Source organism: Vanessa tameamea, chromosome 17 (genome assembly GCF_037043105.1).
Source record: "Vanessa tameamea isolate UH-Manoa-2023 chromosome 17, ilVanTame1 primary haplotype, whole genome shotgun sequence".
Taxonomy (NCBI): domain Eukaryota; kingdom Metazoa; phylum Arthropoda; class Insecta; order Lepidoptera; family Nymphalidae; genus Vanessa; species Vanessa tameamea.
In genome coordinates this window covers 7747240-8323302 of record NC_087325.1, presented here as the reverse complement: position 1 = coordinate 8323302, position 576063 = coordinate 7747240, and the positions used below count along the sequence as shown (strand labels likewise).

General features: G+C 31.6%; 7 protein-coding genes across 7 annotated transcripts; 5 read left to right on the top strand and 2 right to left on the bottom strand.

Moving 5' to 3' along the window:
- Positions 1 to 97268: 97268 nt before the first annotated feature.
- LOC113400439 (U-Kazal-Dg21.2-like) lies at positions 97269 to 103406 on the top strand. The gene is made up of 4 exons (XM_064217589.1): positions 97269 to 97336; positions 100087 to 100236; positions 102641 to 102847; positions 103295 to 103406. Exons 1-4 carry the CDS (start codon positions 97297 to 97299, stop codon positions 103396 to 103398), a joined length of 501 nt encoding a protein of 166 aa, XP_064073659.1. The 5' UTR covers positions 97269 to 97296; the 3' UTR covers positions 103399 to 103406.
- Positions 103407 to 117764: 14358 nt separating this feature from the next.
- Positions 117765 to 122538, top strand: LOC113400359 (uncharacterized). The gene is made up of 3 exons (XM_026639908.2): positions 117765 to 117898; positions 121416 to 121576; positions 122146 to 122538. Exons 2-3 carry the CDS (start codon positions 121428 to 121430, stop codon positions 122405 to 122407), a joined length of 411 nt encoding a protein of 136 aa, XP_026495693.1. The 5' UTR covers positions 117765 to 117898; positions 121416 to 121427; the 3' UTR covers positions 122408 to 122538.
- A 42858-nt stretch (positions 122539 to 165396) lies between these two features.
- On the top strand, positions 165397 to 192084 carry LOC113400300 (fatty acyl-CoA hydrolase precursor, medium chain). The gene is made up of 5 exons (XM_064217619.1): positions 165397 to 165965; positions 184215 to 184321; positions 184527 to 185788; positions 188984 to 189100; positions 191240 to 192084. Exons 1-5 carry the CDS (start codon positions 165551 to 165553, stop codon positions 191574 to 191576), a joined length of 2238 nt encoding a protein of 745 aa, XP_064073689.1. The 5' UTR covers positions 165397 to 165550; the 3' UTR covers positions 191577 to 192084.
- A 1602-nt stretch (positions 192085 to 193686) lies between these two features.
- On the bottom strand, positions 193687 to 261963 carry LOC113400299 (MOXD1 homolog 1-like). Its single transcript, XM_026639822.2, has 13 exons — positions 261740 to 261963; positions 223690 to 224176; positions 202909 to 203058; positions 201399 to 201557; positions 200909 to 201221; positions 200250 to 200351; positions 199849 to 200012; positions 196975 to 197091; positions 196594 to 196740; positions 195887 to 196041; positions 195604 to 195704; positions 195165 to 195331; positions 193687 to 193963 (listed from the first exon to the last, which is right to left on the bottom strand). Exons 2-13 carry the CDS (start codon positions 224125 to 224127, stop codon positions 193781 to 193783), a joined length of 2196 nt encoding a protein of 731 aa, XP_026495607.2. The 5' UTR covers positions 224128 to 224176; positions 261740 to 261963; the 3' UTR covers positions 193687 to 193780.
- Positions 261964 to 280437: 18474 nt separating this feature from the next.
- On the top strand, positions 280438 to 524715 carry LOC113400488 (uncharacterized protein). Its single transcript, XM_026640066.2, has 37 exons — positions 280438 to 280695; positions 477904 to 477944; positions 488017 to 488133; positions 490588 to 490718; positions 497608 to 497697; positions 498379 to 498543; positions 500171 to 500275; positions 504949 to 505014; positions 505509 to 505638; positions 506461 to 506644; positions 506764 to 506876; positions 506951 to 507090; positions 507164 to 507802; positions 507895 to 508083; positions 508309 to 508446; positions 508579 to 508746; positions 508835 to 508918; positions 508997 to 509147; positions 509238 to 509769; positions 509848 to 510152; positions 510224 to 510430; positions 510515 to 510605; positions 510681 to 511232; positions 511309 to 511432; positions 511505 to 511722; positions 511994 to 512208; positions 512424 to 512606; positions 514160 to 514283; positions 515932 to 516060; positions 516558 to 516701; positions 519029 to 519181; positions 519486 to 519562; positions 520031 to 520207; positions 520982 to 521167; positions 522031 to 522217; positions 522704 to 522839; positions 524536 to 524715. The coding sequence occupies exons 1-37, from the start codon at positions 280674 to 280676 to the stop codon at positions 524585 to 524587; spliced, it is 6465 nt and encodes a 2154-aa protein (XP_026495851.1). The 5' UTR covers positions 280438 to 280673; the 3' UTR covers positions 524588 to 524715.
- On the bottom strand, positions 512704 to 513748 carry LOC135193749 (uncharacterized). The gene is made up of 2 exons (XM_064217558.1): positions 512767 to 513748; positions 512704 to 512711 (listed from the first exon to the last, which is right to left on the bottom strand). The coding sequence occupies exons 1-2, from the start codon at positions 513746 to 513748 to the stop codon at positions 512704 to 512706; spliced, it is 990 nt and encodes a 329-aa protein (XP_064073628.1).
- Positions 524716 to 527252: 2537 nt separating the features above from the next.
- LOC113400251 (RE1-silencing transcription factor) lies at positions 527253 to 558645 on the top strand. The gene is made up of 3 exons (XM_026639757.2): positions 527253 to 527717; positions 534393 to 535287; positions 556945 to 558645. The coding sequence occupies exons 2-3, from the start codon at positions 534410 to 534412 to the stop codon at positions 558233 to 558235; spliced, it is 2169 nt and encodes a 722-aa protein (XP_026495542.1). The 5' UTR covers positions 527253 to 527717; positions 534393 to 534409; the 3' UTR covers positions 558236 to 558645.
- Positions 558646 to 576063: the final 17418 nt, after the last annotated feature.

The window sequence follows — 576063 nt, the reverse complement described above, 5'->3', positions numbered from 1 at the left end:
TTTTTAATTAAATCATGTATATAAAACCATATATTTTCTTGAGTATAAAATAATAAAATAATAAAAGACGAATTAATTTTGGAAATAGAATTTCGATTCATCTGTTAAAATGGACCGTGTTGTGCAGAAATATTGCAACCTACAGAAACGCAAATTATTATTTTAAAGATTATTTCAGTTCTCAAGCAATTGAAATATGTCATAAGTAATTAAACATCCCACAACTGGGCAAAAGCTTCCTCTTCCCTTTGAGGAGAAGGTTTGGAACGTACTTCACCTCGCTGCTCCAATACGGGTTAGTGGGGATATACGTGACAGATTCTCATCCATCACGTGCGGGTCTTTTCCTTAATAGCCGAGCACGAGATGTATTATAAATTTAAATTAAGCACATTAAATCAGAGGTGTTTGTTCCGGGTTTGAACTCAGAACCAACGGTATAGATATCAAGATACATGCCTTGTAACTGGGCCTTCACGGTCCGGTAAATTCTCCTATTAAACAGACAACTAGCAATCTATCTTTAAGCACATGAAAATTTAAAAACCGAGAATTTGAATCCGCGTTTGATTTAACTATTAGGCCATATCGGCTTTCATTACCACTTAACACTCGATTAGTATAGATTAATAAATATTCAAATTTAAACAAAACCATTCAACGAGTACTTTTTAATTGTTTCAATTCTTTAAAATGACTAAGAAGAGTTATATCTGGTGTCCTTCATTCAAGCCCGTCTAGGAATCACTCATCACAACAAATGATTCTTTGTTTATGTCGTATACGTTTCTAAATGATTCATTCAATTGAATTGTAAGTTGTTGAACGTAGGTTAAGTCGTAGTACAATCAACTCGGTTAATAAGACCGTACGCTAGTCGTATTTCTTTATTTATTATGTAAATAAAATAAAACGATCCTACATCTAAAGTATGTTTTTTTTACCTTATATTTTGTGCTAATTATAGATAGCTCGGTAATGAGTGTGTCAAGATAATTATAGATGTGATTATTTAGAAAATAAAGATTATAATATATTAACAACCTCATGACTCGCCAAACAGAAGTACTTATGTAAGTAAGTATTGTTTTCTTTCTATTTGAAGGGCGAGTGAACCAGTATAACTAGAGGCACATGAGATATAACGTTTAGTTCCGAAAAATGACCACGCATCGGTGATAATATGAAGAAGTTCCAGTACTAATGTAAAATATATAACATGGTCAGTGGTCACTTACCACCAGATGGCACATTTGCCACCTTTATTATGATAAAAAAATTGATTAGAAATATTTATTAATAATTACATGTAGTTACGTGTAATATGTGCTTAGGCATAAAAGATATGAACTTTTGTAACTCATTATGATGGGAAAAGTTGCCGGAAGGAGAGCTGTTGGGCGCAGAAAAAAGTCTTGGCTGTGCAACATCCGAGAATGGACGGGAATTGCGAGTGCTGTCGATCTCTTTCGCCTCGCGAAGAACAAGAAGGAGTATTCAAAGCTGACTGCCAACCTTCGCTAGTCGGAGTGGCACTCGAAGAAGACATGTAGTTAGTTCTTTGAGATATCTATGTGAAATTAAACAACGTCGTAAACTGACGATAGTTGTTTTTCCCCTCGTTATATGCCGTATATTCATTTTTAGGGTTGCATACCCAGAGGGTACCGTAGAGCATATCACTGTACAATTGTAAGGAATATTTATTTTTAATAAACTTTGATTGTAAATCATAATTTATACAAAAAAGTAAGGAGACGTTCTCTTGTATGCCTAACTGATATTGCTAATAAGCCAATTTACTTATAACAGAAGATTTGAAGTTGTGAGAACGTTTTAGTATATAGGTATATTATTCTATCATCGTATGTAGTTTATATTATGTGTGCTTCGCAATTGTTCTGGATTTAGAATATTAGGGTGTAAATTTCACGTTGAAAATCAGACCCGTCTTATTCTAGGGACGCCAACGGTCGCCACGTCGATGATGGTAAGATCTTGGCGAGAAAGTCTCTTAATTTTTTTTTTTTGTGGCTACGTTTCTTCAGAATAATCCTTGTACCAGGACGATTGTTGTATAAGATCCTGTTATGTCCGTGTCTTGTGCTGGGTACCGCTGGGTATTCCGTCCCCAAGATCCTGGGTATTCCGGTGTGCTGGGGCAAACGCGTAAGAGTGTATTTCAGTGAGAGAAAAAGGCCACTTGGTATGCTTAAGCCGGGGCTGTTAACGATTAACTGCATTAATGCATATTTCCATAGTTTATAATCTTTTAGGTTATATAGCTTAGTGTGTTTATAATATAAAATATAATTTTGTAATATAATTTTTCGAAAGCTTACAATCTAACTAGGTTTTTTTTTTAAATATTGGACAACATCACATACATTACTCTGATCCCAATGTAAGTAGCTAAAGCACTTGTGTTATCATCAATCAGAAGTAACGACGGTACCACAAACACTCAGATCCAAGACAATTTAGAAAACTAATGAACTTTTTCTACATCGACTGGCCGGGAATCGACCCTGGGATCTAGGAGTGGCGTACCCATGAAAACCGGTGTACACACTACTCGACCATGGAGGTCTTCAAATTTAGATAATATATATAATAGATATTATATTTATATAAGATAATATATTATAATAGAGATTTATTATAAACTAACGGTCCTTACAATTATCCAGTAATATATCCATAAATATAATCGAAATGTATGCAATAACATCAAAATCAAATGGCAATTGAATTGCATCGGGTGCTTTTTGATGTACTAAATTTAAACTTTATGAATAAACATAATCATTTCAACCAGACACGTCGATTTACATCTTAACATCTTTATGACATACTAACGAGAAACAGCCGTTTCGAGAAATCTAAAGTAACTTCAACGATATAATTCAGCGTGAATAACAGAACGTATGTGTTAAATTATTTACTAGTAAACTATACCTTAGAACAATGCCATGGCACTAGAAATGACAGGACGAATTTGTAATGAGAAACTACGATGTTGTTTTTCAATACAGATGTATTGTTGATCATGCACGACATTTTAAATCATATTTATGTTGTTACTTGAATCTGAAATTCACGCTTGTCTTATCAATAGTTTATAACAATATTATACAGGGTTATTTGTAACTTAGCTACTGAACTGTTTATGTATCTAAATTTTACTAAGTACGTTAAGTAAATAAGTAAGTTTTTTTACATTGGTTATTATTTTAAATCAATTTTGTGGGAATTTTAAAGAGCGACCTTTAGTACGAATTCGGTCATGTTCGAATACGAATTTCTACCAGCGTCCTTTCTGATCATTTTATTTCGGTTGCTTTGAAATAAATTCCTAGTTTTTATACATTTTCGGAAAGCTAAGTAAACGATTATGTTTTTAAAATAATCTGCAGAACAAGTTTTTCTTGTTTAAATATTTGGACCGATAATTATTGATTAAATATTAAAAAATATCCAGTGTTTAATCGTTTTTATAAATCAGAAGAAAAAAATAGATTTTAATTGATACTTTTTTTTAAATAAATTTTTGAAGTTGCAATTTTGACTTATTTTGAAAAAATCTAAAAAACGTGATAACTCAAAAATGGTTCACATTTGCATCATGCATATGGGGGTTACAATTATCGCAAATAGTCACCCCTATGACCTCCTAACGGGAATACGTCGAATTACCAATAACCCTTTATATATATTAAATACTGAAACTGTCTCTGAAACGCGTTGCTTTATCTATAAATATATATTTTAAGAGGTAGAATTGAAAAAATATGAAAGTATTTTTATTTTGAATTATAGACAAAGACATATTTAAAAAATATATGTTTTAAACTCATTTATGCTTTTTATAAAGTCAACGGGCTTCTGGCTAGGTATACGAATAATAGAATATTAGCTAACCTCTAGAGTTTCACCTGTTATATATTTGTGAACTCATTTGCGTATCGTGTAACTGTCTGTAGTGTTTTAAACAGAACGTCCCTGAATACGATTATCTGAATTTCGATCATAAACATTACTATTCTAGTGACTTTATTTGATATTAAATGAATTCAGCTATTAATAAAAACTTATTAAATTTATTTCAATAATTCCATTTATTTATTCATTGTATAAAGTACAGTTTTTGTATGTTTATAAGTATATTTTATTTATAGTGTTTACGTATAGTTATATAGTTATAGATATGTATGTAAAAGTATCAATAAAAACACTACCAAGAACTCTACGTACATTTTAAAATATCCTAACACAAAGGTACAGGTACTATACATACTTCTTTATCATTTTTTAAACTTACGTAATTTGGTATACAGAGTCAAAATAAATAAATAAAAAAAATATGTATAGATAACAAATAATACAAGACAAGGGTTAAAAAAAATAATTCATTATTCGAATGAGATTATATAAATTACTAATTGATACATAATTAATGATTGTGAATACATTTCAAATAATACTCTGTTATAAATATAGCTAATTACGTAAGTAATAATAACCGCTAACAATGGTTTAATTGGCTGTACCGCCACCGCATTGATTTCCCACTGGGCCTATTTTGTGTTGATCGTTTTGCTCAGAAACCACATTACATTATTGATATTATTTGTTAAAATTGATATTATTTCCATATCATTAAGATATACAAGATAAGATTATTATTAATCGACATTATGCGCATTTTTATCTGGGAACCGGCTGTCATGGTATCGGCATGTTATGAGGAGGACTGTTGCGAGGAAGGTCTTGAACATGGATGTGGACCAAAGAAACGATGGATGGATTGTGTGAAAGCAGATGGCCAGAAAAAATGTTACTTGTGAGATGACGTCAGAGAAGTATGGAAGAAGAAGACATGCTGCGCCGACGTCAGATGAAGATAAGATAGAAGAGATTTTTATCTGGATAGTACTTACCGAAGATTGTCTTTAATAGCTATGCTATAATAAATCGACAAGATCTTCCACTCGTTATGTAGTTTGTAATAGATTATTGACCTTTCTGTAACGTTTCACCAGATGTGTATTCAATATGTGTTTGCGGAAAGTATGTTACACTTAATAAATTAACAATTATGAGTATTATTATCGTAAGCGAAAATCTGATAATGATTATGACGCTGCCCTCTAACGATTTCAGCCTTCGGCCATTCTCAAGTAAGATTAGCTATCTGCGAGGGTTATATTGTATTGTATAAGTATCTTTTTGAGGCATTAGAGAGTAAAAAATTCCAAATACCAGAATCCAGGTGAAAGTTTATCGACCTTATTACTTTTATATCGGCTATATTCGGCGTTCAAATCCAGCACCTCTGGGCTGCAGCCTTATAAGCTGGTTACTGGATCAATGAGACCCATTATTATAAAGTATAGCAGGAAAATTATTCATTAGTAAAGTAATTAGTACTGAGGTCCACATTAGTGTCACTCTATTAAAAGAAACCTCTAAGATTTTTTTTGAATTTATACATTTATACAGTCTTCAAATAATTAAGCTTCCTAATTAAAAAATGAGCGTCTTTTAATGAGAATACTTCAGATATAAATATCGTACCGTAAAGCTTAAGCCATTATATCAAAAGAATAATGTTCTTTGAAGATTGTCACTGTAGTTTTTTTAGATTATTCATTTATTTTAAAGACAATTTTAGAAGTTGTAATTATCATGAAGCCTTTTTGTAACTGAACTATTAGTCTCTTTGAATTAACTTTGTATGGAAGGAAAGAGAAATGTTAAACTTGATTTATAGTATATACGACATACGCTATTTTGATACGTGTATCGTTTTAAAGCTTAGTCAATGTCGAAAATGTTGTATGTCAATAAAATATATATAACTTTTAATTATGACAAGAGATGAGTTCCGCCCATAGACTGTCCCTGTAAGATGTCTTAAGTATTTTTTACACCGTCAATGTAGTACCAATTCGGGAAAGGAATGAATGGGTGGTTAGGTACCCACCAATCACCCAAACTTATAAAACATCTACCACCGAGTAAAATGGAGTTAAATATACCCTGGTAAATTCCAGAGTACTATAAAATAGGATTGAATGTCCTTGAAGTTTTAATACTCTCCCAATTAAGCGTCATGGCAACACACCCCTGTAATATAACATTAGGGGGTTTTTGATGGATGTATTGCCATGCCATTAAATTTCTACATAATATACAGAAGGTCATTTAGGTCTATGGGCTTAAAAGCTTCGGTATTTTATCAGCTTGTTTGAACTATGTTAATGTTTCACATTATAAACAAAGATATTATATTCAAAGGGCCGGAATGATTTAGTAAATTTTTTGTTTACGACTAAAATCTTAAAATTTCTTCTTAGCTCGCTACATTAGAAGATTATACGATACTGGCTGAACCTGCGGCTTTACCCCCATGAAATTTATAAAACACAATTTATAAAACAAAAATTAATCTCGTAAAATCCGTTCTTAGCGGATGTCTACATCCTATAAGGAGCCTACCTGCCAATTTTCAAGTTTGTAGGTGTTATGATGGTTATCAGTGAGTGGTATTTCGCTTTTATATATATATATATATATATATATATATATATATATATATATATATATATATATATATATATATATATATATATATATAGATTATAGAAAAATATAATATATTAAATAAATTATTTTCAATGGCTACTTGTAAATAGAATTCAATGAACAAGATAAATAATGTACAGATGTACTCGTATTTGGTTGGTTATTATGGGTTATATCAAAAATAGTAACATAAAATCACAATGGCGTGCAATTGGAGAGGCCTATGTCCGGCAGTGGACAAATATGGGCTGATGATGTGATGTGATGTGATACACAGATTTACTTATACTTGATTATAAACAAAATCTATTATTTAAAGAATATTTCCTATGATTATAAGACGTAGAACAAGTATTTGATGATTTTTATGTGGGATATATTTTTTTTTTTATTAATTTTTAAACATGTTCAAAATGATGTTACGATTTTCTTTAGTGCCTTAATCGTCAGTGCATAAACAGTATTGGACTATGACGAGAAGGTTATAGCTATAAATTTATTGAATTCCGTTGAAACTTATTTTATTTAATGACAAACGAAGTTGGCGGCTAACAGCAAGTTTAATAATAAACTGAAACGATAAATGTCAAAGAAAAATTGTGATACCTATAATTACTGATTCTTATATTGTAACTTGTTTAATTAGCTCATGTTATTTATTAAATACAATTATTATTATTATAACTTTTAGTTGCTAAGTGTTTTTTTATGTATTTTTTACCCCATTTTAAGATATATATATATTTTTTTGATAAATAACTGTCTTTAACCCCAACATTAATTATTACTAAGTAATTTCGAAATTCGAAAAAAAAATTGAAATAAGTTCGACTTCGATATTAATTTTATGAAAGCGAATATTATATTACTTTTAACCACAAATATTTTTAAAACTGTACAAATTTACAAAGTTCTCGCGGGAATCTCTCACATGATAACCAAAATAATTTTCGTTCGATATATTTATAGCGTAACGTAGATTTGCGGTCTGTATCCGGGACCCGAGACACCTCATATCCGTTTAATATCAAAGCGTGAGTGTACCCGTAAATCCTTTGCTTTGATCGAGAAACAATACAGTTTAGAGTTTATTTCGAGAGTTCAGGATAAAAGCCAAAGGATATTGAGATTTAGTTTGTACTGCAACTTCTCAATTGTCATTCGAAATGAAATATTTTACAAGCTTTTATTTATCTTGTAATATAAGTAGGTACGGGTAAAATCTTGCAACTTAATTAAGAAGCAGTTATCTGTAACCGAATTAGCAGAAATTTTATATAAACGTTCAGTTTAGATGACAATGCATGGTTAATTATGTGACATCATTCTAAATCTAACATGGAGGCATATCCAAGATGGCAGACCAATTATTTTTAATGCACTCCGATAATATGGGTATCAAATAAAATGGCTTGCTGAGTATAACTCGAAAAATAATGTGGCGTTACTTAATACGGTATGGCGGACTTCTAAAGCTTGAAAATAATTTTTGAAGCAGATATATGTAACCGATTGAGCTGAAGTTTTTTATACACGTTCAGTTTGGATTACAATGCGTGGTTAGCTGTGTGACGTCATTCTAAATCCTGCATGGTGGAACACCCAAGATGGAGAATAATTATTTTTAATTCATTCCTACAATGTGGGTATCAAATTAAAAAACTTGCTTCGAATACTAAAACGAGTTTAATTACTAAAAATTAAAAATATATGTGAAATGACGTTATAAGCTAACATTAAAAGTTGTAGTGTAAACGTTTATTTTTTTTCTTTTTAGCGTATTTAAATAAAATCTTGGTCTTAAAAAAGTAGGTATATATTAATAAGGCAGGTAATAAGGTACTTTTCATTTATTTCAATTTAAAATTTATTGTAGCGTTGTTAAAGTATCGGTATATAGAAATAAGGTCCAATATGGATTTAGATCAAATATTTTTTTTACTTTTAAATAAAAGTTTGTAGTGACGTCATTATTTAAAAAATCGAATGCAAACGAATAGATACAAAAAACGAATATGTATTTACATTAGTCGGATGTATTCGCCACGAATATCCATTTTTAATCGTTTTCCGAGCGATATCGGTTATTTGGCGCGAATCAAAGGATTGAAGGAGAATATTTATATTCGTGCGCGATTAAAATATATTCGTTGACACGAGTGGTCGTTTCATGCGGCTTATTTTTGTGATAGACTGGACGAATGAGATTACTTGAAATTTTATTTACGTTTACCAGTGACAATCTCTAATATGAGGTTTGAAGCATCGGCTGCGCAAAGATAACAAAAACACAATAGGAATAAAGCCGTAGCAGCAAATCGCACGTTATCCATGTGAGAAACTTCTATGTTCACTGAATATAAATGAATGTATAGACGGATCTTTTCGTGATCGAATTTGTACACGAATGATTAGGCCAGTTGTTCAGCGATTTTATCTCCGATAGTCTAAATGATTCGATGTAATGTTTAGAATAACATATTACTCTTCTAAAAAGTATAATTTCTAAATATTGTCTTATATATTTATTAAACCAAGACGATTGGGTCTTTTGCGGGCCTTCAAGCTAGAGGGGTTCTCACGGTACTGAAAGCCCAGCAGTCAACCTCCCGCCACAAGGTTAGCCAGTTACCAATATAAACTCCCAAAGTCCTAATTTTTGTTTTTATTGTTTATTTTCGTAACGTGTTGGAACTGATTTATTTTATAGTCCAACGACGAAACCCCAGAATATAACGAAAAAGGTTTCACGAAAAGAGTTTCTCAATTTGAGTAATTAGGAAAAAAACCTATTAAAAGTTTCCACGCAAGAGATGTGACGTGGTTAGCCCTGACAAGGATCACCTATATTACAACTTTAATCAGTTAAGGTGAAACAATTATATTATATTTACTAAGTAAATTAAAAAGTACAGTAATTCATTTACTGAGTTGTTAAATATGACGCGATAACGTAACCACTACAATCGTTTTTAAATTTCTAACCTCTAAGTAAGGCCAGTATCATAATTTTAGCCGGTTTAATAAATGCCAGCCAGAAGAAAATTATCTTACCCGCACGTTTGAATCGTCACGTTACGGGATTAAATTTCAATACAAAGCACCGGTTCAGAATTAATATTATACCGCCAAGAAGAAGCAAGAAACTGAGTTACTCTATAAGTCAGATGAAATACATAAGCTATATACCATTAAGTTTATATGACCTATATGCAAATCACCAAATATGAACTCCTTATTCTTCAGTTAGGTAAGAATTTAATTCACTAGCTAAAAATTGTAATTTAATAATAATAATAGAGTTATGTGATATTAAAAATATCATTTTTGACGAAAAACGATCGATTCGATCTGTGCTTTGTGTGTGTACCAATATATTCATTTACCATATTTTCAAGCGCCAAAAAGCAATACGTTGTATTGCTATAGTGCGGTTTTATACCCTGCTCAAGTTAGCTTGATCTTTTTGACAGACGGGCTAGTGATGAGAAACAGAAAATATAACATAATATGACAGTCGATGGAACGATGGAATGCGTAGTTTAAATTAGAATTCAATTTTTTTTTTAACTTATTTTTCTAAAAACAGTTATACTAACCAAAGAGACCCCAACCAAAAGGACTCGCGTTCGTAACAATAACTTAACAATGATCTTTAATAAGGATTTTTGTAATCGATATTAGTAGCAGTTACTGCCTGTTATTCGCGTCCCTACCGTCCGACCGATGTAACATTGTACAAGCGTCTATTATTTTCAGTGTTTCTATTTAAATTTTACTTTGAAGCAATAATAATTATATATTAAAAAAAGTCTTAAAATTTTCGGATAATGCTTGAATCTTTAGGAACTATTGTATTATGTGTATTTTTTTAAATATTATTACAAATTTTAAAAACAATTAAATTAAGACAATAATATGTTCGTCATTGCAAAGTTATGTCGATCAGAAAAAATTACATCTGTCGAAAAGATCAACCTATCTTGTACAGGGTATAATGCTGATTAAACCAGCTTAATGGCAGACCCCTTTATCTGTCAAATATTGTTATTTGTCTTTGTCTGACAAATATCTCAGTCTCTGCTCGTGGTTGGCCGACCACTGACAGTATATTTGTGTGAAAGTAACCACTTATAATATGTCAAGTTTATCTTCCTAAAATTAATTTTAAAATTGGTATGCTAAGAAAATCGTGTATGAATAAAGGACGAAATTATTATGCCTACGACTTACACTTCATAATATGTAAGTACCACTGTTTATTTAAGCTTATAGAGTTTAAATTTGTTAGATGCTTATATAATATTGTTAGGCAATCTGCGTAGAGCACAAGCCTTTTCAATAATTATATTTCGAAGTTAGTATTAAGCGATAAAGGTTGAAGTTTAATGTTCGTGAACAGACTTATGAAATAGCAATAATAAAGTACCTTACCTTTATTATATAGATATTTGGCTATCGATTTATTAAAGGCTATAGATATTTTTAATACGTAAGAATTATGATTTTTTGATAATTTTCCTACTCTAAGGATAATTATAATGGATGTCATTATCAAAAGTAGCAGTTTAGTGCGTACCTTAATACGAGACTACGCTCAAATTTTTAAATTTAAATTTCTTTGGTATGGAGTTGCAAATATGATTAGGTCATCATTGTCTGTTGGTGCTAGCATTATACCAGTATATAAGTACCACCAGTTAATGCACTGTTAAGGTTACTCAACGTTAAAACTGAAATAGTAAGTTTTTAATATTGCTGTTTTAATATTGCATAATTAGAATACCATACGTTGATATAAAAAAATAAATCTGAATCTTAAATTGTGATAGTCTCTTAATAAAAACATGCAGGCGTACTCATTGCTCATACTATTAAAGTAATTGGAAATCTGTATACGAATGTTAGTTTACGGATATTATGTCTAATATTTATCATCTATACTAATATTATAAAGGAGAAGATAACTCTATCTGTCTGTCTGTCTCTTATTCATTCACAGCTAAACCGCTGAAACCTAAACTTTAACTTAAAACCTAACCCCTTCAATAAGCGGACGAGGCGGTGGGCAAAAACTAGTGATAAATAAAGTTAAGCTACCACTGCTGGGCTAAGGTTCCTTTCCTTTTTCAGAGAGGTTTTGAAGTATATTCCACCATGGTGCTCCGATATAGGTTGTTAGATACAATTTAAATAAAATTAAGTACAAATTTCCATCCATTTTTTCACCCCAATGTTATACTGCACCACCAGCACAAGATGAATTATAAAAACTAATTAGGAATATGAAATTTCCGTTTCGACTCAGCATTACTATACATGCGATGTCGTCTTAACCGATTTAGACCACGGTGGCTACTCCCAAGGGAGACCATCCAACTATGCAGGAAATATTATAGTACACGAGTGTCTTTTTTTTATGATAATCGTAGACGGTCGAGCAAATAGGTCACCTGATGGTAAGTGGTCACTGCCGCCCATAGACAATGGCGCTGTAACAAATATCAAGCCCTACCACCAAAGTCTATGCAAACACAGATACACTCTCAATTCCCTCACTCTCATAATCCCATTGGCTGGTAGATCTGATACGACCGGAAAGTGCTTTACATGTTGTCCGATGCACGGGCTTATACATTCTACCAACTTCCAGACACTGGGCTGTTACTGAGAATTTTTCGATTGAACATGACCTGGCTTTTGAACCCATTTACTTGATGGTAGGACTGTGTGCAAGCCCGTCTGTGTAGGTACCACCGACTCATCAGATATTCTATCGCCAAACAACAATACTCAGTATACTTGTGTTCCGGTTTGAAGGGTGAGTGAGCCAGTGTAACTACAGGTACAAGGGACATGACATCTGAGTTCCCAACGTTGGTGGCGCATTGGCGATGTAATCGTTACGAATAGTTAATATTTCTTACAGCGCCATTGTCTACGGGCGGTGGTGATTTATATGCCAATTATATACCAATATTAAACAAACTTAAATTTAGTTAATATTTTAGTGTTTCTCTCAAACTGTGGTTGTGGACACATGTCAATAGGTGGCCCACGAGAAAAATAAGTTTGGTAACTACTGGTCTACATAAACGTGTGCGTAAATTTTGAAACGGTGATTATAACGCTAATTTTCCCATATTTCCTTGGTTTATTTGTTTTATGTTAATCATGATAGTTGAAGCATATATTATATTTAATAAAACCTGACTTTGCTACCTAAGACATCATGAGATCTTTGAAAGATTGTATTGCAAACTAACTCGAAGTACATCAAAGTTCAATGCAGATCCATCTTGCCAGAGAAACTAACTTGTGGTGTATGTGAATAGAACTTATACTCGATGAAATTAATAGGATTCCTCCTTTGACTACGGTACCATAATAATATAAGATCCTTATAAAAGAGCCTTTAATTCTTAGTCTGCGGGTGGAACGTAAGGAATTCCATTACTTCTACTAATACGATTGAGTCAAACAAAATCTTCGTGTAGCGTTGGAATGCAATATACAAGATTACTTTTTTTTATCGGAACGACGATACGACATCAAGTAATAGTAATCATTGGCGCTAAGTACGGCCATGGTTTATTTATGGCACCGACGGCAAAAGAATGACACTTTGTTTTTTTTTGTATTTAATTTTTTTTTTTTTTAATGTTAGAGTTGGCAAACGAGCAGGAGGCTCACCTGATGGAAAGTGACTACCACCGCCCATGGACATCTGCAACACCGGGGGGCTTGCAGGTGCGTCGAAAAAGAGTACGCTTCTTTGTGATTATGGATAAATAAAAACTACCTAATGGTAACCTAACTTGGCAGTGTTTAGTGAAACTGTCCTGTTAAACTAGTCCCATTTTATTTTAAGCTTAGTTTTATTATGATTTAATAAAATCGAGATTAGTGATGTACTTAAATACATAGTTGAAATCGTCGAATCTTCTTTTCGCTTAGCGAATTTTTATGACAACGTCATCCTGACCGATTTTTCGCAACGTTTGCCAATTTCAAAGAGGATAATCCGATGGCACGACCGGAAATAGTTCAAGACATATCCAGAATCTTCACTATGAAGCAAGAAATCTTTAATAGCAAGGTAAAGAATAAAAAATGCGTAAAAATATTTACAAAGAGGATAAAAACTTGAAAACAAAGAATTCATCGAGCCTAACAAGTCAAAGACGTTTTTTTAAATATGTTTATGTTATACAGAATGTGCTGTTCTACAAATTTTAATGATATTATTAATGTTTTTCAGATTTTTTTTTTTTAATTAATTTAAGGACAAATAAATTGTTTTCAGAGTCTTACTCATTGATATCAAATTACAAACTATGTACGAGTATGTCAATTATGGTGTAAATTGGGGTTTTTTTTTTACATAACAATATATTTTTATAAATGTAAAATAAAAGTTTGTGAAAGTCCTTAATAGGAGGCTCATTTATTTTTTATATAAAATGTGTAGGCAGACGGGTACATATGCCTCCAGGTGATAAATAGTTTAAGTTAAAAATACTTATTAAATAGCTATCATTTCATCGCCAACCTTGTAAACTAAAATGTTATGTCAGTTATGGCTGTTGTTACACTGGCAACGATTATAGGTTGCTGTTTAGCGATAGAATAAAGGATGAGTGGGTGGTACCTTCCCAGACGAGCTTACACAAAGCAATACCACAAAGTAAAGTCAAGCTTCTTCCGATGAGTTTGTTCCACGTTATAATAACACAGAAACATGAAAATCATAATATTTTTTCATCGAGCACTAGATAAGCTATAAACAATTTAAGCACATAAAAAATCAGTTGTGTTTGTCCGAGTTTGAACCAGTACTCTTCGGATCATTTCGGATATTTTAAATAATAAATTTGATGGAATTTATTCTTACGTTCTAAAATAAACTTAGGATATAACAAAACCTCGTTGGGGTCATTGTAATTATATTCGACAATAAAAATTAAATACATAATAAGATTTTAAATTAACATGGTTATTTTTATTACTAACAGTATTTAAAACGGGATATTTACCATGTTTTTTATTTTTATTTGGTGGAGCTCGATATTTCGACATTATCTACGAATGTCTTGTTCACGAGTCTCGTGATAGAGATACTGTTAGTAATAAATACATAATGTTAAGAACATGTTCTCATACATTTTGGTACCCAAGAAGTTGAAAAAGCTTTGTTCTATCAAAATAATAGAAGCAAATAATTATTACCGTTATCCTATGAAATCAATAAATCTATGTATAAAGGAATATATGAATTTAACTTAACTCAGTTTATTTCAATTACAACACCAATCCAATTTAATTTAATCCGAATTTATACATTAATCTGAATTTATTTAAGACCGGCAACAGCAGTCGCTCAAAGCTAAATTAAATTGAACATTTTGATACATACCTAAGATCTATTGTCTGTAGATTTAAACTGTGTAAATAGTAGCAGGACTTGGACAATTATTTGGTGGATTGGTTATCAGATACCAACATAACAAACGGCAATACTTAGTATGATTGAATTCCAGTTTGAAAGATGAGTGACCGAGTGTATCTACGGGAATAAGGGATAGCAAATCTTAGTTCCGAAGGTGCATTGATGTGATGTAAGGAATGGTTGATATTTATTACAACGTGTCAATGTCTATGGGCGGTGGTCGTATGGTATATTTATCCATCCGTCTATCTATTACATAAAATAATTAATTATGAATAATTGCCTCTATACACAAACTTACAATAATTGTCCCCAATGAAAGGAACGCATTTTATTGAATTCCAACGTTTCGTTTAGCTTTACAGACAGTATAATTGCCTTCCATTTTTTATAGAAAAAGTACTATCTGCCATAATAATAATAATATTTTTATTTGTTTAAAATATGTTACTTATATCTAAGTGGCCCTGTACCCATAAACTAGGTCACCTGTATCGTGGGGGCTATTGACTAACCCTACCGCCAAGTAAAAATATGTAAATAAAGCAAAATTTTTACAGCTTAATTAAAAAAAATTGATAATTAATCTTCTATATAAAAGAATATATAGATGATTCAAACCGTTGATTTAGCATTCGTTGATTTTCAAGCCGGATAAATGATAACGGAAAAGAAGAATCGTAAAAAACGAAAATATAATTCTACTGAAAAATTAGCTTTACTTTCGTCATACTGATATAATTTCCAAAAAGTATAACTTTTTTCTTTTCCACTAAGGACGTATTATATTTAACGGATAGAAAGAAATCTTCTGATTTCCTTGTTAAAAATTATAAGGATTTAATCTTGTAAAATAACGATAAATTACGTGCTTGTAAAAGAGCCTGGTAACACTTAAGGTAGTAACATCTGGTACATTTGGCCTTCAGATGGGAACATAACAATTATAATTATACAGGTGCCGTCTTCGAGGTTAGTACTCTGTACTGTTATATACTAGCTGTTTTGCGCGGTTTCATCTACTGAAAAATCATTTAGAAATATGTTTTCTTTTCTAAAATTTGTTTGGGAAAAACATTTTCTGAATCGCACTACCGTTTGGTTTACCATAATATATCTCTAATATTTTAATCTAGAACTTTAAAAAAAAAAACAGTAAAGGTAAAAGTAACACTGACGACGTAGTTACGCACAGTTACCACTCTTGTAAGTATCTCAGATACATAAAATATTTTTGGGGTGACTTTGTGAATGCCGGTTTAGGTTGGTACCAACCGCTCGCGGAGGTGTACCGGTTCCGGGTCGAGGCGAGGAACCGCGGCGACCGACCAGGGTCGGTGGAGATCGGGCGGACCAGGTCTCTAGCCCAGCAAGCCCTGATCGCCCGATGGCAGGAGGATCTGGGGTCACCCACGGCGGGCCTGACGACAGTGGAGACGATCCGTCCCCACTTGAGTCGCTGGGTCGAGAGGAAGAAGGGCACACTCACCTTCAGGGTGACACAGGTACTTACCGGGCACGGATGCTTCGGTAAGTACCTGCACGGAATAGCGCGGCGGGAGGTGTCACCCTCCTGCCACGAGTGTGGTGCGCCAGTCGACACGGCACACCCTGAGTGAGTATGCTGCGTGCGATGCGCTCCTTTTGCGAAAGCGTGATATCGCAGAAGGAAGCCGCGGAACGGGAGCGGGAAGAGGATGCCGCTGCAGACCCGCTCCGCCGAAGACGACCGGGGAGGAGGAAGAAGCGCTACGCGCACCTTCTCCCCCCGCCCCAATAGGCGTCGCAGGGACTAGGGGGGGTTTCAGTACCCCGAGAACCCCCTCTAGATGTTAGAGGCCCGCACAGTCGGGCCGATCGTCAGGGCGTCACGGTAGCATGCGCAAGCGATCCCGTGGCGCCCGCCGAAAGACGGAGAGGATACCGCGGGTTTTTTAGTGGGTAAACCCGGCGTACCCGAGCGCACTCGGTGTTCAGGGCTCCGGGGAATTCCCCCCACTTTCTATAACGCGGGGGAAGCGCGTAACGTTTTTCCAGCGAGAAAAAAATAAGAAAACATTTACTTATAAAAACAAGTGGTTAACTGCGTGAAATCATTAATTTTCATTGGTACCTAACGGTTGATTGAGATGAGTTTAAAATTATGTTGCAAGATTTGATCACACACACTACTCACACAGATAAATAAGGATAAAGCTTATAAAAAGTGTTAACAAAGTTGTCATTAAGTTTAGCTTGTCGGATCTTATTGAAACAATTAACTTTCAGTGTAGCTTATTATTTTTTAATCTTGAAATTAGTAAATTTAAAATGTTTCGCTTTCGAACCCACGGTTTTGCTCGCGTGGAATTTTTTTGATCATATACTTTATCCATTTGAAGAGTAAAAAAGTAGCATATGTCTGTCCTCTGGGTTTAATAATGAAAGCGTAACAAACAGAATTGTTTTCGCATGTATAATATTAATATAGGCAGAGAGATGGCCCAGTGGTTAGAACGCGTGCATCTTAATCGATGATTGCGGGTTCAAACCCAGGCAAGCACCACTGAATTTTCATGTGCTTAATTTCTGTTTATAATTCATCTCGTGCTCGGCGGTGAAGGAAAACATTGGGATTCGCGAGGAATCCTGCATATGTTTAATTTCAACGAAATTCTGTCACATGTGTATTCCACCAACTCGTATTGTAGCAGCGTGGTGGAATATGCTCCAAACTTTCTCCTCAAACGGAGAGGACGCCTTAGCCCAGCAGTGGGAAATTTACAGGCCGTTAATGTACAAAAAAAAGTAGAAATATATTGTTTGATATTTCTTACAATGGTTAATAGAAGAACTAGCGAGCTCTCATCAGATTTGTGAATTGATTGTTATAGCTATCAAGCTTTAAGCTACATGTATATTTCAAAATGATTGACTGTGAGTCAAATAATTTGTGTTTTAGAATTGTCTGATTTATATCCCCTAAGATTTATATTTGTATAAAACAGCATCTGGTAATATATTCTTTCATAAATAGGCAACCGCAGAGTTGTTTATCGGTGCTGAAAACACACAATAAGAATGACGTTTGATTAATGTTTTTGTTATTGAAACAAAACTGAACTTATTCATGTTGATTTTCAGTATGACTAATAAAATACTTAAAGTAAAAACACATGCGTCAAATTCGAATGAATTAAGAAATATCTACTATGGCACACATAATAAATTATGTTAGCTTATTAACAAAATTTTGTAATACGTTCTCTGTTTACTTTAAGAGTAACCGTGATTACAGAGTAATTGAATGGGCCCCTGTACTATATTTAAATCCGTTAATGGGTATTGCCCCGTTCATGCACCAAGACAACAAAAGTTACCAATAATAATTGATTTAAATTTAAATTACCTTATGTAATTTAAGACACTAAGTAATCTTTGTAAGGTGCGATTGCGCGAATTCCTAATCGTGCTGTCTATAAAACCCAATGTTTATAAATGAATATGTGGATTTAATAATATTAAATAACCTTAACAACTAGTCTTGGTCTTAGACTTTAAAAACATTTATTGCAGAGATGCAGAAATTTTGAATGTAGAACTGACGTCTTTAATGTAGGTTTTTTTAATTTTAACGTATAGGATGAGTTGTACTCTAATTTACTAACTGGCGGAAAACATATAGACAATATAGAATCAAATAAAAAAAAATGTTTGAAATTATGAAATTCTGGACAAGATCAAAAATATTTTATTTTATTTTTTCATATTTTATTTTATATTTTGAATAATATTTCTACAAATTCAATCTCTGATGGGCTGTCATATAAGTGACAAAAGAAAATTATTTTAAGATTTCTGCTTTTAAAAGTTATAATTTAAAGTGATGAATGAGTCATTTATCTAATCATTTATCATACAGCTAAATCATTGCATATAAAAAAAAAAATTATTGACGCACCTGATAAAATTAAAATGACATGGAAAATTATTAATTGTGAAACTGGAAGAGTCAAAAATAACATCTCCGACTTTAGCTTATCTATTGACAACAATTTATTTTCCTCAGATCGGGATGTTGCAACTGTTTTTGAAAAATTTTTTGCTGACATTCCATTTTCGACTACTAACTCATTAAATTCCTCTCCTACCGTTGCTGAATCATTATTAAAAAACCACGTGGAAAAATGTAATATTAGTTTTAAATTTAATACAGTAAGTGTAAGTGATGTAATAAGTTCCTTCAGATCACTAGATATTAAGAAAACGGCCGATCTGTGGGGGATCTCTGTCAAGGTAGTCAATTCAATAATTGATGTAATCGCACCCTACCTTGTCACTATATTTAATAAATGTGTCCTTAGTGGCGTGTTTCCTGACCTCATGAAACATAGTAGAGTATTACCAATATTTAAGTCAGGTAGTACATCAGACCCCAACAACTATAGGCCCATCTCTGTACTACCAACTCTTAGCAAGATCTTTGAAAAGTTATTACTAAATCAAATGCTAGTACATTTTAACAATAACAAGTTGCTACACAAGAAACAATTTGGATTTACAAGGGGTCGCTCGACAACTGACGCTGGTGTTGAGCTCGTTAAAAATATTTACAGGGCCTGGGAGGAGTCACAGGATGCCTTAGGGATATTTTGTGATTTATCTAAGGCCTTTGATTGCTTGCAACACGAAACTTTGGTCAGGAAGCTACGTCATTATGGAATTAGGGACACTGCACTCAGTCTTCTGATTTCGTATCTGAGCAATCGGATTCAGAGGGTTGATGTAAATGGAAAGAGATCTCCCGGGTCTCCAGTTACTGTGGGGGTCCCTCAAGGATCAATTCTTGGACCATTCCTCTTCCTTGTTTATATAAATGACCTGCCACATCTCCTAGGTGATAAACTCGAGATAGTATTGTTTGCTGATGATACTTCTTTAATTTTTAAAATAAAAAGACGTCTTTCAATATATGACGATGTGAACAATACTCTCTCTGAAATAGTAAATTGGTTTAGTGTTAATAATTTAATGTTAAATAGTAGAAAGACTAAATGTATTAAATTCACTACTCCCAATGTAAGATGTGTCAAAACGAGTGTATGCTTAAACGGGGAAGCATTAGATGTTTTAGAATCAACAGAGTTCCTTGGTATGACAATAGACTCTAAGCTCCAATGGGGCCCCCATATAAATAAGTTGGCGAATAGACTCAGCTCTGCAGCCTATGCGGTAAAAAAAATTAGACTTTTGACTGATGTGGATACGGCTCGCCTTGTGTACTTCAGTTATTTCCACAGTATAATGTCGTATGGCATCCTACTCTGGGGTAATGCAGCTGACATTAATACTATTTTTGTACTGCAGAAGAGGGCTATTCGTGCAATTTATAACCTGGGCCCAAAAGATTCGTTAAGAGATAAATTTAAAGAAATTAAAATAATGACTGTCGCTTCTCAATTTGTTTTTGATAATGTTATGTATGTACGCAAAAACATAAACGATTTTCCCAGAAATTGTGAAGTACATTCTATTAACACTAGGAACAAGAATAAACTTGTTACTCCAAGTACCCGATTACACAGGGTTAGTAACTCTTTTTTGGGGCAATGTATACGTTTTTACAACAGGATCCCAGAAAACGTTCAAAATTATTCAATTATAAAATTCAAAAGAATCGTTAAAGAGCGTTTGTGTGCTAAAGGATATTACAACACTAATGACTTTTTAGTTGACTGCACACCTTGGGAATGAAATGATCGCCTCCAGGCTGTTTCAAATAACTAAAATATAATAATTATTGTACATGCAAAATGAAAAAAAAAAAAAAAAAAAAAAAAAAATATCCCGCTGAGTTTCTTTCGCCGGTTCTTCTCAGGTCCGAGGTGCTAAATTCCGAACCGGTGGTAGATTTTTGACAATCAATAAGCAAGTGTAAACACTTCTATATTGAATAAAGATTTTTGATTTGATTTGATTTGATTTGATTTAAAACGCGTAACTCACTTGGATTATTTCATTCAAAGCCAAAGCAGATTATCAAACTCTGGCATTTGAGAAAAGTCGGCTAGTCCAAACGATTACCGATGAGACAATCATTCTAATCATATATAATACATAAAATAGGTAACTTCGCATAAGTTATAGCTCATAGTCCATACTTTGCATTGTTATTATGTCATAATATATACCGTCATATAAATATCATCATATTTTAACTATAACCATATGATTTTGCACAAAAATGTCATTACATTTATTTTACTACCCAACAAAATCAGCTATAATACTTTCCGAGATTCTGTAGCAACTTTACTCTTTTTATATAAGTAAGTCTGACTGAGTATACCGTCTAATAGAAAAAAATTTGAATTATATATAAAATGATATTATTAATCCGATGGGACGGTGAACTCGACACGGCCAGAAAGAGTTCAGGTGCAGGACAAATGGCTTAACGTGCTTAACAGACTGCGGGCTGTTACTGAGTATTGGACGATAAAAAAACTCGCTAATTTATCGACCCGACCTGGGGTTTGAATCCAGACTTTCGGGATCTGTAGCCTTATATCTAGCCACTGGACCAACGAGGCATTCGAACTACCATATACTGCAAGCACGTATAAAATATAAGTACATTTCTATTACTCGATATATAAATAGAAAGGAAATATATTATAGAATTTAATGGAATATTTATTTAATTTATAAATATTGCAAAGCCGTAACTGTTCTTTTACCAATGAATAATAAATTATTACTTTGTGGTAGGCCCTTGTGCAAACCCGTCTGGGTAGGAAGCACTCACTCATTAGATATTCTACCGCCAAACAACAGTACTCAGTATTGTTGTGTTCTAGTTTGAAGGGTGAGTGAGCCAGTGTAACCACAGGTACAGGGACATAAAATCTTAGTCCCAGAGGTTAGTGGGGCATTGGCGATGTAAGGAATGGCTAATATTTCTTACAGCGTTATTGTCTATAGGTGGTGGTGACCACTTAAGATCAAGTGGCCTATATGCTCGTCGGCCAATCTATAATGAAAGAAAAATAAAAAAGGACTTGTCTCACCCTTACTCTGCTTCATTACTTTGCAGCTGTCTACATGACTGAGAACTTTTCAGGGATGTGGTTTTTTCATTTCATTTTCCCATATTAACAAGCTTAAGATTAATTGTTGTATGTCCAAATTCAGCTCTTGAATAATCCAATGACGACTTACAATATTAAATTCCTTAAATATTATCTCTCATAACTTAATGTATATAAAATCTCATATGTAAATATGCATTTAACAGTAGATAAGATATTGAATCGGAAAAAAAAATACTGTACCGATGACGATAAAATATCAAAATTCAATTTATATGACCATTCGATAATGCCGTTGACAAAAGAGCCGTCTCATAAAAGCTATGACGTCTTAACGCTTCGGAAAATATACTCTTTGTCTTGATTTAAAGATAACAGGTAAATGCAAACAATATTTTAAAAAAAATACAAATAAATACTTAGCCAATTGAATCATCAATTGGAATACTTTGCAATAATCTAATTCTATGACGTGTTAAGGAAATCGTAATTACTTTACCTGTAATGGGAGTGTTTTTGATTTCCCGTTGATTTCGTTGAACGGTTACTCGCTGTTGATGACGTCATAATTTATATTTAGCTATTAATTCTAGGTACTTTATTGTAATGTGCGACGAATATTTTGTAAAATAATTTATATTAAATATGTAAGACGTGTTCCTGCTGTAAATTTGGTGCTATAAATTAAAATGAAAGCACTTTATAGATTTCTTTTTTTAAATATTTCAAATTAAAAATGTTAATTAAAGTTATATGTAAATTTATTATTAATAGCCGTTATTAATTTGGAAGGTAAGTAACAGAGACGAACTCAGAAATAGTTCGAAAGCGAATTCATGCAACTGACAGGTCTATTTCTAGTTTTGACCGAAACTACGTTCACAAACCCTTCAATCACACACAAAGGGGAAATGGGAGTGTTAAAAGCAGAAAATTGAATGGCAGAAATATGGCATCGTTATAATGCATTCATTATGTATTTCATATTTGCATAAAGTTAACGTTTCTTTGTTAAGAAAAATGGTACGTACACGTAATGCCCATAAATGTTGACGAGACTTATATATTAAGGAAAATAGCACACAGTTAATAATATTGATGATCCTTATTAATATGTATGAGGACTTAATTTACTCATATGTAATGTTGCATTGTTAAATTCTTTTTATAATTCCATTGTGTTTTCACATATTTGAATGTTTGTCTATCGTTAAGATATTTTACGAAGTTTGTCAAGAAATACTTTTACAGTTACAGTTGGCACATTTGGATACTTAAAAAATGGCCAGACTGTCATTGTTTTTGGAATGAACGTTGAGCTCTTGCTCCTGGTTTCTCTGCGATCCTAATAGATATCCAGGGAATTATTAGCGTGATAGAACCCCGAGTCCCTGGAATTTCACATACACTAGTGGGCTTAAATATATTTTTCACAGTTGCCTATTATTTTGGGTTGACAGCCGTTGGTGCAAATCTTCGGGAAGGACTTGATTATTTTTTTATTATTATTTTAGGCGTCAGCCCTTGAGAGGACAGTCCTTGCGGAACGCTTAAATAGCGCTTACTATTTTCGAAATAACTTAAAACTGGAGCATTGATTATGGATGAAAAAAAACATTCAGTATCTTAATAGATAGATCTCAAGTTTCACCGCATGATATTTATAAAATTTGTATTAATAACTCAGTAAATTCATCGTCAACATCACTCCAAACGCTGAAATCGACCTTTTCTATTAACGTTTTTTAAGCTATTTAGCTGCTAGTTTATACATGTATTTTTGGTTAAATGGGGACACAAAAGTGTAAATAATAAGTTCACCGTGTTAAATTTCTATTATATCACATAATATTATAGTAATTTTTATTTAAATATTGCTTACTTTTTGGCATTCGTCGTCCATACTTTTTAGTATGGAGAAAATCATTTGACGGTTTTGAATTATTATTCGACATCGCTGTCAATAAATTTTCAGTCCCTCCCCAGATCTCAAGGTGGGAGCACGTCAGTTTTTATTTCGAGCCGAGTCTTATAATTTCGCGAATCGTCTACGCACACATAGACAAGTTAGCATAAGGGTGGGGCGCGAGTGTCGTGGGATTCAATTGTTAATTTTTACCTTTCAAGATTTATCGACTATTAGTCAAGTCACATATTATTAAGTTAGTTCTTTGATAAATAAATATTTTTGTAATAATTAATAAAAATTGAACGATTTTAATTGGCTTTTTAATTACCCTGTATGAATCTACCCCATGGCGTACGAATTTACCGCATTTACTGTACGAACGTACCCCTACCATACCAATACGTGGGGTACATTCCTACAATTATTTTATGTAGAAAAAAGCCTATAACCCTTTAACCTTTTGTCATAATAGTTTTGGACTTTTTTGTAACAAACTATAATATATTTGTTAGACTTAAGCACATAAACTAGGTAAATACGACAATTAATCACATCGTAAAAAAATAAAATCTGAAAAGTGTACGAAGGGTAACTATTTTCCACTAATGTCGAATTAAAAGTACAAAATTGTAAGGATGAACATAGTGAATACCCGAATGAACCTGAATGTAATGTAATTTTTGCACTATCCTGCTTATTTTTTTCTCTTAATACGAAATTTAAAACAAACGCCAACTCATACCCAAACTCATGTCGTTTAGTTCGTCTGCTTAATTCCTAATTATTTAAATGCTTAATTAAAATAGTGCATAGTGCTAAGCAAAAACGGTTGATATACATTCCATTTTGTACTGATGCTATACTTAGTTAGTACCTTTCATGACCAAATACCGTCAGCGGGCCGCCCCCCTGATTTTTGTGTAATATAAAATAATTTTAATTGACTTGTTTAACCAAGAAGATTTATGTCTTTAGTTTTTAGTTAATTAAAAAAAAACTGATTAATATTTACCTCCATTATTTTTATTTATAAAATTTAAGTAAGTGATTATTTAATGTGTCTTAACGCCCTAATTCGTTATACCTACCAACCTTAAAATATCCAGAAAATAATAATTTAGTTAGAGGAGAGCAGTAGAATCAATAAAAATCATAATGTATATGAGGCATCTTAATGCACTCTGACCGCACCCTATGCTAACAAATAATTTATAATTGTGTTTGCGAGTGACAACCTTATAGCTAATACATTACTCATAAATAAATGTATTTTTATAAATCCTACGTTATGAACGCGCAATGAAAATTTAATTTATTCGTTGCAACGAAAACAAGCAACTAATTGTCTAGGGGGTGCGTACGATACACTGCACAATGCAAGTGTATTATTGGAAAGTACCTATGTGTGTGTTCTAAAATAAATTCCCACGCTGACAAACTATGCTCTTAAGCCATTACGCTATTGAATTTATTTAATTTTATCATTTTACTCTTTATTGGATTATATCTATCTATTGTTTATATCTATCGCGTATATTTTTACCTCATCAATAGATCAATTAATTATAGAAAATTACATAATATATTTTTCATATTAATAATATTGTTATCTATGTTGGAAACACACACAAGGCAAAATACTTCAAGGAGCTTGCACCTGGGCCCAAGACAATTGTAACTGAAAATCGCAATAGAAACGTAATCTTTGCTGTTTAATCATTTTCCTATTCTACTAACGCAACCATCTGGTTACGGTCCGGCCGAAGTTGAATCGGAAATGTTTCGTAAACGTTAAAAAAAAACCTCCTAATACAATAGCACACACAAGTTTGTTTTTACTTAACTTATACTTTTATAGAGTTACATATTTTTTAAACGTCATTATGTATAATAAGAAACACGTCATTGAATTTCAGATAATAAATATTTATTATAATTGTCATAATAATAGTAAACAGTGACAAATGTATGCTTATAAACAATTTAATGAGTTCAAAATATAGGTATACTAGTTTATGACCGCGACTTTGCTTGTGTGTTAGATGCACTCGTAAGTTTTAGGTATGAAAAGTAAGAAAATTACGTCCTTTCCGTGGGGTTTAAATTTGCATCACCCTGAATTTCTTCAAATTCGGTTCAGTGTTTTAGCTGTAAACGCACATACAGACATATTTACTTTCGCATTTATTATATTAGTATAGAAGTATATATTATATTAACTATGTATACACGATATAAATAGAGAAAAGCTTTTTATTCTGAGTTAAAATTGTTATATAAACATAATGATAAAAACATAAATCAAAAATTATGATTATGATATTTGATGATTAATAAATTTAGAAAACGGTTATCAGATTCAAAGTCAAAGACGATAAAAAAATCTAGCAGTAAGTATTCTTAAATTTAATTATAGCAAGTAATCATTCAATTGTATTCAATTAACATACTTATATACATGTATGTAATTTAATTGGTAGTGATAACCTAGTTGGTGGAAGGTACAATCCCGTGGATAGATACGACCTACTTATTATAAATTTACCTTCAAATAGTAATATTTAATATTGTTGTGTGCTCTTCCGACGTAGTGTAAAACTGCAGGGACGTAACATCTTAATTCAAATGTTGGGCATTGGTGATGTGAGGCATGAATAATATTTCTTACAGTAACAATGTTACATTACGTAACCCGTTTGGCAATCCGATCAACTAAAAATAGTATCTTTCTCGTTTTTCTTGATGGAAGCTACCTTCCAAGCCAGTGGTAATTTATTTATTATGTAACACGTCGATTCAAAAGAGCTCATAAGAGCCTACTGAAATAAAAAAATGATCTCGTTAAACTTAACATCCAACGTACACGCACACTAGTAAAGTAGTATGAACTATGGCGCGTGTCAAGTGTAGATGCCACGCACATCAAGATAATGAAGTGTAAGAAAAAGCTGATTTCTCTCCTTTTTTTTTGGATATTTTAACATGCGTAGCGTTTATGATATTCATATATGATTATGTAGTACATTTTTATTAAAACAAAAATGTTTATATTTTTTAACATAAGAATCGATAACATTAAGTGTTTAAATATATACAAATATAAATTAAAAATAGTTACTGTATAAATCTTGATTGCGTGGAATGGTGGCAAGAATGCTAGCAGCATTTCCCCCTGTTGAATCGGAATTCCGAACTCAGGGCTAAAAACGAACCAGGAGGGCTGGAACCAGTGGAGGCAATAAGGCGAGGTGTTATACTTTTGATTAAACTTTTTGCACCACTACTCCAAGGGCCAAGTGTTTCGACAGCAAATGGGACAAAAAAGTAATTTGACATAAGACATGAATATTTAGATCTTTTTTTTGCTTCAGCTTTTTCCGCAGCTGCACCAGCTCTTAACACTGTTTCTCGGATATGAGACGGGGCCAATGTGTCAACGCATGTAGGGTCCCACACAAGGGCCCGTCCTCGTTTCCAGGGAACCAATGTTGTCATATTTTTTTATTATATGGGTTCAACTTCTCTTTGTTTCAGTTACTAGCTTATAAGATTGCGAGGTCCCAGGTGTTCAATAACGATACAAGAAAAAGATTGTTGCAATTTTTTACGGCACGCCGTCTATCTTCCTTGGGATCGCTTTAGCTGGTTCGATGGTTTCAGACGTAGGGATTGTTGAACATTAAGTATAGATGAGCAGGTCGGGTGCCATTAGTGTAAAAGAAAAACTGTATACGGTTTGTCTATTTTATTCTGCTTGAAAAGGCGTCTGATGTATTTCTTAACTCATAATAATAATGTTATCATATTTAAATATTTAATCAAACTTACGCTCAAAAAAATATTTACCAATACTGTTCTGTTTAAAGTTATTTAGTTGTAAAAAAAATACAGATACACCATGAATTACAAGTTTAGTCATAAAAGATAAAATCTTTTATAACGAATAATCGTGATGCACAAGTAATCTTTTGTTTATTATACAAATTTCAAGGCAATGTCGTCACTGAGTTCTTTTTATACTGTTTGAAATATCTCAAAGTAAAATAAGTACTAAATCTTGTATAATATAATCAATATTACTTTTAGAATAACTTACATACCATACTTTCATTATTTGTCTGTCTGTCTGGACGCAATAAATTGAAAAACTACTGAACAGAGCAGATTGAGCGATTCATCAGGAAGGTTGCGGAGTACAGTTCGTTACATTTTTGGGTATTTTTCTGAAATATAACGATGAGTGTTGAAAATATCTAGCAACCTACCAACGCTCGCCAGTAATACTCCTAATAAGGTTTTACGTAGATCCTTATTGAGCTCATGTAACGCCGAGACGGTTAGCAAGTCTAATATTAAATATTAAGTTTTACAAGATCGCGCCTATGGGCTTTAATTTTAAATCTAAAACAGTGACAGCAACACAAATGAAATTGTACTAAAGGTCGTAACAGACAAACAGGATAAATTGAATACCATCCATTGGCAATATTTCCGCTAAAAGATATAAAACCTGTAATAATAATAACTCGCGTTTTCTATTTTATTAATAATCGGAAATGTCATGTCAAAATGAAATAATACATTTATTGACATACTCGTAGGTTATCTTGACTAACATTATATAAATGTTAAAGTTGAAGGTTGAGAACCGATCATGCATGCATACATATTGTCAGGGTTTCAAGAAGGGCGTATGTTACCTGATTTACATACGCCCTGGGGAAGCCATTTGAACTAGCAGTAACTGAAGGCTGCGGATCTATTTCAGTCAGTATCAAGTGCTGATAAATCAACTTGTTCCTCGCTGTGCAGGAAATCTAAGTGCTGCGTCTGAAGGCCTGTCCTATATATATAAGTCCTAATAAAACAAGGATTGTCGTATTAGCTCTGAAACTCACGCCCTGTTTTGGTTATAATGTTTTATCAACTACCGTTACATAATTGTTATATTTTTATATAAAAAAAAAAAAAAACAATAAAATATTTAAATACACAACTTCATTCGTCTTCTATAAATAACTATACTAGAAAAACTTAAATTATTATAATTATATAAAAAACCCGCTTGAGGTTACAAATAAACAACAGAAATAGATTAATATAAAATTAAATATTTAAAGGTAATTGAACTCTTTGTCGAGAGATATCTCTAAATATTAATATATATTTAACTTCAGCAATGTATCTTCACACTTACGCATCAAAACATCACCGCTGAGTCATAGAATTTTCACAACCACCCAGTATTCAAGAACTCTTGCTAGATTGTAAAACCAATAAACTGGAGTTCTTGATAACTTAAAACCCGAATAAAAGACCTTTTGCTAGGAACAAAGTCCATGGTTCAACAAATCTTCTTATTTGGTTGAGTGTCTTACGTCATGGACAAGAACGATGACTATTCCCGCGTGACGTGTTACGCTGGGGTTTTACGTGAGTCGTAAGAATGGATAGAAAGTACGACACAATTATCAGAGCAGTATTTGTAGATTGAACTATAAATATTAAAAAAAAATGTTTTTTTAATTTAATTAATATCATTTATAGTATTGTATGAACATTCATTCTTAATCCATTTTTATCAAATTTGAAACTATATGATTTATATATTTAACTATATAATTGGAAATGTATTTCTAGTGTAAATTGAGTTAATTTAAAAGGAAGATCCAGTTTCTTTTTAAGTAGTTCATTTGATGTCATAATGTTAACCTTGAGTTTTTCTAGCATATTGCTAGCAATGTATTTGTAGTATTTTGGAAATTTGATACGCGTTTGAGTTATAAATGTCTCAATAAATACTAAATTATAAACAAAGTTTGGTTTAATTTTTTCTGCTCAAACCATTTCGTACTAAGCCATGTTCTATTTATTCTTTGCGATGGTAAAAAAATAAGTAACTTTTATATGTAAATGTCTAATAAAAAGAAATTTCAATAATAAGTTTGACACTTATGCTTCGTTTAGCAGTAATACGTTATTTTTTTTTAATTTCTACTTTTTTTTAATTTCCATTTTATATATATTAAATATATCCAACGAACAATTCTGAATATCATTTTTTATGACGTTTTATATCACTATACAATCGTTATAAAAATATAATTGGTACTTCTACGCCATTATTAGTTCTACATATTGTGACGTAGAAGATAGCCGCGTGTGCGCAGTATATTTATACGTTTCGCTGCACTTACATTCATATCAGTTGAGCACTTCACAGAAACGAGTCGTGTCAAGAATTTAGCGTTCATTACAAGAGCTTTATATACGAGGTAAATAAACTTTGGAGTTACAATTATATCAACTTGCGGTATTGTTTTACCGCAATGTTTACTTATTATCCAATTGATTTGCAATTTGTTCTATTTTTGAAATTAATGTTTGTTTAAGTAAGGATGAATGTTATAGGTATATATTTTTTTAAATATTTTTATTAAATAAATAACTTTTATGTTTTTGCAGATGGCAGTACACAAAATTGCTTTAGCTGTTGTAATATTCTGCGCAGCTGTCGAAGCACAGAGACCATTTTACGCTGGTCTGCGAGCGATTGGATACCCTTCAGTGGAATCTAATGCCCTAACAAACCGTTTCTCTGAAAACGAATATGCTCCTATTGAAGCTAGAGGAGACCGAGATTTTATACAAAGATTAAACGCAATGCCTATCGATAACCAACCTTTTTGGTATCTGAATTGGAGGCAATACGAGGCTATGAGGAATAACCCACAAACATATCCCATTAGGCCAAGCTCATTTGCACTAAACAATTTTTGAGGAAGAAAAGAAAAACATAGTTTAGCGATCGCTGCCAAAGATTCGTTTTTAAATTGTTTTAAGCGAGTGAAAGTGCATTTCTAGTGTAAATTAAGTTAATTTAAAAGGAAGATCCAGTTTCTTTTTAAGTAGTTAATTTGGTGCCATAATGTTAACTTTAATTTTTTCTAGCATATTGTTAGCAATGTAACTGTAAAATTTTGGTAATCCTATATGCTGACTGATAAATGTCAAAATACTATGTTGTTCTCAATAAATACTAAATTATAAACGAAGTTTTCGTTTTTGTTTTGATACACGATTAAGCTAACTTAAATTAATGTTTTCTATTCAACTGATTCATTCAATACTAAAAAAAATATTCCCATTATTATAATATATTTTTTTTTATTAAAGATAAAAAAATATTTTCGAAATTTTAGCCAGCTATGGCGCATGACTGATGATGGTGTCATACAGTACACTCCTGGTACTTTTCTGATTGGCACAGTGGACCTTGCGTTTGATATTATTGCACAGTCTCCCTTTCTTCTAGAGAGTAAGCGTGGAGGTACCTGGTGTCGTTCCATTGGTCAAACCAGAGAAGATTGTCTAAGCATGTCGCCCTGAACATAAGTTCACTCTTAAAACTTGGCCTATAAACACGTAGCCTAAATATGATCGTGGTTCTAAATCCACATGATTATTTTTTATTTGTTAATATAATAATTAATGTGAAAATTCACGGAAAACATTGTAAAATTATGTGTATTGTGTAAAAGCAAATATTGTCATACGTATATTTGTTTACACACGTTTTGAACAAGTTCCATATTATTGAAAGGGAAGGCCATTTTTCAGCAGTGAGAAGTCCATAGGCGAAAACAAAAGCATTTTTAAAATACCAAACGAAATCAAAATATTCTGTTGGCTCTTATTTTCACAAATCTCTCGTATGAATTAGTCGTGAACCTCAAACCGGTTCGGAGCGTAATTTCTACTTAAAATAACCCCACAAGAGAAACTTCGTAAGTCGATAATATACATTTTGTATTCGTACTTAGTAACAACCTTTCAATGTCCCACTGCTTAGCTAAGGTCTCCTTTCCCTTTTTAGGAGAAGTTTTTGGGCTTATTCATAACTGCATGTATGTAATAACTGTGTATATGTAATACATATATTAAAGTCTTCTTGAGAAAATTTCGGGTATATTCCACCACGCTTCAATACGGATTGGTACACAAGGTGGCGGAGCTGCAACCCACAATCTTTGGTTAAGGTTTGGGTGTTTTAGCCATACCGTTAAATCCATTACTGTTCATGAATATCAAAGAAAACTGATTCCACGGTTAAATTTATTTCTAATTTATATAATCTCGTATAGAATAGGTTATACGTTTTTTGAATTTGGATATTATTTTATTTTTTTATTCAGAACGATTTAGTTGACGTTTAATTTCATTCTTTGTGTACGTAAAAGTATGCTTTTTTTTATCAAATGTGATAAAAAAAAAAGGTTTATTAAGATGTTTATAAAAATATGTTACTAATTAATCGCTGTTAATTCTCATATATTTTGCTGTATAAGGGTTAAATTAGGTTTTTTATATTGAATTTATTTTTATCATAATATTAGTTATTTTATGAATTATAGTACATTATAAATAAATGGATTTTAAAATTGATTTGAAAAACATTAAGTTTTATTAATGATGTCGATGAATTAAAAATGTTTGTTGTAGCCAGTCAATAATCTATCACAGAGTGCGTGGAGGGAATAAAATGGGTCATTACGAGGCGATTAAAAGTCCTCGAGCCGGGAGCCCCCTGAACACTTGGTACGGGGCCTACCGGAAGGCCATAAGGAGACTGGTTGACTGGAATAGTCGTTATCATGGTCTTTACATTTTATAAATAACATAATATACGTCATATTCCGTTATTTATAAAATATAAAGTGGAACTGTTATAACCAGTAATTTTATATTAGATATTCTTAAGTTTCGGAAAGTTACTATGTTAGGTTATTCAGTTCTTTTTAGTTCAGTAGCTATTCGAGTAGTTTATCCATGGTCATCATCACAGTGGTTTTAGTAGATAAGAATCCCACTTACAGAACAGAACCTTCCCGGAGATTTTTACTATTTGAAAAAAAAGAGTCTTAATCTTACTTTAGAATTTTTTTATTATCTGTGTCAAAAGAATAGTTACTATGGTTTTAAAATTTCACTGTAAATCTCCTAGCAACGCTTCTTAGAAATAGCGACAAGTCTGCAGGCTGTTGCTGATTTTACATCTTCCTCAGACCACAACCTACATACATAAATCACACTTGTGTCTAATCTATGCGTAATCTATTTTTTTTTTCACGCAGCGGGAACCTTTACGAAGTTAACGGAGCCTCTAGGGGAGGACCGAGTTATTTGGGATTACAAAATAGAATCTACTAAAATCAACGTCAAAAATATATGGATCAAAATTTAAAAATTATCGATGGACATCATTCGAAGACTGAAGAATGATTCAAATAATTCTCGATTCCGATAACTGTTAAGGAAACCAAATCTCTACTTAAAGAAAAACATTTTTTGACTTATAAATCTTATTATCTGGTCGGTTACAACTTAATAAAATTTTATGTCACTACTGGAATATAGATGTTCCCCCGAGACGTACTGGGCTGAGGGCTCCACGCTTACTTAATAATGGATGTAGTGCGTGGATGAATTAGAGGATGTACCTTCATTATCTTCACGTCGTTAAAGCAGGCCATGGTTCTATCTATTTTCAGCCGATTTTTGATAAAATGTTTTTACGATTTTTTCTTTTATTTTTAAATTTTCATAAGTATTGAAATACAATCATTAAATAACCTAAATAAATTAATAGACAGCTACGCTATGCTGGCCCCGTAATTGGTAAACGTAACTAACCTAACCGATGATTCTGAGTTCAAGCCCGGGCCAACCCCATGATATTGTATTTGTTTAATTTGTGTTTAAAATTGATGTGTTGGCTGTGTATGCAAACAACTTTAATACTACTTAAATATTTATTTTATTATTTATTATTAAAGTAAATATACTAGTATTTTGCCATTATTGATATCGAGCAAAATGGGCAAAATAAATCGTGTTTGTTGTATGGGATCCCCCCTTAAATATTTATTTTATTTTGTTTTTTGTATTTGTCGTTATAGCGGCAACAGAAATACATAATCTGTGAAAATTTCAACTGTCTAGCTATCGCAGATCCTGAGATGCAGCCTGGGGACAGACAGACGGACGGACAGACAGCGAAGTCTTAGTAGTAGGGTCCCGTTTTTACCCTTTGTAACCCTAAAAATGACATAATAAGCTGAGAATATTGTTTATAACACATAAATATTTACTACAATTTTAAATAGATTGGGATTGTTATTATTTACTTATTTTTTATAACACATATTTAGCGTGTCGTGATATGAAACCAGGTTGACATTCCTACATTGATCTTTACTCTTTTTCATTTATTAATAATGTACAAATTAAAGGCGCATGCGCAGTGTACATTTACATCGATGCACATAATGTTCGAAATTTAAGACACAATATTTGAAGATTTCACTACAATGAGACGTGTTAATATTTTAAATGTTTCAAAACTAGGATGATATCTCGAAGATCAATTTTCTCTACATTAGAATTTCTCAGATTACACTATTATACACTAGACACTGCAATCGAAATACTCTTTGTCGTGCAATTACAAGCACGGAGGCTGTTTTATGGAGGTCGGTGACCAATTGGATATCCATCAATAGAATCTGACTATAATACACTATAAACTAAGAAGAATACCCCAGTGCTCCTATTAAAGCCAGAGGTGACGCGAATTTATTAAAGAACACTAGATGCTCTGCGATATGCAACCTTTTTCGTATATCAATTGGGAACACTATGATGACTTGAGGAAAAACCCGATAATGCTAGCTGGAAAATAAAATTTTAAAATATTGAAGCAACTGGTCGTTACAAAAGTTCGAAAATGAAAATCGTTTGAGTGATTCTGGATTGAAGAAACCCATTATTAAATACATCGGTAATTTTAGTGCTATAGTAATAAATCTCTATTATAATTATGTACTCTCTACTTGGTTTTATTATATATTAGATATGTCACTGAAGTGTACTACGAAATTAAGTATTTTTATATTATTTTACACACTTTTGAATATCTTATTTTGAATTAAGAGGCTCTATTTTCAACGAAAATCATTCATAACTATTATCGTAACATTGACCGATATTCAAAGTGTTTCATTTTTAAATAAAATCATGAATTGATTAGGCAAGCCATATAATATGTTACAGAATTATTATCGAAACAAAAAATATACTTATAATATTTCTGTAACGTATCTAGTTTAATGCATACATTTGAACTTTTATTATTATTATGCGTGGTATAATTTTGACGTTGACTTGACGTTTGACGTTGATTTGACGATTTGGTTCTATTCTATAAATAATAGTACCGATCCCTTGGCTAGTGTTCTTCAAGTGTGTGGAGATCAAGGGAGCGCTTCCAAGAAGAAAGTGTCTTCGAGTGTAAGAGCCCGGATTTCGAGGTAATAACTTCCCTTTCTATCCGTTTTAATATAGTCCACTTATCTTTCACACGTACAATTTCAATGATTTTCTTCTAATATAAATCTTTTTGTATAACATATTATTGAATATAAAAGTGAACATTTGAATTTCAGGGATTGTGTGTGATCAAAAACATAGGAAAATTAAATATTTCCATTTATATGATTCGTATTACAAATTTAGCTTTAAGTTATTGAGACAAGAAGTGAATAATCAATTAATATTTCACGAAAAAATAAACACTCATCAGATATTCTGATACCAAACAGAAATACTCATTATTGTTGTGTTCTGGTTTGAAGGTTGTCAGTGCAACTATAACAGGCACAGGGGATATAACACTTTAGCACCTACGGTCAAACCATGCAATTTCCTCGGAGCTCTGCTTTATTATGCACTACAGACAGTTCCTCATTAATATACTTTCTATCTTTAGATGAAATACTCTATTTATTTATTTAATTCACGAGTCTCCAACAAAATATACACACTAAATACATACTCTTAAAATTTAACAATATAAGGGTTACAAGTTGTGTGCTCCTTCAATTATAGGAGACCACAGCATGCACTAAATAATAATTTAAATACAATTAAGATAAAAACTGAAAAAAATATACGTAGCAGTAAAAAACAAATATAAATTAGTAACTTAAAATTAACAACGTTCGATATTTAAAACGCAATTTTATGCGAATTCATAATTGATCTCATGATTAGGTTATTCAAGATGTCGACCAATAATTTCACGTCAATTCAACGTAAAAGTTTATTTTGCTTTACTCCTCTTATGGTTGGAATAGACTAGAGATGTAATATCCAGTCACGGAAAAAGAAACCGGTTCATAATTGGCGAAGAAATTGCATAATCTTTTGTGTTCTTTTTTGCGCTGGAAAAACATGTTACGCGTTTCTCCCACGTGAAGTTCGTATGTGGGGCACGCTGGAATACCCACTAAAAAACCAGCGGTACCCACTCAGTTTCATCGGGGGACAGGATCGCTGATATTACGTAACCTAATAATTCAAAGTTTCTTTAAATTATTTAATAATTTATTCGGCTTTGCTAGCGAATGTTAAAAAGTATGTTTTACTAACTGGAATCATATTATTAATATAATAGTAATAATTGTTTGTACACTCATATCATGAAAGCAAACATATAACAAGTGTTCGTTTCGATTCTATATCTAAGTGAAGTTACGAAGTATTCAAAGAATACTCCGAATAATAACTATAGACTAAGTTGACAACATTTGAAACCATATTTTTGTTGTTTGGTGGTAGAATGTGTGAACTCTAACAAAAAAAAAAAATTTTTGTTTGTCTTGGTAGTAGAAAATTTATTTTTGATCTAATTATTTTAATGTGTAACTATTATATTTAAATGTCGTGTTTGTATGTCGCTTTCCATTTTCCATTTTTAATGATATCACATATTCTGCCATCAAACAGCAATATTTAGTCATCATAACATAACATAACGGGTCATTAAACGTTGTGATGAGAATGAAAGGATGATCATTATTTCCTATCTTGTTACTTGTTTTTTTTTATGTAATAGGTAGGCGGACCGGCAAATGGGCCACCTGATGGTGTGAGGTCACCACCGCCCGTAGACATTGGCGCTGTTAGAAATATTAACCAACCCTGGCTTCGCCAATGCGCCCCCAACCTTGGGAACTAAGATTCCTTGTACTTGAAGTCACACTGGCTCACTCACCCTTCAAACCGGAACACAACAATACCAAGTATTGCCACTTGGCGGCAGAATCTCTGATGAGTGGGTGGTATCTACCCAGAGGGGTTTGCACAAAGCCCTACCACCAAGTAAGTTGGTGGTAGAATCTTATTTAAAACTATTAATATACCTTAATGCCGATGTCTATGGGTCGTGGTAACCCAATCCATATAAGACAAAAAAAACGTGACCATTTAATACCAGAACGCCCATTGCCAGTGTGCCTAACTATTTGAAATAAAAAAATATATATATATATATAGATGATTATATGAGAGGTCTTACTATGTGGTTGATAAGATCTTAGTGAGATCTTACGTCACGAACCAGAACGTAGATATTCCCGGGTGACGTATAGCGTTGGGGGCTTCACGTTGACTTAAGAATGGATAGAGTAGACTTATTTATATTATTATTACTACGACATCTTTGTAGGTCAAGATTATGTTGATTATTTGATTTCGTCGTTTAATCGTAATAAAATGATGATTTATTTAATGATGAATTATTAACTAGAATTGAAAGAATTATGCAAATTAAAATAATTAATTGTAGTTTTTAAATTACTCTTTATATCTAAATATTTATTAGGTTATATAGATAGGTTTGAATTATTGGGATTTCGTAAAATTCTCATTTTTTCTAAACTTGTCAATGTAGCAGATCCTATTAGCCAAAATTTAAAACTTTACAATATTTATAAGACATCTGTAATCTGTTCTTTACTCTACCTCATTCATTATGACGTATGAAGTGGAGGCGCGTGCGCAGTGTGTATTTAAACGATCCGCCTCACCTACATTCACAACACTTGAAGACTCCAACGCAACGATACGTGTCTCTGTTGAGTTCTTAAAACACCTAGTTTATAACATATTGAAGGTAAATATACTTTTATACTAACTACTAAATAAGCATGTATCATATTTTCAATATTTATTTAAATAATATTGATATTTAAGATTAAGATAATTAATTATATCAGGTACCATTTGAAATTGATTTAACGTTCAAAAAATTGAATTTATCATATTATATATGTCACCGTTCATTTTTATTCGATTTTGCAAAATTTTAAAAATAAATTAATTTTATTATTGTTTTTTTTTTTAATGCATCGATTCATAATTTATAAGATACATCGATATTTGATAACGTTTATTTTATTTTTTTCACAGAATATGGCAGCATACAAAGTCATAATAGTCGTCGCATTGTTCTGTGTAGTTGCACAAGCACAGAGGCCGTTTTATGCAGGTCTTCGGCCAATCGGATATCCTGCAGCAGAATCGAACCCGCTTGCAAACAGATTTGGTGAAGACAGCGATGTTCCCATTGAAGCCAGAGGAGATGGAAATTTGATAAACAGATTAGATGCAATGCCTGTCGATAAGCAACCTTTTTGGTATCTTAATTGGAGACAGTACGATGAGGTTAGGAAAAATCCGCAGACCTACCCCGTAAGGCCCAGTGTGTTCGCATCCAACCAATAGTGCTGGCTGAATAATAAAACGTTTTCGAAGATTAAAAAAAATCAATAATCGGTCGGTGCCAAAGTTCGAAAATCAAAATTGTATTGAGTGAATCTGTGATTTATAAAACCTAGTATTTAAGATATATTTTTTTCGATTGCCATAGTGCCATAGGTAGGAGAGTTTTTTTTTTTTATTAATGTATTCACTACTTTATTTAATTTTATGCTATATTTGCAATTATTATTGTTAATTATGAATTTAGTTTTATATATATTTTATATTAGATACATTTGAATATATATTTTTTTAATAAACATTTTATTAAAAAATATTTTTTTAATATAAATCGACATACAATATTATTTTAAATAATTGTAAATGAGCCGATATAACCCATTAGTGAAAGAACACGTGAATCTTTACCGATGAATGGGGACTCAAACCTGGGCAAGCAAAATCATTTTTCATGTACTTTATATGAGCTTAAAATTCATCTTGGGCTCATCGGTGGGGGAATGTGAATGTATCGGATGTTAATGTGCCACATGTGTATCGGTTCCACATTGGAGAAACGTGGTTCTCCTCCAAGGGAAAGGAGGCCTCAGCCCAGTAGTGGGACATTACATACACACATGCAGTTATTATTTTATTTAATCAGTTTAAATCTATAAAAGAAAATAATAAAAAATAATTTTAATAAGATCGAGTAGATACAAGAACAGTATACAGAACTAAATATGGTTTTCAGTTTTTTTCCTAGGCTTAGGCCAGAAAGAAAAGGTTTCAATAAAAAAATATTTTTTATGAAAATAATAATAATTAATTAATTAATTTCATAAACAGTAATTTTACAACAAAAATCAAAATATACTTTATTCAAGTAGGCTTTTCCAAGCACTTTTGAATCGTCATTTAACAAAATATTTCAAGTAAAGCTATCACTGATTCGGAATGTAGATTCTACCGAGAAGAACCGACAAGAAACTCTGTAGTTACTCTTTTTCAACATCTAAAAATACAGTCATGTTAGTTAAATACAATTATATATGTATGTTACGAATACCTAACCCGCATTACATGGCACATAATAATACAAATAATTTATTGCGAGGACCAATTACTGTTCTAATTGACGTAGTATCGATTAAACGTACTAAAAATTTTCATAAAATTTATACTTATTAATACTTCGAGCGGAAACACCCACGCGTTGCCATGGTTACGTTATACGTTGAATTATATTCTACGATAATGCTCAGCCAAAAACTTTCTCCTTATAAAATACCTTACAGGAAATTAAAATCAATACGATTTTATGAATAAAAATAAGTTCATTTTAACATGTCAATACGTATCGTAAAGAAATATATATAACTTTCATGACTAGAAGTGATTAAATTATCGTTTATTGCGAACTGCCTCCTCCTCCTGCCTTCTCTTATAATAAGTCGATTATTATGGAACTAAAAGCAAGTATTAGCGCAATCACGCTGTAATTGCCTTATATAGTAATTGAACACGAAGTTAAAAGTACCATAGATTTTAAAGGCCTGTCTTCGCTAGAATACCCGTGAGGGTATTCTAGCAAAGGCAGACAGTTTATTTTCTTTCTCTTTCTTGACTTAGCTTATAATTATGTTGTATATTATGCCTGTTTCACTTTAAGATCACTTAGCCTTAATAATAGAGCAGAATACATGGGGATACCTTTTGAAAGATATGTAAAGTTTGTTGGTTAGGTTAGGCTAAATATTGTTCAGATATTCTACCGCCAAACAGCACAATTTAATAGTGTTGTGTTCCAGTTTGAATTTTGTGTGAGCCAGTGTAAGTGTAGACAAAAGAATCATAAACTCTTAGTTCCCATTGCTGGTAGCAAATTGGCGATGAAAAGAATGGTTAAAATTAATAATTAATTTCATTTAATAGACGTTTCGTGTCAGTTTATCTCGGTAGATTCTACGTCTCAATTATTATGATGGTTAAAATATTTACTTTGTAACATTAATTATGTTACTGTAGTAAACAAAATGAATCAATGAATATTATAATATTTATTGAAGGAAAACTTTTTTGGAAAAAACGCGTGGATTTAGGCTCGGGTTCCATTACAGGACTCCTTGAACAATAATTGTGAATAATAGTTGTTCTTAATCTGTTTATTTGAAACTAGCGACCCGTCCCGGCTTCACACGGGTGTAATGTTGATAGTAAATATACTATATATCCTGTCTATTTATAACTTTCACAGTTTTCCAGTCATTAGACAATAAAAAAAAATATGTCCCTGCGTTTTCAATCTGCAATGTCTTCGAAGATATTCATTTAAAATACATGCTTTGTTTTATAGAATGTAATGAAGAGCAGCTATGCGAATTTCTTGCCGTTTCTTCTCGTTAGAGGCTGCTTTCAGAAACGGTGGCAGTGTTTAAATATTGACGATTCAAAAACGCTTTATTGTAAAGTTTACTAGAATAAAATACATTTGATTTGATTACACAACTGTACAAGCACTATATAAATTTTTTAACTATGAAGTTAGACGAGACGAGAGCGGACATAAGTAGTAAGTTTAAGTTTCCTCTTAAACTCCGAAATAATAACCAAAAAAAATAATCAGTAGTCCAAATTTTCGAGGACCTGTTATTGGCAGCCTTATAAACTAACCACAAGACTACCGAGGCGGTTCAATTTTCTTTCAAAGTAACAATTATCTCTCTGAGTTTGAACTGTGTATAGATCTAATATTAGATTAATACTAAAAGACATTACAACGGATTCATATTCAATTTATACACTCGACTGCTTTTTATGGTATTGCAATTATATCCTCTAGCAAAGCATAACATTTATTCGAGGAGTTTTTACGATACGATTTAGTTGAGGTCGGCGCTGTGACCTTGAAAATCTGGTCTTATCTTTCATTGAACTTAATATATGAATGCGTTGACTGGACAACAGATTATTATTGATACAGGAAATGTATCATAACTCAAATTGTTTGTCTTCGATAGAAAGGGCCTAAAAATCTTAATAAATAAAAGTTAATGTTTTTATGTTTCTCCTGTAAAACGAGTGAGACTCATTGGTTAAAAACTTTTATTTTCAAACCTGGGGTTAAAGGCTATTAAGTACTTGACGAATGTTGTCAAATGCTGTGCACTCTCAATGAATTCTTCGATCGGTTTCCTTCACGAAGTTACTTTCGTCCTACCGAGCTGTATTCTCGACCAACATTTCACCTCTCACATATTATGTCATATTCACCAGCAACTTGGAGATGTCTCTCTTCGACGTATATCAGTCCCATCACGACATGCCTCTTGAATATCTTGTCCAAGTTCATACAAAGAATAACAAGCCGGGAAAACTCTCTGCAGTAACGCAGCGTTCCACTATGATGTCCCAGTGTCTCTGCGATTATGAGAATATCATCATGATGCATTCATTGTTTACATTGAGTCCAAATCAGTCTAATCTAGCGTCGACGACATTTTACCTCTAGCCCGTAGGTAAACAGTTTCAGGGCTATAGCATCCCCCTGTTTAACCCCTCTGCGCAGTTGAATCGCCTTATTTTGGATTTGGACAATTCGATATACAAACATTTAAACACCTGAATATATTTCCAATCGAAATACATCTCTGCAGTGCCTCAAGCAAGTTCCCACGGCGTTATTTGTTCTTCAATATACGCGTTTTATTTAGAGCCATATTTTATCCATATAAAGCCGGGACGAAGGGCTGGTATTGAATATAAAGAGACAAAGATTTATAAATTCCAAATTACACACATAACACAACCCTTTAAGGATTTAAAGTAAATATTTATAATATACCCTAAATTTAATTGACCCAACTGTATATTTTACGAAAAGGGCAGACGTCGTCCAATATAAATCAAATGAACAAGCAGACCTTCGGATTTCTAATGTGAGTCTGCTCTCATTTCCTCCCAGTTTGTCTTTGTCCGTAAAAAATGTGACTCGTACGATTAATATGAACACGATCCAAATAAGTGTCAAGACTATTTCTTTAGATTCTAAAGCAACTATCTGTTGCTTTAGAATCGTACACGTCTTTCAACGTCGTTATTACATTCGCTACCTTTTGTATAATAAATGTATCCGTATATAAGAATAATACCTACTTTTAATAAGTAAATTTTAAATGATTTGATCTCTTTGAAATGTGACTTGATTGAGTTTTTTTTAGCTATGGTGAAAGAACATCTTTCTTATCTTTAGCATCTGTTCTCTTCTGTTCATCTGTGCTCTGATCAATTTAAAAGTTGACATGCCGTGACTTCAATGTTGCAGCATCATATGAAATCAGTAGGTTTAATACATTTTCAAATTTTTGAATGGTTATAAAAACAAAGACGCAAAGTACGTAACAAGTAACAAGCGATTGTTAATCTTTGACGAAATATAATTAAACATGTTCGATTATTGGCAATTGAGCAAAAACTGGTTATACAAGTCGCGGTAAATATCAAACGAATTAAGATACGTTACAAGCAATATACTTAACTCCGTCTATATATATAAATGCTTTTTTTTTTTGTTTAGTGTTATATTTGTATCTACACAGGCATGATTTCCGGGCTTCTGTGTATATATCTTTAATTGTTTTTTTTTTTATAAATGTCAAATTAAAAACAAATTTATTTTCAAAAGTAGTATAACGAGTTAAGTTTTTATATAAACACAAAGAAAAATAGATTCTCGTTGGTTATAAGTCAAAAATGTTAACCTTTCCGTACATCATGTCAATGCACCTTGGGAGCTAAGATGTTAAATCCTTTGTGCTTGCAGTTACACTGGCTCACTCACCTTTCAAAACAGAACACATTGACGATAGAATATCTGTAGTTAAGACGGGCTTACCAATTTTTTGTAGTTGTACTGTGTTCATAGACTCAAACTCAAATAATGGTCTCAAAAAAAGAGACACTGAAAATAAATTTTGATACAACATTAGGAAAATATGATTTTAAGTTTGTTGGGAATTAGATCCATTCAATGATTGTATAACTGTATAATACAATAAATTGTAATGACGAATTCAAATTAATCATTGTCTTAAAGTTAATTAGGTAATCCTAAGTTTCGAGAGTTGATAGAAATAAAAATATAATTGCAATTCGTGCTAAATTTTTTTTAGCCATCTTCAAAAAAAAATAAACTGAAACTAAAAAAAATAGGCAAAATAATACTATAAAGTACAGGTATTATAAGGCTGATGATGTCGTCCGGCCGATTTCGTTCACAACGGCGAATCTCATGGGAAACCAACCAACTACGCAGGACATACATATGTATTATAGTGCCTTGTGTCTTGTGTGCGCGTAAACACAGGTGAACTCTCATGCTCCGATGGGACGGCAAATCCGACACGACTAAAGACGTAAGAGATCAGGCGCGCAGGCGCTATCAGGCAGCAACGGATTAACGTGCTTCCCAAGGCACAGTAATGTATATACTTCCAATTTCCTACTGAGAACTTAGTTACTGAGAACTTTTCAACAGAACACTCAGCAACTTTTTATCGGCCCGACCTGGAGTTGAACCTAGAACCTTGAGATCTGTGGTCTTATATCAAACGATTAGACCACCGAGCCAGTCAATTCATAAGGCTGTAATAGTTTTAAATTCCAATTAATAACAAAATAATATTATTTTTACTTCTTAAACTAAACACATTTTTTTTTGGGTCAATTTAATTGCATATCACATAACGTACATGTGATTTAAACTTTGTTGCATTATAAGTTTAATGTTTAGTTTTTATGTATAGTTACTTCTTATTCCAGACCTATTTAAATAAACTTGCTATTATGCGCGCAAAGCTAATCTGCATCTTAATCTTGTGCAATATAAGAGAACATAGCGAGCCAACCTCTCGGAACATTTTATAAGATTTACCTGCATACATGATGCATAGCCGTTATACTTAAACCGGACTGAAAATAGCAGACAGGTTTTTATTAACAATTTGGAGCGAAAAGCCGGGAAATAAATTATATTAACTACCCAAATACATTTTTTTATATCATTGGTCGTCTTACTGGCAAATGGGCCACCTGATGAAAAGCGTTGAACTCCATCTAATATTAAACATTCTTGGTATCACCAATGCGCCACCAACTATAACTAAGGTGTTATGTGCTTTATGCCCGTATGTACTTTTTATGTCGGACCATAACGAAACTATGTATGGCTGCCTGATGATACTAGCAAGTGAAAATATTGGTTTTAAATTCTTTAATATATAAATACACTGCCAGTGCGATGCTGAGTACAGCAATGATTAAAGTCCTATGTGTTTAATTACACTGACAAACTTACCAATCGCAAAAAAAAAAAACGATAAACAAAATAATGCCGTTTGGCGATAAATTATTTCATTATTTTGTCCAAAAAGGTGTACATAAATCCTACTTCCTTCACGTCGTTGGACAAGGATATCCTATCCTTGTCCAACGACGTGATATAAGGGTCTGATTAATTTTCATGCGCAACAATAGAATTACTAAGACGAATTGTGATCATTGTTACTAGTATAAAGGATTGCGATAACTTACAAAATGACTTGAATAATATTTTAATTTTAATAATTGTGTGATGTTCAAGCAACAATACTGATTAGTGAATACGAAAGCCAATTTTTGTCTGCCTGTTACGCTTTCACGGTTAAAATACTGAACCGAATTTGATGAAATTTGGTATGAAGCAAACTCGAATCCCAAAGAAGGACATCGGCATTTATACGAATACATACGACAACCTCCCCCCTCCTCACACCGCATGAAAATTAGTATTATGTAGATGCAATGTTGGCTTTACGGAATGTAAAGACTACCAAATTCTATGCTCCAGGCTGAACTGCGAATTTGGCACTCCTTAAGTTTTAGTCAGAACCAGGCTTGGACCCCACTGTCCTCGAGATTTCCGATCATAATATAAGCTGGGCAGATTAACGAGGCCAGCCACCACATATTACCACAGCAAATACGAGTAGTTACAAGTTATGTGATGCGAAGTGTTAAGTTAATTAAAACACAATATTCTCATTTAAAGGGAAAACATTACGATGCAGGTCGTGCAATTGTGGGATTTTCCGATATTAATGCATTATAATTACCATTTCTGTTTATATGTTTCAAACATTGCAGTAACCTAGTTACGATCTATAAAAACAACTTTCGTTTTATTAATAAAAAATAAAGATTTCATGTCTGTAATTCTTCTCTTTCTCTTTAGAAGTTCTTCTGGTTTGACCGATTTTGTTAAAATAATGTTTGTACTTATGGGATATGTCACCTTTATGGTTGAAGCAGAAGAACATTAAAGCATTATATTTTCTTATTGATTACAAAAAATCTACCACCATCCCGTTTGCTATAATAATCCTTAAAGCCTCAACGACGTCTCTCAATATATTTTTTTATTAATGGCTAATCAATCTGCTATCATTGGTTAAGATATATCGCTGAATTAAATCTTAATTTTACTCACACGAAGTTGTTACTACTGGCCGGTAATTAATAAATTATTGTTTTTCATTGAATAAAATCAATAAGATCGTTTTACAATAATCATTAAAAAAATACTGACATAAATAAAACAACTATGACGACCTCCGTGGTCGAGTAGTGTGTACACCGGTTTTCATGGGTACGCCACTCCGAGGTCCCGGGTTCGATTCCCGGCCGAGTCGATGTAGCAAAACTTCATTAGTTTTCTATGTTGTCTTGGGTCTGGGTGTTTGTGGTACCGTCGTTACTTCTGATTTCCATAACACAAGTGCTTTAGCTACTTACATTGGGATCAGAGTAATGTATGTGATGTTGTCCAATATTTATTTATTATTTATTTAACTTATATTATAAGAAGTATTGTATTTAGACAAGCTAATGTCCTACTTTAACACAAATAAAACAAGATATGAACTTGAATGACGATGTATGATTTATCGATAAAATCAAAAACAAATACTCGTAAATATAGAGGGTACAATAGCATACTCACTCGTATGAATAACGTCTTTGCATTTTCAAGGTAAAAAAAAAAAAAAAATGGAATTGTACAATGAGTAATTATTTGTATTTATATAACACATTTATTTGGCAGTATTAGTCTTGTACGAGTATTTATTTGCTTAAGAATCTTTATTGTTTATTTATTTTATGTATCACTTGGTGATACGGCTTTATGCAAGTCTGTCTTGGTTGGTACCAATAGGATTGTGGTTTTTCGGGTTGGAAGATGCGTGAGCCATTGTAGCCAGGCACAAGAGATATAACATCTCAGTTCCAAAATTTCTATGAGTGGTGACCACTTACCATAGGGTGGTCCATTTGCCACAATAATGGTAAAAGAAAATACGACCAACTAAAAAGGGCATGAAGATAGTTTTATCAGCGCACCCAAGATGGAAATAAAATTAGACATAAAAATAAGGAAGACGCGTACAATCATACGAAATCTATATCAGAATGAGCACTACTCAAATAAATCCTTAGCTATAAAGGTCAATACTTATAAAGGATTTTTATCGTATGAATTTTGATACTCCAAAATGTTATAACCAACATTGTACAGATTAAAAAAAAAAAAAAAAAAAAAACGATTTATCGAAACCACATCGTATAAACAATGTCTGATGAATTAAAATTAGCATAACTATAGGCAGATTCACATTGTGGTTGGTTTTTCCCAAGTTCATCCAATAATTGGATTATAATCTTTCTACCGTGACTTGCGATTTGCAATAAGCATTTATCATATTTATTAGTCTTATATAATGACTCATATAATTGAAGTAAATACTTATATAATTATATTAAGAATAACCGTTGCGCTATACTAATCTTATTTTATTTTCTACTTGGAGGTTGGGCTTTATGTGAGCCCGTCTGGGTAGGCATACAGCAATACCTGGTATTATTGTGTTCCGCTACCTCTGAGCGTGCCAGTGTAACTACAGGCACGTAAGATAATACGTCTTAGATTCCAAGGTTGGTGCCGTATTGGCGATATCAGAAATTGTTAATAATATCTTACAGCGTCTATCTGTATGTGTCCTGTGTCTATCTGAGAAGGCCGCTCTGAAGTCGATCGAGCGTTTCGGTCCATTTATGATTTTTTATGTTATTGTTATTTATTATGTAAAATTGTGAACAAAAATATCTCGCTGTGAAATTTATATTTTTACAACATTACATACTTGTATGCTATGATTGCTATTACCTCAAAACAAATAGTTCAATATTCATAGACGTATGCTATTTTTTTTTAATAGGCTCTTAGGGTAGTATCCAAAACATACTTTATTCGAGTGAATCCTGACAAGCTCTTTTGATCCGTCATTTTACAGGGTAAATTAGAATTATAGGTATCTACCACCAGCTTGGAATTTAGATTCTACCGAGAAGACCAGCAATAAAATCAGTAGTTTCTCTTCTTCATCTTACCATATAGTTAGATATCCATTAAGAAATATCGAAGACAAATTCGACGAAGTTGAAGCCACAGACATCAGCTAGTCATACATCAAAGTCATTCGCTACATTTAGCTGCAAATTGAAATCTCTATGAATGAAACCTCTAAAATGAAACTGAATAATGAATACTAACCTTTATCCCATTTAAATGAGGTCTGCACAGTGGGTTATGTAAAAAAGAATTTGGAAAAAAAATAATAGCGATCACCTGACGCCACTCCTGCTTGGGCTTGCTACTGCTTAAGAGTTTCCCGGCACCATACGGAGTGTTAAGGTTGATCTGTTCAGTCAGAAACCTCATTATTTTGCAGCTATAAATTTACCACAGCGTCTGAAAAATACCAGACTAGCTTATTCCCGAATAATATTATTTTAACAAAAATATATTCAATGATGAATTAGTTTTATTAAAGTGATGAAAACACCAATTTAATATTTCTTAACGTGACATACCTTATTAGGTGATTTCATTGGGTTTTTAACTTAATATGAATAATAACAGTACTTTGGATTTAATTTACAATTCATTGTAATGATTGGACTATGCCTTTCAACATATATTTCCGTAATAAAAAAACTGTCTTTCTGTTAAATAATTCTTAACCGTAAAAAAAAAATGTTTTTGGTTTCTTTAATTACTTTACTTTAGTTAATTATTCAAAAACAGCTAGACTGATTCGGATGATTTAAAATTTGTTCAATTGAGTTATATACCCAGATTGTTACAATGACATTCAGAAAATGTTTAGTACATTTTGACACGTATAATTTTTATAATCATATTAATAAATGGTGTTTTAAATATAGTTATATTTATACAAAGGTCACTAATTATTGGAGCACCGTCAGGTATTTTTTTCAAAATCTGCTCATTCTTAGTTATAAAGTAATGCAACTTAGATAGATCAATATAGACACAGGGGATTATTAATTCTGATAAATAACATGTCAATTTCAAGCACTATTATAATAAATGTTAGCATTTAGTAATTTGGACCAGTATTTACTCATTATATATAATATATATTATTGATAACTAATCGTGTATCCGATGAGATATCCCATCAGAAATATTATTCAGAAGCTCACCTAATTTTATGAAATATTAGAGATGAACGTTGTGTGACAGTCAACAATTTCAAAATTGTGTTAAGTACATATTATATACATAATTTAATTAGGGATATTATCTACATTATATTTAAAACTAATATTATTTTTATTACATATTTTACATTACATTAGCAGCTTGTAAATTTCCCACTGCTGGACTAAGGCCTCCTTTCCCTTTGAGGAGAAGGTTTGGAGCATATTCCACCGCGCTGCTCCAATGCGGGTTGGAGGAAATTAAAATTATTTTTATACAGTTCAATATTTAAGTCATATTAAAGTATATTTTAGTAAACATTTAAGATAAAACGAGGGGTCTTCAGTATCCATTTACGACGGCGTCGTTAAGACATTTCTTAGTAATTTATGTGGTTCTAAATTACAATCTGGAATGCCGTTTAATGTTTTCGTTGTATTATGAGTGTCATACAGTTGCCGAAAAGTAAAGTTTTTTAGTTCAGCTCATTAAATTACTTAAATTTCTATAATAAGACTGCACTTTGATTTGATTCCAGATGCTACTCTCCCGTGTTTTAGAAGTAGGGGGAGGGGGTGTCTCATAGGTTAAAGGTATAAAAAAGTATCCTATGATCTTCCTATCCTAGCGCTTATTTCATCATTTTTTTTTTCGGTTTAATGGTTTAGCCTTGAAAGTATTACAGATACCTATGGTAGCTAAAGTTACTCTAGCATTTATAATATTAGTATAGTTTTTTTTTTGTTATGATATAGGTTGGCGGACGAGTAATGGGCCATCTGATGGTAAGTCACCGCCGCCCATAGACAATAGCGCTTTTAGAAATATTAACCATACCTTACATCGCCAATGCTCCAACAACGTTGGGATGTTATGTATGTTGTGCCAAAAAGTGGCAAAAAAGAAACAAAATATAATAAAGCACCAGTTCGTAAATATTCCACTGCCCTTAGTCGAGAAAGGCACCACTCGGTGAACAACCAAGTGAGACAACAATAATGTTTCATCCAACACGTTTAGGTTTCCGAATGCAGTTTTCCGTGAACCCCAACTCCACTTACGATCCACGTATTATACGTAATAAATCCGCCTTTGTTAAATAATCACTACAGACTCGTAGTCTAAAAAAAGTCGTTCCCGCGGTCTGTCTACCCATTTAAGCATAAATTTGCATCAGAAAAATGCATCACTTTAAAACAGCGGAACGGATTTTGATGCGGTTTTTTTCAATAGAAAGAGTGATCCAAAAGTAGGGTTTATATGTATAATAAATGCATGATATAGTTGAGAAAAACTGATAAAATTTTAAATGTTTCTTATTTGATGTCGTAAATAAACGTTGACTGAACCCTACTAGATAATTTGAAATTAAAAAAACTAAATCCACCACGGTATATGTCTACCTCTTAGGGATAACCCGTAATAAACATTTTTTATCCTTTACTTTTTACTAGAAATAATGGCTTATTAACGAAGTGACTTTAAGCTATACATCATTAATCCTTATCCAATAAAGTACCGAATAAAGAAGAATATGGCCATTTACAGCATGTAAATTAAATGAATATTTTCGAAGATATTACAGATTTAAAATGCAGGTTCATAACGGTTTGTATTGTCTAAAGACAAAAAAGCTGTGAACGTTGTATATGGAGACATTCTGTATCATATTAAGTATCAGGATTGCACGTGCGAAGCCGGGGCGGATCGCTAGTAATATTATAAACGTTCAAAATACTTAAAGAGATTGAAAATATTTTCGTTAATATAAGGTCATGCATCAAGGGACTTTGTTTTAATAAATTCTGATAACAAAAGTTAAATGGAGTTCCATACAAAATTTTTGGACGTAAAAACGTTTATGAAAACTCTCAATAATAATATGTAAATTTATGAAATGATTATAGGTAGGTTGGATAGAAAATTTATTCAAATTTAAAATGTGTTACGGGTATTACGGGGCTGTACGAGATGAGTGTATACATGTATATTTATTGATGATAAAGAATACCTATTGAGTTAGAATAGTCCTCTCCGTAGAATCTACATTCTGAACCCGTGGCCTAAGATTACATTTCACGTTATTAAATGAATATTAAAGTACCTATAAAAACTTATTTATATAAATTATATTATGATTTTGTAGGAAATACCATCGATTATTATTATTGTTTTTTTTTTAAATATCTACATAAATCTATGGTTCATAGGTACTCTGCAGTATCAGTAGTTTGTTAGTCGTCAAAATAGTAACTTAAACAAAAGTTTCATTTGAAGTACTTTAACATTAAATCGTTGATTAAGCCGAGAGATCTTAAGCGATGATTGCGGATTCAAACCCGAAAGATTATTATATACTTAATTAGTGTTTGTAACATCGTGGGTAAAACTGCATGTGCGTAATTTCAATGAAATTCTGCCACATGTGAATCCACAAACGCGAGGTGAATTACGCTCCAAACCTTTTCCTCAAAAGGAGGCCTTAGCCCAGCAGTGGAACATTTACTGTTACTTTACTTAACGTTTTTTTGCTTTAAATTAAAGGCATAATTATATCAATGGTAAGTTTGTATTTAAAGTAAATTTCAATTTAAGAATGTACAGAATTCTTTGACAATTTAATTCTAGTTTAAAAATGTTTCAATAACATTAAATATGTGTAAAATGTCATGTAGTTCATGCATTATTTATAAATTTTCAAGTAAATTACTTTCGTGGTATTCGAGAATAGTAATTGTGACTCAGGTTCACGTCACATTAAATTCAGCGGTTTCACGATGTTTTATTAAAATAATGTAAGTTTTTGCTTTTCTTTATTTAATATTGTATTATATATATATATATAAATACGTGAAACAAAAACTTTATGTAGCAACATACAAAAATCATGCGAACTGAGCAGTATGATATTTGGCACCGTTAAAGCTGATGATTTAATAGGCGAGATGGCACAGTGGTTAGCCGCGTGCATTTAAGCAGATGATTGCGAGTTGAAACTCAGGCAAGCAGCACTGAATTTTGATGAGCTTCATTTGTGTTTATAATTCACGTCGTGCCTGGCGGTGAAGGGAAACATCGTGAGAAAATCTTCATGTGTCTAATTTCAATGATATTCTGCCCCATGCGTATCCATCAACCCGCATGATGGAATAAGCTCCAAACCTTCTCTTCAAAAGGGAGAGGATGCCTTAGCCCAGCTGAAAGATTTATAGGCTGCTACTTTAATTTTGACTTTAAGTTTATATGGAGAAGGATTGTAAATACATCAAATTAACGAAAAACAAGCGGTTGCAGTCTATCCCGATACGTCTACTAACGAGATGTCTGTAATGACATAGCTTCATCTTTCCTCTATTTTCGAGCTAAAAGCGCTCGAAAATATACAAGTACACTTTTACTTTTATTTTTCCAATATCTTCGGAATAGCTCGATCGATTGGCTCCAAAATCCAATCAAATATAAGTTTTGATAAGCCCTACCAAACGCCGTCAAAGATAGTAATCGCTTGATTCGTTCTTGAGATATTGTATGACAACATATTTGTCTCATATGTAAACTCACAAATGCACTTAGTATTAAAATAATGTTTGGTTTTTTGTGCTAAAAATTTTAAAAAAAGTTTGTAAATAAATATACTCGACATCCGACGAAAGTTTATCGTCGGAAGATTTTACTTAAATACAATATTTGATATAATTTATATTATAATACTATTATCGTAATAAAATCTGTAATATTTATTATGGTGTTTAATTTTCGACGCACAAAACTCTTAATTTAAAGCCATTAGCGTCTTTTCAAAATATAATTAGGATTTAGCATTTGTTAATGTATATATATATATTCTTATTATTTTATTTTCGATCAATGCTTTCCATCAGGTCACTGAGACTCATAGAATAGAATATTTTATTAAGAAAAAATAGGAGACAAATTCTTTTACGGTGTGATACACCACTACAGGCGGTTACATTATAATTTTAATTTAAAAAAAAAATCAAAACACTACACTCCTATATAGGATACATTTACGGTTATGAAATGTTTGCAAGAAATCATAAATAAGACAATTAAATAAGATTACGCAGTTTAAATATATTTTTAATGCATTTCAAAGCAACTGTCATCAAGTGAATAACTGTAAACTGGACTGGGTATAGTTTACGTTCATATTGCTAATGACAACATTCGTAATAATGACGCTTATTTTGATATTTGGGTTTTTTTTTTTTAATAATGACAAGGTATCGTCCGGTCGAGCTTCATATTTCATATCTCTCGAAGCAATATATATTTTTGTTAGCAATAAATGGCGTTTTATTAATTACAGGAAAATATTTGTGAAATATATACTAGATAACGATTAAGAAACTGAATAATATGCTTGTTGTATTTTAATGGAAATTATTAAATACATATATACATTAACCATAAACATAATTATTAAAAATGATGTCGCCTGACCGATTATAGCCACTACGTCCAATCTCAAGGGAGACTAGTTAACCACGCGGAACATACTAAACACAGACCTGTTATACACTCTATTCATAATTCCTCTCTCTCTTTATCTGGTGGATCGGCAAATCCGACTCGACCGAAAAGTGTTCAGGCGCAGAACCAACGGCTTGTCGAGGCACGGGATTGTACACACTTCCAATTCCAGACTCAAGGCTGCTATTGAGATTTTTTGACTTAAAAACCCAATAACTTTTATCGACCCAAACTGGGGCTTGAACCCAGGAACACGGTATTGGTGACCATTTATAGCCTAGCATAGCTAGCTTTTAAAAGTTTAAACTAACGAAATCTCTATAATGACATAGGTTCATATAAAATATATAATATGATAAACACATGACTAAGGTTAGTAAAATTTTATTGATTAATAGTTAATTAATTTATTTATTTATTAATAGTATATTACTCGTCTATAGTAATATCTAAAATAAAAAACAAAAAACGCTCAAGAGGTTTTTCTTTTGTTTGAACGCGTAATTAAAATTGCCAGACTTAAAAAACTATTTTTACATTTGATAGTCCCAACCTCGAGCGGCGCACCAAGCTTACAATAAAATTTATAATGCAATTTTAATTAGAACGAAAATAAGTTACAAACAATTTTTTAATATAATGAACGAGTATTTTAAAAAATACTAAACGTAGCACTTTCACTACCGAGTACTTTTACGCTTAGTAGTAGTAGTTTATAAGTTATAAAAAAATATATTTCTTGAATAAAAATAATATGGATTAATTATTATAGGCTGTTTGGTTATGGAAATAGTAAAGCTACCCATCTTAATCTATGCCATACCTGACTAGAGGACTAATCAAACATCTAAATGCCTACTTGTATAATGGCGGGGAATACACTATGTTAGTGTAAGCATTCTAAAAATGAGTTATTGTCAGCAGGCTGGAAGTAAAAGTAGGCTAGGTAGTTTAGTCATGCATCACGCATCGCGACAACGAATAAATTGAATAAAGAAATAACGCTGTCAGCATTTTGTGCTCGAAATCGTTTACAGCATCTGAGAAGTCTCATTTTGTACCTCATTCGTGAAATTTTGAAAATCTATATACGGCGATACACTTTTTTGATCATTGAAATCTTAATGATTATCTTAATAATATTATAGTCAATGTCCCTATTTGATAATTCACGATCGTTTGCTACAGTGACTTTTTAGCTTGTTATAAAAATGTTTTACTGTTTTGAGTTATAGATCAATAGGGAGTTGATAATATTTATAATCTAAGAGCAAATCGATTAAATGTAACGTACCTTACATTGTGTTTGAGAACAATTCCCTCTGAGCCCTGATTATGTGAAACAATAATACTCAACCGAGGCAATCGCGTAGGCTTATGTTTAATAGCCCTGAAGGCAATTAAGCTAAATACCTATCCATCACGAAATTATTTTAGAACTGTATTTTTAATTAAATCCTTTTCTTAATGACCTTTCGTTTTTATACGGAAATCACTTTTTGCGGAGATATTTAGGAACATTTTTAAATGTGAATGTTTTTTACTTATATCTTAGGCAGGCGGACTGGTAAATGAGCCACCTGATTGTAAGTGATCATCATTCCCACAAATTTTAAGCATTCCCTTTGGAACTGAGCTGTCATGTCCCTTGTACCTATATCAGTGTAAATATCTTGTCACTTTTTCTTCAAACCGGAACACAAAAATGCTATATCAATATATATTGCTTAACGGAAGAATATGATGAGAGGGTGTTAACTCCAAATGGGTTTACTACAGCCCTTCCACCAAGTATAAATATAATGTGGATCTAAGTTAATAAATATTTAATATATAAATTGGTATTTCAACGGTCCAACTAGTTTCAAAACGTAGGTGTGGACTTCGGGATCTGAGGCCTTTAGTCAAGTTATTTTACCAAGGAGGCAGTCAGTTTATATATACCTACCACACGAAGGGTAGGAGGTCCGCCACTTTCCGTTACATCTCGTTACTGTAAATATGTAAATAAGCTATTAGGGACTTTTATATTTTCTTAGACATTTCGGAAAAAAATGATCCTTAGGTGATATCTGAGAAATCAAGCAATCAAACACCTGCACACGCAACACCATCACAAACACGCAAGTACATATAGACACGCACACTCAAATATATTTCTAGGCAAAGGTAAATTAACAGAACGACATATAAACAGAAGCAATAAATTGTAATAATTGATTTATTACTGATTATTATTTTTTATTAAACATATTGAGGAATTGATTATATATGTAACATTTTGATTCCTTTAATTATAAACATGACAATATTACCTATATCTGTCTCGTATATTGGTAACTTTTGTTATTTTATTTTATTTAGATTCATAATAATATTGAAAATTATAATTGAAAACCACCGACCATCATCTCGTACTTATACGAACATTAAAAGTAAAAAATAAGGTTATACCGCCATGTTTCAACTAGTCATAAATTCTTCACAGGGCAAGGTATTCGTATCAATAATATCATCGCGTAGGCACTTTAACATTGGCGACCTATAGAATTTAAGCTTTAAATATCAAAGATCATATTTAAATAAATATATATATAATGAAAAATACATGGATTTCTTTATATTTCCGAAGAATGATTTCGACTTAATTCGCCGTATTGCCTACACAAGAGGGCCGGTTCATTTATTGACCAGAGGATCGGAATTGCGATTCAACGGGAGAGTGCTGCCAGTATTCTTGCCACCATTCCACTCTTGATTCAGCGAGTAACTACATATTTTTAAGTCCTATTTGTATATAGTTAAGGCATTAATGTTAATAAAGTTTCTTTCCGAAGATATAATTAGTTTCTTGCCAGCATTTTTTTGTTCAATCTGCATTCCAAAACAGTTGGTAACTCTGCAATTATTATTTTTTTTGTTTTTCTTGATACGTTATTTGACTAATAGATACAGTTTTATTTATTTATATTATTTTATATTATACGACCAAACACGGTTACAATGAACGTAATTAATTATGACACTTCATATGACTTCGACTTTTATAAACAGATATTTTATTTATGAATGAGTAATACGATTAATAACAATATTACAAGTGCACGATCGAGGTGTTCCCGTACGTACATATTAATCCGAGTCGTGAAATGCGGTTAGGTAGAATAAATTTTGAATATATGTAGTATACTAAGACGGTTAAGTGAATTATTTTAATGTTACACCTCCTTAGTAGAGGATTTATTTTTTGTAAGTATGGTGAAACTAGACAGCTGTCATAGAATTTAACCCGATGTAAGACGTGTTGATTTTGATTCCATGTCACTCTTTTTAAAACGTTTCACTCACTATATTCCCATATATATACCTGAATGATGAATAAAATGAATTTTATGAAACCAAAAATAATTCACTTAACTATCGATGGGTTTGATTGACTGTTTAATAAAATGAGGATTACAAACAGAGCATATAAAAATCACAGGTCTAAGACCTTACGTCTGAGTTTTTTATCTGTTTCGTGGTCATTCGTTTCTGTATAAAAAACGAATGAATTAATGAAAGTTAAATTATCAAAATACGCACTGGGAATGCTAAAAGTAATTAATGTTCTGTAGACTGTCAATGTTTATAGCAGGACTCAGTAATCGGTTTGCACGTTTGTCATCAAGAAATAAAAATAAAGTCCAACAGTTTAACAATAATTCATTCATAATATATTACAAATACTCGAAGTATTGTATATTATATAACTTTGAGTTTCTACCATCAAATTCACGTTTTCGTATTTTAATTATACTAACTAAGTAATTATCTTCAAGTTATCTAATATAGAAGCTAATACTTAATGATATTCAAAGTAAAAATACAAACACAGTTGGTTAGGAAAAGATAATAACCTGAAAGGGATCGCTAAACGAAACTTAAAGGTTTTTCTCCAATCACCTTGCTGAATAATTTATTATTGTAAAACATTTTAAAATAAATTATACCACAAGAACAATTATAAAAACATTTAGATATAATAATATACGAGTACCTTTGTCATATGACGTACAACACATTCTACGTACGGACGGATATATTACACTTGTAAGCTATTTAAAAATAAGTAATATATATTGTACATAAATATGGTCATGATTTGACTATATTTATTAAAATGTGAGAAAATCAGCAAGGCGGGTAGTCGAATAAATTGTAAATGTAAGAAGGGTTACAGCTGTTAAAAGCACTGTGTGAATAGATTCCCCGTAGTCCCCACCGACTACGTTCTGAGCCGAGGTGCGATTTCATAGGAGACACCCTCAGGACGAACGTCACTTTCGAGCCGAAAAGGGTTCACCTTAAGGCAGAGTCTTAGCACTCGCCCCAACGTTCGGTGACGCTGTAAAGGCCAGTAGGGCCAACAGCAATACACAACTACAGATAAAAGATTAGCTCTCAGTTCGTTTGGGACTTTAAATGGCGAAAGTAATTTAAGGTAAGATTATTGTGCTGATTATAATGTTCATTGTATTAAGTTAAAATGTATTAATGTTTAAATGTGATTTGTAAAAATAAATATACTGTATGATGTGTTCTGTTTTATTTGAATATAAAAATAATAGTAAAACGTTAACACACTAGACTAGCATCTATCAAGAGTTACCAGTATCAGGTCTTTGTTACAGTTAGGAAGACTTGTAACTTCACCCAGGCCAAAACAAGTATATTTAAGGATAACCCAGATATCCGTTACAACTATCGAAAGAACATTACCACATATATATAAATATAGATATGTTCTTATGTCACAAAAATTTACATTAAAAAAATATATTTTAAAGTTCATTAACCTTTGTAAGATAAAAGCGGCAAAAAAACGATTGTTTACTTTTGAGCTAATTGTATTGGACATAATAAGCCTCTCCCACATTCGTAATCTTTTATAATACATTGACAAACATATATATATATATAACTGTGTGTATGTATGATATATATCATAGTATAGTGCCAAATTCGGTTCAACAGAATTCCGGACGTAGGTCACTTTATGCTTACGATTAAAAATAAAAATATTTATAGAGCCTAAGCCGCAGTTATCCGGTTTTACTTGCAATTTTAGACTCAGGGTTAATAGTAAACCTACTTTCATATTAATAACAGTATTTAAAACGGGATATTTACCATGTTTTTTATTCATGTTATACAGTCTCGTGAACAAGACATTCGTAGATATAATGTCGAAATATCGAGCTCCACCAAATAAAAATAAAAACCATGGTAAATATCCCGTTTTAAATACTGTTAGTAATAAAAACAACCATGTTAATTTATAATCTACTTTCATATGTTTAAGTGTATTGGATTTAATTTGTTATTTTAATATCAATAAATTTTTGACCAAGTTAATTTAAAAAATACGTCAGTAACCGATCGTTTTTGAGTAACGAATATCCAACCGTCTCAAATTCATGCGATAATCTTATAATCTTACTAAAAGTTTTTTTATTAATATGATTTTGATTACGTCCTGTAAACAAACCGACTAATAAGATATACTAACCGTTTATTGAATAAATTAAAAAACAACCGGAAAAAAAAGTCTGACAAAAATAGATCTTTTTTAAAATTGGAACATAAATATTTATAATAAACAATATATATAAACAAAACATAATCACATTACGTCTAAAAACATTATTCAAATCCAATAAACGTGGAAGTTTTGTTCGTATTGTGGTGGTTATGACTTTATAAGAATTTGTACTCATCTCCGCATTTATTACAGGCAAGTAAATTTCCTTCGTGATTTTTCCTCTACTTTTTGCCTTCAATATAGTTTATTGCTTAGAATTTTATTGATAACATACGGCGATTGCGTATTATATTGCGTAGGTTCATGACGAATGGTTATTCTTGTTATTATTATTTTTAAGGTATAATTTATGCAAATGAATTTGCGCAGTTAAATGCGTTCTCATTTACCATAAAACAGAGCCGAGATGGCCTAGTGGTTATAACGCGTGCATCTTAACCGATGATTTCGGGTTCAAACCCAGGCAGCCGACACTGAATTTTCATGTGCTTTATTTTGTGTTTATAATTCATTTCGTGTTCGGCGGTGAAGGAGAACATCGTAAGGAAACCCGCATGTGTCTAATTTCTCCAAATATATAAAATATGCTCCAAACCTTCTCCTCAAAGGGAGAGGAGGCCTTAGCCCAGCAGTGGGAAATTTACAGGCTGCTAAAGTAATGTAAAATGTAAAGTCGTGCGATTACAAAAACAGCTATTTGTGACATTCATTGGCCTCGGTTCATTCGATTTCATTTATTTTTGCTGTCTCATTAACAGACTTTGCTTCTTTTAGTGCTGAACTAGTACGCAAACCGGAATATGTAAGTACCTATGTGGTTGCGTGCAACCTACTTTATCCTTAGTAGACTCATTTTTATTGCATAGATACAATATCGAGGTATTAAAATCTTTCTCGAAAAACGGTCCACTATAGAATGCAAGCTGAGGAAAAAATTTTATTTGTAAAGTATCCGCCTGGGGCTTTGCACGTTCTGTTAACCCAGACGTAGTAGTTTGCGTCTAAACGTACACAAGAGAAAAATCCTAAGCGAAGTATCAATTCGCCGTTACATTATATGTAATATTAAAATTAATCTTTCAACACGACATTTGATACTTGTAAAAAGTATGATTAAATATAATAAAAAAAAAAAAATATTATATAAGATTCTTAATAAGTATTTGGTACCTTTGAAAACAATGTTTTGAGATTACGTTATACGTTTTTGCGTCAAAACTGTTTTGTAAGTTATATTGTGTGCTGGCTGACCCTGGGGCTTGAACTGCGCGAAATTTATAAAACTTTATCTATACAATTATAGCACATAAACTGTCATTCCCAAATTCTACCACGTCGAGGGGTGAATTAAAAAAAGCAACTTATGTCCTTCCCCGGAACTCAAACTATCTCCATAACAAATTACCTACATTATTAATACAGGTAATATTATTGATAATGTTAACATTATGCAATTTAATGTTTAATTTGAATTATTTTGTAACTTGTGTACTAGAAAAATAAATCTCATAAAGGTTTTAAGCTGGATGTTTCGTTTACTGCAGACACGTCTTGCCAAATATTTACGTATTCGGCATGACTAGCTTTTCAGTGGAATATTATAAAAATTATCAGCCTTATAATTGTGTTTTCAATATATAGAAGATAAGATAGACTTTAAAAAGAACCGGTGGGTTTTGAATTTTATAGCCTTTTAACCCTAATTTGAATCTAACATTTTGTTGATTTAATAAGTTCGTCTTGAATCGATAACTTCTTATGGGAGATTAAATCACTTTGTTACGTAACGCGTTTCGGTGACAGTCTGTATGGCTTCCCGTTCTCTTACGAATACGGCAGTGATCGGCAGGCAATAATGATACCAATAATGTATACACACAAAACTCTAATGTACATATTCAAGAATTGTAACTAAGAATAAAATATATTTTATAATCATTAATAAATTTTATTAATATATAACCATTCCTTACATCATCTGAGAACTGCCAAGTCAGACCTTAGGCTACAATATATTGTCCTAAGTTATAAAAAGAAATGATGTTTTATCAAGTTATAAATAAATTTCAGGACTGATCATTGAACTTGGCACCCATTTAGATCTCACTTCTTTTGTCGTTGAAGTCAACGATCAAGGCCTATATCATAATATTGAACTTGGCTGATAAGTTTTTCTCAAGTTAAGCAGTTTCAGTATTAAATAGTTTAAGTTATCATTCTTTCGGGCGTCCCGAGACGGCCATTTAGTTTTTTAAAAAGGATCATTGAAATTCAAGTAGTACACTACTATGTCAATAAAATAAATGTATGTTTTAATTTTATTCAATAGTAGTGATACCTTAACCGATAGTAATACCGATTTATTTATATGCAGTTAATCGTATGACCTAAATTGTTCTGAACCTCGTATTACTAATCGCACTAGCTCACTGGCCCTTTACAGCTTAGCACGTTTCAAAGAGATATTGATCTGTGTTAAAGTATCTCTAATCGGGTGGTATTTTCCTTGAGTTTTCATTTCCTGTTAATTCATTTATGTTATTATAAAAACCACAACAGCGCGATTTTTAAGATATTTTCTGCCTCGCACGACCACTCTGTGGAACCAGCTTTCGCCGGCGGTTTTTCCGAACCGATACGACTTGGGAACCTTCAAGAAAAGAGCGTATTCATTCCTTAAAGGCCGGCAACGCACCTGAAAGCCCCCTGTTGTTGCAGATGTCCATGGGCGGTGGTAATCACTTTCCATCAGGTGAGCCTCCTGCTCGTTTGCCCCACACACATAAGAAAAAAAAACATAAGAAAAAAAAAATGACTATTAGCATTGAAATGTCATATGTTTTTTTTTTTTATTTTGGGTTCATCACAGAGTTGTTTAAACACACCTGAGCGACTTAAAATTATATTGAGTATAGATATGTTCAATCTGATGTCTAACCGAATGTAGGCACAGCAGACATTCTAAAGGATACCGAACATATAGTACACTGTCTGTGTTTGTTGTGTTCTGACTATACAGCTATTTGATACCACCGAAGAGATTTTAAGTGCAAGACCACTTCACTTTCCGGATCAGAAAAGTGTCGTCACATTTATTATTACGAGTATTTACGTTAACAAAATTTAATGTATTTTCGAACTATCGAGCATTTGTATTTGCTTTTGTCGCTTCACTTTTGTTTCCCGCGCTCTTATCGTCATTTGTTTTATAATTTGAGCTGTCTTGTGTAATACGGTCAACTCTAAACTCCGGATCTCGAGTTGGTAGGGGATTATAATCAATTTCACTTGTCTTAAAAAAATGTGAAGGTATATTATATAACTAATTACGGATATTACTTTACTAGTTGTCGCCCGCGTCTCCGCTGGCGTTTTAGGGGCTCGGTTGTCACGTGATAGGCAAAAAAACTAGCCCATGTCATTTCTTGGATTTCAAGTTTGCTTCATACCGAATTTCATAAAATTCGGTTCATTGGTTTGGCAGTGAAAGAGCGACAGACAGACAGACAGACAGACAGACAGAGTTACTTTCACATTTATAATATTAGTATAGAAGTATAGATTTTCAATAATTACTCATAAATACAATTATTATAATATCAGGGATTTTTAATTCGGGGCGTCATCAACCTTAAGTCAGTTAGTAAATTATCGAGGAACTTGTTTTTTTTTTTATGCATAATAATAGAATAAAACGAATATTTGTTTACGTACATTTCGCTTATGTCTCTTTATACACATGACTCAGACATGTAGATAAAATTATATAAAACGATAATTGACGGACCGGTTAGCTATAATTAAATTTTAATCACAACGATGATAGGTAAACAATTTTAATGTGATTAAAGCGAATATATACACTGCATATTTATTGCGAACGGACTGATTCTTTTAGGGTTCCGTACCCAAAGGAAAAAACGGATCCTATTACTAAGACTCACCAGAATGTATTTCATGAATACATACTTAGACACTTACAATTTTCACAGATGATGTACTTATTTATATTGCCGTTATATATAAAAAAAAAACAGAATAAAATAAATATTTAAGGGAACTTCCGTACAACAGACATGTTTTTTTTTTGCCGTTATTGTAGATAATATAAGATAAACGGTAACCTTCTCTTTTTAGTAATTATTATCTTTGTTCTCATTGAACGCTTCAGATATTTATTTTCGATTTTAGCATCAAGTAAATATATATATATATAGAGTCGAAATTTCCCAGTGGTTAGAACGTGTGCATCTTAACCGATGATTTTGGGTTCAAACCCATGCAAGCACCACTGAATTTTCATGTGCTTAATTTGTGTTTATAATTCAACTCGTGCTCTGCAGTGAAGGAAAACATCGTGAGGAAACCTGCATATGTCTAATTTCATCGAAATTCTGTGTATTCCACCAACCTGCATTGGAGCAACGTGGTCGAATATGCTCCAAACATTCTTCTAAAAGGGAGAGGTGGCATTAGGCCAGCAGTGGGAAATTTACAGGCTATTAATGTTGTTATGTATCACGTAAATGTTTACTGAACTTGATAATCAAACAAGTGCTCGCCACCGTGATTAGTAAATAAATTCACTCGTGAACCACAATGGAAAGGAAAGGAATTGTAATTGATATTACATACCTGGCAGCACAAAATTCAGCAATAGCAATACATTAGCTACTTATTTTTAAGCTCGCGGGGTCTTGACGTCAAATTTGTTTTTCTATCAAAAAATTGTTAGTAGCAGTTCGACATTCAAAAGTTAGCACTGATCAAATCAAATCAAATCAAATCAAAAATCTTTATTCAATATAGAAGTGTTTACACTTGCTTATTGATTGTCAAAAATCTACCACCGGTTCGGAAATTAGCACCTCGGACCTGAGAAGAACCGGCGAAAGAAACTCAGCGGGATATATATATATATATATTTTTTTTTTAACCATTATTATATACAATGATAATTATATTTTAGTTATTTGAAGCAGCCACGATCATAATCACGATCATAAGCATCGGAAAACAAACGAAGTCGTTGTTTCTGCGCTTGAATACACCTGGTCGTGCCGGATTGTCGTTCTTTCAGATGAGAGTAATAATAAAATACCGCAGATATTTAAAAAAAATACATTTATAAAAAAAAGTATATTATTCAATACAATTTTATATAGATGATAAAAAGGGTGGAGCTTATACTCGTCTTCCAAGTTGGATATATTATCTATATTTATTTATATAAAATAATATGTCCTCACTGACTGATTCATCATCGCCGAGCTTAAACTATTAAAGTTAGGACTTTGGTGAATTTTAGTGAGTTAGGATCGTTTTATTGACTGGACATCCACTAAGGAAGAAATTTTGGAAATTCTACCCCTAAGGGGTGTAATAGGGCTTGACATTTCTTATACAGGTTAGTCTGGGATTCTGTCATTTTTGAAGTTACAAGCATTAATCTTAATTTTTGGGCTACTGATAAGGGGTTGAAATAGGGTTTGAAATTTCGTATATAGGTTAGTCTTGAAATTCGTCATTTTTAAGGTTAGAAGATGGGCGCGCCAATAATGTTACTGAGGAATTTATGACCTCCAAAATTATTCAACGGCACCAGACTTATAGTAACGGTACTCCATCGTAACGTCATAGAGGCTACATTTATCACTGAATTTGCCAAAATAGAAACAGTATATATTCCACGAATAACTTTGACACCAACAGAAAACCCTTTAAGTTCAAGAGAGCACAGTTCGAGTTTAAAGTCTGCTTTGTCATGATAATTAATAAAGCACGAGGTCAAATCTTTAAAATGGCCGGAGTTGACCTAAGAGACTGTTTTTCGCATGGACAGTTCTAATAGCCTGTTCCAGAGTAAGCTCTTTGAGTAGTTTGGTGGATCTGAATCTGTATCTAGTCCACGAAAGTTGCAATACAAATGTGGTATACAAAGAGATCTTAAATTACCGTAATATTTTAAATAATTCTGTAAAATAATCAATTTCCACGCGAGCAAAGCCACAGGCAACAGCTAGTATGCATATATAATTGTACTTAACTAAAATAAATTTGTATTTTAAATGTTGAAAAGTGTACCTGATGAGTTTATTGTCGGTTCTTCTCGGTAGAATTTACATTCCGAACAGGTGGTAGCTTTACTTAATATAGTTTGTAAAATAACGATTCAAAATTGCTTGTAAAAGCCTACTAGAATAAAGTATGTTTTTATTTTTATTTCGATAAAGGAATTGAGAGTACACACACAGAGTAGTAGTAGTTTTCTTTTTTATGTAATCAGTAGGCAGACGGTCAAATGTGTAACCAATTATATTTTTTTTAATTATCAAATCAACACCAACCTTGGGAATTTGATTATGATTATGTCCCTTGAGCCTGTAGTTACGCTTGCTCACTCGCCCTTCAAACTCGAACAGAACAATACGAAGTATTACTGCTAGGCAGTGAAATATCTTGCAAGTCTATTGCGCAAAAAGTCTAAAATAGTGTCTCAGCTTATATTGGATGAAATCAGTTAGGACAGAATATAATTATATATTTTTGTAACTTATTCACAGTCTTTTTCAGTAAATATAAGCTATATTAGCATCGTTTACGAGGGGTTATCGTATATCTTTTCTAATCTTTTATGTAAAAATAAAAATACATAATATTTAAACTTGTAGATACCACACTATCGCAAAAATAACTTGTCAAAATAATATGCTGTTATTATCACGGACACATAAAACAAAGACGATCGTTAATCTGAGAATGGTTTTTCCCAAAATAAAGACCCCCATACACTCTACTTTCTGCTGTTTTCCCTATATATGTATACTATGTACTCTTATATATCAACAGTCAATTCAATAAACCTGTTTGATGTGATATAAACTTTATAATAATAATAAAAAAAAATAAAAGAAATACTTTGTTTTTATTTTTTCAATATTTATTTATTTATAAATACTGTCAATAATCAACAACGCGCCGTGCTTTCCGTGTTAGCTAGATATTCTTTTAATAGAAATTGAAAGACTTTTTTACTTAAAAATAATTCATGGATCGAAACTTACCTGTGTGTGAATACCTTTATGTAAAGTCTTAATATCTCATAACAGGTTTTTGGTATACATCTATAATTACACGTTATTTATCATGGTCTGAGTTCCCCATCCAATTATTTTGTTATCTTTAAAACAATAGCCCAATGTGAGTGACGTAAAAAGAAATACAAAATAAAAAATAAAAATGGTTATTAAAATAACAATTAAAAATTACCATTTTTTGTACAATAATTTTGAGGAGAACGAAACATTTTTAATTAAATCACACTGAGTTTATTTATTTGGTAAATATAAAAAGAGTGATCTTATAACATAACTAACAACTCGCCCGGGCTTCACACGAGTACATCAGATTGAAAAACAAACATAAAAAAAGACTCTTTATTTTTCCTGCCTTAGAAAATTGAAAGTCTTGGCTTTTCTCTAATATAATATGCATGTATTATGCATATAAACCTTACTCTTGAATCACTGTTTATTGATGCAAACTGCATTAAAATCCATTGCGTCTAAAAGGATCTAAGCGCACAGACGGTGAGAAGCGACTTTTATACAATGTAATACTTTTAACATAGATATATTATTTTTCTCATATGGGCGAAATATAATATTATTACAATATTCCAAGAATCAACAAGGGATATCAACGTTTCTAAGAAAAAGTATTATTATAATCATCCTATTTTGGGATTAGATAAATGTCACGCATATGATGTCATATAGAGTTAGATGTCACTTAGAGTGCGTGACGTTTGGGTGCGGAATTATGTTTTTTTTTTTCTTATTTATAAGAGTACTGTACTGTACACTTTAGTGTCTGTGCCATGGTGCGTTATGTGGAAATTAATGTAACTGATACTTAGACAAAGGTAACGTAATTATAAGTATCAATTATTATGGTTTAATACACTGTGACCAATAAATTAAACTAAATTAAATACATATTTTTTAGTCTTATTGATAGTTAAAGTGTGCTATCTATTAGAGAAAAAATTATACCGTCGCAGACTTTTCTGTCAAAATGTTGCAGATCTATAAATCGCTGATACAAATTTTTCTTGCATTTATCATAGTTTTAGCAGCTTTAAAAGTACTGAGACCTATAAATTTCTATGTAATTTAATTCAACATTAGATCCTTTATATCTAGGAAAATATCAAATATCATAATAAAAGATATACCGTGTTGAAATTATAACTATAATCTATCGTAATGTTCAATAGTGTAAGTAGTCTTACGTAATTTAAAAAAAAAAACGTGTTATAAGTATTAAATACGATACACAAGTCGTCCGTCCCGACTTCGAAAGCGCAATATTCTAAAAAAGTGGCTCTACTCATTGTCCAATATCCCGAGACTCAGTTCAGTAAACAGAAACGATTTTACAAGAATAATCTGCGTGCAATCAGATTGAGATCCGACTTATTGGAACTAAGACAAGATCGGACCCGGCAGCGCGGTAGCGTCAACAAACTCAAGCCGATGTTACTTGTTAGGTATTACGATTTTTGCCTGTGATTTGCCACAGCGTTCTTTTAAAGATTTACTCTTATACAATTATTTAAGTTTCATGATTATTTTTAGATTAAAATAATAAATGGAAAGAGATATACATTTTTGAATAATCAATAACACGAAATAACCTACTACCGATATTTGTCGATCATATATATTATATGCAAATACCTACATAAATATGTATATCCATAGATACAATCTGCTTAAACCTTACTATCATGTTGCTAGAGTAGTATATTTTGTAGAAATTCTTTACTAACGCTCCTTCGATCGAAGAGATGACATTTTCGATATACTTTGACAAAGTTACGTACCATTTTTGTAGTGCGCAGTAATACTCGTAACTTTTCTCGTATCTCACTCGTGACATTTTTAAAATCAATTTACAGTGATATGCTTTTAAGACGCGGATATTTTCTGAGATTTCACGATCGTGTTGTTAGTCTCAAGTTTCGTCTCGTCGATCGTAAATTGGAGATCTCATTGAAAACTTGAAAGATAATTGAAGAAAAAGAACATTCAAATCTAAGGTTCTTTTTGATTAATGTTATTCGATTAAATAAAATAATCTGAAGAAAATCAATATTTTTTATGCAGTTGCCAGTGAAACTGGCCAAGGAGATGACTAGCTCGAATTCGATGAAGATATCCTGATGTTTAGTAATAAGATAACACATAAAACGCCAAAATGTAAAAAAAGGCAAGGGCAACAGTTTTTTTTTATTAATTTAGTAACATCCTCGGGGATGTCACTAAATTAATAAAAAAAAACTGCCTAAGGAATCGTTTCCGCCCCAACAAGCAAATAACAATTTTAGAAAGGAATACTACAATTTATTTTTATAGACCTAGTAAAAGGTTTATAATTAATATCACATATAAAATTTAAAAAAATCGATCCCAAAAAAGTTGTCTTCGTTGGAATAATCATGGCCTTTTCTCAAAAGGAATCGTCTCACATAGAGATATATCTGAGACGATATATATTAGAGATAGATAGAGATATTCTCGGAAAAGAATAAAACTCCAAGTATCCAATATAATAAGTACTCCAATCATCTGGATTATCAAGAAAATTAAGACATTTGATTTAAAAAAACATCTTGACAATTATGTACGAGATAATATTGAAGAAGCAATTTCCCGACTAAAATGATTATTCTTGGCATAAAAATAAAAATTGTATTACTTTTCCGAACAATCAAATTTTCCTTATATTGATATATCGTAGAGTTTTGATTATAAATCAAAATTTAATATTGTTTTACAAATGCTATAAGAAAAGGCATGTTAATTTCGATCACAATTCATTCAAGTGTTCTTGCGATTTCATATTGTAATTATTGTTTTTGTTGTAAAAATGTGTATCAAATATAATTATGTTATAGCCTCGTGCTGACAATCACTTTGGCGTATGCGTTATTGAAGAGTGGGGGTGAGATTAAGGGGTTTAAATTCGCCCCATGAAGGGAACTCCACTGAGCAACGAGCGGGTCACAGCACGGACCGGGCCGCGGATGCTTTATCTAGTCGCACGTAAAGGCCTGAGTCTCAATCTAAAGATTTATTCGACGTAAAAAAAGTCTACACTTGAACTCTCTCCTGTCGTGTTGGATTCCTACCCATGCGATTATGAGAGGTAGGAAATAAAAAGTCCCTATATTTGCGATTATATATATTCGAGTATTATAACGAAATATATATGTAATCCTGCGTAGGTGGCTATTATGCGTTGAGATCGCCAGCGCGACCAAAATAAATCAGGTGTCACCTCTTTGAGATTAATGAGTAAGTTAATCAATCAAGTCAATTTCACTGGACAGAGCCATCGGATATAATAAATGTGATTGAAAGAAAGCCGATTTCCAATGTTTAGGCGGCAAGGCATTCGGTTGATTGATTTGATAACTTTTGACAAAAGTCGAAATGATTTGATGGACGAGCTCCATTTATTTTGATGATCCTGATATGAACAATGTACTTAAAATTTAATATCTCCTGCGACGTGCTATTAACGTTAGATACAGACATTTCGCTTGCTATAAAGACTAGTAGCTAGCTCGGGGCTACAGATCATGATGTTACAGGTTTAAATCCTGGGTCAGGACAATAAAACGGTGTTTGGCCGAAGTTAAAGTAAGAGTGATTTTATACCAGTCTTAAGGTTTAAGTGTGTTTTCTACTTCTTTCAATACCCAAGTAATTAAATTTTCATACTCACTTATCTCGGTTACTAATTAAACATCATTAGCCCTAACAAAGTGTCCATTTATCGAACTATAAAAGTATCTAAGGGAATGCTATGAGTGAAACTGCTACAATCAAAGTGTAATAACTAAAACTTCTAAAAATATACATCACATCATACATACATACATCACAAAATAGTTTTTTAAATTGTATACAATTTATGACAAGATATAAAATATTTAATAGAATGTCAGTTAAAATATATTTATAAAAAGAAAAGTTTTGATACGACACATATTCGTTGGCAGAGCTATTTGGTAACTATATACAAGTTCGCGATGAAACTTTCGACATTGTTTCGTAATTGTAAGCGTGATACAGCACTTAAAGTAATTAGATGAGTTAATTGTTTGTTTTTTTTTTTTATTATAAGAGGAAAATGGACGAAGAAATAACTTCCATGATGGAAAACATACGTTCATTTCATTGTTATTGTATAAGGTATAATAGTTATATAAAATTGTTCTGTAAGAAAAAAACTCAAAGCTTTTCGCAGAAGTGATCTTGAAATATTAAAGAGAAGTAAAATTAATAGAAATTGATATGTGTTATATGACAAATCGTCAGAACAAATACACAAAGAGGGTCAGTGACCTTTATATTGAAACATGGAGAACTAAAAACTAAATTAGGGATTAGTAGCCGGTGCATAGGCAGTGAGTGGTTCATAAGACCGTTTCACCAAAAAAGTACAAGTATTATCGGAATTTCATAACTTGCTTCTTTCTTTGTCTAAAGTTTTACAGTTTTTTTTTTACCTTTTTTGAACCGTTACTTCCGAGATTTATCCTATCATATTTCTCAGCGAGATTAATGCGCTTAAGTTTCTGAATAAATCTTTCACAGCGAAGTTACCGGTTAGCTCAAATCAAAATATCTATATTTTAAAGAATATTGTGGTATAATACAATAATATTAATTGTCATGGTTAATGAAATGCCAACATTAAATGAAAATTATAATTTCAAACATATTATATTTCTTATGAAATTAAAAAAATAAAAATTATTCAATTTGCCAATATTGCACTTATATATTATTTTTTTATTTTAATATTGTTATTTTGATGTATTAATGTATGTTTTTTTTTTATTTTGTAACTAAAAAATATACTCGAAGCTATCTTGCAATAATATTAATATAGTTTTTTTATATATCTAGGTTGATTCCTCCTGAACGTTTTTAACAAGAGTGGTCATTCTCAACGTACACTCGTGACTGTGCAAAAGCTGGCGCACAGAAGTGTGCGCAAACACAAATCCACTCACAGTTAGGTTCACCCACAAGATGGCAGTAGTTCCGTTACTTTTTTGAAATTGTGTGTTCGACGGGTCACACTATCCCCTCACCCTCTGGTTAGAATTTGCGCGTTAACCACTATAGGTGAACTTTTTTTTTGGATTTGTTACTTTAATTTTATTAGTATTTTAAACTGACTACAGCCGTCTTTTTATTTTTCATCTGTTTCTGATACGCTGTTATCTTTATGTAGTCGGAGTTACTCAGACTAGATATATTATTAAAATGTTTTGCTTAACAATAATTAATTTAAACCCACAATAGTTCAAGATAAATGTCTCTTGAGCAGAATCAGCAATAAAATCGATATTTTCAATTCTATAATAATTTATTATTGAAACGAAAAACATTTCAACAATTTAAATAAAGTAAATAAGGTATATTTTATTAAAATGTTCCATTTCAATCAAGACATATTTATGGCTTCTGAGATTTCTCTCGGGAGAGGCTCAGTTAATTTTCACCCAAGGAGAGCATGAAAAGATCTGTGGTACATATTTGAATTTGATTTAAATAAAATCTTTGTGTTCTTTTTCTGAGGTATATCTTATCTTGTGGTTAATTAATAAATAAGTTTCTAGTAAATAAGTAAAAATAGTAAATGTCTTACAGTTAACCTACCATTCTTCAAAAGTTTTTCTAGTTTATTCCACCGTGCCGTTTGTCATCGGGTTGCATTAGTGCAGCGTGGATACACATGTGGCAGAATAGTGACAGCTCTGATTAGAACTTGGTATCTATAGCCACTATTCAAGTACTCTAACAACTATGAAGTAGTTATTAGAGTACTTATCAACTTTTTAAAATACACAATACCTACTATGAATTGATTTTTTCAATTTCTTTTCTATTAGTCCGATGAATAAAATGATAAAATAAGAGCTTATTTTTCAGAAAATAAATTCAAATTAGTTTAATGAAATGGTGCATAAAACTTTCATTTCAGAACTTTAGTATTTTTTATCTTATTTTATGGCAAAGTGAACTGAGAATGAATACTAATGCATCATTGAAAGAGTCTCCAAGCAAATCCTCGTTATAAAACTGAGACTCTCACAGCGGGAGTCTTTATATGAAATGTAGGAACACGCTGTGTCGTAATTATTTCCTTCATTTTGCGAACCTTATAAAAGAGAGAGAAAGAAAATGACACGATAAGGTGGAAGCTAAAGGAGTATAGTATATTTTTATCACACATTTTACAGGATGGAGATTTGTAATAGAGAGTGTAGTTATGCTAACGGTACAACCGTTTAGGAACATGTTCATGATAAAGTGTTAATGTATCTTAAATGCATTCCAATTGATATTCACATATACTGAGCAAATAGTAAGGTCAGCAAAAATGTTTTGCATATATTATACAAACTTTAAAACAACTTTGAATTTGACGCAACAGAGGTCGGGTTTTCAAACCAAAATGAGCATACCAAATATTTAATGAAATTTCATCTTTTTATTTAACTTCCTTATTACTACTAACTGAGTCATCTCAGGCATAATAGGCTCATGCCTATTATTATCAATATATAAATACCTATATTATAAATGCGAAAATTATTCTGATTGTCTGACTTTGTTGAAATTTAGTATAGGACATTAGTGAATTGTTCTAACCGTTCTGACAAAATATACTTTATTCAAGTAGGCTTTTACAAGCACTTTTGAACCGTCATTTAACAAACTATATTAAGTGAATCTACCACCAGTTCGGAATGTAGATTTTACCGTGAAGAACCGGCAAGAAACTCAGTAGTTACTCTTTTTCAACATCTAAAAATACAGTCATGTTAGTTAAATACAATTATATATGTATGTAATATATATCTATATCGGATTGCAATCCTAACGTTTTAATTATGAGTACAGCGTTTGCTCGTACACATATGAACTATAATATGTCCTGCGTAGTTGTCCAGCCTCCCTTGATAATTTGGCACTGTCCGGATTAAACCTACACAACTGTGAACCTGTTTAATAAATTTAAATGAATTACTTTGAAAAGTTGTTACTCTTAGTTCCCCGGTGACGCCTAGATGGCGTTGTTAGGTTTATGTTAATTTGTGAAACACGCTATAGTTTTATTGGGCTGTAAGTATAAGACATTTATATATATATATATTATTTTTAATTTACCGACTCGTCGATACCTAGGCGTGCGACGTTGAATGCACACGTCATTCCTCCCTCCAGTCGACGACGGCGTCCTAAGCCGAGGTTCGACCTCACAGGAGGCGCCCTTAGGACGGGCGTATTCTGAGCCCTTAAGTGGGCCCTCAACGCTAGGCTTGAGTAGTTTAGCTCGCCTATCCCACCCGGTGACGCTGTAGAGGCCGATAGGGCCAACAGCACTTCACAGTTCGAAAAAAAAAAAAAAATTTCGTTGAATCGTTTTACGAGAAAATAGACACTTAATTTGAAATTAGTGTTTTATTTCTTGCATAAGCAGCCTGCCGGATTTATTCAGACACCGTGGCCGAAATCGATCAGGAGGAGATAACAATCATTACATATATTAATAGATATACATTTAATATATTTCTAAATTTGAATATATGAAATTATGTCAAATAATAAAACGAGTATTACGTTTCAATTCAAGTATCGCGTATTAATTTTATGATTTAATATTTATACTATACTAATATCATAAATGCAAAAGTAACTATGAAGGTTTATAAGATTTTTTTCTATTCATCCCTCGAGAGGGTAAAATTATGGGTCCGTCACCCACAATCTTTATTTGTGTAAATTTTTATCAAGCGCAGGTAAAGCAGAGGATCAGCTAGTGTTATATAAAACGAAAGTTTATGTATTAATAATAATAATTAATACAGTGTCAATAATAATTATGCTAATAGCAAATAATCTCCTCATATTTATAACCTGTATGTTACTCGAAGAAGTTCGCGACACTCAAATGAACTGAGGCACTTTTTGAGAAAAGCCTTTGAGCAACAGAGGACTGTGATTGCGTTATTTATGATGAGAGTGATAAATAATCAATCAAAGTGTATACAAGGCGGCACTTTAACATTGTTTTTATACGTCTAAAAACGTACTTTACTGTACTTCCTAAGATTTACTTGGTATGTTGGTACTCAAATCAAATCAATTTTATTCCAGTAAACTTCACAATGAAGCGTTTTTGAATCGTCGATATTAAAATACTACCACCGTTTCGGAAAGTAGCTTCCAGCGAGAAGAAACGGCAAGAAACTCGCATAGTTGCTCTTTTCAAACAGATTTACAATGCTGTTTTTTCAATAATTAGTGTCCTGTGATGGAACCCGAGCCTAAATCCAGGCGTTTTTTTCTCCGGATATTCTACCGCCAAACAGGAATATTTAATATTGTTGCGTTCCGGTTTGAAGGGTAAGCCAGTGTAACTACATGTACAAGGGACATAACATGTTAGTTTCCATGGTTGGTGGTGCATTGATAATGTAAGAAATTTTCAATGTTTCTAACAGTGCTATTCGCGGTCTTATGTGCGGTGGTGAACTTACCGACAGGTGGATTATTTGTAAATCAGCCTCGGCAATTTGTACATGTACCCAAGTAATAAAATAAAAATTGTTGACGGGAATCACTATAGCATTAAGCGTATTATACGTAACGTAATAAAGTAATTCTGGCCAGTTTATTAGATATTAGATAAATGAAGATAAATTTGTTGGCAGCAAATTCAATTTATGACTATAGGATGAAACCGTTAGTTGAGGTCGCTACCAAATACGTGACTTATTGTTGGCTGTATCGTCAGCTAGATACATAGGCCTATTTACGAGACCGTTACGATAACTGTAAGAACGCATTTTGGGTTAGTATCTTCTGATAGTTTTATTTGTCAATAAGTTACAAAAATATGTTGGTATACTAACGCAGACTGAAGTGTTCAACGTGTTCTGGTTTAATTTACTTTATTTTTATTTTTAGGTAAACAACCGAGCTTCACAGAACTATTAGTTATTGGATATAATAGATTCAACTTTTTTAATGTTATTCACCTGTCAACCCTCTTTTCAACCATCTACCATGTTATATCTATGGTTCTTTTAATTGTACTGGCTCACTCACCCATCCTTATACAAAATATTACAATACAAAGTAACACTTTTTAACAGTGCATTATATAGTAAGCGAGTTGTATCATCCCAAGCGGCTGCACAAAGCCATACCTTCGTAAAACTAAAATTTTTGAAACAAAATTATAACTTAGTTCTTAAATTTAAATTTTCATAATAGTAAAAATTTTAACATTTTAATGTGAGTCAGCGACCTAAATCCTGACATAAAATTTTTATTTATATATATTTAGCTATTTTTACTTCGTGCCAATAAAAATAATAGGAAAATAATCCAAACTAAACGAATACAAAAGGAATCAAAGGATATTCAGACAAAAGTAGCTCAGCAATAAGCAGAAACCTGTCAATAGGGCTTACCTCGTGAATTTTTCGTTAATAAGGTGAAACAAAAAAATATTTACTTTATTGACTTTCAGATATGACGTCATCGACCAGGCACTCATCCATCTCTTCTTGCCTACTTCGGAGTCGTCGAGTGCCAAAAAATCCTTTCTTAGGGATTTTTTGTGTAGCGAGAATAACACGAACTGCCAAATATGTAATTTAAAAATCATTATCTTATCGTTGTAGAATATGATACAATATGTTGTAATATATATGCACATTTATATATATATATCTAATAAAATTGGAGTGTCTGTTTGTTCCGGCTAATCTCTGGAATAGGTCGACCGATTTTGACGTGGCTTTCACAATAGCACATAGCTGATGTAATATGGAGTAACTTAAGCTACTTTAATTTAAGAATTATATAAAAAGTAATAATAAAGTCACCCTGCAATGTCCAAATACTGGCCAGTACCGCGCGCAGCCCTCGCGCATGCCACCACACCGCCGTCACGTCAGGGGCCTCCTGCCAACGACTTAATATCACTAAAACTATAGTAAAATAATAAATAATACAGAATTAAAAGTTATAGTAAAATCTTCAATATATTTTTTTTTTTTTCTAAATTCAAACGCGCTCGAATTCACAGGTACCTGCAGCTAATATTTAATATACAGATATATGTGTAATGTAAATAACTAAAGAAATATTACTAACCAATGATCCGGCGATAGTGGTAAAACCCATTTGGAACCCTTTGGCCAGCAGTGATTACTTTGAATTATTTAATGATGAAGGGAACGTATTATTATTTATGTTAGTATTAACGTATATAAAAAAATCCAAACATGTATTTGCGAAGAATATTTGGTATATATGAAATGACCTATCTAGTCGATAAAATATAGGATATCATAACATTTTAAAAGTGACAAATTGGTGTAACGAAACAAACATAAGCTTGAACCTATTACGGATAAACGATGCATAAAAATCCGTATTAAGCGCTATCTTTTACGATGAGACGTGACAACGGACCGTCTAACGGCAGGAAATGCAATTATTCGGAAAACGGAATTCAGTTTCCGTTCAGTAAAATGTTTACTTTAAAATCATTTTTCAATTTTTTGGGTCAATTGTTGTCCAGATGAAACGATTTATAAACGTTTTGTACCGTAAAACAAATCCTAATTAGATCTTCTGTTTTTAATTTTGTTTTTTGGTCTCAGATGTTAAAAGCCGAAAAATCTTATACATCAATAGCGTAAGCCGATTTTTGTCTCAGTGATTATGGGACGATAGTTGCATATAATAAATCTGTTATGGTCTTATTTTGAAGAACTCTAGCCGTAGGTGAGCATAAAAATAAAGAGTATTCTAAATTACAATTTACTAAATTGTTACGATTTAACAAAGAATTCATTGAAGAGAGCGGAAAAAGTTACTGATCAAAAAAAAAAGTAAACATTATTAAAGTAAATGGTTTTCGACAAACTCCAAATCTAACTGAACCAATGTATACTATTTGATATTAAAAATTTTATCGAAAAGAAGTTTCATCATTTTGGCGCCATATGTAGATGAGTAATTTACAGTTTACAATGAAATTAAATCAAAACAAAACCTGTCATAGGAGGCGAAAATCCTAAAAAAAACTTTTGAATAAACGCGAAGTTTCACGGCAGGTCTACTAGTAAATATTAAAAATCCTTGTAAAAAGATCTTGTACAGTTTTTTCATATTCAAATTCTATAAAGAGTAGAAGCAGTCTTGTATCTTACTTGAGTGCATGAATAAAATATATCTTAAGTATACAATTATGTAGCCTCATACTGTATAGTTATGAGAAAGTAACTTATATAATCATATCGTGTCTGCTCTTGCGAGTAGTTGGACTTAAGAGTGACAGTTTAAGGAAAAACCCGACGTGATGAATCAGGAAATGTTATGTGAGTTTAATGCCTTCGCCTAAAATGAAAAAAAAATATTTTTTTTTGAATCAATTATATCTAACCTAATTCCTTAAAAACCAATGAAAATAAAAAATCTATCCGCTTCTTGAGACTTTTTAAATGTTCAATTCGTCATCGTAATCCGATTATCGGATTTGATTCGGACGGAATACCATTAAAGTTTATTTACTTTCATTCGAATTGAAAAGCCGATTGTAAAGCCTTTTTGTTTTAATTGTATTTTTTTATTTTATTATTTTTGTGAGTCCAACCAATGTTCAAAGGGTCAAATCTATGCGTGTTTTTATATACTTATTGAATATATTTAATTAATCTCGTGTTCGGTAGTGAAGGACGACCTCGCGAGCAAACATATAATGTTGGATAAAATTCTGCTACATGTGTATCTACTGTCTGCAGCATCAGAGCAACTAGAACCAGATACCCTATTGGAAGGATATAATATAGACGCCTTTCAAGTAAATTCTTAACGTACAAGCTTTAAAATGTTCCACATACAAAAATTATATTATTTATGCAAAAGCAGACAAAATTTCAACGAATAGCTTAAACTTTAACCTTACAGATTGAGAATTCAGACGAGACTATTGTTTTGTAGGTGATATATTATTAACGCTGATCTTCCTCAATTTTCAACTTGATCCACTTGACCCGTTCAAAGCGTAAGTTCTTGTTGGCATAAGGCGCTAAATTGATTTTAAGTTTCGGCAAGTAATGACTTTACTTGTTCCTAGTAATATTATAATATATATAAATAGAACCTTTAATAAATTCACGTGATAAAAAATGATTTAATTATTTTTCACCAGCATTCCTCATGTCCTGAATTTTTGCCTGCGTAAAAGTAATGATGTACAATTATAATAATTGATAATACTGATTTAAGACCAAAATTATGCAATTGCCTTAAGTTAAACAAGGACCTCGATCATGACTATAACAATTCAACATTTGTACCTCTTCCATAGCCTCACTACCAGGTAAAACTTGTGTTTGGATTATTATCAACACATAAATATAATAAAAACAATGTTAAGCGCTTAAATTACATTGAATATATGGTCGGTATTTTTTACAAGTAAAAACATGAATACGTCAGGTTTCAGTCATTTTGTGGGTTCGTTTTACGCCGTAAATCAAAGGGGCGCCGCTTGCTGTTTCGCTCAGCACCTATCAATAAAGCAACGTGGACTGCGGTTAATCGAAATTTCACGTACAAAAATGAATGTATATGTGCCTATGTTACAACTCAGTCGTGATAGATGGCGCTAATAAAAAATGTCACAGAACTGAATCGCACTGTCTACTTTTTTTTTTTTAAATATTGGAGAACATCACATACATTACTCTGATCCCAATGTAGGTAGCTAAAGCACTTGTGTTATGGAAATCAGAAGTAACGACAGTACCACAAACACCCAGATCCGAGACAATATAGAAAACTAATGAACTTTTTCTACATCGACTCGGCCGGGAATCGAACCCGGGATCTCGGAGTGGCGTACCCATGAAAACCGGTGTACACACTACTCGACCATGGAGGTCGTCTACTTATTTTGGCTAACGATTATACATATTTATTGTAAACGATCTATTTTGTTATAGATATGTAATCAGTGCCAATCACTTCCTTAGTACTCACTTCACTATATTATTTTGATACTATACTTCGGCGTGAGACTTGGGTAATATTAAAAACTTATTAGACTCTGTAATTCGTACGTAAGTCTTCTTTATACATATACAATCTTATATACTTGTGTTTGATAACAGACACCATTTGAATATATAATATAATAAAAATGGTCACATTACAAGTAATTCTTATTATTTTTTTATGGCAGTGCATCAAAATCCTCACCCTTCAATCGGTACAACAATATATACTAATATAAACTAACATTATAAATACTAAACGTCAGCGTTGGATTTTGGAACCCAACTTGGAAGCTGAATGGTACACCTATTTGGGACACGATTACTATCATCGCATCAAACCTCTTTTTTCATTTTATCTTTTCTTTTTTTGTTGTGTTTTTTTTTTTGTAGATTGAATAGTTTTGTTTATTTTATTTTTTATCAGGACTTTTGACTTTTCTTTCTTTCTTTCAAAGTCACGACCAAGCCACTGAACCAAATTAGGTATGAAGCAATCTTGAACTCCAAGAAAGGACACTAGATACTTGTTATGAATAACACCTGACGACCAACCCCTAAAACGAGAGCTAACCCGTGGATGACAAATAGTTGGTACATTAATAAGCAGAATATTGTCTGTCGGGTTCTGCTAGTTTTATATATAGCTATCCAAAACTCTTCTGTGTAGGTTCGCTTGAATAATGAGTGACGCGTTGAAAAGTGTGTTCATTCCTGATAAGACCGCTATTATAATAATATTTTAATAACTGTAAATTTATTCTCGTATTCACACAATAACTATTATTTGGATGGAACACTTATTTGGATGGAATTTTAACAGATAGAAATGAATCCAGTTTTGAAATGATTAATGTATAAATATTTTTCTATTTCGAACACATACTCTTAGGGTTAAGGCTTCGTGAAAGTCCGTCTGGGTAGGTACCCAACACACATCAGATATTCTACCGCCAAACAGCAATTTTTGAATTTTTGTATTCCGGTTTGGTGGGTGTGTGAGCCACTGTTATTACTTATGTTATCACAGGGGACATAGCATCTTATCTCCCAATAGTTAATTGCCGATGTCAGAAATAGTTACTAATTCTTGCAGCGTCTTATTCGCTCGATTGGATAATTTTATTACTTCCATAGTATTATGTCTTAAGGTATTTTTCTTTGGGGTACAGATATTTTAACTATTTTCATCCAGCAAAAAGAGCTCTCTGTCTTTTTTTAAACTTGGCTCTCGAGACTCCCTTCGGCATGTTCTTAATAAAGTATACTTACAGTTGCTTCACAATATGTTTACAACAACATTGTGTATATTCACGAGAATATGGATCTTTTTGAAAAAAACGGAGACATGTATCACATTAACAAGGAGTAAATGTAAACTAATTCGTTTACGAGTTTTGAGTTAATATATCCTTCCTGGGGCACGGTATTTGTTTCTTTAAAAAGATTTCACAGTTATTTTTAACTCGGCCTATTAAAATATTTAGATCTAATGTCAAAAATAAGGCATATTAGTCAATACAAGGTTATATTATATAGATAATAAAGCGTCATTCATATTTGTTGATTTATAGGCAGAATATATAAATAACTTTATTGAATGTACAATCAAATCTGGAATTGGACACTGGACACTGTAATTGGAATGGTGGAAAAGAGTAACTACTGAGTTTCTTGCCGGTTCTTCTCGACATAATCTACTTTCCGAACCAGTGGTAGCTTTAATTCAACACTTTAACATGACCATTCAAATTTCTTAACCAATTTGAATAAATACTATTTTGATTTGATTCGATATCATTACAAAATTATAATCATATTACATACGATAAGATTACTATTTTGATGTTTTTTTTCTTAATTGTAGATGAGGATTCATTATTATTAAACAAAAACCACTATAACTTGTCAAGGATATTAATATATTATTATAAAGGTATCACGTATCCAATTAAATTGGCTGTAATCAATATCATCGTTTTTTCTCAAATATTCAAAGATCAAAAAGAGATTAGACAAAAGAAACAGACACAAACATAAATATGTTTTTTATGACTAGGACAGTGTGACCCTTTAATAATTAATGGGTCACACTGTCCTAGTAAAGAAAAAAATATTTGAATAATGCGTTCATAAATACGAGCGTTATTTCAAATCAAAAAGGTAAAAGATTTTTTTTATATGAAAATTATGTCTTTGTTAAAGGCCTTTTAGTGTTTTATAATAAATTCTTTTTTAAATATTTTTTTTTATAATAAATATTATAAATTTGTATAATGATATATTAAAGCTCCTCTTTAGAATAATTGCAAATACGCGTAAATATAATAAAATATACTCGCACTCCGGAATACGTTACTCATTAGACCACAACTTATAATACTACCGAAACTCGTTTGAAACTTCTCAATGACATTGAAGCTAACTCAGACACTGAAGTTCACAATTAATTAATAGACTTACTAGAGAACATAATTAACGTTCATCTAAAATTTTGTTTAGAGTATTTTCATCGTTTTTTTTTACTTAAAATGTTGCTTGAAGTAAATAAATATATGTAATGATCGATTTATAGGCTGTGTGATTTAATTTTAATCATTTTTTTTTAATTCTCAAAAGATGACAGCAGTATTCAGGAAGGATTAATTTTTCGCTTATACTTTTATAATCTGTCAAATTTAAGTCAATACAATTTTCTGTAAAGCCCGAAAATATAGTAAAACCGTCATTTGAACTTAAAGATAGGATATTGGATTTTTTTAATATAAAAAAATAATACACATCCTACAAACTATTTAGGTTTTCTTTCATATTAAAAAAATCAAAAACATATCATTCTTCTCAATTAAATAAATTATACAACACAACCGCTATCTGAGTAGGGCGTTTAATATATTAATTAGAGATACAATAATCTGACCATATCTAGTTGAATTCCTGATGTCGCTGTTAATGTATTAGGCGAGGAAGGAATCACTTCACTCGGGTAATCACTAGGGAACGTTACCATTTGTATCTTAAGCCTAATTTGAATTATTTATGATGCCGAGATTGAAACTGACGGATATACATAGTTTTCCATATCAAGGGACGGTTAATTCGGTCCTATTTCAATATTTTCATGATGATATTCTGAACGATTTCGGTCACTATTGCCATTCTAAACGATCATGTAGATATTGAAACCCTCGAGACCTGAAGCAAGCCGTAAGATCAATGAGGCCATAACAATAAAAAAGTTATCTCTATCTCGAGTGACAAGAGTATTTTCTGCTTACTTTGCTATAGAATTTCAAGTGTTTACGATTACAATCAGAATTTTAAAAAAAGGTACTTGGTAGTAGAGCTTTGTGTAAGCCCGTTTGGTTAGGTATGATCCACTCTGGCATTGTTGTCCGGTTTCAAGTAAGTGAGCCAATGTAACTAAAGATACAAGGGACATAGTTCCCGATGTAGATGGTGCTTTGGCGATGTAAGGAATGGTTAATATTTTTGACAGCGCCAATGTCTCTCTCTCAATTAGGCTCTCTCTTCGCGTCGAATTCGACTCTGGATGACCAAGGAAAGTCACCACCAACAATCCCGCGATGTGATACCACGATGCCGGAGGTTAAATCCCGGCAAAGTGCAGTTCGTAAAGCACTTATTTCCTTGGACATTCATAAGTCGAGTGGACCCGATGGCATCCCTCCAATCGTGCTACGGACATGTGCTCCTGATTTGGCGCCGGTCTTAACGCGTCTTTTCCGGCAATCCTGTGCATTAGGCGTCATCCCGATCTCCTGAAAGACTGCTTTGGTGCATCCGATTCCTAAAAAGGGTAACCGCTCTGACCATCAGCCATCACCCCCTTGGTCTCCAAGGTAATGGAGTCCAAGGGGTTCACTTTTGAGTCATTTTACAGATTTGTATTAAATGTATATCTACCACCACTTCGCAATATAAATTCTATCAGAAAACTAAGTGGTTACTCTTTTCTACCAATCAATTAAAAATAGCATAATTAAGTAAATAAAATTGTATTTGATGTTAAGCGATTTTGCCACGGCAACTGGCAAAGGAACTAGCCAACAACGCAGGACATATTTAAAGTACACATATGTACTCTCAATTCCCTCACTCTCATAATCAAGGTGAAGGTTGCAGATCCCGAGGACCTTGCTCCAGATCACGAGTCAACGTAATAAACTCTATAAGGTTTTTCTGTCAAGAAATTAGAAGTAGTACAATTAGAAAGTAGGTCGTATTATATTTCCAGGTAAAATGTGTAAGATATTAATAGGTTTACTCTGAAACGATTCTGAAAATTAAAAAAAAACATCCTAAGACTTTAAATAAAGTAAAATCATAAAATTTAATTGCAACAAGAAACGAAATCATTTGGTGCTCAATGATACGCGGGGACAGAGTGAAAATCCGGAAAGAGAACCTCGAAATTAATAAACTTATTTTCAAAACTTCAGGAAAACTACCAATATACTTATAACTATTAACAAAATCAATGAAGCCTCGTTTTTATTTTAGTCGCCTAATTATCCGACGTAATACAGTTCAAAATATGATTTCGTTTAATGACCCTATTGTGACATACGAGAAATATTGGGTTTTTTATTATATTTTCAATTACATGATATATTTTAAATTATTTTGGTTGACAAAATCTTGCATGTTAATTTAAAGCCAACTTCACCGAATCGATTCAGTTGAAATTTTGTGCCGTGACAATGCAATCTAGTATAGTTTTAGTGCCTGGAATAAAGTAAAGCTCGTTTTAAAAAATGTTTTAGTATGTATTCAAGACGAGGATGAGGTTTCACGGTTTTTAGATTTTCTTATTTTACTGTAACTTGTATTCTTATCTATCTATCTATACCTATAACAGTTTTTTCTTATAATATACCTAATTAAAGCCAATACTTTTTTTGTAGTATAGGTAGGACGGGCAAATGGACCACCTGATGATAAGTTGTCATTGACGCTATAAGAAATATTAATCATTTCTTACATCGCCAATGAAAATCAAAAAACAAACTCAATATATTCTTACTACTACTTGGAGTAGGCTCATCAATGCCCTTTTGAATCGTCAACTTAGAGTATTGAATTAATGTGAAGCTACCACCGGTTCCAAAGATTTTACCGAGAAACTCAGTAGTTAGTCTTTTCCACCATTTTTATTACAGAGTATTTATTTTTACAATTATTTATAGAGTACAATTATTTTTTTATATGTATAGTCCACGCTTTTTTATCTTTTACATAATCTAGTATTTAGTAACATCCCTGATTAATCAATGTCTTTATGGAATGAGCTTTAAATTTTTAATAAGTATTTTTAAAAATAACTTTTGAATCTTATTATAGAAAAGAATACCGCCCCCCTCAAAGTATGTAACATTGCGAAGCTGAAACCGATGCTGTTTCTTTCAAAAATAATAATATTATTATGAATATACATTATAGTAAATATTTTGCATGATTGAAGCAACTGTAAGTATACCCAGTCTCGAGAGTCTCGAGTTACAAGACTATAAATATCCCGGACAGCTATTTTTTGAAGGATGAAAACAGTTTCAATATTTGTAGCGTTACCCCAAAGTAGAATGTCGTAAGACATAATAATATTAAAGTAACCAAAGTATACTATAATCGAGCAGTATCAACATTACTTACTTGTCTAACTTTACTAACTGCGTATGCTGCGAAGCTGAAACTCCCTGTCAGGGATGATAAATAAGGATTCCACTGAAGTTTTGATTCCTAGAAATACTGTAGTGTTAATTACATTTAGACTAATATTGTTTAAAGTTTACTTTTTATTTTGCTTGCTTACATTATTTCAGACAAACAGTACGCATTTTGTCTTTTTGACATTTAGAATTAAATATTTTTTTGTAAACTAACTTTGTATCAGTGATAAAGCATTGTTTACATATGTAGTTATAATTAACTTTTTATCTGACAGATTTAAAAATTAATGAGGCATCATGTGCAAACAATAGCATATCACAAATATCTTTAACATATAAAGGAAAATCGTTTATATACATATAACAAAAATTAAAAAGGACCCAAAATTGATTTATGTGGCACGCTGACAATTTTAGAGGTTTCTAATGTGATGTAAATAAACACATTTTTGCGCTTACATTACAAACGCTGGCTATACCCTACGAGATAGATTAAAATAATGTACTACAGTATTATACACCTTTAAAAGGTCTATAAAAAAGTCCGCGATGGTATATGTCTATCTCTTAGGAATAACCTACAATAATCATTTTTTATCCTTTACTTTTAACGAGAAATAAAGGCTTATTTTCGATTCGTGATTTTTAGATATATATCATATAACATACTATTTAAAATATTTATTATTCCGTGGTTTAAACTAACCTCTTTCGTTTAGCTTAAATTCGATACTATTTGTTCTAAAGGAAAAATAAAAATTCCATGTATATTCCAGTATGATAAAAACATTGTATGCCAAATTTATAATAAATTTATATTAATAAAAATAACCATGTTAATTTAAAATCTTTTGTAATATGTTGTGGGAAGGGTTTTGTGCAAGCCCGTCTCGGTAGACATTTCAACTTCAAGGGGAAGAAGTGGGAGGGGTAACTTTGTATGAATTTTACCTGTATAAATTAACGTAAGCAATAAATTTTAGTTACAACCTTGAAAATTTACGTACTTCACGTGTTGTACAAACAGCGTTATTGTATTAAGTATGATTTGAGCTACAATTTATAAGAATTTTCAACGAAAATTCCCTCGAGAATAAAAGACAGTCAGTTTTTTAAATACATGTACAAATTTATGAAGAAGAATATTTTAGTAATTAAAAAAAAACCTTTGTCATAACTTATTATATTCAAATTTATAGAGATAATGAAAAGCCTGTCAGTAGAATTCTTTGAGTTTCGTTCAGGATATACATATATATTTAAATAGGTACATCACTACATATATAGTATAAAACAAAGGCGCTTCCCGCTGTCTGTACTGTCCCTGCGTATGCTTAGATTCTTAAACTACGAAACGGATTTTGATGCGGTTTCTTTAATAGAAAAAGTGATTCAAAAGGTTTATATGTAAAATACATGCATAATATATTAGAGGAACACTGATAATTTAAGAGGTTTCTAATGTGATGTCGTTGATAAACACATTTGTTTGCGCTTACATTGCAAACGCTGGCTGAACCACACGAGATAGATCAAAATAATGTACTACAGTATTGTATACCTTAAAAAGGTCTACAATTAAGGTTTCCTCACGACGTTTTCCTTCACCGCCAAGCACGAGATGAATTATAAACACAAATTAAGCACATGAAAATTCAGTGGTTGTGTACCTGGCTTTGAACCAGAAATCATCGGTTAAGATGCACGCGTTCTAACCACTGGGCCATCTCGGAATTAATTAATTCTGGTGATATAAGGAATGATTAATATATTTAACTGGACCACTGTCTATGGGCAATGGTGGTTACTTACCATTAAATGGCCCATTTGTCATTTCGTCTACATACATGACATCAAAAAATCAAGTATGACGATTTTATCATCAGAAATTTAATATATTTAACTTCTACGTTGGTCTAGTGTGTCACATAAGATTAAAGTATATTATAAAAAAAATATGTCATAAATATGGTTAATAATAAATGAATATTAAACATCATTTTATTTAATTATGATTAATGTGCAACGCAGATAATATACGTCGTAGATCATTATTTATAATTTTATACACGTGTATTCTTTAGGATATGTATGTGTGTTTGTAAAGATATCTTTTACCTAAACTTACTATGGATTATTTTATATATTACCGTTCTTACTTATAGAAGTTGAGAAGCGGGTGTTAGGTTAAATATTGTTTTCTCCCTTACTGTTATTGATTTAACATTCCATAGAAAAGGACACAGTATTGATTATGTAATCACTTCTTAAATAGCATTTATATAGAGCCATATCTTTGTAACTTGAATGCAGTGTAATACTTAAGCTCTTCCTACTCGGCAATGCGATTCTGTAGAAGAAGAATTCACTTTGTGTCTTGACTCGTGTCCTTGACATTCGTCTTACAGTGATATGGCATTTTGGTACTTGTATTCTAATAATTTCCTAATAATTATAGTCAATGTCACATATCATATTCTGATATTTCACGCTCTTGTTCTGTTAGGCTATTCTGTAACAAGAAACTCGAAACTCACCGCAGAACACGAACTTGAAATGCAGAATGTGATATACGACATTGTCTATAAAATGTATAGGATACACTTATCAAGATGGCGTGTCACTGTAATTCGGTTGTCAATATTTCACGAGTGAGATACGAAATGATTTACAGAATCGCATTGCAGCGGTGAATTTCGAGTTTCTTTTTAGAGAATAGCTATAAAGATAAGTAATTCAAAATTGCATGGAAATTTTAGTTTCATTAATATTCTGACGTGCATTTCCGTATATAAACTAATATACAACAAAAATATTTGTCTTTTTGCCTGTAATTTTTTTGCCACACTCATAATATTATAGTTCAGAAACCACAAAATAGTGAATACGTCAACGTACTCTTAACCACAAGTTAAAACTGTCTCGTTTGTCATTAAAATATTACTAGACTTATTGTAAAAAAAAGTGTCAATAGCTCCCCGAACTTAGAAACTAGCAGTATTGATACTGTAACTCAGAAGTACGTAAACTCGCCTTAATTCATTCCGGAATAATATATGATATTTAATATATAATCATTATAATTGGTTTTGTGCTGGTAGCTCTCCGTTGAAAACGATCGCGGTGATCAGAATTGGTCAAGAGTACGTCAGAGATTTTTGATTATTATTTTCATTTCTCAGTGGCTGGCAATGCACCTGCAAGCATTCATTATTCATGGACGGTGCTAGTCAATGATTCATCATATTAGCTTCCTGCGTATTGACCACCTAAATCATAAAAAAGAAAGTAAAATGTCACGAAAAATAGTTTTTTTTTATTCTAAAATTTAATCTCGCAACGATAGCTCTCGTACGTCATGTAATAAAATGCTTTTTAATTGAAGGAATTAACCTTATAACATACGATAAAATACGTTTAATAATAATAAACTTTTACTTCAAACTGTCATTAAATTTTCTAGTAATTTTAATTATATTTCTCGTCTTCTAAGTATTTATTATATTTTGCGGTAACAATTTTACATATGATAATTTTTTTCCTTATAATTTTTTGACATACATATTGTTTGAAAACCACACAATAAGTCAACGTAACATTAACCGAAATTTAGACAATGTAACCGCAGCGATTCATCATTGTTATGAACTGTATTCTTAACGAAGGTGACTCAATACAAAATAATATTTTGGTGCAATAAATTATATATGTAGGTATTTTATAACATACATTTTTTACATTAGTAGCTTGTAAATTTCCTACTGCTGGGCTAAGGCCTCCTCTCCCTTTGAGGAGAAGGTTTGGAGCATATTCCACCACGCTGCTCCAATGCGGGCTGGTCACATGTGGCAAAATTTCGTTGAAATTAGACACATGCAGGTTTCCTCACGGTGTTTTCCTTCACCGCCGAGCACGAGACGAATTATAAACACAAATTAAGCACACGAAAATTCAGTGGAGCCTGCCTGGGTTTGAACCCGAAATCATCGGTTAAGATGCACGCGTTCTAACCACGGGGCCATCTCGGCTATATACTTCGGGTATTTTATAAACTCGAGTCATATTAATATAATAATATTTTGTTTCAAATTACAAGACTAGTAATTTGTTAGTGTTATCCTTAAAACAGATTTAATGGTCTGTGATGCGGGCACAGATAAGCAGAATGTTTATGTAAATAAGTTTTACTTTTCATACATTTTATTTAACCGGAGACTTAATTGATGGCCTAGTTGCTAGGTTACGTAAATGAGCGAGCACCAATGAGTTTACATATGACTAATTTGTAAAGTGCAAGGAAAACATCGATGTCTCGTATAAAATTCTACTATGTATACACCAACCCGCAGCAGCGTGGCGAAATGAGCTCCAAATTAAGCTAATTAAGCTAACGTGACTTTTGACCAGCAATGATACATTTACAGGCATATATATTAGTTACATACATTACCAGCCTGTAAATTTCCCACTGCTGGGCTAAGGCCTCCTTTTCCTTTGAGGAGAAGGTTTGGAGCATATTACACCACGCTGCTCCAATGCAATGAGTTGGTGGAATTCACATGTGGCAGAATTTCGTTGAAATTAGACACATGCACCGCCGAGCACGAGATGAATTATAAACACAAATTAAGTACATGAAAATTCAGTGGTGCCTTCCTGGGTTTGAACCCGAAATCATCGGTTAAGATGCAGGCGTTCTAACCACTGGGCCATCTCGGCTCTCTTATTAGTTATACTATATACGATAAAATTGTAACTGTTTAGAGATTTAAGTGCGAAACTTATGTAATAATAATTCAATATTGATCTGTAATTATGTACAATTATATATACTTATGCTTCATAATAATTATACAATTTTAAAATATCATATGGTTCTTTTTGTATAATTGGTAGCAGAGACAGTTTGTGAACAAATCAAGAAAGTCGAATTGTGGTCACTTTTAATTACTGTCATATTGATTTGTAACTTAGCAAGTTACATAATGAATTTGGGTGACAGTAAATTGAGTTATTTAGTAAGATTGAGGTGATCTCGTAATGAAGATAGAGCTTAGATTCTAAAAGTGTTCAACGGCTAAAGTAGCCAATTAATACTTTTTTTTTTTTAATAAAGATATTTATTAAAATAAGAATTGATAACATTAAGTGCTTAAATATATACAAATATGAATTAAAAATAGTTACTTTATAAATCTTGACCGCGTGGAATTGTGGCAAGAATGCTCGCAGCATTTCCCCGTTGAATCGCAATTCCGATCCTCTAGGCTAAAAACGAACCAGCCCTGCTGTCGCCAGTGGAGGCAATAAGGCGAGGTGTTATACTTTTGATGAAGCTTTTTGCACCACTACTCCAAGGGCCAAGTGTTTCGACAGCAAATGGGACAAAAAAGTAATTTGACATAAGACACGGATATTTAAATCTTTTTTTTTTTGCTTCAATTGTTTCCGCAGCTTAATATTTAATTTAATACTAGAATTAGTATTGAATTGAAAAAGAACCAAAAACAAAAAAAAATTACAATTCTAACTAAAATATTCAGAATATCCTGACAACTCTCTTAAGTCTTGTTTTACATTTAACATTCTGTTAAAGTCTGTTTTACTAAAGCCCCCTTGAGTTCGTTTTGTATCTAGTATTTATAATCTTGGCAGTCGAAACTCCCTTCGGGATGTTTTTGATTAAGTGGTCTTAATATTTATTGATTTCTAGGCGATATATATGTATAAACATTTCATTTTAATTTAATTACAGATTATGTAAGTATACTCTGCAATTAAAATGGTGAAAATGAGAAACTACTGAGTTTCTTGCCGGTTCTTCTCATTAGCGATCATTTTCAGGCATCTTTTCGACAGAGAACCAATAAGGATGACAATTAAGAGCAGGTACAATAAAAAAATAATATAAACAGTTGTTTATAAATTTAAATACTACCTTATAGTAATATAAAAAAAAAGAAAACACATTAATTTCATTAATATCTACACAATCTATTCAACGACTCAATCAATACATCGCACTACAGGTTTTTTGAAGTATTTCAATGATATGGTATTACAATACAGAAAAAGTTAATGCTTATATCTCTAAATATTACACATAAATAAACAGATACCTATGATTTCAAAGCTTGGTATATAATGATGGAAATAATTTCGTTGCCAATCTGACGTCAAAACCCATTGGTGTCATAAATAGTGCTTCCATTATACGTCTGCTTATAATACATTTCACTGAACACGACATTGGTTTGCTCACAGTTTGATATGCGTTAAATAAATCCATATTGAATAAACTTTACTAAGCGCACCAAGCGATAATAGACTTAATTGCAATTGAATAGAATTAAAAATTAAAAAGCGTACATTTCAATAAATGGCATTGTAATCCTTTATGTTGGAAATAAATATTTGTACAGTCAAATAGAGGTTTTTATTTTTGTTCATATTTATTCGATCGCATTTTTAATTTAAATAACGTAATTTTTATAACGTAATTTAATCAATTGTATCTTTATTTATGATTTAATTCGTTTGAGTTATGTTAGTAAATTAAATTAAAATATATGTTTACAAATATAGAGAAACACAAAAGTACCAAAGTACTGTCCAAAAAATCAACTACATTTTTAATACGTATACTTTTATACAAATATAGTCACCCCTGCCCATAGACATTAGTAGTGTTATAAATATTAATAATTATATTTTCAATTAGCTACCAACCTTGGTAACTAAGATGTTATGTCCCTTGTGCCTGTAATTACACTGGCTCATTGGTAGAGTATATTATGCGTAGGTGGTACCTACCCTAGTATTACACCACTATTTTATTTGAAATTGTTGCTAGTTCAGTGATCATTAACCTCCACGTGGCCAATCTTGCCCGACCAACTCTCAATGTCGTATAAAAATAATTGATGTACCACCTGCTGTCAGTGTCATATACATGACGATTTCATACAGCTTATGATGAATGTGTCATGATGTGGGTTGACATTTGACTACATTAATCTGCGTCCAAGGGTTGGAGCGAAAGTTACATAGCCTTTTAAATGATTGGGTTATCAATCGCAATGATATAGATGTGTAGTTCAATTTAAGAGATTATCAAAAATTAACAAACATTTCAATTTTCTGTACTAATACATGAAGAAAAGACGTTATTTTTTATACCTTATATGTAAAAATAAGTGGCATTTTTCGTTGTCACTTTATAACTCAAGAACGGACTCATCTATCCGAACCAAATTTTCAGGGTTTGTTCGGACTATTTAGTAGATCGTTTATGTGAAGATTGCAAAAATCGGTCGAGTGGTTCTTCATTTATCACATTTTTTGTAACAAATTATTTCAATAAATGGCGGGTCATTTTGTTAATGGAGATTTTTTAGACGGGGAATTGTCTGTCAAATTAAAAGTAAGTATCAATTAAAATGAGTACACTCATCCACCAGTTTCAATAGGTAATACGTCTTAATTCAATTTATTATGAATATGAACACAACTAAATATGAATTCGCCATGTATGATTGATGGAAAGTGTTCGAAACGATACCCAAGGCAATTGACTTCAGACACAATAACGGGCAATGACGGATATTCGTTTTATCGACGTAGATCACCTAACGATAATGGAAAAACTGCAATCATTAGGATGCGTAACCAGGACGTTGAAATTGATAATCGTTGGATAGTTCCGTATTGTCCATTATTATCGAAAATATTCATCGCACATATAAATGTGGAGTATTGTAATTCAGTCAAATCCATTAAATATTAATTCACCAAAACTTTGTAATGGCACCAGATTGACAGTGAAAAAGTTATTGTCAAATTTAATCGAAGCTACGATCTTAACTGGTAAATCTAAAGGTGAAGTTTGTTTGATACCGCGTATCTCTATGATTCAAACTGATATGCCATCAGAGTTCAAACGATTACAATATCCTGTTCGTTTATCATTTGCGATGTCCATCAACAAGGCCCAAGGGTAAACACTTCACGTTTGTGGTGTGAATTTGGAAGAATCATGTTTTTCACACGGCCACCTTTATGTTGCCTGTTCCAGAGTCGGTACCCTCCCCCCCCCAGCCGTTTGTTTAATCACACTCAAAATGGAAAAACCAAAAATATGTATCTATTATCCAAATGTTTTGAATTATTTTTTTAAATAGCTAGCAATTAAGTAAATATATTTTTTTAAGAGCCGAGACGGCCCAGTGGTTAGAACGCGTGCATCTTAACCGATGATTTCGGGTTCAAACCCAGGCAGGCACCACTGAATATTCATGTGCTTAATTTGTGTTTATAATTCATCTCGTGCTCGGCGGTGAAGGAAAACATCGTGAGGAAACCTGCATGTGTCTAATTTCAACGAAATTCTGCCACATGTGTATTCCACCAACCCGCATTGGAGCAGCGCGGTGGAATATGCTCCATACCTTCTCCTCAACGGGAGAGGAGGCCTTAGCCCAGCAGTGGGAAATTTACAGGCTGATTATGTTATTTATGTTATTTTTTTAAGAAATGAATCGATGTTCTAACTCATTTTTGTATTATATCACTTTATACGTAGCGAAGCACGTACTGGGCCGCTAGTTATATATAGTATATATTACGTATATATAAGTAACTGTGCTTCGTTGTATTACCCACTTTGAATTTAGTAATAATTTTTTATCTCTAAAATATATAATAATAACTTGTTTTTTTTTCAATTTTCAAACATTATAATATGTATTTACTTTTGATTTTGTAATCACTTTTGTTGCTTCACATTAATGTTCCGCGCATTCCGTTGCCCTTTTTTTTTTACAAGAAACTTAAATTTAAAAAATAGAACCATTAGTTGTCATCCATAACTGTATTTATACGTTGCATCGCAAAATATCGTTCTTTCTATAATAAGCTTCACAATATTTTCTCCAATGAATGAATCTTTTATTATCAAAAGATAATACACAAAAGGCTCCATTACGTTCCATTTACACCCTCTCCGGCCAAGTATTATTCAGTACGACGATCTCTTTTGTATTCGTCTGTTCCTTATATAGTGTCATGTTATTGACGTTTTATTATATAAGATTATTATCTAACTATGTAAATTTATATCTTTAAAATAAAATGCGTGTTCTCGTTCAAATGTATTACGAGTCCATTTCTGTACTATACTCTGTACTAAATCAAATCAAATCAAATTCAAATCAAATCAAGTTTATTCAAGTAAACTTCACAACGAAGCGTTTTTGAATCGTCAATATTAAAATACTACCACCGTTTCGGAAAGCAGGCTCCAGCGAGAAGAAACGGCAAGATACTCGCATAGTTGCTCTTTTCAAATAAACAGATTAACAGTGCTGTTTTTTTACAGTAATTAGTGTCCTGTGATGGAACCCAAGCCTAAATCCAGGCGTTTTTTTCTAAAAATACACTACTATACAACATATCCGAAATTTCATGACGATGAAATGATGATGATGACAGACATATAAACTCACACACGGACGTGACGCAATTAATATATACGTAAGCTTTAACGGCTGGTTTACTTCTTACAAGAACGACTTTATTAATTAGCAATAAACAAAAAAACCAACGTGTGTTGTATAGAATACTGCTGATCATTAAGCTACCAGCAATTTACTTACGTCATTTAATTGTCAGATAAGTGTCTGAGTTTTTTTGAATTTTCGAGTTCAATACAGTTACACGTCAGGTGACGTAACAAAAGTAAAAAAAAAAAAGTAAAATGTAAAAAAAAAGTGAATTTGTTCTGTCTCCTAAACAAGTCGAAGTTAGTCGAAATTTTGACTCTGATTTTAAATCACATTTTAATTTAAAACTTGCGATGACATTATGTTAGAATTCGTGAAACGTTGACAACCGACTTACCGTGATACGCCATTTTGATTCGTGTATCCTATAAATTCTATAATTATTATAGTCAATATCGCATATCACATTCTTACACGCTCGTTTTATACGGTGAGTTTCTTGATACAGAATAACTCTACTGAAAGGTCAAATAGGTATTTTGAATATTTCCGGTGGACTTGTAAGTTTCTTTGTATCATATCATCCCAAATTTTAATATATATATATTGGGTTATATAAATTAAGGCACATTAAAAGAGAACATATAAATTAAAGATCAAAGACACGGACTATAACGTCTGTATAGTCTATTCCAACCACAAGAGCGCAAAAGCCAAATAAACAACATTTGACAACGAATTGACGCGGTATCTTTGGTCGAGAACTTGAATAATCTATGATCTTTAGTATGGATTTGCGAGAAAATGGCGTTTTGAACATCGACGAAATTGTTATATGGAGTGGATGAAGATGAAGAAGATTTGGAATAGTGTTGAATTATAAATAAATATATATTAATCAAGAACTATTAGTAGTGAATATAGCTGAGCTATTGACAAATCGCATGGAAAACGTAAATCTAAGTTTTGTTTATATTAATTCTTCAATTGGAATGGTCTATAGATATAAATGGAAAACTATCTGTATTGATTGTTTGATACTTGACATGATACTATGAAAATATCCATTTTCATTTTGTAATTTCTTTTGGAAACTAATTACCATTTGAAGTAATTCTAAATTTTGACCAGTTTTAAATACCCTTTCTAAGTTTAAATTAATTGACACGTCCCTATTGAGTGAGCCGAGATGGCCCAGTGGTTAGAACGCGTGCATCTTAACCGATGATTGCGGGTTCAAACCCAGGCAGGCACCACTGAATTTTCATGTGCTTAGTTTGAGTTTATAATTCATCTCTTGTTCGGCGGTGAAGGAAAACATCGTGAGGAAACCTGCATGTGTCTAATTTCAATGAAATTCTGCCACATGTGTAAACACCAACCCGCATTGGAGCAGCGTGGTGGAATATGTTCCAAACCTTCTCCTCGAAGAGAGGAGGCCCAGCAGTGGGAAATTTACAGGCTGTTAATGTTATCCCTATTCAGACATTTATAAATTACCAACAAGTAGTATGCCATATCACTCTCAACGACAGCTTGAGAGTTTCATATTTAAAATTTATAAAGTCGAAATTAAATTCAAAGGTCGGGATCGGTTTATTTCACAAATCACAAACGTTCGATTCCATTACCAGCAAGGGATACTTTCTTATAACCAAACCTTTCTCGAAGTGTAATTCTATTTGGAAGAGAACTTGATTATTTTAAAATTATTCTTGAATTTCCATATAAAGAAAGTATACTTTATTCACGTAGGCTTTCATAAGTTTTTATTCTCGTATGCCATTTTTTATTCTCATATTTTGGAAATTTTACCGATGAGAACCAGCAAGAAAAACCTTTTATATTTTGCTTATTTTTTTAATTTTATTTCGTTTAATTATGTTTAACTTTATTCATAAATGTTTAAGATTTCCCTTAGTATATGTTTATTGATCTCATTAATTGTATAATGTTACCTATTTGATTTTATGTATGTTAGTTTTTTTTTTAATTTTAATAACTGTGTAATTAGTATCGGTGGAAACTTAGCTGATGTATGTAATATTGTATATATTTATGCCATAAGTGTCATATCATCTTTTGTTTCCCTAAAATAAAAAAATAAAAATTAAATAAAAAAAAACCCGACAAGCAACTTCTAAAACCCGAGCGGAACGGGCGAGAACTAGTTGTTTAATAACGCTTACAAAACTAGTATCTAATATCTACCTACGTTTCCTATTTTAATCGCTATGCGTATCCTTCTGACCTGGAAGACAAAAGCCAATGATAGTTTAAGTATTACGCCTTGTAGACAATTCGAAGATCCGTATGAAAAACACTTCTATATTAAATGATGATTTTCGACTTTGACTTGACTTTGAAAAAAAAAAACATAAAACATAAATAGTTTCTATATTATAGTAACTGGGCCTGAATTAAATAACACGTGCCCACAATTCATATAAATAATATTTACAATTAATTCATATCTCAAATTATATTTATATTTTTAAATTAAGACACAGAATTACACAATATAAAAACAACATCGGATAAATTTTCATCAAGGATGTAAAATTTTATCTTAATTGAAATTTCGTCTTATGTTCAATTAAAATGATTACTTTTATGTTTTAGTGAAGGACTGTCAACAGAAATGAATTATTTTGTGATTATACTTGGCGTGTTATTCAATGGTAAGACTGCTAATATTTATATATACTAAATAGTCGTATTTATTAACCGACTTCGAGAAAAGTCATCAATACGGTTGTATTTTCTTTTTATGCTTGTGACCTCATAACTCCGTTACTTTGGAATGGATTTGGGCAAGTATGTTTTTGTTTGAAAGGGTATTTATAACATATTTCTCGTTGGAAGCGTGAAAAGATACAGGTTAACATTTTTATAGTATTTAATTTTATTTATAATTTATTTTCTTACAATGTTTTTATTTGTTAACATTTTATAATATTAATTTATTATTTTGATCAAAGTTATCTGCTGTACAAATAATACTAGTGGTTTTTTGCGAGTATTCCGGTGCGCTCACCACCAGTGAATCACACATACCCCACTCCATGTAAAGTAGAAACGCGTAAATGCGTTTTTACAGCGAAACGAACAAAAAGATCGACCGACGTGTGTATCGTGTTGGAACGAGAAACGGCAAATCGCCATTTCATGCTCTCATGCATTATTACAAAAATTTTTTTTTTAATATACGTGGGCGGACGATCATATTGGATACACCTTATGTTAAGTGATCACCATCGCCCATTCCTTAGTTCCTGTGGGTTTTACCTACCCAGACGGGCTTGCACAAAGCCCTACCACCAAGTAAAAAAAAGGAAAATATATTTATTTTAATAACGAAATAATCGGTAGAAATCTAGTGAATTATCCTTTAACTCTTTATAAATATATCGTTTCTGTTATTGTATATTCGTAAAGTAGCTTCAGACATTGAGAGAATAAAATCGAACCCACCTTTAATATTGATTTACTACTTTGTAGAACTATTTGTATTACCATGTTGCTTTTTATGTTAAAAGCAACGTATCTTACGTAATATGATTTAATGTTTGATGTTTTAGTAATAATTAAGTTTAGTATAGATTTGGTAACATTAAATGAAAAGACATAAAAAAAGGTTCTTTACATTAGGAGAAAAATCTCCTGATGTAAAGAACCATAAATTGAGTTTGAGAGTAATCTTATTTTTCCTACACTTTCCTTCCAAATCAACTCAACCAGATGGATTCTGGCAAATCAAATTATTTGAACCAAATTTCTTGGTTGATTCCGTGTACCGAACGATAATGCTACGAAGAGTACTCCAAGTATTACGTGACTTGTGGTATATACTCGTAGCTTACACTATACTATGTTGTTATTACAGAAATTAACAAGCAAATAAGTTAAACCTTGTTATTAAGTTGAAACTATAATATGACTTATCTTATATTATAGAGTTAACTTGATAATTCAGCTATTTATTTAAAAAAATACGTTAAAGACGAAAAAGGCTTCATTGTTTTTCAGTCAAAATAAATGTAATATTTTAAATATTTTTACGTATAAGTTAATAAGGATAATATAACTATAAATACTTCGATAAAAATAAATTCCAATTTTTTTTTATCGAAGTAAATAGAATATCCGCACATCTAAATACAGACGGCTTAAGTTTTCACCATTTTTGAATTTGGTTAATAAGTATTTATTTTATACCGTATAAAATATTAATTATTATCTTTAATATAAGATAAAAGCGCTCGATTCACAACAATAGAATTCAATGGATCCAGATCGAGCTTGAAACATAACAAAAGGATTAAAAAATAAAACCACTTAGGTACTTTTTTAAACCTAATTTTATTGATACAAATTGAGCTATCGAGGGAAATAATAAAAGTATTTACAAACATTTAAAGTTAAAACAAATACATTATGTTAAGTGTACCTGACTCGTGAAATAGAGTTAAATCTAGTTTACGAGTCAGAGTCACATAATATAATTTTAAGTCTTTCTTTTCTTTCTTTCTTTTATGTCATAGGTTGGCGGACGAGCGTATGGGCCACCTGATGGTAAGTGGTCACCACCGCCCATAGACAGTGGCGCTGTGGTATTAACCATTCCTTACATCGCCAATGTTCCACCAACCTTGGGAACTAAGATGTTATATTCCTCGTGTTACACTGGCTCACTCACCCTTAAAATCGGAATTTAACAATACTGAGTAGTGTAGGCGGTAGAATATCTGATGAGTGGGTGATACATACCCCGACGGGCTTGCACAGACCCCTACCACTAAGTTACTATTGTGTTGAAATAAAGATTATTATTATATTTAATCTTTAACGTTTATGTTTCTTTACCGTTTTTTATTCCTTTTAGAGGGCTAATGAAACAGATACACGAGCCGAAGCCAAGTGTATCAGCCTTTAGTAGAATTAAGCATACGTTGATGACAAGAATTTTTATATGACGGCAAGTGTTGAGAATAGCAGTTTTCTGAATAAGTGTGATGGATTATAACCCAATTAAAATATAAAACAATAATAATATAATTAATAAGTATTTCATTATGAACACAACTAACCTAAAACTTAGCATAATAGGAAGTCAAAGTGAAGTAAAAGCGTATAAATATATAACTGCAGAACCTCAGTCACCTCGCCTTTTAAAGAGAACATATGGAGCCTTTTTTCTTCAAATTTATATGTGTTAGTGGATACATATGTGGTAGATTTTCTTCAGACACATGTAGAACCTGACAAGGTTTTCCGATACCGAGTACGAGGCGAATTATAAAAACGAATTAAGCACATGAAAATTCTGTGATGGCGGTGTTCAGTACAATAAATAGTTACTTCTGCAAATATTTTTAATTTATTTTATAATTTGTGAAATTATTTCTTGTTTATTTTGTATCTTTTATAGAAATTGCAAAATCATTCAGCCAAGAATGTCAAATAGATTGCCCCGTTGAAAATGAAAACATGATTTGTGCCTTAGAAATCAAAAAGAGCGCCTACAAAATGTTTCTTAGCAAATGCGCAATGGAGGGTTTTGCTAAATGTTATGATATGGGTAAGATATTTAATTATTGTTTCGAAAAATATAATTGAACACCGAATCTTCTTGCTATATCTATATATGTTATATTGTTTATTGAACTTGAACAGAATATAGACAAAGAACATGAAATACAAGAGGTAGGCTTAGATATATTAAAGCAACCTTAAAAAGGAAGACGAAGGAAAAATAAAGATAGCGGTGTAAATTAAATTGAAAAACACATATAAATACATTACTTATATACAATTTTTATTATTAGTAGTTTAATATTTTGTATATATATTACATAGCTGTGAAATAAAAATCAGAAAAGCGTCTGGCAAACAAAGCAGACATGCTTTATACAGATAGTAAAACTAAATTCTATTGTATTATTATAAGTATACTTATATACTGGACTTAAAAAAAGTAGGAGCTTCTCATTTTGAATAGTTATACCGATATAACTCCGTCATATATATTCGGATTTGCTATTTTGTATTTTGTTCGAAAAAGTTTATTCCGAAATAATGACTTTCGGAGCGGATAACGAAACATTTCAATAAATGCCAGCAATACAAACGCAATTGCTGCTTTATATATAAACTACAAATTGAATATATTTTTTTGTTAAAATTTTTTTACATTATTTCTAAAATACCGAAGAAGAAGTCCCGCTGCAATTCTTATTAAAACTACTGTTTACAAGATGGGGATATAAATGACGGTGGATACAATATCTGAACTTTCTATTTATTTACTTATACAATGACGCTCAGATACACGCATTATATGAAATCATTGAGTTCAATATGTTTATTTAGATTTATTTGCGTGAAATGAAAATATTTTTACTGACCTGAAAATAACTATAAAATATTCCACTTAAATAACTCATATACTTTGCAGTAAAGTCTATTACTTTGAAATATATAAGTATAAAAATATTTTTATTTTTTCTACGAGAAAAAGATTAAATTTAAATTTAAACGACCGTGGACCAAACAAGGATAAGAATTTTGCAATATTGTCCTTGCTATTATATCCTTAATACCTATATTTTTAGCAAACATCGTCTTAGTCTCGCTATGAATGTGTTCTTCAAAGTAATCAAAGAATACTCCTCTTAGCTCTTTATTATTTTAGGTGTTTTGTGTGGTTTAAATAGTGTATGTAATGTTGTATGAATGAAAGCAAAAAGTGGATTCGAAAAGCTTCTCCCTGTTCGTATTGTTTTTATTTTCCCTAGTCTTTCATACATATGCATATTATAAAGAACTTAGTAATTATAATAATACATTTTAAAAATTTACATACTCTGAAAGTGTTAGAACCGAGATAGTTCAATAGTTGGAACACGTAAATCTTAACCGAATCGAATTGCAGTTTGATGTTTTTTTTTTTCTCTTTTCGTGTTCGATTTTCGATTAAGACCTCTAACAAAATAGTGACAAAATGACAGCCAATAATTGTCACTAACGACTGTTACTTTATCGAATGTATCATTTGGAGTTTATTCTAGAGTCAAATATCTCAATTAAAAATAACAAATAATAGCTAAGTTGTTAAGCTAACAACAAACATAATGATACCGTCTAGTGTAAAGCAATTATTGGAATAACAGTTACGGCACTGGCATTTATGCAAGCAATTTTATGTAAAACTAGATGGCAATCCCGATTTTTACAGGCTTTAAGCCGAGCGGCGTGGCAATAACTGAGCTTCAATGCCCTATAGCTTTACCTTACTCGGTGGTAGGGCTTTGCGCAAACTCACCCCCCATCAAATATATTTTCGGTTTGAAGTCCGAGTGACTTAGTTTTTCTATAGACGTAACCTAGCTCCCAAGGTAGTGGCAAACTGGCCATGTAAGGATGGTTAATATTTCTTACCATCAAGTGGACCATCTGCCGCCCACCTATCTATACGTAAAAACATTTAATCCTCATGTCCATGTTTAGGTATTTAACGAGATTTAAAGAAGGAAATATTATATTTTCTAATATTATATATATTAATGTAAAATGTTTATGTCACGGCTATCATATTATTTATAACATATAAAATCTGATAGTTCTTTCTTATAAAAAATATTACCTAAATATACCAACATATGAAAATGTAAGATATTTTTCAAATTACCACTAATCCACAAATTATGACTCACAAGCATAATATTATGTTCGATGAAATTAATCGTTTTACAATTAATGTTAAGCGTCAGTTACCATGAAAAAAGCAGAGGAAATATCAACACACTATTAATAAAATAAGGATACACTAGGGGTTTTCAAACACAAGGTAAATGCTCGCATTGGAACAGTGTGGTATCTATCGCTTCAAATCTATTATAACTGCACAAAAGAAGCGGGCATGCCCAGCTCTATAAAAATTATAGGCAAAGCACCAATATTTATCGCATCGAAATATCTTTCAGATTTTGTGAGGACGCCGCTGAGATATTGTATAAAGGAACATTTCGCACCAACACGACGCATGTACGGCGAATCTTGTCCCGTGTTCTGCCCCAGTCATTACCGACCTGTATGCGGTGCTTCTAAATACAGAGATTATTTGTACAGGACTTTCACTAACGGTTGTTATCTAGATATGATTAATTGCAGAGGAGACGAAGATTTCACAGGTTGGAACTTTTTTTTTTATTCCATATAAATTATTATTTTTTAGAAAATATACAGTATATACTACTGTATTTTATATGTAATTATTTAAGTATAATGTATAGTTGTAACGACTTTCTAGTGGCTGGATATAGGTACACAGATCTTGAGGTCTTGGATTCAAATCCCAGGTCGCGCTGATAAATATCGGTTTCTACTATGAAGAAATTCTCAGTAGAAGCCCGGAGTCTAGAAGTTGAAGTGCTTATTTCGTGTTTATAATTCATTACCTGCATTTAATTCCAATTATATTCTGCCACGTGTATCCACCAGCACGCATTCTCTATACAAAAGGAAAAATTCTTCTACTCAAAAGGAAAGCCCAGAGGTCGAACATTTACAATCTGTTACTTTACTTTTTATTTATATTTTTTATAATTAAGTTACATAGATAAAGTTTTTCATTCTAGGTTACGTCGAAGTTCCACTACAATTCTGCCAAAGACATCTAATGAAAAATATATTCAAAGAAAAACTCATAATGTCAAATGCCTACGACCATCGCGATTATTAATATACCAAAAGAAAAGAGCGTAAATTTATTAGTTCATATACCTATTAGAATAACCACGTCTTATCTCTTATTCAGTGGTATTAAGGGCTCACTCTCAACCATCTAAACAATAACAATACTTTCTCAACAAAAGTACCTACTCGCTTTATAATTTATATTAAGAGAAATTACATTAATTTCCTTCAAAACTTTGACATAATTTCTTTGATACTCTAGCAAAAGTTCCGGTGGAAAACATGACTTAAATTTAAAACATTTAAGTATGTTTAATTTAGGTATTAAAAACTCTATGTCATAGTTACAAACATTAATGTAATATTGTTAGAAATCATTTCTTCGTACTATTAATTTTTATTTTTAATAATTTCCACTACGTCGATAATATAAAACTTTTAGTTGAACATTTGAATTTATCGTGCAATAATATTTCCCCACAGCGCCCGATATCACTGAAGAGAATTAATTTACTGTCATGTACATTTGCGCTAAAGTTCTCACGAGGTATCGACATCAATTAAGTGATACTTACTATAATGAAACTTCGCTGTCAGTATCCTGTTTAAAATTGAAAATTAATTTGATTGTTCAGCACGTTGTAAATGAGATCAACGATAAACTGTATGTAAAAAATTAAATTTCAGATAGATAATTATTCATCATAGGTGTATCGTCCATATTTATAATAGGTATTATAGGGGAAATATTATTATTATTATCTAGCTGTTTATTATTAGTAAAGTGATAATGTTCGAAATTCGAAAATTTAACGTAAACAATAATTATATGAATTACATAGAATCTTTCGATCATTTTTGTCGGTACTTTATGTTATTTTTTCATTGATATCGTCGAAGTTCGTCAATAGCTAAACAAAGCAGAAAATGGTACTGATTCTTTTGTCTTTCTATTTATATATTATTAGTGTCTTAAGTTTTAATATCTTATAACTGGTTTTTGATATATATATATATATATATATATTTCTATTATTATCTTAGATATATATATATAATCGTAACAAATTTATCATGGTCCGAATTACTTGTCCAATTATTTTCTTATTTCTAAAATAATAGCCCGATTCGAATGACGTAAAAATAATACAAATAAATGATAAAAATAAATCTGATTATTAAAAGAAAAATTTAAAATGGCTGCATTATCTACAATAATGTCGAGGAAAACGAATTTATAATTATATTACAGTTAAGTTTAATCATTTGGTAAATACAAAAATAATTGATCTTATAAAATAACCAGCTAATCGTTCCTACTCCACATGGGAACAATGAGAGTCTAGTGATACATACAATAGTGAGATTTATGAATAAAAATAAAATCTTGCATTTCGTCCGACTCTAGGTATTAAAATCCTCGCATTTCTCTGGAATAATATCCATGTTTTATGCATGTAAACCTTCCTCTTGAATCACTATGTATATTGTGCAACCGCATTAAAATCAATTGCGTCGTTTAAGCGTATAGACGGCGGAAGGCGACTCAGTTATTTTATACTTATGTCGATATTATGTGCGGCATAAAATGCGGTCTCACTTACTAGCGACGAAAATCAATTTAACACAATACAGAAAATAATTACAGTAAAATTTACTCAATAATAATAATTATGTATTAAATACAATCAGTACATGCGAATGATATTAAATTTTAGTATTAAATCAAAACGCTCGTAGCGTTTAACCATACTAGATTATATTTTTACGTTTTCATTCAACTTAAAACTTCAATAAATAATAATAACTTTAAATTTGTTAAAATCATCTCTTTCAGAAAACAGTTAGTAAATTAAAATTTGAAAACTTTCTTGGCTGTTATTTTCTTATGTCATTATTGTGGAACCGGTTACGTTACGACTAGACAAAACTCAAATATTTATGACCTAAATAACTAATTACATACTTACTTGTAATACCGTATGATATAAATTGATAAGATATAAAAAAGGATTAACATTTATACATTTTTTACATTTTTACATTAGCAGTCTGTAAATTTCCCACTGCTGGGGTAAGGCCTCCTCTCCCTTTGAGGAGAAGGTTTGGAGCATATTCCAGCACGCGGCTCCAACGCGGGTTGGTGGAATACACATGTGGCAGAATTTCGTTGAAATTAGACACATGCAGGTTTCCTCACGATGTATTCCTTCACCGCCGAGCACGAGATGAATTATAAACACAAATTAAGCACATGAAAATTCAGTGGTGCCTGTCTGGGTTTGAACCCGAAATCATCGGTTAAGATGCACGCGTTCTAACCATTGGGCCATCTCGGCTCATTTATAGCATTAACATTTATAACATTAACGAAATAAATTATCTACAAAACGTTTTTAAACTTCTACAAATCAAATTAATGACACTATCAACACAATACTATCTTGACACACTTTTAAATTTAAGGCTATCTACTACCTCAGTAGAATACGTAGATTGTATGGAAACAAAGTGTTACAATGTGGTTAATTTATGTTCTTAATTCATCTGATGTTCGGTGGTTAAGGAAAACAACATGTGTATCCCACACTCTATTCGCTCAATCTCATAATCCCATGACAATACATCCGAGCAAAAATAATTAAGACGCAGGACCATCATTTCTTATGATGTAGTACTAGAGGTATTACGGTTAATTATTTGTCGTTTGGAAGGCCGTTCCATTATTTATGCTGGAAGACTGCACAAACTTTTAAATAAATCTATAGACTTCGAGAAGACACGTAACTTTTTTAAGCATCATAATTAATATAAATGACATTTTATTCGACGTAAACTGCCATAAATGCATTAACGTCCTCGACAAAGTCCCTACTTAGTTAAGAATACGGCGAGATCGATGCAACCGCAGTCGTGTGGTCGTAAGTTACGGGGAATTCCCGGCGCAGAAGCAGTCGCGGCCTCATCAATAATAATCACATTTTGATTATGAACAATTTAGATGGAAAACGTTCGTTAAGATCGTTTTAGTTTAATATATTAGAACATTAACTATAATTTACATTCACTTGTATTTAATTTTATCGCTTTAGTATCCGTGCCGGCAAATAGCATAATTCTCTCATATACCACCTTTTCTCAACCGTTTTCTTCCTCGCGAGTGTAACGCGTATACTGTCTGCTTTGTTGACATACATCATACGGTCTAAATTACAGGCTCAATTTATATTTGAAGGCAAAATAGTAGCAGACTCTTTGTAAACCCATAACCTAAAACGACGACAAAATTAAATAATTTGATAAAATCATATAATTTTTACTTCACGTTTACCGGTTCAAGCTTGACACATTATTTTTTTTTTTTAAAAAGGCAGACAGTCCTACCTATACACTTCTATTTAACCTTTAGTCAACTTCTTCCATGCATACTGGTAATGTGATAAATATACTTCTTACATGAAAGCGCCGCTGTATAGATAAAAAATAAATAAAAAAATGAATAAAATAAATTATTTGCATTACATTGGCTCGTCTCCAAAGAGTATTCAATAGCTTTTGTTTGTCAGAGTTTATAAGGAAAGAAGGGTTTGCTACTGATGAAATGACGAGAACACTTGTTTTTATTGGAAAAGTTTTAGACCACGCTGTATAAGTTGAGTAATTATGGTAATTCGAAGAGTTTTAATATTACAATAATAAACTCTCCTGTTCCGGCTTCGACTTTATGATCGAGTATGAAAACACGTTACTAGATTAAATCAAAATATACTTCATTTATACATTAGAATGTATGTTTAAGTCGCCATTTTACGTGTGTTTTTATTATTTATAGGTAGATCGGAAAATAGGCCACCTGATGGTAAGCTGACACCACTGCCAAAGAAATTGTAATAAATATTAACTATTTCTTACATTGCCAGTGCAAAACCCCTCTCTGAACTACGAAGTTATATAAGGTGGGTGGACCAAGGAAGGTCACTCTTACGAGTAAGCATTTTGTATTCGTTTATTAACTGGATAAATGAAGGAACTAAATTATTAAGTAATACTTTGTTTTATTGTGTACCATATAAATCACTTTTTTTTAACCTAGCTTTAATCACTTTTTATTAAAATTAAGTTTTATTAAGCTCTCCCAAACGGCCTTGCAAGGAACACGGCTCCAAACAAGGCAAATATTATACATCAGTCGTTTAACTTAAAAATATAATTGTAAAAATTGATATATCTGCTTTTACTAAAATTACATAATGAGCTTTTTCATTTAAGCGAAACATTAAATGCTCAATATGTTTCTATCATCTTTGAAAAACTCAACGAACATTACTTGAACACCATCCTATAACTAAGAATATATTAATGGAAATTATTTAAAAATAGTAGTAATGAGTATTATATTGACATCAAATAACGTGCTAACGCGTTTTATAATAAAAAGTAAAACTTTTTTTTTACCGAAAATATCATTCTTATGGGTCCGTTCTTTGTAAGGCCAAAGTGTTCCTAAGAAGGCCAAATTAACAATTATTATCAATTACTTTTTTTAAGAAGTGAGATTCTTCAAAATGTTGTTTTACAATGGGCTTATTCAATTTTTGAGCTCTAGCTGGGTTCATTAGCTGGGATTTTCTTTTTGAAATAGATGGCTTTCGAGCCAAAAACATATTAAGCCATTTGTTTTCAGCCATTCTTGTGCATACATATTGAAAGTGTTCTTGATTTTAAACTCCTTATAAAATAAAAAGGCTTGTTTCATGATAAATTATGGTAAGTATTAGGCGTAAGCGGTACACCCAGTTTTGCAAAACCGGTTGATTCGCTGTGATAAATCCTCTTCTAACTGTTTTATCAAAATAATTTTGAAAAAAAGTCTATTCAAAATGACTTAAAAAGGTTAATCAACCTTATAAATAAAAATATTATAAACATAAAACATTGTTTTAACTGTAACGGTACGTATTTATAACTAAAAAGTAACTGTACATATGTTATATGGTTTGTAGAAGTTCCTTGTGAGGCCCGTGTACCCTAGCAAGGCCAACCGTCAAATTTTTGATTGGCCTTATAAGGAACCAACGGCTTTCCTAAGACACTACCAATATTTTAACTTAAATCGATGCAAAACTATTATTTTTTTCTGAAATACCTATATCCTAATATGATAATTTACAGTAACAAATATGAGATAATAATACGTCATTAAACTAAAAGCTTTTGTTTTGCTATGCGCGCTCTTAACAATTGTAGCGTCGCCGATAAAGTCTACGAAGCATGAGGTCGCACAGCCACAATAGCGGCTCATGCGACTTGCCGCTGCATCTGTGGCCTTGAGTTTGATGCATCTTATTGTATAGCAGAAGGAATTTGTCGTTACATGTCAATAACTACGAATTTTCAATAGTTGGCCTTCAAAGGAGCTTGGACTTCCATGGTTCACCCACCTTATTATTTTATTTTGGTTATTATAAAATATGTTGTATGTACGTGTATGTATATAAGTTAGATATATACTGATATCCGTAAGAACTGGGCCACCTAATGGTAAGTGTTCCACCTACAGGCATTGGCGTTTTAAGAAATATTAACCATTCCATACATCGTCAATTCACCAAGATTTTATATCTGTTGTGCCTGTAGTTACACTTTTCCACTTATCTTTCAAACCGGAAGTCAACAATGATAAATATTGATGTTTGACGATACTATAATGTGTGATAAATAGATGGTACCTACGGAGACAGGTTTGCACAAAGAATTACCACCAAAAAAAATACTAAAAGAAAACTGATGTATTAATAAGTTTATAGGACTGCAGGCATAATAGAAGGTTAATAATATTTTAAAATTGGAATATTTGTAATTCCTATTGGAATACTTATGTTTTTAATTTTAAATGTTTAATTAAACAGCCAATCCTATTATCCTATCCAATTATAATAAAGGATAAAATCAAGAAATTTGCATTCAAATTTTAATATTGTTAACTGAAATATGAAATGTATCCAAAGTTAATGTTATGCAAATTATGTGATTGAAAATTCAGGCTTTTTGCGAAAAGTAATAAAATCATTAACCCATTCCATTCAATCATCATGACGGATTTAAGGATAAAGTTACCAGCGGTAGGACGACCCAGAAACTCAGTACTTAGATACCGTTTTCTATCAATTCAATAAAGTACAAAATATAATCGTTGGCTAGTTGCCGTTAAGAATGGTTGGGTAGATTAAATTAGACCTGAAGAAGATTATCGTCAAGATGCTAATTTAATCAAGAGTATTTACTTCATAACTTATATAAATTTATATGCGTGCACGTAGAATTTAGTCTAAAAATAGTCTTGAAATATTTCCGAAACATAAATAGGTAATAAAAAAGTTGAAGTTGAATTTTCTGCGAAAAAAAAAAATGATATTGCTTTAACATTTATTTCAAGGAAAAAATGTACAACGCCAATTAAGAAATGTAAACATTTCGGCGAACTTCCTCTCTGACTACGTTGTCACAATAAAACGTACTTAATAATAAACATATATCGGATAACACACACGTGCACTCTGGCAACAAATCAAAACCTATCAATAAAGTGCTTATAATTAATATTTTAAATAGCCCGAAGTAGTTTTGCCACATTCAGGACAAAACATTGTCAGTCTACCGTCTTTTGTCAATCGTGAATAGCCGTTTTTCAAACATACGAAATCGATGTCTGTCATTTTGATTGCAGCAAATGTCTGGCATTTTGATAGCAATGGAAATCATTCTTCGCTTTCGATCAGCAATGAGGTAAATATTTTAATATAGGTGTGGTATTTCACTTATTTCTTTATAAAATCGCCATCAATATTCTTATTGAAATAATTATCTAAGTCATGTGAGAATAAAACAAAATGGAAGCATCTTTTATTTTCTAATATTAATTGATTAATTTGCAGTAACTAACTACTAGCGGTTACACAAATTATCACAGTATAATAGTTCCATGAATGCGATATACTTTATTAGCAAACAAAAATACTAATTAATTGATACAATCTCTACATTATGTCCCAACTAGACAAAACTGCGGATTTACCCGCGCGAAAATTTATAAACTTTACATTAACCTGATTGGCGCAAAATTCTTAGGCCTTAAGTTAAATTGAAACGAGTTTTATATTCCTTATATACGAAATGATTAATTCCTCATACAAATTTCGAACCCTTTTCACGCCATTAAGGGATGATTTCCGCCATAAGATAATCTAACCGATGCGTTTCCCGGGGCCTGAAAATGATCTCCATATCAAATATCATATGAATCGGTTCCGCATTTGAAGCTTGATGAGGCAACAGAGTTACTTTTGCATTTGTAATATTAGTACAGATAGTGTTTTACAAAGTACGAAATATTTTATAGCTTAAGAATTTTTTAGTTAAGTTATAGTTATAATAATAATGTAAACCATTAAAGAATCGGTTCCATAAACTGTGATAATCATGTCGAAAACCGGTATCTGTGCAGAAAAATATTTTTAAATGAGAATCAGCAAATTTTTTTTGTTTACTAGTATTATAATATTTAGATATTACTAGTTTCCGCCTGCGGCTTTTCCCGCTTGTCAGGAGGATGTGTCGTGTGCAGGTGGTTCAGTGGAACAGATAGGTACATAGGATACCATGACCTTGTCTATTCCGCTGACAACATTTATGCAAAGTTTCATGATGATTGACTTTTACTGATACCCGCCTAGATAGGGCTACTAATTCCTTTGTGAGTTCGTTTCAACGTTAAAAACTTTTCTATTGTAAGATTTAACAAAAACCGTTTATGAACGTCTGTGTGCTAAATAACATTTATGAAAATGAAAATAATGCCATCAGGCCGTTTCAAAAAATAAATGTTATTGTAGTCACTAATATCTGACAAAAAAAAAAATATCCCGCTGAGTTTCTTTCGCCGATTCTTCTCAGGTCTGAGGAATTTCTTTTCGAACCGGTTGGAGAATTTTGACAGTCATAGCTTCTTCTTCTGTGTTGAATCAAGATATTTGAATTTGAATCATGAGTATAGTGTAGTTACACATTTATAACATTGCGAGCAAGATAGAATTACAGGATGATACAAATTTAACGCAGATAAAACTACGGGAACCGCTAGTAGTTTGTTACTGCAAATTAATCAATTAATATTAGAAAATAAAAGATGCTTCCATTTTGTTTTATTGTCACGTGACTTAGATAATTAATTCAATAAGAATATTGATGGCGATTTTATAAATTCAGTGTAAGTGAGTTGTCTCACCATCAAATATTCTACAGCTAAAGAATATCTCATGTTATCATATTTCGGCTTGAAAAGACCCAGCGGAATTATAGACTCAGGGTATATATAACAAGATAAATTCCATGGTTCGTGACACATTGTATAGTGTATTTCTAAATGTACTCATATTTACAGGATAACTTACCATCTATTCGTAGTAGCCATTTTGCTGGTCTGTTTTCTTGATACATAAAAAAGTAACTGTTTAATTAAGAGAGTAAATATCAGTATAGCTATATAAACATAATAACCTTAACTGAATGAACGAAGAATTTAACAGTTTCATAACATGAAACTGTTTACGTTTCATTATATAAATGTTTGGAAATATCCGTCCGTGTTGGGATGAACAAGAATGTAAAAATGCGGAAAACTTTAATTAAACAACACATATAAACCCGTGGAGCAAAAATTTATGTGACAGTGTTATGTATTAAGTAAGTAAAAACACTTTTTTTTAAAAGAGTATGTATTTAAAAATAGAATACATGGAATTCCTTTTTAAAAAAATGCATTTTAGCTGATCTTCGTCAATATTACGTGCAGAGTAAGCGAGACTACTTACAAAACAACCTGTAATTATCCCAGTCTTGGTTAAATCTGTTCTCACTTTTATTAAAAAATTCGTACTTAAAATATCTTTATTTAACATAGAGTTATTACATTTTCTTATTGCCTGTCAAAGTTCTACCACCGGTTCGGAATAAAACACATCAGACCTGCGAATAACGCGCGAAAGAAACTCAGCGGGATTTTTTTGTCAGAAATGTGGTGTTAACAATAATAAATTATTTATATTTATAGCACCACGCTGATCCGATGCGGGTTGGTGGATTCGCATGTGGCAGAATTTCGTTGAAATTAAACAAATGCAGGATTCCTCGCGAATCCCGATATTTTCCTTTACCATCGAGCACGTGATGAATTATAAACACTGATTAAGCACATGAAAATGTCTGGAAATGAATTCGAGATCATCGGTTAAAATGCAAGCGTTCTATGTGCCACCTCGACTCTGTTTGGGTTGCGTCTAAATTACTGTTCGTCGTATCTGATCCCTCTTACTGGATTATAAGAATGAAGGAAGAGAGAATTCGCTTGTTGCGCGTGCATAATTGAACGTAGCCTTTTTCGCCTGCAGTCGCTCTGGGGGGATGTTATCGTCACCTTTATACTAAATATTTCCCAAGAATTTTCAAATATATTAGTAAACGAATATTCTAACTAGATATTTAGTTTTAACAATAATGCCCGCACACATATTGTGTTTCATTCGAAAGCCAGTAGGTACAATTACATTGGCAATTTGCACTGAATACGCTTCATATTACTTCATCTATATTATATAATTGGATTCGGATAAATATCCTATATATTATTTATCAGATAGACAAATGGAATTAAAGACACTTATTATTCGCTAGGATTAGTAGACCTGTCATAGAAATTATTCGTTTTCCGATTATTTATCTGCAGTTGTAACGATCACTTCTCTGATTGTGTTACTTCAAGTATGTAATATATTTTAGTTTTAATTATAATGTGAAAATTTTCAATCTGTAAGATTACTTATCTTTATGATAAAATTTACCTTATTTCACTGTAATTCGAAATTTGATTAAATAGCGATTTATTAAAAATATCCAATTTGGCCTTTACAAAGAATTTCAAAAAATAATTATGTTTCTATTCGTTTAAATCTGCGTAAGGCTATACGCTAAGTGTGTGCGTTCATATAGGAATAACCATCAGGAGACTTCGTTTACGATGTAAATATATTTCGCTTATAAATAAATAGATAATAATACACAAAAACGAATGTCGTTTATCTTACAACTTACAATTAAACATCTGAAATAAATTCAAATAAATCATACGAAGGTTTGCCACAAATAAAAATAAAATAGAAACAATAAAATTATGAAACCAATATTTATTAAAGAAAAACGTCGCGTCGACGTCGTAGAGTAAATTCCCGCAATCATATTACTCATTTCTAAGACCTCCGCTTTGCCTTCAGACTCCATTCATCATGTAATTTGTCGTGACATTAATGCTGATCTTTTCCGAGTGGAATACTTCTAATTTAATATTACATTTTATTCTAGATAAAATATGAACTACAGTAACAAGTAAATAAGTGGTATATACTTGGCAGTGGAGCTTTGTGCAAGTCTGCGGCCGGTACTACCGAGGAGTCTTTATATATATTTTTGGCATAGGTTGGCGGGCGAGCGTATGGGCCAGCTGATGGTAAGTGGTCACCACCGCGCACAGACAATGGCGCTATAAGAAATATTAACCATTTCTTACATCGTTAATACGCCACCAACCTTGGGAACTAAGATGTCTCTTGTACCTGTAGTTACACTGGCTCACTCAACTTTCAAACCGGAACACAACAATACTGAGTACAGTTGTTCGGCGGTAGAATATCTGATGAGTGGGTGGTACCTACCCAGGCTTGCACAAAGCCCTAAACCAAGTAAAATATTTGCCAGTCTGCCTACCAATACCTATTTGAAATAATAAAAAAAAGCATTAAAATGCCGTTCTCTTTGGCGTACTATCCGGTTAAGAAGGCTTGGAGCTACAAAGACCATACAGTGCGGATTAGTAAATAGATATTTCATCCGACAAAGGTGCAAGTGAGATAGATTAAAAACAGTAATTAAGAGCGCTTATTCCAATTGCCGCTTGACATTTATTGTCATTTATAAACTTGTGTGCGTGTAACTGCGTATGCGTATATCATGAAGGCTTATCAATCATGAAAAATGAATTTATCAATCATGAAGGCTTAGTTACTTAAGCTAGTTTGATTTTTGGAAGTCTAAAGATTGCATTCTATCGATACCATAGATATTTTTAACTTTGCCTATTGATAAATTTTAATCTCATGACAAAAAAAAAATCATGAATAAGGCACATTACTCAAAACAAGATTATAATAATGATAATAAACCGTGAAGGCAGGATGTATAATATAAATTTAAATGTACTTTATTGACATAAGCTATGTAATTTGATTAGTGGAAAAGAGTAACTACTGAGTTTTTACATTTAATTCAATATTTCAACATGTCAATTCAAAGTGCTTTTACGAGCCTACCCGAATAAAGAATACTTTGATTTGATTTGATTTGCACATATTTTGTCGCAATGTGTTTTGAAGTGTTTTGTCTCGTATATCTTATTAAAAAAATATTATATCCATGAACATAATATGTAATATGTCATACGACTCGTCATAGTCGCAACATAATCAATATATACTGCGAACTAAAAAAAAGGCTACAAAGCGATTGGCTATTATTATTATTATTAATTTATTAGTAATATAGAAATGACATACCTTATACATGCCACGTGTTTAAATTTTTTTTTTTTAATTTGATGTTTATTTTTTGTTTTGAATTGAAAAAAGAGTTTCATTTTCATCAAGGCAGACATTCATTTTTTAGCGAAATATCAAACAACTTTTCTAGATAGGTATGTAGCTAGGTATTTCCCTCTTTCCTCTCAAATATGGAATAAGGAGAAGCTTCTGTTGCCAAGGATATTTATCTGGCTTAGTCCGACCCTGTCCTCGCTGCATTAAACGAATGCGAGTGGCCATTTGTAATAAAAAATAAACATTTCTCTATCGCTTATTCATTACAAGTTAAGATGCTCATACGTATTAAATGTTTTTATGGATTGTGGTCTCAAGTACGGTACAGTAAATAAACATGAAAAGAGTAACAATATGTATATAGTATTGACATTACGCACACTATAATAAAATTATATGTGTGGAATATTTCCTTAGTTTATGGTTTCCCCAAGCATGACTGTTAAGAATTATTTAATTAATACTAAAGCTAATTAAATTAAATAAATGAATTTTATACTATGATACAATTCAGATACATATTCCTGATATTCAAGTAACAGCCTACAAATATCTCAATGCTTTCTTCTTTTGACATGACATTGAAGTTTCCACACGATGTTTCTTTTTATCGCCCAAAATGAATGTAAAAAATGCATATGATTTTTTTTTTCATGTGATAGGTAGCAAACGAGCAGGAGGCTCACCCGATGGAAAGTGGCTACCACCGCCCATGGACATCTGCAACACCGGGGGGCTTGCAGGTGCATTGCCGGCCTTTAAGCAAGGAGTACGCTCTTTTCTTGAAGGTTCCCAAGTCGTATGCTTGCCGGATTCGAGCTCGCAATCATCGGTTAAGGTTCACGTGTTCTAACCACTTGGCCGTCTCAAATCTACATTTCTCATATGATTAAAATACTTTTATCCTTAAAACGAAGCTACCATCGTTACCAAGTTACCTACGACTCTTAGCAATTATCAATGCGTAATATTCTAATGTCTATCAATGATATATGAGATAGAATCAATTTATATTTTATAAATGAAAAGGCTTTTTATTGGGTTGTTGAAAAGAGAAAAATTGAGGATTATTAACAAAAAATGTTAACACTTATCTGCCCAATGATTTGTTCTGCCTTCACCTAAAAAACAGTACTTGGGCTGAAAATTACAATCGTTTAAGATCTTTAATGTGCGCCATGTATCGAAGCCAAAAAAGTACTGGCCATTAATAGGTTAAATAAATACTCATTTTAGTCGGTGATTCCACTGTTCCTATTTATTTAACAAATGATTTATTGAACGTTTAATTCTTTATCGCGAACGCATCAATAAATCTTCCATCGTGTCTGATTCATCCTACGTGACATTTACAAAATAATCAATGTCCATTTTTCATGACGAAGAAACAAAAAAAACTTGAAATGATAATAAAGCTTAAAGTTCAATGGGTATCTGATGACTTCTACTCCACAGACCTTAAAATAATATTACAAAATTTAGTGTTCGTTGGTCGTATCTATTAAGGATACATATGCTAGAGTGATTTACCAACTCAATCTTTAAAGTTACGTCCTATCTTTAAAGCCTTAGCTGTGGAAGGGCCGTTACGACACCTTCGTCATCTTCGCCGAACTAGATCAGCCCTTTCTCGTTACTGCTCCGTCGGCTCCTTCTGAACCATGACGGTTTAACAGAAGGAAACTACGGCACCCACTCCCCTGTGGAGCATCACCGATCGATTGCTCGCAGAGATCGGGTTTCGCCTCTAGACGTGCGCAGTTTCGCCATTCCAACTCTCCCGTCTACGTACGCGATAGTATCTTGCATCCATATCCGCCAGTATATCTAAAGGCAAAAACGCACTAAGACTGTTGCCTCGATATCATTCAACATCACAAATGTGCAGCAGAGCTAAGGCCTTCTCCATTTGAGGAGTTTTTAGCTTATTACACGTTGCTCTTATACGAGTGTTGTTAGATAAAGGCCTCTCCTCTTAACGACAATTTATCACTTTTTTTATTGAAGCAATTTGATTCATCAGTTTTCTTCACGATCGCCGAATACTAGATGAAATAAAATTAAAAATGAAATATCTGCTCTGCTCTGCTGCGAGCCATTTCATAATACGATTACTTCTTGCAAGATTGTTTCAAACTAATCGACAATACTTATACTAAGTATTAATAGATGTCATTCAAACAACAAATGGGTTATACCCATCTATATAGTCTTTGGCAAAGCTGTAAACTGGTTTTATTTATTGGTAGACAATTATATAGAATTTAATTATCAATTTAGTTTTAATTACTTTGAGACATACTATGTTTTACGACTTTGTTTATGATTTAGTCCTAATTTATAATATTAAAACAATTATTCTCCATTTTTTAAACTTAATCTTAACATAATAATTGTACTGTCATATTGAAATTGATTAATTATTTTAAACATGTTATTTTTTAATGAAATAAATGAAAAAATATTATAATTTATTGAATAATGTACTAAATGTTTTTTTTTTTATTTTCCTTTCAAACTTGAACTTGTTTAATATTGTCCACTCAGGGAAAACCCAACAGATTAAAACTTAAGTGATTCATATTATACCTGTATTTTAAATTTTTCTTGTTATCCCATTCGTTCTCTTATTAATTAGTATTAGCTGTCTCTTTCATATGGTTAATGTGTTTTAAGTATTTATAATATTCTGTTTCTAATTTTGTGGCAGTTTGTTTATATTCCTCGGAGACATCACATTTCGTACCGACACCGTTTTATTTTAAATGTTATAGAATATTTAGTTGATATATCTGAAAGTTCAGTGGCCATTTTGTTTTGGATTTCATTTGTTTTTAGTTACTTGAGGTGAGTATCAAAAAGTTCATCGTGATAATAAATTGTTTTTAATTTGAATTACAAAATGGTATATTATTTATTAGTTCAGTTTTAAGTACTGGTGTACACCAATTTTAACATTTGGACTAAAACAAAAATTAACGTGAGGTACAACAGACGGCCTTATGGCTAAAGCAACTATCTCTTCCAGACAATTAATTAATTTAGAACTTAGGTAATCAATTTTTTTTATAGTTTTCTTTTAAAATAATATAATATAATTTATTTATTTTAATGAAATAATATAATATTTCGTATAAGGTATAAGCGATTATAAACTTAGACATTAAATTATGAATTATAAATTGTAATTAACAGAGCGATCGTAAATTTGAATTATATTAAATTGAAGTACGTGTTTTGTTTTAAAAACACGTTAAATATATAATCATAAAAAAATATCAAATTAATTTTTTATTCGTGGGAAATAAAGTTTTGTCCTCTTTATAGCGGTCAAATCATTATAGCGTTATTTAGATACTAAAATATAACGAAGTAAAAAATATATAATATGATTTAAATTACGTCCAAATTGGTCAAACTTAGTTGTAAAATTTAATTAATTAATAAAAATCTATGTTATTGTCAGAAGAATTGGTTGATTACGAAAATTTTTCAACTATTGTTATATTAATTTACTTAATTTTTTTATTGAATTGTTTTGATAGCGACTTTGATATAAAGAAAATGTTTTATGTTTCCTTCTGGGAAAAAATGTATTACAATGGCAAGTCTTAATTTAAAAAATTATTTTGAAACTAGTAATTTCAAAAATAGAACAATTACTTTAACGTATATTAAGCGTAAATTAATTTGTAGCACAAATATAGATCAGAAATAAAAATCTATCATCATAATCAGCCTGTATTAATCCACTGCTGGATATGCCTCTCCCACGGCGCTTCTCTGAGCTCGATTTTCGGGCTTTTCGGCGTTTTTCTCATCCACGCCCATCTCCTTCAAGATAAAAAACCAGTAAATCAATCAGTATTGTGTAGTGGCACGGAACCATCAGTTTGCATGTCCGACTCTTACTTGGCCGGTTTTTTATATTAGTATTAGATTAGAGAGCCTTCTAAAAAATACTTTGCGTACAGACTATTAATTTTATTCTTATGAATTTATTGATAAAGGCGTGAACACATAAGCTTCCTGTAAATTTGGAGGAAAGTGAATTTGGATTCCACACCAGAATATTAATGACAATCCAATACACTTCCTTCTATTTATGTGTATTATATTATATATAAGTCGTTTCTGAACGAAATGAACGATAAATATATTTAAGTTTGATACTACAATATTAAAAATAACATCTTTATTTTTAGTACATAATTTATCATTTAACAGGATTGCTTCAAACATATTATTACGTAACGTTAATGAAACCATAAAAACATATGAAGTTGTTAATTTTAAATAAGCAATTTATATACATCTAAATATTAATATAAATATAATTAGTATGAAATATTTGACCTTTTTTCTCATTATAATCTTATATGTTAAAAACTAGTTGTGACACGCAACTTCGTCTTCAAAAATCCAATTCAAATTACACCATGATATTTTTTTTTTGGCGTGCATCGGTATTGGACTCGTGTTCCGAGACGACCGTGGCTCGTATACTTAAAATAAAAGAAAAAATATATTTATTTGATTAAGCAAACAGTATGATCTATCAATAATCATTAAGTTCGAAGTTTGAAGTTCATTCCACGAAGTCAGCCTTTTTTATCTGTACGTTATATATGTGATAAATGATATGCGATTATTTTCGTACTGTAAGCATATAGAACCATTCCTCACAGAAACTATACGCCTCCAACCACTAGATCTTAAATGTTATGTTCCTTATTCCGGTAAATACATTGGCTCACTAGTCTTTCAAACTGGAACACAGCAATATAGTATTGATTTGACGTTAGAATACTGATGAGTGGGTATAAACTACCCCGACATAAATTTGGGTAAATTATGCCCCAAAATTAAATGCCCCATATGACCCATTATTAGTAAATTATGACAAAATATACATTATTTTTATTATTATTAGTAATAGTGAGATATAAGTAGTCTATTCATTTCTTAATAGTAAGGTAGCTTTTAATTTTAGCTCTTAATATTTTTCTTATTAAAACTAATGCTTCGACGAACACGTAATCTGTAATCAAATTAGACATATATCAAGAAATTTCTTGGTCATAGAACTTTGTGCCAGCACGTCTGGGTAAGTACCACCCACTCATCAGATATTCTACCTCAAAACAGCAGTACTCATTGTTATGTTCCGATTTGAAGGGTGAGTGAGCCAATGTAATAACATGCACTAGGGACACATCTTAGCTCCTAAGGTTGGTGGCGTATTGGCGTGATGTAAGGAATGGTTATTATTTCTTACAGTGGTGACCACTTACCATCGGGTGGCCCATTTGCCCGTCCAACTATTACATAAAAAAGTCAGTGGTGCTTGTCCGTTACAAATACTTTACAAAATGTAAGCATTTTCTTTCAAATTATATAAAATTTCTTACGTATAATACATATAAATGAACGAACAAATAAAATCTTATAATGTTACATAAACCGAGTTTATATATAATTTTATAGGATTTTTAATTATTCAATGCTTAGTAATAATACAGTGCGTATAGATTATTCAATCAGTTACAGATATGAATACCTATTATCCAAATGATTTGTAGTGCTCGTACGTCACAGTAATTTACCAGTTTTCGTCACTAAGACGAATTTACATAACGAATCATCAATTCTGAAACTGGTTTGTCAAAAGTCAACTTAATATGCACTAAGGTTTTATGATATTTTTTAATAATACGCGTTTATTTTAAATGGCACAGATGGCATTTGTAATTGTAGGTATTATACGGATATTTTTTTTGTGACCGAATTCAAAAAAAGGAGTAGATTGTAAATCTGAATTGCGTCATTCGTGAACCGATTTTGTTTTTTTTTATCTCGAAGGGTTTTATACTTATCATTTCAATTTTGAATCGGTTATTTCTTTTTGTAATTATTTCCAGTCAAGATTGGAAATTAATTATTTAATAATCTTCTGTTTGGGTATAACTATTATCGCTTTTTAAGTATAATACGCGCACGTCAGATTTGTCATTTTAAAATTCACGTACGGACGGGTGTCCGATTTGATTTTTTAAGTTTATATCGAGGAGTGCAGGAAGCTAAAATTTACATATATAAAACTAGCCTTGTGTACGATGAGATATACCATACAATCCCACTGAATTTTCTAAAACATTGTACGTTTGCATTCTTTATTGTCCATGTATGTCAAATTTAATTTTTCTCAAAAATCGGTAAATACGAATATTAGTAATTCCATAATTAAATTGGAGCGTTGCTACTTTAAAAATAATAATAATAATTAAATGGTGTCGAATTTCAACCAATGAGTGGCCTCTAGTAGTATATAACTCAAGTATGCTCCCTAATGTTTTAATTTCAGTTATTATTCAAGATGAATACCAGCCATTTCATCATATTCTCAGCGCTGATAGTTATCTGCGGGAGCCAGAGATCGCCATATGCTGGTCGTCGGCCCATAGGCTTCCCAGTAATCGAAGCTACTACATTAGCGAGTGCGCAAAGTGATTCTCTAGGAAATAGGTAATAAGACTAACTAACTATTTCAACTCAGATACCGTTAAGTTAATATTAAAAGTAGTTAAACGAATGGAATTCCATTCAAAATTTTTACATCGTATGTGTCAGTTAAAATAGAATTTAACCACCTAGCAATTATGAAAAAGTAAATGTTTTGATTCTAAGAGCTAGTTTATGAGGGTATAATCCCTCGGCCACCGGTTCGAAACCTATTGACTCCACGTCAATGATTGCTGACATATCGAACTATGAGAGTTAACTATAATATTTTAGGTGCAGTGGCTAACCCTTAAGATTTGTCGCCGTTGCTGATGGACATTATAATTACAAATTTAGCGACTTATATTCAATTTGAAATAATTATCACATTACATTTATGTATATACAATAAATATAACTTTAAATTAATAAAATATTTGTTTTTTAATAATACCGTTAAATACCAAAACAAGTTGGGTTATAATTTGGGAATCGAAATTTTATTTTATCGTACGGTTTATTATAAATAATATTTATTTTAAGTGTAATAATAATTATACAAAACTTACCTTTAGAATGCATTTTTATAACAGATTTGATACTCCGGAAAATGCAACCACACAGCGGTTACCACTTGAAGCTTTGGGAGATAGAGATCTCATCAATCGTCTTGGACAGTTCCCGCAGGACAAACAACCTTTCTGGTTTATCAATTGGCAAGCACTGGAACAACAAAGACAAAAGCCACAGTCTTATCCTTTAAGACCAAGCTCATTCGCTGCCAACTCTGCCATACCTATCCAAACGGTACAGACAAATCAAGTATCAACAGAGACAAATCAAGTATCCACATAGACAAATCAATCATCCGTACAGATCAATAGAAATGTAACAAGCACTTAAGGAAAATCTAAAATGTATTAGCTAACCTATATGGTCAGAATACCTATTTTTTTAAATAAATAAGATGATGATCAATTCAGGAATTCCCTTTTTCCGATCCCTTTCATAATTAAACACTTCAACATAAATCAAATATATATATTTTATATTACTTATGCATGAGTCATATGTACTCGTATGTCTATATATGTTCATTTAACGACAGTATTTTAAATACTGACTTTGCGGTTAGCAGTTTTTAACGTCTAGGTTTTATGACGTTCGTAACCACTTATCTTCTAAGCTAGCCTACTTTAGCTTGCAATGTAGTATCATTAAGTTCTTCAAGCTAGTAATAGGCTTTTGTACGTAAGTTGTCATGTGTCCCGAATTTTCAGACTATTTAACACTTGAAATCTTTTTTCTTAACATATTTTAATTTCTTAACATTTCACATTTCTGTAATAATCGTTAATTTAGTAAAGATTTTTAATTGTCAATTGTTTTAATGCTCACATGATACAAATTTTTGCATTAAAGTAACATTTTTTTTTTATTTCTATATTCACCACCATCGTAATTTGCCAGCCATTCCGGTGGAAATAAGCTCTTAAACAAAGATTTTTGGTCATTGATACTATTTTGAACGAATGGGAAATAAGAGGAAGCACATAAATTATGATTACAATCAGAGAAAAGTCGAAAAAAGATTGAGAGTTTGAGGGATGACGTGTACGAGACGGAAGTAGGTAATGACAGAGACGTAAGATACAGAAGAGGAAAAGAAAAATACTGCGCTGACAAATAAATAATATACTACTAATTTGTCAACGGTGTCCTTTTCATCTCTTGGCGTGCGGCCAACCTAATTATGATAAAATGACGAATATACAAGACAAAATCTAGAAGATTTTTAGTTTTCAATGAACAATTATATAGGCATTCTCATTAAAATAATATACTTTATTTTATCATCATTTAGTTATTCGACATTCTCAATTTTAAAAATATTATGATCATCATTTACAAATCAAATATTATATGTAGAATACTCTGAGAAGAACCGATTAAAATCACTCTAATATTAGTATTATATAAAACTCTTTTATATTCTCTCGAACATTTACGATATATATAGGATGTGGTGGCGAACAAAAAATTACTACTAATGAAGACATCCTCTGATTTATATCTGTCACGTAGCCGCCGTGACAGCGAAGAATCTCCGACAGCGCGAAAAATAATAAACTTAATAACCTTTTGTAACTAGCACAAGAGTACTAGTTACAAAAACACTCGTTACAGAGCACTCATAAGCCGAAAGCATGGCTATCTGGTGTGCTTTGAGTTATTTTTGAAGCACCAAAGAGTCTTGAGAGCCGAGATGGCCCAGTGGTTAGAACGCGCGCATCTTAACCGATGATTTCGGGTTCAAACTCAGGCAGGCACCACTGAATTTTCAAGTGCTTAATTTGTGTTTATAATTCATCGCCTGCTCGGAGGTGAAGGAAAACATTGTGAGGAAACCTGCATGTGTCTAATTTCAACGAAATTCAGCTACATGTGTATTCCACCAACCCGCATTGGAGCAGCGAGGCCTTAGCCCAGCAGTAGGAAATTTACAGGCTGCTAATGTAAAAAAAATATCTTATTCTTATTAATCTTTCATCCGAAGTATAGAGGTTTCTTCGAGATTTTGTCTTTCTAGGACATAAGATGAATTAAACGCAAAATTAGTACATTGTCCAAGTTTGACAAGTGATAAGTTGAGGCCTACGCCCTCTCTTTACTATTTCGTAGAAACAAAAAATACTTTATTCGAGTTCTTAAGCACTTTTAGATCGCTTTGTTATAAGACAGATTAATTTAGAACCAACCTTGTTGACCTCACCTTCTAAAAATGTAGTTAGCATTCATGTAGTATTCCAGTAATTTTATAGATGTAATGATCATGTACCGTTAAATTTACGTATTCTGCATGAAAACAATTGATCTAACCATATTTTATCAGCTGTATGAATTTAGAATCATTTATTAACAAAGTTTTATTTTTTTAATCGCTAGATGTTAAATTAATTCACGCGACAAATAATATCGTGAACGCAATAAATCGCAAGGGTTGAAGTCGTTCATTAGCGATTTAATAACGCGTACCTCAAGGAACAAGAATGTTATACAGTCTGTGCAAGATTTATATGGTCGCACGTACAGTTTGAATGCATAGTAATAGAATATAATTTAGTATTCTTTAAGGATCTTATTAAATTATGGTCTGTCTTACTTGAACTTTCTAAGTCTCAAACATGTCAAACAATGTATAAAATCTCATTAAATAAGACATAATTAAATTAATTTGTTTTTCTTGACTGAAAATCAATGAACAACCAAAACTTCTTAGATAGCTGATTTTTGGAGACTATATATGTTTTATAAGGTAAGAATGTTCTAAGTATGGGTATTTGTATATTCAGATGGATGTGGGAGGGTGGGGGTAACCAGTTTCTTATATGTTTAAGATAAATAATATGTATTCATCTTATATATTAATAGCGTAAGCCGATTTTTGACCACGTGTTTATGGGACGATAGCTGTACGTAGAAAATCTCTAATGGTCTTATTTTGAAGAGCTCAAGCCGTAGATGTTATTAAAGAGGACTCTTGATAGCAATTTACTGAATTGTTACGATTTAACAAAGAATAAATTTTAGAGAGCAGAATAATGTTACTGACTGGGTAGAAAGCGGCGCTATGGCTGTATAAAAAAAACAAATGTAAAGCGTGCGAACAGACATCAGTTTATAATGAAATTAAATCAAAACAAAACCTGTCATAGGTTTCGAAATTCCTAAAAATCTGTTAATTAAACAAGAATTTTCGCGGGCGACCCACCAGTCTAGTTTAACTTTTCTCACGGACATTTCTTGTTATATGTTCCACTTTACATGATAATGTACGTGTATCAGCCCCCATCGGGACATTTTTACTACTTTGAAACCACCATATACTCTTATAAAAATATATGTCATAGTATTATATGTAGTTGTATGTGGTGACTTTAACGTGGATTTGTTAAAGGAAACAAAGTTGAGAGTTCGATTAGTCAACTGGTTTAAGTCATTTGATTCAACGCGCAGATTTAATGAACCATACTGACATTAATGAATTATATTCACAATGTGTTTTGTAACTATACGAGAACTGTAAAATATATGAATTATCAATTTTAATATTTTAACTTTTGTTCACTGCGGTCAAAAATTTTCCTTGGAACGTAAAGGAGTTACTAATTCAAAGAAAATAACATGTAGGCTAATAACGGCTTATAAAGTAAATTGCTTTAAAGATGATGACTCATGACTTTATAATTAATTTTTTGAATTAATAATAAAACAATTTCATAAAATATTTAAAATGTAAAAATCATATTATAATAATACAAAATTAAAGTTTAGTGACTGAGTTACTTTTGCTTTATATAAAAGTAGTAACAAATCATACGATTTATATAGTATGAAGCAGTGGAATCGTAACGTAGCACTTTTAGAAAATGTCAATCAATATTGCAAAATTTTGAAATACTTTGCTTTATACATAAAGAAAAAGATCTTAAATTCCGAAGGTAAAGAGAAGAACAATAAAGGCTACACATGGGATGTTATTGGTTGTGTTTGCGGAAAAGTTAAAAAGGAAATGGTGCCAATAAAATTGAACACAGGTAGACGATATACAAATTCAGGATTAGAAGTTGCAAATTCATTTGAAATATTCTTTGAAAATCATCATCACATCATCAGCCCATATTTGTCCACTGCTGGACATAGGCCTCTCCAAATGCACGCCACTGTGGTCTTTCTTCGGCAACTCGCATCCAGCTCCTGCCAGCCGTCTTGCGCAAATCGTCACTCCACCGTGCCAGAGGACGTCCTACACTACGTTTGCCGAGACGCGGTCTCCACTCTAGAACACGTTCTCCCCAACTTTGAAAATATACCCAATAAAATAAAGTTTAAATACTTAATAATGTATATAAATGGGTTATTGATTTTTAATTTGAAACAGTCTGCAATATATATCATAAGTTTTTAAAATGCTCAATATAAATAAAAAGTTGATTTGTACAAATCCTTTCATAGCGAGCGATTCGGTTTTAAGAGAGGTCACTCGACAACTGATGCGAGAATAGTTTCTCAAACATATTTACGACGCATGGAAAAAATCACGGAACGCTATTGGAGTTTTTAAGTAAAATCCTACTCGAGCAAACTATATATTGGTTTGATTTGATTTTTGAGTAATATAATGCAAAATCTCACGACTGATTATAATAATATAATTGTTTATTTTCCAGATAGTTAAGAAAAAAAAAAAAGCACATTTTGTCCACTTTAACATATTTTATTGACGTTTCCTTTCACATGCCGATTTTTGTGCCAGTTATTATGAGACGATAGTTACACGTCGGCTACGGTCTTATTTCGAAGAGCTCCAGCTGTAGACGTGCAGAAAATGAAAGAGGATTCTTAATTGCAATTTACTAAATTGTTACAATTTAAAAAATCATTAATTTTAGAGAGCCGAGAAAAGATACTGGCCGGTTAGAGAGCACTACACCTGTATAAGAAAAAAGAAGAAAAACATCAACAAAATTAAAGTAAGTAAATTGTTTTCGACAAACTCCAATTCTAACTGAACGAATGTATACTATTTGACATAAAAATTTCATTTATAATTTATCATAATGTTGGCGCCAATGTTGCACATATTGTGGCAGAATTTCATCTGATACATGCAGGTTTATTTACTGTGTTCTCCTTTTTCGCCGAGCACGAGATCAATTATCTTCCTAGGTGCACACGGTACGAGTATTCTTACTTTAGAGATCTAGGTTAGCTTATAACTTGTACCTTTTTTATTTTTGAACAAATAATGTTTTTTTCCTTTTTGCTTTTAAAGTCTTACAACCATGATCCTGACATACTAAGTTTATAACAAGTGAGATAAATCATTTCAAGTTTTAATAAATATTGTTCAAGCTCAATCGTGTTTATCTTAAGATTTTTCTTAAGGTTTTTAAGATTTTTAGATAAAAAAGGATATAATTAATGTATTAAAATGAAGCAATAATGTAGGATTTACCCATTCATCATTCAATTTCTATCATCCCTTAAACTTGGGGTCGGTTTATTGTGCACACTGAATGAAAAGGATTAGAAAGGTTATTCAAAATGCCATATAACGATGTATATACTTTTTTGTAACGAACCGCAAGTCATAGACCATACATCAAAGTACTTATTAGGACAATTAAGATAATTGCCATAGTTTCATTGGTTATTTTATTAATTTATTTATTTAAATCACCAACAAAATACAGACTAATATATGAAATTACTATATTTAGGGCATAACAATTGAGTATCTAAATCATTGGTGAAAAATATATATATATATACATATCAAGTAACAACAACTTAATTAATATTATTACTGTATTTCGGTAGAAATGATGAGTGAGCCGTTTTTTTTACAATTACTGGCAAATATATAACATTTTAAGTAATGTGGTTGGCGTGTTAGCTTACACAATTTATTTTGATGCCAGTGTATTACGCTTTATTTATTATTATCTGTTTTGTAGCAAAATCCTAAATCATTTTTAATATAACCAAAATTAACGTATTTTCGGTTGAGGTTTCAGTTAAAATTTTATTGAAAAAGAAATTTTAATTTTATAATTTGAATTAAATTTAATTCTAATTATGTTACTTAAAAATATATTTATGTTACACTTTCTCTAGTTAATATGTAACAATTGTAAAAAAAAATACTTACTGTTATTTTTATCTTGAATAAATAATTTATTAATGAATGACAATTCAGAAAAAATATGATTTACACGTAGAACCCACACTATATAGGGATCATTAAAAACAAAATATTTTATACTATAATTACATATATGCAACATTATTACGACTATAAATATTTAAAAAAAAAAAAACTAAATAGGTTTACAAAGCATAATATTACATTAAAAAAAAAACCTATAATTGAAATAAAATAGCATATAACAATTTGCTAGATGAAACATTACTATAAGATGCCTTCATCTAAATTCTACAGAAATTCTGCTAATGTTATTTAACGGACACTCAAATCTTTAAGGAGACTTTTTAACACTTTTTATAAGTTAAGTGTTTTCAGTGTACCGTCTCCTTCTCAAGTAACGTTGAGGTAATACCTGTTTTAAGTGTCTCTCGGATATAAATGTAATTGTCGTTTGACTTAAAATATTTGAATAATGATTCAGTATATGGATCAATGGATAAAAATGTTATTTTTAATTGATCTGTATCTGTACAATAAAACAATAATAACACAAACAAATTGTGTGTTTTTTTATGTATATATAATGTATATGTTTGTAGTTAAGACACAAAGTTGTAACAAACAGTGTCCAATAACCTAAAAATGCTATTGTTGTGTACTTGTAGTAATTTATTCATTTACTAGCCGTGTACTAGATGAGATATCCCATCGAAAGACACTGTAACGTCGGTCTTTTACTTATGAACAGAAGCCTTAATACCGTTATTCATGTTTCTAACTTAAAAAATGACGAACTTCCATACAAACATTCAGCCCCATGTAATTTCAGTAGTTCGGGATGGCAAAATAAAATTATGTTTTACAATGATGTTCCAATCTCTCTATATTTCTTTACAATCCTCGCAATCATCCAACTATTTTCCTTATGACAGCTTAATCATTTTTAAAATAAGAAATAGTGTTACATGCCAGTATTCAATGTTATTATATAAAATAATATTAACTAAAGTTGTACAAATTATTGATCAATTAATTACAATAATAAGTGTATATATATATAATATGTAATAATAATAATAATGTGATATTATTAATGATATAATTAATTATGATATCCTATGACGTAGCACCGTATTGGAGGCTAGGGCTAGTCTCTAACACCAAATTACACTCTTGATTTTGACGTTTCAAAAACGCGGTAATATCTGTATTCATTTAAAAATGATGATATTCCATATACACCGTTATTTATTATTATTTCATCTCAACTTCACAATCCTAGATGTAGAATTTAAAAAAAAAAAAAAATATAAAAAACATCTGTCTTAAGCTAACTAATTAACATAAGTCTTAAAACCTATTTCTTTATCTCTACCAATGAAAATGTCAAATTTCCATAAAAACTTTCTTATCCTATTCGAATCCCTTAGAAAATATATTTTTAAGATGAATTTAGACGTTCAGTAAGGATTTGCTGTGCAAAATTATATCCTGTTAGACCCACCGGCTTCGACTGTTAGTAAAGTTAAGTAGATGAACAGTTAATAAATTATTCTAGTTGAGAGTTAGTAGAAAAAAATACAGCTATGCTTATTTTATTGCCATTGAAAGTATTTATATGGCATAATATTTTGTGCCTACGTCTTAAGAGGATTGTAAAGCACCGAAACGAAGTGCGAGTAGGAATTTTCGAAATGCTATGTCTTTCATATCGCTTGCCTCGAGTCGTATCGTGCAACAGAGAGAATTAGAAGTCTTGATGGAACATACATACAATTCCTATTTTGAAATATTGTTTTGAGGTGATATTGTTTTCCCCCCTTTACAATAAAAACCTTCATGAAATGTTAACCTCACAGTCTAGTTTAATTAAAAAAAAAACACGACAGTAGTTTTCATCTTAACTTTTCACTCCTAGTTGATGAATTTTCAAAAAAAAAAGAGGAAGAAGTGAAAAATTTATGCTAACAACTAATATCGTTCGTATTTTGTTATATTAAAAATATAGTTATTCATTATATATATAATGAATACATTTCTAAAATTTTGATAAAATCTACAGCTTCACAATTATCTTAAGATTGTGATCATATTATACTACCTACAGTTTTCATACCTACTTAAACTAAAATAGCAGCATTAATAATTTCAAGTTTAGATGAATAATGTCTAAAGACAACCTTCAAAGTTTGTCTTAAGATTGTTCTGCACGAGTTTAAAAGGATTAAATTAACAAGTTTTTTAGCTTGAATTTTTATTTCGAGTTGATTTATAAACCTATTTAGCCTAATTTAATTTAACACGTTTCAAAACTCATTATTCATGTTAAAAAAAAACGCAAATATTTTGAAAATAGAATTTACTCGTATCAAACGTATTAATTATACATTTTAACATGTACTCAATTTTTATTTCGAGCAACACACGAACATAAAAATATTTATTAATTTTAAAATTTTATTTATAGTATGATTAAATCGGTCAACGTACAGTTGTTCACGAATGACGTATATTATATATTAATGCTTAGTGATTATTTATTATATATAATAGCAACAATATTATAAAAAAAAAAACGAGAGGTGACGTGAGACACTTCATTGCAACGAAGTTGCTTTCGTTATATTTTATTAAATAACAGACACAATAAAATAATATAACAACGTTTGTGAATAATAAAATTAAAATAAATTAAATCGTTATTTTAATCCCGTATGAATTAAAACAAATAACAGAAAATTAGTTTAAATAATTTCAAAGTATGTAATAGACAGAGACAGGGAAAGAGAAAGATGACGACCTCCGTGGGCGAGTAGTGTGTACTGTGTACACCGGTTTTCATGGGTACGCCACTCCGAGGTCCCGGGTTCGATTCCCGGCCGAGACGATTTAGAAAAAGTTCATTAGTTTTCTATGTTGCCTTGGGTCTGGGTGTTTGTGGTACCGTCGTTACTTCTGATTTTCCATAACACAAGTGATTTAGCTACTTACATTGGGATCAGAGTAATCTATGTGATGTTGTCCAATATTTATTTATTTATATTTAAAGAGAGGGAATAATCACCTGGAGCATGACGCTTATTCCTCACGTGACGATTTCTGCCAGTTCACTCGACTATAAGCCGCGTACAAGAACTTCGTTTCAAAAATAAATATATGTAATGGAAGAAACATGAACGAGTAAATAAGTCCTTGGAATATAACGACTACAAGAAATATAAACTTTATTTTACGGCTATTTTTTTTTACTTGATTGTAAGGCTTTATATGCAGGCCTGTAAGGGTAGGTACCACACATTCATCGTATATTCTACCGCAACACCAGCAGGACTTAATATTTTTTGTGTTACCAATTTAAGAGTATATGGACCCGTGGAACTACAGCTACATAACATAACATTTTAACTCCAACCGTTGGTGCCAAATTGGTTATATGAGGAATGATTACTCCTTAAAGTACCAATGTCTATGGACAGTGGTGGCCATCTATATAACATAAAAAAAATAAAAAGACATCAATGTGGCGCAAACCATGGAATCAAAGATAAGTAAATCACGGCTAACTCACCCTTCGAATATTCGATATGGACAAGGATTGATCTTTTAAGAACACAGATATCCATCTCGATTGAAAGATTATAGCCTATTCCAATGGCAGTATTATCACTTACATATTCTATGCGATTTCCTAATACCTACATAATACAATATACACAGTTATTGATTGATATGTCTTTAATATTAACACAACACATAATTACACATAGGTAATCTACTCACTAGTTGGTCTCCCGCGAAACTTCGCGTTTATTCAAAAGATTTTTTAGAAAGTTTGAAACCTATGACAGGTTTTGTTTTGATTTAATTTCATTGTAAACTGCAAATCCGTCGTCTACATTTGGCGCCATAATGATGAAACCTCTTTTAAAAAAAAATTTTAAATAACAAATAGTATACATTAGTTCGGTTAGAATGTTTCCGTTTTCATTTTTTTTTCTTATACAGCGGTAGTGCCGCTCTCTATAATTAATTATTTAATTATAGAGAGCGTAATAATAATTAATTATTTAATAATATCCTAACAAATTTGATTTTGAGAGCCGAGATGGCCCAGTGGTTAGAACGCGTGCATCTTAACCGATGATTTCGGGTTCAAACCCAGGCAGGCATCACTGAATTTTCATGTGCTTAATTTGTGTTTATAATTCATCTCGTGCTCGGCGGTGAAGGAAAACATCGTGAGGAAACCTGCATGTGTCTAATTTCAACGAAATTCTGCCACATGTGTATTCCACCAAACCGCATTGGAGCAGCGTGGTGGAATATGCTCCATACCTTCTCCTCAACGGGAGAGGAGGCCTTAGCCCAGCAGTGGGAAATTTACAGGCTGATTATGTTTATGTTTATGTAACAATTTTGTAAATTGCAATCAAGAATCCAACTTTCTGCACATCTACGGTACGAGATCTTCAAAATAAGACCATAACCGATCCTCTACGTGCAGGTATCGTCCCATAATCACTAGGACAAAGATCAGCTTACGCTATTAATATATAGGATATTCACTTCAACTTTACTTACAAAGATCGGATAAAAAATTCACTGTCATTTTTACACCAAGCCAAATTGAATGCCTTAGATTATTTATTCAAGATCTGGACCAATGATGTCATGTCAATTAAATGTCAAAGTTCTTTAATTTTCTTTTCCACTTTGTAATTTTTTATATAAATATATTGAGCGTAATAAAATTAAGTTGTAAATATTTTTGTGTTTGTTCTTGTATGTTGTCTTAATAATAATTTATGTTTATCTTATTATTTATTTTTGTTTTGTTTTAGTTTATGGGCTATCAGAGAGTCTACTACTATTGTGCCTTCAAAATTAAATGAAGCCTGTAATCTCGACCGTAACGTTCAATCTCCATCGTGTCTTCTCCATCGCACGTGACATTGACGAAATAGTCTGTGCCCTCTTGGCACAAATAAAAGACAAACCAAAAAAAAAAATACTTTACTTATCCTGTGATTGCAATATACTTTTAATTTATTTGAAACTTTTGATGTTATTTTTATAATAATAAAATGTATGTATTACATATGTATGTATTAAAAATTAAATGTAACGAAATTCTGCCACATGTGTATTCCGCCAACCCGCATTGGAGCAGCGTGGTGGAATATGCTCCAAACCTTCTCCTCAAAGGGAGAGGAGGCCTTTAGCCCAGCAGTGGGAAATTTACAGGCTGCTAATGCTATATGCAGGTTTCCTCACGATGTTTTCCTTCACCGCCGAGATGAACTATAAACACAAATTAAGCACATGAAAGTTCAGTGATGCTTGCCTGGGTTTGAACCCGAAATCATCGATTAAGATGCACGCGTTCTAAGCATTGGGCCATCTCGGCTCATGTTCAGTTAAACCAAATGACATAAATAGGTACTTCAAAGCAATGTCTGCTGTATTGTTAAAATAAAATTATACAGAAGTTAACCACGCTCTTTTACCGTGGGGGGATATAAATGTCGAAGAGTTTGATCCAACACATGAAGTTTTTCTCACGATATTTTTTCTACATCAATTAAATTAAATTGAAAACCTCAGTTTAAGTAATTCCATACTTATATACGTTTTTCATCCATTTCTAGGCATTATTTTTAAATGCAGTTACATGTACACTATTCGAATCATTGGCTTTACACGCGCGCAATTTATAAAACGTTATAGCACATAAACGATTGATTCCCCATACAAGCTTCCACCTTCTTTACAAATCCTTAAATAAAAAAAAAAATAACCTATGTTATTCAACAGGACTCAAACTATTAAATTTCATCTTAATCGGTTCAGCGGTTTAAAAGTGAAGAGGTGACAGACAGAGTTAACTTCGCATTTAAAATAAAGGAAGGTATTGCATATTTATTTCCAGTTATAAAACAATAGCAAGGCATAAGATTTCAATTTACAAAAGTCATTTATCATTCACAAACGTCACAGTAATTGCTATCCAAAGCCACGCGGCTCACACTACGTTTTTCATACCAACATGACACGACGGGTTCATTGCTGCAAAACTACAGGGGTTTTTTTTTTTTTAGGCGTTGACATCGTATTGTTTGAACATACTTTTTTTTTTCAAAATTTAAATAGTTGCATGCAGTTCTGTTACATTTTGAAATTCCATTTAAATTCTAAATTTGAAATGTTGGATGGATATGTATTTTAATCGTTTACGTGTACAATTAAAATTATTGAAACACGTATGTCTAATAAATCTCCTGTTTGTGTAAATTGAAGGAATTTTTCAGTTTATATTATATAAATAAATATCTTATATGTAACAATATAACTCAAGCTATATCTTCCCGAAATAAATACTGGGTAGTACTGTAATACTGAGTTCCATCAGACGTGGGCCTTCAATACAAAAGATGTTTTTCTCTTCGAAATATTAAAAATTCACCGACACGTATAAAACAAGAAGTCAACGTGAAGTGATCTGTGAACTTGTTCTTAGCCGTAAATAATGACTAAACTCGAAGAGAGATGTTGTTTCGTAAAACAAAAATATACTTTTTATAAAGAGTTTTACTTGATGACTTATGTGCAAACCCGGGTAGGAATCATATAGCCATCGTAATATATCCTACAGACACGTTACACAATATTTATTTCAATTCAATGAGTAAAGTGATTTTCTCCTAGCTAGGTTATAATATTATCTTTATTAAGGAGTAGCAGTTACCGTGACTACTAAAAATGAAACGTCCTGTACGTTTAACTTGAAGCTTGTCAAGTTACAATCCATCCCGCATAGTTACGAGTAATGCAATTACAGCATAGATGCTTAAACAATTACGTATTAAAGTGTACAAACATCGATCTATTAAAAATAATATGCTATTCGATAAAACACTTTCAGTATACCTTTGATATATTGCTATATTGAATTACTTAATATATTGTCGTTTTATACAGTGTGTAGGTATATACCCATTTATATGAAAGTAACTCTTTCTGTCCTTTGCTCTCTCACGGCCAAACCACTGCAACGAATTTGATGTAATTTGGTATGAAACAAGCTTGAACATCATGAAAGGACATAGGCTAAGACCTAACGATAAACACTTAAAACACGAGAGAAGCCGAAGCGACAACTAGTTTTTATTAAACTTTAGTTTTCGAAACTTTTGTGTGTTTTTAAACGACGTCCCGGAGTAACCCGCAACGAATCGATATAAGTCGGAAAGAAAAATTACACTACATTCGAAAGGAAACGCTTTACGGTCTAGATATAAATTACAATTCGGTGATAATTTATTACAAAAATGTTCAAATGTATAAATAAAGTTCTCTCTCTCTCACACACAAAAAAATAGATCTTTATCTCTCATTGCATTGATAGTTTATCTTACGTTAATACAAAAATTGGTATTATTGCGTCTCATTAATATTGATTAATATAGCAATTGCCACTCACTTTGTGGTTTGTCTTTATACTTTTGAGCTCAAAAATATTTAATATTGATTAAATTTTATTGTAATATTTTCTTTATTATTACAATATTTTTTTCGAGGAATGTCCTGGTAAATATGTATTAGTTGCAGTTGAAACTAATAATCATGAAATGTGTCTACAAGAGTTATAAAATGTATTTTATAAACCAAAAGAGCTGAGATGCTCCAGTGGTCACATTCGAAGATTGTGGGTTTAAATCCAAGTTATCATGGATCCGAATGTGTATAATTCATCTTGAGCTTGGCGGTAAAAAATACCAACATAGGGTACCGGTATCATTTGGATGAAATTCTATAACATGACGTGTATTTGAGTGTGGTGGAATAAACTACGAAGATTTTCAAGGAGGTGATAGCCCTACAATGAAACATCTCTGGGCTATTATTTATTGTCTGTTACAATATGAACCGCTTTCCAATAAAATAATTCGAATTTTAAATCATCATGTCACTCCACTGAATATCTGGAACTCTTTTCGGTACTATGTATATTACAATACCAATGTGTTCATTAAGTTGAATTATAAATACATAACTTAATTTATACTGAGTTCTTACCGGAATTTTATCTCTGCACTTCAGGTTGAAGTCTCTTAACCCACAGTTAATCTATCCGGGTCACACCCACTCTATTTGTAATATCTTCAAGCAATTAGTAAACGTATCAAGTTCTAAGACGTGTGAGTTTCTAAGGATTTCATAAAGAAGTTTAATGAGTGATCCTTAAGAGGATCCCACGTGGTTAGCATACGCTTTCACGTCGACAAACTTTTTCAATTATCTCGAAGCAACTCTGTGGCATCGAATAATCTGGCTAAATGTTTCTAAACTCACGACTGCTGCTTTTGTAATTATGTTTTTTTTTATTCTATTCTATTCCGTGAATAATCCTTTACTTATAAGACTACCTGCATAGTTACTATAATCAATTTTACAACTAGTTTGACATTTGTATGGATTTTTCTCGAAATCGTGCTTATGTACATAAATACATCATCTTAGAGGGTGAAATTTAGAATGAAACTTTGTTTTATCATCATGTTTAGAGATTCTTCATTTTCTTAGTGTTACATAGATAGTGTACTGTGACCGAGGTAAATGAATATGGTCAATGCAGATTACCAAAAAAATCTTAATACTTAAGTAAGTACGTGAACTGGCTGACATATGTGTATATCACATATAGACTTCTCATTCCAAAATATAAATATGCCTATAGATATAAATATGCAAAGTACCGTCTTAAGCTTTCTATCGCAACATATCGCGGAACATTTCTGCAGGATATATCAAAATGTTTTAACGATTTCTTCTTGTAGAGTACAAGAAAAAATTACTAAGCCCCGTGACCTAATATAAAAATGCGGAATAAGAAGTTGTGCTGAACGTACACGTGTATGTGTTCCGTGGCACGGAAGTGTACACACTTCCAGACTCCGAGCTATTACTGAAACATTTTCGGCAGGAAAATCCATAATTTTTTGGGATTTAAATCCAAAATCTCGAAATCTGTGGCATTCAATCTAGCCACTAGACTAACGAGGTATGCATACATCTAATACGGTATGATGAAATATAACAGATGTATAATATTTATGATCATATATGAAACGCGCCTTACTCAGCCTTTTAACACATTAAAATACCTATTTACAGGGAAATAAATTAATGTAGGCATACGTGTTAAAGCCAACATTATTAGATTCACATTTACGTGTCCAATAAATAACATTATCGACGTTTATCAAGTTATCAACGTGATTGGAATGTCAATGTTACTTTATAATATTCCATAAAAAAAAAACTAAAATGTCAAAAAAAATTGCACAAGGTGTATTGGCTGAATGATATTCAGGCTGCTAATTGAACAACGCCAAGCTAGGTGTTAATTGAATAACTAATTAAGCTGTTTGTAAATAAATATTATGTAATTGTATAGTTATGTACACAACTGTTAATTATATTATTAAATTACTATATAAATAATATATATATATATATATATATAGATTGTTTTGGGCATACTATTAATAAAAAAATAAAGCATAAAATTATTACTGTTACCTGATTCCACAGGGTGAGTAACTCTTTTGAGATATAGAGTATGTAGTACTTTTTTACAAGCTTTTTTTTAACTTCCAATGTAAATATGTACGGATGAAATCTTGCAAAATAATTTAGAAGCAGATATCTTTAACTGATTGACCTGAATTTTTTTATACACTTTCAGTTTGGATGACAATGCATGGTTAACGGTGTGCCGTCATTCTAAATCCAAAAATGGCGGCATACCCTAAATCAGTGATTCCCAAAGTGGTCCAGGTGGACCCCCAGGGATCCACGTTTAAATTTAGTTCATATTTTAGTGTTTCTCTCAAACTGTGGTTACGGACACATGCCAATAGGTGGTCCACGAGAAAAATAAGTTTGGGAACTACTGCCCTAAATAGCGGACCATTTATTTATAATGCACTTACAATATGGGTATCAAGTAAAAGGACTTAAGAATAACTCGAACATAATGTGACGTCACTCTTAATTCAATATGGCGAACTTCTAAAGCTTGAAAATCAATGTTAAACCAGATATTTTTAGCCGATTGAGCTGTATTTTGTATACACGTTCAGTTTGGATGACAATGTATGGTTAACTGCGTGACGTAATTCTATATGCAGCATTGCAGGATAACCCTGATGGCGGGTCATTTATTTTTAATTAATTCCTACAATATGGGTATCAAATGAAAGGGCCTGCTGAAGACAAGTCAAAAAATAAAGCGCTTGCCTATAATATGGGTGTCAAATTAAATGAGAGTCAAATTAAAGGAGAATATGAATTCTTAATTATTAAAAAGTAAAAAAATTGGTTAATAGAAAAATATCTTTTTAAAATTGGCTTTTGGTTAAATGCGCTAAAAAGAAAAAGTAAACTTTTACAATAAATCTTTTTCCTGTTAACTTATAGCGTAATTCTCCTTTGGACACATTTGGCACAATTTATATGATTTACTTGTGTAGTATAGTAATTTACAACTAAAATTAAAATAATTTAATATGAATATAATTGTATCATATAAATTGTGTCAAATATGTCAAAAGTGGAATGACGTTATAAGTTTACAGTAAAAGTTAACTTTTTTTCTTTTTAGCGTATTTAAATAAAAGCTTGTTTTAAAAAAGGCTTTTTACTATTAATGTATTCTAACAGGATCGTTAAATATAGTTGTAAAATAAAACAATTAAGAATGTTTGCGTGTTAACTACTAAACTAGCGATTTTTTACATATTATGGGAATTAAATGATCACCTTCAGACCATTTGAAATAAAATTATATTTTTATTCCATTTTCATTTAATGCATCTCAGTTTTAGGCGCCAGTTTTTTGCAGTACAATATAGTCACTTATTATTCAAAATAGACAGGCAGACTGGTAAATAGACATAAGTAGGTAAGTATCCATTCATCGCCATCGCCCATAGACACTGTCAGAAATATTAACTGAGCCTCAGAAAGTATTGACTGAGCGCATTGGCGCTACCAATATTAAATATAATATTCTGCTATAATACTATAATACTAATGTATTGCTGTTTCGCGATAGAATACGTGGTGAGGAACCTAATCAGATTTTCTAAAAAACCAACCTTTTTGACCTAGTAACAGATTTTTGCTACCAATAAACAAATGTTACGCTTTTATTTTGGATTTTTTGTTTGCTCGTTACCTGTTTCCTACATACTATGAGATACAGTTTGAAAGATTGTTTGACATTCACAATTACTGATCCGCTCCTTAAAAATATTAATAACATTATATAACTTCAGTCACATAAGTCATATATGTTTGTTTAAAAACCTTTCCTATAACCGACTGTCTTATCCCAAGGGTTTATTTTCAATTGGTGAATTATTTAATTTAGATTGTATTATAACGCGATATGTTTCATTAATTTTCTTCCTTGGTTGCATACCGTGCAGAACTTGATAAACCCACGCATGTGAAGTGGCTTCATAGTACATATTGAGAACATCGAGAACTCAGACAGCATCACGTGTCCTGCCATTTCCATTGCATGCGCAAGCGAACCCGTGGCGCCCGCCGAAAGTCGGAGAGGTTACCGCTGGTTTTTTAGTGGGTAAACCCGGCATACCTGGGCGCACTCGGCGTCCAGGGCTCCGGGGAGCCCCCCTTCCATCACGTGGGGAAAGCGAGTAAAGCGTTTTTCCAGCGAGAAAAAAAAAAAAGAGGTACCACGAGCTGGTGAAGTTGACTTGATTCCCTTACCCCTTATTATTATTATTAATAATTACTATTGTAGCTTACATAAATCGATGAACAATATTTTCAGTTCTGTTGAGATAAAATAACTCGAAGGAAAACCTAAGCTATATATGCAATAGTACCTAATGTTAATATGAAGAACTCATAAATAAATCTACCACCAAACAATAACGACTCGTAGTGTTCCGGAAGGATTAGCGAGAGATTGTAATTAAGGCACAATGAATATTAAATGCATTGGCGATGTATTGAATAATTAATATTTCTTGAATACCCAATCTATATGAACGGTCATAATTATGTTTATTAGGCTCATTTTCCCGTCAGTTTCCCTTCTGCCTGTGAGAATATGAATATAAAAATATCTATATATAATGGTATCACCGCATGTCAGTGTTTCAATCTGCTGTTCTCTCAACTACATGATTGGTTTAATTTATTTTTATTTTATCCTAAAAATTATCATTGGCCAAAGCTGAAACCATTTAAGAAGCGAATTTAAAAGGTGCTAAGTTTTTAGGTTAAAGACAAGAGCTGTATCAATCAAATATGTTTAATATTTGATTGATACGGTTCTTGTTTCAGCCATAAATAGATCCTCGAGCGGATGTTACTTTTTGTGACATTGTCAGTAATATTAATATACATATAAAAGATTTTTTTTTAATTGGATAATGTTCGTAGTAGATAGTCCTCCATGGGACGCGTGTTGGTCACTCAGGCTGTCAGGTATCCGTCATTGCAGGACTAAGATCCAAAGTTCGCAGCGGAGAGTTTTCATACACATAATGCGGGGATATATCACGACATCCATTGTGGCGGATATGAAGTAGACCGTAATAGATGACACCCTTCTCTAAAATCAGAACGCTGAAACCAAGCTCTAAGTGCGCTCGAGTCGTTGAAGCAGTGGGAACACTGGAGGTCTCTAGCGATATAGCGCAGCCGCCTCTTGTTTATCTTGCCAACCTCCGAAGCCTGGATGAGACGCAAGTGTCAGATTAACATCCAAATTACACAGGTATGATCGGTCATGGTTGTTTTGGCGAATACCTGTACAAGGTTGGATTCCAAGCAATCAGGATTTGGTGCAAACTGGCAGCAAGCGATGTAGGCGTGCCTTGCATGGAACCTTTCTCGATGCGTAGATCCTGAATCTCGGAGTTTAAACGCGCCCTTAAGACAAAGCTCTTTTGTAAAATAATCATTAAAATCCTATTAAGGTTAAACATGCAATTCTTAAAATACGCGACGAAACAAGTGAAACAACGAATGAAACCCTCCAACCAACTCCAAATTTTCAAATAAAATACCTGTGATCATATGGTTTGTCACCGAACATTTATATTAAACGAATAAAATTAAGCGATTTTTGTACGCACGTTAATACAAAGACATGTGTATTAATCATATTATATTTCAATATACTGTGTACTGATTTTTATAAAATACTCATCACACTACCAAGAACTTTGTTTAAGTGCTTCCGTACGACATCATCTCTCATCACCTCGTATTTATCTAAGGTTTTTTAACTGCTAATAGATTTTGTTATACTTCAAGTACGCTTACGACCTTACGCTTTGCTCTACTCTGCCTCATGGAAAGATCATGCGGTAGGCAAATGAGCAAGTGGTTCACTTGATTACCACTGTGACACGTAGGGAATTTCAAATACGTTGACAACTTCGCGTAAAACTGTACAATTGGTGGTAGAAATCTTTCATATTATAAACCTCAAAATAGCAGCGATAATCTTTCGCAACTTTCTCATTGGACGGAAACTCTGGATGATACATTACATGTTCATGTGATTTATACAGATTTATATGGATGGTGATAATGATATTACTCGCATTTATTTAACATTTTTTATATTTCGTTTTTTTTTTGTAAGTATTGTATTTTGTTTTATGAATGGTATATAATCTGGGTTTATAAATGGACATCTTGACGGTAATTTATATCCTATCTCGAGGCGAAATTTGAAATTTATATACAAAATCCAAGTAATCTGAATAATTTAATAATATCAAGAATTTTCATCGAGGGTCACTGTAATGTCATACTTACTTGTAATGATAATATACGTCATAATTCTTTAAACGGATTTTTCCTTGAGTATTATTAACATTTTTGTCTTTAACGTGTTTCATATATCTACTAGCGTTTAATACACATTGACATCAATTTACCTAAATAATGAAAGTCTGTATATATTTTCTGTTGTAATATTTTTCATGACGATGGTTTTAATACTGCTACTGCTTTTAAAAAAGCTGTGAACGATGTATATAAAGACATTCTATATTATATTTAATATCTGCATAGCACCCGTGCGAAGCCGGGGCGGAACGCTAGTAAGTTTATATAAAAAGCTAATTTAATAATAGCTACTCTACAAAACATGACCACGTTGAATCAGTTAAAAAAAGAATAAATAACGGACTAAAACTCCCCACCCTCCGACACCAGTAGTAGCAATAAATGAGAAGTTATATTTTAATAAAGTTTTTTGAAATATTACTCCAAATTGCTCGACTGCACGGAACAAAGACATCATTTGGAATAAGATACGAATATTTGCTTCCTTTGTTCGTTGTAGCTTTGAACATAATTTGATTTAATAAACATAGTCTAAGAATAAAAATATTTCACAGTAAACGCTGAGTTTAAACTATAGAAAAGGGACTCCACAGCGTTTAACAGTACAGAAATCTTGTAATAATATTTTTTCATAGTAACTCCTTCGTAGTTTTACCATGACGTGACTACTATGTTTAGTGTCCGCTCTCAACGGAAGAAGTCATCGACGATTAACAGTATACACACAAAATTTCGTATACAGTCATTTGTGATAGCCCGTTCTATAGCTGTTGGAGTATAAGATTGGAAATACATATAAGGTTGACACTTGAAGATCGATTTTTTTTTTATAATTGCTACCCTTGTCTGTTTCTATGCTATTGAACTATAAAAAAATAAAACAGTTTTGTATGCATGTCAAAGAAGCCTTATATTTAAAGTGCTGACGCATGACGACGCTGGTACCATACACCACCAGTATTTGTTTTTCTATAGTATATTTTAGATACATTTAAAATTATTAATATATAACATCAAGTAGACCATCATTAATCGTTTACCATTAAAAAAACGCATAAATCTGTCACTTCAAAAAGTTTTATTTTTTTTTAATTTTCTAAGGCATTGAACATAAAGTTTCAATAGAAAAGCAATTCATGAGTTAAATTATGGACTCATTATTTGTAAAGATTTTATAATATCTAGAGACTTCAACTCAATTTATATGCTAAGTCGTTATAACTAGTACTTTATATTGCGAGCTCGAGAGCAGTTGTAAATTAGTGTAGTAGTTGTAGTAAATTATTGCATATACATTTTAAGTTCATACATATTTTCATAATGTTTAGAAAATTAGTCGGCAAGACTGTGAAGCAACGAAACACTCCATAAATATCTCATCTAAGAAATAGACCACCCTTCTAAACCAAATTCGAACCTATAAGTTTGTTTCAAAATTCAATTAAGCATAGTATGTCTACATTGGTCGATCTTAACAAAATAATTAGAAACAATTTGAAATAATAAAAATCATCACAAAAGTTTTTCGCTCGCGTCTATAAGAACTTTAATCGATAAAAAATATCACATATCTTAACTCACATATAAACATTTCCTTGAATTCCATAGTGATTAATGTTCCGAATATCAAGTCAAAATTGCAGACATTGTCGACATTATAACTTTTTAAGAGTATTTCTTTGATCATATGTTTGTACAATTACATACTTATCATTAGCTTATTTTTAATCTGATTAATTAATAAATATCATATCTGGCAATAGTTCCGATACATAAAATAACTCTCAGATATGTAGAATCAAAACGATTTCCTTTGAAATGTTGTGACTTTGTCTTTGTATATTGAAAATGTCTAAGTGTGCGTGATATGACTAATGTAAGAATAAAGACAAGAAAAAAAAATACAAATTTGTCAAGATTATCTTTATTAATGCGCGGCGATAATTCAATATCAGGCGCGCCTTCAAGAATAACCAGATCTATACATATGAAAAAGTATTTGGGGTATTTACATACAAAGTAAGCCTCTCAAGGTGGTCCAAAGCATCCGTTCCTCCCCAAAAGCATCCAAATGTGTCCCGTTAACATCTTCGGGCTATCAGTTCATTTGGTTTTGGTTGGTAAAGAACCACACAAAGTAATATGAATAAAGTTAAAAAATAAATAAATTTGAATCAAAGTCCAAATAAAATTAAATATTCAAAAGTTAAAGTTAATAAAAAGTTAAGTCTAGATGGCTTCACAATATAATAATATGTAAGTTACTTAATAATAATCCTGTTTAAATTATAATTGCATCAATAATTTAAATTAATCAAAGTATGATAAAAACTTCAAATGCAATGTAAAAAGGTGTAAAGTTAATTTGAAACACATAAATATAATGGACATAATTATTAAAACAGTACTTGTTAAATCCTTCGAATAATTTTTATACAATAATACTATTAAGCATTGATTTTCAAACACCTTATTTCAATATAGCAAATACAGACATACTGACTATCCCAAGTCACGTCCCTACAGTTGTGATGCCAGTTTCCTTTTTACTGTGGGTATGGATTTGAAGAAAATAGTTTTGTTATATAACTATTTCATTGTAGAAACCAATATTTATAAATCTTACAATAAGTTTGGTTACAGCTTTTGTTACTTAATTTAATTACAGCTTTTGTAATATCCATAATTAAATAATATGTGCCAGCTAGACTCAGCATGGGTCACTTGGGATAAAAGGAATGTTTGAAAATTCAGTGCATTATAATTTATCTTATTAAATATTAAAAATTAGGCACCACTGACGATTCAAAGAATGTATATTTAATTATTTAGTACACCGTTTGCCAGGCCGGAATAACTAAGTTTGTATAAAAAATTAAAGTGGGTACATCAACAAATTTCCAGCTGCATGTGGATATTGTTTTTATCGAAGGGAACAGGCATGCCATCCTTGTAGTTGCATCAGCAGCTATCTGGACACACTCAACTAGGAAACTGCAGCCGTCCACACTTAATATTTCAAATTCATGTGGTGGGTACAAAATAAAACCTCCTGCAATACGAAATATACAGGTTCAATAATCAAATATATATTCAATAGTAAATAACCAACGGATAAATACCTTTAACGAGGGATGTACGCAGTAATTTACCTTCTGGAGGTTCAAAGTCCTGCTTACTTTAAATGACGATTTCAACTCGGAGAATCATTCCAATAGGTTAAAAATCACTGTAAATCAGAAAGAAACATGACTACGACTTTCTGAATTGCAAACCAACGCATTTAAGCAAAAACAAGAATTAAAGACTTACAATTTTTTTTAAAGTCGGTAGAAATATGTTGTATAAAGTTTTTATCAAACTTCAAAACTCCATTATTAATATATTCTGAAAAGATATATGCTGTTAAAGCACTGAAGTAATAATCAATCACAAATTAGGAAACTCAACTATTAAGGCAACTCACCGATATATTCAGTATATCGAATATGAAGTTTGAATTCGGTGTTAAACCGCAGATGTAAAAATGCAAAAAGAACGAAATCGAAAATTCTTGAAACTTTGAAAGGTGCGGGAGCGTGGCCAGCATCACCGCCAAAATTAAATGGGAATTATATCCATATTTAAATCAAAGAAATGATTACGGAATAATTATTTTATTTAATAAAAGCCAATTATAAGGCAAAATAAATCTGTCATAATAATTTTCCGACATTTTCAAACAAATACTAACCCTTTATTGGATGACAGCTAATAAATTAATCTGAAACGATGCAAAATGACTTCCAACAAATACAACAAACGAATTAGATAATAAAATCTAATTTTAATAATTATTTCACTGTACTGATAAAATAAATATAATTTATTTTATTATTTATATTCAAATAAAATGCTAAAATGAGGTATTGGGCTAGCAATACCTATATATGGGAAGTGGGAAATGGGTTAACGGTAGTGTTGCATATCGATAGTCCACTATCGATAGTCAAGGTGTAAGCGATACTATCGATAGTCTATCGATAGTATTGTCACGTGTCAATACTATCGATAGTATCGATACTATCGATAGCTCCCCATGAGTAATACTATTGATACTATTGATAGTTTTGCAAATACCATTACTTTTAACCTAAACTATCGATAGTATCGATAGTTTTGTGCTATCGATAGCCAGTAATTTCCGAAAGTATTACTTTCTCAAGATAAGTAATTTAGTAGACCAAGTATAGTGTATATTTAAATAAATAAAATTAAATGTACAACTATATTTGATTTTAGAATTAAGACATTTTGTACGGAATAAGGAATAATGAATAATTTAAATGCGAAAAATGTTCCAGCTGTCAATATTTTTTGTGTTTGATTTATGAAATTCTCCTTTTAGGTGGAGGTTGGCATTATAATGAAACTTCTTTGTAGTAATCTTGAGTGTAGCGATTAGAATATATTAATTGCGAAAATTAATAAGTATTTAGAAGGAGAGTAGCAGTATAGTTAATAGTAGCAAGTAGAATTGTGGTATATTATATTAATAGAATCTTCATGTAATAGGCGCGAAAAAATTTCATTTCTGAGATCATTTTCTAAACAATTTGTAAATGTTAGCGCAGCCTGAACACGTATTTTCGATTTTACGAACTGTTTCTGTTTCGTTTACTCTATTTTCTACTTTTTTATGTCTTTTATTTATTTATATTTCATGTTTTATGGTAGCTTGTAGTTGGTTTTCTCACTTCTCAGAGTTAAGAAGGTCAGGAAAGTAGCCTCGCTTTGTTAAAAAATAATAATAATATTCAACAACAAATCAGGGCCCTTAATTCAAGGATGCCTTTTGCTTAAAATTATTTTAACCGAAACTGTCAAAACTAACAATTACAAAGCTTATAATTTTTCATTCCTAGTTTATTCTGACAATTTCCTTAATTAACAAAATCAACAACTACAAAGACAACAGACACAGATTTCTTAAAAACAAAAAAAAAATTAAATTAGCGTGGCCTTGGAATTTCACACAGTTATAATTAATCAAAATATTCAACAAATAAACTTATCCATTTTGAGTGAAGTGAGTACGTTACTGCTTGAAAAGTAACCACAAACTTGACAAAAAAACAAGTACAACATGAACACTGGTATTAAAAATACAATAATTACATTACTTATATTAAAAAAGCAATACTATTAAAAAATCGCTGGCTATCGATAGTCCAAAACTGTCGATACTATCGATAGTAGCAATAGTATCGCTAGTACCAATAGTATTGCTTACAGAGAGCTAGCGATACTATCGATAGTATTGCCGCTATCGATAGTATTGCTCACGGAGAGCTTTCGATACTATCGATAGTATCGATAGTATTGATCAATACGATACTATCGATAGTACTATCGATATCCTGACTAGTTTTTGAGGTCAATTATGGATAGTCAAACTATCGATAGTTCTGCAACGCTGGTTAACGGCACGGATTTTAGCGAATTGATACTTTTGTGACGTTTTATATAATTTTAAAAAGTTTAATAATATTACATTTGAAATCAATTTTAATATACTGGAACTGGATTTAATTATAAATATGAAAACAAATACAGAACGTAAATTATTAAATAATCCTGGTCTTACTAATAACTTTCTAACCTAATCCAATCTATAATATATTAAAGGGGATGATAAAAAAATACATTGTCTGTCGTAATATTTCTTTCGATCAAATAAAAAATTAAGTTTGGGCCATTACGTCATGTCAGCACGTCGAAAAAGTAGAAGACGAGTATTGATATGAATACTGTGCTGTAGTTTTACTATTAATGGTGATACTATCCATGGGGCTCTTAATGATAAAACCGTTCCGACTAATTCATAATATGTACATCTGGATATGTAGGTATGTATTTATTTTTGAATCTTATTTGTACTTATTTTGGATAACCACTTACGAATATACATTTGTTGTGAAATAAACATAAGAGTTATTTAAAAATAATATTAATTTAAATAAAATATTTTTTTTATAATATTGTGTTTTAAAATTATTGTTAGGTATATACTTTCCTGCTATAATCCTAGTGCTTAAACGTGGAGCCGTCTTCATGATAAATTTGTTCTATGTAAGGCTGGATTTAAATTATAAATAGAAATACTTTTATTTCAAAATTAATATTATTAAAAAATAATAGTACATAATAATGCACATTGAGTATTAATGTCGTTATTTGCAATCGGGAATTTGTAGTAGAGTCGGGAAATTAAATGAGAGAATGAGAGTCGGGAACATGTAGACTATGTATGTGTGTAGAGCATATTTCCAGTCGAATATGAATCTTTAACTTAGTGATCCACGCTCACATAAATATTCTGAGTGTAATATTACTGGAAAAAATTGGGGCGCATCATCGTGGATTTTTTTTGACAGTATTTTTTTTTTACAGATAATGGACATATTTATCGAAATTTTGTAGTAATGCAGTATTTCATATAATTCTTCATATTACGAGTGAATAAAGGTGTACATTAAAGTCAGGAAAATAGGAAGTTAAATGACAATTGTTGTTGATGGACTCTTTTTGAACGTGATGAAAATACGCAATGTATTAAAAGAAATGAACTTCATAAAAACTAAAAATTATACCGTCATTCACGCGAAGCATTTATTTCATAAATGTATTGTTGTAGTTTTGTATTCCAAACTTGTCAACGATATTTGAAATAAATCGTGAATACTATATTTTGATTTCGTTGTTTTTCTTTTGAATACTTACAAGATATGTACTTGTTTAAAGAATGTTAATGTTTAAGAGTAGTATGTTTATAAAACAGTTTAAAAGTTAAAAATAACTGTTTTACAATGTTGATAAAGATTATATAAAAGATAAAAGCGTGGACTTAATATTTATTGATTTCTAGGTGATATATAAAATAATAATTTTACTTTACTGATATACTCTGTAATTAATTCGGTGGAAAATAGTAACTTAGTTTGTTGCCGGTTCTTCTCGGTAGAATCTACTCTCCGTACCGCTGGTTGATTTACATTTAATTCAACACTGTAACCTTGAATTGAATATTTTGATTGGTTGATTAATTGACTATCGTATTCCATGTCAAAATTTATCCGGATCGGATGCGGATACCTTGTTAAGACCTCCATTTTCAATTAACTCTCTGGAAGAAAGGTTTAATTGTTTCTTCCGTTTTAATGGGATATACAGTATAAATTATATTTATTTTTGTTTTGTTTCGATTACAGTCATTCTTCATTTAGACCCTTTAAAACATTATAATAACATACCGTAAGTTAGTATAATAATCATGTTAAGAGTCTTGAATGTTTGGTTGATAAATTCGTCTGATAATCTATTTAAAATTATTAACAAAATCTATATTTAATATTATAAATGTGAAAGAGCACCGTGAGAGACAAACATACAGTGTCTGTTTATCTCTCACAGCTAAACAACTAAAACGAATTTGATGAAATTTGGTGCGAAATAAGTTTAAACTGCTGACGATTAACATCTAAAACGTGAGCGAAACCGCTTGCGACATCTAGTATAAAATAAATAGTCGTCGGGTCTTTAATAAAATATATTTCCATATTGGTTTCTTAGTTTTCAAGTACATCGTGATATCTTAATTTAATCACTGTATATGTAGCTTTTGCTACAAGTCTACGTCATAAGTGAATTTACTAGAATACGACCATTTTTTTCATACTAACATTTCCCTAGGAAACTTAGATAACATTACTGCTTCGATAAGTGTACCCGAAAAATATAAAGTACGTAAATGTAACGCGCGAAAATATTTTAGTAGAAAAATCTTCAAGATCTCAAGCGAAGTTGAGGATGATATTGTCTATATTATAAAATGACCTGCTCAGCTTTGGTTATAAGATTATTTTCAGGTGCATAACTAATAGCTTTAAGCGCTTTCTAATTTCGGACTGCAATTGACAATTACTGGACAAAAAAACTCAACACGACCCAGATTTTAACTCTAGACTAACTATTGGTAATAGTTTTATTTTTATTTTAAGTAGTAGTTTAAGTATTTAAATTGGAACATGGAATAAAATATTAACTATTCCTTATACCGCTAATCCATCATCAACCTTGGAAACTGGAAGGTCCCTTGTGTCTGTAGTTACACTGGCTCAATCACCCTTCAAACCGGAACACCACAGTACTTAGTTTTGCTCCTTGACGGAATAATATTTGTTGAGTGGATGGAGTTAATAGGAAAAATATGTCTCTTTTTATCATCGTATAACAAAATTTAATCATATTATATTTGCTCAACACCATAATAATAATTCAGAAATCAACCCAAAAAAAAGTCGACGGCATATCAATATTAATAAGATTTAAACACTATACTTACATAAATTTAGGTCCAAATCAAATTATAATGAACCATAATTTGATATTCCTTTACGAAATTAGGCTATTATTATATCCTCGTTCGACTTTAAAGTTATTTGCTCAGAAGTCAAAGGTCGTTGGAACCGAAAAGTAACTGACATTTGATATTTGGATAATTAATTATTTCACGATATTGTGTTATGTTATGTTATGTATCTGTAAGATTATTAAGTGGAATTAGCAATGCCCAGGATATAATACCCAGTTTTGTGATAAACAAGATAATGATCAAAGGCAAGTGTTTGTCTTAAGTATGTACCTACGTTGCGTCAACCTGTGACGTCATTTTCGAGTCGTTTCATTGTAGTCAAAGTAATCCTTTATTTAATATACCAACAAATATTCAATAAAAATTAAAGGTAAATGAGATGGTCCGGTGTTAAAGAACACGTGAATATAAACCGAAATTTGCGATTTCAAGTACATCCCGGGCAAGTACATACCAATATTGTTGTATTTATTGTTTAATTTCAGTTTACACTTCATCTCGTGATTATCTTTTTCTAGACAGAAATTATCGTGAGGTAAACTGCATGTATTGTGCAAATTAGAGCAGCATGGTAAACATAAAACCTTCTAGAATAGGAGAGAAGGCCGTATGTATCCCAGCAGTGGCAGCCATTTTTTTTTATCGCATATGTTGGCGGACGATCATATGTGCCACCTGATGGTAAATGATCACCACCGCCCATAGGCAATGGTGCTGTAAGAAATATTAATCATTACTTACATCGCCGATGCGCCACCAACCTTAGGAACTAAGATGTTATGTCCCTTGTGCCTGTAGTTACACTAGCTCACTCACCCTTCAAACCGGAATACAACAATATTGAGTACTCTTGTTTGGCGGTAGAATATCTGATGAGTGGTTGGTTTTGTTTGGTTGGTTGAAGAATTTGCATTTGTTGTATCACTTTATTTTTAAGCAGTACTTCTTAAACTTTAATAATAATACGTTCTTTAGTCTTATGTTACATAAACAGCAATTATTCTGCAATTCCGAAATTTTCGTGTTGAAGCGATGTCAGCTTTCGTTCGTGTCGATTTAAGGAAGCTCATGTAAATAAAATTATCTTTCCGTTTTGTGCCGCGTCATTGAATGAGAAATTGAGTCAGTGCTGCTTTTATGTAACACAATTATATTATGTGAAGGTAGCGTTAAACAATAAATAAATAAAACCACTTTTTATAAACAACATTGAAACGAAAATGTGATGAGAAAATTACATGTGTCTGAATAAAAAAATAGCCAAATAAAAAAGTTTATAATTGGAATGTGTGACAATTTATTTCGATCTTTTATAAACTACACGTATATAGCTACACGATATAATTCTGTGAATAGAAATTGTTACATCTGGAAATTCACGAGTTCAAATCCATAGAGGCACCGATGAATTATTCAATTTCAATTCTTGTACGATGACAAAATAAATGAAATAAAGTTAAACTTTATGTCATATGAGTACGAATGACAAGAATTTTATTTTTATTATTAGTTATACCAATTCTGAGTAAATGTATTGCCACTAAGATGGTACCAACAGTTGTCGTGAAAACAATACCTGAGGTATCAACTAGTGAGAAATCAAAAGGCCATTAACACTTACGTACGTACGTATGTATGCGTATTGAGAGTGTACGTATACGTACATAGAATAACATGAATTGAATTACATATATGATTAATTCATATTTGTAATTAAATTCACGCTCACACAGGTTAGATACTAGGTAGGTTATGTATATATTTTTGACGATACTATAATTTATAGGGTGTTTATATTTGCAATATAACCTATTACTATTGTTATTACGTATTCGTTATAAGTCAGCAAAAGAAATATAAAATTTTATATGTTTAAAAATGAACAGTACTTACATATTTAACACATAAAATAAATAGTCTTCGTAACACTCACTTATATATGTATATCAATTACAAATGTACATAACTTTTATAAATTGTAACATGTAAACTAATTTTATAACATAATAGAGGAAAACATAAGAAAATATTGATAACAACGATGGTATTCAAAATTAATTTAACGAAGTTAAAGTTTTTCAATCGTATTCAAAGTAATCGGTAGGTTTTTTTTAAAGCACAATTTAAATCGTGATATATGTCGATGCTAGATAGGTTGTACCTATATATATATAGGTGTCCAGCAATTAAAAAAAAACAAAGGTATGAGCAATATGTGTGTAATAAATAGTGGTTATATATAATTTAGTCATATCGACTTGATTTCATAAAAAAACAATTAAATTAAAAAATTATTATGACTGTCAAAGTACCTTTCATATTCATCACTAGCTGTGCCCGCGACTTCGTGCGCGTAAGTATATAACAAAAATGTTATCGTTGTAGCCTAAGTTACTCCTTATTACATCAGTTATCTGCGAGTGAAAGTCCCGTTAAAATCCGTCCAGCCGTTCCGGAGATTAGCCGGAACAAACAGACAGAAAGACAAAAATTGAAAAAAGTTATTTTGTTATATATACCGTGTATACATTTAGTAATATGCATTTAGTAAAAAGCGGTTATTTTTATATTACAAACAGACACTTCAATTTTATTTTATGTATATAGATAATTGATCCGTACACAGTTGAGGTATTCTCTCAGAACTCACCGTGGAACACGATCATGAAATGTCAAAAAAATATATGCGTTATAAATATATAAATACGTTATAACGATAATAATACACGCATCAATTAGCATATGTGTGAAATTCGAAGTTAGTTCTAACGGAATAACACTGCAAATTCATATCAAAGAGGTTAACTTTTAATTATTAAATTAATTACTAAAATTTTACTAATAAGATATTCAGCTTTTAAAAATAAATAAACATTAAGTTATAAAAAATATTAAGTTTTTAAATTTAGTCAGCCATTCTAGTAACACTAAAAAAATATTGCAACTAAGTGCCTATATTGTTTTTATTTTGAAAGAAAACTTTAAATAATTTACCTTACCGTTTAAATAACGTTCAAAACAAATTTGCATTTAACATCTTCAGTATTTATACTTAAACGTCTAATTTAATTGTTTGAGTGGCCATTAAGAAGACAATTTCAGAACCCACGAAGCGCAAATTAAGTAAACGATCAAATAGCGTATTTAATTATACCAAGGAGTTTCAATTACCAGCTCACGTTATATAAAACTTGTTTATGTTTAATCTGTAAATACTATGGTACCAAAAATGATATAGATTAATTTGAACTAAATAAACTTGATTAGTGCTAGATATATAGTAACACAATGTTTATTTGAATTAAGATGTCATTTTATTACTTTTCTAACAATCAAACATGATTTTTACTAAAGTTTATTTTTTATTAAACTACAATATTGATAATTGAAATATAAAACCGAAGACAATATTAACGAAAGGTATAACTTACAAGTAAAGTTTATTGATATTAAATGTATTTATTATAAAAGTGTGTATACTTTGTATTTTCCGAATTTACATTAAACGTTTTCTATAAATAATTACAACAATTTCAAATATTTTAATAAAGTCGAGAATGAAGTTATTCATTGTATATTTTAATGTCTGAATGAGACCTAACTTTAGAATTCTCGATGTTTCTTAAGTTCTAGAACTTAACTAAGAATACTTATAGTTCTAGAATTAACATTCAGATCCATCTACGACTTTATACGACTTACGTTTACGCTTATGCGCCGTCAGAATATTAATATTCTAAATCATACATAGACAATGTAAGTAAATATTCGTTATATCTGTTAATATTACTAGCAACCCGCCCCGGCTTCGCACGGATGCAATGCTGGTACTAAATATACAGAATTCAGGAATGGTAGACGAAGATATTGCTATTTATTTAGAATATCTGGTAAATCAAGTACATAAGAGGAAGTTTGAAAGTGGCACCGGTAACCGAGAAGCTATCCGGAAACCGGCTGTCTTGGTATGGGCATGTTATGCGGAGGAATGAGGACCATGTTGTGAGAAAGGTTTGGAAAATGGATGTGGATGGATATAGAGGTAGGGGAAGACCCAAGAAACGATGGATGGATTGTGTGAAAGACGATATGGTTAGAAAGAATGTTACTAGTGAGATGACGTCCGACAGAGAAGTATGGAAGAAGAAGACATGCTGCGCCGACCCCAAGTAGAGTTGGGATAAGGGCAGGAGAATGATGATCTGGTAAATCAAGTCGAGGAGTTACACAATATTGAGATCATCAAAGTGAAAGGACTTCGCAACGCATGTGAGTTAAAGGGAGATGAGATTCATTAGAGAAAATGAATAATTTGAATGAACAGAAATTACTTTATCGTTGTAGCAAATATATTCAATTATACAATTTGCGTAGTGGTTGGTATGTTGTTTTATGTTAAGCTAAAACATTCGTATATTTTATAACAATTAAGAAAAAACCTTGTTTCTCGACTGATTCTATTTATGAATTAATTAAAGATTATTTTCGCATTGTCTAAAATTAATAAAAACACATTTTTCTAAAAATTAAAAAATTACAAAACCAATAGGTGCACGACTCAGTGCTCATTGAAATGAAAAAAAAACAATACTACTTATTCCTGAATCTCAAAGTTAAACGAAAAAATAAATCTAGATATTTATAAATACAATTAGTCTTTTGTTTTTTTTTTTTATATATTTTTATTAAACGACAATGAACTATTGGGTCCAAAAAATACTGAAACGCATTTATTAAAGCTTAGTAATTAGTGAATTTATTAAGACTGATGAGAATTAATAAATATTTTCGAAATGTACGGTTGAAACCTTTATCACACTTGATTGATGGGAAAACTTTTTGGAGTTTCATGCTTTTTTTTAAATTCTCTGTCACATTAAATCAATTGAAAAGTACGGAACCGAAAGTAATTATAGAATTGAGGCGAAGTAATTTTTTTTTATCGTAAAATATTCTCTAGCATTTCTCATCACGAGTCGTGTAATATTATAAATAGGTATCCGTAATTTTAAAATTATAAAAATAAAAACTACAGTAAAGTTATAACACTTTAAATTGGAAAAATATTTAAAAGAAAATATTTTTATATGAATTTCAAGATGTATTGTAAAGACCTTTTAAGAGAAAGCAAAATGTTACGTTTTAATATAATATTTGCATTTATTCCCTTTGATAAAATACACACACGTAACAAATATTAACACAAGTGTAACGTGTCACACATAATTATAATAATACATGAAAATGTTCGTGATATTTGATTTGTTGTAATAATTTTTCAGTCTAAATATTTTTATATATATTTTCAAACCTTACGTTGTAGTTGATAACGTCATGCGTCAAACATAACGTGACCTATTAAGTAAAGTAATAAATTACTTTCTTCAAAGTTTTAAATTCATTTATCACGGATTAAACGCTTCATCGAATTAGCTTAACTAATGTTACAAAAAACTGATCTTCAAAAGTAACAATTTTAAAGGAATGTCGATTAAATTCGTTTGTGTAAATAAGTGTTACAGATTTCATATTAAAAATGGATTCGCCGGGTTCACGGCAAGCGCAATTCTCAAATGACAGCAATGTTTTTAGTAACAAGGGTCGAATCAAATTTTAAATCAAATATAAATAGGACCTTTGAATTATAATGGGAATCCGATGAAAAAGGAATAATGAAAAGCGATTCTCAAACGAAATCTTGGCAATATTGATGTGTCTATAATATATATACTCGCAAAATATAAACAAAACTGAAAAACCTTTCTTTATTGAAGTTTTTTATTCAAATTGATACAATGATATTTTTTTCTCATAAAAAAATCTTTATTTTTTTATTGTAAACGTAGGCGGACGGGCAAATGGCCCACCTATTAGTCCCCACCGCCCAAAGACATTAAGAAATACTTACCATTTTTTATATCACCATTGAGCCAACAACCGTGGGTGGTATGATATTACGTCCTTTGTGCCTATAGTTACACTGACTCACTCACCCTTCAAACCGGCACAAAAATACTACGTATTGTTGTTTGGCAGTAGAATATTTAATGGCTCATTGGGCTACCTAGTCGGGCTTGCGCAAAGAAATACCTTTAAAATCGTGCTGATGATGATGACCTCCTGATTGATTTCGGTTACGGCCAATCTTAAGGGAGACCAGCCAACTACGCAGGACACATTTCTATAGTACATATTACACAGGTGTACTCTCTATTCCCTCATTCTCATAATCTGATGGGGCGGCTGATCCAACACGAGCGGAAAGAGACACACGAGAAGAGAAGAGTACTTACCGAGACACAAGAGTGAGAATGAGATTTTTTCGACAGAAAATCCCAATAGCTTTTTATCGGCCCCATCTGGGGTTTGAACCCATAACCTCGGAATCTGTGGCCTTATATCTAGCCACAAGACCAACGAGGCTACGAGTTAAAATCGTAAATATACCAAGAACGTTTGAAAAACGTTTAAGTGACTTGAAATTCTCAGCTACTGCGATCAGATAAAATTGTTTTGGACCTCATGAATAACAAAATGACCCCTTGGACCTTGAACTAACTCTGTAGTTACTCAATTCACGGCATTGACTACTACCCCCAAAATGAAGGTCGAATCGTGATAACATTTTAAAGAAAGCGATAAGAAAAACACTCGAGTAATTTCGATACAGGGTCGCTATTAAAAAGGATTTATGTATTAGGAAATGTCACGAAACAAACGAATAGTTGGAATTTAATTATTTACAATGTCATCTTAGGAAATAAAGAGAGGATTTTTAAGTCACAATTCGTCACTATAATATATTACGTATAAATAATATATTGAATTTTCGTGTATTTATTTTATGTTTACTCCATACGATGTTTTACATAAGCATCAGTCGGATGAAAAATGCCACATGAATGTATCGTGAATTGGAGAAGCGTGGTGACATAAGCTCCTTAGCTGTTTTAAAACATATTCTTTTGAAAATAATCCCTTCGGTCCAGGCGATTTTCTGATAAATGTTTACAATACTATATACCTATAGTAAAACGTTGTACTGGAGATTAGAAGCCACGTCGTGGTCCAATTTTATTATATAAAGCTTGAGACACCTCATCTATTATGCTTAAAATGTATATTACATTTTATTTAAACTTTGTCTTTATTAGATCAGCATACATTTTTCTATCGGTCTTAAGGCCAATAAAGAATTATTTAGAATTTATGTCAACGTCTATTGCTTAGTTAGTGCCAGAATGTTTATTCAGTTAAATAGAGAGTACACCAATATTTACGAACACATTTCAGCACTATCTGTTATATATGTCGTGCGTATTTAGGTATTCCTTGAAATCGGGAGCTGGTATTCAGTTAAGAGGACTATATTATACAATTTTGATTAGCGTGATTTCCCCACGACGTTATTATTCCGTTATCGCCATAATTTTAAATACAAATGATGCACTTAATAAATACTCATTGGACTTAAACCCGCGAACTTTAGCAAAGACGTACAAAATGCTATTTAAAAATTATATTCATTATAATTTTCTTAATCTACATTAATCGATAATCATAGTCTAATTTTGGACACCAAATATCGCTCGTAATAAAATCATAAAATTTACCCTTGAATAATCCTGATATTAACAACTCAAACGTCAAGGTCACAAGAAGGCTAGAACGTAGGTAATTTATTTTAACTGCCACAGTAATCAAGCATAATATAAGGGTTGGGTCTTAAAGCATGACGGAAGGCATAGAATTTTTCGCATAAAATAAAAAGTTTTCGAAGAAAGCGTACGGCAATATTGTGTGACTATATTTTCTGATATTAAAAAAATACCTATTTTCAGACAGGGTATGGTACATACCCGCTCAAAGTTTTCAAAATGTCACTCTAAGCGTATTTATTGTCAATTTGTAAAATGTATTCGTTCTTACAGATAGGTACTTACCGTCAGAGAAAATTTATCACAAAACTTGAAATGAAAATTAAATTTAATGGAAGACAATTTAGTAAAGTAAAAGTCTAAATACCCGCCTTATCTTGACTTTTGACAGAAGCTAACTCATTTTTCAACCGAATTATGGAATTTCGATTTAACGGAGAAATGCTGGCAGCATTCTTGCAAACATTCAAGGAGGTCAAATATAGATCTGTATTTATTTATAAATGCTTACTTAAATATAGATTTATTTGTATAATTACTTCAAAAGGTTTTGTAGATTTGAAATCTAAAACACAAAACTCTGATTTGTAAGGTTTGGTCTGAAGAGGATATTCCAAACAATGTTCGAGAAATTAGATATTCAATTGAGTTTTCAATTGTCATAGACTTACATAGGAAAGGTAAGTAATACGATTAAAACAAACAATTCGATTAAAACACATTATATTATAGTAATAAAATATCATTAAAATTGAGAAAAATACTACTATTCATCTAATCGCAGTCTACTGCTGTGCCCAGAACTGATTGAAATAGACTACGTAATGCCCTAATGGTTGGAATGCACTCTAGCTGTGATTACTGATCTGCTTTACTGATGAATTAGTCATCTTCAGCGATCTTCGACGACAAAACACTTTTTGTTCAGAATTCTACCTTGTAAACTGTCTGTAGCTCCAGTTGACATTTTTGTTTTTCGTATAATGTATGCCGCAACTATCAGCTTTCCCCATATTTAGAGCCATAGGAAAAGAGCAGTTGTAAAAAACAAAACATATTCTATGCATTGGATGAGACTAAAACTAAATTTGAATGTAAGTATTCGTACGAAATACGAAACATACACAAACTCACATACAGCTAATAAAATTGAAAGTAAAAATATCTAGTGAACACTTTTGGTCTGTAAAAATAAAACATGCCTCATATAATACGGCATATTTGTTTGCTAAAAGTTCTTTATTTACGGAATTGGAATTATCATCCAATTAGAAAAAGTAAAACAATTTAAATTAATCATAATGTTCTGCATAATGCAGCCATTAATATTATGCAAATCACCGGTATTACCTTTAGACACTATTATAGTTATGAATATGTCGCAACAGACACGCCACTTAATCGATATAATTACTACACAGCATAAGGGCAAAAACGTATTGTTAGATTTTTTTTTACAATTTTGAGCCAAAGGAAATAATAAGTAATTTCAATTATTGAATGCAACAGATTTTACATCGCCATAATAATATATTAAAAATACTATATGTCAAACCAAATTGCTTAAAGTTTAAATCTATTTGTCACCATATTAATATCTATAATATGTAGATTTTTTGACAAAACGAATAAGAAAGCGTAAGAATTATATCACTACCAAAATAATAGAAAAACACAACGACCTCATTAATACCTCTTATCATTTCTTAGCGTCAGTAGTCACACATATCCTGCTACTTTCTTTAGCCCTGTATTCTGAAAAAAATGGCAAAAATTTACGTATCAAAAATATATATAAGAACTTAAAAAGGCTTGTAACATTTTTTTGTCAGTTCAGTTGTCAGTATTTTTTTCTGACAGAAATTTGGCAACGGTGCTGATCTTAAAGACGATATATTCAACTAATAGACTTTTGGTAATTACTAGTCCTGCTGAAAAACCCTTGGCAAAAAAAATTAAATCATAATCAGATTCATGGATATGAACATGGAATTTGTAGCCGTACAAGTTTATAAATTCACAAACGAGACAACCAAACTAAACAATCGTTAATAGTTTTCCTAAGCGTTGGCGTCAGGAAGCCAACCAGCGGTAATAATCTACCAAAAAAAAAATTACATAATTTTTTTTATTTCCTATAGATGGAATAAATTCAAGCGTATTATGATTATGATGATATGTTCGCTTTTTCATGGTATTTTTTCCACCTTGGAGCACGGAATCAAATATAATCGATTATTTAGCAATTGTTGAAACGAAATGTTCCGTCTGGCATAATCGATTATATTAATGTTTACTATACAGACTTAAAACGTTTACAAATCTAAAAAATAAAAACCTTATTAAAAATGGAATATTATTTACTTCATGTACACTAAAAACTTTATTATAATAGATTGTATTTTATCAAAAATAAAGGAAAAGAATGAACATTTCAGTCCGATCGGTAGAGTACTCTTGGTTTAAAATTCAATTGCAAGATTTGAGCCATACATACGAACGGGTGTAGTGAAATAAAATCTTGTAAAAACGGAACTGTTTCCTTTGTATAGTATTATATTTTAATGTATAAGACAGCTTCAACGGTCTAGTGATTCTGTTAGGTCAGGTTGTGGTCAAATTTGAATCAAAAGTTTATTTTATGAAATCAAATCTGAAAAAGTTTTTTAGGTATTTAATTAATTAAATTTTTTTTTGTGTAAATTGGGTAGAGTGATCTTATGAATTTTACACGTACGAAGTCGGGACGGGCAGTTAGTATTCACATAAGAATATAATACACCAAAAGAAATGTTAACCACAATCATCTATTCATTACGTATAGATACGAGAATTATAGTTTCAGTGATGTGATAAGGCAGCAACGATGTCTGCAGTATTGCGTGGTTAAAAGCTATAGAATACAATGTTATTGAATATTGCCTTTGCCGCACCATGGTTGATTTTATCGGAACTATTATATACTTAAAGTTTCTTTATTTGTTTTAACAAGTTGTTTTCTGATAATTATAAATTGGCAAAGATTAAACAGTTCAGTGCCTTTTTCTCTTCTGTTTGTCAAGTGATCAATTCTTTGCTTTTGTGTGATTGGTTGTTATTGATAAGATTTAGTGTTCATCAGGATGCTAATTACTGTTCGTGTTGCCGTTTAGAGCAGTTGATGGAATTATTATTGTCGAATTTAGACCACTGGGCGATTATTTAACTTTAGCTTTTTTGCTTTCTTGTGTCATTTAAGTATGAATTTAAAATAGTTGTTCTGAAACTGCAACGCTAATCCGACGAATGTCTGATTAGCGTTGACGATCTGACGAAATACATTATTTCTTCTCTCATTTAGTTTTCATCGTAATTGGGTTTCTTTTATTTTTCACTCTTGGTAAACATAATATATTATGTATGTTTTTAAAATTAAATATTGCATGAATATTGCTAGTTCGTGTTATCATTAGTAGTTTTCTTTTTTAATTTTATATTATTTTCACGACATCTCTGTTCATCTAGGGTTGTTTTGAAGATAATGCTTCTTGAATATTATGTCCTTAACCTACTTTATTAAATGCATCTTTAAGTAAATAAATACATAGCTATGTTAACTAAATATATACATAGAAAACTATAGCCATATATCAAAATGTTTAAATGCTTAGTAACATCATTAATTAATTTTATTTAAGCTATATTTCTTAAGTCTCAAGAGCTTAATGGTTGAACCCCAATCTATATTTATTCGATGCTGGCATAATAATGAAAGTACGCTGTCTTGTAATCTGAGGCGAGGCAGTATCTATGCTAAGTAAGCACTGAGAATAATGAATTATAATGAAATTTTGTATCCGGACCTAGATTGATACAACAGGAGGATTTAAGAATAAAATCATTATTGTAGTACATAATGGTTAGGGGGAACTACTGACTGGAGGGATTCACTGTTTGGGGGGACATACAAAGGTAAACATTTTCTAAAATATTACTTTATTTTTTTTACATTAACAGCCTGTAATTTCCCTCTGCTGGGCTAAGGCCTCCTCTCCCTTTGATGAGAAGGTTTGGAGCAAATTCCACCACGCTGCTCCAATGCGAGTTGAAATTACACACATGCAGGTTTCCTCACGATGTTTTCCTTCACCGCCAATCGCAAGATGAATTATAAGCACAAATTAAACACATGAAAATTCAGTGGTGCTCGCCTGGGTTTGAACCCGCAATCATCGGTTAAGATGCACGCGTTCTAACCACTGGGCCATCTTGGCTACTAAAATATGACGTCATTCAATCTCTAGCCAAAGCTGATAATATTCTCTTACCGAATAATGCATCAATTCCTTGTAGCGTTATACTTAAAAAAAAGTCAGTCATAGAGAATTATTTTGGATTACTTTGGATATACAATTTCTGAATCAGAGGAAATTTGTCGTTTTATTGGTTCTTGTAGTTACTGTTATTGTTGATCATTATTTGTTGTCAAAAGATCAGGCAGTTATTAGTCGAGTCTTCAAAAAAGTGTTTTTCGCTTCTGTTCTGTAAGGCTACATAATTATGCCATAAAAACATAAATTTATGTCATCCAAACAAAACAAAAAATACATATTTGTTAATCGCAGAATTAGAAGTTGTCGTCACGATTTATATACTTATTTAATATTTTAAATCTAGGTAACTTGTATTTTACTTGCTAATGTCGAGAACTAACCATTTGAAGGAGTCCCTTTTTTGAGAGAGGTCATAGGACATATAAATCAACAACCGCAAGGATCGAAGTAGTATACATTAACGTCTACCAAACTTGTAAACTAGAATGGTATTTTTTTAAAGAGAATAAAATTTAATAAAATTGGGTAACTATAAATACCTAAATTAATGTTATCGCAAACTACTGAATCTAGATTTCCAAAAAGCTGAAATTTAGAATATAGGTATAACAAAATTGATACTATGATGTAAGGCATCCACTAACAAAATATTTTTTTGGAAATTTCAACTTTAAGGCGAGTATACGGGACGTGTATATTTCTATGAGTTTTACCCTTAGTAAGTCAGGACGGGCAGCTAATATTATATGTCACGTAAGATTGTTAATTAAAAGCAACGACCTAAAATTACAATTTCCTTTGTTCAACGGTTTATTTTAGCCAACGCGATTGTAAGCGACATAAGTTCATACATTTGCTCTAAACACTAAAGATTATGATCTAACCGATGTTAGCTGTTCGCAGAAAGCAGGTTTAATCACGCCAACTTTGAATTCGTCACCTATTAAAAGTAGTTCTACAAAACCTTATCAATATTTTAAGAAATAAGTATTTCATTCGAATAACTATTTGATTGGACTTTTCACACATTATAGATACATTTTATTTATAATCAAAGAAAATTGTATGTAAAGACAAATAAGCCTTTGAATGTTCAAATCCTGCTTTTAAGACCTCCTCTCCTTGTGTCCACAACCCAGCCCAAATACGGTATATTACAGTATTCATTCAAACACGAAGGTTTCCTTACAATGTGTTCCTCTAACGTCCAGCACGAGATAATTTATAAACACAAATGAAGAACTTGAAAATTAAATGCTACTTGAATTAAACTTACAGTCATGTTGTGCTCTAATCAATGAATAATCTCAGCTTATGCAACCATCAACATCTATTATATATACAATATCTGTTTGAAATCTAGGTCAAAATTTTCGGTCAGGTTCTCATAAATTTGTTAAGGAACGACCTGAAAAACCAGGAGGCATAACGCATTGATTGTTACTAGCCATACATGCACGCGAGTTTCATTAGCAAGTATCAAGAACTATAGCTATGCCTAGACCTTATTAAGTTTCTTCGATACAACTTTAAACGTCGCAGAGAAAATGCTTGGTCCAAGATAAAACAAAAAAATATTAATACTATTATTTTTATTGATTGCTTCTCCTTATTTTCGTAACTTTGAATAACTGTGACGTCGTTTAAGTATAAATTATTAATATTCTTTTATATGTATAGTTTTTATTTATGGTGTAGATCTAATACATAGATTACTACGATACATATGTAAATGAGAAACGTAGAAAATCACACTTCCAACGCTTTGAACGCTTCATGCAAATGACGATAGTACTAAATACCTCGATCATGAATTTCCCTATTTCGTTTATGCGATTTTGAGCACTATTCCTTAAGCTATTAAAAGTATATTTGAATCATAAAAGTATTTTCGGTCTTCCATAATATTATCGCATGTTCCAGATAATAGCCCTATATTAGGGCTTTTTATAAAAATACGTTGTGTGAATTATTGCGATTTTTCAAGTAAGTATATGATTATTATTTTACTAGAACAAACTGGAGGGTGAAATTATTCAGAAAAAATATATAACTTAATGACTCATCATTAGAAACTACCTCACCATTAATTTCCATGCGGATTTTTATTTACATTTGACTATCATTTACGTAATGCACTATTACGTAATATCCAAATTTAAGACATATTGACACACTAATTAAATACAGTATTAACAACTTTATCGATGATTACCCAAACAAATGCAAATATAAAAGTTTCCGAAATAATTTTGTAATTACAGACAGACATAGTTTTCCAAAGAATATAAGTCTCAAATACTTTAAGTAAATATCAAAAGATCAATAATTCAGTCGCATTGACCCATATAGGGGAAGATGGAAAGTAACAAAAAGTCCGGAGTCGGAATGCAATGACTCCAATGCTCAGTTTTCAGTCACGCGATTTGTTCGCGTCGTAAGCTTACTGCCAACTATTGTAGAACTAATATAAATAGAAATGGCAAAACTTGATTTTGTTATAAAACAACATCATGATCGATGTATTACTGATGTAAATCTAAGTTATTTGAAAACAAATATTTTGATACTAAACAATCACCAATTAAAGCTAACTATATTTTTTTTATCGGAAGAACTGATTTAGTTCATTTCAAATTTGAACTCGATGTCACTATGGTGTTTTTTGGAAGTAAATATTGAAGTTGTAATTATTTCGACGTCCACAAAATAACTTGCCCACTTCTAATACTTCTTAAAACTAACAACCAATTCCTTGGTCGCTATAACGACGAACGGCCCTACTGTTTACGAGCCGAAGTCTGCACGAGAAACAGTAACGCACCACCTTCGAAAGTGAACTACCGCCTCGAATATCAGTGCAATAATTGAACAATATTTAATATCAATATTTTTATTAGTTACAATCAAATTTTAAATTTGGAACAATGAAATGACCTTTATTAATGGAACTGTCATTTGAATGTTTCAAAACGTGACTGAAAATTTGCGAAAAATATGGAGAAGATTTTTATATTGATGATATCCGTATTATTGAATACGGTCTTATCAGCAAAGGAGCCGAAACAAATCACATTGGCAAATCAAGGGACGATAGCGGGGATGTACATAACGAGGTTTAGAACAAAGAGGATAGCGGCGTACCTTGGGCTACCTTATGCTCAGCCTCCGATTGATTTCAGACGATTCACTCCTCCTGAATATACAGATCTTCCTCAATGGGAAGGTGTGAGAAACGCGACCATTTATGCACATGATTGCATGCAAAGCGACCCAAAGACAGAGGACGTACAACACCCTTTGAATAAACATGACGAACTATTTACAAAATTATTGGAATCTCAAATGGAGGAACCTCGGAAGAAGGAGTATTCTGAAGACTGCCTGTATCTTAATGTCTACGTGCCAGATGGTATGATATTTTAAACTTTATCTACTAATATATAAAATTAGATTTATACAGTAACTAATTTTAATTCATATTTGTATATATATTTAAGCACTTAATGTTATCTATTTTTTTATCAGTATTTGTTAAACCTTTATAAACCTATATAAAACACAGAATATATATATATATAAAATTAAATAAAAGGCAGGCATTTATAAAGCACTAAAATATTTTTAGAAGAATTAGCAACAAGTTTATAATGATATGTTAATGACTTTACTTAGTAAATAAAAGATTTTCTTATCTTTTCCTTTTACAAGTCATGACGTAATACACCGAACTATATTTGGGTGAAACTGCCTAATTCAATGTTAGCCTACTTTTTAAAATACAGGTGATTTCCCTAACATCAGATAAGAGCACCATTTCGCCGTGTGGCGTTTTACGTATCTAGCTTGACCCTCACTAATTACTTAGTGATTGCTATAACTATAAATCATATTCTTTCACCCCATATTTAAAAAACGTTCTTCGTGTTTTAATTATTATACGAAATTTTTATTAATGGTAACCAAAACGAATTGCCTCTAAATAAGAATATTACAAATTTGTATGATCGTTGAAATTATTTGGCGGAGGCTTATAAACTATTATAATTTAGATTAATAGTGAATCGTAAAGATCTAGATCATCTAGATCGGCTGATTATTTATTAATAACTTATATTATTTTACTTGGTAGGGCTTTGTGCAAGCCCGTCTAGGTAGGTATCCATATTTAATAGATAATGTTTTGAATCAATCAAAATCTAAATATTCCTTTTTGCAAGTCGGCTCATTAAGTCACTTTTGAATCATTATATTACATTGTAGAATTAAATGTAAACCACCGATTCGGAAAGTAAATTCTATCGAGAAGAACCGGTAAGGTTTTCAGTAGTAACTCTTTTCCACCTTTTTAATTACAGAGTACGTCAGTAAAGTACAAAGAAATTTATATACATCCTGCTTAAAACTCAACAAATACTAAATCCATGCTTTTTTGTCTTTAATTGAAATTTTTTGCCTTTGTTGAACATCTAATTAATTTTAATAAAGTGAATTCGAATAAATCCAAAATTACCCCATTCGTCGTTTGCACAGGCTTATCGAAAAGACTTTTTCTCTAATTTATTCGTTTGTGACTTTTATCGGATCTGAATTGTGACCTCAATTCGACTTTTGACACTTTTAGTGACCATCAAATGTTTGATCTAGTTGATAGACTAATATCGATATATCATAAATTCGATCATATATTGTCAAGTCTATGATAAAAAAGTATCTTAAAACAATGCCTAGATAAATATGTAATTTTGTGTTGTATTACTGCAATATTTCATTTTATGACTCAAATATGAAATATATAAAAATAAATTCGAAACAGATTAGTACATTAAAGGGCTTTATTAAAACTCTAAACAACTCAGACCTACTTTATAACTATGCATTGCCAAATTCAATTAACATTCAAAACAAAGAAAATAAATAAAACAACAATAGAAAACTATACACGAAATTGTATGGTAAATACAACATTTGAATGAATTAGTCCTAATTATAATGAGCCAATCAACTCATTATATTTAGGTCATAATTATTTCAGAACAATATTTAATAGATTTGTTTTGTAAGATAAGAAAACTTAGATAAATATGGTGATCAGAATATTTAAATATGTATTGGATATATTTAGTTGCTTCAATAGGAAACATTGTATTTCTTTACTTACGTATCGTAGAATTAAAGAAAAGCTACAAGATCATTGATTGATTGATGAGGTTAATAATGAATCGATGCACCAGTTATTACAATATTACCAATTCTATTTTTTACAAATATGGCAAATATCAAAACTGGTTGGTTTATAAAATCTGCGTTGGAGACTAGTTGTCATTTGACATTAACAATTGATCTACGATTTTGCTTGGTCAATTGCGCCAATGACTCTCCTAAAATCCCAACGGCATAAAGGCAATTTCCAAAGTTAAGCAGGCAATACAAATAATTTTGTGTTATGAACAAAGATTGACTTCACAACCGAGCACTGAAACCAGTTTCAACGATGAGTGAAATATTGTTCAAGTGTTCAGTGATAAATATTAATAACATAAATTAAAATTATATAACTCGAATCCATGAATCCACAAATGAAATTATATAAATTGAATAATTATGGAATTTTTTACCTACAAAATATGAAAAACTACAGGAACATAACTTCTTAGTTTCCAAAGTTGCCGGTGCGTTGACAATGCAAGGATTAGATATCATTTCTTACGTATACTGTGCCAATGTTTCCACCCAAACCATCAGGTGGCCTATATTTAAATATGTCTACCTATTTGAAATAAAAAGGTTTCTAAAATTTCTCGTTAAGTATTTAGCAATTTTTATAACTAGTAAAGTGCATCCAGAACTAAGGCAACTTATGCGATTTAAAATTGCTGAACTTTTCAAAAAGAACTGAAGTGGTCATAAGCTGAACCATACCGTATGCTTGTATTATAGTTCAGTTTAATATTCCTTGAATAATAGTGTTTTAAAATGCTTGAAGATTTTTCAGCATCGTTAAGTAAAGATTACGCTTTTTACCGAAAGTAGGACTACTTGCCAACCTGGGTTCCACTTACTAAATGGTGGAATTGGAGAGGCTCATTACGATGTTATTAAGATGCTATTTTTTTCGTTTAGATACAGATACATAAATAATATTTTTCATAAATATTATATTGTGTATATTTTTCAAATAATAATGTTTCTTATGTACAAAATATTTCGATATATTAAAATTAGAATATAATATTAACGTTTATGGCAATGATGAGAATGCAATAAAATATGTGAATTGGTGTTTAAAATTGTAAGCTCTAACTAGCACTACAAAAATATTCATATAGGTATTTTTATAATTATGTTTTTTTTTTAACTTCGTGTTCATATTATTTTGATTTAACGTAGTATGAATTCGTGTTACGTGAAATAATATGTAGTTATTTAATAAAACGACCGCTAATGAAATTAAATTGTATTTATTAATTAAAATGAAAATTATAATATTGTGTTATTGTTCAACATGCAACAATACAATATTTTTTTTACATAAAAAATAAAAATTAATCTATGAATAAATTATTATTAATTATATATTTACAATAATTTTCGGTGCATTTTAACTAAAGAATTATTTAATTAAAATTAAATAAAATCTAGGGACTGAACTCCTTTAGAATTAAAGGTTTGCGAATCTCACTTATATCTCGATGGAAGCCGTGTGAATCATTTCGGATACCGTGGACTCAGCTGTCGTAGTAGCGTTGGTCGCGCTTATCGCCCTCGATTACTTAACGACATATTCCGTTGCGCCTTGGCCACAGCGCTCCTGCCACATTAGAACCTAAAGGTTAATATACAGAGATGGTGTCAAGAAACTTGATGGAGCGACAATAGAGACATGATCGATGGTACGAGTCCTTGTGTGGGATGCCACAAAGGACAAGGAAAGCAAATGCAGCCGCTGAAGCTGCAGCAATACTTATCGCCGCAAATACTTACTTTTATCCAATGAGTATATTGCGGGTCTAGTTTTTGAAACATTAGATCCGAGTTCGTCAGAGACTAAAAAATAATAAAAGATCTTTCTAAGAAGCTGGTCCCCACTGGATCTGGTGATCCTCGAACTGGAACTAACTCAGCTCAAAGATTGAAGATTGCGGTTCAGAGAGGTAATAGTGCAAATGGCCAGGGTACAATGCCACAGGACAATATTTAGGATGAAATGTGTTTTTTTTTTTAATTTATATCACGCCAGTATAGTTTTATTTGTAATAAATAAAAAAATATGGGTTTGTTGGCTTTTGTTAAGCCGAATAAATATATTTTTAGTATTATTTACAGAATATCTTATTTTTTATTATATAAAATGTAAATAAATGTTATGGTTTAGGTACTAAAACAATCAGATCTTCTTCTTACTCGACTTGAGTTGATTTTGTTTCTTCTCAAATTAAACAGGAGATATTAACGACGAATATGATAAACTCTATGTTTTTTTTTGAAGTAGTTTAATAAGTACACATATTTCAAGGAGTATAATATAGCATAAGAATAATTTGTTAGTTAGTCTTTTTTTTTTAAGTGGAAGAATTAAAAAAACGAACTCAGGAATCCACTTTGTGAGGAACAGGAAGATTTTTTTTCATAGGGCAATAAATTCTACCAGAATTTATCACTGTAAGGATATCGTTGCTCCACGCAAAGTCTGATTTATTTACGAGTATTTCATTGAGATTAATTTATTCGCTTACGATAAACAGTTCGGACTCACATCGATCACAATGGCACTTACATGATATATTGTTTCACATTATTAATACAGGACTAAATATAAATGCTGCTTGTAATCGTTATTTAAGATTTTTTTTAAAAATAAGGTGTATTTTTTATTTTAAATTAGTAATGATAGAACGAGAGAAATTACTCGTATATTATACAACCTTTATAAGTATGTTTTATAATTTTTCGGCACAACTAGCGAGTCCCACATAACATAAAATTAATTGTTTATCGAGTAAAACTATTCGCCCATCACTAATTGATTATTGGGTCACAACCGTCTTAATCCCAGCTATAAGGGGGGCTAAAAACCCGGGTGTCGTATGCTGGTGGACGATGATATTCAAATCTTTTTTTTTTTCTTAAAAATATTTTTGGGGGATAGAGGAGATCGCCAGAGCCGGGTGCTTGTTGAGCTTAAGACGGGGTTTTACTGGGTGTGCCAATTCTAGAGACTGGATCTGGATTTAGGATCTGGAAATAGTTGGTGGACTTATATTTATATTTCTTTATTAAATTATTTTTAAAAAATAAATTTATACTGCGTAGCGCAGATGACGGCTTGAAAACTAATTAAGATAAACCTTAAGTCACTTTTATTCGTTTCTATACAAAAACTCACAAACATTTAAAATGTTAATTTAATTACATAAAAAGTGAAATACCATAGACCGCTGCTAAACAATTTTTATAAAACCTTATTCATTCAGCGGATTATAAATCAGCTGTAGTAAATTAAAAATTAGCCGCAAACAGGAGAAAAATTAATTAAGGATGAATAGCCTTACGGCAAGACTTTATATTAGAATTACATAAATTTTGAAATCTTTCGTTCTTATTACAAAAGTTACGAAACTTGAGTCAATTAATGTCTAACTAATTACTGGACCAATCTTGATATTGAATATTTTTCGTTCAACCAAAACTCTTTACGATTTAATTACGATGAAATAAAATACGGCACTTTTATTGTGTTTTAAAACATTAACCAAAATGTTAATGTTTTCTCTGCTTTTGATGAGGTTTGGAGTTTAAGCCATCATTTCAATGTATTTTGGTAAAACAGAACGCAAAACATATAAGGCAAATGTTCATGCAAAAAATGTAGGTACACACATATTACTTAAAAAAGTAGATTTCCTAAAAACGTTTTCTTACACCGCTGAGATAAATTAAGAACACGAAAACTCGGTGATGCTTGTCGGGGTTTAAACTCGAAATATTCCACGCTGATCTAGTACGTGTATGTACGTATATTTGTAATAATGTATAGCAAGAGTTCATATTATAATAATATTTACACAATTATAAAATATCTCGGATGAGTGTTATTTTTTTTATAATTAGTAATTGCTATAACTATATCGATACGACGATTCCCGTGATGATATATATCGGTTTTAAACGTAAATGTTTAACGTAAGCTTAAGAATTTATTTTCTCTTGACCGATTTTTTGCACGGCGACCTATCTCTAGGGAGACCAGGTAACTACGATCTGTTGTAGAGCAGAAGTGTGTCCGCAAACACAGGTGCACTCTATTCACTCACCCTTATGACCTTGACTTACCTGAAAGAGTTTACTTGCTCTCCGAAGCATGTGAGCGTATACACTTCCAGCAGTTTTTTTTATGGTGAGGCCAAATATAGCAATTACAACTATCGTAATTTTTTTTTTGTCAATGACTATGAATATCGCTTGACATTTCACGATCGTGTTCTGCGGTGAGTTTTTAGTTTAAGAACAAACTGACAGAATCATTCGTCAAGGTGTAAACAATCGCAGGATTATGTAATAATATTTTATCCGGAAAAATTAATATTCGCATCTGAATATTAAAATTATGAAAAAATCATACAAATATCCTATCTGATCAAGGGACATAAATATAAGAAAAAGTTGGGATATAACCCAAGATTCTCGTTTAAGATTCGCCTGGTTTTATCCACGCGGCAGTTACGACTTCTTTATTTTTAACACATACGTCTAAGAATAATATTGCCGTTAATACTCAAACAGAACCGTTTATTTTTAATGCCTCTTAGAAAAATGCAAGGAAATCTTGCGTAAAGGGAACCTTATTATGCGTAGTTTATTCAAATTTCTCGTGAAACACGCCTCATCCATTTGCACCTAATTTCTTATGATAATGCAGGAACACTGTATAATATATATTTTTATTGTGAAATAAAACAAATTTATCGCGTTTTCTTTGCGAAAATATTGCAAAGAAAACGCGATAAATTTCGAATTGACGAAAACTTAAGAATTTAAATCCGTGCAAGCATCCATTGTTTTAATTAATAACACTTTAGATACAAATTGTGTTTAGGAGATGATTATTATGCTGTCTTCTTTCAAATATCAAACTAATGATGAAAGAGAGAAATCAGTTTAACAAACGACTGCAAGAATTTAAATATAAATATCGTGTCAAATGTTATATTTGTCGGAGGAACATCATCATCATCATCATCAGATCTATTGTCGCTATTATTGTTCATCGTGTGGGCGTACAGTGGGTAATCGTGAAAATAATACAAAGAACACTTAGTTAATATTTAATTACACTTTATTACACTATTAGGTTAACACACAAAGTAATCAAAATCAAAATAAGAATGATAACACTCAGCACTTCAGGAACGGTAGGACGGTTCCGTGACCGCACCCGGCTAATGCTTCACTGTCAGTGTTCTGCCCAGACCCGACCGATGCCATCACGACTCTGTCGAAAACGCGCCGAAGTTAGCACCGAACTACATCGAAGTCAAATTCACAACCGTAGGCGCGCTTTTCGTTCCGTTGAGTGTCTGTACGCTTGCCCGGATGCGACATATTTGTTAAGTTATAAATTTTAATAAAGTATAAAAAAAAGTCAATTGTGCTTGTTTTATACTAATTACTTTAACATAATACCTATTTTGTTTAAAATATATTTATCACATAATATTATGCATATTTTCAGCTGTTACTTTTTTTATGAGCCATCTTATGGTGAGCGGTTACAACCATAGAAAATGGCGCTGTAAGGAATATTAACCATCTGGTGAGTAGATGCTACCTACCCAGACGGGCGCAAGTCCAAGCTCAAAGCCCTACCACTAAGTCAAAGCATATGTTAGTGAAATAGCATTAAATATTGAACCACAATTATATATTAGTGGTGTACAATCTAGCACTGGAAATTCAACCTTACACGTGGGCGAGACCGCGCGCGGAAACTAGTAAATAAATAAATGCACTTGTGTCTCATGAGAATCAGCACCAACATCTCTCGGGGACCATCATCATTATCATCATTTACAACAACAGATATCCGTAAACGAGAAATCCTAAGTGCTGTGTTGTAAATAAATATGAGTACAAATCAAATATAAGATAAATGGATTCAGGTAATAGCTTTTCGTGTTAATGCTGCTCGATAAATTCTTGTTCAGTAAGAATTGGTTCTAAATCTTGCGAAATAATGGCAACATCATTATTTAAGTAAATCGTTAGTTAATTATCATTAAATGATTTATGTACGAACTTACTCTATTCTGTTCTTTGAGTCGTACTCGTATATTTCGGATTGGTAAGCCAGTGTGTTTATGAAAGTAGTAATAAGTAGGAAAGGAAAGGGTACGGCTGGTTTTTTAGTGGGAACTCCGGTGTACCGGGGCGCACTCAGCATCCAGGGCACCGGTGAGTCCCACATAACCCCCACTTTCACGTGGGCGAAACGCATAAGGCGTTTTTTTAGCAAAAAAGGGCCTTAATTGGTCTAATGACTTGATATAAGGATACAGATCACGAGGTTTTGGTTCGAACCCCAGGCCTGTAAAAGTCAGTGGGTGTAAAGTTAGGGCTGTTACGGAATTGGTTGTATTATACCAGAAACTGCAGCGATTTTGGAGAAGGTTTTCGATTTATAATACAAGGTCAAGTAGGAGAACGTCTGTTGACAGTTATAAGTAAAAAAATATATAATTAATAATATGTCAATTTAGTGCATATCATTACATAACATGTCAAAATTTATATATAAAACGGTGTATTAGGGTATATGATTAAATTGTAATTTAAGTGGAAAATGTATGGTCCATACCATACGCCCACATGAAAGGATAACCACATAACGCATAAATTATTCTACGTAGGCTTGATTTCTGAATTAACAGATAGATATATCCTTGTCATATTAAGATTAAATCGAGCGTCAAATTAACTCAATTATATAAAGTAATATTTATGAGATGTTTCCTATCGCATAATTCCTTACACCAACCTTGGGAACCAAGATGTTCTGTCCCTGGTGCCTGTAGTTACACTGGTTCATTCAACCTTCAAACCGGAACACAACAATACTGAGTACTGTTGTTCGGCGGTAGAATATCTGATGTGTGGGTGGTACCTACCCAGACGAGCTTGCACAAAGCCCTACCAACGGGTAAAATTTTTAGTTCATTATTTAAAGTTTCCTTTCATTATTGATATCCATTTATAACAACAATTAACGTTGTTAGCAAAAAAAATATAATTATTATATTTTTATGATATATAAAATATATAATATGAACATGATATGTAATATAAACATTTTTATTTTATTTTTTTTTAATATTGAAAAAGATGTTTTAGATTTGTTGATTGTTAACAAATTATTTCGGAATTATTGATTTAATTAATATATGTAGATATAATTGTAATATTATAAACTGATTTATCTGAGTAGAAGTTTAATTAATGGTAGGGCTTTGAGTAAGTCTGTCTGGGTATGGATATCACCCACTAAGTATGTATCACATATTCTACCCTCAAACAGCAATATTTATTAGTTGTGTTCTGATTTGAATGGTGAGTTAACCACTCACATAAAAAGGTGACATAACATTCAGTTTCCAATATTGGTGACGCATTGACCATTAAGAGATGCTTAAAATATTGTGTTAACACTTGTGGGTTTTCTGGGTTTTTATATGAAAATAAAACACAGTCCAATAATTGGTACACTTCAATTTATAATACTCGGACAGCGTAACGTTGTGTCAGGACTTATTAAAACAACCGAATGTCTTCCTTTGGCGCGTACTACCCTTTTTATATCAAATAATCGGAAGTCAGTTTACGAACTAGTAAGGTTTAATTATTGTTCACAGCGTAATTTATTACTATGGTGATTAACGAAATGATTAATATTAATGAATTATAGAAATAAGGTATTGGTAAATAAATCACTAAAATATAATTGAGAATAGTTATTTTGCATAATAGCTGGGCGCCTATGTGCTACTTGTTAACAATTGTCTTAATTTTAAAATAAAATATACTGTTACATAATCTTGACACATCATTACGCTACACTTAATCTATATATGAAACAAAAAAGATTGATATCTGGCGTATTCCCGATGATTTGCCATAATACCAATATCAGCACGAGATTGTTTCTTCGGAACGATGTAATAATTTGCAGTACAACTATTATTCTTTATTAAGTTCTCCGTTGCAATTCGTATCATCCCCAATAACTTGGGAAGTTTCTAATTCGAGTTCCAGCTAGATACGTGCGGTTATTATTCATTCGCATTCCTCTTCTGCAGAACACTCGGTGCAAGCTCTATTATCCTCCGACTTTGAAAACTTTTGAATAGTTCCAGTTATATTATACTGGCTCACTTGCCATGATTCTATCAATAACCTTAAATTCTGTTTATTATGAAATAGAATTCAATATCTGGTATCGCAGTATTTATAACAATTTAATAGAATATAATTAAGTTATTTGTTTAATTACATGTCCGAAAATAAACTACAAAGTTACTTGTAATTTTTTTACAGTAAAATCTACATTCCAACTAAATCTACGATGGTAACTTATATTTTATTTAACCTTGTAAAACGACGATTCAAAAGTGCTTGTAATAAGATTGTTAGCTTTGGATAATATTTCAATTCTTTTATGATGACAAGTTGTCACCGCTGCCCATAGACATATGCTCGTGAAGAAATTTTAAACATTCCTTGCACAATCAATACTCCACCAACCATGGGAACTAAGACGTTTTCTCCTTTGTTACTGTAATTACACTGGCTTACTCACCCTTCAAACTGGAACATAATACTAAGTATTACTGCTTGACGGTAGAATATATGATATGTGGATTGCCAACCCAGACATTTTTGTACAAAGCCCTATCCACTGTTAAAGTATTTATTATTTAAGGTTTTTGATTTTTTTTATATATAGATTTTAGTTATTTTATTCTATTTTTACGTTTCGTTTTTATTTTTACCTTTATTATAATGGAGTATTAAAATACCTTACACGGTAATAACTTTAAATGATAATACATTGTAATGTATGTGGGACAATTATTATGTTGGTAGTGCACGTTGCTCACATATAATAAATTTATATTCTAAACTTATTTATAATAATTCAAATACATTTTGTAATATTATTTTTGTAAATTAAAGTCTATAAAGAGACAGACAGAGAATAAAAGTTTTTGATGGTATTTTACTATATTTTTTCAACATCTTAGCAACCCTGAAATATTAAAGTAATAGTCTGTATATCCCACTGGACAAAGGTTTTGACTTGAAGCATGATGATGGATACACTTTTCATATGTGGCAGGACTTCATTAACGGATACGTAATACCGTTGAATACCCTAATAAAGACTAAATTTGTATATAATATATGAAGTTTTGAGTGGAAATAAGTTTAAACTGTATAACATATACAATATACATTCTGTGTAATATAATGGTTTTAAGTATCAAATTATAAATGTTTAATATAATGTTTTTGATTTAAATATGACGTGAGTTTGTCAGTTCAAATAACTTTACAACGAAATAATAATTCGCCGGACGTTGATGTTTGTAGTTTCGCCAAATATTTCGTAATGCTGGCGAAGTTATATTTGTTTCGTTAGCGTTTATCATTCGGCAGTAATAGGTCCGATTTTTGCTAAACTTTGAATTGAATAAATTTAAATTTATATTTTAAGCCAAACTAATATTTTAAAAATGTTATAACATTTCTGGAAAATGCTGCTAACAATGCTCCACAATTCCACACATTCGTCAATTTAGTACAGTAACTATTTTTAATTTTATTTATATATAGTTAAAACCTTAATGCTAACAATCTAATTAACAATTTAATAATAATATTTACTCAAAACCAGAAATAGAACATATTTTTTACCAAGACCTTTGGTGTCAGTACTCGATGTGCTGCATGATTTCATTTCCAAGCAACATTACAATTGAAGTTATGAAGAGAGATGAAAAGCGTACAGTTAGTTTCTTCAATTTCATAGAACACGTACAAATAAAACTTTAGGCTTCTCGGTAAAATCTTCATTCCAAGTCGTACCTTAAGGCTTAATTTATGATATGGAATGATCATATAAAAGTGCTCTTAGATTCTTTTACGGCGATTTTGAGGTAATTTTAATTAATAAATTTTAATCAAGTACATTTTGATTTCCATTTATGAATTTACCAAAATATGATACATTTATCATATTATATAAATGATTTAATTTAATTTATATGGCATGATCCCATTTGACGCCTTTAATTAAAAGCTGTTCCGGTTCCTCTTAAGCAATTACACTCTGAAAACCCCATCTTGAGTCGATTAATTGCTTTATCGATTAAACATTTTGAAGGAGCTATGTGATGTGTTAATATGTATATACATTTTCATATGAATATATATGCGAGAGAACGGAAGGCAAAATAAATAGTAAAACCAATTTATATGTAAAAAAAGTATATTTAAAATAATAACAGGCAATACGCTCACCTGGCTAAGCACCAAAAAAACAGTTCAGAGTACCGATAGTGCCGTGTTCAACTGAACCACTTCTGATCTGTTGACATCTGTCGAGCTTCTTATAAAGACTTGTCATTTGAGTCAATTACACAATCACGTTATAAGACCGGAACTTGATTAAAAATATTATCTCCTACATATATAAAGTAGTTTACCTTAACAGTAATATATCAACATATTCAGAGATTTATATAGGTACAAAATGTTAATTGATTACTCGCCACGCGTCTTACGTTCACTGATAAATATTTAGTACCTAACCTAACGTATCGCCTGTAAATTGGCAAAAGACGACTTTTTCTTTGGGGAAGGTTTTGAAGATTATTCCACTATATTGTTCCATTAGACTAGTGTGTCGTATTGCAGTGAAATAAGATACATATATTTTAACATAGATTATATTTTGTAAGTAAACTATCTATTTACAGATATGTACCAAAATATTAACAACGTTATATATTTCCTTAGGTCGATATATCTTTTTCCGCTATTTTATTATGAGAAACTTATCTTTCGGTTCGATGTGATCACATCACCGTCTCGCGAAATGGGATGTTGAAACGTATCCATTTATATTCTGATGGTAATTTATTGTACCTGTCACCTGCGTGAAAAATAAAGAACCTGAAATAAATTTATACATAAGTGGCTTTCAATATATACTTATGTCTATGATAGGAAACAACATTGCGGTTTCACAATATACTGAGCTTAACAACTGAGTTTCTTGCCGGTTCTTCTCGGTAGAATCTACATTCCGAACCGGTGGTAGATTCACTGAGTATAGTTTTATAAAATGGCGATTCAAAACTTCTTGTAAAAGCCTACTTGAATAATGTTTATTTTGATTTTGATTTTTGTATTTACAAATGGGTAACACAATATATTAAGATAAACTACCCTCCCCATTACATTTTATAAGTATTGCGCCTTTATAAATAACACGTGAGTCTTTGGAATTGTAGGCACTTAAGAATGGTGACTAATACGTGAGCTAATACATAATTGTGCAATAAAATATAAGATTGCTAATAATTTATATTTTGTTCTTTAATATGAAAATGATAAACGTATTGGCAGCTTGCTATCCTCTCCAAATTAAAAACTATGCTTGGGTAAACAAACCTTACTTCATTATAATTTTATTATTACAGTAACTATCCAAGGGAGGGATTCTTGGTAATCACGAGCTTACAATGAATTCAGACGTTTTTTAAACAAAATTAAATATTTACTTTATTAAATATTAATTTATTATAAATTTACTTGATGGTAGGGCTTTGTGCACGCCCGTCTGGGTAGGTACCACCCACTCATCAGATATTCTACCGCAAAACAGCAGTGCTCAGTATTGTTGTGTTCCGGTGCGAAGGGTGAGTGAGCCAGTGTAACTACAGGCACAAGGAACATCTTGGTTCCCAAGGTTGGTGGCGCAATGGCGATGTAAGGAATGGTTAATATTTCTTACAGCGACCACTTACCTTGCTTTGCTCATATGCTCGTCCGCCAACCTAAGCCATAAAGTAATAATAATAATATAATATATTTCTTTTCTGATAAGAGCGTCTGCTAATCTTAATGAGCTTGTCGAAGTTTGTGAAGATTTTGATGTTTTCTGCAGAAAGCATAATAATGTTAAGCGATACACGACAGATATGTTTGCAAAGACACAGTAATTTTTGACTTTTTAACTTGTGGGCTCACTGGCTGTTTTATTACAGACACTTAGTTTTATATGTATTTTTTTTTTGTTTTTCATTTATTTTCCTATTCTCAATCTCTTTAATGTTATATGTGAGAACTGTTATTGGCCTAATAGTTATTAAGTATTTGTTATTTTTGTTTATCAACGGCTGTATGTTCTCCAATTCAATAAATAAATAAATAATGATTGTTTTCAGAAAGATATTCTCCAATAACAAAATAATACTTTAAGCTAGTATCATGTTCACATAATTCTGGAAAAGCGTAATCTATTCCATATATTTTCGTACTACAAACAAATGATGAGAGTCAATAGAACCTTTAGTGATTTATATTGCTTCAGTGCGATGAATAAGATACCCAATTAGTCGATACAATTACGGCACAAGAGACATCTTCCTTTACATTCCCTCCCTCCACTTCTTTGGTCAAAGGCACTTGGCAGTGTAAATAAGTCGATTATATTTTTCCAGTGTCACTGTATATCTAAGCTACGATCACCTTTCCTTGAAGAATTTAGAGATTGTTCCACCCAGTTGCTCCGATGTAACTTTTGATCTAATTTGTGCCAATTTTAACTCTATCAAGTTACTGATAAAAAGCATCTTAATAATAGTTAAGTGGTCATATGTCATAATTGCTATATTAATTATACGTTAATTATTAGATATAATAATTAATTTTTGGTTAATTTATATGAGCTGCGATGGACCGACAAGGCATGATTCATAACTGTTGATTCTTGATGTACAAGTTATGTTTATAACTCGTGCTCGGCGGTGAAGTAAAACATCGTGAACTGCATATGGGGGATGAGAATCTGTCACGTGTTTTCACCAACTTGCTTTGGAGAAGCGTTATGGAGTAATCCCCAAACTTCGTTCTCGAAAGATAGTAGGTCACAGCCCAGCAGTTGCTCATTCACAGGCTGTTAGCTTACTTTAAGTTACACGAGTGGTTTAAGAAGAAGAGTAAAGTTAAGTTTTGCCATGACAATATTCTAGTGTGGTTAACTAACAAACAACAAGATAACAAAACACACATCTAAGTATGAAATCGGTTAACTAACGTATCCCAATCTTCATCCTAACCTCAACTTTATAAGGCCATTATAAATTTTCAGGTCCATAATAATTAAAATATCATATTTCATATAATTTATGTAAATTTAAATTACATAATATAGTTACTTCAAACAACATTAAACACGTTAGTTTACAAAGTTTTCCATAATTGTCAACCAAGTATGAGCTAAATAACAACGAACAATGTAGACGCCGCCTAAGCATCGTGATTCAGTATGAATTCCTGACATTAATGCAGGAATTCCGTGCCAATACTCTTGTTGAGTTACTTTGACTTGACCGCCCAACCTTAATCTACCACCTGACCTAAATTATAACACTGTACTAAATAATCACGCACGCTGTCATTAAGACAGTCGCAGTAAATATTGCGACTGTCTTAATAGGTTAACAATGACATTTTAATATACATAATTTGGAATTGTTCCTTGGTTTTTTTTGTTGTGGCTGGTAAAGAGTAATAGCCCGTAAATATTTCACTGCTGGGCTCACTACTCACATCTTATGGAAAAGATTTGCATCTTAAATTTCAGTGTGCTGTTCTAGTGCTATGTGGTCGTTACATATGTGTCAATTCCGACACGTTATTAGTCGCATTGAGGTTAGTTCACAATATTTTTCGTCACGACTGAGCATCAAATTAATTCCAAAACACATTACATTTGGAAACTCAATCAAACTTGCCCGAGTTATCACTCGAACCCATAAGTTTTCATATTTCATAATCAGTTCCCTCAAGATATAAAAAGGAGTTTTTGGCCCAGTTGTGTGACATTACAGGTTCTTACCAACGAGCTGTTATGGTATTGCGACTGTCTAACATATATTTGAATTGTGTGAATCGAACTTTATAATTCTCGGAAAATCTTTAGAATGTTAGAATGTGAAGTTATTTTCGAATTACATTGCGTTTTATTAAAGTAAAATTTTCAACATAAATATTTATCAGATGGGACTGAAGTTCCGGTGAATTTTATTCTTTATTCAAATCTTTGTTGTTTTTTTTGTATTACTGTTACCGATCAGCTGATAACGTTTCGTTTTCTAATTTAGTCAATTAATAATTAGAATACATAAATTCAAAGTAAAAATACGTTTTAAAAAAAAGCTTTTATTTAAATGCTCTAAAAAGAAGAAAATAAAATTTTCCTTTAAAATTTTAACTATCAATTTATAACCTCATTATACACAATTTCTTTAATCATAAAAGCTTGTCGCGTAATAACCTTGCGTAAATTAACTAGTAGTAGTATATAATTTAGTAATTTAATCTGCTAAGTTTCATTTTTTTTTAATTTCAGTTTAATTAAATACTTCTATGTATGTACTCACGAAAATCTTGCGATAAGCTTTTATGACTAAAGAAATTGTGTCTAATGAGGTTATAAATTAATAGTTAAAATTTTTGAGGAAAATTTTATTTTCTTCTTTTTAGAGTATTTAAATAAAAGCTTTTTTTAAAAAGTATTTTTACTTTGAATTTATTTTTTACTTTTTAGTTATGACTGTCTAGGTTTCTGAGTCTATTCATCTCATTCAAGGCATCATTGTTGCAAGGTCGTTTGCCGGTTAATTTCGAACAGTCTAAATCTTCAATAACAAGACCTTCTAATGATTTTACCGTACTTAAGGCCACGTATGCTTGACCAGAAGCAAAGAGCTTCTTGCCTAAATAAACAACGGCGTGATCGACAGTACTACCCTGCATTTTGTGTACCGTGCAAGCCCAGCATAATATAAGTGGCAGCATTCTTCGTTCCACGGTTCCGTGACTATATTTTGCTGGAAACTGAACAGACTTGGGCTGAATGAGGTGAACACCGTCTTTACCGAAATCTATACGGACGGATGGTATATCAGTGTCTTACATTTGTGCTCTTCGGAAGCATGGCCAAATAATTTCAGTAATATGCCCAATGGCACCATTTACCAGACCTTTTGATACATCTACATTGTAACGCAACATCATAGCCCCAACAAATATTTCTAGTTTCTTAGGTAGTCCTCCTGTCTTGTTTATGTCTGATGGTATAATATTATTTAGATCTAAGTTAAATTTAATAATAGTAATCCGATAAATAGCCGACGAGAAATATTAAATTTAGTCATATAAAACAAAGTCGCTTCCTGTTGTCTGTCTGTCCGTGTGTATGCTTAGATCTTTAAAACTGCACAACTGAATAATATACAAAGTAGAGAAACACTGATCCTTTTAGAGGTTTCTATGTGATGTCGTAAATAAACACATTTTTTTGCGCTTACATTGCAAACACTGGCTGAACCCTACGAGATAGATAAATACAATAACCTACAGTATTCTATACGTCCGTACGTATGGTATATGTCCATCAGTTAAGGATAACCCACAATAACCATCGTCTATTCTTTACTTTTTACGAGAAATAAGAATAAGAAAAATAAGAGATTTTAAGAAATATAGAATTAATCCTTATTCAATTCAATTCAAAAATTCATTTCAATTCAAATCAAAAATAAAAAAAACGCTACATATATTGAAACTGTTTACATTCTGCAAATAGAACTGACCGGTCTATTTATTATCTTGGAGCTCGAGACTCCCTTCGGGCTGTTTTTAATAAAGTTGGTATATTACAGTTGCTTAATATCTGATTAGTTGCAGTTGCCTTTGTTGCATTTGTTAAATCTCTTTGAAAGACACAGTGACAATAATTGTATAGAAACAAAGAAATAAGGTTAACTAATAACACCTAGTTTCCAACTTAACAAAGTTTATATATCCTTCGTGGAACACGGTATTCGTTTCCATAATAGGATTCCTCAATTTTTTTTAACTTAGCCTATATAATTTAAAGCTCATGTCAATAAAAAAATTACAAATATTACTCAAAACTAGATTATATTAAACTTAAAAATGCGTGTACTTGTTATTTATTAATTTCTAGGCGTTATATAATTTAAATTGAATTTAAATTACTGACATTCTCTTTAATTAAAATGGTAGAATTGTAGTGGTATTTACTGAGTTGCCGGTTCTTCACGATAGAATCTACTATCCTTACCGGTGATTTATATTAAATTCTACACTGTATTGACGACCATGACATGAATGTAAAAATGTATCTACTCATTCTTTTATTTTATTTTACAAATTACTATTAAAATTATCGATTCAGGTAATTAAAAACAAGCACAAAAAGTGTGTATATAGCCAAAAGGCAACACTAAAATATTTATAAATAAACGTTATAATTTATAATAATTAAATAAATTGTGTATTTTAATTCCAGACATTAAAGTCGAAGATTATCCCACAATGGTTTGGTTTCACGGCGGAGATTTCGTTAGAGGTAGTCCAAATAATGTCAATCCATTTCAACTGGTACTTAAACAAAAGGTATGTAGCGTTATTCGATCGTATTCGTATGAGCAACCATTAATATATATTTTTTATTGTGATTGCTATTTTAAATTTTTAAATTATTAGTATTTTTTTTATTTTTCTAAAAGTGTCGCATAAATATTTAGTACGTAACGCTTTTCGTTATAATTTCAATTTATCTATCAATTTAGTAAGACTAATGAAAAATTCATTTTTCCAGGTAATAATTGTATCCGTGGCGTACCGCTTAAATATATTCGGCTTTTTCTCCACTTTAGATAACGAAGCTCCAGGAAATTTTGGCTTGTTAGATCAAGTTGCGGCTCTGACTTGGGTTAAAAATAACATCGAAGCTTTTGGAGGTGATCCGGAAAACGTATGCATATTTGGTCATGACGCAGGTGCTGTGAGTGTTGGACTACACTTAATATCACCGTACTCTTCAGGACTGTTTCAAAAGGCAATTGCCATGAGCGGGAATGTACTATCGCCTGAAACAGTTAATATAGCGAGAAAGGAATTGATGACGGTCGATAAAGTGGCCACAGCGTTCAGCTGTTTCAGAAAGCCAACTTTTCAATTGTTAGACTGTCTGAGACGAGTAAACTATCAAGCGTTACTGGATATTGGAGAACCTTTAGCTTCGTGGAAACCGATCGTCGACAGCGGCTTTAGTAATATATCTCAACCATTTTTAACGGATTTACCGAGTAAAATGTTTAGTGATGAAATATTTAGTCCGGTACCAATTTTGACTGGTTTTACTAATATGGAAGACGCTCTCCTCCTAGATAAAGACGGGAATGAGGACTCTGGTATAAGTCAAAGAGAATTTGATGTCATGCGCGAAGAAGTTATTCTTTCTGATATAATAGTGGACAATAGCTCATGTTTTACAAATCAACATCATATACAAGATGCAGTTGCGTTTTTCTATAAACCGATTCCACCAACAACAAATGAGACTATATTGAGGAAACAATTTTTGGACTTTTATACTGATAAAGTATATGGAGCTACAACTTATCAATTAGCAAAATATATGAGCAAGCATTCTCCTGTCTATCTTTATAGATTTGATTTGAAACCGTTTTCGGACATAGCCAACGAAGGTATACCAGATTGGATCGCAGTGCCACACAATTTTGACTTGATATTTACCTTTGGTATGCCCTATTTAGCTTTGCCCGAAGATTTAACGAAATGGGACTACAGAGATAAGAGCATATCCGAGATTATTATGAAAATGTGGAGCAATTTTGCCTGGTATTCAAATCCCACTAATTCGGGTGTTATTATTCAATGGGATACGTTCGAGATTGAGAGGCCTGGCTTCTTTATCATTGACAGACAGAATTTCACGATGAGTACACAACAAACAGTTAATTATAAGGCATTCGAATTTTGGACGGACTTTTACCCAAAAGTTTTAGAAATTGGTACAAAATGCTGTCAAGAAACCCAGGAAGACTCTGGTACTGAATCAATTTTGGCAAAAAGGTTAATTCTTAATTTGGTCGGTTTACATATTTTAGTTTGTATATTGTTATCGTAAGCAAATAACGTTACCTGTGTAAATTTCTAACATTATTTTTGTATAGTCTATTAATAGAGTCGCAATTTATTTACGAAAATTTATTATAAAATGTAATGATATATGAAAGGATTAATATTTATTTATTAAAAACATCAATAAAATACGTAAAGATGTGTTTTTGTCAAAACTATCGATATAATATCATATTTAATACCGTAGGTTTCACATTTTATTTTCTGATAATAGAATATATAGTTTAAGCAACATATCGAATAGATGAACTATTTAAATAAGTATTTTGTTACATTCAAACAATATCAACAATTATAAAAATTTTGAACTAAAATAATTAAAAATGAGTGTAAATTTCCTGCCAATAATAAAGCTTGTTCGTGGGAATAAACTTTATACTTTTTTTTAAATTATAGTTGGCAAACGAGCAGGCGGCTCATCTGATGGAAAGTGACTACCACCGCCCATGGACATTTGCAACATCATGTTTTGTAGGGGAGAGGGATCGGGCCTCCGGGACTCTCACATACCGGACGAAACGCGGTAGCCTAGCTACCACTTTATGCCGATTTTAAGTGAGAGAGTGGTACTTTATTATAAAGTTCATTATAATAAACCGCCCCTAATATTATTGGTAGAAATACTAACTGAAATATGAAGTTGTGGTTGTTTGATGTCTGAATTTCGGTAAACCTTGTCCTTACTGGTTCATTGATCAATATGCGCATATTGTTTTGCAAGAGTTTCGTGATTGCAAACCATTATTTATAAAACTTGGTTGTTCGAACGTCAACGAAGCGATAAAGACTACAAAGGTAAATTGTACTTCTTAGGCTTAAAATAAACTCACTCATTTGTTAGAAGCGGTCAGAAGTAAAATTATGTTTTATTTCCATGTAAATATAAAAATAACTAATGTTATATTACTGTTAATAACTTTCATATTCGTTTCGTTATGATAAGAGATATTACTTGCGGTGATTTGAGTGACGATTGTTTGGTTGTTGTAAATATTTAAATAACATTAATTTTAAACATCGTCCTCGTTATTTTTTATTGGACGTTTTCAATAGCGTTTTTTTTTGTTGTTTCCATAAACTCCTTAGTGTATGACATTTTCCGTTTTTTTTTTTAAAGGAAACTATCTTTACTTTTTAATTAGAATTGGACCATCCATGTTTATTTTAATTTAAATCGGTTTGCAAGTTTTATAGATATTTTGTTGTTGCCCAAAAGATCTTTGTATTTTTGCGATGTGTTCTTTCTAGTTTTATGTCATTTTCACCCTTAATTAACCTTTACCTAAACAGGTAACATCAATTTTAGTAATTTCTGAAAAAAACCTACTATATACAATTTAATGGAAACTTCTAATTTCTATACCAATGAAGTTGATTTTGAGTAACCACGTAACTGTTTTCCATACATTTGAGACGAAGTAATATTCACTACATGCAAAACCGATTACCAGCATACTTATGCGAACCATACGTACATACACACGTGTACGAGAGCTAAGGATCTCATTCCCGTTTTTAAATTTTACTTCCAAATATTAGTACCAACAACCGGGGCAATGAACTCTTGACATGCATTAAAACATGTTATAAATTATTTCTATTAAATTAATTGTGATACTTCAAGGTAAATTTTAAAGTTAAATTCACCTTTACCTATTACGTGATAAGTGATATTAATTATAATATTTTGTGAATTCCATCGTTTCATGTAATAAACTGACACGATAATAATATTATATATAAATGTATATATATACAGTTTAGGTTATCTACTGTAAATCAAAAGGTCAACGTAAGATATCAAGGCAAGATTATTTAAAAACAATAATATTGGATTATTCCTCGTCGTATTAAATTATGGGCGTATGAAAAATTTTAAGCGTCAACTTTCATAAATATTGCCAAGTCGATGAACTATTGAACGAAAAAAATATGTCTACAACAAATGAATATTGGATATAATTTAGCTTTAAAAGGACTTAAGTCACTTAAGTACTCAATGGAAACAAACGTCTATAATCATGTATTTTATAAATATATAGTAAATTATTCTTTGGTGAGAATATAATTTATGTAGTAATATAATAATAAAACAGTTTATTAAATAATGACCCAACAGACCTCGTATAATATGTGATGACTGAAGTAGTTTAGTGACTTGCTTTTTGCACTACAACGGAGAAACCAGTCGTTTGAGCTTCGCGTACCAAGGCTGATGTGTGTGAACAAGTAAAACAAGTGAGTTATTTTTATATTGTTTATTAAATATTGATATTGTAAATTCTTACGGTATATACATATCAATGTAATATATATTATTGTCAGAGTAATGCGTGTTTTCGTTTATAAGTACGATAGTGAGTCATTTTAGTATATATATAATATATAGTCAATGATTTAATTTTCCTCAAAGGCATATGATGCGTATATACCCACGGATTGTGTATGTTTTTTTAAGGTATTGATAGATTAAGGGTCAAATGCGCCACCTGATGCTAGAATAATCACCACCGTACATAGACATCGGTGCTGTAAGATACTACACGGTTCCTTACATCATCAACGCGCCACCAACCTTGGTTACCGTGATGTTATGTCCGCTGCGCTTTTTGTTGCACTGACCCACTCATCTTTCAAGCTCAAACACTAATACGATACATGATGAGTGAGACCCTATACAAAGTTTATTATTAATTCCGATAGTGTAAACATATACCTACACTGAGAAGAAGACGACAGTTGTTCCTTGTAAATAAATACTGTGTTTTAAAAGTATTCGTTTAATAAGAAATCATTTGTCGTATAAACTAGGAACTATGGAATGATATTAATTTATTGTACCAGCGGTAAAATACCTAATGTTTTGTAATATAACTTGAGGATTAGACGATAGTCATTCCAGGTAATAAATTATTGTCGTTTCTAAAGATTACTTATCGCTGTTTTGATTTTGTTTTAAGGAAAACGTGTTTGTTTTTATATATATGATTTACATATATTTTTTTTTGTCTCATGAAGAAAACTGTCAACGATAATAATTCGATGTATAATTATCTTATTTAATAAATAATTATTTACATTTTTCTAGATGATGGATTTCAAACAGACTTTAGTTCTGCTCACGGTAGCGTGCTTCGTATCTGGCCAAAGACCGACCTTCGCTGGGTCGAAACCGATAGGATTTCCTGAGTTGACAAACAAAACATCGGATTCACTTGGAAATAGGTGAGTTCATCAGATGTTTGTAAATTATGTAATTATAATAACTAACATATAAATCCTAAGATTTACCAAGTGAATGATGGTAAAAGTTCGAATCCCAAAGTTTTATGGACATTTACCATTCATAATCGTTAAATCTTAGGTTTTACTGGAAAATCTTAAGATTTATCGTAGTTCGAGCTTTTACAGTAACATATACATATAAATACATAACATAACGAGATCTCCGAAACTATAGGCCTGATGACTTCGAAGTTAGCATAGTTATTCCTTTCGCAAAGACGCTCACTAAGGATTTTTGGAAATTCCTTGGATAATATTGTAGCTAAAAGTTTATGTAGGGTGTTCATCATTTTTTTAATAAGTATAATATGTTATATATTTGCTTCTAGTTCCATAAATAAATAGGGGTTGTAAGTTTAATTGAGGAGCGCGTCATTTTTGATGTAACGGACTCGTAAAGAGCGTGCGTTTGTATGTATCTCTATACAAAGTATATTATTAAGTTCGATAATGTAAATGACCTACGATGTAGGTATATGACCTACACCGAGAACAAGACGAGTTATTCGTCGTGAATAATTACTGGTTTTATAATATACGTTAAAGAAGATATTAATATGTTTAAGATTTATTCGTTTAGTTATCAAATATCAAGCAAGCAAATTCACAATTTTACTTTTTACTTTCCTATTTATTTTGTGTAAATGCTCATATCAAAATCAAAATATTCCTTTTTCAAGTAGGCTCATAAAATCACTTTTCATTCGTCATGTTGAACTAAAGCTACTCTACTACCTCTTCGAAAAGTAGATTCTACCGAGATTAAACGACAAGAAACTCAGAACCCTTTCCACTATTTAAAGTTTTCGGTTTAAGATAACCTACTGGTCATTTAATTTAGGAGATTCAATTACTAGCTACTTCGAGTCCGTTTCGATGGAAATTAAACAAGAAAAAAGAGGAATGATCAATGGAATTCAAAATATTAATAGCCTAGTTTGTAATCATCTACGGAGGATTCTACGGCCATTGGTCATATTTTCATGCCATACGTTCTGTTTTCATGTGATTGACTCATTTATTTTTGCGTCGGTTACGTTATTTCTTCTCCTTTAACCGGGTTTAGGGTAAACCGCTTCGTTACGTAACGCGTTAGAACGCCAGTCTGTCTGGCTTCCTTTCTCTTACGCATACGGCAGCTGTAGGCAGGCTCCTCCACTAAGCTACAGCGCTAGTCGTATTTCGGACAGACGTCCCGTGAACCACATGTATTCTATATACTAGTGTAAGCCAATTTTGTCCCAGTGATTATCGCACGATAGCTGCACATAAAAAATCGGTTATGGTCTCATTGAAGAACTCCAACCGTAGATGTGCAGAAAAATAAAGAGGATTCTTGATAGCAATTTACTAAATTGTTACGATTTATCAAAGAATGACTTTTAGAAAGCGGAAAAAAGTTACTGGCTTGTTAGAGAGCGGTACTACGGCTGGTTAAGAAAAAAAAAAACGTAAACAAAATTAAAGTAAATTGTTTTCGACAAACTCCAAATCTAACTGAACTAATGTATACTGTATTTGATATTGAAAATTTCATTTAAAAGAGGTTTCATCATTTTGGCGCTAAATGTAGACAATTTGAAATGAAATCAAAACAAAACCTGTCATAAGTTTCGAAATTCCTAAAAAAAACTTTTAAATAAACGCGAATTTCGCGGGAGACCGTCTAGTTTTTTATTTAATGCTCAGTGAAGCATACAGGTACAGCTAGTATGATATGTCGACTTTATTGGCTTTGATTAATGTCATCTGTTCATTATGTATTTTTTAACGCGTTAAAACAAATGAATAGTATCATAATCAAGTAAAGGTTTTTGTCGGTTAATGTTGTGTTTTTAAAAATAGAACGATTTAATTATGCTTATTTTTTTTCTTCATTTTAATAGTCTTGCGTTATCTTGCTACATTCCAATCATTAAATTGATAAACATTTAATTTATTAGCACTTAATGTCACGTATATTACTTTTCTGTGTTGTCTGGAAGAGATAGCTGTTGGAAGGATAAAAACTTAATAATCTATATCCTGTATATTATATGTTCGTTAAGTAAGAATCTGTATTTGTTTTTTTTTTTATAGATTCGGCGATGGTACTCCTCTTGTTTTACCCATCGAAGCGAAAGGCGATCGAGATCTTGTGGAACGAATCAGCAAATTTCCAATCGACAAACAACCGTTTTGGTACATAAATTGGAAAGCCCTTGAGGAGAACAGGAAAAATCCACAGACATACGAACAGAGACCCAATTCTTTTACTGATTCAATTATCAATCAAGGGCAGAATGTTGCCAGTAACACAGATGGTCTTAATTCCAAATTTGGCACCAGTATTGAAAGTCAGAGTGAAAATTCTGCCAGTGGTAATACACAGAGCAGATTTAATAACAATTCATACAGAAGACAGAACAGGTACTGAATTGGATTTCATAAGGGCCGTGATATAGTAAAGATGGACGTCGCGTTATTAGCAATAATAAAAGTAAAATGTTGCCCGTTACAAGAATAATATAAATTTCAAGAGTTATTATGAAATTAAATTTAGGATACGCAAAAATAAATATCGTGCAATAATGTCGGATTTTGATTGAACAACATTATTATGTTTGTTTTCAATCCTAAACAAATATTTTAATTGTTGTTTCAACTTTGGTTGTAACGATAACATTTCCTTGTATATTTCACTTTAAATGTTATTTTATTATTTTTGTTACTATTAATAGGTCTCGTGATGCGAATTAAGAGAGTACCTTGTCTTTATTGAACATAGATACCCATTGCGTGTTACGTCACGTAAAAACAACACCACTCGCGTCGCAGGCGCTGGTGATGCTCGCTATATCGTGGCCCAAGAATAAATAAAACAATTTTTTCCAAGTAATAAAACACATTATATTGACTTTTAAATAAATAAAACTTAATTAATACTAAGCGTTTTCTTATAGCTAACACCTTAGTGACGTATAAATTAAAAATAATAATAATTATAGCAAAATGCATTCGTTTGTAATAGAATGACTTTTAATATATATATTTTTTTTGTTCTATTTCTACAACAACCGTTGAAATAGAAAAAACTTGCATTGAAAAAAAAATAAACATAAAAATTCTATCAAAATATTTTGGTTACAGAATATTTTAGAGCTTATTTTAGCACAGCCCTATTTTATTATGATAGTCTAGCTAATGTCAACAGAATTTGTACAATTATAAAGACATTTCCTTAAAAATATAATTGTAGTTTTTAAATTTATTTTATCTACACAACTATTACTCTGTGATTGATTGGAAGAGATGTATGTTGTTGGACATTATTTAGATTTCGTGTTAGCAAAAAGGATTACAGAAAGGAGGTTACAGCTCGCGAAATTTAAATTAAATGTAAAGCTTATTAAATGTTAGAACTATTAATTATTGCTTGTATAATTCAAATTCTCTTGAGATTAACTATACAACATATAAATTAAATAATTATAAAACATCTTTATGTAGTATTTAGTCGAACATCTCGATTTTTTAATTTGAGGTCTTTGTTTCTGTCATAATTTCAACGTATTATCTTGGAGGGTGAGGGGCCTAGTCCTGTCCCTACCAGACTATACTCATTGCATTCTAACATACGGTGTACCTTGAAATTTAAAGTTGAGGTTAACATTTTTAATGTAACAACAACCGAATTTAATAAAGAAAAAGTAAACCATATCTATTGTAACTATACACGGACACACTAAATATAACCGGTAATATATAATCATAATATATGTACAAAAAATGCGCCTCCTTATATAAATTACATTTCACAGATGAAATAATCAAAGGAACATTCGTTTTAAATAGATTTAAATACTTCAAAAAAAAAAAAAAACAGGAATATTTTCGTTGAATAAAAAAATAATATTAAAAAAATTCTAAAGGAATTCGTTAAAATAAAAAAAAATAATAATAAAGTACATTAATACCATACTTTTGGTATCGTTGATCACACATTCATAATTGAACACGTTGATGTCTGAAACGTTTCCGTGAGCAAAAACATAAGTACAATTATCACAAAAACATTCACTCTACAAATTTTCCATTGCAGATTTTACATTGATATGAAATAAATCTGTGGCCTGGTGTTAAAAGGGCCAATATCGACAACGATCGAACTGATACTGGTTTGCTTATATGACAATACTTAAAGCACTAAACATGTCAAATTTTATAAAGGCACTTATGCCCTTTTAGCACCAGTCTACTTAATTATATTCCGAAATACTTATTCAATTAAAGCGCATACACATTATCATACATACAGAACCATTTAATTTACGCCTCAAAAATCCGCAATACGATTTGACTCTTAAAATTACATACAAATTTATACGATAACAATCAGACAGCTAATTTTCAGCTAAGTTTCATTACACACAAAACCGTGTCCTCTTGTAAAATCATCATCCACAGATAATAAATACGCGAACGGGAAATATAAAATAATTTGGCAAAAAAAAAAAAACATTTTTCGATACATTCTTGTACAAAACGAGCGGAAATTATTCCAAAACAACTGAATAAGCTCTCGCGATAAAAACTCAAAAACTAAAACAACATAATAATTTGTTTTCTTTTTTTTTTTTATTACCGCGCGATTATTACCACGATCCAAACAGCCAAGATGGCGGATTGTAATTTGTTTATCGTGGACGAACCCGTCGTATTCGTTTTTGAGTGTAATCTCACGCTCTTATAGTTACACGACTTCTCTGAAGCATCGTTGCTTGTTATTTCGGTGTAATTCGGATAATTTTGTATCTGGATAGGCTGGAAAAGAAAACAATCACTTAAGCACAACCCTTTTTAAACCTTACAAATGCAATTACGATAAAATCAAATAAATCAAGCAGTTTTTTACATTAGCAGCCTGTAAATTTCTCACTACTGGGCTAATGCCTCATCTCCCTTTGAGGAGAAGAACCCGCATTGGAGCATATTCCACCACGCTGCTCCAATGCGGGTTGGTGGAATACACATGTGGCAGAATTTCGTTGAAATTAGACGGATGCAGGTTTCCTCACGATGTTTTCCTTCACCGCTGAGCACGAGATGAATTATAAACACAAATTAAGCACATGAAAATTCAGTGGTGCTTGCCTGAGTTCGAACCCGAAATCATCGGTTAAGATGCACGCGTTCTAACCACTGGACCATCTCGGTTCATTGTATAATTATTCAAGTAATAATATCGATTTGTAATAAATAATATAATATAATAAATACATTGAATAGTAGCTACAGTTTTGTAGTAGAACATTCTGCTTTTAAAAATATGTATGATCAAACTTAAATTAAATAATTTTGTCATTTCATTATTTTAAATATCGTTTAAGAGGGAAGTTACCAAGAGACACGAGAGCCTGTTAAGAAATTAAAAATAAAGTTTCAAGATCCAATTATTTGTTTTCATAGTAAATAACATTTTGTCATTATTATTTTTTTAAATCAATATTATCAAAAATATTCACAACGTGTATGACATACTACCAATATCGGTACTAATATTTCAAAATTAACAAGCCAATATAGCCAGTATAGCCGAGATTTCCAATTAGTGTAACGACCACGAATCGAGTGACCTGCTACGGTTAGAAATTACCTATTCCACTGGCCACTACAGAGGCCGATACACATTTATATCTCACAAGTATATAATTATAATAAGATTAAATATAGCTGATGGCAGATATCAATTCGAAAACAAATAGAATTATTATTGTAGTTATTCGAAAAATAAATTTATAAATAAATAGTTACTTACTATTGTATATAACAAATTCCCTGACCCCCGTTCGATATTTGTGTCTGTATATCTTGTCTAGCATTTAAATATTATAAATAAGTAGAGTATTCGTAAAACAACTTAACCATACACAGGTACAAGCAAAACCAAAACAAATAACATTCTATTTTGTGTTGCCAGTTAAAATAATTCTTTAAAAGAAAAAAATAAGCATATAGAACTCACCGCTCCCCAACTATCGTCTCTTTTCTTACAGAACGTCATATGACATCCTCGGTACAGGGTCTTTTCTATTTGTTCGGTTAATAGCGGCTCGTGCCAAGGCATCTCATTCAAGTGCGCCATGAATGTCTTATTGCGAAATTCTAAGGGTTCTTTAATTACTAAGTCTTCTGAAAATAAGGAAATTATTTTGTGTTAGTGTGTTATTTGTTGATTGAAGGTTCTTCTGTACTTTGGATAGAAAATCTTGGGATGTAAATTCATTTGCGATTTTTCACCAATAAGTTAAACTAAAAGTAAAGCGGTTGCTTAATCACGATATTTTATTGATGAAGTAGATAAAATAAATACCAATGTTTTTTAGAATCACTGCGAAAATCAAAAATCTATTATGCATCATCAATCATAATAGCGCCATCTATTATGGAACTCATGAACTTACTCATCAAACCAACGCCTTGGTCGTCTCCTTGCATAGCCGTCTCTTCCGCACTATGATCTCTTGTAATCGCTTCCAATTCCGTTGGCGAGTTTTCTAAATAACTGTAACAAATATTATTCGTTATTTATGAGTATTTATAGTATCTCAAAGAACAACAATGTGCTTACGGCATAGAAATCAATCTTTTGCAATGTATTAAATTTTACGCTTTTTTCAATATATACAGACACAACTATAAGATTAAATGTTATATTTATTAATGAAAATATGATATCAAACTCACCCTGAAGACAAAAATATGTTCTCAACTTGCATCATATTCAATCCATAGAACTCTTGAACGCCGAATGTCTCAAAGAATTCAACAACTGGAGTCATAGAATAGCAGCCAGCTAATTCGGTCCGTGGATAGTATAATATGAACGACAGACACATTTCCTGAAAAAACTTGTATTTATTAATATATGGACTAAAAGTAGGTATATTGAGTCACGTGTGTTTGAAAAATTGGAACTTGGAGTAATTTTTTTTTTTATGGCGTTGGTTGGCGAACGAGCATATGGGCCATCTGATGGTATGCGTTGTAAGAAATATTATCTATCCCTGACATCACGTATGCGCCACCAACCTCGGAAACTAAGATGTTATGTCCCTTGTGCCTTGAGGTCAGGTACATTTTTCGCTAAGAGAATCACAATTGCGATTTAGAATTGTAATGCAGCGAGGTCATCAACTGTTTTTAATTTAAGTTTTTTGTATGAATGTGAAATATGGTACATATTTATTTGCTCGCATATATATTATTTCTAAAGTATGGTCATTTATTTATTAACGTATTAAAACACGCCACTAAACATTTTAAGCCGCTGGTCGAGAAGATCCTACTCATTAAATATTCTACCGTCTAATATTAAAACTCTATACAACATATATTTTTCTACTTTTTTGGTTGTACCTTTTTAAAATTTATTATTTTCTCATGCTACAAACCTGTGATGCTGAATATCCTCCCAAGATAGGTTTATCCCTGGATGTAGTATCGTAGGTGCATTCTGTGATTAAAGTGTCGCCTTTAAAGAACTTTCTTCCACCTGGAACTATTCGGGATTGTTGATAGCGAGCGTCATAAGCGTTTTCCTGTGAACAAACATTTAGTATAAGCGCCATCTATAGTCTTATATCAAAACCACTTAATGCATTTTAAATTCAGAGCCATCTAACGAAAAAGGTTTCAACTAATAAAGAAAGTACAAATCCTATCTCTATTTCAGCGCCATCTAGTGTAATATTTATACAACGCATTCGTTTAAAGCTTAACACGATTACACATAGATGGCGCTGTAACAATAATGTACATTTTTAATATGTTACCTCAGATATTCTAGGTAGTTCTTCGGTGCCCCGTATGTGCTTGAGTGAAATTTTTCTCGCGGTACCGTGAGCGTGTAACAAGACTGATACAATATTTATTCCATCTTCTGGCATAGTCTGAAATGAGTACACACTTCATAAATAAAGATTATTCTATAGTAACTCGTGTTTGGTCGAAATTATACCACATATTTTATGCAAATCTATTACATATTCCCAAATGATTTAAGAACTATTTTGCCCCGTCATAATATGAAATTTATGTGATCTCACTTTGCTTATTATTAAACAACAAAACTATTAGTAGTTATAAGTAAATATGGCAAATATATATGCGTTTATGATTATCATTACCAAATAAAATTAACATAATAAATGATCAATGACTTAATTGAATATAAAAATATTATCATACATTTCTTGGAAAACTTATCCGGAGTTAAAAAACAAAGTAAAAATTAGTATTTTATTATAACAGTATCTTCCAAAGGGCGGTGAAATTATAAAAATAGACCAGAAAATGAGATATAATATTTTGGATAAGTACCTCATTTTAATCAAATGTATTGTTTAATATGAGATAATTATGTATATAAAAAACTAAAAGCGTGTTGTTAAGACCCTTTAAAACTAACTAAAAGCCAAAAGGCTCTCTAGTGAATATTTATTATATTATTATACACTAGCTGTGCCCGCGATTTCGTGCGCGTTTGAATTTAATTAAAATGCGTGACTTTATTATTATATTACATATAATTCTAAAATAAAAGTAACCTAAGTTACTTCTTATTACAACAACTATCTGCCAGTGAAAATCCCCTCAAAATCGGTCCAGCCGTTCCAGAGATTAGCCGGAACAAAGAGACATACAGACAGACAGACAAAAATTGTAAAAAATGTTATTTAGGTATATGTACCGTGTATACATACATATGCATTTAGTAAAACGCGGTTATTTTAATATTACAAACAGACACTCCAATTTTATTATATGTATAGATATTGCTTCCAGTCACACCACGATCGGTACAGTTAGAAACGAAATATAATAATTAAAATAATATGAACATTTATTAATTGTTCCAAAATATCTCACATATTAATACGTCTGTCATTATAAATATCTTAATTGTAACATTGTTATCAAAAACAATTAACCCCCCCCCCCCCCATGTACCGTTAGTAGTGCACATATTAATTTAATATATATACTATGTTTAATGCATAAAGCCTTGCCTCTAATGGTATCCATAATTATTTATGATAGTTAAGCAAAATCCATTTGCAACGACGCTTAGCTGATAGTTAACGGTTTATGGGAAAACTTATGAATATTTATTTCATTTAACAATTATCGTTGTAATTAGTACGATTGACAATTAATGTTTTATGAATAATTAGCCATCCGTTCCGACTTCGCCCGAGTAGATTAAATATAGTGGATTTAATAATAGTGGTCTACGTAAACTGTTTATAATGAAGAAAGTCATATGCGTAGAAGAATATCTAGTCTTATTTGGGGCCAGGTCTTCGCTAGCGTTCGTAGAATGGTTAAATGTTGAAATTAATTTTGACGATGGCTTGGGACGACCAATATAGAAATTAAAAAAAAGTAAATTATATCAACTAATAGTAGCCCAAGTGTCAGTTGTCATGTATTAGGCAAAATAGTAGCCAGTTCAAGTTTGCTTCAGACGATATTTCGTCAAATTGGATTCATTGATTTGGCAGTGAAAGTGCGACATACAGACAGAGTTATTTTTACACTTATAATATTATTAATTTAGACTTAAAAGCGAATACGATATTATAACTTATGAAATCTACAAATCCCGCGGTCCATCGACGAGTGAGTTTTATTGGTCATACCTCAAAGTTGCCCATCAGTAGTTGCCCAAAGTTTCTAAGTTACCAGTGTCACTCTCCTGTGCCTCGTAAAGAAGGACACCGAGTTGTTCAGAAAAGCATTCGAAAAAGACTAGATTTCCGTAAATATCGACATCAATTAACATTACGCTTTAATAAAAACATCTGTAAAAAACTTTATTTTATTTATAAAGTCATAAAAGTTATCGAGCAATTCATAATGAGGTTTTAAGGTAAATAAATCCTGTACCCTACTTTTACTATAATAAACGTTTTGTGAAAATAAATATAATCAGGGTTATGAGCTTGCGTTTTTGGTATACAAATGCTCGATATAGTGAAAAGGAAGACTGAGAGAAACTTGAGAGCTATCAATTTAACATTAAGGCCATTGCAACCGTCATGTGGGGTTTGGAAAGGTTTTCTTCCTTAGTTATCTCTTGAAAAAGGCAAGATGGTCTGGTAAGATTAAAGTAAATACATGTGGAACTCAACCAAAATCGGACGACTTTTCTATACTTACCCTTATTTGTTTTATAATTCGTCTTTTACGGTCGAAACAAGTCGAACACGTAATGGAAACGGCATAATGGAATTTGTTTCAAATTATATCCAGAGAGTCTTATATAACTATAACTTTTCGTGGTCTATAACTTTGTCCCGGCAGTACTATTAATATATGGGACTATTTAATATAGGTTATCTATACTCGAATTAAAAATACGAAAGTAACTTAGTCTTTCCGTTCGTCGCTCTTTCATGGTCAAAACCACTGAACCGAATCAAATGAAATTTGGTAAGCAAGTTTGCACTCCAAGGAAGGACGTCGGCTACTTTTTTATGTCTGACAAATGAAAATTCCTAAAAAAGTGAGCTAATCCACGGGCAATAAGTAGAGTCATATATTATGGTGCCCTTTGGCACCGTGGCAGGTATTATATATAGTAACTTTATAAATATATGTTGTCTACCCTGTAAAAATATAATAATAATACTTCTATAACTTACGCTATTGGTGCACTCTGGACTACATATCCCGACAGTTCTGTACGCGTTCTGTTTCGGCGGTATGACGTGTAGCGCGGAGACTCCCACACCAGCACCCAAGAGCGCGGCGTCATGTGCTCGTAAAGCTGGTGTATAGTGGATACGGATGCCAGAACTATCTAAAACTGAATAAAATACCCTATATTTAGATATGACGTTTTGGTCAGATTAGAATCGAAACATTTCAGTTTGGGTGCGTGAGTTCTGAATAGTAATCACCCGCGTGCTTAATAAATTAGTCATGATTAACCGATATGCATATAAATCATATGGACTGCTAGATACTAACGAAATATATTAAAAGTAAAAATTACTAAAGACCATAAATAATATTAACCTGGTTTAAGGTGTTAAGTGCTTACCTTCATGAAGCGCTTGATTGTCGTAATGAACTTCAAGCATATAGTAGGAGACTCCTCCTTTCTCGCCTAGCGGGATGCCAACGTTCTCAGGCAGGAATTCACCTGTAAACAATCACAATATTACTTAACGAATTTCAAACCAAATTCGCCTCTAAAATAATTAAATATAAGTTCAAAATCAACTGTCTATGCAAATAAGAGTTCTCAAGGAAATTCGACGCTAAAGATATATGTTTAAGACGTAAATTGGAGTTTAGCGTAGGCAGTAATAGTGATTTAAATTATGTCATAGCTGAGGAAGTTTAGTTTCTCTAAGTGAAATGTTTGAATCGTTTAAATATTTCACACGTTTTATAGGCAGTGTATAAACAAAGTTTGAAATTAACACGGTATGGGAATTCTTTGAATAATTTTCTGTTGCGATTTATTCCGGTATTTATTGAAACCTAGGTAAATGTTACAAGGAAACGAAGACTCTTGAAAATAACTAGAAATATCCGGTTTTAGTATATAATCCATTGTATATTTTTATATTTGGAATGTACATATTTTTGGTACAAAACATATTTTTCATGACATTGTATAGTTGAAATATTGACTATTAAGTTCAGAATGTTATTTATGTGCGATTATTTTATACGATGGTGTAAGTATCTTACCCTTAGAACCCATAGCCCAAGCTGCAATGGGAGTCACACATGTCGCCAACTCTCCCGGTCGAGCTGGTCCAAAAAACCCAGAACTTTCAGACCACTCATTCCATTGCCGCTTATCATGGTCTTCAGCGCACTCATATAACACCATATGATGGACAGGAGAAAGACTATTCTTTTCTTGGACTGGTTTTCCATTTCTGATTGGTCTACTATCTATTAAAGGTTGGTAGCCAACTATATGATGCTTTTTCGTTAATTCAGGCGCTTTAAAAACTTTGCACCAGAATAACGTTGCCATGACATGAGGAATTGTCAGCTGAAAAAAAGTAGTATCTATTTTTATTAAAAATATTCTTGATATTTGCTGTTTGCAAAATTTGATATTTATAGAAAAATATGGCCAAAATGATTACAGTTCTATTTGAATAGAGAATCAACTCTGTCATTGTTTTTATTAGATTATTTATGAAATAAGAAAAGTATTTATACTTACGTTGTTAATTTTAACGTCCCAATGCTTAAGTGGTATAGTGTCTGGTTTGGGCAGTGGCTGCAATAATCGCAGAGGTCGAGAACCACTCTCAACATGTTTTGGAAGTTCACCATCCGAGCCTTCTGGTCCAAGCGCCCATAAAATTTGGGTTGTGTCTTCCTAATATGTAAATAAAAGACAATTAGGCTTCTGTGAATTTAATGATCCATCTGTTTTTAATACTTCTGGTTCTCATTCATTCATATATTTATATATATATTTAGTTTTATAGATCAGAAGATTTTGTCTGAACGTACTAATGATACTACCAGCATGATTTGAAAAAAAATCTTACATAGCCTATTACTGACAAACAATATGGATTTAATAACATCACGGTATATCCTAAGGTGGTAACGTTTAACGCCTGAATGATGAATCAGATACTTTAAAGCATGAAGTTGGGGAGTGTTTGGTTGGACGTCCTAATATGCTCAGCGACCAGGCAGATATAAAAACCATTTTGCATAGTAATGATGCAAAGAATGAAATAAGACTTAGAACTGCATGAGACAAGGAGAAAAGGATTGACTTTCCCATTAACAAAACATAGAATATATTTAAAAAAAAAATGTAATACGTTTTATTAAATAAATGAAGTATGTATGTATATTTGAATTCTTCTCATATTGTAAATGTGTATGTCCGTATGTTTTTTCATTTGTATATCTTTCAAAATGGCTGGACAGATTTGAATGAAATTTGGAATTGTGATAGCTTATACGATGACTATATACAAGCCGTAACATCTTCCCCCTTCCGACACGGGCGAACCTGCGGGCAATAGCTAGTCTTTTATAGATCCCGAAAAGTCTACACTAAATACTAAAGCCAATTTCTCTTATTACATAAAACATATTGATGTGTAAATAAAGTTAATTGAAATGTCGTTTCATTTTCTAATTCAATGAAATACAAACTTAAAATTCTTGGAAGGTATTGTATTGCAATTTACTGATAAATAAACTGACGCATATGGATTCAAACATACATATCCACACTACTAAGCTCAAGTGCAAATCGCAAATACCTCACGAAATTACAACTAAAGTAAATTGAACATAAAAACATATCAAAAAGTACACACGTTCGTGTAATCACGTACATAGCAAAATCAAAAGGTAAAAATATTTTGTACTGGAGATACGCACACCAATAAAACGTGTACTTATATTTACTATAATAATATAATGTCAAGTGTTTCTATTGAAGCGTATCACTAAAGTCCGGCCGCTGGAGAACGTATTTCTGATAGGTCCCTGATCGAATGGGCAATGTCACTTTGAAGTAACGAGAACTTACGATAAAAATATGTATTATAAATGTTGTAAAGGAAATAAAAATAATAAGAATATTATAGCGAAAATATATTTGAACTGACCATCTTGTAATAGAATTCCTTTGTATGTGGGATTCCTTTTTAGTATGGAAAAAGCACACATATAAAAAAAATCGTCATATGATTACTCACACCAATAACGAAGTCCTGTCGATCACACGTGTCCAGCTGTCTTCTAAATTCCACAATTGTGTGCGTGTCGTTTTGAAAGCCCAATACCATCTCGTAGTTCTGCACTTCGTCCGCAACCGCCCGGTCATCGAACGCTAGTCCGTGACAGTCCTGCAAATCGATACGAATTATTTAAATTTCAAAGAATATGTGGAGCTGGTACTTATATTATCGCCTTAAATCTTTCCATCGCATCATGAAAACAGTGGACGTTCTTTGAATTTTTCTAAGGTCACTTGAATTACGCTGGTATTTTTGGTTTGGAGAGGTTGTCCCAAATAATATGAAATACTTTTATGATTCTTTCATATACAAATTCGTCTTTTATATTAACCATTACTGTAGAAGAATTTCAAAGGAAATATTTTCTAATACAATTCTAGTTATAAGGAAATTTAAGAATATTGATTTGACTTCGTATAGACAAAGAACATAATATATACGAATATTTTGATAACTATATAGACAAAGATAAGTAAATTAAAAATATACTAAATATCATACAAAATTTACTTTTCGCTATAATTTTTTAGTAACAGTGCAATAACTTTTTAATCTGAATACTCAAAAATATGAAATAGATTGCTCTTATAATTTACAAAATCGCACTAATTCGGCATCTATCTCACGTCTGCATTCGTCATCCACATTGCCATAAAAGCGAGGGTCAACTTTCCAAAAGGAGCAGTCTATCTTTAATAACTCCTTATTAAATCTATCTCATTGTTACGACCAATATGCTACCTGTCAAGCTAAAATCAATTCTAATGCAAGGCAATAAGATGCATCATAGCTATCCGATTAAAGTCGACGGTAGTTTTAATTTTTGAATCGAAACAGCTGACGAAAGGGCTTTGAACGTAAAACGGCAGATGCGCTAGAGGCAGAGGTGTGCTATAAAGATAAAAAATAATAATTCCTGTACTATTTTCGTTTTTTTTTGTGTCGGCAGATGTCGCAGCGCACGTGCCAGAAGCACCTGGCCCTGTGTATGGACAGGGGTGTCATTTACCAAATGTCAGCGTTCCTACGCATTGTTGATGCTATACGAATGAAAAAATATATTCATTTCGTACCGTTAAACTTTAATTCAACGATAATAATCCTTGACCTTTTGTACTTGAAATAGGATGTTTATTTTTAAATGCAATGAAATGTTAAATATTTTTAACAAGGTATTTGCAAGCCATTCATCAAAAACGCTGCTGTAGGTAATATTACATAATATACATATATACAATAGCGACATATTTTAACTTTAAGAATATCAAATACTATTTATTATTTACATACTAATAAAAATATAAACATAAAATAACATTATTGTGTATCGAAATTTAATTTAAATACAATTACAAAACTACTTAAATATTTCAAATTTAAAAGAAAAAAAAATCAGATTGTACTGACGTATCAGAATCGAATATTACAAATGTATTGATATCCTTTTTACACTAAGTCTCAAACGTATTCATTAAAGACTAACACGAGCGAGACAGACTTATAATTTCACATAGGAACAAAAGAAACGAAAAGTGAAGGCTAACTATCGAAGCCCTATCAGCTCCTATTTGTTTTACTATAGGAAGCGAGCAGGAAAACGTTGCGAAACGGGTCTGGTGAGTTGAAATCACAACAATTAAGCTCAGGATGTAATATAAAGAGGTTTTATTGAGTCGTGGGAACCTCTGGCGTTCTGCGTCGAATCGCTGAATTCATGCAAAAGCCTGTTTCTGAGTGTTACTAAACAGGGCTGTCGATATAAAATACGCTCTTAACAGTAATAGCTTTAAAAAAAAAAGTCATGAAAATGTTATGTTTAAATAAAATATTCAAAAGAACAACCCTGAAAAAGATTATTTCATTTTAAAAATACGTGTTCTTAAACTAATATATATTTAAAATTTGTACCAATTACAACACGGAATTAGTACAATCAAAATATACCTTATACAAACATTCATCATGATTTTACAAAATTGAATTGAATATACTACCGGTTCGGAATGTAGATTCTACCGAGAGGAACCGGCAAGGAACTCAATAGTTATATTTTTATAACCTACATAGTCTTAGCTCTTACTAAAAAAAATTCTAACTTTTTTTTTTAATTGCATTATATCTGCCGTGATAACCCTAACTCAAGGCATAGCACATGTTACGTTTCATTAGTAACAATTTAATTTGCGATTCAATAACGCGTTAACATTGAACGATTATTATCTACCATCTACCGGATAGCTTGTCGTTAACAAATACGTGTAAAAAAAACAAATAAAATTATTACTTATAGGATATCTTGGAATATGAGTACGATGTATGCAGACCGTCAGATCCGGGTTGTAAATTACAGAAACAGTTAAGGTCCTAACAGCTTCAGACCGGCCTTTTTATTTTTATTCATACACATTATGCAAAGGTAAATATCACGTATAGTAGAATAATAGGAAGTATGACTACAACAGCAATAAATAAGTACACACAGTAAAGAGCCTTCGATGATAGAAGAGATGTTCTACATAACTATTTTCGGTGAGCTACGCACCAGGTTTGCATCTATATATAAGACGACGTAATCGACGGATATCGACGTAATTTATTTCCGTTTATAGCCCAGACACATATTTAATAAACTATTTTATAAATTCTTAATATAACATTTGAAAATCTAAAGTTTCATAAGGACTCGACAGATTAAGGAAGAAATAAATAAATAATTAGACGATTACAAACAAGGCTTACACTATGTATTGTATGTTTTAATCAATTCTGTAATAATAATAATAATAATTTAATTTAAGTTATTTTTGAATTGTACTGATAACATTTATATTAAATAAGAGGGTACTTTAACTTTTCTGTTCAATATTGTGAGTCAATTGATTTGTAGTGAGGTTTATATAAGTGAAGGAAACTCCGTACAGAATACTTTACTCTTTCTGGAGCAGCAAGGTAACAAGGTACGATATAATTTTGTGATATAGTATAATTGTTATTGCTTGTAAGATTATTGATAATAATGTATGATTTGTGTTTTTTTTGCAATTATCAAGATACAAAGTTAGTGTTAAGGTAATTGTGTTAATGTAAATATTAATTGATACAATATTACGACTACTACAGCTATTATAATGGTAAAAGAAATATTTGTGTTTCATATATAATCTTTTATTGTCTTAAAACCTTAACATATAATAAAATAATAAAGAAATATAAATTATCTTAAAATATCCTGACATAATGTATTGAGTCTCTAGAGACTCTAACACACTCATAGTAGAAAGACTAATAATAAAAAAATCTAGGCCATATTTAACAAGACATAATTCACATGAATTTATTTATTTTACTTGGTTATAGGGCTTCGTGCAAGGTCGTCTAGGTAACAACTAACTCGCTCATCACTTATTCTAGCGCTAAACAGCTCTACATAGTATTTTGGGTTCGAGACGAAAGGTGAGTGAGCCAGTATACTTATAGACACAGAAGACATAACTATTTAGTTGCCAAGGTTCCTGGAGCATTAACGATGCAAGGGTATCTCTTACAACGCCAATAGATAGACAGTGGTGACCACTTACCATAAACTGGCTCATTTGTCAGTTCACCGGTTATAAATGAGAAAATAAAGTTCATATTTTAAAGAACTATAGCTATTTTTAAATGTATTAAGTAATAAAACAAAGGCTAGACTTTTGTAACTGTTTCTCTGTAGAATAAATTCAGTCAAGGTTTAGACGTATGACTAATATCATCATATAACTGCTGACTCCTTCGAATGATAGGTTATATTATATTGCTATGATAATTATACAAAGGTTTTATTTTCATAAGTCTGTACTTTATAATTTAGAAATAATTACTGTAGATTGTTTCTGGTATATAAAAATGGATAGGACTTAAAGCTGTTGGTCCTGCGCTTAAACTCTCTCCGGTAGTGTCAGAATGCCGTTCAATAGATTCATGAGAGTGATCAGTAAAATCTTCTACGCAGTTGGCTCCGTTGAGAAAGACCGAAGTCATTCAGGATACCATCAATATATTATTTAAATAAAAATATACAATTAAAATTGGCTTTAGAATTTCATAAAGACTTTTTTAATGAAAACGGGACACCTAAAGATAAGTCGTTACCACCCCACCCCCGATGAAATCGATAGTTTCAAAGAAATATTAACAATCCCTTACATCACCAATACACCACCAACATTGAGAACAAATTTAATGTCCCTTGTAACAACAGTGTTATACTGGCACACTCACTCTTCAAACCGGAATACAACATTAGTAAGTATTGCTGTTTGGTGGTAGAATATGAAACGATAGAGTGGGTAGGTACTTCACACCGAACACTATACCAATAAGGTACCGCCTAATTCGTTTATATTTCCTAACACTGACTTATATTTGATACCAAATATCACATGTTTAGGCAACGTTTCGCCAACGAAATTCCAAACGTTTGATTCACGGTAGAATAAACTTGGGGTCACCAATTCATCAATTACCATAGTTGATTCTCGCATGAAATCACGTTTACCCATCAAGTGACGAACCGTGCGATTTACCAAAATTGAATGCTTCACTACACACACCTTTACACGTAAATAAATTTAACGTTGATATTTGCACCGGTAACGAGATATCTGTTTTTTTTTGTTTAACAATATATTTATTTAAAATATAAACGCTAATCATAAGAATGATTAAATTATACACATCATCTAATAAGGTTTATTTTTAAATGAAACTTTACATGAGCAAGGTTAATTTTAGGTCGAATTTGGGTAGGTACAACGTATTTTATTAAAAAGTTTCGGGCAAAAAGATTGAACTCTGTCACAAGTACTGGTTCGCACGCTCTCTATTAATTCTACAGAGACTTATATTAATAGAAAAATCAATATTATAAGTCTACTTGAATAAAGACTTATTCAAGTAGACTTATAATAGCACTTTTAAATCGTTATGTTACATTGTTGAATTCAATGTAAAGCTACCTTCGGTTTGAAAATTACTAGTCTACAGAGCAAAAACTGCAAGAATGTAAGTAGTTTTTAATGAAACAATTTGTCACGATCATAGTAAAACATTAACAAAAATTATACCCCCAAACCCAAACCAAAACTTTAAAAACGCTGTCCCTATTTATAGTAATATTAATGATTTGATGATACGTTATTGTTTCACGAATTCTGTGTATAATAAGAAAAGTTTTAGCGTGGAGACGTTGACATAAGACGCAAGACCTAGACCGATAGCATAGAGACGCGATGACCTGACTGTTTGCGGAAGGGAGGCAGGATGCAATGGCATGTCTCTGTGCGCTAATATCTATACGTACGTCTGGCAATTGAATAAATACGATCAGCTGACTGATGAATTATTATAATAACTTGGATAAACATGACAATATATTCTAATAAATATATATTTTTCTCAATATGGTTTTATTAAATTCTGTATGTTTTTGAGGACTTAATATTTTTTTCAATTATTTACTTATTCTACCGCTATGAAGAAACACATCGAGTGGGTATTTAAAAAAGTATATTCAATTCAAAATTTTAAAAAGCTGCCTTAATAAATCAATCAACAGCATTTCACCGTTGACACAATTCCGATAGTTTGGGCGAACAATTGTGCAGGCAATCCTGTCTATATGTATTGTTGGAATTAGGTTTAAAGGGCGAATACGTCTATGCCTGATCGCTTTTCATTCGCATCGAGGGCGTTGATGAGAGAAAAAAGAAAGTAGATTTGTTAAGTGCACTAACATACAAACTTGTGTTTTACTCTTTGAGAATGCGATGCGAAATTTCGGTCTGAAGAACAAATATTATTATAAAGAAAAAAAAAAAAACTGGATTAAGAACAAAAGTGCTCTTTGATCTCAAGTTGATTCACGTATAAATTGCCCGTCGACATGTGAGCAACACGCAATTGCGCATCAGAATTTACCGGAATGTAACGCAAGAATAAATTTTCATAAAATTTATGACAACATTTAAATGAAAAGGTAAATAATAAATAATTCATTTGTCAGATGCAAAATAATTTTATTAAATAGACGTAGGTGATGAGTCAGTCAAATAAATGAATGTACCTACAAGGCTTGAGAGACTGTTCCTTAGTAGATACATACCATGCAATTTTTGGTAAAGTATACAAATACGTTGTCTTATTAACAAACAATTTCTGCTATTATATCTTTAACTATATAATTTATTAATTGGTGCATTTTATTGATAAAGAAAATTATATATTGTATATATATAAATATAATGGGATATATCCCATAGCACTCAGACATAGAGTTGATTAGGTACTACGTGTAAAAAAAAACTGTTCATTAGATCCTGAGATTACTCCTTACATACAAACAAACAAATTTTATATCTTTATAATATTAGTATAGATTCATATCACAGCGCACGCCTAAATAGCTTACAGGTGAAAGATTTTTTTCCAACTTACTCAACAATTATCGTTCTATTTAAATTGTATTCAGATGTTTTTCCGTGAAAGATTAACAAACATCAATATCCTCACAAACTTTCGTATTTATAATATTAGTAAGATGGCACAAACAAAGACGGATAACATTTATATATTTGAATAAAGAGTTCGATCACTTTTATCTTATCGTATTCGACGAGGACAATGCGGTCGCAGTTAATAACAATAATGACGGCGATGTGATGAAGTATGAGAAACGAGACAAATCTCAAAATAAACTTTACACAAGTTATGAAACACAATTTAATTAAATTCCAACAAGGTGTCCCCTGCAACTTCACTTGTATTTTAGTGGTTGATCGTAAGGGGTTAGGCATAAAACGTATCAAGCGTGCATAATCAAATTTTATCAAATACAGTTGAATGGTTCAGCTGTAAAAAAGAGACAGACAGACAGAATTACTTTAGCATATTTTTTTGGTACCGTTAGGCGGACGAGCAAATGGGCCACCTGATGGTAAGTGGTCGCAACCGCCCATAGACAATGGCGCTGTAAGAAATATTAACCGTTCCTTACATCACCAATGGACCACCGACCTTGACTAAGATATTATGTCCCTTGTGCCTGTAGTTACACTGGCTCACTCACCCTTCGCACCGGAACACAACAATACTGAGTACTGCTGTTTGGCGGTAGAATATCTGATGAGTGGGTGGTACCTACCCAGACGGGCTTGCACAAAGCCCTACCATCAATTAAAGTAATTTATAATATTAGTATAGATTATCGGTAATACTTTGGAGTATAGATACTAGAAGAGACTACTAATTTTCTTGAATTATTTGGTGGTAGAGCATTGTGCTAGTCCGTCTGGGTAGGTACCCACACATCATAAATTATACCGCCAAACATCAATACTTAGTAACGCTGTGTTCCGATTTGAAACAACAGACCCAAATGACGTAACATTGAAGATCGCAAGGTGGGCATTGGAAATTTAAGTGATGGTTAATATTTCTTACAATACCAATGTATGTTTACGTTGGTGACCACTTAACATCAGGAGCTCATTTGGAAAATATTCAATGCCCTTGCCAATACATTGAAAAAAAAATAACAATATGACAAAATATCGACATAATTCATTAAAAGCGGTTAAGATAAATAATTGGTCATTTCAATCAAAGAGAGTGTTATTTATTTCGGTAATGTCGAACACGTATCCGTTAATGATGTTTTTCTGTATCATTGCTCTGTTGAGTTTTTATTGTTTTTGATTATTTTATTTAAAGTAACTTAGTGAGTGATGTTTTAATGCTGAGCCATATCTTTAATTCAGTTTAATATAATTACGTAGAAAATTATAATTAAAAACAAACATTTGTGTATGATTTTAATTACTTATACATGTATATTATAAATGAAACTAGATTAATGTAATTTTCAGACCGGAAATAAGAGGTTATCCGAGAAAATTAAAAATACCAAGCAGCCACATAAACAGTTTCAAAATAATAACAATATTTTTATTGGTTAAATTTTAAAGATCAATGACATTAAAATTGTATAAAATTTCTTGGAAACATTTTTCATTTCGTTCTATTTATTCAAATGGAAAATTAAGTTTCATACAGTCAACTAATTCCAATGTATATTTTACAAAGGGCAGATACATATCGGAGACGGCCGACAATAACAATACACCAAGAATAGGGTATATGGAACCACGTCAGATAAATGGTCGTCTATGAAACAAGCCGACATTGCGCAATCGATTCTATTGTAGAATATATTCCAAGTTCAGACGGAAGCATTAAAATTCCTTATACGTTTACACAAAAGAATAAGTTTTGAGAAACGCGTGGTGTTTCGCGCATGTGAATCTTCAACACAATAACAGTGAAACATTGACGTCAAACGATAGTAGACTCATTCAGAGCATTCCATGTGAATTCGAATAATGAATGTGATCCCAATACTTTCCTATAACTGATTTAAAATTAACTTTGATTTGTTAAGGATGGCAGATAACCGAGTTCTTTACCCATATACACTGATAATAAAATGTTCACCACCTACCTACCACTTAGAAAAATATATTGATTAATTACTTAAAAAGTTCGTATACGTGTTTGTCCGTGTCCGTATAAGTTGCATTATGTTTACAAAAAACAAATAAATAAAAAAACCGTATCTATAGTTTACCACTAATAATTTATGAATAAATTATAAAAAAATATGTAAAGATCAGCTATAAAGAAGGATTTCCTAATTATTCGACAAACATGTTATTCATTCTGATGCATGATGTTATGCATTAATAATTAATTTGCATTATTAAATAATTTGTTCCAAAAAAAAAAAAAATCGAATCAAATTTTTAATCTGTATTCACATAACAAACATTAATTATAATGGAGGTGGAACATTTTATAACATCAACCTTATTCCTTTATTTTCATTGTGGAATTGGAAGATTTAATTTTGATTATTAATAAATCAATTTATTCAATTTTAACATTTGTGAGTCAATGAGATTTAGTGGAATTACTACTGTTTATATACATATGTTTATACATATAGTATTACCAAACGAACAAAAACAAAACACGAATTTATCTCACATTCGCGTTCTCAGATAAAGGATGTTATTATATACACGAAAAATGTAATAAGTATCTTATATAAAAACAGCTGATAATTCTTTTATTAAATGAATTCGGAAAATACGAAGTGAGTTCTTAGTGAATACTACAGCTGCTCAATTCTCAAGTAGTTCTGTTCATAATAAATTCTAATAATTAAAATCATTAAGCAAACTGTCAACAAAATATTAACTATTTCTATCAATGATATTAGAGTAACATAGTACAATAAATATGTATGCAAATTTAGACTCTACATATTAAATATAAAGTTTATTTTGCACCGTGGGAGAGAAATGTATTAATTCTACTTGTATTTCTACGTATAAACATTAAACTGCAGGTGTCTGTCTGTCTGCCGTGCACCTTGCATTATGTATGACCTCGATCGAACCTCATGTTTTGAATTAATCACGTAGTAAACCGTAACAGAGGTATAAAAGCAAATATAAATAATTTATTACGTCAGAAACAAAAAAATAAAAATATAATGTATAAATAGCTTTAATAGTTCAACGTGTACTAAATGTGAAATTTGAAGCAAGATATGTTGACAGAATAGGAGAGTGCTGACTAACTTTCTGAAAAAAATATCTGTAACTTTTTCCTAGTGCTAATTAAATTTATTACTCTAACCTTAGAAGCACTTTAAAAGTTAACTACCGTCTGGTCGCAGAGAAATAATTAATACTAAGGTATATCATTACGAAAACATACATTAATTTCTTATTTTTTATTAATGTAGACTGGCTGGCAAATGAGCCAACTGATGGTCACCTCTGTCCGTAGTCATTGGCACCGTAAGAAATTTTAATCATTCCTTACTTCACCAATACACCACCGATCTTGAGAACTAAGTTCTTATGTCCCTTGTGCCTGTTGTTACACTGTCACATAAACCCAAACAAACCGGAACACAAAATTGCTACTTGGCGGTAGAATGTCGGATGATTGGCTGGTACCTTCCAAGACGGACTTGCACAAAGCCTTAATACTAAGTAGGTATCTATAATCTAACATAATATCTTCTAATCTGATAATTATAATAATTTAATTTTAAGATGAACTAAGATGAACTAACCGTAACAAAAGCAATTATTATACACAGAAGAACAAAGATTTAATCCTTTATTCAGCGAAATCTCGTGAACAATGAAACAAAGCTCTATTTTACTAATAAATTCTATGTTATAATTACATGCTAGTAAAAAGTTTTCAAGCATATCGAGATCTGAAAACGGCAAAACTAAACAGAAAATTCAAGGAATAATACAACGTATTATTACATAGATAAGATATATAATTCGTTATCGTTTGCGATTTCCATCCATACAAAGATTCAATCCGCTCATCCAGATGCATGGTATTGATGCACGGATCACTGTGTATCGATGTACTCGTAAGATATAGCAAGAATGCAAGGCAGATCGAAGTGGGATAAGCGTTTCGTTCGATTTTACACGTCCCATACTTGTAGTATCGTTCGATTCATAACGATCGATTTGTTTTAAATTTTATATACGTTCTATGTTTATGTACACAATGAATACTTAATATTCTATTTTCAAATTCAAATAAAAACGTTAATTTAATATTTAAATCAAATGTTATTTTTATTTTTTTTACGAGTTTTTTTAGTGGATATAATATAGCCGGGGTTATAATTCGGGAAGGTACCGCTGAGTTGTAATATACTCTGCATATGTTGGATGAAAATCTGTCTTGTTCATTGTTCAACCCGCATTTGAACAGCACGGTGAAAACGTTATAAGACTGAAGTGCACCTAGGAGTGTTAATTGATTTTACAAATTACTAGTTTTGGTCCAAGTGTGAACTTTGTATGGAGAGGACAGTTTCGCACACGTAGGGAGCACAAAATTTCATAACGTGAAATATAAATTAAATTGGAACATATAGAAACATGACTAATGCGTTGGCTTGGCTTGTGGGCAAGGCAGTAGAAATATAAATATACCTTCCTCTTAAAATGATTGACGGCGAAAGTACCTTTCACAGTTACTTTAACTCCGTATAACAATCCCATGAAATACATAACAAGAGCATCCAACTTCCAACCACTTAAAACGGCATTGTATTTCGTGACAATGACAATTTCTTGTGGGAATCTATTACAGGAAAGGGTCTGATTAGATCTATTTATAAGGAAACTTCTCTATTATCTATTCTAACAACGATTCGTCCATAAGTGTGATGTCTGTATTCATTTAAAATGCCGTATCGTATGGAATTTAAAGCGTGTCGACCGAAAATTACGTGACGTGTAACGAAATCTTCACATGTTTTGACTCTTTGGACATATCGTATAAGTAGTGATAGCTGCCAAGGACACGATTTGACTTCAAATTTAAATATCGAATTTAGACATTCAATTTGGTCAAAAACGGTTTTTATGTGAAGCATCTTTTCGCGCTTTGGTTATAAGACTGACTCTTATGTTATAACGGCAAACGGCGTGACTTATAAATCTTTGCTTTAATATAATAAGTAAAATAAACTAAGAGTAAGTCTTAGGGTTTACCGATATGATTTATTAAATGTAAGTATTTCTGAAAATGGGACGATTTTTTTGGGCTTTTACCATTTGAATTCAGTATATGCTAGGTTTTACCGCTGTCAGCTGGTAGATGTTTTAGGAATAAAACAATGAGTAATTCTTAATCACTTATTTCAATTAACTATTAGTTAAAACCTTAGGTACCAAACGATAGTAATTAAATAACTAACCTAACCTATTTAAATTATTTTCTTTTCGGATATTATTTTATAACACGTTATGAGATTTACCGTGCCTTAAATTGAATGGTGGCAAAAGTTCGAATCGCAAACCGTTTTGGGCATTTACCATTAAGAATTGGTAAATCTTAGGTTTTACTGGAAAATCTTAAGATTTACCTTAGTTCGAGCTTTTACAGTAACATATACAATATATTTAACGTCACTAACATATTTTACTTAGCATTTAAGACAAACAGTTGTCAATTTTAAATCGTAACGGGTCGCCATAATGCAATGGTATCGTTATAAGTGCGTTAATATGCCAGGTGAAAATGCGTTAATGAATGCAATTAAAACATACGTTACTGGTCTTCCCGTATAAACGTGAGAATTTGATATCAATCTAATGAAGCGATAAAAAACAAAATTAACCATAAAATTATCAAATTATGCGTCAAAAACGGGAGTTACATTTTATTTAAAATGATATTTATTGGCTTCTTATCGTTTCGCTTAAACTTGTTAATATTCTGTGGGAATTATTTCTTTCAACTAAGATCGGTGTATTTAGATGTAATATTCTCTTGGAAGTGATTTAGTCTGTCAGGAATATATTTAATAGTAGGTTATGACTATGATTATTCATATAAAATGTTTCGAATGAATATTGATGGTTCATATTTTTTTGTTATTTACCTATGACAACAATGATCCCCTTAGTCATAAGTTTAGTGAGTCAAGTTATATATGAGTGTCTCATCGGTCTAAGTTCGCAGATCTCTAGAAAGTTGTAGGAATTTTGCCCAACAGCATCCCGTAGTATGAAACTTGGTGATGTATAAAGTATCTACGCTTGAATTCTTTTCAGTTGTGTTGTATGGGACCCCAGCAGTTTATGACTTCTGCTTTTGCGCACGCTTTGCACCATATCTTGCGCTGTCCGTCTCTCTTCACATTCATGATCCTTTAGTAAGATATCATCATCACTTTTTTAATCCAATCATCTTCCGCCCGTCTTTTCATCGTGTAAAGGCGAAGGGGGTATTGTATTCAAGTGTTACATAGCCTACGTGTTTGCGTGATTGAGTAACTTGCGGCTAAACATTCACATTAATCATATTAACAGTAGTAACTAGTAGCAAAATATCAGCACTGTGGATTTTTTGGGTTCCACAATCGCAACATACTTAACAAAGTGAGTAATAAATAAGATAAAAACAAATGAAACCACCACACATCATATTCCCTTGAAGATACTACATTATCATAAAATACATTAATAAGTATTCAACGAATACTAAAACAATAACACGTATTCTACAAAATATTTTTATAATTGATCGTAAAATTTGTACCCGTGACCAAAAATAAAAAGCATCTTAGAACCTTTTCGAAATATTCTCTTCAACCATAATACTGGAACTGCATAGTTGACTAAACAATACCGAGTACAATATGGTTCTAATATTCACGTTGTTGTTCAACTGGTACGTCAATATGTGACAAGAAAACATCGAATGAGTCATCTCTACGTGATTGTACTCAGGGTGTAAGGGGGCTAAGTACTGTCGTGCACACAAATGATAGAATCGGGATTTTCCGAAGCAATGACGGCACAACACGATATGTTGAATACTAATTTAGTTAATTTAAAGTATCCTAATTTATTCGATCGTTAGATCTGATACGTATCTTTAAGAAAAGGTAACATGTTAAACGATTCGCATACTAATATTGTACTTATAAAAGATTCGCAAATGCTCGTAATAGCTTTGCGAATTTACATATCTTTAAAGATTATGTGTTCGAAATTTAAATTGAATCAGTGTTTTTTTTAAAGATGCCACGTAAGGTTTTAAGAACTAATTAATTTTAAATTGCCGTTTATTAAATTAAAAATATAGGCGGTATTATAGTCCCGTGTCTGAGAGAACGTAAAGCTTCGTAAGATCCCTACACCTGATCACTTTTCAGTTGGGTCGGGTTACTGTAACCTTGGACTATGACACACATACTGTTCTGTATTTCCCGTATTATTAGAGTGAAAGAAATGTCTCACATATAAAGATATTGCCCGATGCTTTGATTTCGTATTAACATTTTTTATGATTATAATAAGTATGTATTTATGTATAAATCCAATTATTTATTTAGGTTATCAATGTAAAGTCATCACCGGTTACTCCCTTCTTCCACGACGCAGTCAGACTTTATTTTCTGTATTACAACGTTCAAAGAGGTTTTATTTTATTTTCTGCACTCCACGTCCATACTTACTGACTTTTACCATTTACATAAAAGCGCTAAATTATGTACATATTAAAATCATAAATAGGTGAATAAAATGTTATTCTGTTTAACTCTAACTGTGTAAAAAAGTCGGTTACGAGACTGATTCTAGATCCAAGGTCGCAATGTATGTTAGTATGTTTACTATGAATCAATGTTTATTTAACCTTATAATATTATTATAATTATAGTAATATGTACACAGATATTTTTGTAATGGCGTCCAAGTTCTGATGAACTTTATAAGTAGAGTATATGTATGTATATTTTATATGGTGCAGGGGAAAATTTAGTATTGTCCTAATAAGTGCTAATCACACAACTGTAGCCGCGCACGCATTCCTCACACGCACAACGTTTTAAACTACAAGTTGAATAAAATCACTTGTGTCTATGTTTTAACGGAAAAATGCCGAAGGGCTATATTTTTCTCCCTATTTCTTTCTTGTGCATTTATTCTCATCTGATGGTGGGCTATATATGAGGATAGGTACTTATATAAGTAATAAATCAGTTTCTTTATTTGCTTTATTAAATATAATTTCCTCTAACAAAGGTATTCTATCAGGAGTACCGTTTGTTACCATACAGTATATGTATAAGGTAAAAATGGGTTCTAAAGTGTGTACTTAAATATGGATTTTTTAACACTTTTCTCGTCGACAGTACTCTCTCTCATTAACCGGGATTCAGACCCTAGTGGTTAACCATTCGTCATACAACCCGAGTTATGTATGGCTTTACACGTAGTCCCTTGAAAAACCCATAGCATTTATCAATCATTGAGTTTCAATATGAATGAATTTAAGGTGTAAAGATATTATTTTCAAAGTGGAACATTAATTTGGAACTGTAGCTTCAAAATTATGTTTCAAATATTTAATTAGAATGGAATTTTGATTTAGATTGGGAGAACAAATAGAGTATAAACCGTGACCATTAATAGTTGCCACCACGTTGAGAACTAAAAAGTTATCTCCCACAACCTGTGGTTACACTAGCTCATTCATCCTTCAAACCGAAACACAACAGTATCAAGTATTGCTATTTGCCGGTAGAAGATGTAATGTAGGTACCTACGCACACGGTATTGCACAAAACCCAACCACTACGTAAATGTATAACATGTCTGATTTATATTATGCTGTGAACACATAATCAAGAGAGGTGGTACTCAGTCTCAACATAAAAAAATATATATAAAATATATATATATGCATATAAAAAGTACTGCAGAACAAGTTCATTAACAATACTATAATATATTGTATTCGGTCCACCGCTATGCTGTCATTTCCTGGTATAATTAAGATAAATTAGGCCTAGTTCCCAAAATAGTATTATGAGTTAGTCTAAAATCGGAGCTCAGTCCTTATAAATAGATATTATTTTACTCGTAATAAACAGGATACGTTTTCAATTTCGACCTTTATAACTTAATAAAATACTTAATGTAAGTATATGAATATTATAAAGTTGAATAATTTATATGTGTGTCTGTTTGCTTGAACGTGCTAATCTCAGAAATCCATTAGTCCGATTCGTGTAAGTCTTACTTACAGATAGTTGATTTTCTGAAGACCATTTAGACATTACAAAACCACTCACTGTTGGTAATAACGTTAGTAGTGTTCGCTTCAAACTCATCCGAATTAAAAGGTCAAAAAAGGTACAATTATACTATAAACATATTACATTTTAGAACCATCAAGAAGTAGTCAAAGCAAGAATAGAACAAATAGACTTCTATTTATAATATTAGTATATTATAAAATATACGAGTAGGTATATCATTGGCAAAGTATTCGTGCCGTCTGAAGAGCACCTGACCAATAAGCGGTTAGTTTCACCTGTCGTATCTATAAATGTAACCAATAGATATAGATTACTGTTTGCGGTCTAAGTAATAACCAAGGTTACCGATAAACTAATGTGTTACAAAAAATATATAAAAAAAGTCTAAGGTACGACGTAACTCGTCAATGTAGCGGCTTATAAGACTATTGGTAAGAAGGCTTTACTTGCTGGTACCTGGTTAAGTAACACCCACTCAATATATATTCTACCACTGAAAAGCAATACCTGGTATTATTATGTTCCGATTTGCAGGTTAGCCAGTGTAACAGGCACAGGGGACAATATTATTTCCATATTGTGGCATATTGACGATTGATATTTATATCATAATAAGCTATTACAAAAAAAAATCCTGTGATTGAAATTTAAATGAAACAAAAGGAACGTTACAATATCAATAATAGTAAATAATTAATAAAAATCCACGAAGTGAGGATAACTCAGTCCATAATAATTGAGTGTAAATCAGTAATTTAATACCGGCAATAAAACAAAGCCGAATTGGGTTAAGTTTAAAATTCCTGGGTTAAATAAACAGAGATTTCAAGTTAATCCCAATTGGCAGGCCGGCGGGATACTTTATATATACTTTTTTTAAACTCAATCGAATCGTTTGCTTTTGTTAGGAAAATCTAAACAAAGTATTATTTGATAGAGTTCGTTATTTAATAAAAACATGGTATTTAAAAGATTATATCTGGTGAAAATGGCTATATATATTTGTTAATCTATTTTTAGGGTTCCCTTACCCAAAGGGTAAACGGACGGACTATTTGTCTAAGACTCCGCTGTCCGTCCGTCTGTCACCAGGCTGTATCTCATGAACCTTGACCGTTAGACACTTGAAATTTTCATAATTGTTGTATTTTTTTTTGTCGCTATAACAACAAATAAAATAAATATTTAAAGGGTGGCTCCCATACAACATACATGATTTTTTTGCCGTTTTTATAGAGAATGATACGGAACCCTTCGTGCTAGAGTCCTATTCGCACTGGGCCGGTTATTTTATATAGGGTAATAGTAGACGATCACGACATTGATTCAAGTAAAGAATAACGTCACTAAAAAACCTGCATGTATCCAATCAAAATTTGCAACATTTTTATCCAACAATCTGTAATGAATTAGAGTGGTGGAATAAGCTCCAAATCTTCTCCTCAAGAAAGACATTTACATGTTTTATCTCCTGAATTTTTTTTAAAACGTCCAACGAGACGGTCTGGTACAGAGTATTAAATATTCAAGTTCAGAGGAACACGACGACCTAGTGTAATAGAAGCCTCATGAATAACTATTGTTGTCGTAACAAAAGAAACATTTTAATAAGTAGACTCTTTAGCTAAGTACTTTTTTATATTTTTTTAACAGATTATACATAACTACAATGTAACTTTGTTGTTGTTTTGTAACCTATATACCAACAACACTGAGATCAAAATCAAGGTCACATATATTCTCCAGTATCTTGTAGATGTGATTTATATTCAAAGACGTACCTACACTTTATACAGTAACCATATATCCAAGTAAAAATATCTTAAAAAAAGCTGGAACTACCAGTAAATACTAACATAATAAGGCTGAGGACTTTGTTTAATCTTGCATTAATCTCTGTTACTACCAGTCCGATTTGAAGACATATTTGCTTTTAATACCCAAATTCTGAATGACTTGTGGAGAAAAATTGCAATAACTAAGGAGATTCCGGATTACAATCTCAAAACCTCGATCCGTAATAGAGATGTCTAGGTTAACGAAAAATTGACCAAATACCATCCAGACCAACTTAGGAAACCAGAATCCCGGAAAACTAATACAAGAACACTACATACCAAAAACAAACTCCGAATCAAGGGAGAAGTCGTCGTCTTAGACTTCAATGCAAACTTTTCGAGATCAATTTACAATCCAAAAATTTGAATAGTGTTGCTGCCTCGCAATAAAATGCAGGTAAATTAAAATAACATAATTTGATATAACAACGGAACGGACGTACACGTCTTTGGAGAAAAATAATACTTAAAAAAAAGCTATTTAAAATCACACTACAGTCCACGACCTTCCAAGGAGGTGGAACAGGAACTGCGCGGTGGAACTAGTAACATAAAAGAGAAGAATATTCCCATACGTAATACCTAACTATGCACTTAAACATCATTTATAGCTAAACAAAACAACAATTAAAGTATTTAAACGTGGTATTATTCAAGTACCTACATTAAGAGCTCGGATACATGCGCCAACTATCTGCACACTGTTTGAAATTTGCAATGCGATTCGTACGTTTCAGACGCTTTGTCTTATATTATACACGTATAATTATTCAAAACGTATCTAAGCTAAAGAGCAATCTTAAGGGGGTGTCCTTTACGACATTCTGTTACCAACAGGTTGCACATTGACAGCAGATCTTACTGGCCGAAACATAATGATTACTATTTTTTTAAAAATAAAACTGTCATAAATATCTAAGTTTCACACGAAGCCGCGGCGTGCAAAGCTATTCAGTAAAGATGAAATTCGACACTTGACGCCCGACCCGATCGTGAAATGTTAAAAGTCGACTTACTGTTACACGCTATTTTGATGCTTGCATCGTTCAAATGTTATTATTATTCGATGTCTTGTTGGTTTAGTGCATTAAGCATATGCCGAGGTCCTGGGTTCATATCCCTGATAAATAGTTGTTGAAATTTTGTGCCTTGAGATTTACAGCAGAAGTCATAAAAATGGAACGGAGGTAATTCCGTACTACGGAAAAAACGTAAGGCAGTTGATTCTGCGCTCTAAACTCTTTCCTTCTTTTCTTTCTTTTTCTTTCTATCATAATGGAATAGCATTTGCGTTTGCGCAAACACTTGTGACCTGACGTGTCCTGCACAGTTTGCTAATCTGCCTTGAGAATGGTCATCTAGACTGAACTCGGTTAGGAGAATATCATCATCATTAATAATGTAGTCATAGTCGAGTTTTATATTAATTAATTCATACAGAATAGTCGACAAACGTTCGAACATGTCTACGTCACTAGTTACAAGAATGTGTTAAAGTGTCTTGGAAACTATTAAACAGTTTTGTACGTAACATACTTTAGTTAATTTATGCGCGTTCAGCGTAACGCAATCTAGGTATAAATCAGTGGTATTACATGTTTCTTCGACCACGAAAATGTTCGACAATCATATACCATAACGAGAGCACTATTAAAACAGTTTAACTATTCTATAACACCGAACTCCAAGCTCACCGTACACGATCATGACATATCAGAAAATGACAAGCGTAAATACATCGACTGTAATTGTAACATTTAAAGTAATTATTTATTTATTCGATTGACGGAGGTTCAATTAAAAAATTACGATAATAATTTGTTTATGTTAGTAATAAAAGAAACATAAACAGACAAATGAAACTACTAGTAGTACATTTAATTATACTGAAACTTTATATCACAGATTAGTCGTCAAGTTCGTTAAGTATCAAAGAGTAACCCTGAGCTTGCTTCATAGCGAATTTCATCATATTCGGTTCAGTGGCTTGGTCGTGTAAGAGTAACAGGCAGACAGAGTTGCTTTCGTATTTATAATATTAGTATATATGAAGTATCACCGTAAGTCGTTTTTCAACATTTTACATTAAGAAACAGAATCCTTACAGAACAACGTCGTTGATAGTTATCATCATCACAGTTGCTCTTATACCATTTTTTGAAGCGAATGTTTTTATAGCGCTTTAAGGAAAGAATACACTAGGCAGGTACTAATACCCAAAAAACTAAAGCGCTTGATGTTCATAGATTTATTTTATGTTCCGAAGAAATTATATGAATTTCAACCAAATTAGTTTGCTGTGTTAAAATAACGATAAAAGTTTTCATATTATAAATAAAGAGGATAAAAAAAATTAAGAGAAATCTAAATGAAATCTATGAGCGAAAAATATAGTAATTTTCTAGATATTAAAAAAATAAATGGGGTTTTTAATCGACAGGTGAGAAATGAAATCTCGTAAACAAAAGAGACAGTTAAGATGATGACGGTGCCCGTCACGGTTCGATACTCGGGACGTTGACAGCATTCAAAAACCGCAGCCGAACTATTGTTTCATAAAAAAAAATATATAAAGGACGCATATAATATACCTTACCCCAACGTAATAAGGTCTACTATCATAAGAATCAATCGTTATTGTATTTTTGTTGAAATTACGCAAGTGGGTATCTTGTTAGCCAGCACTATAAAAAATAAAAAAAAATAACTAGAAATACAGCTCCCTTAAAGTTAATCTTGTAAAGATAATATTTGAACAAAGATCAAAAGAAAACAGCCTGTAAATTTCTCACTGCTGGGCTAAGGCCTCCTCCTTTGAGGAGAAGGTTAGGAGCATATTCCACCACGCTGTTCCAATGTGCGTCGGTGGATACTAATACTACATTCAGGACAATTTACTACTTAACGGTTACCACCACCAACAGACACTTGTAAAAAAATAGTATGTATCCATGAAAGGTCAACCCACAACCAACATTCAAAATTAAACATTACTGGTTGGCGGTACAATATATGTTGGTAACTAAAACTACTTGCACAAAGCGCTTTCACTAAATCAATTAAATAAAATAATCAATTACCAATATTTGATTTATTCAAATGAATCTTAAATCTAATCAGAAATTATTTACGTAATAGTAGTAAGACCTCCTCGAAGCGAATTGGATATCGTGAGAATGTGATAACAGGTGCACTTACCAAGATCTGAGCGTTGCCGTATCTGTCGTCCACCCAAGCGACAACCAAGTCCGCCCCTCTCATATTTCTCGCCGAATTGAATCCTAAAGCGACATAACCACGGGTTCTCGCTTCTAATCTGAACGTTATAGTCGAATCCGTATTAACCCACCGCAAAATGACGTCACCGTTATCATCCAACCTCTCTGCATGCGCCCATATTAAACCCGATTCGTATGAATTCGAGGCATAGGATTCTCTTCTATGTCGTGTTCTATATTGGTCGACTATTCGACTCGTTTTCTCGTTTTTGTTTCCTGTTTGTAAAATTCGTGATGATTGTGAGTTCTGTGCTATAGTCGATGGTAGGTCATTGGGTTGCGTGTGTTGTTTAAACCTCGGCAATTTCGCATCACAGAGAAATAAGGTGCTTAAGATTAGAACAGTTTGAAGATGCATTATTATTAAATTTTTCTTTATCTTCTGCAGTACATAACTTCGATTAAATCTGAAACAAAGAAAAGTCATTTAATTACGTAATCTATACATATAATAAAATTGCAGTGTCTGTTTGTAATATTAGTTCACGGTACATATACCAAAATAACATTTTTTTAAATTTTTGCCCGTCTGTCTGTCTGTTTGTTCCGGCTAATCTCTGGAACGGCTGAACCGATTTCGACGGGACTTTCACTGGCAGATAGCGGATTTAATAAGGAGTAACTTAGGCTACTTTTATTTTAGTATTATATATAGAATAAAAATAAAATCACGCTACAATATCCAAATAACTTAAATTCAAACAACGGGGGAAATAAATATGACTATTATTATCATATTTATTATATTTAAAACCCCAAAAGGTTGCCTCTTTAGTATTCAAACGTACTGCAAACTTTACGCGAATAAAATGTAAATATCTGAAATTCGAAACAGTAATTGCAAATCATTAAAAAATGTATAAATTCCGTCGCAAGACGTAACGATAAGACGGAGTCCCCGAACATTTTAGTACCAAACTTTCCTTTATTAGGTTTGTTCATTCAAATATCTAAAAGTTAACCAACAAAAAAACCGCAATATTTCGTTTCGTTATGGACACTTATTTGCAAATGCTACGTAGTAAATAAGACTCGTCGCAACTTTAAGCTGAATATAAAAAGATTAATTTTAAGTTACCCAAATATATGTATATATATATACACCGTTGCCCGACCGCTTCCGCTTGACGAATGCAAACATAATGAATCGGAGGACAGTGCTTTATTACACATAGAACATTACAATAAAAATCACTTGACGATTTTTTATGAAAACTTTTTAGTGCATTTCATTATTTTTTTTTATCGTTTTATATCTAATTTAAAACGAATTCTATCTTCAATATTTTATTCTGTGAAGCCAATTGTTTGATCAAAAGGTAAGTAACAAAATATTCTAATAAAAAAAATTACATTCAACGATACTCGTAACAACGCATCTCGTCTGAGACGTCATTGACGTAGTCTCGTTTTTATAATATGACAAAAAATATTTAACCATCGAAGTGTTACAATTTCCGGTGACACCTTACATACATCCTACTAGGAAGACCCTTCCGTCAACATAAAGATTCTTAGAATGTCGGTAAAAAAGGATCCCTTTAAAGTTCTGATTTCTTTAATAGGCTTATTGGGAAACTGCCATTTTAACAAAAAGGCAATTGTTAGTTTTTTTCAGTAATACGCAATTACTACTAAGATTATTTCATGTTTACCTATTAACTCTGTCAACGTTCTCAGTCCTGCTATAGTTATAGGCTATTTAATTTTTTAATTTGCCATCACCGAGACATTTTTATTTAAAACAATATTTTATTAATAATGATTACGCATATTATTATTGACAAAACAAATCGTGAGAAATATCACTAGCATTAATTTAAACATTAATTAAATTTGCTACAAGTATATTTTTTCTAATCTATATTTTAACATGACCTTCGAATAGAACAAAAATACGTACTATGGAAAGGTCAAATTTATTTGGTTAATTATATAAATTTTCTAGACGCATATATTATTAGAATTAAACAATAAACCTTTTTTCAACTCTCACGTTTGTAAGATGTACAAAAACTAACTAGAATAGAATTAAGAGTAATTCGCAAAAACTCAATCAACATCTGTAATTATACAGAGCACATACCGTGACCACACTCGATAATGAAGACCTAATTTTTTTATAACATCTTTATATGCAAATTAACGTGTTTCGTACATATTGTGCCAAAGTTTACGAACCGAAGCGTACGGGAGATTATCAATGTATTCCAAAGTTAACAGTATAATTTAAAACTGTATTAACTACAGAAAGTAGCTGTTGTTAGACCATAGGTTTTAAGTATTATACGAGCAAATTAGAAAATAATGGCAATCAAGTTAAGATGAGTAACTACAATGGCCTTGTGTTTAATACATGTATTTTAACCGAAGATGATAATCAAATCCGAGCTTTTCATTGCTTACGTTGTTAAAATATATCACTAATCAGCGCTGAAGAAAAAAATAAACCCGCAATGAAACATCGTTATGAAAAAATCTCCTATCCTTTGCCGAGAAGTTTGTGGGACCATTTAAGGACAGTTGATATAATTTTTTTTCACATTTTTTTCAGAATTCGCTTATCTAAAAAAAAGTATTTTAAGCTAAAACTTAATAAAAGGATAAAATCATATAAATTACTTCGAAATATCTTTCTCATAATCGGAAAACGGAATAATAATATCGAACTCCCGAAAGATAAAACTCACGGAGATGCGCAAAAAATCCAACAGCTGCTCCCGAGGTACGAGTATATCGCGCGGGAATTACCGAGTCCCCGAATAAATCATATAGTTTAAGCCATATTACTCTGGGAATTAAAATATATCATATAACACGGTAACCCTTTTTAACAACAGCATTGGTTAGTTGAGAATTGGGTTAATGTATGCATTGTTTGCTTTGCAAGCTTTAAATGAAGTGTTAAATGTGAAATAAAAATTTTGTTACAAGCTTCATGTCCGAGATTTTGTAGAGGTTTAGATACAGAGTATACGTAAAAGAAAAGCAGCCTAACATTTCTATGTACTATTCCAATCGAAAGAGATAAACTAACCTTCTTTTTAAATATTCCATGGATTTTTTAACTTAACTCTTTGCTTTAGTACGCACTATAAACAATTTCATATATCTTTATTTATAATACAGCATAATTCTACTTGTATTATAAACAAATTCATTTCAAATCCAAAGTCCTGATAACAAATTCGTCGATATTACATTTTTCCCGAATCCATAATGAATAACAATGTCGAAGTTGTCTATTTGTCTTGACTCCGTAGTTAGACTAGGTTTCATCTCAAAATAAAACCTTAAAAACAAACTTGAAACAATTCATATATGAACTCTTTAATTTATATAAGAATATTTATCCGTTCTAAATTTAAAATCGAGATACCAAACTCGGAAGTGACAAACGGAAACACGACATAGAATCGTAATAAATGTAATAGTGACAGCTATTTGATAAAATATTACTGTTAAGAATTCAGTGTAACGACCGAAGTAGTAACTAAAACCCGTCACACCGAAACAAGGTATCTGATTATCCACTTATTGAGAGGAAGTGTAAACCGCTCGCCTCTCGTTATAAAATAACCAATGTTTTTCTTTAAGCCCCAAGATGCCAATTTATTTTATATTTGTAACAGCGAAATTGTTTTATTATTTGAATAATGTACTGTAACGATACAAAAAATATTTTTCTATTGCATTAAATTGAGACTTGAATAGCGGGATTATCTAAATATTTATCAGTTTTTGAACATTTCTCATAATGTTTTTTTTATTATTTTTAGTATGATTGACCAGCAATCGGGGCAACCTGATGGTAATTATGGTGAAGGTTCACCGATAGACATTCCATGCGCCTCCAAACATGAGATATTATGTTCCTCGTTCCTGTAATTACACTAGTTCAAAGCGGAACACAGGAAAAGATTTACATTTAAATGTAGAACAAATTAATGGTACCCCTCCGTCTATATAAAACGGGGTATCTTTATATATGTATATAACATTGTTATAAATCTCACCTAACAGTAGCATCATTTGTTAAAGTAAAAATAATTACAAAAAATACCCACTTGTGCTAAATTGTTATCGTTTGGTTGGAGAGAAAATTGAAAATATGAATAGCTTCCATTCTTAATATTAGTTATTTAGAGAGCCGAGATGGCCTAGTGGTAGAACGCGAGCATCTTAATCGATGATTACAAGTTCAATCCCAGCAAGCACCACTGCATTTTCATGTGCTTATAATTCATAAGTTCCCGCCAAATGTGTATCCAACCCGCATTAGAGCAGCATGAGGAACATTCTCCTCAAAGGAGGGGAGGGCCTTAGCCCAGCACAATAACGTCAAAAACTTTCGTTTAACAAATTCTGTTATATAATTCGAAGCTGCTTAATTCATCTCAGATAAGACACGCAAGTATTCGAAGTAAACAAAGCTAAAAAATGAATAGAAAAACTAAATAGATCAGCTAACACGAAATGCAGACAGATTGTTAAATGTTTCGAACGAGGATAGTTTTAAAAGTGTTAAAAGAGCAGGTGCTTTTAATTTTAGAAGGTATTCTATTAAAAAGCTGTGCCGTTTCAAAGGCTGTCAATTTACGAACAAATTGGCTGTTATACTACTAAACCAGTTGGCACCAGTAACATACACCAGTAACATACTATTAAAATATTTTTCACCTTAAATAAATTATTATAATAAGTAAATAATATCACTAGCGACCTCCACCAGTTTCGTACGGGTGTAAATTATAAGTAAAGGAAACTATATGATATAAATATAAGCATATATAAGCACAAGATTCAGCAGTCACACAGATCAGAGCAGTGTTTTGGCTACATACTAGTAGAATTCAATCCTACAAGTACCTAGATCATGGGCAATCAAAAAGTATGTTAATATTAAAATAGTCTATTCCGACTTATTTAATATATTATACGATAAATTATGTCATCAATCAGAAGTGTTATACATCGTTTGGTTTTCAGTAATTTCTTATCAGTTTCAAACAAATTTATTACATTTAAAAGAACAAAATTCATTGTATTTATAAAAAGATAATCTCAGGGGTGTATTAAATACAAATAATATTAAACTATACTTACAATTCGAAACGTATGTTCTTTTTTAATATTACAGTCAGAAAATCAATATGTACTTGCAATGTTTATGTAATTTGTAAAATATACATTTCATTCTCTAACACAAACAGACATTGATAAATAGACAGCCAAACAATAAATCTATCTTTGATAGACTCCGCATCATTGACTACAAATAAATGTTTCCGTGAATTTACTTAAGGTTTGAGCAAATTTAAGACAATACACAATTGATTTAAAAGCGTTAAAGATGTTTAAAAGCGTTCTCTACAAAGCAGACTATACGTTTTTGGATATATAGCATTCAGATTTTATACATTGTACAGACAACAATGTTTAAAAATAATATTTAGTATGAATTAATTGTATTTATTCCCCATATACAGACCTTAGTAGACTATTGGAAGACTACATAGTTTATGGACTTAAATATACCTAATTTATATAAAATAACTGTATTTTTAAATGTTTAAAAAAGAGAAACTACTGAGTTTCTTACCGGTTCTTTTGCGGGAGAATCTACATTCCGAATCGATCGTAACTTCACATAATATACTTTGTTAAATGACGATTCAAAAGTGCTTGTAAAAGCCTACTCGAATAAAGTATATTTTGATTTGATTTAATATCAGTTAATCATAAATTATTAAAGTTCAAAAGATTTAATATACATTTTAAAATAAATTGAATTTACATGACTCGTACATACTCGTACAAGCAATAAATAATTGATGTATTTTTGGAATTTAAATTATAAATAGGTTTTGCTACTATGTGCTCGATGTTCAACTATAACAAGCCGCTAGCAAACTTCTAACTTTATATTCCATAGAGAGAACGTTTCAAAATAGGAACAGTTTTATGTATATGCAAATGAAGCTATTTCGAATGCAATTTTTCGGAATCAATGTCTGAGAGAAGAAAATTTTAGAAAACTTTAATTTGTGTAGTGATCGAACGAATCTCTTAAAATTTTGTTTTATGTAATCAAGTGGAGTGTATTTTGTATATCTTATATTACTCAGTTATCACGATCGTATTTCAGCTGTAGCGCTCAGTTAAAGACAATAACAGTATGGGAGATGTTAACTATGCAAGAGTATGCTCAAGTAAACAGTCCCTATTCCCTGACTACGACAGAAATCAGACTCAGTACCAATCTCTAACCTTATAACAAATATATTAGGGGTTAAACAGTAAGCTTTTACATTAGATATAAAATATTCAACTTCCGACAAATATGTCTCGTCTGAAGTCTGCGACATGCTTGAACAATACACCGTTTCAGAAAACTGGCGAAAAGTGCCCACGTGGAGAGATCACGCGAAAATTTCATTCATTATTATCTAGGTTATGTTGAATAGGCAATTCTTTTCACTTATATCGTCTTATTTTTTCATACGTGTATTCACAGACTAACTAGTTTTCTTTGTTTGTTTCAAACAAATGTACCTATTGTTTAACTAACGCCGTAATATAAGACTCGAACATACCAGTTTTATAATACACTTGGTGTCATTTAACTCGTTCTGATGACGTTAGCTTGGCAAGGATTTTAATGGACACCAAAAGGAGAATTTTCCACATGATTTAAAAGTGTTTTTTTGGAATCACGAAAGTATCTATTAGCTTATCTCTCGGTCTAATTCCAGATTTTTCTAGATTCTATATTTTTACGTAAATAATAATCTGTTTCTTTATCCAAATCTTATTAATATCTTATGCCAATGACTACCCAGAAAATTAGTTGAATAGCCAAAACGTTCAATTCAACGGCGTTAAAAAATATGTTGTCACTAAATTATAGCAAAGGTTTATTGTATAAGCTCAAAATCTTCCCCTTAATTAGGAAGTATTTGCTCAGCAGTGGGCTTCGACTGTTACTGTATATATTAAACCTCAGTTAATGGCTTTTATTACTTTTTAACGGCAAATAACCGTTTAATTAATACCGTATATTAATTAATATTCTATCTAAGCTCGTAAAAACGATGTTGCACGAAGAAAAATGTTTCCGCTGCGCATCTTTTCAAATGAAACAGATACTTCACATATTGCTATAGGAGATAGACATATGATAAGTTACTCTTATTCGAATACTTATTTAATAATAAGTACGATGGTCAGTAAGTAATGCCTAAACGTAGGGTTTTGTTCGAGCTTTGCTCATCATTCAACTGTCGAACATCAATGTTTTTAAAGACTCCAGGAAGTCGAATCGTAATAATTTAGTTCTATCGACGTTGCATAGGTAATGTAAGGAATTGGGAATATTTCTCGCAGTTCCATTTACCATCAATACACATAAATCACAGTAACATACCGTAAATCTTCCACTAATGAACAAACGTCTTTTCTCTTGTTGAGTGAAATATCGAGTTTAATTAGTTCAAACGTGCTTTATGTCAATGTGCAATCAACTCCGATGAGTCATAGTGATTCTGTGATGTGACGTATCACAGAATTTCTCCTTAACTTGAATAGCGTCGTCAAGTTAAACGTCATTGAGAAAGACTGTCACCAATGTGGAATATCTGGCTATTACCGCTTCCGCCTATATAAATAGAAAAATTGGGCAACTGTATAAGAATTAATTAATGAGTATGTCATTACAAAAATATATAATTTATAACATCATGTCATAATTTATGACACTAATTAAATTAGTCTGATTATTTATCATTATAATTCAATGATATTCTTATTCGAAATTAATATGCTCTTTAGTGTTTCTTAAATTAAATAATTAATTGTTGTATTTACAAATATATACAGGGTTATTGGTAATTCGACGTATTCCCGTTAGGAGTTGATAGAGTTGACTATTTGCGATAATTTTAACCCCCTATGCATGATGCAATTGAACCATTTTTGAGTTATCACGTTTTTTAGATTTTTTCAAAATAAGTCAAAATTGCAACTTCAAAAATTTATTTTTTTCTTCTGTTTTATAAAAACGATTAAACACTGGATATTTTTCAATATTTAAACAATAATTATCGGTCCAAATTTAAAAATGCGAGACGGAAAACGATATTATTTCAATATTTGTTTTATTTATTTACTTATTACCTCCTAACGGGGATACGTCGAATTACCAATAACCCTGTATATTCAAGGAATACTTTTTAAAAATGTATTTTTTTAAATATATTATAAGAAGCTAGCTTATGACCACGTATACGTTCTTTATATTCAAGTACCATTTTTTATTTCACGTATATTTCATTCCTATGTATTTATTAAGAGCCGAGATGGCCCAGTGGTTAGAACGCGTGCATCTTAACCGATGATTTCGGGTTCAAACCCAGGCAGGCACCACTGAATTTTCATGTGCTTAATTTGTGTTTATAATTCATCTCGTGTTCGGCGGTGAAGGAAAACATCGTGAGGAAACCTGCATGTGTCTAATTTCAACGAAATTCTGCCACATGTGTATTCTACCAACCCGCATTGGAGCAGCGTGGTGGAATATGCTCCATACCTTCTCCTCAACGGGAGAGGAGGCCTTAGCCCAGCAGTGGGAAATTTACAGGCTGATTATGTATGTTATGTATGTATGGTTTTATTATAATAAATTCTCTTAAACTCCTTAAATATGTGTTCCCAGATTATAAGTGCATCATTTATATAACGTTTAGTTGTTGGTAAGGCTTAGTGCAAGCCCATTTGATTACGTACTACACATTCATCAGTCATTCTACCGCCAAACAGTGCATGTTGTTGTGTTCCGGTTTGAAGGGTGAGTGAACCATTGTAAAAAATTGTTAGTGCTAAATCATTTATTGATAGTTCATGCAAAGGAGTAAATCATAAAATATTTAATCATTGGCATCTAATTATAGTCACGACTAGTTTTATTTGCGACGTCTTCAAAGGGTTTTTATTTCATATAATACAAAGAGATCATTTTTGGATTATTTTATGGGGTCACTGCTTTGATATTGCATCATACTGTTACGGAGACCGTCCTTTGATTACAGCGCTAAAAGCGCTTAATACATTTTCACGGCTTTCTACAAACATTATTTGGAGGGTAATTAGTCAAACAATATTCTGTCTCCTTCCTTCGAATTTCAAACCAATTTAAATAGAGAAGGAAAAGTTTCTTACAAAACACCCTCTAAATTTTTAAGTAAGGCATGAGATAAATTTTAAAGGACTGACGACTTTACACCTAATCGTCTTATCAATTAATAATGAAATAATAAAAATAAAATGTATGACGCAATAATAAATAGCGAAGTTAAATCTAAGTAATGATATGCAATGATAATAACTCAAATGCAGTGGATGGCAAACCTAATACCATACCACAAGTAAAATGCTAATAGATTGGCTACCCACTCCTAAGGTTACGTCACCAGACTTACAGTGATAGTGATATAGAAAAGTTATTATTTGAATACAATACTGCATAACTAACTATTGGTATTCATTAAAAATAATTCAGATGATGATAGTTTACACAATTTGATTATAGATTTAAATTATTTTATTACATACATAAAAAGAAAAAATGATTCTGTATATTAAATATTGTATTATTACGGTTTCTTGACAATTAAGAAAAACCTTATTCTGCAATTCGGCTGTACAAACTAACCCCTTGGCCAACAAGTTAGTCGTCGTGTCAATTGAATCTATCGTGAGTTTAATTCATTAAATGTTGAAATAATTCTAAAATTAAATCTTAATACCATTGCTTGGTTGCGCAGTCAAATAAACATTCGAATATTGCGTAAAGGATTATTCGCGTGATACATTAATGCATCGCCTACGTTCACTAATATCAAATATTGCGCAAGACACAATGTAAGAGATCCTAAATAGGTAAGGAGAAGCCTATTTAATAAGTCAACGGTATTTCGGCCACAATTAGAATGCTGTAGTTTCGACGCACACTTTAATCTAGATACATAGCTATTATATTCAAAAGGCATATTATTCGATACAAGAATATATAGATGATAAAAAAGCGTTAAGAGTTAATGCTTGTTGACTTCCAGGCAGGATATATAACATACATATATAATTGTATTTAAGTAACATGACTGTATTTTTAGATGTTGAAAAAGAGTAACTACTGAGTTTATTGCCGGTTCTTCTCGGTAGAATCTACATTCCGAACCGGTGGTAGCTTTACTTAAAATGGTTTGTTAAATGACGACACAAAAGTGCTTGTAAAAGCCTACTTGAATAAAGTATATTTTGATTTTGATTTTATTAGCTACACATACATATAAGACAAAATATTCGATTTAATTATAGAACGATTAATTTATATCAGCTTTGAGCTTTCATGTTATGTTCTGCAAGGGATTTTAAGAGAGGAAACTTTTAATGTGATTTGTGATTTTTGAGAGAACATCTAGTTGTTAGTCTTTGTCTAAAATGAAATTCATAGGAAAATATATTGTGGTCTGGTTTGAATAGCGAGTGAACCAGTGCAATTACAGGCACAAGGGACATTAAATCTTATATACCTTGATTGCTATCTAATCGCATTGAGGGTGTAATGAGTGGTTTCTTTCTTGCAATGATAATGAGCGAACTATAGATTGTTTTAAAGTATACGTTCCTGAATGAAATTAAAAAAAAAAAAAGACGAAATGTGTCATGGTCTTCGTTCCTCACGGGTGTGAGGAACGAAGTTGCTATCACTGTATTTTATGTATTGAATAATAGACATTTTGACTTAAAATGTTATATAATATTATTCATACTAAAACATAGCTGTTCGATTGCAAAAAAGCAAAGCGTCGAAAAAAATCAAGTTTTATCGTTAAAGTATATTCTCACGAAACTAAAATATAATTTGTGCTGCCGATTTAAAAATACTGACAGACAATTGTTAATTTCACGGTGAACCAGGTGCCGGCTGCGTCGGATAAAAACGTAAAAATTTACGCGTCTAGCATATAAAGGATCGTCATCTATATTTGAAATACATTTTTATATATTTATATACATATATTTAATAATTTAGCAATTTCGTCTCAGGAAAGTAAGGACTCGATCAAAAAGTCATAAACGATTTGTGATTATTGTTATGAATTAAATCACCATCGTACTTCCAACAATGAAAATAAATAGTAAATATCTTAAATATATGAGTCGATGAAGACTAATAGTTAATTCCAACCACAAGAGATCACAAGCAACATTTGATACCTGACGTCATATCATTGGTTGAGAGCTTGAATAATCTGATACATATTATGGATTTGCGATAAAATGGCATTTTGAACATCGGCGAAACTGTTATCGAAACTTTGGTAGTAAAATTAAAGTGAATTAAGTCGTTAAGCGGAATAGATAGTGTTGTATTATAAATAATGACATATTAATTAAGAACTATTAGCAAATCGCCTCATCATCCTCCCACCCTTATCCCATATTCCATACTTCTCTGACGTCATCTCACAAGTAACATTCTTTCCAGCCATATCATCTTTCTTCTCCGTGATGGTCTCGGATTAGAAAAGGACCTCCCCCAATCTATCTGTGGGTGTCGTAAAAGGCGATTACGGGAATTTAAGGTTAGCCCAAAGTTGTGAAATGTGCCCGAATGCACTGGGTGCATACCATCTGAACTTTGGGCTAACCGCGCGGTGGCGGGTAAACCACCACAATAGTATTCCCAAGGAGGGTTCGTGTCAGACAAGCGACGGACTGTAAAATTTAAGCCAAAATCTTAGCAGCATGAATAGTGAGATTTGTATTAGCAAATCGCCTGAAATAGGTACATCTAAGGTTTGTTTATCTTTATTTCTTCTTCGATTGGAATATATTATAAATATAAACATTGGTATTTTCACTTAATATAGTTTGTTAAATGACGATTCAAAAGTAAAAGACGCGTAAAAGCCCACTTGAATAAAATATATTTTTATTGAATATCATATAAAATAATTAATTTTACGAAAATATAGTTATTATATATTATGAATTTAAACTTAATTAATTTATATTTAAATAAGTTATTAAATTATTGACTCGTAATTAAATGAATATTCCAATAAAATTTCCAGGCCGCAACGCAATTCGCACCTAAATAATGAAAGATCATAATACGCTTCAGCGAACTTTACCGGTGTAGCAATTTAATTTTTCGGATGCACCGTTAAAATTTTTAAAGCATTTTAATATTACTGTAATATTTCGTAAAAGGAAACATTAATACGAAAAAGCGTATTCGATTTTAACTTTAAATGTTGGTGTAAAGTATACAAAGTCAAAAATATAATATTTGCAATAGGTAAAAATATGTTATTATTTAGTAATCTTTAATGTTCGCTAATTTTAACATCGAAATGGTAGGAGAATTATATTTGGCATTCGATATATGTATTTGTGACATAATGACTTTATTCAGATGATTTTTTTTTATATAATAGTTAATCAGACAGGCAAATGTGTGACCTTATAGTAAGTAGCCACCGCCCACAAAAATTGGCAGTGTAAATAATAATAATCATTCCTTATATCAGACCGATGCGCTACCAACCTTGGGAGTTAAGATACATCGCTAATGTCTGCAGTTACACTGGCTCAGTCACCCCTCAAACCGGAACAATGCTAAGTATTGCTGTTTAACGGTAGAATCTGATGAATGAGTACCTACCACCCAGTAAAATCCTACAGTAAGACTAATGTATTCACATACCACCAATTAAGTTTATCGAATAAAAATATGTTTTATAAACCTATAACAATATTATTTTAATGTTTATAATGTTTTTCGTTATCCAAAAATTGGTAGATTTAGTGGATGAATAAAGAAATCGTTTGAAACGATTCTGAAACTGCATGGTTTCACTGCTGTCTTATAAATACACAATTAATATTAAAAATATATAATGTATTACCATTTAAATACACAATTAACTCGTAACAGAGCGAGACAGCATACTGAAAATAAACACTCGAAAGATGGCACGGATGCAAAAGGCCGTGGATAAATAATTACGTACAAAAAACGATGCTTCTCACTTTAACACAGAAGATTATAAGCACATTACATACATACATACATAAACAGCCTATAAATTTCCCACGGGTGGGCTAAGGCTTCCTCTCCCTTTGAGGAGAAGGTTTGGAGCATATTCCACCACGCTGCTCCAATGCGGGTTGGTGGAATACACATGTGGCAGAATTTCGTTGAAATTAGACACATGCAGGTTTCCTCACGATGTTTTCCTTCACCGCCGAGCACGAGATGAATTATAAACACAAATTAAACTCATGAAAATTCAATGGTGCTTGCCTGGGTTTGAACCCGAAATCATCGGTTAAGATGCACGCGTTCTAACCACTGGGCAGTCCGGCTCATTACACATTACACATAAACACATTAAGCCCAATAAATTCAGTGATGCTTCTCTGGATTTGACCCGCAATCATCGATTGAGATTCCAGTACTCTGATCACTAGGTCAACTCCGTTATTAATTTTTTTCCATTATTTAAGGACTATTGTAACTACTAAAAATATATAGCTATAAACATATTTTTTTTAAATCTACATAAGTTTATCTTAGAACTTTTATAAAATGTCATTTAAATATATACTCAGTGTTCAATTTTAGCACAAAGACGCAGAAAACAATGAGCATTTCCTTTCAAATTTAAAATAAAGTGAAGTTTTTCTTCAGTTAGAATAAATTGCAGTACGTAAGTAGCTCGTGACACGTTCCAGTCCTAAGTTTCGTTTCTAGCTTTTTAACTTTATTCCGTCTGACAATACGTCCTTTATAAGAATTTCAAAGAATTTTTCTCTGTTTTTGTTTTGTTGTTTTTTCGTAATAATACATTATTTTTTATTCTATATCTTATAACATCGACTTTGTACAAAAAAAATTAAATTAAAATAATTAGAAACTTCCAGTACCTACAGAAATTTTGACATAAACTTAATTAATTGTGAGCGTACCCGGACAATAAATATCATTCTGCTGTCAAAATTAAAACGATTGTAATACTGAATGTTTGACAGTTGGCTTACGAAGAAAAGTAATGTTAATTCAGTTCTTAAACAACTTAGTATTCTATAGAAACAAACTCGAAATTCAACGCTGAAAACGATTGTAAGTTGTCAGAAAAGTCATATGTGACATTGTATGTTACAATTAATTCTTACGTTTAAATGATACACGTATCAAGCTAGCATATCATACGAAACGAATCCTTACAGAGATTCAAATTATAAAATGAATAGGTGGTTTTATCTATAATACATATTATACTAATATTATAAAAGTAACTCTGTCGACTGTCTGTCTTTCATGGCCAAACTATAGAACCGAAATTGATGAAATTCGATATGAAGCAAGCTTGAACTCGAAGGAAGAACATAGGCTTTTTACTACCAAACAATAAAACGCGAAGAAACAAACTTTATCATAAATATAAATCAATTTACCTATATTATAATTCCGTCCAAGTACCGTAGCTTGTATAGCTGACGTGTCGTTGAGTCGTGCATTCGTTGAATATTCGCTTAAAGCTCTGGTAATAAGATATGCAATTACAGTAGATTAATTGAGATAGCTGTGAGAATCAACATTGTAAAATGACAATAGACAATTCCAGGAAATACATAGTATTAAAAAAAAATACTTCATAAGTGTAATTATAATCGATTTATACGTGGAATAATCATAATTGCGCATTTATACACAATTAATGTGTTTTTTTACGTCTTTTCATGTATTAAAAATCAAATCAAAATATACTTTACCTAAGTAATCCCTTATAGGCATCTTAGATCTTTATTTCAAAAGATAATCTCATGTATTTTAATCAGTTAGGAACATAAAATCTAACGGCTTGAGGCATTTACTTCTTAATAACTAAGCTATTTTTTAAGAATGAATTTTTAAAAATATTGTGCTTAAGGTAATATTGTAAGGTATGTCGCTTACAACTTTAGAATTTTGAGACAGAAAAACTCAGTACTTTTTTTATTTTTTGATAATCAACAATAAATACTACAATTATTATTTATTTAAACATGTGAGGATATCCGATACCATATTTATAAATGTTTTATATTTTCGTGGGATGTTTTGTAATATAATGGAAAACCTTGCCCCAGAACACATATATTAACATGAAAGAGCTCTTCCAAGAAGACAACAAGCTCGAAGTCCAGCGAAGATCTGCCGATGTTCAGTATAAATATAAAAACGCCAAAATGTTTAAAAGTAAAATGTAACAAAGGCACGGGCAACTGTGAGCCCGTGGAAGTTGTAAATTAATTTAAAGAAAGACATGAAATAATGGAAAACTAGGTTTTTCAATGTAAATTTAATTTAATTTTTTTTCATTCAATCATAATGAAAATATGTTAAATAAATATGTACATATTTCAAATGTCGTAGGCTACTTCAATTATTAATATCACATTTATCTTGTTATTCATTTTAAAATTCTAATTCAAATATCTGTTCGAGATGTATTACATTTTCTCATTGATCGCAAAATCTTACCATCGATTCGAAAACAATTATTGAAATTAAAACTCTAGCTTTTTTTCTTTTTGAAACAAATGGATTTTTTTTGTGTATGTATTTTAAAACAAAATAGGAGCTAAGTCCTTAACATTTCAGTAAATACAAGTTTTTAAAATGAACAGTGCGTTGTAATAAATGATCCAATGTCTTTTAATGAATTAAGCCATTGAAATAAGTTACAAGAGTATTCGAATAGCAGAAACTTGGAATAGAACTACTTGAATTACATAGAGTTGGAAGCGTAAACATCCGTCAGCGCAGTCCACGACAGTCTAGGCTTCAATAAGTATGCTTATAATTTAGGATTCCAATTAAGTTATTACTAATTAATAGGAGTTTTCGCCAGTTGTTGATTTTTTTTGTTGTAAGTAGACGGACGGTCAAATGGATTCTGGTAAGTCGTCACCACTTTTAAAAATATTAACTATTAATAACTTCACCAAAGCACCGCCGACCTTGGGAAGAATATCTGATAATTAGGTGATACCACTCAGAGGGGCCTACACAAAGCACCAAGTCATTATTAAAAATTTTAAGATGCAATATATCTATATGAATTTGCATGTTTCGAAGATATGTTTCTAATTATTTCAATTACTTTTGGATGGACATAAAGTAAAAATCGGTTAACAAACACCAATGAAAAGGTGTGAACTGTTTTCCTTTAAAACTTTGCCTATTTATATACATAACCTTATATAATTATTTTTTAAGTGCAATTTATACAATTGAAAATTATTAAGATTTTTTAAAATGTATTATAATGTTATATAAAATGTTGTGAGCCAGAAGACTACTGAATTTTCATGTGCTTAATTTGTGTTTATAATTCATCTCGTACTCGATGATGAAGCGGGTTGGCGGCACTCATCGTGAATAAATCTGAATGTGTCTTATGGCAATTAAATTATGTCACATGTACAATATTTACTCTGCTTCTCAAAAGCAAAGTAAATATCCTACTGCTAGGCTAAGGTGAGAACCTACAAACTGTTACTGTTTACACAATGTACTCACAAAAAATAAATTAAAAATAAGTTGCATTTCTTTCACCAGAATATTATAATGCTTCTGAATTATAATATATCGTCGTAGGTGTATAAAAAACATCTTTCTATTCTTTTACGTTATTGTATAAGTTGAGTGAATGCTTGATACTGCGAATTAGATAGCTATATAGTAAAACGTAACTGGAGGTCACGGTTTCAAATTTGGGCATTAAATTATAGAACATTTCTTGCAAGAAACAAGTTTGAATTTTCATTAAATAATTTTTTTATAATTTATTTTAAATTTTTCATTAAATAAACCTTGACAATAGCTTCTTATTATATTCAAATCGTTGTGCAGTGTTTACGGTTATATAATATATTGCATTATGTTTGCACTAGCCTCGAGGAATGAACGAATGAACAAGATCGAACGAAAAATACAGATCATTGTTCCTACACCTGCGAAGACGTGACATTCCGGAGCGCTACTTGCGATTCCACTATTTGATGCATGAAATTGATTGCTTCTATTCTTTATCCGTTCGAAGATGTCTTTTATTCTATTTAATTGATGTTCGATGTTTGAATTTATTTGTAGAATTTCTTACATAAGCTAGGCCACGGTTTTATTAACTTTATTTTATTTTGCTTTTAGTAAATGCTCGCTCTACCTTAATAGGTACTAAGATGTCACACCGTATCACCGCAATACTAAATATTAATGATAACGCGACGCGAGCGGGTTACTTGTTTGTTTGCGTACCAGTACCGTTTTCAGTGGTGTACCTACACTGTACAACATCAACAAGACGTGTTTGTCGATAGAATAACTAATACTGCTCGGGCTCAACTATAACGCAAAATATGTAAAACGTACAATTAACAGGAACTAGGACTTTATATAATTGAGAATTCTGTTTCAAAACGATTCACTTGTTGTAAAAGCAAGAAGATAAAATAAGCGTGGTTAATCTAAGAAGTAAATATATAAGATAACTTCAAAGAATCTCAAAGAGAAAAAATCATTGTGTTGTCAGACGGGTTTATCTAATAAAGACTTTCGTAAAAATATCAACGTTACATACCTATTTTATTCTTATTCCGCAAATTTTTAAAAGAAAACATTGTAAAGTATCTTTACTTGAGTATATTATTACGTGAATAAATTTTATTCATGAGAAAGTACGAAGGTTTTTCCTGAGCTACGTGTATGTAATTGTTTTGTCTAGTAACACAATTATTTTAACATATTCCATAGTATAGAATGTAGTGCTAAAGATTATACTTTTTTGTCACTGAAAATGAAAAAGAAATAGATCGAGGATCCTAGTTTGTAGGACATAAAGTTGTAATCACAACAATACGACAACATTGCAATATGATATATGATGAGTTGGTGGTACCTACCGTACCAGACTAACCAGAAGATCTTGCACAAAGCCCTAACACCAAGTAAAAAACGTAGCGCTTATAGGATACAATTCTTTACTATATATTAGAACAAGAAGAATGGTATTAAATAAATGTATTTTGATAACGAAACTGTGTTTTAAGTAATTTCGTTCCATATTTATTTATTGGTTTACTTTATAAATATTCATTATTTAAATAACCATCAATTTCTATGTATTAAACATGCGCAGCTACCCCTTCCACGTTTATTTTATAGTCGTATTTATTTGTATTTATATATTTATTTTTAATCGATAATTTTAAAGAGTAACCTAATGCTGTAGCACTACTTCAAGGACTGTAAGTGATATTAATTGACAAAATTTATAATAAATGACCATTAAATAACGGTTAAATTTCAAAATTCCAAGTAAAGCCGTGGTCTTTGAAATGTCATTATTCATAAGTTTAGGGTCCAATAATACCCAACTTGTAGCACTGGGAATAATAGCATAAGTATTTATATTTCCCTCTGAAAGTTCGTAAATTCTTGAAACTTCGGACCTCATTGTGTATTCATAATATGTAACATTTATTGGTCGAGAAATTACAGTTAGTTTAATATAAATATATTTTGATCAATACTTGTTTGCTTATCAAACTTTCTGGTTAGAAATTGAAATGAACGTATTTCAGATGTAATATTTATAATTCTCTTTTTAATTGTTAACTCTGATGTACCTTATATGTATTAAATTTGTATTTTATTTTTATTTTTATATGATGGCATATATCTTTTTTTACGCGACAGCATCTCGATTATTTTTTGTGCATTAATATATATTTTTACAATTTTACATTTTGGTGAATTATTATTTATTAATTGCGTAACGGTAAATGGACCTCGGTCATGTGAAAATGCAAGTTCCTTTCTAACCCCTTAGCTATGTCCATTGTTGAAATGATTCCATGTTTTTTAAAAATGATAACTGGTTTAAACATGTTTTTATCATGCAGTAGAACTCAAAATCGACGTACAATCATACAATTGCTTATAGTATAGTATTCAATTAAATTCAAGTTACAAATGCATCGTTTCGTATGTTAAAACTGGTCTGAAATGCAGATTCTATTGATCGGGCCACGACGAGGACTTATAACATGAGAAATGTTTTTGTATATAGCTACAATCTGCATGCATTTCAAGATAAACCTAAGAGTTGCAAGGAAATAAATTAATAAAAAACAAAAAGTTACACTATACGACAAAACAAACATTAAATGTCGAACGCGGAATGTTAAAAAGGAAATTAGCGCCGTTCAGCGCGATATTTTTGTCTTATTCCAAAAACGAACAATTCCATTTTTAGTTATCTTTGTTTTGCTAAAGGAGAATGGTACTTTAAAATAGTCTGGGGGTACACTACCATTACAAACTCTCTTAGAGTCCCTCTAAGATCTCTCTCTTAGAGAGATCTATTTTGATTTACTAGCTGCTTGCCCCAACTTCACTCGGCTCTAGTGTATTTTGTCATACATTGCTCCTATAGGTCAGAGCGTGATGGCATATAGTTTATAGCATATAGCTTACCTATATATATTATTACTCGATAAATGGGCTATCAAACACTTTTGAGATTAGCGCGTATATCAGTGTAGAAATATTAACCATTAAAAAAACATGCATTTATAAATTGCCAAATTTGAAAAGTAAATATAAAATATAATAGTTTTTATTGGTTCCATTTACTGTTCATCGCATCTTTTTAACTCTTCGACACGAGTGTTTGGTCACCGCCAGACTGTAGTGTTTGTATAGCGAGGAAAATGGAACAATATTTAATTTTCTTCAAGCTCTTTCAAAGATCTTTTATTGGATAAATAAAGTAAATAAACGCAATATAACAACTTTAGCTGATACGTCGTAGCTTGAGACACGTACCACACTTTAGTCAGAAAAATCGATACCTCAATTTCTTTAGTTAAAAGGGACGATATGACTTACTAATAATTTCAGGCGAATGTCTTTAATAAATACATTTTGGGCTGGTTATACTATAAAGTTAGTTAATATCCGAGAGTTTAGTTGAATAACTATTCTTGTGATGTACACAAATAGACCAACCAGAGTTTTAAGTTTTGGATACGGCATTTTGCGGCATACCGATCAAATTATTAATAACAAAGATGACATTTTCCTACATACAAAATAATAATCGGTATTTGATTTTCATAACTATCTGAAACAAGAATTAAATAACAATATTGACATCGATTTAAATATTGATAATTATTCACATAGTTCATGCCCTAAAATAAAAACAAACTAAATCGTGACGAACATTCGACGACCATCGTTCTGCCACCCACTATCCAGCTTCATCACCAGACCCTGTGATCAAATAGGATTAATCAAAATAAACCAAGTGAGCCAAATTTCGAAAGATATTTAAATAGTCATTAAATAATTCCAATATAAAATTCCAGGAATTTAAGTGCTTCTTGTTATGATTTAGTTCGGCTCTAATATATAAAAACCTCATAATTAAACGCACGATAACATTCAATTTATTATAAAAAATAAATATTCTCAATATAAAAACTATTCATCAAACGATAGATGCGAAGTCATTATTTATATCTAAAATTATCTGACTAATACATAGTAACGCCAGGTCCTATTATCGTTGCATTAGATCGTGAAGGAATCGTTCTTCCATCAGTGACTGTACTTAAATCAGAGCCGATGTTTTTACCGCGGCTCAAATCCATTATGGTTCATCCACATAAAAACATTCGCAATAGCACGCTCAGAACTGTTACGAAAGACGCCACGGACCGTGAACATTCCTTAGCCACCGAGCATGAGCGAACTGGAAACAAAAACGTCAACAAAACTTTATCTCAGCATGCTTTCTAAAGATAACAGTTAAACGGAGATAAACCAAGACCTTAGACGGATATGTGAAGTTTCTACAACAATGACCGCGACTTACTCTTTCTTTGGCTATGTAACAATAACGTTTAACATATGTTTTCATATGTTAATAGGGCAAATGTTCTATGCCATATAATGAGACCATACTACTTATATAATTTTACGGTAAAGCTTATATTAAAAAAATATTATTAGTATTAGGTAATTAAAACAGCAACGGTTTTTTGTTTTAGGTTTGCATTATTAAAAAATGATTAAAATAATTTATATATAAGTTTAACAACTTAGGTTTTACCAGCTTTCCACATAGTAAATATATGCATTAAAAAAAAAAGTTGAAGAATGTAAAATCGGAAATAACTTCACATTAATCTTACGCTTATAAAGAAACAGTATCTGCGCTTGCGCCGGAAAGAAATCTTACCCACATTTCTGTTACTAGCCAACGTCGCTCACTTTCAAATGTGAATTATAGTATATACAAAATTTAATTTATTTAGATACAGAATTGATTTCATATTTTCAAATACCCAAATAAGTACAAAAAATAAATAAGTAAATAAATTCTACCAAAAACTTCTTCATAACCTATTTTTCTGACAGATACACTTTTGTATAGCAAAAAAAAAAAAACAATAAACACGCCACGCACCATAGCAATTTAGGATCAATCATAGTTCATCTCTAGATTACCCCGCACATTGCGTGCAACAGCTGCATCAGCGCATGCAGCATGTCCACCATTCTCCACGGCCTCATTAATGACCGGCACGTCTGTTTCAACAAAGATTCGATAATTAAGACTATACCGAGCACGCCGCTCTACCACAACGGCCTCGTTTCCGATTCGGTTTGGTCTATCGTAAATCGTTTATCACTGTTGGATATCTGAGGGTTAATCGACTGGCAAGAGTGATATTCTCCAGATTCCTCGGTTCACAAACTGTATAGCACATTTCAAATACTTTCAACGGGTACTTTGATATTAAATACAAATAACGCTTCACTCAGCGCTATAATGCTTTTCACATTTGTAAGATTTACTTCAAATACAAGTATGAATTAAAATGTCTATGATTTTCTTACAACTTACGTACGAATTTGTCCAATAAATGCCAATAGTTGAAATAATGATAAATCTATGAATAAAAAATGAGTTCAGATGACTTGGAATGCCCAGGAGAAATTTTAGACAAACGCAATTTTTTATTCTTGAAGTAATATAAAATTCTCATAGAGATTGCTTCCATTTTAGTCAATCTCAAGAGAGATCTTTCTACTGGTAAAGTAAATCCATAAGTTAGTTCGCTTATCAACTCAAAGCAAACTTACTTAGGTCAGCAAATATTTCAGCCCGAATACCATCGAGAGTTCAAATAATACATTCAGCTCTTCTTAAATATCTTAAATCGAAGGCATAGTTGATTTATGTTCAGATTGAAACAGACATAAATACATAACATATACTTTTATACAAGTTCAATAACATTAAAAATGATAATATTTTCACCTCAAACATCATTTCACTGAATGCTTTACTGGAGGAAGCATTAATTTTGACGGTTTTTTTATATAGTTCAGTGATTAATTGATTCTTAGTTTTGAATTTACAGACAAGAACAGGTGACAATCGCTTTAGGTTTTTTCTGCCGAACCTAAATATGAAATTAAATTAAATTTTAATTGTAATGTTTATGCATTTTTATATGTAGATTTTCACAAACCATTTGATAAATGCTATAAAAAATTACTACAAAATATTGTAGATAAATGTAAAGGTTAAAGTAATTGGCAAGCTGACATTTCCAAAGAATAATGCACAAGAAAATACAGCAATTGAAATACCATCGGTTGAAAATATCACATCTTGGTATCGTGAGTCCATTAAAGGAATTAAAGTTTAATGACGAAAAGACGTAACTTATCTTGGTCAAGATTCTAAAGTCTCGTTGCTGGCGGAGTATTGACGGTGTATGTACATTTCCTAATGACAATATAAAATAAACTAGTATTTTGTAAAAATAAATGTTTATTCAAGAGGAATTAACACTTGTTTATAAAATTTCAAAGCTTCGAAAACGAATAAGTTATTTGTGATTTAGTTGGATTTAGTTAATTTTTATTTTTAGCTCATTATAAATTTTTCTTTAAAATTTATTTTTTATTATTTGAAACAGTATGAAAGGGACCGTTTTATTCCAAGGGTGTACTATCTATCAAATAAGTTATCACAATCTTTAACACACTATCGTGTCTTTTCAGTTTTAGCGAACTATTAACCTACCTATATTTTTTAACGTATTTCAATTTTCCAAGTGAACAAATATCATCAGTAATTAAACAAATTTCTTTGTCACTTGTTCAAATTGCATAATTGGCGACTCACTATGACAATGCTTATTTTACAATACGTTGAACAATGAGTACTATTTCGTAATTGTTTTACAGTACCGTCTTTCATTAAGAAACGTATTAGTATATTTAATACAAGTATAGTTTCAAGTCGTTCAAATTATTAAACGAAAGAATCTGACAAAGGCATATATCACATAATATTTTATTCCTGGTAAGAAAAATCCGTATTCTCATATCGCCGAATTCTTCGCACATTTATTGATAAATAACTGACTAAAAGCGTATCAGGAATCAATTATGAAGATAGCTCCACGTCGTCGGTAACGTGAGAGGACTAACATCGTATACGAAATAATCACCGCGTGTGAAGCATGAAAATCGATATAGTTACGTGCTGCGAACAAAACGTTAAATCGAATTAAAAGAAATCGTAAACTCGAATAACATCATGTCAAATTGGTATCGAATTTGACTCCGATACATTCAACTCCATGAATCATATAAGGAGTCAGAATTATTTTAATTAAAAACAAATAACTGAAGAAACTTATTTTGTTTTTGAAAGCGACCTCTAACTAAATACAAAAACAACAAAACACAAAAGCCTTGATTTGAGATACACGATATCCTAAAGTATATTAAAAACACAATTATAGCTTCTAAAAATTACAATTGCATTTTTACAAATTTGACACTAAGGTTAACTCTTTAAAATTCCTTTTACAGTGGCGGGAGATTTTAACCGTTGTAGCTTATTGTATGGGAAATGATCCATTCATTGTTACGCTTGTATCGCTCCTAATTTCATTCAATGCAATTTGAACTTTGTGCTTTTATATTAAAGATGATATTTTCTTTGATAATTTTTTGTTATTAGGTCCTTTAAAAGGTTGTTCCTTAGTACGAAACGGACGTTGAAAAAAAGGGGCACGACGGGAACACACCTGTCAGTAGTGTTGCCAGTTTTTGAAGAGGACGGGTGAATGGCGGCCTTTACAATACCATGTTTGAATTTTGAATTTCGAGCACTTTTTCGAATGAAATCTTTCCTTTTCGTTAATATTGACGTACAGCATTTTAAAAATAGAATTAGAACAATGATGGTCGGTTTAAATTAATATCTGTTTTATATTCGAGTGACAAAATTATAGGGGTCCACAATGTTTTTATATCTTATCGCCAGTTAAAAATATAACATTGAAAACACGAGCGTTTATAACCGGTTTACAATTGGTATTATGTGAAGACATATCATTATTTTTATTAAATTCTTTTACACCTACTAATCGTCACGCTAATAAACATATTAAAACATATAAATATCGAGATAAACCTCGACTCGATCACTAGATGTGTCATTCGTTTTAAATCCGATCATTCTGTTACATCATAACCAGTTCGAAGGATCAGTCAACAAACTCACGTAACGAGTTCCACTTGCTTCCTTGCATGTTAGTTTATTTCTCTTTGATCGGAAGTTGTTTTTTTTATGCATTTATTATAATTTACAAATAATATACACTTGAAGTAAATATGCGTTGAAGTTTGAATGAAATAATAATTATGTATTTTTTAAACAATAGTACATGAAAATGTAATACAATATTTAATGATTTGGTAATTGTTGTGTTTTAAAATATAATGATTATATCATATTACTAGGTAAAAATAAAAGTATTTATTTCTGGGTACAAGAGGATGAGACCGTTTTGCCAGCATCATTCACGCGCCCACGATGCCACACATACCGAATCACAATGGCCCATTGATCTTTATAAAAAGTCAAAAAACACTTCCATTAAATACATATAGACTTGTAACACTAATAAATTATATATAAAAATGTTTTCGCTCTTGTAATATTCTCGAGATATGGGTTTTACCGAAATAACTAATCTTAAACATGGCCAAGTATTAACTACTTTTAATCACATTTAAAAAAAACATATCATACGCATTTAAAAATGGAAGGAGTATTTGGCAAGACGAGCGAATGGTTGTCGGTCTTAGTTCTCACATAATGGTGGCCAAGAACTAGACGAGATTCGGTAGACCGGGTATTGGTCAGACAGTATTACTAGCGGCCGAATACTGAAACGTTACTTAAATATTTAAGTCCAACTCAACTATTTGAAGCGCCGTTAAATTAAAATTTCGCACACTAATTTTGAGCATCACTCAAATTTGAGAGTAACAAAAAATAAGTAGCCTTTAAAAACCACTCAAAGTTAAAACCGTATACTGAAACACCATTTAACGAATGACTGTTAAATGGTGGATACAGGTTAAAGATGATATTTATAATATATAATACATATTGTAGTGAGTGATCTTCTTATATTTATTATCATTTTCAAATCTTACTGAACCATACATATTTAATACTAGCATGAAACTTCTTTAAGCATTACTGAATATTTCGGACTTTTTGATAAAGGTATAGCACTACTGCTAACTATAAAATCTTACGCCTATTCATCTCTCTTGCTCTCGTCTATCTTCGTCTAATACCTTCAAACTTATGCAAACAGTGAAATTTTAATCAAAATAAAGTATGAAAATTAAATATAATAATAATTCTTGCCGCCATTCAACGCTGCCATGATTCGTACAGTAACATTTTTAAAGTATAAAAAATAGAGCTATATTAGAAAATATTTATTAATAATAATATTGTTTCGAAATAATGTTCTAGGAGTAAATAATATGCGCCTTCGGTAACTACCGTTTATGCAAATACAGACAATTAATTCGACGTCAAGTTAAATGTACCCCGTGCTTAATAAATTACTACGTACGTTTTGTGGCGTGTATGATCCGAGTATAGCATTTAATTTAATTTATACTACTTATTACGTCAATTATGTATTTTATATAAGTAAATACGAGATCAGTATTTGAAAAGAGAAGCATCTTTAATTATTTTTTTTTTAAGAAATTCCAACGTATGCAGTTGCTTCTTACTGTAGTTGCCACATTTTTGTTATTAGAATATTAAAAAGTTGTAAGTGCAATATACACTTTATTGAATTCGTCAGTTGAAAATTATTAATAAATATAAGCTATTTGATTCATCATATTATATGGATAAAACAAAATATAAATGTATTATAGCTAGTTATAAAATTCGGTTTTTATTTTTGTTTTTGAGCGGGCCCAATGTTCTTTTTAATACATATATAGATTAAGGTATGATATTTTTTACAAAATTTAAAAACATTTTTTCTGTACTTAATACTTTATATAATAAATATATTCAATAATTTTATCATCGGCTCTTAGCCCTACCAGGGCTTGCTTGCTTTGTGCAAGCCAGTCTGGGTAGATACCACCTACTCATCACATTTCCTACCGGCAAATAGCGATACTTATTATTGTTCTGTTAGGTTTGAAGGGTGAGTGAGCTTTTGTACCTACAGGCACAAGGGACATAACATCTTAGTTCTCAAGGTTGGTGGCGCATTGGCGATATGAGGAATTGTTGATATTACAGCGCCAATATCCATCAGATGGTCCATTTGCCCGTCCGCTTGACTATATCGTAAAAAAAAAACTTCCAAGAAAGAAAACTGATAACAGTTCAATACTAAAATTAAACTAATACACAAACTTTTTATTATTTTATAATCTATAGAGAACTAGTGTGTACCAATTTGAAAATTGTCAAAGCAATTTCGAACTTCGTTTTCGTCTAAATTATTCAATACACTGCATCAATCGTTGATCACCTATAAATTCAAATACATGGCTTTACCTGCGACCGTTGATGACGTATTTACATTATAATGAAATTATTTTAGACAATATTTTATTCAAATTACATGAAATAAACAAAAGCTATTTCGTTCTCGTTAGCTACATTTATAACAGTATTTAATATTCCAAAATCCTTCACAACATAAATTATAATACACTAACCGAAAATGAACGGACTATTCCAAAAATACATAAATATTCACAGCGTTGTTGTTCTAGTTGAATAATAAACTGATTTCTATGTACAAACACATACTAACTCCATTAATTTTATAAAGGCGTTTGTTGGAATGCGAGAAGTTATTACTGCCGTATTCAGTGTTCGTACGATAGCATTAAATTATTTGCATAAAGCTTACGTTCGAGGATTCCGTAATCAGTTTTCTGTGCAGGTTCCGTAGCCGTGTTACAGGTACGTATAAATTTAATTTAAAAAAAAATATCATCTATTTTCAAGTACACCGCTTTACGTGTTACATATACAACATATTCATATATATATATTGTTTATAATATTCAATATCTGTATAGTTCATCATTTGATAAAAATGACAAATATTCATAATACAAATTACTGGTTTGTAATATTAACTAATTTGATAGATATTTTACTAGAATTACTTTCATTTCATAAATTATAATTTGACAAACAATTCAATAAATTATTATATAAGTTAGAGCCCGAAATATATAGTTAAATTTTGAATTTCAGCATATTTGCGTTACAATTGAGTTTTGGTCGAAATAATGATATTTAAGAAAATTATATTTTTGTGGAATAAGATGTCTGACACTCATAATAGTCACCGTCTTTGGGTTACTAAATAACTCTGGGTTTTAAATAAATTAACTTGATTCCGACAATTTTTCGAGGATTCCCGACGCAGCTGAAAGCAGTTACTGAAATTTGTTTTTTATTAATAAAACAAAACGTTCATGTAATGTGAAATGATGATTGAGATAAATCACTGTTTTAAAAATACTTGATTAGTTAGGTGCATTAAAAAGTCACTGCACTCTGATCTATGAAACAGAGGTGTTCCTTGCGAATGTTACTATGACTAAATCACCTGTCAAGCCAAAACAAGCAACAAAGCATTTCTTGGCGTAAAATAACAGACAAGTGTACCACAAAGGCAACACATAATGTCTATCAATCTCTGGCAAACATTATTCGAAAATAAACTCGAAATTTAAAAATATTGTGCAAGATAATTCGATACGCTTCAAAACAGCGCATTAATAATACGAATTATTAATACCTATCGAAACATCCTTTGAGATAACTCGTTCAACAATAAAGATTACACATTTCATTACACAGTACATCACAAATAAAAGAAACCTCGCGTTTGGAAGCCCGGTTGGAAGTCGGTCCGTCATTATATTAAATCTCTGCAATCATTTATCATCAACATTGATTCGTCTGACGGTTAACCTGCCTACTGAGTAAAAAATAACCGGTTAACATGATCACGAGGGTCCCGTAGAATGTCTAGCTTACGTGTTAAAGATTTTACTATGTTTAGTTTCTATACATATATTCTGATACAACAGTACCTTAATTAAGATTTGATGTGACAAGTTTCAAAAGTACTCGTATGTTTTAAAAATGATACCGTCTTTATTAATCTCTGTAACTGGGAAATACATTTTTAATTTGCTTAGTAAATTTTGATCTAGGTATATTGAAAAACGTCGTGTCGTATGAGTGCTATATATACTTTTTATAAAGCCAGGTATAATTAATGTTTGGAAAGATTTAAATTGTACACGTCTTTAAAATAAACAGCGCGTTCAATTAGAAACAAACTATTTGATTTGTTTTTGTTTAAATTCGATACATTCATTGTTTTTTCTCATTTGAAATTATTTATTATTTCTGACTATTACAAACCGAACTCTAAAATTCAGTGAGGCTGTTATGTCAAATTGGGCACGCTTGCTTCTAAAAATACAAGCTTATAAATATTGATCTTCTGCTTAGGACGGAACTTTGCGCATTATATTTAGCCCCGAGCAGCAAACACCACTCATTACAAAAAATGGTAATTACCTATCAATTTTGCGTTATAAAACTCTTCGTACGTTTTGCCTACTTAATATACTTAATTGTAAATACTCAATTTTCATATTATTAAAAATATTCCATTAATTTACTTAATATAATATGCAATCAAAAACATTACAAATAAAATTATATGAATTGACATTAAGATAAGAAATTTGTCAGTCTTGAAATGTAGAAAGCCGACATAGGTGATATGTTATTTTGGTGCCTCTATCCTTTAAATGTTATAATTGTAATGTTTACTTTCGCATATCATTATTTGGCATTACGGTCGTTTTTGTTGATTCTGGTTTGTTCTTGAAGAATATCTTTACTAGCATCCCTTCATAATTCTACTTCGTTACGCTTTCATTTCCGAAGAGACTGACTGGATAATTGAAGCGAGTTGCGCAGATTAATTTCAGAGAAGTTGAAATAAATTAATAAATATAAAGTAAGCACACGGAACCCAATGCTCTTACAATCTCGTCTTGGAAATGACTGGTACTTTTGTATACCTGTTAGTGAGATTACAAGAAATTGCTCGATATTTCCTTTGTGGATAATTTTCGGCACGCGAATGTGCCCTTAGGGTAAAACGAAATAAAATGTACGGTAGCCGTACGATAAAAAACATGGTCGACTTTTTGTTTCCTCTAAAACATATGTGAAGGATATCCGCTGTTCAACCACAAGGGGTCATTATGTGCGGAATAATCCATATTTTTTGCTTACATGAACCGTACTAGCTCATAATATCACCTGGATTACAATTTGAACACTATTTCCATTAAAATAGATCACATTTTTAAACTGCAATATATTACAATTATTGTAAATCTAGAACATTTTACACCTACATACATTATTTTTAATGGCTGATCGTTTGATACATAATTTCTTCCTTAAATGTAGCACTAACCGTTGCAAGAACAACGGTTACTGCTACATGCTATTTTTATTAGATGTATATTGCATGACATTAATGTCGTGCTTGAGTGTTATTCTGATTAGGGTTTCCATTTTCGGAAATAACATTGTAATTTTAAATTAATTAAAGCTCTAACTAACCACGTACGGTTTATTACAGTTTGGATTAATATAAATGTATAATCAGAAGATTATAATTAATGACAAGAAAATTAAAACGTGAGTTTGTTAATTATACTATATTTATATTTTAATTTATTATAGCATTTCCAATAATAAAGTTTGGGTCCTTTTTTATTAGACTTTAAAACTAGGCGAATGTCCGTTAAAACGCCGGACGTAAAAAAAACGCTGACGGATATAACCCATACAAGTTTAAGGCATTTAAAATAACGATAAATTTGATGTAAATAATATTTTTATTTATATATATACAATTAGTAGTGTGGTCACAGGATTAAACAAAAATGACGAAATAAATAATATTCTCATTTCATCCGTACCAAATTAGAATGGGTACCTAGTAAATAAATTAAAAAACTAACATCACTAATATAACAGCTGACAGCAATCGAATCAGACATAACAAAACCTATAATTACTCGTTTGAAAATAAAAAACCTATGATTAATCGTTAAGCACTAACTAGTGATCCGACGATGACGAATTAGTTCCACGTTATGAATTGGTCGAACGTGAATCAGAGGAGACTCATGAAGATAAAGAAACCTGTTAATAAGATACTTCCTCCGAAAAAATATATACTGACAAGGGAAAAAATTTATAATTAGAAACAGTGCTACGGCGAAACAAGTTAGAAGCAGTATACATCGAGTTGTGATTGGAAGTCATTAATTTTTCGCAGAAAGAACAACTTAAAATAACAATTTATGCAAATTGATCATTGCTTTCAAAAATAACTAATGGAGTGATTTTTTTTTTATGATATCGGTAGACGGACGAGCAAATGGGCCACCTGATGGTAAGTGGTCACCACCGCCCATAGACAACGGCGTTGTAAGAAATATTAACCATTCCTTAGATCACCAATGCGCCAACAACCTTGGGAACTAAGATGTTATGTCCCCTGTGCCTGTAGTTACACTGGCTCACTCACCCTTCTAACCGGAACACAACAATACTGAGTACTGCTGTTTGGCGGTAGAATATCTGATGAGTGGGTGTTACCAACAGAGATGGGCTTGCAAAAAGTCATACCACCAAGTAAAGAAAAAGAAAAACAAAAAAGGAGTAAAATAATTATTTGCAAAGGATTATTTAATAAGATGTTAATTTCGAATAGGGACCAAGCTAACTTGATCGTTTTTAATCGAAATGTCGTTTTGAAAGTTTAAAGGTTTTCGACGCATATTGGCATTTACGTTTATCTTTCAAAACAAGTTCACAGCTCAGTCACAATTATAGACAATTAAATAAAAATTCATAGTAACACTTCAGTAACCAGCACTTCCTCTTGTTATTAATATCACTCAGCCGGTCTTTGTCAACGACACATTACACTAATTACTTCAATCCATACAGTTTAATAGTAACATACGTCTAACAAATGGTATAAGATCAGTCAAGTTCATGACACGAATCGACCGGTCACGACATGTTCAGACTAAGATGTAATAAAATTACAGATGAGTCATATGTGATAACATCTGAGTAATGTTCTCATTGCTCGTTGATTTATTAGATCGCTTACTGTACGCTGTGTCGCACTTAGACGAAATAACTTCGAACAGACTGACAGGCGATGTTCCATATTTATATTCTATTGTATTATTATGATAATAGATTAATGCGATATATTTAAGGCAATTTAAATTGTAATTCTGAAATGTCGATTGTGATGTTGCATAATTATATAGAATTAACATACATGCACATCGATCTGTGAAGATTTAATTTACAATACTAATTTATCTACAAATATGAATCGTTAAGAATCGTGAGAACAGAGTAGATTTAAAATAAATTTCAAAGTTGAGTTGGAAATTCTTAAAGTGCAAGTGCAATGTATTATCTTATTGCGATCTTGCACGGCTTCCAAAACGAACTAACGATGACAGCGAACATTCTGAAGACAAGCAATAGATTGTTTATTTAACTGAAACTCCAAATTCATTTGACAAACATCGGTCTATTATTGGAAACATCATTTGAAAATATTTCGAAATTTTACGGTATTTAGAATTGATGGGATACAGTGGAAACTTATTTATTGCGTGTGAATCCTTGGCATTTCAATATATCACTGTATTTCATGAGCTTAACATTCTTTTGTTTCGTCCCAAATTGAGGACTATGAAAATGAATTTTAAAAATAGCAAATGTACAAATCATGATGTGGATAGTGGCAAGAACGCTTGCAGCATGTCTGCGTTGAATTGCAATTCCAATTTCTCTGGGCGAAAAATAAACCACAAGTTACCAGTGGATGCAATAAGATGAGGATATTTTTGCAAATGGATAATGTTGATGATGCGACTACTTTGAATCAATCATTTTGCAATATTTTAATACATGAATTGAAAAATATTTCGTGGTTACCAAATTCGCTTGTAATTTCAAATGAATTGAAACTATTTCTTCTTCAAACTTCCTTTTTAAGGTGCATAAAAACTCAATTCCGGTATCCTTAAAGAGCGAGATCCTAGTTGTTTAGCACCTCGACCACTCCCACGTTACTAAATACGCTCCCGTCTGGGAATCCGTTTGAATTCCACTTCTACTTTGTTAGCTCGTTCAAACTACGGTCAAATGAGGCTTTTTAGACTAACAGATTAAAGCCTTTAGTTTTAAATGAAAAATTTATCTATTTCTTTTGGGATAAAATATGATTTTACAAAGATTTTAAAGACAAAATCCAAAATAGAAACGAAAATCATGTTTTGAGGGTGCATTTTTAAAATGTTGACGTTCCACTTACTTACATCATTTCATATGCTGTCGAACAATAAAGTTAACGGAACGACCATTTCCTCCTGTGTGACTGTAAAATTTTAGTAGTCCATTTAACTGGTCAGTTAATGGCTGTGGCTTTCTCGTCATTTCCCTGGAGATTGATGAACTCTATAATTACGCCAATTTGAATGACGTACTATTATCATTCCACTAACAAACATACATTATATCTCTATGTCCTGTTCGTAAAATTTTCTGTGTAAATTATTAATAGCTTTGCTTATTTGAAGGTGAATGTGAATAGTTTCAAGAACAAAATGCTCGAGTTATGAATGGCATCAGAATCAAATGTTATCTTTGTTTTTAGCAATGCAATTTAGCGCTTCTTGATAATGGATTGAAACGTTTACACGAATTTCTTGATAACGTTCAATTTATTCATTTAAATTCAACTGATAATTCGACCGAATAAATTACATCTTAATAAGAGATCGGTCAATTATATTTGAATAAAGATAAAAATTAACGAAAATAAGCTTGACGAATATAGAATATAGCGATAGGTGATATTATATTGTACAGTTTTTGCAACATAGACAAGTCGTGAGCAAGCTAATTTGTATTATATGCATATATCTTTAACAAGTCTCACCTTTGGAAAAAATACTAGAGACCATTACAAAAACTTCATGAGCCATTTAAACGTCAACTCAAACTATAATTTTATCTAGCATTAAATTTCCCATGATATCAAGTATTTTTTTTATATCATTCAAATCATAAATTAATTTATTCGTCTATTGCACACCTACCTAACGTTCTTTCCTGTCCGGCCTAAGTTTGGCTGTTTGAGACCACCTTTAATTAATTTTTTTTTCTTTGTATTCTTGTTTGACTGCTATGCGTTCCTAAGCTAATTATCAATCTGTGTTTGTCCGTATGCTCTTAAACATAAACGTTCAAAGTGATCTCATTCCACACCTGATCGAAGCCAGGAAGGGTAGCTAGTAAATAATCAAACGAATAAACATTACGTTTGGATACAAATATTAGTCTTATATTATACGTTCCAGATAAATACAAAGCAAATGAGAAAAACATATTTACAGTGTCAATAAACTAACAGAAAGATCGCGATTTGGCATTTGCGGGTAAACTACAAACGTATGCAAATATTCCTTTTACTAGTAATTCGCTAGCTAATGTTGTTTAACCTATAGCGTTAACATTTACATATTTAATATAGACATCTAATTATCATAATTGTCATACTAAATTATACAAACAATTATTAGGTACATTGTTTGATATTTGATAACCAAGAACAAATGTCAGACAAAAGATTTAACCCTAAAAATGAATAATTGTTGGACAAAAAACACTTAACCCTAAAATGCTACGTGACCTTGGCCCAAAAAATTACAATGTTTTACAGGGCAATTTTATTTGAAAATATTCTTTACATTGTACCTACTTGTAAGTAGAATGACGTCTCGATTTCAAGAACATGGTTGTTAACTGTTGTAATAAAAATGTATTTTTACTAAGGCAAAGTTCGCATAACTTCCTACCTAATACTGTGAGTCACACGCTAGTTTCGTTTAGGTATGCAATGAAAACTAAAAATACGTGGTCTCACAGGGGTCGAGGCCGCGGCAATCACTATTGGAGTCAACGCCACTGTCAATATCGTGCCCATGGTTTTAACGTTATTAAATAGTATTTACATTATAATTTTAGGTTTTTTTTTATTACGATTTAGGTAAAAATATGTTTTTTTTACTAAATAGGTTTTATTGTGATGTTATTTAAAATGCTAAATTCAAGAGAAATCATCTTAAAAAATAACTTTTGTTCAAGGACTAATAAATCTATTAAGAATAAATAAACATTATATTGAAAACATACCTAAGTATGCTTACTAATCATAATGTGTAAATTTGAGTGGAATTAAGTTGTCGTACTTTTGAATGAGCGACTTTTTTCATGATTCGTGGTCACCGTCGCATACAGGATGTTAATGTTTGAGTTATCTAGAGGTGAGACTCGTTTCCGTGTCCTAAACTGGTTATAATGTAGGTACTTAAGTATGCAAATCCTAATTGTTACATTATTTTATGAATTAAATTAAAAAAAAACACATAATTTTAAATGTTAATAAATAAAAATATAACACTACGAAATACAGATATATATTTCATATCATTTTTAGTTTAAATATAACTTAATGGTAAATTTATTCTGTTACTTCCCATAGGAAGAAAAAGATAGGTAAAACCCACTAAGTTTCTATCGCCTTACCTAAAACATGACCCTCCTAACACGCGGTCAAACAAGCGGGCGGAAACAAAAAAAAAATATATTTTACCGTCATATCGTAATGGAAACCATAATTTTTTTTTCTTTGTTTTTAATCTTGTAGATTTTACTTTTATCAATTTTTTACTGCATTTCATATATATTATGTATGTATTGCAGTTCGATGTGGTGCATGTTTTCGTAATGTTCAGACTTCAGATCCGATCATTGGCTATAAAATGCAAATTCCGTCTCGTTTCTAAATTGCCATCGTTTGTTTACCAATTAACACCAACCGATGTATTCTGAACCGATATTTAGTTTTTATTTCAAAACTTTTCACTTCCCATGAGTTTTAATCGCATTAATTAAAAGGAATGTGAACTTAGATAGGTCGGTCGTATCAGGTATGGCAGCCGCTCCCAGCTTCGAGCGGCGATGTCGAAATATTTTTGCAATATACGCTAGCGAACGTATCCTAACAAAATTAATAAATAACTTCTAATTTGTTGGACCTTTGAAACGTCTATTATATATTATGTACCTAAATCTTCAATACAGATAGCTTGGTTATTTATTTGAATTGACATTCCATTATTTACTTACTTAATATATTGTATTAATATCGTAACTCCGTACTTTTTTTGGCGGAAATTTTGAATGTAATTAATTCGTAACACGAAATGAATTCTACACATAAAAGACAATATATTTCAAATAAAATAACACGTTAAAAGTTGTTAACTTTTACTCAACATACGGGTTAAATAATTTAAAAAGTTAGATGGAAAAGTTTGTTCAACTAAAAAGCATCATTACATATTAAAGTAGGTTTTATATTATACAGTTAATTGGAATTCTAATTAGTTTATTTTATCTGTGATGCAACGAACGTACTAATAAGACCTGTACCATAGGTAATTACCATAGATATTAGGCTTTTTTTAGACGATACGGAACGATAATTGACCATTACTTAAGACGATATAAATAAAAATGGTAAATTAAGAAATAAAAAATTAAGATACATTATAAATTAATATATTTTGAGAAACATTTTTTTAATTGTATAATAATTGTTATTTCATGCATAATCTGTCTAAATCTCATATAATAATGTTTACGACAAAACTGCTTAGCCGAGTCGAATAAAATTTTTAGACACGTAAACGGGTCATTGAATAACCAATTATTTTAATGTAAAAAAGTTACATATTAATTTAAGCTCATCGAAGCGGGCGGTTAATATCAGTACTAATAAATAAGAGGACGTTTTTTTTGTAACGCTTAACTATAAAAAAGGCTAAAACTAAAAAGGTTTTAGTGTAGAATATTATTATACAGATAGTTCACCTGGTTCACATTAAGATTATTTTACCATGGCAAGCATAAATTAACCTGTAGGTATTTACTTAACTTACTTTAAGTATACTGTAAATGGCCCTTAACTTTTGAAGTTATACCCCAAATAAATTTTAATATTCAATAGGTTATAAATATACAGACAATCACCCCTAAATTTAACAAATATAAGTCCCCTCAAATTTCAACAACCCCTTTTTCAGAAGCCAATATTTTAATATCGAATTAAATCACTGTAATTTTATTATTTAATCTGTGGTATTGAACGAAATTTAAAATGCTATTTAAATCGAAGCGAAGTTTTGTAACACTAATATTATGAGTTAATTGTATCTGTATTCATTGTCTAATTACCTTGCAAAAAAGACATCATATATAAAAAAAAATTATCAATTATATTACACGAATTTAAATATTAAAAAAAAAAACAATTAAGAAAAGATACACTCGTTTTTACTGTATAAGTAATAAATGCTTAGATAACACTGTCTGTTCAGTGTTAAAGGTAAAATTCTATTGTTGCCAAATTTTGATTCATTTTCGTATACGACTTGGTTATGAACAAACGTAATTTTTTAATAATTATAAATTGATTGAATAGACGACAAAGTTAAGATTATACGTGAACGAAGTTTCAGGTAACATTAAATTAATAAATATTGTCTTTTTTTTTTTAAATTTAATATATGAAAAAAGGTTCGAGATTTAAAAGTACAATAGGTTCAGAATGTAAAATTATTAACATTACGTGAGATTTAATCTAGTCTAGTGTTGGCGGCTATCTTTAGCTCGAGACTCGGGTTCAATGACCGGATGTAAATACCTAATTATATTTCGGAACTTAGGTTTTGTGGGTTGTCTATTCAAACAACTTTAGTCTTTGGGTTTTTAAGATCATGTTCGAATTACGCAAAGAACGAATGATACTAATTTATTTGTTCCTTTCTGATATAACTATTAAACATAAATATATAATTCAGTGAATGATTAAATGATTAGTAAAATGTTATTTATATACGTTTTTATTTACTTTCTTTTCACTAAGTCTTGCGGTTAAAGAAAAAAAAAACTTAACGAAATAGTTATCGTAACTAATTAGTAATGATGCGTTCACCTTGCCTAATCTGAAAAGTTAAAATTATTTTATCATCAGTGTCGTCGTAAAATATCTACATTCGATAGTTCGTTTTGGACGTTTCAATGCGACTTTTTAAATGATTTCTATATAAAACAAATTAAATATTATTTACAATGAATTGATACAATAAAAAACTAATAAATCTTACGATGCACGTTGTTGCCGTTGCATAAAACAAATCACAGTCTGCTGCCGGTCCGTGCAAAAAAACAAAAGAGGATACTTACTCGCAAAATCGCTGCACAAATTGGCTTTATTCGAAATTAATGTTATTATATTATTAGAACATGTAATTGTTTTATATGTAATTCAACACACACTAAATATAATTCAGACACTGAACAATTCACTTGTTTATTTACGTTCGAAATGACAGTTCGTTGGTTAGGCGGCACAGCGCATGCGCGAAACACTCGATCCGGCGGCCGGCGTGCGACTGGACTCGACTGGGTGAATTTGATTGAGCGAACGATTTCGAGTTTCGACGAAGCCGATGCACGGCGAACTATTGAATGAGTCAGAAAGAGAGCGAATGGGAAATAATGGTAGCGTATGTGAAATTTAAACTGGTTGAGGGAGAAGTAAATTCTAGCAGTTTTTTTTTTAATGTATATACTCTATGGTTTTAATTGTATATTATAACATTGAACTTAGTTCAGGTTGAAAACGAATAATTTATACCCATTATGGGTATAAATTAAAAAGTAACTACATACATAAAAATTCAATGTATTGATTACTTACTACAATTATTTTATAAGAAAGAATAGTGTATTTATACGGTATATAGAATAAACAAGTAGGTAGAAGATATAGGTATGTAGGTATTGTGTCACACTATTATTTATTATTAAATATTTATTAAATATCTTTGAATTTATTATTGTAACTTGGTTTTTTAAGCTTTCGTTTTCTTTTCTAATAAATAGGTACCTTGCAATTATCAAAATTAAAAATGCCCTTACCCACAGATACTGTTTTGAATCGTCAAGTTCAGGATTCAATTAAATTTAAAGCCACTACAGGTTTAGAAATTTCAGAATGTTCATTTTACAGAGAAGAAATTCCGTATACTATTTTTCCCAAATGAATTAAAATGACAGTATACTAATCTGAGTTATGTCTCTGGTAATAAAAAATAATTCCACGCTTTTTTAATATCGAAGTATATTTTCTTGTATTGTACCTATACTAAACATTATATATAGTATTGTATAGTATACATTACATAATTATGAATGATTTTATTGACATAAGATTTATTTTTAAATGATCAAATTAATTGTAATTTTAATTTTTGTAGTTTTAATTTACTAAAACAAAGAAAATGTGCCCAAAAGACGAAAACAGAGACGTAAATTAATTTTGACGAGTTCCACTGCCCTTTTTATAGCTCCCTCAGCAGATCAACTTGATGGTACTAAAATTATAGTATTTTAATTCGAATTAGGAGCAAAGAAACATATATTCAGAAAATTATAGATATGTACCTGTATTATACAGGTATGAAATAAAAAAAACGCAAACACAGCAGTGCAATGTACCTAAAAATTGACAATTCAGCTTGATATTGAAGCGATTAATCTTTCAAAGTTTTAATTCAATACAAAAATTAATTGATGTGATGTCCTGACCAATTTCAGCAACGGCCGCAATTCTTAAGGGAGAATCCATCTGCGCAGGGCATAGTGCTCAAGTGTTTGCAAAAATGATCAAACAACGCAGTCAGGCAATATAAAGAAGTAGGTTTAATTCGATTTCCTACATTTAACAGACTTTGATCCAGTCTAAAACCTATGAAAACCAAACTTTTATTTGATCCATGTTCTTAAATAATAACATTTAAGTATAATTATATATAATGAGACTTATTCTTGTAATGCCTAACTGAATGGAATACTAAGCCAATATTCTTCGAACTTAGGCGCGTTTTGGAGATCTAAATTTATGTTATTATTAAATTAGTGGCTGCGTTTCGCAGTAACTCGCTTTAAAGTTTCACTATTATCGTGATAAGTGTGGATCCCATGCTCTTCACACACAGCACATTAACAGCCTGTAAATTTAACATTGCTGGGCTAAGGCTTCCTATCCTTTTTGAGGAGAAGGTTCGTAGCATATTTCAACCACGCTGCTCCAATGCGGTTTGGTGAAAACACATGTGGTAGAATTTCATTTAAATTAACACATGCAGGGTTCCTCACGATGTTTTCCTTCACCGCTTAGCACGAGATGACTTTTAAACACAAATTAAACACATGAAAATTCAGTGATGCTTGCCTGGGTTTGAACCCACAATCATCGGTTACAATACACGCGTTCTTAGGACTGGGCCATCTCGGTTCATGCTCTTCTAATAACCAAAATTAACGTGCTGATATACAAAAATATATAATATAATAAAATGAAAATAAAAACTGTATTGAACCAACATAGTTACCTACTTCATTTATTTCGAACGAAAGTATCAGATTTAAAAATAAAAAAAACCTTCACTCATCAACTTAAACGTTACAAAACTGTTACGTAACTTGAAGTTGGCGCATTCGCTTGTTCCAGTTGTCCCTTGGCAATGTCATGAGGTCATGGCTCCCCACTTCAATTAGATTAATCTTATCATCTTGTCGAAACATATATTTTTGCGCCCCAATACCAGCCCGAACGTTGTAAATTAAATTTGCACATCTGCATAAACACGAAATAATAAAATTATCTTATTTAATATATTCGGTTTTTTAATGTGTGCTTAATCTTCATTTTTACTTTTGGATTTATTTCACTTTAGTTTTATGCGCATATTAATGTTTATGTTACGCGTAATTTTTTTATTAAACTAATAAATATTTAACTCGAGTGGTTTACAAAAATGTTGAATATTTGAACTCGACTTAATTTTATGTCTGCCTAATTTTTTTTTTTACTTTTCTACCTTAGATCGTGTTTCTATACGTATAAAAGTATATTTCTATACGATTCATCTATCCATTCATTTATCCATTTTTAATTTAGTATAATACGGTACTTTAAAGTATATACGAAATTTAAAGAAAAACTTTTTTTTTAAATAAAATGTTCACTCAGGAATTAATTATCATGATCATAAAACAATTCAATAAAATATTTTTTTATAAAGTGTATTTAAACCACTGTCTCAAAATTATGTTTCAATTTAAATGTATTCTAAATTGTGTGACTGATTTGTTTAATAAAATATATTGTATACACACGTGTGCTGGTAATCTAATTAAAAAAGTTAAACAATCAACACTCAATAGTCAAATAAGGTTAAGTATTTATGAAGACACCACCAATGTGAAAGCGAATATGAATATAACATTTAGCTAAAACAGACAGAAATTGAATGGTACTCTGATTGCTGTTAATTCCTCATACGGAATGCAAATGCGACTAAACGTGCAAATAATAAACTTCATTAAAAAGCGTCACCCGCTCGTAAGACTGTATAATTTTTTTTAAATAATATATTTTGAAATTGGAACATTTATTTCTGAACGCACTCACAACCCGCGCTTTATTAAATTAAAACTGAAATTTATGCTCTATATCTTTGAAGGAGAGTTTATTTTAAGTTACGTTGTTTTGTAGCATGTCTCATAAGCGTTTTGTTCTTACAAAGGTGTGGGGTAGCTCTTTTATTTTTCAAACAGGATATCCTGGGTAGGGCGACGGTTTCCGAACATACGGTTCATTACGTGTCGGATCTATAAAAAACCCAGCACGTGTTCTAAAGTGGGGATAAAAAAACACCTAGTTTCACTTGGCCTCTGGAACAGATGATTATTGTATGAAATTCGTAAATTCCTGTTTAATATATTAAAAAAAAACTTGGTCCGAAGAAAAGTTAATATATTTAATTTAATATATTAATTGATATAATTGTTTTTTTTTATAGTTACATATTTTATACGATATTCAAAGTGGTTTTTTTTTACAATTAATCATAAAAATAGGGTGTTCTCCATTTCAATTAATTACAATATATTCTATATTTAAAAATAATCAAATCTACAAAGTTATTTGCAACTAATTTTCAATTAAAAATGCTCTACTTCTTCAGGTTTTAAACTTATAATAGTTTATCGTAGTTTCAACAATAATAACTAAAAAAATTAAAGAATGAAGTAAGAAAGACAGATAAAAGATGAATATTCAATATATTTTTTTTATTCTGAGTAAAAACATATTTTTTGTGTTATTTTTCGGTTTATGATTAACCAACGAGTATAAGAAGCTCAAAAACGTCATGACTTCAGAAGCGATATTTTTTGTACATACAGCTTCTCGACTTTGACTTATTTCACCTTATAAAAACATCAAGAATAATTCAATAACACTGTAAGGTAAAAAGTGTTTATGGCTAAAGAATGTAAAACTCAATTACTTAAAACAAAGTAAAGTAAAGTATGTATAAAGTAATAATAATAAAGTGTGTTACCTTTTAATTTCTCTGCTGGGCAAAGATATTCTTTTGAAGAGATTTCGAGCCGTGAAGGCAATGTTTACAAAACGTGAATCCTAACTGTTGATCTGATTTCAAACCCGGCTCAACAACCACTGTTCGTGATCGATAGTGAAGAAAAACATCTTGAGGAAACCTACAAGTGGATGAGCATGATGAAGTAAGCCCCAAACCTTCTCAGGGAGTGGAGGATTTCTTTCAAATTACATATAGGTAAAATAAATAAAAAAATGCTTTTCTCATATCAAATCACTACAAACTAAAACTATTTATTTATGAAGTCATAGACATAAGTTTATTTCCATCGTTTTTAAAACCTACATAAAGAAACTCGAGCCCCTTGGGGGACCAGAGTAATGTGGGATGCTTACCTACTAAAACCACTACGACGGTTGCGAGACACTGCGGGATCGTGTTCATATAAAGAATCAGCGGCACCGGGCTAAAATATTTATTTCAAGTCGCTTTTCAAATATATATAACCTCAGTCCTTATTATATTGTTAGTTGTTATATAATCCCAATGATATTGAACTATGTTTCGAAAAATATTCACATGTGTTATTACTTGCTAGTCTCAGTATTCGCGAACACCCTTTTTAAACGATGTCAAGGTTACAAGGGCTAACCGTAATAAAAAATCATGTACCCTGATATTTACTCATTTGCCTTTAATAATCATTGACTCAATTTATGCGTATTTTTTAACCAAATTGGGATTTCTGAATGAACGAAATTCTACCGCCAAACAGAAATACTTAATACAGGTGTTCTATTTTGAAGGACGAGTGAGCCAGTCTAACTACAGACACACGGGACATGGCAGCTGCTTGGTAGCGCTTTGACGATGTTAGGAATGGTGACTATTCATCAGGTAAAGAAACCATTTGGTTTTTGTATATACTTCTAAAATAATGCAGTATTCTTTAAATTTACTCCTAATACTAATAACTGTTTCACAAAATTGCATAGGCAAGTATGGCGTACGAATTAATTGCGTGTGATTTAATAATAGAAAAATATATATTTGACGGGCCATTGTGATTTGATAGAAGAGAGAGAAACGAAAAAAAAGTGATAATTACATTTTTGACAGTAACATTGGGAACAGGGCGGTTCGACGTTTTTTCACTCTGACGCGACTTCAGGCTCCTTTGTGTAATGCATTTGCATTTCGCGTAAGCAAGACGTGCCTGGTGGAGCGTCGTTACTTTATTATAATATCGAAAGTGCTGATTGTATTACTGTTATATTGTAAAACCTTCAAACACGTGGTTTTAATTCTCCTCGCCCGCCTACCCACGATCTCTCGGCAGCCACATATAGAAAATAATAATGATAATGTGTCGTTATATTTATTTATTATTCGAATTGTTTATATCTTTAACTGTTAGCAGAAATCATATAATTGATAATAATATATATAGATGAGAATATTTTCTATAAGTCAACCTTTAAACTTTCCAACATTTGACCTTAAGTCTTTGTTCGACGCGTTCACTACCAACTTATATATATATATATATGTTTATATATATTGTGCAATTGAAATTTAGCGTTACTTTGTTCTTCAGTTTGATATTAAACCCGTGGGTGTCGTATTATGAAGACGAACGATCGCATTATTTCATTATCGGGTGCATCAACTGGATTTAATAAGGTGACTCGAATTTGACTTTGGGGACATTTAAAAGTACGAAAGGAAATTAAAAGAAACTGTTATTGCCGTCGCGACATTAATTATGTGTAATGGAAGTACGCTAAGTAAGAATATCAAAGTAGAATTAGGTAGGGTGAAGATTAGTATTAAGTTATTTTAGTAAGTACGTCGTCTGTTTTTACTTTGATATGAAACAGCTAACTAGATAACGTTTAAGCTGTTGGCATATTCATTATGAGACGCCGTGCCACTGTTCTGGTGCATTTCATAAAATATTTCATTAAATATATTAATTATATAAAAGTCCAGGATGGAGCACAGTAATACTTACGTCAAAAACATCTTCCTAGTCGATTTTTTAAATTGGCATTACCAAATAAAAATTCCAATTATACTTGTAGACTACAAAAATCTATACTAATATTATAAACGGGAAAGTAACTCTGGCTGTTACGCATTCACAGCCAAACCACTCGAAGCAAAGCTTGAGCTCCAAAGAAGACTTCGTTTTATACCTACTTTTTTATGGTATAGATTGATTGACGAGCATATGGGCCACCTGATACTAAGTGGTCACCACCGCTGTAAGAAATATTAACCATTCCTTACATCACCAATACGCCACGAACCTTGGGATCTAAGATGTTACGACCCTGCCTGTGCCTGTAATTACACTGGCTCACTTACCCTTCAAACCGGAACACAACAATAATAGTAATGCTGTTTGGCGGTAGAATATCTGATGAGTGGGTGGTACCTACCAATCCCTTAAGTCTTAGAGAAGCAACCAATGATAACTAGTTATTAATAAACATCTTGTAAGTTTTATTCTACTATATATTATTAATAAAACATTTCAAGTGCAACCCAACTATAATTATTAGGTGTTTTTGAATCAGAGACAAACACAACATTGTTGGAAATGGTACTGCAAATGGTGTATTTATTTAGACAGCCGCCTATTGGTAAATAAAAATACTCGTGCAATCTCAGGGCTGACAAAGTTACTAAATGGCTGAATGCTAATGTCCTTACATTAAATATAACACAGACAATACCTAACACACTTGCCTAACTAACTTCAAAACCTTCGTAACTTAACCCATATTGAAGATAATTATGGAATTAGGTTGTTACTTATATAGATTCAAGTTAAGCTATATAACTAAGTTAGATACGACAAAGTATCTCCATCGGTATTATAATCGAATTGAAATTTATATTTATATGTTTATCTTAATTTGTTTTCATCTGGAACGAGTTTTCATTTGGGTGTTCGTGTTTTTGTTGAAAAAACTATATGCTTTGTAAGAGGTATGATCTGTTTTATCTTATTAAGTTCGGTTTTTTTTTAACGGAAGAACTGTCAAAAATCACTCATAAAAGAAACTGTAATGTGTTAACCCCTTCACTACAATAAAATGAATAGAATTTTTTATTTCGACTTATAAGCGAAATACTAGAATCACTTGACTACAAAAAAAAAAAACTCATGAATATACAGAAAAAGATAGTATTAAAGTATTTCTATTTACTAATTTTTTAAACCACATATATACTTAAACATTGCGTTTACACACCCCCATGCGTCTTGAGTGTGTGCGTAACCACAAGTTTTTTTTTTTTATTATAGGGGGCAAACGAGCAAGACGCTCACAAGATGTATATATATAGCCTCCACATATTGTAACCTAGGTAATTAGGAAATATATATTTATTTAATTCACACAGTAACGTCTATATCAATGGTCTCCGAACTTTTTGTCTCGTAAACCACTTCCGTTTTTGTGTTTTTGTAGACCCTCTGCTTAGCTAATATCGTCTTACAAATTCAAAGTGTATATTGTAACCAAATATCCTACTAACATAGATAATCTTATGAGATATATAAATTGGCTATTCATATTTTAAACTCCTATCGATATACACCACTTTTGGTATCATTGGTTTGTATATATATAAAAGAATTAATCGAGGATCCTCGTTATCAGATTCATAATGAGATGGATGATTAATCATAGCGAGCTGAAATATTATTTTTACCCTTATAAAATCCTTTATTTTGTATATTTTTAATAATTTATTTATTTATTTTTTAATCCATTGACAGCTGTCAAGGGTCCATCTACTTCAATTCAATTCTTATATAGTTACTTCACACAAGCGTACTAAAGACAATAGTGTCAATCCTTTAAGTGTCTATTCAGATTGTAGATTTAAATAAAGCAATAGATGACGGCTGCGATACACATACGAGCATACATACACACACTTATTAAATGTCGTAGATTATGTGAAGCCAATTTAATTTTTTTTTAAAATCAATAGCGAATATATTTAAATAAAACTGGACATGATCGTTTCATAGACTATTTATTATGAAATATAAAATACTTTTCTTGAGGAATAAAGAGATCCCAAGAGATAGAAAAGGCCATATCTCACATCTAACGTTTACGTGGACTTGAATGTAAAATGAGCTCGCTATACGATATCTACAAAGTGATAGAACAATTATAAAAAAGTAAACTAAATGATAGTAAGGTTTAAAATCACCTTTTAATCTACATTTGATTAAGTTGAATTTAAAGTTATCATCGGTTCAGAATGTAGATTTATTTTTGATAGAATAATGTAGATTCTATTGGAAAAACCAGCAAGTAATTCAGCTTTCCGATAATTAAATTACATAAGAATGTTAAATAAATACAATTCAATTATTATTTATCCTAATTCTAATAATAATCAAATCAATTATATAAAAAAAAATATAAGCATGTTACCTAAATTTAGGCAAATTATGCGCATATTTACATAAGCAAAATACTTTTAAAATGACGTATTGCGTTATTAATGTATTATCTACTATAATGTATTTACACAAGTCCCTCTGGGTAGGTACCACCCACTCATCAGTTATTCTAACGCAAAACAGCAATACTGAGTATTCTTGTAATGTGACGGTTTGAAAAATGAGTGTGCCAGAATAAATTCAGACAGGAGGGGCATAACATACTAGTTCCCGAGGTTGGTGGCGCTTTGGCGGTGAAAGGAACGGCTGATATTTCTTACTATGCTAATGTCTATGGGCGGTGATGACCACATTATATCAGGTGGCCTATTTAGCCTTCCGCCTACCTTTGTCATTAAACAAAAAAAGGTTAATTTTAAAACATCGTAATCGCAAAATGTAAGACGTAATTTATCAATAGCCTCAAACAATGAATCTTATTAAAGTATAACATTATTCATATAAAGATTTCGTTTAAGCCTAAACGTCATCAATCTTCAATTTATTCACGTCAGATTTCCATAAGAAAACCTTATCAATATTTCTTTATAACTTTGATGGGAAGACTAACAATTCCTCCACTAACATTGGTCCAAATTTTAACCGAAAATATCCCAGCGGGTTGTCGCCAAACCCATACGTAGAGCAATAGCTCTTACGTAAAAGCATTTTTACCTGCTCGTCATGTTGTCGCGGCATCTTTCATTCAGCAAATTCTTTTGTATGTGGGAAGGTCACAAGGGAATTCCGTGGAAATAACAGATATATTAAAACCATCTTCAATTGTGAGTAACTGCGTCCGTTTGAAGTAAGTTATTATATATTGAATTATTTCTTATATTGCGAATGAAATGGGTGGCCTGGAAATTAATATTTTTCAAATATTGCACAATGTAATGACTACTCTCAGTTCTTAATTAAAACTTGGTATCAATTAATTATAAGACTTTGATGTATTATACAAAATTTATTTATTATACAATAACATTTTTATACTCGCTGTTTCTAATAAAATGAAACGTATACAGTTAGTGCAGTATGATTATGGTATGTATACGTATGTCAATATACGTTTCAAGTCTTGGTTTCGGCTATTAAAAGGTACAAATTATTATCAATATCAGCCCGGAGTTTAAAATTTGGCTCGATAATCACACACACTCCCATCAGACCATTCGGACTTATTTAGAGACAGGGATTAGATCGCCGTATCCGTCGAAAATGGCTAAAGTAAAAAAAAATCTCGAATGATATAATCGTAAGTGATTTTTAAAACAGTGAAGCTAATTATTAAAAACGTCTATACGAAATAAGTCAAATTATCTAAATCCAACCGGAAATTAAACCACAGAGATTTTTGTCACGTCAATCTTTATAATTTCTTTGTCAAAAGCTTTTACATAACATCATAAATAAAGTAAAAGTATTTCGCTATTATCTCAAGTACTATGAAACAAACAGTGGAAGACAATTTGTACAACAAAGGATTCGAGTACCTGAACCACCGTGTTTAGAAATAAAAGGAGCACTTGGAATATAATAAAATCCATTCATTACTATACAATACCTCATAAAAAGGTTGTACGTTTTAAAAATAACGTATGCCATTACAATCTTTATCACTGTGCAGTAAGAGCATTTTCTACATACACCTATTACCACTTCAAATCATTGAAACGTGTATAATAGGGCTGTCAAATGTAAAGTTAAGGATATGCTTCAAGACTTAAAAATATTTAAATCAAACGTAATAACAACATTTAACATCTGGATGATCTAAATCTTTAGTTATGGGGAGTCGTCTCAAAGGTTAACTATAATTCCTTCCACCATTTTATGTTTCAGAACGCTGCTTTCCTACCAATTAGGAATTAATTTAATGAAATGTGAAATTATAAGTATTTCAAAATAAGATGATCCTTAGTAGTAACTAAACACACAATTTCTCAACGGTGCTGCCCCGCCACTCGAAAACACACACGACTATGTCTATAAATACGCACGACACCAAGACTACAATAAACATATATTATTACTCAAATCCAAGACTATGTTATACAACTCAGTTTTAGTTCGTTATTAATATTATCATAAAAAATAACTGTTTAATAAACGATAATTTATTTTCAAAATTGACAGCCCTACACGCGTCTTGCGATTTGAGACTAAGGTGTTCGTAGTAACAATACTTTTCTCCAGCTTTAAAACAGTAATTTATGATACTACGTATGAGCCATTACTGCAGCATAATGTTCCACTATGAGCCAGCTATACTGTTAAATTTATTTTTCTACAACATTTTTTTTTCCTTTATCAATTAAAGAAGAATTAATTGACAAAACAATAACTAACAGTTGGCTCTTAAAATCAAAATATGCATCATTCAAGAAAGCTTTTGAAGAGCACTTTTGAATCGTTATTTTCCCGAATTGTATTAAATTTTATTTGAAGCTACAACTAGTTCGCAATGTAGGTAGATTCAACCGAAATTGTAAAAACCCATTTATGCCAATCAAATGCAATTAAATATGTATAATAATATGACTTGAAAGTACAATATATATGACCTTATGTTGAGTAGGTAATACGCTTTATTTAACGATTGAGATTGTATTTAAAATTAAAATCAGTTTCTACATAAATCTAGAACGGTAAGTGGCTAGAATGTTAGCAGCATTTCCGATTATCGGGGTGAAACATGAGCTAGCCTTTTGTCACCTGTGGAGACAATAATACGTGTTCTATGTTATAAAAATGATTACTCCAATGTCCAAGAATTTGAATATAATTTGGAATTAAGGAATTGCTTCTGTTACGAATCTAATCTATACTATTCTGTTTGTTTGTTTGCTCTTTTACGACAAAGCGTCTGAACCGAATTCAATGCAATTTGGTTAACTTGACTTCCCAAGGGAGGATGTAACGTAGGCTACTTTTTACTTTATATACCTAACATCTGACGATCAATTCCCAAAACGCAAGCGAAGCTGCGAGCGACAACTAGTGCGTTATAAAAGGAATCTACTCATTCTGAGTTCGAATGGGTGAAGTTACAAATTTATCTCGAGTTATTAAATAATAACACATTAATGAAGTACTTACTACATCTTACTGTACGCCAATAAAAATCTTGTAAAATCTTGACCAAATTTCAAGCCACAATCATTAACTCATTTATCAATTTAAAAAAAAATTGTTGTGTGATAATTTAAGCTAATAAATGAGATAGCCGGCAACCCCAACTGTCTACTGGGATTTAATTGGTTGGTTACATAAAAAAAAGGTCTACTTCTAAGTAACTAATTTAATTATAATAAAAAAAAACTGTCGTCAGTCGTTGATTTTAGATATAAAAGGCAGCCCGCGATTTCCTTGAGCTTCGAGCTTGTTTTACACCAAATTTTATCAAATGTAATCCGAATTTAGTTGTTAAAACGTAACAGACAGACAAAGTTTATACATTTACAGTATTATTACATATGAATTGTATGTAGTCACATTTTATAATAAAGTCTATTCTATCCGATAAGAATTTTAAATGTATTCAATATAATATCATATTAAGACGCCAAATATTTTAGAGGACTATTTAATTTTACAAATATTATATTAATGAATAGAAGCCTTGCTAAGTATATCCACTTAAATAAAATAAACTATATACATTTCTACAAATGCTAGAGAGTCTGTTTATTTTTAATCGTTTTATTAAATTACATAAATTAAGCGCCTGTACAACCACAATAGCAATCTTACTCTATAGAAAAATTGCAGAAAAAACCCTGAACTGTTGTTCATTTTATGCTATTTAACCTACATGCCAGATAATGAAATTTATATTTTAAATAGCATTGTAAATCTTTGAAATTTTTTACGTAGAAAATATTATGACTTAGATTGCAGAACATTTAGTTTGTTGGTCCGTTGTATGAGATAGGGAAAGCTAGATATGGCCAGTAGATGCCAGAAACTGTTGGTCATATATTTGTGCTTATTTATTTACAATCGTATCTCGACAGAAACATCGATTGATTACGAATGTCCTTGGAATTGAACAGTTATCTATAATATACATATATGTATATTACTAGTTGTCGCTCACGGTTTTTGCTCACGTTTAAGGGATTGGTTGTCAGCTGTTTGGCATAAAAAGTAGTCTGTACCTCCTTAGGGTTCAAGCTTGCTTCATACCAAAATTTCATCAAATTCGGTTCAGTAGTTTGGCGGTGCAAGAGCAACAGACCGATAGACAGAGTTACTTTCGCATTTATAATATTAGTATTGATTGTTCGTATTAATGCCTACCTCATATAGAATGCTCTTTAATATTATCTTGTTGTAATAACTCGATGCGCTTCGCTCTTGCAAGTTAAAGGTCTTGGTACTACGGAAATTCCATGTAATTTCACTTGCAAATGTGCCATCTACTCTAACTGTTAACATATTCACGTCCAACTCAATAATGAAATCACTTTATAGAAAACTTAAGCGTTCGAAAAATTTAAATTAACAGTTTTAGCCAGAAGAGTATTTAGAGAGAGAAATGTGAATGTCTGGATATCGAAATTAGGACTCAACGGGGAAAACTGTAATAAGTTGTACACTAGATATTTTTAGGCTTATTCGTGTATGTAGGTACGTACCCACATAGACGAGTCATCATTGCTGATGTTTTTTTTTTTTGTTGAATAATAAATATAACAAAAGAGTAGTAAAACCTTACGCAGCTGTTATGACTCATAGTATCATAAACTCCTGTTTTTATTACAATATACAGACAAATATTTTCAGTGTATCCTTGTAAAAATTTATAAAAAATATCTGTGAAGTTATTGCGAACATAATTAATAACAGCTTCAATCTAAAATGTATCGATTATTAATTAGGTTTGTACGTGTCTTTATTATTTTTCTGCTCATATATGTACTTACGGCTTGAACGATTTCGATTTAATATTTTGATTTATTAATTAATAAATGAATAAATAATTCTTAGCTATAATTGAACCATGTTGGTGGCTGTTAAGCGATCGTCTAGTTTTTTTTTTGTTTTTCCGATGCAGTAAAACATGCTTGATTTTTAGCCTCCCAGCAACTCTTAATATTTTTTAATTCATTTGTTTTTAAATAACGCACAAGTTATGAGTGATATGTAAAAAAATAACTTGGAAGAAGTTTGACCAAAAGTCAACCCATACATGCTTACGCTATACAATATTCTCAGAAAATATCTTAATTATAACTTTAAATTATTTCCGATTGAATAGCTGATGTTCATTTTGTGAAATGAAATTATGTCTTTAGCTTTCTTAAGCAAAGACTATCTCAACTAGTTTCGAACAACTCGTAATACTTTACCATGTTTTATCCCGTTTCATCAACTACTCGGTTCTTGTAAAATCTAGGCCACCAGCTTCTAATTAATATACGAACTTTCCAAGTAATTCGAAGTTTTCTTCGAGGTACAATAAAAAGACCGCTATAACGTCAAAGAAATTATTTTGGTAAATTTTCCAACAATATATTTTAAGTCAATTATATCGAAACAGAGGCTTTACGTTAGGTTTATTTGGCGTAAAGAGGATTAGTAAGAGCTGATGTCAGAGTTCTAGTGGACTAAATATAAATAATGATGTTTTAATTAATTAACCCAATCGAAGATTTATGTGAAATCTAAAATCCGTATTAAGGATTTTTTATATTCATTATTTTATTCAACTGTACGATGATTACCATTTTTAAATCCTCGTTGAATATCCATTTATTTTTGTAATATATATTATAAGACTTAAAATAAATAATTGAACTGAAAATATTAACTCTTGTATTTTATTTTTCGGAATATCGCAGTGTTTTTCGCCCGAGATTAATTCAAACAATTCTTAGGAATCCCTCGGACGAGGTAGAAGATGCAAAGTGATTCAACATGTCTGCGCAATGTCAAAAGATTGAGCCAGTTGAAAAGACCTTGATCGTCGACAATTCAAGCTACTCTAGGTTGAAAGCGGTCAAATGGAAGTACCTCATACTGGGTAGCTCCCACCTAGAGAGTACTTTTTGCGCTATAAATAGTTTTGAGTCGACGTGAAGTTATGTCTCGCCAATACAAGGTGTATTACTCGCGGTCGCGGAAATGAACGACGTTATATATTGCGATGCCGCAGTATTCAGATGAGGAGGTGTCTAGGGTAATATCGTCTGCATTGCTATGTTAATGTTTCTGATCTGCAACATATCGTTGATATAAAGAAAAACAGACTAAGTAGTACGAAACCTAGTTAAACACCATAATTGAAAAAGTTAAGTCAGAGCATGCAATCACGACGGTGTTAAGCGTAGACTTAGAATATAAAAAAAAAATCTAGATAGTCAGAAATCTGTCTACCATTAGGCAAATTTGTAATGTTGACTATTTATAGCTTACTGGCGTGAGGAGACTTTGGCCTCAGGTTTTTAGAACATATATTTTAATTTAGGGTGTAAGCTATCTATATTCTAAATTTCATCCAATATACTTAGATTTAGCTATTTTTGCGTGATTAATTTATTTAAAAAAAAACACAATATTTTTGAAACATTTTAAGTCTAGTACAAATTTGAATTGTAGTTTGAAAGTTAATAAAGATAATTAAAGGAAAGCCGGAGAGAAAAGACAGCAGTGAGATATATTAGGGTAAACTGTTTAACGGACAGGATGATCACTTAACCATCTACAGACTGTCTTAAAATATTTTTGTACATTATAATACTTAGAAAAATATCTAGAGTTAAAATCAAAATCGTACGGTGGCAAAAAGGTTGTCCTATGCGAGTATAATTAGATTGCGTGCCCATTTTGTGGATATTTTCTTTGATCGTTGTCCTTCAAAAATTTCTAGTTCGTGAGACATCTTAAATTTGCACATTTGGGCACACTCGTTCCATCGAAAATAAAAAAATGTTCTCTTTTCTAATAATAATTGTGTAATGCCGCGATTTTTTTTTAAATAAGACCTCAGAATCTCTATTAGTTTGGCGCTAAGGAAGTAAGTTAAGGCGTACGTGTATATCTACACGAAAGGGACTGTAGCGTATTTAGGTTTATGCGTACATGGAAACGTCAATATTTGTCTATGGAATGGTTTGACGTATGACGTACTTTTTTTCTCTCTTCTCTTCTCGTGTGAGCCGCGCTAACGTGTGTTATGTGAGTGCGCCGCGCTTTTGAAATTAGCTTCTGTAACGGAATTATCCTTCTCCTATAATATCACCCATCCCTTTGGTGTGTTCTTCGAGTGTATGAAGACCAAGGGAGCACTCCCAAGAAGAACGTGTCTTCATAAGTCAGAGCCCAGTTTTGCGGTAACAACTCCCCTTTATTCCTTAAATACAGTCCACTTTTCTCTCGCGCGTACAGGGCCTTATTTGATTTATTTTATCAGTAATCGTGACATCATATGCATTTCTTCTACTGCTTCAAATAACATTAATACAATTAAAAGTAATCGAAATATGTAGGAAAAATATCCTCTGTAATTGTTATTATTACATAAATTTCTCAAGATATCTATCATAAATATTTTATAAATTACATTGGAAAAAGGGAACCCTACAAAAAGAATTCGATTCTAGCCCAATAACCAGTTTTTGAGATATTTTAATGCGCGCAAATTGCAATGCATTTCCTCCATCGTCGAGTAATTTTGGACGAGACTTTATCATGAACGGACCACTGACACTTTTCTCTACAAATAAAGGGCTCCGGGGTTTGCAAGGTTTCTGAGCGGCATAATATTTGGCAACGCACAATTAAGCAAGGTCATCATCGTACCTACCTTTTAAAAATTGAGTGTTAGTCGTAAGTTATTAAACGACTTATTTTGATGCTTAGATTTTTATAAAAAATTAGTATGATCGTTTAGTTACTTGCTGTATTTATCGACTGATGATCGACATGTTTAAAAGACTACTCCCATGGAGTAATATACTTACTTATTGCATCTGCTTCATAATGATAATGGAATACTCCATTGAAATCGATCAGTCAGCTATGTGGCGTATAACTTACTATTGTACTTTGGGATATCACACCTAAGGCGATTTGCCAGTCAGCTAGTAACTGCAGCGTGTATATATTATAAGATACGCCGATTCGGTCAGACGGGACCGTTTACTGTAGTGGAATCTTGAGATAATTCAATTTCACATATAAGTTGCCTCCTAAACCGACTTTCAAGTTGATAACGAAAATCAGCTTATGATAAACAAGAATAACAGTTGTATTATAGGACCACCTGTACTATAGTAGCTATTTTGTGCGCCAACTTATTCGTTCACTGAAGACCGTGCATATGGGATTAATAAATGCCAGGCAGAAGAAGAATGTGCCCTAATTTCACTTACACATAGAGTTGGTAGTTTTATTTAATATGTCTATAGCATAACAAATCTGCCAAAATTTTATTTTGGAGTTTCCCAGCTGGATCATCAGCGGAAGTGTTGCCATCGTTCACGATAACATAAGATATCCCCTTATTATTTTGACTGCTGAAATCAACAAGGTTTTTACGCGATGAGAAGTTCTATCCAATGTTTTAGTGGCATTTTTAAGTTTTGTAAGGGTGGAAGAAGTGGAGTGCACCCCGTGTCCACTTGAGTAAGTGATCTCCGTCTTCCATCAAGAGCCGGGTCCAAATAACTTTCAGGGCTAACTTTTATCACTGACTTCAAACAATGATGGCTACCTTTATCTTAGGGCTCTTACGTATTCCGTGAAATACGTAGATCTCCGTTTTAGAACGTTCAGGCTCAACATTCGATTCACCACGACCTGCATTCCAATCTCACCCAGGGGGGTGAGATATTATAGATATTCTTTGTTCGCTTCGATTTGGGCGATGATGAAAGTTTTTTTCGTATAATAAATCAAACAACAACCATGACAGCTGTACGTGTATTCTATATTTGTATGTTCCCGAACAATATATGCGTGGTGTTGGAAGACGGCAACATAGATTGTTTTATTACCCACCTATGTGGCATTCTCCCCACGCTAGTAACAGCCCCACTGCTAGGGCTGTTAAACTTTTAAATAGCTTTCTACTTTGTTGTCGAGATGTAGACATATTTTGTGATCCCTTTTATACTATATTCAAACAATTCTATATATTCCAGAATTTTAAAGATGTTTTGTAGTTCCTAAATAGATTATTTTATTTACTTTTTTTTTATTAATTTTATTTTTACTAAATTTTATTTCATTCGTCTTTATTAGTATGTTTTAGTCAAATTAGTAAGAATATTTAAAAAATTGTTAAGTAATTAGTGTAGATATAAGCGACTTGGTGTAATAACTGTAATGCTTATATTTTTCAAATAAAAATTATTATTATTATTATTATCACCATTGACCAATTCCAAATAGATATTCCCAAATTTAAAAATAACAAAACAAATATTTCTGATTGCAAAGTATGAAAGACGTAATAAATTATTATTATGAAAAAACAAATGAATATAATATGATATTCACGCCAAAGGTATGGAAACTGCCTATTTAGTCTCCGCAAGGATATTCCGTAACAGTACCCTTACAGTTTTTATCACACTCAGCATAAATAAATATTAATAAAATGATTTGAAAAGCATTTCAGTTTGGTGATATTAGATGATCATGTTTCTCGAAATTAACGTCGTATCACTTTAATTCATAAAAAATACAACTATGACGCATAGCATTAAATTTGAAAAACGGCTTCCTCGAAACCAAGCCACCGAACGCCTTGAGAGTCTACTGATTACGTACCTTTATTGAACCTGTCTCCTTTATATTAATATCTGCGACCCCTTTAATGCATTTATAAACTGCAAAGTTATCTCGTCACATGATTACGCAATTAATTCGCTATTTTTGTTTTTGTATGCTAGAGAGGACGAGGTAGATCGCCCGGACCGTTGTCATGACGACGGGGGGCGCTGGCGGCGCGCGCCGCATCCCAGCGGCAGAAGCGAAATCGCCATCGCTGCGGAGGCTGTGTCGAACCGTCCTAAACAGTTTTTTGACGTAACGGGAATACTCTGCGTCATGCTTACCCTCTGACAGCTAACAATCTGGTTCATACAACGAAAGTGGTGTTCGTCAAAGTGATAGTGTATGAGTGTGTGTAGCTCTAGATATCGTGCAATGGTGAGGGGTGGAACGTAAATGTGACCGGGACTGGCTGCAGGGGAGGGGCTCTTTCACGCTTAATATCATGCCTTTCGAATTGAGATCAGGTAAGCTTTACTGAAGCCGCTTACGGATTGCTTATGAATGAGTCGTTTGTTTCAGCTGCTAAATGATCAAGAACGTTTAGAATTGTTCTTTTATGAATTATTTTATTTTATGTTTAATTTTGAATGTAAATAATATACAGTAATTTCGATATTAAACTTATAACCTCTTGCTTTAGTGGCTTGATAGTTTATACTGATGTTGCAACGTAATATCACTGCGGATTGGCGCATTTGTGCTTTGTGATTTTCTTTATAAAATTTTCTGATCAAACGGAAGAAATTGATATTTTAAAATAAGTTTTGTATTCAGATAGAATTTATTCAAATTATAATGTGGCTTAGGTTCTTATTTCCGATGTCATATCATTTTAAATATTACTTTATTCGTGTATTCATAATATTTATTTATTATTAAACTATAATAATTTTATCATTGCCTTTCTATGGCTACGATAATGTATATATATTTGAACGAAAACTGTGTTTCTTATGCAGTTTACTTAAATTATTATTTTATAATTCGAACACGTTTATTTTTAATACTAAAATATTTATTTAATCTATATTTAATATTATATAAATGTGTCAATATTATTTGTGACTTTACTTCAAATCAATTAAAATATATTATTCGCAGAGTTTTCCTTTTCCTTTGTAACGATTTGATTAGCAAGCCAATTATAAGATACTCTTAATATAATTGTGTAAGAGATGGTACATTCTATCATATCTAATATTTTTAACTGTTTTATATTTCGTATATTTTTCTTATTTATGGGAAAAATCTATACTTTTCAAAGATAAATACTTACTTTTTAAAGATAAATGTTTCGAATACGGCCCTTAAGTGTATTTCCTCAGTCTCTAAGGTGATTAATTATTATTAAGCTTTAACTGGTGTTCTGTGATAAGTTACATAATTTTTTATAAAGGTAGCGTTAAAGGTGAAATCTTTAATTAAATTAGGATGAGTAAGTTTGTTTGAATTTTCAGATAATTATCAATCCTAGGAGATTTCCTAGATGTCTTTAACATTAACTAGGATATTGATTAATTTATCTAAACTTTTACACCTTATATCCGCTAAACAAAGAAATAAAAAATGATAGATTTAAAATCGTTTTATATAGTTTTTTTTCTTTGACACTAAATGATCTAATTCGTTTCAATTTTGCTGGAAAGTCCAGAGAAAGTACTGAGTCAATATTTAATAAACCCTCATCCCTTAACAATCGCTGCCTATTTGAATATTAGCTTAGATTTTTCAGAATAAATTGACTGCAGGTACAATATTATTATATCGTCAAACGTCAACATAGTGTACATTTGTGTTTCAGCTTGAGTCCCGAGTGAGCCAGTATAATTACACAAGGGACATAACATCGTAGTTGCGATGTTTGACGGCGTTTTGGCGGTCTGGAGTTATACCTTTTACGTAGATGACCATATACCATCTGGTGGCATATTCACATCTATCTCTCTCTGAAATAGATGCCAACTTGACAGCCTATAAAGAACAATGTTTAATTAAATTAATGCCTCTTGTTATAATGCTCATGATCAGAATAATTAATCACCTTGGGACCTGTCATTTCTATATTGGTAAAAAAAGTTTGATAATTGTCATTTTTTAAATTGAAATCAAAAATAGCATACCCGTTGTCGCCTGTTCCTTTGCTCCTGTTTAGGGTTGGTCGTCAGGTTTTAGGTATAAGGGAGTAACTTATTTCTTTTCTTGGTTTTCAAGCTTGCTTTATACCAAATTTCATCGAATTGGGTTCAGTATTTTGAGCGTGAAACTATATCAGATTGACAGACATACAGAGTTACTTTCCTATTTATAATATTAGTATAGATATAGATCTTAACGGTATGTATTAGAATACTTATATTTTAAATTGAAGACTGTCTTTTTAACGCGCTGTTGAATTACAGGATCTCCCGGGCTAGTTTGTATTTTTTTGCATTCCCTTTTATTGAGAAAGGTTATATATGTCTATATAACATATACATCCCACGGGAGCGAAATAGTAGCTGCACGTCTACAATAAAAGTGTAAAATAACTTGATGAACTATTTAACACAGCAGATGCGAAATATCAAAATTAATGGTTATTGAAAGTATTGGTTATTACAGAAAAAATATGAATATGGAGTAATACTTAAAAACATAGTTTCGTTGATAATAGTGGTATCGGTAGGGCTTTGTGCAAGCGCGGCTTTGATATGTACCACTCACTCATCAGATAGTCTACTGCCAAATAGCAAAACTTAGTATTATTCTGTTCTGGTGGGTCAACCAGTGTAACTACAGGCACAAAGGATATTACATCTTAGTTCCCAAGGCTGGTGATGCATTGGAGATGTAAGGAATTTCTATTCCTTAACTCTCATGATCGAATGAGACGACAAATCTGATGTAACCGAAAAGAGTTGAGGCACAGGACCAACGGCTTCACGTGCTTTCAAGGCACGGGAGTGTACACACTTCTTAATACTAGACTTCGGAATGCCACTGGGACTTTTTCGATAGACAAACCCGATATCTTATCGGCCCGACCTGAGATTTGAAATCAGAACCTCGCAAAAGCCACTAGACTAACGAGGTAGTCAAGAAGAGTCGATAGCAGCGATGGGGAGGGGCATGACGGCTTAGGAAAGCATCACGCTGTTTGACGTCACGGCATACGAGTCGGTCTTATCTCCAAAGCATACCAATACAAGTTCCACCTCATTAATTACACCGACTTCAAAAGGAACAACGATTCGAAGAAACAAATTTGAAGTTTTGTTTGTACATTTACCAGTTTTGCAAACCACTCGCAAGCGGTTATCGTTAGGATTCAATAATCTAATTTATAAGTACGTAATGTTAATTATATAAATTAAGCTGTTTGTACCAGTTGGCATCGACTTAATAAGTTTATAGCTTATATAATAAAACCTTTAAAAAATACAACTAAAATTACTGACCACTTTTTAATAAGTTTTTCCATTATTTTTTCTATTTTAATTTTGTATTATTGATTTCGCTGTCTGTGATTATATATAAACATACACAAGACGTAATAACTACGATTCCCCAGACGGCATTGCATTGTCAATGTAAATGTCTAATACTGCATTATTAATGTTCTCGAACGAAGTTGGAGATATTTGCAATCAGTTGAATTCCTCGTGTTTGTTCTGCAATATATATTCCACTGTTTATATAAATATAACAAATATCAGTGTTTCTTTAAATTTAGTTTTGTTTATTCTGATGAAAATGTTACTTATTTATTGATGGAAAGTCATTAATCATTTAATTCCCAAGGGTTTTCTTCATATCATAGTTAGGTGGATTGGCAAATGGGCCACCTGATGGTTAGTGGTTACCACTGTTCATAGTCGTTGGCGCCGTAAGCAATTTGTCCATTAAGGAAATCGATAATGCGCCACCAACTTGGGAACTAAGATGTTCTGTCCCTTGAGCCTGTAATTACAATTTTCTCGCTGGCAATTACAAATACAGCAATACTATCACTGTTTGACGGTAGATGCTACGAAATTACTAATTGTATACAATATTTTACAAGCAAACGATCGCTATGTAGCCAGTTTTGATGGTGTGTTTTTTTAAAATATTCTGTAAAGCTTGGCTTGCTATAATGAAGATTTAAAAGTATTAATAAGTAATAAAACCTTTTTGGAACAGCGGCGCAAAAAAGCATGATTGTCAAGTCTTTATTAGAGTATTCTTCAAAGAGTTTTCACTTTTCTACCATCGGACAATTAGTCGCCTTGTGAGCGTACAACCCTCCTCTGCATCATCGAAATTCCATCCATTCACAAGGACAGTACTTTCTCATTTCTCATGCCAGCTGATGCATGGAATGTCCTACCTGCGTCCTGGTTTCCTGATCATTACTGTCCGATGCAAGGCAACCTTTCAAGGCAAGCGATATGTAACCAGGGATGATTGTGTTTAAGCGTAAACCCACGGACAATAAAAAAGATAAAAATTCATATAATTACAAAGTAGAACTTAATACATTCAATTCATGTATTTTGTTTAAATAGAAAATAAATAAACTAACGTGGACTCGCTTCTCGTGTTAAGAAGAATATATATTATATAAAAGCCATCGTTTACGTTCAAAGAGCGTTTTGATAATATTTTACATAAACAAGATGCACTGAAAGGAACCTTTGCTGGTTTTATTTATGTGTATTTTGAATAAAAATTTAGAGAATGTTTTCTCTTTGTAGAGTTTTATTTATCTAAGATGTGCTGATAGTCAACCAAAATTTTTTTTATGTGTTACTGATATTCTTAAACGTAAATTATACAGCGTTCAAATTATACAAATGTTATCTTGTAACTAGCAGAACACATTTTTTTTCAAGAAAATTATTGCTACGAAACAATATTGAAGTAAATTTATTAATTGCAATGTATATGAAGATTAATTGAGTAAATTTCATGCTACATTTAGATCAATAAAATTGAAAGTCTAGAACGATTTCGATAAAGAATTATCTTAATATAATAATTTACTAATATATTTTAAAGTTAATTATAAATAACAAATTAATGAATGATAATAGAAAGGCTGGGTGCTTTTGTGCTGTCATGGTTAAAGCTGATATGACGTCATCAGAAATAGAATACAGCGGATGTTAGCCGATATATTCCATTAGTGCAACGTTGTATTGAGTTGTTTAGTTGTAGTTTATAAATAATTACCGTCAATTTTCCTATAACTAGTTTACGGCTAAGTTTTCAACTTCCGTAATAATAGGAAACATTCCGATCACAATGTAAGTTATTCCATATCATAATGATGAGTAAACTTCATTTATATAAAGCGTGTTCCATCAATACCACAGTCGAATAATTTTAATAAACAATGAAATAATTCTCTCGAAAGATAAATAAAATTGGTTCGCGATAAAATAAATAACGATATATTGAAAATATTGTGAATAAAACGAGGTTTTGTTATTCCTTGTGTTCATATTTGTAGCCTACATATTGAGAGATGTTTATTCGTTTTACTGACTAACTATTATATTTTATGATTGAACTATTATATTTAAAGTAGCTGCTCGTCCAGACTATAATCATTCTTTCGGCTATAATAATTTTCCTCCGTTTTTGTAACAGTTTTAATTGCTACTCAGCTCCTATTGGCTGTAGTGTGATGTTATATAATCTAAATCCTTCCTCGATCAATGGGCTATCTAACACTAAAAAAATTTTTAAATCGGACCATTAATTTCTGAAATATTCAGCTTGGTACAGAAGAATATTATGTAGTTTGAAGTAAATTAAATGTTGTACTAGGAATGCTTTGTACTTGTATATATTAAAGTAAACGGACAGTATCACTTACAATCTAAGCTATTGACCCGTCAGCAACGCGACTTTAGCTTGCTACCTCTCTGTATCATTAGCCACGTTAGTTGTCGGTCGTATCACCTCAACTCTGTTGATTCCAAGCATATCTCCCTTAGCGAAATTAAGTTGAGGAACAAGTACTCTTGTAAGTGTTACCTAGCTTTCTATATTATTACACAGTTTCAGAATAGCATCTGAAGAAGAATCAAAATATATTTAATTCGGTTAGGCTCTGAAAAACATTTTAGAATCGTCATTTTAGATAATTAAATTGCAAGGCTACCAGTGAGGACTGTAAAATTTACCGAGCACAAATGACAAGAAACTCTGTAGTTGCACTTTTTCATAGATTAAATTACTTCTTATAATTTACTAGCGACCCGCCCCGGCTTCGCACGGGTGCAATACTGATACTATATATACTACAGATTGTCTTACAACGTTCACAGTTTTTCAATCGTTAGACAATACAAACCGCTATGTCCCTGCTTTTAAATCTGTAATATCTTCGAAAAGCTTTTTGCAATGTAAGCGCAAACCTCTAAAATTCATATTCATTCATATACATATAAACCTTCCTCTTGATCAATATATCTGTTAAAAAAACCGCCTTAAAATCCGTTGTGTCATTTTAAAGATATAAGCATACGTAGTGACAGACAGCGGTAAGCGACTTTGTTTTATACTATGTAATGATGTTCTGCATTAAGAAATACTAACTTCACGACTTGATAAAACTTTGTATTGAGTTGTTAATAAGAATACTCGTAGTACGTAAATAAGTGATACAGTTATGGTCTGTCGCAGATTCTATCAAAGTGATTATTGTTGAAAATACATCGTGACATAAATATCATTTCGAGGTTTCAAGATATATATATTTATAGAAAGAATACAGTTTCTATATATATTAGTGTTGCTTCAAAGTAAGATGTCGTTTGGAATACTATAAAAACAACCAATTTAAAAGTATTTAAATCACTTAGATTATTATTACACAAACAAAAAAATATCATGTATAAATACCAATAAAAGAAAGATAACTAAAATTTACCCTTGCAAAATATATTTTTTAGTACAGATTAAGTTGCTTTTTATAATTTTTATAGTGAACGTTTTACACGAAACATGCAACTTAACAAATAGACATGTTCGTGGTCAGCCGATACCCAACGTTTGTAAGATAGCGCGCAGTGTCTTAGTTATGATGTTTGTAAGTTTGAGTGTTTAACTTTTCCTCATTATGCGAGTGCGTTCAAGTCGATATGTATATATGGATAAGATCGATGCTATACTTCTCCACGTGGAAACGTTTTAATTTTTTAACAGTTTCGTCAACGTTCAAAACGCCATTTTTTTCGCAAATCCATAGTGAATATCATAGATTAGTCAAGCTTTCGACCAATTATATCGCATCAATTTACTGTCAAATGTTGTTTATTTGGCTTTTCTACTCTTATGGTTGGAATAGAGTATACATTCTTTTGTACGTTAAAGTGCAATTATTTGCCACGGCAATGTTACGGGTGAAAATTGTTACATGAAAAGTTGTTTGAAAGTATCTTTAGCAACATTTGTTGCAATTCACAAAAAGTATGTACTGAAGTACTTCACATCGTATTTTGGGTATGTTTTAGTTGGGTTTTCAGATAGGTATACGGACAGAAGGCATGGATGATCAACTCAAATTTGATTACATCAAATTCCATGCCAATCGTGTTCCATATAATCGTGCTCATATTTACTCAAATCTTAAGTATCCAAAATTATTTTGAAAGAACTCTTAATTGATTTAAGTAATGATATAATGCGATACAGCTCAAGTGATAGTCTTTCTCTTGTGTCCCGTGACAGGCGTCCCTTTAGAGGACGTCATTTGAGACGTTTTCCTGCTGTAGTGCGAAATTGCGAGGGGTGTCATGGATATCTTTCCCCTGAGATGAGCTCTGCCAAATCTTTAGTGGAGCATGGCGTGATAGGCAAGGATGAGCATGTAAAAAGGATTTCGTGATATTTTGATCGGTGTCCAAGACTGCCACCGTCGTTATTGCTCATATTAACTTTTCTTTAGTCATATGTACATACATATTACTATAAGTATTTGAAACGGGATATTAACGAGACTGTCTCGTGAACAAGACATTCGTAGATATTGTCGAAATATCGAGCTCCACCAAATAAAAACAAAAAACATGGTAAATATCCCGTTTCAAATACTTATAGTAGAAAAAATAACCATGTTAATTTAAAATCTCATATACATACGTATGTTTCGATGACATGGTTAACTATTGGCCGGTATTGCATAAAGAAAGTAAAGACTATTTAAATAATAATAATAATATGTCACTTAAATTCCATCAATTTGGTAGATTGAATGAATTCTAATCAGTTAAATTCCCTACCCTTGGTGAAACAGCTTTGGCAAGGAACGCTATTATAAAGGTATTAAAATCAATAGGACGACTAATTGCTCGTCAACTTAGAATTAAAACGCGTCGTTAGGAAATGTCTCACCCCCTTTAAAGTGATATAGAAAATTGGTGTAACATGAAAATTCGTCGCATAACTTCGGAAGACTACTTCTCTTTGTCTTAAGCAAGATGACACTTATAACGTCTGCGATACTTTGAATTTTAACTTAAATTAAATATGTTTGACTTATGTTTAAATAATTGCATGAAGGGTACTGTGGTATTATTAAATAAAATCAAAAAGTGTTTTTTTTTTTCTTTGTTTTTATAGTATAAGTAGGCGGACGGGCAAGTGGCTTGATGGTAAGTGCTCACCACCGCCTCTACATATTAGCGCTGTAAGAAATATTTAAACATTCCTTATATCGCCTTGGCGCTACCAACCTTGGGAGCTACGATGTTATGTCACTTATGCGCACTCTTCAAACTGGAATACCACAGTACTTAGTATTATTACTCTCTGGCGGTAGAATATCTAATGAGTGGGTGCCTACCCAGAAAGGCTTGCACACAACCCCACCACAATGATGGACCCAGAATCAGATGAAGCATACGACCAAATTGATATCGTTATTATAATTTAATATGGGATTGTTCTTAATATAAACCTTCAGTACATTTTCAATGCTCCACCAGTATTGATGGTGTATCATATGGTCTACATTTCCTACACTAAAACTGAGCGACGACGACTACTTTTCATCAGCTTACAACATTGCAAAAGCAAAAGGTCAAACTAAATTAAAAAAGCCATACAAATCAATTAAGTCAACTACTTAGTCTAAAATATTCCCTTTATATCAGCCCCTTCAATGGTTATTTATTACATTTTTAGTGATAAAGTTGTTTCAGTATTCACAAAAATGAAAATAATTATTTAAATCTTGATTCGATATTTTCTAAAACAGGAACCTGTTGCTCATTAAACTCTTTCTTCCTTATTTACCTTTGTTGTATTTCTGTCTTACTATAGTTTATACTTTATTATACATATCAGAGATTGATATTGATTATTAAACCGAGTGAATCGGTTGAAGATATCTGCTTCAAAATTGACTCGCAAGATCCCACCCGAACAAACATAAATTGCAAGTTAAATAGAATCTTTTAAAATAACGCTCACGAACATAAATACTTACAAACGTTTAAAATAAAATCTAAGTTTTATCCGTTGAATTATGTTGTATTAAGATCACTTGGACTTTTTTTCTTCGAAATATATTTCATCATTCAACTGACGGAATCTTTTAGAAATATACATATATATCACCTCAAAAATATATCATGCGAAACAGCAACGTGAAGTCTCTGTGGTGATATTCACTATGACATATGTAAATTTTACGTCAACTACCTACACTAGGTTTATATGTATCTAAAAATACTCGTAGGCGTACAGTGAGCAAATTGCTATAAATATGTTTATTTTTATTACAAAAAAACATTTCGTGTTGCAGGGATTAACATTTACATTGAATTCATTATACCATCTATAAGTTCGTGGAATGAGAATAAAAGCTGTGCAAAAAGCAAAAAATCTTAACTTATTACTATCTTCATGCATCAAGACAAACTGTTGGACAACTTTACTGATCAAAGTGTTTGTCAAAAAATAGCAATAAATTTCCATTCAACGTTACAAAAGCCGACAAAGTTGCAGATACATCTTGTCTATAACGAGTCTGTATACTACTTGGCCGAAATTCCTATTTCAAAGCTGACGCTAACGCTGGACCGCAGATTGATCAGTCTTCGACCGCGTCAACCGATTGTAGATTGATATTAGCTTCTGTCTGTATTCATTATGCTTTTGGACCTATGGATTGAAGTTATCTTTAATAGACAGTGTAATTGTATAACCAAGTTTACAGTATACGATCGTTCAAATTCATAACATAAATTTTTTGTTAGAAATGTTAACTTCTAAATCAGACAAAGACACTAAATGGGCCGTGTTTATGTCAAAACCATGTAGATTTCACAAATGAGGTTGTACTTTATACTCAATAACCTTGACCCAATGACTTTTTCTTCTATACCTTTATTCATACATTTCTTTTTCGATATTTTTAGTGAAATTTTCAATTGATTGAAATATCGTGTGATGTATATTTACGTGCTTAAGACTCAAACCAGTTATTGTAATTATCTTGCGATGTTTTATCACTTATTTATTTACGTCAATTTCTAATATATATATATCTTCCGTAAATCTGTAGTGCTGATAATTGCATAGCGTTGTATGCGTAATCAAATCAGATCCCTGTGATCAGTATTATCAAGTATCAAGTGTGTATTTGCAATCCCATTGTTGATTTATGCAACTAGAGACACAAATCTGTTGCAATGCGAAGACCTCTTGTGACTGTGACAGTGTATACATACATATAACTATGTAACAATTGGGAGGAGATCTTCATACACAATAAATTGTGAGTTCCAATCACGGAATTTGCATTTTATACTTCATTTCGGTCTTGCGGTAAAGGAATGCATCGTAAAGAAATCCTCATATGTTGGATGATAGACTGCTACATGTCCAATAACCCAAATCAGAGCAGCGTGGTGGAATATACTCCTAACCTTCTCCTTAAAGGGAGAGGAGGCCTTATCCCAGTAGTGGGATATTTACTGTAGTTATCAATGAATGAAATTATCTAGACACCGTCCAAGAGGTAATCTTGTAAGTACCTCTTTGAATAGCGAGCCCTTTTTCACCCTTTTAGAGGAAGGTTTTGGAGTTTCAATCCATTGTGTTTCCATCACGCAGCTCCAATGTGGGTTGGATAAATATGTTATATTTATTGATAAAATTGATAGCTTTCTGGCTTGTGCGAGGTTAGTTTAAAATCTCGATGACGAACACGTCAAAAATTCTTATTTTTGACCCTTCGTAAAAAAAAAACAAATTATCATGTAATCGATCAGTGGTATAGGGGGTCCCTAGGGAAAAATGTGTACAAACATTTATTTTTATTTATAGATATTTTTATATATAGATAATATTATCAAATTATTTTCAAACGCTGCAAGTTCAGAATCCATATGTTATGAACAGCTTTACTTTTGCCAACTGCGAAAATTTATTATATCACGACCAATTGATATTGGAAGCCGAATAAAAGATCACTAACAATTTTTGCATACATTTTGTCAAACCTGGAGGCGTTTAAAATATACTCTTTAACGGAAAGGGTTATACATTTTATATATCTGTAAGTTATGCTTATCAATAAAAGGTTTTAAAGATTAAAGTATCGCTACGAAGATAGTATCTTAAAAAATAATATAATTGTTATTTAGTTATTTGATATAACTAGAAACAAAAATTTACTATAATGTACAGTATTATCCTTATTTTAAATTTTAGGCTGTTTGAATACATACAAAATATGTAATTCCATAGTTGTTTTTTAAAAAAAAATGTTGCTCTGTGGATTGAACGTTTAATAATGTATCTCTTCTATGGACAAAAAACGTTTGTTGAATTACGTAGCACGTGCTCTTTTTTATACCTACATGTAAAATATTGAAACTAAATACTAATAAATTGAAGTTTACATTGTCGGTACGAAAATGTCTTTGATAGCTAACAAAGTTGAGATGAAAAATTCTCTGTGACGTTGCAACATTACATTTTCTCGTCAGCTAAAATGGCGTGTGGGAACAGCGTGTTACATCAATATTATACACGTATAAAGATATCTTATATTTTATAATAAATTCTTAATACATTTAGCTTAATTTATCATCCATTAAGAATAAGACGAAAAAAATATATACAAAGAAAATCTTTGTACAGAAGGAGATTAGGGTCTTTGTACACGATTATTTAAAATTAGAAGAAAAAAAAAAGTATGTTAGAGATAAATGTATACCCATTGTTGTATTTGTCATTGCTTCAAACGTAGGAGACGTTTTATTCAAACACAATGGATTTTATTTGTCACTTTATACGTACTAGAATAAAAACAAATAATTAAAATGGGACTAACTATAAAAAGCAGGCTTATCCTTATGAATGTATCTTCCAGCAGAGAGAAGGAGAAAAAATTTGAAAGGTAAATAAGAGGTACACGTACAGAATGAGTTTTCGGCGGAGTTTTACGTATCATTAAAATTAAACAGGGACACGATTTCTCACCTTTCTTTGATCTAATTTATTCTTAATTTGTGTCTATTTTTTTATTACACTCAGGCGTTTCTGTCAAGTGGTTAGCTCAGTTTAAAGTTTATAAAAGTGTATAAAAATAATTCACTGATTAAAATATACGTCGATTATAATCTTTATATAAAAAGAAAGCACCATTTACTTTGAAATTAATGATCTAAAATAATACGATTATGCAAAAAAATACTCTTATACCTTCTCAAGTCTCACAAGATTTCAAGGTCGACACCTTGAACGAACTACAATTAAAATTTATCGAGGGAGACGCGTATATACGGTGAAAACAAAAATCATTGCTATTCTCGACAAAATGAGATTTATCGAAGAATATAATCAAGTATTTTGTTTTATCATTGAAAGAATATATCCTCACAAAATACTACGATTTTATCAGCTTATACAAATACGAGTGAGCTTGCGGCCCAATTCTAATAGGGGTTGGCACGCGTGCCTTCATGAATATGTAGTTTCGCTAAGAAATATATTATGTAGCTTTTCGAATTTCGAATTGTTTTCTTTTTATGAATTTGTATTCTTAACTATGGTGTGGGTTATTAAACCTTCGAAATTGATAAAAATTATACGAAAATTTTGCATTCATGATGGTTACGATAACTTTGGTGGTCAGATCAATGATGCTTCCAGACTGATAAGTTTTATGAGTCGAACATTGCTCGCTTACATTACTAAGCAAAAGGCGAGTAATAGCAATAACGATCTCAATTCAAACATTTCTAGACGTTGCTACGCAAAAAGGCTTCGATAGAATCCCTAATATTACCCAAGCTGTTTTTTCCAAAAAGGGAATGTTGCCTTTGTTCAGAAGTGGTCCAATTACAGTTAGCATTGCTTCCATCAGCGTTTACGAGAGTGAACGAATAATAAGGCTAATTGACAATTGCCGCCCCAATGTCTTTTGAATGACAACCAGTTCTGACTAATATTTTAAAGGCAAAAAAGTGTTTGTTTGTTACTACTGTATACCTAACCGATCATCCTGATTACATATACGTTGTCACGGGCACAGAAAATAACATATATATAGGTACCTAACACTTGACCTCACGGCTGCAATACACCTCGCCCCTACAGCACATGCGGACAAAGCCGCGAGCAGCAACAGGTCATTAATGCGTAACTTTTAGTTTTTCTTCCTTCATTAGCAAAATGTTATTTATAGTTAAGATTTGTATCAAGGTCTAGTATTTAGTTACAAACAATTGTTTACTGCGAATTAATCCCAAAACTGGGACATATGTGTGTATAACATCAAATATTTAAAAAAATTCTCTCTAAAACATTTTTATTTCTTATCATGCAAGTTTTAAGATTTTCGGCATGAATGCAAAGTTCCTTGTGATTTAAGATTAGATATGAAAAAGTGTTGTTAAATATTTTACTAACCCCAAAGAATTTTTCATCCTACTAATACAATGAAATACGCTTTTTATACATAAGTAATTCAACACTCATTGTCATTACTGACCTTGTTTATAAACGTACGATATTTCAATCATATTGGTTTATATTTTACAATACCCTTAGCTTGTTTGATCTGTTCCTTTTGTATACGAAAAGCAATTCATAAATAATATTATGTTAAAATATTCATCAATTATCAAACTATTTATACGTCAAATTGTAAATAAGTCCATCCAGGTTATAAACTAGTCTATCCTCTTGGAAACCATGGAATATACTCAAATTTATAGCTACTTTAGTTTGTTGGAATATTTGTGAGTTCACATATTCATCACAAATATGAAAATGTCAATTAACATCATAATTATATTTTACTTATGAATTTGTATATAAATTTTCTTAATTTAGTTGGTATATGAAATATATTCTTATGTCCTCGTGCATTAATACCTTGCAGCGTAATGGATTAAAAAAAAAAATTGCGCGCGACCGCCTGTCACAGAGGATTGGGTTTTTGGCGCGAAGTTTGGGTGCTTCTGACACACTATTTCTATGTCATAGAAAATTGTTCGTTTTAGTTAGATATGTTAAATTATTATTAATTTTAAGTAATTAATGTTATTTTTTATTATAAAGTCAGATATAAATTAGTCTATTCTTTTTAAAAAGTGGTTTTCATTTATGGTCGGTAATATAGAACGGTAAATCGATCACGACCGGAATGAGTTCAGGCCTAGTACCAACGGCTCGACGTTCTTTCTGAGGCTCGGAAATGTAAAAACTGCCAATTTCCATACTCCGGGAAGCTATTAGAAATTTCTCGAAGGAATAACCAGAATAACTATTATATTAATAATAAAATAATAATGATAAAGTTTTTTTCTTTATTAAATTTTTATATACATATTGTAAAACACGCACACCGCGTCTGTACGGGATAAACTCAAAAACTTCGAAACGTTTTATCATACGTTTTTTTATAAATGTGATTCATGAGGTAGCTCACGTACGTGTAGGTATAACTTATTAAATTTCGTGCAAAATTGGATGATTGTTGAAGATGTCGGAGAGAAAAGAAAAAAAAAAAAAAAGAGATATGCCGACCAACAGACATTTGTAATATATACGTTTTATTTTTATCTAGTAGTTAGTGTGTAATAAAATAAATATTGTAAATTTGACGACCTCCGTGGTGGAGTAGTGTGTACACCGGTTTTCATGGGTACGCCACTCCGAGGTCCCGGGTTCCCGGCCGAGTCGGCGTAGAAAAAGTTCATTAGTTTTCGATATTGTCTTGGGTCTTGGTGTTTGCGGTACCGTCGTTACTTCTGATTGTCCATAACACAAGTGCTTTAGCTACTTACATTAGGATCAGAATAATGTATGTGATGTTGTCCAATATTTAAATAAAGTAAAGCTGTCTATTTCGAGCGACACTCAATTGGCGGTTAAGCGAGGAATTTCATCATGTAGTTTTAAAATAACCCTGTGCATGCGTATAAAAAATAATTCACTCGCATCACATTTTCACAGCGCGCCTAAAAACTATAACATAATATTCAATGTATAAAACTAACTAACAGTCAGTAAAAAAGGGTTAAACCGGGTGAAAGTCTCATCCCCTCTTAAATATCATGGTATCTCTACTCTTATGGTTTGAAACATATTCCATCATGCTGCTTCTTTCATCAAAAATATTAAACCAAATCATTTTCAATATTCTAACCTAATAAATATAAATAATTTTATTTAATAAACCGAAGATGTATTGGCTTAATGTCATTCAGGGCGCTCTATGAACGGCACCGTTTATTCTAGTAGCTAGGCTTTCAATTAAATGTCTAATTAAACTTGTTAACTGATATATACAAATGTGGCAGAATTTTACCTGACTCTATCACGAGGTTTTCTTTCACCATCAATTACGAGACGACATGTTAACTCCCCCTGAGTTTGATCTACGGTTAGGATCCACGCGTTCTAGTCACAGGGCCATCTCGATTTTTCTTTTTCAATGAGTGTACCAAACACAGGGTTTGATTAAGGCTCTAATAGAAATGTCTAAATAAAAACATCCCAATTTTGATTAGTGCAATTTATTTAAGTGAAACATTGCATTTAATATAGTATTTATTTACATAAATAGACATTTATTTACATAATATATGTTAAAACATTTTTTGAAAATAATTAAAATAATGATATAAAAGATTTATAAGGAGTTAAAAGTTTGAGAGGAAAACGATTTTAATTTGTTTTAATTATTCAACGACATATGACTAAAAAAAATAAGACCTTATTTGGAATATAATTACGGGTCCTTTGTGGCCCGATGTCCCCAGACCACTAAATCTGGCTCTGTGTATGTACAGAATTATAATAAAAATATTCCTGTTGATTTTCTTGCCGATTTTTTTTAGCGAAATTCCACCAAAGTTCCACATTGCGGATTGGTGATAGCTTGGCGTTTTATTGAAGTGAGTTTTGTACAACGATTACAATTGTACTTGAAAAAACTAACTTAAATGTAGTCTATTCTCATTCAAATATATTTTATTTAAAAAAAGTATATAATCACATATGATCTTTGTTTCTTGTGGTTACAACTGCGTTAAATGTTTCTACTCTGAGATGTAGCGTGATGTTATATTGTTATTTTTGTAACTATCACCAGTAAAAGAGCTATCTAACGCAAAAACTCGGTTCAGCTTTTACAAACATTTAATTATGTTACTAAGACAAAGAAAGACAAGTGAAAAATTACATTTTTAAACTTAATAAATTTTTATATCAGTCTGGACTCGAGAAGATCTAGATGGGAATTAGTAACCATTGTTTTCAGTGTTAACAAAACCAGAATTGTACAGAACTCTTTCTTTTGAATATTATACAATTTTTCTTATCAAATTATTGTTTTAGTTTAAATTCTAATATATTATGACGTATCTAGTGTCAATAATTGTAAGGTGTATGATATATTTTATCCCCAGATTTGGAACACAAGTAGCGCTGTGTAGAGTCCGTAATCGAATGTAACGAACCACGTTTTTATTTTATACTTGATTCGTGTTTATTACACATCTTGTATTCGGCCGTAGAGGAAAAACTATTTAGGAAATCTTTCCTACTGCCTGAAGTCTCAATATTTACCAACCTGCAATACAATAGCGTATTGTAGCTATGTGTACACCTAATTTATTCATAATCATATAATTTATAAAAAAGCTTTTTTGATCAATTTTAGCCAGTCGTTTTTATTTTGTCCTTCTACCCTTTGATTTTTTTTTCATAATGAAAATGTTCGACATATGCCCTGTTCCTACAACTCATGCTATAGGTCGTCCTCGTCACGGATCTGCATGGCTGGAATAATGTTTTCACTAAGGGACCTTTCACGCCGCCTTCCCTGTACCGTATTATTCTCGTCCTTTGGTAAAAGTGGACTTATCCTATTCCTTGATAGAACTAATGACAGTACGAAGCAAAGCGTGACTACGTTAAAAGATAACGAATAGAGTCTGATAAAATTTGCCAAAAGGAAAAGGAAAATAGAGTGAAATGCAATTTATTTACAAATTTTACTGAAATTTATTAGAAACGAACAATGTATAGACGCGTCTGAATAGGGTTCGTGAAAAACAAATTAAGCGACGCTTTACTGAATTCGTCTAACGAAAACTTACACCAATGTTTTTTGTTGAAGAGACGTTTATTAAAACCCCGCCTTTCTCTGCTTTATGCGTAATGACTGGGGTGATGGGCAACTTCTTAGTTTTTCTGGTATTACTTTTATCGTAGTTAGTGAAGTAAATGCTATAATTATTATTGAACGATAGAAATAATGATTTCTATAAAAAAAAGAAACGTTTACATGAAATTAAATATATTTTATCAAACATTTTTAAATGTTGTAATTCGGTTTGGTTTGGTTTGGTTTTATTATAATTTTATTGATACCATCGTTTCTGGTATATATGAAATTGTGCTTAATTCATACGAAAACCTTAATTTTTTTATAGTATATTATAGTGCCAAATGGGCCACCCGATGGTAAGTGGACACAACTGACCTTAGATATTGTTTGTGTAAGAAATATTAAACATTCATTGCAGCGCCAATAAATCACCAACCTTAGGAGTTAAGATGTTATGATCCCTGTGCCTGTAATAACACTGGCTCGCGCAGACATAAAACTGTAACACATAAATACTAAGTACTGCTGTTTAGCGGTAGAGTATTTGATGAGTGGGTAGTACTTACGCAGTCAGGCTTACACAAAGCTCAACCACCAAGTAAAGAAAACATTTATTTCATATATACATAGTTTAAAGATAATGTAATTAATTACGTCTTAAGACTCTTTGCCAATCTATTTTAAAATCTATTTAATATTTAAATTAATTTCAAACTTTCGAACGCGAACAAAAGTAATTCATTGTTAGGACTTTGGCTAGAAGTCAACCCTCTACATAGTATTATCTCCTTATTCATAAAATATGAAGTGTCCGTGCGGAAGCTCGCCTTTTTTGAAACTTATAAGCATGGAAATCGCTGTTTAATGAGATAAAGAGATACGTTATAGCTTTTTTGAAAATTAATCACTTTTGTTATGAAATGGTGGATAATGGATAGGTGGCAAGTGATGCCTACCGATCTGTTTATTTATTTAATTATTATATATTTAGCTTCGTAAGAAATTTGAATAATTCCTTACATATCCAATGGTCCACCCACCTTGGGAACTAAGTTATTATGTCCTTTGTGTTTTTAGTTACACTGGTTTTCTCACCATTAAAACCGGAATACAAAGCATTGCTTGGCGGTAGAATGTATGATGAGTGGGTGGTACCCAGACTGAGGGTGAAACATTTATAATGTGATGTTAGCTTAATGATAATGTTTGCTTATATTAATTAGTTAAAGACCGATTCCAATTTTTTTTTAAATCGTTAACTAATAGGTAAGATTCAAGGATGAAACTTTGTTTGGAATTTGGTTTTTTGAATTTAGAATTATGGAAATCAGAGCATAGTCTTCTGTTTTTGAGTTACAGTTATAGTGTTTATGAAGATTCATTAACCAAGACAGTGGAATTGGGGGAGAAAGTTCTTTCCATGTTTAGAGTTCTTTTATAAAATAAAGACGACATCGATTGTAGAAATTTCTCATCTAAGAGGGTTAAATTTTGGATAAAAATTCATACGAAGTTCTCAATTTTATATATAAAAATTATATTTATAACTAAAAACCAATCAAAAAAATTTGAAAATTCATACTTTACAGGTGACATTTTTTTTTAAATGATCATATAATACGTTAAAATTAAGGATGAAAGTCGGCCTGCAAGATAGATATGATAGATTTTTAATGTAAGAAAAAATGGGAATAAGTATTTACGTTACTGTTTAGAGTAAAATATATTGTGTTCGTCATCTATCAAATTAAAGACATGGAATTTAATATTTTAGCTGAATAATTAATAATTATTTATGTATGTCATGTAATAATATTGTAATTCCAAAATGAGTGACATTTTAAAGTGTTTTAATTATTATTAAAATGAAGTACTTACTTTATTTTCAATGGCTGAATAGTTCAAGTTGCTTCGTCATTTTTAAGTGAACTTCAAGCGCAACATTAAAATATGATGTCAATCAATCAAGACCTTTGTTAAAGGTACTGAACTAAGTAATAATATAAATTATTGTCATATATATTGTAATTGTAATAATTTGTGTCATAATTTCATTAACTATTTTGGCCGGAAACTTTCTTTTCGGTTGGCACTTTACTAAATTTTTTTGGAAATCGTTTATTACAAGATCAAATATCTCAAGTGTCATTTTAGATAAATTGACGATGTAAATAACTGCTGATGTATCTGTGATGTCCCAGTCCTGTGAATCAAAAATACTCATCCGCTAAATATCGTTCCATAAAATGGGATGACGTTTAAAAGTTGCGAGAATGTCACGATGCGACCTGATTTTCAAAGTGAAGATTTATTATTATGGCTAGGGTTCGTGAAAAACAGGCAACGCTTTACTGAAACGATAGTATGGAGGCAAAAAGAAATTTCCCCTTAAGTGTTTGTAGCGTGTGAAGGGACCGACATTTACGGACGAATTGTCGAAATTCTTTTTGTTTGACATACAGTTCTAAATAGGCGAAGAATCCTGATAAGATTAGGTTGGTATGAACGGCGAGGAAGAGAAATGAAATGGAAGTGTTTTTGTTATTTCGTTACGAGTTTATTTCGCTTATCAGCTTCTTTAAGCGTGAATTAAATAATTTTATTTAAAATTGTTGCTTGTTTTTTTTTTCTATCTGAAAATCCTTGGCATTTTTTTTTTGTGATTGTTGAAATATTATTGATTCATACTCATTGAAATTAAGTGCTCTAAATCAAAGTAGAAATGATTTTAAGTCCAAATCATGTGTTTCCGTAAAACGTACACGTTTACGTTTTCTTGGCCTTCACGAAGAATCACGTATCTAAAAGGGTTAGGGGAGTTAATAAATGACTTTTGCTTTAATTGAATAATTAGGACGAGTTGCCAACTAAAAGTTTTAATTGAAAGTGTAAGTGAGCGTTTGCTTAATGTGTTGCTACTAATTGGAATACCGCTATAGACTAAGAGCGGGGAAAAATTTTTGTGTTTCGTAAATACGCTCAGTAAATTGTGTGATTTTTCACTTTTGGATGTTTTTCGCAACTTAGATCTCTACTCAAATGCTGAAGATTTATTATATATTGGTTTTTTCATAGTGTAAATTAATGAAAAAAAATATTGGGTCATTATGTTTAAAGCATAGTGGACCAAAGTAAATCAAATCATTAAACTCAATTGTGCTTTAGTGATTGGAAAGTGAGTCAACGGGTATCTGTTCCACTATGGTCAAATCCACTAAGCTGTTTAGGAACTGTAAGGCTTTCCAGTACAATGTTAAAAGAATAAATTGGTGTGGTTAAATGATCATTACACAATGTATATTCGAAAATATAAATTCTATTTATATGTTTATTGATACACAAAATGAAACTCTTTTTATAAAATGACCAGTTTGTCTTCGTCGAAGCCTGCCGCGAAGTTAATGCTGGGGACCAATTTGGTTGAATATTTGGGTCAAAGATCAAATGTTAACTTATGCGCAGCCCCGCTTCATTTTAGCGATTTTGCTTTAAAAGAAGATATCACTGATTCCTGTTTTGTAGCGGATTATGGTATTCTTAAATTAATAATTTGATAGATATTTGTATGTTTACTAAAACTATCACTACCATAATAAGCAGATTATATTCAATAATTATTATTATATGGAGACGAAGTTACATTGTTACTCTCATCTAACTAATCATTGAAAAAATACATATTGTTTTTGGAAATTAAATTTATCAGAGGTTACTTGGAAAACTGCAACGAAACATAACGTCGTATATTTATATTTATCCACTTTGAACAACTTTAAAATGTTTTTGGTCCAAAAATTAGTTGAGTGTATCGGTTATCCTGTGTTCTTCTCGACATCTGCGGTATACATGCTACGTCGGCTGCGTTTGATCGTTATATAACAATAACAGACAAGTAATTTTTGATGTTATTAATAATAAAATATAAAAGCAAGAGCATAAAGCGCTTAAAGTGCTGAAATAATTGCACGTTATACGAACATGAGAATACATATATAATTATTTGTATTTAGTTAACACTAAACAAAATAATAAAAGTAATTTCCTTTTTCACTTCACAGCGCTTAAAGAGCTGAGTTCAGTTCTATCCACGGAAATACGAGACTATCTTCTGGCTACGTCATAAGCCGTCCCCATTTACGGAATTCTTGCTATACAGATGAATTCCTAGATAATGGTCTCCCACAAAAATTCTTAGCGGGAAACTCCATTATAGCTTGTGGAAATTTAATTCCGGTTAAAAATTGCCTATTATCTTGTGATAATATTTTTCGTTTCTATTATTGCTGCGAAGTGAGTATACCTTAGCATTGAAATTATTACTAAAATATTTTCCATTTTATTTTATTCTTGATGGCATGTACTGTTTCGCTAAGTGTTTAGCATATAAGCCTGCAGATCCAGATCCAAGCCCCATGTCGGATACAAACTGTTAAGAAATTCTCAGCGGCAGCCCGGAGTATGGAATTAGGCACTATTTACACTCCCGTGCTTCGGAAAGCTTAGCTAAGGAAATGGCACTTGAACTCATTCCGTATGTAACTATTGAGAAAAAATAACTGTATTAAGAATAAAACGGACTTCGTTACACTGCCAATTTTTTTCATCTGTTTTTACTCAATCTATTTGGAAGGCTACCAATACGATAAGCTCTTGTCGTTAATTAAGGTCGAACTGAATTTGGGTAGTTCGCTCTAGTTAGAAACTACACAATCACAAATAATTATGTAATTAAAGGTTTCCGCAAAGTGTTATGGACGGTCGTACATTTTAGGCTGACAAAAGTTGGCCTTGCTCTTTCTTACCGAGACCCAGATATCCTCTCCGGCCGACACCACTTTTCTTCCCTACCCAGGGTATAAATTGTTCCTTTCCTTTGTACCACGAGCTGGTGTGCGTTCACGTCAGAGATGATATCTGCTCTCGTTGCCTCGGCAGCCTTTAAGGACGGGACCTATTCCTATTAATTATCTGGCTGCACGTAGACTGCAATGATCATCCGCAAATCTACGTATAACTCTATAGTTCCCATAGCAGTAATGCCGAAACCGACTGACTGGTTGAGCACGTTTAAATAGCTACAGATTCCGTGCTGCAGCAGATCTCATTCGCAGAGATCGCAATTCTTGGCGATTTTAATATCCACCATGTCGAATGGCATGGATCACGCACTACAACTCAACTCGCTAACGCAAATACCGGATGTGAAGAATCATACACCTTCCCTGTTGGACCTTTTGCTGACTTCCCATCTGGACATCTACCAGGTTACTATCGATCCCCCTCTGATGTCGGACCACTGTTTCGCCCGGAGTACAGTGCCGGTTGCGTGGTCCTCACAGCCTCGCTTCGTGGAGTGCCACTGAGTGTGGCACTACAGGTCAGCGGATTGGGATGGGGTGCGGTCTTTCGTTACGTCTTACCCATGAGTGCAGATTTGTTTCTCGCCGGAAGATCCAAACGTTATTGCTGACTTTGTCACCGATATGGATCTTCAGGGAACTGTTCATTTTGTATTCTGCAATACCTATCAGTGGCAATTCCCAGCCTTGGTTTTGTCGCTGACTAAAGAAAAGTTAACACCAATAATTCCACGGTGTGATATTACGATGCCGGAGGATAAATTCCGGCATAGTGCAGTTCGTAAAGTATTGTGGTAGTCACTTTCCATTAGTTGAGCCTCCAGTTCGTTTGCCACTTCTACCATAGAAAAATTCTCTTTCTGGGCCAAACCTTAGGAAGTCCATAAAAAAAATAACGTTTGCAGACGCTCAAAGGAAAAGAAAGTGATTTGCAAAAACAAAAAGTTTATTCATACTGTATATGAAAATGCATATATATGCGAAAATATATAAATGTAAATATATATATTTATATATATAATTTATGTGAGATATTTAAAAATAGAATTTTGTGGAGATTGGCGTGGGTGCCTGACAAGGAATATGGTATCTTAGATAGTAGAATTAGACCTATATTGACGGCACGAAAAAGGGGTTAGATAATATTTCTTATAGTGTCAATGTAGACGAAGGTGACTTTATCATTAGGTGACCTTCTTACGTGGACATCTCTAAAATATATATATTTTTTTTATTTCTGATTAAAGTAAAAAAAATCGACATGAGCTGTTAATTTGTCTGCGTAACTTTTGTAATAAATTTATACTAATATTTAATAGAGGTAAAATTTGTTTGTAAGTATATACCCAATTCTAATAAAATAATATTTCTTAGATGAAATTCCTGGATTTAGTGTATGTACAAACATCGTTGTAAATATCGTTATTGAAAAGAGCAACTATGCTAGTTATATGCCGTTTCATTTCGCTGGAGACTTCGTTCCGAATCGGTGATAGAGTTTAAAAAATTATTATTGTAAAATGCTTCATTGTAAAGTTTACTTAAATAAAATTCTAATGTCGTTTTTTTTTCACTGCTGAGTCATTTAATTAAATTAAAGTTACATATTTATATTATGTAACTTTCTTTATCACTAAATTGCACCCGCCTGAAGCCGGTTCGGTTTGCTAGTATTAATTAAAAAAGGAATCTCTAATCTTGAATTTATACGTCTTCTTTTGAACACGTTTTATTTTGTCAAAATTTAAATACTTGGGCAGTTTACACTTTGACATTTATCTACCTATGTATATATAAAAAAAAAAAACAATTTCATGAGATACTTACTGATATATGGGTTAATAATTAATTATATGATTGCAACAAAACATAATCTAATTTAACACCTAAGCTTTGACGTTATTTTATCGTTTTGATAAACGCATATAATATTCCGTTACGAATATTCGTATGAATTTTCAACGGATGTATGTATTATAGTATCTAATCCGTGCAAATCCTTCATAATTTATGTTATAGAACGATATAATGATTGTGGGTGAATCCAATCTAGTTGCTTATAGGCGATCGTGTGTCGTCGCCTCGTACCATTAGCTCGCTCTCTGGTCCATTTATTGGAGTGCCTGTGCTAACCATAATGTATTATCCTATTAAACGAAAATGTTGTTTATTTATTAAACCAGCTGTGCCCGCGAATTCGTGCGCGTTGTTTGAATTTAAGTTATCTGGATATAGCAGCGTGATTTTATTTTTATTCTATATATAATTCTAAAATAAAAGTAGCATAAATTACTTCTTATTACATCCGCTATCTGCCAGTGAAAGTTCCGTCGAAATCGGTTCAGCCGTTCCAGAGATTAGCCGGAACAAACAGACAGAGAGACAGACAGACAAAAATTGTAAAAAATGTTATTTTGGTATATGTACCGTGTATAGATACATATGTATTTAGTAAAAGTGGGTTATTTTAATATTACAAACAGACACTCCAATTTTATTATATGTATAGATATATCAGCTAAGTTGGTTGTATTGCTTTTATATGAAATAAGAAATGTATGTCAACGACAATATAAATTTAATTAACTTAATTGACACGCATAATATTCTCGTATATAAATTAAATATTTCTTTTAAGCTTATTTTCTACATTATATATGAAAATATTTAAAATGATTGGTTACATCTCAGATTTATAAAAAAAAGCAGTGGAGCACCCGGAACATTATAGCGAAATAACAAAAGCGAATACAGAATCAAAAGTTATTGCAAAATTCAAGTCAGTGCATATTTGTAGTAACTAACAAATTCTTAAAGCACTTTAGACGTATTAACAAAAAGACGCATCGTTTCGCAGATGTTGTCAGAAAATAGGATACTAAACATCGGCCCCCGCATACACAGGTGTAGCCGCGTGCGGAAACTACTGATGTAATACACTTGAAGCATATTAGACACTATGTTTATTTTAACATAACACAAACAAATACTTCCTAACCAATCGAGAATTATTTCTTTTCTATAATAATTTTTATGTTTACTAAACACCAAATCATGAACGAACGAACGGACACGAATGAACGAGGGTTTATGTCAGGTACCTCTATTATAATTTTATGTATTGTAGCTATAAAGCCAATATAATATGGATACATTTTATCTAGCTATTCAAAGGCGACTGAACATTAACGTTTCAAGCCATTAACTTGCTATTTGCTTCATTTACTTGAGTGCTAAGACATCCATGATGTGTAATATATTATGCACAACTGCCTCATTGGTTTTCTGAATAGTTTATATAGCCGTTTAAATATATTGGGGCTTAAATATAAAAGTATTTGAATTTTTCTGTAGTTCAGAGTCAGGTACGACGTAAGGCTGATGTTGATCCCACGTCTGTTCTCTCCTTGTCTCAATGTCAGGTTGTCGTCGGCAAATTTAAAAATTCACTTATTAAAATAAAAATAATCTTCCCATTTTATGGGAAAACGGTTATAAATCGGCTATGCTGGATACTTATTAAAGTATTATAAAATAAAAACACAAAATATTCTTTATTCAATTATCATAAAAGCACTTTCGATGCGTTATGTTACATTTTTGAATTTATTGTAAAACTCCTATTCGGAACGTAGATAAAAGAACCAACAAGAAACTCACTAGTTATTCTTTTTCACCATTTTAATTACAGAGTATTACAGTAAATTACAATTAAATGTTTATATATTCCGCATTGAAATCAATAATTACTAAGTCCACTTTTTTATGTTTAATGTAATCTTGTACTGACTAATAGGCCTTATTTATCAACGTTGTGACAATAAGTCACGAACATTATTTTTTTAATAGACCAAATTAAAAGTAAATGTGGAATCTTATTATAGAAACGAATTCCGTGCCGCAAGAAGGATGTATTAACTTTGCGCAGTCGATACTCGGTTTTATTAGTTAACCCTTCCTCGTCCTCGTCCCTCGTGTCTATATAATGGTTGTCACCGTTTCTTTCAAAAATATATATCTTATCGTGAATATACATAATATTGCCGTAAATAAAGTAGTGAAGCAAATGTAAATAAACCCACTTTATTAAACACATCCCGAAGGGAGTCCCGAATAGTAAATGCTTTCGCTCTTACGAATATTATATTGGATGTTTAGGTTTTTTTGCTCTGGTTATATTTATTACGAGTGAGGAAGTCAAATAATCAATGAGGAATGGTTAATATTGCTTCCGGCGCCCAGTAGTGGTGGTGGTTCCCTGATAGTGATATCAGGTAGACCATTTTGTCATTGTGGTTACCTATTTAAAATTATAAAATATTTGGTACTTGTATAATTTGGAGGTAAAATTATAGATATCTTTGATATAAAAGCTAAATTTCGATCTCGGCTTCTTTGAAACGATTATTATCATGATAAACTTCATTGCTCCGAGAAACAATCTCAAATATAAGTCGCGTTGAGTTTTTATGAAAGCTGTGAAATATATCTGAAAATATTAACCAGGCTGGTGTCATACATTTCTTACGATAGTGTAAAAGTATAGTTTTTTATTTTCTAAATATTTACATTACAAAATTTGATATTATAAATATCAAATTAATTCAATTGGATGATTTAATTTGACTAAATAAAATTGTAATACGAATCTCAGTTATATAACACGCGATAACGAAATTCCAGTGCAGTGTTTTTGCAAGCGCGTGGGCTGGTACCACCTACACATCAACGTTTTAAATCGTTGCTGTGTTCCACTTGCAAGAGTGAGTGAGTAAGTTTCGCTACCAGTGTAATTACACACCGGTAGCAAATCGATTATTAAAGGCTAAATAATGGCTTCATTTTATTCAGTGCTTTTTTAAATTGACGTATGAGACTGAAGAAACAACGGGCCACTTGTAGTAAAAGGATATCCCACTCCTGACCGTTTCAAGATAAGCCGGCCATTCTCAAAAGAGACATATTAAAATGAACATTCTCAATTCTCTCACTTATATAAACCTATCGGATGGCGTCCGACACGACCGGAAAGTGTTCAGAACGAACCTTTACGTACTTTCCAAGGCAAAGGAGTACGAACATTGCGTGCTTTCAACCTCCAAGCTACTTGGTATCTCTTGGCAAAAAAAAGCCAATACTTTTGCGGCAAATAGCCACTAGCAATAGTGAAAAGGTACTGTTTTTTTTATAGCATTGTTTGGCGGAGCATATGGGCCACCTGATGGTAAGTGGTCACCACCACCCATAGACAAATGCGCTGTAAGAAATATTAACCATTCCTTACGTCACCTATGCGCCACTAACCTTGGGAACTAAGATGTTATGTGCCATGTGCCTGTGATTACACTGGCTCACTCACCCTTCTAACCGGAACACAACAATACAGAGTACTGTTATTTGGCGGTAGAATATCTGATGAGTGGGTAGTATCTACCCAGACGGGCTTGCACAAAGACCTACGACTAAGTAAAACTGTAAATATAAATCTAAGATATTATGTCCTCTTCATCTATATACGTAGGCTTACTCATTTCGTTCTGGGTCACACTAATACGAAAGTACAAGTAACAAGATTTGTGTTAGAATAAATGGTTAAACGTGCTCACCTGGCAGACCAAAGCTCTATGATTCTCCTAAATAATAATAATAAAAGATTATCAGTAATCAGGTTCCATAAATAATTTTGCTGTTACAATTCCTGCTTTGTATCTTTTTTAAAAGAAATCATGTAATTATTGATTAATCTGGTAATTTTGTTTTATATGCCGTAAAGGTAATGTCCGGCTGCGCATTCTAGTATGACGTCATTACTTGCACAAACTAGCTTTTGCGATTAAGTCCACGCGTATAAGCAGAGCTTGTTTAAACGCTCTCTTGTCAGTTTAGACTGTTGCTTTTCATGCAACGACGTCGCTTGTGTTTGGGAATAAATACCCTTTTTGAAGGGCTTTGAGAAAGACTTGAATTCGAGGTAACAATAAATATAATTTTATTATTAATACTAAGTTGTCACACCATGTAACATATACATGCACACTCGAATGTCATCGTTTTGTAGAATAATATAATCTAATGAGCGTGAGGAGCTATAGCTACAGTAAATATGATACCAAAAAAGATTTATTAATAAATAATAATAATAAATAAAGCATATTATTCATAACAGGATTACATACATGATGAAAAGCGTGGAGAAAATACTTGTTGACCTTCATACAGGATATTATATATATGTGTATATAATTTCACAGAATTATAAGGAAACATGACTATAAGGAAAGCAGTTGTGGACTTAAGACTATTGTAATTTAAGGAGCTGAAATTAAACGTAAATAATTATATAATCCACTTATAGTACCCAACATCACACATAGATACACATGTATAGGCACATACACGCGTGCCCACATAAAAGTAATTGTTATTTTAATTAATTACTTAGATTGGTAAATAAATTTTTTTTTGTGTTTTTGATTATTATTTCAATTTTGACTATATTTTTTCTTTTAATTTTATCATAAAAAACAATTATGTAGCCTAACATCTGGGAAGGAACTGACTTTCAAAACACAGCGAAAGCCAGTTTGGAATTCAGGTCTGATATTAAAAAATGTAAACAAAACTTGTATATATATATTAGTATATATTAGTTGTATAGTTCTGTGAAATGACGATTTAAAAGTGCCTGTAAAAACCTACTTGAATATAGTTTATTAAAATTTTAATATTAAGTAATAATTAAGTTAGACGAGAGTTAACATGTTCAAGTGTCATGTCATTAACCGAAACATACATATGTTTAGGTATCTCTGGTTGGGTGAAATGGAAGAAAATTATTTAGATAAGGCGCCGACTCCAAATGAATGAGACAAGGGTGAGAAAGGTGGTGATTTATTGTTTAGCGATTTTTTAAGTGAGTGAAATCCTTGATCGATTTCATTCATACGCTTCATTGTTACCAGACAAGCAGCTATAAAGCGCTCTTTATTTATTACCAAATAATAAAATAATGGCTAATTTTTTTTTTTTCATTTTTGAATTGATGACACAGTGCTTTAATGATTTATTTAATTTACGAGTTTCCAACAAAAGATACACACTAAATACATATTCTTGAAATTAAACAATATAAGGGTTACAAGTTGTGCGCTCCTTCAATTATAGGAGACCACAGCAAGCACTTAGTTTAAGCAAAAAAAAAAATTAAGATAAAATTGAAAAAATTATACATAGCAGTAAAAATCAAATATAATTTAGTACCTTAAAATTAAGAATAAGCTTATTAATTAATTATTTTTTCTGTTAGGTTTAAAGTTTAGTGAGACACACTCTGAATTTGGACAAATTGTAACGATGGATATCGAGGTCAAACATGCATATATTCTGTGGAAGTATTTTTGGACACAAGTGAGGCGTTTGACTTAGCTTACCACAGTACATTATTAGATAGAGTAAACAGTAGTGTTAGTGTAAACTAACTGAATTGGATATAAATTTACTTAAAAGACCTGAACAATGAGTGAGGCGACTTAAGTTAGTCAGTAACCTAAGAAGTCAATTTCGATCTAGCTATAACGTGTAATATTATACATAGTTATAGAGTGCCGCAAGGCAAGCCGTATTTTTCTTTTCTCTCTGTACCTGCATCACCAACTAAATATATAATAAATTTATATTATAATAATATATTAATGTTTCAATGTTATAATCATATCCTATTCATAACTATTACATATTGTTATTACATTACATCAACAGCCTGTAAATTTCCCACTGCTGGGCTAAGGCCTCCTCTCCCTTTGAGGAGAAGGTTTGGAGTATATTCCACCACGCAGCTCCAATGCGGGTTGGTGGTATTCTCATGTGGCAGAATTTCGTTGAAATTAGACACATGCAGGTTTCCTCACGATGTTTTCCTTCATTGCCGAGCACGAGATGAATTATAAACACAAACTAAGCACATGAAAATTCAGTAGTGCTTGCCTGGGTTGGAACCCGAAATCGTCGGTTAAGATGCACGCGTTCTAACCACTGGGCCACCTCGGCTCTGCATATAGTTATGTTATATAAATATTTTGGTACTACCATGAATATCAGTAATAATATAATTATAGTATAATCAGTTTACTTAAACTCTATTTGAAATTGTTCACAAACTACACGTCTAACTTAATTCAGGAACCTTTTATTATATAGACGTGACGTATTTCACTCTGAACTTTCTATTCAAAGCCTTCAAAATTGAAATTAGTTTTTAGTTTTAACTAGACAGCGTATTCAAATATGTGCTTTATTATTTGTTTAGGCAAATTCCATAATAAATTAATTTAATTAACGTAAAATCATAACATACATATATTACTAAATTTATTTTAGTGATTAAAACTCAAAATTGTTGACTTATGTCCCCACAGTCTCACTTCTAAATATGACCATTTTAATTTATTACATATTACGTACACAAGATACATAAAGTGATGTAAGGAATAGAGAATATTTCTGACAGCACCAATGTCTATGGGCAATGGTGACCATTTACCATCACGTGACACGTTTAACCGTCCGCCTAAGTATTTCATTAAAAAAACAACGAGTAAAAACACAGAGAGCCAGTGATGTGCACATTTTATATTAGAGAATGCAATGTTTCTCGGAAAATATTTTATGCGAGGTGCTTTGTGCAAAACCATCCCGGGTAGATACTACCCACTCATTACAAATTCTACCGCCAACCACCATATTAAGTATCGTTGCGTTTCAATTTGAAGTTTGAGCTACAGACACAAGGTACATAATGGTACGTCCCTTGTATGGCAAAGGCGCATTAGTTAGGCATAGCTAATATTCCTTCCTCTCTACCATCATATGACCGATTTGCCAGTCTAGGCAGACTATGAATAGGTAGGTACCTATTTGAAAAAAAAAGATTAGTTGAGGAAATCTTTATAGTAAACTAATTCACACACACACACTAATATATAGATGTTTGTGTGTGTGTGCGGGTGTGAAGTTTAACGTAACTCCTCTTTACTACAGGGTTGTGTGTACGTTTCTCAAGGCAATTCATTTTTTTACATTTAGCAGCCTGTAAATTTCTCACTGCTGGGCTATGGCCTCCTTTCCCTTTGAAGAGAAGGTTTGGAGCATATTCCACCACGCTGCTCCAATGCGGATTGGAAAGCTATATAGTTCCAAAGGCTAATCAATATTATATTATGATTATATTTCTATTGATACAAGGAAGATATTTTAATTATAAGTGAATAATAATGGATGATAATATTCTTTTGATTATTATTCATTTACAATTTTGGAATCTTCTTCGTATTTAGACCCTGAAAAACAATATGTTTGACAACCCTGTCGTAAAGAGTAGTTAAAGTTAGTTCACATCATATTAATGTTAAGCAAATCTTCAAAAGAAACTTGCATCTTATAATAACTTGAAAACTTACCAAATTTAAATTTCAGTTAGTCTTAAACGTCAGGGAAAATATAAACATAAAGAGCAAATAGGCACTTTATGAAAAAAATACTATATCATATCATTTTTCAAGCGATTCTTATCCCATGCTTGAGATCTTACGCAGCTTTCACGAAGTACCGAATGGCGTCTGAAATAAGATTGGAATATTTTGGCATTTTCAGTGCCTAATCCCAGTTTAAGTTGAATTTCAATAAAAAAATACCGAAAAACTTTGCCACTGGAAAGTTTAGATTTGTACCTATCACGAAGTAAACAATAAATTATGAGGTTATATTTAATCAACTTAGTTTAATTTTTAAAAGATAACCATTGCGTTGTTTTTTCTCTGAAATTAAAAAATTAACTGTTCAAGGATCTAATCATCACCGCCTATGATTGGTAATTACATTGGTTTAATAATATTTCAAAGATAAGCAACATAATAACTAATGAGTGCGCTGTTTCTGGATTATCTATCGTTCTTAATATTGACATCGATCTGAGGCAAAAATTATCGAAGAAAATAAATTTATTTTTATCTAATCAACTTAGCAATTTTTAAAAGATAACCATTGCGTTGTTTTTTCTTTGAAATTAAAAAAATAACTGTTCAAGGATCTAATCATCACCGCCTATGATTGGTAATTACATTGGTTTAATAATATTTCAAAGATAAGCAACATAATAACTAATGAGTGCACTGTTTCTGTATTATCTATCGTTCTTAATATTGACATCGATCTGAGGCAAAAATTATCGAAGAAAATAAATTAATTTTTCAATTTGCTTATATGTCGTTTAAATAAAATGAGAAAACCTGTGCATTTTAATTATGCAATTATATAATTGTTATTCAAGAAGCAATGATAAGGTTAAAATATTATATGGAATTGGAAACTAGCCAGTTTAGTCGAAAGGTTAAAAAGCTGATTCTATCCAGTTTGGAATTGCTAGATAATAGACGAAAGGAACACGTTTTGGTAGATAAGCTGCTCGTAGCTTTGACAATCGTTTAAATGCGAGGAGGAAACTGGGTCAGCTTTTGCCCGATTTTGTATAAAATGAAAATGCTAATATATATACAAAAATTGCTTTTTTCATTTTTATAATACAAGTCGAGATAGTTCAGTTGTTAGAACATGTAAAGCTATTTTAATCAATGATGATGGATTTATCAGTAATGGCATTATTTAATAATCTTGTACTTAATTTATGTTTATAATCGATGTCGTGGTCGGTGCTGAAGGATAAAATCGTGAGGAAACCTGCTACGAATTTTCATTACAATGAATAATAATCAGTTTCCGGGAATTATGTTTTATAAACGTTTTGCTGAAGAGAAAGTCGGTTTATAGTTTATCTAATCAGATATAACGGCCTCGAGGAAAGAAAAGTACCAAGCAAATAAAACTTAAACGAATAAAATCGTGGAAGTCGATGTGGCGGCGTTACGTCGACCAAAACAGTTTTATGTGATTCATTAATACTTGGGGAGTTTTCCTGTTGCAGCTTCACTTACGACGGCGTGTAATCTTCGACTTTTCGTTATTTTTCTTCGTTGTATAGCACAAACTTATTTATCGCGCAAACATTTAATAAAGAAAAAAAAACAATCTCCTAAATAGTCTCCCAATTCTGAATATAAGTTTTTTTCACCAATGAGATCAAACATCTTAGAGAATCTTAATCGACTATACATTGTTGTAGGACATTGTGCCCGTCTGGCTAGGTTTGATGGCACTGTTTAGATATTGTACCGCTAAGCAACAATTCTTAGTATTCTTGTGTTCCGGTTTAAAGGGTGCTTGAGTCAGTATAACTGCAGGCACAAGGGACATAAAATCTTTGCTGTAAAGGTTGGTGGCACATTATAATGTATGGAATGGTTAATATATTTTACAGCGCCAATATAAATAGTGGGTGGAGGCTACTTAATACCAGGTGGCCCATTTGCCAGAGCGCCTATCTATTACATTCAAATAAAAATCGCGATCACATATAGTTCCACGTGCTACTTCCCTTGGTGGTATTATAAGTATTGGTTCATTTTGCGTCCAGCGGATCGGAACTGTGATTTAACGAGGAAATGCTGCTCAACATTCTCGCGACTATACCACGCTTTCTCACAATCAGGTTATGATTTGTAAAAAAGTTATTCATAATTTTTATTTATAAATACTTAATGTAAATAATTAATATCTAAATTAAATTTGAATCACAAGATTTAAGTTGTAATATAAATTATTATTAACGAAATATCGAAATTATAAAATAATATATAAAGGAGTGTTCAACAGAATTTTTTTAATGAATTCGGCAACACTAAAATTAATTGAAACATTGTTCGCTACAAAGGAAAAAAAGTGTTGTTCAAAAGATTTATTAAGAGAAACCCAAGTTTTATTTCCAACTTTATTTCAGAAATTCAGTGAGTAAATTAATTCAGTAAGAAATATTTCCACAAATCTTTTTTATTGAAAGTCAAAATATTTTTTGTTGTGACTGAAAAATCGTGTGCTATATAATTTGCGAAAGTAACAATAATTATTAAAATTAGCAAAAAATTAACAGTATTTATTAAAATTAGGTTTATACTTATAGGATTAATAACTCCAGATGGCACCGGTTACCGAGAAGCTATCTGGAAACCGGCTGTCTTTGTTTGGGCATGTTATGCGGAGGAATGAGGACCATGTTGTGAGAAAGGTTTTGAGAATGGATGTGTATCGATATAGAGGTAGGGGACGACCCAAGAAACGATGGATGGATTGTGTGAAAGACGATATGGTTAGAAATAATGTTACTTGTGAGATGCCGTCCGACATAGACGTATGGAAGAAGAAGACATGCTGCGCCGACCTCAAGTAAATTTGGGATAAGGGCAGGAGGGTGATGATGAACTTTGATGTGGTTTGGAATAAAACAGTCAACACTGCTTTATTAATTTATAATAAAAAAGGCACGTGATGGCTTGAGGTATATAGGAATAACCTCCGATAGCAATAGAAACTTTAGACATATAAGCCATTTGTCTTACCATCAAATTGCAGCTAACTATAGGACGAAAATAGTCCCTATCAATACTTGTTACTGCTACTAATAAATTGTAATTATTCTGTAAGACCAAACTCTGAACTCTCCGCAAAATTAATTGTTGTTAATAAATGTGGGTTCAAATCTTGGTTTTGTATTCATACTGTTACAGCCTGTAAATATTCCACTTTTTTTTTCCTTTTTGGACAAAGGCCTCCTCTTCTATTGAAGAGAAGGTTTTTGGAGCTTATTCTACGCTACTCTAATGCGGGTAAGTGTATATACATGTGGCAGAATTTTATTAAAAGTAGATACATGCAGGTTTCCTCGCGATGATTTCCTTGACCGCCGAGCAAGAGATACGTTATAAACACAAATTAGGCACGTGAAAATTCTGTGGTGCTTGTGAACCTGCAATTATTGGTTAAGCAACACGCGTTTTAATCACTGGACCATCTTGGCTTATATTCATATAATTAATATATATTGTGTTTGATGGAACATCCAAAACTATTCTGTAAGAGGACGAGAATTGCCTCGTTAGTAACTTGTTTATAAGGCTTCAGATTCCGAGCACCTGACTTCAAGTCCAAGTTCAATCAATTTAAAATGATTGGGTTTTTTATCACACACGAAACTATTGTGCAATGGCCGGCAATGTAAGGGAAAATGTAATTACTCAATTTCTATAGGGAAAACGTTTATCCCTATAGTGTATTTAAACAAAACAGTAAGGATTATAAAACTAAGTCTTCATAATGCTTTTATACCATGTTGCAGTCTAGACGTTAACGATGATTCCTGCAGGGGCAAAGATAACGGGGTTAACGACCTTTCTCTGAGTTCTTTTTTAAAGATATTACATAAAACATAATTTAGATATCCTTTGCTGTTTTCTAGGAACAGGGTTACATGAATGAAATTCATGTTCGGTTATAATGTGTTTCAAAATTAGTAATTTAATATAAAATTATCATTACTATGCAGAAATACTTGTCTAAAAATTTTTCAAAATGAAAATATTCTACAGAAACACAGACATTCATGTTTCTAATAAATGTCTTTCTATAATTATACATTTTTTTATCCATTTTCATTATTCTTACGAAACAATTATTATTTAATTACGAATATAACATAATATATGCATAATTAAACAACTGTGACTAATAACTGAAGAGTAAGTTGTAAATGAGCCTTGTAACATATTTTTAACTAAAACGAAGCACTTACTTTAATCTAAAGAAGCGATAAATCTTATACATTAATAGCGTAAGCCAATTTTAGTTCCAGTGATTATGAGAAAATATGCGGCACATAAAATATCGGTTGTGGTCTTATTATATTTAACATATTATTAGATTTAACAAAGAATAAATTTTAGAGAGCGGTAAACAGTTACTGGCCGGGTGGGTAGAAGCGGCGCTATGGCTGTCTAAATAAAAAACAAATATAAAACTTGCCAATAGAGGTCGTCAGTTTACAATGAAATTAAATTAAAATAAAACATAGGTCAACATGTCATAGGTTTCGAAATTTGTAAAAATCTTGTGAATAAACGCGAGGTTCGCGTACGACTCGCTGTTTGTTAATAATTCTCTTAATAAAATATTAATTCATATCCATCAGGCATTTCAATAATATGTAATGAGTGGGTGACACCTACCCAGACGGGCTGTACTTAGCTCTATTACCAAGTATATTCAACATTTATTAAATACTAGCTGTCTTAATCCATACCAAATTTCATCAAATTCGGTTCAGTCGTTTGAAAGGGCAACAGACAGATAGACAGACAGAGTTTTTTTATGATATTAGTATAGATAGTTTCTTAGTGGTAGGGCTTTGTGCTGGGTAGGTACCACACACTCATCAGATATTCTACCGCCAAACAACAGTACTCGGTATTGTTGTGTTCCGATTTGAAGGGTGAATGAGCCAGCCAGCTACAGACACAAGGGACATAACGTCTTAGTTGCCAAGGTTGGTGGTGCATTGGCGATGTAAGGAATGGTTAATATTTCTTACAGCACCATTGTCTATGGGCTGTAGTGACCACTTACTATCAGGTGGCCCATATGCTCGTCCGCCAACCTATGCCACAAAAAAAGATAATACGTTAAAAATATTTTAAAAGGTATGCATAAAAATATTCCGATTTATCCGCTTCTAATTTCACATAAAACCGAGCTCGTTCGAGGAATGAAACAAAGCGTGTTCTGCAATCAGAGCTCTACAAGGGAATATATATTCTCTTTGTTTTGTCTAAATGTAAATATCGTAATGGTGTATTTTTCAATGACCTCTATTTCGTTAGCTTTTTGGTTACAAATTAATATTTCGAAAAAAGTTCATTTAAGTGCCTTGGTTTAATTTCACGCTAGCTACCCGTACTGGCTTCGCACGGGTAGATTAAGGGTCTACTTAAAAGATAAAGCTTAGTTTAAGTATAAAAAAAATATTAAATAACAAATATACAAAAAGTAGATCTTGTATTTTTCTTTGAGCTAGGCATGCTTTGATTATGCACAACATTACACCATAGTTTAATTACAATAACGATCAATGGGTCACAGGATCGTTCTAGTTTTGCATCAGCTGTCCTTCTTACCGTGCTGCGGTCGAGAGAGAGAGATAGAGATCTTGTCTCCTTGCATTCCTCGCGTTCGGTAGCTCAAGGCTATTCTGGTTGCGTTACGTTGGTCCGGTTGCGGGGCACGTCAAAAATAGGATCCACCACGCAACCACGTCCAATTGGAGGGGAAAATAAAATAATAATAGCACCTTTGCTATGATCTTGTATTGTTTTTACTTTGTGAAATTATTTATTTCATTTTTATTGCTAAAATTTAATTATACAGAGGTTCGAAACAAAACATATCAACTAAATCAATTAACAATTCTGACAAATTTATATTCGCAACGGAGAACTGCGATTAATAAATTCGTATCGCTCTTTTCTAGTTGGACAACTTTGTGGTCTGGTGCTAAAAGGGCAAAAGTACATTTTTGAGTAAAATGTAAACCACAGTTTTTGTTTAAAAAATCATTAAAAAATAAATTTGAGCTTTAAGGTTACAAGTACGAACAATGTTACATAAGTATAACTACTATTCATATTGCCTACTTATATTTTCTTAAGACTATTTTACCTATATCTCTGAAATTACTGGATCTATTTTAATGGAACTTACCCTGTCCCTTAAGTTGAAGTATACCTAACTTAAATTAAAAATGATACTTTCGATAAGACTTTTAGTTTTCGAGAAAATCATGAACAAACATACAAATATACACTTACGAAATCATCATACTCAAATATAATTCAGTTCTAACTTCTCCTTTTTATTTGAAGTCGCTTAAAAAGGCATTTTTATACAAAACAACCAACGCATGTTCATTGTTTTTTATTCTGATACAGAAGTAATATAAATATTCAAAGAAGCAATACCACGCACTTTATTAGACCTGGCGGTCGATGGGGCAGATATATTGTTGAATAGCAACCGTGCGACCAGGCGACGATGCAGCGCGGGCAGGCCCATTAAAAGTGTATTGACGATATTGTGAGGATCACAGGAAGCCGCTGGATGTGGATATCGCAAGAGTAGCCACCGTGGAGATCCTTGTTGAGCCTTCCCGCTCATTGTTCAGCCGTAGATGATGATGTAGTGTGATGTATAAGCGGACGTATGTTTGTAACCGTTCACCTTTTATTTAGAAAACCCATAAAAAATAATGTTTATTAACCGTAGGTATTCGAATTCGAATTAGAATAAAGAAATGTTTTATTGTATAAACGTTTAATTTACCAAAAAAAAAAATTACTTTTGTAATCAGATTTAAGGCTGAATAGCTATTTTGAAGTTTTAGATTGAATGGCCTGACTAGTATATAATAACCCTTTTCGATGTTTTAGATATTTTAATAATACTTACGTAAATGAATTTCAAAAGATTTTGATTTCGGATACAATGTTTTATATAATAAACTAGATGAACCTACGGCTTTACCCGCACGAAATTATAATAAACTTATGATAGCACAATAACCGTCACCCCCCATTTCACCTCTTAAAAAATAGCCTAAGTCCGGATATTCTACGGATATAATGATTAAATTCTAAAAATGTTTTCACTGGTAGTAAGTTACATTAAACCCGATGTAATATAAATTATATTTATATAAGACAGGTTACTTATAATATTTATAAGGAAGACAGTATTGTAAGACAGTATAATTTTACTAAAAACAAACTGATAATACGGTGTGAGGTAAATAATTCGATGCAAGAATATAACAGCTGGTTGTCAATTATAAACATTTCACAGTTCATTTTGTTGTTATGAAACATGTAAAAGATAATTACATCAGTTTTAACACGATTTCTCACGGATGTTTGTGTTGTAGCAAAGTTGTAAACATTAATCGATTTGTCAATGCGATTATAGCAATAAGAAATTAGGGTTACCATAGCTTACAATATCTTGAGGATAAAATATATTGAGACAAATGTTAAATATATACTGTAAATACTTATGTTTATGATTATTATTTTTTTTTTAATGTTAAATGATACTTAGTCCATGTTCACATTCAAATGAACCTAGTTCAAATAATATGATCATTCAAAAGTGCTTGTATGGACCTACTGGAATAAAGTATATTTTAATTTAAATTATTTGCTATTAAACATATTATTAAATGTAAAATGACGTTCAAAATAATTAGGTTACATTTGTTAATACCATTATCATTTAATTTCCTTAATATGACCAATTAATCGAATTATTCATATATCGAATTCGATGAAAACGTAATTAAGTATTGGTTACGCATTATATTACAGATTAAATTATATGATAGTCATTAATTCGTATTAAGGGAAAACGAAAAATTTACGCGCATACATATAATATGTACACACATATACACGCACACAAAGCTGTCCTCTTAATATATAAACGGACTGATTTTCAAAAAAATACACCTGTTAAGACTCTTTGAAACTATATCATAATGATTGGTACAGATTGTTTATTTTTCTATGCAACAGATTTTAATTTGACCTATTTCAAGACATACATATTCCTCGTGTCTGTGAAAGATGTACGCGAAGATAATTGCGTCAATTTAAACACAATCTCAGTCTCCGTTACAACTTATGCTACAAAGTTTGCAAACATTACCGTATACTAATTTATCGATGCGATCGTGATGACGTAACTAATGTTGCGTCTATATATTACACTGTTTATTATAATTTTCTTGTTATTTTTGTATAAAAAGGAAATAAAGGTAATTCTTTTGTAATCAAATAAATATCTTATGCCTGACTATTATCATATTTTTATATTTTGAATGTAATAATCATGTGTACATAAAATATGTCGAATTGTTTTTAATTATTCTAACATTATTGGATTTTTTAGTAAATCAATCCGTCTTTAATCATATCCGTGATCGGTTCTGCAATTGTAGTCAAGGATTTATCATTTTGATTTTTTCGTAAATGACTAGGGTTAGGTTAGGTAAATACAACTTTACTATTATTTGACTTTAACTTTTTTCATTAAAATAAACACATATTAATACATAATGTTCATAATTTTAATTTTAATAATTATAAAATGTAGAAAAACTTTATTTAAATAAGTAATTATTAACACCAATGGAAAGGCATTAACTATATACAAATAAGAATGAAAAAATAATCTTCATTATAACTATAACAGCTTGCCTCATTGCCTCCACTGGGGACAGGAGGACTGGTACATTTTTGCCCCAGAGAATCGGAATTGCTATTGAACGGGTAAATGCTGCAAGCATTCATTTTCACTTGGTGGTAGGGCTTTGTGCTAACCCGTCTGGATAGGAAGTACCCATTCATCAGATATTCTACCGGTTTAGATATTACAACGGTTCCAGTTTGAAGGGTGAGTGAGCCAGTGTAACTACAGGCATTAGGGACATAACATCTCAGTTCCCAAGGTTGGTTGCGCATTGGCGATGTAAGGAATGGTTAATATTTCTTATAGCGTCATTGTCTATGGGCGGTGGTTACCACTTACTATCAGGAGGACCATGTGCTCGTGCGCCAACCTATAATAAAAAAAAAATCTTGCCACCAGGTCATTATAATATGTATAGTAAATATTTTTATTTATAAAATTAATTGATATGATCATTACGATAAAGTTTTGAGAGAATATTTTCAATGTAGTTTCAGGACTGTCTTAAATGTCTTAGATATGTGGAAGCCCTACAGCCCCTGTAATTTGATTTTAACACAGGCGTTGCTTAAGGACCGCTTGCTACACTGTCGTGTAGGTGATTTTAATTGACTTCGTCGTGCTAACCCGACCTCTTCCTAATTGTAATCAATGGTTCCGCATGTTTGATTAAAACGTGAAATGTAAAGATTTAATGCTTAGTAAACTTTATAGCTGTATTCATTTGATATATGAAAAAATAATGTTTTTTTATTAATTAATAATTTTATATGATTTCAAAAGGTCTAAATTTAAAGTGGGTGAAATTACATGTACTTATAAACCTTCTGCGAAACGCGCTGAATATATTGCTATAACTATTATCTAAATATTGTTTGAGAAGTTTTTTTTCAGTTAGGCATTTCAAAAAAACGTCTTACTAATTTATTAGTAGATTTTCCCAAAATATAAGACAGACTACATCGGAATCTATGTATGTAACGGTAGTTTGGGCTGAAAATTCTTTCGATGCGATGAGTGTAAAATTTCAAGGTTTAATTTAAGTACAGCATTTCTATTTAAGTTTTTGATGAAAAATGTAACATTTCGGTCGCGTTTGCTAAGTTGCAGGAACTTTTTGTAGCTTCTATACTAATATTATAAATGTGAAAGTAACTCTACCTGTCTGTGCTCCTTACAGCCAAACCATTGAATCGAATTTGATGAAATTTGGTGTAAAACAAGTTTAAACCCCTTTCCTTGGGGTACATAGGCTACTTAATACCTACGATCCCCCTAACAAGAGGGCGAGAATTAGTTGATAAGGTTAAATAACAGCCTGTAAAAATGACATATGGATTTATTCCTACTATCTTTGATTAAAATTTCAATCGCATTCTAGTCACTGAGCCAGTCAGCCATACCAGTTTTATAACTGTTTGTATAATAACAAGAGTATTAAGATTTTACTTGCTCCTCACAAATAATATAAATGCTTGTACATTTCTTATGCTATATAAGTATCTACTTAGAACGGATTTCACGGAAATCATCTGACAAGGGGATGAACCGGGGTAGGTCAGTAAGTTGGGCGAGAGACTCTCTTGCTGAATTTAATAAGATTTATTTGAGCCGTACCAGATTCGCAGGAAATGGAATTATTATTAAAGGTTGCAAGAAACATTTTCATAAACTATGTACTAAATTTGACTTTTTCATCTTAATCTATAAGTATATAAACATTTGTCATACTGCACAATAATTTATTTATAATAATAATTATTACTATAATTATATAGCATTTTTAAATACTTAAAGTAGGATAATTTGAGAAAAATATGTTATTTATAAAGGGATATGAGATACTCCTTTGTGTCTCGTGGCGTGTATTATTTTTGATTATATATTTTTTTATACTATAATAATAAGAATAATGTTATTATTTTAAAATAGGAATAAAAATAAACATTAATAAAAAATCGCCATTCATTTATTTTCATATAAAATATTTTAGTGATCAACGTAGTTTTATCAAAAGCATATTTGATGTCCGATTTAAATTTCATGAAGGCGGTATATCAAAACACTAATAGCGAATTTATATAAATATAATAAAATATTCACACACATACCCGTACAAACGTAAAACATTTTTATTTGAAAAGATAAAACTATAGTCATTATTATACAACAACAAACTTTGGCGTAGCTTTAATGTGGTATTTTTACAACATTAACAGCCTTTAAATGTCGCACTCCTGGGCTTAAGGCCTCCTCTTCCTTTGAGGAGAAGGTTTGGCGCACATTCCACCACGCTGCTCCAATGCGGTTTGGTGGATACACATGTGGCAGAATTTCGTTGAGATTAGACAGATGCAGGTTCCCTCACGATGTTTTCTTTCATCGCCAAGCACGAGATGAATTATAAACACAAATTAAGCACATGAAAATTCAGTGGTGCTTGCCTGGGTTTGAACCCGCAATCATTAGTAGAGATGCACGTGTTAGATTTTTTATAGAGACTTAATACATTATGTTAGGATATTTTAAGAATAATTTCCATTTCTTTATTACGTTTTTATATTTTAAGGTTATAAGACGATAAAAGACCATATATGAAATACAAATATATATTTAACCATTATAATAGCTGTAGTAATTGTAATATTGTATTAATTAATATTTATATTAACACCAATTACCTTAATACTAACTTTGTATCTTGATAATAGCAAAAAAACCCAATTCATATATTCATCAATAATTTAACAAACAATAACAATTACACTTTATCACAAAATTATATCATACCTTAAATGTTAACACCTTGCTGCTCCAGAAACATTAAAGAGTTAAGAGAAAAAGTTTTCTGTACGGAGCTTCCATCACTTATATAAGCCTCACTGCGAATCACATGATTCACAATATTGAACAGAAAAGTCAAAGTACCCTCTTATTTAATATCAATGTTATCAATACAATTCAAAAATAATTTAAATCTAATCATTATTATTACAATATTTTTAATAACATTCAATAAGTAGTGTAAGCGTTTTTGTAATCATCTACTTATAATATAATATTTTTATATAATAATTTCTTACTTAATCTGTCACACGCGTTCTAGCCACTGGGCTATCTCGGCCCAAATTTGGTATGTTAACTCAATATCCGAACTAAGTTACGTGAACCTGACAAGACCCTACAATCAACGATGTGTAAATCTTCAAAACCGTAATTGGTTTGAATCGGTAACAGATCGCATTAATTTTTACCTTTCAAGCTCTAATTCTAACCTTTTAAAAATAAATTTCTTTCTATTAAATAAATGGTTTCGAAATCATATACACAATACTATTTCACAGTAGTTTGATGGACATGATGTCTGATTTCAATTGAAACGTGTCGGAACGTTACGGTCGATTGGAAGAATCTTTTACATTGTATTTTATATAGGATGTTGTTGTGTGCAATTATAAGATTATTGGCCAATACTGTAAACTTTACAATTTATAGCATTTAGTTCATGCAAGCTGTCTAAAAATACAATAAATTACGCGAATTATATATATATAAATCCTAATCGACGTGCACACACATTTGGCGAAGCATTTCCAAAGCGTACCAATTTCACAACTACGTTTAGTAGTCAATTGACATCACGTATTGATTATGTAGCTCTGCGATATATATTTCTTTGCAATATTTAAAAAAAAAAATTAAATTTCAAATTAAAGAATTTAAATTCGTTAACGTAAAGTTTGCCCTAATTGAAATTGATTTATTAAAAAAAGATTTTCACGATTTTTATTTTTTTAATTATAATTATAATTTTCAATTTTTAAATGATGTATGTTATTAAATCCCTTCTCATTTGTATGTTATAAATAACAGTAGCAATATTATCCAACGAGCATTTACATTACATTTATGACACTTTGACACTTCTCTTATAAGGTTCCATAAAATAATTTACTTAGACGCGGTTCTGTTAAATATTCATAATAGTTTAAACTTGTTTAATCCACACAAAGATATTGTTCAAGTTAGGTATTAATTTAAGTAAGACATCATATCATACAGCCTTTGTTACTAAACTAGTTAAGTTGAAGTTAAATCTAAATTATAGTATCTCAAGATTTATTTGGAAATGAATTTTGCATATGTTGTAATAGAAAACAGATAAAATGTTTGTCGTAAATTGTGAATTTCATATTTGAATAATTTCTTAAGAATAACAAACTCATGCATCTTTTGAATATCCTAAATCGAATCGAATAGAGAAAAAGACTCGGTTTCTAATAAACATAAAGGATTTGCGAAGAAGGACATGAATGAATATTCTAATAAATTATCATATCTTGTAGAATAAAAGCATAAATTTTATGTATCTTTGTGTACTGTGAATAAAACGTCATTAAATAAATGTGTTCCATATTTAAATAAGAATGAAAAAATTAATTGAATTAAAAGATTAAAAAAAAAGATAATCTATAATTGATATTTTACAAACACTAAAATACACACATATACAAACATTGTTTTTAAAACAAACTTTGCCTATTATTTTTCGGTATATTAGTTAATACACCACTGTGCAGGTTTCATATCAGAGTACAATAACTCATTCACTCACACACATAACTCGTAAAGTAATCAACACAAGCGGGCTGTTCATTGCAGCAGTTTCGTGAAAAGACTAAACAAAACAATATTATAATTAAATGAGTGCAAATGAATAAAAATACTTCGTTAGTGGAACATTCATGCTCTGCTTAGTCGAAAGTGTCGTTTGATGTCCAGGGACGTTTTTAAAGTCTGACGTCATGCTGGCCGGTCGTTACTCACGGCCGGTCAGAGGGGTGATCGTTGACCCGGAAGCTATGACGTCATTCATTTTACACCTCCATGGCCAATGCATGTACATTGTGTCTGTATAATTTTAATGTTATATCTCTTAAAAATGGCACATTATTTCAAATTATTAAAATTCGTATAGAATTCTAAACTAAGAAACCTTTTGTGATATATAAGGTTGTCAAATATATCGTCTTAATTAAACATAATGTAATCATTGTATTGCTACGCTGAGTCATGTGTTTCGTAGCGCTCGGAGCGGCATTTCGTAGTACTCGTAGCAGTGGCTTGCCATTTAATACAGGAAAGCTCCCATAAAAAAAACAAATTAGCACCAGGTAAGTAGAAAAGAGTTATTGATATATTTTATGTCAGACTGAAAAAAGTTTCGCCGAAAAACACCATATTTCCTCAGATATTGTTTATAATCCGCGTGCACTATCTAGATTCACGGACTTGTGACTTTGAACAATGATGATTTCATATGGGTGTGTGTGTCTCATGAAAGATAGTTTCACTTGATTGAAGGTAGATAGGAAAAAAAAGAGATTTTGATTCAATTTCGTCAGAATGAATCATCTTTTGAAAGACCAAGATATTGAACGAGTTCTAGAAGATACTGATGGAAGGATATTTTGCAATAAGAGAGTGTTATTATTAACGAAAATTTAAAATATTTTAAAAACAAATGAGAATGATTTTGCATTTGAGTATTGTATTTGTATATTCTAAGATCAAACACGTACGCAATTAAACACAAAGAAAAACAAAATGTGTTTTTTTATTGTGTCATCGATTTTTTTTCCGTATTCATAACTTCAGAATGGAAACGTTCCATTCTACTACAATCACAAGTTCACGCTTTAACAAGACTCGTTTGTTTGTTTTGTTCTAATGTGGGTTACATTGGCGGTACGGATAAAGTTTAACTATAACCCTCCGTCGGTATCACTTTACTGTTAAGGTGTACTGTAATTTCACAATTAAATACAATGTTCTGGAATTATTATTAGAACATTGTTGGTCTAGTTGCTTGTTCCTCCAAAAGTGCCGACCTTATAAAGGTGCCGACCTTAGGATCAAGACTTCCCGACTTTCAGACAAAAAGTTACAGAGTTTTTATGTCAATAAATTCACGGCAACATGGTGTTTCGTATTTGGTAGTGGTTACAGTTCCTTGGCTCGAAAAGTACGTGAAACAGGCGGTACAGCACTTTAACTCTTTCTAGTCGTATTATTTTTCTTTCCTTTCGAATGATGTTAATGAAAAAATAGAGGGAGAGAGAGAGATTTCAGGCTAAAAACAGGATCAACCATCACTAAATTATCATATGCTTTATTCATAATTCACTTTGAGCTCAGTGGTGAAGAGAAACGTGAGGAAATCTTTATGTCGCGGATGAAATTCTGTATCGCATCTTCAATATTGGAGTTTCATGGTAGTATTCGCACCAAATATTTTCCTAAAGAGGAAAAGAAGCCTTTAGGCAACAGTGGGACATCTGTAGTTTGTTACATTTAATTTAAAAATGCCCTTTAACCTATAAAGTTGTCAATGTAGGTAAAAAGTACAACTCAGTATGCAACGTTCGATATGTAATTAACCACCGTAGCTCGTTTCGTGTATGTCAATACGTAATTCGTAAACACTCACAGTACAAATTAAGACAACACAGTATAAATGAAGACGAAACTTTTTTATATTTAGTTCAGTTCAATGAGAGTTTTTGGAAAATTCGCAATTTAATAAAATTAAATCTCATATCATGCAAATACCACAAGGTATATATGTATGTATCATCTTTCATACTAAAAATCGTGGAGTTATTTTTTTTTGTTTTGAGTTGCGGATGAAATTATTATAATTCAAGTGTGTTAATTATTACTTAGATTCTTGTTGGCCATTCCGCTATATGTGTATTCCGAAACGGTTCAACCGATTCAAAAATTATGAGAACTTAAATAATAAAAATATATTTTGATTTTGAATGTCAATTTAGTAACCAGTCATGTAATATGCCAGTTGAAGAGTTATATTAGTTAACATCGATTTATGCCTCTTTTGAATAACCCTGCTTTTTGTTTCGCTCTTTTATCATTCTCCGAAACAGCTCCAATTATAAGTCATCCAAAAAGTTGTTAGTTTCAATTCTGAGAATATCATCTTCACGAAAAAAAATCTCGGTAGGAAATTTTAATTTGAACTTTCGCGGAACATAGATAGCACGAAGATTATTAAGAAAAAATGTGTTCTTTTGACAAAATTGCTGTTGTTGTGTTAAACGGTGAATGAAATTTAACTCTATTGAAAAATACTCTATTGAAAAAAGATAAATTTGCCCATAAATATATATTTTCATTATAGTAATTAAATATCCATATAATCAAAAACATTTGGTGCACGAGGCGTCTAAATAGAATTGACCCAGTTATCGTGTATGATAAATTTCATAATAATCCATTAAATCAGCCACGAGTGACAAGCGAGGAAAATTGATAAGTGAAATGATTGATAGCGTCGTAAACTAAATCACACCTAAGGAACAATTATTTGTTTTCTTTATTATACAGAGATGGACTGGAAAATTGCCCACCTTATGGTCGTCTCTACCGCCCGCAGGCCTTTCTACTCATACCTTACATTGCTGTTATATATACCTTACATTATTAAGATTGAGAACTGAGACGTTTAGTACGCTGTGACTGTAGTTGCACTGGTTCACTCACCCTTCAAGCTAGAACTTCAAAATACTACGTGGTACTGTTTGGCGGCAGAATAGATGAGTAATTGATACCTATGTAGATGGGCTTGCACAAAGATCTACCGCTACCAAGTATATATAAAATATAGTAACTCTTACTAATATTATATAGCAGTCTATAAAAATAGATGAAGTGATGAGAATACTTCAAGTAAGTAAATTTTTAGTCGACCAACTGCCAAATCGACAGCGATTTGAAACTTTGAAATTTGAAGTAATATAAATGGAATCAATAAAAAATCGACACATTACAATCATTACTAAATAAATAAAGATCGATAATTAATGTTATAATTTTAATAATCGGCCAACAGTTAAACTGGTCTGATTTTAATTTTTATAATTCCAATATTATTTATTTTGCCATATTCCATTTTTAAAGAGCTTTTCAAGTGTTCATAATCCTAGAATCGTCGAACCGTTGCTAGCTAAAGCGGCTTACCAGACGTCGTGACGATCCATCACGCCACCTGCTCGTCTAACTAATTGTGCTATCGATTTTTCACTTGGCACATGGCTGCTAAGTCTTTGTCAGTTAACGAGTTCTCAATCTTTTCATTATAAAATGCAATGAAAACCAGAAAATGTGAGGATTTACGTTCCAAGTATATAAAGAAATAGCTTGTAAATTTCCCACTGCTGGGCTAAGGGTTCCTCTCCCTTTGAGGAGAAGGGTTGGAGCTTAATCCACCACGCTGCTCAAATGCGGGCTGACACATGTGTGTAGAATTTCGTTGAAATTAAACACATTCAAGTTTTCTCACGATGTTTTTTTCATCGCCGAGCACGAGATGAATTATATACACAAATTAAGCACATGAAAATTTAGTGGTGCTTGCTTGGGTTTGAATCCGCATCCATCTGTTAGAATGCACGCATTCTAACCACTAGGCCATCTCGGCTCAAAAATATAAATATATAAATCTCCTCTTAGTTGAATATATTCAAAACGCAACTAAAAAAATATATCGATTAAAATTTCTGTATCACAATTACGTTATAAGTTAATATTATCAGTTAATAGATATATTCATGGTGAGTGTAAAATTATTGTGAAATATTAATAAGAGGTTATAATAATAACAAACTGACAAATTACACGAAAGGCCTGACAAGTCACTCATATTCTCGTAAACGATGTCATCAGGGACGATCATTTATAACGCTGGGATAGCCTTTCTATGAGAGGTTTTAAGGATACCTTATTTGTCAAGCTAAGCGTTTTAAGATAATTCACGAAGATATGAATGATGGCATTATTTAAGTAAAATATCTAACGAAAGGGTCCCATGCTGGGCGCCAAACTTTGTGCCCAATATTACTAAGTACGGTAACAAAGTGCACAAACTACGAAATAAGTTAAGTAAGTTACATATATTATGAGATTTATTATAAGTATAAGCTAGGAAATTTATCTAGAACTTGTGATAAAAAACTGCTTACTCGACCCACTAAAATAAGTTAATCTAGGTATTAAGTATATTAAAATGCTAAAAGGAGTGAAAACTATAAAGTCGCACTTTCTAACTTTGAGAAATCTTGTCTATAAAAATAAGATTCGTCTGTTTTTAAAGTCGACTCGAGTAAAGTCAATTTCAACTTACCAACTTTAGTTTTGGTACTCTGTATTTCACTTCATAAAGCTGGATTTATTAATGACATATTTTGCTAATAATGGCAGCGATTTATCCTTAGTTGGAATTGATATTAATGATCATTCAAAAGTTTAATGAACATCCTTCATAAAATATATTATTATAGTTTTCTATATTTTACTTGTTTTCTTACTTTGATTTAAGTAGGCAGACGAGCGAATGGGCGAATGAGCGAATGAGCGAATATCAGGGGATATCAAGTGGACACTACCGTCCATAAAAGATGGCACTGAAGAAAATATTAACCGTCTTTTACATCACCCATACGCCACCATCCTTGGCAACTAACATGTTATGTGCCTTGTGCCTGTAGTTACATTGGATCACTCACACTTCAAAGCGGAAAACGGCAACACTGAGTACTGCTGTTTGGTGGTAGAATAACTGATGAGTAGGTACATATAGAGCTGCTACATACAGCCGCCAGACAAAGCTCCGCCACCGACCACCGAGTAAATGAAAATAAAATTACTTGTATTTATTGCGAAAGGTTACAGTAATACGGTTCTTATCAGAAATATACATAACTATTAAAAATGTATATATTTAGACCTATTAAAATTCTAAAAGCAGAATTAATGTTTTTAATCAATGTTCTCCGAATAAATTTGTCGAAAATGATGTACAATTACTATAAATTATAATTTAAGATCTATTCAGAGATGTTTCCGAATTATTGAAAATTTTAATTATCTGTCTTGAACAAATCTCTGTGTAATTTAGTACCTGTGTATTAATTTTCAGTGATTAACGTTCACTGTTTTGAAAGTAAATTACATAGACGTTGAAGCAAAGAAGCGAAATGGCTCTGTGGTTAGAATATTGACGATTACAGTCGGGTTGAACCCACTTAGTTATTTTCATGGTTTTAGGGCTAACTTGATGATAGTGCAAGCCCGTTATGTGTAGATACCACCCACTCATTATATTGCTGAGCAGTAAAACTTAGTATCGTTGTATTTTGGCTCAAAGGGTGAGTGATCCAGTGTAATTAATGGCACAATGGACATTTAATCTTAGTTTCCAAGATTGGTGGCGCATTGGTGATATAAGGAATGGTTCATAATTCTGACATCGCAAATGTTTATAGGTGGCGGTGATCACTTACTATCAGGTGGCCTATTTGTCCGTCCGCCTACCTTTATAATGAAAAAAAGTTGATCATTGAGGGCACAATAAATAAATCTTGACCGGCGGTATAGGAAATTTGTATAAGTTAGACAAAAGTCTGCCTGATGTTTATTCTCGAACCGAACCGAACGAAGGAGCAGCGTGCTTTGGAATAAGTTCCAAATCTTCTCCAAATAGGACTGGAGGTTTAGCCCAGTAGTGAAACATTGACAGATTACTTTAATTTCCTTACTGACGTAGCGGCGTAGTTAAGTTTTTGAGAAATTCTTTATCGTAAATTTCCAGGATTTCTATTCATTTCAAACGTTTTTATGTGAATATTTAAATAGTAAATAACAAAAGTTTTACCTTTCGCAGTAGTACTGTTCCCTACTGCGAAAGCTGATACGTAGAAGGATTCATGGCTTATTCCAGTTTGCAGCATTGTAGGTTACTGGATATACTGTTAAATTTGCATGTAACAAGAAATGCCTTAAGATTATTCTTTTAAGCTGCAGGGTTTCTTTACAAGACTTTCAAATTTGTTTTAAGATTAGAATTGTAGATCACTATTTGTGTTCATAATTTAAATATTTGCAAGAATATTGAATGCATAAAATACGATAGAACAACAACACACGGGAAACTGTTAAATGTGCTACGCCGAACAAAAAAGGCTTATTGAATTAGTTGCGACGGTTTCCGCGCACCTCTACGCCAATTCCCAAATATCGGATTGACCCAGATTCAAAACTGTCATAGCGAAATTATTTCATTGGAAAATACTAACATATTTTGATAGGTGATTTTTTACAATACGATGGAAGAAAGATAGTTTTACATTGGCTGTTCAAACAATATTTAACGATTTCGTTTTCTTCAACAATATTTATTAAAATTGAAAGATAATTTGTGTAACGAATTTGTTTATAATAATATTCTAGTTTTGTTGTTATGCTTCATGTCATAACTCAAGGAAATAGCAAAAGAAAACGTGACCCCCCCCCCCTTTCAGACCGTGGGTATAGTCACAGGCAGAAGAGGTGTAAAGCTATAAACTTCAAATTACAACTGATAGATCAATTTGAAAGATGAATCCTCGAATTTTGACAAAAGGGAAATTTAGCAGCCGAGATTAATCCAAACAATTTCTCGGAACCTGCCCCGTGGAAAATTCTGTAGAAGATGCAGAGATGACGACGATCGAACATCTCTCCGCAAAGCCAAAGGATCAAGCAGGTTGGAAAGGGCTTGATCCTTGATAATTCGAGCCGCTCTGCCTTGAATACGGTCAAATGGAAGACTTTGTTCGTTTCGATTTAACTATTGTTGTCCACATAAACTGAAACATCTACAGCAAACTTGTAAAGCTCATACTTTAACAGATGATGTGCCTCCAAGTGGCATTTGGAGTTGATAATATTACGTTGTCTTTACCATTCCTTACAATAATCCTTATTTTTATTGTAAGGTAAGGTAACGGTAAGGAAGTTCATAAAGAAAACTTTATAAATGATATTACGATTCGAGTAAAATACATATTGATGTTTTCCTTAAACGAAGAGTTAATAATATGACTTGCAAGCTACTGAGCCGAGTGAACCGTTTTGTTCTTGCATATATAACCTCTTTGGCAAATGACAAAGTCGAGCATTTTACTTTTACTTTTTTGTTACTTTAATTGGATGAAATAAAATTTCTTATTTATAAAATGTCTTAACATCAAGTCAAGAAGCAGAAATAAGAGCATATAATTACTAATATTTCCAGAACGTTCTCAGTTGAAAACGCAGTAGTAACATGCTGTCAACCCATAATACTGTATTCTTTCAATAGATTTCATCGATCAAGTCAAGTTTGCCATATGCATCATAATATTGACTGACCAGTACTAGCGTTTTGCGATGTAAGCTAAACACTGCTTAGCACTACGTCATAAGATCTAACGTCAATTATATATGAGCAATATTGTAACAAATCGAATTACAGACATAAGGTACAAAATATCTTAGATTTTATGATACACATGGCAAGTAATGAATAGTTTATTCTTAACAGCGAATGCCATCATTATGTTACATCAGCTTAGCGAAGTCGCAGTAGCAGAATCCGTCCTGATTCCTTCGGCTATTATGATTATAGCAAATTACGGCATAATCTGTTCTCAATTTCAGGAGCAGAGACAGCGAAATAAAATTATTTGAGAAAAATAAAAAAGTTAATACGTCAGTGACACAATTCGCCAGTTTGCAATTCACGTTTTATTTACCAGAACAAAAATAAAACATCAACCAATATTTATTTTTACAAAATACTGAAATTGTTTTCTAGCTTAAACAAATAATCTAATGTTTTCCATTTCGGCAAATCTATATTCAATTCGAAATAACGTCCAAAGAAAAACTGAATACTCCAACATTATATTATTTGTCACGAATGGGAATCGAACGCGTAAAAACGTTCACGATCGAAGTAACCACGTTGCTACTCGCTTTTTAGTTAAAATATATTTTGTAAAGATAAAACTAACAGTCGTAAAATATCTCAGCTAGCCAAAGCCCTCTCGTCTTATGGAGAAGTCTTAAAGCTGGCTTACTCATCCTTCAAACCGGAACCGTAATAAGTGGGTGGTAACTACCCGGAAGGACTTACTAAAAGCCTACCGCCAAAAAAATAAAGTATTGATAGGTGCCATTTTGTGTAACGGAGTTTTCCTTCATATCAAGAGACGAGTTAAAAACACAAAAGCACAACAAATCCCAGAGTTTCAGGATATGAGCCCGTGTACTTTCTGTTAAGAACAAGATATTTTAAAACTGCTTGTTACACACTTGCTTTGCTGGGCAAGAAAAGGGGAAGGATTAAAAAAATCTAGGTTATAACCTTCTTTCTAAAGATTCCGCATCGATTGATGTCGATGATAGTCTTATATCGATAACATCAGTAGTTATAACGTGACTGACGTATAAAGAAAAAAAAATACACAAGTTAGTCTAGATTAGTTCAAATCAAATTCAATTAAAAATTTTGAAATCAAATTTTGATCCAGGATCGAACGAGTATCTTAACTGAATATTAAAATATTGACAGTTTAAAACTTTGCTAGTATTACTGTGTTGTCATTTGCTTAATTTATGCTTATAATTAATTTTGTGCTAGATGGTGTAGGAAAATTTCAAAAGGATAACTGCATGACTGATTCGGGTGATATTTTGCCACAATATTCGTTAAAATGTAGTATGGTGGAAAAAATCCAAGCCTACTCCATAAGTGGTGAGCTCAGGCCCAATATTGGGCTTATATAGATATTAGTTACTTATAACAATGCGTAATAAACGCAATATATACATATACTCACACACACAGACATATATTCACTCACACATTGCCAGTATGCTAATAAATAATCAATATTATTTGACATAATGATAATAATGCATAAACAGACATATTTAACACGTGTGCTGCATAATATTCGGACATTTGTTTAAGTAAAACATATACTTTGATAATACAATTGTATCGCATGTGTATTCAACGGAGAACTTTGTTAATTCTAAAAGCAAATATAAACAGAAGGCATAGTGCCAAAGACAAAGTTTGTCGACACATTGCCGTCAAATTCTATTTCACTGAACTCTAACGAGCTGACCGACGACAGGACGTTTGATTAAACAAATACGCGGATGGAGTTTAAGGTTTAGGTTTGATTATTTGATTAAAACTTCATTTTATTAGATATAAGTAATTTTATGGTGTGGTTTCGTAATATTCGTTATTAATTAATGTAACTCATTTACACCAATTGGATTGAATGAGATTAATTTACATAACAATTTGATTATTTTTAAATATTCCAAAAAAACTAAAGATACAATACCCGAGAGAAATTACGTCAAACCCATGAATGCAGTATTTTTATTTAATATAATGTCAAAATAAGCTCGGTCATCGATTCGAATTACATACATTCATTTTACATTAACAGCCTGTAAATTTCCCACTGCTGGGCTAAGGCCTCCTCTCCCTTTGAGGACAAGGTTTGGAGCATATTCCACCTCGCTGCTCCAATGCGGGTTGGTGAAATACACAAGTGGTAGAATTTCGGTGAAATTAGACACAAGCAGATTTCCTCACGATGTTTTCCTTCACCGCCGAGCACGAGATGAATTATAAACACAAATTAAGCACATGAAAATTCAGTGGTGCTTGCCTGGTTTGAACCCGAAATCGTCGGTTAAGATGCACGCGTTCTAACCACTGGACCATCTCGGCTCGATCATCGACAACATATAGTATAAATAAAAGTATGTTATATAAATTTTAATTTCACGTTTTATGTTATTTAGGAACACGAGTATCTGTCACATTATCAATTTTATTATTCGTAGCCTTTCGATCCGTAAGTAATAGAAACTACTGAATTTTATCAGTGAGCAAAATGAATCGGTCGTCGAATATAATAAACAGGCATAAATGGCTTTCTGTGCTTAAAATTAATTAAATAAAACGAAATAATTTAAAGTCGAGTACATGTAATCAATAAAGTAAAATCCTTTCGGTTGATGAAGAAAAAAGAGAAAACAACCGCACAAAAAGATAGATAGATAATTAATTCAGGTTCAAGGATTTTCTTATTTACCGTATGAGTTTAATTATTCATTTGATCATTAATTCTAGATTTAATTGCGTACATGTTATATTGAGTATATTGCACGTAAAATACTTAACACTTAAGGATAACAGTTGCAATGTATAAAAAATAGTATATTTTCTTTTCATTATTTTTTGCGATATTTACGCTAAAGTACTTCAACGCTTCAATAATTAAATCAAATAACAATTATTTTATTATGAAAATAGAACTAAAAGTTTGAACTTTCAGCCCGTGGAACATTTTTTCGGTTAATACAATCAACCGTATTTAGAGTACTAAAGAAATAAACGAACCTAATATGTAATTTATTTTTATGTACATCGAAAAAAAGTTCATATAATAATATGACGATCCTTTAATTCCTTTATCGTAAAGATAAAAGCTCTTTAAATTAATAAGAATAAAGCGGAACAAAGAACAAATAATAATTTCAACAATTTTAACATAATTATTATTGAAATACATTTTGCTTTTCACAAAAAAAACGTAAGCAAATTTCTTTTGTCATCATTTTCGTAAGAAATAATCTTATATTGCGCAAAGAGCTGCTACGGTCCGGATTTATCGATATTTTAATTTGTGAGTTATTAAAGGTTTTAGATGTGATAACGTCAAAGCTAAAAGAACAAAATAAATAAAAATTTAAACTGACTTGAAAACTTTGTTCGAATCTTGCATTGATCAAACTAATCAATTAGAAGATTTTTAATTACGTATAAAAGTTTGTAGGAACAAGAAGAATCATTTACAATTAATCTTTGTTAAAATATCCCGAGTAATATTATAAATGAGAAAGTAACTCTGTCTGTTGCCTCTTCCCGTTTAAACTGATCAACTGATTTATATCAAATTTGATATGTTAATAGTTTAAGCTCCAGGAAAGAACATAGCTAGTTTTTTTTATTTCACCCCTCGAAAAGGTATAATGATGATAAAGGCTTGTGTGCTAAAATTTTATATGTTTGTGTGCTATAAATTTTACGTGGGTAAAGCCGCGGTTTCAGCTTGTTTACAATAATAATATTTAATCTACTGGTGAAACTTGATACGTGTAAATTAACGTTCTTCGAGAGTGACGATTGTAATCAAACGCACTTATTTTATTATCAAACAGTTTATTTCAATCACAACACCACAAAAATCACTTCACATTAATTAAATAATTAGATCACTTATATCATGAATACAAATTATAAAACGTTCTACACTAATAACTGATAAACTCGCGATTACCACGTGACAATAGCGTCAAAACTCAAACTTGCTTCGAGCAGCCTGACGACGAACTAACTTCAAACTATCTTTGAGGCCCTTTTTATACAATTTATATTAATTGTAAAAATGTGGGTACATTGCATTTTCTTACATACGTCACTGATCTTAGTTAAATTAATTCGCAATATATTATTATTGATATATATATTTTTTAAGTTTGGAATTTGTCATGTGATTATCAAACGCATGTTACCTAAAAGATAAGACTTCCAACCAAGAACAGACCACTGAAGGTTTCCCACAGTTACTAAAGCCCTTTGACCTCTCTTAACAATTACATAATCCCTCTGAATTCTATTTCTCAGTTATGAGAGTTAATCAGAATTATGAGTGTGGGTTATCTAATAACGTAGGAACGTAGCGTTCTGTTTAGTGAACTACGTTCTCAAAGGCCTGAGGCCTACGCAATCAAAGGCCTGAGGCCTTAGGTTCCTAGTTTCTTTTTATAAAATATCCACAGTAACACCAGAATCGATCATAATAGAATTAGCCGTAGTGAAAGTAGAAAATATAATCAATTTGAGTGTAAAAATTCGTATCTTCATAAAATAGCTGCAGCAATCTCATCTTGAATACTATATTTTTGTTAAACTTAGATATATTATGCGCTGTTATTTTCCACTGCACTGCACTGTTATTTTATTTGGGCCCCAAGAACACACTCACAATGAAAGAAATAATACAATTATACTTTATTTGATACGTAATTGGATACTATTTAATTTTGATTTATTTAATTATGATAATATAATGTTTATACAGAAGAATATACAAAAGTATTCCATAAAAGCTGATATACATACTATTAATACAAGAAATAAGAATAAACTTGTAATCTACTTTCCGTTTGCATACGGTACAAATAACCGGGAAATGTAACCAATTCACCATTTACAAAATTTAAAAAGTTTATTAAGGCAAAATTAATAAATAAATCTTAATGTGAAATTTACTTAAATAAAATTTGATTTGATTTGATTAGAAGGAGAAAAAAAATACAAATCATGGATATATATGATATAGCTCATAGTATATGAGATAGGTGGTCCTGTAATAAAAAAATAATGTTAATTTATCTAAAACCAAAATATAAGTGTAAATATAAAATACACATATTATATATCAATAAATAAATCATTGCATTATGATATAAAGGCATAGAAACAGATTCAACTGTGTTCAGATAGTTTTAATAATGTCATAACGTCACGTAACATAAACGGCTAGCAATTATTTATCACTTATTTTGATTAAAGTAATTTATTATCTAAGCAGGAAGATTAAATGTGGGTTCAGTAGGTAATTAGTACGGACGTATCTAATTTAGACGCGTGCATTAACTAAATCAAGCAGGCGTTCGCTCTTATAATTATAAAACGAGTTGAAAATTAGGCAGCAATAATATGATTTGGCATAAAATACATAGTCATTGGGAATAGTTAGAAAGAAAAGAAGAGGGGGGGGGGTGAGACTATAATATAATTATTTAAGTCGTATACTAATGAGTTATTCTTTAAGAGGATATATTGTTATTCAATTGTTGAGAATTGATCTCTTTTTGTTTTTACCAATATCATAGGCAATGTTAGATGTTATTTTTTTAAAAACAGAATACTAATCTTGTGTCTCTTTTTATCTGTCTCATTGTTCAGATAAAGAGATTTTAGTTGCATCAAAGTTTTTTTGTGGTCGGGTTTTTTGTATGCCAGTTCGGTAGGTACCCACTGATCATATATTCTACCGCCAAGCAGCAATACTCAGATTTGCTGTGTTCCGATTTTAAGGATAAGTGATTGAGTTTAAATACAGGCACAAGTGACAAAAACATCTCAGTTCTCAGGTTGTTGGCGTATAAGAGTGGTAAGGAATGGGTTAAATTCTTCTCAGTGACAAAATTGGCATATAATACATTTTACCAGACTGAGTTTCATAAATTACAATTTAATCTCGCAATGTCTGCTGTTACAAACGATGAAGACGTTCATACATACGCACGACGTTGACAATTTTCAAAGAAGACTAATGTTAACCCTTTGCCTTGTCTCTGAACCGTATTTCAGTCACAACCAATCCTAAACTAGCCAACACAGGTGCATTCTGTATTCTCTCATGGTCCCAAGAGAGAGTAATCCAACACAACTGTAGATCAAGCGCTGTAGCAAGCGCTTTACGTATTTTCTGGGCTTGGAAATATCGCTCTACTAAGTTCCTAATTCCGTTTTACTATTAAGTATTTATAGATAGAAAAACGTATTATTTTTCACTGGTCTGGAATAAATAAATAATTCACGTAAAGCTACGAAATCAACGATACAGTTACACGACCAAATAGTACAAATAAAAAGATAGAATAGCTTTTTTTAGGACAACACGGTCTCAAGAGAAACGTACCTGTCTGTATAAAACAACAAACAAACGAACGGTTCCTATTTTGTTACGTCATCAAATCCTCTTTTGTCAATACTGTTCGAAATGTCTATTATTTTTTCAGTTATCCCACGAGATCAGATCATTTGTGAACGTTATTTTATTAAAAGATTATTGTTGTCAAACATATAAACGGATTAATTTTTTTTTTTTATTCTGTCTTTTATTTGTGCCAAGAGGGCACAGATTATTTCGCCAATGTCACGTGTGATAAACGTATTTATTAAATTAATCAACTGACTTGTTGAAATTAAACTGTTATTTTTCATCTTTAGGTGTGATAAATGTCATTTTGTGAGCTAAATATGTATATCACAGTAAGATTCTAAATACGGGATGAATTTAAAATTTATAAATGTAAAAAAATAAAAAAATAAATTAACGCCGCAAATTGCACAATAATGCAATGTCATTTATTTTACGATATTTACATCATAATATTGAATCAAGGCTGAAGGCTCTATACACGCTTTTTACTCGATTATCAATACATCGTTTATCATTAAACTGAAAATAAAATTGTAAAACAGATCAGCTATATCATTTTGTTTTATGCTCTTATAGTATTTAAACAGATTTTTCCGCAAAAGTTGAAATAGAAACGGATTCAAGTTTTGTAAGTTTTAGCAGTTTGTATAAACGAATTATAAACTGACAGACAACAAACCATCCCTCGATCTAATTGCATGAAAATAAAAACTGTTACTATTTCATATAGCGCTCATTTCGTTGATGATTGCAAAAAGTTAGAAAGTAAAATAGTAAAACTTAGTTTCGGAATATTTTTATTAGTTTCGAAGATAGGCAAGCATTCGCCTTGTTTAGTGGTTTACACCACCTATTCCATAAAATCTCAAATATAAATAAATATAAATATTGGACAACATCACATACATTACTCTGTATCCCAATGTAAGTAGCTAAAACACTTGTGTTATGGAAAATTAGAAGTAGCGACGGTACCACGTCCACCCAGAACCAAGACAACATAGAAAACTAATGAACTTTTTCTACATCGACTCGGCCGAGAATGTATTAAAATCAAAATATTATTTATTTACGTAGGCACATGTTACAATGATGAATTAAATGTAAAGGAGAAGAAGAGGCAAGATATTCAGTAGTTACACTTTTCCAACATTTTAATTGCAGAGTATGTCAGTACAGTACAAATAAATTTATATATATCCTGCCTAGAAATCAACAAATAAAAACTTGTATTGAGTAATATGACAGGCTCATGGAACCTACAAAAAGAAATAACGCAAAGTTAAATTATAACGTAATATAATAAATCATTAATAATTAAGTGCCTTAGAGATTGGTCTAAATATTCAAGTCTAGAGTCAAATTTGGTTAAATTAATTAGTATCTTTATTGTTATAATACAATCGCAATCCGAATTGTTAACATATTCAAAATCTTATTAAAGTATGCTTATTGGAAATGAATAATGCCGACAATGCAATTGTTTGCATTCAAGAGAATTGCGTGGTTTCCAGTAATCGGTTTTTTGATTGGCAGTCTCCGTTCTCGTGCCTCGGTGGTTGGTTCTGCTCCTAAACTCACCGTCCGTGTCCATATGCCGACCTATCGAACTATGAGAGCGAGGCAATTACTATCACAACACAATTATCTTTTAATATTTCACAATCAGACAAGAGACATGATTACATTTTTGAATAGTTTTTAATAGCCTACAAATTTAAAAAAAATCGTGAAAAATTGTGAAATGTATGCAATGAGCCAAATGAACCTACGCCAGGAATTGCAGCTTCATCGTTAGTCGTGTAAGATGCTATGCAGTTTTTATTTTTATTTTTTTATGATATAGTTAGGCGGAAGAGTAATGGGCCACCTGATGTTAAGTGGTCACCACCGCCCATAGACAATGGCGCTATAAGAAATGTTAACCAATGTGCCACCAACCTTGGGAACTAAGATGTTATGCCCCTTGTGCCTATACTCACCCTTCAAACCGGAACACAACAATACTGGGTACTGCTGTTTAGCGGTAGAATATCTGATGAGTGGGTGGTATCTACCCAGACGGGCTAGTACAAAGCCCTACCACCAAGTAAAGACAAAGGTTAAGAAGAAATTATTTTTTTATCTCTACAAACAAAAAACATTTTTTAAATCATATTATTAACACTTTCGTGGTTTTAATTTCTACTAATAAAAAAAATAGTAATAGCACAATTTTCATATAAAAACTCCAAATAAAATATTGCTATTTATAAAGAACGGCAGATAAAAGATAACTACTTGTTTTATGGAAACGATTTCATAACCACAGAAGGGTTTTCAGTGTTTGTCTTTCTAAGCACTTCAAAAGATCTGTTGACCTAGAAGTCTAAAACTTGCTGCCTAATTGCGGTATTGTTTCTTAGCTTAGCTAGAGCTAGCGCGATTTAAAATGTAATATAAAAGCTTAATTACTTATTAAATTACCATTTGAAAGAAAATTAAACGTTCGGAATTCGAATTTATAATTGCCTTAATGTTCTCAATTACTCGACGAATTACATAAAAGAAGACCACTATTGATGTCTATTTTTATTTTCTTTTTTTGCTGTACTATATGATGTAATTATTTAAATTATATAAGAATTACATAAATTAGTTTATTTTTCAAATGGAAGATACAATTTGTACAAAAAAAAGTAGGGTTTTATGTAAAGATTCACATAAAACAATTTTACGTTTATTTAACCAATAAATCTTTCGCCGTGTGTATTTTATGTTAAATAAAAAATATATTACATAATTCACATAAAGGTATGTGTGGCAACGACATTCGAGCTTTATGGTACCATTATTATAAAGGCAATTGTAGTACCCCGCCGGTGGTACGCATCCCCAAGGTGCTCCAAAGCTCCTGGTTTTCTCATTGGTCCACGTGTTTGCTTCATCATAACTTTTATCGCAAAAAATATCCAACATATAAACACACGATAAAGCCTAATTGTAATTATCTGTCCTATCACTATTACTTATTTTACTATTACATTGAGATAAGTAATAGTGACGTCATAATCTGGGTAAAACCAGATTATGAAGTTTTACATGCATCTGAAAAAAAGTAAATCAAACGTATTTTATAATACTAGATATTTTTTTATAAAACATATACGCGTCATATGGGCCACCTGATGTTAAATATTAATCACTGCCCATAGAGGTTGACGACAAAGCAATTTTAAGCATTTCATAATTTAATATCGCCAATGCGCCTCCAACCCTGGGAATTGTAATCCTGTGTGCGTATAATTACACTGGCTCACTCACACTTCAAACCGGAACACAGCACTAACTATTGCTGCTTGACCAAGACTTATATAACCTACCCAGACGGGTTTCCACAAAGACCAAGTGATGCTTAGATTGGATAGTTAAATTTATTGAATACGAAAATAAACCCTATGACTAGAATATTGTGTTCTTAAAGAGTGGGGGGGGGGGGGGGTTTGTCAGAGGGAGAAGCATTATGAGGAAAACATCTTAGCAGCAATATGAAATTTACAACTTTTATACATATTTTGCTGAATATCCATCTCAACGGAAGTACATAGTATTTAATTGTTTTGTATTTCTACTACAAGCAACATATACTATATAAACATTAAGTACATTAAGCGTGTAGCAAAGCTAGATTGTTCGTGGTTTGACCTTGGACTCGTTCTTTATTACAATTACATACAATCTACCCAGAGGATGAAACAGATACAGTTTCTTAAGTAGTTAGCATAAATAATAGACGTTTGTTTTTATTGTGATAATTATTGTAATTGTTTAAAGAACCGAATTTGCATTTAGGATTAAAATTTAATCAAAACATTTGTGAAGTTTTACCTTAGATATTTATAAAGAAAGGATTTATGTAGGATTTCAGATAAATGGCTTAAGCTAATTTCTTGTTTTATATCTCGAACTAAGTTTTGTATTTTAAAGTCAATTTGACGAGTATTTTCCTTTAATTAATTTGCTTTATCTCTTTAAATAATATTACTTAATAAAAGTAATTTGTTTTTGATTGTGTTTGATTATTAATTGAAATGGTTAAAACGAAATATAAATTCAACCGCAAAATTTTGCTCACGATCTACTCATAACTGGTGTTAACTAGAATTGTCTCGTCCGCCATCTTCGATTCTAGTGACGTCATAGTCCATATAATTTGGAAATAACTTTACGTAACATTAAATTTATTTGTTCGTTAATGTTGTATACATATTCGTATCTTCAAACAGAGTGCAAGCTTTACCTTATTTAGCTGTGATGTAGTCAAGTAATAACTATGATAAAACCGTCTCTATCTGTACGTTCGCTATTAGTACGTCTTTAGATCGTCTTACCGGAGTATGTGCGGAGCTTATGCTTTGAGTGAGGGTAGACAGTCGTAGGATGAGGCTTAATGGGGCTCTTAAGGCTTCTGAGACATACGTGATGTAGGAATTAAAGGCATAGCATACTTCTACGTGCTTCTCAGAACGTACGAATAAAATAAGCGTAATGCAACTTTGATGTTCTCTTGTCGGTGTCAGTCAGTCTTGAAAAAAAAAGCTTTTATAAAAATATGGCCTTTAAAATTTTACAGCTTTTTTATATCAGGCCGTATAAAATATGTATTTTTATTTATATTATCTTTCAGTGGTTGATTAAAAAGAATCTACATATTCGGTTCGGAAGTCAGATTATTGAAAAATAAAATAAAATACACGAAACATGGATAACATCTAATAATATATTTTTGTCAATATTTAGAAAATATAATTCATATATTTTCTAGTTCTAGTTGTATTAGAGTAATTAGTTAAGATAAATTAAAAAAAGATATAGGAAAGGTGACATGCCACACCCGGTTGGAACGAAATTTCTTTTACTATATTATATACTATTGTAAATAAATTGTAAAGGTTTGAGATAAATTAAATGAAAAAAAAAAAAAAAATACGGTTATTACTTTAAGAACATCTTCTTTAAAGTATAACTGAATATATACTGCAACGATATACCTAATATATAGGCATGCTTGTAATTACACGAGTTGTAGTTTTGTATGTCATGATTTTTTAAATATACTTATATAATTTTAATTGAAATAATATTTAGTACTGTTTTGACTTTTAAATACGTTTTTTTTTTTAATTGAAATAACATGTATGAAGTATGATTATTGATTCGGTTATCGACACCGTGTTGTGGCACTCCCGTCACTTCCGTCTCGTGGCGTGGTGAGGCGGGCTGGTACTCCCTGGCACGGAGAAGCGCGGGATTTTTAACTGGAGAAAAAAACTGAGGACGAAGGACGGATTTGCTGTTAAAGTTATAAGTAATGTATCGAGTGGTTTTAATATAATGGAAGTCAATGTGATGTGAGTTGTTTTATTTTATGTAAGTGTCGTGGTCTTCGACAAAAATAGTTAGTCACCGTACAAGATTAACTGTAAAATTAAAACATGAAAAACGATCCTAAAGTTAATAGTCGTCGCGTTCTATCAATGATGTCATCTCGCTTTATACTTATATTTTTCATTCATATCAAAATATGTTATACTAAAATCGAATTGTTGAAGATTAATATTATTATATCCCTAATATTCATCGTCGAAATGTGTCAAATAAACTGAGCTGTATGTACATCAAGTTGGCGTTATCGTATTTCTTGCTGAACATTTCATTCGATGTTACAGCTATGAATTGTCTGTCAATTTAGTTTGCTTTATGCTATATCCTCGGATGATTGACGGTATGAGCTTATGTACGACGATATTTGCACAATGCGAAACATTTTTGTTTTATTTATTATCTTCGCATTTTTATTTATATTATTAACAGAGATACACCGACTTTAGCTTTCGTCAGTTAATACATTTCAAACATATGTTAAAAAACACTGGTTAATATAGATTTGATAAATTGAATATAAGAAGTGTGGAGCTAGTATTCGTTGATTACTCCACGGAATAAATAATAATTCAATGATTCTATTTAATAATCTATGCAACTGATTTTCGGAAAAAAAAGTAATCATTTTCTTATATGTCCTTCTTGGTAGATCTTCACCCAGAACCAGCGGTAGCTCTAGATTTAATTTAATCGTGCAAAATTATGATTGAAAGATCCTACTTGAATAAAGTATATTTTGTTTATGTTATTTATGTATGCTATTTTGATATTTTTATCCTTTATTTTTCGAATTCCATTTAAAAATCTTCACATTACGTACATGATTATATAACTGAATGACAATCATATTAATGTTAAATAATTTTACTTCTTTAAATCTTTAATTCTTTTAGTCTAAATTATTTCCTTTTTGGTTAGGTTGGTAGAAATATTTAAAAGGAATTAGTATGATATATTTAGTTATTTTTTTCCCTTATTCATTTTTGGTAAGTGTAAAAAAATATATAAATGTTTTTGAAATTCGGGTTTCGTAAGAATTCACTGTAAAAAAGTCCAACGCTACACCTCTATCGACACTTCCGGAAAAAATTCGTCTCGACGGAGTCTGACTTAAAACTATGTATATTTCGCTACTTATATTAAATATAATGAACACCATAATATTGTGACCATATCTTTTTTTTTTAAACACTTACCTGAACCTAAAATATCAACTCATATTAATTGTTCAATTTAAAAATAGAACGTATCACAACTATATAGCATACAATCCTAGAACTAGCGAATAACTCAGTAGATTTCTCTCCGGATTGAAACAGACCGCATGTAGTCGAAAGCACGTCGAACTCATTTTCTTCCAGATGCTAGGAGTCAGAGATCAAAATATAACAAACGATTAGAGCGTACGAGGCTATGAAGTCATATCGTACGGTGCTTTACCTTCTGTAATGACATGAGATTTTCTTCGTGTGTTTTTTGTTGACTAGGAAAAACTATTCACACGTCATTAAAATAAATATATATATATATATATATATATATATATATATATGTCTAAAGTGAAGAGAATATTAATGCCACACGACAGTCATCAACAGTCCCTTAGTAATACAAATATTAAAAATAACCTTTGAAGCGAAGTATTAAAGGAGAAATTTCCTGAGTGGTTGAAAAATATAAAATCATTTTTATAATGAAAACGGGTACATCAAATGATTGGTACGATATCCGACAGTATTGTTCGCAATTGTTTCTTTTTATTTAAGTTCTGCAAATTAGTATCGTTACAAAAAGTGATTTTGATGGTTCAGAAATACGGAAAAAGATTGGCAAATTGTCTAAAGGGCGTAAATGGATTTATATGCTGGTTATATCATGCGGTGGAGTTAAATGGGTGGGGTTCATTCCACTTAGCTCTTGCAGTGCGAGTTTAGTGTATTTGTAAATTATATAAAACAATAAAATAAAATATTTATTGATAAATTTCATGTTCAAAATATGTGCTATAAATTGTTTTGTAATAGGATTTTTGTAGAGCTTTTGTTTTTATATTAAAAATATATTTAAGGAATACTTTTTCTAGAAAAGAGACCTATATAGAAATATAAATATAATATTTTTAGCTTTAAATAAATATATCAACTAGTGTGTACTTGAGAGTCATCTACATATACTAATACACACACACTTTTGACAGCTAATTTAGATCAAAATTGGCATACATGTAGCTTGAGTCTCGGCAACGACCTAGGTTTAAAATGCCTATGCATTTGTTTAATTCAGTCCTCGAGGGAATAAAATGGGGTTGACGGTTTCTATTCTATATGTAGTTTTATAAATTGCGCGTAAAGCTGTAGGTTCAGCTAGTGATGGACTAAATTCTATTATTTGTTGTAGAGAGGAACTAATTCTTCAGCAGAATGCTGCACAGGCTTTTTCTTTACCACTATTATATGTACCTAAAATACTAACCTAAAGTCTACTTACCTAACCCTTATTTATGGCCTGCACAACAGCATACACATCGACTAAATGGATAACAGAATAGTAGCTAAGTAATATAAAAAATATGGAGAAAAATCGAACCAAGATATAGGAGAAAGATTTGCTGGAGAAATGGAAAAACTGACACGATTATAAAATGCGGAGAGAATTAGAGTAATGCCTCTCGGTAACACCCTGATCAGAATTAAATGGTTGATGATTGTGACAAAGATCAAATATAGTTTAGTTATAAATTGATCAGGGGAGTAAAAGCTAATTTTACTTAAAGTTCAATTTAGTATAATATTGATTATAAAAATCTACATATTGTGGTGCGGTAGACCATACTATGTTTAATTGCAAATGTTATCAAAAACCACACAACCCATGTTTACTTGTCTATCAAAATGAACGGGATAATCCTCGGGAACGGCTGAATTAAATGAGTTTTTTTTTATTTTTGATAGACATTGCAAGCACTGATGTTTTTTACTAAAATATTTCGAGCGTAAACTTTAAAACATTTGTTATCAATAGCGTCGGTAGAAAATGTATCCACGTGCTTTGCCAAAGACATTTTTTTTTAATAATGATAATAATTGTTCGCAAATATAATGCCTGCATACCATACGTGTTGGTAATATATGGCATTCCACTCCAAGGTATTTGTAAAATATTACGTATAGCATTTATATGGCTATTAAACGTGGTTCAGTTATATTTAACGTAAATTTATAGCATTCGTTTGCACGTGCGGCTCACCGCGTTTTATTTTGATAGACATATTGAGGTAATGTTTTGGGGGTTGTATGAACATTTTAGGTACTACAAAAATACTAATTTTATGATATATTTACAAGAAATCGACTTCAATTTATCATTTACCAGTGAGTTAAATTTAATTTGAAAATGCTGTTTATAATGGTAATGCTACAAAAATTAAAGTGAAAATTTAGCTTCAATACCTCAAGTACAACTAACTATTCGATTGTCACATTTTAAAATGTTATCCCTTGTCTATAGCCGTACTCACTTATAGCATAAGTTGTACGTTTATCTGAAAGAGAATTTAGGAATTCCTAGCATTCTTACTAAACAACGACTAGATTTGTTAGACTTATTGTTACTGTAATTACTTTACTTCTAATTAAGCCATAATTAAGCAGTGTCATTTTTTTATTTCACTGCAAATTCGCTTTTGGACATTTACCGCACATAAAACAGAGGGTATGTGGGACCTAGCCCTTAGCCCTAGGTAGCCCGTGGTTACCTAGCCCTCGTGAGCCGTAGCATACAAGAATACCCAATAAAACTAGCAAAGATAATCTCCTAGCGACGCTATGGTTTGAAGAGACGGCTTCTTCGCGGCCTCCTTCTGCAACATGACAAAGACAAGTCACTTAGCTCAACTCAGCCGGAACATAATTTACTGGATATAAAAGTGGATCTTGAATACTATTGAGCGTTTTCTTCACGTGATGTAAGTAAAACCTCGAGATAAAATCATCGTATCTCAGAAGACATTATACATATTCATTGTTCTTCATTATAGCAGCGTTGGATTTTTTTTTTTATTTAATATAGTTAGGCAGATTGGCGAATGGACCAGCTAATGTTACGCTCTCACCACCACCTATATACGCTGGCTTTTGACATTGCTAGAAATATTAATTATTATCACCGACTTGAGAACAATGTTGTGCATTTATTTGCTCTAGCTTTTTCATCCTTCAAGCCGATACACAACAATAATAAGTATTGTTATTTTGCGGTTGTTTTTTAAACATTTTAAAAGAGGTTTAATTATGTTGCAATACTTTTTCATATAAATTTCTTTTTAAAATATTTCTTCTTGTCATTTCAATTTATGTTTTATTACATATTTTATCTTACCAAAGTATCACCTTTTTTATTTCTACTTAAATATTTCTAAACAACGATAGAATATGTTATGTTACGTACCCGGGTGCACCCGAACAAAGCTCTACTACAAAGTAAAATTACACAGCAATAAGAAAATCTAGGCTACAAGCCCGTAGCAGAGCAACCTTTAGGATATTATATTTTTAGATACAAAAATGGGATATAAAATAAACACATATTAAATTGTACGCTGTTAACTATAAATCAGATATGAATAAGTCAGCGCTGAAAGTCACTGGTTGGCTCTTGAACTTTAACCTACTAATGAACTTAAGCCGAGCTGAAATATTTTTCTAATAGAGGCAGTTAAGAAATTGCTAAAAAATATGAAATGTTCTTAAGGAGAAACAATCAAATGAGATTGTATATTGATATGAAATTCCGGACTTTAACTAATAGCTTAGTTGTAATAGAACTGTTATTTTATAATATATAGGCAAACATAATAATAATAGCACATCAAGAGAGGAGAATTACAGTAAATAAATAAAATGATATATGATGTTACAAATGTTGGCCTTATCACTAAAGGGCGATCTCTACCAGACAACCTTTGGGGAGAAGAAATGGTCTTTTAATGATTTATAATGTGTAAAATATTTTTTACATTAAATTATTCAAAAAGGAATACATAATAGGAAATAATGACTTCGATAATATACAAAATATAAAAGTGTAGGCCGCTTATTGAATGTCGTGTGATTTCGTTTAAACGACTCTTACTCCATTGCCTTGCCTTATATCGCTATAGGCTCAGTAGATTAGCTAGATAAGTCTACTCTAAAATCACCAGAAATATGGCCCAGAGGCGGTGGAATCTTTATCTATTAACTATACTTTTTAGATTATATAATATTTAAATATTACTATATATATGTCGAAGTATCAAAAAGTTTAATTAGGATTTATTTATTTTTATCGTACATGCTAGCAACGTCAGTATGACGTTAAAATGAAAAGGATCGAAAAGTGTCAGAGTTGATTGAATATGAAAAGAAAGATACGACAAAAACGACGAGACTTATATTTTTGGAAATAAATATGTCTGATAACGAATTAATACCCGATCCTTCGTTATATATAATATTTAAATAAGTAATGGTAGGACTTAAAAACTTCTACAGAAAAATCCATAACGAGATAATTATTGATGAGCATTAATTTTTCTCTTTCTTTCTGTGGGAGCGATTTCGTGAAAAGGGACAGAAGTGTGTAACAGGTACGGGGAAGTGCGCGCTATTTGATTTGACCAATGAGCGTGCGGGTTAGAGTTAGCCTTCAGACCGCACATTTGCCTAGAGAATATACGTAAGGTTACTTATTACCAAGGTGAGATATCTGATATTACATTTCATATCGTTTATTATTATTATTATTAAATCACAGTATTTATTTTTATCTAATTACTTAAAAAATAAAATGTGAAATTCTGTTTTATTTTAGTACAAAGCAGGTACATCAACTTTAATGACGGTCTTGGTAATTGATGAATTAATAGTTTAATTTACGATCTTATAAATGAAACCATGAAGGAAATTTAATTTTAATAAAAAAATCCTAACAATTTGATTTATAAGAACGAATAAAATATAGAAACATTTTAAAGTACGAAACTAAAATCTATAATAGATTTTTCTGTGAGAATGTTAGGGATATTTTACGGAATATTTTAAAACGGGCATCGCTCGTATTGACGTTTCACTTGACTCGAAAACTGGCTTCCTGTTAGTTTCCACTTTATGCTTAGTTGCTCTCAAAAATGTTTTATGATATCCCTCCCTATTCTTTATTAAAAATACCTTGAATTTAATGTATATATAGTGAACTTATATAAATAAATCGCTCGATTGGGTGGGGTATGCACCAATCCTTCATAAGATGAGGTTTTTGTCTAGTTGTGGGACATTTGTGCACCTTTATTTTAGTCTCATTTGGTACTCTCCGGACCCGACGTCATGGTAGGCGATAATTTTTCTTTAAGAATAGATGTTTCCAAACCGTTTAAAGTTGTAAGAATCAATACTCAACTATCAGCGAACGTACCAGTAAACAGATGGATATAACTACTTCAAAAGCCATGTGCAAGCTATTAAACTACCTTTTCTAAAGTGAAAGTAAATAGTTAGGTTAATATCTCTCTGACTTACATTTATTTCGTGTGATTTGCACCGCCGCTCTTTTGTTCAGCTCTTGTAGTTCTATAACACATATCATATAAAACCGTCTTCACAGCGATGGAGAGCGTTAATCACGGTCCAGTTCATGGCACCCTCGAATGCTTTCTCGCAATCAAAGAAACTTAAACAAAAGGCCGATTGTATTCTGAGTTCTTCTTCATTAGCTGCTTAATGGTTTGGCAATGTTCACTCGTGAAACAGCTGCACAGGTCGAGCTAGTTTCAATTCATATTTATAAAAGGCACCAGCTGATACTAAGAAAAAGCTCACAAGATTCCTTATTGCATAGCTTCATCTATTACGCTGCTCAATGGTCAGTGGATAGTGGACGTCCATTGGGCATAACATCCAGTACACGATGTTTTTTTGTAAAACTGAGCACGAGATGACTAATTGTGAGCACAAATTACGCACGAAAAATAAGTGGTGCTTAAAGGCATCTGCATCTGCCAGCCGTCTGGTGTTGCAGATGTCCATGGGCGGTGGTAGTCAATTTCAGGTGAGCATCCTGCCCGTTTGCCACCTATATCCTAAAATAAAAACATCAAAATGTTTCTATGGCTTTTATATAACGTTTACGAATAAAGTCGCGACAATCAGTCCATTATATATATATTATCATAACTATTTTTCGTAGGCGTGTCTACGAATTTCATCCGAAGTGTTTAATTTTATCGTGTCTTTAAATGTATGATTGAAAGCAAATACTTAAGTAACCAAAATGTAAATAGCAAATAATAGAGAAAGTTAAATATAACTTTTATCTAAACGATCTTAGAAGTCGAAAGTTGTTTCTTAAATAAATATAATCGGCATTGCGAATTTATTTTAAAGACAATTTAAATAAGACCTTAAATTGCGACAGAAATATTATTATATATTTATTTATTTTGCTTATAATACTAATGGTTATTTATTATCGTGTTTATAAAGATAAATGTACTTTTATGTTGATCATTTGGTCAAAATAACTAGCGTTTAAAAAGGAGATTATTTTTGTCATCATATTTATATTTCGCAATAATTTTTGTTGGAATTTTCTAGAACTGCCTGGGTTTGAAGCCGAAATCATAGGTTAAGATGCACGCGTTCTAACTGGGCCATCTCGGTTTATAATAATGTTATATATAAAATGTAATAAACTAAATTAAAAATCTTTGTAGTATACCTTACCTTACCTTCTACGAACAGGTTAATTAAATTCAGTGTGACGCTTCAGTAATAGAATATTTATAAGAAGCAGACTTTAATTTTCCGTTTTATTGAAACAGATCCCATACAATGTGGTGATAAAATTTGCCTTTAGAAGTCAGGTTGCCAAGACTGGGCTAACGCATCGGGATTAATCGGATAATTTATTAATTCAATTTTAATGTGAAATCAAAACTTGTGTATCTATATCTCCAAATATCGACAATCTTTGATAATTTTAGTTCAGTGGTAGGTCTTTATGCAAATTAGGTCCATATCATCAACTCATTAGATTTTTTATGAAACAGCAATAAATAATAAATAAAAGTAAATATTGGGCAACATCACATGCATTACTCTGATCCCAATGTAAGTAGCTAAAGCACTTGTGTTATGGAAAATCAGAAGTAACGACGGTACCGCAAACACCCAGACCCAGGGCAACATAGAAAATTAATGAACTTTTTCTACATCGACTCGGCCGGGAATCGTACCCGGGACCTCAGAGTAGCGTACCCATGAAAACCGGTGTACACACTACTCGACCACGGAGGTCGTCGTCGTCAATGTAAATTTTTTTATAAAAATAAATAATAAACAGAAAACAACTATTATTTACGCCATTACAGTGTCGTTCGCGCCTGATTTTGAAAAGAAAATACAAGAACCGTCATGGCTGGCCTGAATGAGTTAAGCAATCAGGCTGTGTCACTTTTCCATTAAAACTGCCACGCTGCTATAATTCGACCGTTTTACCGCTTTTAAAATAATATTTTTTTATAGAAAATAATATTTTTTTATAGAAAATAATATTTTTTTATAGAAAATTAATAGTGAAAATAATCGAGCTATTTTCCGAACTTATACATATTATATACTAGATTGTGTAAGCCCGCCTGGGTAGGTACCACCATTTATTGTACCGCTAAACATCACTGTATTATGTTTTGGGTTGAAGACTACAAGAGATAATGTAATTTCATTAACATCTTAGTTTTCAAGGTTGATCGCGCATTGACTATGTTAAAAATATTTATTACCACACCGATGTCTACAGATGACGTTGACCACTTATCAGGTGATTCATTTTGTCAGTCCTTTTATACAGTATAAAAGAATATATCATTCATGATAATTGAAAAATAATATATATTTTATAACGTATCATAAATTGCGCATATATCATTGATAATTTGTATAGGAAGCAAGCTCCTTTTTGTACTCGTACTTCAAAAATATTCATCCTGATATTCTTACATACATTACATATTCCCGATATTTTTCATCTACAATGCTAATGGAATAAGTTATTCAGCCAAAGATGATAAAAAATACATTAAGCTTACAAAAGAGTATTCATTGCAAGACATACAAAGAATACGCTATAATATAAAACAAAATAGTTAAAAGAGAGAAAAAAAGCAAAGATATAACTGGTCAGTTTTGTACTCGTATTTTTAAAAGCAATAAAAACTGAAACAACGAAGAGGAGCGGAGATGGCGACAATTAAGCTTTTAAAGATGAGTTTCTTACTGTTTAAGATGTAATATCAACTGCTAATGAAGTTTACTTTGTTTCAGGTATTTCAGAGTTTTTTAATCACATTCCTTTGGATAAGACGTCGTCTGGTTTCGAATAAAATTTGTAAGTACATTGAATTTATAGTGTTGTTTCAAGCTTGTACTGTTTCAACGTAGTTGGTGTTAGTACTAGTTTTCGGATACGGCTTCGCTCGGGTCAGGGGTAGGGGTAGATAGATCTCAGATATCCAATGTTCTTTTATGTACTTTGCATAACGTGAAAGCGTAACAAATCAAATTTATAATATCTATAAATGTGACTGTGAGTGTAGAAGCGATTTAACACATGTATACTCCTGATAGGTGATGTAAAGGCGTTAGAAGAGTTATATACAATACTGGACCAATTGACATTGAAAAGACAATGCAGAGCAAATCAAATCAAATTCTTTTATTCAATATAGAAGCATTACACTTATTGATTGTCAAATTTAACAGAGCTTGATTCGTTACGCAAAAATATTGCAAGTAAGTATATTCAAATTCCTCAGAGATACTTTCCAAATCTACAGGTTTAAAATTTTCTTCCATCACTATATTGATTATAAAGGCAAAATAAAGAAAAAATAACTCTCTAACGCATTTCAAAGGTAATGTGTACCTAAAGTTTCCCGCGGTTTCTTCCCGGTAGAATTCATGTTTCGTTTCAGTTGTAACACGTAGCACGTGAAATTGACGTAACTGTTATAATACGACGATTCGAACGTGCTTGTAAAATCCAATTCGAAATTTAAACTTTACTCTTTATTTTGTTTTGAATTTAAAATACGATTCCGTTTTTCAACGGTCATAACTGGCTTTAGGAATTGGCACTGTGAGAGATATTACCTATTTGTGATTGCACTGCCAACCATGGGAATTAAAATGGCTTATACATCCGTGATTACAATGACTTACTCATACATCAAATCTCACAACAACAATTCAAAGTACAAAGAGCTAGCACAAAGCTGTACATACAATAGCAGCCTGTAAATTTCCCACTGCTGGGCTAAGGCCTCCTCTCCCTTTGAGGAGAAGGTTGGTGGAATACAAATGTGGCAGAATTTCGTTGAAATTAGACACATGCAGGTTTCCTCACGATGTTTTCCTTCACCTCCGAGCACGAGATGAATTATAAACACAATTTAAGCACATGAAATTCAGTGGTGCTTGCCTGGGTTTGAACCCGAAATCATCGGTTAAGATGCACGCGTTCTAACCACTGGGCCATCTCGGCTTTTTTTGCACAAAGCTGTACTACCTGTATAATCTAAATGTAGTCTAAAATAATATGAATATTGTTGATTTGGTCGTAAGAAGACGTTTCTCTCGAACAAATATTCGAATTAAATGAAATGCTTCAAAGACTAAGTGTATATCAAAGACCTTTAATAATTTACGGAACTACAAAGAGCAGTAAGGAATAGTAAATTGCTTATTTAAATATATTAGTTTGAATTTCATTACGACAATTGGTGTCATTTGCATTTATATAGCGTAGTATTTATCTCTTTTATTGAACAATTTAAAAGGGGATCCTATACTACTTCGTGACTATGGGTTTTGCCGCGCATACATCGGAAACTAGTGCAATATATTATTATTTAAATGTAATACTAATAATAATAAAGCTTTATTTATTTAGCATTTAGGCATATACAATGTTAAAAATAAAGAATTATATATATTTTAAATCAATAAAAACTTAAGAAGAAAAAATAAGTTTAAGTATTATTCGACATTATCTGTAAAAAAGACTACATACATATATTCATTACAGGAGTACATGTATGATATATTACATTAAATTAGGTATTTTATACGGACCCTTTACGGATAAAAGCTTCCTGCAAGGAGAACCATTTTTTTCTGGTAGTGCTTAGCCTGCTTTGACGTGTCGTCTCCACTATTTCATTTGCCCATCTAGGAGATGGTCTCTGCCCTTCGTGCTATTTAGACCAGTCAGTTTTATTTATTTTACGGTCTATCTATCATCTTCATATCTCGCTTAGTGACTAGCCCACTTACATTTTTTTTGTAGCGAAACGGTAAGTGCATCTATTATTTTTGTTTTCTTACGTATTTCTATATTTTTAACTTGTCTATTCATTTTATACCGAGGATTATTTATTCTTCTTCGAGTAGTGTGGGTTTTATGTATAGTTTTGCTATCGAACGTCAGAATTTGGCATCAGTAGGTGAGGAATGAAGTGTCGGAACCTGTGATTTAAACATTTATTTATGAGCTCAGAACTTCTTCCAGGTGATTGCTATTCTTCTGTCTACTTAATAATACTATCATTGCCATAATAATTGATCTCTTTTCTTTTCTTCGCCTTAATATAAATATTTTTGTACATAATCAAGAGGGTTGCTATTTACTGAGATCTGTGTCAAGTTTTTCCGAGATTTGTTTCCAAATAAACTTTTATACGGGCTTGGTGTAAATCGTTTATTGTGCTATTTAACTGTTGTGGATTTTGTGTGAACGGCGTGATGTCGTTGGCAAATCTGAGTGGGCTTAAAAATTTTCCATTTATGTTGATCCCTTTCTTAGATCATGGTAAGCCTCCCATTATAAGTTGAAGGACTATAAACAATTTTGGTGAATTGAATTACCTTGCATGCTTGCATGTCTGTTTGTTTTAAATTTGGTGCCTGTGTTATCTAGTTTGACTCTACTTGAAATATTTAAATAAATGTTTCTTATGATTTTTTTGTATTTTACGTTTAAATTTTACGTTTTAAATGTTTTCCAGATACTGTTCTGTGATATAGTGTCCAAAAGCTATTTGTAAAGATAAAAAGCTACGGAGAATGATCTATTAAATTCTAAATATATCTTTAATACTTGTTCAACTATATGTGATTCACAGTGCTTAAAACTGAAACGGCCTCTGAATAATGCTTGCTCGATTGGTTGGTGTGAGTCTATGACTCCTGTCGAAAGAATATCTTCCAAATTATTTCGAGCAGACAGTTGGAGAATAATTTGTAGAGACATGACAAATTTATTATAGTTTCCGTCGACATGTTTGTCAAACGTCATAGGTGTCAATAGACGAGTATTTGCCAATTTGATGCATTCACTCGTGAGTCCGTCACGTCCAGGGCATTTAGTTCAATATATACTTTTTTGGCGGATTTAGATTTTTCCCAGCCGTATTTTTATAGTTATTGTGGGGGAATCATAAAATATTCTTGTATTTCTTTCTTTTGTAATTTATTTCTCTCTTCCATAAGTTCTAGTGCCTTTTCTGATCTCCTACTCTTTCCTTTTGGCATTTTTAATATTCATCAACTATGTAGTATTCAGCTGACGTTATGTGCTCTCATATTTAGTTTTATCTGTCTTGCTCTCTCATTTAATATACATAAGATTAAATGTTAAAATGTAATTTAACGACTAACACTAATCAGGTTCTATTTACAATTTCGTTGAAATCTTTAGGAATACAAAACAATGTACTTTGAAGACGAAGTACTAATGTGCTGTGAGAAATATTAACAAGTCCTTGGGAACTTAGATCTTATGTCTGTATTTAGACTGGCTAAGTCGCCTTTCAAACCGGTACACAACAATACCCGTTTGGCGGTATATGATGATTGGGTGGGACCTACCCCGAGAGATTGCACCAAGCCTACACCCAGGAAATATTAATCAAAATCGCACGATTCTCATATTTTCACTACCACCTCCAAAATCTTCACGAATTACACATCAATAAATGTGATTTAAGTTGATGAAGATATTATCCATGTTTTCCAATGCCATTGGTTTTAACTGCATTTGATTTCCCTAATATGATTAACATAACGTAAACATAATCAGCCTGTAAATTACCCACTGTTGGGCTAAGGCCTCCTCTCCCGTTGAGGAGAAGGTATGGAGCATATTCCACCACGCTGCTCCAATGCGGGTTGGTGGAATACACATGTGGCAGAATTTCGTTGAAATTAGACACATGCAGGTTTCCTCACGATGTTTTCCTTCACCGCCGAGCACGAGATGAATTATAAACACAAATTAAGCACATGAAAATTCAGTGGTGCCTGCCTGGGTTTGAACCCGAAATCATCGGTTAAGATGCACGCGTTCTAACCACTGGGCCATCTCGGCTCATATATGATTAGTCCCCAAGCTATTTACAATTCAAATTTCCAAACGTCGGTTTCCATTCTTCCTTTACTCTCAAATAATTTCGAAAAAATCGTTTTGCATAACTTCTTGGTTTTTTTAGTCTACGATTGTCACGAAAATGATCGTTATTTGCATTTGTTCTCTCTGCAAAATACATGTAGATACAAATTTTTTAAAATGTTTTTATAGTGTTTTCAATAAATGTGGTGCTAGTGTATAAAATACTATATATTTTATCTCTCAATGGTTTAGAGGTAATCTTAAAATATTGTACATTCCAAACTCCTTGTTCAAACTTCGGGCCTGGTCAATAAATAGTTTCATAGTTAAGAATGTCTCAGAAGCAACTCGAAATCTGGAAGTAGACAGTGTTACTTCTGTGCCTCGTATTACACGGGAAATCATTGGTCCTGGACACACTTGTGCACTATAATGGGCCGACGTGATTTGGCTAGTTACCATTGAGAATCTTCGTAGCCCTTGTTACGATTGATTAAAACGGTCATGATGTGAAAATTCCTTGTAAATGGGACCTCTTCTGATCGGATCGTCTCGATAAGATCTGTGAAAATCTCGTTTCTCAACAATATTATTATGATTGCAACTTTACATGAAAGGCCAAAGATGTATTTTAATCTGGTAACTTACTTAAGTCTCATCGCATCATCAGTTATCTAAGTTGGCACAAGCATAAATTTAAACCAAAATGATATGGTTAATGTGAAGGTGATATTAAGCTTCCAACCAACCATGTACTGTAATGCCTTGATGACAAATGTATGGCTTATGTTGTCACTAGAACATTACTACAACGATGTATTACAGAATGTAAACCATATAAATTAATTATAGTTAGTTACACAATACAATAAGGTTAGAAAATAATGTAAAATTAATAATTCGTATAGTTGAAAATCAAGCCAAGATGGCTGATGGCAGTAGTTAGAGCAATCAACTCGTTTTTTTTTTACATATTTTGATATCTAATATAATTCCAAAATTAAAGTACAATAATAAGAAATCACCACGAACTAAAATTGATAAAATAAAAAATATATCAATTATTACAAGCAAATCCAATCGCAATTATTAAGGCAATCTCTACAGAGTAAAGAGCTCCTCCATGTTTCTCTAATTCTCTCTATCTATTACAATTTCTATCCAGTCATTTCCCGCTTCTTTCAGTATTTCATTGAACCACCTCTCCGTTGGTCTACCTATTATTCTCGTTTCTGACGTAAAAAAAAAAAAAAAATTATACTATTTTTAAAAATAAGTTGCTGTGATATCCTTATATATAAGAGCAATCAATAATTTGAAGTAAGTTCCGAACTTTCCTACGGTAAAATAAATGTGAAACTAAATGAAACATGGGCCTCAAAGTAAAGTTTGGAATTATACTCGTATTTCACGAAAGTCACATACACTCGTATGTTGTTTAATGCAATTTACTGTGTAAATTCAAAAGTGCATTGCGATATCAAAAAAAAAATAGTTGAATTTTCATTTACAGTATTCAATTTAAGATAAAACTACCGAAGGTTTGGAAAATCGATTATTTATCGATGAACCGATAATAATTTTGTCAGCTATTTTTTTATATTTATATATTGCATTCAATTTATACACACATTTATTAAAGAATAGTAACTCTTTTTTATGTCATCCTTAATATAATCTTGTATCGGATAATAAACGAAGAAATCATATATTGGTATATTGGTAGTGTTACAAAATATTTTAACAAAATTATGTAAATACAGCAATATTCATTAATATCACAGAAACATTTACAAATATATCGTAAGTAGGAGTAATTAAGATAATCTTCTGGCGAAAAGTTTTTGACTTCACTAAGTCAATACTTTCCTGGTATTCGAATATGTCTTATAATCCGACCTATACTTATTTTCCAATAGTATATTTATTGTTAAAAAACGTCTTGTGTTAAAAAACATTAATGGATAAGGCCTATTACTCATATTACGAGATTATATATCTTGGTGGTAGTGCTTTGCTCTTGGTGGGAGAAGCTTTGTGGCCGTCTGGGTAAATACCACCCACTCATCATATTATATTCTACCAGCACTCAGCAATACTTAGTATTGTCCTGTTCCCGCTTGAAGGGTAAGTGAGCCAGTGGAACTACAATTACATTTACCACCAGTTTGACCATCCTACCAGCCTACGTACTCCATGAAAAAAATAACTCAAAGGATACATAAATTTAATTTTATGTAATTCATATTTGTTATTTGTTTAATAAATAAACAAAAATTTAACAAAAAAAAAAACTGACTACAAACAAAACATTATTTCAAAACAAATTAATATGTACTGAAAAGTAAAAAAAAATATATTGCGTATTCTTCTAGAACTTATAATCAACTTACTTTTTCTACTCATTAATATGTAGGTACGATCTATGAGTTTACCATGCAAGAGAATAGGTAACCTACCCACTTCAAATCTAACTCAACACATACCGATGAATAACAATCATAATATTTTTTAGAGTTATCCTAAATAAAATGAGATGCAAAATATAAGACTACTGAAAAGTCTATTTACGATTATACAATATAGTTAAAACAATTGTTGTCTTGTAAAATCGAAAAAAAAAAATACAGTCGAATTGAGAACCTCGTTTTTTGAAGTCGCTATTTTCAAGCGGGCCCTTTTCCATAGTATCCGTATTCCAAACCAGTATCTTTACCTTTAATCTAATCTTGTGATGGAAAATGAAATTTCAAAGCGGTTGACGGAGCCATCTTGCGTAAAGTATATTTAAATTTTTCATTATGATTTTTTTTTTTAATTCATAAGAAATATGCAATAAGTAGATTTTAATTAACACCCCGATGGTCATTAGGATTTACATCAATTACTAGATGTTTTATTTTCGTCGCTTGTGTTGATGTTATGTAATAGGTATATTTTCTATAACGTTACTCATCAAATACGGAAATAATGAGTTTAAATTTACAAACAAAATCGAATTCTAAAGAGAATATTAAAATTTTTAAAAAGTTCTCTATGACAAAGATTACACAACAGTAACAGCCCGTAAATTTCCCACTGCTGGGCTAAGGCTTCCTCTCCTTTTGAAGAGAAGGTTTGAGCATATTCCACCACGCAGCTTCATTACGGTTTGATGGATACACATGTGGCAGAATTTCGTTGAAATTAGACACATGCATGTTTCCTTACGATGTTTTCCTTCACCGCCGAGCACGAGATGAATTATAAATACAAATTAAGCAAATGAAAATTCAGTGGTACTTACCTGGGCTTGAACCCGCAATCATCGTTAAGATGCACGCGTTCTAACCACTGGACCATCTCGGCTAAAAGATACACGTAAATGAAAAATTAATAGACGTTATAGACACCTTTATAACTAATCGTTTAGACTCTTTTCCCAGTATTATATACATATTTATAATGATTAAAAATTAAGCGGTTTGATTTGATTTGATTTATCTGCATAATTCAGTTTTCACATAATTACGTATAAATCGGAATATTCATTACTTTATAGAAAACAATCAGTATATCAAAAGTTAATTAGGGTCTCTAATGTTACTCCCATCACAAGACACACACACACTGTCTTTTTTGTTTAATTTCTTGATGATGATTTTAACACTTGCACAAGTAGTGTCCTACGACGCGGGATGCGACGTCACCCTTGATTTGCGACGTCTTATGGCAAGTTTTGTCGAAGAGCCTGCTAGTGGATGTGTCTTCACAGCGAATAAGGGTTACGCTGGTAATATTGCTATGAACATGACCAACCCCTGAGTGCACAACTGTTATCTGTAATCTTATTTCTTATAAGACAACACGCTTGAGATAAATAAAATAGTATAACTATATACAATATATAATAAGTAATAATTTGAACCTAAGACGCGCAATGAAATGGAAATCAAACGCGACCAATACTTAATTAAACTTTATTAATATCTTTCTTGTCCGTCTCTTTGTTTGTTCTTTCGATACAAATGCATCGACTTTAAACTAACTTGCCGATGAACCAGTTTCTTGAAACTAAACTCAGCTCAGAATTGAAATGACAGTGCAGTATTTATATTTATTATTGATTTCTTGATTTTTAATTGATTATATTTAATGCTTGCTTCAAAACCAGTTCGAACACAACTTCCATACGAATAAGATACTAATGTTTGAAATTTTACGCAATAAATGAATAAAAGTACCAATTTAATAAATTCATTTAATTGTATAAAAAATATATTTTAGTATCAAACACAATAATAAAATTTCTAAATATATTTATCACATAATAAGCGAGAAGTGTCGTAGGAACAAAGTTGCTTTTGTTATATACGAAGTTATTAACATACAATATAATACACTCGTATTAACAACCTTTGAGAATAATTAACTGACAACGAAAAAAATATTATTAAAAATCCCATGTGAATTAAAACAATAGCAAAATATGCTTTAAATAATATTACATATCGGTCGTCCGTAGGGGCATGTTGCTTTTTCCTCACGTGACGATCTCCTTGTTAACTGTACTGTAAGATGCGTAAAAGAACTTCGTTCCTATAATTGCTTAGAATAAAGTACAGTGTTAAAAAGGAATTATAAGTAAGTAAATCCATCATCATTGAAGGGTTAATGCGTTTATTTAGTACCCGAGTAAGCAGTGGTAAGCGTCTCTAAGTACAGTCAGCCTCAAATATAGACCGAAATAAATATTGGAATATTAGCTACATTTATTGGTCGTTAATTGCGACCGTTCATAAGTGAGACTATGTATTTAAATGCGCACAAGTTTGTGTACACTTCGAGCTACTTCTTAGAATTTAACAGTAAAACCTTTCTACTAGCGCGATTATTGGACCTCGGCATTTGCAGACTTATAAGCTTGAATCTAAAATACACCAATAAGGCATATATGTACATATGTATGAAATGTAACGACTGTATAGTAGAGTGCATTGTGCACGTATGTGTGGCGCAGTATCAAGCCACTCAATCACAAACCACTAGAGTGTTTATAGCCAGAGAAGCTACGAGAATTGACGAAAACTCAAATTATGAAGAAGATATCAAAAAGGAGAGACAGAATTATTTCTCCTTGTCTGTTACCCTACCCTATTGCACTACCCTGTTGTGTATTGTCTATCCTATTCTATTTCTATGTTTTATATTACAATGTCATATATTAATTTCCCTTCATTATTGAATAGATCAGTTGTCTGTCAATGAGTGCAACAATGTCGACTAGACAGCAACGACATTGATGACATTGACGCCATTAATTGCAATATTAGATGAATTAATTTACTCCATCGACTACCTTCTATATACTATCGTCAATAGTATTTAATGTCACAATATGTGACGACATCATAGACTAGTTAGCGTCGTTCTATTATACAATATTGATGTATGAATAATATCTATACATAGTATAAATCAAAGTCACTTGTATTTTTAGATATTTAAAACTATGCAACGAATTTTAATACGGTTCTCATAAATAAACGGCGTGATTCAATGAGTATAGTACAGAAAAGTCTAGAACTTTAACTTTATTTATTTATTTATTTATTTAAATGCTTTATTGACCACAACAAAGTTAATGGGACAAAAGGCGGACTTAATGCCTGAAGGCATTAAAGTCTTTACTAGCCAGAACACTTGTTTTTCAATCTAAAGCTTGTATTTAGACCCTTCTTGTGCCCGTGTAAAGTCGGGTCGGATAGGTAATTCATTAAATTATTAATAAATAGAAATATTTTTTATTTTAATTTGATCGCTGGAAACGCAGAGAAATATTTAACATTGTTTTATCTTTTTTGATGCTGACTGTACCCGTATATCGACTTTGATAAATGAGTGATGTCGTTAGCTTTGAAGAATATATATTTTTGCATCAAAACGTGTGTTTATACTATAGCACATATATTATTCGTTTATATCATGAATGCAAGCTTGAGAATTGACCTGATGATGATAATAATTTACTTCCATAAATTGGCGTTATAAGAAGTATAATTCTTGGTGGGTATTGTGTTTATAGTTACTAAGGTTCGTGACGCATTGACTTACCATCAGGAGGTCCGTTTGCCAGTCTGCGTACTTATTTTAATCAAAACTAAATAGTTTACATTGACAACGCTTTTATACCATTGAATTCATGAATATTGAAAATTATTAAAAGTTAAAAAATAGACAACAAACATTCTTTGACCGCTTATTCTCAGGGGAAAAAAAATATCCTGACAATTTTTATCTGAACTAGTAGTATTTTTGCTGTAAGTAAGTAAGTGTTATATTTAAATTAAGGAATGAACTATTTACGCTTTTCATTTCACCGGCTCAATCCTCTATTTACCACTGTTTAATTGGTCAGACCTACACAATAAGTTAAATTTAATTCAATCAATTTTACCAAAATATTTAGTGTAAACGGATTATTCATCCATAATTTAGGTAAATATCCTTTGACCCTCATCATTATAAGTTGGAGGCGCTATTTGTTTTGAATCTGTAATGTGTAGTTTCTCCATCCTTTCGGTTAAAGTTTGTTATTTATATTGTATATGAATTTGATTTTATGTAACAATAGATTACGGTTTGTGTTTGAATATCAAGAGTTTAAGCTGATCCTAATTTCAATATAATACCTAGATCGTTGGTATTATAGCTAGGCTATTATCCCAAGGTTCATTTATGGAATATTGTTAGGCAGATTAACTAGAATGGATTATACAGCGTAATATAATATTGTACGGAACTGATTCTGTTATAGAGAATCTTTCAATTTGATAGGCATAACAACTTTCTATCATTTTTAATATCAGGTGCGAGAAAGAGAGATTTATTTTTGTTTTCATATATTGTCTTACAATACACGGTCGGTAATATTAACCATTACTTACATCGTCAATGTACTACCAACCTCGGTAACTAAGATGTTATGCTCCTCGAGCCTGTAGCTACACTGGCTCAAACACCCTTCAACACGGAACACAACAATACAACGTACTGCTATTTGGTGGTAGAAAATTTGATGAATGGGCGGTACCAACCCAGGTGGACTTACATTTAGTAAATAATACTTAATTTTTTTTATTACCCGCGTCGTGGTTAGCATAGCTATTCATTAATGTCTGTGCCACCATTCAAAACAATAATAATCTATTCCACTGAATTTAATTGCAATTAATCAAACAGTTCATTTATTTTATGTAATTATAAAAATAATTAATTTATCTCTCATTAGTGCATTCATTTAAAATTTTGCGACCTCGATCGGGTTACCGCTTATTAAGTTCAAATTTTAATCAAAAAGCATTATCTAACGAGAATTTTAATGCTACGGGTACGACATATGTATAATATAATCTCGTTGACGTAAGAATTTAATAAAGCATTAATCACTTTTGTACGCTAAAGCCAAGCTATGAAACATGTTATTACTCGACAATATGGCACAATAATAAAATATTTTCGTTAATATCAATAAAAGTGAGACAAAGAATGTCGTTAATTTTATTACCCGTTTCTTAATAATAAATAGTCAGTACACTACCTTTACCATTTTGCTATAGTTATAACTTTTATATAGCAACAGATTAAAAATTGTAGCAGTACTATACTAAACTGTAGTGTTGCCAGCATCAAGGCTTCACAAACAAAATAAGGTATTATAATTATTTAGTATAAATATTGTGCTTTCAAACCCGGGAAAATACTACTGAATTTTCACGTGTTTAATTTGTGTTTGTCATAATATGATTCCCGTGAGGAAATTTGCATGTTTTGTCAGATAATGTTCTGTGTAACCGCAAATCCGGATTGAAGCAGCGTGGTTGAATAAACTCCAAACCTTCCCAGACATATTCACTGGCTGTTAGATAAGATTACATAATGATGTTTTACAAAATTATCTCAAGTCGATCTCAAGATGGTTAAGATTTGGAATTTGATTGCAAATCTCTTACAAACAAATGAAGCATCTTAAGGCCTCCCAGAAAGAAAGTTTAACGTCCCACAAATAATATTAATTCTAGGTATTTTTCTCTTATTAATATATGTATTTGTCACCTTTAGAATTCATCTTCAATATTTATTTACATAAGAATTTTTAACATTATAGAACTAATTGTATTCAAATAAAAAGTTATGAACGCGAAGATGCTAGCAATGACTCGAAATTGTGATCCTCTGGTCAAAGATCGATAAAAATCAGTAAATGTACATTGTTTTATTTGTTATTCTGGGTCGGAAATGTTGTTTAACCGATACTCTTTCTCTAATTTTACAAATTATAAAAATTAAAAAATAGATAAATATATATTATTATTAAATTTTATTGTATATAATCAGTACATATCAACATACATAAAGTGCAAAAGTATAAATAATTGTAAAGAAAAACCACTAGATTACTAACGGAACTAGCGCACAAGGGAGTGGTTTCTTACTTTAAAAATGTCTGTGAAATAAGTGAATTATCACGCTTACTCAGACTCGTTTTATGCGCTTAGGGTTATGCTTCGATGATCGTGATGTTATTTTTCACAAAAATGAAATCTGAAACTCTTCGGCGTGGTCTTGCTAGATTTTCGTCCGAAGATTGTCCTGTCATGCATTTTATCAACTCATCAGACATAGTGCATTGAAACCGTCTAGCGTTTGATTTTGATATTAGATTCAAAATATGAAATATAGTTGTTTAAAACTTAAGGGGTTTTCAAAATAATTCAAAGCATTCTTTGTTATATATTAAATAAAGTTTGACTTGGCGGTAGGGCTTTGCTCAACCCCGCCTGGAGGAACCACACACAACAGGTTGTGTTCCGGTTTGAAGAGTGAGTGAGCTAATATAACTCACCATCAAATGGTTAATTTCCATTGCATATTTTATAAAAAAAGATTACAACTATTTTTGAATCGCCTAACAAAGTACTAAGTCCTTAAATATATACAAATATGAATTAAAAATAGTCACTGTGTATATCTTGTTCGTGTAACGAAGTAATATAATATGATATAGTATGTATTGTATATGAGACTTTCTGACGCCGGCCTGCCATTTACTGATGTACTATGTATAAAGTACTCACTATACTCACATATCTATATTATCTATATTTCTTTCATGTCTATATTGCTTTCAATTTATTACGCCCTCTTTTTTCCTTACCACATTTAAGCAAGCTTTATTAATACTATAATATTTTTGGTCCCCGAGTGAAACTGCGTTAAGTATGACGACATATGACGCAAAGCTCAGTAAATATTATGGGTCGTATCAAATAAGCGCCGCTATCCACAGAAGCGTAATTTTACGGCATCATATTAAGAAAATGAAAAAGGCGTATATAAAAATTTAACAATGCGATTATGTATTTGTTATACAGGTACCATATACACATGATAATTACGTAAATTGACTATGACATCAAAATCTTAATTGACTTTATTCAAGTAGGGTCATACAAACGACAAACAAACGAATTCGAAACTTCATTTAAAAAATATAAAATCAATTTAGATGTACCATCGGTTCGAAATACAGATTTTACTGAGAAAAACTGGCAGCTCAGTAATATCTATTTTTTATCCGTTATAATATTAATCATTTCAAATTATTATCCATCTTATTTTTCACTAAGGAATAAATTATACAAATAATAAAAAAAAAATAGTTATTGTGTGAATCATGACTGCGTGGAGTGGCAAGAATGCTAGCAGGATTTCCCCTTTGACCCTCAATTCCGATACTCTGAGCAAAAAAATGAAGGTCTGTTATCAGTGGAGGCGATAATACCTCGTGTATTATACTTTTAATAAATATTTTACACTAGTACTCCAAGGTCTAAACGCTTTAATTGTAAATGGAGCAAAGATATAATTTTAAATAAATATTGCACGTTTACTAAATACAATTTGAATATATAAATTACATTTGGGTTTTTATTATATAAATAAATACTTTGCTGATCTTTTCTCTTATTTGTAATTCATTCGACGGCATACCTTGTCTGGCATGTACGAGTATGTATTCTAAGTACGCTATATCTTCTGGTATTGTAGTTTGTGTCTTTAGTATTTTTTTTCAGTAACACACACAGAGAAGTTGGAACCATAAAACGAATCTGCATTTATTACTATAAATGTAAAATCTTTAACACAATTGTATCAAAACAATTGACATTTATATGATAATGTTTTTCATTTAATGTCATAGGTAATTGAATTAATATCGTGTTTGGCAACTCAAGATTTAATGTAAAAACATATGAACATCTTTGTGTATTGATGAAATAATGAAAATGAAATAATCTCAAATGTACATACTAGTATCAAGAAGCATTCATTATTAAACTTATATTTTATTTCGTACATATCAGACATATAGGGGTATTAAACTTGTACGTTTCGTACGCCTCAGTGGACAGTGGTCTTTACTAGCTGGTATTTCTTGTTACTGCAATATTTCTCGCCATTTTTCGTTCTTTGTTGGCGAAGCGGACTCGTAATTAGAGTTCCGTGACAGAAAATAATACAAACAAAGCCGTGGCTGAACAGTCTTGATTTAGTGATTCATTCTTTATGTGCAATTTACGGTACGTGGACTAATATTATTGTGAGCTTAACTGTAGTTTTGTCTACAAAAGAATTATTAACATTATTAACAATAGGCCTTAATTATCTATACTAATATAATAAATGCGAAAGTAACTCTTTTTTTCTGTCCGTTACGCTTGGATAAATCACTGAATCGAATTTGATGAAATTTAGTGTGAAGCAAGTTCAAGGCCCAAGGCAGGACATTATACCTAAATTCTACGACCAAGTCAAATACGCAGGCGAAGTTAGTATACAAATTAAAAATTTAAAATAGTTACTGTACAAATCATGACCACGTGAAATGGTGAGCATTTCAAAGAAGATTAATTTGAGCTCAATTTATTCGGTACAAAATATTTGATGTATTTTTTTTTTAAATTTAAATATTATGTCAATGTTATTTACGTGGAAACAAATGAATTCATTTATACTTTACAAGTGCGCCGCTCAAACTTCGCTCGAGTACAATTTATTAAGAATGAGAAGTGATAAAGAAAATATTGAGTACGTATATTTATTTGATAACGTTTATTTATTTATATTTATATAAAAATGATAAATAATATGACTAATAATTTATACTGTGGCCAATTGACTGTGACCATGTGTGTCCATCGCTTATAGATTCAAATTTGGATAACTTCAACTACGAAGGTAAATTTTATTATCACAGTTATTTAACCACCCGTATCGCAGCGAACAGTTATTTTCGTTGCACGTCATTTGGAAACGGTGATATCTTCTAAACTATTCATTCGAATGTTAGTTTAAAGACGAAAAAGTTTATCTATATTAAATGCACGATGTAACGAACATAGGAACGTTTGAATGAAGGAAATAATGAATTGGAGAAAATAGCCTTTAGTTTTTTACATATTTGCAATGGATGAAAATCTCTATTACTAAATGCACCCGCGACTTCGTGACGTGTAGCCTAAGTGACTGCTTATTACATCATCTATCTGCCAGTTAAAGTTCCGTCACAATCGGTCCAGCCGTTCCAGAGATTAACCGGAACAAACAGACAGATAGACAAAAATATAAAAAAGTGTTATTTTGGTATATGTACTGCGTATACACACATATAAATTTAGTAAATAGCGATTATTTTAATATTACAAACAGACACTCCAATTTTATTATATGTATAGATGAGTGTGTTCTGGAAGATTGAAATATGCTATATAAACGTATAAAACTGTTTTTTTGGATAAAACCATCGTCCCAGTTCAAAATATTTAGAAATTATATATACAAACATTCTTCTATCGTTCTTTCGAGTATTTGAGTTGAGTTTTTACTTATACCTTTTAATACGATTTATATATTTTTAGTTTCAATTTGGGGAATTATAGTGGTGTATGGAAAACAATTGTACGTAACAATTTTTTATGTTTCTTCAGCCTCTGATAATAATTTCCTATGTAAAGTCAATAAGATAGTTATATGAAATAATTGAAAAATGCTTCGCCTCCTCATAGGAAGAAAGCTTTGAGCGTATTCCACATAATACGCTCAAAAATTAAGTAGCGGAATAAGCTACACTTGTGGCAGAATTTTCGCTAGAGTGAAGTGATGAATGAAGTTGAATAATATATCAGGTGCTGTATACAAAAGGGAATCAAAGTTTGAATACTGGCTTGTATAAAATCTAACGCCTTACCAAATGATAATAACATGAGAATTGTTCTCCACCACGCCAGGGGTCGTTGCTCCGTAGTGTAAAATATACAAACTGTTCTTTCTCTCTTTGCCATTACTTCCAAAGTAGTATCTAATTACACTCTGCTGAGGCAAAAAGCCGAAAGGGATGCAAATCATAAATTCATACGTGAGATGACACACATGCTGGGTCGTGAACGAGCTACCTTTCCAACTAATTGTACATTCATGTATTCACTCAGTAACGCTCATTCTTGCTTCCACAATGGACCTGAAGAATTCTCGGAATTAACCCGTTGGCGATTTTTGCTTTACGAAATTATTTGATGTATGGTAGTTCATAATTTTTCTTTTTGTATGAAATTTGCAAAGCGTTTGTAAATGTCCCATTTTTAGAAGCTTTTGCTGTTAAATTTGTCACGATGTCGGAAGTGAATTTTAAACTAGATCCTTTCAACCGTTTAGGCTGAAATTTTGCACAAACTTTTGTTGCTGGTACATAATAGAAACAGGTACACTACGTGCTGTTTAAATGTCCAACAGCTGGGCTATTGTAATGTTATAGGGTTCAGGGGTTGAGACTTCAAAAAAAAATATTAAATAGATTTTCCTTAAGACAACAACACAACAACAACAAGTTCTAACCATTGGAGCATCTCGGAACCATTCGTTACTGAACAAAGACCTAACAAAACACATATTATTATTATTTTATAATTATAATACAACAAAATCTTGTTTCCTGAAAAAAACTATAAGGCCTTTTGTTCTGCACATATTTTAGTTTTTTTTTGGGTTATTTTTACTTATGTCTGATAATTTTTTTATTAACGTCAGTGACCTAATAGTTTCCTAGTCGATATTTCTATAGCATTAAACGTTTTTATTTCAAGCTGCGTTCGGTAACAGGGTACGCCGCCACAATAAACCTTTACATGTAAAGTCCATTACACAAAGTGCATTTATAAAGTTTGCTTATACGCTATGCAAATTGCAAGAAAACTATTATTAAAAAAAAAAACTTCGAATATATTTTTTGTTGCGAATGTGTTTATAAAGTAATTTATTAAATCAATTGAAAACATATCGTTTTAATATCATAACTAATACTATAAATGCATGAGTTTTTTTTATTTGTTTGATCGTGACGTCTATCTCGTAACTACTCAAACGATCATCATGGAATTCTGCATGCATTCTGCTGGGTACAGAAAAGGATATACATATCTTATATCTGCCCTCTTCCTCAAATACGGACCAAGACGCAGGAGGACACTAGTAATAATATAAACTTCTTTAATGTGTTATGTTTTGTTTCAATAAAAAACTATGGTTTAAAATTTTAGGGACTTATTGAATACTGAAATCCTACATATATTTTATTCTGTTTTTTGTATAGCATATTTAAGTGGACGGGCAAATAGGTCATCTGATGATAAGTGGTCGCCACTGCCATATGCACCGTAAATAATTTTAACCATTCTGCTTCCTCACATCACCAACGCGCTACCAACCTTAGGGATTGAAATGATACCTTGTGCCTGTTACCTGTGTGTGTACCTTGTTACACTGGCTCATTCATTCTAAAACCGGAACATAGCAAACATACATACGGGTGTACTAACCTACCCGGCGGGCATGCAAAAGGCTCACCGAGTATTAGTTCTAGATAAACTTGCCTTAATTAGAATAACATCATAGACACAACTTGGCCAATTAATGTTAAAATCGATATTCTATTTTCAAATTTTAGATACAGAATTACGATGATTACAGAATTATCTATGTTACTTTATCAAATTTTAGTTTTTGTTTTGTATGCTATTTCGGATTCAGCATTTGTATCTCGTCTATTTCGGTGTAATCAGACCGAGAATAGTTGTCAGTTAGGGGCCTTTTGACATTAGTTCATCTTCGTTTTGGCTATACTGTGGCAGTTAGCTCGATCTTTGTTTCTAGTGATTGTGAAATAGACAACTAGAAGGCTAAGGTTGATTTATATGGATATTTTATTTTATCTGAATCCTTAATTATGGTTTTGGGAGTACATCGCGTGAGTTTTTATGCAAATGAGCAAAATAATATTTTGAATTATAATTATAATGTACCAACAAACTGGTTAGGATTGTATATTCTATAAAACCGAAGAAGAACCGGTTAGTAAGAAGTTACTTAGTTATCATTTTATTAATTTAATTTAATTATTTTTAAGGAAAAAGTAAATGTATGGAATATTTTATCATAGAAATATCTTGAATTTGTTAATCACTAATGAGTGGTTATATAAATTTCTGATGGAATGAACCCTAGAATTTTTACGTAATTTTAACTAACGACTTTAATGTGTTTTGTACCTCAACTCACTAAGCTTAAAAAAGTTGATGATTTTCTTTTACAACGATGTCTTTATAGAACTGCCAATCGAATTAATCAATAAGAATATATTTAAATTGCTTTTTCAAGTGGTGATAAGTTTAGTATCTTGCATGAGGAATCAGTCCGAACACATTTTACAGGAATCGTTAAACTCATGTTGTAGTATTGATGTATTAGCAAATACAAATTGACAATATATAAACGATTGTGTTCTTCATTTTCTATTCGTCAATTGTCAATCACGTGATATTTCGAATAGCTACGTCATTTACATTTGTGTCCTGTAAATTAATTCATAAATCGATTTCTACCTTTATCTAAAGCCGTATTATTATTTTACGTGACGTCATCAGTAATACATGTTCGACTATTTTCACAATTGTGTACAGCAAGTGTAGTTGAAAAAGGACGAATGAATGAAATTTAAAAAACAGCTAGTTATAGTAGAAATTGTTGGAAACATTGGCGCGTGTTGGGGATGAGACCGACTCGTATACCGTTACGGCAAACGGCATGACGCTCGCGACTCTCTTGATTACATTATGAGTGAATAGTCTGTATTATATTTACTTCGTTGATATATATCATTATAATAATGAAAAAAAAACGTATTTTTTTTAATAAACGAAACTCTATGTCGAAATAAAACGAAACTCGGTGTCCTTCACTTGCCGGGTACCCTGTAACTGTATCATGTTTAATTTAAAGCCTAAAATTAAATATTTTGTTGTGTAAATTAATCTTAATAAAAATGTACTTTTCCTCTAAATACGGTAAAGGTTTTAGACTATAGTCGTTTGTTTTTATTTTCAAGGGCTTGATAGGCTCTTAAAAGAATGAAGGTCCAATCTCTTAAGAGCAATCACTTTAGGTTTTTCGCAAGTTTAAAGTTTATTCAGTAAAGTTTAAAGTCAATATAATTTAAAAAAAATGAATTTGAAATAATTTGTGAATTTAATATCTCGAGGACTTATAAGATATATATTAGACCCAAGATATCATTTAAATGTCCATATTCATTATTTCAGACGGGAGAATAAGTTATAATCAGTTTCATAAAAAGTAACAGCCTATAAATGCCCCACAACTGGGCAAAAACCTCCTCTTGAGAAGGTTAAACGCTTATTGCCCACACGGCTTCAATTCGAATCAGTAGATACACATTTTAGAAAATATCATCTGATGCGGAATTTACTCATGATGTTTTCAAAAATTAAGTACACGAAAATTTAGTACTTGTACAGATTTGAACTCGCACACTTCCGTTAAGATTGACACAATGCCACTGGGCTATATCGTTCCTTCATAAATTTTACGTATATTTAGTAAATATTTAAATGAACATTCTATACATTTCGTAAAATTATTAGTGCATGTAACTAAAAAATAGATATATATTTAAAATGCATCGTGTAATCATGCAATGATCCCAATTAAACTTCACTTTTTTGCGTTTGCAATTTCATTTCAGCATTTCCATTTATACCTACGGCCTCACAGCCATTCAATTGTTTGAGACTCAGTTACATACGATGTCAGCGTCAGTCGCGGTCAGAACGCGCTACCGGTGTGACCTCCGGTGAAATATATAACGGTTGTATATAAATTATACCTGTGAATTATTTGATTTATATTTTATTCCATTTTTAAAATACTCTATAATGCTCTTTAAAATGTTTGATATACTTTTGAAAAGAATGTTCGTGTCTAAGTGACTTGTTCAATCAACAGTTTTCAACTAGTGTTAAGAATTTTTTTATTAATTTCAAAAAGGTAAGTCTACGTTAATGGTATTCGATTTAATATTTAAAAATGTGATTTTTGACTGAATGTGTGTTCGATAAATTTAATCAAAAACTTACAATTACATTTTACTTTAATAATGAGTATTATTATAATATTAATTAGATACGATATTTTTTATATTTTAATGTTTAAAAGGCTTCGAAAGGGTTATTTTTTGTTACCATTTTCGAAAAACCGCTGACACAATTTCTATGAAACTTTTGCTTTGTCATTCAAGAGTCTTGACGACGGTTTAAGCTTGTAATGAATCCACTTTAAAAAACTACAATTCCTTTATTATTTTTAAGTGAGTACTTAATTTAATAAATATTTAAATTATTGAAATTGTCTATCTGTGTAATTGTATGTCTCAAATACATCAGACTATTATTTTATTTTGTTTCAGTTTTTCTTATTAATTTTAAATTTATGATAGAACTCTTAAATGGAAGGTTTGGAGCTATTCCACCACGCTGCTCCTACACTGGCTGGTGGATAAACATGTGGCAGATTTTCTGACATGTGCAGGTATCCTCATTACGTTTTCGGATACCGCCGAGCAAAAGATTATAAACGTAATTAAAGCACATTAAAATTTATTAGAGCTAGAGTTTAAACCGCAATCATCGGTTAAGATTCATAAGTTCAAACCACTGGACCATCTCGGCTCTCAATTAATATTATAGAGATTAATTTAATTAAGCTAAGCTTAAGTCTCTCTGTGGCAAGCTGTTTCCTTTAGTGCCTTCTGCCACCAGTGGACATCAACATTAAATTCTGATGTAAAATAGATTAATTTACTATTTCAATTATTATTTGTACGGTGACCTATATATTCTTAAAAATAATTAGAACTTTAAATAACTTTTTAGCTTTTGTTTTATTATTATGAAAAAAAAATACTGTCTCGTTAGTCTAGTGGCTTTATATAAGGCCCAGATCCCGGGGCCATGGGTTCAAACCTCAGATCGATAAAAAGATATTGAGCTTTTCTCTCTAAAAATTTTCGGTCACGGTCCGGAGTTTTGACGTTGGAAGTGTATACACTCCCGGCCCCTGATGGTACTTTAAGCCTTTATTCCAGTGGCTAAATCTTTTCTGATCATATCGGATTTGCCATCCCATCAGTTTATGAGAATAAGAAAATAAAGTGTGAACCAATGTTTGTGCACTATAATATAGCCTGCGCAGTTGACTGGTTTCCCTTGAGGTTAGCCGTTGTGGCCAAGAGCGCGGACCGAGACAACAAGATCACTTCACCGCCCAAAGTGTACTCTGCCGAGCCACTAGCCGATCCCGCAGCCTCTGATATCTCTGCTTAAGATGGCCATTGCAGTGGTTTTATTAAATAGGAATCCCACATAACCTGGCTCATCCAAATGGGGCCGGCTAAATCCGGCAAAAAAAAAATGGCCCTCGTGGCTAACATTGGTCAGAACAACATCATCATCATGTTTAAATGTATATAGACTATACTATTCGCTCACTGAGGCACGCCCTTCCACCACCTACTAAAACAGGAGGTCTTCGCAGTCTGACCCGATTTTACACAGGAAAAGTTTTTATCGTTCATTTATTTTTTAATGTTTTTTTCTGTATAGGTAGAAAACAAACTATACGTCTTTGTAAATGTTTTGAATTATCAGTTGGAATCTTGCCACTTGTACTGTAATAATTCATCTTGCCACATATCAGATATTCTATCATCAAAAAACAATAATTAGTGTTGTTGTCTTCCAGTTTGTAGGATGAGTGAACCAATAAAACTACAGACACAAAGACATAACAACTTAGTTCCCAAGGTTGGTAATGGAATGGTTAAAGGTGTCGCTTAAGATTCGTAAGGTGTATTATGTCTATAGTGACCTTACATCAGGTGGCTCGTTCATCTACCCATATAATAAAAAGAAAAGTTTAAGTGGCCCTAATTCATCTTGCACGATTCCACCCAAACAAACTGTCACGAAATCATTGAGATTTAAATTAAATCTTTTAAGAATATACAATATAGATTTTATATATTCTTTATTATACTGTCACGTGTATTTATAGAATTAATATCATCGGTTTACATAATTAAAATGTGTTCTCTTGAAAGATTTATAAAAAATCTCTGTTTAAATATGTCTCGGAAAATTCTTTTTCAATTTACATATTCCGAGTAATTCCATTAGCTAATTAGATGTATAAAGATTTATTTATAAGTGATATAAACTCGAAAGTACTTTTCTATGTGTTTATGCATAAAGTTTTATATATTTTAAACATAACTATGTATACATAATAGCAATTATAAATGTAGCAATATAGTGTCTTTATTCATTGTAATATTATAAACATTTTTAATAAAGGTTCTTAAACATTTGTATATTAATATAATTTGAATATTCGGTGCTGTGTTGATTACACATGACTGTTTTGCTGACGGTCCTTAAATCCTTGTACATTTAAAGGCCATGCATGAGTTTATGCATGCACTCAGTAAGATTATCTTGTAGAGATTGTTAAAAGGAGTTCCAATCAATCAAGTCTACTAAATCAAAATTATTCATTCAGAATTTAGATTCTACAAAAAGGACTGTTATATTTGGCAACTTAACATGTACATGGTTTTGATTACTTTTTACCTTGAGTTTTCAGAATACGAAAACTAACACTCATAAAAAAATCAGATATTGCGATATTACTTTGTCATAATACAAAATTCACCTAACACTCAATAATATAATATTTAACAGTAAGTTTACGGCTAAGTAGACGCCGCACTCTATGATTTAAGCGTGGGTTATTGGCAGCAAGGAAATTGCATTTCAGCCATTGGCCTAGGTCGCTCGAAAGTGAAATTAAACTACGTAATTAGTATAAATAAATTTCATAACTATAAATTACGCTACGTTTAATTACATTTTAAATATAATTCAAATTTTAAACATTTAGAATGACTTTAAATTTTTATGTAAAATTAACTTAATAATTGCAATCGACAATACATTTCATATCGTACATTACTTACTAGGGTTTTATTGAAGTTAAATATATTTTTAAAGTTATATACGTATATAAAAGTTGTTAATACCTTGGTTAAGAATAAATGAAAAGCGATTTAAAATGAATGATGAAACGCGAATCTCATGTACGGCGATCAAATAATCACTTAATCACCGTTCACTGCGACGCAAAATAATAATATAATAAATTCCATTTAAATTTCTGATCATAATTATTCAGGATCTCTCGTACGTACCTATTAATATTTCATTAGTGATACAGTAACCTTATTGAATTATTTAACTCCTATACTAAAGTATTCTTGTGTGCGTGAGCATACGTTTGAGTTTGAATGCATTTATTGTGTTATAATAAATATTTTGGAAAAAATTATATTATAATAGTGACTATAGAAAGTATATTTAAATTTATTCTTTGAAATTAACTGCAAATGTGTAGGTATTCAAAGTATAATATTACATTATAATAGTATGTTGTATAGAAATAATACAAAATGTATTATATGTTATTGGTAAGCAAAGATCATTGCAGCTTCGTATTGGACACTCGAATCGAAGTTTACATTAAAATTATAATGTACTTTACATTGGCATTTAAACATATTTAAAGATTTATTATTATTAAACAAATATGACATAGCAATTATTCATTGTTTTACAAAGACACCTGGAAAATTATTTAATATACATGATGCGAGTATATTTGATATATCGCACATACACATATTTTTGATGACGTACATGAGCCGAGATTGGCCAGTGGTTAGAACGCGTGCATCTTAACCGATTATTTCGAGTTCAAGCCCAGGCACCACTGAATTATTTGTGCTTTATTTGTTTTTATAATTCATCTCGTGCTCGGCGGTTAAGGAAAACGTCGTGAGGACACCTGCATGTGTCTAATTTCAACGAAATTCTGCCACATGTCTATTCCACCAACCCGCATTGCAGCAGCGTGGTGGAGTATGCTCTATATCTTCTCCTCAAAGGGAGAGGAGGCCTTAGCCCAGCAGTGGGAAATTCGTAGGCTGTCAGTGTAAAAAAAATAATACATAAATGATAATCTTATAATACATACATAATAATAACCACAAAGATGTGTATTGCAATGTACATTTTCAAAGTTCTATATTAAATAAAAGAAAACACGATTATAACCTAGAAATTAATCGTAATTCTGCACTTCCGAGCAAAAGTTATGAAATTAAAATGTAACGTTTAATTGAAATTTACCTTCTAGTGAAATTTGCTTTATCTCACCTCCTTCAAAAGTTTCATCCGGTCTTTAGTTATCTGTGCAAGTTTCGCTCAAATAGATGCCTCGTCTGGAAAATTATTACAAACATATTTAAGTTCTGAAGGTGATCAAAGGATTAATAGTATATTCAGACTTGTGAAATCAGATGAATCGTTAAGTATTTGTTCTCATGTTAAGATACATTTTCAATAGGTGGATTTTGATTGTAAAGTGGTTAATTGGATAGGAAAATTAAATTTAAATTAAGAAAATTTGCCACGTCTGCCTGTCTCATAAATATTTGCGTAGGAATTATTTTCGTGTACATCCGCGTACACGGCTGCTCTCACTATCCCTACACTTTTAAAGTCCGATAGGCTACGGCTACTGCGATTTTTTAACTGAATCCACTCAACCAAAGGAAATATTATGCGGTAACGAACGTCGGTTTTTCTTTGTATTAATATTTTTTTACAGTTGTGTTTACCGTGCCGTACCTCACCGTACCGTTTTCTTTAGCAGGTCTTTCTATGATTTTTGATATGCCTTCATGTTCTTATTTCCATACAGCACCAATATTAGATTTATGGAATCTAATAGAAAAAATTAAATCGCCTTAATTATTTATTTTTTTATTACTTTTCAGCCAATCTGTCCATCTTTATCGAAGTTTTTAGGTTGTATTCCAGAATCTCCTTGGTAATCATTTTCACGAAACGTTTTCGTAATTACTGAAATAGTTAAAATTTTCGTCCAATAAACTTCAGCAGCCACGAACGAAATTGAATGCGCATAATATTTTCTGCTCTGATAAAAATTGACGAGATTCGAATACATTTCGAAACGACGCGGTATTGTTTTTGTTAAGCTTTTAATTTTGTTCTTACAACAGCTTTGAGCGATTACTATCAATTAATATAAACCAAAGTCTTTGTTCTCGTATTTGTTTGCTTATTAAAATAATGGTTTCGTAATAAAAAACAAATATATCTAATCTTTTATAAAATCTGCAGCTATTATCAATATTAAAATCATGAAAAGAGTTTTTAAATGAGTTTATTTCATAATAAAGAATATGCACACCATATAATGCATTAAATTAGCATTCGTTATTGAACGCACAAACAATATTGCATCATTTTAATTACCAATTATTTATTAAATATACTTGGTGGTATAAAAGCCTGTAAATATAGGTACCACCACTTGTCAGTTATTCTACCATACAAAAGCATTACTCTGTACTATAGTGTTTCTTGTTTTAAATGTAAAGGGACTTGTTATTCTATCTATTCTAATATTATAAATGTGAAATTAACTGTGTCTGTTCTTTCATTTCATCTTCACGCATAAATTGCTGAGATATGTATCGATTAGATATATTGAGTCCCAGGGATAGACTGCAAGGATAGGCTAATTTTTTAATTGGCGGTTAAGTGAGGGGTGACGGTTTGTGTGCTATAGGAAAAGTGTTTTAAACTTTGTACGGTGAAAACCAGCAAGTTCTAGTAGTATTTAATAAAGATTAAAAAACTTTTACGGTTCATAGTTGATTGATTGAATTCGGTTCAAATTGCTTTAGATTTAACAATTGATCAACTGAAATCAACTCATGTAATCCGCTATAATATCGCTTTATTTTGCTACTTTTTTATACACTCACACATAAGTTAGTAAGTATTAAAAAAAAAACACATAAAAATCAAATTAGAATTATAATTATAAAAGCCTATGCGGGTATTAAGAGGTTATTTAAACGACCTTATGGTTAAGATGGAACTTAACAAAAACTCGTTCAAATACAGGTATTCAATGTAAACAACAAAATTGGAACATCTCCAAGATACGAATTTACTTTTTTTTATATTTTTTCTCGTTAAAGTGGAATATGATACGGGAATTCGCATGTTACGCAAGTGAAATATGTATATTATCCAGCTTGGATTACGTTTTATTTTTGTCAGGTTATAGGCATATGTTTTATTTCTTGGAAACGTTGGATGAAACTTTATATCCTTTATATTTTCTACATTGTGAAGTTGTACAGTATTACAGTTGAAGTGCTGCAGCGCTATGTAGGGGAAAATACAACTAAGTGGACGGTAAAATACTTCTCCATACATATGAAAATATATTTATTGCCAATTTTCATGGCGAATAGACCGCCTGAACGATATCCATTATTCTGAAATATGTATTCAAACATCGATTTTTATATATAAGATATAGGAGGACATACTCTAGGCTTTATCGATAGAGCAACGATTTCTTACAGACAACTTTGAATATATGTCATATATTTTGTAAATATATACATATATAGATTAAAGTGTACATCTAAAAAACTAACGTTTTAAAAAACTGTAAAAAGCCATGAATTGTTGACGTGATTAACATCACAAATCACCAGTCACCAAGCACTGAGCGATGACACAAGGAGCAGTTCTTAAGCAGTTTGTGCCTTGGCTAGTAGACTGCGGACAGCCCCACCTTGCGGCACTAGTTTCGCCTTCGGTGATAAAATATAGAGGACATATTAATAACAATACGACATACTTACTTACAAATTCAATGTAAATCACATGTTGTATCATCTAAATATAACCATACTTTACTTTACTCAGCCTGTCTGTTGTTCTTTCACGGCTAAACCCCTAAACTGATTTCGATGAAATTTAGTATTAAGCTATCTTGAACTTTTTTGTTAATTCACCCATCTAGAGGGGTTCATTTAGGGATAGAGAGTTATATTTAATTTTGAAGATAAAACACAAACAAAGATTAACGATTATCTTTTTTCTGCTTGGTTCTTATTTAAGAGCTTTGGTATTATTATTAAAAAAAGTCATATAACCGTGATGAAAGACCAAGATTTTTGTTTTTCCCTTAATTTTTCCAACAATGATTATTGTCGTAAATTGACCATTGGGAAATCACAACTTAAATACGTAACAGCTTATTGCATAAAAACATGCACGAAAACCAAGTCTAGAACAAATAAATAAAACTATCGAATATTTCTTTATTAAATAAGTTAATGTAGCCAGCTTTAAATAGTTTTACCACGTTTTTACGGTTTGAACAGAAGCTATAATTAAAAACCTATTTCAGCGTGAATTCAAATAACCAAGAGATTGTGCAACCTTTCATAGTGAATTTTCTCCTTTTTTACAGCGAAGTAATTAAAATGAATATTTTTGAACGTACTCGTAGCATATTCCATTATTTTTCTCTTAATATTGTTTGGTTATAATCAAGCTTGAATATTATTTTATTAAAATAAACTAACCGATCCTTGCGACTTTTACTAATAAATAGACAAAATTATTCTTTTTTTTATTTTTATTTATATAATAGGTAGGCGAACAGGCCACATGGGCCAAATGGGCCACCTGATGTTCAGTGGTCACCTCCACACATAGACATTGGCGCTGTTAGAAATATTGACCATCCCTTACTTACTTCGCCAATCCGCCACCAACCTTGGGACTAAAATGTTATGTCCCTTGTGCCTATAGTTACACTGGCTCATTGACCCTTAAAACCGGAACACAACAATACGGAGTTTGGCGCTACAATATCTGATGAGGTGGTACCCAGACGGACTTTACAATATAAGAATAAATTATATTAGATATGTAATCTAAAGTGGAGTTTATGTGTGTGTGTGTTTTTTTTTAAATTATAAACCAAATTATATACAAGCAAAAGTTTATGAAGCATTTTTTAGCTTGTTTTGTTTATTCAGAACTATTTCAATAGTTCTTTGTGCGAATAAAGTATAAAACGAAGTTGCGAGTTATTTGTGAATTAAGTTGAAATTTTTCACTTCATTAAGGTCGTAATTGAAATATATTTCGGGCTGTCTGTTCAACTTTTACCCTTTTTAAACTTTTTTAATTATGAAAAGCAAGGGTCAAGATTAAGCTACAATTTTGACTTCCGATTATAGTTCATTACTTCTTTCGAAACTAATTAACTATGAACGTAACAAACATTTGAAACAACAAGTAAAATTATTTTAAAAAAATATATCGATTTTTTATTGATTTTTGAACTAAGAATTAAAATACTTCGTTGATGTCGTTCTTTAACGCGTCTCTTTTTGTTTTCAGCCATTGCAGCGTCAACATTGTGTTTAGCTACAATACAAAAACATTTAGCCTTAAAAAAAACTTAAAAAAATCATTTTTCCTATATAATCATTACATAGTATAAAATAAAGTCGCTTGCAGTTGTCTGTCTCTATGTATGCTTAGATCTTTGACACAACGGATTTTGATGCGGTTCTTTAATAGATAGATTGATTCGAGAGGAACGTTTATATGTATATTTGAGTATATTGTATACATAATTATTCAATATACATTTACATATAATTTACTTAGTTTAATAGATGTTTATTGTTAATGTAGCTTTTTAAATAAATACAATGTCAACATTTTAAGTATCCTACTATTTATTGACTTTTTTGTGATAGAGACGTCATTCGCTGCCGCGATAAGCATTGGCTGATGACGCTGTGTCTGATTTTGAGACGTCAATTCTGAAATTTACGCAGATGGCGCAAGTCACGTTTAGCATTTAATTGAAGTCCGTAGTCTTAGTAAGAAAAAGCTTTATAATTTTATTATAGCCACCTCTTCTAACAATTCACTGAATCTTTAAAATTATTTTTCTATAACCTTTTCCTTAACAGAAGACGAGATCTTTGCCTGTACAGTATATATTATGTGGTGTAAAATGTAGTATTAATAATAATAATAATATATTCACGACAAGGTCTTATCAGAAATCTTAAAGTGAGATTATGGACGAACACACCGTCTCTATTTCTTTACTATTATATACAAATGGGACTGCAATCCGGCACGATCGAAAATACATCAGACGTTGAATCGATTTCGTCACCAGCTTTACGATTCACGAGAGTGTAACACTACTTGATCGAAACGTAGAAAACTTTTTTATTCGCTTGGTTCGTCATTCAAACTTATTCCCAAAACAACAATCTTATAATACCGTACCAGTTAAATTCAAATATAATAAATTAATACATTTAGCTACCCTCGCAAACCACGAATGCTTCAGTAAATCGCAGACTCGAAGGCGGTAATTGACATAAACAATGTAATTAAACCCTCCGATCACATCGATCGAGATTTCGTTTTCACTTACAAGATAAATTCTCTTAAGAATCGATCACTTCGATGAAGATTCGAGTAATTCAATTCGCTTTATATCGAGTATTTGATATTGCCATTAAGATTGTAGTGCAATTTAATGAGGTAATGGGAATTGTAAATAGTAGTCTCGATAACTTTTTAATGGAACCGACTAGGTCATTATATGAATACACTTGCTTCATTTATTTCACTTTATATAAAATATACTTTAAGCAGGATGAATGTACAATCCCGATTAGATTTATTTGGTAGTTGGTTTTACCTTTTACTGTTACTTACTGTTTTACTGTACCTTTTACCGCTAACCGGCAGTACTCAATATTGTTGTGTTCCGGTTTGAAGGATCAGTAAGTCTGTGTAACTAGATGCACAAGGACATAACATTAAGATGTTACTAAGGTACCCAAGGTTGGTGGCGCATTTGTGATATAAGGAATGGTTAATATTTTATACAGCGTCATTGTCTATGGGCACTGTTGGCCACTTACCATAAGGTGGCATTATGGTGCTCCTCCGTTACCTATATCATGAAAAACAAAAAAAAATGGGTAAACTAACGTAGAGTATAAAATTTATAATAGACTTACCATATCTATGTAACCACCCCTTACCTCAACTTACCACAGGGACACAAACATAAAAATCGATTTATCTTTTGAATAAATCGCAGATATACGCGTATAAAAACATACGGAACCAGCAGATAACCGTCTTTGTTTTGAAATCGATTAAAAACAATATCAGACCGGCGACGTAACAACGGAATATAATTATGTCAAAATTTGCGCCATCGAAAATCGAACCAATAACTTGAAATTGAGTAGTTAATTATAAAGTACTAATTAAAGCGTACTATCAAAACAATGAAATACTCGTACACAAGTTGAAATGCGGTTTTTGTAACGAGAAACAAACTTTGTAATTTACGTCTATGTGTATCTCTGTATTTATCCCGGAGCAAAATAATGGGATGGAATAATGGGATGGCCCAGTGGTTCACCGAGCACGAGATGAATTATAAACACAAATTAAGCACATGAAAATTCAGTAGTGCTTGCTTGAGTTTGAACCCGAATTTATTGGTTAAGATGCACGCGTTCTAACAACTGGGCTATCTCGGCTCAAAATTGTAAATTTTTTTTTTTTGGATTTGATTGTTTTGATTACAAGAGGATCAATAGAATACTGCCACCGCGGGTACATCCACAGTAACTTCACATGTAGTTCAATTATTTTATACGTGTTTATATGTCTTTGTTCCGCTAAATAATGAGATTAAATATACTCAGTACAATAGTCAATTAACATTTCAATGAAAGTTTTGACATTAAAGGGATGACAACATTCGTGTGATGAATCGCTTTCTGAATATGATATTAATTATTTCAAAGACGTAACGTAACGTAGTTTTGAATTCGTATTACCATAGAATTATTAATTTGTATGTGAATCTATTTCATGGCGCCGTGTTACGAATATTTGTTCATAATTATTCGAGCAATTAAAACACTATTAAATATTTATAATACATCGAAAGATGTCTATGAATGATTGAATGAGTTCGAGCAAACCAATTAAGGAGGTATCACATGCATCATTATTTTTAAAAGGCCAAGAGTGTTAAATTTAAAAGAGCAATTGATATGTGAGTTTAAGTGTTACATAGTCTCTTTTAACGCTGGTAATATATAAATCTATAATAACAATTATCATAACATTTATTCGATTAGTGATTGGTGCAATTATTATAAAAATATAATTTGTTTAATATGTTTTTGAATATAATTAAAGGTTTAGGTTTATGAAACACCTCTTGTAAGCCATCGTCATAATTTAATTAAAAAAGAGATGTGTCGTCGCATATCCAGTTGGAATGAATTTGCTTTCATTATATATTATGTATTAAACATCTTACACGTGAAATAAACAACGTTTGAGAATACATAGATGACAAGAAATAAAATTAAAAATCCCGACCAATAAAATAATAGGTTTATATAATGTTATATTAAACCGCGTAAAATAGAATGAGAAAGAGAGGTAAGACCTGGAGGACTCTACTTCACATACAACTTTACTGTAAGCCGCGTAAAAGAACTACGTCCAAATAAAATATTTTATGCCATGAATAAATATTAGATATGTTTATTAATTAATATAGCTGTTTGTATTGTGTAGTCCAAAATATATAGGACCACGACTTAGATCTTAGTACAAATCTGAACAACCTTTAATAAAAAAAAACCTTATCGAGCTATTTTTAATAAGATTTAAAAATAAAAATCGTTAAGACTCAGATTTATTTATTCCCACCCTGACTTTCCAACTTCATTTTAAGCAAATTAGTTCGCGCAGAATAACTATAGAAACCAGTGCAACCATAGATCTCTGTTATTGGTAGAAATGCTTTATGCAAGATCAGTTGTATATTGATTTTATTATCTATATTAATATTATAAATGCGAATGTAACTCTGTCTCTCCATCTATTGCTGTTACACGGTAAAAAAATGAACTTAATTTGATGAAATTTTGTACAAAGCAACCTCGAACTCCAAGGAAGGACATAGGGTACTCTTTTATGCCTAGCACCTGACGACTAACCTCAAATACGCGAGCGAAGCCGCGAACTTCGCGACATATAACGTGATTGAATATCCTTCGTAACGGAATATCCTTATATGGATATTCCGTCATGTTATATGTCGCGAAAATGCACACTTTTAGATATGTTAAATAAAGGCAACATGATACACGTAAAATATTAATTACCTGTTAAACTAATCATTGTTTAAGTTAAGTTTATTTTTTAGGGATTATTCAGTTTCGAATTTTAAACTATACCTAATTTTAATTAAACTATAGTCTTAGATATATAGCATTCACTATATGAGATAAAATAATTTCATTTAAATAAGCTTATACGAGTTTTTTTGATTTATATGAAATGGTTATGCAGAAAATAAAACTACTTTATTAAAAAATAAATAACAACATCGAGCAGGTAAATAGTAGAACTCGGACTAATATAATATGTACAGTATACTGCGAAGTTTCAAAAGAAATGTTAATATCGTAAAAGGTTTTGATACTTAAATAAAAACCGCGTTGAAATAAACAGTATATTTACTATTCATACGCAAAAAGCTGAGGTTGTCCTGCCAACGGAATACATGAAGCATAACAAATATTGAAATCTTTCACCAAATGGCCAATTATTAAAAATCACTGATCAATTATGACGAGACTAATTCGGACCATGTTTTAAGAAAGACAAAGGAACAGAGATTTCATTATTTGGGTCGCTTACTAGATAGAGCAAGAATCGCTAAATTTTTGTGTACTTAATTTGCTTCTACTATTCCTCACGGGTTTGAGAGTGAAGGAAAAGCTTGTGAGGAAATCTGCATGAATAGGTTGAAAAATTGTCACATGTGTATCTAATGAATTGAGGATTATTATCAAAATCTGCTCTTACAAAGAAGGGGTAGATTTCCTATAGGCTGATGACTCGGGTCTAGGACGGTAAAACATTTCATTCAAAAACTACTGCTGAGCTGTTACTACTAATTGTAGGTACTAGGATAACATGTCATCGAAAGATCGCTCGAGTGAAAAAGGGTTGATCTTTACTTCAGGAATAGGGCGACGTTTGGACGCAGATTCAAGATCACCTATGTTACGTACATATCGGAAATCTCGGATTTTAGATATAAAAGTAATCTTTAGTTGATTAAGGTTTTTACAATACAGTTAGTGTAAGTTTCTGTGTAAGTATCTGTGTTAACTAATTACTTGTTAACACAGATACTTACACAGAAACGTTTTTTTTTATATATAAAATAGTTATGCGGACGGCAAAATGGGCTACCAAGCGATAAGTGGTCGCGAGTGCCGATAGAAATGAACGCCGTGAGAAATTTTAACCATTCCTTACATCGCTAATGCACCAATAACCTTGAAAACTATTATGCCCCTAATGCTTGTAGTTATACTGGCTCATTCACCCTTCAAACGGGAACATAAATATACTACGTATTCCTATTTGGCGTTATAATCTAATGACTGGCTGTTACTTACCCAGACAGACTTCCACAAAGACGTACCACCAAGAAAAATAATCATAGTATTCTTATTTTAAAACTTGTCTTTATAATTAAAACTTATAGACTCTATGAACAGGATGATAGGCAAATGTTAGATCAAATGACAAGTAAGCAAAGTTGGAAAGAACCTTAAACCAATTCTTACATCGCCAATGCAACACCAAGTACAGTATATAAAATGTTATATGTGATGGCCTTGTAACCACACTCTCTCAATCAACATCCATTAGTTTTTTAATTTCAATTACTAGTAGTCGCCCGCGGCTTTGATCGCGTTTTAGGGGTTGGTTTTCATGTGTTAGGCAAAAAAGTAGCCTATGTCCCTCCTTGGAGTTCAAGCTTGCTTCATATCAAATTTCGTCAAATTCCATTCTTTGGTTTGGTAATGAAAGAGCGTCAGACAGACAGACAGAGTTACTTTCACATTTATAATATTAGTATAAAAGTATAGATTAGCCAAATAATTAGCTAGTTGAAGCCTGTTTCTTCAAAATCGTTAGTCAATTTACTTAAGATATTTTGAAACAAATTCACCTTAAATATTTAATTAAAGCACAAAAAGCTAATAATTTGCTTGTTATTTTTTTAAAGCAGCTTATCAAAAAAACGAAGTTAATTTACCGCTGCCGCTTTATTCCACGGAGTAGCATTTTTGCGGTAATTTGAAATGTATCCATTTCTCGCTGTCAAGGGAATCGCGTAAAATTAGCCTAAATCCTTGCACCAGCAAATATATGGATGGTAATTAACGCGGCAAATATTCTCGGATTTATTACTTTATAAAGGAAATTTTGTTTAATTAAATAAAATATTTGTGGTTTAGTATAAACGAAACGTATCTGTGAGTATATGAATAATATATACAGATAAACTCAATGTCAATGTTAACCTTTTATCAATGTAATAATAATTATTAATATTACAAAAAAGAATGCTTTAAATATATATAATATATATTATCCATTATGTACATATCGTGGTCACGAACGGACTGGGCATTCTATATAGACTTGGTTTATTATTTCACGGCGTATTTCTCTTTGAAATTTATATTATAAAATATACTAAAATGTTAACAAACATTTAACAATTAGAAAATTAAATTAAATGTACATTTTGCTAAGTACACTTCAGAAGTAATTACACTTAAAATTGTTGTCAATTCGATGCTAAGCTACCAGTTTTAATCTACCAGTAAAATATTGTGTGTGTCGATTCGCAAATTACTTTTAGGTCACGCAAGTATAATAATAAACGTTCAAATGAAAAAAACCAAATACATCACTCCTAGAGTTTATTGAACCTTCTTTAATAGTTGACATTTAGGTGTAGCACGTAATACCTACTCTACATTCGATTACATCGGTTTGAAGTTTTCTAATAAAACTTCGCATTTTATGATACGCTCGGTTCACTAAGAGTACTATTTACTTCTCTTTACAGCCCTTAATTTGAATAACAGATCTGTTCAAACCTCTATGGATTTAAGAGGGCACAAGAGGACACGAAGAATATAACATGCCATTATGCTTAGCGTTTGTGGACTATGAGAAAGATTTCGATTCGATCGAGACTTGGGCTGTGCTACAGTCTCTCCAGAGGTGCCAAATTGACTATCAGTACATCGAAGTGCTGAAATGCTTGTACGAAAACGCCACTATATCAGTCCGACTACAGGACCAGAACTCGAAACCTATTCAACTGCAGCGAGGAGTGGGACAGGGAGACGTTATTTCTCCGAAACTGTTCACCGCTGCTTTGGAAGATGTTTTCAAGCTTCTGGACTGGAATGGATCTGGCATCAACAGTAACGGCGAGTACATCAGTCACCTTCGGTTTGCTGACGATATAGTAGTCATGGCTGAAACCATGGAAGACCTAACCACAATGCTGGATGACCTCGGTAAAGCCTCCGAACGAGTGGCACTTAAAATGAACATGGATAAGACGAAGATGATGTCGAACATCCGTGTTGTGCCCACTCCCATAAAAATCGGTGACTTTACACTAGAAGTTGTCGATGACAACATATACCTGGGACAAACGATCCAATTAGGTAAGTCCAATTTCGAAAAAGAGGTCAACCTTGGAATCCAACTCGTCTGGGCAGCGTTCGGGAAGCTACGAAAAATCTTCTCATCTCATATACCGCAGTGTCTCAAGACAAAAGTCTTTGACCAATGTGTGTTGCCAGTGATGACTTGCGGCTCTGAAACGTGGTCCTTCACAATGGGCCTCATAAGAAGGCTCAAGGTCACCCAAAGGGCAATGAAGAGGGCTACGCTCGGAGTTTCTCTGCGAGATCGAATCAGAAATGAGGAGATCCGCAGAAGAACTAAGGTCACCGACATAGCCCGAAGAATTGCCACACTTAAGTGGCAGTGGGCGGGGCATATTGCTCGAAGAACCGATGGCCGATGGGGGCGACGAATTCTCGAGTGGCGACCATAGACCGGAAGACGCAGCGTGGGTAGGCCTCCCACAAGGTGGTCCGACGACCTGGTGAAGGTCGCGGGAAGCCGCTGGTTGCGGACTGCACAAGACCGGTCGTTGTGGCGATCGTGGGGGAGGCCTATGTCCAGCAGTGGACGTCCTTCGGCTGACATGGATGAATGAATGAATCTACGACACTGGTTGATTCACTTGGCCGTAGCGGTGCATTGGTTTAGTGATTTGGCCATAAAAAAGCAATAAAAATATATATAGACATTTATTTAAATGCGTCATAAAAATTATAATTTGACACCAGTATGGTAGTGCGTGTAAAACAAAATGTTATTTATATCTACTTCTTTTTTCATTTTAGACGAAATTAAGTCTGCCGGTTTTAATTTAAACAAAAGCGAAGTAAATGATCCGAAAGACAAAATGCTGAGAGATAAGAAAATAAATGTTTAATAGAATTATAAGGCTGCTGTCTGACACACGTATTGTTTATAAACATAGGTGTGGATGAGTGACGTGAGTGAACATAATACATTCACCGTAGAGAGGTCGCTTATAATATAATCTTATATATATAAAAGAAAGTCATGTTAGTTACACTATTTATAACTCAAAAACGTCTGATCCGATTTAGCTGAAGATTGGTGGGGAGGTAGCTTAGAATTAGGAGACGGCTATAGAATACGTTTTATCTCGTTTCGGAACGGGACCGTGAATATGATCACCAGCAATGAAATTTAGTAGTTCAAACGAATGTACCCCTGTTAAGTCTCCGACAAATAGAAATCTATGATACATTAATGAAGGCAATTGATGATGGAAATGGTGGTTTATATTTCCTGGATGCCCCTGGTGGAACTGGTAACACAATTCTCATGTCAGAAGTTTTATCCACTGTTTGTGCGAGATCCAACATTGAGGTTGTAGTTGCTTCTTCTGGAATAGCAGGCAGTTGTTAGAAGGATGCTCGGCTCATTCAGTATTAACTTTGAGGCGTAATGATTTTACTGTCTGGCGATTGCCACCAAACACTAGTAGTAATTCCAAGATCAACTACTGCCGACGAAATAAACTCAAATCATCGAATCTATGGCGCTGTTTGAAGAAACTTCAGCTGAGAATAAACATGAGACTTGTATTACTGAATGATACATCTGCTGAAGATTTCTCTGAGCAATTGCTTAACTATGGGTAATGGTCGAGTACCTGTTGAACTGATTTAATTTCCTCAGAATTACTGTAACCTTGTCTCGTTGAAAGATGAACTCATCAAAAAAGTATTCCCAAACAACTTTACTAACCACAGAAATAATGAATGGTTGAGTGAGTGAGCAATTTTGGCGGCTAAGAATGAAGATGTAGATAACTTAAACTACATAATTCAGAATGAGATCATTGGTACACTGCATTAATTCAAATCTATTAACTGTAACTATCCGATAGAATTTTTAAACTCCTTGGATTTGCCGGGCTTACCATCGCACAATTTAAGACTAAACGGAACGCGATTGGTGGCAATTAATTTGATGAACATTTTTTGATTGAAAATTGATTTACATGACGATACTCAAAGGAAACCTCGAAAGTGAGGAAGTTCTCATTCCAAGGATTCCGATGATCCGAATTTGCCGTTTGATTTCAAACGACTTCAATTTCCGATCCGTCTTGCATTCGCCATGACCATTAACAAATCACAAGGTCAATTTTTGAAAGTTTGTTTAATGAATCTATTTAATTATTTATATTTAAAATACCTGGCCAAAAAGAATAATTAACACAGTTGATTACAAAAAAATAACTTAATAAAATCCAAAATCTGCTCATTTATTGCATTTAAGGCGGAACAAAGTTCGCCAGGTCAGCTAGTAAAATAAATAAAACTAAACAAATACGGCTTATCCTTTACTTTTCATATTATAACGCACTCGTAAACGGGTCGTATCTAACTCGGCTGCTTGACAGAGCAAAAAATGGCTGCGGCACGAACGTGAGCGTCCTGTTACGAAGCTTGTTAAATTAAAAAAAAAAGACTATGTTGTACGTATGTTTTGCTATGGATTACTATCTAAGGATTACTAAGAAATATCTTTGCAAAACTTGGAATTAATTTAAGAGGAAAATATCTAAATAAAATAGATACATGTTTTGCGACTAGTACATGTACACTTACGTTGCTAAGAATTGGTATTTTAATTGTATTTTGTTGTTAGATAATTGGGGTCTTTCAATTTTTAATAATAATATACAGTAAGAGTATATAACTCTTATTTAACTTTGAAATATCTTTGAAATATTAAAATCATTTTAATTATTTTCTTTTGAGTGATGTACTTTTACCAATTAGATTATTATTATTATTTATAAATATAAAAGATTACTTAAGTTGTTTGCTTGACGTTACTTAGGGTGTGTGTTACGCTGTATGTTACTTAATTTTATTGATAGCTGTCCACGATGAAGTTCGAACATTCGGTATGTCATCTTAATATACAACTAATAATATAATATTATAAGGAGAATTAGTGTGACTTTCCGAACGTCATGCGTCAAGCTGTCAGACGTCTTTTAAATTGATTCACTATTTGGCGGGAAGCAGCGCGATATATGGTCAGGCGTATCATTGTAAACTGTTTTTGTAATAAGATTAGCAAACCAGAAATTGATTAAAGTATATTGTTATTAATTAATCATTATTTTATATTCATGTAATAAATTTATTAAAAGTAAATTTGTTTTGTTAATAATATATACACTTTTAAGATAGCATTGTTGTATTTAAATTATTTAGATTCGATATTGCCGCTTCTTAGTTTAAAGTATTTATGAGTGTGTCTACTAATGTGAGTCTACTATATTAGTCTTATCAATCGAAATAAAACGAGTAATTCGTAAATAACTGACTAAAAATTGCGCTAAATTATATTATACTATTATACAAATTTTTTATTTATTTAATATATATTTTGTTATTATTTCAAACTCTATTTAAATTACTACATTTACTATAAACATTTCATGATTATTTTAACTATCTGTTTGTAAGGTGATTTTATTTGTCTTAAGCTAAAAAGTAATATAAGACTTTTAAAAGTAAAAGGTAAATGTAATTCTTTTGAAATAAATATCGTATAAATAAAACTTAAATAAAATAAAACTAAATGTGCACTTGAATCGCTACGTAATAGTATTGAAAACAAATTGATTTAGAATGCCAAAAAAACAAAAATAAATTAAATTTTTATAAAAACTTTAACTATAGATAGTTAAATTTATTATTAGTCCTACATCAAAATCAATGAACTTTACCATCAACAAGAGAAAATATATAGTTAATTATCTATGTCTTTAATTGAGTAATAAAATAAGCGAATAAAATTTATTGATAGGCAAAATGAGTATCCTATTAATACCTGTAGTAGCGTTTCAGAGGTTATTTTGTTAATTAACAAATTATATCGTTACGAAACCAATTTTATCTGATGCGAAATTGTATAATTTAACCCGTGGTAAAGCAGCGTGGATGCCCGAATGAGTTGACACCCGCTGATCAGTGATTCTACCCTTAATTATCAATACTTTGTATAATTATGTTCTGGGTTTAATATTGAGTGAGCCAGTGTAATTACAGGAATGCTACGTAACATCTTATATTCTGTGGTTGATAATAGGGCAGAAATAGTTAAGTATCTATGGTGGACGAAAACCGCTAACTATAAATGGACCAATAGCTTGTCGGTGTTTTCAAGATAAAAAAACAAAAAAGTTTTTATATAATTCCATTTGGTACAATAAAAATATTATTGAAATGACATTATGAGTTAATAACTCGGGCTGTCGATAACCTTTTGTCAAGTGGTAATTATGTATTTATATTTTAAGCGAACTTTATTAAAATTAAAATACATGACTCTGAAATTTATTTAAAAACCTTATTTTGTTGGTTGTATAATAATTATATTCGTAATTAATGTAAATGGATATCAGGAAATTGGGTTTAATGAAATTAACATGACTTCTATTGAGTTGTTAATAATTTCGAAATTCCATATAATTTGAGAGCCGTTACTCATTGGACTTACTCTCATAGACACGTGAATATTAACCGAAGACAGTGGGTTCAAACTTGGCAAGCATTGAATTACGATGTATATCTATAATATTATTATTTGACAAAAATCTCCTATTTACATTGAATCGGAGACCGTCATTTTATATTTCTAATTTTACGCGGAATAACATCTTGTATTAATTTTGCAAAAATGCGTATGACATTCTGACATCGATTACACGTATTTTTGTGAACTCGGGTAGAATGACAACATAATTATGAGTTTATTAAATATACAATTATAATATAAATGTGACTGCATATATAAGTATTTCTAACATTTATTTTCATAATCATTTCATGTTTAGCAGAAACTGCCTCTTGGAAATAAGAATGTAAATTCACAATACGTGTGACGTCAGATTGTCCGTTGTATATGATATTGTAATTTATCTCATACTAAATATAATTTAAGCGCGAATATAAATAATAAATAGATTCTTTGTATTCGTAGATAAATGTCTTATTAAAGTATTTTGCAAACAATTGACCTTATTTGGACTGGGGTGAAACCGAGTGTCGCCTCTCCTCATGAATATATTAAAACGAAATTACAACGTTTTTGCATTTTTTACATACAAATGAAAACTGTTATGTTAATTTATGGCGAACGTCTGCTCAATGTTGTTTGTCTGTTAACAATTAATTTCATAAGCAATTCTAGTCTTTTACTAAAAAAATATGATAATAACCTTTCTGCTTCAGTTACTAGTGACCAATTACGTATTTTAAAAGTTATTTCTGAAACGAATAAGACAACCTTCTGTTTTACTGTTTTTATTAATATTAAAGAATAATAATAGTCTTTAGTGGAATTAAACTTGAGGGGAAGATTTATAAGACCATGGTCAGATCTGCTGTCCTATATGGATCAGTGTTGGACTACAAAAGATATTAATGAAAGACAATTGCATGTAGCGGAGATGAGAATATTGAGAGGAATGTGTGGTGTTACGCGAATGGATAGAGTAAAGAATGAGTGCATAAGAGAAAGTTTGAAAGTAGCACTGAGAAGTTATGTGGAAGGCGGCTATCATGGTATGGGCATGTTATGCAGGGGAATGAGGAACATGTTGTGAGGAAGGTCTTGAGCATGAACGTGCATGGATATAGAGGAAGGGGACGACCAATTAAAAGATGATATGGCTATTTTGACGAGATGTCCGAAGGTGAAATTCAGCAGCCGGGATTAATCCAAACATTTCCTCGATGCAGAGTGATCCAACATCTCTACGTATAGCCAAAGGATCAAGAAAATTGGAAAGGGCTTGATCGTTGATAATTCGAGCCGCTCTGCGTTGGATACGATCAAATGGAAGAAGCTGGTACTGGGGAGCACCCGCCCAGAGGTGAGAGCAGTACTCCATGTGTGGCCGAAATTGCGCCTTGTATAGTCTTAGGCGATAGGCTGACGTAAAATACAGTCTGGCCTTGCTGAGCACACCGAGCATTTTTGATGCCAGCTCGAAACATCAACGCCAAGTGTTCCGGTTCTAGCTGTGGCGGCTATCAAAATGTTCTCAAAACGAAAAATGGTGATTTTTTAGCGGTTAGCGCGTAAACTTGCATCTTTTTGGGGTTGAAATGGACTAGGTTTAGCCGGCCCCAGTCCGAGACTTTGTTTAACGAAGACTCGATTTCGAAAACAAGTTTGTTCCGGTTTTCGTCGACGTTTTCCCGAGAAATATTAGCACGGCCGGTGTATAAGGTGTCTGCGGTACTGTCATAGCAGTGAATGGTCCTGATTTACATCAAGTCATTGATATGCAGAAGAAACAAAGTGGGCGATAGAATGCAGCCTTGTGGAACACCAGAATTGACGAATTTTAAGTCAGAACATGCACCGTCGACAACGACCTTGATGCTCCGATCTGCCAAAAAGCTGGTGATCCGCTTCGAAAGAAGCGCTTTGTGCCACACGCGATCGAAGTCCTTCGCTATGTACAGACTGGCTGTTATGCCTCCCCTTTGCTCTCAACTGCTTCCGCCGATCTATGAGTAAGAGACTAAGGACTTTGCTGTTACGTTTTATTACAAATTTAAATAAAAGGTGATTCGTTGTATTTATCATAGAAAGAAATTATTATTTATGTCCAGAAAAGATTTGAGTTTACTTTGGAAATCTTTTATTATAAGATTACCTTGTCTTTTCGTGTTATTGACTTTCTATTATTGAAACCACTTTGGGATTAACAACTTTTTTTTAATATCTTAATGCCCTCCGTTCGAGTTCCCTTCTGGGCTACAGGCGTATCTCCAGCTCTAAGTTTAAACATAGATCAGGTGACAATAGCAACATCTATACTAATACGATAAATGCGATAGTCTGTTTGTCTGTTTATCTGCCAAAACCAAACCATTTAATCGAATTTCATGAAATTTCGTATGAAGCATGCTTGAACTTCGAGAAGGAACTTAGACTTTTATATACCTAACACCTGATGTCTAACCTCTAAAAAACGAGCGGCGACATATAGTATGAGATATAAGAATATATAAATAACCTAATAAATCGACAACAGAATCAGTTAGTCGTGTAACTTTTTAACAGCGTATACGGTGAAGCTGTGTTTAAATATAACAGACGATAAATGAGAATTCTACTAAAGTTTTCAATCTGAATGGAATTCTAAAACAACTATAGTTCATTCATCATCATTTGAAACTATATTATTTATTGGAAAGAAATAAAATAAATATAAATGTTATCAACATTCGCATTTGTAATAAACTTGGGAATGACTTAATTTTAACTGTGAGTCAGGACAGATACAGTACAGGCGAGGTCATTATATTTATTAAATATTGGAAAAATCCCAAAAAACTATCACTAAAAAGAAAATATATATTTTTTTAATATACGATCGTCTACAAACAGTATCTTTCATTGTATAAGAAAACTGTCTGCCATTCTCGTCCCGATAAATGAAATGGCGTTGGTTATTTGATTTATCTTCCTTGCCAATTGACGTTTATTACAAAATGTGTTTTCAGATTTAATGTAATTTCGTATAAGTTTTACACATGACATTGAGATAGAAAATACAAGACAACCAAATGTACAATACGATTTATTTGACCGTATGTTTTTTTTTATCAAATAACATTTTTTGTGTTTATAACATATTTACTTGTCTAGAAATGTAACTCATGTACTCGTAAATTGAATTTATTGACTAGATATTTTGTACGAATAAATTTGGGGGTAAGTCTTTTATTAGCCTACTCTGCCGCATAAAAGCAATCACTTCTATTACTGAAGTCAGCTTTGAAGGATACGTGAGCCAGTGTTTAAGTATAGGGAACATAACATATAAAAATTATTTCTATGATATGTGACATATAGGATTATTTGCTTTGCTTTGCTTTTTTTTACTGTCTACGTCTATGGGCGGTCGATCAGGAGGCACTGACCGTCTGAAGTCACAGGAAACGAGAAACTTTCATATGGCGGATGAGATTCTACAATATGTATCCTCTACCCGCATTGAAGCAGCGTGGTGGAATTAGTTCCAAAACTTCTCTTCAAAGGGAGAGGAGGCCTTAGACTTACTTCACAGACTGTTCCTTAACTCTACTTTTACATTTTAGTTTATTCATTTATATACAGGATATGACAAATGAATGAAAAGCCTTATTTACGCGATGAATATAGCATATCTAATAAAAACTAACTAACCAAGTCATTTAAGATAATCTAAATAAAAGCTGTCGAAGAAATTCTTAATAATTTCACCGACGTATTTTTAAAATTTTAATCATAATCATAGTTGCGCATCTAATTTTGTTAATGTAAATATTATGAAATATCTCATTTAAATTATACGTAGAGTTGAGCTTGCTATTTCGTTAACTATTAATAAAGCAGCGGTCGGTAACCTTTTAAGTAACGCGAATCATTAAATTCATAACAATTTTTAAATTTCAACGGTTACATTTTATGTTAAAAATATATTTGAATTAAATGAAATTAAAATATTTTTACGTACTGTAAAAATATTTAACAAAAGACAATATGATATATTTTGCTTTTGATTTCTATAAGTAATAACAAATCACTTCTACGATTATAAATATCTTTGATAATATAATCTATAATTATTTTTAAATGGAAAGTCACCCAGATAGACACGGGGTACGATTAAATTATTATTACGATTAGTATTCGGCTTCACAGTGTTTTCCTTTGCAGCCGAAGAACAGATGAATTTTAAAAATAAATCAAGAACACGATCATTCAGTATTTTTATATAGGTAGGTGGATGGGTAAATGGCCACTTGATGGTAATGGTCACCACCCATAAGAGCTGTAAGAAATATTAAACATTCCTTACATCGCCAATGCTCTACCAACCTTAAGAACTAAGGTTTTTAGTCCCTTGTGCCTGAAACAACACTGGTTTACTCACTCACTGTGTGGTATCTACCCAGATGGGCTTGCACGAAGCCCTACCAACGAGTAATTTATTACTGCCTATCCGGATTTGAACGCATATTTTTTGATTTAAATTCACGTGTTCAAACTAAAAGACCATCTCAGTTTGTGCACATATAAATTACACTTAAATCATCTAGGTACAATTTCATAAGATTTCGTATTTTCATCATAGTTTTCTTTTCTGATGCAAATAATACGTCTATTGTAAAACTCAGGATCCATAATTCCTTATTGTTAAAGCTATCTTTTTCGTTTCAAGTGTCCGGGCGGAGATATCTAAACATGCATTTTACATTTTTATAAATATAATTTCATGAAAACATCTGCTAACAAGATTTATATCCAAGTGAATTGTGTTTTGTACGGATCGCATATGATAATTTTCCGACATCAATTCTCCCTCTCATAAGTTTCTTACATTTTGCTTCATATTTGTTTCAATATTTTTACAGCGAAACTAAAAATTAAAAGAGCTTAAGCTAAAATTATTATTACTGGGATTTTGTAAAAAGAATGTTCTTTATCGTTATTTGGTTAATTATAAAATCAACTCGATTACTTAATTAAAAATGGTACATTTATTTAGTATTGAGCAAAGCTAATGAAAATATCAAGTTTAATTTTTATACGTTTTTATTTTGTAGTATATTTTGCCTGCAAACGCGGATGCAAATAATGTTATCCTCTTTTCGTTCTAATATTAATCACATTAGTTATAAAGATCAAACATTCGAGTAATATGCATTATTATAAATTCAAAATGCTGAATTTGTAAGAACATTCATTGTAAAATACATCTAGAATTTTTGTTTTAAAAAATCCGCATATAATTAATTGATCTTGTAGATAGTAAAAGTTACAATATGCTGTACAGTATAATATTTTTAAAAACCTTTTCATACTAAAAACCATATAAACTACATAAATAACACTTCAACGGTTCTGACTAGAATAAACTGTATTTGGGACAGAAAATTTACGACACAAACGTCCGTCGATACTGCACATAATATTTGGGTAGTATTTAACGACACACCAATATAATCTTGTTTTCAATAAAATATCTTATCAATAATAATAATTTCATATCAAAATTAAAATGTACATATATATTAAATGCGCTAAGCAAGCTCAAGTGACGAGTAAAATGATTCATCAATATCTAAACGCATACTATTATAATATTGTTATTTATATCAGGCACCTATTCAATTACATATTAACCTGACCCAAATGATTTCGAAGCGGCTTTTGCGCAAACACAAGTATTCTGTCACTGTCATAATTCGATGGGACGGCAAATCAAAAGATTTTGTGTGCTTTCCGAAGCATCTCTAACTGCTTTTGGGTTATTCTCGATAGCAATAGTCAAAATCCTTTTACTAATTTGTATAAGCTAGCTATGGCTTGGATTTTCCAAACACCAATAAGATCGTCGTATCTCGTGATATCGTCCACGGTGACGAATCTTAAGAGACTAGTCTACATGATGTCCAGCATGACATATTATAGTGCATAAATGTGTTTACAATAAAATCTGCACATTCTATGACCTCATTTTGATAATCCAATAGGATGCCAAATCTAACACAGACAGAAAAAAAAAAACATCAAATCAGCCACAAGAGATCAGGCACATCAAATGATATCTAACAGTACTGTTCACAATTGTATCTTGTTTAAGTTTTGAAAAATAATACCGTTTCGATAACGATAACTGTTTCGACTACAGTAATCATTACTAATTTGTTTTCACCTACATCACCTTAAAAACTCTTGACACAACTTGATTTAACGATCAATTTGATGTGCAATTATTACAAATGATATCGTATAAGTCGTTATTTTTTAAATGAAAAGAATGTTTCTGTTCGTTAATCCTGGCGACTTATGAGTGGTCGAAAAACCAGCGACCGTATAACGACCGGTTAAGATGTTCTTTTTTATTTGTATGTAAACGTCCTGATATATGAGTATATTATTTAAAGTGTTTTAATATAATTTCTACAATAGTAGTTTAAATTATGGACTTTTATGATTATATTATATACGTCATATTTTTTATATTCAATACAATATGCCACACGATATTATCGAGAATCGAACTCGAAACCATTCAAACTAAATAAACATTCATAAAACCACTGTACATTGCTACGCGTATAGTTTATGTATACTTATGAATAATTGAATTTTATATATTATCCGAAAACCATTGATATTTTATTATCTTCGTTCCGAATTCGTTCCCCGTCTTATAAGATTCAATATTTGAAATAAAATTTATTATACCAATTTTCATACCCACGCAGGTGGATATTAAACTTGGAAAGGACGGAGGTATTCCACTCACCGATAAATTATTCGTTAATTATGTCTCAGAGGGCCCGCATCTTTCAAACAAGCCTTACAAAGAGGTTTAATTAAATACTTAAGATCAACCCTAGATGAAGTATGACCGTGTTTTAAAGACTTTAATTCTGACTACTGCGGGATTTTGGAATAGATGTTCCAGTTTTCATAATAAATTTCTCAGTGCTGGACAAATCATCTTCTCTTGAGTAAAATGTTTTTAAATTATATTAACTTGGTGGTGATGCTTTGTGGTACCACCACCACAGCTACCGCCCATTCATTACGTATTCTACCGAAAAATATATAAATTTTGGTATCGTTGTGTTTCAATAATGACTAAGCCAGTTTAGCTACAGGCATAAGGGACATAACCTCTTAGTTTCCAAGGTTGGCGGCGAATGACGGTTACATAGACGATGGAACAAATCGTTCCTATTTCTAACTGAGCTCTATTACCACACTTCAACCGGAAGCCCATTTGCCATACAGGCATACTGCCTACATATTTTTAATATTAAATCAAGAGATACATATGTGTCAGAATTTGAACGGTAACCTTACGATACTATTCTTCGCTCTACAACAATAACCATTGAAACAGTAATAATTATAATTTTATTATAATACAAATAATTACGTCATAATTACATAGTATAAAACAAAGTCGCTTACCGCTCTCTGTTTGTTCCTGTTTATGCTTAGATCCTTAAAATTACACAACGCATTTTGATAGGCTTTTTAAATATATAGAGTGATTCAAGAGTAAGGTTTATATGTATAATACATGTACAATATATAAGAAACACGGATAATTTTAAAGTTTTCTAATGTGATGTCGTAAATAAATATATATATCATATCGTAAATAAATATATAGATCAGATGATATATGGCTATCTCTTAGGGATAACCCACAATAACAGTTTTTATTCCTTTACTTTTTACGAGAAATAATGGCTTATTTTCGAATCGAATACAGCAATGATCCTTATTTTCCATTATATTATCCAATGAAGTACCTTAAATACATTGTGCACTTAATATAGATCGATATGGCCCTTTACATCATGTAATTTAAATAAATATTTTCGAATTCTTTTATTACAGATTTAAAACACAGGGACTTGGCGGTTTGTATTGTTTAATGACAAAAAGCTGTGAATGTTGTAATAAATTCATATTCAATATTAGTATTGCACCCGTGCGAAGCCGGGTCGGGATGCTAGTAATATAATATTTACACTTAACTAAGACTCCAGTACTATGGATTTCTATGCATATTTACTCTATAGGGTTAACTGAATGTTTCAAGTGGAAACTTGTGCCATGAATAAAGTTTCAAATTAAAATTCCAGCTAAATTCAAGGAATATGGGCATAATTCAACACCCTATATCTAGCCTAGCCTTTCCCAAATTAAAAAATATTTTGTACGAATTTGTGGGACGTCGGACGGATGACCACGCGTTATATTAATCTTTGGGTCAAATAATCTACCTTCCTTATAAACAGAAATAAGTTATCATGTAATTTACAACTATATACAGAGATTCTAACGTATATTAATATAATAATAATTGTGTACTATTTGCAGTAGTATTATAAAATGGTCAAAACGTTACTTTTTTCCGTCTAACCCCCTTTGAAGTTTAAATTACTTTAAATCATACCCTATAAATGTAAAAGTAAGTATGATAAATTTTTAAGTCAATCGGACCTATGGGTTCCGAAATCGATGGGTCAGTGGTACTTCGCTTAGGATAACCATAAAATATCAATACATGAAATGGAAAAAGGTACATGTTTATTGAGAAGGAAATATATATATTTATGAAAAACTATTTATTACGTTTGGATAACCTATTCATATCGAACATATATAAGAACCAAAAACTATTATATACATATTTAATAGAGAAACACATACATATATATAGCTATAGCTAGATAGAAAATAAATATATTTATAAAAAAAGCAATTTATGACATTAAGATATCTCGAACAGATATATGTATCTATCAAAAAAATCGTTTATATACATATATAATTTAGATACAATCGTTACAACTTAGAAAAATCTCGATGTGAAAGAATATAACTTGATAGAACAAATGGAGCGAAAGTCTTTATTATTTTCCTTCATTAAAGTTAGATGAGTGCTTTAGTAACATTCCTCATTCCATTTTCATTACAGTCCAAGGGCGAACAACATAATTCATCCAAGAAATGTTTCACGCTTGTATTGAGTTCCGTACAAAAATCAACCAATAAATCATAATATGTTGTCTGAGTAAGTCTTAACAAACTAGTCATTAGTTATATTGCTATTGATATGAAATAATTATTTTTATGTCAATATAATATTTCTGTTTGATAATATTATTTTGCATTGCGTAATAAATATCTGAAAAATTACACCACGATAATGTCCCTTTGATACGCTAAGATTCTTGAGATGATGCTTATTGACATGGAATAGAATTAAGAGATTCCAAAGAGGTTTTCCTTAAAAGAAAATAACGACTCTTCTGTATATGTTTTTTTCTGTTGTTGGTTGTAAACGTTGTGATAGTAAATAGTTGATTATATGATGTCGAACACTTGCTGGTAGGGCTTTGTGCAAGCCCGTCTGGGTAAGTACTATCCACTCACAGGTAAACTGCCGTCAAGCAATACTTAGTATTATTGTGTTCCGGTTTGAATGGTGAGTGAGCCAGTGTAACTAGAAGCGCAAGAGACATACACATATCATCTTAGTTCTAAAAGGTGGCGATATAACGACTGATTAATATTTCTAACTCACTAATGTCCGTTTGCCGGTCCACCATATATTTACATAAAAAAAAAACAGAAAAGAGAAAAAACATACACACATTCACGAATAATTTATTGATTCGATTGACGAACGTTGTAAGTTTAACACAAAACCAAACCTTTGGAATATTTCCTGTGATATTTTATGAAAGAATTACCACGAGGTAAATAATTTTATTATATATTTCAACAATATTTTATATTGAATCGCAAGTTTAAATGTATAAAGAAAATAGTTCGAAAGTATAATTTTTATTTCGAGTACATTGTGTTTCGAATAGTTATTTATTTATATTTTAGTTATTTAAATAAAATATTTCGTATCTCAGAATTTTCAAGCATGGTACGGTCCGTTGTATTTTACGATTCTAAGAAATAAATTCAACTTTCTTGAGTAACGACACTCAGAAACTAAGAATAATAACTGACACAGCCGGTATGCAGTTATTGTGGAGTTGTATTCTGTCGTGGAGCATTTGAGTCGAAGAGGGGGTGAATATATATTTAAATATAGAACAAATTAAAAACCATCTCGAACAAATTGGACATTTAAATAAAATAATAATTTTGAAGACTAATTTAAACATGATCCGCGTCGATATATTTTTGTTATTGTTTATTAAAATACTTAAAAAAAAAACAATAATCATTCCACCATGCTGATTCATCACTGATCCACTGCTTATTCATGTGGTAGTTTCACCAACAACTTCAATATCCTCGTGTCTAACTTCCTCCCCGGACAAGACTAATTAAGCATGTGAATATTTTAGTGTGAAGCTACGACTCGGTCACCGTGTTTGTTCCACTGTGTTATTATGGTTTTTCGTAAAAAATATATACAAGACGACCTTAATTAACAGCATTGCCTCGTTAACATCACATAAATAAAATAATATAAATATAAATAATAAAATAAATTATTATAAATCACAATATGTTTTCCAATTATGTTTCTCTTAGTTTAACGAGGTAGCGGAAAGAACTTGCTTTGAATAAAACTTAGATACTTTTGACAGTTGTTGAAAAAACCTTTGAATTTATACGTTCCACACGCGACGTATTATATAGAACTTATATGCATAATTTAAAGTTATCTAGTGTCGTGTCTTTTTTGTGGAAAATTCTGTTAAACTGACAAGACACGCTTTAAAAATATGATCTTAAGTTTTTCTTACATTTAATTTTTTTACGATACAATTATTTGACTATTATTGTTATATATATTATAAATGACACAATATAAAGGGCTCTTGCCACCATGAACGTTCCTGTTCTTACTGAGTCTCATGGAATTAATCGTGATGATGTTAAGAGACCTGATGGACTGACATTGATTCCCTGGGAACGAAGACAGGCCTCAGAGTGGGACGCTTCATGCGTTGACACGCTCGCCCCGTCTCATATCCGAGAAAAAATGTTAAGAGTCGGTACCGCTGCCGAAAAAGTTGAAGCGAAAAAACGATCCAAATATTCGTGTCTTATGTCCTATAATATTTTTATCCCATTTGCTGATGAAACAGACAAACTTGGCCTTTGGGGTCGTAGGAGGTCGTGGTTCGTTTTTTGCTCCGAAGATCGGAATTGCGATTTAACGGGGAAATGCTGCTAGCATTCTTACTAGCATTTCACGCCGTCAAAATTTATACACTAACTATTTTTAATTCAAATTTGAATATATTGAAGGACTTAATGTTAATAATTATTATATAAATAAATTATATATATAAGTTTTTATTCCAATAAATGTCATGTCATTATTTTGTTTATTATTATCTTTTAAAGTTTTAAAATATAGTTATATGTTGTATGTACTGGTTGTAAATATATAAAACGCTAATGTATTCTTGTTCAATGCATTTGAAATTTTGTAAGGTGTTGTGGTTACGGATCCCGAGAAAAATCAAATAACGAAGTTTACACCATCCGTACAAAGTTGGTGGTGAATTGACCGAAATTCTGTCTGAAATTTCATTTTCCGCAACTTTACGACACGCCCAATATAAGTCCTTTGGGTTCTAGCAGCTTACTTTGTAGACAGCGATATTGTAAAAGTAAATATATTTTGGAGGTAACGCTTTATGCTTCGGTTTTTGGTGCAACAATACTTAAACTTATTACAGTGAGTCGTATAGTTTTGAGAAATTTCCGTTTGTAAACAAGACGGAATCCGTAAATTGGTTTTATTTACAATGTAAACGGTAAAAGTTTTGTTATATGATTGAATGGCTTTGGGGTTACTTCAATTGACCTTTGTAAAGTCGTACATTGAATCTAAACCAAATTCATTCTAGTTTATTTAATTATCAGATATAAATACTATGAAACAATTAAAGTCGAAGCAAACTATCTATTTTCTTATATAGTGCGTTTTTTTTTAATTTATTAAAATATCTGATTTATATTTTTATCAAGATTTACAAACTAAAAGTGACTTATATAATAATAATTTATCTACAGATCTCTCTTATAAAGTTTTAGTGTATATATAATATTTTTGGCAGCGCTCTTTCTTGAAAATATAGATAATAATCATACGAAATTTTCCCATTAATCATGTTCTCGGCAAACCTTTAACAGTATTGAATAAAATTTGAAGCTGCCACTTTTCCATCATTATAAATACAGTGTTATTGTCAATAACGTACAATTAAATTTATACATATCTATTATTATAATGATTAATAATTGAAATATACTAGACAATTACGAGCCGAGTGCGAGAGAGAGTACGCGTGCATCTTAACCGATGATTTCGGGTTCAAACCCAGGCAAGCACCACTGAATTTTCATGGGCTTAATTTGTGTTTATAATTCATCTCGTGCTCGGCGGTGAAAGCAAAACATCGTGAGGAAACCTGCATGTATCTAATTTCAACGAAATTCTGCCACATGTGTATTCTATTAACCCGCATTGGAGCAGCGTGGTGGAATATGCTCCACCTTATCCTCAAAGGGAGAGGAGGCCTTTTCACCACAGCAGTGGGAAATTTACAGGCATTTAATGTAGACAATTATTACTGTCCATTTTTTTCCACGCATTATTTAAAATAAGCGAAAAACCATGAGAACAATTCAAGATAAATAACGATCGGATAAATGGTAGCTTTCTAATTAATTTGTCTCATTTAATCAGCAACGGCGGGAAACAAACTATTTTGAAGCAAATATAACTTTGAATTTGTGAAGATTTATTATCATTTGCTACGTTAAATAGGACAACGTATTTTTTACTCGGGGTTTTTATTTGCGTGATGTCAGCTCGTGACCACACTAGATGATCTCAGTTAAAATGTGTAGTACAAGAGTTTTAAAGAAACATTAAGCACACGGTTACTCTGCGGTGCTTGCTTGGGTATGAACCATCAATATTCGTGTTAACTGGGTCATCTCAGCTTTCAAGAAATTCTTCAAGAAAGTCTTAAGAATTCAGAAAATTATTCCGACTAAAAGTCGAAATAAAAATTTTGAAACATAAATCATGAACCCTTTATAGTGATTAATAAGTATTCATATAAGTGTCTTTTTACTTTTTCTTTTCTATTAATTATTTGTTTCCTTTATAGCTTTGTAACATTTGTGTGATAAAAAAAAAAAAAAACAATTGACTGCAGGAGTTGTGCAAGAATTCTTTAAGAAACGGTTGAACGAATTAGCAATGTGGGTGCAAAAGTTACAAATTGGAGTAAATATTAGAGAAAGTTGGATACATACGTCATAAAATATAAAGTACTAGATATAATTAATATAAAACAAAACTTTGTAAGTGACTAAAATAAAACTACATTTTTAATTCGTACAAATCAAAAATTATCAGCATATTATTCATTAGCCGATTTTAACATTATCAAAGTGCTGGCAAATAAATTCGAAATTCCACATTGAGTAATTTACGTTTATAGAAATTGTACTTATTTAGACTATATATACTCTACTTATATAACAAGCAGTAATACTTCGTATTTCTGTATTTCTAACATTTATATGGAATATATATATATAACATTTTAGTATTAATGAAGTTAAATTTTATGACAGCTTAGATTTCACATTGGCGTTTTTTATCCAAGACGTAAGGGATTCCTAGGGAATCGTTACTTAAATTTATCGGTATAACGTCGTGAAGTTTATTTATTTATGATACGGCTTATCTGTTAAAGATAAATTTATGTGTACGAATAAACAGTAACAGCCTATAAATGTCGCTCTTCTGGGCGAAGATCTCTTTTCCTCGTTAGAGAATAATCCACCGGGCCCTAGTGACTAGGCTGTTCCAATGACACACATCTGACTATTCATCCTTTCCAGGTCCTTTCACGATCATTTAATTCATCGCCGAGTTTGAGATTAAATCATAAGCGAAATTAATGCAAATCATTAGAACAGTACGCACGTATTTGAATCCACAATCTTCACTTGAAAATCCCGTATTCTAACTATTAGAACATCTCGATTCACATCTTCTATAAATAAAGGCTTAAGCTGTTACTATGTATAGTTTAATTCCCTACAAAGCTCTCAAGTACAGCGTATGTTGGACATCACAGAACATATTGTTACGAGTTTAAATCCCGATCACAAGTAGCTTATATAGTACTTTCTAGTTTTAGAATAATAGCCCCTGTATATAGTACTCGGATCCCCAAAGTGTGAGTGTAGAGTGTTAGGGTTATACATCCGATCAATACGATGTTTTCATTCATTAATTTTATCATTAAATATAATACATATAAAAATGCCTTTATATACACAAACACACACAGGAATACAATAACACATAATACGTTTTTTGTTTTTTTTTTTTAACTATAACTGTATAAGAGCAAAATTGTACTTCTATTTTTGAAACTAAATTAGGTTTTGAGGTTTTATATAATATATAAAGGGAGATGTTCTTGCTACAAGCGAAATACTATAAAATATTTATTGGTATAATATTATTTATTTATGTTTATTTAAAGCTCTGAAGATTCGTTATGATAAACATAGTATTCAATGAATTCTAATTTTAAGTTTAACGAACTTAGTTCAAGACAATTTTATTGGTACTTGGGTTCTTATTGAGATCTTGAAAGCAATTTTATAATTTTACTATCGACAAAGCAGCCAAAGAGCTATTTATTCCGTTTTATTAAACAAATCTAACACGAATATTAACATTAATAAAATAACCAATGTACGACTATGTACTGAGTACTTGTTTAGTATATAAAATAATTTGTATTTTACATACATATATGTTTACAGGGTTATTGGTAATTCGACGTATTCCCGTTAGGAGGTAATAGGGGTGACTATTTATGATCATTTTAACCCCTATATGCAAAAGTGAACCATTTTTGAGTTATCATGTTTTTTAGTTTTTTTTAAATAAGTCAAAAATGCAACATAAAAAATGTATTTAAAAAAAGTATCAATTAAAATCTATTTTTTTCTTTTGATTTTTACGATTAAACACTGGTTATTTGTCAATATTAAAATAGTAATTATCCGTCCAAATTTAAAAATGCGAGACGGAAAAAGATATTACTTCAATATTTTTTTGATTTTTTTTCCACAAAAATGCCTTAAAAACTAAAAAATCGTTATGAAACTTGTCCTGCAGATTGTTTTAAAAACATAACCGTTTTCTTAACTTTCCAAAAATGTATAACAACTAGGAACTTATTTCAAAGCAATCGAAATAAAATGACCACAAAGGACGCGGGTGGAAATTCGTATTCGAACATGTACGGATTCGGAATGAAGGTCGCCCTGTAAAATTCCCACAAAATTAATTAAAAACAATACTCAATGTAAATAAAACTAAAATACAAATTAAAAATAAAATTTAGACTTAGAAACAGTTCAATAGGTAGTTCATTAGTTTTCTGTGTTGTCTTGGGTCTGGGTGTTTGTGATACCGTCGTTACTTCTGATTTTCCGTAACACAAGTGCTTTAGCTACTTACATTGGGACCAGAGTAATGTATGTGATATTGTCCAATATTTATATTTATTTATTTATATTGAAATGAAAGCTCCTGAAAGATTTTTTAGGGAGAAAGCCTGTCGTATTGGAAATTGCCAATCTGGAGACCATCGTGTAGCTTTAGCTTTCAATCAATTAAAAGGTCTTTGACCAACTATGTATATAACTACTATAACCTAAATAGGTATTTTACAAGCTCGGACTTCAAACATTCAAAGTCGAATTGTAGATTCATAAGTACATCAATATATTATTTTTAGACAGAATCTTCCTGAAAATTTTATATATAATATATTTTTTAGCTATTTATATATTATAATGTCAATCTCACAATTTAAATCATTTAAGCTCAAAATCGTAATATACAAGGTTATTGTACCTACTCTTAATTATGAATTTCAAAATGAGAAATGTACAATCATCAACAAGCAAATTTATTTCTTCAAAGATTATAAATATTTATTTAATTAAAAATTATATTGATAACAAATAAAATTACTTTCTCCGATTAGCTAAATTTATTCGTCACATCAATAAAAATAATAAAAGGTGATGTGATGTGCTGTTTTGAATAATAGCCTGACAAAAATGGTAGATCACTTGGTTCGATATTATAAATGAAAAAATGAGTTCAAATTTGTTAACCAATTCCCCAGCACATGGGAGAAATCGTGAACGTTAGCTAATTTGATGATGTATCATAAAATAAAATATTATGATGTTAAACTTTAGTTTACCCCGTGCGAAGCCGGGGCGTTGTATTATAAAAAACATAATTTATTTCATTTCTTATTTATTGCACATCATAAACTAACCGAGATCTTTCCAATGTCACCTGTATTAGTAAATCAAGATCAAGATGGATCTTAGTGATCTCAATGAACTTAAATAAGATATATAACAATTTTTCCATTACTTTTAAAAGAAAAGGATATTAGCTTCCTATAATCTAAACTTTGGATCAATGATGCGAATTGCAAACAATACCAATCAGTAATTTATTCAGGCTTATTAAAACTTCATATGAAAGAAATATGAGTTCAACGAATTTTATCAATCGGCGTTGTTAGGTTTACTTGTAAATCATCGACATAAAGATAAGATTACTGGAAATATAATGAGACAGCTATAAATGAAGATAGAAAATAGCAAAGGCATCAAAATACTTCCTTGTGAAACCCCAGAATAAAGAATGAACTATTGCTGATATAATAAAAAATAAAAGGTACTAAGCGCACGTAAGGTTTCTGGAAGATTGCTACAGTTTCTAGAAAATATTATATATCATTTTGCCCTCAAAATATGCTCGTTAAAACAAAAGAGCGTTCTTGTTTTCGAACTTTTACGATAAGTTTTACGAAGTAAGAAACTTGGAACTACAAATCAATCTCTCGAACAACTCGAACAAGATGGAGTTTAAAATTACATTGACTAGAATTTCACGTTGATAAATTTAAATTATGAAGAATATTAGATTTATGTGAGAATGATGATATTATAAAACGGTTTAATATCTAAAGGTATATTTATTTACAAATATTTATTATATTTAAAGGTTTGATATAATATTTTAACCTCTCTGTCTGTCTGTCTGTCACTACATGTCACAAACATAAGAACACGTCACTTTTGTATGTACTACATTCAAACGATTAAAAATGAAATCGAACTGTTCTTCAGTTCTTCTGCATATAAAATATAACTCATACTATTCTGAACATAATGGACACATTTATATGACCTAAGGCATGTTTAAAAAAAAAGTTTGATCACACATAAACACGCATACCCAACATTTATACGGTAACGTACACGATCTAATACACAAACATAAACTGAGAAACTAACTAACTATTTTTATTTTTGTATCTCCTCTCTATATCTATGTGCATTTACCTGTTTCCCTTATAAGGTTCTACCACCAAAGGTTGTCTGTGAGATATCGCTGTAAGCGATAAGACTACCTTTGCGCACTATTTATCTAATGTTTTGTGTTTCTCTTATGTATTCATGTGTTGTGCAATAAAGTTTAAAAAATATAAAAACTATTCTATATCATAACACAGTCTTTTATTGTTTTTAGAAATCTAAATTCAAATAAAATTATTTAATCCTATGTATTATAAAAACATAAGAATATAAACGAATAAGTTAGCCCCGTGGTTAGAACGCGTGCATCTTAACCGATGATTTCGGGTTCAAGCCCAGGCAGGCAGCACTGAATTTTCATGTGTTCAATTTCGTCTAATTTCAACGAAATTCTGCCACATGTGTATTCCACCAACCCGCATTGGAGGAGTGTGGTGGAATATGGTCCAAACCTTCCCCTCAAAGGGAGAGGAGGCCTCTTAGCCCAGCAGTGGGAAATTTACAGGCTGCTAATGTATATATGTAAAAAATATATAATATCAAAAAGCTGTTGAATTATAAACATAAAAAACAAATAATAAAATAATTCAATTTACTTACGAGATATTAATAAGTAAATATTCCTTAAAAAATTGAATTTCAATTGGTTTGTCATATTTTGATCTATACCCGCATCCGCAATAAATGAGATTAGATGTTCTGCCACCAGCTCTCAGTGAGGTCGTTCATCAATCAACGTTTTATTTGCGGGAGGGCGCGATAAATACCGAAGACTGCGAAATTCGTAGGATTAAATATCTAAATGTTTTATTAATCATTTAATTGTCTCTATTTGATCGTTATAGAAAATATATATTTGATGTTTGTCAAGTCATTAATCTTATATTTTAATCTAATATTTGAATCGTAAGTAGAAAAGCAATTATTAATATAAATTTTGAATAAATAAATAACAATCAATATATATTAAAATATACTTCCAGAGGACTCAAAGTTTCCAATTTTTTTGTATCGTTATTGTCCGTTTTGGAATTTAGACTGTATCAAGATCAACTGGAAGTAAAATAAGTTACTCTATTTTATATGTGACGATAAATATGTCCTATATCCTTTTCTGGGGTTCAAGCTTGCTTCGAAGCAAATTTCATCGCAAGTCGCAATATAACATATATTTATTTCAAATATCATCCAACGTACAATTTTTTATATCAAATGTTAAAGTAGGATATCATAATATATAAACGCTACATGAAAAGCAATGTATACGCATACTATTTTATATTTTTTCTGAAATGAGAGGTTAGATTCTAACACATAGGACTACCACGTCAAAACAGGTTAAAACTCAGCGACCCTCTAAAAATATGCTTAAAACTTTGTTGGAGCGACTTTGTTAGTATAATTTTGCAAACGAAACATCTATTACACTATTTAAATTTAAATTTAGAATTTTACACGAAATTTATTTTTAATGACTTCGTGCACTAAGCCGGTGATCTCCAAGATAATTACACTGGATTAATTTTGTGTCGCTAGCGGTGAATATCAAACTTCGGAGTTTGTAGTGTTAATAGATGAAGCGTCTTGTGCGAGAAAAGCGGTTCAAAGTTCATATAAACTTTATTTTTTTGTTGTTCTCATATCATATTGGAAGACTTAGAAGTCATAAATTCGGTAACTTCCAGGAAGATTGACACTAACACGGAAAACAACTTTGGCTCTGACAAATATTGTATTGACAACGCAAATATTTTTCACCAACATAAACAGACAACTCATAAAGATACGAGTAGGTGAATATTTTGATTAAAAGTGGAAAAGAAAGCATTACTTAGCATTACATAAATCATAAAACATTATAGAAACGGCCCCACTACTGGACAAATAAAATCAAATTTATTTATTCAATATTGAATTGCATTTACTTATTTACTGTAAAATTAAACACTACCACCGGTTCGGAAAAGAAAAGAACCTGACCTGAGAAGAAGCGGTGAAAGAAACTTAGCAAAAGCAACATTTTATCTTAAAGAGAAGATTTCGAGCTAGTTCTACCAGTGTTTTAATAAAATTTGGTGGGAGTATAAATGTGACAGAATTTTATCGATCGCATGCAGATTTTCTCACGTTTTTTCCTGCACCGTTGTGCTTGAGATGAATTATAAACACATAAGGCGAGTGATAGCTTAGTCTTGTCTTCGTGGAAAATAATCTGTGTTTTTCGGTAGGGATGCACGAGTTATATTATTGAATATAACATAATAATATACTTTTCAATGAAATACATTACATTACATTAACCGCCTGTAAATTTCCCACTGCTGAGCTAAGGCCTCCTCTCCCTTTGAGGAGAAGGTATGGAGCATATTCCACCACGCTGCTCCAATGCGGGTTGGTGGAATACACATGTGGCATAATTTCGTTGAAATTAGACACATGCAGGTTTCCTAACGATGTTTTCCTTCATTGCCAAGCACGAGATGAATTATAACACACAAATTAAGCACATGAAAATTCAGTGGTGCTTGCCTGTGTTTGAACCCGAAATCGAAATCGGTTAAGTTGCACACGTTCTAACCACTGGGCCATCTCGGTTCTATCAATAAATACAAACATATTTAAATTAAACGTGTGTCAAATATTATTATTATGCCTAATATTGGCGGAAAAACAAAAGCTTATCAAAATTGTGAAGTGGTATTAGAACATTATGACGTTATCCTAATCGAATTCAGCCACGGCGCTTATTCTCATCGCCTACTCTTATCTGATGGGACGGATAATCCAACACGTATTTATAGGGAAAGTTGGCCCATTACAATGAAATGCTCCTTTTGTTAATCTGTACCAGTGTTGCGATATTCAATTAGTTAACATATATAAATAATACGTCACCCATCCCCTCCATCATTACATAGTATAAAACAAAGTCGCTTACCGCTGTCTGTCCCTATGTATGCTTAAATCTTTAAAATTACACAACGGATTTTGATGCGGTTTTTTAAATAGATTAATTAAAGAGGAAGGTTTATATGAATATTACAAGCACAATATAGTAGAGAAACGCTGACAATTTTAAAGGTTTCTAAAGTGATGTCGTAAATAAACTCATTTTTTGCGCTTACATTGCAAACGCTGGCTGAAACTACGAGATAGATCAAATTAATGTACCACAGTATTGTACACCACAAAAACGTATTAAAAAAAGTTCGCTATGGTATTTGTCTATCTCTTTGGGATGGCCCACGATGACCATTTTTTATCCTTTACTTTGTACGAGATATAATGACGTATAGATACTACGTCATCCATCCCCTCCATTTTATATAAACAGAATTAACCTAGCCTGAAGTACCGTTTGACTCGAAATGTTATTTGCTCAATTCTTATAAAGAAAACTAAATATAAATACGTATTTACGTTTACATTGAATTTGGTCTCAAGTCTAAAACCCGAGCAGCTTAAACACAAACAGTGAAACGTGCTCTCGATGTAACTGTTGAGATCAGTGTGTCCTTTTAACAAATATCTTGTACTTGCTCGGAGAAACCATCTCCGAGCAAGTACAAGATATTATTTGACTCTTTTGTCTAGTAACTATATGTAAGACCGCGCATTCCGAGGTCCTCAGCTTCAACCCCAGGTCGGAATATTATATATTTAAAAATGACATAAACGCATTTACTATTTAATAGTATTACGTGAAAAATTAATAACAAACATTTAAGCAAAATTGAATAAAGAACAACATTAACAATTTAACTTAGTTATAAAATAGCACATTGCTTATTTGAACTTTGGCCTAAAAAAGTATCGTACACCCTGGGAGAGATGCTGGCGATTTCTACCATTCTCTCCATTGTTCAACAAGGCCGCTTAGATATAGCGACAAAAACTAACTAATGAAATAAAAGAAAGATACTTGAGAACATAAATTCCATATTTTTAATCCAAAACACTTACGATGTTTCAATAAAATACATTTATATAAAAATAGCATAGAATAAAAGTATAAAATTTATACTCAGATTGCTTCAAAAACTATAATAATAAATTAAAACTTCATTCTTCATTTTCTGTTCTACACATTATAGAGTCATTTTTCTCGGAAACAAAACATGCCATCAACTTTGAATTCAATAGTTTTAAAATTTGCATTCACAACTAGAATTTTATATCGAAATAAATCAAAAGTTTTCACCAACAAATACATTCAACAGAAAATAGGTAAAAGTATCGTTCTGTTCTGCGAAAGATTAATAACTAATATGCTAAAATCCATTTTTTAATTTTAATGAACAAGTTTCCTTAAAAAACATACGAAAATCTCTTTTGACTTAAGCTTAATTTTTTAATTTTCTTAAAAATTTGTTATTTTCAAATTTATTTGAGGATCATCTTAAATATAATTATTACCAAATAGAAAGAAAAGGTATTTAGGAGGTTCAGAGATATTTGCCTGTAAAGTTAACCTTTTTTTGATTATAGGCATCTTGAACTTCATTTAGTCCATTTTTATACTCTTACCCACTTTAAGGAGATGAAAATATTCTATATAAAACACTTAAACGCCTTGCTCATTTCTTAAGAACCATCGTAAAGCTTTTATATATTAGATATCACTAGATATAAGTTTTTTTCTTATATTTATGCTATACTGGCGATCCATCCTATTTTCGTTGAGGTAGGAGTAGGTAGGTATTTTTAAGCAGGTAGGCTTATGTTATACTCTAAGAAAAATTATTCAATGCACCACCAATATCAGAAACTCTGATGTAAAATGGTCTCTCCTGTATTTCTGATCATTAAAACCAGAACACAATAATACTAGGTACTGTTGTTTAGAGGTGGAATACGTGATAAGATAAGGTAAGGGTTTTTACCTTGAAGGGCCCAAAGCACAAAAGGGCACAAAGCCCTACCACCAAGTAAATGTAGACATACGAATTTTGTAGGAACAATCTCGCAATAAATTATACCCCTTATAAAAAAATGAAAGGCAGGCATGGAAGCCCTTTTATTTCTGACTTTAGGGGAGGTGGATATACGTCGTTGACCTTGCTTGACCTTGAGCGTTACCGATACGTTGCGCGGTAACCTCACATCCTCTCACATCACTCCATATGACTAGTATTTGTGGAGGAGTCAGTTCAGGTCCCGTTCAGCACAACGTCTCACCCAGCACTGATTTATTAGGCGACAGAGGCGTTAAACAGTAATTTGCGCCTATTAATTAAGTAAAACAATCGTAATAAACGATTTTATACGATATTACAAAAAATAAGCCGAATGTCCCTTTAATATTATGTTACTTAATTATCCAATTCTAATAAATAAATATTCTGATAGATAGTTTAAGAAAAAAATGCTAATAACTGCATGTTTATTTGAGAAGAGGAAATGTTATATATGAGTCTACATATGATGATGTTTCTTTTTTAAGTTTTTCCGATAACGATCGAAAAAAAGAAAGCAAAGCTTCTCAAATGACGCCCTTTCGCTAATGTACTTAAAATATTCATCAAAATAATAGAGATTTTTTATGAAATATACATATACCTAAGTCTTTTGCGAAAAAAGGGCTTAATCGATAAAAAATCGGAATAAAAAATCTAGTACAAACATATTCTGGAACAAGCGCAGATCGATACAGGTAGACGTGGTCGAAAGTTCTGAAAAAATAATTAATAATCCTCATTATATTACCTTTTAAATCCGAGTTAACAGTACTAAACATTTAAAGTGCTTAATGTAGCACGATTTCAACTACTTACTGCCTCTACCCATTTGACCCTTTTTTCATAAAAAGTATTCATATACACATGAATGTACATAAATAATAAATATTGTAGATATTTTGTTTCCAATGTTTATTTTAAAATAAGAATACTTTTAAAATTTACTAACGTACAAAAAGTATACATTTCAAATCTCGAACAAACCTTTGTTTTGAGGATTCTGTGTCGTAGTCGTGTCTCTTGGTCGTACAAATGTGGTTGTAGCTTTACGGACGATTTAACCTCGTAGACGATTTTACTTGTTCAATGGTAGAAGGTGGTTTTGTCCTTTGATTAACTTATGAGTATTTATACATTTCTTTAGGAATTTCTTGCCTCTGTGGCATGCTTTCTCTTGCTCAGTGATAAATGTCAATAATAACTCATTCCTTATTAAATTTTTTTTTTTTAATTGCAAATAAATATATTTTTACTAATAATAATTAATGTCATTGGTGAAAGTATTTTTACAATTTATTATAATATAAATAAATAATAAATAAATATTGGACAACATCACATACATTACTCTGATCCCAATGTAAGTAGCTAAAGCACTCGTGTTATGGAAAATCAGAAGTAACGACGGTACCACAAACACCCAGACCCGAGGCAACATAGAAAACCAATGAACTTTTTCTACATCGACTCGGCTGGGAATCGAACCCGGGACCTCGGAGCGGCGTACCCATGAAAACCGATGTACACACTACTCGACCACGGAGGTCGTCAAATATATAACTAAACAAAAAATTTAACAAGTTTTTATTTAAAAATAATATTTAATTTTATAATTTATAGTTCAATCAGCTGGGTACCTGTTTAAAATTAAGATGCAAGATTTGACCCAAATATGTAACTTATTGTACCAGTGCAATGACAAGATTAAAATTAATTATTAATCATAGTGGCAACACTTACCTATATACAGACTATTTGGTAACAGCCTTTCAATATTAAAAAATAAATTTAATAAAAAAATCTTATATTTCTTTAAAACTTATAATTGAACAATTTACAACGACTTTTTGACTAATAATAATTAGCACGCTATATAGAGTCTTTGAATAAATAAAAAAACATTAATATCATTTTAATGCTTTCTCTCCTTTTCTTTCTCTTTAGGTCATAATATCTTCCCTCTCATATCGTGAAATGTACCTAAGCGTGACGCGCCCTTAAAATATTAGTCTCAATGCTCGACCTATCGATTATTTAATCGATAAAAGAAGAATCTAAGAAGTTTCCATTACCGTATACCACAAACATATTCGTACACCAATCATCCGTCGTCAAGTCGTCGGAATATTTTATTTTATATTTATATTTATTTATAGACTTAGACAAAACCGTAAAATTGTAGTTGTATATGGAAATTTTGAATTCAGATGTTACGAGTGCGATAAACAAAACGAAAGAATTATTCAAATTTTCGGTCCTTTTTGTTTAACGGTCTGGGATAAAATGATGATTTTTTCGCTTCTCGATTTGATGGATTACGTTCAAATGTGATTGAAAGCTTTTAAACACGTTTTGTGGGAATGTTAAAAGTGAATGAGATGGAATGAAACTCTCATTCATTTTTTATTCCCTCGTTTATAATGTTATTGAGTTTTGAATGGTTTTGATGTAATGTGCCTAGTGACATATTTAAATATAGAATTCGTTTTAATCAAAAAGAATAAAGAGTTGGTTTAGAAATCTTTTAATATTGGTAAATGGAGCTTATCAAGGCTATTTCGGCTGAATGGATAAGCCCCTTATAGTAATAAAATATTTTAAGTACTCAATTGTCAAAGAACGAAATTGTATCCGAAATTGTATGTTTATCAAAGTGCTTATTTTTCTAAGCGTATACGAATGAATAAATTATGAAGAGTAATGATTTTATTTGCGTGATTTACTTTTTACGGCAATTACTTTTATATTATACGTTTATTTATTATTTTCTTTTATTCCCTCCCTTTGCTTTTTTTACTATTTCAATTAATTATTTATCATGTTTGCCTTTTAGAGGGCATTCTTTATTTGCGGCTGCATTTCTGTGTTTAAATTTAATCTCGTTCTATCTGAAGAAAAACGCAACATCGTCAGATAATATTTACTAATATTTTCCACCAACTACCAGTCCTGTTTGTTTTACTATTTGCATGAAAACCTAACACGTGCATGATAAAATATTGAGTCTTAAAAATAACTCAGCGGGAAACCGGAATTTGCTTTAATAAATTGACGGAACACGATATCATTTCCCTTTTCTTCAATTTCTAATTCCGATTCCAAAATGAGAAATGAATAACATTTCCTCGAAATCTACTCAATAAAATTACTAATTACCATTATAATATTAATATAAAATGAACAGGCTTAATTTTGCATTTTGTAATGGAGGTCCTTATGGGACGTAGGTGAGGGCTAGAGATGATTCAAAAATTATTTTCTATGCTGGTTAAACGGTGCGTGAAAGTTTGTTTGATGATGAATTTCATAATTTTAAAAGTTAGAAGTATGTAAATCGATATTTAGGATTCGTTTTATAAGTAAAAGAGCAAAGTTACTGTGTTTACCGATGCCCATCAAGTACACAGCTATCGCTAAAATAAAATTTTCATTGTTTTTTCTCAGTCATTTAGGTTAATAAAACAATACACATACATACATCACCAGCCTGTAAATTTTCCACTGCTGGGCTAAGGCCTCCTCTCCCTTTGAGGAGAAGGTTATTCCACCATGCTGCTCCAATGCGGGTTGGTGGATACACACGTGGCAGAATTTCGTTGAAATTAGATATATGCAGGGTTCCTCACGATGTTTTCCTTCACCGCCGAGCACGAGATGAATTATAAACACAAATTAAGCCCATAAAAATTCAGTGGTGCTCGCCTGGGTTTGAACCCGCAATCATCGGTTAAGATGCACGCGTTCTAATCCCTGGGCCATCTAGGCTCTAAAACAATATGCTATATACATTGCCGTCATGTTGGTACCACTCAATCGTCATTTATTCTGACGCTGAACATCAATATTGTATGTATGATGACGATTGTCGTCTTATAGTGCTAGTATATATCGGCAAAGGTTACCACTTACTATCAGTTGGTCATAATTGCTCGATAGCGTTCATAGAAAAATAGTGCAGACACAATAGACATACAATTATATCTTATTTAACACTAAATGTGAATGAGCGAATATATCATATTTTGATTTAAATAATGTGTCATAAGAAAATCGTTCGATATTTAAAAACAAAGGTTTTATAGATTAATTTATTCATTTCTTTCAATATTGATCTTTATAGATTGAGAATGATATAGATAAAATATGTTCATCAAAGTTTATCAATCCGGTTTCATGCGTTCAACCGAGCTTGAAACTCGACGCTTCAATTTAATTACACTATGTAAATATTAACGTACATAACATGTTCATGGTAAAATTACTTTCGCGGTTTTTATATGTGAAATATTTTTTCTAGAATAGACGCTCTTTGTCATAAAACAATATGTGACAAAGCTCATTGTTGATATATTGGTATGGTGTAATAGAATATTCCATAAACTAATGAAGGAAAGAGGAGACTGGTTCAGGATTTTTTTTTAGGCGTATTGTATGCATCCTTGACAGATTTTACTCTTATCTTGGAATAACAATTATAAGTAGAAAGTATTTTTATTAATGTAATACGAAGGCGCTCAGCAAAATGGACCACCTGCTAATAAGAGATCACCACATTGGCGGTGTAAGAAATATTAATCATTCCTTACATCACACTAAGTATTGTTGTTTGGCGGTAGAATAACTGATGAGTGGACGATGCCTCCCCAAACGGGCTTGCACAAAGCCTCGAACCAAGTAAACTAACAAAAAGTAAAAGTACTAATATATTTGTTGATAGATAGAGAAGCTACAGAACTGTTTTGTTTTCTATTTATATAAAAGCGACTGTCCCATTAAAAATCAGGTCACATACAGAAAGAGCCGTCACTTACAACTTCCCATGGCTGTTTAATGTTCGAAGAAAGTTCTTTTAATTATCTCCTGATAACACATTCGTAGGACTATTTAATTTCTCAGCGAAGCTAAACCACTGAAAATGTGCAAATAAATCCCCTTTTCCGGTCCGCCTTTGGTCATATTCAGTATAGCGTTAGGTATTTTTTGTGTATGTTTATTATGTTATGTACAATAAATAGAACAAATAAAGAAACATATCTTAAATTAAACTAACTATTAGTATAACTTTGACTAGTTTATAGAATAATATTCTTGGAGTTGTGACTTAATTTTTTAGTTTATTTATCATTATTATTTACTAGCGACTCGCCCCGACTTCGCACGGGTGCAATGCTAATACTAAATATACTACAGAATGTCTTGTAACGTTCACAGTTTTTCAGTCAACTAACAAAACAAACCCCTATGTCCTTGCGTTTTAAATCTCTAATATCTTCAAAAATATTTATTTAAATTACATGCTGTAAAGGGCTATATTGATCTATATAAAATTTACAATGTTTTAAGGTACATAATTGGATAAGGATTAATGCTGTATTGCTTAAAATCCTTCGAAAATAAGCCATTATTTCTCGTAAAAGTAAAGGATAAAAAATGGTTGTTGTGGGTTATCCCTGAGAGATAGACATATACCATCTCGGACATTTTTGAAGACCTGTCTACGGTGTACAATACGGTAGTACATTATTTTGATCTATCTCGTAGGGTCCAATCAGCGTTTGCAACGCAAGCCCAATAAATGTGTTTATTTACAACATCTCTTCAGAAACCTCTAAAATTATAAGTGTTTCTCTACTATATTGTACATTATTACACATATAAACCTTCCTCTTGAATCAATCTATCTCGTAAAATGCATCAAAATCCGTTGCGTAATTTTAAAGACCTAATCATACATAGGGACAGACAGCGGTAAGCGACTTTGTTTTATACTATGTAATGATACTAGACAAAAAAATTAATATTTACCATCAACTTATTTAGAAAAGAGTTAGTCGCCGGTCTTTATCAGTAGAATTTCAATTTGGAATCCGCGTTATACATTTAATATTATACTATCGAATGACAATTAAAAATTTTACAAATAATTTACATAAGTGAATTTTTATTTTATCGTTTATTAGTTTCAGGTTGATAATATAAAATCATTAAAGTGTCTCTACGATACTGTTAGCAGTGTCAGCTTTTGGCACATTTATAAAAATGTTACAGTCATTGTGTGAATATAGTTATATCTACATATGTACGGAAGTGGAGGGGTAACGGCAGCCATTTTGGCAACACGCCAAACTTCTTAGAACGCTCGGTAAGGAATTATGCGGTATCACGTCCGCCAGATGCAGGATCGTGATTTTTTTCACGCGTTTCCAGTATACTCCCTTAATTTTAAGTTCTTTTACATTTGAATATATTCTGAAGTTGCAAGCGATATGCTTCCATTGTCCTTTTCAACTATATAAAACAAAAAAAAAATACATTCCACCTGTAGGTACATAATTATTTGTAGATTTAATCTTCTTCGATCTTAGTATAAATAATTTTTCATTCAAAAACTATTATTATTTTTAATATAAATTATTGATTTATACCTAATGACTGTTATAATTTACCTTTACCAAATATATTAGAGTTATTCATGGGAACTACTTATGTCAAAATGGCCCTACTTTATTAATATAATACTAGTAATAGCACGTTTGTTAAGTGGAGGGGGGATTGTCAAGAGTAGCCTTTGTCCTTCCTTTGTGTTTGCATCAAAAAAAATGTGAAAGCATAATAGACAGACAGAAAGTTAATATCGCATTTATAATAATAATATAGATAATTCATTTGGATGTGATTGTTTTAAGTATGTTCTTTGTGATAATATGAAATTTAAATAACAATTTCTTTTCTTTCAGGTATAACTTACATCTAAATTTACCGGTATGTGTGCAAATTCTAAGAACTATAAAATAAAATAAGTCCCATATAAATAGGTAACAGACTTACCCTGATACGTTCAGCGAGCCAATCAGCTAAAAAATGCTTCGACTTTGTAATTATTATCATATAAGCTTTATAGGGGTTAATTTACAAGTGAATACCTATTAAGTGAATACCTTTAGACAATGACAAATACTTGGATATAAAATGCAAGTAGACACTAGAGAAGATCTATATCTTGAGAGTTAACATTCATAGAACCACGCCTGAGTGTGTTGTTGTGTGTTTCAAGTGTTGATTTTATGCTTTGGCGTTCAACATAACGTAATGAGTAATTTTATTCATTAATATAAATTTTGATACTTACTCAATGACAGCTCCATCTCGATTCAAAAAAGTTACACAGTAACCAATAGACGTACTAAAGATTTATAAATAATACCAACAGCCAAGCAAACTACTCTACCTCTGTACATACACATGGCTATCGGCTTAACGGCATGGAAGTTGATTTACTGCAGCTCTATCTAGGTAAAACTTCTCCATGAAGAATATATGTATGAACCAACTTAAATGGGCTTACGATGTTATGGTATACTAATCTTAAACGTATATACTAACATCTATTTATATGATACATTAATTTTATAGATATATATTGAGTGTGACTGGTATCGATCGTTCAGTCGCGAGAGACTGACGTTTGAATACGTTCTGAATTCAAGACTTCCGATTAGTTTCTGGACATATCTAGGTTTCTAATATAATAGTTGGTAAGCGAAATTACTAGAACGACTCTACTTTAATAACAAATATTTTATATACCTTATAAACTTATATAAAAATAATAGTTAACATTAGTTGTCGCATAGAGTCTGCGTTGACCTTATAGATATTGTTTGTGATATAAATAAAGACAGTTCATTAAATGCAATATTTCAATCTCCGAACTTTGATTAATATATTGACCATATTTCTTCTTAGAATACAAGCATGTAAATACTATGTAAATCTATATGAATATACATGGTAGTCTTAACAATAGATCTGTTTGTAAATAAAATGCCGTTTTAACCAGTTGCTTGTAAATAAAGACTCGTAGAGTCTCAAGAATAACACACGCCAAGAAATTTTGACGTTATAAATCAAGAAGAGAAGAAATATTGCGATGAAAGTTTGTGACACTTCCTTATTTATTTTGAAAGAGGCATTTGACGTCACAGTAAGTGTTGGATTTGTAAGAGCGCTTTCACACTCCCTGATATGAAAGCAAGATTTATTGAGCTACGATATAAATACAATATGTGGATGCAACATAACATTATTCGTATTTCAAATCAATATGTGCTACTGCATTAAGTATTTTTTTTTTCTGACGAGTTTTGGGTTGGACAGTATCCGGTTACGGTAAAAGCGATATGAAATTTCCTCTCGATATCGTTTAAAAGGCAATAAATAATATTTTATGAAAAAATCGTTTTAATTTTTACACACAATAACATAGACACAAACACATATCAGTGTATCATAATGATTATATTACATGCCTTGGAGTAGTTGCGCAAAAACCTTAATAACCAGAAAGGTTGTGAGGAGGGAGGGAGTTCATGTTGAGTGGTTAATTTTTTGTCCAATGCGTCTAACATTCGTGCCACCATTCCATGCAGTCATGATTTGTACAGAAACAATTTAAAAAAATATATTTCTGTAAAATTAAGGCCTTAATTTAAATAATTCTTATGGAAATAAATACTTATATTAAAAGCTTGTAAGAAGAATCATATTAATAATACACATTCGCATTCTGTTTGAATTTCATTTTATTTACAAATACAGTCCCATATAAAAAAGTATCCATATAAAAAATCACCCTGAGCGATGTAACATACAACCCAAGGAGCATTGGTCCCAGGAGGGAAATTTCAAATGTATTAAGATGAGTTTTTTACGAAATAAGACGTTGTTATACGAATACATACTTTTTAGGACCATGTTGTTCAGATATATGTAAGAATAAACTATATAATAATAAATTGATTACGAATATCACTAATTACATATAAGTTTAACGAAACCAGAGCCTAGGTTAAAGATTGCGAAAATTTCTCAAAGTACTACTCAGTAGTAGTAGCAGTCTATTATTTAATAGGAAGTTATTAATAGCCTATGTATTGTTTCTGAGAGAGCATTGTTCACATTGTCAGATATTGACTTACGTTTCATGAAACCCATATTAAAATATTTGATTATCGAAAAAATATAAAGTAGCTGATTTATATAAACAAGGAACAGAAATAGACCAAGAATAGACCCTTGAAGACTACTTCATACTTACTGAGGCAAAATTAAATAAACAATACTAGGTGTATTGTTTATTTAATTTAGAAACTATTAAATTAAACTATTAATTTAGGATTGAAACCGATTTATTCATCCGAATATGACTAGTGGGACATTGCCGAGTATTCCGAGCACCGAGTAATAAGCTGACCCAACTGTTGTTTATTTTACTGAATACACTAATTTTTATATAAACATGTTTTACTTGATATACATTTTTAATTACACTATCACACAACTCATATCATAAAAAAAAACACAAAAATTACACCTTTTGGTCAGATACCTAATTTCAGGTCGATGACTTATTAGAACTGACTAATCAAAAATCGAATATTAAATACGATTTAACTCTAGAAGAGTTAGAGTATATCAGATTTCAACAGTGCTATTCTGAAAGAATTAATTTAACATCTGACGCGAGAATCTTTGAAATGTGGTTTAAAATGATACGCTGATAACGTTATGTACCAATAAGACATTTATTTGTATAACGCAATATCACAAATCACTTTCTAAAATTTCACAATTCTGCGGTAAGTTTCGTATTTGTTCTTACAGAATAGCTCTACAGATATTATTACCAATGATACGCGATCATTAATGGAAAGTTCTTAAATATATCACTATAACTAAATCGTTACCACAATATGAAATTTTATGAACGCTATTCGAAATTCACATTTAAAAATTACACGGTTTTTTACCGTGATCGTAATTATCATCTGCCGCCGTCGCGAGCTGACTCTATCAGCTGAATATCTTTCGGAATGTCGGATGAAATAAAAAGGTACGATCGCAATTAAATATCGAAAAATATAACCTGCAAAAGTCTAAAGTGTACAATAAAATATTTTTGATTATGACTTTTCAAAATGGTTATTTAATATCAATTCAGCTTGATCTTCAATTGTATTTTTGATTAGTATTATCAGATTGAATAGAATATATGTATGTATCAACGTCGATATGCAGATGCGTTGATAGCTTTTTCATTGTAGATACGAGTAAATATTCATTATTATTGTCTGAATGACATGTCACGTTTAACATTAATATTTCAGTCTTATTATCTTTTGATTCAATTAAATAATTTACTCGTGGTAGTTGAAATAGCACAAATTATTCACTTCAGGATTATAATCATTAATCGGGCGTCTAATATGCTCATTATATCTTATGAGTATGTATTATAATTTTCACGTAATAAACGTTCGAAACAAACATAAAGATAATCATATACGCTCTCACACATACACACAGATACACGTCTTTCAAAAATACGGAATATAGCTAAGGAAATACTTTTATTGTCATCGGAAATTTCACATTAAACTAACAAGGCATTAGCTAGCGACATTCTATCAGAAATCGATTTATATCCCTTGGCACGTGCGTCGATTCCGACGATATGTAAAACAGATATGGGAATAAATCGCTCAGTTGCGACGTTGACATAAGATAACTTGAGTCAGTAATAATTGTCGTGTTACATCATTCGTGTCTGTCACACACACGAATAAAACGTCACTATCAATACATAGATTTTTTATAAATATGTTTGTACTGGTTTGGCTGTTTTGGTTGGCTAACAAAAAAGTATATTAGGCTGTTGTTATTACAACTACCCTCATTGGTTAACTTTGTATGTCAGTATACTGCTAAGTTCTATATTCGAATCCCAGGCATGACCATTTCTTTAAGGAATTTTCTATAGCAACCTGGATTTCGCAAGTCGACATTGTGATAATCTAAATATTAAATTATCAAAAACCTTGGAAAACACAACGTGAAGCCGTTTATCCTTCGTTTGATCTCTCTTCGTTCGCATCGACAAATCTATATCCATAAAATCGAATTCTTAATATGATTACAAATACAGAATTGATTTAATTACATAATCCTTTTTTAATTCAATAAGGCGATCTCGATTTCAACTGGTCATGATACCAAAATTAAATTACACTAGTGGAAATAATTTGACATTGGTCGAGTTAATAAGGTCACCTTGCTTCACAAAGACCATTTTAACAATAAAAACTAAATTACAATAGTTGAATGACTAAAAAAGTAAAGATTTTTTTTGAAGCATACGAACAAACATATCGGTCAAAAACAGGGAATTACCAATGTTTGGTAGTAAAACTTTCAAAGTACCCTCAAACACATTTCCTGTGTGAGAAAGTTTGAATTCGTTCGCCCGCTGGCGTTTTACAGCTACAAGTTTTTTGTTGAAAAAACAGCTCGCTAAACGACAGTCATTTGTGACAAGTAATTTTATGCGCATAAAAAAATATACTATAATAATAACAAATGTTTACATTGCTTTGCAATGAAATTCTTTTGAAAATTTAGTTATTTACTTATGACAGAAAGAACTGTTAAAATACCTGTGGGGCGTCTTCGTCGTTGGAAGAAATATGAACCAATAGATACTTTGTGAACGCGACGCCAATCTAGGGTTCTACGACGTTATCTCGCACCTGTAATGGTCGACATTTGAACCGAAACATTGCAATTCAATTGTCTCCTTAGGTGTAAGTAACGTTAAAGTTTTTTTTTTAATATTATAATATCTACCCTAAATAAGAGTAAATTTATCGAAATATAATAAATGTACTTCTACTCTAAATATATTTATTAAGTCTAATGTTGCCTCTTTACCAAAAATATACTTTAAGAGTAACTTATTTTGATCACGATTACGTTACAAGTTCAGGGTCAAATTTGAGTGCTACGTTTAATGGACGTAATGTTCTACGAACAAATTTGAGTGCTACGGTTTTGACGCAAACAGTTTTTACTTCTTTATCGCCTATTAAGGTGAATGCGATCTAATTTTTTTTTAATTATTTGTTATTACAAACACACATATAACGATTTGTGATATAGGTACGTTACGTCTAACTTATAAGCAGTTAAGAAACTCTTTTAAAGCAAAACAATGCACGCTTTTATTTACCGAGACAAAAGAAGCGATGAACAAAAAAATCAGCTTTCATCATTGCACTGTTTTGCTGTAAGGAGTCTAGTATGGGTGCCACGCCGTATGCTATAAAATGAACGTATCTACTGCATGAAAGATGAATCTATGAAGGTACTATTTTATTTATATACTATATACAAGTTTTCTTTATAAATGATATCTTTGAACCAATGGATTACACTCAAAGGCTATTTATGTCTGATAAGACACATTGATGACTGGTTAAATTCCATGACATACGACGAGGTTGAGCATTTTTTGCCACCTTTAAACTAGCTTCTAAACTATATTATTCCATATAAGCTCTCTTATCTTCAATCTAAACTTTATTTTTGGGATACTGATTAAAAAGGAGTAGATACTTATTTAAGTGTTTCTGCATATTCTACCCCTACGGGGGTGATATAAGGCTTGAAAGTTTGTATAGAAGTCCGTCATTTTTAAGATAGAAACATGAAACTTTATTTTTGGGATACCGATCAAAAATGAGTTGATACGTATTTAAGCGTTTCTAGATAATCTACCTCTAAGGGGTTTAATAGGATTAAATCTAGATATGAGTAATAATTCAACACATAACTGCCTAATACACAAAATATGAGTTAGCTAAATATACGTTCTAATTTAGAGTTAAACAAAACGCATGGCTTAGGTAAAGTCTGGTTTCAGTGTAAAACTGAAGTCAAAACATTGTTACGTATTCTCTAATTTATATATTTCAGTCTATATATTATTCTGTCTAGAAGTGAAAACTTAGGATATTAATTATGTGGAAAAACACGGATTCAATATTTTAAAGAATGTATGTATACGCAGTACATTAAGATCAAAAAGATTTTTATTAGAGTAGTTATAATGGGGTAGTCAATAAATAATTACCTCTCATTAAATATTTATTAATTAATGCAAGGAAACCTGTGCAATAACGTGTAATTAACCTACGCTTAAAATATGATTATTTTGAAATATTAAATAATTTTAAATTACGTCGTAATTATATAAACTTCGATTGAATAATATTATTTAATTTATTTATTAAAATTCTTTATTGCACAACATATAAGTAAACCGTAAACATAAGAGAACGGAAAACAAAAATAATAAACAAATGTGTTCAAGCCGTCTTATCGGCGCGCTTACCGCGATCTCCCACAAACAACCTTTGGTTACAGAAGCTTTGCAAGAAAACAGTTGGGTGCAAATATGAGACAAGAGATATTAACTATTTCTTGAGAATATTGATACTAAAGTATAACAATACATTAGCAGCCTGTAAATTTCCCACTGCTGGGCTAAGGCCTCCTTTCCTAGGATTCCACCACGCTGCTCCAATGCGGGTTGGTGGAATACACATGTGGCAGAATTTCGTTGAACTTAAACACATTCAGGTTTCCTCACAATGTTTTCCTTCACCGCCGAGCACGAGATGAATTATAAACACAAATTAAGCACATGAAAATTCAGTGGTACCTTCCTGGGTTTGAACCCGAAATTATCGGTTAAGATGAACGCGTTCTAACCACTGGGCCATCTCGGTTCGTAACTACAGACAATTACATTCCAATACTACTCACGTAATAATTAATTATTTTATTAAATAAAATTTATAGGCAGACTTGCATAATTGGTCAGATAATGGAAAGTGGTCACTTCCCACAGACCAATGTTTGAGCCAATGCACTTTAAGGAATATTAATTATTCATTACATTACAATGCGAATCGACGCCCACCTTCGAAACTATGATGTGATATGATATATCTTGGCACATTCATTATTTAAACCGACATACAATCATACCGAGTCCTACTGCTAGGCTGATCCTACACGGGTTTCGATAAAAGCATATCATTTTATTTTAGCTGTGGCGCGTAGTTGCATATTTAGTTGTAGACATATTACCAATAATATGTTCCCTAACATTCCACAATTTTATGTTCTTAAAACTCAACGTAATTATATCGTAACTACAGGCACAGAGGAGACTCGTAGGTAGTATTTTTAATCGAATTTGTTTATGGTTATTGAAAATGGAAAACGATCATTTAAATCGTATATTGTGAAAACATTTAACCTCAAAACGGCCTCTGGAAATGAATAAAGAGGAAATGATCATAAAATTTAATAAACTTGGCAGGTTTTCACGTCAAATACGTCCATTAAGGATATAGGGGAAAAATTAAATCAACACTCATTTTACTTGAATTATAGAAATTGAGTCGAAATTGCTCAGTGGTGCAAGAGTGATTTTTTATGGAATATTTCAGATTCAAATAAGGGCTAGCACCACTTTTTGAATTGTCATATATGTAAATATTTGATTGTAATGCTTCTCATGCTTGGGGCCCTGGTAAAATACCGTGAGAAGACCTGCATAATTATGTCGGACGAAAATATGACATATGTGTCCTCTAAGCAAAATTACAAGCGTAATGGAATAAGCTCAAAACCTTCTCAAAGGGATAACTTATGGCAAAATGACTTATTAATAATTTATACCAAAACTAGTCTTGACTTTATTTTTATAATATTACATTTCAATAATCAAACTACATTGAAATAGTTCCACTCGCTCGTTTAGTACATAGTCTGAAAAACCTTCTGAATATAACGGTATATGCTTCAAAACATTTCATTTAATGTATGTTCTGCCAGCAGCCACTAATACGCCTAAAGCTACGAAAGCGAGGGATCGACAGTTGATATGTAACATCAATTTACAAAGATTTATTTCAAATTTTGAGTAACAGGATATCAGTCTTGATTTAAATTTGGAATACAATTATGAACTTCACCTTTTTTCCTCAGAGGAAAGAAGACCAATGGCCTGTAGTGGGACATTATACAGCATCTACTTAAAATTTGGTATCTTTATCTTTATCGTTGATGCTATACAGCAACTACATAAAAATATATATTTTATGCTCATATTGTAGTATTTTATATTTCTATCAACAATAAATTTACAATATTTTCAATCATCGATATCGGCAATATTAGTATCAACTTGCATAAATCTCCTCTATAGTTTGCCATAATTTCCTCTTTGTGGCGTTTTTTTCTCCATGTCGTTCGAGCAATTTTTGGATTATTATTTTATTTGCCATTATTTTGCCCTTGTGATGGTTTCATTCATTTCTTATCATTTCATGTCTGATGTATTGTACCATGATCGATTGTTTTTCAGTTGCTACTGTCGAATTTCCTCTTTACTTGAACATATTGCGTAACAAATAACGACCGAAAACAATATTACACTAAAATCCACTATCGTAATGTGCCTTCTCCATGAATCGATCTTCAAGCGTTCCAATAACGAAATTGAACTGTCGAACCATTCCTTTTTCACTAAGCGACTCCTTGAATGTCATGTGATCTTAGTTACTATAACAATATATTATACATTTTTTTATATATACTAGTAGGGCTATTTATACCGCTTAACAAGACAAAGATGCTATATTTACATGAAAGTTGCAACCATTAAAGCTCTCAAACAAAAGTTAATTGAAATTTACAATCTGAAATAAAATTTTAATTTGTTAAAATATGATTTTTTTTTATTGTCCGGGTAGACATATGACTCCACTCCACCTGATGGTAAGTAGAAGTGGAGTCCAAACGCAAAGACGACTTGTACAGTCAGCAAGAATGAGCTGCTCTAGTCACCCTTGCCATGCCGTCCCGTAAGATGCCTCTTCACGCCTCGTTTGAAGGTACCCAGGTTATAAGAGGAGGGAAACACGAGTGCTGGCAAAGAGTTCTATTTTTTGGCGGTGCAACAAAGAAAAGAGTTGCCAAATTTCTTTGTGCGCGATGGGATCGATGTCACAGTTAGGCGGTGACATCGCAAGCCAGCACGCGTGGATCTATGAATGAAAGGGGAAGCAGGAATTAGAGAGAATAATTCGTCAGAGCACTCGCCGTGATACAATCGATAGGAAACGCTCAGCGCCGCTATTTCTCGACGCAAGTGTAAAGGTTCGAGGGTGTTTGTGACCTTTACGTCGCCAATAATGCGGACCGCACGTCGCTGCAACCAATCCAAGGCTTCCATTAAGTACTTAGCGGAGCCATCCCAGAGGTGCACTTTTGGACAACAGAAGCAATTGTTGTGGCGTGAAAAAACGCTGCACCTTGTTCAGGACCCCCAGTTTCCGTGAGGCTGTTTTGATAACCGCCTCAATATAATCCCATGGATTAAGGTCACAGCGAACATCGATACCCAGTACGGCAATTTGGCTTTGTATCATTAGCGTAGTGCTACTGATTGATGGAACAAGGGAAAATAGTGACTTTTTCGTTGTGAAGGCATACCTGCGTTTTCTTGGCATTAAACTCGACAAGATTATCAGAACCCCATTTGGCAATGAGTTCTAACGTCCTATCGAGTTCAACAACAAGATTCCTCCGCATCTACTCAGTTTCGGCTCGCCCGGCTACGGTCCATACACTGTACTATCATATGCACAGCAATGTATATTCCCAAGGGTGAGCATATTATTGATGTGCAAAAGAAAGAGTGTGGGGGAAAGCACAGAATCCTGGGGAACGAAAGTCGAGGCGAAAGCCTCAGAGATATCGAGGCTGAAAGCCAACGACTCCATAAGCTTGTCTATAGCCTCACTCCAGAGGTGTGATACGTACGCTAGAATCACCAGTGAACTGTTTTGGTCGAAACCCGTACTGACAATCATTAATCAGACTGTGATCTTCTAGGTAATAGATCAGTTGGCTGTTTATGATCCGTTCCATTACCTAACAAAATATTATTATAATATAATTTATTTAATATAACTGATGTAGCTATTGGCCGATAATTTACTGGGTCAGACCGGTCCCCTTTTTTGGGAACCGCTTGCAAATTAGCTCCATCCAGGCCTCCGGCACAAATTCTGTAGAAAGCAACAATTGGAACAGGCGCGTTAACACTGGAGACAGTTTCGCTGCATACTTCTTCAGCACTATAGCTGGTATTCCGTCAGGATCGCTAGCTTTCCGTACGTCGAGTGATTGTAGCTCCGCACGCAAATCACGCTTCCTGATTTTAATGTCAGGCATTGTATGGCCACATAAAGGTATTTTTGGTGGCAGCACACTACAATCATCGATCACAGAATTATAGGTAAAGAGTTTCGCCAGAAGATCGGTTTTCTCCTGCGGACTGTAGACTACCGATCCATTCGGGTTCCTGAGTGGTGGCAGCGAAGGTTGGCAAATGTTTTGCACAGACTTGGTCAGACACCAAAAACTACGGGAGCTTGTAGGATGCGAGATAAGGTCATGGCCAATCTGCACAATGCGTTGGGCAACTGCTCTTAGATATACCTTCTTACAGGACTTGGATTCTTTGTTGTAGATTGCTTTCAGTGAGTCAATATTCGGAGCCCTACTAATGCAGCCATTAATCCACGCGCAATATGCCACCTGCTTACATGACACAGCATCGGCACACTCACGGGTGAACCAACGGTTACGCATACTCCTACTGTATATTCCATCCCCAACAGGATTTGTAGTATTCCATAGCGGCGCCAGCTGTCGGGTCTTTCCCCCTAAAGCAACTTCACTCTTTCACTACCAAACCAATGAATCGAATTCGATGAAATTTGTTATGAAGCAAACTTGAACTCCAAGGAAGGACCAGAGACAAGCAAAAACGTTGGCAGACGTTATTCGCCATGTTTTATATACTATGACTTTCTCCGAAACGCACTGCACCTTATGGTATCTATTGTACTAGCAGGTTGTTCAGTTAGGCTACACAACATATTAATACCTAATTTATTAATATACATAGATATTATAAGCGTAAGTTATGTGACAAGAATTTATATTACGACGGATATAAATGAAATAATTTAAGTACTATACATACATATAAATGCATGAAATACCTATTCCAATAGCTACGGAATCCGCTTACACGCGTGGCGACGGCATCTCATTGTTATAGAACAATACATCTATGAGTGATAACAGCTACTGCCCACGAATAGAATTTCTGATGATCGATTGTGCTACACACTTGTGTTATGAATACTAGCCGTTTCGTACGTTGAATATAAAGAGGTCTTTGATCGCTTCGTTGCTCTAGTAGTTTAATGGGTCACTGATAAAGGGTTTGAATAATAAAAAAATATTGGGTATTTCTTGCTATGAATAATTTTCGAAAATATTCCAGAGTTAGGATATTGGTAGTGTTACAGTTTTCGGTCTTGCGCCTATTGAACATGAGATAGAGATAGATTTATGATATTTGGTTCGCTGAAGACACTCCGTATTAGCGCATTTCGTTGTCATGATTCATTTAACTCTGACAACATAAAATTACATTCTGATCCATTTTCCGTTTTAAAACGAATCTTTATTTTCTTAATAGCGGTTTTATTCTTAGCATCATTAGAAAGAGCTATTTATAAATTATTTAATATGAATTAAAATATGCAAAATTATGGCACTGAAATGAGAACGGCAATTCTAACGAAGTGTTATCAAAGAAACGTAAATCAATATATTTAAGATGTTTCTTAACTAAAATTTAACAAAAAGTTATTGTTGTAGCCTAAGTTACTCCTTAGTACATCAGCTATCTGCCAATTAAAAATCCCGTCAAAATCGGTCCAGCCGTTCCAGAGATTCGCCGGAATAAACAGACAGACATACAGACAAAAATATGCATACATATGCATTTCGTAAAAAGTGTTTATTTTAATATTACAAACAGACACTCCAATTTTATTATATATATAGAAGATGTATTGCTAATATTAACTGGGACTACAAGTGTAATAAAATCTCTTAAACGAAAATCCTATTTTCTTTATTTTATTTTATTTTATGTTTAAATAAATTGATTGTATGCATACGTTTCAAGTACCACACAGAGGGAGATTAATATACAAATCTTTAATATAAAAAATCCAATTTATTTTTCCTTAACAAGGAAAATGATATATTCTTCCAGCACGTGCGGATTTTTAGCACATACATTGTATGTATGAAATCAATGGAGAAAAGGTTATTGACTTAAATAGTCTATACTAATATTATAAATGCAAAAGTAACACTGTCTGTCTTGGTTTTTACGACCAAACGACTAAACCGGATTTGATGTAATCTGGTATGAAGCAAGTTTGAACCACCAGGAAGGACATAGATAATTTTTTTTTATATTTAACACTTGATGACCAACCCTTAAAAAGCAAATAAAGCCGCGGGCGATAACTAGTTCTTAATATATTCAAAAAAACTCTTAAGTAAAATTTACAATCTTATGAATTTAAAATGACTACAAAGAGATATTCGTTGAAAATGAAGTACTTAGTCGAGATTTTTAAAATGCAAAAGAGTATTTCTAATGGATATTTATAAAATGAAACTTTAATTTAAATTAATTATCTCTTTGAAAACTTACATGGAATGAAGAAATGGATATTCTTTAAAATCCTATGCATTTTTAATGAAAACTTATTGTATTTTAGACCTTTAAATAATATACTCTTATATAACGAAAACCACATTAAACCCTATACCAAATATTACACTTATGACGTCAGCACATCGCCTTTTAATAATTTATATAACAATTTCTTATTAGATAATTATATTGTATTAATCAATCAGTACAGGGTACTCAAATAATTGTGACGTGACTTAAATAAAATATATTATTTCTTCGGTCTTTGAGTATTGGTTAATATACGCCTCAGTATCTCAAGATAGCCTACACGCTAAACACTAGTTTACAATAACATTTTGTTTTATCCAATAAGTAAGATCCCGAAGTTCACGGTTTAAGCACCGACATTGAAAATTACCATGGAGACCGAAATCGAGAATTTTTCGCCATTTTTTTTCCTCTCAATCGATGACAAAAAAAGACAAGATTCCCAGTGCATTCGACAAGATTTCGAATTACGCTCGAGTCTAAATTATCAGTCTATATACAGTCCGTCAATTATTAATCACATGTTAATTCGAATACATTATATAACATATGTTTTTAGACCTTACTGACAAAAATCGACAATCGCTATGTGACTTCGCCTAGTTCGACAAGTGAACTCCCGCGAAAAAACAACACGGACAATGACAGCTAGCCGCAGCACGCAGCACGGACACACACATAATGTTGATATATTACTTTTTACACACACATGCGTAATATACACTTTTACATGTTTATAGATAAATTTCAACACACTAAAAAGTAAGTTTACCTTTGCGTGAAAAATTAAAAAAGGGGCGCGTGTGGTTTTAATCTCGCAGAAAGCTTGTACGAAGGCTAAGACGTTATGCGCAACTGTTGATAATGTCTAAGCAGACTTCTCATAATAATAGTAAAGTTGTACATGTTAATTAGCATTACGACCTGAGACAATTTTAACCGTAATTTTACACCTGAACAGAAATTATGCTAATCTATTCATTCACATTTCTGTGTTTAAAATATTAATCATTATAGGGATATCGTTATGAAAACTTGTATTACCAGCGTCTGAGACTCGTATATAAAGTTAATAATGGCATTACCTCAATTAATTTCTTCAATTATTTTAAATTATACCAGTATAGTCTACCGAAAATGAGACAGTTACTTTTGTATAACCAAAAGAAATAAAGGCAAGTAGCATTAGAAAGTAAATCTACTTATATATTGAACTACTGGATTCCTCTTAAGAATTATAATAATATGTAAATTTCAAGTTTACTCAACGCAGAAAGCCTTTAGTAAATTAGACTCCTCTCAAGGATAAGATTATCAGCTAATGGGATAGATATGTAGGATTTTTTTATTCCTCGTGATAGGTTACACTCGGTGGTCTTCAATCATATTCTACTGCTAAATAACAATACTTGGTACTGTTGTGTTCCAGTTGAGCTGAGCCAATATAACTACAGGCACAGGTTAGTAGCACATTGACAAAGAAAGGAATGGTCAATACTTCTTACGGTACCAATGTTCGACGACCTCCGTGGTCGAGTAGTGTGTACACCGGTTTTCATGGGTACGTCACTTCGAGGTCCCGGGTTCGATTCCCGGCCGAGTCGATGTAGAAAAAGTTCATTAGTTTTCTATGTTGTCTTGGGTCTGGGTGTTTGTGGTACCGTCATTACTTCTGATTTTCATAACACAAGTGCTTTAGCTACTTACAATGGGATCAGAGTAATGTATGTGATGTTGTCCATCCGTCTGTGTATCCTTTTCATTATAGCTTCAATAACAAACTAATTTCATACGAAGCGTATTTGCGAAATTAATAGGTCCTCATTTAGTAAATACCATAGCGTTGGGTTTTAAATGCAGAATAATGTTTAGATAAATACAGTCTCTAAGGCGATTAGAAGAATGTTTGTGAACATTTGTCTTTGGATAATTGTAAGCGCTGCTTATAATATGACAAATTACGTTAAAAGAGGCGTTAATTTTGAACATTTAATTTACTATACTAAACGTATTTATTAAATTAAATGGTGTAAGCTTATAATGGAATTGGTTAGGATAGTTATAATTTGTTAAGGATATCACTATCACGCCCTCCGAGAAGAGCTCCTCTGAGCTACGAGCTTAGAGGCCGCAGATGCGATATATAATGGGTAAACTTATCTATACAAAATGTGATTTTTCTTTACAATATAATTTTAAATATTGATCTAAAATTGTTAATATTAATATTCTCTAATTATTTCATATACATTCATATTATTTCATACCAAAGATTTTATCACAGATTTCGTCCGTTTCTCCAGATAATGTTTTGTCATATATTTATTTATTTATTAAATTTATTAGAAAACTATAGCAAAAGTATTAGATTCAGATCATTATTTTATTGATATAACCTTCTTCTTAGATCCAACTAAATCTTAGAGCCAACTAGAATCACTGAATCCTCCGCAACATATATTGTCAACATATTTACCAACTGTGTATCTTATCATAAATGTATTATAAATATGTTAAGTTCTGATCATTGTGAACTATAGCAAAAGTATTAGATTCAGATCATTATTTTATTGATATAACCTCATTAACTTAATCTTAGAGCCAACTAGAATCACTGAATCCTCCGCAACATATATTGTCAACATATTTACCAACTGTGTATCTTATCATAAATGTATTATAAATATGTTAAGTTCTGATCATTGTGGACAGTTGGCTTCATTTAATTCTCAAATAAAAAATAATAATAAGGAATTAAAACAGACATTTATTTCAATAAATTTGTATCGAATGGAGAAGTTCAGAAGTAATATCATGGCAAAGCTCTCATATTTACCATAAACGAAAATTCTAATGTGCTTTATAATTTTTTTTTAAATTAATTAAAACAGAATTTAATGCCATATTTACTCCCAAGACAGTCAATTCTAGGAATTTTCTTAAATTCAATGATTGGGCGACTGTCGGAAATCATAAAAGTAGGCAAAGGTTGTAGGAACTTTATAGTGAAAGATCACACAACCGGTCATTTTTATTCATTAGTTATGTTAGTGCCTAAACTATTCAAACGGGCATGTCACACAGCCAAACTATTGCCCATAAAAAAATATTGACGCACCAGATAAAGTTAAAATTACATGGAAAATTATTAATTGCGATACTGGAGGAGTCAAAAATAACATCTCCGACTTTAGATTATCTTTTGACAATAATTTATTTTCCTCAGATTAGGATGTTGCAACTGTTTTCGACTTTTTCGACTACTAATTCATTAAATTCCTCTTCTATCGTTGCTGAATCATTGTTAAAAAACAATGTTGAAGAATGTAATATAAGTTTTAAATTTAATACAGTAAGTGTAAATGATATAATAAGTTCCTTCAGATCACTATGTATTAAGAAAACGCCCCATCTGAGGGGGATCTCTGTTAAGGTAGTCAATTCAGTAATTGATGTAATGACACCCTACCTTGTCACTATACTTAATAATTTTGCCCTTAGTGGCGTGTTTCCTGACCTCATGAAACATCGTAGAGTAATATCAATATTTAAGTGAGGTAGTACTTTAGACACCAACAATTATAGATCCATCTCTGTACTACCAACTCCCAAGGATCAATTCTTGGTCCATTTCTCTTCCTCGTTTATATAAATGACCTGCCACATCTTTGGCCATATGATTCTTAACATATACGTAGCATTTGTAATAAGCCATTATGACGAATTTTAGTATGTCTGCCGTTATGATGTGCCTTATTAACACAAAATATCTAATTAAACACTCTCAGGAAGACCTCACAGAGAGTGTTTAATAGACTCATAGGTCTACAGCTCCTGATACCTCGATTTATCAAACTTGGTTTTTTTATCTTTCATTAAATGCGAGAGAACCAGTCTAATTAGAGCTAGCTTAATGACCATGTTTGATATTAGTTCTTTACCGGACTTTTAGACTGGAATGCCGTTGATTGAGATTCGATCTTCTTTTCTGAGGTCAGGGGTTAATGGTTGACTTATTGAAGGCTAGAAATTCGATGACTTTTATGCTCTAGACTGTCCACTAATTACTCGGTCTTATCTATATGGTCTGTAGCATCTGGCCTATAAGAAATATAATTTAGTAGCGATGTGTCGAGTATAATGGCTCGATTATCGTCGCCCTTATTGGTCATCTCTAAAATCCAAAAGAGACTTATAAGATCCTCTAAGCAGCCTGAAATTGGTGGCGTTTATCTGTAAATAGAAATGAGTCATAAGGTCTTGTAGGAATATTTTATATTTTAAGATTAATAAGCTCTTCAAAAAAAATTAACATAAATTGAATTCTCTGAAGTAGGTACTTGTCTAATTTGTAACGTCGATTGAGTCAATTTTATCAGGAAACTTTTCTTTTTGTCGATTGATCCGGGATTTGAATCCAAGACTTAGGATCTACAGTTTCTTAAGTTAGTCTACCCTAATGTAGCTCATAAACGGCAGACTCATGGATATATCAAAAAACTATAGTCAAATATACTGTACAGTTTTTTTAAGCAATTTTAATTAAAGTAAAGGAACTGAATAAGTATAACTCAACACAATTTTTACATATGAATAGCAATTTACTAACTAAATTATATATGACTTAGCGACGACAATCTCATTTATTATTTCGGAGAATTCATTTTGGCTTGTGATAATAAGGAACTCTTTCACATAGTAACAAGACTGTCTAGAGAAAAATAAATTCGAATAACAAAATCAAAATGAAATATTTCGCTTAGGTAAGCCTATAGTGCTTTTTAATCAGCCTAGTTTATTCTTCAGTTAAACAAAGACATCTTTACAAGTCCCAGTTTTACCTAGAAAAGACCAATCTTTATAGAAGGTATTTGGTAGGACTTTGTACTAGCCTTGTCTGAATAGATATCGCTTAATTATTACATTTCTATCGACAAAGAGGAATTCTTGGTATTATTGTATTCCGATTTGAAGGGTGATTAAATTGGCTGTTTTTTAATTTCATTTTTAAATAACCATTTATGAACCAAAAAATAATGTGTTAGTTTTGTTACACTGATTGTAATTAAAAGGCTATAAAAGATACATAAAAAACACACCTTTATCATAGTTTGTGACGCGTGTATAAATGTCCTTACGAATATGAGCGTACATTTGTATGATTATGAGAAAATGTCCTAATGGACGTCAGCATTTTAACATATTTCCGTGCACCGGATAAAAAGTTTTTTAATTAAAACGGCTAAGATGAAAATTATGGAAATGAAGAAAAAAGTAAACTTAAGAAAAGTTAAGTTCTATGACGTTGAATAGCCTCTTATTTACAACTGGCTTATTAGACTATTTCTAACAGAAATTAGTATCAAATAGGAGTAAACTCGTATATATTATTTAATTTCTTTTCAAAATAAAATTAGACTTGATTCTTTTGACATAAATAGCTTTTTAACAAGTTTAATCAAATGTATTGTTGTATATTATTTATGAAGCTGAGATTACCCTGCCATAGAGTCTGTTCGAACATGCAGCTTTGGCTAACGATTCGGCCACCTTCAACCATACCAGAGTTAAACAGTTTTGTAGTAAGCGCCGAAATTAAATCACCAGTTACGACTGTACGAGAGTGCAATATAAGAAACAATGAGCGGGGGATACTGAATAGAGCGACTATTCAGTATCCCCCGCTCATTGCCTCAACATTAGTAAATCAGAATAAAACAAATCTATTTGATTATCTAATCAACGAAGCTTTAGTTCTTAAGAAAGCTAAGTACAATTATTCTGTATAGAACTTCACTGAATGTGACATATTGCACCTTACATGGAAATATTAACCATATTTTGAAGTTGTGACGATAGCTGATTAATCGTCTTCGATGTCGGCTGGAGCCAGAAATTGTCGTTCGTTTCCCGGTGGTTAGAACACGTGAATCTTAACGAATAGTGCGGGTTCGAGCCCAGCGAGTACCGCTGAATTTTCGTGTAGTAAATTTTTGTTTGCAAATAATCTCGTGTTTGTGGTAAAAGAAAAATGAACTAAAACATCGCGAAAATAACCGGCATTTTTCTGTGTAAACGGATTTTACCGCCTGATACAAACATACTCAAACATCAAGAGGAGAGAACATTAACAGGCATTAAAAACCTCTAATCATATTTTATTATCCTTTTAATTATTTTATTAATTATTAAATTAATTATGAATTCCATCCAGAATTCATTAATAGAAAATATTGAAGCTAAAATATATTTTTTTCTAATTTATCGAAGACCTATTGAACATTGTCATCTAAAAAAAATCGTTTGTTGCCTTACAAAAAACATTATTGCTATTTATTTTAATAAAAAAACTAAATGAACAATAATTAGTTAAAATCACACCGAAATAAATTGTTTGAGGCAAACGATCAGTTAGAGAGGCACGAACGACATCGGACCCAACAAAACGAGCATCTAGTTCAATAGTTTAAAGGTTCCGTTGGCAAGCAACGCACGTGATTTGCGTAATTAATTTGGATAACATATACACACTGAATAACACACACACAGATGCTGCCTGTAGCCGTAACTTCAATACGTGTTTACGCACACATGTAATACGCGTGTGATAATGTATAATCATCATTACGTAGTATAAAAAATGTCGCTTACCGCTGTCTGTCCCTGTCTGGTTTTTATTAATAGATAGATTTATTAGGAAGGTTTTGTATATGTATAATATATGTACAATATAGTAGAGAAACACTGATAATTTTAGAGGTTTCTAAAGTGATGTCGTAAATAAAAACATTTTTGCGCTTGCATTGCAGACGAGAAATAATGGCATATTTTCAAAGCGATTTCAAGCAATACAGCATTAATCCTTATCCAAATAAGTACCTTAAATACTTTGTACATTTAATATAGGTCAATATGGCCCTTTACAGCATGTAATTTAAATGAATACTTATTTAGATATTACAGATTTAAAATGCAGAGACATAGCGGTTTGTATTGTCAAACGACTGAAAAACTGTGAAGACATTCTGTAGTATATTTAGTATCACTATTGCACCCGTGCGAAGCCGGGGCGGGTCGCTAGTTAATAATAAAGTTGTTTATTTTATATGAAAGTTAAAATGTAAATTAAAACAAAAATCCAGTTACGCCTTAATCAAATGGCTTTCTACTAACAGGTTCTTATATTTTCTGAAAGTGCTTCAACTTATTAAGGCTAGTACAATTAAGGCTTCAATTTTCGCTATCCCACTTCGAAACTTGAGCCATTTGTGACTTTGGTAATGGTATTTTACCCATTATAAGAACGGCGAATTTTCCTAGATTTCCCCTAACATATGTGGCTGAAACGGACGCATATTTAAGTACATATGTCCATTAAATATTGAGCGTTGCGTTTGCTTCTGCTATATTTCAAGTCTCCGGGTTTTTTTATTTATGATAGGGTTAATAGTTTAAAACAATGTACAGTATATAGGGAATAATAATTGTACGTTATGCGTATGTTTCTTTAAATAAATATAAATATTGGACGACATCACATACATTACTTTGATCCCATGTAAGTAGCTAAAGCACTTATGTTATGGAAAATCAGAAGTAACGACGGTATCACAAACACCCAGACCCAAGACAACATAGAAAACTAATGAACTTTTTCTACATCAACTCGGCCGGGAATCGAACCCAGGACCTCGGAGTGGCGTACCCTTGAAAACCGTTGTACACACTACTTGACCACGGAGGTCGTTTTTATGTGTTAAGTTTTTATTACCGTAGGGATATCTTAAAATATTTATTTAACTTTAAGGACTTATTTAGTAAAGTATTAGGTCTCTAAAGTATAATTAAATATAATTCTCAAATTTGCTTTACAAATTTGTGGTATCAAAATTTCAAAGTATAATTTTAGTTAGTTATTTTATTGTAATAACTTTACTGTTTCAAACTTTAAAATATAAATATTATGTAATATTATATATTATACGTTAGTTTACTTGTATAACCATGGTAAAGGAGGTGGTTGACAGTAGATTTAAGTAACACTATCGATGCTTATAAAACTTTACCGATCTACCTAATTTTGTCACATAATATTACAAGTACCCATTATAACATAATTTAAGTATTTGCTAAATATGCGATTGGAAAACTTACGTCTATAATACCCGTCATTTAATGGAAATTGGATCCTAGTAACGTTAAATCGATAAAAAAGTACTTTTGGAAAATTACGTTTATTTAATTTTTTCAGAATAAATTTTCCGTGAAAATTTAGATAAAAATAAAATTATGATACTATTTCGTTTAAAATGAATCGCGTTAAAAACAAATGAGGTATGACTTTTTTTTTTAAAAAAACAAAGCATTTGCATCTCATTACCCAAAAGTATCATTTAGTCGCTTTAGTGTTTCTTCCTTCTCACAGACGATTGGTATTTAATGTCATAATAGTATTGTTATCTTAAAAGTAGGTACATTGATGTCCAATTGGAGAGTTATTCTGTATGAAAAATAACTCAGAACATTGTGAAATGTCAGATGGTATCAATATACACACGTGTCTAAAAAGCGTGTCATATTTAAGTCGGTTTCCAAAATTTCACGAGTGAGAACTTATTTCTTACAATATTCTTGAGCTGAATAAACATCAACATTATTTATTTGGCTTTTAACGCCTAAATGATTTTACTATAAATAATAGTAAAACTATGACTATGACACTTATGACCTTTTCAAATTCATAAATTTAAATATACAAAATAACAAATATGCATATAAAATATACAAACAGGACCATTTTTTATATTTTTTAATTTTCAATATAATATTGTTCTAGATATAAAAATTAAGTGTTTTTAGTAAGTAACCAATGAAGGTGCGTTATAAAATATATAATTCCTTAATATCAATCTAATGGGTTCACAGATTGCTTTAATTTCTGGGTCCCTTTGTTAGTCTTTTACAATGATCCGTTAACAGAGGAATCTCCTGATTACAAGGGATTAACGAACTATTGTTTCATTAAGGGTTTTGTTATCTCTTTATAAAAAAGAAACATTCATTTTGAATTACACGGTAATTTTTGTACGATTTCGTAAAAAGTAGGAAAACATAAACATCTTAACTCCTTCATTAATTTAACATTTCGCACGTCGGAAACAAAAGGGTATTATCTTCATAAACAGTGTTCCGAGATAATCGCGTTTAAAAGTTCGAAAAATCGTAGCTGCGGATCCAAGAGTTCCAATATCCTAATTTATACCTTGTTTTAAAGTTACATTCTTCTACTTTATATTGAATAAGTTTAGTGAGTGTATCATTAATTTACTTTTATTGGCACTGGTATAGCACTGGGGGAAGATGATACTTTATAAACAGTTCACTTAGCTCAGATGTTTCTCTTACGACTGTCTTGCTTATCCAAAATTAACAATAGTTTGATAATTGTCAAGTAGTAATTAATAATGATACCTTATTATAGAGTAGAAAATGTTTAATTTTAATACTATAAGTGAGAAATTAATATAATGTAATTACTGATTCAAACCGAAAAAGGTTTATTAAAAATAAAGTAACATCAGGTAAGAATTAAAAAAAAAACTATAATTAACACTTACACAAAAAAATAACACAACAATAAAATCTAATTTTTTGTAACAATCAAAATCTACGTAAAAATTGAATTTGTTTCTTAAACATTAGACATAATTGCTATCCGAACTTTAAAAAACTTGTGGAATTTAATATTAAAATATTAATTATAATCACACTGAAATATGATCTACACAAAAAATATTATAAAGATAGTAATACATTTTCCTACCATCATGGTACAACAACAGGCTTAAGATACATATTTAAGTGGCTATTTCGGCATGATTAAATTTCCCAATTATTAGACGTAATTATATTAAAAACAAATAGGAGCATTTAAATAAAATATGTATTAATCATATTTTATTCAAGCTATCAGACTTATAAGTTATTATTATAGTTATTAATATTATATAAAATTACCATAAGCTCTTATCACACTAATATGGTTATCAATGGCATTTCAAGTCTCAAAATCAGTTAAAAGTTATCATTAAAATATAAAATAATCTACATTATGTATTAAAAGGATTTGTAGAAATCATAGTAGATTTGCGGAATGTGCCGTTTTTCAATTAGCTTTAAAATATCTTGCTTTTTTTTTTTCTCACTGACTGGCATTTTTGCAGAATAAGCTTTTTCCGGAACGGACTTTTTGGAATAGCGAATACTTACAGTTTTCTGCTGTCTTGTATTACATTTTTTTATTTCTATTCGCTTAAAATCTTCATCGGCATAGGATGTTTTTACATGAAAAGCCAGAGGATCATCTTTTCTAATTTGTATTATTTTTATATCTGTTAATTTTACTTGACAGTTGTCAGTTGATTTAGAATAGTTATTTCCAATTTTATCGCACATTGTTTTAATATCGTAGAAGTCGTTAAAAGCTAGCTCTTGAACTGCGAAGTAAGGTGGACTTTTCTTTGCAGTTTTTATTATACTTACATATTCTTGAGGGCTATAAATAGGACGAGACTTCGGTGATCTATTAATGCCTTTTTCTATGGTAGAGTGAAAAGCGTCACCTTCCATTTGAGTATGTCTTAATCTTTGTAGATTTGCGTTAAGCTCTTGCTTCTCTCTAAATATTGACGAGTGCTCTGTGCTCTGATGTAGTGGCTATATATATACGTGGTATTGACTGAATAAATCTACGAACTTCGGCGGTTTCTTGCGTCAATTTTGCATGGTTGGAATGTTTGCTTCTTAAATCCTAAGTAACAAATCGACCCTCATTCGTTTTTTGTCGAACTGTTAATATAAAGTAGACTTGAAAAACAGTTTGCAAACACGAATTTTTCGGTCTTCAATATTAAAATAAAAAGCGTTATTGAAAGAACGCGACGATTTTTCATTTTCACAGTTTACGCAACGATTAGAACGTTATTTCGGTTTTATTTCTTGCATACTATTTTTGATAAAATCTCTTTGCCTATTTATATCACCCAACGACCAGTAACTGTCAAAAATCTGCTTTCGTTTTGCTTCATCTATATTAAATGCACACTTTAATCGACAAGTAGTTGCATTACAGGGATTTTTCAGCGATCGTGGTTCAACTCGCTTCTTTTTCGAATTAAAATACTCCAATCCCAAATTGCGTTTTCTCTTGTTAATCTGCTTCATAGAGTTACTAACGACCATGGTATTCACATTTTGACCTGAAGAAAATGAATTACGAAGCGTACCGTCATTATCTGAATAAAATTTGTTAAAATGAGGGATACATAGATTTTATACATAGATTTCACCTAGGCAGTTTTTATACTCACAGTGTTGATGACTGGTTTGGTTGGTCGCGTCAGATAACACGTTGTGATTATTTACTTCTGTGAGTCCCGTTTGCTAAATCATGTTGAAGGGTTTCTCCAGTCAATGTATTATCGTGAACAGTATTATTACTTTGCGAAATTCTGTTGTGGAATTCGTAACCGTTATCCATCTGAACATTGTCGAAATGATCCCAACATGAAAAAAACTATTGCACTTACTGCAGGCCGAAAAAACGTCCGACGAACAAGAGCCATACTCGCATGTTGGTTGGCTACCCGATGACTCTGATGCACACGATTGAGGACGGTGCTGCGTATTATTTTCGGGGACATAAGTTGGGTCGCGTAAATCGTCACCATCAGCAAACGGGTCTTCATTTTCGGTATTTGAATTCGATTCGGGTGTAGTTTGGCGAGATAGATTGCCCTCATTATCATTTCAGCCCTCTTACTTCGTTTCATAGTTTGTAAGTAATGCTAAAATTTAAAAGAAAAGTATAAATAAACATCAAACTAAACGGTAACATTTCATTTGTAACTCCGTCACTGAGCGTCAATCTCAAGTAATAAAGTATTATCTTATACAAATTGGGAGCTATAAAGTATCAATTTGAATGAACCTCGTTAACAATAAAAAATATATATATATTTAACAGGCAATAGGGTATTATTTTAAAATTATATTGCAAATTCATATTATATTTAACAATCAATAGGGTATTAAGTCAATATAATAACTGTATAAAATAATCACATTTCAAGTTTTTGCTCCGTAATTCACAACGATCAGGTAGTAACTTAAACTAAATACGTGTGAGGCGTACGAACGCTGAGCGGCAACTGATTCAAGTAAGATGCGACCGTTTTGATTGTTTCGGGTATGGCGGTAGTGAGCAGTCAATAAAGAAATGTGTTGTCATATCTCAGAAACTATTTGAACTGGAAATATCATTGTCTTATCAATTTATAAAGAAAAAAATGTAGTTTTCGAAACGCAAATAAAAAAAAAAACGCGTTTTTAGACATTTTATTTGTGATGTGCGATTTATTCTATTGAATAAATATATATTCCTTCAATTACAAAGTCGTTAACATTTGCGACCCCAATTAAGTAAAGTTTGCTTGTGTAAGGGTTATAGAACCCATCGATTTATTTGGCGAGCGTATTGTTATATTCGATTTGTTTGAAATATCTTTACTCCTATTATAAATGATAAAGTAGTGTCTGTCTATTGTTCTTCCAAAGCACTGAACCGAATTTGATGAAGCAAGCTTTAACCCCATGGAACAAAGACAGTTCTATGCATAACACCTAGCGGACCAACCCCAAGACACGAGCGAAGCCGTCGGCGACAACTAGTATCAACGTACATAATATATTAGTTTGAGTGACAAAGCATATGACGAAATTGTATGCCACGAGTTTAAAAATAGAACAACATACATACATACATAAAAGTTAAATATAAAATTAGAATGATTAAATCAACTTGAATTTATCTACCAATAAAAACCGTGCAAAATTGTCTCTCGTTCCATTCGTTCTATACGGAGCCGGCTATCGAATGACATTCAACGAGACGGCCCTCGATTGTTTATTCGCTCCAAGGACTCTTATACAAAATGGCGAATGCTCATTTCCTCAGTGAATAATTAGAGATGGCTCTGAACAATTACATCGTAAATAGAACCGTTACTTAAGATTAATGCAAAAACATTATTTAATATTTTACCTAATAAATTCAGTGTACTGTTTTAAATTAATTGAAACAAAAACAAATATATGTAGATCGTAGTTAAATGTGAATCTTTGTAACTGATAGTTTTCGAAAAATTCATTATTAAGAAAGCCCATAAATAAATACAGAGTAAAATAAATGAAAATGTTAAGTTTCTTTAATATAATAAATATATATTTTTTTATTATTATTATATTAAATTGCAAATAGTATACGAGCCACGCACACGCAAAAGCATAGAACGGTGGTCAGGTAAGAATCGTCATGCCGTTTGCCGTCACGGCATACGACTTGGTATTACCCCTGGGGCGCGCGAACTGAAAACGTATTACATCACTAAATGTCACGATAGGTTAAAAAACTTAAGCTCGGATTATAAATCTATAAATAGACTATAAATCTGTGTACGAACAAGCTGTACCATTAAAAGGAAAAACTTTATATTTTCCATTAGGGTATTGTTTAATTTATTCACTAAAAAATCTAATATTCAATTTACGTTCGATGTATATTAAATTGATAGATTTTATTACTATATTTACCAAACTAAAAACAAATTAAATTTAGTTCAATGACATGTAGAGTGCTTTATCTAAAAGAAGGTGCATATACATAATTATATGTATATATGTATGCATAACTAAAATCCATGTACTAATTAATTATAATACTGCAAATATGCTATCTTTATTGTCGTGCATGCCGCGTATGTATTTTTTATATTCAGAAAATGTTTGAGGGTGTAAATGTATAGAATCTAGGTGACAGAGCTCGATGGTGAAGGAGAATATCATGCTTGACATAAGTGGAAGTTCTGCCATATGTGTTAACTAATCGTTACTGGAGAAGCGTGGTGGTATAAACTCAGAATCTTCTCCTTAGAAGGTTAAGATGTTAATATTGTTAAGATAACTAATTCGAGGAAAGGATGGAAGAGAAGCCATATTTTAGTTTTAATCCACTTAACAATGCAATTCTTAGTTTTTATAATTTAAAAAACTAAACGTAGGGGTAAAACTGAGGTTTAATTCATATAAAGACGAAAAAACGCCTTCATCAAAATTCTAATGGTTTTTGTATATATGTTTTGGAAAATTAATAAAACTCTTTAAATAATCATTTTCCACAATAAAATATTACAATATTCCAGTAACAGTAATTAACAAACATATTAAATCAATTTTCTAATGATTAAATACTAAATTGCAAATTGTGGGTGACGCAGCACACTGGTGACATTCCGATTTATTTTTAATGGCCGCCTCGCTACTATACCCTGTACAATATAGCTTGATCTTTTTGACAGATGTAAATTTTTCTGATCGACATAACTTTGCAATGACGAACATATTATTTTCTTAATTTAATGATTTTAAAAATTGTAAAAATATTTTTAAAAATACATATATGTAATTCAAAAGTTCCTAAATATCAAGCGTTATCCGAAAATTTTAAAACTTTTTCTATTATATATTATTGCTTCAAAGTAAAATTTAAATAGAAACACTGAAAATAATAGACGCTTGTACAATGTTACATCGGTCGGACGGTAGGGACACGAACAACAGGCAGTAACTGCTACAAATATCAATTACAAAAATCCTTTATTAAAGATCATTGTTAAGTTATTGTTACGAACGGGGATCCTTTTGGTTGGGGTCTCTTTGGCTAATGGTTGGGGTCTCTTTAGCTGGTATTACTCTTTTTAGAAAAAAAATTTAAAAAAAAATTGAATTCTAATTTGAATTACGCATTCCATCGTTCCGTCGACTGTTATATATGTAATATTTTCTGTTTCTCATCACTAGCCCGTCTGTCAAAAAGGGTTGAACAGGGTATATAGACGATATGCTTTGCTGCAGTTCTAGTAATAAGATGCTTTACATAGATATGCCGTCACATGCTAAATTTATGTGATTCCATGAAGCAAAAAGCCCGCATATTAAACGACATTTTTCGTGGCCATCACTAATCGTATGTCGAAATGATGTTTGACGAAGAGGGTCAATTAATTTAGGTAATAAAATTAAACGATTGGCTAAAGAAATTTCTTTATAATATTGGTATTATTCGATTAAAAAAAAAAAGTAGAATCGAAATTAATCCTTAAGATTACTTCAATAGAGCGCAAAACGGAGGGAAAGTTCGTTCAATTTTCTTCCATTGTACACGCGACAGCTCCTCTGAATTCTTTTCAAGCTAGTCGAGGAGTAAATAAACGAGGTGGCAGTTCTTTATTCTCACTAACGAGGGTAATGGAAAGTGAATCAACAATAAGCAACTGCTATTTACAACATGGTAATGTTAAAAGTATGAATCCATTATACGGTCGAATTTAAGATGCTCTTTTATATTCATGATATTGATACATCTTACTGTGAAACGCATTATTATAATGTACTTATAAATTAGTAGGGTTAATATTTCCGTACATGTATAAAATTAGTATTAGAACAATTTAAAGTTATTTCTCTTTGATTTTAGTAATAAGTAACGTTTTCTTAACGTAATTCCGGCTACTGCAACTAATTTCAAAGATCGTCTAGTATTTGTGCATATTATACAAAAATATACTCTATTCTGTTACTCTCATAGTATAATGAGACTTCACAATTGCTTAAAAGGCTTTGGGCTGATACCAAAACTTCCACACGGGTGGAATATTATTCTAGCGTCGAACAGTTGTATTGATGTGTTTGGCTCCACATATTGATTCCCAAGGTTGGCGGTGGCTTATTAGTGGTAGTATTTTTTAGTGCCAATCTCTGTGCACAGAGTGAGAACTTTCTAGATAATATAATTAGATTGTATAAAATGTATATGTTTTTAATGAAATACTCATATACGATTATGTGCCAACTTTGGTCGTGATCAGTCAATATCGAATTCCATTAATCTCTAGCAAACGTACTAAACCTATTTTTAATTTGAATTAAAATTGCAAATTTCTAAGCCAACTTGTAAATATTTTATAATAGAAAACACTTACTCTAATTAGAATCTAAACATTTGACCACTGCAAACTGCAGCGCGAATCCCTCGGTAAATTGGGACTACTTAATTTAAATTGGAAGAGATTCTTACCAAATAGACATTTAGATTAGAGATGAACCCTTGCAATCCTGCTTTAGTGGCATTTAGAATTCCTTTTGTTTATAATGTTTGAGGAGCATTTGTATGTAGCTACTGTTTCATACTTGTACTTTAATTCGTAACTAAAAGTAGTTTACTTGGTAGTAGATTTGTGGAAACCCGTTTGGGAATGTGCTATTTATTCGTCTTTTATTCTACAACTAAAGGCTAATAATGTAAAGGCTAATACTTTGCATGACTTTGTGTTTGAATGATGATTGCGTAATTACTGGTTCAAAGGTTCTTCTCAAATATTGATTTAGTTGTAAGACCGGTGATTTCGAGGTTCTGGTTAAAAGCTCCGGCTTCGGTCAAAAGTTATCGGGTCGAGAAAATCCGATTAGCAGACTGTAGTCAAGAAATTGACGGTGTTACTCTAACTTGTAAAACACGTTAAGCAATTTCTGCGCTTGACCTCTTTCCATCGTGTTTGATTCAATATAGATAGTGCACCTGTGTTTGTGCACACACTTGTGCACTATCTAGTCTTTATTGAGATTAGACGTCATGGTCCAAATCGGTCGAAATATCATTATCATTGAGACATGCAACACAAGCCTGGAGATATAGACACTAATTAAATTTGGCAAAATTTAATTTATGTTTTTACATTATCAATTTAGTACCAACATTTTATACAATCAAAACTACTTTTAATATTTTTAACGAGACAAATATTTGGAATTCCTATATTTATTTAAAATAAAATGCTTGACACCAAAAATGGACATCCAATACCCAATTTGCGTCGACTCACCGACACGTAGATGTTTGCCAACAAATATTTGTAGTATCCAAGAACCCCACAAATTCAATTTTATTGGATCTTTCTCGCTTTGTTAGATCTCCTAAAACACAACTGTGAGCTTTCGCACGTTAAATATTATTATTTCGTTTTGTTATAATTTCATTTGTTTCCAGTGGAAATTTTATAACAGTTAGTATGGTGTTCAATAGTAAGGATTTACTGCCATAATACGTGTAATACATACTCGTAGTTTAAATTGTAAATAAAATTCTTGTCAATTTTTTAAATTAAATTTAGCCAAATTTTTAAAATAATAAATTCAAAGTTCATTATAAAATTTAATAATGTTATGGTAAATTATATTATTGACTAACTTGAAGAATTGGTAAGATAAAAATTGACGCAAGAATCTATCTAAGCTTGCTCTCTTTTTTCCTTACTTCAAGTTTCTCAGGTCTCTATTTACTCAATAATATTTTAATATGATAGACTGACATACAACGTACATCCTAAACCGATGGTTCTAACAGGATTAATTTTGGGCAGGAAATCCTTATGGAAGGTGAGGAGGACTTATTAAAATTCATATTCCTAAAGAGGTTAAATGGGGATGAAAGTTTGTATGAAAAATTTAGTATTTAGGCTTAATGAAATAAAGGCGAATTGCCTTTTGAAAATTACCACTAAATAGCATGAAATTGATGATGTGAGTTTGTATGAGAGTTCATAATTTTTTATGTTAATAAAATAAATAATATAATTTAAAAACATTATACCAGTATCAGATTTAGATAAATAAATGTATCAACCAAAAATATCTACAATATTTTAGCTTAACATTTACGTTTAATAAATACAGATGATTATTAGTGAATCAGTCGCAATCGTAGTTTCCATTAATGAAGTAATACAGAAATATCTCTTCTGGGCCTTCAATTTGCCTCTTAAGTGGTCGAGGAGATTGTCAATCTGTATCTCAGGAGGTATGTCAGAGAAGGCCGATTAAATTGCCTCAATCCGGATGGTAATATCCGGCCTTCACACTTACGCGATCGCAAGATGCAAATGCATCGCTCGTATCCAGTAAACACATTATGACTATTGGATATGAGCTATGAGACACTGATGATGGAGTTGGTAGTACACGAATGAAACAGGAATGAAACGGTTTAAAAGTGCTAGTAAACTGTATTTTGAATGGCAGCCAGATGGCCTATATGTTCCAAGCTAAGATAATTATTAACTTGGAACATGTTTCAATAGACATATTGGGAATAAAAAGTAAATCTTGAGGCCAACTCATCTCTCAGCTTGGAGACGTTGTACAGAGTTATATATTCCATTATTTGTTGACTGGCTAGCTTGTAGAGCTGCTATAGCAGGTTCTAGTCTCAGGTTTGGCTACTAAAACGGTTATAGAATTTTCGGCAATGACATTATCAGTAGCTTTTTTTGGAAGTTGGCAAAGTTCCCAAAAATGGCCTATGCGTTATTTCTGTCAATATTGTCGATTAGCGTCACATTGACCTGCGAAAGTGAGGGGATTAAAGCGCAGATACCTTTTTTTTAACAGAAATTTAATCAAAAATAAATCATCATATAATAGATAAATCATGACTGCTTTTGAAGGTATCGTATTAAACATAAGATAATATTTTACGTTAACGTGCAAAATTCATTATTAACATGTCTAGTTTCGTTAAAATATATCTTCAACACTTTTTGACGTGCGTAAAATTCAACTGTCAGATAAACAAATAGACGTAACTGTAATATGAAAGATATTACAACTAACAGAGTAATTTTTGAATGAGACGAGATATTATTTCTCTAACATCCACAAATACATTTTATAGCTCAGTGGCTATCAAAGTCAAAGTCAAAGTCAAAAATCTTTATTCAATATAGAAGTGTTTATTTTGCATGTACAATAATAATTATATTTTAGTTATTTGAAACAGCCTGGAGGCGATCATTTCATTCCCAAGGTGTGCAGTCAACTAAAAAGTCATTAGTGTTGTAATATCCTTTAGCACACAAACACTCTTTAACGTGAATCTTAATCAAATTGAAGAGATTGAGTAAAAGTTGACGATACCTGTGTCAAATTAAATTCTGCCACATGGAGGCGTTATCCCACATTTGAATAGCATAGTAAATTAATCCTTGTACCACATATGATTCAAAATCAAAATCATAATATACTTTATTCAAGTAGGCTTTTACAAGCTCATCTGAATCGTAATTTAATCACCGGTTCGGAATGCAATTTCTACCTAATCATTCATGCTCATTGTTTAACTATTGTGCGAGCTGTTTGGACAAGGAACCTGTTAAGCTTTAAGTTCAGAGAAGGTATTTGCCATTTATAGCTTGTCATTTTTTTTTTTTTTTATGATTTAAATTTTTCAGATTTTCCAATAATATTACAGTTTACCGAAATATAAAAGGTGACAATTCACATATGTCCATTTATTCTTCAGAACGTTTTATGGGTGAAATAGTAATACATTAGGCCAGAATAAATTTCTTAGCGACCGAGATAGAGGTCGTAATGTATTCTACAAGGCACAATGGGTCGCAATGTCACCCGAACTGAAATAAATTATTATTTGGTCGAATTGAATATATTATGCCTGGAAGACATGCTTCTGTTCTGCTTCAGTAGTTTATTTGGACTTAATAGTAAGTGGTCACCAATGTCTATGGAATTTGACACTGTAGAATATATAAAAAAAAATGCGTCCTCTCCCTTTAAGCAGAAGGATTGGAGTTTACTCCACCACGCTGCTCCAATGCACCGTCACCTACGAAATGAATTATAAGCACAAATTAATTTTAAATATTAATAAAAGGAAAACTTATTTTCTCTCCAGGAACCTTGAAACACAACAAAGTCTGTTTGTACCCATACTAGTTCTTCTGCCACTAAACATATTATGTTCTTTCTAATCTATTTTAGTTTATTTGTAATTTTCATTCGTCTTAAAAGTAAGAAATATTCCAAGGCTCTTAACAAAGTAATAAAATGACTTAATTATTTTGTAATTCATTTAGAAATAGCCCAGTCGCTAAAACACACGAATTTTAACCTAAGATTCACAACGACAAATTTAAATATACATGTGGTCACATGTACTCGTATATTCCTGTAAATTTTATTGAAAATCTAACTAACTAGCAGAACTTGTCACACGTGGCAGTGTCACACTGTAGCTGCGTTATATGCTTAATTATGTAGTATGATAATGTTTAGCTTAAAACCTTTAAAACACGCTAAATATAATATACTACATTTATTTTTTGTATGTAAAAAATGCGATATTTTTAAAGATATACCTAGATATCAAATTTAAAATGCCTTTCTCAACACCAAAATTAAAAGAATAAATTCAAAATTGGAACGATAAATATGTATTATATGACCAAAGTAACTTACCTGTACAGGAAATATTCTATAATTATATAAGAGGATCTAAAGAAGAGATGAGTCATGAATTTGTGATATAAAAAGCAATTTTCTCGACTTTATTTCCCAGGATATGTTCAAGATACAGTTTCGAAACTTAGGTTTTATATTTAATGTATTATTACTAGATGTACTACCAGCTGGTGCCCGCGACTCCGTTCGCGTGATTTTAAGCCTTAAAAGTAGTATTATATGGTTGACATATCTGTGTAGCTTTGAGTCTGTCGTGGCATTGTAGTTCAAATAAAATAAAAGTAACTTATTTGATTGCTTTGCCATCGATAAAAATCAAACTACAAACAGCCGAACGTTTTAAATTTACAATTTAATCTTGTAATATTAAAAGTTATGATGTATTTGTCTAACTGCGTTATGTATATTACACGTAGTGCCGTCTGGAATTAAAGTATAGATTTTTTTGCAGTTGCAAACACGCGATAGAGCCGCATAAAGCTAGCCGTGTGCACTGGATTCGCTTAAAAGTAAACGATTTTTTTGGAATGAACCGGGGTATAAACATTAAATCATCTGCGGCGTACCCATTTACATTTATAGTATATTTATTTTCAAATGCAAAGGGATGATGTAACACCAATGGAATTCCTTAAAAAGGTTTTAACATCATCAGCCATAACATCAATTCCATAACATCTCGATCTTACTAAAACAATTACTTTATGTTACCCCAAGGTTACTACAGAATAAATCATTGAAAGCCGCATCCAAACCGGTTAGGCCGATTCCGAGATTAGCGGTAAGAAACGAATTGATAAACAGACAAACTGAAAAAAAATTTAAAATCATATTTTTGTGATCTTTTGTGTTAATAAATACCCCCAATACTTTTTTTCTCTAATATCTGCTTTGTACAAATTTCGATCAGTTACGATTTTATTATAGGTATTACGTTATTAGGTTTGTGTATATGAAAATAAAAATGCTTATCAAACCTGACAGAAAAAGCGTGCAGGCACTGTAATTTTTTCAAAATATATATTAATATTTTTTCTAATCTATTCTATTTATAAATTATATATATTTTTTTTTCAGTATATAGATTTGGTTCAGAATTTTTCATTGGAATTTATTTATTTCTTAATTTATAATTTGTATTTCCAAAATTTTAGAAATTTGGTGGATAATAGGATCGTAATCGTAGGTCAAGCTGTAACATTGAATATTTTAGATGTTTGTTTTGCCCAAATTTTCTCAGTACTAATTTATAGCGTCGACATTTGAAAATAATTTATTATATCTGGATTACTTAAATATTTACAAGCAATTTATCTCTAAATAAATATTAATTTGTATTTGTCAAAGCTATACGTGATATTGAATTAAATCTTATTTGAGTGAAATTGTTTTGCTTTGAAGTTTATTAATACTTTTTGTTTCTTCTATAAACCTATCACTGGTTTTTTTTTATATTAAATACTATAAAATTAAAAAAAAACACTTTAGACTTTAAATTTTTGCTTCCGATTTAAATGGAACCAAAAGGAAAGCAAAGACAATGAAATGAATTGCTCAAAGACAATGAATTCTAAATCGTAACAAACATAAATAAAATATAATTTTGCTATATAAACTCCTTCCTTTTTTTAAAACGGTTAATTAAATATCCTTAGTCGTATTAAAATTGAATCTACGATGTGGAATGGTTATAAATAATGATATTAATTTATTTTATTCAATGAAAGTATGTAATTTTATTAATAGAATAGGAGTGAGTGAGTGAGTTTTCAGCTCCTCGCCAGTTTTTATCTCTAGAATATCTTCTGAACCAGTATGACTTTGCTATACATTTAATTTAATTCTGTGATCATTTATATATTTTATTTCTTTTAGATGTGTTTTACTCATCACTTATCTCCTTACATAAGAAAATACATTATACTAACTGTGTTTGTAGTGTGAGTAAGCCAATACAAACACTCCCTGGATCTTGTGATGAACGATCCTTTAACTATGTTAGTCGTCTGACTTTTTATTGGTCAATAGTGATAATTTATAACTAGAAAACTAAATTCTCAGACAGCGTGTTTTCTGTACGAGAAAAAAATGTTTAATTAATAGGTGAAATCCAATCATAACAAATTTCGCTTCTAACAGTCTAAGACGTTACAGCGATAAAATTTTACGAGATACAGTAAAAGTGTAATAAACGACAAAACGTAAAATGTCCAGGTCATTTCTTCATTATGACGTATAAAAAATAACGAGAAAGTTTCTTATTATTATTTGTAAATAATACAAAAACACAATATAAATTATATATATATTTTTAATAAAAAGTTGGCAGGTTGGCAAAGGCAACATCTGGTCGCTGCTAATAAATATTGGCATAATCATTGGCATTTACTGTAATTAATATAATTATAAAACATAGTTTATATCGTTAATGTGCGATTTATGCGAATTTGCGCAGGAGTATAATGGTAAGGATGGAATCCTGCTTTATGCACTGTTGACCATGCTGTGTGTGCTGTGCACTGTTACAGAGAGTCGTGCGGCGAAGCTAGGATAATTTGACTAATTCTGTAGTTGAGTCACAACTTAGGAAAATAATGCGAGCGTAATAGGGGAAGTCACTTCGAGCAAGAACTTTAATTAGGCTGAATTCCAAAATGTCTTACTTATAACTTAGCTATTGAACTGTTCCTGTTTCTAAATTTTATTTTTATTTTAGTTTTATTTACGTTGGGTATTTTTTTATTATTAATTTTGTGTGAATTTTAAAGAGCGAACGTTAGTCCGAATTCGTTTATGTTCGAATACGAATTTCCAACAGCGTTCTTTGTGGTCATTTTATTTCGGTTGTTTTGAAATAAGTTCCTAGTTGTTATACATTTTTGGAGAGCTAAGAAAACGGTTATGTTTTTAAAATAACCTGCAGGACAAGTTTCATAACGATTTTTTTTGTTTTAAGGGCATTTTTGTGGAAAAAAAATTAAAAAAATATTGAAATAATATCTTTTTTCGTCTCGCATTTTTAAATTTGGACCGATAATTATTGTTTTAATATTGACAAATAACCAGTGTTTATTCTTTTTTATAAATAAGAAAAAAAAAATTATATATATATTTTAAATAAATTTTTGAAGTTGCATTTTTGACTTATTTTGTAAAAATCTAAACAACGTGTTAACTCAAAAATGGTTCACTTTTGCATCATGCGTATGGGGGTTAAAATTATTGTAAATAATCACCCCTATCACCTCCTAATGGGAATACGTCGAATTACCAATAACCCTGTATAATATAACTTATCCATTAACCAAAACTCAAAGCAAATAAATAATTCCATTAATCTTACCGTCAATGTATAAATACATAACAGAACACATAATGTGATAAAAATTAACATAAGCTTATTGCAGAACACTCTCTGAAATGTACTGTAGATAGCACTGTTCAGTAAGTACAAAGATATATTCGTAATTCTTAGTGTTTAATTAGGTCAAATAATTATTTATGTATTTCACAAATATCTTGTAACCAAAGAGACTATAATAACATTGGTAGTGAGATTTTGTAAACCATAATCGGACTTGTTACGAAAACAACTGATCACTGATAAAGAGGTGCAATTCAAGTATACGTATTGTATATATTAGAGGAATATCCTAATGATAGGTAAAGTTAAATTATTAAGGGGACGATATCAAGCATATACTAATATTCTTTCCTAATTCCGGTTGGAGATTGGGCTCTCAATGGATTCGTAATCACATCGATGCCACGAATAAGATATTCGACACACAAATCAATAATTTTAATTAGCTTATGTATTTATTAATACCGTATTTAATGGGATTAAGTATTACCGCGTAAAATTTGGACTTGACTGCTAGCATAATTTCCCAGTTGAACTGTATTCCTGTTCACGGGTTGAAAAATGAACCATCAGTCCTATCCATGCAATAAACGAGGTACTAAAAATATGTTTCAAAAACCTTTTTGGCAAAGTTGCTCCATTGGCCAAGTCTTTAATTTGAGCACACGTCATAATGTTTTTTACTTAAGCGCCGTTAGGTTGGAAAATAAAAATTTTGCTCGTTTCAATTTTAGTTAGTTTATGCTCTTGTTTTTTTTATATATTGTTCGTAAATAGTCCTCAAATTTTACCTGAATTAAATATAGTGAGTCTAGTGTTAAATGTGATTTCACGGGAACGAATTAGGCTTAAATGCTTAAAGAGAACTGTAAACTGTTGCAATAATTTCCCAAAAAATTGTCATTTAGATATATTTTATCTATCGTTACGCTACTAAAGGCCTACTTCTACTTCTGCAAGCCCTCCGGTAATGCAAGCATCACTTCCTTCGGTTAGTGGTTGTCATTTCAATCATATGAGTCTCCTGTACATTAGCCCCATTAAAAAATCTCAAAACATATTTTATGCAGTTAATATAAAACATGTCGAAAATCGTTTTAGTTTTGTATTTGTTGAATTTATTTTATAATGTTTCTATTATTTTAGTCGTAATTGTCGTACTTATTCACATTTCAGTTTGTACTAATTCATTTTTGTTTGCTATAGATAATATCAAAATTCGATTTTTTTTTCTTTTAGACACACTATTAATTAAATAACTTTTATTTGCATACTAAGTTGGCCTGCAATTGGTATATACTTTGTATAACTATTGTATATACGTTTTAAGCAATTGTTTTCTTAATATATAACGTTGAATTTTAACTAATAAATAAAATAAAATATACACACATATGTACATTAAACCAACTTTTTAGTTGTTGTGTGTCGTAACTCCAGATATTTGAGATCACAGTAATATTCGAAAAAAATTAAAACTTTATTTGAACAACCATCAACAGTTGAGTTACTATCTAACGTTCCAGCTACATTTGAGAAGTAGAAACTATATTTTTATCATCATCTCTTTGAGTTATTTTTACATCTTTATTAAATAATAATATATGTACTACGTACTCTTATCCCGTCTCTGTATTGTTCTACTCTGTACAACTCAACCAACTGCCAAAAAGAAAAAGGATATCTCAGTTTTTTTATTTGACTTAAATGTATTTTTTTTAATAAGATCATACAATGTAAGGGCATGACGGTATCCACACTGAGCTGCAGCAAATTTTAAGTTTCCTCAAAATTAGTATTACTGATGTCTTGTTGTGTTCGCTCGACCATCTCCGTTTATGGTACAGTTACTGAGTGTAATGAAGTTGCTTGCGGTATTCCATTTTTAAATGGTACTGTTCCACGGTATGGTGTGACATGTGAGCGCAGTATATCAAAATTGCAGGGATAAGCATTTCTATTTAAAGATTTATCGGCCGCATTGTTCCATTCGCTAGCTTATAAGACTACTAATCCCTAGCGCATGTATTTATAGCCCAGGTCAGACTAATAAAACTTTAGTATGCTTTCCGTCGAACAAATTGTCAGTAGCAGCCCGGAGACTGGCAGTCGGCAGTGAACAATTCCGAAGCACGTAAAGACTTTGTTTCTACACTTGTACTTTATTTCTGATTTATCATTCTATCGGATTATGAGGGCACGGGATTAGAGAGTTCACCGCTGTTTGCTTACACGCTTACGAACTGTATCCTGCACAGCTGACTGGTCTCGTCTGAAAAGGGATGCCGAAGCCAAAATTGGTAAAGACTTTATTACACGTGCACAGTGCGAATCAAAACTATAGTCTAAACACAAAATCTTCTTAATTACTTTGATAGTACGATTGATACATATAAACCACAATGCAGTTCTAATTGAAATGGTGTAAGTTTTTTATAAGGCCGATATAAAGCCTTTAGTTTACTGAAACATAGTTTTAAACATTTTGAATAACAAATATTAATGTATTCTTTTTTATGTATTAACGTATAAATAATGCTCATGTGTTTATTTCAACGATTTTTTTTTTATTCATAAAGCGTTTCCATCAGTTTTAAACGCACCGCCTGTCCATCTTTTAAATTTCTAAATTTAGGTTGTCATGGTTTCAGATAACAATTATATATGTACAGTTTGTATTATATAATAGTCTTAAGGGTTAGATGATTCTTAATTAACGATTGCTGGGAAACCTAGTTCTTAATTTGTATTCATAATTCATTTTATACTCGGATATAAGAAAACATCGGGAAGAATCGTAAGGAAACCTGCATATGACGGAGGAATTTTCCACATCGCAAAGTGAAACACATGATGAAACACATCATCAATAATGATGAGTCATCAGATAGTCTCCCGTCTTCCCTTAACAAACAAAAGTCTAGAATTCGTTTCATCGCCACGCAATATGCTATTGTATCAAACTGCATACATCATTTTAAAAATTGAACATGTCACAGCGGTCGTATCAAGCGCTATTAAATTGAAAACGGCTCCTTTGAAAGACGATATTAATATGCGCTGAAGCGATATTGTATGCTTTAATCTAGGAAATGATACCAGACGTATCATATCAGTAGTGGGAGATTGATCATATTTTGAGTTTGTTTTTTTTATTTCACTCGTATAACAAAATGTAGGGATGTTTTGAGTGCATGATTGATCGATGTCCTTTCACTGACACACCTTTGTTGTCATTTTGACGTTTATGTAACGCAAGTACACCATGTATGAATAATAGCATATAAGCTGACTAAAACGAAGTTGTGATATATTTTCGTCGTACCTTGTCTTTATTAGAAATACGCAGATATGTATTAGTAGTAGAAAAGTAAAATCTATGAATGCTATAAAACAAAAAAAAAACAAAAGTTTTAAATATTATTTATTCTCATGATTACATGAGAACACAATTAAAAATATATAAACAATTTACAGACATTCGTTGTCATATTAACATTTTTCAATGGAGAAAATAACACGCAAATCATCAAACACAAAGCAACCAGATACACGAATGAATTAAAAAAAAAAAAAACAAAAACATCACCACGATTTGAAAACCACTATAATTCCATTCTACATACTCAGACAGATATTTTTTGTAATAACATAATGAGACAAAGTTGTATTCTACACAATTTAGCAGATTTCGATGCGGTTTTCACTAATAGAAGGTTTGTATAATTTGTTAATATTATATACAAAATGACTAGCTGAACTGTGACAGTGGATTTATCTAAAAAATAGTACAAATTAGTAAAACTATAGGTTATTTCCGAAGCAATTTTCTCTAATTAATCATTATTATTATTTATTCAAATAAATATATTAGTTAATTTAAGTATTTAATTTAGATTAAAAATTGTTTTTATACTGTGACATACGAATACTTTCTAAGATATATGTAACCGTTCCTAAGTTATTTGCAACAAAAAAAAAACCGTTCGTGCGACATCCGTTGGAACTGGGTTTAACGATAAAATTTTGGACTTGGCAGTTAAAATTATTCAACTTTGAATCTAATAGACTTAGATAGGTTTTAATAAAATTGTAATTATAGTAAAAGAAAGCCCATTTTAAGTCTTTATAGAAATAACTAATTTAACGAACACGTTGTTAATAATCAACATACAATGCAGAAAGATAAACGTCGAAAAGTAACAGCGGAAATCTGAAAAAAAAACAAATTACGTAATGTAAATGCTTGTAAATGCCACTGCTGGGCAAGATTCTCTCCTCTTAAGGCGTAGAATTTACTTTAGCATGTTGCACCAGTACAGGTACAGTAAATAGGTTCGGGTTTTTCATCCTCTTCTTAACAACAATCGTCCTTATTTACTCGCATCATAATTCGTCACTTTCTATCAACATTAATTCAACATTCGAAAGAAGAACATTATTATTAGTAAAACAAAATTATTAACTCATTTAAATTTTTTATATTATATAATTTGTCTAAAAAAGTGTTTTTTAAATTTCCTATTTCCCACACATGTTGAGGTTTTTGTGTTAAGATTCCGTTCAGCTTCGAAAATATTACATTAGAAAATAAAAGTTCGATTCAAATTCATCGGCAGCAAGTGTTGATATTTAAAAGGAAAATTCAGACATTCTATGTATTTTGTACGTTGCAATTTACAGAATGATCCTTTGATACAATTTTAAATGTACCAATTTTATTATATTATAATTTTATAGATAAAATATCTTGTATTATTATTAGATAAGGACTTAAAATCAACATATGTTTTATTCGTAAGTTTAAGAAAGCCCTGTTGAGTCGTAATTTTACACATTAAACAAAATAGTTCTATTTCCATATTCATGGTTACTACTGTTTTATGTTATGTATTATTATGGTAAGTTATACTTATGGTATATGTAAGATCGGTGTCCCCTCATACAAGCGACAATCTTTACTTAATTAGGGATTCTAAACGATGTAACGCTCTTTACTATTGTAAGTGATGAAATTTTCAATCTTTTTGTGTAGACAACCCTTAAAATAAGGTGAAATATGACCACTATCCTTTAAACATCAGTAGGTCTTAAAAAATATATATATTTTAGTTAACTTATTAGATTACAAATATTGAATACTTTGCAAATTAGACAATCAGACAGGAATCTTTTTTCTTGTTTCATACTTTTCAGAAGTAAGAGTTTTAGTTTTAAAGCATTTTTTTTTTATATATATTATGTAATATGTATAAGATTCAAAATCATAAATTGACAATCTCATACTGTATTGTACTGTATACAATAATTTTGTTCATGAGGCAGATTTATACGATATCGAACACTAATGTTAGAAGCGAAGGATAACAACAGTGAGTTCAAGATAATTCCTATGCCTGTAATTACAAAGTCTTTCAAAAGAAAATATTTCGTTTGGTGCTTTGAAAATATTTCGTTAGGTACCACCTACTCATCACTTACCATTTCGGCTTAAAGGTTAAGTAAGTCACTGTAGTTACAGGCACAAGGGAGATAGCTTTGTACTTCCCATGATTGTTAATGGATTAGCGAGGTGAGAAATTATGGATATTTCTGTAGCCCATGTTCCAGTCCATCGACTGATTAAAAAAAATACACCTTAAACTAGAACGCAACATTACAAATCATTCGTCGTTGGTCTTAGAATGATTGGAAATAAGATGTTGCAGCTTGTTCGTTCGTTTTTATGTAAAATATACAGTATGTTTTGCGGCTATGACAAAGGTTTATGTTATATATAACGGCGAGCCGGCAATATTGTTTGGTTCGGGGTCATCATCTTCGTCATACATATTCACAAATAATACAACAAATCGATAGCTGGATTATCGTATATTGATTTTTACAATATTTCATTGGCCGCGACCACATCTGTCTTATCCTTCTTGACAACTGACATTTTATGTTTTTCTAACGTTACAAAGAGTTATTGACTTCACTGGCCATCCAGAATCAAATCTCAAAACTTAGAGATTACAATCAAAGTATTTAATTATCTGACGCTGCGACATATATTTACATTTACGAAAAAATAATATATTTATTCGTAGATTTACATGGTAATTTATATAACTATCTACATTAGTCCATGTTACAGTACAAAACTTACAAATTCACGTATTTCAAATACAAATTCTGGATTCCATACCGTATTTAGTGACCGTTTCTAATCCAGTCAGAACATATGTACAAACTAATATGTAACCAAAACAAATATTACTGGGAACTGACGAATCTCAACAGTGCAGATTGTGTAGTCATTTTGTTCGACTATTACCTGTTCCTAGAATTCGTAGCTCACAATACAAATGCATTAGCTCTGTGGGCTAGGAACTAATCGATCGGAAATGGCGTAATATCCGTACAGGAGCGGACTTTTGCAATTCGCAACCAAATGGATTCCGAATTCAAAAGACATTTACGCCTTCTAGAACTTCCGTGTTTGTTTTTATTAGCTTTTATCGAATAGCCTAATGATAACGAAATTAATAATTTTTATACTATTCAGAAATACCTATAATTATAATTGTATTTAGTGAATACTTTATTTGCGTTTATTATAAATCCAGGTCTAAAGTGAAACATACGTGAAGTCGGGCCAAAAAAAAATAGATTTATCTGTCCAGAAATTCTCAGTGTCTCTTGAGTTCAGTAATAGTTCATGTTTACATTTGTGAGCCTTCGAAAATATGTAAAGTTGGTATTGGTTGTATCATCTGTCGACTGGGAAACAAGACCTCTCCTATGTATTCACATGCTTCTGTGCCCTTCATATCTTCTACTAGAGTTTGACAGCCCTCGGTCGATCAGGACATTATCATTATCACTTCTAAACATTTTATTTTGTGTAAAAGTTCTGCGAAAAAGACCTTTTTTAATCGTATTAATTTGCTTTGAAATATTCCGTTAATACCTATATCGGAAAGTACATAATTCGTTTTTGATACTTTGATCAAAGTAAAATTAACTAATTGGAGTTTAATTAAACTAATCATTGGTCGATGTCAACCGATAATGTTATGGGCGACTAATGATCATTTATTTTATCTTTTTTCTATTATATAGGTGGTAAACAGGCAGGAGAGCCGAGATGGCCCAGTGGTTAGAACGCGTGCATCTTAACCGATGATTTTGGGTTCAAACCCGGGCAGACACCACTGAATTTCCATGTGCTTAATTTGTGTTTATAATTCATCTCGTGCTCGGCGGTGATGGAAAACATCGTCAGGAAACCTGCATGTGTCTTATTTCAACGAAATTTTGACACATGTGTATTCCATCAACCCGCATTGGAGCCGCGTGGTGGAATATGCTCCAAACCTTTTCCTCAAAGGGAGAAGCCTTAACCCAGAAAAGTGACTATCACTGCCCATGGGCATCTGAAACAACAGGGGGCTTGCAGATGCGTTGCTGATCAGCCTTTGATTATCATTTCAGAAACTGGCAACTAGTCTGCAAACACTACCTAATTTTTAATAATTTAGTTCATTTAGTTTTAAGATTTTTTTGTCGGTTTTAGAAAAGCTGAATTCAATTTAATGCAACTTTCGTCGTATTCAACAGAAACGTGAATATCAAAAACAACTAAAATCTGCTTTAGCTATAAATATTGTTTAAGAGAGATTAGTTTAACAATACTCTGTTATCTTCTTTTGAATTTCAAATCTAAATAGACAGAAAGACAAAGATGATTGTATACTAAACAACTATTAAAAAATTATCAACGTATAAGTTAGATCGTAAATGTATGAAGCTTAAAACGAGCAAATCTTAACTAGTTCACTGAAGAATTCAATTTACGATGATGCATATACAGGTTACAAATACTAAAATATACAGGTTTTTTAAAGCTGAACTCAGGATGCCCAACACTATTGTGAAAGACACGTTATATTTCAACGATCATAATTAGTTTTAAAAATATGACAGACACGAATGAAAGTACATAAGTTACATATACGAAATTAAAATTAGTATTTCGTGGAATTGTTTTGTGTTTTTTTTTTTCTGACCGTATATATTTTATAAAAAGACATATCGATTGATTATGAAATGTGTGCAATGGATTTATTGCTTAAACGATCGTTTAACGAATAACTACCCGTATGTTAAAGTCAACCTATAGAGACGGTACTTAGTGTAGGCACTGGGAGATTCTGGATTGCAATCCAAAATGACGATAGAGATTTATTTTATTTTATGAGATCACCAGATTTCGATTAACTAACCCAATACCATAGAGACTAGTTGAATCCAGAATATAAGAAGACTAATAAACACCTAGTAAGATTAATCAACAATAACAATTCAGACTATATAGCTTATCTAAAACCTGATACACCCGCCTACGTCATACGCTGGCGAAGCCGCGGGCGGTGACTAGTTATTAAATATATTTCACACCAATCACATCATGTAGCAGAAGTATATAATATATCTGATCCTCAAATTTAATTATAAACTTCAATATAACTAAATGAAAACTAACAAGACACTTATGAACTGTGTCCTCAGATTTATCAAAGTAATTCAATTGAAGTGCAATTTTCCTTGCGTATGCATTAGCATACGAGCGAGTCTGAAATTAATCGTTTGGAAGATCTACAATATCCCGTGTAAAGGCGTCCTGTTATTTTATTGTTACACAATTTCCGATATCCCTCTCGACTTTCCCTATTGACTCACGACGCGATATATTTATATAAATACTTTTTTAGTATTTGACATGGTCGTTGGTTTTTGAATATTGGAGCTGAGTTGAGTAAAACACGTGAATTTTTACCGATGGTTCAGGGTTCAAGCCAGGTTAAGCACTACTGAATTTTCATGTGCTGTAACGTAGCGAAAAATTCCTGGGACCTGCTCGCGTCAGATGAAAATTTTCTACATGTGTTTCTAACAATTAGAGCAGCTCCTTACAATGAACTCCAAATCCTCTCTTTTTACAGGCTGATTACTTTTTAATGATCTTAGTTGTAGGATTCGCTGTGTTAATCACTTGTTATATCACGGGCCAGATAAACAACAATAAAAAAATAATCTAATCAAACTGTTAAACCTACTTTGGGAAACAAAATTAACTATGCACCCACGGCTTCACTAGCGTTTTAGGGGTTGGTCATCAAGTGTAAGGCAAAATAATAACCAAAAGATGTCCTTTATCCTTCCTTGGAGTTCAAGCTTGTTTTATACCAAATTCAAACAAATTCGGTTCAATGGCCTGTCTTTGGCCTTGAAACACAGACAGACAGAATAGCTTTCGTATTTGTAAGTAGATGAGCATGAACTTAAAATGTGTTTGCCTTTTTTTCAAAAAAATATTTATTTCGCTAATTACCATCATAAACTTCGAATCTAGGTTACGTACACTTTATTATTCTATCTCTCCATGGAGAGAGAACATTTCGAATGGCGTAACAAAAGACGAGCGCAAATCGAGGTGCAACGAATGAGACACTAACGAAGCACACATTCTTTTAAAAGTATCTTTTTAATTCTCTGACTTTTAACGTAACTTTGTAATGATTCGTAATTATGCGTTACGAGTTTTTGTTATATATAAGTTTTATTCTTATTATTATTATTTGCAAATCACAATCTATATAATTATGTATTGTTCTGCATATTATTATTGAATTTATTTCAGAAAGCTTGATTAGCAAATAGGTATCTGATGGTATTTACAGACATGACAGGTTATGACCTCATTATCTGTAAATACTGTCATTATAAAAAATATAAACCACTTGTTACAACCTAACACAATACCCACCGTTGGTAGATATTAAATAAAAATAAAAGTAAACAATAATATACTTTTTATTGTACTCCAATAAACACACACTTAAGTCACATTCAAGAAAGAAGCAATCTCTTCCAGGCAACCTTAAGGTAGAGGAAAGAAACAGGCGTAAAAAGAGGTAGGGGTATCCATAGCAGAGATAAACATATAATATATATATCTATATACATATATATAGAGTATACATATACGTATTATAAAAGTAAAGTATCAAAAATAGGTAATTTACATGCTAAAGTAATTAAGTATATTTACGTATAATAGTTTATTACATAACTAATACTTTTTTTTATAAAATGTTGACTAAAATTATACGATTGAAGTCAAATCTACAACAACTAAACTCGATATTATTATTGTGTTATATATGTCATCTGTATTAATAGGTATAACTATCAGTTATGAATTTGAAAACGCCGATAATTCGTAAACAAATAAATGTACAATATCCTCTTTTTCATCAAATGTGGTCAGTTTCAAAGACGAACAAATACGCAGGATATAGAATTGTACCCAAGTGAATGCCTAAGCTCAGATGTACATTCTATTACTCTCTTAGTCCGATATAACAATAAACTAAAACGACATTCCACGTAGTAAAACTTAAAAGAACTGTATAGACAATTATTAAATAGACCAATGAGATTGTATACATTCAAATTATATTTACTATGCAGTTATTGCATAATCGTTTTTTAAATTCAGCAACTGAATTTAAAGGATGTGTATTTGCAGTATCATAAAATATTGAATAGTGGTTTTTTTTTTCTTATATTCAAAAATAGAGTTTTAGTTTTTATTACACGTTTGAGTAACATTTATCCAATAGTGTTGTAAACTTGTAAATTCGTTGTTGATTCAAACCCGATAATTTTATCGCTGGCAAAAATATAAAGCACCACGAAATCATTATTACATAGTATAAAACAAAGTCGCTTACCGCTGTCTGTCCCTATGTATGCTTAAATCTCTAAAATTACACAACGGGTTTTGATGCTGTTTTTTTAATAGATAGATTGATTCAAGAGGAAGGTTCATAGTTATAATACATGCACAATATAGTTGAGAAACTGATTATTTTAGAGGTTTCTAAAGTAACGTCGTTATAAACACATGCGCACATAAACACATGCGCAACACATTTTTGCGCTTACATTGCAAACGCTGGCTGAACGCTAAGAGATAGATCAAAATAATGTACTACAGTATTGTACACCTTAAAAAGGTCTTTCAAAAATGGTATATGTCTATCTCTTAGGTATAACTCACAATAACCATTTTTTATCATTGACTTATACGAGAAATAATGGCTTATTATGGAAGCGATTTAAAGCACAAAAGCATTAATCCTTATCCAATTAAGTACATTAAATATATGTGCATTTAATATAGATCAACATGGTCCTTTACAGCATGTAATTTATATGAATATTTTCAAAGGTATTACAGATTTAAAAAGCAGGGACATAGCGGTTTGTATTGTCTAATGTCTGAAAAACTGTGAACGTTGTAAGACATTCTGTAGTATATTTAGTATCAGCATTGCGGGTCGCTAGTTTAATGATAAAATAATCTGAAAAGTTATAACAAAATGGCCTAAAGTATGTTAATATTTATTTAAGTCAAATACTTACATCAGAACACGTATTTTGTACATGACACTGATAAAAAGGTATCCTGTTTTAGTTCCTTCCGGGGTCTGACGTGTCTACATTTTGTAGGAATCTTTTTTTTTCCGTTTTTTCTCATGTTTACTTTTTTATATATAAGTACATTTTTCAAATCATGATTTTATAAAAAACATACAACAAATTAAATGAATACTTCCGCTGAAACTGTGGCACTTTATGAGCCACCACAACGTAGGAATAAATAGGCTGTACAAAAATGGCACTAATTAGCGAGTGGCTCATACCTACCTGGTATTAGACCCTGCCTTCATTGATCTCGTCAAATTTAAAATAATTTGTAAGTGTAAGTTATACTTTACATTTCGGTACCAACTTATCACGTATTAGGCGTAGTGGGCGAGTGAGCCAATGTATTCACATTAACATAACAACATAACATTTTAGACGGTTAGAATTGGTTAATATTTCGTAAAGTGTCAATGTCTATGGGCTGTGTTGACTTAAATAAAAAAATAAATTTTAATTATTCAATAATAAAATAATTCAAATTATATAGTACACTTAATTACGATTATTACTGTAAAAAATAAAATAAAATTACATTTTATCTTGCATGCTTGTAAATACACATAATGTGTATTGATTACTAATAGTCTGTAGTACAAATCTTTAGGGAGAGGACCCCAAATGTTAGGTAGGTAACTTAAACTAATTCAATTCATTACATATTGGCTTTTAAGTGAACATTTAGATAACGTTTGCGGAGGGACTCCGTTCATTTAACACCAAGCTGTTTATTCATGCACACATTTGTTCCAATTTAGAATTCAGCCATATATATTTTTTATTTTCATTTTCACAGTTTTCTCTGAACTGAATTAAAAATTAAAACTGTGTTTATTTTTCTTTATTTATATTTTAATGATTTTGTCATTATTATAATATAAACAATCATTATTGGAATCGTTTAGATGGGTAAGCAAAGATTATAAGATGTACATAAAACCTTTCACCTTGTGACCTTTATGATGGACCATTTGGGCAAGTACATTCACCAGTTATTTTATCGATATAACAACAGTCATTTGTATTGATGTATTTCAGTTACAACGGTAATTGATCCAGTGTAATTACCAGAAAATTTAAACCCCGTGTTCGCGATTATCGATATAATAAATTTATCTACAACAACAACACTAACTACAAATACATATATTTATATAAATAACGAGAACCTGTTTTCTTTTAAAAATAAATAACTAAAATGATACGTAACAAAATGCCATAAATGACACCATTATACGTGACGAATAATATAATAACAGTCTCATCGGGGAAACGTTATCGAACGATATAAAAATTCGCACCGATTTTTGAGAAAATTGAGAATCCCAAAAGCATGTGAGAGATTTAATATACGCCCTACATGGCCCTTCTATAAATATTAACGATATGATAACGGCATTGATGTTGGGAATATTAAGTAGACGTTTATTTTGAAGTTGCATTGGAAAAGGGGCCTTATTTGAAATCGTAATGTTTGGGAAGTCAGAATTGGATTTAGACGGAAAATAATTATTCAATATACGGAAATAGAAGGTGTTTATATAAAATTTTCGAATTTGAATAAACTAAACGAAATTCACCGAGTGAAATTATAACAGGGGTTTCACGTATTTGCTAGAAAGTTTTATGCAAAAATGACTGCAATAATTACACCGTTTTAATTATACAAACATCAAAATAGCGTATCACCGTTAGTTGGTTTTCATTCTCATGAAAATTTCATTTTCATGAGTGAGATCAGAAATACGAAATAATTTCTCTTGGTAGTAGGGCTTCGTGCAAGCCCGTCTGGGTAGGTACCACTTACTTATCAGGTATTCATACGCAAAACAGCAATATTTAGTATTTTTGTGTTCCGGTTTGAAGGGGGACTGAGCCAGTGTAACTACAGCCATAGGGGACATAACATCTTAGTTCTCAAAGTTAGTGACGCATTGGTGATGTAAGGAATGTTTTCTATTTCTTACAGCGCCAAGTCTTTGGGCAGTGGTGACCACTTACCATTAGGTGAACCATTTACCCGGCTTATTATCACATTAAAAAAAACTGAAATAATAACACTGGTGTTCTCAACTTTTCACAATGAATACATAGGTAAATGCAATGCGTAGAAAACAACCCAATTCGACTTTTATTGGCTGGATAAAAGGATTGATCAACTTTTATTATAAAAAAAAATGGTACCTTGGCTTAGTAATAAAAATAATCGTATTATTTTTTCCATGTGACTAGTATGGATAATTGTAATGAGAACGGAAACTTTTTAAACTAACAAGACTTGTAATATTCGTGTTTGTCACAAGTTCTGAAACATTATATTACGATCATTAAAACTTATTTAATTGTTATTGTAAGGTTAATATTTTATTTACTAATGTAATAATATAAAAAAAAATAGATATGTAACACAAATAAATATAAATATAAGTAACGGTATAAATCTATGGTAAGGTAAAGCATAACCAAGTAAAATAACATTATATATATCTGACTATATACATATTTGATGACTTCCGTGGTCGAGTAGTGTGTACACCGGTTTCCATGGGTACGCAACTCCCGAGGTCCCGGGTTTCGATACCCGGCCGAGTCGATGTAGAAAAAGTTCATTAGTTTTCTATGTTGTCTTGGGTCTGGGTGTAGTACCGTCCTTACTTCTGATTTTCCATAACAAAAGTGCTTTAGCTACTCACATTGGATCAGAGTAAATGTATGTGATGTTGTCCAATATAATATATTTTTATTTGTTTATTAAAATATTTAAAATATGGATTTATAAAGGCCGAAATGGCCCAGGTTAGAACGCGACCAAATTAACCGATTATTGCGGGTTCAAACCCAGTCAAACACCACTGAATTTTCATGTGCTTAATTTGTGTTTATAATTCATCACATGCTTGGCGGTAAGGAAAACATCGTCATGAAACCTGCACGTGTCTAATTTCAATGAAATTCTGTCACATATGTCACCAACCCGCATTAGAGCAGTGTTGCGGACTAAGCTCCATACATTTCCTCACAACAAAAAGGGAGAGGAGGTTTTAGCACAGCAGTGGGCAATTTACTTTACTTTTTAAAATATGTATAAAACTTTATACCATTTGCAGTTACACACTTGAACCTTGGATTCAAAGTGCAAAAATATTTCTAGAACGTATAAGACCACGTCTTATTGCCTCTATTGGTGACAGGAAGGCTTCATATTATATCGCTTCAAGAATCGAAATTGCGGTTCAACGAAATATGGTGCCTGCGTTCTTGCAAAAATTTTACACGGTCATGATTGATGCTCTTTCTAATGTTGATTTATATTAACCTATTTAAATTGTTTATATAAAAACGTATCTATTATAACAAAATGTTTTTCTGAAAGCTCAAGTTTCAAAGGCAGTATATTATCTTAAATGACAAAAAGCGTTGAATAAAAGTTAGTTTTTATAAACATTATGTTCGAGATAATCAATTTAAAAAAATATACTTTTAAGATTCTCGCCGATTCTTCTCAGAAACTATAGCTTGACCTTTATTTAGGACGGTGGATTAAAGGTGGAGACTTCGCGTGTTGTATTTCAATGCATAGAGCCCTGAGGAGAAAGGTCACTGAGGTAGCCTACCGTTCTTATCAAGGATTAGACTAGGAATAGTGCGGGCGACGATCTCTCTCGCCCTATGGGAGTTCAATTGAGTCACAACTCACAAGGAGCACAGCGACTATTCCCTTAACCCAATAATCCGATGGGACGGGAAATCCATTATTGCCTGACTTGGCGCTTGAACTTATTACCCCGGGATTAACAGCCGTATAAGCTAGGCACTAGGCTGTTATTGACAAACATTGTTTACATACATATACTGAATGATGAAATAATGAAACAAGAGTTAATTCGTGGTCTATTAAGCAGTTTAACGACTGGGATAGCTTTTAACAAGTTAAACACTATAACTAACCGAATCCTTTGAGAGTAGTTTGTTTGATCGGCTTAGTCACCAAAACTCTACAACTGAGTACCATGGACCTAAATTTCACCTAAGTCAACTTAACAAGTAAGTGATCGTGTAACTTTAGCTTCAAAGTGATTATTTCGTATGTGAACTTAATTAAGAAACGTTTTTCTCATATTCCGTTAAAAGGGTATATGTTATATTGTTGAATATTCCATTTCGATGAACTGTATTCATTTTTCCAAAATAATATAAACGAATATTCTTACTGAGACGATGTATTCGATTCGAAGAAAATTTACCGATACATTTAAAGCTCGTGTTATGAAATATGAAATAATAAGGAATATTATATATTACATTATATAGACTACTAGTTTCCACCTGAATGTAAGTGGGGTGGCGTGGTACAGGTGTTAGATTCTCTTTGTCCTTTTCGGAACCTCTGACGAAGTGTTTACAAATTTTCATGATGTTCGGTTTAGTAGTTAAGACATAAAAGCGTAACGAACAAACATTAATTTTTAATTTATGATATTCGATAGAATAAAGGTCTTTTAGATATAAATCGTTGATTTTCATACTTTATGAATATGTTTGTAAATAATGAATACGTTAAATTGATTGATAAATCAATAACGTTGCTGCTGAGTTTCTTTTCGGTTCTGATTTATTCGATTTCATTACTGTGGTAGATGCTTCAAAAGTGGATGGAAGCGCTATTTTAACTATTTAGATATATATTTTATAGTATAGAACTATATTTTTTTTAATAAAAATAATATTCCAATAAAATTAGGTAATAGTCTTAATATGAAAATAAAATTGTTTTTCACTAAAATGATGATATAATAATATTCATAAATATATTATCGTTTTCAACTATAGCCAAAATTTACATGTAGTTACCAACCGGTTTAAGTTATGGCTTAACTTAAAAACATGATTTAAATAAAATTGGCGCTGATGAGCCACTTATTTCTGGTATAATAATTTTGCAACTTGTAAATTTCCTTCAGAATAAATTCCTGAAGATTAACGAGACAACTGAAAATTCACTCCCGAACAAGAAGAATGATTATCCTATCTCAAAAGTTGTAGGAAGCGTTTATTCACGATTTAATTTTAATGAAACCATTTCAAATACATACATAATTATATTAATTTATTCTTAATATTTTTTTGTCAATGTAGCAATATATACTTTTTGTAAAGCCTAACTGAAAAAACTTCTAAACTAAAATAGATAAGAATTACAGAAGGTGCAGTGTATTTCCCATAGATTCTATTGCTTTAGTATATAATATTATATTACAAGTAGTAAGAGGTTAAGAGTGAAATAAAAAAGTTCCTCCCGACGTCCTATAATTATAACTTTAACGTTACATATTTCTGCATACAATTATGTCGTTTTGAAATAATAAGCATTTACATAAAATTAATTGTAATAAACAACCATGCTACGATTTCTAATTAATTTAATATTTATCAAAAGTTTTTAATAATATTATTTGTTTAAAAATAAGTAATCGTTAAGTGATTTTGAAAAAAAAAAAAACTCTGAAACTTATTTTTAAATTATTCATTATCGTTTTATTTCATTCTCAGGTGGCGGACCGAGCGGTTCTGGCGTGTCGGTTTCAACTCAGGTGAGAATACAAAAGGAAACTTTTAAACACAATCAACGTTTCGTCGATTCGAATTATAACTTTTCAGTTAATTATTTTTCCTGCATTTCATTAAAGTATTCACGACTCCGAGAATTAATAGAGACAAATGATTGAAATAGATATTTCTATTTAAAGCAAAAAGTTTAATCCATTAATAATGTTCTATGAAAACCATCTAGAGAAATTAAGAATAAATAATTAATGTTTTAGCTTTGACTGATGAAATAATTGAATCAATAAGTAACTTTGATTTTAGTGAAAGTGCGTATTGGGACACTAAATTAATCTTTATATACAAAGTTCACAGTTTTGTCATTAGGCAATATAGCCGCTGACGCAGCGGTTATATTGCCTACACTTTAAAATTATTATATCTTCGAATATATTCAATTAAATTACATGCTGTGAACGGCCATATTGATGTATATTAAATACACAATGTATTTAGTGTACTTAATTTGATAATGATTAAGCTGTATTGCTTAAAATCGCTTCGTATATAACCCATTATTTTTGGTAAAAAGTAAATGATATGTTTTTTTATTGTGAGCTATACCTAAGAGATAGACATATACCATCGCGGACATTTTGTAGACATTTCTAAGGTGTATAATACTGTATTAGATTATTTTGATCTATCTCGTACGGTTCAGCCAGCGTGTAAGACCGCATTAAAAAAACCGTATCATAATCCGTTGCGTAGTTTTAAATATCTAAGCATATACAGGGACAGACAGACAGCGGGAATACTATGTCGTGATTGAACTCGAAAATAGTCTAAGTGTAAACAGCTGTTCAGAGTGATGTATGACTCTTATGAATATATGTAAATTGGCATATGTAACACCTATTTGCAAATCTCTTACTTTGTCTACCCTAACTACTATTTATTAATATGTCTATGATGCAAAAAGTCTTTTGTTTACTATGGTTATTTGTATAAAATATATTCATGCTAACACTAACGCTATCCGCTTTCATCAAATAAACAAATATTAAAGTGAGAAAATAATATCTGTCAGTATCTGTATATATCTAAACGAACACTTGAAATAAAGTCGATACCAAAACATTGTTAAACAAATAAAAATAGTATCTGTTTTATTTAATAAGACCTTTCGTATCTCCGAAATCGTTAGCAGGTAGTTAAGTTGCGCTGTATCAATGGTATCGAAAACCGATAATGTTCGGAGTCCCTCGAGGATCAACCTTTGGGTCTATATTGTTCCTAATTTATATTAACAACATTAATATATTAGAAGCAAAATGGCTCGCCCGATCCGGGTATTTGCTAATGTTATTTGTTCTTAGTTTGTTTTATCTTAGCTAGATATAAAATCAATCATAAGAGAAACTTCAGACGATGTTAATTTGGTATATGACGGGTTTGATAGTCATGTTATGGAGATTTTTGAAACTAAATTTATATTAATTGTAAAGTAAAGTAAATTAAAACACCACAAAAACTTACAAATTATATAAAGTAAAATAGATCCAACCAAGCGATATATTGTGCAAATACGTTTTACGATACTTTCCGAGACTTTTCTCATGTTTCAAATATCCTATTACTCGTACTGTTCCAAGTTTCAAACAAAGTTTTAAATAAACAAGGTGACAGAAAAAGGAGAGAGTGATTTTTTTTTTTTTGTTGAAAATTATCAACGATTACGTAATCGTATCGCTTACGCACACATTGATTATTTTTATAGACTGAGTTATAAGTTGGAACGCGTTGGAATAAAGAAAATATATTTTGCAATCCTCTAAATATAGTTCCTCGAACTTTAAAATTAAAAAAAAATAGTCAGTACCTATTATTTATTACTGTAATAAACTCAGCGACATTCACCATGTATTATACTAACACTAGTTGTCCCACGCGTCTTCGTTAGCGTTAAGGGGATTTGTGGTCATGTGTTAGGCAAAAAAGTAGCCTATGTCCTACCTTGGAGTTCAAGTTTGCTTCATACCAAATTTCATCAAATTCGGTTCATTGGTTTGATAGTGAAAAAGGGACATACAGACAGACAGAGTTACTTTCACATTTATAATATTAGTATAGAAGTATACATTATAAACAGGGTTTATGCTGTGTTTGTTTTCTTCCAATCTACAACATCGTTATCAAGGTAATTATCGGTCCGAGCGCTATCCAAGTAAATGCTGCCAAAATTATAATGGACACACGACTATGCTGTATCTATATTATGACTAGCATACTATAATTGTCATAATGTTACTGATGATGATACATACTGTTAATACAAAATACTAACATAATAGATAATAAACTTAATTTATATAAATCTTAAGGACATGTATGTAAACCTCACCTAAACGGTTTTTTCATTTATTCATGTTAGGCGAAGGACGTCCACTGCTGGACATAGGCCTCTCCCAAAGATCGCCACAACGACCGGTCTTGTGCAGCTCGCAACCAGCGGCTTCCCGCAACCTTCACCAGGTCGTCGGACCTTGTGGGGGGCCTACCCACGCTGCGTTTTCGGGTCCGTGGTCGCCACTCGAGAACTCGTCGGCTCCATCGGCCGTCGGTTCTTCGAGCAATGTGCCCCGCCCACTGCCACTTAAGTGTGGCAATTCTTCGGGCTATGTCGGTGAACTTAGTTCTTCTGTGAAATCTTACTTAAGCGGTTGGATAGATTTTAATAAAATAAAAAAACCGGCCAAGTGCGAGTCGGACTCGCGCACGAAGGGTTCTCTGCCATAATCTTTAAACACGGCAAAAATTACGTTTGTTGTATGGGAGCCGCCTAAAATATTCATAGTGATTTCGGAAAATGAACTTTGAAATTAAAATAGTAAACCTCATTTGTCATAATTATCATTTTGGCGTTTCAGCCTTTCTTCCTTTCCATTGATGATATAAATTCAGCATTTGAAAACATCATAATAAAAATAGGATAGCAAAAGTCACACGTGTTTGCCTATTTATGTTTTTACGTTGCAAAAATAAATAACAATAACGAAAACACAACTATAGTAAAGGCTCTCGTAGATATTTTATTTCATAAAAAGGATATCATATTATTTTATCTGAACTTGCTCTGTAAGTTCGTTTGTGTAATTCGTTTTCATCGTTATGATGTAAGTTTTATATTTATCGTATAAAACATCCAACAGAAAAACAGAACAATAATGTATTCAACTCTTATACTTAACAATAAATATTTTTTACGTTTTTTTCGCGAAGGCAATAATTGGAAGAGCCGAGGCTGTGTTTCTTGTTATTCTAGTAATAACAAATGTATGTTTTCGTTTCCACGTGTGTTACCGTTCATATTGATGGTAAACATATTTTAACTACAATCACAACCGACATAAAATCATAGTTTCCAAGATTGGCTCACTGGCGATGTAAAAGGTACGCCACTCCGAGGTCCCGGGTTCGATTACCGGCCGAGTCGACGTAGAAAAAGTTCATTAGTTTTCTATGTTGATTGTTGGTTGTGTCTGTGTTACCGTCGTTACTTCTGATTTTCCATAACACAAGCGCTTTAGCTACTTACATTGGGATCAGAGTAATGTGATGTTGTCCAATATTTAAAAAAAAAGAGAGGTAGTTAAAATATCTTACAATGACAATGTGTTTGGGAGTCGGTGACGATGTTTCACTAGGTAGCGCATTTGCCAGTCCACGCATATACTTTCTATGATTAAAAAAAAACATTAATGTTTTAAAATATATAACGGCGTTTTAATGGAACGTTGAATTGACTTAGTTTATTAGTTATTTCAAAAAAGAAAACATTTCCTTTGCATTCGTTTTGATGAAACAACTTTCAAAAGCTAAAATTTGTAACTGTACTCTAGTTAAATTAATATCACCATCCAAAACTAAGAGCAAAATAATGTTCCGTTTCTCGAGAGGACTATGGAGTTGGTCCACTAAGAGGGCAGGAGTTTTCCAAAGTTTACTTGCACTTTAAGTAACTTGGTTTATATGAGCAAGTCACGTTGCAGTAATTTAATATATTATGTTCGTAGAGCTTGAGTAAATAAGGTTCTTAGGAAAACATTGTTACTTTTATCTTTTAAAGCAACATTTTACATCTTGACACGTTGTTCATACACATGAAATATCTTAAATTGAGAACATAAAGGTATTAATTATACAAAAAAGATTGTGCCAAGCTAAATTCATGACTACAGTTTAAAAAGCAATATCGATCTCACAAGTGAACTAAAAAAAAAAAAATGTTGTATAATCAAATAATCCTTTAATCATTATTTTCATTTAATAAATACAAGTACATATATATTTTGATAAAGTATTGCAATTTGTATTGACAAATCAGTCGTATTTAAATATGACGTGATTAAATGTAAAATATTTTTCTCATTCTAAAAAGATCTTTTATAATATCTGAAATGGAAGATGAATTTAAATTTTGCTAATTGAAAACGATATGCAAATAAGGGCTTTGCTATTTTATTAAATTACTGGGAAACTGTAACGGTTAATGCAGAATTTCCTTTGAGTATTTATTTCTTAGAAGATAAATTGAAGTTAAAAATCATTCGAACTTGCCACATTTCTAGTTATTTTTCAAGTTAATAGTTTGGAATTTAAATATTTGTCTTAAAAACGGTGACGATTTTTTTAAATATGTGATTGATCTAAAAACAGTGCATTGACTTGGTGGTAGGGCTTTGTTCAAGCCCGTTTGGGTCAGTACTACCCACTCGTTATCATAGTCGTCAAGCAGCAATACTTGGTATTTTTGTGTACCGGTTTGAAGGGTGATTGAGCCAGTGTAACTACAGGCACAAGGGCCAAAACAACTTAGTTCTTACGGTTGGTGGCGCATTGGCCACGTACGGAATGGTTAATATTTCTTACAAAGCTATTATTTATGGGCGGTGGTGACCACTTACCATCAAGTGACCCATATGCACGTAGCCAACCATAAAAAAAAGATGTACATCGATGAAGTAACACTTTTTACAAGTTTTTTTAGTAAATTTAGGGTATTTATCAGTAGTTTTTGTATGTGACTACTCGTTTAAGACGTTAATTTAAAATATTACTTGTGATAAACGAAACGTTCATAAAAAGGCACAACAACAACTTATAAAATATACGTCTAAAAATAGTATATCGAAAAATAGGTCAAATATTTAAATTTCAAGATAGAACACAAAGCCCGTGCTTCACTTTTGTTCTTCAATCTTACAAGGATTTAAATAGTTATAAAACTGTCTTGAAGTATTTCAATGAACATCGAGATTTTTAAAATCTTCAATAGACGTAGTCTTTTATTTTATCAGTTTCTTGCGGAGCTAAGACAAATGAAGTTTGAGAAAACAGTTCAGAATCTTTCAGTTACAGTTTTCCAATAGTTAAATTATTAGTTTCTATCTATCTACCTCATGTTGAACTACTATTTTCATTGTTATTTTACGTTTCCGGTTCCTAAAGAAAGTGATAGGATATAATTTCTACTTCTCTTTGAAATAAGGCAATAACCAGTAACGTCAACCCATACATATATTCTATGAAACGGACGTGCATGATTAAAATTCAAATATATATAGCGAAATCACGGCTAATTACTTTTAGCATGGCTTAAACAAAACATAACGCTTACATTACATGGAAGCTATCACATTATAATATATAACAAACAAAACTGGTTCAGGGAGATATTATCTGTTCAGTTATTTTGATCTAGTTTAATTAAAACTATTGATTATTGTCCTCGATCAACATTTTGTTCAAATTATTCGAGATGGAAAAACGGTTAAAAATGAATTAATACATCCTTTTAAAAAACAGTTAATTCCGCAATACTTCGACAAAAGGTCGGAGCGATTAAAATTCAAAATCGAGATAAAAATACGTACAAAAGTGGAACAGAAACATGCTCGTACGGATTTCAAAAGATTAATGGAAGGTCTTGTTACTACAGAGTAGAGATTAACGGAGAAGAGCGATTACCCCATAACAAGAGTCAGTGGATGTAAGACTAGTCGTTTATTTTAGAGTTATGCGAGATTTTGGACACATGTGTTTTGAAAACGTACCGAGAAGTCATTCATTAATACATAAAAAAGGTAATGTAAGTTCGTGTATTACTTAATAAGAAGCCGGTTTCATTAAAAGGGTTTTTAAAAAAAAATATATTCTAGTCTAACTGATTTTCCAAACCAAAACGAAACGGCTATTCTTAAAAATAGAAAGCGATAAATTATAGCAAAACGGTTAAAATCAAAGGACTTAAAATAAAATAAAAATATTAAAATACATTTTTACATGTAGAAACATCGCCCTAGTTTTTTTTTTTTAATATTTTTTACGGTATAAGTGAATCTTACAAGGACTCCTTAGGCTAATTCAAATCAACTTATTCGTGTAGTTTCGAGCAGAGAATTGAGTTGCACATTTTCATTAAAATAGCTACTAAATGAAGTTAGGTATTTTATTTGAAACGACTATCGGTCTGAACTTTGATCTGCGCTTAATTGCTTTCAACGCTTAGGATAATGAAATGTATTGCTTATAATATAATTACATATTTAAACTGCATTAAAAAGTGACAGCCTATAATTAATATCCCGCTGCCGGACAAAGAACTTTACTGTGAGAGAGCTTTCTCCCTTGGAGATTATTCCATCACTAGAAGAAAACCCGGTTTCACTCGGCGAAAATAAATAAAACTAAACAAATACGGTTTATCATTTACTTTTCATTTTGAGCCGAGATGTCCCAGTGGTTAGAAAGCGTGCATCTTAACCGATGATTTCGGGTTCAAACCCAGGCAGGCACCACTGAATTTTCATGTGCTTAATTTGTGTTTATAATTCATCTCGTGCTCGGCGGTGAAGGAAAACATCCTGAGGAAACCTGCATGTGTCTAATTTCAACGAAATTCTGCCACTTATGTATTCCGCCAACCCGTATTGGAGCAGCATGGTGGAATATTCTTCAAACCTTCTCCTCAAAGGGAGAGGAGGCCTTTAGCCCAGCAGTGGGAAATTTACAAGCTGCTAATGCTAGAACAATGCTAAAATTTACTTTTCATATAACATATAACTTTTTCAAAAAGATCAATATATCAATCTTCAACGAAAACGTCAAAGATGGCCGCCTGTTGAACTGCCATGTCAATGAATTTGATGTTGTGTCGTGTGTCATTCTCGGATAAATGTTATCGACGAAAAAAAAAATTTTTTTTAACGATCTATAATTGGAGATAGGTTCTGTGTAGGATCAGGTCTATCGTAGACCTGCACGAAATTATTACTGTAGATTATCTACTGTGGGTTGGTAGATCACGTTTTATACTGTAATACTAAGCTTTATTCATCACAAGTAACGGAAGAGTTAACACTTGTAGTCTTATTTAATCTGCATAAGAATCTTTACTTAATTTCGAACGTGAATTAGAGGTAGGACTTACCTGATGGTAAAAATAAAATGATTTAGATAATATAAAGTAATAAAACTGAAATAGAACATTTTTTTACAAGCACCCTTACACCGTAACACAATTAACATCGTAATATTAAGGTAGGTACAATATGAGATGTGTGCGTACACATCTATATTATCTAAATTATTTTATTATTGACTACGAATAGAGGTGAGGTGCACATCTCTGAATATAAAATCAAATTTTCGTTATTGTAATATTAAAAAGTACGCACAAAACAGTAGTGTTCAAACTATACTAGCAAGAAACATTGTTTAAGTTTAAGAACAATTTAAAACTCGCGAAAAACTAAACTATATACATAAAATGTAATAAAATTGCAATTAATTCCTAAAGAGCTATTAAACTTAAGTCATTTCGTTAAATTCACAGCAAACTTCACAAAGGTTTATCCTTTGTTCATTGTCTCCGTTTATTAATTACTAATAAAACACTTTAATTGGTTTTCGTTATTTTACTATATTATACACTTAATCTATACTAATCTAAACTAATAATATAAACAACAAAGTCTGTTTTTTTTTCACTCTACTATACTAAAAGATTGGGAATATTTTTTCAAACAATTCTGTGAATTTTCATTCTATCTGATGACATGACAACATGACAGTGATGCTATCATATAAAAAAATACTTATTAAAATAATTATATAACAAAAAAAAAGCATGAGTTTTTAATTCGTATTCTATACCTATCGTTCATTGAGTTGAATTTTTATAAGATTTTTGTTAGGACGTACATGAAAACTGTGTACCGTGCAAAATATCGTGAACTATTTATATCAGTCATAAATTTTCTTAAAAATGCAGTTTCTGGTTATGCAATATCACCAGAAGATGTGTCAACAAGCCCTAAAATATAAAAACGGACAAAACAATAGCAGCGCCCGATATTTTGCGCTCAACTAAGAACATGTTAAGAAACGACTTTTTACAATTCATGAGTTTTTAAATGTGGACATTCCTTTTATGATATTCAGTATTAGCTTACGAGAATGCATTATGATTATATTTAGCATATTGTCCGTACAAAAAGCCGGACAAAGACAAAAATTTGAATGGACACGTCTGTAAAAAACCTAGTAAAACCGCCTTATACATAACTGGCAATTTAAATGAAATGCATGTTGCGCCCGCCTGAGTAGTTCACCACCACTCATCAGATATTCTACCGTCAAACAGTAGTACTCAGTATTGTTCTGTTCCAGTTTGATGAGTGAACCAGTGTAACTAAACAGTACGAGGGACATTACAACTTACTTCCCAAGATTGGTGGCACATTAGCGATGTAAGAAATGGGTAATATTTCTTACAACCTTTGTCTATGGGCGGTGGTGACCACTTACGATCAGGCTTTACCATAATAAATAAAATGTTGACCAGTCGCACTGTTTTAAATGTAATAATTTAAAAATAAAATTCACATAAAATTTTACATCTATTGAGATGTAAAATACATCTATTGAGATGTAAAATTATGTTGTAAACAATCCATAAATTTAGCTGATTTCGCGGAAATATAAAAATATTGCTATCTCTTTTTTGTGTACGAGATTAAAATGGATACGAAGACTGCTAAATTAGTTTATTGATTGTCAAACCAGAACCAGTCGCAATGACAAACGGCATAATTATTCTAAACATTTACAGATGAAGGAGTGTTATTTATCAATCTCATTTTGAATGTTAATAAAATATAAAACATTTTACTTCGTTAGCAAAATAGCTTGAACGTGAAAGCAATTAATTATATTTGCATTTTGTAATTGAATGTCAGATGTCATAAAAAATGACAAAGGTGAACCGGGTGCAACTCGGTAAATAAATTATTCAAAATTTATGTTGAGTAAAGTTTCAATTATTTAATATTGCATTTAATGTTCTATGACACTTGTACCACCATTATTGCACTATATGAAAATGAACTTATCGTTTCATCTTTCTTTCTTTGGTTGCATTTTGAAATAAAACGAATTTTTCATTGAGATTTTATTGAAGAATGAAAAGTATGAGCGAAATTTCAACTCAATCGATGTGGTGCCTCGAAAATTACATAACCAATCGTAATTGTATAATAAATTATAGGTACCGCCCACTCATCAGATATTCTATCGCCAAATAGCAATACTTAGAATTGTTGTGTCTAGCTTGAAGGCTGAGTGAGCGTCACTGTAGACATGAGGGAGACAACATCTTATTTCTCAACTTGCATTGGATTATTAAGGAATGGTTAATATTACTTACGGGGTTTCTCCCGCCTAACTATGTCATCAAAAAAGAAGTCGTATAAACGTAGCAAGAAGTCAATGATTATTTATTGTTTTACTTGTTATTGGTACAGGACAAGTATGATAAAAGCATTTGAGTTATTTGCTTCTTGCTGAAATTATGTATTATATTCTCTACGAATTATTTTTTTCTCAGTCTTTTCAGATAAAAATTATGATATAGGATTTTCAATATTTTATAATTTTGAAACATAATTTCTTAGATTTCATTTAAATCAAAAATGAAAATTGTTTATTAGTACGATGATTTATAGCCAATGATCCATCGAACTGTATAAAAGTAACAGAATGTTAAATTTCCGACAGGCGGACATAGCGCACTCAGCGAAAGGCTACGAATCTGAGGATGAAAACGCGGGCAGAAAGCGGCAGAAGGCCAACGACGACCGGCCAACCAGCAAGACCACAATGTACTCTAAACAGGTATAAACCGAACATACACATTATATACAAGACACTTTCATTGGTAATATAATAAAGCATACATCGCCAACGTGTGACATCATGAGGTGTCCATTGCCTGTAATTACAACAACTCACACATAAAGAAATACAAATTTGACAATAGTTTTATGAGTGTGTGCCTCATAATATGTTTTTGCATAGTTGACTAGTTTATTTTCGGTCCGGAAAATCGGTAAGGAAGATACTATCAATGAGTAAGTACCCTCAACATTGCACAACATTGAAGAATTTCTGAACTAGTGACATGACATCCCGTTATTTGGTTATTGTATTTGAAATTATATATATTTCTTCCTTCCCAGTATTGGTAGATGAAAGTGAGCACCAGTTCCTTACCCTCAGGTGGTTATTTATTTTATTAAGGTCTTAAGTAAAATGTTGTGTATACAGTTAAATGTACTTTAATATGTGAATTTTGCATTCGATTTGTAAATATTTGATAAAGTTTCGGAAAATATGTTAACACGTTTTGTCTTTTACGAGCATCTCGAACTCAACACGGAAAATGTGTCCGAGTATTTTCTACATAACAATCTTTTACGATATATGCGAATATAATATCTTGAAATTCACGAGATACTGAATTCCAAAGTGCTCATAAAATGTTGACGTAATATTTTAAGGTCGATACAAAACATTGAACAATTGGATGTAGAAGTGCCGCTTAACCGGAACTTATTCAGTTTCTCTCAAGTATTTAGTCACTTACTACTACAAGCAACATGACCTGGAATTTAAAGTGTAAGCACGTTAAACTTGCGTCACTATGGCAGTTACACACTTTTTTATTTGTATTAAAATATAATAGTTTTAATTAGTTATAGTACGGACGTTTGAATATTGAGATAGAGATGATCACGTTGCGCTTAGTTGATATGGATTTGTACAAGCCTGTTCTGGGAGTTTATTACTAACTTATCGAACAGAAATACCTAGTATCTTTTTATTCTGATTTGGTGGGTGTGTGAGCTAGAATAACTACAGCCATGCGAGACATATAATCCAGGTCCAATGTTTGGCGTTTGTAAGTAGACGTAGAGTCTGCCTGCTTTGCCTACAATTGATACGAATTTTAATTTGAACCCAATTAGATTACGTATCATGAGATTGATAAATATGAACATGATACAAATTATGCCTTAACTACAAATTAATATTGCACATATGAATGACATTAAAAAAAAAGTTGTATTCACGAGGATTTGTAGTAATCACATCTAGCGATTTGTGAAACTTAACCTTTTTTAATTAAAACTAAGAACGTTTTCTTTACTTTTATTTAAGAAATGTTATTGCTCACAAAATTGTAACAAAAGGCGACCTAAATGCCTGAAGGCAAAAAGGCGGTGCTCCAAACAGAACATATATACGTAATATTATTATACAATGAAGTAAAAATATAGAAAGAAACAAACGATTTAATAACGAAAGGTTTTAATTTTATAAAAAATATAAAAATTATTGTCGTACTCTTTTGTATTCTACGGTTTTCTAAACTATCCTTATACAACATATCATATTATGAAACCGAACGTTGTATAAACATTCTCAATCATGGCAACACAGAGTAATATCTGTTATTTCAGCGAGCAGTAACGGGGTTGATGGATGACTTTGATAAACAGTGCAAGAAGCCAAAAATGAGAATGAGCTGTACGGTACAATATACCACCTAATAATAATATTTATAGGGATCAACTGATTTATTAAGATGAATATTATATGGGTTGATTTTATTAGATTATTTATATATTTTTTTTTAATATTAGCCATTCCTTAGAACATGAATGCGATACCGAGCTTTGGAACTGATATGCCTATTGTTATGGTGGCTCATTGGCGGTAGAATATATCAAAGCCTAGAATTACGAATAACATAAATCTATTTTAACGTAAGGAACTAATTTGATACCCTAATTGGTGGCAGGGCTTTGTGCGAGCCCGTCTGGGAAGGTACCGCCTACTCATCAGATATTCTACCGCCAAACAACAGTACTCAGTATTGTTGTGTTTCGGTTAAAAGGGTGAGTGAGTAACATCTTAGTTCGCAAGATTGGTGGCGCATTGGTGATGTAAGGAATGGTTACTATTTCTTACAGCGCCATTGCCTATGGGCGGTATTGACCACTTAACATCAGGTGACCCATTCGAACGTCCACCTACCGATATCATAAAAAATATATTAAACGATTATACAATTATTGTTATTGATTTGTAGTTTGTTTTTGATCAGATGTAATATAGTCTCTGTTGAAGCAAAAACTTTTTTACAACATATTTCTGAAGGAATATCTGTACGTACTTTTTTATGCAGATATTAATTTTTAAGAATATTACGGTGCATTTCCATTCATATTTGTCGTCAACTTATTACAATTAGAATATGCTTCCAAGGATTTTATTGTTATACAGGAGTTCCGAGAGCAATATTGTATCAACAACAAGCAATTGGACTTGCTGGAACTGGAGAAGTCCAAGAAGGACAGATTCCTCGGATGCCTGTCGCAGTACCACATCGAGAGTCCATGCTCACGAGCAAATAGGTATGTTAGCAGAAATATATTTTATAATGCAATATTCATAAAATTATATTTTATATTTAATAAATAGAAATGTGAATTAATTATTCCATGTGTTTATTAAGTCTAATACATTCCTACACGACTGTAAATATAATTGTCCCACGGTTGTACATAAATCTTCTCTCCCTTTTGAAGTACCTAACTCCTTTGGAGATAATCATTATCACGACTTCAAACATATGGAGAAATCACCTCGATATTTCTCTCTGGAGACTCTCGGACACATTCTATGTTGTTCGTCAAATATCCTTTATTAATATAATCGTCGTAACTCGTGTTATTCTCCGACTACGATTTTTGCCCTTCGTTCGTATTTATATAACGTTTGCATTTGAAAGGATATTATTTTGTTTTCTGCCTGTATCAAATACAAATGTATAATACTCGTATATATTTATAAAAAAGTATGCTACTATAATCTCAAAACAAAATGTATTTTTTTTTCGTCTGAGTTATTATTATTTCGAAGATTTCCTACAATAAAAAGAATTACTTATCATCATATCAAAATATTCATAAAACCTATTTGCCTTTTTACATATATAGTACACACATCAAAGTATATAAAATATTCCTATTTCCTGCACAACGTAATCCGATTACATATGAATAATTACCTCATCGAAACGTACCATTTTATATGTATATAAATAAGAAATAAGATGATTTTTAACCGACAATTCTGTGTTCAAATCCAGGTAAGCACCACTGAAATTTCTTGATTATCATTCAAAATGTGTGATCATAAATAAGCTCGTATTCCACGGTAAAGAAAAGCATATGAAAGATTGCATGTGTCGGATTAAATTCTGATACATTAATATGTACCCGTATCGGAGCGATGTGGAGACATAAACTCCTAAGATATATACAATTATACAGACTTACTTATTTACTTAACGTATGATATAAAACATATAATTCACATGAAATTAAACTAGAATTCAAATAATTCTAAGAACTTTATTCTAAGAGCTGTTGCGACGATGCAATTTAATTTTAAATCGTGGGTTCATATCTTTTGATATAATCATTTAAAAGTTAACTTTGTTTAATTTGCTAACTTCTCTTAGTCTCCATAATTTCATTATATTGTAATGAATGTTAATTAAGAATAATACTAAGAATATTATAATACTAAGAATAAACATCTTTACAATTAATTTTATTAAATACTTATTATACGCCTACAAATTTTAAATTACCTTGGAATAATTTCCTTTATATTAGTTGTTTTTAATTGAATTAATTTACCTTATTTGCATTATAATAATCAAATCGAAAGCTATTAGACGACAAATGAACCCCTCATTTACTTATTACTTATAGTATTATTTTGGTACTTTAACAAATATTCACCATACTTTGACTGGCATAACTTCCGCGAATATCTTGAGACAAATACCAATTTGAGTCTCTCGGTTAAAACAAAAGAAGAAATAGATTTTGCGTGCCTTTAAATCACAAACCTGATGCAGTTGGCTGCTTGGACACCCATGTTGAAGACATCCACAAATACTACTATTGCAGTGAAGAACAAAATTGCTGAGAAACGACGTCTTAGCAGAGTCTGGCAACTATCACATAGGCAGTCTAACGTAACAAAGCTTAACCGAGCCATTAAAGAGCTAAAAAATCTTCTTTCAAGCACTATGAATAAAGTGGTTAAACAAAGACATGAAAGGATGTCCCCTGATGGTCACGGATGCCATAACCTTTGAACGACAACAAAGAACCTCCGCAGCCTCAAACGTATTCTCCTCCATTTAGATCAGGTTGGGCGTGAACAGATCTTGAGCTACACAGAGCACCCTGGTTTGCCCGCAACTGTAATCCACTAATACTGAGTAATCACAACTGTCTCAGAAGAGGCCAATCAATATTCAATAAAAATATGCCAATAGATTGGCTTACTACCCAAACCGCGTATCACACGACCAACTACTCCCGAATCAAATTAATGGACTGAAGAGGTCTGATGTGCTGCTGGAATAAGAGGAATTAGAACAATGGCGCTCTCTCGCCAAAAATTACAATCTGTCTACCCATCTGCTTATATTCCTGCTGATTGCAGATTATTATTATACATTCAGAAATAAAAAAATATTTTATCATCATTGCCAAGCATCAAAAGAACTAAGATTAGTTATATTGAATAAAACTGGTTTTCTCACCCTTTAAACGTGTAGGGTAAGTACCCCGATGAGGTAGCACATCTTATAACCAATATTAGGAATATTCTTGAGATTTTCACGAAATGACTTTCCTCATATATGAAATTATTTTCTACAGCGGAGGCATATAAGATTTTCTTATCATCGTATACCATGCGTACTACGTATGTGATTATCTTGTTCATATAAAATAACCTGTTCGCGAGTACGATAAAGAATCAGGGAAAAACCTTTGGAACATATTCTTGTTAAAAATCAAGTCACCCATGAGGCCTTCCAACGACCGATTCATGCAAAACATGGTTCTACCGACTTATATCGTTCACAGTTTTGTGGAGAAGTTGAAAATTATTAGCCTCAAGTCAACAATAAATCGCTTCTGTTCAAACGTTTTATCTGTCACGTGGAGATGAATAGGGCAATTGGGACGAACGAGATAAGAAAGGGATCATCGAATTAAACGGTTTTCGGCTCCAAGCTTAGCCTTGTTTTTGTTTTGTATATCGCTTAACTACTTTTAAGAAAACAAAGTCATTTATTGGGGGATTATTTTGATACGTATTGTATGAGTAAAACATTAAGATTTCTATTACTTGTTTTACATATTTGTAATTGAACACTCTGTCTTGAATAAAATTACATTTTAGGTAAATCTATGCAAATCACTAATACTCACGAACATTTACGGTTTGTAACTGTATATTTTATAATTAAATAAATAAAATGAACCCTGTTTTATTTTAACCATTTCTGTTTTTTTTTTTTATTAAATAACAATATTGTAAAGTTTTTGAATATCCGACGTTATGTTGACACAGACAAGCTAGAATATACGGCTGCAAAAAGGTTTACCCATTTCGCTTAAAAAAAAATGTATAAAACATTTACACTGTACAAACTCCACACAAAATTCGCTGCTTTACTAATCCAGTACATACACGAAATTCCTGGTATGGAACACATTAAATAAATAATACTTACCTCACATCTAACAATTAAATATATACTGTTGATAGATTGTTATATTTAGATAATACTGTTCGACTAACATTAAATCCACCTAACAATAATCCGTAATAAATTTATAAGCCACATCGTGCTGTTAAAACAGCCGCTTAGTGAGGCAAGAGTTGTAATTTCGCACTGGACTCTTTACGCTATATTTGCCAGTATATTTAATGGTAATTAAATATAAAATATAAATATAAAAATTGCTAGAATAAAAAATATATAAGTATTTAAATAACTTATTTTCAGGTAAAGCCTTTATAAGAATTATACTGTGAAAGAAAATCGTCAATAAGTTCGTCCCTCAGTCTTAATACTATTAACAAAGGGAGAGAATAATAGAATATTCAGTTCGTTTCCTTAAGATTTCCCAAGGACCCATTTATTGAGAAAATCTATTAAGGGTCAGATACACGACGCATAAAGACTTTTTACCATTTAAGTAAATTAACGGAACGATTTATTTCGTGAGAGGAAATGTTTAAGTGTTTCATTAAACCGAGCGTTCTGCTATAAATTAAATGAGTTTAATGGTAGAGGAATGGAAAATTATGGCATGTTGTTAAATTTACACGATTATATTTATTTGTAATTTGTTCCTTTGCAGTATGTAGAGTATACGCGTCATTTAAATATTTTTAGATATACTACATAATACGAGTTTTATTACAAGTATTTTAGATAGACTACATAATACGAGTTTTATTACGTATTTATTTTCGATGCTGCATTTGAACTAACCCGATTCCTTGCTGATGTTTTCCTTTGTTAAAGCTTGTTATTAAGAGATTGCTTATAGCAATAAGACCGCCTTCGTACACCTAAAATTTAACTATTTACTAACTAAACTAAACTAAAGTATTTAACTGTCCTTTTATGTATTTGGTGGGCAATAAAGATTTGTTTAATTTCTTTCTTTGTGTTATTACGTATATATATTAAACGTTTTTTTTTATCTACTGATGTATATAACTAAATAATTGGTTTGTATGTGTGTATACGCGCTATCGAGATAAAGCCTTAATTATATACGAGCAGTGGAAACGAGTTAGGTTTATAAATTTTATACACGAGGTTAAATTAATTGTTTTCAAAGCAGGACCGCATCAATCAAGTGGGTACGATTTGGCCGCACGTTGCGCCTTTTTTAACCTACTTCATAAAACAAGGAGTTTTCTAAATTGGATGTTTAATTAATTATTATATATATTTTTATTCATATATGTTTGGGCTTAATTCCGATATATATAAATTGTCAAAATGGCTGCTATTGAAACGGTTCTTTTTTGGGAAATATTTTTTTTATCTCCAATAATTGAAATAAAACACGAAAAGAAGTTTTGAACTACGAGTGATTATCTAAGCGGCTGATTATTATGCTAGTCCGTATTTTCAACAAAATCGTGTGCGAAATTTTAAATCATTTAATTCGGTGGGACATACAAATAGTGACATTAAATAAAATCTAGACACATAAACGTAACAAACCTCTGTCACAGTGTAACAGTTAAATAGGAAAGTAGGATTATAGGAAGAAAGGATACCTTGACTTGGTGATAAATAAATAATGTAATAGAATATCTTTTCATCTTTTATCAACATTATTTATTATTGAAGATAATCAACACAAGCAATCATTACTCTACTAGAGACTAGTATACGTGAAAGTTAATAGAAAATACTTTACTTGGTGATAGGGCTTCTTGAAAGTCCGCCTGGGTAGATACAACCTTTTAATATATTCTATCGCCAAACAGCAATATTGTCTGTTCCTGGTTAAAGGATAGTTTTACATACATTACCAACCTGTTAATTTCCCACTGCTGGCCTAAGGCCTCCTCTCCTTTTTGAGGAGAAGGCACGCTGGTCCAATGCGGGTTGGTGGAACCACATGTGGCAGAATTTCATTGAAATTAGACACGTGCAGGTTTTCTCACGGTGTTTTCCTTCACCGCCGAGCACGAGATGAATTATAAACACAAATTAAGCACATGAAAATTCAGTGGTGCTTGCCTAGGTTTGAACCCCCAATCATCATTTAAGATGCACGCGTTCTAACCCCTGGGCCATCTCGGCTCTTAAAGGATGGTTGAACCAGTGTAACGAGGGATATAATATAAAATCTAAGTTCCCTAGTCGGTGGCACATTGACAATACAGGAATGGTTAATAATGGTTAATATAATATTTTGGTGGTGACCACTTACCATCAGATTTCTCATCTGACAGTCTGCCTATGTTTTTTTTTTTATATTAAAGATACAAATATAGCGGTTTCACAAATAATTGGACTGGGACACAACAGTTTCGTTTAACATCCATTAATTCTTGATGTCGCAAATGTTTTCAACTTTGTCAATTATTTCCCGTAATTTGTAACGTTTTTGCCCACGTGGCTCATTCATACAATCATTTATCATATTCATACTATTTCAAATACACAAATAGTTTAGACTTTTTTTTTTTCATTAAAGAGAAACAATTGAACAAAGGGCTGAAAATACAATTAATTAAAAAAAAAATATATTGTGAAAGAGTATTTAAAAACAATCTTATTAATTCAAAATTATAATATCATATTTATATTAAACAAATAAACGTAGTTTCTTTACAAAACACGACCGCATAGATCGGTCGTAAGAATGCTAGCAGAATTTTCCAATTGAATTTATCGATGAATATAATAAATATATCGATACGATCGATACAGAGTATCGACTCTGACCAATAAATTAACCAACCCTATATTCATATTAATATATTAATAATAAGAATATAATATATGAAATGTATTTTTGGAGCTTCTGATATGGACATTATGATATATTTCGTGATTGAGCCCCACCTAATAGTGCTGTAGCTTGCTAATATATGCGACGGAATAAAACATTTGCATACTATATAATTATAATATATATTTTTATGAATATGAAATAAGGATCGTTTACAGACACACAATCAAACTAGAAGGGAAGAAATCGATAACGTAAGAAAGTTTAAAAGAATAGTATTAGCTGAAATAGGTTCGACGCGGGGAAGGAATAGTTCCAATGGATAGACCAATGCGTCAGCTATTAATTATTTCCACTTATATTTGCAAAGTCAATATTCATTCTGAATCGCACTTACGTTGTGTTCAGTAGAAAATCATATAAAGGCGTCAACCAAAAAAATTAATATTCTGGTCCTTAGTGTAGACATTAGACCATAGCGAATTAAGAGTTCGAATTAATTAAAAAGCCAATAGAACACACTATGCAACCGTAACTTTAATCTTCATGCATATTTTCTGTTAAGTATATTACTTGATCTAAGCAAATATTATTGAAGAAGATATTATGTTAAGGGACGTGGTTTAGCTATACTATAGGATTTAATTATTTATATTATATTCATTTAATATGACTAATTTACTATATAATATTAACTATTTGCTATTTTATTAAAACATGCTAATTGATTTTTTAATAATTGTTTTTATTTTATATTTAATTCTTCAAAAATATATTTACATTATTAAAAATAACACACCGTTTCGGTTTTAGCAAAATTACAATAAATACAGTGTTGCCATTAGTTTGAAAGGAGTGGCAAAAATTAGATAATTTGAAAATATAAACGATTATCAAAAATATACGCTAGTTTATTAAAGATTAAATTTAATTCCAGGTCATCATTCCTATCCGTGTGTGTCCGTCGTCGAGTGCCCTCAGATGAGAATCTCAACACCGATTATGCGCCCATACAGAGGTTTCCAAGGTACATTTCTAAATATTTTATCTTTCTCTTTTTTATAATAGTATTTCTTCATTTTTATTGCATATAATTAGATCCACTTTTTGAATATATCTATTAACATACTCTTAAAATTATATAATCATAACCTTTTTTTATACATTAAAGAAAGGTTCGATAAATTATATGTTAACAGCCGTTTATTCACAATAGCCTTTCAATTCTGTCTTCGGTAAACAGAATTTTGCTGGCATTTGTAAAAGTCTAGAAATAGACTGCGTTTTTCTCAACAGCTGTCAGTTTTGAGGATCAAGCGATCTTTATCGTTGAAGCATGACAAGTGACGACCCTTCACCGAAAACTGTAGACGATAGGAACCTTGACTTAACAATATTTTATATTTTCAATATACTGATTTAAATGTTTAATAAATGTCGTAATTATCTTTATTATTTTAAGTTATATATTTTACACGATCTAATTTGACAAAAGCAAAATAAACAACATTTGACATCGAATTAACGCGATACCATTGGTCAGGATTTTATAATTAATCTAAACCAACACATTCATATTGAATTTGAGAAAATATGGCGCTTTGAACTTCGACGAACCCGTACATGACGTTTATGTGCGTGTTGATTTACTAAAATTGAATTCGTTGTTACATTTCAATGATTGCTAATTTCCTTTATACTGGAATAGATTCGGTCAACCAGCTCCAGCACCTCCCGAGGTGTGCGCATATGATGCCGATTTGGAATGCTCGTACTTTCGCCGGCGGCCCCGCTCGGTGTGCAGTCAGCCTGACCCCAAACGCTACACCTGGATGCCAGAGGATGAAGACTTCACCCGGATGGAGTGGCCACAGTAAGTTCTATAAGAAAAGTTACAATCATTATAGATAGATCAATTTATTGATTAACATTTAAAGAGGGATACTAAAAAAAAAATTGTCTAAATTCTTACAAATAAACTAAATATTAAAGTATTTCTTGCTATTAGAAAATATGTCTAGTAGATATTTAAGCAATAAAAAAAAATTTATATGTGATAAGATCTGCATTGATCTTATTAGTGAGAAAACCTTTTTATCAATGTCTATTTTCAATACATTACTAATCCCCTTGCTCTGCTCTCCAAATAAATATTGAACTTACTGAGAGAGGGTATAGCAATTAGCATGAGGGGTCAAGATTGGATTTACACATCACTAGGCATCCCAAACACAGTTGACCTATTGAGATTTGAACTATATTGCCAAATGTAGACTTAGTAACTAAAATAATCGCTAGTACTCAAATGAGAATATTGACGAAATATCTGTATTTCGATATTAAAGTATCAAAAATAACCGAAACATTTTTCATGAAATCTTTGTTTTTTTTTTTTCTTTGATCTGACGTTATTACAGGCAAAGTTAATAGTAAAATGAGACCTGTAAAATAGGCCTTGTCTTGAGAGGTTCGGAACTTATTCCACCACGCTGCTTCGATGCGAGATGGTATTCGACTTTGAAATGATGCTTATTAAAAGTCGGTTATACTTGCATGAGTTTGACTTCCAGCTGATTCCAACTACATATACGCGAGATATAGTAGGTGGCGACGCATTTATATATAGAAATGCAATATGTGGTGGTTCGATTCCTGAAGTGCCAGTGTCTATTTATTATTTTGGTCACCTAAAAAGCTATAATATTTGCACGTCTTTGCTCGCAATTGAATATAAAAAAAAATACACCCAAGAATATTTACTTTATCTTCGAAACGTTTTCGTACCTACCTTGCTACCTTAGCAAATATTATCGTCAGACATACGTATAAATTCTAAATTACTATTATTTAAAATGAATTACCTTTAAATAGACATAAATACATCAATATCATTGGCCTTTGATTTCCCAGGCGTAATCATTCAAAAAATTAAAAATAAATTTTCAGCCGACGGATATTTCAATCTTAAGCTTCCGTATATAAAAATAGAATACAATTTTTATTCAATACACTTTAAATTAATAATATTATTTATATTATAATTTTTAGGAATATAATAATTATAACCATACAATATCAAACTATTATTTTTAAAATATTATAAAGATTATAAGAATGTTATTATCTTTATTTAAATTGATAAACCAACACCAATCAATTGATATTGGTCTTTCACAATATCAATGTCACTGTGCGTACAGCTTAGACTATAGGTATTTGAAACTTGAGAATTTATACGACTTGTAACGTAGGAAAAGTTTTTAAGGTAAATGACCTAACTGTGAGTTACGATGTTTGTTGTTTGTATATAAATATAAATACTTAATTTAAATATTAATAAATATTATAATTAAGTTGCTAGTTTAAGCACCAAAATAATATAAAAAATATAATTATTTATTTATGAAAATTTTATCGTTAGTAGTAGGTATATAGGCTTTTTTATATTATCAATTTGTTATATCGTTGTTACATAATGTAATGTTTCATATTATTCGCAGATCGGTAATAGAAGATAACGCGGGTTGGCCCCAAAACTATAGTGTGGACCAAATCGCGTCTGTAAGCCGAGGAGGCTCATTACCTAGACCACCCTCTATAATACCGTGAGTACATATTTAATATATTTATAAATAGAACAAAATACTCTTACCTAACCTGACCTTTACAGTATCAGATTTAAGTAAAATCTTCACCAAATGGCTATTAATTTATTGTAATAAAAATATATGAAAATGTTTTACAACCACTGGAAAATATACTCTGTGTGTATTTAAATTAAATAGTAATTATTTTAATTTATTTAATTTAAGTAGTATTTTATTAATATATAATATATTATTATTTATGCATCTAGCATTAAAACAAGAATATGTAAATTAAAGGCAGAGAAAATTATCTTATTCCAAGAATTTAAAAAAGTCATAAATGCCGGTTTAGACTCAGCTTGTCCCTATCAGATTTTCAGTCCGCATACACAGCGTATATTTTTCATACTTAAAAAAATACGAAAAACACAATCATGAAAACATAATATAAATAACTAACAGAATGAGAATGATATAGTATGCGTATGAGCTGCGAGAAAACATATAATTATTGAACTAAAGCTAACTAATGGAATTCTTTTTTAATTGAGCTAATCTACAGAGATATTCCGCTAATCACAATTGCAAAAAGAACGAACGTCATGAAGAAATATTATTTAACCATAATTTTCTCTTCAGCCTTATATCTCTATTATAAAATGTCATGTTATTTATAAAGCTATATATAAAGCTACCTGTTCATTGTTCTATAGCAAGTTAATTGCTTATATTCAACGGAGGTTAGAATATATTTAGTTAGACATAAATAGCAAATGTCACATAAATTGCACGCGTGTAATATACTATAATTATATGTTCTTACTTAACAGAAATTAAAATGATTTTTTATTCAGAATACAATTATAACTATCTGACTTTATAATAACAAATAACAATAATAACTTTAAATGAATAATTAATAACAGAAATAATATGTACGAAGCATGCAAACTTCGCGCCAAAAAGTATCAGTGACAAGCAATCTCGCGTTCTTTTTTTTAAATGTTAACGCTACAAGGTATTATGCATTAGGCTGAAATAATATAATGTATATACTTGCGTGTATATAAATAAAATTATAATAGTTTTCACAATTATTCTATTACTGTCAAGTCAGACTCACTTATTGATTTATGGATGGATACATGTTGCAGAATTTGAAACACATACTTGTATCTTAGGATACAAGTATGCTTGGATACAAGTTAGCTATGCTTGGAGTTGATACAATATTGTTAGCAATATTGTATCAACTCCAAGCACGAGATAAATACTGCGTTCTTGTGCTAAAAGGGTCAATGACCCTTACTTTTAGTAGTAGGGTAGAAACAATGAACAGACGTTGCTTGTTTTATACAACACATGCCTTTTACCGTATCATTGGTGTAATGTTAAAGTCGTGTAGTTTAGCGCAAATCGATTTTGGTAAAATGTACTCTGGGCTTTTTAGGACCAGCCCATAGAATTATAACTTAGGCTCATTTGTGCTTGCTATTAACGCGATTTAATATAGTAATGTGATTGCCTTCAACAGATATCTTCATTAAATTAGTTAGTTTAATGTTATGTCATTGTTTGTAATAAATGAACCCGACTAGGCCAAAGCAATTACATGCTTGCTGGCCGTTAGCAATTAGGACGAACCCATTATTCTGGTTCAAGCCTTACATTTATCTATTTTCATCCCCTTTATTCTCCAGCCATAAAAGGTTATAAAGGTCACACAGTTTGTATACGACGGTTTAATACTACTAGTGTTCGCTCATTGGTCGAAATCGGACCGTTTTTCGTCGCTAACAAAAATATAAAATACGTCGGTCAATAAAACAAATTTTAATAAGTTGTCATTGATTTTTAAGTTTGACATGACCTATGCTGTCATTGGCAGTATCTTCGTTTGCGTACGTGTTCGTGTAGGACGCGTGGTAATCTGTGTAAACATCTTTGTATTCATTTAATGTATTTCTACTAAATATCATATAAAAATATTTGCTTTCGGCACACTTTCTACGTAGAAACTTTAAATATGCCAAATTTCATGCACCGCCGCGTAGTTCGCCTAATTTTTTTAAGAAAGAGTACAGGGTTTGTACTTGCTTTTATAAAAACAAGGTATACTTTCAACTTTATATATCACATAATAAAAAAAGTAATTCAGTCATAAAATAGCGTAATATACCAAAATTTGAAAAAAAAAAACACCCAAGATATATTTTGACCCATCTAGAACCAGGCCATAGAATTATAAGTGAGGTAATATTTGTTGTATATTTTTTTTATTCATTTAGTTTATTCTATTATTTTGATTTTATTTGATATTTTTCTAGCTTTTTTGGTGACACTGAACCTACATAATATGTTAAGTAAATTATTTCTAACTATTAAGGGTTTTTGGTCATATGTTTTTGTATAAATCTTTAAAAGTTTATGTATATATATATTTTATTACCTATAAACAGAGAATGATCGGTCAAGATATTTTGAATTAATTTTTATTATATTTGAATTCGATATTCCACTAAACAATTGTTTTATAATAATAATAATCTATATGCTGAAAGTAACAACACAAAGACCTCTCCTCAAAAATATTAAAACAATTACGCGTTTCGGCTACATAAATTGGGGCGTTGTTATATGAACTCGCGCATACTGTGTGTGCCGGAAAATCCGCTAAAAAGCCATCGAGGCCTACTCATGATGCCCCAAGGATTTTTTTCCAGGTTTCTCTTAAGCACTAGATGAATAATAAGCACATATTAAGCACATAGAAACTCCATAGACCTTTATATCGAAATAGTTTTAGTAGTTTCTTAGTTTAATAGGAAGGCAAGCTTACATGAGCGCTCGCTTACTAACGTCGTCTCATTTCCTAAATACGTTCAAAATGAATAAAATAGTATGTATTAATTTTGAGTTTAATGCAATAAAATTCTACTCGGAACAGAACAAAAGACATTAATTACAATACAATTGGTTGTGTGAGTGTTTTTGTAAATACAGACACTCTCAATAACTTCTCAACCAACGTAAAAGTGTAAAATCTTCGACTCCAGCGGAATCATCAGTCTTGCATTGCCAACTACCTAATTCCTTGCTTGCTTGTGAAAGTGTCTTAACAGAATTCGAACCAGAAACCCTTCAATGTGCAGCCATATAAAACAAGACCAATGACGCAGATCATCAAAGCTATTTATTATTGACGACCTTTTTGACGACCTCCGTGGTCGAGTAGTGTGTACACCACACCAGTTTTCATGTGTACGCCACTCCGATGTCCCGGGTTCGATTCCCGACCAAGTCGATATAGAAAAAGTTCATTAGTTTTCTATGTTGTCTTGGGCCTGGGTGTTTGTGGTACCGTCGTTACTTCTGATTTACCATAACACAAGTGCTTTAGCTACTTACATTGGGATCAGAGTATGTATTTATGTATGTGATGTTGTCCAATATTTATTTATTGAACTGCTTTTAATTTCAATCATTATTTCAATACATGTAAAGATTTGCTATATAATCCTAATTAACCTTTTGGTCAATAGAGATCGGCTTTCGACAGTAGCTACTAATTACAACATGTCCTGTGTACTTTGATGTTCTAATTAATGGATTCAGTTGTGCCTGTATAAAGGCAAACGAATAACGTCATATTTGACATTTATTAAGTATACTATGAAGAACAAAAATTTGAAAATTTGCCAATTTTTTTATTTATTAAAAAAAAATGTAAGTTCACTGGTTTAAGGTTTGCTTTTCTGTAAATAAATAAATAGGATCTATCCGTATAATATATGCTTTTAATTATATGACTGATTTGAATTTTATGACTATATTTTGTAAAAGCACGCAGAGTTAAAACCTTTTTTAAGTTCAAGTAGTATTTCTACTAGACTTTCGTGTCCTTATTGCGAGAAAAAATGTCAAAAAATTCACCTCATTCATTTAGGAAAGTAAACCTAACCTTTCTTTTTTTATACAGCATTTTGTTTAAAATTGATGTACGTATAATGACACTTATAATTATGATATAAACTTGAGACTGGACTAGTTTTAATTGATCAATTATTTTATTAATAAAATGTAGAAATAAATCTCAAGTTCTATAAATTTAAATAATTAGTTAATATCATATTTAATAAAAAAATTATATAATTTTGTAACACGTTACGTTACGTTATTTTTTTTCTTCTAATTTTTTTACCAATGTGTCATAATTCATGTATAGTTCCGAAAATGTAATATGATAAAAAAAAGTATTTTTGGGATACCAATAATAAATCATCGCAGAAGTCAAAAAATAAAAAAGAAACCAACTTGGGTTGACTGGGTTTTTATTGCGTGCATGTATTCCTAAAAAGTGGAATACATTTCTGAAAATAGAGTGAAAAAATATATTAAAGGTTTTATACACAACGAAATGAAAAAAAAAATCTTATTTTGTTTCGTTCGATATAAATCGTATAATAATAATAGTGTCATTAATGTTCTTGCACAATAGTTATGATAGAGTTATGGTGTGATCCCACACAAATACCTTGCAATTTATGTGTAATTTATTAGGAAGTCACTATAGAATATGTATGTATATTTTTTTAATTGGCAACACTACATTTCCTAATGTTCGTTTGTGTAGAGGCAGCTTTACAATTGTACTTTATATGTCACCCTAATGTAATAATGTGTTTTAATAGCTGCCCCGCCCACACTCCGATACCTCCGCCACCTCCACCACCGCCTCTCACCATACCACCGCACAGGTAATAAATTTACCTTAATTTTTATACCAATAATATCAATTTACGAAATCAGCAACTTCAACGATATCAAGTAAATATATAAATGATGTATTCACGTACTTATTGATTATATGTATATATTTATTGATTTTACATGTTTTAATTTCATTCGTTACTTTGATTTTGATTTTGTTTTTATGAAAACACAGAAGGCGTTGTGTAATTAATCACTTATGCTGCCTGCAGGTTTATATGTGGAAACGTTATTTATTGGTATATAATAAAGTTGCAAACACTTTAAATAGTCGTATCGTAACAAAAAATATTGATCGATTTCAGGTTTTTATTTTAAGTAGATTTATTTTAACATAAATCTCTGTTGTTATAACCATTCGTGTTATTTTAAGCTGAATATCATAATTCTTAATTTGAAAATTAGTAAATCCATTTTCAAAACAGAAAAATGTATCCGTTTTACTTTAAAGCTTTATTGACAGCTATCCTTTTTATTTCAGAACAAAGCATGTATCGTTTGCTCGTTCGCACACGTTAACGACTTTCGATGACTCTGTAATGCCGGCTGCCGTTAGCGGTAGTAGGTTTAGGAGGGACTGCGAGAGACTGATTGATGGACGTGTAGTTAAGGTTCGTTGGTATCATCTAATAATTAAAGGTAGAATCTCGTGAACAAGACATTCGTAGATAATGTCGAAATATCGAGCTCCACCAAATAAAAATAAAAAACATGATAAATATCCCGTTTTAGATACTGTTAGTGATAAAAATAACCATGTTAATTTAAAATCTTATAAAGGTAGAATGTTTTATAGCAATAATGACACCCGTACCTCTAGACGTTTTAACGCTCGCAAAGATACTATAACCTATTCCAAACGAAAAAGGAAAGAAGGTAAACTAATCTTAGATTTTCGCATTCCATGCGATTTGTTAATAACTCAGCTATATTGTGCACTAACTGTTCTTGACTAACGTGACTTTATTTATAATACAACACTGTTCCACTTAACTACTTATTCCTAATTAAATGAAACTTCCAAAGTTCTGATATTAGCTTCGTTGACGTTCATAACGACATATTTTGGTTAATCCATATGATATAGCTTCTATTCGATGTCAAATGTTTATTTTGCCTTTGTCCTCTTGTGGTTAGAATAGACAATAGATGCACAGACAAATAAGGTGAGATTCTAAAATATTAAAAGTATTCACTTTTAATATTAAAGGTAAATTGGGGAGTAGTTAATTCAGTTTATTTTATACAAAAATTTAAATTATTTATTTACAAATAAAACAATTATACGCACTTTTGATGTTTTCTTCAATTATCGCCTATACTTAATTATTATTTTTTTAATTTAATTACTCTTACAATAATTATATTCGATAAAGGTTTAATTATACAACAGTATAAATATTTATCCATTTCTATGTGTTTCAACTTCACAGCCGGAAAACAAGCCATACGCAACTCTGCCAGTAATGTTTCAGCCGTTCCCACCATATCCGCAATATATGACTGCGCAGGCGCCGGCTCCAATACATTATCCACCACCTATAGCACCTCTGCCAGCTCATACACTGCCAGTGCAACGACCGACTCAGACGGAAGTTCCGAAAGTCGTCGTTTTAGGTACCTAAACGAACATCGCTATTTGATTTCTTACATCCTAAAATGGAATGTCTAAAGGGAGTTTGGTTCGGTATGGAAGAATAAATGTATTTATTTAAAAATATTTTACATTTTTTCAGATTCAATTAAAAAAGGAGTAATGAGAACACAAGCTACTCAAACTGAAGTCTGTTTAGGAAGAAAACCGCTTCCACCTAATTATCTTTCACTGAGCCCTAGAACTATTAAAAGGGTATATTAAATTATATGAAGTAAATTGAATATATTAAATAACATTGAAACTAAACTATTTAATTAAATTTATAGGTTAAAATGGTCGCAGCTGGTGTTCAGACTAATGGCTACACTGTAGGAGTACGTAGATTAACCAAGTCTTTTTCTGAAGTCGGAGGTGATAGACTAGCTGGTCGTGATACACAGACCGATGTTTCTATAGATATAGAAAGGTAATATACAAAAACTATTCATAGTTTTAATTTATTTGTAGCTGATATATAATAATTGATATAGTAATTTCAGTATAATTGGAACGGATCATGAAAAACTTCATAGAACACAGTCTGAAGAACCACCTAGGTCTCCACGTTCGCCAACATCTGTAATACCGACTTCACCGAACATTCAAAGAGGTGACTCAGACGACGTAACGTCATCTTCAATAAAATCAATAGCGTCGTCACAAGTGGATAAATCCTCGGAACTTAGCATATTACAACGGCAAGCACAGGAATATTTTCAACAAAATTTTCAATTTATTCATGAAAGCGATAGAGATGACACGATTGACGATGATATGGAAACTATTGAAAAGAGTATGGCGTTAAATCGTAGAAATTTAGAATATTTACAACAAGAAATAGCTAAACAAGCCAAAGGTGAAAGGTCCCTTAGATCCATTTTATCTAAAAGTACCAGTGATGCATCTCATAAAACTGTAAATTCTTCGCACCATTTATCGAAAACTTCCACATTTCAATCCGAACCGTCAACGGAGACATCCGCTACAACCACAGATGATAGTGAAAAAAATGAAAAAGAAATCATTATTGATTTCGAGCCTCGACCAGACGAAGAGGCTATACCATTCACAACATTACGTAGGAAAAATAAAAGAATATTGCAAAAAACATTGTCTGAGGGAGAAATACTATTAGATGCGTAAGTATTTAATGAATCTTGTATATTACAAAGCCTACCTATGTCTAAGTACCGCTAACTCTATTACAAATTTTTTTTTTTTTTTCATGTAGTCGAAAAACAGAAATGAATACTGAAGGAATTAAAGATGCACCCATTGTGATGTCAACGAGCCAAGAAAACATGACTAAAGAAGACCGTGAAAGGGAAGCAAAATATCGACAGTACATAGCCCAAAATTACAGCCAAACTCCAATAAAAGACGAAGGCATTTTTGGATTTGAACCAGATGGTTCGTTCAGGTAAATCTAGCACATAAATGAAACACACGTAGAAAATTTTATAGTTATTTTAAATGCAATTAGATTTAGTAGCACAACTCATGTATTGATCATCAACCACCGACTGGAAAACTTGAACGCTTGAGCAAGTCTTTTAATAAATATTTGCTTCTCGGTTGAAAATAACTCTAAAGTATTAATTGCTTACGCTTTCACTCATTCTGGATCATGTGATTCTCTTCGTAGTTCTTCAGACGGAAATGCACCATACGAAGACTTTCATGAAAAGTATATTAGTTACAAGCATGAACCATTTAGAATTCGAAGTGTAAGTTTCGAGGAGAAACCGGAGAGGGTTGTCAAGGAAGAAATTCCTTTGAATGGGTAGGTATCGTTTATTTCACCTTAACTTTCTATATTATATATTCGCCTAAATTTGAAACTTCCTAACTTTTAATTAAAACAAGATTTAGGTAAAAAAAAGAAAAAATATTAATAAGAAACTAAAATTTTCAGCACTGCTAAGTCAAGTCCAGCATCACCAGACCCCATAAGCTGTAACGTGGATTTAGAACAAAAAACAAAACTCACAACCACTAAAAGTAATATTACTACTATTCTTGCGCCCTTAGAGAAATCTTCGCCTTGCGCTTCTAGTGAATCACTCACTGTAGATCAAAGCAGGTTCGATATTTTATTTAAAACTTAAGATATTTAAGAATTATATTTTATTTTGAATTTTATAATAATCTGTTTTCGTTCTGTCTTTTAGGGATCACTCTGATGGAATGTGGAATGAGTCTCAAACAACTGTACTACAAGTAGATTCTGGTACTGATAATGGTACAGTAGTAAGGTAAATAAATAATATATTATGACAAAAGACAACAATAAGGTACATCTGAAAATTAATTATTGTAATGCTATTTTTCAGTTCTTCTGATCTAAGTTCCTTAGCTACGTCTCCCGGGGCATTAGCTTTATTAACTCCTACCTCCAGAAGAAAACAATTATTATTACTTCAACATCAACAAAGATCTTCATTAGACACAGATGCATTAGATGAAGAATTTGATGCTTCTCAAGTAAGTACTCTAAAACAAAATGTATAATAAGTATATAATAGTATGTAAAAACGGACACAAGTGTACCATAATTGCATTGTGTTTTTACAGAGTCAATCACCAACTTCTCCACGTAACAAATTAGACACATCCAGTTCAAGTTCCGCGCAACAAACAAGAGCATCACTATCACCACCAGCTGTCGTACCAAATATTACCTTGCCAATAACGAAACAGCCAACAATTTCGAAATCTTTATCACCAACTATATCAATAAAACCTAACCATACGCCAGCAATAGCCATCACACATCCTAGTTTAGACTTAAGTGATGTACCTTTTAAAAGGACTCCGAGTTTTATAAATAAAAAAAGAGAACGAGCTTTAAGTCCTTCTAGGAGACAAGAATTACAGAGAAAAGCGCATCAAAAGGAACCAAATGGTACTATACCTAATCAAATAGTCGAATCCCCCTCAGAACCGTCACTGGCAAAACCCGCTAGTAGTGAAACTAGCTTAGCTAGGACTGATTCTGGAAAAATCAACACAACAGACGTATCGGAGAGCACAACCACGACTGAAGACTATGTAACTGCTAATTCGGATAGTTCAAAAAAAAGTAACTGTAAAAATCAAAACCACAGTAAGAATCTAAATCATTATGAAAATCTAAGTCTTTTATATATCCATTTCCTATATTTTTTATCACAATTATTTACAGATTCCGAAAACAATAACAAAGCCCAGGAAGGATCTTCCTTTGAAAGCGCATCCAGTTTGTATTCGTCTACAAAAACTGATAATGTGGCCGAAGATTTAGTAGTTCCAAGCTTTTCTCCACCACTTGAAATAAGCGATGACTTTATAGTACCTAACTTATCATCACCGCCACTGCCGCTACCTGACAGATTACCTAAAACTACAGTTGAAAAAATAGAAGTGAAAGCTGATATAACACCAATTGAAACTAACAGAAGAATTAAATCTGAAGTCAAAAAACCAAAAGACGAAGTTCCAAAAAAAACAGTAAGTTGGAATTTATTTATTAACATAAAGTGTGAGATAAGTTTTAAAACATTTCTTATTTTATCAAACAGATCAGTCGAGATGCAATTAGTGGTAAAAGTAGTTCGAGTGGTAGTTACAGTATAGGTGGTTCAAATCCAAATGTTACCGAGAGCGTGACGGATAAGGTTTGTGTGGAAAAAATAAAAGAACTACCAGAAAAACCAGAAACAAAAGTAAAAGAAGAAAAGAAAGCTTCTAGTAATGAACAAAAAGAGCAGTTAGTTCCCAAAATGGTGGTATGGTGTATTTTTATTATATTTTTTAGATTTGTTTACTGTATATTCTTTTATTTATGTACCTAAAATTGAATTGTATAACAGGGATCTTTATCGGACGATGAAAGAAGCGTACATTATTCTTCATCTGGTTATTATGAAAGTCCTATTGAAGACGATGATGATGGAGGTTTAAGTAATATTTTTTTAATATTCATAGCTTTTTTGTTCCCTTAATATTAACACTAAAGTTATCATTTTATATTTTTAGCATACAAACATTCACAAAAATATCGGTCAACAGGGAGACCAAAATCTTGGATATCGGATGATAAAAGAAGGAAAAAGAAAGCATTTACATTAGAATTCTCTAAATCTTACGATGATTCAATATCAACATCTCAAGATGATTGGGGTAAAAAAGATAAGGATCCAGAACCTTCTAATCATCGCTCTTCATTCAAACCTATTAGCTCAAAATTACCGCTTGAAGAAAAAAATATTGAGCCTCGAAAGAAAAAAACTCATTTTGTAGAAAAAACAAAAAGTGTACAGTCATCGCCAAGAGATGTCGTAGATATAGAAAAATCTATTAAGGAGAGAATTATAAAGGAAAAGGAAAATGACAATAAAAGACCAAACGAAAGGGAAAGATACGTCAAACGAACAAAACTTAAAGCAAAGAGTCCTACGCAAAATAAAACAATTGATGGTAGTTATAGACAAGGTCATTACGACAGGAGGGATAACATAGGGTCGAACGTTAAGCTACATTTAAATATTCCTACTTCAGATGACTCAAGTGAACAATATAGAAAAAATGGTAAGCTAAAAATAAATAAGAAAGACTATTTTAAGATGTCAAATTCTTCATAAAAAATATATCTATCTAATTACAGGCACTGGTAATGGAAACATTTCTCCGAGAAAACATAGACGCTTACGAGATAGCCCGCGACGAAAAACGGGGAATAATAACAATTCAGCTAAATCACCGACATCTAGCAATCATTCTACATATAGGTATTCTTACTTGTTAGCTTTTTTTATATACAATATAAAATTATTTTATGTACAATTTAAATTAACTTTTAGACCTCGAAGAAAAAGTGGATCTAATGAAAGCATATCATTACCTGGAAGTTTGCCGCGAAGGAAACAATCAATACCGACGATTCCTTGCTTAAGTTCATTAGAAGCGGAAGATATTGAAACTGCCAGAACTCTAAACAGTGCCGGGTCAAGGTTAACTCCATTAAGATACGTAAAAAGTCCATCAGCATCACCGAGGCACCATAAAAAGCAAGGCCAAGGTAAGTATTTTTTAATTTTTGAAAATATATATATTTTTACTAAAAAATGTTAATTATGTATGTTACTTGCTTATAAGCTTATGTTTTTTTATTGAAAGAAACGGTGACGAAAATTGGAAATTGACTTAATTATAAAATTATGTATGTAATTAATCTAATTGTATTATGTATTGTAAGTAATAAGTCAATTTCTAGCTTTTCATACTTTTTTTTTATAAAGTAAAACCTGCTTCTGTCAAAGCAGTGATTGCATAAGTAGTTTTTGTAACAGCCGACGGAAAGTTTGCAAAGGCGGCCTCAGCAGAATCTCTACGTTCCGTTTCACCAGGATCAGACTCCGTGTTCTATTCAGAACATACTGAGCACGATATGGTTGGAGCAGAATGCGAAGCTAAAGCTCACTGCCTTCACTGCGGTAAAGAAGTTCACATTGTTACTGCAACTCACGATCATGACAGCCGAGCTTCAAGAACTTCACACACAGATGTAAGTTACGACTGACGATTATACATTTATCTGCGAGACTTTTTAGGTGCATAAATATTTATGTTAGTTTACAACAACTTAATACATAATTTTGAAAAAATATAATTATTAATTTACCTAAGTTATTGTTGATTCATACTCAACGTATTTTCGTCATGTTTGTAATCAATAATTAATTAAATATTTTTGATAACAACGGTTACTTCATTTTTAAGGAATCTTACGCTGATGCAACACCTGATATAGTACCTGCACCAGCTGGCTTTGCAGATTCTCCATCTTGTGGAGCGGCTAAAAAGCCTGCAACTGGCGCTCGATTGTATAAAAAACTTGATAAAAGATATCGTTCTGAAGATAAATCCAGGCACTATCGTCATCGACAGGATGTTAGAGCGAAGGTATTTGCTAACAATTTTTTATTTATTGGAGGTTGTGAATTAAATAATAATAATACATATTAGTGTAGGACATTTTATTTTAGAAACAAATTCATTTTCATACACCTATTTGAAGTATTATTAAAACTAAATCCAGATTTACAAATACAATAATAAGAACCTGGTGAATTTAAACAATTTTCTGAGGAGGTATCGCAATTATGATCCTCCTTTGTGCATTCATTGACATCTACACACATTTCATATTTTGAACTCCAAGTAAACCCATTTTCTTTGCAGGTGCAAGAAACGTTCCATTTGTTTGCAATTATACCGCTTAAATTTTGATTTTCCTTGTGATTCATTTTACACGCAGAATGAACATTTCTGTAATTATTTTCAATAAAACAAGGATTTTTCCTATCTTCGTAACATTCTTTATATGAATATACATATTTTTTGGGACAACATGGATCAGGACAAAAACTAAACATAGCACATGCAAAGGACAATTTGTTATTAGATCTCGGATCATAATTATGACTGATATCAGTGTAATCTAAGGAATTGGCAAAATTGTCACAGGATCCACTGAGCATTGATAATGCAGGAATACCTAACATCGTGTACCAACACATGTAATACGATGCTGTAGTTTTCCATTTAAATTTTTCTATAGAATTGTAAAATGGCATACTATCTTCCAAATCACTTTTGATATAATTTTCAGTTTCGATTTTAGTTAATGTTTTGTTCTTATTAATGCAAATATCAGGTGAAGCACCAATGACACTTTGCAAATATATGATACATTTTATGAAGCTATCATCGCAATTTTCATATACTTCCCAGTGTAGAGTTTCCAATGGTGGATCGGGAAAATGGACAAAGAAACCAGATAAACGTTCATTTGGTTGTGACTGATACAACCTGCGATCCCACTCATTAAATTTGTAATTTCTTAAATAATATGCAATATATTTTAATGCTTCAATTGTATTTTCATCAGAAACATCTTGAAAGTTTTGAGTTCTTTCATAACTTAAAGTGTTAAATGCTGTTTGTGTTGTGATAATATGATCATTTTGTTTAGATTTTTGTGCTGAAGACTGACTTGAATAGAATAAGAATATTTTCAATAATATAAGATGAAATAGTACCATTTTTTAGGCCATATATACGCTGCTTGAGCAGTACTTAAGATAAAATAATATTTGAATCTTAAGTTTATTCTTAGTTTGACATATTTGTCATAGGATTGTTGTCATTAATTTTTCTTAAAAAAGCGATCTCTGACTAAGCTCTGGCCGTCATATACACGTCTCAAATGAGGTGTTCCTGTTTCCTGATTGTAACTCTACAACTTTTTCAATTGTACCTATTGAGCTGGTCGTACCATACCAATTATGTTATCTATTATGGCAATTATGCAATAGCAACATATTTGAACGAATTTTACGAGTCAGGCATTAAAATATACATATTAAACTATAGACGCCCGAATAACATAAAAACGATAATTTATAAATATTTTTTAAATATTTTTTTCTATATCCGTATTTGAAAATTAACAGTCAGAAGAAAGGGGTAAAGAAGAGTATTCGGGAATGGAGAAAACTCAAGATACGCGTATAGCGCGATCTGCTGGAAACAGTCTTGATAAACTTGCTAGTTCCAATGCAAGTGTTGATCCAGATGGTAAGTAGTCGAATGAACTTTAAAAATGTAAGATTATAATAAAACTATGTATGACCTCTCTTATAAAGATATTGCAATTTCACACAAAGCAAGAATTGCTCGATAATTAGGCAAGGCGTTCATAAAAAACTATCTTTTTATAGTCTTTTCACTATAACACTGAACAACTTATATCTTCTTTGATTTTATTACTAAAATTCGACACCAACTTTGCTGAAATAAAAAAATACATAATTTTTACAAATGCATAATGTACAGTCAGAGTAAGAAAACCTTCGTCAGTTTTCAAATTGATTCCTTTATCAAGTCGTAAACTCTTAGTACCTTTTGAATCTAAAGCACTAAACAGACAACTGCATATAAAATTAAACTAACATAGTATGATAACTGGGTTCAAAATAGTGTAACATCTTTGGACTACGTCTAGTGTCATATCAACATAAAAACTTTTATATGGCCTAATTTGTCATTACAAGATTTAAATTAGATATGATATCTTCTACTGAATTATCAAGCCTGTCATTGTCATATATTTTATTGCAATATCTTGCAATCTTAGAATAAAAACACTTGTAATATTATTCGGCCGTTAAGTTTAAGCGACGGTTAATGTAATGACGTGACGTGTGATGAGTGTTTCCATCGCCACCGGGAAGTGGTGGTGATTCCTTAGCTTGCATAAGCGGCGGATATACCCTATCGAAAATCTATAGGGTTTGATGGTGCAGCGGTGGTAAAATAATAACGATAGAACCAAAGCAGCTGTCGTAGAACATTGCCGAATTATCTGGAAGGGCTTTAGAGGAATCGAAATATACTCTCGCCTTGTTGGATCAATGCGACAGCGACTACAAGCTGTGATTGATACGAATGGCGGATACACTCGTTTTTAATAAAATAAATAAGATTTGTTTAAATTAATAAATTTTACCATAATTACTATTTATTTTTACTATTTTATTTTACTACTTCCGTCCTGTTCACCCGCGTTCCCGAGAGATTTTATGTTTTCCTGGAACAAAAAGTGTCCTATATGTTATTCCAGTACATATTCTATCTGTATGCCAAATTTTATCCAAATCCGTTTAGTAATTTTTACGTGAAAGAGTAACAAACATACATCCTAGAGAAATCAGCCAGATCCATACACACAAACTTCCGATTTCGCGTTTATAATATTAGTAGGAAGTAGGATTACTACTATGCACTCTCTTTTATAAGAGACAAGACAATGTCCTAATCTCCGATGTTACACGAGCATTCGCGAAGGGCTATGAGGTTTCGTGAAAAGTTATTTGTAATTATCATCCCGATTGAAGGCAACCGACAGCCAACTGGAACAATTAGAGGCTTACTAGATGGGAGTAAGTATTTGATTATTATACGTTTTAAACGCTATTTTACTCTTTGTTAGACGCGACTTATAATGACATTGCGACGCAATATGTCATACTAAATCGGTAAAGCAGGTTATCGCTCATACTGAGCACACGGAAATAGATCTTAAGGTGACGAACCTTTTCTTACCCCGACTGTACAACATAGATTACTCAAGATTGCTACTGTATTGGTTGAAATAGATTATAGGTATATATTATAATAATTAATCGGTTTTAAGCTGACACTTAAAACAATATTAATTTATCAGAACATGAAGAATGTTCGGGCAGCTCGGATGGCGCAGAAGACGAGAAAGGCGTATACGCAACGCCATGGTGGTGCGGTAATTGGATATTATTGTCTGAAAATGACGACAATTGGACTCGGATACCTCCAGGTAAATGTTAAAATATTTAATGTAATTTAACATCGATTTTACTCAATACTAAAAATGCATGTTTAGCCATTTTATCTTGCAATTAAAAATATATTCAAAGAATAATACCAATTTTGTACTGTATATACTATATACTTAATGATATGTATATCAAATATTGTAAAATTTTGTTAGTTATATATAGTGCTAAAGACAAGCGACATACCACAACATAAAATTTAATTATCATAGTACTTTTAATTTGTCTATCAAATAGATGAAAAGTCAAGGTAAAATAACAGCATGTACATATTCCATAGTTGGGCTAAGGCCTCTTCTCTGTTTGAGAAGGTTAGGCTCTAATACCATCACTGCTATAATGTACTTGGGGGGTATAAACAAACACCGCGTAAAATATATTATAAACACGAATTAAGCACATCAAAGTAATGTGGTGATGTTGAAATGAAATTTAAATAATTGTGATCCCATTAGTTATAATATCACATCATCGACAGACATGATAGAGCCAGTAAATCCACAAGAAGATCCAACAGAATCGGAAACTGAATTCAACAAACGCTACGTTGCTCTCACGCACCGACTTGTTCATAGACGAGCCTGTATAGAATTGAATCGAAGACAGTCGAATAATACTTTCGGTAAGTATGAGGCAAATGATAAAAAGCTGCTCAAAGGTCGATCTCCTACTAAAGGTAAGAATTTCAAACCACAGAACATTTGCACGGCAGATTAAATGGAAGAATTTCATCAAGTGTTATAAAAAGGTTTTTCTTTATTGACAAGTAAGACAATAAATAATAAAACGCAGTGGTGTTTGTCCAGATTTACGGTCGCAAGAATTATTCACTTATCATTTACAAGTTATATTATATTCATAATGAAGTAAAACAATTTCTTTGAAAGTAGGTTACTATTCACAAAAATCCTCACTTTTACATAGTGAAAAATACAAATTTTATGAGTAGCAGAAAGCAAAAGTTAATATTTATAATTATCATGTAATAAATTTTGAAATTATTGTTACATAAATAAATAATTAATATTTGATAAATATTGTCGAATACCGCTTTATAAATTTACTACCTATTAAAATAAAACATTAATCGTAGTATGCCAAAAATATGCGTGCGCATATAAATATAATTTCAACGAGGCATTGAAGGAATGGTATTTCTTTTACCATTCCGCAATTCCGAATACAGAACAACTAAAAATGCGTTGTTCTTTATATATAAGGAATGCTTTAAGTTGTGTGATTTTTGTTCAAAACGTAGCATTCAACAGTTACGTCATATTCGTTCGCAGCGTGCGTTAACTGATCCACTTCCAAATAGTGACGTAAATTCTATTTTTGCCGCACTCTTTATTTATATAACTTCAGCTTTTATTTTCGGCTCAGCCTCTGAATTTTTTAATTTTTATTGTATTGGCACGAAATATTTTTGTCACTTATGCAATCATCCCTTTGTCATTGAATTATTTTTCTCTTTCGCTTTTCTCTTATAAAAAAAATAGTTCTGAAACATCGTCATCGACAACATTGAAAATGCTAAATCTACTTGGACCAAAAAGATTTCTTTACATTGAGTCATATTGATAAAATTGGTTTATATTTATAAAAAAAGGTACGATAAAAACCAGCAACTGTTACTGACCGATCTCAAGCGGACTAAATTTAATTTTACATAGGCGCCGTACGTCATCTCTTAGTTGTAACAGGCACGCGACTGCGGCTAGACGATATTGTCACGTTCAAAGAGAAATACTTTATATTCTATTGATTTGACGTCGGAATTCAGCTGATGCGTTAGATGTTTGTGTTATACGTGAAGTTTAAATAGTATACGCGTGTTATGCAATAACACTATACGAAACGGGTCAATAATCTTTGCTATTTGAAGTTCAAGATAGTGCGTTTGTAATTTGAAAAAATGCGGCACAGCTGTAAGTTGCATTAATTTTTTGGCGATTTCGTTTGTTTTATTTCAACATTTCTTGTAACACCTTTATTATTTTATTTTAGTTAGTCATGGTCTAAACGATCCTAACGGAAATATCAGACAGAAATTAGAAGAAATATTTAAATTGATGCTGGTGGTATGGTGCCGACAAACTCAGGCTAATAAACTGATAGCTTTGGAACCCTGTGGTAAAAATATTTATTTCAGAGATAATTTACTTTATTTCTTTGGAACAGATCTTAAAAATTATACTTACATGAATAACCGAATTACATTTGAACTTACCATTTAATCATAAGAGCTCCGAATTTTTTTTTTTTTTTTTCTAATATTGTATTATCAGTGAATATATGGTAACTATGTTTTCTTATCATAACCGTAGTCATACATTTTCTGAATGAAGCAGTTAACGGTGTCGATAGCATCTGGATTTTTGCCAAAACATTTAGCGAAAGTCAGATGGTAAGCATAACCCGATGTATCCTTCAAATATCGACTATTTGTATGTATGTCACGGTCGTTCTTTTCTTGATCTTTATAATATTGTTTTTATGGCATGCCCATTCAGATACGTAAATATTAGGTCAGGGATTATTGATTTAATTATAGCGTTTGTTTATGAATATATTTTCTATGTTTTACTTTCGGAGTTATTTTACGGACTATATTTCAACTTATCCAAATCTCGTGGAAAGACCGCGTGGAAATCTGGGCAAGCACCAATACACATATTTACAATATTCTCCAGTTACAGTTCGTCTTACGAGTATGTGTTGTGAAAGAAAGCATGATCATACATTAAGCTTGGAAATCCTATCCTGGTGAATTGAGCTTTTATTTTTCCAGTTATAAAAGGAGCAGAAATGTTTGCTCGGTTGTATGACATTATGTACTTAGTGATGTAGTGCTCGAGTATGTAGGTAGATTTCAGACTCATAAACAACTTTTTTATTAGAAAGTATATCAATTAAAAAATTCAGTTCCATGTAAAATAATCTTTTCAGAAAGCGATAAAACTGTCGTAGTAAGACGCGGCAATGAAGAGTTCGGATTCAGGATACACGGGAGCAAGCCAGTCGTTGTGTCAGCGATCGAGCCTGACACGCCAGCTGAGTCTTCAGGACTCGAAGTTGGAGATATTATCATAGCTGTTAATGGTAAAATCACAATTAATTATATTCATATAAAATATATAAAACTTATAAAATCTTCATTCATTTTGAGTGTCAAGAATCAATCTATCTAGTTCGATTTGGACTATGGATATACAAAATCCTTAAATATATAAGTTCAGCAGAAGGATTACGCAATATTTAGCACAAACCCGGCAGTATGGTAATTTGTGTTAAATAAATCCATGACAATAAAACTTTTGAAATGTAATTCATACAATAGTAACTGAAGTTTAGCTGATAAGTTTATTACAAGTTTATAGCAAATATTTGTGCTATTATTTTACAGGGATCAATGTATTAGACAAAACACATTCTGAGGTCGTAAAGATAGCCCATTCCGGCTCGGAGATTTTGGAATTAGACGTAAGTGTAATAAATACATTTTATATAACTATGCTATGTAATACGTAAAAAATATAAGATAATTGTTGATAACATTTATATAAATAATTTACCCACTACCAATTGCAATACTCTAGATAGTAGGTATGGAACATTAATTCCATTTTCAAAATGTGTTTTACGGAAATGTGAAAATTAAAAGTCCATAAGCTTCAGTCTAAGGCTCTAAGCCCATTGTGTTATACCTTGTCTTCTTAATGCAATAAATTTTCGCAATAAAACGAAAAAAATATTCACAAAAATAATTCCACCACGGGCTTTTTTAACATAAAAGTAAGACTCATTACCTCGATTAACTTTTCCATTTTGTTGACGCAAAACATACTATACAATAAACACCTACATATATTTATTAAATAATATCAGCTAGAAAGCTTGAATTGTGAATGAATAGGTGGATAAGAAATACATAAGTAAATCGCACATTAGGTCGCACGAACATGTGAAGTAGTGGCGTCTCTGGCGCACGAGGGAGGCCCCGCGGCGCTTTACTCGGGATACTTGTGGCGCGCCGCACCAGCACGCGCGCATCTCCCGCCGAGGTGGACCAGGAGATGGTTCGTGCTCAAGCGGGACAATTGTCTCTACTATTACAAGACGGACTCCGTAAGTACCAATGATTGATAGCTTCTATTTATCGATTGGGCTGTTGAAAGTTTTTTGGTATATGTATATTACGCCTCAATAACGATGTGTAAGTGTCATAAACTTGATCTATCGGGTATTATCGTACATTAAACTTTGCCGATTATGAATAGACTGGAGGACAATTGCACAGAACAAATAAGACATACATAACAGATACAAATAACATCCCATCAACGACAAAGACATTGAAAAAAACTAACACTGGGATTCGAAGTTGCCTGTTGATGTGATGTGATGGTACCATATAGGTTCACAAAAATAGCAGTATCAAATAAAAGATCGGGCATACAAAGCCACAGACAACAATCAATTAATATAATAATGAAAATAACCTAATGTTTTATATTAAGAGGGAAAAAATAGTAAGAAAGACAATTATAGAATTACATAGTTAAAATTGGAGATTTCAAAATAGCATGGATGTTTTGTCAAGCTCGCGGCGATGGAATCGATATAATCTTACTATATATATTATTAGAATCATTACCATTCTTATCAAATACAGACGACAATATACGATGTTACTATAATTATATAGTAAATATTTCATACAAAATTTTGAAAAAAAAATGTCTTTCTATCGAGGTATATTCTTTGTTTGGTACAGTAGATCGAAATACGAATACCTCAGAAATAAAATGATTGCAAATGCAGGAGAGACAAAATACTGCTAACGTATATTCTTATATCAAGAACGAAATATATCTACATAAGTAAATGTTTAATATCCAGAGTATCCATCCCGTGGGCGCCCTCATGTTAGTGAACTACCAGTTAACGGAAGAAGACGCTGGTCGCGCGCACGGGTTCCGCTTGCAGCGCGGCGGCGGTACACGCCTACAACTCGCGGCGGACACCGCTGAAGCAGCCGCGAGATGGAGAGCAGTGCTTGCTCATGCTATTGATGCAAGCAATCAAGTAATTTTTTCTACTATGTTTACTTTTACCTAACATAGTAAATAATGGAATTTTAAGATATAGTTTCTAGTCAATTTGCAAATCAAGATTGCGTTGAAAAACGTTGCTCATTGCTGCAAGTTCTCTGAAAATTCTTCATGGTTCTGTTTACCTAAGTACTTTTTGTTTTGATTAGATTTGTCTATTAGCAGATATTATAGAAAAACCGTGACAGCTGAATAAAAGGTTGTTTGATCTTTATCTGTCTGATTACGGACCAGTTATATTACTATAAATCAAATGTTAGGTAAATTTGCTTACAAATTTGAAATTATTTAATTTAATATTTTAACAGATAAATTTCACATCATTATTTTAAAAGACTAAATAAATATGTTATTGTTAGTTCAACTTTAATTGTTACTTTACTAGAACAAATAATATTTTACGTATATTACGAAGACTAACTGCCCTCTCTAAGCTATTCTTTAATCTATCTTCAACTATCGGTTTGTAAGACTGATCTCATTCAGTTCCTCTTATCAACGCTAGATGGCATTTTTTCGACTTAAAAGTGCCACCAATTTAGTATTGTATTCAAATATTACATACAATTTACTTATACACAGCTTATTAAAACAAAAAACGTGATTTTTAATAATTTGATTTGATGATATAATTGTCGTTAAAGTAAATTTAAAATTTTGACTCTATGTAGAGTCATACTGCAAATGTCTTAATAGTTCTTAAACTAGTCAATAGATGGCGTAATTCCTTTATATCTCTTGTTCGTTTTCTTTTTTTTAAATTATGTTACTAAATATAAAATCTAGACTAACTTAAAGATATACATAAAATTTATTTTTATAATACTTCGGTTTCAGCGTGATGGTTGGTTAGAAGTGACTATGAGGAACATGAAGCTGCCACCATCGTCTATACCAAGACCTGATTGTTTCGGATACCTCATGAAGTTGGGTTCCAAGTGGAAGTCTTGGGCTAAACGATATTGCGTGCTCAAAGACGCTTGCCTATACTTTTACAACGATGGAAATAGCAAAAATGCTTTCGGTAGGTATTAGTTACGCTCTAAAATAGTTCAGTTTTCAGTTCATGTTTTTTTTTAAGTCTGACATATGAGCCATTTTATGATAAGTGCTCACTACAACTCATATTGGCGCAGCGTGAAATATCAACTTTCCCTTACATTGTCAATGCGCCTCTAACCTTAGGAACAAAGATGTTATATCCCTTGTGCCGATAGTTACACTGGCTCAATCACCCTCACTGGTAATTTTGTATATAAATTACACTAAGAATTCAGATTTAATTTAATTCTAATTTTTTCAATTTTCTATCATATTTTGTTGTATCTCTCGTTCAGCGATTTCATTCTCAGAAAACTTTTCCCGAATAAAGTCAGTGTGTTGGAATGTGCTCTAAATTTTACCCTAATTTGGAAAATTAAATATCATCAAAAGGAAAGTTTTTTACTATAATACAAACCTAAAATCGATTCAATATAATATTATTGATAGAGTTCATTTCTTTTTTCAGGAATGGCATGCCTCCATGGATATAGGATACAGACGTGTTCTCCAGGAGGCAAGAAATACGCTTTCGAAGTGATGCCAACAGAGCCTAAGCAGAGACATTTCTACTTCCACACTGAATCGGAAATGGATAGAAAACGGTACGTTGTAAAATGTACTTTAAAGTTAGTTAATTTATTTAGTTACTTTAAAATGCAGTCAAATAATATATTCAGTTATAATAATTGTAATTATTATTAAGCCGCGCTTTGTAATATTTTAATAATATTTTATTCAAACGTTGCACTCAAATTTATCGTAATTATACTCGCATTGCGCCTAATAAACTTTCACTTCAAAGATAATATATGTACTAATAAACACGGACTGTAATACTTAGCAAGTTTTATAAGAAGCTATCAACTTGGTTGAGCGCGAATGAGTAACAAACACGCATACAAACAAACTTCCGCATTTATAAAATTAGTAAGATAAGATAGTACGAGTAGATATTGAATGGAATTTGTTAGTTAATGTGAAAAGTTATAATGTTTGATTATCGTCATTTATATCTTTTTCACGATAACCGTAAATATATATATTAAATCTAAAGGTTGACTCGCAGAGAATACGTAGATGGCATTCAGGGACAATAAACTTAAATAAATAAATTGCCTATTGAAGACCTAGCTTCAAGTAAACAGGAACGTCAAATAATTAACAATATTTAATATAGTTTACAATACTTATTTTTCCAGTTTTTGTTACAATCATCCATTATCTTCCGCTTTTCAACCCAGATTAACAATTCGCATGTCAAATTAAAAAATATTCTTCTTCTACTTTTATTTATAAAAATGTCAAACCAAAAAGTATTCGTCACATTTATGTAATTCTGTGATTGAGTATAACTCAATAGCTAGAAGCTATACAACCTTTAAAGATTATTTACAAACATTTTATATAAAATAATTTATAGGCTTACACTATTATTTAGAACAACACAAAACTGTCTAGAAATTAGCTTAAAAACAGCATTAGGTTTGTGTGGTGGGAAATTTAAAATATTTATGATTTGTACTAACGTTGACATGAAAAGCAAAATACTTATTAAAAAAAAAAACAATTTAAGACCCTTAAGCTAATAAAAAATAAATAAATCCTCGAACGATTGAAAGTTATTCTAGTATTAATTGAAATTATTTTGAAATAACTTTGAAATCGACATTAGTATATTTTTAGACGAATCTAGATTCGTTTACATAATGTCTACATTATTGCACTATTCAAAATAAAAAATACATTACATGCATAAATAGTTCAATCTACATTACAATTATGATCAAAAATATATAACTTGTTAAATGATAAGACATTTGTTTTTGTTCTCCTAATTTAATAAAAAAGTGCATCTATACACGCGCTTGAGAAGTTATACTTCTTTGGCGTAATTAAAAATTTAATTACATGCAAATAATTAATTACAATAAAATAATAATAATCTATTTATACATTAAAATAATAATTATTATTATGATAAATGTAATATCTTCTTTTTTCAACTCTACAAATTTATAACATTCACAATTTAAATTTGTTATAAAAATTATAAAAGAAGACAGGGTCTAAAGTTGACTATTTAGAGTGACTTGAGTATTTGACACTTAGCGACAACTTCGTCATGTAGTTTTTATGACAGCACAGCCTGACATGAAAACTACATGATAAAGTTGTCGTGCACATCAAAACATTCACTCTCGTCATGTTTTCATATCGCGCCAAGAAGAGTATAACTTCGATAAAACAGTTTTTAAATTTTTATTACACAATATGTATACGTTTATTTTTTATTCACAGCTGGATGGCGGCTCTAGAATATTCGATAGATCGGTGGATGAAGGCCGGTTGACGAAGACACTTCACTTCAGATTCATTTGAATTTGTGTAACTATTGACTCAATATAAATGTTCCTTTCATCCTTTTTTATGTTAATTTATTTTTCTTTATTTATTTTCAATATAAAAAACTTTATTTAATCTTCCTTATTTTATTCAAAAATCCCATATTTTATTGTTACATTTTAATTCTTATAAAATCAGGAATGTAGTAATGCAAATTATTTATAAAGTATTTATATAAATTTTGTACACATTTTACAGTTTATTAAAATATTACAACAACGTTAATTCCCGTCCTAAAAAAATATTGTTAAAAAATATATTTTGTTTAAAATCCGAAAATTTAAATTGATTATTAAATAATACAAAAATATATTTAAAACGAACATAAAAACTGTAGAAAAGCTTTTTAATTTTAAATGAATTAATACAATCGGTTTTATTTTTATAATTTTCAATTAACAGAGGGTAAAACAAATAAACATCGAAGTTGAAATATATATATTAAAAAGTAGCTTTAATTCAGATGATTCTAAAATAGATATTTAAAAAGTCAAGATATAATGTTATCTTGTAATACTTGACTGAAGAAAGACTATATAAAAACTTTTTGAAGGCGAAACTCATGCAAATTTATTAAAAAAAAGGAATACTCGGGTGAATCGACTCTCCTTTTAAATTATCAGTAGAGAAACTATAATAGACTTAGTACATAGGAAATAATAGGAAAAAAAAATTCCTAAACTAGTTATTATGGAAAGTAAATATAAATATATGGACGTGTTTTAAATATGGCGTAGAAGATTTTATTCATTATTGGCAGCAAAGTTAATAATTAGCGAAAATGTTATTTATAGAACGTCCAAAACCGAAGCTACATAGAAATAATTAGTAAATAAATGTGCCAAGCAGACAAGTCATTTTTCTTGGTATATATTTCATCAGATTTATATGAGTAATATGTATACAATATATACAAAATATATAAATATATATTTATATGGCAATTCAATTTTACCCTTTATATTTAAAAAATGGTATACTTAAATTTAACAATATTTTTCCATAGATTTTTTTTAATTTTATTTATTATTTTTTATTAAAATTATATAATTAAATATATATTATTTATATTATTAATAAATGTGAGATATCGCAAGAAGTTTATTTGTCTCCATAGTGGAGTTGAATTAACATTAGACATGAAATAAAATGCGTAAACTATTTTATTTAATTTTTACCCCATTTTTCTTGACACTTTTTCCATAACACTGACCTAAAATTGTATCACCTACAAGAAAGTTACCTACATATTTATATTCGCAAAAAAAATGGTGTCTTATGAATTGAATCGTAAAAATTAAATAATCTTTTAAATTATATTCTTTTTATAAAATTGTTATTCATTTTTCATTCAAAACATCTTTTTATAAAATTGTTATTTATTTAAAAAAAATTGTTTACAAAAACATTACTTTTTCAATATAAATACATTTTATTGTAATATTTTAAGTTTTACTTCTAAAAATACTATTTATTTATAGAATGAGTTAAAAAAATATTTATTATTACGTAAATATTTATATATATTGAAATATATGTATTTGTAAATAATAAAAAAAAAAAATTATTTATCGATTTGTGCTTATTAATGTCGTACTAATAGTGTAGAATATAAAATAAATATCATATGTGAGAGGTTAAAATCTCTCCAGTAGAATGTGGTCCAGAATAGTGACTTAAATCGTGCATTAAAATCAATAAATAAAAGAAAAAATATAACCAGTAACATTATAATTACGTATGTACATAGATAATATACGCTCAAATATATTTAAATTAAAAAAAAAAAGAATAAAGAGACTTAATCATAAACTGACTTTTGTTAAATGCTTATAGAAGTAGTATTGTATCATAGGAAAAGTTTAAATCGTAAAAAATTAAGATAAAATAATATCGAAATGTTTAGATATTTGAAAATTATAAGTGCACGTTGATAACTTAGATATGTAATTGTTTTATGGATATATCGATAATTTATAAATTATTGTAATGTGTTCATTGTAAGTACGTCAAAAGATTAAAAAAAAAAATAAAAAACATTTTCATTTAATTTTTAATATACTAATGCATTGTTATCGTTCCAATTAATTATCTATATCAAAGTTCCAACATATGTAATTATTTTAATCGTCACGTTAAAATATCTGAGTGTATAATTTTTGTTATAAAGACATAATTATTCATATTTATTTAGATAATATTTTAAAAGATATATATGTGAATGTATCTATAGGATTCGTTGTATTAAAGTATTGAAAAATAATTTTATCTTTCATTTTAAGAAAAAAACCTAACAAACAGTCATTGAGGTAAAGCGACCGATTCATAAAGGCCAGTGGTCGTGCAAAAATTTAATAAAAAATTTAAAATCCTATCTCTTTCACTTTAAATAAACTTATATTATCAATTAGCAAGTACGAACGAAATTCACGATCATCGAACGAAACGATTGAGGGCGGCGTTAATTTACACGACTTATAAGCTACTAACATGAAAAATAAACAATCTGGCGATATCCTTCCCTTTTTATTGCTTCCAAAGTAAAAACGGTACGAAGGCTTCGGCGGGCGGAGAGAGGCGGGAGGGGGACTGCTACAGGAGCGCTACTGCCTCTGACGACGTGAGTACAGTAGTACGCGCCCAACTCCCACCAGTCGCGCGCCGTCTGCGCACACGCAGCCTTCGCGCCAAGCAAATCTAACCTATAAAACCTATAGTGTAACAACTGTGTATAAAACTTTATCAGTGGATTACAGTGAGAATAACTCGAACTGTGATGTGTCCATACGTAACCGAGTGCATCTTTGTAACGCGTGTAGCGTGACGGCAATAACTCTTCTCAATAGTGTCGTCTATTAACTGTTTATGGCCTGTGCAGTGCGTCTATTGTTGTGTGCGCTTCCACTAATCTCCAATTCACCTGTCCACGCCAAATGTGGTTAGACTGTGAAATGTGACAAAAAATGGCAATGATCTATCATTGTTCAGTGTGGACCCTCGGTTTGTAAACTTTGTGGGCGACTACCTGACCCTGGGGTTGGAGGCGTCGGACGATCGATCGGACAACCAGTCGCCTTGTGAGTTCGACATTTTTTTATAGAATATGTAATTTAATACGGCGGATGTGGAATAAATTGGATAGACAGGGTGCGTTATACGCTACCTGTTTTATTTATCATGGCGCGGATGTGTGTTATAAAATACATGTTTATAATTTTTTTTTATTGTAGATACCACCCAAGATATTACAATGGTAATGTAACGGTTTGTGGTTAATGCCATTGTTTGGTTTTATAACTTTGTGGCCACTGTTTTAAATAATTATACGTGTTTTTATTGTTCAAGAAATATAACAAAGATATTATTATTTGCAAGTGATTAGCTTGTTGTAATCATCTTATGTGATTAAACTAATTATCAATGTTTGTTTACAACCGCTTATAGAGCTAAGTATTATAAGGTTTTTGTTTTAGTTATCTAAAATATATTTCACGTAACAAGGAGCAGTTTTGTATTTTTTAAATCCCGATGTAAAATTATAGGTGAGGACAACCGACACTTCAGACGTATCAACTGTGATAACAGCGGTCCACGACAAGAACACACTCCTTAATTTGTCTATATAATAAAATAACTTCCAAATAATATTTACTTCCTTAGTAGCCAATTCCAGTTCGGACTAATGAAAAGTTAGTTTACTCAGCTGTGCATTGGACAATATGTCGGGTCTGCGCTTGAAATCTTTAAAGTTGCGTCCGATTTACTGCCCCAGCGTAGAGCGAGGAAATATTGCCTTTTGTTTTCGCGCGCACTTCCGCATATGTCCCTCCAAGTTAGATAGTTTTCGTGATCGAAATTAATTCCTTCTAGGATATCATCAAACACTATACAAATAAACTGGAATTAAAATAAACTTTATTCGACAGTCACTTCTTAATCGCTAAAGTACTAGATTACTAAAACAAAATCTATCAATGATTGGGCTATAAATGATACCGACAGCAAAACTCAGTTTTAATATTTTATACAAAAAAATACAGCAAATATATGTATTAATTGTTTACAGTTATATAACATGCACATATATGAATGAAAAAATCAACAATGATACCAAAACGTCAGTTTTGAACATTTGTAAACCACGTGGAATCAACGAGATTAATTAAAATGAAAATCTGCATAATAATAGCTTATAATCATGCCACAAAACGTACAATACACCACAAGGATTACTTACTAATAAAACAGAATTATAGAGTAATAAGATGATCTTATAAAATACAGCCATATCTTCAATACAACCCTTTACATAGCACATATACAATATCTTGAATACTTAACCATTTAATAGCCTATAGGTTTTTGAACTACTAGCGACGTTCGTTTTAGAGAAATTATTATTATTATTTTCTGCTCCAGTTACGCTTAAATGTTGAATGTGTTACGTAATATAAGAGGAATAGAATCTAAAACTTTCACAAAGCTAGGTGGATATCGTTGAGCTATTTAGACTTCAAATATTATAGTTTAATAGTTCTAGTTTGGAAAGCTAGACTATTTTTAAGATGATTTTTAATAACTGTACCCACATGTATATTAATATTCCTCGTGAACTAGAGGCTTTATGCTTGAGACGATATGGAAACAAACTTTCATTATGAACGGTCTGTTTTGTTATTGAGTTTTTCTGACGAAAAATTCTCAGCAGGAATCTAGAAATTGACAGTTTATAGTCCCGTGCTTCGGAATGACATAGCATGACAATTGCGGCAAGAATTGATGATGAATTGTTGAATTGTTGAATGAAGAATTAAACTCCTGCGCCTGAGTTCTGAAACACCAAACTAAATCCTGCATAATTTTCCGTCGTGTCGGATTGCCGTACCATCGGATTATGAGAATGAGGAATATAGGAAGGCCACTTGAGTTTGCTTATACATTTGTGGTATATGTCATGTAATGTTCTGCTCAGATATCTAATGTCCCTTAAGAATGGCCGACGTTACAGAAGTGGCTCAGAAAGACATCATCATATGCATAATATTGCCGAGACTAATGAACTTTTAATGAAGTGGGATTACTTTGTATACATTTTCCACAAGCAAATTAAATTACTTATAATTTCATTCATTCTTACATAAAAATTCAACACTTATGTGAAGTTCAGGATTACGGTAACGACAGTAGTTATGACTCAGTCATTACTGCAAGTATACCTGCTATAATTTGCTACTTGCGTTAAAAAAATAATTAATACATATTTTATAGATTGAAGGCTACTTGGAACTGCTTGAAGGTACATAGTTGATATTATCGCATCAAATTCAATTAAAAAAATGTTCATACTTTGTTTCTAGATTTTGGTACGTTGATAAATACTGATAGTATAATGGCACTTTATGTCATATTAATTTTAAAAATTGTATTCATTTCATCGAATTTAAATGAATTTTAATCTTTAAAATAATCAAATTCGATTATATATTTTTTGTAAAACATTTAGTTAGTTAGACAATGCTGTTGTCTTCTGCTTTCGATTGTTAAATCGGTGATATTAGAAAGAGATAGATATGTTTTTAACGTAACATCTGCTAAAAATCATTGATACGTAGGTCTGTATATTTTTTTTAAACTGACACCTTTTACGCGTCTGTTATATAAAAGAGTTGTATTGTACAGCCAACAAATGGTAGTTAATCAACACCATCAAATGATAACCTAATCTAATCAGACATGCTGTCTTATCATTAACAACAGAAACCTTGCGGCACCGAAAAAGAGTCCCGCTTTTAATAACAATAAACGTAATTGCAACCAATATATTAATTTAGTATTTGTAAATCACAGATTGTATGATCAGATAGTTGTAACATATTTAACGATCCGGCCCTAATTGTCATGGTTAAATACGATTTCCATGAAATCATTTCAAATATTTTCTTTGATATACACCGCTGTCATTTGATTGGTTCATTGTGACGGACTTTTTATTTGATGTGTCAATGATTTAATTCGTTATCATATTTAAATTATAGCCTTTTTATTGATTAAAAGTGCAGCAAGACTGAAAAACCTGATTACTAGATACAGGTGTCATTAAAATAATTGTATTCAATTATAACATTATTCTAGTATAATAAGTAGTGTGATCGCTTCCTATTAATATAAAGACAAAGAAACTAGCTAATACTTTCTTATCAATGTTATATATAAAATATTAAAACATATATTTATGATACTTTGTAGTGAAGATTATATTAACGCTTTTTCATTTTTTATATTAGGTTTGAAATTCGAACAATGATTCGAAATTCAGATTAAAACTGTTTTTCGACGTTGAGGATTATATAACAGTGTACTTTAATCTCTTATGGTAAATAAATCCTTAAAGGGTATTTTTAATTGTATACGTATAAATATGTTTAAGAGTCATCAACCCCATTCTGCCGCAAAGGGATTAATGAACGAAAACCTAAGACAGGCCCGTGTAGCGTTGATTTAGTGCCTGGAGATCGAACTGGCCCAGATCTCAGATAGTATGCTGGAATGAAAAACAAAAACAAACTTGTATTCATATGCGTAGTATGCAGCTACATATTGTATGTGTTCGAATCTTCAAATATATTTTAGAACCAATAAAAAAATACGTTATCAATTTATAAGCTATAAACAATCTTACTCATGTACGCTGTTTATGTATTATATATATGAAAACGTTAAAATAAATTCTCGTTAAAATGATACTTAGATTGATTATCGAAAATGTCATAAAATAAAAATTCAAAGAAATACAAACAAAGTTTACTTGCAACAAACATCGCAGATAAAAGTATTTAAAAAAAAAAGAAAACGTAGAGATTTAGACTAAACATTAAAAATGGAACATAATGAAATAATTAATTTCTACTTAAACTAACACCCAACCTTAAAACGAAAAAAAATGTAGAAAGGAAATAAAACAAAAGTGTACTAGATACAAATAAATGTACTTAAAATAAAAGATTTATTTAATTAAAAATTTAGAGTCTGTAACTTAGACTGGGATAAATACAAATCCAAATTGTATACAATTCCAAATTTATTTGAAAACATCGCTCTCTGCATTTTTAGCTAAGCTTTCTTGAATCTCTTTAGAAGTTACGTTTAACCATTATACATTTTTTTTCAACTTATAAATTGTCCTTGTTAAATCACTTTATATTTAAATATAAGCGAAAAAATATTAAAATTATCAACTAGCAAACGAATTTAAATGTACAATTTTTAACATTGCTTCACTTTTGATTTGAAGATTGACAACTGCGAGAGGGACTTACTAAACTGAAATAACTATTTGGAGTATTTGGTACTTAACATAGCCGTGGTGATTTTGACGGCGAAATAAATTATGAAGTCGCTGGTAAAAGTTACCATCGAGACCTAAGCAGTAATTTATTAAACGATAATAATTAAACTCATCTGCTTACATAATATCGAGATCATTATGAAATATTCAGTGAGAACTCATTACAGGGTATGTATGTTTGTATGAGAAAAGAACTCGATCCATTAATCTTAATAAATTTTCGTTGCATTATTTTGCATTAATATGGAAAAAAAACGCTCTTTGATAATGCCGTCTCGTTAATGATCTTGATATTATGCTAACGTAAGATTAATTTATGGTTTAGAAATAAATATGTATTTTTTGGTAAAATAGTTTGTTCGGCGTAACTTGATTGTTGATTTGGGATTTGGTCATTTTGGAATTCGGACAAATCTAAACTTAATAATAATATTTATTCCAAAAAAAATCATCTTTAAAAACAATCACATGGTTGAACTAGGACAAAAAGTCTCAATGTATAATAACTAATTAAATAATCTTTGTTAATGATAAGCTTATCTTTTAGTTATTGGTATATTGTTCAAATATTAAAACAAAATGACTGTTTTAATTAATAAATTAACAAGGTATTATTTTTATATGAGATCGTTTATAAATCTATACCATTGAAATTATAAGTATTACATTCATACGTTACTGCAGTGTATTCATACATATTCATATCTATAAATTCTCAAACCAAAAGAGATAAAAGTAGTTTTACAGCTTCGTAGCAAGTAAGATGGTAGAAACTCGATCAGGCGTAACCTTAGTGGGAATGAAACGAAACACAATGTTAGCCTGCGAGTGAAAGGGATGACGAATCAGAAGGCTTTTACGGTAGAACGGGCAACACGCAGTGAAATGTGGGCCCGGCGCTTGACTTCTTTTTCGATCTCGCTTGAATAAATTGATTCTAAGATTTATCTTTTTTCTTTTAACTTACAACCATGGAGGTATAATAACTCCGTTTTACGTTTCATTATTCCTTTTTTAAAGTTTTGTATTAATAAAAAGTATTTTCTTTTTTTGTTTGTACATAAATAATATAAAATTCAGGAAACGCTAAGAAAGCAGTACGTCATGCAAAAGCCATAAACAGACAAATGTTTTATTGGCCTCGGAGACTTTAGTTTCAGTTGGTAACCATCAGATACATCGTAAATCTCGGAATAGCTAATCTCGTAAATTTTAGTAGTGTTGGACAAACATACTAACGATGGTAAGATCGTTTAAAAAATAATTTTAAATTTTTAAATTTAAAACCTTACGTTAAAAAAGTAAAAAAAAAACAAATGCAATCATCAAAATCTGTAGAACTTCGACGGAACCCTGAACGTAATAATAGCTATAAAAACATGACAGGACAATATTTATTATATTCCTAATTATTATTTATCGGAGAATCAAGTTCTTTATAAATAACAGGTATTTTGGGCAATCGAAAGCAACATATCAAGTATAGACATTTATATAGTTTTTTGTATCCAAATCCGGTTGTCATTAACATTTTCTGATATCACCAGAAGCTAAGAACTATACTATTCTGAATAAACTGTTGAATGATGCATAAGATACAATAAAAAAATATATTAATTTGCATAATGAAGAAAATAGGAAACATTTATTATTAAAAATGACGGTACTTCAAAAGCTACATATGTTATAATTATTGAAATGATATAGATAAATTAATCTACCGTTAGTACATTTTTAATATAATCGAATAAAAAAAAAGTAAATCAATTTATTCAACTATATTCGATTAAAGATTAAAACTATTGATTGGTATAATATTTATATATCAACTGTAAAATGCAAATTAAAATTAGAATGATATCGTTGAAATAACACAGGCTATCTAAAATGTAAACAAATCGTGAAGCGTCGCTGAAGCGTGGGTAGATTCGGTGAGAAATAATCTGTTTTTTATGCTAATGGTTAAGTAGAAACAATGTAGAGCTACTTAATTAAACATGTTTCTCGATCCATAAATCTAAATATTCAACACCTGCCTGCTGGCAAGTGCTGGCAAAGAGAACCGTACCTTCTTACGATCCATAAGTGAAAGCCGTAAAGATAAGAATCGACTTCAGCTCTGCGCTTGTCGTTTTAAAAGCCTTACGGAATGAAATGCCATATTATATATTTCGTGTAATAAATGACACATCGATAAAATTTATTTAATCCTTAATGTTAATAATGAAGCGCTTGTTCAATTAACATTGATAATAAATTTAACAAAAATCAACCTTACCGACTCTTTCGATTGCAAGTTTATTAACATGTTGATAAGTGCAGCAATGAAATTGTATTACGACTTAATAAAATTTCTAGATTTATATACTAACGGATATTATATGCTAACGGATATTCTTTTTTACAGATGAATCTTCATACGTAATGTCTGAAAACGGTGCAACAGCAGTGTCGCGGGCGTCTACACCTCGCCCTGTTACTGAAAGTCCTGTTACAACTCCCTTACGTTCAAGGCATGACCAGTTCCTTGCTAGTTCAGCTGAAAGAGCTCAAAGACCTACCTCTAATGGTCGAAATCCTAATGGAAACTTCGAGTCGCCGCCCTTACCTTACCACCGTCAGATAACGACGGGTTCCCTTCTACCATCTCATCGTGAAACTTCAGCATTTGTTCCCGTAGTTCCAACAAGAGCCATGCATCCTGTTATGTATCCCAATGAAATGCACCCTCCGCTAATACCATCAGAAATTATCGAGCGTGAGAGAATGCTGGAGAGAGATCGAAGTGAATCCGCGAAAGGATCACCCGATAGAGTTTCGGGTAACTTTCCTAAAAGGAACTCATTTGATTTAATGGCAATGATGGTCGAAAAGAGAAAAGAGGTGGCATTAAGAGAAGCAGCCGCAGCAATGCTTCTTCCTCACCATAGAACACCTTCTATTGATGGAATGATATCGGATGGATCACCCCAGCCCCCCATTTATGGTCCACCTGGTGCATTTTTAGGCGCACCCGGTCCTTCACCCACAGCTGGCAACAGCTTCACATTTCCCGGGGCTGGTTTATTTCCACCGGGGGCTGGTCCTCATCAAATGCACCCACATCTAGACAGACGTTTACTTCGTGCACCAGGCAGAGCCTCGAGACCGAAAAAGCAATTTATTTGTAAATTTTGTAATCGTCAATTCACAAAATCTTATAACCTACTTATCCACGAGAGAACCCACACTGATGAGCGTCCTTATTCCTGTGATATCTGCGGGAAGGCGTTCCGGCGACAAGACCACTTGCGTGATCACAGGTGAGTCATGCATATTCATTTTATTGTTTACACTGCCATATTTCATATTTATACGATACGTAATTATGGACTATACAAATTTTATATTCATTTATCATATATGGCTTTAATTTTCTACAAGGTTGGTCATAGTAAGTATAGAGACCTATTTTACGTGCACGTAACTGGCAGCCGGTGTAACTCAAGTTGCAGATGTTAACCCGAGTGTGGCCGCATCCGTTCGGCTACTTGGAATTGAAATATTTATAAGTTTCTTAATCGTAGTTCAGGTTCTCGGAAATTTATCTATCTTGATTGAAGTGATATAAATAAACAGTAATGTGTTAAGATGGCCGGTAACTTAATCAAGTTTAAGATTTTTTTTAATTGGAACTAAATTATTTCTTTAATATATACCTTATTGCTGCACATATTATTTTAAGGATTCGATATATATTGACTTAGTACATCAAATTAATACAATATTCAAGTTATTTTTTTAATCCAAATTAACAATTCCATGCCAAATTCCAGTCTTAGATATCTTCATATTTCCTAGTTATTGAAAAAATATCTTATCAAGTATTTTTAATTACTTCAATATCGAGTTTTAAATTTAATTGAACCGTATTTGTTACGTTCCCACAGCGCTATTGAGTTGGTCATCTATAAAATATAGATTTATAGTTCCTATAAAAAAATCGAAGCGCTCTTTCTTATATCGAAAAAGAGTTAATTGGACTTTTTATTACAAGCTATTATTCAAATAGGATAGTATTTTGTAGTGCCTCAGAAGATACTTTAAAATTGATCTGTACATAAGTCAGTAACAAGGAGGAAAATGGATATTAGAAGCTGTTCTTGTTAAACGCTTATAACGTTAATTAAAGTAATTCCATCGGATTGTTTCGCATTTTGCAATTATTTTTGATAAATATTTTTAATAGAAAAAACGAAATGTATGATGTTGTATCTATCAAATTTGAAAAGCTATATCTTTGTCGAATACCTTTTTCTTACGAGTATACCACGTTTAAATTGCTTTCGATAAATTATTCAAAATATTGCGCAAGTTCTTCCAGCTAATGTATATTCACAATCATTTTAATCCGATTAAAAGATACCAGAATAAATCCTATAAAATATAAGTTTTTTAAGCGTTCTTTTCGACTCGGGTCGACGGCTTTTGGGGCGATTCAAGTGACTTTATTGTACCATAAAAACTGGACAGACCTCCTTTCGTATCGCATCTCAGAGTTAATCCTTCTAAATTACATTACTACTTTTCTTAATGCATAGACGTTTATAAAATATTCTAAACATGATTTTTTTTAAAACGACTTGTCGTGGTTTTTTGTCAAAGGCTATGAGGCTTTAACTAGTATCATCTCTCTCGTTCGAGACCTTTTGTTAAAACGCTTCGCATGTAAATGACTGGCAAGGATTTTTTTAACTCAGCATTGTTCCACCCTATCCTTTATTACTGATAAACAGTATATGTTGTTCTTAAAGACAAAGTTGTCTTTGAATGAAAACTCCTTTCTGTATAAGTTGTGTAGCCATGCGCGGGAATCAAAACATTTTCAAATGTAGCTCTCATTTATCGAAAGCACTTTTGTCTTTCACTAATTACGCTTAGAGCAAAGTGAGATGTCCTTATAGCATAAGAAGAACACTCGAACTACTAAAGACTGAAGTCATACTCAGAGTCTCGTTCTAATTCAGATTTCGTATTCATTAGAATTTTTAATAAATATTATTAGGATAAAAGCAAAACAATGTAGTTAATGATTAACTTTATTTTGTTTAAAACTTTTAAGTGAAAATATATGAATACAAATTAATGTCATTTGCATAATACCTAACATTTTTTTTATCGCGATTGTTATTTTCAATTAATTCATACAAATTTTACTAGTTTTTACAAATACCAAACTAATTACTGAAATTAAAAAATGTGAACACTCATTCAGTTGGAAATATTCGAACGTCCCAATAGCCCTATTTCTTTTGGAGGACATAAATTTAAATACAGAATTGAAGAATATTAAGAAAAAGAAAATTGTAATATTGGTAATGATGAATTTATTGTAACCGGTGTGTTCAATAAACATCACATTATAATACTTGTAAAGTATAAACTATTTCAATAGAATCTAAGACTTAGTGATATTTGATGAAACTTAATGCTCGTCTGAGGTATTCGTCTCGCATTGAGTTACGCGTTTTTTCATCTCGATCTGTAATTAGTTTAGAATCTGATGACTCATCGGTTTCTATTGGTGTTTCGGTAATGGAAGTCGGGATTGATACGGTCCGCATATAAAATTAAAAGCCAATCTTCTTAAGTAATTTAACGTAACATTTCGTATGCGTTAATTTTTTCGGACGTTAAATGTTTTCTAAATTTCTTATGGAAATCACAATGTATATTTTTTTATTTTAAGATAATAATATTTTACCGAAAATCTTTCTTACTGTTCCTCAAAATTATCTTTTACATATTATTTATTTAATTAAAATTTAGTTTGTTTGTTTTTTTTTAAATATATCATAATATTTAACTCTAAGATTTTTATTACGATGATTTTGTTTTTCTGACGTTACATCCATAATTCCACGGGTCCATTAAATTGCCAAACTTTTTTTATCCACAAAGTTGAATTGGTATTGACAAAAACACAACTAGTTATTATCAGAGTAAAAACTGTTCTGTAATTAGATAAAAAAAAAACATCCTTAACTATCCGAACTTTATCTGTGAACTCGATTCACAAGTACTTAAAGTAACAAATTACTTTATTTTGTACATAAATCGATTCACACCGAAATATGAGCTCACATACCGTGCGTCATAATTATGTGCAGTTACAATGTTTTTTGTCGCGCGTTATTATATTATGATTGCCTTTATCATCGCGATGCACCAAGCCTGCATAATATCAGGTTATTATACCCCAAGCTGTAATTAATACCCCTCAAAGAAATATACATTCATGTACCGCCTTTGACCTGCCAAGGACATGAATCTTGCACGCTTGTATAATATTTCTGAGAAAAATCAGTATTCCGTCACGACTTTAACAAAAACTAATGCAAAAATATAACGAAAATAGCCTACAATTATAAAATTATTGGTCGAAAAAATATCCAAGCACCTCTTGAATACGAAATGAGAACTAACTGGCCTTACGTAAATAAATACATCGAAACCGCATTTTTATCTCCTGTCGATCAGGAAAAGACGTATGATCAGAATTTTTAACGGCAACTTTTAAAAAAATCGATTCCAAAATAAAAGATTTTTTTAATACCTACTCTTATATTAACGAAAACAAAAAATCAAGTCTTAGACGGAACGAAATCAATAATAGAAGGTAGAAGGTAATATTTAAATAGTCACGTTTAATATTAAAACGATTATAAATGATGTTTACTTAACTACATAATGTAAATATTTTTCCAATCACATTAAATAATACTGTATAGCCACTCAATCATCAAAACATACTAATCAAGAGAACGCTCAAAAATTCCACTATTAACAAGGCGTTGATGCCGTTCCCACTAGATGAGCTACGAACACTTAACGATACAAAAGTATTCACACTAAACCTGTACTTGTATAAACACGAAAACAAAAATACAACATGTACCGGCAATTTGATATAGGCAGCCGAGACCAGGCTATAGTAACATTAATTTGCTTGCAACCCAAGTAATTTCCTATGAAAAACTGGTTCTGGATGTATCTTATGAGAAACGAACTTGGATATAGCAACAAACCGTGCTTTAGTTTAAATTATAACGATTGCAATGACTATTTCGCAATTTTTGTAATATATTTCTGTAAATTACAAATCATAGTATCGGTGATTTTATTCAACTAGTAATTAGCTACATATTTATGAATACTTCGATTTCGAAATCATCATCATTTTATCTGTGTCTTCATATCAGTGTTTTACCATCAAAAGTTTCAACTCAACATTTTGTCCTTTGCAACTTTATTTTGTACGTCACTTTATCTTACAACCCATATGCAATTATGTCTCGTCCAAGACCACATATAATGGGGACCGGGCAAGCCTACTCGCTCGGTCCGATCGCTCAAGGGGCTGCAGCAAAAGGGATATCAAATTAATACTGAATCCATAATAAATCAAAGTGGGCAGGTGGACGCGGTCCCGAGACCAACATTTCGCCTACGGATATCTTTAGAAATTATCATCTTCGACCAATACGATAATAACGCTGAACTTATTTCCTTGCAAGACCTAAATTGGTGGTAGGAATCTATAATATTTGAATTATTTTGAACGATACCATTGATTTCGCTTCGTGTATTCTCAAAACTGACACGCAAATTTTATGTTATTAGTGTTGGATTGTGGGTGTAAAATATTTCTAAGAGAACATTATTTCCTTAATGTTGTTTTCATTGTCACGATGAATAAATACGAAATAAATTTAACTATCATCGTTGCATACGTTTTAAATATTAATTTGAAAGTCAAATATTAAAAAAAAATGTTTAAAATTCTTTAAAGATAAAAATAATGGCCTTACTCTTATGCAGTTATCACAAACATCTTTTGAACATATTTTGAATGGAAATGACATATTTAATTGATAAAATTTATTGCTTTCGGTCATTGGAAGGTATGGCGTTGATTAGCCTAATCGGTGCTGGTTACCATATAGATATGTAGCTTAAAAACCGAGATGGTCCGGTGATTAAAACAAGAATCTTAACTGAAAATTACATTTAACCTGGAAAAACATGCCTCGAAAAAAAACTATGATTCATAACATACATATAACTATACACCAGAGCATTCTTCTCACTCACTCCCACTAGTATCCCAGCAGTGGGATATTACAGGTTGTTACTGCAATGTAGATATGTATGGATGTATTTGTGTTTAAAATAATCGTGACTGTTGCTTGAGAATAATTAGTTACGTATGCTCAGCGATTTCACAGCATCTTATTGCATTTTGAAAGTTCTTTCGGACCATCTGGTTACACAACATAGTATGCCAAGTATAAGTTTTGTAGGGCAAACATTTTCCATATTAATTACGCCTTGACTTCTCGTAAACTTTGTTTATGAAGATTTATATATACTTCAATAATCTCTGGAAATAATTTTATTTATCTCAATCAAAATACGACCCTCCAAATCTATAAATATTGTCAAAATCGTTTTCTTTAATTTTTAACAGAAATTGTGTGTATTTTATAATAATTTCTTGTATATAACAGAATATAACACAAATTTATTATTGTTTTTAGTCGTTTAGCATAATATTATTATCGTAGCGTCAGAAAGAGTGAAGCTTTAAATCATATTTTAAGGCGAAAATGTATCTAGATATTTTTTGTAGTCTTAAATCTATTTTATAATATGCTATTAATACGTTACTAAATCACTAAGGACAGGTAGACGAATTATTCAAATTACGTCTGACGGTTGCGTGTGATTGCAAAAAACTTTTTTGTCTCAAATTCCGAACCAATTAAATAAAACTCTTGCGTGATATTGATTCGAGATGTATTAATGTTATACAGAAACGTTCAGATCGTCTGCGAAAATTTCCATTATTTAAATATTAAAGTGTTCCAGTTTTGTTGAAATATTTCAAAAGTGCATAGAATGTTCTCTTTACATTTGAATTTGGAATAAAATTAGCGTTTTCTTGTTGCAGTCAAAGTCAAAATATATATTCAATTTAATGTTACGATTGCTTATTCATTGCTTAAAAGGAATTTAAGGAACACCAGCGAAAAAAACGGAATTTTTGTTTTATACCGACAATTATTGTATACACTGAATATAATTATATTTTAATTCGAAACGGCCTGGAGGCGATCGGTTAATTCCCAAGGTGATAAAGTCATTGGTTTTATAAAAACCTTTTTTTTGTGTGTTTACGTTGATATATATTTTTAATTTTATACTTTTTTTCGTGACGTGTTCTAATAAATTGGCCCACGAAACAGTCAATGTGTAATCGGCTAACAGAGGTTACAAGTATATATTTGTTCCTTGTGTTTAATGTTATGGACGTCATAATTTCTGATAATTACTGTCGATGTTGTATTTGTGGTATATACATACATACAGCACACACATTATTTACAAATTATTTACAAAGTTATACTTTTTTGAATAAGGAAAATATATTATATTATATTATTCATATTATAGTTTACAAAATATTGTTTAATACAATATTGATAAAAAAGTCAAGATAACTATTTTAATGAATTTATTACTAAGTAATTTAAGATATACATATAGATAGATAAAATGTAATTCTAGTGTGCATTAAATGCAAAGAAAACATTTATATTCAATTAAAATTTTCGATACGATCGCTTCCATTAATCATTCATCGGTAAACATTAATACGGAAGGTGGCCGTGAACCCTTCCCTTGGTTACTTTTATCTTTTAATGAACAGACGTGCTAATCTATAATTTCGTGTCATATAATTCACGCTAGATACTGTTACTGAATTATCTTCAAACGAGGCAATTTAAATTTACTAATTCAAACTTCAAGATACAAAGTTGATTCTTGAAATGATATATTTTAAAATTTTGTCGCGATAACAAAACTAAAATCGACGTTCGAAATATTAAAAAGTTGGTTTGTTTGTTTGTTTAGCTTTCGCTTAACTACTCAACGATCATCATGATATTCTGTGTAAATTGTCAGGGATACAGATAAGGACATAGGCTGTCTAACACCTCCCCCTCACATGCGGACTAACCCGTGAAAGATATATATTGACGTTGTTCTAAAACCATTGATATACGTTTGTCATAATCCCTTTTTTATTACTAAACCATTTAGCTTTGGTCTGACACAAAGAATTTAATTCTTCTTACTTGAGCATACAACTTATTAATTTACAGGAATTTCCATTTAATTTTATTCATCGATATTTAATTTTTGCTGAAATGAGTTCCAAAGGCTTCTAAATATTAAATTAGGTTCTGTAGAATCCACATACCAAACCGAGACAACGAACTCGTAGCTGCTTCAAAGTGACATGACAGATTTGTAGTGTCGACTGTACAACGACTGTACAAGCCTACTTGAAAGCGTTTTTTGAATTTGAATTCGTTTTACTTTATTTTTTAATTCTTGCTAGTACTTGATCTAAGGAACTTTTTTTAAAGTCCAATTTGAAATTATCAATTTAATTTTATATATTTAAATTACGCTTATTATGATCAAAATGATAATAATATTATTACTTTCATAGTACGAATCATTATTATTATATTTTCATGGTAATGCAGACCATATGCGTTCGAACAATTGAAAATTCGAAATGTATATTGAATGACATTACCCGAGTTAAGCCTACTATCATTGCAAAGTAAATACATCTTTGACACTTACGTTTTAAGATATAAATTTGCATGTATTCACTTATCCGTAAACCAGCGTGGGATGACAAGACGTATGCTTATCGTCGATTTAGCATTTCTCTGCTACTTAATCCAGTTTTTAAAAGCCATTAAGCTTGTAGTAGCGATACGTATTTGGTACTGGTATTTTGAAACTACTTCGTGGTTTGTGGTCAAAAGGGTCGGTATCGCGTGTCTGGCACACGAGTGGTTTTATATCCCTCATCATGATACTTAAACCATATATTGGTAGGTTTTAATTTGCACATGTTTATGTAAATCATAGACTAGTTATTTTATATTTGGAGTAATGCTTTACTGAAAACGTTAATGACCGGTACCAAATATAACGAATAAGTGAATGTTTATGGTTTACCACGTGATACAAAAAATACCTTTTTAAGTTTTTTAGGTTAGTTGGCATGAAATTATTAAGGAGAATATGATTATATCAGAAAGTTAATAGCAATAGAAGGCGAATTCTAGTTTTTGAGAAGAGAGAATTTGAAATCTTCAGCTTAGACCCTAGTCCACAATCAAGCTTTTTCAAAACATTTTCATAAAACCTCTCTTAGCTATGACACTTGAGTCCTCGAGAAGCTCAAGATTTGTTCAAAATATTCCGAGTTGTTTCGAGATGGCAGAGCAAATAGTGACCGGTCGGTTGTACAAACAGACGGCGTACCCGCGACCTTAGCCCACACCGCTTGCTAAGAATATTGACATAGCGTCTATTTGTACGTTGAATATTGTAATTTTATTAGACGCCATTGTATATTGAAACAAATTTCAGAATACGTTGCCTCCTGTAGTAGGTGTAGTAACACTACGTATATATCCCGCAGTTGGACCACGGCCTCCTTTTCAAGGAGAGAGTTTGGAGTTGAATCATATGTCAAACTTAAATCCTACACATGCAGGTTGACAATGTTTTCCTTCACACTCGAACACATTCCGAAGTATACAGACAAAATAATCATATGAAAACTCAGTCAAATTAATTTACCTGATTCGAATCAGCGATCTTCGACTTCGCTGTTTTATCTACTGGATTAGCTTAGCTCTGCCTTTCAATAGGGTTTTGTATATTAAACGATTCGATATTTTGGTTCCATTGCGGCGAATGTTGGCCAATCCTGATAAGAATCACTTAACATCTGAATATTTAGAAAGCTTGTATTGTGGTCTGGTCGCAAATAACAGTTAAATTACAGGTCCGTGTGTTAGTACAATTTATATTTTTATTATTCGCATAACACTTACTGACGTAATAATTTTCGTTCGTTTTTCCAGAAACGTCATTATATATTTTTGCTTATACAATTTACATAAGGCACGTTTAACGTTTCTCTTTAACGTGATCAATGTTAGAGAACACGTGGCACTATTTTTACAAATTAAAATATTGAAGTAATTCCACATGCAATCGCTGGTTCTGTAACTATTTTTTAACTGTGGTCCAGAGAGAAATAACGAGTTTTGAAAGTATTTGGACCTGTTCTATTGTTATTATATGTAGAAGAAAGGTATCCAAGGCGACTCTCTGTTAACCATTAATCATACGACGATGTTGAGATAAAATCCGTTGGAATACTACATAACCAGGTAGAAGTCCCTAATCTTATTTATTTATTATTGTCGAAATTCCTATAAATATTTTTTTTTACTGGATTAAAATTCAGCTTTTTCTTAAGCTGCGTTGTATGGTCATTTCAAAACAATATTTTTATTTTTGTTATTATTATATAGTGTCAGGCTTATTCAAAATTTACTGGAATGAAAAAGTAAATTGGTCTAAAATGAAAAATCATACTAATTTGGATTTTACGAATCCCAACAAAAATATATTTAACAAGTAAGCAACAAAAAAAATAGTATTTACCAAGAATGTTAGTTACGCCTGTTCTATTATTCAAAGAAAAATGTTTTAATTATCTACTTTCTATTATGGACAATTTATACTATATAATATCAAATAGAGCCATTAATATCAAAAATTCCAGAGAATTCCTTAAACAAATTCACAGCCGTAAAGAATAATCAAAGATATCTCGGTAATTAATTCAAGGGACTAAAATAATAACAGACATATCTACGTGACTGTTTGTGTGTGATGTTATCTCTTGTATAAAATAATGGTGTCCATGGTTCGAACGCCATGCCACTTTTCAACTGGTTGTCCTTGGTAGGTACGACTTTTATATCCATGACTTTCCCGTATGCTTCGTTTAGTATATTATGATTTAGAAATGTATACCTTAGTATATTTTTTAATGTTGCTTAAGTCACATTATTAATTAAGGAAGATTAAGTTGATTAATTTATTTCTTGTACAAATTGTAAAGTTTGAAAATTAACTATTTTATATAACATAGATACGTGTTGACCCAAATTCATATTAACTTGAAAAGACAAATTTTAATTAAAAAAAAAAATACATAATTTAATCGGCATTACATTTTTTGACTTCATCGCTTTTAAAATCTACTTGTGACCTTTCAAGACCAGTATTTTATAATTTTTCAACGGATAACCTTTAACCATTTTAATAGTAAACAATATAAAAAAAATAAAAATTACATTTAATTTTAAAGGCATTTTTCTTTTCCTTATTTTTTATGCAGTTACAAAATATTAGGAAGCATATTTTAATTTAAAATACAAGGATTAAAATCCGTTTTAATTCCTTTAACAAAGTGGTTTGTCGGTTGAATAGTTATAAAAAGACTTATAGAAGAAGCCTTCGAAGTCCGTTCTAAAGAATTAATCGCGTTATTTATTGCCTTAGCTGTGAACCATCTTTAATCTCTTCTGAGCACGTTCATCTATTAAGCTATACAACAGAATAGTCTTTAAAGTCATACGAACAAGGACTACGATCAACAGAATATTTAGCCGTTTTTATGTATGATATAAAACGTCGATCGTATCTAAACATTTTTAATAGCAAAAGTAATAATTTAAAATTGAAGGAAAACTTAATCTAGGTTTAATTAACATGCTATAATAAAGTTTTGTTTATTAATATTCATAAACATCACAACGATCCGGTATTAGAAGACGTGCATAGTTATGAACAATTTATATTCATATTGTTTTTTGCCTCAAGTTCATTTACCCAAACACAATGACTTATGAAATAAAATTTAAATGTCACCCGGCTCTTATACTCAAAGATTGGTATGAATCTCATGTTGACGGTACATTCTCATTCTGACGGCACTTTGTCACAAACAATGGAGCTTACCCTGAATGGCTTAGCTTAGCTTAGCTTAAAGGCTCGCCTCTTCACCCGGGCACTTCCTCACTAGTAGCAAACAATTGAAGTTTTACTATTTTATTTGTAAGGAGATTATTATTGATTAATGATGATCAGTTGAGTAGTTAAGACATATAATATTAGAACATATAGATTCTTGGAGTCTGAATAGTGATTTGATTGAAACACCGCATAGTATTCGCGTTATACTGGTGTGTCAAATACTCGTGAGCTCAGGATATAACTAATAGGAAAGGATGTCTTTGCTCAGCGATGACATGCAAGGGTAGTTACAGAACTTTGTGTTTTAATTAAACAAATCCATCATATGATTATGACAAGTAATTTATTGGAGCCGAGTTAGCCGAGCGGCTCGAACACGTGAATCTTAAGTGAAGATATCAGTATCGAACGCCGGCATACAGGATAGCGTTTTAAGGTGATTAATTTGTTTTTATAATTTATATGGTTCTTGAAGATGAATGCAAAACATTGTAACGAAATCTGAATTTATGCGAATTTTACCCATGGTGATAAAAGCTACAACCCTCCAAGTAGACTGGGCTTTGATCAGCGGCGGATTTACGAGGATTTACGAAAACATAATTCAAGAGAAATTTAGTATAAAAAATATATGGCAAATATTAACTATTAAGCGACAAGAACTTATATTGTTTATTCACAACAATATGTACCGACACCAATTGCGTATCTGATTATATAACCTATGTATATGTGAGTTAAGGGTCTAACGTCAAACCACTACATGAAGGCTTCAATAAACCTCTCCGGTACGAAATTACGCCCGATTACACTCAATTACATGCAACCGACTCTAAACTGGGTTTACGATAAAACCGAAATTAACGCTTACATCCACCTATTGCCCTAATTGTACCTCGACTTGTCATAAATCATTCCTTCGGATCGAGATGTAAAATTTTAACAAGAATTCCGATCGTAAAGTGTTGCGCACATAACTTAAAAAGACATTTTGTATGCATAGACTAAAACATGTTGTAAAAAATAAAAATAAACTCTTTCGAATTGTGACGTAACTCACAGATAAACTATTTGAAGGAACCCGGGCACCTGTCTGAAGGTTTCGAATACGTGAAAAGTGTCTATAACATATTTTGAATCTTAGCTGATAGTGGGTTCAAAACCGAGCAAGTGTTACTGAGTTTTTATTAATATAAATCATTTCGGCGTCTTAAAAAAACATCGTGTGAAAACTTTAATGTGTCTGATGAAATTCTAGCTCTAAAAATTCTCCTCAAGAGTAGAGGTCTTTCCCAGCAGTCAGATATTTTTAGGTTGTTTACTTTACTATTTAATAGAGTTAAATAAACATTATAATAATAAAAAATATATATACTTTGAGAATATTATAGGCACTAGTTAAAGTAACAAGCCGTGTGCGTATGCTTAAACTTTAATTGGATCCATATGTTAGGCATATCAATATTCTTTGATTAATGATATCCAGAGACTTCAGTTTAATTGCCAACTGGGACCATCATGAATCAACTGCCAGAGCTATAAATCTGATAACTCAAACTAGTTCTGATTCAAGCTGTTACGTTTTCAAAGCAACTGGAAATTAATACTACTTTTTTATTTTATATTCTTTAATTATTATTATTTTTTAAATCTGATGACGTAGTTGATAAAATACTGGCGTCGCTTTATATGTTTATGAGATTGTTAATTAATATATAGATAATTATAAAAACAGAAATGCTGCCTAATCTGGAATAAAAATCTAACATTAGTTATGCTTATCAAAATCAAAATATGCATTATTCGAGTAGGCTCTAACAAGCACATTTTGTGTGATAATTTAACTAGTTAGTCATGTTAATTAAACGATAAGCAACCACCGGTTCTGTAATGTAAAATTTACAATATATACAACCTGTACGATGTTAATTAAAACAAATTCCTCGCTTGGAACCGTCTTAATCTTCTAGAGTAATATGACTTCTCCAACATTAATTATACAGGGGAAATATTTACATAAATTGTTATTCGATTCTAAAAAAATTTAAAGGGTTTCATAGCACGTAGATATAGAAAACTAAATGATAGGTACCTATTCAAAGATATGAAGCAATGATGATGACGGTACCTCTCACTAAATTGCCAAGCAATAATAACATTTCGTCTGGTGCCTCAAACTACATTGCTGTAAGAATTGTACAATCAAAATTATATTTAAATATATTTGGTGACATGATATCTTGTAAACGCGTCCCATTACCAAAACAAGGCCACACATAACAAACGACCTTTTAATTATTATTTGTAAAAGTTTGTTAGCTGATGATTTAATAAGAACACATTCATTAGAAGGCAGAGGCTCATGTTTCAATATCGTAAGTTTTGAAATAGACTATGTTTTAAAATTATCCAAGTGTAAAGGTTAGTATCAAGTATCTGTCTTCGTTAAAAAACTAGCACCTTTGTTCTTGTTCAAATATATTTAGCGAAGATTATAATTCAATGCCAGCGCCGTAAAAACTTAAACATTCAAACGCTTCCAATATATGTTCGAAGTTTGAAATTGCGTTGTTTTTTTTTTTGTTATTGATTTATATCGTAGCGAAGACGCTGTTTCTAAATTCAATTTTTAAATTTATATAATTACAATACATGAAGTAGGTAAAGCACCTGACACCGGTGCAAGTAAGCACAATGAATGTTTGCGTCAGTCAGAGGTGAAATTGAGTGTGAAGCGGCAGCGGCGAGCCGTCGCTCCCATTATGCCGCTCGGACTGCGACCACGATAAACCGGCTGTGGAAGCTATGTAGTATCATACTGTCTTGATATATTAGTAACAGCTGTAACTGGAAACGGTTTTTTATTTAAAAACAATCAAATTTATTCCGATAACATATACGTCAAATTACTTACAAAAATGTTAACAAATTTGAAATGTTTTTAATTCTATCTTTGTTAATTGGTCAAACAACAGTAAATATATAAAATTTAATAAACAAAGTTAAGCTTTATTTATATTTTTTAATCTATTTTTATATTGTCTTTGTTATTTAAAATTATATAATATACTTGTCGACATTCTCAAGATTAAAAATCCAGTTACATACCTGAACGCAACGTGGACCAACCACTTCGCCGCGCTCCATTAGTATTTTCCATTTATTTTTTGTCCACGTACCTGTCCGAGTTTGGGGATTCAACTTTTTTATAAAGCCGCGCGACGAATACAAAATTTCTTTAGTATAACAAACGGAAAATTAATGATGTAGCGTGGAGTTATGCAAGTCTCCGCGCGTAAACTGTATTATTTTTCCATTAAGTTTTTACCTGTTATAGAAAATTAAGAAATAATTGTACTAATAAAAAAGCCTATGATATTCTATTTACGTACTATGAACTGAATAGGAATCTAAAATATGTTTGGGGGCTTTAAGTCGGATTGCCATACAACATACGGCCTATTAAAATTGTCAAGAGTTTACGAGATAAAGCCTTGGAACTGAGTATACAGCACGTTACCTAACGTGTATATAGTTATGTCAAATCTTTGAATGCTCGACTGCTTGGTCTCATTAGGGAAGTAGCAGATTAAATGAGACTCGTACTTTAACGAGTTATTGTAAATCCAGTGAACGCAAAACGCTAACAAGCTTTCGAACGTGTGTGAAAGATACTAATGATGCATTATCTTGGCCACACACGTAATCATTAAAGAGCTATGAATAATTTCAAAAAGAACTAAGTAAAGAGTTAGTATGATGCATTTATGACTATTGATTTCTGCTGTATCACGAACTCTGATATTAAAACTGAAAGAGATGATTTCGAATGATGATGAGGGTTCTTTAATTGTAAAGAAAATTCAACTATTGAAATTTTAACTAGTTTTATCTAGAATATTACAAAAATTACGTAACTGAGAACAACTTTGCAAGGTAATAAAAAACAAATGTTTAATAGCTAGTAGTCAAAGATGAAATAAGAATTTTAAAAGTACATCATATAAAAACATACATATCCTTCTGTTCGAAGTTGTACCGCAAAAAATACTTACGAGAATTATAATGCCACTCAATTCGTTGCGAAAAACCGTGTGAATAACACTTAGACTCATTTGCATTATGTTATATTGGGCGATGTAAACGTTTTGCTACTGCTCCTTGTTTTAATATTTCAATTCATGAATAAACTTGAATAAATAAACAAATATCTTTATTAATATATTCGTTAGTATCTATTTCAAGATAATCTTTTTCTTTTAACGTCTTAATCGTTTAATAATAACATGTTTGGATTTTTGTTTAGATTCATTTGACATTAACATTTTTTTTTTAAATTGGAAATTGCTAGGCAGACTGGCAAATTAACCTAATGGTAACCACTGTTCATAGATATTGGGGCTGTAAAAAATTTTAACCATTTCTTAGACTTAAACTACAGGAAGAGTAGTACTAGAGTTTCACCGGAACATCTTTCAAATCGAAATGCAAAATTACTAATGTTCAAAAGTTAGTATATTTATATTTTTGGCGGTATAATGAGATATGAGTATGCAGTTGGCTGACCAGCTTCCAGAAAGCCCCACCACCAAGAGAAGAAATATGTAACAAGTTAACCCAGTTAATGACCTCTAGAACAATTATAGGAACACTAAAGATTTCGCCACGACCAAGACAATATTTCAAACGAAGTCTATTCTAATGCTAATTAGCTGAAAGTCGAGGCGTTGGCGTTTGTTCCTCATGATGGTAGCTTTAAAACAAATTGACTTAGAGTATGCGCACACAAGGCACACATTTCGACTAGAAAATATTTATTATGGAAGATATTCTTAGAGTTATTAAATTAAATTTATCGACAACTGTGACCTCTGATTTGCATTCACTTTACGAAATTGTTTCGAATATATTTTATCGATACTGAATAATTTATTTTAACATAAACGTTTACAATATAGTTGCACTATTTATATTTGGATTGGTTTTTTATCATAAATATAAAATATATTTGATAAATAGAATTAAATATGTACCAAGCTTTAAAGGCCCGTCTAAGTACCAGATAAAACGTTGCGTGGGTTTACACGACAAGCAACGGTTGCTTAAGTACTTTTATATGCCTTAATATGGTCGCTACTTCTGTGCCATGCTTTATTTTCAATGTTCTCCATGTAACTATTTGGGTGTTCCATAGATTAATAACAATACGCTATATATTCCACGAGAATGTTGCATTAATTTTTTTTCAATTCTTTGTAGATTTTAGTGTCCGTTTTTGGATTATGTTATTAGGCTTCATGACATTTAATTTAACTAGATAATTTAGGTATATATATTTATACTGTTATGTAAAGCTGAAAAGTTTGTTTGAATGCGCTTATCAGAATTTGAAAAAAAAAATTGTATTAAATAGCCAATTTATTGAGAACGGTTTTCGATTATATAGCTGATTCGACTCACAGGCTGAACTATAAATTTTAAAGCGAATGAACAGCTAGCATTTATTGTACTTAATTAGGTTATTTAATAGTATAGCAGTCTAATTATCCATCTGAACAAATTATATACAGCCGTGAATTCTGCCAAGAATATTTTCTTTATTTGAGATGGATTGAAATTGGCATTGCCACTATGCAATGTAAATTCACTTCATCCGGGTGAAATGTGAATTTTATTTACTTTTTAGTTCCAACGCCACCTACCGGGTCCAATCTGAACCGTCCAGGGTTGTCTGACCTACTTCAATCCATACAACAAATCGTCCCAACTTTTTTCTTTTTCAGTAATTTTTTTTTCAGTATTATCAATAAAAAAAGAGTAAGAAATAAGAATAGAAACAAAATATACATGTGAATTAATCTAGACAGATATGCTAGCCTTATTTTTTTAATAATGATCACGTTTAAATTTCGAGCATTGGGTATCCAGCTTAAAAAAACATCTAATCGACATTTAGAATAAAATGTTTTAAAATAATCTACGTATATATTCATAATTACAAATGATTAAAAATAATATAGAATAATTTTTAATAATATAATCTGCTCCTTAATTATACAAATGGCTCGATTATGTTAATTAGCGCTGTTTATAAGCAGTTTTGATTTACTTGTGGCGTTTCACAGTTTGTAACCATTTCCAAAACAAAATTTATGTGTTGCCGCTACCGTCTTAAATAAATGTGGGTGTACTGATTCAAACCATATTAAGTTTATAAAAAATAATTAGCAATTCCAAGTTATCAACGTACGTTTTTATAAGATCAGATTTTTCTGAAATAAATTTTACTCCTAATACATTTAATACATTTTTATAATACAGCCTTATAAATATGTTATTTGTTATCCTATATTATTTTTTAATTATTAATGATGAAATAATATTACTGAGTAAAATATAATAATAGAAAAACGATAAGTATAGCTTCATCAATCTAGACGATAGAGGCTTAGAGGAGATGAGCTGGAGGGGATGGGGCGTTGACCTCGCATTCCGCCGCGTGGACCTGCTTTCTTTACTTGAAAATAATATTATCTCCTGAATAATTAATATTATATTGATTATGCTTTAGTCGAAAATCGACTATTATTTATAACTAAGAATATGCATACTAAAATAATAATATAAATATATTAATTAATTCAAACCAAGAGTGAAATAGTTTAGAAATGATTTATATTTCCAATGAACGGTTTCTAAAATTCTATCAAATTTTAATAACTAAATCACATTAATATTAAATTATACACTTTAGTGCAATAAACTGGTTATCGAACGTTAAATATTACTTTAAGACAAGGCTAGTACTTTCAAAAAAGCAAGCTCTATAAGCAACGTTTAAGCGGCCAGATGGCTAGCTCGATTCATACTTCATAATAAGAAAAAAACTCGTAGAGAGAAATTGATTCGACCCATAGACGATGGGGCGTAGAGTTAAGAATAAACCAGATAGAGTAAACTTAAAAATATTGTTTATATAATAATCCTATTAACAGAAATACGATTTACACAAAGCATCACTATTTATTCAGACATAATGCTTGCGTAAATAATTCTACGTGACTTTAATAAATCTTCCTTTGAAGTTAGAAAAAATGTCAACCATTTCAAAACGGCTTTGGATTAATATAGATTGCATTTTAGTTGTTTACGTAATATGTTTTTTAATGTTAATATTTTTGAAATAGGTTTGAATATTATTATTATAATATTAATTCCAACGTAACTATAAAACATTACTATAGAGTAAATGAGAAAAAAACATGTTATAATTAACACCATGAATCATCTCTAAATATTTCTTAATTCTTTGTCAATTATATCGTTCTCAGATAGGCAATCTCAAGCCCACTATTGAATTATTGTTACAAAAAACCCGTCCGGGTCGATGTGAGAAGTGTGTCTTTAAATTGTAAACTAGACTATCGGAGTATCCTGTAGTGCTATTCTGTAAGAACTCACTTACACACAGTGATATACTTTTTTGTTACGAGTAACCTTTAAATGTTATAATTAAATTATTGTCAACATAGCATATGTTTTTTATAACAATTCACGATCGAATTTTGCATTTTACATAATAATTTTTCTTTTATCGGCAACGTATACAACTAAGATCTAAGTATACTACTAAAAGTTAATTATGATTCGCTTGTTTTAATTGTTCGTCTCCATATTCGTGTAGCTGTCACAACAGTTGTGCTGTTTGTAAAACGAAACGTCGAAACGAGGACGTTTTTCAAAACCCGTTTCTGGCACAGGCGAATACCGTGCCGTGCCGGAGCGTTTCCTCAATGAATTTTGTACTTGAATGTTTTTTTTTTTAGACGATTTAGTTGAGTGACCGAAGTTTTCGATCAATTACAGACACAAAGACTATCACAATTGTAAATTCGTATTGTTTTTTTTTTCTTTCAAAATCATGAGTCACTTCATTTTCTTCGCCGGCGCTATCTCTTGTAAGTGTCTCTTCGAACAAAATACATTATACAACCGGTAACCGTAATGGAAAATATTTTTTAATGCAAGCCATTAGCGCGAGACCACAGTCCACTCCGTAATTTCGGGTCTCACTTTTTTTAATCTCCGTGCCGGGTCTTGATGGGATTCTGAGCGACTGTCCATCGCGATCCTTATCTTAAAGTATAATAAGAAGAGACAGACGTTACTTATATTTTATTTAACGTCAAAAGTGATCGAACTGGTGCGATAAGGAGCCGGGAAGGAGAGATTTGTTTATGTCATTAATTATGTATATTATTTACGATTATAATCTGTTCAATGTACATAATTCGAGGGTATATTCGGAATTCAAATTTTTTTGATATTAGAATATTTTATCGTGATCGTTCGAATGGTTTTGGTTGTTCAAATTCAAATTAAACGTCCAAGGTTGCAGCGAGACGTTATGTTTGGTTTGTTGGTTTGTAAGAATTGTAGGATTTTATTATCTTAGTCGGTTTTAAGTAACGTTTTCAAAGTAAGATGGTAATTGCCTTGTTAATTTGAATCCGTTGTCGGTTCGTTTGATCTCGGTAAAGTTGTCCGACTAGTGGTTCCAAATCCGTCATCCCACGTAGTTAATCTCGCATAGACTTCTCAATTCATTTCAAAATTAAGATATCACGTTCATTAAATATTTCTAATTTATTGGAAGTCGTTTCGAGACTGATATTCGTGTCAAGTTTTTATATTTAATACGTTCCCTTTTGCTATATTATTCGATTATTAATCGAACTTACTAGTAATTGGAAACTTAATTTTTACATCAATAACATAACACTCGTGTGGGGTCACATTTTTATTATACGATATTGTAACAGTTTTAGTGACATACATTGGACTGACTGACGCAATTATTACTGTGGATAATAATTTCCTTTCATTGCAGTAATATTATTACACGAAACCATATTATTATATTATTATATGAAACAATATTTTAATCTAACGATTGAAACAAAAATCTCTGTTTAACACTTTGATAGTTTTGTCATTTTTTTTTTTTTTGTTTTACTATTCTTCCAAAACTGTAAAACTGCTCACGTATGAAATTTTAAGCTTAAGGTTATTTTATTATTTAATTTCTAGCCGTGAGATTTCCTTATTGAAAATTTAAGCCGTAAAAATTGGTACCTCCGGCTTATGTTCATGTGATTAAGTCGGCAGTATTGAGTAAAAATTTAATTTTATTCCAAAACAATCTTTATGTTAATGCAATAAGACAGATTTTTGTAAGCAATCATTGAGCCAAACCGGTCACTGTCAATTCTAATATTTGCGTAAGGTTTAGGATAAAGATTCTCGGTAAATTCATTCATGGACCTTCATTCGAAGACTTTTTAAATTAGACAATAAAACATATTAAAACAATGCAATGTTCGCTTAGGAAATAACGTCGTCCTAAAAACTTTGAAATCAACACATTTTGGCACGTAAAGCATGAAGTATTATAAACAAGATCTGTGAAGAATGTAGATGTAATAAATCTCAGCTATAGCTTTATGACGCCGAGACACCATCATGTACAATCTTGATGAAACTAAAAACCATCGGAACGCGAGATGTTTGAGGTCATTACACTTTTTTGTTTATCTTCCATAGTAATGATATATTATTTACGCGGCACATTCTTCGCATGACAACGACGAAGAATTTAAGGACCTGGAACCATTATCATTAATGTGCTTCACTTGGGTCCCTCGCGTTTATCGCGCTCTTCGGACGATATAAGCCTAATTTAAATAATTAAGGCAGTATTAACTTTAAAATTAGTATCACGCATTAGCAGATTTGGTTTTTATTTTATTTTGTTGAGTTTAATTTTAATAAACATTATTAAAATGCATTATTTCAGTTGATTATAAAATTTGCAAAGATTAATAGCATTTGGTCTAATATACAGAAGACCTTGTATAATCAAATATACAATTACAAGAAATATAAAACCCCTGATGATCTCGAATATTAATCGAAAAAATCTGACAATTACTGCGAACAAAAAGATCATATGGATTACTTTTGATGAATTGCAAATTTTATACTTCCGTTATAAAATAACATTAACCTTGAACTTCCTTAGTTCATATAAATGGACATATCTCTCTTCTAATATTGCTTCTTTTATTATTTAATAGCTGTACGATTTTGAAATAAGAACGGTATTATTCTTTTAAGTTAACGTACAGCAAATCATTAAATTCATCGGGACCGGCAACCTAATACCTCGCTACGTTAATAATATTAATCGAAGCGATTGGCCACAAAATGCTTTTAACGTAATTCGATTCGGCTGAACTGGAACTCTTGTGGAACGGAACCAAATAAAAATGATCTCGTCTGGCATTTCTATACCGCATTTTAAACAGTACGGTTTGCGTCGGTAGGGGTCAGGGAAGAATGGTGGGTGTAACGTACTCTCGTGCATGCTCCGTCTAAACTTGCCTTGAGAGTATAGGCTCAAATTACTCAGATCACGTTCAAGGTGGCTTTGCGCAGAATCGTGGTCACCGATGTTAAATTGTGACGTCGGTATTCACAATGTTACGTGGAGAGATGTTCAAGAGAGATATTCGTAAATGGCTTGAACTTTCGATTGTGTAGTATAAATTAAACATTTTGCCTTTTATAAGACAAGTTAAGTTTCTTAATATTGTTTCTGATAGATACCGATGTTATACAATTAAAGGTTAAGATAATAGGATAACAATAATTAAATAACAACAAGTATGTTCAATTATAGTCTATCCGTGTCTTACCTGCATTTTGCAATATAACCGGTAAAAACAGCCTGTTTTATATACGCGTAGCAATCTGGAACTTATGCTCGATACAACTCCTCCCATCCTCAGACATTTAATTAAACCACGATATTTTATGGCTTGAATCATTAAAATGTTTTCGAAGAACGTTAAGAGTGTAATATTATGATATAAACTGTTTAACGAGGTTAAAATATTTTGTACTCAATTTCACTTTCTTTGTTACAGGTACATACATTCTAAAGAGAAACCTTTTAAATGTACAGAATGTGGAAAAGGATTTTGTCAGTCGCGAACTCTAGCTGTTCACAAGATCCTTCATATGGAGGAGTCGCCGCACAAATGTCCTGTTTGTAGTCGAAGTTTCAATCAACGTTCCAATCTCAAGACCCATTTATTAACACATACTGACCATAAACCTTATGAATGCAACTCCTGCGGAAAAGTATTCAGAAGAAATTGTGACTTGAGACGACACGCACTAACCCATGCAGTGGGCGATGTTCCTACGGGAGATGTTTTAGATGTTGGTGAAGAAGATATCGGCAGACCAGGATCACCTATTGAACCAGGATTCGATGATGAAGATCCTGAACTATCATCACCAGAACATTCTCCAGTTAGAAGAGCACGTTCTTCTTCAATTGAAAGTACTGGGAGAGAACAAAGCGAAGAAAGACCGCGACCTGTTTCACCATCGCCGGTTGAACGTACTCATTGCCATCATAATGAGAATAGAGATAGGGCAAGTCCCTACACTATGAGACCCCAATACCAAGAGAAACATCGAATGCCGATTTCAGATTTATACGAAAAAAGAAGATTTACTACTGACGAAATTATAGAAAAAGAAACACGCTACTCTGATATACCTGAACATCCAATAAGACATCCACAACTGCAAATCCGCCGAGACTTACATCATGTTCCACCACCAGATCCTTCAAAACTCGGTCAAATGGCTAGTCCATCTATAGATCCAGGGCCTACAGGAATGTATCTCAGCACATTTAGGAAACGAAGTCATCCACCAGATATTGGGGAAAATGTGAGGACTTGCGCAGCAGTATACCGAAGTCGTTCGCCGGAACCGACAAACCTTACGATGCCTCGACCCCCCATTGTCAATAACGATGTTGTGATTGGTATACCGCCGACAATTATGAACATACAATCTTATCACAAGTTTGGCCTACCATTGCCACCTCCACACCCACAAATACCGTACGGGCATATATCTCATACCGTATTGGGACCACAGCAAACAGTCGCTCAAGATTTAATTGTGAAACATGTTCCACCTAAAGATACAGCACCGAGTACTTCAACAAGCGTTACTAGTTGCAAAGATATATCACAGACCAATTTAAAAGAAACTACAGATACAGATTCTAGTTTGATTGCTAACGGTATTAAGAACATAGTCGGTATACAACCGAATGTGAACCCAAAACCTGGAACGAGTCAATCGAGTGGCCCTAAAAAAGGTTTTAGCATAGAAGAAATAATGAGACGTTAAATATTACAATACGTAAAAGTGATCAGGATTATTTTAGATTGTAAATAAGTTATATTTTATTACTAATATAATTAGTGGTAATTTCTTGAGAAGTATTATTAGTTCAAAGTTTTAACAGTATAATGAATTCCTAGTGGTATGTTTGTATGTAATTGCGATGTGGATTTGGTTTTCGTAAAGATCTCATAAGGTTTGTTTGTGCAGTGTTTTGTTTACGTCCAAATTTTAATAACTATTAGAATAGTTTATCAAAATTTTAGGCCATACCTAATGTTTACTTAGAATATATATTTAAAGTTCCAATGTATTGTTTTAAATTAATTTGTATGTGTTTTTACGCAATAAATGAGATATGACTGTTTGGGAATAACAATGAATGTGTTATTTATTATTTAGATAATTATAAGTTATATAAAAAGGCAATGATAGGTTATTTAGATAAGAGTTATTTGCTAAGTATCTATGTCTTAATATTGTATAAAGATTAAATTTAAAAAGTAGAAGAATTAAATAAGCAACGTTTGAAATAAGAACTCACGGATTATGTTTTTTTTTTTATAAATGTTTGAAATTAATGTATTGTGATTATCTAGCATTCTATTTGGTGCAATTATTTTAATCATTCATTGATTGTTCTTTTTTCAATTTTATTAATAGAACGGATCATTCAATAGCTTGTTGCTCGGATGTTATTTTTTTAATGTTAGTATTACGTATTAAATTCAACTAATGTTACGTATGTACATTTTTTAATTTTTGTCTTAATAAATTATGATGAAAAATAAATTGTATTTGTTGTTATTTTCTCTTCTACTATAGGATTAATAGAGTTTTTTATAAGTATTTATATATTGATTACTAAATACTAACTTAATACTAATAGTTAATATATTTATATCAAACTATAAATATTTATCTATACTAAATGTATCGTATGTAATAGTACCCGTTGTTTTTTTTTAAGAAATACCATCGGCATATTCATAAAATAAAGAAAAAAAATGACAATATTAGTTTTTAATATCTGTGCAAACATAAAGTCACATCAGTCATTTTTCATATTAATGTCACAATACTAAGATTACATAGATAATAACTATTATATAATTTTTTTGCTGTATTTTTTTTGGGTTCCGTAGCCAATTAGCAAAAAACGGAACCCTTATGGATTCGTCATGTCTGTCTGTCTGTCCGTCCGTATGTCACAGCCATTTTTTTCCGAACCTATAAGAACTATACTGTTGAAATTTGGTAAGTAGATGTATTCTGTGAACCGCTTTAAGATTTTAACACAAAAATAAAAAATAACGAATTTTGGGGGTTCCTACCTGAAATAAGTACCTAGACTGAAACTCAAAATTTTGTTTTCATCAAACCCAAACGTATTATCATGTCTATGGATAGATCTTCAAAAATGATATTGAGGTTTCTAATATTATTTTTTTTCTAAACTGAATAGTTTGTGCTAGAGACACTTCTAAAGTGGTAAAATGGGTTCCCCCCTGTAACATCTAAAATAAGAGAATGATAAACCTAAAAAAAAATGTTATGTGTGATTACTATACAAACTTCCACCGAAAATTGATTTGGACGAGATTTAGTAAGTAGTTTTTTTAATGCGTCATAAATCGTAAACCGCAACTTGCCTATCATTCAATCAACAAAAAAAAAAACATTTAATTGACTTTTTTTTCCTTATTTGCCATCTCATGCACACAAAGACATCAGACGGGTGTTACTTATACTTATCCAAGCCGATCATGGGCGTAAAGGGAGCCTTCGCGAAGGTACAGACTTCTACTACTTACTGCTAATTTCATTGTGAATTTAAAAAGGACTTACGTAATATTACTATCACATTAAAAAAATAAGAACACAGCAACTATCTTAAGAACCTTTCGATTACGAAAATTAGTCACGAGCGAGAATCGAACTGGCTTTCTCTGTCTAGTCTAGGTTGCCAATCAAAGATCATTTATTGCGAATATTAACGGAAATTAAAATATAAAAACGTCTCACGATTCTAATTAGTAAAAAATATATGTTCATACTGTTATAATTCACAAAAAAAAAATTGATGTATATTTCTTAATCGTATAATATAAAACATTGATAGTTTTTTATTAAATAATTGGACGTTTTACTGTTTATTTCTTTTTTTACAAACTGTGAGTTTTTATTTTAATAAAATGTATATTACATAACAACAGATGTCTAATAAAGAAAGTTAAAATTTAAGAATCAGCCTGTAAAGTATCGCTATTGGGCTAAGGACTGCTATCCTTATTGGACGAAAAGGATCGAAGCTATGAGAGCTTAGTCCAGTGTCGGTTGGAAAAATAGCATGTACTCATAGATTCTTATATTTCACGTGAAAATTTCTACACAATTTCCTTTGCTTGAAAATTGAGTGGTGATTGCTCAGGTTTGAACAAGTATTTAAACCAACATAAATATTTTACACAGTAAATGAAAAAAAGTAAAATTGTTGCTTGAAAATGTCTTTATGGGCAAAGGCGTCTGCTTCGATTATGTAAATAATTTCGCAGGATCACTGTGGTTTTAAATGTGATAGAATTTCCTTTGATTCCAATGAGTAAACTAACGACGGCCTCCTACGTCACAGATCTTAAAAAAAATTAAAACACTTATGTAATATATGAATATGTCATGATGCTTGTGTGGATTTTATCTCGCGATCAGAGTAAGATCGAGGCGTTCTAAATTCTAATCCAATGCACCGTCTGAAATATATATATATATATATCGATTAACAAGTACATACATTGGAACGCTTAGTAATTATACGTGTTATGTTTTCTCTTAAGATTAATACCTGTTACATAATACATTTCCACCAAAGATTCGCATTGGGTTGTTATAGAATTCAAGAAAAGCGAGCCAGTGAAATTACAAACAGTATTATTATTCTTATTTATATTTTATTATTTGGTACATATTTACAGTTTTCAACAATATTATAAAAAATAATAATACAGAGAGATTTATCAGAGTTAAGATTTAACTATTTTTTATGATTATTTTTTAAAGACACCAACCATTGTACAAAGGCCTTTGAGAAAGAAAGTGTTGCCGAATACTCGTATGTCACAGACCAAAAGACAATGTCTAATTATAATATTGCATATGTCATATATTGCTTATGAAATAAACAAAAATAATTCGAAACACTTCAACCTAAAATTAATTTATAAATTATTATTTATATTTTCACGAGTATTTAATAAATTAAAATATGAATGCAGATAAAAACGTAAAAAATAACAGTTTTAGTTAAAAATATCTATTTATTTAACTCATTATTAAACCCAATGTGGTGGCATTTCTTATTATTTTCACGATCTCTTACGATGAAACTATCCTTGAAGTTTTTTTTTTTATTATATAAAGTAGGCAGGGCGTCTGGAGTGTCTGATGATAGGTCATCACTGCGCATAGCCATTGGTACTGTAAGAAATTTTAGCCATCCCTTACATGCCCAATGCCCCGCCATCCTTGGGAACTAAGATTATATTATGTCTCTTGTGATATTTGTTCTATAAAAGGGAAAGGAAAATCTTGCCTGAGAAGGAATGCCTGAAAGTGTGTACTCATATATTATTGAGAAATTGAAACTTAATGAGATACTAAAGAATTCACGTCTAGTATGAAATAAAGAATGGTTTTTTTATATCATTTAGGTTCGCGGACTGGCAATATTAGCTATTCCTTACGTCACCAATGCGCCATCAACTTTGGAAACGGCCAATTTTAAGGGAGACCAGCCACCTATGCACGATATGTGCACAGGTATGTGCACAAAGAAAGGTACCTCTTTTCGCTCAGATTATGAAGGTGCGCACCTTCATAATCTGAGCGGAAACAGTTCAGGCGCTGGGCCAACAGCTTTACGTCCTTTCCAAGGCACGGGAGTGTACACATTTCTAACTTCCAGACCCCGTTTTATCTATATAATATTCTATCGACCCCATCTGGGGTTTGAAGCCAGGACCTCGGGATCACGGGTTCTTCCACAGTCCGAGCTCCACCTAATATTTTTTTATTGCCCTGTCCCGGGGTCTGGCCTCTTTTAAGCTTTCCATTACACCAACGAGGCAAACATTCTATTGCTTTTATATCCAATAACTATTTTAAGGATTTAATACAAATATGCAATAAAAGTTCCATTTTCAAAATCCAATCGTGAGGATACATGAGTAGGTACATATCTATCATGTGTGCTGGAGTCGAAATTTTTTGACGAAATCTGAAAGATACCACACAACAACTTCGCGAAAAACAAACGTTATATTTTAATAAAATAGATAATTACTTGCTTAACTTAACGTTAACAATGTTTTAATTATTTAAAAATCTATTTATATTATAGAATTATATAACCTTATTTATATACTTTTCAGATTTATATTTTAATTTAACAAATATAGATATAGTTAATTAAACATAAGGAAACGATTAAAGCATAAAATATAAATGTAACTTTGTATCTCAATCCAACCGATGTTTAAATGTGAAAATAATTTAAACGAATAAAGCTTGTTTTGTGATAATCATATTATGACTGGCCAAACATAAAACCATTATTGCTACTAGTGTATGAAAATTGTCGGTCTCAGAATTAAAATATATACTTTATATTTTTACGAGTGAATGTCATACCTTCGTTCATTCCGGCTCCGAGGTGAAAGTACTGTTGAATGTGCAATCAATAACGAATGAAATTATTCCGTAGCGACTGTGGCAAATTGCTGCACCAGCCGATGATTGATACGGAGATGACAACTACGAGAATACAGGTCCAGTGTGTGTAATCGCTTAGATTGAGCTTTTATTTGCAGACTCGAAACAAAAAAGTTTGTATATATGTTGGGCTACTGATAAATACATTTTAATAACTTACATACATCATTCATAAACTCAGCATGAAATAATCTGTTGTAGTACTAGTATGGATGGGAGTTATTTTACAATGATTTTAAAGTGTGTTTAAATTTTAATTAAAAAAAAAACTTTTTATCATTTTTTATTGCGATTGTCTTTTGTCTGTTTTCAGACTCCGACTCACTGAATACATAAATAGAGCTACGATTTTTTATTGTTGAAGTAAGAGACTTACAGGTAGTTCCAATAATTAAGGTAAAACAATTTTATAAGAAGACGTCTTCAAAAAGACTGACTCAAAAAAGAACAGGTTATGTGTGAGATTATTGGCACAAATAAATATACGTACTAATTTGTAGTAATATTATCCAGGCGATTAAATTTATCACAATAATCCGATAAAGGCTGCTTCTGAATTTTTTTGTATAGCGACTTATCCTTTTACACCATGACCTTGAGCTGTACAGCCTTATACCAAAAGATAGTTGGTAACACTACTATGACAATAATAAAATACCAATTAAAATGACATCATCATCACAATTTTCCTTATAATTTCCATTTTCGCAAGCACTTTTCATCGAATTTTGTACATGACTTCATATAATACCCGGATTCGAGCGGTAACATTTAATCGTAAATCTAACACGTGCGTTGAATTCAAAATAACGAGTAGTTTTACATATAAATAACGCCGAGTGGGAATCCCGTTCATATAATCTTAACCACTGTAAACTACGTGATGAGAAAATTTACTTTTATCGTAACTAACGAAAGAGCCGAGATAGCCCAGTGGTAAGAACGTGTGCATCTTAAACGACGATTGGGCGTTCAAGCCCAGGCAAGCAACTGAATTATGATGTGCTTAATTTGTGTTTATAATCTCATGCTCGGCGGTGAAGGAAAACATCGTGAGGAAACCTGCATGTGTCTAATTTCAACGAAATGTTGCCACATTTGTATCCACCAACCCGCATTGGAGCAGCGTGGTGGAAAACTGAGAGGCCTTAGCCCAAAGTGGGAAATTTACTGGCTGTTAATGTTGTAACTAACGCTGATTGATACCATTGCACAAGTCAGGCAAGCTGCTCTTAATCCTCTGTTAGTGGTTTCATATTTCTTTGAATTTGATCTTCTGTGGCATAATCGTTGTTCGCGCCAAATCCAAGGCTGAATTACAAATACACAAACATGTATTTATAATTAAGGTAATTGCGAAGAAGTTATTTAGTTATGTAATAATGAAGTGACGGAGAAATCTCCCTTGGGTGATTCCACCGACTGCTTTACAATAAATTTTACTTTTGTGAATGCCGGTCGCATGTATTGTACGAGACTGTGTTTGAAATATATCCTAAGCTTACCACAGAGTCCTGGATAACTAAAATATTGTTGTCGTTCATTGGTCAAACGACATCTAAATAAGTAATGAGGGAGGGAGACAAATATATGTGACAATTTATATTAGTCAGAAAGAGAAATATTTAAAGTTATTCGTGATTTTTGATAAACATAAAACATTAGTTTTTTTAATATTAAATAAAATTAATCTCATTGTTGAATTATTTATTAAAGACAAATGGACTCGTTTATGTTAAATTATGGTAAAAAATAATTTCTTATAAGATTATAATAAATATTATAGCAAGAAATATGGTGATATATATAGTCTATAGAGATACTATCCACTCATCACATATTCTGCCAATAAACAACATGTTTTTATGTGAAGAATAAGTGAGCCAGTGTAAGTATTGCTTATAGAGGAAATAACGTCTTAATTCCCAATACCAGAAGCGCATTGTTGATTGCCGAAATAATTTAGATTTCTTACGAGATTTACTTATTAGTGCTAATTTTGATAGGTGTTGGTGACCTTTAGATGGCCCATTTGCCAGTACACCTTGAAAGTAGATATTTCTAATAAAAGAAATACCGTAATTAATTCTATAACATTGAAGAATAGCAGATCGAAGTAGCAGTGGGATGGTTACTAATGTCAAAGGAACGAGGCCTAGAGTGGAGACCGTGGATCGGCAAACGTAGTATTGGGCTCCTTCCAGTCAAGTGGACAAATGAAAGGACATGTTGAAGGTGGTGGGACCCAACTGGACGCCGGAGAAGCGGCGGCTTTGGTGCACCTTGAAAAAGGACTATATCTAGCAATTGATTACACTTCAAATCCAGAGCCCAGGCTAATATATAGAATTTCACGAACATTCTCAAACCGAAAACCCAAGCAAATTTTTATTGACCCGACCTTACAAGTTACGAACTTAACCAACGAGTTCCATTTGGCAATCCATAAAGTCGTGATGTTTATGTCATTTACAACGTACTATCATTGAATAAATAAACATGAGTAATATGCATAAGTAATTTTATAGTTCGGTTAAATCAAAGCTCCCGTCATGATGAGTAACAAACGAAAAACGTATAACGAATTCTTAATCATTGTTGTGACATTTTTTTTACATGTAGAAAAACGTTCAAATGTAAATTATCACCACCGAAAATAAATAAATATCATTGATAAATAACCTATTTAAAATAGGAAGGTAGACCGATATATAGTCTACTATGAGGTAAGCTGTTAACATTAACTCTTTAGATCAAGCGCCGTAAGTGGAGATGGATTGGTCACACACTCCGAAGGGACCCCGACTATATTCCCAAACAAGCTTTGGACTGGAATCCCCAAGGGAAAAGATAGCGTGGCCGTCCCCGTCAAACCTGGCGAGGCTCCGTGTTGGCAGAGGCGGCGAGCATCGGAATGACGTGGAGCGAGGTGAAGGCTGAAGCTCAAGACCGATCGCGATGGAGAACATCTGTGGACGCCCTCTGCCCCATCTAGGGGACATAGGACATTCATCATCACTCTTTACATACATGCGATACTATCCCATACAGCTGAGTCTGTGTCTCTTGTGTATAATTATATTGGCTCATTCACTGAATAGGTAATACACAGCAATAATAATAATTACTGTTGTTTGGCGGTAGAATAGACTTGTTTGTGTGGCACCGACTAACACAGGTTTGCATAAAGCTCTATCATTGAAAATAATATAAATACACTTAACTCTATTTTTTAAATAAATTATTCGTGTGATATTAATTCATAAGGTTAAATTTTTACTTATAAAGCTTAAATGGGTGATATTTGATGGGAGAAAAGATAATCTTTGCTAAGTTACCTTTCAGGAACGGAGTATTTTATTAAATGCAAAATAGCACACTATCACGCTTGCATACATTAGGTAAAATGTGAATGAAAAAAATTAAGATATATTTTAGATTCTGCTATAATTATTGATATATCTACATAATTATAACTATATCTTTTAACACTGCATTCTGAAGACTTCACATTATAAAAATGTAATGTAAATGCGATTATTTTTTCACTCGAACTTCTTTTCAGTCATTATCTAATATTAAAACGAAACATATAAATGAGATGATGAATTTGGCAATTATCTTCAAAATCAAAATCAACATATTTTTTATTCAAGTACTTCGTCGACTATCACAAATACGGAAAGTAAACCATAGAAACGCATTTATTTAAAAGAATTAAATACATAATAAACTATATATAATAATAAAATACAATTCCTAAATCAAACTATGAATCAAGAAATATTCACATTTAAGAATCGAATAATCCATCTCTCACCGCTATAGGCACGTTCCAATAATATGACTTAATGATACCTTTGTAAGATTTCAAGACAAATATTTTCGCGAATGTATAATTATTTTACCGAGTATATTGTATGGGACCTTGAGCTAAAAATATTGAAAAATGATAAGACTAGAATTTGTTATATTGGTACCGTAGTTTTAACAATAGAATCGTGTCTCTTATGAAAAAGGCTCACGAAAGGCATTTGCTTTTATTAAGTATTCAATGGTCTATGTATCACACATTAAAGGAGTGAGCCCTCTGATTGACTTTAGCCATAGAGACCCATGGCAATGGAATTTAACTAAAGGGGTTTAAACAAAGGCGCACTCTCTATTTACTTTGGTAGTCCGAAAGAACAAAAATCCGACTGATTTGAAAGAGATCAAGTAAACACGTAACGTGTTCCTTTTCAAAGTATTGAAGTTCAACAATGTTAAATTCAAAACTCAGGGCTACTATAAATTCTAAATTAAAAACGATGTTGAAGATTATGTCGTCTTGTCCGATTTCGGTTATAATGGCAAATCTCAAGGGAGACCAGCCAATTACGCAGAACATATTATGGTGAACAGAGTGTGCACAGATACAGGCGTATTCAATTCTATGGGACGGCAAATCCGGCACTACAATAAGAGTTCCGGCACGGCAACACCATTACGTGCTTTCTGAAGCATGGGAGTATATACATTTTCCACTTCCAGACTCCAGGCTGTTACCAAGAATTTATCGATAGAAGAACCCAATAACTTTTATCGGTCCGACCTGGAGTATGAACTCAGGACACAATCTAGCCACTAGAACAACGAGGCAGACAAAAGAATACCCAATTACTATAATATTAGGGCCTTACATATAAAATTACTAAATTATTTGGTGGTAGGTAAGCCCGTCTGGGTAGGTACCAACCACTCATCAGATATTCTACCGCCAAATAACAGTACTCTGTATTGTTGTGTTCTGGTTGAGTGAGCCAGTGTAATCATAGGCACAAGGGACATACATCTCAGGTCCCAAGGTTGGTGGCGCATAGGTGATGTAAGGAATGGTTAATATTTCTTACAGCGCCTTTGTCTATGGGCGGTGGTGACCACTTACCATCAGGTGGCCTATAAAGTCAGTTTTTTTTGTAAAATATATTTAATTAATCAAAGTATGCACCGTTGTTATCTATGCACTTTTGCCATCTCATAGGTAGTTAATTGATCCCTTTACTAAAAAAAACCATGGGGGCGAGTTTGGACTGCCGCATCGAAGTTGATTAAGTTTCCTTGTAAGAAGTTGTCCAAATTCCGGAAAAAATGGTAATCTACTGTAGCAAGGTCCGGGGAGTATGGTGGATGTCGCAGACATTCCAAATTCTTAGTGGTTGTTTGTTGTGCAGTATGTGGTCTTGCGTTGTCGTGAAGCAGCAGTGGCCTAGAACGATTCACCAATCTCGATTGTTGAGCAGCTAGTTCTTCTTCTTTCATGGTTTGCAGTTGCTGACAATAGATATATGCCGTAATCGTTTGGCCAGATTTTGGAAAGCTGTAGTAAACGACACCGGCGCAAGTCCACCAAAACTCACAAGTTATTTTTCTGAGTCAATTTTCGTTTAGGTCAGGATTTGGCTGGGTCTCCAACGACGTCGACGTCTCTGGCGACGAGCTCTTCCGATTATTGTACAGTATCCACTTTTCATCACAAGTAATAATTCGATTTAAAATCCCTTTATTATTGTATTGTGTCGGTTGAGCAAAGTAACACAATAGTCGACGCGTGATTGCACGTTCGATTCATTCAATTCATGAGGTACCCATCGTTCAAGTTTTTTTACTTTCCCGATTTGCTTCAAGTGGGTTAATACAGTTATATCACTTACCCCGAAGCCTGCAGCTATCTCTGAAGTGCTTTGTGATGGATCCTCTTCCACAATAGCCTTTAATTCATCATTTTCCTCTTTGGTCTCCGGCCTTCCACAGGTAAGGTTCTAAAGGTCGAAATTTCCAGAACGAAAACGTTGAAAAACCAAAAACGTACCGTGCTTTCTTTTGCGAGACCAGCGCCGTACACATCATTAATCCTTCGAGCTATTTATGCAGCACTGGTGCCACGGTAGAACTCGTACTCGTAATATCGCGATGTCAAAGAAAAAAATAAACGAATAACTGTATTCAAAACTGAAATGTACCAGTTAAATGTTAAATAAATTTAAATTTCGAATTCTTAACCAAAGAGGATATATTTCAGATCAAGGTTGTACGACAAAATGCTAACTTCCTATGTAAGGACCTAATAGTAAACCAACCAGATAATTATATAGCCTGGAATTTATAACCGTACAGACTAATAACCAGTACATGGTATTTATAATAGGTAGACAGATGAGCAAATAGGCCACGTGATGGTAAGTAAGATGGTATTTTAACCATACCTTACAACGCCAATATGCAAGCAACAACTGAATCTAAAAGAATGAACTACCAAGGATATAATTGTTATTGGAAACAATCAAACAACAATTATTTCTTGAAGGGTGCTACAAACTGGAAAAGAACTATACTTAGTATTTGCGTTTGGTTGTAGAATATGAAAAGGGAACCCAACCAGACGTTCTTGCATAAAGTATACAAAATAAACACCAAGTATATAGAAAAACTTCTAACGTCTATCTACTATCTAAACTTATGAATATAGATTACATAAACAATATATGTTCTTAAGGGTCCTTAAGAAAAGGAGGCCGTCTTGTGTTTCCTTGCACAATATTCGTAGGTCTGAGAGCTCTACTATGTCTGGTATCTAGACATAACAAACATAGATCTAAATCCATGAAATATGTCTCAAGCTTTTGTTACTAGACTAATACATAACATTAAACGTATATTAAGTGTAAATCTTTTCACTAATAAATGTGTTAATTACTAAAACATAAAATCAAGCTCGTCTTACTACCTGGCTTGATAGTAATCTTAAAGTTTTTAACATACCGAAGGAAAAATTAACGAAAATCTTTTCTAATTACGCTACAACTTAACATTGGAACCTAATTTTAACTAAATAGTAAATATTAATAATTCATTTGGATAACACTGACGTTAGCTATTTATTATATGATTTTGTTTTTTTTTCAGATATTTTTACTTAACATTTTAAAAACAGCTTTGTTTTGTATGGTATTAGTTTTTTTTTAAATATTTAATATTCAATTATGCCTATATATATAGGTTGATTATAGGGTATTATCAACCTATAGCCATATCAAATTTTATCAAAATCGTTTCAGCAATTTAATAATGAGATAATAATTAGGTCATCTTAACCAGATTTATTATTATTTTAAATAATATTAGAATGAATAATTTGAATTGGTAATACAATAAAAGAATATATTAAATATATCTGAGCTATAACTTCATGACCACTATAATTTCTAAACTGTGAGTCAGACGTAGCAACTGATATCATAAAATCTAATAACTGGTCGACTGCTTGGTCTAGCCATTGGTAACTTGTTTACGAAAGGTTATATTGAGAAAAGTAATTGTTACCGAAATAAATACAAAAGTAAAACATTCAATGTTTTAATAATTGGGATTTACCGAATTATCTACAAAAATATTGCTCTATTTCTCTATTTGAATGAAACAATAAGCTTTATAAGATGACTCTCGTTTATGTTAGTCTATCTATCAGAACCTTTTTAATAACGTAGTAACGCCCTTAGAGATTGGAACGTAAACGAAATATACAAATTGAATGGATACGTAATTAGTAAGCATTTATTATATTATACGACTCTTAGGTTAAATTAGCTTGAAGTCAATGATATATGTTAAACTATAAAATCAAATATATTTCATTCAATAAGTACTACGAATTCAGTCTTCATTTACAAATTCAATTAAATCATCTATCACATATTATAGTATAAAAATTCTTATTATATACCGAAAAAAAAGGAACTGGCAAGAACCGCATTGATTACTCTTTTATACGGATTTACGTATTACATTTAATTTTTAATTTTTTACATGACAAGCAAGGAATTTAATTGCATGCACTTTTAGAATAAATTCAAATAATATGCTTTGTCTATTAAAGATTCTGTTAAGTATATATTAATTCTCATTATTAGAAGTTGTTTATTGTTATTTGAATATTTCAAAACTTTTAGCTTTATCAAATTAAAATAATTTCATTTATTTATTTATTTTAGTTTTAGAAATGTTTACACTCCCTAAAAACGTATAATTTTTTATTAATCTTAACAATTATTTAAAAAAAAATTGTTAAGAATTTTATTTTAAGTACAGTCGTGTGTGAAAATATACAGATGATATTCATAAATATAATGAAACAGGCAAATTAATTACAACTCTTAAAAAATCCAAGTAATTATAATATTTTAATTTAAAAAAAAAAACTAAATATTAATATGTATTCGATGTCCACTTCGATCCATAGATTCTGCTATCGTTATACGTGACACATTCGCTAAAAAACATATTGTATTTTAATCTTTATGACCCACACAATAAGGACTACAAACTGCGTATAGCCAAATTTTATGTGAATGACGTGTGCATATTGTAATGAAATATGAGCCTTATATACTTTTGAATAAGGAATAAAAATCAATACAGTTGATTTACATTGAGAGTATTATCTCAAATGCACGGGGCGGCGGATCGCGAACTGTTATGATAGGGTTGTCAACAAAAAATAAAAATAAGTGGACTTCCAAATTAAAAGAAAAATTACTCAATCAAGTTTATTGTTAAAAGGTTTTATATTACAACAAAAACTGTTGTTGTCTTTATGTCTATACAAGTCTGTCTTGTAACTAATAATTGTCTATCCGCGTTACCGCTTCTTGTACTTACATAAGCGTTGAATATATTATCACCTATGCATTGAATTGCTATTGCCAATCATGGGAACCTTAGTGTCTAAATCCCTTATGCAAATCATTGATCTAGTTACATAACTAGAATTAGTAATATAATGGCATATATTGGCGCACGAGCATATGGGCCACCTGATGGTAAGTGGTTACCACCACCAATAGACAATGGCGCTGTAAGAAATATTAACCATACATCGCCAATGCGCCACCAACCTTGGGAACTTGCTATGTCCCTTGTGCCTGTAGTTACACTGACTCACTCACCCTTCAAACCGGAACACAACAATACTGAGTACTGTTGTTTGGCGGTAGAATATTTGATGAGCGGATGGATACCTATACAGACGGATTTGCACAAAGCCCTACCAGCAAGTAAATAAATTTGATGTAGATAAATAAATTTAATTAGAATTACAGTTATATGAATAAAACTCTTACATCCGCAATTAAGGAAATAAAAACTACGTAAACGTCTGCAGAGATACAGATATCGATAAATCAGATGGGTTCCATCTTTAAAGTCAATACCCACACTAGTACTCCCCAATGGACATTCACATAAAAAATATAATCAGTTAACTAGAAAAAAATATATTATGACTAGAAAATAAATTTAAAGAATAGCCAACCCTATCCAGGCACCCAATACATTCTACCACCTAATTAAAACGGTGCAGGAGACCCTTTTATCGGTTCCGAAGATTGTTACTGCAAAATGACACGCGAGCGTTCGGCTCTTTTCGGCAAACTTCGGTCAATAAGTGATAAATCTTGCCATCCGAAAAAAATATACTAGAAATGACATCAAGCTAACGTTTTATTGTCTGTATAACTTTGACGAACTAAAATTCGTAAAATATCTTTAGTGATTTAGGAATATACATCTTTTAATGAAGAAAATCGTGTAATACACCTAATATTATATATTTAAAATGTCTTTGATAATAAATACATTAAAATCATCATAGAATATATTATGATAATTTTATGATAACGATTTTCCATCGGTAAAACATTATTCAGAAACCCAAAGATTTTTCTTAAGTATTACTGTTTTATGGCAACCTGCATGACCCATTATTAATCCATATTTTTAAAATAAAATGCTAAAATTCCATATAAAACTCTAAGCTAAATTGCAGCCTCTTAAGTGGGAAAATTTTCAAAAACACCATATCAACTATCTTTTACGCTTAAATAAAAATCTGAATACCATTTTGCGTATTTTCAAACATTCTTCCCTTCTTTGGTGATGTTCGATAAAAAAATGTCGTACCAACTGTCTTTAACTAATAAGCATATCTTTAAACATCGATTTTCAAATTTTGAAAATTACAACTATACAACATTTTATCGTAACTTTTATCCCCTTATGCGATGGATTTATAAAAACGCTGCAACGACCCTCTCTTATATATTCATACATATCTAAACATCGATTTCATATTTTTAACTTCAAAAATTAAGAATGACAGAATCCACAAATTTGAATCTGTCAAATGATGAATTTAAAGAACGTCATAACATTTTTCTTTGACGTATAAATTGTTTAATTAACACGCTTATTCTTAATTTTATGTTTCTAATTTATATTTGTATGCATGCTGTGGTCTCCTATAATTGAAGGAGACACAAAACTTATATTGTTTAATTTTTAAGAATATATATTTAGTGTGTAGGTATCTATTGTTGGAGACTGTTGGAGACATAAATTAAATAAATAAGCAAAAAACTAATCACCGTTTTCGATAGGTCTAATCAAAAATTACGAACTCAAAATGTTCATAAGCAACATCAACGATCGATGTATTTTCGATCATTTGATGTGTTATCCCATCGGGTACAGAGCTAGAAAGTAAAAAATATGGAATATAGTATTTGAATGGTAATTTTTTTTGCTAATTATTTTAGATTCTTGAAATTTATATTAAATGTCTATATTTAATACAACCCCGAGATTATATTTTATGATCTGTTTTTTTTTCCTTTCCTCGCTAATTTATTTAATATTATTGCATCAATACCATTTCTATGAATTCCCTGTTCTGTGATCCCGTGAAAGACATTGGCGCAATTTTTAAATGAATTATTACAACAGATGCGTTCGTGTCGAAATCGTTTTGTTAATTGATTGTATTATAATAGTTCTGGTTACCTTTACTACAAAGATCTGTCTATTTTTTTTAAAAAATAATAATGTTAGAGCTCCCACGAAAAAACTGTAGGTATCTAAAATATATCTATACTTACTGGTTTTTTTATGTGTAGATAAATACGCCTGCGAATTGTTCTATTCCCAAACAGTAATACTTTGTAATGCCGGTATTACTGGTTTGAGTCTAGAGGACGTAACTATGGGATATTACAAACGAAACAAAATTATTATTTTACTATTGTATGTAAACTGTAATTGTAAAATTACATTTAAAAACTTCTCAGGTTCGAGGTGTTTATTTCCGAACCGGTGGTAGATTTTTGACAATAAATAAGCAAGTGATCTTTCTTATTTGTTGAAGATTGTTGAAGAGTGAGCAAAATCTTTATTGAATAAAGATTTTTGACTTTAACTACGACTTACGGTAGGGCTATTCTGCAACAAGAAACTCGAATCTCACCGTAGAATGTTATGTGTGTCATTGACTAGAATAATTATAACAGGATATACTTATCATAATGCCGTATAACTTTAAGTCGATTGTCAACATTTCACGAGTGAGACACGAAGTGAATTCTTACAGAATCACACGGTTGCACATAAATTTCGTCTGAAACTACTGATATATGTACACTTACATAACATTACTATATTCTTCACAAAAAAATTCAAACGAGGCAAACTGGTAATCGCTCTTAAAAATTGAAATTATGCTAATTATGTAATCTAAAACGGTCTACAACTTGTGCTTGTCAATATATAACGTGAAAATCCGCGCAAACTGTTCATTTTTTGTTATTGTTTCTACTTTCGTACTCATTGTTGAAGGTAAACATCGCGGCGAAATCGTATTATTCAGCCCACATTGCATCGTTTGTAAATAGTCTGTGGTGATGACTTATGTAGAAAAAGACGGTGTCCTTCTTCAGATTACTGGATAGAATTATTTGGCCATTAGCCTCAAATGGAGAAGCCATTAGGAGAAAAAACCTTTTCAAATTTGGAAATTCGGATCCACTCTATAATATTCGGTAGCTACATCTTCAGTCTCATTCCAACATGTATGTGCTTCTCTATCTTGCCCAACTTTTTTCAATAGGTGTATTCCTCGCAATCTTCTCGAAAAACGTTTTATTCGAAGCATTTAGGACTTTTCATTTCTGAGTGTCTTATCAACGTCGAACCAATCCAAACGAATTATGTATTTAAGTAATTAATTCTCAGGCAATAATAAATTGCAGATTCAATGGAAGTTATCAAATGATCGAAATTCAAAAAATGTTTTATGGAATAAATAGTTGGAATATAACTGTAGAATCATACAACGTTATCTTCGGCCATTTATAATTACTAATAATAATATAAGATTTTATGATTTTCCTATAGAGTGTATCAATAATTTGTATAGTAGGCTTCCAGAAGACTGGCAAATTGTAGAATATTTTCTTGTTAAATATGATTTAATTGTAAGATATCCATAGTAAAACATAATATTTATATTTGTAATTAGCTTTATTAGCTTAGCTTTAGGTGAATTATAACTTTGTGAATGGTAACTTTATGTTTTAGTAGAACACCGTAAGTATAGACTACAGAAACATGACTGAACTGCGCGAGACTTTATAGAGATGTACACGTTGCCTCGCGAGGATAAGCGAGACCCTTTGAGTCACGCACAAAAAACTTTGGACGTACAGCAGACGAGGCAAGAGTAGCATTCACTCTCGCACTCGTCACACTGCCCGTTGCCTCCAGTAGAGTGTAAAGCCGGCTTTATAATCTATTTTGTCGTTTTGTAATAAAACTTTTAATGAATGTTTTATTCTATGAATAAGTAGATTACTGGACAGTGATATAAATATTGTTTATTTATCTGTGATAACAAATACTACGAATCAATTATAGCACATAACCTAATAAAATAAGATTAAATTCCTAATAAATGACATAATTTATTTATCATAGATACCTATTATAATTTTAAAAAATGCGATATTTTATATATTACGGTACTCTACTACTTTTAGGAAATAAATACAATTAAAAATATAAATATTAACTACTCAGTATAAGGCTTAAAAATATTGAAATGATTTAAAGGGCCATTCTAAGACGGCAGCACTACGCTGCACTTCGGTGTGAGCTCAGTATAAGCCAGCGATGGCCGCCTCAGGTTCAAGAACCAGTTCCGT

Excerpts from the sequence above, each read along its gene's own strand:
- LOC113400439 (XM_064217589.1), top strand. The coding sequence starts at position 97,297 with ATGAATTATTTTGTGATTATACTTGGCGTGTTATTCAATG. Across the intron at positions 100,237-102,640 it reads TGCTAAATGTTATGATATGG|ATTTTGTGAGGACGCCGCTG; the intron begins GTAAGATATTTA and ends AATATCTTTCAG. Across the intron at positions 102,848-103,294 it reads AGGAGACGAAGATTTCACAG|GTTACGTCGAAGTTCCACTA; the intron begins GTTGGAACTTTT and ends TTTTCATTCTAG.
- LOC113400359 (XM_026639908.2), top strand. The coding sequence starts at position 121,428 with ATGAATACCAGCCATTTCATCATATTCTCAGCGCTGATAGTTATCTGC. Across the intron at positions 121,577-122,145 it reads AGTGATTCTCTAGGAAATAG|ATTTGATACTCCGGAAAATG; the intron begins GTAATAAGACTA and ends TTTTTATAACAG.
- LOC113400300 (XM_064217619.1), top strand. The coding sequence starts at position 165,551 with ATGGAGAAGATTTTTATATTGATGATATCCGTATTATTGAATACGGTC. Across the intron at positions 184,322-184,526 it reads AACTGGTACTTAAACAAAAG|GTAATAATTGTATCCGTGGC; the intron begins GTATGTAGCGTT and ends TCATTTTTCCAG. Across the intron at positions 189,101-191,239 it reads TCGGATTCACTTGGAAATAG|ATTCGGCGATGGTACTCCTC; the intron begins GTGAGTTCATCA and ends TTTTTTTTATAG.
- LOC113400299 (XM_026639822.2), bottom strand. The coding sequence starts at position 224,127 with ATGCATCTTCAAACTGTTCTAATCTTAAGCACCTTATTTCTCTGTGAT. Across the intron at positions 201,558-202,908 it reads GACAGGACTTCGTTATTGGT|GAAGACACAACCCAAATTTT; the intron begins GTGAGTAATCAT and ends TTTACATATTAG. Across the intron at positions 196,741-196,974 it reads AACTACCTAGAATATCTGAG|GAAAACGCTTATGACGCTCG; the intron begins GTAACATATTAA and ends GTTTGTTCACAG.
- LOC113400488 (XM_026640066.2), top strand. The coding sequence starts at position 280,674 with ATGCCTTTCGAATTGAGATCAG. Across the intron at positions 506,877-506,950 it reads GCCCTAGAACTATTAAAAGG|GTTAAAATGGTCGCAGCTGG; the intron begins GTATATTAAATT and ends TTAAATTTATAG. Across the intron at positions 510,431-510,514 it reads AGTTAGTTCCCAAAATGGTG|GGATCTTTATCGGACGATGA; the intron begins GTATGGTGTATT and ends ATTGTATAACAG.
- LOC135193749 (XM_064217558.1), bottom strand. The coding sequence starts at position 513,748 with ATGGTACTATTTCATCTTATATTATTGAAAATATTCTTATTCTATTCA.
- LOC113400251 (XM_026639757.2), top strand. The coding sequence starts at position 534,410 with ATGTCTGAAAACGGTGCAACAGCAGTGTCGCGGGCGTCTACACCTCGC. Across the intron at positions 535,288-556,944 it reads GACCACTTGCGTGATCACAG|GTACATACATTCTAAAGAGA; the intron begins GTGAGTCATGCA and ends TCTTTGTTACAG.